We start from the raw sequence: 569,116 nt of genomic DNA on the forward strand, positions 1-569,116 counted from the left end.
GTGTCTTGATGTGGGTCTATTTGGAGCACTGTACCTTGAACTCAGTATCCTATAGATTTGGGGAGTTTCCAGCAATAATTTCCTCAAATATATTTTCCATTCCCTTATCTTTTTCTACTCCTTCTGGAATTCCTATTATGCATAGATTGACCTGCTTTATATTATCCCATAGGTCTCTTGTATTGCTTTCTTGTTTTTTGATTTGGTTTTCTGTCTGCTGACCAGATTGGGTGATTTCCATTATTCTATCTTCCACATCACTGATTTGTTCTTCTGCAGTATTCATTCTGGTTTTTACTGCCCCTAGTTCAGTTTGCATCTCTGCACATGAATGTTCTAGTTTTTCTTGGCTCCTCCTTATATTTTCTAGTTCCTTTCTGAGGGTGTCTGCATTACTGTTCATATCCCCTCTTAATTCCTTCAGTATTTTCACTATTTCTCTTTTGAACTCCAGGTCTGTCAGACTGCAGATATCTGTTTCCCTGTTGGTTTAACTGGGGGTGGTTTCTCAGCTTCTTCATCTTGCTTGTTGTTTTCTCTTTCATGGTAGAGTTGTACTCCCTGTGGCAGGGCAGGGTTTCCCTTGCCACTACCGTGGAATGTTTCCTGAGAGCTGGTGTTGTTGGTCAGTGTTTTTTGAGGTAGTGTGACATCTGAAATTTCTTGGAAATGTCCTATTACATTTTTTGAGGTAGTGTGACATTGGACATTTCTGGAAAGGACACCAAAGGCACAAGTAACAAAAGCGAAAATATACAAATGGGACAACACCAAAATTAAAAGCTTCTCTACAACACAAGAAACAAGAGAGTGAAAACACAACTGTGCTGGAATGGGAAAAATTATGTGTAAACCATGTATCTGATGAGGAGTTAGTATCCAAAATATATAAAGAACCCATACAACTCAATAGCAAAAATAGCCTGATTTCTTAAATGGGCAAAGGGTTGGAATGAACATTTCTCCAAAGAAGACATGCATACGGCCAACAAGATAAGAAAAGATATTCTACATCATTAATCATCAGGGAAATACAAGTCAAAACCACAGTGAGCTATTACCTCATACATTTAGAATTGCTATGATAGAAAAAAAATGGCTAGCAAGTGTTGACAAAGATGGGGAGAAGAGGGGACCCTTGTACACTGCTGGTGGGAATGTAAATTGCTACAGCCTTTATGGAAAATGGTATGGGCATTCCTCAAAACATTAAAAATAGAAGTACCATATGAACCAGTAATCCCATTTCTGGGTATTTATCCAAAATAATGTAGGATCTCAAGGACATATTTGCAGTTCTGTATTCACTTCAGCGTTATTCACAAGAGCCAAGATGTAGAAACCACCCGCATGTCAATCAATAGATGAATGCATTTTCTAATATGCTGTATATACATGGAATATTCTTCAGCCTTTAAAAAGAAGGAAATCATGCCCTATGTGACAACATAGATGAGCCTTGAGATCATTATTCTAAGGGAAATAAGTCAGTTATAGAAAGATAATTACTATGTAATTCCTTTCATGTGAATATACAAAAATCAAACTCGTAGATACAGAGAATAGCAGTGGTGTCTATGGGCTGGGAGAAAGCAGGAATAAGTAATGATTTAGGGGATGTGGAGGTTCAGTCTGAAAAGAGGAACAAATTTTGGAGATAGCTGGTGAGGATGGTTGCACACAATGTGAATGTACTGGATGCCACTGACCTGCACGTGCAAAATGATTTAAATGGTAAATTCCATGTGTGTTTTACCACAATTTTTAAAAAATTCAAGGGAGAGGGACAGACTGTGCATGAGCTGGGTGGCAAACACACGAGCAAAACTGTTCACTGTTGAGGATAGAGCTGACATCATTGCTTCCCTCTCTGCTCTCAACTTCAGGAGTGTGTTGATCTGGCTTCAAGGTAAAAGCTGCTGAAAGAGAAAGGCAATTCTGTGCAGGGTTCCAGCCAGCTCTTTATCACCTCAGAAGCTGAGGGAGAGGAAGCTGTAGGCAGCCTCTTTGCCACAGTGTTTCTATTCGCTCCCTCTGGGTGTCCTTATCCATGGAGTGCCTGCCTGGGTTTGACTTCCCATGGCTACTCTGTGAAAGCATAGTACGTGAAGTTCCCATGATTCTCTCTCTGTGAGGCAGACACAAAAAAGCTATGTAATAATACAGCATGACACTCTGTCACCAAATTCCCCTAAAGGAAGTTGATATGACCACAACTTACTTAGTCACTCTTAGGGAACTGGGAGCCCTGCCACTTGTGTCTCACAGTCACTAATAAAAATGTCACAATGTCCCAGGATAATCCTCTTGCTGAAGCCCAGCCTCTGTGCACTGGTGCCAAACTGGACCTTGGAGACAAGAGGTTTTGGTCATACAAGAAAAGAATAGCTTTACTGCTTTGCCAGGCAAAAGGGGAATCAGCCGGATTGTGTCCCACCCTGGTAGGGTTTGGTGAGGAGTTTTATGGAAATGGCTCAAGGGTGGGTTTTCTGCTAAGGATCAGAGTTTGCTACGCCCAGATGGACATTAATCCCTAAACCCATCTGACTTAGTTTATGGGAAGAAAGGGGCAAAGAAACCTTGAGACCTACAGGACATTTCCACACCTAAAACCCCTATTGGATAAGGACTGATATAGGATATTGAGCAAGGCCAGTGGGAGAAAACCACATCTTTCTGCACCCCATGTTGGTACCCCCCCCACACACACACACTTTAAGGAATTAAAAACCTTTATAGGACAATAGAGAAGGGGGGCACTTCTCCCCCCACACAGCAGCCATGGGAGCTATTTGCTTTCCTGTAATAAAGACTTTGTGTGCTTGTTGCCTGGGTTTTTGCGGACTCCATTCTTCGACTGCACAAAGAACCCAGACTCCGGTAACATCTTTCCGGCATCATCTGGGCTCTGACCTATGCCTGAAACTACCCCCACATATCTTATGCCAGGCCCACCTGTGTCAAAATGAACAAGGAAGCCCCAACACAAAATTTTCCAAGAACCTTACACAAATCCCATCCTAAACTATGGCCAGAGGCATATGTTTCACCAAAGCCCAAGTGCATTTCTAACCGTGGCCTCTAAGGTTGTCTGTGGGAGCCAAGTGGGAGTAAAGGCAAGGCTTTGGCTGATGCTTCAGAAAAGATGCCAACAGGGCCAATTACTAGTCCTCGGAGGACTTGAGAGGTCAACGCATTACCCAAACTTGCACTTGGTGAAAGGCTATTTAAACATTTCTCTAGAGTCAACGAAGAATGAATTACAAAGAAGGACCTTTAAGGAAACAAGAGCCACAGGGCCATGCATCAACAAGCTGAAGATCTCCTGGGGAGACACTGCTGCCAAGCCTAGTACGAGTTTGAATGTGGACTTGTATCAGAAATAAAAGGAATTCTCTCCCCATTGCTCATAGACTTTTTGGGAAACAACACTTTGGCAGAATTGCCTGGAGAAAAGCATGTTCAATCAAATGGATTTCATTTACTCATACATTTTATACTTCTCCATTTGAAGAACTTTTCATAATTATATTTTGAAGATTCGTTTATGGTTTCAGTAGAAGCCAAGAAAGTGAGTCCAAATTACATCTTATAGCTAACCAAGTTTCCTAACTACAACAATTCATTTTCTGAGTAAATCCAGACTGCCAGTGAGAACAAAAATACACTGAAACCAGACTAAGAGACTTGTCTAGTGAGAGAAGAATTCCAGTGTCTCCGTGGCTAATGCATGTAGATTTGCAGCTATAGGGCAAATGCCTGAGGGGAAGAACCAGTGACTGGGCCTAATCTAAACAGTAAGGATACACAATCAACCAATCCAGGTGAGTGGTAAAGAATTCTTTTTCCCAACATTTAAGTAGATTAACATAATTTAGCCAATTCAGTTTCACTGAGATAGTTCTTAGAATGGGAGGTCTGTCCATTGAGGCTTAATCGTTCTCTCTAAAAGTGAAGGTGGACACAATGATACCAAAAGAGCAAGAGAAAACACTGTCTGGCAGTTCCCTGAGGGCTCAGCAGGTAAAGGACCTGACGCTGACAGTTCTGTGGCACTGATTTGATCCCCGGCCCAAGAACATCCACGTGCCATGGGCCCAGGCAAAAACAAATGAAGAAAACACTCTTGTGATTTTCCCAGGCAGGACACTCTTGAGAACGACTACAAATTTTCACAAGATCGTGGTTCACATTTATGTCCCACTAAGTAGATTGAGTCTGCACATCGCTGTTCGTAAGGATTAGAAATTCCTTCCCTTTTTCATGAATTCCATGTCACCACATTGAAGTTAGAGCGGGTCAATGAAATCATTTAAGAATGATGAACCACACAGTCACCAGCCAAAGGAGCCATGGACACAGAAGAAACCACTCAGACACTATGCTTTCTTGAAAATTACAAGATCTTCCCTCATCCTTACTGACACTGAGAGATCATGGCAAGGAAGTCAGTACCCAGGAATTTTAGAGGAAAAACACATGGTTATGCTTCTTAGCAAGGACTGGAGAAGGAAGCAAAATGAGAAAGGGATAAAGGGTAAAATATCTTACAGTCTTTTCTAATAACAACGTGTACTCACTTTTGAATATCCACGTACAGATCGTTCCCCAGAAGAAGAATGTATTCTTACATAGAGCCAATACTTCCACCAGGGAGCAGCTAAAACTTCAAGTTCATCCTAATGGATTAAACATGATGAAGGGAAAGTTGGGTTATCTCAGGTGACTGTAACATTTCTGTCTTGTCAGTAGGAGACTCAGGAAAACTTCACGGCTCATTTAATTCCATTTGTAAAATGTGAGGAGGGTATAATAAGTCTCATCCAGAGCAGGATTCTAGGTGTGATGAGAGAGCAATTGCACAGAAAATTCATTTCAGGAATATCGAGAGCTTTTCAGGGAACTCTGTACCACTCACATGTTCACATTCAAAGACAGGGAAAGAGCGAGCATGGAAGAGTCACGCTGAGCCAGACAAAACACCCTGGACGGTTGAGTGAATGCTGCTCAATGAGCTGTTATAAAGATAGTTCCTTGCCATTTTGAGGGACAAAAACCCCATCTGTATCCCTGTCCCTGTGTGTACATGTGCTTTCATTTGACAGAAGGCAGGAAGAGCTCAGACAACACAGCTGGTATAGACAGAGAAAGGCTTGGATGCTACTCTCATATCTGATACACACTTGCCTTTTTAAAAAGAGTATTGTGTGCCTATACCTAAAAATATTCATGCCCACAGACAAGCTGAACTTTAAATAATAATTATGATTGATGAAACGTGCCCCCCAATGTGAAAGGAAGTTATCTGTGAGAACTTTAGAGCTGCAAAGAAAGTTTAGAAGTCAACCATAAGTCAATGGTCACAATACCATCTTGCTTTTAGTGTTGTGTTTGAAGGTTTTGTCACTATATATTAAATTAATACGAATAAGGACAAATCTACCCTCCTTCCTTTCTTCTTTAGGATTATCTGTAAAATCTCAGAGGCGGGTAGAAGCTGTAGCTCCCCCAATCCATGACTAAAGAGGGGATGAAATCTTTTCGTATTGAATTTTAAACGTCATCACTGTGCTCTTTCCAGAAGGACCACATGCTCTCATCCCAAGATGAGTTGACGGCAAGGGTGAGCAATGTCACAGAATTCATCCTACTGGGGCTGACCCAGAATCCAGAACTGCAGAAACTCTTATTTGGTGTTTTGTTAACCACCTACTTGATCACATTGGCAGGCAACCTGCTCATCTCAGTCACCATCTTCATCAGCCCAGCCCTGGCTTCTCCCATGTACTTCTTTCTGTCCTATTTGTCCCTTATAGATGTGTTCTACTCTTCTTCCATCGCACCCAAAATGATCTTTGACTTGATCTCTGGAACAAACACCATATCCTTCAAAGGCTGCATGACCCAGCTCTTTGCTGAACATTTCTTTGCTTCAGCTGAGATCGTCTTGTTGATTGTCATGGCCTATGACCGCTATGTAGCCATCTGTAAGCCCTTGCACTACATGACCATCATGAGCCCACCTGTGCGTGCATTTCTGGTCGGAATGGCTGGGGCCTTAGGGTTTATTCATGGAGGGATCCAGATTTTGTTCATGGTCCAGTTACCATTCTGTGGCCCCAATGTCATTGATCATTTCATGTGTGATTTAGTCCCTCTCCTGGAGCTAGCCTGCACAGACACGCACACCTTGGGGCCCCTGATTGCTGCCAACAGTGGGTCCCTGTGTTTGGTAATCTTTTGCATGCTGGTTGCTTCCTATGGTGTCATCCTGAGGTCCCTGAGGACTCATAGCTCTGAAGGGCGTCGCAAGGCTCTGTCTACCTGCGCCTCTCATGTCACGGTTGTTATCTTGTTCTTTGTACCTTGTTCATTCCTGTACTTGAGACCCATGACCTCCTTCCCCACTGACAAAGCTGTGACTGTGTTTTGCACCATAGTAACCCCCATGCTGAACCCTTTAATCTATACGCTCAGAAATGCAGAAGTGAAGGATGCCTTGAAAAAACTCTGGGGACAAATAATGAAAACTGGTGGTAAATAAATCTTGTGTGGGGCATGAAGAAAAAAAAAATCTTGCGGTATTTCATGGTGATTTATTCCTGTTCTTAGTTGATCAACTTGGGACTATTATCCTATCTGGATCAGTTTTCTTCAGGACCCCATATATTGTGAGCAGGGAGGATGCCCACTGAAGCATAGTAGGCACAGAGCCTAGAGCCCAAGATAGTTTTAGGAGCTGCTGCAATTTTCAATTTCTCTTAAAACAAGAAGAAAAAATTAATAATTCAATTTGGATTGTAGAGATGTATATACCAATGCTATCATAAAAGAATTTTTAATAATTTTATGGAAGAAACAACCCATGAGGACAAAAAAGCATGAAGGACCCACTAAAGTCATAATATTTTCCTGATTGTGGATACTAAGTATATCAATACCGACATTCTTTTTTTTATTATTGCATTTTAGGGCCACACCTGCGGTATATGGAGGTTCCCAGGCTAGGGGTCAAATTGGAGCTACAGCTGCCAGTCTACACCACAACCACAGCAACGCAGGATCCAAGCCATGTCTGCAGCCAACACCCCACAGCTCACGGCAATGCCAGATCCTGAACCCACTGAATGAGGCCAGGAATCGAATCCACAACCTCACAGTTCCTAGTCGGATTCCATTCCACTGTGCCATGACAGAAACTCCAATAGTGATATTCTTGACAACTCATTATACCCAGCAGAATACAGTTTTATTTTAAAAGAGGAAAAACAATGACACATAGAAAAAATGTAGAACAGGGAAAGAGTTTTCAAAAGTACATTTATCAAAATATACTTTTTCTGACCCTCCTAAGTTTTAGAAGTTTATAAATGTTATCCCCCCACAGCAATAAAAAAAAGACTTTTTCCTTAACACAATCCCAAGAAGAGAGCGTTTGCACATAAATGTACTCTTCAAAAATTACATTTCCATCATTCTCTGTATTACACAACAGTCTACAAAAAGTGTTGGAACCAAGTTGGCCAGAATAGAGGAAACATAATTGATAAATTCCATTAGTCCAGAAAATATCTGTACATTAAAGTCTAGTTTTAGACATGGATAAAGGAATAGAAGATTCTGAAAATGAAACACTTACAAAAATTACCAACGATTTAATAACAAGTGTGTCCTGGACACCAAGCCCAAATCTGGATTGCAGAAAATAATGCACACCTTGACTATAATGAAATTCTAAGAAACTTAGAAATAGATGCTTTGAAGTCAGAGATTAAGAGCTTTGGATCAAAACACCTTCATTTCTCATCTCCAGCATTCATCTGTCTTGTAAATGTTAGCAAGGTGCTTCTATCTGTTTTCTTTTTCTCCTACCTGTTTTTTTTTTTTTAATCTGTAAAAGGAAAATAACATTATGTACTTCCTTAAATTGTGAGAATTAAATGGCTTAAGTTGGAAAAATGAGTCAGCTGAAAATTAATGAAAACTGCTCAGATATTGATCCAGCATCTCAGAAAGGCCACCAGAGAATAAGGTGTGCTGGGGACGGCAGTTCCTGACAGAGGAGCCCAAGAACACTGCTACTGCCATTCCCTCAGCATGATCGCAGGGAGACCAGACATCTGTGCCAGCCTCACTTCAACATGTATCATCCCAGCCAGTGAGAAGATCTCTGGATATTAAGAGCCAGCCCAGCACCAAGTCCCTATTCTGGGATTAAAATGTCCTTAAATATGTCTATAGTTACAAATGGAAAAAAAAAGAAAAAGAAAAAAAAAAAGGAGTTCCCATTATGGCTCAGAGGAAACAAATCTGACTAGGAACCATGAGGTTGCAGGTTCATCCCTGGCCTCTCTCAGTGGGTTAATGATCTGGCATTGCCATGAGCTGTGGTGTAGATCGCACACACGGCTCGGATCTGGTGGTGCTGTGGCTGTGCCATAGGCCGGCAGCTACAGCTCCAATTCGACCCCTAGCCTGGGATCATCCATATGCTGTGGGTGGGGCCCTAAAAAACACAAAGAAAAAAAAAAAAAAAAGCAAATGGGAGAGCTGGTTGGATCAACTGTGAGATGCTTTCAAAGGTTCTCATTAATGATGGATCCTGTCCTTTTCTGGTCCTCTGGAAGGAAGAGGAGAAAGGAGAGCCCAGTGCTAGAGACCAAAAGGCCAGTCCCTGTATAGAGCTTGTGATGTCTGGGGAAGAGCTCAGAAACTTGCTTCAGGAGATTTCTCAACAAGGGAATTTTTTTTTTTTTTTAGTAACAGTTTAAAAAAATTTTTTATTATAGTTGACTTGCAATGTTCTGTCCATTTCTGCTATACAGCAAAGTGACCCAGTTATCATTGTATAACCTTTCGAGGTGTGTCCTCTTATTCTCCTATTTTCCCAAGGAGGAAATTGAGGTACGGAGAAGAAGTTACAAAGCTATTAAGTGGGAGAGCTAGGACTTAAATCCAGATGATTCAGTTCTAGGAAAAGACACCACTTTAACTGCTACTCTCATGCTGCAGTTCATAGCACTGCACGGCCTGTTTTAACACAGCAACACAAAAAGGAACCAATAGATGGTGTATTAAGGCCAAAAGGAAGTTCTGAATTATTTCAGAATTAGATATGATGATTTCAAAACTTATAACCTTACTGCTTATTTAACCTCCCTGAAAGAAGCTCAACAAGGAATTTGACTATCATGTGATGCTGGCACTTCCTATGTTCGCAGGACACTATATCAGGTTAGATCTCACTGTACACATAAGGTCATTAAAAAATAGATGTTTTGCCATAATTTCCTATGAGTGGTCATTTTGTAGGTACTTGCAAGCAACTGAGTGTTTAGAAAATCACATTTATCTTGTAGACATTTAGTTGTAGCTCCCAAGAAAAACAGAATGAACTAGGATAATGTAAAAAGAAAGACTGTGATTATGGAGTTCCCACTGTGGCTCAATGGGTTAAGAACTTGACTAGTGTCTATGAGGATGTGGGTCTGATCCCTGATGTTGATCAGTGGGTTGAGGATCCAGCATTGCCACAAGCTGAGAGCATATGTCACAGATACTTGACTCTTATATTGCTGTGGCTGCGGCGTTGGCCAGCAGCTGTATCTCCGATTTGACCCCTGGCCCAGGAACTTTCATATGCCCCAGGCACAGCTGTAAAAGACAAAAAAAAAAGAGACAGTGATGATGACACTTATGATAATGATGATTATAGTGGTTTCCTGAGCCCTTTCTTTGAATAAATTCTTAAACTAATCACTCATTTTATATGTTTTGGAGGCAGAAAATTTCCACTTAATTTATGTCTTTCATTTATTTTAAGCCTCAAACCCTGGAACTTACCTCTGTCTAAAATAGTTCTTTACTTGAACATAATGGTGAACCTACCCTTAGGAAGGTATGAACATCAATAAATCAATGCTAGTGTGAAAAATTTTGACAGCTCATCTTGTGTGTTTACTATGTGCAAAGTGTTATGTATCCTTTTTTTATTTAATTCTCACTACAGCCCTATAAGTGCAGTAATATTGCTATTCCCACTTCATAAAATAGGAAACAAGGGGTCATTATATATTAATACATATGTAAAGAGAGGTTCATTACATTGCTTGGGATCAAATAGCTAAAATTTGGCTGACACAATTCAAATCTAGGTCCATCTAACTCAAAGCTTGTGTACTTTCCCAAACCCATTCTGCGTTCCCTTAGTAGAAACAAACAACAAACTAAATTTCTCACATTTCTCTGGAATCTTTACAGTTCTCTTCTGAAACCCTCTGGCCTGCATCATTTAAACCAACTCAAAGGTGGTCTTTCTTTCACAGATAGACCTGAAATGCATGTGTCTGCAAAGCCCTGAGTAGTGACTAGTCAGTAGTTTATAACTTCATGAGTGTTTTGATGCCCACCTAACAGGAAAGTCCTTTGAAATTATTCCCTTCTCCATCTGCACTAGTTTATACATAAAGTAGTACTTTCCTCTCATAATTTTTTTTTCATTAGTAAGTGTGTCTGATAGGAATGTGTGTTCATTCTGCTGTGGTCCATTAAAAATAGGTAAATAAATAAAAGAAAACTCTGCTTGAGGTAGGGGAAATTCAAGGGAGGTAGAAAACTATGTTTTAAGTAGCTCACCAATAGCCAGGTAACATCGAGCTGTGGAATAAAAATCTCAAATCCAGGTGTTCTCTTTTTATTCCACAAGAGTATTTTCAACAGTATTTAAAATTCAGAGCCTTACATTATGTTTCTGGTCTTCTTCTATTTCCCACTGGCAGGGAGACTCAACTACTTGTCAGACACGATGCACTTTGTACTCATTCTCCTTTCATAAGGACAGAAGAATGAAGTTGCCCATTTGGGGACAAGAAAACTGAGGATCAGAAAGGATTTGTCTTGTAACTTGAACAAAGAAATTTGGCCCCAGAGAGTAACTTTTAGGAGGGTAGAGGCTTAACCAAGTTTCTAGAAGGAGTTGAAAGAAGTGGAGGAGGAGGAAAAGATGATGATAACTGGAGGAAAGCTAACAAATTGTTAACAGTGATTACCTCTAGGTAACAGGCTTGTAAGTGGATTTACACACACATATGCATGTGTGTGTTGCCAATCGTTCATTCTTGTTTTCTAAATTTTAATATAGACGTGTGTTTGGGAGGGAAGGTATTTCATATAGTCTCCAAAATGGAGATACCCCTTTCTTGGTAAAAGTTGTAATACTTTCTAAACCAACTAGCACACTTCTGGTGAAACTCACTTATGTATTTATTCTAGCAGATTGAAAATTTTCAAGAATAAACAGCCTTCACAAGATAATTGGGCCATTGTGAACCTTGATTTGGACAACACCAAACAAGGGGGCACCCGGATCAGTCCTTTATGCTATTTGATATTTTGTTGTTGTTGTCTTTTTTTTAGGGCCGCACCCGCTGCATATGGAGGTTCCCAGGCTAAGGGTCAAATTGAAGCCATAGCCGCTGGCCTATGCCACAGATAAAGCAATGTGGGATCCAAGCCATGTCTGCTATCTACACCACAGCCCATAGCAACACCGGGTCCTTATGGATGGGATCAAACCCAGGTACTCATGGATGCCTGTTGGTTTCACTAACCGCTGAGCCATGAGGGGAACTCCATATGCTAGTTACTATTTTAACTGAGCTAAAAATAAAAGTGCTTTTCAAATTTCAACTAAAGTATTTTTTGTTTTTTCCTAGAAAGCTCCTTGAGATTAATTTGTGGCAAGCTGCCAAAAAAGATAGGCTCTTTTTTGGTAACCCTCACTCTGATTTCATAGTTCTTAGCTAATTGGAGAATTGGCTCAATTATACTTTTATTATCTCACAGCAGAAACGAATAGACATAGAAATCAAGATCTCAGTTATACTTAGTTATTATTAACTACAGTATCAAAATGTGGCAAAGTCAAAAGAGACAGTATTTATTTTGCTGAAGAACTCTGCAACTTTTTTTTGTTAGGCATAGAAGTTTGGGGGTAACACAATAACTATTTCCTGATGATCTCCTGAATGTATTGGTAGTTGGTGACTGATTCTGACCACTTAGAGGAGGGAAATTGTTTTACATACCAATTTCTAGGTTTGTTTGGTTTTTTTTTTTAGTGTAAAAAGTGAATAATTGCAATATGAGGAATTACTGATTATTTGTTAAACAAAGCATAAGCTTATTATAAATTATAGGAGCCTACAGACTTTTTTTTTTTTTGGCTGCATTTGGACCATGCAGAAGTTCCCAGGCCAGGGATCAAACCCATACCACAGCAGTAACCAGAACCACAGCAGTGACAATGCCAGATCCTTAACCTGAGCCACCAGGAAATTCCAAGAGCCTACAGTCTTAAAGAGTGCAGCATGGAATGGGGTGTGATCAGTTTTTAAAATCAGGAAAGGAATGGAATGGGCATGGGTATGTGTTTTAAATTCCAGAATCCTGGAATCCCTTAGAGTTTGAAAGAGAAGGAGTTAGGAACAATAAAAAGGAAATGCCGCATTGCATCACTGGCCAAAAAATAAGCCATTCTGTTCTAAGTGGAGCATATATTTCAAATTTAATAGATATAGAAAAGCCAAAGAAAATAGCCTCTTTTGGAAGATTATGAAAGGGTTGAAGTGGAAATAATGTCAGCTAAAATTTGGGGCACATATGTGCCACAAACTGGATTAAGAGCTTTCAACAGATTATCTAGTTTAATTCTAATAGTAATAATTTGGATGAGTATTATCTTTTTTTTTGTCTTTTTTTTATTATTATTTTAAAGGCGAGCTTCAGAGGCTCATAAAAGTTTGGTCACTTATGCAGAGTCATGCCACGAGGAAGCTTAAGATGCAAATTTAGGTTAATCTGTCTCCCAACCAAGAACTTGCCCTCTGCTATAATGTGCAGTTATGCTGCTGATGTCATAAAGGGTGATGAGAAGCAATAGAAACCAGGCCTACAGACACACTGACAACTATATATGGCTATGTGTGAAGTTATTTGCTGTGTTTTTTCTCTCATTTCTATATTTCAATTGTCACACAGACTCAATTGATGTCAACGTAGATTTCTATTTAAAGATTGGGATGATGAATCAAAAATAACTGAGTCTGGAGTTCCTGCTGTGGTGTAAGTGTGTTAAAGGATCCGGGTGTGGCCACAACTATGGCTCAGATCTGATGCCTGGTCCAGGAACTCCATATGCCAACGAAAAATAATAACAACTGATTCTGAGTTTTGGTTTAGGCAGTTCAAAACTAGACAACCTTAATCAATTAACCACATTAGAAGACACGGTTTCCTCATTTCTAAAAGAGATAACAATCATTCATGCCATACATGTCTCATATGGTCATTATATAATTAAAATATGAAATTCAAGTGAAAGTCTAAGTAAACCAATAAAGTCTGTGAAGATTAAAGAATAGAGAAAATGGATTAAGATGCTGTATGGCAAAAAAAAAAAAAAACTTTGGAGTTGTTCCTCTTTCAGAAATAAAGCAGTTTTTCTTTCCTGCTTAACCATTCATTATCCACCTGCAATTTCTTACTATGTGCAGGAAGTTGTCATGGCATTTTTTACCTCTTCACTTCTCAGGGTATAAATGAGTGGATTCAACATAGGAGTCAGGATACCATAAAACACTGCCATGTTTTTGTCCATAGATAAAAAATGATGGACACATATAAGTAATTATACGGGGCACAAAGAACAAGGCAACACCAGGGAAGTGGGCCCCACAGGTGGAGAGGGCTTTGCGCCTCCCCTCTGTACTGTGGGACCTCAAGAAATGCAGGATGACAAAGTAGGAGGCAGCCAGCATGAGGAAGGTCAACAGGCAGATGATCCCACTTTTGGCCACCACCAGCAGACCAATGACATATGTGTTGGTGCAGGCAAGTTCCAGCAAGGGATACAAGTCACAGAAAAAATAATTGATCACTTTAGGTCGAAGAAGGGCAACTGAAGTACCAACAAAAGCTGAGCCAGTGAATTCAGGAAGCCTCCCAGCCAAGCCACCTCCACCAGCAGGGCACAGAGATGCCAGGTCATGATGGCCATGTAGTGCAGGGGCTTGCAGATGACATGTAGTGGTCACAGGCCATCACTGTGAGCAGAGTGATATCAACACCTCCAAAAAAAAAAAAAAATAGGATCCAAACAGCTGAGTCATGTAGCTCTCATAAGAAATACAAGGCGTCTCCCCTCATACAAGGCATTAACAATGAGTCTAGGGGCCATAAAGGAAGAATAGCAGGTGTCAATAAAGGACAGGATGGCCAGGAAAAAAATACATGGGAGAAGCCAGGGTGGGATGAAAGTGATGGTGACCACAATGAGAATATTTCCACAAACTGTGACCACATAAATGATCAACAAGACCACAAAGAGAACCCTCTGTATCTCTGGGTTCTGTGAGCATTCCACCATGAAAAATTCTATGATATTGTGTGGTATTGCCATAAAGTCCAAGGACACAGAGGTTGCAGGTACAGCATTGCCTGTTAAGTCAAGAGAGAAACATGATTGGAACAGAAGTCATTGTAGGGAGGGAAAAGATTTCTTTTAGCCATGCCCACTTCCCTTTATTCCTCTTAACCCTTTCTGTTCCAAAATTCATGTGCCAATTCATCCTGTTAATCACAAGACGGGAGCATGTCTGTTAGCTTTAGCATTACTGGGCACTAGATATCTAAGTCATTAAGTGAAAATAATAACTTAATTACCTCTATTTTAATTTATTCAGTTTCTCCTGAAATTGAAAATTCAGCAGACACTGATTTTCTAATTCAACTGGAGTACGTCTGACAGTTTTCAGCAGAGTTCCACATAACATACAAAGGTGCTCGAGAAACCCATGAATATTAAGAATCTCCTGAATCTCTGCATGTATAGTCCATACTCTGTGAATTAAATCTTTCTTCTTGGACTTCACCATGAGGTTTGCTACACTTTCTGTTGTGTTTCCAGCAGTAACACAAACTGATATAAAGCAAGCTTAAGGAGGATTGGGAGAAGCTGACTTGGGTGAAATTGGAAACTTGACCAAATTCTCCATTTCTCTCCTTGCATTTATTCCCACTTCACACCTGTGCTGTGGACAGTATCACGTATAAGAGGTTAAATTACTCTTCTCCCTTGCTTTCTACATTATACATACTTCTGGGCTCTGCTTTCCCTGGGTTTGGTGACATCCTGCTCGTGAAAGCCTACCATTTCCTCTGAAGCCTACAGGGAGGAGTCAAAGTTTAAAAAAAAAGGTTTTGTGACCACCAGTGAAAGACTCTATTAAATGATTATCTGCCTATTCACTGCATAAAGGAAGCTACAGAAGGAGGGAGAACAGATGTCCTATCTTAACTAAATATAAATTAGAATCTCATCTGGCAAATATTCCTACTCACCCTTTATTCTTAATTACATTCAGGAAATGCCTGTGCTTATCTAAGTTTTGGCTAAACAAAAAGCTGTCACTCATCCCACCCACCAACAATCTATTATTTTCCTGGAAACATAAGTCTTCTTAAAGTAGCTGAAACTCCCAACTTGCCGAGGACTTCATGCCCTATCATATGGTAAGAATTCAAGTACAATCATTGAGTTTCAAAGGAAGAAAGAGACAGCCAGATATAAGGCATGCTGGAGAGAAGATTCCTGTACTGATCAGAAAGCTGCATCCTTTTTCTCTTTCCAAGCTTTATTACAAGATGACAACTACTGCTTCTGCATGTGACAGGTCTGATGGATGGGGATCTTTTCAGAGAAGAACACTGTGACTAAGAGTACAGACAGCAGTCCTAAGAGCCAACACCTATGTAACAGGCTTTGCCAAGCACTGTCCTACCTGCTTTACATACAACAGCTCATTTAATCCTCCTGTCATCCCCATAAGGTAGATTACTGTTTTTATCCTCATTTTGTAGAGAAAGAAACTGAGAGACACATTTAGAAACCCATAGAAGTATACTCAGCGTATAAGTGGCAGAGCTAGGACTTGCACCCAAGCAGTCCTGGTATAGAGTCTGTGGGTTTCACCATACCATACTGTCACTTAAGCTCATTTAGGTTGAATACTTCCTCTGCTATTTATTTTCTATGTAATCATAGACAACTTCTCAAAGACTCTATGTTCTGAACTATAAAATGAAAATAAGAGTATTGTTACACTCTGAGTTTGCAAAGAGCAGTAAATGAAAACAGTGCATGTCAAGACTTTGTACAGAGCCCGAACGGAATAAATATTCAATAAGTGGTGTCTGTGAAGTCCCTGTCATCAGTGCTGTGGGCAACAAATTCCTCACGAGGCTTAAGGAGCCAAGGACCTAAGTTATGCATGTGTTAAAATATTACAAATATTAAAAATGCCCTACTTATCCTCATACAGAATATGAGGGTAAAAACAATCAGTGGGTTAAGTGTACAGTTTAGCCAAATAATGAAATTATATGCCCCCAAATCAAAATATGAAGCTCATTCATCTCTGTAATTCAAATTTTTGGGAGTACAAAGAAATTTACTTTTAAAAAAAAGCAAAAAAAAAAATAAGTCTCCTTTTTGTGTTATCCATGAAAAACAAAATTATTTTGTGGAAAGTAATGAGAATTTTAGTAAATTTATTCCCTGGCATTTTTATGTGAGTTGTATTTCTTCTTATTTAACCTTTTTTTTTTTTTTTTTTGGTCTTTTTGCCTTTTCTAGAACCGCTTCCCACGGCATATCATATGGAGGTTTGCAGGCTAGGGGTCTAATTGGGGCTGTAGCTGCCGGCCTGCACCAGAGCCACAGCAACACAGGATCGGAGCCCATCTGCAACCTACGCCACAGCTCATGGCAAAGCCAGATCCTTAACCCACTGAGCAAGGCCAGGGATCAGATCGAACCCACAACCTCATGGTTCCCAGTCGGGTTCCTTAACCACTGAGCCATGACAGGAACTCTTTATTTAACCTTTAACATAGATTACAGAAAACTTAGGTTGGCTGGATCTGAGGAAATAAACAGGTCGCAGGTGGTTTGTCCTTTTTTGTTTTTTCTATGTCCTAACGTCATAGAATAGTGGACCTGGGAGATTTATTAAAGGGACATTTAAACCAGCTCCAAGCATAGCATCCCAAATTTCACTGCTTCCTGTGATTGAACTACTGGATAAGATTCAAACTGTTTTTCTTACTTAGGCAAAGCACAGATTAGGCAGGTATTATTGATCGCAGGAATGCATCTGAGCTGAAGTTTCCCAGAATAATACCAGGTGCTTTTTTTTCAAAGGGCCCCAGTAATGGCATACGGAAGTCTCCAGGCTAAGGGTGGAATGGGAGCTGCAGCTGCTGACCTACACCACAGCTAATGGCAACACCAGATCTTCAAACCACTGAGCAAGGCCAGAGATTGAACCAGCATTTTCATGGATAATAGTCAGGTTTTCAACCCACTGAGCTACAACGAGAACTCCAAGAGGGCTTTGATTCTCTCTAATCCACTTGTTACCAGGAGAAGGATTTGCTTTCCATTTGTATGTCTCATTATAACTTGAAACTTTTGAGTTGATAATATACTTGATAATGACTCTGGGCAATTACTTATCAGAGATTGAAAATAAGGACATTGATAACGGGATGCTTACAAGCAGAAAACACAAACAAAATAAAACATGCAGAGGAAGGTCAGTAAAGCCCCAAGCCTGCTGGCAAACTCAAACTTGAAGGCAGAAAGATCTGGATTTAAATTCTAGCTCAACCTTGGCTAAATAAATCAGCCTCTGTGAATTAAGATTCTTCATTTGTAGAAAGAAAACCATGTCAACTTCTTATAAGGATCTTATGAGATCTTGTTTATAAACTGGTTAACCCCATGCCTAATATCAAGTCAATGCTCAATAAACTATATATCATGTATATATATGTGTGCATGTGTGTGTTCACATGTACACAAAAGTTATTTCAGAATTTAACGCCTCATTACAGTTATAGTCTATAATCATACCTATATTAATTTTACTATAATACTATTCTATACACTTCCATGATTTGGGTTCAGTCATTCTTAATTGATTTTATGTATTCTCAAGGACTCAAGCTATAGATGCTTTCTGATATCACTGTTGACAGGAATCAGTTATAGGTGAACCATCAGTGACTACTGTGATCAGTATTATGATGTGCAGTTAGAGGATCAGGTTAGTAACATTTCAACAAGGGGATCCTTCTTGTGATAGACTCTCAGTGCCCCAGGTTGACCAGAGCACCATCTCGAACACAAGCTGATGAGCGAGAAGTGGTATTTCCATGCTCCACACTCTAGGGTAAACTTAAAAAATGAAGTGACATACACATGTGCCTGGTCAATAACAGGAAATATAGATATATAAGCTGGAATGTCAAACATTCAAATCAGTTTTATTTTGACATTTTTAATGATTTCTGAGCTTTCATCATGACAACAAGAATTCTTTTTTCTTTTTTCATAGTTAAGACATATTTTATTTTGACTATTGGGCAAGTCAATTGATTTCATGACTTATGTTTTATAGAGCATGTCATTAAGAAACAAATTTCTAGTTTTCTGAATTTTTTGCATACTGGCCACTTACAAGGCCCTTTGTCTTGGTGCTCTATTTACTAATTTATTACTTTTCCTTATGCCCCATCAGGAATATATGAGTGTAAGTTATCCCACATCCTCTCCAATATTTAAAATTTTAATCTTTGCAATTTTAGCTATTCTTTAAAGAGGATAATTGTATATCATTATGGTTTTCATTCATATTTCCCTGGTGACTAATGGGGCTGAGCAAGTTTTCATGTGCATATTGGCTATTTGCGTATTTATGTTGTGAGGTATATGTCCAATTTTTTGCCATTCTTTACATTTATTATAATTATTATTATTATTTAAGAATTCTTACTGAGAACAACAGGTTATTTCTTTCCCTACTATACCTGTATCCTCCATCCACAATGGTTCATTTGTTCCAGAGATTTTTCATAGCATTTTCACCTCTGCATTTCTCAGTGTATAAATCAGGGAGTTGAACATGAGTGTCAAAACACAATAGAGGGGGAAAAAAAACACACACAATGAAATACAGTCACTAGGCCCGCCACGACACCGGCGTGGTAGCATCCTGGAGCCCTTAGAACTATCGCTTGTGGCCCTTTGAATCCCCGCTGTCCACACGAGCCGGTTTGTGCTCAGCGTCCTGTGCACATCCTTGCAAATGACGGCACCATGAGTACGACTTCCAGTGTACGAGTTGAGTGGATCTCAGCAGTTACCAGTGCTGCTGGGACAGCTGCATTTGGTTATCTAGCTTACGAAAGATTGTATGTTAAAGATCATTGCAACAAATCTATGGTAAACCTTTATATCCAGAAAGACAACCCCAAGGTAGTACATGCTTTCGACATGGAGGATTTGGGAGATAAACCTGTGTACTGCCACTGCTGGAGGCCCAAAAAGTTCCCATTCTATGATGGATCACACATAAAACACAATGAAGAAACTGGTGATAATGTGGGAGCTCTGATCATTAAGAAAAAAAACACTTAAATGGTTTGGATGCTGCAAACCAACTTGTCATGGTGTTTCCCGATTGTTTAATTAGAATGATTCACTTCCCCTGGGTTCTAAATGTGGTACATTGCAAACTACAGCTTTCATATTCAAGGCATTTGCCTTACTTGTGGAACCGTCATGGTGCACATTTTGTTTAGACAAAAAAAAAAAAGGAAAAAGTAAAAACTAACCTCATGGCCTTTGGGTTATTTTGGTCTTATAGGGATCCATTTCTTTATGTTTAAAAAGAATAACATTAGAATATAGTTGTATGGTGAAGTTAACATATTAAATTTTTCTCAAAATCATGTATGTTCAGGTTATACTTATCACCATTTAATATTATTTGGTTAATCTAGAAAGTAAATTGGATGTTATCAAACTACATTAATCTCATAACAATCTAGGAAAAAAAACATTTAAAAAAAACCAGCCACTGTTTTGTCTGTGGATAAAGTGGATGATGGCCACATGTAAATAAATATACAGGGGACAAAGAATATGGTAACAACAATGAAGTGGGCCCCACAGGTGGAGAGGGCTTTGCGCCTCCCCTTTGCATGGTGGGACCTCAAGGAATGCGGATGACAACGTAGGAGGCAGCCAGCATGAGGAAGGTCAACAGGCAGATCACCCCACTGTTGGCCACCACCAGTGGACCAATGACATATGTGTTGGTGCAGGCAAGTTCTAGCAAGGGGTACAAGTCAAAGAAAAAAAGTGATTGATCACTTTAGGTCCACAGAAGGGCAACAGAAGGACCAGCAATAGCTGAACCAATGAATGCAGAAAGCTTCGCAGCCAAGTCAGCCCCACCAGTAGGGCACAGAGATGCCAGGTCATGATGGTCGTGTAGTACAGGGGCTTGCAGATGGCCACGTAGCAGTCACAGGCCATTACTGTGAGCAGAAAGATCTCAACACCTCCAAAAAATGGGCAACAGAGAACTGAGCCAGGCAGCCCTCATAAGAAATGGGTACAATGATTTGCTTTCCTCATACAAGGAGTCAGCAGTGAGTTTGGGGGTCATACACGAAGAATAGCAAGTATCAATAAAGGACAAATAGAAGAGGAAAAAAATACATAGAAGAGGCCAAGGTGGGCTGAAGATAATGGTGATCATGATAAGTAGGTTGCACCAAATAGAGACAATCAAAAAGAGCACAAATAACACTCTTGGCGCCTCAGGGTTTTGTGAAAGTTCCAGCATGAAAAACTCTGTACCGTTCTTGGACTATCCATGAATCCTGAGCTGCAACAAGAACTTGAGTTAAAAGAGATTTACCAGAGTTCCCACTGTGGCTCAGCAAGTTAACAACCTGACATAATGTCCGTGAGGATGAGGGTTGATCCCTGGCCTCGCTCAGTGGGTTAAGGATTTAATGTAGCTGTGAGTTGTGGTGTAGGTCGCAGACACAACTTGGATCTGGTGTTGCTGTGGCTGTGGTTTGGGCCAGCAGCTGCAGCTCCAATTCAACCTCTAGCCTGGGAACTTCCATATACCGCAGGTGTGGTCTTAAAAAGAAAAAAAAAAAAATCAGTGGGCATCTCTTCAAAAACTGAATTCCTCATCTCACCCATTATCAACTAGCTCCTCCTTCTATATTTCCTCCACCATCCACCATAACATGAGAGTCAACCTTGACTGCTCCCTTTACTAGTACATCTCATAATTCCAACATTAATCACACCCACAAATCTTGTTCCTTTAGCTTCACCCATCCATTCATTTATTTATTCTGAAAACATGATTATGTACCTGCCAGACCCCAACCATAGTTCTCAGCACTAAATTTAGATTAATTAGCAAAATAAGTCAATGGTTGCTCCAACAACATCACAGTTGGTCTCCCCTTACATCTTCCCCAGACACCTGCTCAATCATCCACACTGCAACCACAGTAATACTTATAACATTTAATCATTCAGTCATGTCATTACCCAGTTTAAATCTCCAAAGACTCCTCTTAGCCTTCAAAATAAAATCTAGGTATTTTAGTCTCATTACAAAAGCCTGGGCCCAACTGACCCATCCATATTCTCCTTCAGCTCCCATCTCTGTCCACTATCATGTGCTTTAGCCACATTAAACTTTCCTAAATTCCTGACCAAGTCATGCTCATTCACACCTCACTGCACCATCCCACCCACCACCCCATCCTACACTCCCTTTCCCAATTCAACTGACCTATTCTTAAACATGCTTCAAAACTAGGCTTAGCTATCACCTCCACAAGAAAGATGACCTCTTCTACCCACCCTAGGATAGACGATAAGGACTCTGCTGTATTCATATAGCATCTTCATCCTAGCTCTTTGCACGCTATCTTGCATGGGTCTTCCCCCACCCTCCTACACTACACTCGGAGTTCCTTGAAAGCAGGAATTTTTTGTGCTTGATATCCTTATTGCCAGACCTAAAGCAGTGCTCAATGAGTATGTGCTGAATGAATAAAAAACTAAAACCCCAAACAATATAGGAAACTTACACTGGCATCTAAGGAGGTCAGTAGCTTCTTATCAGAATTTTTATTATATTCTAACATGACAGAGTGAGAGAACAAATAGAAATCCTAACAGGTCATCTGGTCCATCCTTCTGCAACGTCTGATCCTCCTTCCCCTGCTTTGAATGATGCCTAGACAGGATTAAAGAAGCTTCCTACAGAGAGGAAAAATGCAGCGATAAACTGCATGGTTTCATAATCACTTCCTTGACTTGGAAATCTCCCACTAAGTGACACGGCTTCAAAAACTACATAAGGGATTTCATCCATTTATGGGCTACAGGGGGGTGCTTAAATCATCACTTCCCATTTTCTTTACTAAAAACTCATTAAGAACAGTGATTTGGTGAGAATTTGGGGCAAACATCTTTAGTTTTAAAATGCTAACATTTTGAGCTGAAAATACTAAGTAGGCAGCCCAAGTCACAGAAGCGAGGTTGTGAGAGATTGAACGCAGACCCCATGTCTTCTGACTCCTCAGGTTGTACCCCTCCTACATCATAATGTGTCATCTCAGAACCCAGATTACTCAGCCCATGGAGAGGACAAAGGAACAGAAAAAAGACCGAGTGGTTATCTCTGCTTTTTGCCAAGGTTGTGTATCAGCAGATCCTCTAAGGAGGAGAGTAAAAGTAGTTACAAAGATAACTCATGATGATTAGGCAAAGTTCAGAAAATATTTAAAGGGGATGAAAAAAATTACTCTTAACCCTGCCATCCAAAAAGGAAAACTATCAATTTTCTAGTGTATTTTTCTTCCACTTCTCATTTACACATTTGAAATCATATCATATACTTAATATACTATCTTGATTAGTATTATAATTGAAACCTTTCCCATATCATTAGAAACTCTTTAAAAGTATCATTTTTTAATTTTTTTTGTCTTTTTTTTTTTTTTTTTTTTTTTTTTTTTTTACTTTAAGGGCTGCACCTGAGGCATATGGAGGTTCCCAGGCTAGGGGTCGAATTGGAGTTGTAGCTGCTGGCCTGTGCCACAGCTACAGCAATGCCAGATCTGAGCTGCATCTATGGCCTACACCTCAGCTCCCAGCAATGCCGGATCCTTAACCCACTGAGCGGGGTCAGGGATCGAACCCACAACCTCATGGTTCCTAGTCAGAATCGTTTCTGCTGCACCATGATGGGAACTCCAAAAAAGTATTACTTTTAATGACTGCATATTATTCTAAGTGGATGTATCTAATAATGTCATTATTTCTAACACCACAAAAACATCATCATGTATTAAATTATTTCTGGATCCCTAGAATAATTTCTCAGATGTATACAAAATAGAGCAGTACAGATATTATAAAGATTGTAATAGCTCTCACCAAAAGGGACCTCCCAATTTACACAGTTGTCACCAAAATGAGGTCAATTCTTTCTCTCTTTCATCCTAGCCAGTAATGGATATAAGGATATTTTTTTCTAAATTTTATCTTTTTTTAAAAATTTATATTTTTTTGGCCACTGCTGATAGTAGGTAACGTTCTTTGTTTTTCTATCCAGGTCTCTCTTTTGGAAATTATTAAAGCTGTAAAGAGCAATTTCAAATGAACTGAGAAGTAACTTAGTAGATGAATGACGTTTCCCAATTTTCTTGGGGAGCCAATTTGGGAACTGGCAAAGAAAATCATATGTCCCTGAGTTCCCGTCGTGGCGCAGTGGTTAACGAATCCGACTAGGAACCATGAGGTTGCGGGTTCGGTCCCTGCCCTTGCTCAGTGGGTTAACGATCTGGTGTTGCCGTGAGCTGTGGTGTAGGTTGCAGACGCGGCTCGGATCCTGCGTTGCTGTGGCTCTGGCGTAGGCCGGTGGCTACAGCTCCGACTAGACCCCTAGCCTGGGAACCTCCATATGCCGCGGGAGCGGCCCAAGAAATAGCAACAACAACAACAACAACAACAACAACAAAAGACAAAAGACAAAAAAAAAAAAAAAAAGCCAAAAAAAAAAGAAAATCATATGTCCCTATAATTGGTCTGCTTGAATGAGTAACTCAGAACTTTGTTATACACCATCCTGTTCTATCATTACAATGAGACTGAAAAGCAGATTTTATTTTCTCCTTCATCGATGATGAAATTAAACATCAGTGAAATTTCTTCTCCTACCTACTATCCCAAGGCTAGTAAGTAAGAAAACAACTTGACCACAGCTATATCTGATGTCAGATTCACACACTTTTCATTGTATCATCCTCATATTTTAGAAAACTGCTTCAGAGTTTCATAATTCTCTTTCCTAAGCAGCACAACTTGGTGGTAATAGTGCCTGACCTGGAGTCAGGAGGCCTGGTCCTAAGTCAGCCATATGTAACTGAGACCTTTGGAGATTCACTTCATCTTCCTAAGCCACAGTATTCTCACTTGTAAAGTGAGGAAAACTGGAGGTGGAGAAAGTATTATCAGCTATAATTAACCCACCTTATTAGTAAACTGAACTTTTCCCTTGCATTTGTGAACCACTGCTTTTGCAAATTATAATCTGAACATAATCTGTGACCTGGATTTGCATCCCAGGCTTGGCACTTTATTTCTTTTTATGGCCTCGCCTACAGCATATAGAAGTTCCAGGGCTAGGAGTCAAGTCGGAGCTGCAGCTGCAGGCCTCTGCCACAGCCACAGCAATGTGGGATCTGAGCCACATCTGCAACCCACACCACAATTTCCAGCAACTCCAGATCCCTAACCCACTGAGTGAGGCCAGGGATGGAACCCAAATCTTCATGGACACTATTTCGTGTTCGTAACTCACTGAGCCACAATAGGAACTCCCTTGGCACTTACTGATAATGTGAACTTGAGCAGATTTTTAACCTCTTTATGCCTCGATGTCCTCTTCTGTTTATATAAAGGAATAAATTATACTTTTACTTTTTCCCCTGGCATCATCACAAATGACCTTCAGGGATCCCTCTAGGCCAGCTCACTCCTTCAGGACGCTGGCCATCAATCCACTGATTTTGTCCCATGCAACTCCAAAGTTAGTGATTTCAGCAACTGCAAGTCTGAAAGAAGGATTCTAAACATTCTCTCCACATCTTGAAAGATGAGCTATGGAAAATCATGATGGAGATATCACAAATTATTTGTAAGCCAAATAAAATCAGAGTTCACCCACAGCTCCCTGGATCCACAGTAGATCTGAAACTCTCACCCACAATCACTCCACCCAAAAATACCTTCTCTTGGTGGCTTGGAAAAAATGGACCTAGGTACAATCTTAGCAATGAAGGAATTCATCCTCCATTTTCCACATTCCTTGCAGACATATCAACCTAAACTACAGACAAAAAGCTAAAAGATTGAGGAGTTCCCGTCATGGCTCAGAGGTTAACAAACATGACTAGCATCCATGAGGACGCAAGTTCAATCCCTGGCCTTTCTCAGTGGGTTAAGGATCTGGCATTGCTGTGAGCTGTGGTGTAGGTCACAGACGTGGCTCAGATCCTGCATTGCTGTGGCTGTGGTGTAGGCCGGCAGCTACAGCTCCAATTCAACACCTAGCCTGGGAATCTTCATACGCCGCAGGTGCAGCCCTAAAAAGCAAACACCTAATAGATTAAGACTAGAGCTCTAAACATGTATTGCACTCTCCTGGTCGTATTGCAGTTATCTTGGTCATGAGGAGACACGATGTAGTGAACCCATCACCTCGAGAAAACCATATACAAGAATTTCAACAAAGTCAGAAAGGCTCATATACCCAGCCAAAGTTTAGTGTCCAAGATGACTCTGCTACAGAAAAGTCCTCAGACTTACAGACAAGAGGGAAAAGTCTCACTAAAAGGATAATGGAAAGACAGGCAATATCTACAAACAAAAGCTTCCAGGGAGGAGGAAACAGAGCAAGAACAACCAAGGAATAGAAATCGTTTTTTATAGAGAGAGTAAGAACAAGCACATACTGATGTGTAATCATTTGGGGCTCTGCCCCAAGCTCTCTACATGCATTAGCTCACTCCATCTCCACAATGATCCAAAAAAGTTGAGTGCCATCTTTATAATGAAGGACTTGGGCCAAAGAGAAGATAAGTAGCATGCTCAAGATTACCTCCCATGACCAATGAGTGGCCCAGTCAGGATTTTCACTGAAGCCATTTGAATACACATTGGGGGTTGAAAAAGGAATGATCCTGAAGTTTTAAATGGTCCATTGTGGCTGTTCCCATTTGGCACAGTGGGTTAAGGGTCTGGCGTTGCCGCAGCTGAGCCACAGCAATGCGGGGTCCAAGCCAAGTCTGTGACCTACACCACAGCTCATGGCAACGCTAGATCCTTAACCCATTGAGCGAGGCCAGGGATCAAACCTGCAACCTCATGGTTCCCATTCAGATTTGTTTCCGCTGTGCCATGACAGGAATGCCCATCTGGGGATTATTTGAAAGAAATTTTTTGGACCTATGTCCACTTCCAGATGGTTAGTTTAAACAAGATAAATAATATAATCCACTAAACAAGATTCATGTTAACTGCAGTGCACTAAAACATTCCAGAATTAGCACAGAAATGAGTTCATCAAGTTTTCCACCCTGTGGAGCTCCCATTCTCTGTTGTAATAGTACCTTACATGTTATATGGCAATTCTGGCATACAGATCAACTGAGATCTCCAGCATCAATTGATAAAATTAAACATGGCATCATAGGAGCATTACAGGGGACAAGATTATCTGAGAAATATCAATGCAGAACAAGCAGACCCTGAATAGGACACTCATTGAGGCATTAATAATCTCTCAACTGTAAGGGAAGCCCATCAAGTATCCCCCTCCCAACTATTAAAATTGAACTATGAATTTATTTCATGAATTCAAAAGGTTTGATGAAATGAATATAACCTTCTACTAAAACTGATCCAAAAAGAAACAGAAAGCTTAATTGTCTCATACTTATTAAAATAATTGAATCAATAGTCTAAAATAGTCCCAGAAAGGAATATTAGAAGAATTCAATGTCAGCTTTTATCACACACACTTAAATATAAGCTCCATAAGTAAAAGGATTTTTGTCTGTTTCTTTTCGGCTATATCTCTAGCTCCTACCAGGAAAGGCACCAGGGTCAAGGATGCAGGCTTAAAACACTGGCAGAAAATCAAAAACCTATTCTCACAAACACCTTCACTGACCCCACCTGGAGCCTGCTGGTGGTCCAGGGGTGGGCACTGAGGCTGAGCCAATGTCCCAGGTACATCCTAACCTCACCCCAGGCTCCACCCCATCCACACTCACTCCTCGGCAGCCCTCCTGTGTTTTGTTCCCCAGCTTAGTCACTTCTCTGAGGAAGGGCTGGGCAGGGACTTATATTGAATAAACCCAGGTGGGGAAAAAAGAACAAACTTATAAGATGCTAGGTGATTAATATATCTGAAGAGTGGGAGTTCCCGTCGTGGCGCAGTGGTTAACGAATCCGACTAGGAACCATGAGGTTGCGGGTTCGGTCCCTGTCCTCGCTCAGTGGGTTAAGGATCCGGCGTTGCCGTGAGCTGTGGTGTAGGTCGCAGACACGGCTCGGATCCCGCGTTGCTGTGGCTCTGGCGTAGGCCGGTGGCTACAGCTCCAATTCAACCCCTAGCCTGGGAACCTCCATATGCCACGGGAGCGGCCCAAGAAATAACAACAACAACAACAACAACAAAAAGACAAAAAAAATATATATATATATATATATCTGAAGAGTGAATAATTAATCTGATAGCTATGAGAGCTTTGGGGGAAAGGGCAGGGACAATGTGGGGAATAGAAAGAGAAAAAGGAATAGAAGACATTATTAAGTAAAAATCATTTTTAAAAATCATTATTAAGTAAATTATTAAGTAAAAATCATTATTAAGTAAATTAAGTCAAAAAGAGAAAGACAAATACCATATACCACTTACATGTGGAATCTAAAATGGGGCACAATTGAACCTATCTATAGACCAGAAAAAGACTCACAGACATAGAGGACAGACCTGCGCTTGCCAAGGGGGAGGCAGAGGGAGTGGGATGGACTGGGAGATTGAGGTTAGTAGACACAAACTATTACATGTAGAATGAATAAGCAATGAGGTCCTGCTGTATAGCACAGGGAACTATATCCAATCACTTGTGATAGAATATGATGGAAGATAATATAAGAAAAAGAATATGTGTATGTTTTATATATATATATCTGGGACACTTTTCTGTATAGCAGAAATTGACAGAACACTGTAAATCAACTATACTTTATTGAAAAATTTTTTAAAAAGAAAGCTAAAACTGCAACCTCTCAGCACACACCCAGCCCCTTTTGCTATGCTTTGCTTTTTCTTCTTTCCATAGCACAGGCTGCTTTCAAATATAGAATATAATTAATTTATTCTATTTATATTTTATTGTCTGCCTCCCCTTACTAGAATATGAGCTCCATGGGCAAGGTTCACTGTCTCTTTTCTTCTCTAATGCATGCTGAGTGCTTAGAACATTGCCTGACACATTGCAGGCGCTCAATGTATATTTCCAGATTGAAGGAATAAATGATACTTATAGGGCTTAAAAAATTATACATATATAGGACTTCACAATTGCACATAATCTTATGTCAAAGAGCTAATATTTACTTACACCACTATGTGCCAGACAGAGGCTTACCTCCTTGCATATATCACTTTAAATCTCAACACAGTCACCTTTGGAAATACATTTTATTAATTTTCTCATTTTATATGGGCAGGACTTCTCTTCTGGGCCTGACAATAACCTTGGAAACCTGCAGTAAGGCTACAGTGAGCACATCAGTGACGCGAGGACACTGATTGTTATCTCTGGTTCATTGTCAAGGGCAGTATTTTAGACGGTGGGGATAAGGAAAGTGAAATCCCATAGACCTATATTTGAGCACCCTTTGTATCAACAATCATTCTGTCACTGCGGTGGCAAAAAAAGTCAAATTATATTTGTTACTAGCAGAAGAGTCCAGAGAGTCCTCCATCATGTATTATAAGGTCTTAGATAAGCTCCAGTTCCTACATCTCCCAGGGACTTAGGATCCTGATACAGGATTGACAGAAGACTGAGAGGAAGAACCAAAATGCCTTTGGCATATACTCACTGAGGTTGGCACAAAGGGGTTTCACTCAGAGGAGCCAAACTCAGATACACATGAAAATTAGAACAATAAGCAATGACAATGCCAGAGGTGGGAACAAGGAAATAATTGTCCTCTCCTGGGACATTCTGCCCAAGCTTATTAAGCATTTCCAGCTCCCATAAATTCCCAGAAGAAAATATATGTATTTTACTGCAAAATCATTTTCCTACTCCCTTCTAAAAGTCTGAAAATGGTTTGATCAGATGGTTATCTTTAACCACAGGACAAAAAAGGAGAAACAGCCTTGGAAATAGCCAGCCAGGTCCTGCCATTGAAGGAATGCTATAACCAAAAATAATATAATCACCATGTATGACCCCCAAAAAGACGTTGATAGCAGATAAGTTACCTAAGCATATTTCACAAAAAAGAAATTCTACCATATTTTATTTTTATTTGGTCTTATGATAAGTGTAAAACATGCTCGTTGTTTCTAGCTGGTATTTTGTAATACTCTTCACCATCCCCCCCCAAAAAAAAAAAACTCAGCAAGGACATTCTTCTGTAAAACCAAATGACCAAGTACTTGGAACAACACAGTTGGTGTTTAGGCCATCAAGGGCAAACTGCTCTGGGCAGCACCATCACAGTCAGCAAGAATCTAGGTGCAGATTCTGTAAAACTGATTTCCAGTTCTCCCATTCCCTAGCTGAATGACATTGGGCAAGTTGCTTGACACCTCAGAAACTCACTTTCCACATATTTCAGATTGGTGATGATACTACACACCACCTAAGACAGCGACAGTGAGAGAGTGTAGAAGTATTTGATGCAGTTTCTTAGTAGGTGCTTATTTAATATCAAGTATTATTAGATCTCAATTGTTGCATGTCAGAGTCAAGTGGGAGATAGCATGCAAGGGCTTTATTTCCAGGTTCTTCTCTATTTCTATTTATTTCAAAACATTTTTTATTAAATTTTAAGTACAAAGAATCATAAAACTTGGAATATCTAATGGGCAAGGAGGTCAGACTAGAAGGTATTTCTAGTTCTTATGTGACTCACAAATTAAAAAAAAGAAAAAGAAAGATTATGAGGAAGACTCAATGCCGTAAGTCTTATTGCCACAGTCTGCAACCATAATAGAAAGACACAAGAGTTTCATCATCCCAGGAGTGGAGGCAGTTTCAGGCTGGGCTGAGTCAACACCACATGTTCAATGGCATTCACCCCAATGGGACATGCTATGTGTTCTGAGGCACACCTTCACTCTCAACAGGGAGGTTCTTTCCTTGACTCTCTGGATATGACTTTTAGAAGAAGCTTTGGCTTTGCTTCCCCTGCTCAGAATGGAAGTCATTTCCTAAAGTCTGCAACTCCACATCCAAACTTGATTGACTATGACCAATCAAGAAAGAGGTATAGACACAGCATATTGGAGTAGGTTTAAACTTTTTTAAGGGTTTGACTGTTTTTCATCAACATAAATCTTATATAAAACATATTTTTAATGAGACAATCAGCTGCTTTTATTGAAATCCCACAGCTACCTGTTCAGCTGCCTCCCATCCTCCCCTGCTCTGCCCCTGCACCCATCCCGGAGGTATCTGAGGAATTCTGGATTCTAAATCATTATTCGCAAACAACTGCTACCAAAAAAACAAAACAAAAAAAAAAAACAAAATCAAGGGCTTCTGATGAGTCCTTGCCCTGAAGTTTTCTCAGCTGTAAAGTGAGCTTTGTCTTCCCTGAGATCTAATTTTTGGAATATTATTGGTGGATGCTCAATTCATATTAATCTTTTGATTTCTTTTTCCCATTTTCTGAAATGTATGTTATTCTCAATAATGCTGCCTTTTTTTTAGCATTTAAAAAAATCTCTTCTTCACCAATATATTGGGTTTTGATCCCATATATTAGGTAACTCTGGCAGTTCAGTGACCAGATTTTGCTGTCATGAGAACAGGTGGCTGTGCTAACAGAACTATCATATCTTGCTGCTTTCCTACCCTCCACTCCCAGATCTGGCATCTCAGGCCCTGGTTTTATGTGGACCCAGAAATACTTGTGAACATCATAAGGCAGTACATGCTATATTAAAAAAAAATCCCTTACATTAAAATGATTTCATGGAAAAATGCCTGACAATAAGGAGATTATGAGACCTCAGATTTAGAATTCAGAGGCTTAGCTATGTTAGCATTCTGATGATCTTTAAAGAGAAGCAGAGGAATGCACAGGGAGAGCAAGAGCCTAGAAATCAGGCAGTCCTGGGTTTGAACTCAGACACTGGGAGTTACTAACTCTGTGACCAGTATCAAAGCAATGACCTCCCACAGCCTCAGTCTCTTTATAAAACAGGAGACTCATACCTACATCAGCTGAGTGTTCTGGGATGAAATGAGATTAAAATATTCTTGGTTAGTGGCAAAATTGGAAGTCTCTTGGTTAATAGTAAAATATTCACACAATACATGCTCTTTTTTGCACATATATTTATTCTCTGAAACAATTCTCAGTGATTATTGGTTGGTCTTAGTGGTATAATGTTAGTATATTATTCAGATAATTGATATGAAAATAGATGTAACAACCATTAGTCACATATAATCTATAGCCCTATTGACTTTCAGAAATTTAACTGACCAAATGTTTATTGTTTCATTGTATATCATTTAGAGCTAGATATAAGTTAAGATTCATGACATATTCCCAAGAGAGTGACAGCTGGGGGGAAGGAGGGTAAGGAAATAAAACACTGAAATATAGGTAGTAAAAGCTTGAAAAGATTCTAACTGAGTGCCATGGAAATTCAAAGAGGGAAGAAGACAGATCTGCTTGGGATAATCCTGAAAGCTTCCGAAAGGCAGGAGCATTGCAAATGGGCATTGGAGGGTGGATAGGATGTTAAATGGATGTTAAACATCTGGATGTTCTGTCCATTGATGTAAGTGGGGTGTTAAAGTCCCCTCCTATTATTGTATTATTATTCATTCCTCCCTTTATTTATGTAAATATTTATTTATTTGGATGTTCCTGTACTCGACACTTATGTTTATGAATGTTATTTCTTCTTCTTGTAATGATCCCTTTATCATTATATAATGTCCTTCTTTGTCCTTTATTACAGATTTTGTTTTAAGGTCTACTTTGTCTGTTATGTAAATTGCTACCCCAACTTTCTTTTCATTTCCACTGGCATGGAATACCTTATTTCATCCCCTCACTTTCAGTGGGTGGGCTTGTCTTTAGCGCTGAAGTGAGTCTCTTGGGCAGTAAATGGATGGGTCTTCTTTATTTTATCCAAATAACCACCCAATTGCTTTTGATTGGAGCATTTTGTCTATGGATATTTAAAGTGTTTCTTAATAAGTATGGGCTTATGGTGATTTTGTTGTTTTCTGGTTGTTGTTCTTCTCTGTTCTTTCCCTTGTAGTTTGATGATTTTCTTTAGTGTTATGTTTGTGTTCCTTTCTCTCTACTTTTGTGTATCTACCATAGTTTTTTTTATTTGTGGTTATCATTGAGTTCAGGCACAATGACCTATAATTTTATCTACTTGTTTTAAATTGATAGTTATTGAAGTTTAAACATTCTACAAATCTCAATTTTAGAATTATAATTTTTACTCCTCCCCCATATTTTTGATGTCATATTTTACATCTTCATGTCTTTCCTTTAACTATTTATCATAGTTATAGTTGATTTTATAACTTTTCTCTTTTAACTTTCACTCTAGCTTATTTAAGTGGTTGATCCACAGTCTTTATTGTATATTTGCCTTTACCAGTGGGATTTTTCCCTTCCTAACATTTCTTATTTCTTGTTGTAGCCTTTTCTTTTCTCTTAAAGAAGACCCTCTAACACTTCTTAGTTAATAAGAAGTTAATAATAACTAAGGTTAGTTTAGTATTAATGAGTTCTTTTAATTTTTGCTTGTCTGAGAAGCTCTTTATCTCTCTTTCAATTCCAATGATAACTTTGCTCGCAGAATATCATAGGTTGTAGGTTTTTCCCTTTCGGCACTATAAGTATATCACACCACTCCCTTGTGGCTTTCAAAGTTTCTGCTGAAAAAATCAGCTGCTACCCTTATGGGGGTACCCTTATATGTGGCTCTATTTATTTTACTGCCTTTGGAATTCTCTTTTTAACTTTTGCCGTTTTAATTATGTCCTCATGTGGCTCTCTGGGTTTATCTTGTTTGGGATTCTCTGTGATTCCTTACCACCATATCAATTTCCTTCTTCAAGTTCAGTTTTCAGATATAATTTCATCAAATACATTTTCTACCCCTTTCTCTCTTCTCCTTCTGGGAGCCATATAATATGAATGTTGGTACATTTGATGCTGTGACAAAAGTCCTTTAAACTATTTTCATTTTTTTCAATTTGTTTTTCTCTTTGCTGTTCTGGTTTAGTGACTTCCATTATTTTATCTACCAAATCACTTATTCATTCTTATGAATCACCTAATTCTGCTGTTGATTCACTGCATTTTTCATTTCTGTTATTTTATTCTTCAGCTTTAACTACCTTTTTTTTATATTTTCTAAATCTTTGTTAAAATTCTCAGTGTTTGCCTGTTCTTTTACCAATTCAGTTAGCATTCTTATTACAATCTTTTGAATTGCAAATTATTTATCTCTGTTTTGCTTAGGTTCTTTGGGGTTTGTTTTTTTTTTTTTTTGGGTTGTTGTTTTTCTTTCGTTTGAAGTGTATCCTTCAGTTTTCTCCTTTTGTTTAACTCTCTCTCTGCGAAAGCAGTGTTTTAGTCACCTATCCTGATCTTGAAGGCATATTCTTTGGTGGGAGCATTCCTGTGTGGTCTATGTGTGCCCAGTGGCTTTAACGGTCCACTCAATGGCCCTCACTGCGCTACTATGGGAGGGATCCCTTAGGGAATTGGGTTTCTCCCAGGTGTGGTGTCAGTCTCTACCCTGGTTTGGGACATGTCTGGAGTGTGAGGGCTTAGGACTGCACTTTTGTGTTGGTTTCACTTTTTTCCCAGTGTTTCTACCTTCATTACAGGATGGGTTGGGGCCTGGGGGGTTGGTGCCACACAACTGAGCCTGCCCCATCCCCTGTCAAGTGTGCACACGACACACTCTGGGGATGGAGGTTTTCACCCAAGCTAGCCTCCTTCCCTTCAGAGAGTGTGTGCAGGGACAGGTGTTCTGGCAGTGGCTGTCTCCACTCTGGAGCCAGCCTTGCTCTCTCCCAAAACATATGTTGGCAATGGCTGCCTCTATCCTGATTAGAGGCAAGACCAAGGCCCAAACTGGCTTTGTTTCCCCAAAGTGTGCCCATCCTCATTGGCAATGGCAGCCTCTGTCTTAGCGAGGAGAAACACCAGGAGGAATAGGGGTGAAGCAGGAGCCTGCTGTGGGCTGGACAGCACACTGAGATGGTCCTGGCAGGCAAACAAGAACCCCAGGAAGTTTTCTACCTGCTGCCTTGTACTGTGACTGGGAGTAAGCACCCATGAGCATGTGTGTGCCTGTGTGTGTGTGTGTGTGTGTGTGTGTGTGTGTGTGTGTGTGTGTGTGTGTGTGTGACTGGGAGTAAGCACCCATGAGCATGTGTGTGCCTGTGTGTGTGTGTGTGTGTGTGTGTGTGTGTGTGTGTGTGTGTGTGTGTTTAAGAGCATAGTCTCAGTTTCTTATAGCCTCCAGTAATCCCAACTGGTTTTTCAGCTAAAGGGGGGGGGGGCTTGTCTTCCTGGTATGGACACCAAAGGGCTGAGGTGCCTAATATGTACTTTGAAACCCTCACTCCCCAGGGAGGATCCTAAGCCTGAGATATCACCCTCCTCTGCTGGATCCCCCAACCAGAGGCTATGGGTCCTGATCCCTTCTCTTCCATTCCTACCAGAATTCAGTAAATATTTCTTTACATATTTGGTTGTAGAAGAGTTATCCTGCTAGTCCTCTGGTAGATTTCAGTACAAATCACTATATTTGTAGTTAGAGCTTTGATATGTTCATGAAGATAGGTGAGCCCAGCATCCTCCTATTCTATCATCTTGACCACTCTCTTTGCAAAATATTGTTTGGTTTGGGCTTAACTGACAGTTTTCAAAATTAAACTAACATTACTTTTTTTTTCTTTTTAAGGCATCACCCATGGCATGTGGAAGTTCCCAGGTGAAGAGTCAAATCAGAGCTACAGCTGCCAGCCTGAGCCACAGCCACAACAACGTGGGATCTGAGCCGCATCTGCAACCTACACCAGAGCTCACGTCAACACCGGATCCCCGACCCACTGAGCAAGGCCAGTGATCAAACCCGCATCCTCATGGATACTAGTCAGATTCATCTCTGCTGTGCCACAATGGGAACTCCTGAGGTTACATATTTTTGGTAGGAATGTCACAGTAATGACATTCCGTGTCTCTCAATCTAAGTACCATAGACATACAGGTGTTTCAGGGAATGTCTTCCAGATTTCCAGATTATAAAGTCAAATTTAACCTTTTGCAATTAATAAATACTTTGTAGGGAGATATTTTGAGACTAAGTAAAATCTTATTTCTTATCAAAAAAAAAGAGTTTAATGGCAGTGTTGGATTACAACCACTCTGAGAATTGATTTAACACCACGCATCAAAATTTACTGTAAATTTTAACACAGTAAATGTACGATAGCAAAGGAGCTTTAAAAATATTTAAGGATTTCCATTAAAGAAACTTAGCCCATTGTTACTTATAGTAATAAAAAAATCATAAAAAAATCTAAACATCTATCATAAAAATGGTTAGTCAAGTAATAATAAGAGAAAATATTTGGCAAGTGATTACAGTGAAGCTGTTGAAAATGGGAACCCGTTAGAAAAATTCTAGAATAAACAAGTCCTGGCATCTGTCTTTCATCCCACTCTGTCCCTTCAGTTTGGACTCAACATCATTCTAAACCCAAGGATCAACACCAAGACTCAGACTCTATTTCTCCTCTAGTTTCACTGTCCTGATCCACAGCCTCTTCACGGCTTTCTTCATCTCGGCATTTCTCAAGGAGTAGATGACAGGGTTCAGGAGTGGGGTGATCACTGTGTAGAACACAGCTACCACCTTGTCCACAGGCAGGATGGTGGAAGGCCTCAGATAGATGAAGAGGCAGGGCCCAAAGAACAGGGTAACCACGGCGATGTGGGACCCACAGGTGGAGAGGGCCTTGCGCCGCCCCTCAGAGCTTTGAGTCCTCAGATGGAGCAAGATGACTACATAGGAGGCTAAGAGGACCAGGAAGCTGACCACAGTCAGGGTCCCCCCATTGGCAACCATCAGCAGACCAATCAGGAAAGTGTCAGAGCAGGCAAGTTTGAGCAGGGGAAATACATCACAGAAGTAGTGATCAATCACATTGGGGCCACAGAAGGGCAGGCGGAAAATGAGGAGGATTTGGGTCGAGGAATGCACAAAGGCCCCTGTGCCTGCTACTCCCACCAGGAAGGCACACACCTGCCCGTTCATGATGGTGGCATAGTTGAGGGGCTTGAAGATGGCCACGTAGCGGTCATAGGCCATCACAGTGAGCAAGAACATCTCAGTGCCGGCAAAGAAGTGGATGAAGAAAACCTGTGACATGCAGCCCCACAGAGATATAGCTTTTCTGTCAGCCAGCAAATCTGAGATGAGTTTGGGGGTTGTAGTAGAGGAGTAGCAGATCTCCACAAAGGACAGGGAGCTGAGGAAGAAGTACATGGGGGAGCCGAGGCTTCTGCTGGTCATGACGGTGAGCACAATGATGAAATTCCCCAGCACAATGGCTGTGTACAAGAGCAGAAATATCACAAAGCAGACTTTCTGCACCTTCAGATCGGGAGAAAGTCCCAAAAAAATAAATTCTGTCACATTGTGTGTGTTAGCCATGATGTCACCACCAGGAGGCAATATTTTAGGTAGAGAGATCTGAAATGATACAAAAGAAGACTCCTACATTAGGATGGTGAATTATATAATATCTCTTTCATGTCTGAGAAACTTGTAAGCTGGATACAGAAGGATGAGTAGGAGTTAAGTTATACAAAGAAGAAGGGAAGAGAATTCTAAGAAAAGAGAAAGGCTTTGAAAATGTATTGAATGGGTCTGGAATAAACTGGAGAACAGTAACCATAAAGCTAAAAAGAAATTCTAGGTCCAGTTCATAAAGGACTATTGGGATTTTCAGGTTTACTCAGGGGACAATGCGGAATCATTAGGAATGTTAGTCAACTGGAAAGTAAAAATCACTTTCTACGTACAGGTTGGACTTGTGGAAACAGATGAGAGGGAGGAAAAACCTATTACAAAGATTGAGTGCCCCATTGGGTGATGTAGGGCTGCAAGGACAGTGTTGCTGTCTCCATGACAACTGTCTCTCTATTGCATTTGAATCCTTTCATCTTTTGCTGGCAGCTTCCGTTTGCTCCTTTTCCATTTTTGGTTTGCAGAATAGGATTCTCACCTCTCCATATACCCTTCTGAGTCTTCTGAAGACATGTCCCTTGACACTCAGTACCCACTCTTATTTCTTCTTCTCCTCCCAATTATTTCCTTCTACTCTTGGCCATTAGGTGACCTAGTTCCTTCCAAAGGTCCAGTTACAACTCATTCTCAATTCTCCTCTTTACTGCTACCTTCATTTCCCTCCAGTGGCAATAGAAGTACAAAGCACTTCTCACCCAGGCTGCACGCTCATGGCTGTGACACATCCTTCTCTGAAGTCCAGCCTTCCAACACTTCAAAGCATCACCAAAACTGGTCACTGACTTATTAGCAGTCTATCTTCATCCATACTGGACTTTGTCCAAGGTGACTGATATCAGTTGGTATCAAGACATCCCCAATACAGTCAGCATCCAGGGCACCTGAGATCAGGGGTCACATGATACCCACCCATGCCACAAGCTTCCTTCCCTTAACAAAAAGGACATGCCCAGGTGATTAAGCCACCACCACAAGGACATCACTAATAGAGTTCATGACTGCAGAAACCAAGAGAAGTCAGAGAACAGCCATAAACTCTCAGATTCACTTGGGAATTTCACCAAATCATTCATGAAAGAAAGCACTGCTGGCAGTCCAGATTCTTGGGTTTACATCCTGGTTTCTTCCAGTGGTATCTTAGTGATCCCTAGAAATCTCTTTAACCTCTCAGAGACTCAAGAGCCAAACTGTACCATGGAGATAAGACCTACCTCACAGGTAGAAGCCATACATCTTTGTCCCACCCCATCCCAGCAGAAGTTAAATATTCATCCACTGTGCTGCCTGGGAAGCTTCTCAGAGACAGAAAATCCATCTTCCCAATCCACATGTCCTTATAGTCAGTTTTTCTTCTCCTAGGACCCCTTAGAATTACAGCACGTTACTCATTGAATCATAATTGTGTTAAGTGACCATCTGCCCCTCTAAATTGTAAACGTGCTCAAGGAAGGAATGATATCTTGCTCAACACTTCATCTCCAGTGCTAACTGAAGCAGCTTCAGGAAATAGCATTTCCTGAATGAACACAGAATGAAAAAAACTGTGGGTATAGATCTTCCCTAGCCTTCTTAGCACTTATTTGGTACATTGTTGGTGTTCACTAAATATTAAAAGAACAAAGCATATAGTCATGTCTTCTTCATCCCTGAATTCCAGTATCTATCACTCTACTTGCCTCGGGCAAAGACCAGACCACTGTGAGAGCACTTTGCAAAAAGCTATGGGCTTCTGCAACATTCTCTTTGCTTTCAAAGTGGAATTGTAATCATCACATGCAAAATACACACATGCTTACAAAACAAAATACACACATGCTCACCCCAGTGTTTCTGTAACTTTGCTGTTCTCACCACAGTTCCTATTTCTGTTCTGACCACAGAAAGACACTATTGTGCCCTGAGAAAAGACCTCAGCTTGTGCAGGTTTCCCAGTTAGCTAGTCAGAAAGCAGTAAAGCCAAGCTACTAATCAGAGCTCCTACATCTCAGAAGTTTCCAGATGGAGGATCTGCTCGCCCGACAGCCTTAGGCTTGGGAATGCTGAGACTAAGCCACTGGATCTGCTCCACCTGACTTAGACCAAGAACATAGTAGACTTGCCTCCCATGTGTTCCATAGAGAAATAAGAATTCTGGCAGCTCAGCCTTGCGTTCACTCTGCTGGAGAGACATCAGGGGGAAGGCATGATGATCAAGTGAGAGCAGGTGGGTCCCCAGAGAGCCAGGCTCCCCTTCCTCATCAGGCAGACAGCCTCCTGGGAAGCAGGACCTGGATACTAACATCTCAGACGTCTCTGTAGGAAACATGACTTCAGAAATCAATAGGAAATGTTAAATTAATTTCAGCCGATATTCACAGGGCCCTTAGGCTTTGGGGCTCTATGCTGTTCACAGGTCATTTGGACACAGCTCTTGCTTATGGCAAACTCACCCATGGGGCTTTACGTGAAATGACACCATTACAAGGATTCGTCCAAGGAATAAGGGCCTTAAGTATCAGAAAACTGAAATAGTACTTCTCCTTGGCTTTAATGTGGATAAAGGTATAGAACAGTAGTTCTCAACCATGGGTGATTTTGCCCCTGACAGGGTATTTGGCAATATCTGGAGGGACATTTTTTATTGTCCCAACCTGGGTGGGGAGAAGGCACTCCAAGCATCTAGTGAGGAGAGCCCAGAAAAGCTATAAAAAATATTCTACAATCCACAGGAAGACCCTCACAGCAAAGTTTTCTTTTTAATGTATATAGTTACACTCATGGCATATGGAAGTTCCTGGGCCAGGGACTGAATCCGAGCAGCATCTGTAACCTACGCCGCAGCTATGGCAATACCAGATCCTTTAACCCTCTGCACTGAGCTGGGGATCAAACCTCTGCGGTGACACAAGCTGCTGCAGTGAGATTCTTAACCCACTGCACCATGGCGGGAACTCCAGAAAAGATTATCTGAGCCAAAATCACAATACTATTGCTATTGAAATATCCTGCTAAAGATAAAACAAAATATCCAGATTGGTATTTATTTAAATGGATGTTGGTTACATGTGAGTTTATTAATCTCCTTTGACCACATCAGTATATTTACTAAATTTTCTATAATGAAAGTTCTTACAAAGGCCATAATGGCACTTCACAAAATCAACATGCTCTACACCAGTGCTACTCACAAATGTCATTAATTCAGCCTTGATTAAAATTGACGTTGAAACAGGAGTTCCCGTCGTGGCTCAGTGAAAATGAATCTGACTAGCATCCATCAGGACACAGGTTTGATCCCCTGGCCTTGCTCAGTGGGTTAAGGATCTGGCATTGCCATGAGCTGTGGTGTAGGTCACAGATGCTGCTCGGATCCTGCGTTACTGTGGCTGTGGCTTCGATTTGACCCCTAGCCTGGGAACTTCCATATGCCACAGGTGCGGCCCTAAAAAGATGAAAAAAAAAAGTAGAGCTATAACTACACATACTTCTTCTTATGAAAAGTTATTTTGCAAGTTAAAATGATGAGATGAATTGGTCAGTTTATTCTTTTAATGTTTCTGCCACTACTCACTATCTTGGTCTCATTTGCATCTAGGTACAGACATGTGACCTAGTTCTGCTCAATAAGAACAAAACAAGAATGTTCTGGAGAGGTCCTTGGAAATACTCCTCAAATAAAATGAGAGCCCTTCCATCCCCTGCGTGAGCATATAATACCTCAAGCTGCCATAGACATCTTACAGCCATGAGCAGACAGCCAAGAGATTAGAAGGGGCACCGAGAAGATGCATACTTGGGCATCTTAGGAATAACAAAAAACCCTGCAATCAATGACCTCCAAATTTTGTGCGGAGGAGTTAATAATTGTTACTGTGGCTTAAACCAGGGGCTGGCAAGGTTTCAGTAGTGTTGCATAGACAATATTTAGGCTTTGCAGACCATACAGTCTCTATCACAACTACTCAAGCATACTGTTCTAACACAAAAACTGCCATAGATGAAAAGTAAAATAATGGGCATGACTAGAGTCCAGTAAAACCCTATGTATGGGCAATAAAATTTGAATTTCATATAATTTTTACTGTATCACAAAATACTATCCTACTTTAATTTTTTTCAACCATTTAAAAATGTCAAATCCTTTCAGGCATACTGAAATAGGCAACAGGTTAGATTTAGCTTAAGCCATAATTCAATGCCTAGATAACTGTCTAGAAAGGGAAGGGTCGTATAAAATTGCTCCGGTTAAGACATTCGTGGATACTAATAGCTTTATTATATTTCACTTCCCACAGACCATTTCATTGCTAACAGTGCCCTACTCCCACGAAACAAAGCTCCTACTGTGCAACTGTACACATTGGAATCAGGTTAATGAAGTAGGGAAATCAAAATGAAGTAGAAAACCTTCAAGGTACTCCCATAAGATCACACTGATAGCGAGGGAAAGAACAAATCATAAAATTCTTTCTCCCAGCACCACAATCTCCCCACATACTATAGCATGCTACCACTGAGGGCTAAAGTGAATGAACTCAAGGCTGCAAAGGTAGAAGATGATAGAGGTGGGATTCCAGTCCAAGTAATCCCTTGCTAAAGTCAATGCCCTTTACACTAAAGACCATGCAGAAGTGAGGCAGATCAATTTTCAACATTCCCCAAAATATAAATGGCTATGACAGTGTTCTGATTTATATTATGGAATATAAAGGCTCATCTACAAAAAAAAAAAAAAAAGCAAAACCATGAAGAGGGGAACTTTTGTTCTATTCTTCACAGTTGACTAAAATCAGAAGGTATATTTTGTCACCAAACATATACTAATTTTTTTTAAGGTTTTCATTTTTATTCCACCCCCAAGTTCACTTTCCTGCCCCACAACCTCCTCATGGCGATTTTCACCTCTGCATTTCTGAGGGTGTAGATGATGGGGTTCAGCATGGGGGTGACCACTGTGTAGAACACGGCCACCAGTTTGTCCTCGGTGAAGGTGGAGGGGGGCCGCATGTAGAGGAAGATGGCAGGTCCAAAGAACAACACGACCACCGTGACGTGAGAGGCACAGGTGGAGAGGGCTTTGCGCCTTCCCTCTGCAGAATGGTTCCTCAAGTTGACCAGGATGACGATATAGGAGGACACCAAGACGAGAAAGGAGAAGATGGAGAGTAATCCACTGTTGGCCAAGACAATAAGCCCCTCCACAGAGGTGTCAGTGCAGGCGAGCTTGAATAAGGGGTGGAGGTCACAGAAGTAGTGGTCAATCACATTGGGACCACAGAAGGATAACTGGAGAGTGACAATAATCTGAACCATGGAGTGAAAAAAGCCCCCCAGCCAGGAACCAGCCACCAGACGGTGACACACAGCCCGGCTCATGATGACTGTGTAGTGCAGGGGTTTGCAGATGGCCACATAGCGGTCATAGGCCATTACTGTGAGCAGGAATGTCTCGGCAACTCCAAAGAAGTGAAAGAAGAATATCTGAGCCACACAGCCCTCCAGGGAGATGGTTTTAACCTTGGAAAGCAAGTCTGCGATGAACTTGGGGGCAACAGTAGAGGAGTAGCTGATCTCCACCAGGGACAGGTAACTCAGGAAGAAGTACATGGGGGAATGCAGACTCTGACTGACTTTGACCGTCAGAACAATGAGGCCATTGCCCACCACCGTGGCCAGGTACACAGGAAGAAACACTACAAAGCACACCCTCTGCACCTCTGGATCCTGGAAAAGACCAGTGATAATCAACTCGGTCACATTATTTGTAGTTGCCATGGAATCCATTCAGGTGTGCTTGACAGGAGGTAATCAGAGGCCTGCAATAAAACACTGACTGTAACTAATTCACCTCAGATATAGCATGTTACACTATATAAACCACTATGCAATATACACTTGCAACCAACACTTTATCCAGCCTATCTATACTCATTCCGCATTAAATGCTAGAAATCCAAAGCCATCACAAGATATTCTGATTTAGGTTTCATTCAAGTTCATAGCCTACATTTTTTATTATCATCATTGCATTTTTTAGTATTATCTCTTTTTCTTCTTCTCTTTGGATTTTCCTTTATTTTCAGCTTACTTACTTGGTATAATTGTTAAAATTACACAATATTTAAAGTGTACATGCTGGTGGTTTATCATACTCTACACTGTGAAAGGATCACACCCTCCAATTAATTAGCACACTTAGAATCTCAAATATTTATCTTCTTCTTTTAGTGAGAACATTGAAGATCTTTACTCTGTTACCAACATACATTTTTCAGTGAAAAATGCCATTGAAATTATGATAGGGATTACACGGGATCTGTAAATTGCTTTGGGTAATATGAACATTTTAATATTAATTCTTCCAATCCATGAGCAAGGAATATCTCTCTTCAATTACTTTCATCAATGTTTTATAACTTTCAGTGTACCAATCTTTCACCATTTGGTTAAAATTATGCTAAGTATCTTATACTTTTGTGAAATTGTAAATGAGATTTCTGTATTTCTCTTTTGGATTGTTCCTTACACGTGTTTAAAAGTGCAACTGGAGCCAGAAAGACAAAGACAAATACCATATGATATCACTTATAACTGGAATCTAATATCCAGCACAAATGAACATCTCCTCAGAGAAGAAAATCATGGACTTGGAGAAGAGACTTGTGGTTGCCTGATGGGAGGGGGAGGGAGTGGGAGGGATCGGGAGCTTGGGCTTATCAGACACAACCTAGAATAGATTTATAAGGAGATCCTGCTGAATAGCATTGAGAACTATGTCTAGATACTCATGTCACAACAGAAGAAAGGGTGGGGGAAAAAACTGTAACTGCAATGTATACATCTAAGGATGACCTGACCCCCTTGCTGTACAGTGGGAAAATAATAATAAAAAAAAAATCAAAAAAAAAAAAAGTGCAACTGATTTTTGTACATTGGTTTTGTATCCTGCAACTTAACCAAATTTGTTTCTCAGGTGCTATAATGGATTCTATAGAGTTTTCTACATATATGTCATCTGAAAATAGAAACAGTTTTACTTCCTTTCTTCTGATTTGTATGCATTTACTTTTTCCTTGACTAACTGGTCTGGCTAAGATTATATTGAATCAAGGAATGAAGGTGGGCATCCTTGTCTTATTTCTGACTTTAGAGGAAAAGCTTTTAGCTTTTCACCATTGACTATGATCTAAGCGGTAGGCTTGTCATATATACACTCTTTTATTATGTTAGGTACATTTTCTCTATACCTAGTCTTTGAGAGTTTTTAAAATGAATGGATGTTGGATTTTATCAAATGCTTTTTTCATATCTTTTTGCACTTGATTTTTATACTTCATTTGTCAATGTGGTGTATCAATAGATTCACAAATGATGAACCGCCCTTCTATCCCAGGAATAAATGCCATTTTACATAGCATACACTCATTTTAATGAATTGTTAAATTCTGTTTGCCATAACTTTTTGATGATTTTTGCATCTGTACTCACAAGGATATTACCTGTAATTTTCTTTTCTTGTAGTGTTATTGCATGCCCTGTTTTGGTCATAAGGGCATGACTGGACTCATAAAGTGAATTTCAAAGTGTTCCCTTATCTTCTGTTTTGTGGAGGAGTTTGAAAAGGATTGGCATTAATTCTACCTAAATGTTTGGTAGAAATCACCAGTGAAGTGATCTGGTCCTGAGCTTTTGTTTATTGGGAGTTTTTTAATTTTGAATCCACTCTTATTATTAGCAACAGATCTATTATATTTTCCATTCTTCATGACTCAGTTCTGATAGGCTTTATGTTTCCAGGAATTCATCTATTTTCTAGATTCTCTAACATTTTGACTGATGAGTATTATTCATGATTATCTCTTATTATCTTTGGATTTATATTGTTTCAGTTACAATTTCTCTTGTTTCACTTCTCCTTTACTGATTTGAGTCCTCTCTCTTTTTTTTCTTGGTAAGTCTAGAAAAAGATTTGTCTATTTTTTTATCTCTCAAAAAACAGCTCTTAGTTCCATTGATATTTTCCACTGTCTTTAAGCATTTATTTCATTTCTTTCCACTCTGACCTTTGTTATTTCTTTCTTTCTGCTAACTTTAAGCTTTTTTGCTCTTTTTTCCCTAGTTCCTTGAGGTATAAAATAATGTTGTTTATTTGAGTTCTTTCTTTTTTCTTAATGTAGGTATTTATCACCATGAACTTTTCTCTTATAACTGCTCTTGCTTCATCCCCTGTTCTGGTAATATTTATTTCCCTTTTCATTTGTCTAAAGGCATGCTTTGATTTCTCTTTTGTTTCTTCCTTGAATCATCAGTTATTTAGGAGGATGTTTTTTCACTCTCCATGCATTTGTGAATTTTCCAGTTTCTTCTTGTAAATGACTTCTAGTTTTATACCATAGTGGTCAGAAGAGAACATTGGTAGATTTTGAACTTCATAAATTTTTTAAGACTTGGTTTGTGGCCTATGATGTACATTAGAGAATGTTTCATGTACACTTAAGAATCTGTATTGCTGCTATTGGATGAAAAAAAATTTTAAACTGTATTAAATCCCTTTGATGCAATGTGTACTTTAATTCCAGTGTTTTTTATTGATTCCTTTTAGAGATCTAGCCATTGTTAAAATATGAATATTGGTATTCCCAACTACTATTATATTGCTATCCATTTCTCCCTTCAGAACTATTAGTATTTTGATATACATTTAGGTATTCCTATGTCAGATGCATAAATTTTTTTAAGTGTTACCTTCTCTTGTTGGATTGACTCATTTATCCTTATATACTTTTTTTAGTCCCATAATCTTGGATTGGATGAATTAATATTGCTAAAATGGCCATACCACTAAAAGCAATCTACAAATTTAATGCAATCCCTATCAAATTACCCATGACATTTCCCACATAGTTAGAACCAATAATCCTATGAAACCATAGGATTATACAGAACCATAAAAGACCCAGAATTGCCAAAGCAATCCTGGGGGTAGTGGGGGAGGCAGGAGGCATAACCCTCCCAGACTTCAGACAATATTACAAAGCTACCACAGTCAAAATACCATGGTATTTGTACAAAAACAGACATAGGGATCAATGCAACAGAATAGCAAGCATAGAAAAAAAACCACACATCTATGGTCAATTCACCTTTGACAAAGGAGGCAAAAGTCTTTTCAGCAAGTGGTGTTGGGAAAGTTGGACAACCACATGAAAATCAATGTTAGAACACACCCTCACACCATATATAAAAGTCAATTCAAATGACTTAAGGAATTAAACATATGATATGATACCATTAAACTAGAAGAAAATATATACAAAACATTAACATAAATTATAGCAATGTTTTCTTAGATCAGCAAAAATAAACAAATGGGACATAATCAAACTTACAAGCTTTTTCACAGAAAAGGAAAACATAAACAAAAAGAAAAGACAAACTATGGACTGGGATAAAATATTTGAAAATGATGCAATATAAGGCCTTAATTTCCAAAATATACAAACAGCTCATTTATATGTTCAGCAATATATGAATAGATAAAGAAGATGTGGTACATATATACAATGGAATACTACTCAGCCTTAAAAAAGAATGAAACAATGCCATTCAAAGTAACATGGAGGGAACTAAAGATTATAATACTAAGAGAAGTTAAGTTAGGAGTTCCCATCGTGGCACAGTGGTTAACGAATATGACTAGGAACCATGAGGTTGCGGGTTCGGTCGCTGCCCTTGCTCAGTGGGTTAATGATCCGGCATTGCTGAGAGCTGTGGTGTAGGTCGCAGATGCGGCTCAGATCCTGCGTTGCTGTGGCTCTGGCATAGGCTGGCAGCTACAGCTCTGATTTGACCCCTAGCCTGGGAACCTCCATATGCCACGGGAGCAGCCCAAGAAATGGCAAAAAGACAAAAAAAAAAAAAAAAAAAAAACTATTACAAATAAAAAAAAAGAAGTTAAGTCAGAAGGACAAATAACATATGATGTCACTTGAAACATGACACAAAAGCACCTATCTGCGAAACAGAAATAGGTTTACAGACATAGAGAACAAACTTGTGGTTGCCAGGAGGGAGGGGGTTGGGGGAGGGAAGGAGTGGGATTGGGGGTTGGCAGGTGTAAGCTATTATACATGAAGGGGATAATCAACAAGGTGCTACGTTGTAGCACAGAGAACTATATTCAATGTCCTATGATAAACCATAGTAGAAAAGAATATTTTTTAAAAAAAAGAGTGTGTGTGTATATGCATAATTAAATCACTTTGCTCTTCAGAAGGAATTAACACGACACCATAAATCAACTGTACTTTGATTTAAAAATAAAAAGATGGGGTTCAGTATGAGAAGTGCTATCAGGAAAACAGATGAGGATCTGTGGGCAAGGGAGAAACCCCAAACTTGAGCTATATAGCATCACCTTCTGAAAATAAAAGAGAGATTTTAGTAAGCCAGCCTGGTGAGTTGTAACCAAAGACAAACAGCTTCAGTGTTCCACCACAAGAGGGAGCAAGGAGTATAAAGTAAAGTGTGCTAATGCAAAGAAAAACACCAGATGTAACTGCATGAACAGTTACCCCCATCTGAAGGGAACTAGTGTAGATTCGAGGAGATATCTGAAACTTCAAAAGCAAAAGCAACACTACAAGGAACATGAAGTGTCAAGGCAACATCTTTTCACCAGAAGAGAATAATAATTCTCCAATAACTGAGCTCAAAAGCACAGAAACTTGCAGTTGAGCTGATAAAGATTTCAGAATAGCTGTTTGAAGAAATTCAATGAGGCAAACAAGTGCACAATGAAAAAAAATTAACAAAATCAGGGGAAAATACAATGAACAAAATGAGAAATTTAACAGAGATCAAAATCATTTTTTTAAAAAAGGAAGAAACTCTGTAGCTGAAGAATTAAATGAATGCAATGAAAAATGCAATAGAGGCCACTACAGCAGAGTAGATCAAATAGAAGACAGAATAAGTGGTCTATAAGACAAGAACTTTGAGTAACGCAATCAGAGGAGAACAAAGTAAAAAAGAAAGAAGAAGAGTGTTTGAAAGCTCATGGGATTCAATCAAACATACAAATATTAGAATAATAAGCGTTTCAGAAGGAGAAAAGAGGAAGAAAGGGGAGGAAGTCTATTTAAAGAAATAATAGCTGGAGTTCCCTCGTGTCGCAGTGGTTAATGAATCCAACTAGGAACCCGTGAGGTTGCGGATTTGATCCCTGGCCTTGCTCAGTGGGTTAACGATCCAGTGTTGCTGAGAGCTGTGGTGTAGGTCACAGACGCTGCTCGGATCCACATTGCTGTGGCTCTGGTGTAGGCCGGTGGCTACAGCTCTGATTTGACCCCTAGCCTAGAAACCTCCATATGCTGCGGGTGCAGCCCTGGAAAAGGCAGAAAGACAAAAAAAAAAGAAAAGAAAAGAAAAAAAGAAATGATAGCTGAGAATTTCCCAAACCTAGGAGAAGACTCGAACCATCTTAGTTCAAGAAACAAATAGCTTATTCAATGGAAAAAAGCCTTCTCCAAGACATATCATGAACTGTCCAAAATTAAAGAGGGAATTTTAAAGGCAGCTAGAGGAAAAAAAAAAGATTGTAACCCACAAAAGAATGCCAATTAGGCTATCAGCAGGTTTCTCAGAAGAAAGCCTATAGAGTAGGAAAGTGTGTAAAAACAGATTTAAAGTTTGGAGGGGAAAAGTCAATCACGTATATTTACTTCAGTAAGATTGTTCTTCAAAAATAAAGCGAAATACTCTCTCAAACAAGCAAAAGTTTAAGGAGTTCATTTTATAGTGCATTAGACCTGCACTGCAAAAAAAGCTCAAAAGAACCCTCAAGACAAAATGAACAGATGCTACTTGATGACATGTAAACATACAGAAGTATGCAACACATTGAAAAAGGTGAAAAAACAGTCAAATTTAGAAACTCTAATTCTATAATAGGATGGTGGTATTAAACACTTAACAATATTATAAAGATTAAAGGAAAAGAATACTAATAATAACTGCAGATATAGTCATTTTTAACTCAATCTAAAAAGGTAAATTGTGATATCAAGATAATAAAAGGTGTATAAAAAATGTGGATCTCTGATATGAAATCGAAGTTAAGTTGCCATCAGCTTAAAATGGACTACTTTATCTGGAAGATATTTTCTGTAAGTCTCAGGGTAATCATAAAGCAACAAATCTAAAGCAGAGTCTCAAAATACAAAGAAAGAGGAAACAGATGATACCACCACAGAATACTACTGATTTACAAATGTAGGGAAAAGCAGAGGGGGGAAAAATGGAAATACAAAACTAGAAATCAATTAATAAAATGGGCATTACCAAGGTCTTACATTTCAATAATTACTCTGAACATTAATATATTGAGTTCAGCAATCAAAAGGAACATAGTGGCTAGTTAGATAAAAAAAAAAATAAGTAAATAAGGCCCAACTACATGCTGCCTACAGGAGACTCACTTCAGATTTAGAGATACATAGGAACTCAAAGTAAAGTGATAGAAAAGAAAGTATGTGCACATGGAAGCAAAGAGAAAGGAAGGGTAGCTATACTTATATCCAATATATAATAGATTTTAAGTCAAAAACAGTTATAAGAAACAAAAAGGTCATTATGTCATAAAGGAAATAATTCATCAAGAAGATATAACAATTGTAAATACATATGCAACATTTGAACAACAAAATATATTAGGCAAATACTAACATACCTGAAGGAAGAAACAAGCAATACTATAATACAGGGGGTTTCATACTTTTAGCCATAAATAGATTTACAAGACAGAAAATCAACAACAAAACTTTGGATGTGAACCATACATTAGACAAATGAAACTAAGACATTTATAGAACATGCTATCCAACTTAACATAATCATTATACATTTTTTCAAGCACACATGGCACATTCTCAAGGATAGAACATATGACAGGACACAAAACAAGTTTTAACAAATTCAAGACTGAAATAATATCAAGTATCTTTTCCAACCACAATGGTATATAACTAGAAATCAACAAAAAGAAAGATGGAAGATTTGCAAGCATATGCAAATTAAACAACATTCTCCTGAGCAACCAATGGGTCAGAGAAGAAATCAAAAGGGGACTCAAAAAAAATCTCAAAATAAATGAAATGGAAATGAAACATACCAAGACCTATGAGATGCTGCCAAATCTGTTCAGAGAGGGAAGTTTACAGTGATAAATGCATGTATTAAAACAGAAAGATCTCAAACAATCTAACTTTACACCTCAAAGAACTAGGAAAAAAAAAAACCCAAACCTAGAAGGAAGGAAATAACAAAGGTCAGAAGAGAAATAAATGAAACAGAAACCCCCCCAAAAAAAATAGGAAACATCAAGAAAACTAAGCCAGTTTTTCTAAAAAAGAAAGAAAATTAGCAATCCTTTAGTAAAACTAAAATTAAAAAAAGATAAGACACAAATAAAATCAGAAATGACAGAGACATTACAATTAATTCTACAGAAATACATAGGATTATAACAAACCACCATAACAATCATATGCCAACAAACTGAATAACCTAAAAAAATGAATCATTCATAGAAACAAGTATCATACCAATACTGACACATAAAAAATTTTTAAAACTAAACATACTAATGAAGAGCAAGATTTGAATCAGCCAAAAACCTCCCAACCCAGAAAAGCCCAGGACTAGATGGCTTCACTGGTGAACTCCACAAAACACTTTTTAAAAATTAATGCTAATCCTTCTGAAACTCTTCCAAAAAATAATAATAAAAATAAGAGGAGAAGAATTCCAAACTCATTTTTGAGGCCAGAATCACCCTGACACCAAAGCTAGATAAGGACAATAAGCAAAAGAAAACTATCGCCAATTTACTGGATGACTGTAGATACAAATATTCTTAACAAAATATTAGCAAACTGAGTTGACAAACACACTTAAAAAATGTATAACCGAGTGCAATTTATCCCTGGGATGTAAGGAAGAGTCAACATATGGAAATCAATCACTGTGATACAAACGTAAAGATATTTTTGTTTATGGACTGTTAATAGAATGAAAGGTAAAACTCATATGGTCATCTAAATAAATACAAAAAAACAGCATTGGACAAAATACAACATCCTTTCATGATCAACACACTGGATTTAGAAAGTACCTCAATATAATAAAGGCTGTATGCAACACACCCGCAGCTATCGTTATACTCAACAGTGAAAAGCTGAAATATTTTTCTCTAAGATCAGCAACAAAACAAGAGTACCCACTCTCATCATTTTATTCAACATAATCCTGAATGTCCTAGCAAGAACAATTAAGTAGGACAAATAAAGGTATCCAAATTGGAGAGGAAAAAGTAACATTGCTGTTATTTGCAAAAGAGGATCTTACATATGGAAAGTGCTAAAGACTCAACAGAAAACCTATTGGACTAAATCACTGAATTCAATAAAGTTGAAAAACATAAAATCAAGATACAGAAACTAGTTGCATTTCTATAAAATAATAGCAAAATATCTGAAAAAGAAAGAAAGAAGCCAATTCCATCACAATAGCACCAAAACAATAAAATATTGGAGTTTGCATTGTGGCTCAGTAGGTTAAGGACTCAACTGTTATCTCTGTGAGGATACAGATTCCAAACCTAGTCTCACTCAGTGGGATAAGGATCTGGCATTGCCACAAGCTGCAGTATAGGTTGCAGATGTAGCTCAGCTCTGATGTTGCCGTGCAGTGGCCTAGGCCTCAGCTGCAGCTCCGATTCAGCCCCTGGCCTGGGAACTTCCATATGCAGCAGGTGCAGCTGTAAAAAGAGAAAAATATATATATATATTGAGCAATGAACTTAACCAAGGAAGTGAAAGACCTGTAAAATGATAATTATAAGACATGGTAAAAAATTTAAAAGGCAAAAACAAATGTAAAGATATTTTTGTTTATGGATTTGAGAAATTAATTTTGTTAACATGTTTGTATTACCCAAAGCCATCTATAGATTCAACATAATCTCTATCAAAATTCCATTGGGGGAGTTCCCATTATGGCTCAGCAGAAACGAATCTGACTAGCTAGCATCCATGAGGATGAAGGTTCTATCTCTGGCCTCACTCAGTGGGTTAAGGATCCAGCAATGCCATGGGCTGTGGTGTAGTTCACAAATGCAGCTTGAATCTGGCATTGCTGTGGCTGTAGCATAGGCCAGCGACTATAGCTCCAATTTGACCCCTAGCCTGGGAAACCATATGCCATGGGTGCGGCCATAAAAAAAATATATATTATTTTTTAAATTCCATTGGCATTTTTTATACAAACAGAAAAAACAATTCTAAAATTTGGATAATACCACAAAAGACCCTGACTGACCAGAGCAATTCTGAGAAAGACAGACAAAGCCAGATGCATCCTCAGATTTCAAATGATACCACGAAGCTGTTGCAATTAAAACACTAAGGTATTGCTTGGCATAAAAGTAGATACTTAGACCAATGGAATGGAATGAAGAACCTGAAAATAAACACTCATATATATGGTCAACTAATGTTTGACAAGGAAGTCAAGAAGACTCCAGGAAAGAATATTCTCTTCACCAAATGGTCCTGGGAAAACAGGATAATTCCATGCAAAAAAAAAAAAAAAATGCAATTGGACCGCTCTCTTATGCCACTCAGAAATTAAATCAAAGACCTAAACATATGACCATGTTCCATAAAACTCACACAGGAAAACATAGGGGAGAAGCTCATTGACACTGGTCTTGGCAGTGAATTTTGGGATGTGACACTAAAAGCACAATCAACAAAAGCAGATATCAACAAGTGGGATTCCATCAAACTATAAAACCTCCATGCAGGAAAAGAAACAGTAAAGTGAAAAGACAACCTATAGCATGTGGGAAATGTTTGCAAACCATATATCAGATAAAAGGTTAATATCTGAAATATGTAATGAGCTCATGCAACTTAATCACAAAATAAGCAATCCAATTTTAAAATGGGAAGAGGATCTAAAAAGGAAACAGAATATCAAAAAGATATCTGCACTCCCATGTTTATTGCAGAATTATTCACAGTAGCCAAGATATGGAAACAAGTGTCTGTCAGTGGATGAATGCATAAAGGGCATATTATATTGCAATTAATATATAATTAAGTATATACACAACTGAATATTATTCAGGTGTGAGAAAGAAGGAAATCCTGCCATTTGTGACAACAAGAATGCCTTGAGGACATTATGTTGTGATAAATACTATATGATATCATTCTGCATGAAATATAAAAAAGCCAAAAAGAGAAAAGAGAAAGTAGAATGGCAGCTACCAGGAGCTTGGTGGGAGGAAGAGGGGAGAAAACAGAGAGACGGTCATTTAAGGGTACAAACTTGCAACATGTAGATAAATAAGTCTGGAAGTTCTAATGCACAGCATAGTAATTATACTAAAAAATACTGGAATTCCCTGGTGGCTTGGTGGTTAGGGCTTTGGTGTTGTCACAGCTGTGGCTTGGGTTCAGTACCAGGCCCAGGAACTTCCGTATGCTGCAAGAACAGCCAAAAAATTAAAACTAACTAACTACCTAAATAAATAAAACTGTATTATATACTTTCAAGTTGCTTATAGACCAGATTTCAATTGTTCTCATCACAAGACATAAATGATAATTACGTGATGGGATGGGTTAGCTGACACCACAGTACATATATTGCAACACATAAATGTGTGCTAAAGCAGCAGTTGTACACTTTAAACTTACACAATGTTATATGACAATTATACATCAATATAAATAAGTACATAGAAATAATTTTAAAAGAATATTAATTGGGGGGTTTGCCCTTCAGGTATTGATTTGTTAAGTGACAATAAAGAAGTTTGATACTGACTCAGGAGTAATAGATAGTTATATAAATCTCAGAAATTAACATAGATAAATATGGGAATTTGTCATATGAAAGTCGAAGTAAGGGACCTTATTCAAAAGATGATTTTTAAGACAGTTTGCCTTTTAAAAAAATTTAAAAGATGCCCAGTTAGTTACATCAAAATAAATTCTAAATTAAAGATTTAGAACTAAAAATTAAAATCATCAAAAGAACTAAGAGCAGAGGTGGTAAATATGACTATAATGTGGAAACAGGCATTCGCAAGTCTGACATAAATGTTAGAATTTTTTACTACACAAAAAATGAAAACTTTTAAACAACAACAAAAGAGCATAAACAAAGTCGTTAAGCAAATGACACAATGGGGGAAATACTTTAAATATGTATGAAAAGGCTTACCACCCAAAATAAAAATGATCTAAATCTGTAAGAAACACACAAGTATCCCAATCAAAAATGGACAAAGGATATACACTGGTGATTCATAAAAGAATAAGTAAAAAGATCAAGATTCATATGGAAGGACTTAAGTCTCGCTAATGTCAAATAAATCATAAGGAAGATGATTTTTAACTCTAAGTAAAAGCTTGGTACTTGGAGAGCTGATGCCTGTGAGAGAAAATAAACAGTCTATATTCAGCTGTAGAACTGGAGATCAGTACAACCACTCTGGAGAGCAAAGCAATGGTGTGTATCAAATACATACACCTTCCAACCTCCAATAAACACTCCAAGAAGACATGGTTAAGTATTAACAGTCTTAGAGATTGGGCCACATTGGAGCCAGTGCAGACTAGCTCTATCCTTTTACACACGTCTCTCAACTCCATGCGCAGTGATTTCACATTGATAGCTTAAAACCAACTCTAATGATAAGATTTGCACACTGGAAATTAGCCGATGTTACAAATCTGGACTTTTTATTTCCAGAGAGCCAGTTGTTAAGGTTTCATTAGCACATTCCCGGTTAAGAGGCTAAGGGATTGCTTTTCTTCTACACTCTTGACACGTCCTCCACATGTGAGAAGCTACAGCATCTTAACACTCCTGGCACCGCCTTGCCACAGGGGAAGCTGACTGCTTTTGGAAGGAGAGATTGGGAATGCAGAGATGGACCATGCCTCTCCCCTTTTTCTTGGAATGAGATGCTGCAGGACTTTCTATGCTGTCCTGGGGCCACATCTGCCACCCTGGGTAGAGACAGGTTACTCAGTGGAGTAGGTTCTATGTCACCATAGGTGTGAAGCTTTGCCTAACTCTGAACTTCAGTTTTAAAAAGTCTGCTTGAAGCAGACTACACACCACAATCTCCATTACCATCTTTTTCCAGTAACAAAGGTCATATTTTCTACTTTCCAAATGCCTTATTCCTTCAGCTTATTTATGAATTAATTCACCATTCTTATAGGAAGAGAAATATTAAGCTTCTTTAAATGCCTAAATGGCATCTTTCACAATGGGTTTATAAGGGGGAAAAAATTCTCTATACCAACTTTAGACATCCATCAAAGCTATGGTAAGATTATCTGTCTGCCTGAATGGGAATCAGAGCAATATAATTTTGGGGGAACAGAATCAAAAGAAAATGGCCCTGTGCAAGAAGAAAAGAGTTCTGCTAATCTTGAAAGAAACCATCTCCCCAGGACCTAAAATTTTCCAGAATGATAGATGCAATTACCATGGCCAAGTTTTTTTGTTTGTTTGTTTGTTTTGCTTAAAATAAGACAAATTTATTATCTTACAGTTTTTAAGGTCAGAATTTTAAAATGGGTTGTGTTCCCTCTGGATGCTCTAGTGGAGAATGTTTCCATACCTTTTCCAGCTTCTAGAGGCTGCCTGCATCCCTTAGCCCATCACCTCACATCACTCTGATCTCTGATTCTATAATCACACCTTTGACTCTTCTGCCTCTCTCTTTCCCTTATAAGGAAGGACTTTGTAATTACATAGAGCCTACCCAGCCAATAATGCCCCTATCTCAACATCCTTAACTTTAACGACACTTCCTAAATGCTTTTTCATGTCCAAGATTTTTATACATGCTCTATACACACTAATTTATTCAAATCTCACAAAAGATCTGTGATGTGGGCATTTATTACCACCTTTTTTTATACACTTGACAGAGAAGTTCAAATAAGTGAATTACTGGGCCTAGGGTAACACAACAGTGGAGCCAGGATATTCAATCCAAGCATCTTTACCACAGACCCTATGCTCTTTCATCGCCACCCTATACAATTCATAGGAACATAACACATAGGTGAAGGGTAAAGTTAAATACACTCTTTTGTAAAAACTCCAGGGGTTATCTATTTGCCTACACAAACATATATGTCTAATCTGAACATGAACTCAATTTGTTTTTCATATATTCTTGAAATTTAGGAAAGTACTCTAGGCTCAATCTGAGAAATCTCTCAGAGATATATGGGAATCACGTAGAGTTCAGTTTTCCAGGACTTTTTCAAAGAGGAAAAATAACTGATAACCTTACTTTTTTTTTTTTTTTTTTTTTTGGTCCTTTTTAGGGCCATACCTATAGCATATGGAAGTTCCCAGGTTAGGTGTCCAGTTGAAGCCAGAGCTGCCAGCCTACACCACAGCCACAGCAAGCAAAAAGTCTACTACAGAAAAGCAAATAGCTCCCAGCACAGACACTGGAAGGGGAGAGAAGAGTCCCCCTGCCTTCTATTGTTCTATGGTGGCTTTTATCTCTTTAAAACAGGGGCACCAACCTGGGGTCCTGCTATCAGTTCTTCTTTAGAGTTAGGGTATGTTCCATAAGTTTTATGCTCCTTTTATTCTTCTTTCCCCTAGACTTAGAGTCGCCACGCTTTACGTTTTTTGGGTTTTTGTTTTTTGTTTGTTTGTTTGTTTTTTGCTCATAGTCAAATGTATAGGTCAGGGGTTAATGCCCACCTTGATGTAAAACAAATGTACTTTCAATAGTTAATCTTCCAACAGGCAAGGCCTGTTTGTCTTGATTAGTTTTTACAAATATTATGCCATGGACATTAATCAGGGAATATATTGAAACTCATGTTCCTACACTAACTACCTGAATTATTACTCTGCCTCACTATCACCTACCTTCAGGTCAGAAATTCTGGTGTGGTTTGTTCTGCCACAGGGAACAGAGAATTGGATCAGATGGATCTCAGTATCCTCAATGCCCCCAGTTCAGCGTGAAGTTGGCCACTCTGCTGGAGTCGATCATTACTCAAGGCGATGATCTGGTTTGGGGAAAATGGGATGGGATGGAGCAGTGAATTCCTCTCTGGGCATCCTGGTCCCTGACAAGCAAGGAGTTTGCCTAGTACTATCCACTCACCTGATTTTTCACTGAAGTCCTCCAGTGAGCAACATCCAGGACAAAATAAGCTAAGTCACTCTGAGAATGGTGTTGAAAATAATTTAGAGCATTTTACTCTAACCCTCTCCATTATATTTTATGAGAAGAACTGAAAGAGGTTAATTGTCTTCCCAAAGCCACACCTAGTAACTTGCTAGAACTCAGAAATCTTTCCTCTTTTAACAACACTAGACTGTCTTCTGATGATAACTGGTGGTAGCTACTCTACTTGATAATCAGATCTTCTTGCCAACAAAAAAATCACCAATGTGTTGGGTGTTTTTAGATAATAAAAGTCATTATAATTACAAAAAAAGTTTTAAAAGAAGAAAAGAAAGTTCAAGAGATGTGGCTCCATTTTGATCTTTGGATTTGTAATACCTAAAAAATAAACTCTCAGCAAGAAGCAACACCAGAGATTTTTAAGAGCCTACTTTTCATGTAGAAAACCTACCCATCCACTAAAATGCTTAGATCCTTTCAACTACTGAAAATAAATTAAGCCACACATATAATCAAGGGAACAATTTCCCCAAGGGAATTTCCTTTCTCTATGGTGAACTTTGCCAAATAAACTATGACTTGGGGAAAGTTTACAAATCAGTTTCAATTAGTGTAGTGAGGTTTCTAAAAAGGTTTTTGCATCCAACAATGAGACAGTAAGAGGAGAAATGTGAAGGGAAAAAATAAAGGAAACTTTTTCTGGACTGGGCTACTGAGAATATAAAGAAGAAAAAGAACTAGACAGGGAACCAGGACACCTAGGCACTAGCTCTGGTTTAGTAATTAACTAATTTAAACCATGTCATTTTTACCTCTCCCCTTCTCACTCTCCCTGTTCCCACTTCCATAGCAATGACCAAGTTGGGCTAAACTATTTCCATTGTACTTTCCAATTCATGGATTCATGTTATTTCATGGATTTAGGTATAACTCACTTGGTCTCCCTGTGTCTCAGTCTCTCCATTGAAAATTATAGTGGTAATAATAATAATAATAGGATATAATAAGAATTTCCTTAGAAAGAGATGTCATCAAACCGTCAACTGAAAAGAAAACACACAACATGAGAGCTGTGAGTTTCAGTTTTTTTGGAGGATTTACTGAGATCTGTAGCCTGAAAGACAACCTCTCAGATGGCGCTAAGGAACTGCTCCAAAGATGTAGGATGTAGACGTAGATGTAGGATGAAGATGTAGGATGAAGACGTCAGTATATATGTGATTTTGGAGAAGGGCTACATGCAATCAAGCAGACATCTGGGTAGAAGGTACCTGTTAGTCACAAGGCACAGGTTAATAATTTAGTGCTGGGAAGTTGAAAGAAATTAGGTTCATCAATTTTTCTCTCCTGAAAATATCTAACCAGCGGGAATGCTGTTCTGCCAGTTTCCCAGAGCACAGGGTGCTTTATTCCTGATCTCCAACCTGAACTCTTTTCAGGGTGTGTTGAAGGTCCACAACTGCTATGGCTCAGGACTCAATCCTCCTGAAGCAGGATAGTGAGCCACATTCTTTAATTGGCACATCCAGCCATTCATTTATCCATTTATTCACCAAATCAGATTGAATGCTATTATGTGCCAGGCACTGTTCTAGGTGCTGAGGATTTGACAGAGAACAAACAAAATCCTTAGACTCACGGAGGTTACACCTTCATAAACCCACCAGGAAATATGGACATGGTCACATATAATTAACAAATAACACTTGATATGTAATCAGATAGCAGTAAGTCCTACGAAGAAAGATAAAACAGGTTAGCAGTGATAGTCAATGCCACTACGTATTACTTTATCAAAGATAGTAAGGAAAGGCCATCTCTTGCCAACATCTGTGTGCGGTCTTGAGAACAAGGGGAGGAGAGAAGGAAATATAAGGAAAGCAGTTAGATGACCACCACCATAAAATCCAGTCAAGAGATGAGTTCCCAAATAAAAAGACACAAACATTTATATGGAACCACAAAAGACCCAGAATCACCAAAGCAATCCTGAGAAACAAAAACCAAGCAGGAGGCATAACTCTCCCAGACTTCAAGAAATACTACAAAGCCACAGTCATCAAAACAGTGTGGTACTGGTATCAAAAGAGACAGACAGACCAATGGAACAGAATAGAGAATCCGGAAATAAACCCTGACACCTATGGTCAATTCATCTTTGACAAGGGAGGCAAAAACATAAAATGGGAGAAAGAAAGTCTATTCAGCAAGCATTGCTGGGAAACCTGGACAGCAACATGCAAAGCAATGAAACTAGAACACACCCTCACACCATGCACAAAAATAAACTCCAAATGGCTGAAAGACTTCAATATACGACAGGACACCATCAAACTCCTAGAAGAAAACATAGGCAAAACACTCTCTGACATCAACATCATGAATATTTTCTCAGGTCAGTCTCCCAAAGCAATTGAAATTAGAGCAAAAATAAACCCATGGGACCTCATCAAACTGAAAAGCTTTTGCACAGCAAAGGAAACCAAAAAGAAAACAAAAAGACAACTTACAGAATGGGAGAAAATAGTTTCAAATGATGCAACTGACAAGGGCTTAACCTCTAGAATATATAAGCAACTTATACAACTCAACAGCAAAAAAACCAATCAATCAATGGAAAAATGGGCAAAAGACCTGAATAGACATTTCTCCAAAGAAGATATACAGATGGCCAACAAACACATGAAAAAATGCTCAACATCGCTGATTATAAGAGAAATGCAAATCAAAACTACCATGAGATACCACCTCACACCAGTCAGAATGGCCATCATTAATAAATCCACAAATAACAAGTGCTGGAGGGGCTGTGGAGAAAAGGGAACCCTCCTGCACTGCTGGTGGGAATGTAAACTGGTACAGCCACTATGGAGAACAGTTTGGAGATACCTTAGAAATCTATCCATAGAACTTCCATATGACCCTGCAATCCCACTCTTGGGCATCTATCCGGACAAAGCTCTACTTAAAAGAGACACGTGCACCCGCATGTTCATTGCAGCACTATTCACAATAGCCAGGACATGGAAACAACCCAAATGTCCATCGGCAGAGGATTGGATTCGGAAGAGGTGGTATATATACACAATGGAATACTACTGAGCCATAAAAAAGGATGACATCATGCCACTTGCAGCAACATGGATGGAACTAGAGAATCTCATCCTGAGTGAAATGAGCCAGAAAGACAAAGGCAAATACCATATGATATCACTTATAACTGGAATCTAATATCCAGCACAAATGAACATCTCCTCAGAAAAGAAAATCATGGACTTGGAGAAGAGACTTGTGGTTGCCTGATGGGAGGGGGAGGGAGTGGGAGGGATCAGGAGCTTGGGCTTATCAGACACAACCTAGAATAGATCTATAAGGAGATCCTGCTGAATAGCATTAAGAACTATGTCTAGATACTCATGTCACAACAGAAGAAAGGGTGGGGGAAAACACTGTAACTGCAATGTATACATCTAAGGATAACCTGACCCCCTTGCTGTACAGTGGGAAAATAAAAATAAAAAAAAAAGACAGCCCCTCCCTCCCTCATATAAGGATATAACATCTAGAGCTTTTGTAGACATCATAAGGCCATAGGAGAAGAGTCAAAAGAATTGAAGAGGCACCAACCAGGTGTTCTGGCATCACAGAACCAACAAAACAACCCTGGAAACACTGATCTCCATATTTATTGTTGAATAAGCAACCACTGTTATTATGACTTAAAGCAGGGGTTGGCAAACATTTTCTGCCAAGAGTTACATTCTTCTTGGCTGTACCCTTGGCATGTGGAAGTTTCTGGGCCAGGGATCAAACCCATGCCACAGCAGCTACCCAAGCTGCTGCAAAGACAATGCCAGACCCTTAACTCACTGTGCTACAAGAGAACACCTAAAGGTTACATATCAAAGAGTTAAGTTTTGCAGACTATACAGTCTGTAGCAATTACTCTACGTTGCCACTGAAGTACAAAAGCAACCACAGATAACCCATAAAATAATGGACATGGAGATAGTCAAATGCAGCTTTATTTATGGACACCAAATTTGGATTTCATATAACTTTCATGTGTCACAAATTGTTATTCTTCTTTTACTTTTTAAACCATTTAAAAATGTGCAAATCACTCTGAACTCATAGTCATTACATAAAAAGGCACTAGGTTAGGACATGGCTACGTCATACTTCAGTGCCCAGATAACTAATGTCTAGGAATGGAAATGAGGCAGAATATTAACCCAGGTAGTCAATGTAGGGATATGGGCTTCGATGCATCCTTTGATATGGCCATTGATTAACATTTGTGGCTTAAGGGCTCCAGGGAGTAACATCCCCACAGGCCTTCTTTACTATGGGAAGTGCACCTATACCCAGATGGACATTAATCCCTAATCCCCTGTGACTCAGTTTATGGGAAGAAAAGGGCAAAGAAACATGAGACTTACAGGACGTTTCCACCCCTAAGACCTTATTGGACAAGGACTGATATAGGTAATTGAGCAAGGCCAATGGGAGAAAACCACATCTTCCCAGACCCCACATTGGTTCCCCCCCATCTTTAAGGAATAAAAACTCCTATAGGACTATAGAGAAAGGGGGCTCTTCTCCACCCTACCAGAAGCCCTAGGAGATATTTGCTTTCCTTTAATAAAGACTTTGCTTGCTTGCTGCCTGTGTGTTCGTGGAGTTCCCTCTTTGTCTGCCGTGAACAAGAGCCGAGATTCCAGTATCATCTTTCTGGTATCAGAAGCATCTTATAAAACTATTCAGGTGTTCCCCTTGTGGCACAGCAGAAACAAATCCAACTAGTATCCATGAAGATGTGGGTTTGATACTTGGTCTCACTCAGTGGGTCAGTAATCCAACATTACCATGAGCTGTGGTGTAGGGCACAGGTGTGGCTTGGATCCCACATTGTTGTGGCTGTAGCGTAGGCCAGCAGCTGCAGCTCTGATTTCACCCCTAGCCTGGGAACTTGCATATGCCAAGGGTGGAGCCATAAATAAATAAATACATAAATAAACAAAAAAACTATTCAGACTAATACTTAAATAAATACATAAATAAACAAACAAAACTATTCAGACTAATACTTAATGGTTATATTTATTGCATTTCACCTCCCAGTTATTTCCATTATAACCATATCCCTTAATTCCATGAAATAAAGCTGCTACTGCAGAATTTGAGATTTTCAGCCATATTAATGCTATAGGGGAGCAAAGGGAAGTTGAAAAGTCTTTTGGGAACTCCAACAAGATCAAATTGATGAGGGAGAACAAAGCAAAACATAATCTTCTGTCTCCAAGTACCATTATCTTTCCATATACTGCAGCGTGCTAACACCAAGAAATTAAGTGAATGAACCAAAGGTTGCATAGGTACAAGGTGATAGAGTGGAGATTACAGTCAAGTGATTCTTTCCTTAAGTCTATGGATGTCACATGACAGGCTACTGAAACAAAGGAGAAGTGAAGCTCAAATTTTAACATTCTCCAAAATACAGCTAGCTACGTGTGTATGTATGGCTGTGACTGATACCATGGAATATAAGAGGGTCATCTAAAATACAACAGAAAGCAGGAATGTTAACTTTTGCTCAAGTCCTTTCAGTTGACCAAAATCAGAATGCATATTTTATCAACTTGTTCTTTCTAATTTTTTCCATGTTTTCTATTTTTATCCTACCCCTTATTTCACTTTCCTGCCCCACAACCTCCTCATGGCAATTTTCACCTCTGCATTTCTGAGGGTGTAGATGATGGGGTTCATCATGGGGGTGACCACCGAGTAGAACATGGCCACCTGTTTGTCCTCGGTGAAGGTGGAGGGGGGCCGCATGTAGAGGAAGATGGCAGGTCCAAAGAACAACACGACCACCGTGATGTGAGAGGCACAGGTGGAGAGGGCTTTGCGCCTTCCCTCTGCAGAATGGTTCCTCAAGTTGACCAGGATGACGATATAGGAGGACACCAAGATGAGGAAGGAAAGGAAAGAGATTAATCCACTGTTGGCCAACACAACAAGCCCCTCCACAGAGGTGTCAGTGCAGGCGAGCTTGAATAAGGGGTGGAGGTCACAGAAGTAGTGGTCAATCACATTGGGACCGCAGAAGGGCAATCGGACTGTGACAATAATCTGAATCATGGAGTGAATTATGCCCCCCAGCCAGCAACCAGCCACCAGACGGTGACACACAGCCCGGCTCATGATGACTGTGTAGTGAAGGGGTTTGCAGATGGCCACATAGCGGTCATAGGCCATTACTGTGAGCAAGAAGATCTCAGTAACGCCAAAGAAGTGAAAGAAGAATATCTGAGCCACACAGCCCTCCAGGGAGATAGTTTTAACCTTGGAAAGCAAGTCTGCGATGAACTTGGGAGCGACAGTAGAGGAGTAGCTGATCTCCACCAGGGACAGGTAACTCAGGAAGAAGTACATGGGGGAATGCAGACTCTGACTGACTTTGACCGTCAGAACAATGAGGCCATTGCCCACCACTGTGGCCAGGTACACAGGAAGAAACACTGCAAAGCACACCCTCTGCACCTCTGGATCCTGGAAAAGACCAGTGAAAATCAACTTGGTCACATTATTTGTAGTTGCCATGGAATCCATTCAGGTGTGCTTGACAGGAGGTAATAAGAAACCTGCAATAAAACACTGACTGTAACTAATTCACTTCATATATAGCATGTTAGACAGTGTGAACAACTTCATAATATACTAATCATGATATCATTCACTTAGCCAATATGAATTCATTCAGCATTAAATATTAGCAATCTAACAACCATGTCTATATTAGAAAATTAAGGCTCAGAGAATTGTTTACTTACCTAGGATCACATCTGAAAGTGAAAGACAAACACCATATGATACCACTAATATGTGCACTCTAAAATATCGCACAAATGAGCCTATACACAAAACAGAAACAGACACACAGACAGGAAGGACAGACTTGTGTTTGTCAAGGGGCGCCAGAAGTTGGATGGACTGGGAGTTTGGGATTAGTAGATGCAAACTATTGCATTTAGAATGGATAAGCAATGAGGTTCTGCTACGTAGCCGAGGAAACTACATCCAGTCTCTTGGAATAGACCATGATGGGAGATAATGTAAGAAAAAAAAATGCACGTATGTATGACTGGGTCACTTTGTTGTACAGCAAAATTTGGCATAACATTGTAAATCAACTATACTTCAATTTAAAAAAGAAGAAAAAATGCTATACCAACCTAAATACCCATCAAAGGTGGAGTAGGATTATCCATCTGCCTGAATGAGAATCAAGAGTAATATAATTTCTTGGAAATAAAGTAAAAAGAATAGGAATTGCCCTTTTCATGAAAAAAGTGGGTTCTGCCATTCAACAAAACAAAGAAACCATCTACCCAAGAGCTAAAGTTCCAGAAAGGTAGGTACGGCAGAGAAATTCCACTGATATCCATGCCAAACACAAGCAATATTGCTAAATGCATCATAGCGTGGGGTGCTTTTCAGAAGAGGCAGTGATGTTGGCAGCAGTCACCCAAAATCATTGAAAATATCTGGCACCATCTCCCACCTTGGAAAATCAAGTAGCTAAATGGTTAAAAGATAAGATGGTGAGACGCAAGAATCACCTATTACTACATCCTCCCTCAGATACCCAAGGAAAAGATTTGGACAGAGATTAGGGTTGAAGCTATAGAATAACAAAAAACCTGCAGGCAAACATGATTTTTTTTCTTTTCTTTTTTCTTTTTTTTTTTTTTTTTTTTTTTTTTTTGCTTTTTAGGGCCATACCCGTGGCCTATGGAGGTTCCCAGGCTAGGGGTCAAGTCAGAGCTACAACTGCCGGCCTGCACCACAGCCACAGCAATGCAGGATCCAAGCCGCATCTGCAACCTACACCCCAGCTCACTACAAAGCCAGATCCTTAACCCATTGAATGAGGCCAGGGATCGAACCCACAACCTTATGGTTCCTAGTCAGATTCATTTCCACTGTGCCACGACGGGCACTCCCTGAAAGAACTTTAAAGACACCATCAGCCTCCAAGATGCCCAGGTTCCTAGCTGTGATGTTATATTTGATCCCCACCGCCCTTTCATTCCCATACCCAGCCATCACCATTAAGCTTATCTTTAAACACCTCTCCTGAGTGCTATCTTTTCTCCAGTCTTCCTGATACCCCCTTCTTACCTGCAGTCACCTGATGCCTAAATTACCAAAACCTCTCAGCCTCCAGATGAGGTTTCCTAGACCCTCTTTCTTCAGATCCTCCACTGCTTGAGAATAAATGGGGAAAGCCTAAACTCCCCTGATTTGCTTTTAAAGGCTTTCACAGACTGAGCCACCTCAGCTATCACCTTCTTACCCCTTAAATCTCAACTCAGCTTTGTTCACCTCAGGGTTCTCTCTCCCTCCCACAAAACCCCTCCTGGTCATTCCTACCACAGAGCTTCCTTTCACCAGAAATACTTCTCTTTTTCTCTTCCAATTCTACTCTCCTTCCAACCCAACCCTTTTTATTCAATGAAGCTTACATTTAATATTCCTACCATCTGTGTCTTCTCTGAGCATTTAAAATACTTTGGTGATTGTTCTTAAATGTAAATCTCATCATGTTACTTCTCTACCTAAAAATCTAGCAACACCTCCCCATTGCCCACAACATAAAATATAATATTCTCATTATGGATTCCAGGTCCTTCTTGAACTGGCTGCTGCCTATCTTTGCACACTTTTTTTTTCATTACCCTAATGAAAATTACATAGCTATTTCTTAACATAAAGTTCCTTTCTTTCATCTTTGTATTTAGTATTCCTTCTTTAGAAATGACAATGAAGAACCTCGCAACTATAGAAATAATATATTATCTCCTTTGTACTCCTACAGTACTTTATCACACTTCTTTTAGTGTGATGAACAGATCATTTTATCACTGGAGCTTCTGGGTCTATACAGACAATCATATACATCCAAAAATTATCTGCTTAATATTTTTTTAATAATGATTTTTATTTTTCCATTATATTTGGTTTACAGTGTTGTCAATTTTCTACTGTACAGCAAAGTGACCCAGTCACACATCCATATATACATTCTTTTTCTCATGTTATCCTCCATCATGCTCCATCATAAGTGACTAAACACAGTTCCCAGTGCTATACAGCAGGATCTCATTCCTTATCCATTCCAAAGGCAATTGTTTGCATCTATTAACCCCAAGTTCCCAATCCGCGCCCACCCCCCCCCTTGACAACCACAAGTCTATTCTCCAAGTCCATGAGTTTCTTTTCTGTGGAAAAGTTTATTTGTGCTGTATATTAGATTCCAGATATAGGTGATATTATATGGTATATGCCTTTCTCTTTCTGACTTACTTCACTTAGTATGACACTCTCTAGTTCTACCCATGTTGCTGCAAATAGCATTGTTTTGTTCTTTTTTATGGCTGAATAGGATTCATTGTGTATATATACCACATCTTCCTAATCCATTCATCTGTCAATGACATTTAGGTTGTTTCCATGTCTTGGCTATTGTGAATAGTGCTGCAATGAGCATAGTGGTGCATGTGTCTTTTTCAAGGAAAGTTTTGTCCAGATATATGCCCAAGAATGGGATTGCCAGGTCATATGGTAGTTCTATATTTAGTTTTCTGTGGTACTTCCATACTGTTTTCCCTAGTGGTTGTGCCAATTGACATTCCCACCAACAGTGTAGGAGGGTTCCCTTTTCTCCACACCCTCTCCAGCATTTGTAATTTGTGGACTTATTAATGATGGCCATTATGACAGGTGTGAGGTGGTACCTCATGGTAGTGATTTGCATTTCTCTAATAATCACTTATGTCGAGCATTTTTTCATGTGCTTGTTGGCCATCTGTATTATCTTCTTTGGAAAAATGTCTATTCAGATCTTTTGCCTCTTTTTCAATTGGGTTGTTGGTTTTTTCACTGTTGGGATATATAAGATGTATATCTTAGAGATTAAACCTTTGTCAGTTGCACCATTTGAAACCCTTTTCTCCCATTGCATAGGTTGTCTTTTTGGTTTTTTTGGTTTTTGGGTTTTGGGTTTTGTTTTTTTTTTTTTATGGTTTCCTTTGCTGTGCAAAAGTCTGTGATTTTGATTAGGTCCCTTTGGTGTATTTTTGCTTTTATTTCTGCTGCCTTGGGAGACTGACCTAAGAAAACATTTGTAAGGTTGATGTCAGAGAATGTTTTGTATATGATCTATTCTAGGCATTTGATAGTGTCTTGTTTTACATTTAAGTCTTTAAGCCAGTTTGAGTTTATTTTTGTGCATTGAGTGAGAGTGTGTTCCAGTTTCATTGATTTACGTGCGGCTATCCTGTTTTACTAGCACCAGTTGCTGAAAAGACTGCCTTTTCCCATTTAATATTCTTGCCTCCTTTGTTGGAGATTAATTAACCATAGGTGTCTGGGTTTATTTCTGGGTTCTCTATTCTGTTCCATTGGTCTATATGTCTTTTTTGGTACCACTACCACACTGCCTTTATTATTGTGGCTTTGTAATATTGCCTGAAGTCTGAAAAAGTTATGCCTTCTGTATCTGCTTAATATTCTTTTTTTTTATTTGTTTTTTGTTTTTTGGGTTTTTTTTGTCTTTTTGCCTTTTCTAGGGCCGCTCCCGCAGCATATGGAGATTCCCAGGATAGGGGTCTAATCGGAGCTGTAGCCGCCAGCCTACACCAGAGCTACAGCAATGCCAGATCCGAGCCACATCTGTGACCTTCACCACAGCTCACAGCAATGCCAGATTCTTAACCCACTGAACAATGCCAGGGATTGAACCCGCAACCTCATGGTTCCTAGTCGGATTCGTTAACCACTGAGCCACGACAGGAATTCCATGTATCTGCTTAATATTCTTAAGTCTGTGTTACTACTGTGGTTTTGGTTGATAATTATAGCTAGCATTGCAACACTACTTATCATTTGCTCCATTTACATTAATTCACTTAATTCTCACAACAAACCTGTGATATAGGTACTATTATAATCACCACTTTTTTAATACATATGAGGAAACAGAAACAGACAAGTGAATTAACTAGTTGAAGGTTACACAGCAGTGGACTCAACATTTCAATACAAGCAACCTAACCACAGATCCTGTACTCTTTAAACAACACTCTATACGTTTCAAGGTAATGCATAGGGGAAGAATTAAAATTAAATATGCCCTTTCGACATAAGTCCCAGATATATTTATTTATCAACAAAGATATCTACCTATTATCCAGGCATGAACTCAATCTATTTTTATCCATTCCTGAAATTAAGGAAAATATATAATAGGTCCAATCTAAGAGATCACTCAGAGAAGAGAATGACACAGGGTTTTTCTGGGCTTTATCCAAAGGAGGCAGAATAACTGACTATCTTTCTTTTGCAAAAACCACCTTTTCCTTGTCTGTCATCTCTGCCTTTTCTATATTTATTCCTCTCCCTGCCACCTATCCTCAGCCATCCCCACTGTCTCTCCCACTTAAATGGTAATAAACACCTCCTCACTCCCCACAATACTGCCTCACCAAGAAGCATGGGCAGCCGGGGCGGAATATGATCAGCATGTAGAAAGCCTAAATCAGCCTTCGTGCATGTAGTCCCTACATCAAGTAACCTGTGGGACTCTGGACCAGAACATAATACTAGACAGCAGACGATGGCCAGAGAGAGCTTCGTGTGCCAGTGTACTGATCTCAGAGGAAAGTAAGGGCACCTTCACTGCAATCACATGCTCCCACTTGGTAATCCCATAGAGTACTTCACAGAATCACAAAAGTGTAAAGGATTTAAAATCACCAAACATTATGTTACATATAGTTTACAATAAAGGCTAATGAATGAATTCATTGCCCTGTTCCCTCTCCCCACCCCAAAAAAACAATCTTCAAAACTAACTGCCTGTTCAAAGGAACACTTGTGGCTGAAAGAAAAGAACTGACTTGCCCAACTTCCTACTGTAGCTTAGAAACCATGCACCGTACTTCCAGTCCTGTCACCTACCTTAGGTCAGAAAATCTAGTGGGGTTCATCCGCCTTAGAACAAGGAACTGTACCAGATGGATGTCAAATGCATTCAAGTACCTCCAATTCAGCATGAAGTTAGCCGCTCCTCCGGAGTCGATCATTATGCAACGAGACGATCTGGTCTGGAGAAAATGGGATGGGATGGAGCACTGGATTCCTCTCTAGGAATACTAGTCCCTGACAAGAAAAGCATTTTGGCTAATACACATGCAGCTGATTTTTTCACTGAAAGTCCCCCAAATGAGCAAAGTCTAGGTCACACTCAGCTAAGCCACCCTGAGAGTGGAGTTGAAAAGATTTAGAGAAATTAGACGCCATCCTCTTCTGTTATAGATGAGATGACAGAGGCTGAGCAATGTTAATTGGATCCCAAGCCACACACTAGGTACATGTCAGGTTACTCACTTAGCAATCTGCTCTTTCAACAAAACTAGACTACCTTCTGATGGTACTAGCTGGTTGCTGCTACAGTGACTCAATAATCAGATCTTGTCCCCAAGAAAAAAATCACCAATGCTCCTGGGAAGTTCAGAAAATAAAATAGATGATAGCTAAGATGAATCACAAGAAAAAGGAAAATACAACATAGTCCAGACCTGGGTGGACATCTGGGTTTATAACACATAAGAAATACACACAAGCCCAGGAAGCAGCAACCCCAGAGATTTTGAGATGCTGTTTTTTCCTGTAGAAAAACCTACCTACCTACCTACTGAAAGTTCAAGGGTTGTGATTAAAGGCTTGGATCCCTGGGCAGTTTAATATAAATTGAGTGACACACTGTGATCGAAGAAACAACTTCCCCATGGAATTCCTTTTCTCTCAGGTGAAAGTTTGCTACATAAACTATAACTTGGGGAAATATTCAGAATTAGTTTAGTGAGATTTCTATAAAGTTTTTGCACCCAATAATGAGGTGATAAGGGAAGAAACTTGAAAGTAAGATGAAGGAAAATTTGTTCTTAGAGTGTACTCCTGAGAATGAAAAGGAGAATGAAGAGAGAAGGAAAAAGTAAGGCTGGACAGGGAGCCAGGGCGACAGAGTTCAGTAATTGATGCAGTAATTGATTCAGGTTCAGTAATTGATTAACTCAAGCCATGTCATTTCACCTATCTACTTCTTACTTTCTCCTGTTTCCACTTCCACATAAAAGGACAGAGTTGGGCTAGACTATATCCATCGTTCCTGCCAATTCCAACATTTGTGGATTCAGGAATACTTCACTTTGTCTCCTGGTGCCTCTGTCTCCCCATCAATGCCTGGAACATAGTATTTGCTCTTTAGGTCATTGAATGAATTCTTAAAAGAACCTGATAGCCCTGAAATGGGTGGATGATTAGTAAATTATGCCACAATTTGATGTCATGATATAACCAAGCAATAGAAATCATGCTTATAAACCAATTACATGGGTAATAGAGCATAATAGACTGCCTGAGGCTATTTGCCAATCCTTACATCCATCACCCCTTTCCTCTTTAGGAACAGGGCAGCATCCTGATTTTTAGCAGAACATAATTCCATATCAAATAAAATGTTCTGGTTTCGAGTCTTCTCTACAGTTTAAAGGTAATCTTGTGACTAACTTCTATCAAGTAAGATGAAAGTAAAAGTGCTATGTGGCACGTTTGAAAAATCTAAAAAGAAAGTGATCCATTTGCTGCACTGTATAAACTTTTTGTAGCATTTATCTGTTGCCTAAAAAAAATACATTTTCATGGGTTTTTATTTTATGTCGTGACAAAATTAACAGTTGAGAACCAAACTAACCATGTGGTCCCCAGTGCTAAGTGATACAGTTAGATGGTTACAACTTCGGTGGATCAAGATGGCGTTTTTAAATTTCACAAACTCTGCCTCTTAAAACAATGGAGAAAATGCTTTCCTTTGATTCCTGCGTTTCTTCCAGTGAGACCAGGACAAAGTGATTAATTATCCCTCAATAGACCCACCACGTCTCATCCTGCAGTAGATGAGGTAAATCCTGTGAATTTCAACAGTTTAGTAGAAGCAGATCTTAACTGACCATGCAGAATCCAATGACCAAGTTCACTGATGGCATTCTTTCTACAGCTCTCAGAGTGGAAACCAAAGATACACATGAGTAAGAGGCTCCTATCACAGCCTGCATCCTAAAGCCCAACCCTGCTCCAAGCAAACATTGAGAGAAAGGAAGGGGCACTCCACTGTGGTTAGTTCTGGACCAAATGTTTTTAAATATACATAAACAAAATACAGTTGACCCTTGAACAACACAGGAGTTGCAGCACTGATCCCTTGCTCAGTCAAAAACCTGAGTATCATTTTCGACTCCCCCAAATTTAACTGCTAATGGCCTAGTGTTGACTGGAAGTTCTGCCAAGAACATAAACAGTCAGTTAACCTTATATCTTGAATGTTAGATGTATTGTGTACTGTATTCTTGCAACAAAGTACGCTAGAGAAAAGAAAATGTTATGAAGGAAATCGTGGAAGAGAAAATACATTTAAAGTCCTGTGTTGTCTTCATCAATATTGTAAGTTGGTGTCATCTGTTTATAAGATGAATCTGTCAACATCTACATCAGGATGGCCTAATATGATACACAGCACTATAGATGTTATATGTAATACCAACACTAGACATCAAAAGTAAAAAGAGAATATGAAAAAGAAATTGATCATTATAGGTATAGTGATTCATGCATGGATAAAGAAGCAGCAGCAGTATGACTGCTTTATGTTACCCCAGTGTAATCAATTGCTTCCTGGTAGCCTAGTTTATATACGAATGAATAAGTTGTTATAAAATTTTTATGGCGGAGTTCCCTTCGTGGCGCAGCAGAAATGAATCTGGTTAGGAACCATGACGTTTTGGGTTTGATCCCTGGCCTCGCTCAGTGGGTTAAGGATCCGGCATTGCCGTTGAGCTGTGGTATAGGTTGCAGATGACGTTTGGATCTGCCATTGCTATGGCTCTGGCATAGGCCAGCAGCTATAGCTCCAATTAGATCCCTAGCCTGGGAACCTCCACATGCTGCGGGTGCAGCCCTAAAAAGACAAAAACAAAAACATAAAAAACAAAATAAAATTTTTATGGCATACAGTATTACAGTCATAGCCATAATGTAGTGCTGGAAACATTGTTACTTTGTTTAATCTACCGACACAGATAGGCTCCTATGCAGTTTTTCCAATTGCGAGAGAGGCATATTGCAGAGTCATATAATCCTTTGAAAGCAAAGTAATAAAACTGTAAGAAAACTAACACTTTTTTTTTTTTTGGTCTTTTTGCCATTTCTTGGGCCGCTTCCATGGCATATGGATGTTCCCAGGCTAGGGGTCCAATCAGAGCTGTAGCCACCGGCCTACACCAGAGCCACAGCAACTCGGGATCTGAGCTGCGTCTGCAACCTTCACCACAGCTCACAGCAACGCCAGATCCTTAACCCACTAACGAGGCCAGGGATCGAACCTGCAACCTCGTGGTTCCTAGTCAGATTCGTTAACCACTGCGCCACAACGGGAACTCCACACATTATTAATTTTATATTGATGTCCTTTGCCTTGTGCCTGTGTAAGAGGCCACTCACTTCAGTACAAGTCTTGCATGTGATGTTCTACATGATGAACAATCAGGCCATGCTGACAACGACGTAAGAAGTTTCATACGGTCCTTCCACAGCCTTAACGGATTTTCACACACAGACACCATATACACACACCACAGATACGTTTATTAACCGCATGGCATGCTGATTATTTACTCTTCACTAAGTGGAAGTGGATCACATAAAGGTCTTCACGTTGAGTAGGCTGAGGAGGTGGAGGGGTTGGTCTTGCTGTCTCAGAGGTGGCAGAGGAGAAGGTGGAAGTGGAGGCAGGAGAGGCAGGCACACTTGCTCTTACTTTACAGAAATACATCATCATTTCTGTCCAACTTTTTGCTTTTTCATTTCTCTAAAAAATGATTCTAGGAGTTCCCGTCATGGCGCAGTGATTAACGAATCCGACTAGGAACCATGAGGCTGAGGGTTCGGTCCCTGCCCTTGCTCAGTGGGTTAACGATCCAGTGTTGCCGTGAGCTGTGGTGTAGGTCGCAGCCACAGCTCGGATCCCACGTTGCTGTGGCTCTGGCATAGGCTGGTTGCTACAGCTCCGATTGGACCCCTAGCCTGGGAACCTCCATATGCCGCAGGAGCGGCCCAAAGAAATAGCAAAAAGACAAAAAAAAAAAAGATTCTATATGGTACTAATCCTTCTTTTGCTGATTGCTTTAGTTTCTGTGCCCATATCATAGAAGGGTCCATGACAAAAAAGACGTCAAAAGCAGTCCTGAATAACCAGAACCCTCCTGCCAGTCTGTCTAATGTCAATTTGTTTTCTGGCCCTGTTTCTTCTACGTCTTCTTCCTCATCGTCTGGCACTGGTTTGGAAGCACTCATTTCCATCAAGTTATCTTTTGTTAATTCCTCTGGTGAGAATTACTATCTATAAGCTCTTGAATTTCTCCAAGATCCATATCTTGAAGCCCTTATCCCCGCCCACTTTTTTTTTTTTTTCTGTATCCACAATCTCTTCCATGATTTTCTTGATTGGCTCTGATGTAAATCTTGTGACGTCATGAGCAACATCGGGACACATTTTTCTGTTCTTTTTTTTTTCTTTTTTTTTTTTTTTTTTTTTTTTGCTGTTTAGGGCCTCACTCACAGCATATGGAGGCTCCCAGGCTAGGGGTCCAACCAGAGCTGTAGCCACCAGCCTACACCACAGCAACACAGGATCTGAGCGGCATGTGACCTACATCACAGCTCATGGCAACACCAGATCCTTAACCCACTGAGCAAGGCCAGGAATCAAACCCACAACCTCATGGTTCCTAGTCAGATACATTTCTGCTGCACCACAGCAGGAACTCCTGGACACAGTTTTCTTCAGCAGGAATTTATTGTTTCATGGCTGATGGCTTTCACAGTTTCTTCTGTAACAATGACGGCACCTTCATTGGTATAATCCTTCAACTTTCATGGTGTTTCCTCCATTGGGATTCTCTTTCATAGTGCCGACAATCTTTTCCATAGAGTACTGCATGTAATGAGTCTTTTTTTCCCATTTTTTAAAGTTATATTGAAATACAGTTGATCTATAATGTTGTGATATTTCTGCCGTATGACAAAGTGATTAAGTTATACATATATACATAGCCATTCTTTTTCAGATTCTTTTCCTGTTAAGGTTATCACAGAGGTATCACATGGGTAGAGTTTCCCATGGTCCCTATTTTTTTTTTTTTTTTTTTTTTTGTCTTTTGTCTTTTTTGTTGTTGTTGTTGCTATTTCTTGGGCCGCTCCCGTGGCATATGGAGGTTCCCAGGCTAGGGGTTGAATCGGAGCTGGAGCCACCGGCCTACGCCAGAGCCACAGCAACGCGGGATCCGAGCCGCGTCTGCAACCTACACCACAGCTCACGGCAACGCCGGATCGTTAACCCACTGAGCATAGGGCAGGGATCGAACCCGAAACCTCATGGTTCCTAGTTGGATTCGTTAACCACTGCGCCACGACGGGAACTCCCCATGGTCCCTATTTTTATCTATTTTATATACAACAGCGTCTGTATGTTACTCCCAAATTTTTTTTTCCCACGGTACAACAAGGGGATCAAGTTATCCTTACATGTATACATTACAATTACATTTTTTCCCCACCCTTTGTTCTGTTGCAACATGGCTATCTAGACAAAGTTCTCAGTGCTACTCAGCAGGATCTAATTGTAAATCTATTCTAAGTTGTGTCTGATAAGCCCAAGCTCCCGATCCCTCCCACCCCCTCCCCCTCCCATCAGGCAGCCACAAGTCTCTTCTCCAAGTCCATGATTTTCTTTTCTGAGGAGATGTTCATTTGTGCTGGATATTAGATTCCAGTTATAAGTGATATCATATGGTATTTGCCTTTGTCTTTCTGGCTCATTTCACTCAGGATGAGATTCTCTAGTTCCATCCATGTTGCTGCAAAGGGCATTATGTCATTCTTTTTTATGGCTGAGTAGTATTCCATTGTGTATATATACCACCTCTTCCGAATGCAATCATCTGTTTATGGACATTTGGGTTGTTTCCATGTCCTGGCTATTGTGAATAGTGCTGCAATGAACATGTGGCTGATGTGCCTCTTTTACGTAGAGTTTTGTCTGGATATATGCTCAAGAGTGGGATTGTGTACTCCCAAATTTTTAATTTATCCCCCCCTCCCCAACCTTTCCTCTTTGGTAAACATAACTTTGTTTTCTATGTCTGTGTTTCTTCCTCTGTTTTGTAAATAAGTTCATTTGAATCATCTCATTAGACTCCATATAAGTGACATCATGATACTTTTCTTTATCTGACTTACTTCACTTAGTATGATAACTTCTAGGTCCATCCATATTTCTGTAAATGGCATAATTTTATTTATTTTATGGCTGAGTAATATTCCATTATGTATATATATACCACATCTTCTATATCCATTCATCTGTTGCTGGACATTTAGGTTGTTTCCATGTCTTGGCTATTGTAAATAATGCTGCAATGAACACTGGAGTGCATGAGTCTTTTTCAGTTATGATTTTCTCTGGATAGATGCTGAGGCAAGAGATGGCTGGATCATATGATAGCTCTATTTTTAGTTTTTAAAGGAACCTCCACACTGTTTTCCATAGAGGATGTACCAATTTACATTCCCACCAACTGTGCAAGAGGATTCCCTTTTCTCCACACCCTCTCCAACATTTATTATTTGTAGACTTTTTGATAATAGCTATTCTGACAGGTGGAAGTTTTGATTTTCATTTGTCTTAACATGAGTGATGTTGAGTACTTTTTCATGTGCCTTTTGGCCATCTGTATGTCTTTTTGAAGATATATCTACTTAGATCTTCTGACAATTTTTTGGTTGGGTTGGTTTGTTTGTTTTTTGATTTTGAGCTGTACAAGCTGTTTGTACATTTTGAAAATTGATCCCTTGTCAGTTGCATCATATGCAAAGATTTTCTCTCATTCTGTAAGTTCATCTATTCTTTTCCCAAGTGCAATTACCATTCTTACTACAATTTCTTTGAACTCTTTATCAAACAAAGTATTTATCTCTGTTTCATTGGGATTTTTTTCAGGGATTATTTTTTCTTATTCTTTCATTTGAAACATATTCCTCTGTCTTCTCATTTTGTGTATCTTTCTCTGTCTCTGAAATTAAGTGAAACAGTCATATCTCCTAGTCTTGAAGGCCTGTGCTTTGTGGGAGCATTCCTATGCAGTCTATATGTGTCCAGTGGCTTTGGTGGGAAAATTTGCCATATGTTCAAAGGTCTTTGTGGCCTATCGGGGGTGAGGTTGTGCTCATGGAACTGCAGCAGGAGCCCTGAGGGAGTTGAATTTCACCCGGGGTGAAGCCATCCTCCACCTTGGTCTGATATGTGGCTGGGGTGTGAGAGCTTTGGGCTGTAGTTCCAAGGAGGGTTCATTTTTCCCTGTGTGTGTACCTTGGTTAGAGCCTGGGTTGGGGCACAAGGGGTTGGTGCCACAAAACTGAGCTGGCTCTGTTCCATCATGTGTGTGTATGGGGGGGAACCCCCAGGGAGAGGTCTCTACCCTACAGCTAGCCTCACTCTCTTCTGAGAGTGTGCAGAGGGATGGGTGTTCTGGCAGTGGCTGTCTCCACTCTGGAGCTGGTCTTGCTCCCTCTCAGGTGTATGCACCCAAGCATACACTGGCAATGCCTGCCTCAGTCTGAGTCAAAAACAGGGCCTGTGTCCAAGCTGGTTCTGTCCATCTAGTGAGTGCACCCTCATTGGCAGTAGCAACTTCTGCCTTAGAGGGGTATAGCACTGGAGCATGAGGGGCTGGAGCAGGAGCCCAAGGCAGATTGAGAGACAGGCTTGGGTGGTCCCGGTGAGCCATCTAGAACCCCAGGCAATTTTCAACCTGCTGCCTTTGTTCTATAACTGGGAATAAGCAAGCCTGGGCATGTGCTCTGTAAGAGAAGAGTCTTGCTTGTGGTTGCAAAGGAGGAAGGGGGAGGGAGTGGGATGAACGGGGAATTTGGGGTTAGTACATGCAAACTATTCCATCTAGAATGGATAAGCAATGAGGTCCTACTGGACTACAAAGGGAATTATAACCAGACTCTTGGGATAAACCATGAGGGCAGATAATATAAGAAGGGAATGTAGATATACGTATGACTAGGTCACTTTGCTGTACAGCAGAAATTGGCACAACATTGTAAATCAACTATACCTTAATCATAAAAAAAGAGTCTTGGTTTCTCATAACTATCTGGTAAGGCCCACTGGTTTTCAAACAGGCTGAGGAGGCTCATCTTTCCCATGACAGCCCCCCAGACCTAATACGTAGCTTGAACCCCTTGCTCCCCCTGGAGGATCCCCAAGCCTATACTATCCTCTCTCCTTCTGTGTCCTCCACTAGGGGTGTGGGTCCCAACCAGACCACCTGTTCTTCCTTCTTACCAGGGCCATGTACATGTGTCCATACAGCTTTGGTTGTAGAAGAGCTATTTCACTGGCACCCAGGATGATTTCAGCGAGAGTCACTATATATGTAGATGTATCTTTGATATGTTCTTGAAGGGAGGGGAGCCAGCATCCTCCAACTCCACCTGATCTCTCTCTTTGCAAAATGTTCTTCAATTGTTTGACAGATTTTGTTCATACTAATACTCAGGTTATGTATTTTTAGTAGGAATATCACAGAAATGAGATTGTATGCCTCTCACTCGAAATACCAATGATATATTTGAGTCATTATTTAAGGGAGTGTCTTCCAGGTTTCTCAAATACAAAGTTTATATATATATTTTGGTTTGGGGGGCCACACCCATGGCACATGAAAGTTCCCAGGCCAAGAGTTGAATTGGAGCTACAGCTGCAGGCCACAGTCACAGCAACACAGGATCTAAGCCACATCTGTGACCTATACCACAGCTCACAGCAAATCCAGATTCCTGACCCACTGAAAGAGGCCAGGGATCAATCCTGCATCCTTATGGACACTGGTCAGATTCATTTCAGCTGCACCACAATGGGAACTTCCCAAAGTTATACTTATATTTTGGCAATGAAAATTATCCTGTGGGGAGATAACCTGAAACTGAGTAAGATCTTATTTCTCACCAAGAAAAATTTAATGAGACTGAGGCATGACAATCTTTCTGAGAACTGATTTAATGCCATGCATTAAATGTTACTGTATTTTCATTTTAACACAGGAAATACACTATAACAAATGAGTCTAAAATAATAAGTATAGTTAAATATTTCATTTCAAGAATATTTAGGAGTTCCCATTGTGGCTCAGTGGTTAACGAAAAAACTAGGAACCATGAGGTTGCGGGTTCCGTCCCTGGCCTCCATCAGTGGGTTAAGGATCTGGCATTGCTGTGAGTTGTGCTGTAGGTCGAAGACGTGGCTCAGATCCCGTGTTGCTGTGGCTGTGGTGTAGGCTGGCGGCTACAGTTCTGATTAGACCCCTAGCCTGGGAACCTCCACATGCCATGGGAGCAGCCCTAGAAAAGGCAAAAAGACAAGAAAAAAAAGAAAGAAAGAAAGAAAAGAATATTTAGCACACTGTTATTTATAGTAGTAAAAATTTAGAAATAATCTAAACACTGAACAGAGAAATGGCTCTTTAAATAATAGTACAGGGAGTTCTCTGATGGCCTAGAGGGTTGAGGCTCCTGCGTTCTCACTCTCACCGCTGAGGCTCTGGTTGCTGCTGTGCGGCATAGGTTCAATCCCTGGCCCAGGAATTCCCACATACTGCCTGTGTGGCAAAAAAGAAACACACACACACACACACACACACACACACACACACACACAAAAAGCAAGAGAGAATCTGAAATAAATGTCACAACTCTCAAAATAAATAAATAAATAAATAAATAATAGTACATACATAAGATGACACATTTTATAAGTGATTACAATAAAGTTGTTGAAGTTGGGAGCCTGTTAGAAAAATTCTAGAACTAACAAGTCCTGGCATCTGTCTTTCATCCCACTCTGTCCCTTCAGTTTGGACTCAACATCATTCTAAACCCAAGGATCAACACCAAGACTCAGACTCTATTTCTCCTCTAGTTTCACTGTCCTGATCCACAGCCTCTTCACGGCTTTCTTCATCTCAGCATTTCTCAAGGAGTAGATGACAGGGTTCAGGAGTGGGGTGATCACTGTGTAGAACACAGCTACCACCTTGTCCACAGGCAGGATGGTGGAAGGCCTCAGATAGATGAACAGGCAGGGCCCAAAGAACAGGGTAACCACGGCGATGTGGGACCCACAGGTGGAGAGGGCCTTGCGCCGCCCCTCAGAGCTTTGAGTCCTCAGATGGAGCAAGATGACCATGTAGGAGACCAAAAGGACCAGGAAGCTGACCACAGACAGGGTCCCCCCATTGGCAACCATCAGCAGACCAATCAGGAAAGTGTCAGAGCAGGCAAGTTTGAGCAGGGGAAGCACATCACAGAAGTAGTGATCAATCACATTGGGGCCACAGAAGGGCAGGCGGAAAATGAGGAGGATTTGGGCCAAGGAATGCACAAAGCCTCCTGCCCCTGCTACTCCCACCAGGAAGGCACACACCTGCCCGTTCATGATGGTGGCATAGTTGAGGGGCTTACAGATGGCCACGTAGCGGTCATAGGCCATCACAGTGAGCAAGAACATCTCAACTCCACCAAAGAAATGGATAAAGAAAACCTGTGACATGCAGCCCCACAGAGATATGGCTTTTCTGTCAGCCAGCAAATCTGAGATGAGTTTGGGGGTTGTAGTAGAGGAGTAGCAGATCTCCACAAAGGACAGGGAGCTGAGGAAGAAGTACATGGGGGAGCCGAGGCTTCTGCTGGTCATGACGGTGAGCACAATGATGAAGTTCCCCAGCACAACGGCTGCGTACAAGAGCAGAAATATCACAAAGCAGACTTTCTGCACCTTCAGATTGGGAAAAAGTCCCAGAAAAATAAACTCTGTCACATTGTGTGTGTTAGCCATGACATCACCACCAGGAGGGAATATTTTAGGTAGAGTGATCTGAAATGATATAAAGGAAAAGATGCCGTACATTAAGTGAATAAATTACATAACAACCGCTTTCATATCTGAGAAGTTGGTGAGCTGAATATTGAAAGATGAGTAGAGGTTAGCTATGCATTGAAGAAAGGAAGAGAATTCCAAAACAGAAGAGGCAGTGCAAAGCTATGAAAACTCATAAAGTGAAGCTGGAGTAAATTGGAGAATAGCAACCACAAAGCTGAAGATAAAATCTAGTACCTGTCCATAAAGGACTATTGTGGACTTTCAGCGTTTACTCAACAGTAGAGGATCATCAGGAATGTTAGTCAACTGGAAAGTAAAGATCACTTTCTATGTAGAGGTTGGACTAGTGGCAAACAGATGAGAGGAGGGGAAACCTATTACAAGATTGAGGGGCCCCCCGGAAGATGTAGGACAGCAAGGAGAGTATTGCTGTCTCCATGACAACTGTCTCTCTACTGCATTTGAATCCTTTTGACTTTTGCCGGCAGCTTTCCTTCATCCCACTTCCCTTTGCTCCTTTTCCATTTCTGGTTGGCAAAATAGAATTCTCGCCTTTCCATATACACTTCTGAGTCTTCTGAAGACATATCCCTTGACACCCAGCGCCCCCTCTTATTTCTGCTTCTCCTCCCAATTATCTCCTTCTGCTCTTGGACTTTAGGTGACCTAGTTCCTTCTGAAGGTCCAGTACAACTCATTCTCAATCTCTCCTTTACTGCTACCTTCACTTCCCTCCAGCGGCAAGAGAGGTACAAACTACCCCTCACCCAAGCTGCACACTCATGGCTGCGACACATCCTTCTCTGAAGTCCAGCCTTCCAACACTTCAAAGCATCACCAAGACTGGGCACTGGCTGTTTAGCAGTCTACCTTCATCCATGCTGGACTTTGTCCAAGGCCACTGACATCAGTGTGTATCAACACATCCCCCCTTACAGTCAGCCTTCGGGGCACCTACCTCACAGGCAGATGCCATACATCTTTCTCCCACCCCATCCCAGCAGCAGTTAAGTACTCATCCACTGTGTAGTTTTAGAAGCTTCTCAGAGATAAGAAATCCGTCTTCCTAATCCATAGATCCTTACAGTTTCCCCTTTCCTCTCAGGACATTTTGGAATCAGAGCACTTCACACACTGAATCATAACTGTGTTAAGTGACCATCTGCTCCACTAAATTGTGAATTTGCTGAGGGCAGAGATGATATCTTCATCACTTCATCTCCAGGGCTAACTGAAGCACCTTCAGAAAATAGCATTTCCTGAATGAACACAATGAAGAAACAGTGGATGTAGGTCTTCCCTAGCCTTCTTAGCACATATTTGGTACACGTAGGTGTTCACTAAATAATGACAAAGCAAAGTTCTCGGGGACTAAGATCATGTCTTCTTCATCCCTGAATTCCAGTACCTAGCATGCCTTTACTTGCCTCAGGCAAAGACCAGACCACTGTGAGAGCACTTTGTAAAAAGCCCTGGGCTTCTTGCAGTATTCACTTTGCTTTCAAAGTGCAACTGTAATCATCACATGCAAAAGACATGCATGCTCACAAAACAAACTTACCCCAGTGTTTCTGTGGCTTTGCTGTTCTCACCACAGTTCCTTTTTTTGTTCTGACCACAGAAAGGGAAATAAAGCCCTAAGAACAGCCCCAAGATCATCCAAGTTTCCCAGTTATTCAGTCTGAAAGCTATAAACCAGGGATCCTATATCTCAGGAGTTTCCAGATGAAGGATCTACTTCCCCTGCAGCCTCAAGCTTAGGAATGCTGTGATTAAGCTGGTGGGTCTATTCCACTTATTTGAAACAAGAGCACAGTAGACTTGCCTCCCACATGTTCCACAGAGAAATAAGAATTCTGGCAGCTCAGCCTTGCATTTACTCTGCTAGAGAGATACCAGGGGGAAGGCATGATGATCAAGTGAGAGCAGAGAGATCTCCAGAGAACCATGCTCCCATTCCTCATCAGGCAGAAGGCCTCCTGGGAAGCAGGACCTGGATACTAACATCTCAGACTTCTTCAAGGGAAGCATAACCTCAGAAATCAATAGGAAATGTTAATTTCAACCAATGTTCACAGGGCACTTAAGCTATGGGCTCTTTGTTGTTCAGGGATCAATCAGACATGGATGGCTCTTGCTTATCATAAACTCAATCATGAGTATCAAAAATAACTATAGCTATTATAATTTGTAAAAGAATATACAATATAAAAGAGACATATTGTGACATTTAAAACAGAGGGTCATGTAAGAGGGTAGAGTTTTGTATGCAAATCAAACCTTTATCAACAGAAAATATTCCATGTTGTTATGTTTTTTTATGTAAGCCTCATTGTAACCACAAGCAAAAACCTATAATAGACTCACAAAAAATAAAGACAAGGAAATAAAAGCACAACACCATGCAAAATCTCCAATTCACAGAGGTAGGCAGGAAGAGAGTCAAAAAGGACAAACTACAAAACAGAAAATAATTAATCCAATGGCAATAGTAAGTCTTTCATATCAATGATTGTTGTAAGAGTAAATGGATTGAATTCTGAGATCAAAAGGCAGAGTTGTGTTTCCATACACTAACAACAAAATATCTGAAAAAGAAGTAAAGAAAAAATTCCAATCAATGCATCAAAAAAATACACATTTAAGAATTAATTTAATCAAGGAGATGAAAGATCTGTACACTGAAAACTACAAACTCTGATGAAAGGAACTGCAGAAGACACAAAAAAATAGAATGATATCTTGTGTGCAGGGATCCCGAGAATGAATATCGTTAACATGTCCATACTTCCCAAAGCCATCTATTGACTTAATATAATCCCTATCAAAATTCCAATGACAGTTTCATTGAAGTACAAGAAACAATTCTAAAGTTTGTGTGGAACCACAAAAGACCCAGAATTGCTCAAACACTCCTAGGAAAGAACTAAGCCAGAGAGATCAAACGTCCTGATTTCAAACTACACTACAAAGCTATAGTAAGTCAAAACCGTATAGTACAGGCACGAAAATATCTAATACAGATCAATGGAACAGAATCAAGAACTCAGAAATAAACCCCCACATACACAGTCAACTAATACTTGAAAAGGGAGTGAAGAATACTCCATGAGGAAATGTTAGTCTCTTTAGTAAATGGTGTTGGAAAAACTGGATAACCACATGCAAAAATACTAAATTGAACCACTATTTTATACCAATCACAAAAATTTACTCAAAATTGATGAAAGACTTAAATATAAGAACAGAAACAATTAAGCAGCTAGAAGAAAACATAGAGGAAAAGCTCCTTGCCATAGGTCTTCGCAATGAATTTTTGGATATGACATCAAAAGTACAAGCAACTAAAGCTAAAATAAATAAGTAATACCACATCAAACTAAAAAGTTTCCGCAAGGCAGAAGAAACTATCAACAAAATAAAAAGGCACCTATGGAGTTGGAGAATATATTTTCATATTATATAACTGATAATGCATTAATATCCAAAACAGATGAAGAACCCATTCAACTCTATAGCAAGAAAAAAAAAATTAAAAAGCAGGAAGAAGAACTGAACAGATATCTCCAAAGAAGACATACAAATATCAGCCAGGTACATGAAATGACGCCTGGCATCACTAATCATCAGGGAAATGCAAATCAAAATGATGAGATGTCACCTCATACCTGTTAGAATGGCTGTCACCAAAATAAGTAAGAGACAACAAGTGTTGGAATGGATGTGGAGAAAACGGGGACACCATGCACTGTTGATGGAGATACAAATTGGCACAGCCACTCTCAAAAACAGTATGGAAATTGCTTTAAAAAATTAAAAATAGAACTGTCCTATGATCCATCAATCTTACTTCTGGATATATATCCAGGGGAAAGGAAAACAGGATCTCAGAGAGATATCTGCATTCCCATGTTTATTGCAGAATTATTCACAACAGCCAAGATACAGAGATAATCAAGTGATCTATCAATGGACAACTGTGTATAAATAATTCAGCCCTGAGAGAGAACAAAATCCTGCCATTTCAACAGTAAGGATGGTCCTTGAGGACTATACTAAGTGAGATAAATCAGAGAGAAAGACAAATACTTATATCACTTATTTGTCGAATCTAAAAAACTCAGAAAGGACTTCCTGCTGTGGGGCAACAGGATCAGTGGCACCTCTGTAGTGTTTTCATCCCTGGCCTGGCACAGTGGGTTAAGGATCCAGCATTGACACAGCTGCAGCATAGGTTGCAACTTCAGCTTGGTTCTGATCCCTGGCCCCAGGAATGCCATACGCCAAGGGGCAGCCAAAAAAGAAAGAAAAAATTAGAAAAACAGAGAGTGGAGTGCTGGGTACCAGAGGCAGGGATGGGGGGCCGGGGGTGGGGAAGGAAGGGAGAAATGGGGAGATGTTAGTCAAAGGATACAAACTTCCAGTTACAAGGTTAATAAATTCTAGGGATCTAATGTATAGCATGATGATAATAGCTAATATTACTATATTATATACTCGAAAGTTACTAAGAGAATAGATCTTATATGTTCTTACCACCAAAAAAAAGGTAAAAATGAGAAAGGATGGAGGCATTCACTAATGCAAATATGCTAATCATTTTGTAATTTATAAATATATCAAATCTACATGTTGTACACCTTAAACTTTTTTTTTTTTTTTTTTTTAGGGCCACACCTGAGGCATATGGAAATTCCCAGGCTAAAGATCAAATTGGAGCTTTAGCTGCCGGCCTACACCACGGCCACAGCAACGCCAGATCCAAGCCATGTCTGTGACCTACACCACAGCTCATGACAACACCTGATCCTTAACCCACTGAGCAAAGGCAGGAAGCAAACCTGCATCCTCCTGGGTCCGAGTCAAGTTCATTACCGCTGCACCACCAGGAGAACTCTGTACACCTTCAACTTACAGAAAGTTATACATCAATTTATATGTCAATAAAACTGGAAAAAATAAAGACGCTGTTTACAATAGCAAAAATATCAGAAGGTTCCTAAGAACACATCCAACCTCAGAGTTCCCGTCGTGGCACAGTGGTTAACAAATCCAATGAGGAACCATGAGGTTGCGGGTTCGATCCCTGCCCTTGCTCAGTGGGTTAACGATCCAGCGTTGCCATGAGCTGGGATGTAGGTAACAGACGCAGCTCGGATCCCGCATTGCTGTGGCCCTGCCATAGGCTGGCTGCTACAGCTCCAATTAGACTCCTAGCCTGGGAACCTCCACATGCCACGGGAGGGGCCCTAGAAAAGGCAAAAAGACAAAAAAAAAAAAAAAAGAACACACATCTAACCAAAGAAGCTGGATGCAGAAATTTATCAACTAGATATAAAACTTTAAAGAACATCAAAATAAAGGAGAGCATGTCTGAGCACATCAAGCCCTGTCCATATTTCTGTCTGTATCTTTCTATCCTTTTAAGGTCACCAAAATAAGTAAGAGATAGCAAGTGTTGGAATGGATGGGTTACTCAGGATCGTTACGTGTTTTCATTGCCAACAATTAGCATATGCTCCCCTGGGTCTACTGAAGACCGTTTTCCCTATATTAATGGACAAACAAAAGTGTTTTGGAATTTAGTGCCCCAACCCAACCCCAAAGAAGACTTTGGCTAATGTCTAAATACTGTGGGAATGTAAAAGGTTCATTCACTTGCTTTGAATCAAAACTTTAGCCATAAATTACACTCCAGAGTTCTCTAGCAAAATAGGTCTAATTTGACTCACTGCTAGAAGTTACCTAAATTGCATCTCTCTTTACACTTCTCTCCTGCTTCCCCTATTTCCTTATCAGTTTCCTCTGGGAACATTTCTTTAATAAGTCACTTAATGGTCACCGAAATCTATGCCTTTAGATTTTTCAAAGGACTTATTGTCCAGTAACACCTAACCAATCAGAAATAGCCCATAACCATGAATAAAAAATAATCTCATAAAATGTAAATTCTTCCTAAATTGATTTAGAGATATAAAACAATATCAGACAAAATCCCAATAAGTTATTTTGTGGGATTTGACGACTTAGGATTTAAATTGTTATCAAAGGATTCAACACAGACAGAATATCTTTAAAAAAGAACAAGTTAGGGGAACTTACTGAACCACGTATCTAGACATTATAAAACTGTAGTAACTAAGACAGTGTAGGAGCTCCTTTTGTGGCTCAGTGGTTAACAAATCCAACTAGGAACCATGAGGTTGCAGGTTCGATCCCTGGCCTTGCTCAGTGGGTTAACAATCCTGCATTGCCATGAACTGTGGTGTAGGTTGCAGACGCAGCTCAGATCTGGCGTTGCTGTGGCTCTGGCGAAGGCTGGCAGCTACAGCTCCGATTAGACCTCTAGCCTGGGAACCTCCATATGCCATGGGTGCGGCCCTAGAAAATACAAAAAGACAAAAAAAAAAGACAGTGCACCATTCATTCAGAAACAGACTCATGCAACTATAGAATTTGGATATATGACAAAAGTGACACTGTAGGTTGACAGAAAACAGGAGGACTATTTGTAAATGATAATGGAACATTCGGTTTTCCATATGGGAAAAAATAAAATCGAATCCTTTCTTCCATAATGTCCAGTGATCAATTTTAAGTGGAATAAGAAATTAAACAAAAAGGTAAACACATGGAAGCATCCAGATGAATGGACGAAGAGGATGAGGCATATATATACACAATGGAGTGTTTCTTGACCATAAAAGAGAATGAAATAATGCCATTTGCAGCAACATGGATAGACCTAGAGATTATTCTACTAAGTGGAGTAAGCCAGACAGAGAAAAACAAATATCATATAATATCACTTATGGGTGGAGGTTTTTTAAAAAAAAAATGACACAAATGAACTTATTTACAAACAGAAATAGATTCACAGACATAGAAAACAAACTTATGGTTACCAAAGTCAGGAAAGTGGGAGAGGGATAAATTAGGAGGTCGGGATCAAAATACATATACGCACTACTCTATATAAAATAGATAACCAACAAGGACCTACTGTATAGCACAGGGAACTATATTCGATATCTTATAATAACCTATAATGGAAAATAATCTAAAAAGGAAACATATATGTGCAGTATCTATATATATTTTATTGCGATTATTCTCATAGTCAAGACCAACATGTGCATGTGTGTTTGTCAGGATCAGACGGAACAAAAAGTTTTCTCAACACTACTATTGAAATGAGTTTTAACTAAGGAACAACCCCCCACCCCCTTGGCTAAAAAGGCAGCTGCAAGCCTTTTCATCTATGCTTTGCCTCATACCACCCTTCTTGTAATAATGCAGCAACTATGTGCCCTGCTAATCATGTGCCCAACATTGCTTATAAGTTGGGCTTCTGTAACCTTGCTTGCTCAGTTTCTTAGGGAGGAACACTGTCTGCTTGGGGAAGGGGGGAGGTCCGGCATGCTTACATGGGAAAATCGAGACCTTGTAATGTATAAACATTGCTGAGAACAAAGACCTGGTGCTCAGACTCTGGAGGTGACTCCTCTGAGCCCGCATCAGTGCTGAATAAACCTTGCTTTTCCATATCTCCGAGTGCCGTTTGTGTCCTTCCACTGACATGGTTGTTGTGGTTTCTGCAACACTATCCTCACAAAACCCTGATCACACTTCTGATGATTATGCCTCCTTCATGAGGTTGTTGTAAGGATAAAAAGGGTCAACACAATCAAAACACCTAGAACACAGTTTCCAGTTTCGTTCATACACAGGGAGCTTGGAAGTTGCCACTCTAGCCTAACAAGTAAAAAGATGAACAAAAGTCAACAACGCTCCTTGGATCCATTAGAGATGGGAGGACACTGCCCCAGAGACTGGGGAGAAGATGCACAAAAAACAGGGAGATGCAATTTACCAGCGTAGAGACCCACAAGTTGTTAATAACCACAGGAATCAGTGCCCGGATAGGAAAACCTGAACTGTAGCTGACAACTTGATGGAGGCTCGGTGTGGAGTCCTGGAGATAAAACCTCCAGGGGAACCCAGGGAGTGAATCCCCCTACAATATAGTGAGATTTGCCTGCAGAAGCTGGACAAGGTGGTGCTAAAATTCAGCTTCTGTGCACCCACTGATGCTGAACTGAATCTCAGAGTTTTTGGTGAAGGAGAAAAAAATAGCTTTATTGCTTTACCAGATAAAAGTTAGGTCTTCAAAAACTGTGTCCCACCCCAGGAGGATTTGGTAAGGAGTTTTTAGCAGTGCTTCAAGGATGGGGTTGCTGATGAGGATAAGGGTGTGTGCAGAGCCCTATTCCTTTAATGTGGTCTCAGGGGATCTCCTGACAAGTTTTGTGGTTATCAAACTGTGACCTTCTCTCCGGAGTGAAGTTGATTTCCTTCATCAGGTAATTAACATCTTTCTTCTGTTGGGGGTTTTTAGTTCTGCAAAGAGCTCAAAGAGGATGTTCTGTGTACCCCTTGGGGTGGAACAAGGACCCTGCCCCAAGGCTGCACTATTGTTTCTTGACTGCTCCTCCCTTGTCTTTGCATCTCCTCCCTTCCCTCATTAGCAAATGTTTGAGCCTGACCTCTGGAACTCAGGGAGGGTCATAGAGGCTGAAGCCTAACAAGTGACAGGAGACAGGGAAAGGCTTGCAGGTCTAGGAGCCCCACAGGGTTCTTCCCAGTTTCAAAAGTTCCCACAGTAAAGGTCAGAAAAAAATCCCCTCATGCTTCCAGCGGCAGTGGGGGGGCCAGAAAAGGACCCTTTTGAAAATACACCAGAACATTTGTTCTTAACAGGGTGGGCTCCTCAGAGGAGCTAGTTAACCAGAACCTAACCTGCTAGGGTATTAGTGGAGACTAACTTACCTGGGGGAAAGGAAACACCCAACTCCAGCCAGCTATATACATCCTGTCCCACCCAAAGGTGGAGAAAAGGAAACTGAGAAGTTCAAAGTCAAGAGGCATAAACTCACTAAAAACACAATCATGTCTGTCACGTTGGAGGGTTTCTGTGAGCGTCAGCTTTTATCACACAGTTAAATAGAAGCTCCATGAGCACAAGGATGTTTATCTACTTTTCTGCTATATCTCCAGTGCCTGCCCAGGAAAGGGATCAGAGCCATGGCTTCGGACCTGGACACTGGCCCCCTCCATCCTTCCTTCCCACACCTTCCCAGCCAGGTGGAGAGTTTGGAATATGGCCCTGCCTTAAGAAAAGAGAGAGGGAGGAGATCCCGCCACGGCTCAGTGGGTTAAGATTCCAAATGCAGCAGCTCAGGTAACTGGGGAGCATGAGTTTGATGCCCTGGCCCAGTGGCAGCTGAGACTCAGACTCAATGCCTGGCCCAGGAACATCCATATGCTGAGAGTGTACTCATAAATAGGAAGGAAGGAAGGGAGGGAGGGAGGAAGGAAGAAAAGGGGTTGGAAGTGGCAGAAAGTCCAAAACCTCTTCCCAGGGACTCCTGTGCTAGCCCCACCTAGAACCTGTAGGGAGTGAGGGTTCAGGGCTAAGCACTGAGATTGGGGTCAATGTCCCAGGTACGTCTTTACCTCACCCCAGGTTTCTCCCCATCCACAGACACCTCAGCAACCTTTATGTGTTTTGTCCCCCAGCTCAGCCACCTCTCTGAGAAAGGGCTGGGTGCTTGACTGCACTGAATAAACACAAAACTAGATGAAGGAAAAGAAAGAGAGAGAGAAAGGAAGGAAGGAAGAAAGAGGGAGGAAGAAAGGAAGAAGGAGGGAGAGAGGAAGAACAGACTTACCACAGGCTAAGAGATTAATAAATATTTGACGAATGAATAATCAATCTGGTAGCTACAAGGGCTTTAAGAGGAAAGGACAGGGGCAAAGTAGGGATAAGAAAAGAGAAAGGCATAGAAGATGTTTCAAAGAAACAGAGGTAGCAGCCCACCTTTGAACAACTTTTCTTTGATATAGGAATTTACTAAGTCCTATAGATGATCCTCCTGCAAACTTCTGAAACTGGTACTATTACCGTCTCCATTTGTAAGTGTGGAAATTGAGACCCAACTGAATTAAATGACCCATGGTGGTTAATTAAGCAGGACATCTAATTCCATCCTGCACAAATTAGCTCTCTCCAGAGCAGAGAGAGAAAAGCAAAGAAGATACATGCAGACAAGAGCCCCTGTTCTGCTGGTCGGAGGACTGGGCACTACTGGGGGAAGTGCCAACAATGTGTTCTCCCCTGCCCTGCTCCCCATCGTCCCAGACTGCCATCATCCCTTGGTCTTCAAAACTGGTCCATCCTGTTTGGTATCCATACACTCAGTCTTTTTCAAGGAGTCCCGGGTGGTAAGAGCTGTGAAAGCAGACTTAGGGTCTTAGTTCTACCTTACTCAGGACTTTCCATGTGACTGTGGTAAATCCTGTCCTCTTGCTACATTTATTTATTCATTTGCCTCCTGAGAGCATGCAATGAAAGAATGGGAATAAAGCGCCTTGAAGGTCATCACAGAGAAGAAAATGAATTTCATCAAGCACTGTTAACCACTAGGTAAAGGAATTACCTGGTGCTGTTACCCACTGTATAAATGGGAACCTGAACATCGAAGAAGGCCCCTCATCCATAGGCTCTCACATGCTTCCTGAATGAGCTTTTAAATGTCACCCTAAGAGCCTCCTGGACTGTGACCCTCTTGGGGGCAGAGATTATGACCAGTGCCTCACTCCTTGCAGATGCTCAATAAATATTTACTGACTGAAGGATTGCAGAAACAGGTGGACTATTACTACAAAAAGAGCCGGGAGGGCCGTTGTCATTACAATCATCAGACTAGAGAGGCAAAGCCTGTGTTGGATGCTACAAGATAGGATATCTCCCGAGTGCCAGGCTCAAGAGGGTTCTTGGGGTGTCACTTCTCCCCCAAGCTCCCCTTGACCCTGAACAGTTTCCTCATGGCGTTTTTCACCTCGTTGTTCCTCAGCGTGTAGATCAGAGGGTTCAGCAAAGGTGGCATGACAATGTTAAAGAGGATGACCAGCTTGTCAGCGGCCAGGGTGGTGGACGGACGGATGTACATGAACATGGGGGGCACAAGGACCAGAAGGACGGTGATGATATGTGAGCCACATGTGGACAGAGCCTTGTGACGGCTCTCTGAGGAACGGCTTCTCAGGTTCAATAAGATGACCACATAGGAGATGATAAGGACGATGAAGGACACTAAAGAAATCATGCCACTGTTGGCCACCACAATGAGCCCCACCACATAGGTGTCTGCACAGGCCAGCTTCAGGAGGGGATGGACATCACAGAAGAAGTTGTCAATCTCATTAGGTCCACAAAAGGGCAGCTGGACTGTGAGAAGGGTCTGCAGGATGGAATGCAGAAAGCCAGCCACCCACGAGGCCCCCGCCAGCAGGCCACACTTCCACCGATCCATGATGGTTGTGTAGTGCAGGGGCCTGCAGATGGCCACGTAGCGGTCATAGGCCATGGCTGTGAGGAGGAAGATCTCAGTGCCACCAAAGAAGTGTGCAGAGAAGAGTTGGCTCATGCAGCCATTGAAGGAGATGGTTTTGCGCTCCACGAAAGTGTCCGCGATCATCTTGGGGGTGGTAGCGGATGGATAGCACATGTCGGCAAAAGACAAGTGGCTGAGGAAGAAGTACATGGGGGCCTTCAGAGTCTTGCTGGCATTGATGGTGATGATGACCAGAAGGTTCCCCAGGACAGTGAGCACATGGACGAGAGAGAAGACTACAAAACACACATGCTGCATCTCCCTGCTCTGGAAAAGGCCGAACAACACGAACTCAGTCACGTTGCTCTTGGTGCCCATGGGTTCTCTGCCCTGCGCATGGACAAAGTGGTCAGCTCTGCAAGGACACAGATTATGTGACATAAGAAAGCTTCCCAAATCCAGGAGGCAGAAAATTGTATTCAAGGAAGTTCCTTTGCAGCACAATGGGTTAAGAATCCAGTATTGCTGAAACTGTGGCATTGGTCACAACTGCAGCACAGATTCAATCCCCTGCCTGGGAATTTCCACACACCATGGGTGCAACCAAAAAAAAAAGAAAAGAAAAGAAAACTATATTCAAGTCTAATGATTCTAACACTTCACTGCAAGTGGAGGAGAAGGGTTTCCCACACTAAAAGCAATGCTCAGATACCAGCTGGGTATCCTACAATTCAACTCTCTTCTGATGCTATCTTCTTGGAGATAGCACCAGATGCCATGGGGTGAGGGTGCAGTCCTGTAAGACTGCCTGCCACCTTCAGATGCTTGTCCAAGCCTAGGTTTTCACCTGTGCTTCTGACCTAATCGCTACAGATCAGAGGTTTCAATGACCTCCCCTCCCTGGGTTGGATTAATTTCCTTGAATGGCTCACAGAACTCATACCAGATTCCTGGTTTATAATAAAAGGAACTCAGGAACAGCCAGCTGGAAAAGGTGCATAGGGCAAAGTCTGCAGGAAGGGCATGGAGCTTCCGTGCTCTCTGAGCTCATTGCTTTCCCAAAATCTCCACCTGCTCAACGACCCAGAAGCTCCTGAAACCTTTTGGGTTTTTATGGAGGCTTCATCACACAGATATGCTTGATTAAATCATTGCCCATTGGCAATCAATTCAACCTCCTGCCCCTCCCCGCTTCCCCAGGGTCCAGGAGTGGGACCAAAAGTACTAACCCTGCAATTACAGGATTGCTTCTCCTGGCAACCACCCATCATCCTTAGGTGACCTAGGAGCACTTCGGAAATCATATCACTGACATAACAGAGAGACCTCTCAGCATCTCAGGACATCCAAAGGCTTTTGAATCTCTGTGCTACAAATACGGACAAAGACCAAATATATACTGCATTTCTTACTACAAATCACAATAGCACAAGGTCCCAGCTATACTGTATACAAACTGTGAACTTTGGCAAATTAATTTTTCAAGACTTCAGTTTCAAAGTGTAAAAAGTTAAGAGTACCTGTGTTCCACTGACCCTGGCACTTACCATCACCATGATGTTTGTGACATTGTCTAGAATTGTTTATTTACATGTTTACTCTCCTCACCAGGCTATGACTTGATAGCAAGGCTTTTGACCACTTGTGTTGAGACAATGTCCAATATCAAGCACATAGGATGCATGCAGTGAATATTTTTGGAATAAAGGAGTGACTAAATATCTGCCCTGTCTTATTTCAACATATCCAAAAATAAACTCCTGATCTTCCCCCAAACATACTTTTCTGGCAGCCTGTCTCAGCTGATGGCAAGTTCAGCTTCCTGAATGCTCAGCCTAAAAACCTTAGGCATCCTTAATTCTCATCTCCTATCTCACATCTAATCAGTTAAGACGCCTTCTGTCTTAACGTTCACAGTGTAATGAGTACTCATCACTTTCACAGCTTCCACCCTATCCCTAGTCCTCTCTCCCTTGCTTCTGAATTTGTTTCCCTAATTCTCCTCTTACTACACACCCCACCCCTAGACTGCTCTCATCACAACAGCCAGAGCGCTCCCTCAAAGCCCTGCAATGGGTGCCCATTCTAATTAGAGGAAACTGCAGAACCTTTGCTATGACACATGGGGCTCACTGTAATCTGGTCCCCATTTTTTTCTTTTTTTTTTTTTTTGGCTTTTTAGGGCCACACCCATGGCATATGGAAGTTCACAGTCTAGGGGTCGAGTCTGAGCTACAGCTGCCAATCTACACAACAGCCACAGCAATGAGGGATCCAAGCCCATCTGAAGCCTACACTACAGCTCACAGCAACGCTGGATCCTTGACCCACTAAGCAAGGCCAGGGATCGATCCCATGTCCTCATGGATACTAGTCGGGTTCATTACCTCTGAACCACAGTGGGAATTCTCTCTGGTCCCTACTGATACTCCTCTCACTTTCCTAATTCTCTCCTTTCCAGGCACACAGGCTTCCTTAGTGCTCAGCAAGTACATGGGGCATGCTGCCACCTTGGGATCTGGGCCCTGGTTGCTCCTGCTACTGGAACCCAGGCTTCCCCTAAGTGTTTATTGCCCAACTCCTTCATCTCCCTGGACTCCTGCAAATAATACTTTCTCAAAGTGGCTATTTGATCAACCTACTTAAAACTGCAATGTCTCACCACTCCCAGCCCTCCTTACCTCATTCTGCTTTTCCTTCTTTCTGTAGCACAAATTATCTTCAAAATATTGTATAATTATTCATATTTATATTTTGTTATCTGCTGACCCCTACTGAGAGAGGACCCCTCTGAGGCAAGGTTCATGGTCTGCTTGCTTCACAAATGCATCCCCAATGCTTAGGACATTGTCTGACACAGTGTAGATGCTACATTAACATTTCTTAATTAAATGAATCAATTAAAAATTACACATATAAAAATATATATTAAAACATTTTTAATGAAAATGAACACATAGATGATAGTCAGAAAGGTCAAAAATAATGATAACAACCTGCTGTACGTGGATAGGACTTCACAATTGCACATAATCTTCCATCACTGAGGTAATATTGACTGATGCTCATAAATGCCAGACACAGACTTAGCTCCTGGCTTATATCAGCTCAAACCAACACTACTTCCTTTATTTTATTTATTACCTCATTTTACATAGGCAGGATCCAAAACATGGAATTTGCTTCTCAAGATCACACACTGTCATAACACTCATAACTCCTTCTTTATGCCACAGGTAAAATACCATGTGTGGAAAGCATATTGTTACCTAGAAACTGTGAGGTTCCATGCAAATATCCACCCAGAACGTGTGTGAATCAGAACACAGACTAGAGACAGATCTGGGAAAATAACGAACGCATGTTAAACAAATGAGTAAATAAATAAATGAATAAGTGAACCCATCCACAAATGTTTCAGATTTAAATCGTTTATGAATAAATGATTAGGAGATTAAAAATTATATTTCAATTCAATTCAAATTGTTGAGCCCCCGCCCCGGTCAGGTGTCAACAAAGATTGTTGCTCACCCTTAAAGGCCTAGGATCATATCAAACACCTTTACCAACAGAGCTGTTTTAAGGATAAAATAAGATTTTTTTAAGGGGGGAAGGTGAGAGATGTTGACATGATGAAGCTGGGCTTCAGGCCTTCTCTTCTGTGTGCATCAACTAATAATTTAGAAAAGTACCATGAATACATCAGCAACAAATTGAGAATGCTGGATGTTAATTAATGCTTCATAGTCAAGGGCAGGTTGTCGGAGTGTGAGAACAAAGGAAGTGAAATCCCACGGGACCGTTTTGAGGCCTGCTTTTATCACAAGCATTTTGTTATTGCGGCTGTTTTTTAAAAAGTCAAATGACGTTTGTGAAGAGCAGAACAGTAAAGAAGATCGCATTTTACTTACAAGGACTTAGACAGGCTTCAGTCCCGACATTGCCAGGAGACTGAGCATCCTGGAAAAGGTTCCCAGAAGACTGAGAGGAAGAATCGAAATGCCTGGGGCAGAGACTCTCAGGCTGGTACGAAGGATTTACACTCAGAGCCTCCACCACCGCTTTCTACCTCCAAATCAAGGCCCCAAACACCCTGCTTGTCCCCAAGCAGCTGAATCTACTTCAAGGTGCAGCTGAAAATTAGAAGAGTAAGCAATGACGACGCCAGAGGCAGGAACCAGGAAATAACTGTCATATCCCAGAACACTCTGCCCAGGCTCAGTAAGCATCTTCTCCTAGAAATCTCCCAGCAGAAATATATGTATTTTACACCAAAATTCTTCTTCTACCCCTTCCTAAAATTCTGAAAAAGGTTGGATCAGATGGTTCTGCTTACCCACAAAACAGACAGGAGCAATAACTCTGGAAATGGCCAATGCTATAACCAAAGATAATATAATCACTGTGTACACCCCCAAACAAGCTTTGGAAACAGGTAAATAACCTAATTGTTATTTTAAAGAAAAGAATCCCTCCCATATTTGTTTATCTAGTTTTTGTTTGTTTGTTTGTTTGTTTTGCTTTTTGGGGCCACACCTTCAGCATATGGAAGTTCCCAGGCTAGGGGTCAAATTGGAGTTGCAGCTGCCGGCCTATGCCTATGCCTATGGGATCCGAGCTATGTCTGCAACCCGAGCCACAGCTTGCAGCAATGCCAGATCCTTCACCCACTAATCGAGGCCAGGGATGGAACTCACATCCTCATGGATACTAGTCAGGTTCATTACCCCTAAGCCACAGTGGGAACGCCAATCTAGTCTTATGACAAGTATAAAATATACACATTTGATATCACATCAGTTTTCAGATACATTCTCTGTTTTGAAAGAGAAAGGAAATTTGTAATGCAGTTTAGCTTCATCTCTACCTTAGAAGATTAAAATGTAAACAAGTCGGAGTTCCCATCCTGGCTCAGCAGAAACAAATCCGACTAGTGTCCATGAGGATGGGGGCCTCACTCAATGGGTTAAGGATCCAGTGTTGTCATGAGCTGTGGTGTAGGTCACAGACATGGCTCGGATCCCACATTGCTGTGGCTGTGGCATAAGCCAGGGCTGTAGCTCCGATTTGACCCCTAGCCTGGGAACTTCCATATGCCCCTGGGGCAGGCTTCTAAAAAACGAGAGTAAAATGTAAACAAGTCTTCTAAGAGGTTTTCAAGCTTCAGGTGTCTGAGGAGTCATTCACAAGAAAGACCACCTTGCTAGGTGAGCCTGGGCTTTGGGGAGAGGGGGCCAAGAGTGTATCTCAGCGAAATACGCTCTGGCATTTTCTCTAGTTTCCAAAAAAGTTAATGTGGTTCTAGGGACCACACAGCAGGACAGCCCATAGGAAAGGCTAGAGAACTCTGCTCTATAAATGCTGATCCTTTCTGGCTTCTTCAACTTCATCAACCCTCAGCCATGGTCAGGGCACCCCTATGGCAAGCCTCTAAATAATAAGACACGTATAAAAGCACTCTCTGTTGAACATGGCCACATGGAGATGGAAGGACTAGTCAGCACAGCACTGTACCAATTGTTTGCACTTATTAGGCCATGATATAAGCCAAGCCCTGGGTAAAGCGGTAAAAAGCATCATCTCACTTAATCCACTCAACATCACTTGGAGGAATCGACTACACTTATTCTCATTTTTGAGCTGAGGAAAATGAGGATCAGAGTAAATGAATGACTTGGTCAGGTTCTCAGACCAGTAAGGGTTAGTGCCAGAAATGCAACCCGGGGTACCTGACTTCAAAGCTATCTTCTTAATCACTATACAACACTCCTGCCTAGGAAAGTGGGAGCATCCGATCACTCAAAGAGGACGTGTTCTCCTCAGCTAAAAGGTGAGCAAGGTAATGACTGAAGGAGAAAGAGTCTAGTGATGCTGTGGGAAAGTGAAAATGAATCAACTCACAACTGATGCATGTGAAGGCAGGAAACCCTCAGATGCTCTACAGCAGGACTTTCATCTGTGCACTGAGAACAAAACAGAGAGAGCAGCTGAGGACATCACTTTTCTATAAGAGTCTTTGGCCGGTTCAGGTTTATTCTAACCAAAGAGTCCCCAGAATCCAGGACTATAGGAGAGCTCACCTTTTTGAGCTCCACCCTCCCAGCTGAGCAGCGAAAGTCAAGGACTCTGGCCAGAGAAGTGAGAGTGGCAGTAAACATTTAAGCACAAAGGGTTCAGGGAATCTCATGTGTCATCACCCCAGCCAAAGCCATTGCCAGGCTTCAGAAGTCATAGCACAGTTGTGGTTAGCAAATACCTTGAGGTTTCCTAATGAGTCCCCAGGGGCATCCCAATTAGAGGAGGGGCCATAGAGACAGCCATACCCCCTCCTCACGTGAACTTAGTGGTTCAAACTTTAGAGGCCAAGGAAGTCAGGTTTTTAAACTGACCTTGGATTTTTTTTTTTATTTCTTTTTTTTTTTTTTCTTTTTTGGCTGCCCTGCAGCATATGGAGTTCCTGGGCCAGCGATCAGATTCAAGCTGCCGTGGCAACCTATACCTCACCTGGGGCAACACCAGATCCTTAAACCGCTGTGCCAAATTTGCCTCCCAGCGCTCCTGAGAGGCCACCAATCCTGTTGTACCGCAGCAGGAACTCCTGTACTGAATCATTCCAAACTCATTCATCCAACAATATTTATTAAGCAGCTACTATACAGAGGGCACAGTTTTGTGCCATGAATTTGTGAAGGAAAAAAGAAAAAGAAAAAAAGCCGGTGTTAAATATGAATGATCTCTGGTGGGGGGATAAGTTTTTTAAGTAGCAGGGACAGGTTTGAACTATTCTAGCTCCTTGACTACTATCTATATTAACTCGGCATCTGAAAAGTATTTCCACCCCCTATGACTAGGGTAAGACTGATACGGGGCAATATAATATCATGCTTAAGAGCATGGACCAAGGAATCAAGGAATCAAGCAGCCTTGTTTAAAGGCTGACTCTGCCACCTAGTAGTTACATAACTTTGAACAAGTAGCTCAATATCTCTGGGATGCCTTTTGCACATCTGCAGTCTTTACTTTCTCATTTTTCTCATTTTTAAGGAAATCAACATAAAATCAATATAAGTGATAGTTGGAGAATTAACACCACCATCCCCACAAATGGAGCTATAGTTAGAATTTTCAAAAATCAGAAAAAAAACATTGAACCACACATGAATCACCTTAACCTAACTGACATTTATAGAGCACGATACCCTAAAACTGAAGAAAACATTCTTTCAAGCATATGTGGTATATTCACCAAGATAGATCTTACATTGGGCCATGAAACAAGCTCAATAAATGTAAAAAGAATGACATCATTCACAGTAGAATCAAATTAGAAATCAATAACAAGATATCAAGTAATAAAACTCAATTATTCATAAAATTAAAAAATTGTAAATAATCAACTAGTCAAAGAAGAAATCAGTTGAAAAATTACAATACATTTTAACTGAACAGTAATATAAATGGATGTGAAATTTTATGGGATGCAACTAACACAATGCTTAAAGAAATTTTATAGTTTTTATATTAGAAATGAACAAAGTTTTAAAATCTGTAAACTAAGCTTATATCTTAAGAAATGGAAAAAAGAAGAGCAATTTAAACACAATCAAAGTAGAATGAAGGAATAGAAAAGATAACAGAAATTAATTGCAAAGGAAACAAAAAACATGAAAAATCTGGTAAAAGCCAGATGATGGGTCTTTGAAGATATCAATGAAATTAATGAGTCCCTAAATAATCTACTGAAAAAAAGAGAAATCACAATTTTTTTATTTGTGGAAGGAAAAAGATTAGCACTATAGATTCTGCAGAAAATAAAGGATAATAAGAAAATATTATGAACAACCTAAAGTTTTAATACCAATGTCATTCATTGACTTAAAACCATCAAATTCTACAACTTGAGTGAAAAGTATAAATTTCTAGAAATATACAACTTACACAATTGACACAAATCTGAATTTGTTGAAGAAATTGAATTCATAGTTTACAAATATTACACACTGCAAAAAAACTTTAAGCCAAGATGATTCCATTGGTTTCATCAAATACTTAAATAACACCAAACCTACACAAGTTTTCAAAAGGAGAAGACAAAACTTCCCTAGTCATTTATGAGACCAGCATCACCACCCACAAAACCAGACCAAAAAAAATTTTTTTTAAATCACAAACATCACACATGAACAAAGATGCAAAAAATCCTTAATAAAACATATTTCAATCAAATGCAAGCAATGTATACAAAGGATTATATATCATGACCACATGGGGTTTATCCCAGGAATGCAAGATTGTCTTAACATTCCAAAACCAGAGATGTGTTTCAAGAGGGCAACGTAGGAAGATCCTGAACTCACCTCCTTTACTTATTGATGAAAATACTGAATGCCTTTCCATAATACTAAGAACAAGGCAAGGATATATAATCTCACCACTTATACTCAACATTATACTAGAGCTCCTAGCCAATGCAATAAGGCAAGACAAATTTTACCTGATTCTCCTGACATTAACCACATACATAAATGATCCAAGCACAGAACTTCTAGTTCCACACACGTCACACATTGTTCATTATGAAGAAGACTCTGAATGCTATGAGTCTCATGGCACAGTCTGCAATCATAATAGAAAGGCTTGAGAATGCCATCATCCCAAGAGCAAAGGCAGTTTCAGGCTGGGCTGAGTCAACACCACATGTTGAAGAGCATTCACTCTAATTGGAGTTTTCTGAGGCATGCCTTCACTTTCATTGGGGAGGTCCTTGCCCTGACTCTCTGGAGGTGAACTTTAGAAAAAGACTTGAGCTATGCTTTTCCTGCTCAGAATGGAGGGGATTTCCTCAGCAGCAACCCGAGCCACCTTAGAGACAACAGATCCTTAACCCACTGTCCCACAGCAGGAATTCCCATGCTGTACTTTTTTAAAACATTTTTTTTTTCTCTGAAGCGATTCTAGAGGGAAATGCCTGACAGTAAAAAAAAAAAAAAAAAAAAAAAAAAATCAGGCCTCCAATTCAAAATTCAGAGACTTAGATGTATGTTATAGTTTGGTAATCTTTAAAAAGAAGCAAAGGAATATATAGAAAGAACACGGCCTCAGAAATTAGGCAAACCTGGGTTTGGACTCAGGCTTTGTGGTTTTACTACCCCTGTGACCTTGATCAAGTCAATGACCTCCCAAAGATTCAGTCTCTTCATCTCTAAAACAGACATCTCTAACACATACCAATCTCACCAGAGTGCCTTAGGATCAAATGAGATAAAATATATGAAATCTCTTTATTAATTTAAAATATACATACACATAGATGTTCCTTCTTTTTGTATATAAACATTATTCTCAAAAACAATATAAGGAATGATTATTGGTTTGTCTTGAGTTGTACAATATTGAGGTATTATTTAGAGATAAAAATAGTGATATAACAACCACTGTTACTTATAACCTGAAGCACTACTGACTTCAAGAAATTTAACTGACCAAATATTTATTGAGTTTTACAACATGTTGCTTAGAGCAAGATACAAAGATAAATACGATTTAGGCCATATTCTTTTTTTTTTTTTTTTTTTTTTTGGTCTTTTTGCCTTTTCTGGGGCCACTCCTACAGCATATGGAGGTTCCCAGACTAGGGGTCCAATCAGAGCTGTTGCTGCCAGCCTACACCACAACTCACAGCAATGCCGGATCCTTAACCCATTGAGCAAGGCCAGGGATCGAACCTGCAACCTAATGGTTCCTAGTCGGATTCATTAACCGCTGAGCCACGACAGGAACTCCTGGTCATATTCTTAAAAGAGTGACATTCCAATGGAGTGAAATAAACACTGAAATACAGCTAGGAAAGTGCTTAAAGGATTCCCACTGGGTACTGTGGGAGTTCAAAGAAGGAAAAGGACATATCCAGGTAGGATAATCATAGAAGCTTCTTAAAGGTAGCAGCATTTCAGCTGGTCACTGGAGGTTGGTAAGATGTTAACAGGTAGAGATGGGGAATATATTTTAGGTGGCAGGCACTAGGGAATGTTCAGGAAAGAGTGAGCTTTACCCGAGTGTAATGGAAAACAGCGATAGAACATTAAGAGTGGGCCATGCCTTAAGGGTGTTACATGTCACGTAGGAGTTTGTGGTTGATTCAGAAGGCAATGGGGAGTCACCGAAAACTTTTGAGAAGGGGAATGATGAAATCAGAGAAGTGCTTTCAGGTGATTAATCTGGAAACGTGTGAGGAAAAAAAAAAAAAAACCCTGCTGTGAGTGAGGGTCCGTGTTGGGGTTAGAGTTTGTGGGGTACATACTTCTACTAGGACTCAATAAAGGATGATGAAACTATCATAGGGCAAGCAGTGAGGACTCAGGGCAGTTAAATCCATCCACTGTAATCCACAGGCAGCTCCTAAGTGAGACGTAGCAAGGAGTGGGGTGATCATGGATGGGGAGTACCAAGGCACTATGGTTGTATGAGACAGCAGTTATCCAGGTACTTTGTTGGAAAGGCTAAGAATCGTGAGAAGCCAAGAGGATGAAGACAGAGAAAACTTATGGGCCAAACAAATGAAGATATAAGGGGGAAAACACGGGGTGGGGGGAAGCACAGACAGGTGTGAACAGAAGAGAAATTCAGACCTCAAAATGTTAATGACACATGGAAAATAAAACTTGTACTTAAGATATCATTGTCTAGTGCTTTCAAGGCACTTCAAATCTTTTTATGTTTCCATTTGATTCTTTAAAAAACCTGAGTCTAATGACAGCAGGAGCGCCCGTGAATCTCAGTCAAAAGCCCAAACACCCTCTGTTTGGAAGACTACAACCTGCTAGATCAACTTGACCTGCCTAGAACCCATGAGGCAAATCCTCAGAGTATCAGATCAACAGAATTTCTTGGTTTTTTGTTTGTTTGTTTTAGGGCCACACCTGTAGCATATGGAAGATTCCAGGGTCAAATGGAAGCTGCAACTGCTGGCCTACGCCACAGCCACAGCCATGACAACACTGCATCTGAGCCATGGTCTGTGACCTACACCAGAGCTGGTGGCCACACCGGATCCTTAACCCACTGAGTGAGGCCAGGGACTGAACCCGCATTCTCCTGGACACCAGTCAGGTTCTTACCCTGCTGAGCCACAACAGGAACTCCGGGTCAACAGAATTTTTAAGCATTGCCGTGACCACTATTCCCTCTCCACCTTTCACCTCTAAAAATCCAAAGGTCGGGGCTCTTCAAACACAAAGGACCTGTGGACACTGTTTCCTGAGGCAGTTCCTTCTCCTTGTCCACCAACCTTTTCACTATTCCCAGGGAGCCCCTGGTTTTCTGGGAGAGTCCAGAAAAACCAAACCAGCCAATCTGCCTCAAGGTCACTGTCAATTGTGGCAGCACAGCACCAAGACTTCATCCTAGAGACCGCTTCAATCCTGACCAGCCCTGAAAAGATGAGGAAAGAGAAACTTAAAGAAAGAAGGTGTCTCGCCCTAGGCCACCTGGTCACTTAAAGGTAGAGACAGAGTGAGACCCCGGGGCCCCCAATTTTCCATCCCTTCCCCCTCATCCCCCCTGACTGACTCATCTATTTCTCTTCCCGAATCGCTTTCCTCCCCATCAGTCTCCTCATGGCGTTTTTCACTTCCACGTTCCTGAAGGAGTAAATGACAGGGTTTAGGAGAGGCGTGGCCACCGTGTAAAACACGGCCACTATCTTGTCTGCCGGGAGGGTGACACAGGGCCTCATGTAGACAAAGGAACAGGGGATGAAGAACAGGGCCACGACTGCGACGTGAGAGGCGCACGTGGAGAGGGCCTTGCGCCGGCCTTCTGAGGACCGGGTCCTCAGGGAGCGCAGGATGACCCCGTAGGACGCGAGCAGCCCCGCGAAGCTGACCACCGAGATGGAGCCACCATTGGCGATGATGAGCAGGCCGACGAGGAAGGTGTCTGCGCAGGCCAGCTTCAGCACGGGGTGGACGTCACAGAAGTAGTGGTCAAGGACCTTGGGGCCACAGAAGGGCAACTGGAAAATGAGGAAGGTTTGTCCCACAGAGTGCAGCAGGCCCCCACCCCAGGCCGCCCCCACCAGGAGGCCACACACCCGCCGGTGCATGATGACCGTGTAATGCAGCGGCTTGCAGATGGCCACGTAGCGGTCATAGGCCATCACTGTCAGGAGGAAGATCTCGGTGCCACCAAAGAAGTGGAGGAAAAATATCTGTGTGAGGCAGCCCTTGAGGGAGATGACTCTCCTCTCCATGAAAGAGTCAAGGATGAGTTTAGGGGCTGTGACAGAACAGTAACAGAGCTCCACAAAGGACAAGGAGCCAAGGAAGAAATACATGGGGGAGCTGAGCCCTTTGCTGGTCGTGATGGTCACCACGATGAGGCCATTACCCAGCACGATGGCCAGGTACATGATGAGAAACAGCGCAGAAATGAACTTCTGCACATCCTGGTTCTGGGAAAAGCCCAAGAAAATGATCTCAGTCACATTGCTTGTCGTAGCCATGTTTCAAAGCACAGGAGCTCACACCTGAAATCACAGAAATCAAAGACAGCTCCTCAATCATTAGAAACGGCCTTTCCAGGCTGTGAGGACCACTGTCATTCTGCACCCTCTCAAGTCCCCTCTCTGCCTCGGGCTTCTCCAAAACATGCTCTTGTTGAGGCAAATGGACAAAACTGTGGTCAGCAAATGCTTGATGTAATTCCCGAAATAGGGGCTGGGTTTGTAATGATGCTCCCTTGACGTGTTTCCTCTGATTCAGGCAGGTACAATGAATCTTCACAATACAAATAAGAGGAAGTCTGCTGGGGCACAATGGCATCAGTGGCATCTTGGGAGCGCTGGGACCCAGGTTCAAGCCTGGCACAGTGGGTTAAAGATATGGTGTTGCCACAGCTGTGGCTCAGGTCGCAACTATGGCTTGCATCTGACCCCTAGCCTGGGAACTCCATATGCCACAGGGCAGCTAAAAAGAGAAAAAATAGTAATAAGAGGATATACATAAATATTGAAATTCAGAGAGATTTAGTCACCAATTCAAGGTCACACAGCTCAGATTCGAACTGAGGTCTGTATGTTTCCCAATGTAGCTGCTTCTACTACCTAATCTACTCCTGAAGTGTGCCTTGTCTTTGGATGAACAGTAAGAGTTTCTATCAGTCTTGCCACATACCATAATGTAGAATCAATTCTTTGCAGTGACTGCTAGACCGTCTCCATCTCAATAACTCTACAATTATTAAAATTAGCCTGGCTCCCTAACAGGCATAAGAGAGAGGTCAAAAGGAAAAGGGACAGTCACCAAGCCTCAACCACTGTCCTTGGAGGTGGATATGGGAGGAGGAAATGCAAGTCAGTGAGCTCTGAAGACTGACAAAAGGTGATCAGACACAGAAAATCCATAATCGCATTTCTGAAGTTGTCATTCCTCCAGCATGAAATAAGCTTTGCCAGCAAAGCTAAAGGTATTCTGTATTCACACACTTAACAGCCAGCCTGCAGTCCAGGCCAGCCTTTGAGTGTTGACCTGGTGATAGGAACTCAGGATTTGGGGTCACAGGACATGGGTTCAACAGGCGCAGCTGTTTAATAGCTGTGTGATAGGAACAAGTCTATCATTTTCCCCCAGGCCTATAATTTTCCTCTGAAAAACAGAAATAAAAATACCTTTTCTGTGGTGCTCTTTTGAAAACTGAATGAACTCACAAGTTTTTAAACAAATAATAATTGTGTAAGAGTACAATGGACAGGAATATCAGAGTATAATTGATTTATGTTTCTCTCAGCCTTATCAATTCTATTAGTGCACAGTGTGATGGTTGGTCCATTAATGGGCCCCTGAGTCAGAAGGCAGGCCTGACACACAGCTTTGTTTGGTAGATGTGTAGCATCCTGGGGATCTGATTTAAGCATCTTACCACTAGCTTATGGAATAGCAGGCTACGTAAGGACACAGGAATGAGTATGCTAAGTGACGTGCTAAGCCAGGCACAGAAAGAAAAACACTGCATGAGTCCACTTGGATGCTGTCTGTCATTCATAGAGACAGAAAGTAGAATGGTGGTTGCTGGAGGCTGGGGGGAAGGGGATGTGGAGTTAGTGCTTAACAGGTGCAGGCAAGGAGTTTCAGATTGCAACAGTGAAAGGAGTTCTTGGGAGTTCCCATGGCTCAGTGGTTAACAAATCCAACTAGGAAGCATGAGGTTGCGGGTTCTATCCCTGGCTTTGCTCAGTGGCTTAAGGATCCGGTGTTGCCATGACCTGTGGTGTAGGTTGCAGACACAGCTCAGATCCCGCATTGCTGTGGCTCTGGCATAGGCTTGGCAGCTACAGCTCCAATTAGACCTCTAGCCTGGGAACCTCCATATGCCACAGGTGCGGCCCTAGAAAAGACAGAAAGGAGTTCTTGCGGTGGATGGTGGTGATAGTTGCACCATAACAGGTTACATTCTTTGATACATTGAACTGTGCATGTAAAAGTGATTAAAGTGGTACATTTTATATTATTTGTATTCTACCACAATTAGATGATACATACATACATATATGTATACACAGGTGAGAGAGAGAAACTCAAGTGTTTCACATTCCCCCTGCTCCATAACAACCTCTAAGAACAGTGGTTGAAGCTTGGTAGTTTTGTCCTTCCTCTCCCCTATTTAGCTTTTTCCTATGCCTGTTTCTTATCCCTGATTCGTTTCAAAGGTTGCAGAAGAACTGAATTAGTGAAACTCTAGCACTAGCTGTAGAAAGTCCACTCCACGTTCTTGTATGAGGAAAGACAGATGTGACACCCTTGTTATGCAATCCATACAAGGCACTCTTCAGGAGGAAGAGAGAGAGTGGAAACGTCCACACTGCAAATACAGACCTCAGAACAAATATGAGCTGTGTGGCCTAGAGCAAGTGACTTAACCTCTCTGAGCCTCAGTGTCCTTATGCATAAAGTAGGCATAAGACTCTATTCTCATTGTTGTGCCCTTCCCTTACCTCCCTGCAGGCTCCTCAGTGTACCCAGCTGATCCTCCTTCTGCCACATGCCAATTCTTCACACTCAGACTGTTTATGCGGATACACCACATTAACAAACTGAAGAATCAAAACCATATGATCCTCTCAATAGACGCAGAAAAAGCCTTTGACAAAATCCAACACCCATTTCTGAGAAAATCCCTTCAGAAAGTGGGCATAGCAGGAACTTACCTCAAAGGCCATATATGACAAACCCACAGCAAACATCATTCGCAATGGTGAAAAGCTGAAAGAATTCCTGCTGAGATCAGGGACAAGACAAGGATGTCTGCTCTCACCACTACTCTCCAACATAGTTTTGGAAGTCCTAGCCACAGCAATCAGAGAAGTAAAAGAAATAAAAGGAATCCAAATTGGAAAGGAAGAAGTAAAACTATCACTATGTGCAGATGACATGATACTATACCTAGAGAATCCTAAAGACTCTGCCAGAAAACTGTTAGAGCTCATCCACGAATTTGGCAAAGTCACAGGATACAAAATTAACACACAGAAATTGATGGCATTTCTATACACTAACAATGAAAGAACAGAAAGAAAAATTAGGGAAGCAATCCCATTAACCATCGCATCCAAAAGAATAAAATACTAGGAGTAAACCTACCTAAAGAGACAAAAGACCTCTACTCTGAAAACTATAAGACACTGATGAAAGAAATCAAAGATGGCACAAATAGATGGAAAAATATACCAGGCTCATGGATTAGAAGAGTTAATATTATCAAAATGACTATACTACCTAAGGCAATATACAGATTCAATGCAATCCCTATCAAATTACCAAAGACATTTTTCACAGAACTCGAACAAAATAATTTCAAGTTTGTTTGGAAGCACAAAAGACCCAGAATAGCCAAAGACATCCTGAAAAAGAAAAATAGAGCTGGAGGAATCAGGCTCACAAACTTCAGACTATACTACAAAGCAACAATCATCAAAACCATATGGTACTGGCACAAAGACAGACATATAGATCAGTGGAACAGGATAAAAATCCAGAATTCAACCCACGCACCTACAGCCAACTCATCTATGACAAAGAAGGCAAGAATATACAATGGAGAAAGGACAGCTTGATCAATAAGTGGTGCTGGGAAAACTGGACAGACACATGGAAAAGAATGAAATTGGAACACTCCCTAACACCACACACAAAAATAAAGTCCAAATGGATTAAAGACCTAGATATAAGACCAGACACTATCAAACTCCTAGAGGAAAACATAGGCCAAACACTCTCCAACATAAACAACAGCAACATCTCAGATCCACCTCTTAGAGTATTGATAATAAAAACAAAAATAAACAAGTGGGACCTATTTAAACTTAAACCTTTCTGCACAGCAAAGGAAACCCTAAACAACACAAAAAGACAACCCACAGAATGGGAGAAAATCTTTGCAAGTGAATCGACTGACAAGGGATTCATCTCCAAAATGTATAAACACCTTCGGCAGCTCCATACCAAAAAAACAAACAACCCCATCCAAAAATGGGCAGAAGATCGAAACAGACAGTTCTCCAAAGAAGACATATGGATGGCCAAAAAACACATGAAAAGATGTTTCATTATTAGAGAAATGCAAATCCAAAGCACTATGAGGTACCACCTTACACCAGCCAGAATGGCCAGCATCAAGAAGTATACAAACAATAAGTGCTGGAGAGGGTGTGGAGAAAAAGGAACCCTAGTACACCGGTGGTGGGATTGTAAATTGGTGCAACCACTCTGGAAAACAGCATGGAGATTTCTCAGAAAACTAAAAAACAGAACTATCATTTGATCCAGCAATCCCACTCCTGGGCATCCATCCAGAGAAAACCATGACTCGCAAAGACACATGTACTCCGATGTTCGCTGCAGCATTATTTGCAATAGCCAAGACATGGAAACAACCTAAATGTCCATCGACAGAGGAGTGGATCAAGAAGATGTGGTACATATATACACAATGAAATATTACTCAGCCATTAAAAGGAATGAAATATGGGCATTTTTAGCAACATGGATGGACCTAGAAATTATCATGCTAAGTGAAGTGAGCCATACAGTGAGACACGAACATCAAATGCTTTCACTGACACGTGGACCCTGAAAAAAGGACAGACTGAACTTCTTTGCAGAACAGATGCTGACTCACAGACATTGAAAAACTTATGGTCTCTGGAGGAGACAGTTTGGGGGGTTGGGGGATGTGCTTGGGCTGTGGGATGAAAATCCTGTGAAATTGGATTGTTATGATCATTATACAACTACAGATGTGATAAATTCATTTGAGTAATTAAAAAAAAAAGAAAAAGTAGGGAAAAAAAAGAATGTTTATGAGAAGAGCAGGAATCATAGATGGGCATGTTTCAGCCTCATGGCAAAAACGGCTATATTCGAAATAGAGACTTTTTCACGAACAATTAATTTCACAAATCAACTCTGTGAAATTTAGCTTTGAGAGTGCTCCTTGTTTCTGTTATTGCTTCTTAGATTTGGGGTGTCCAGTGAGAGATGTTCTCTCAAAACATTTGCTAGGACCACTTTGGTTTTCACGTTTTAAAAAAATTAGTTGTGTTTTTCTTTCCAGTAGTTAACAGAGCAAGATATACATTTGGTGTCATTCAGTTTTCTCTAAAAAGTTAAAATTTTAAAGTCTCTAGAATGGAAGAAAGAAAAGGAAATTAACATTTATCAAAACTCTGGGTAGAAATGGAAAAAAATACGAGAAAGGATTTCATAAAGAGGTTATCAGGCCCATAAACTATTGACACTTTTCCTGGGGGGTAAGTTTATTTTTTATTTTATTTTAATTTTTGCTTTTTAGGACCGCACCCACAACATATGGAGGTTCCTAGGCAGCTAGCTACAGCAGCCGGCCTACGCCACAGCCACAGCAACACAGGAGCCGAGCCACAACTGCAACCTACACCAGAGTTCACGGCAATGCCAGATCCTTAACCCACTAAGCAGGCCAGGGATCGAACCCACAACTTCATGGTTCCTAGTCAGATTTGTTAACCACTGCACCATGGCAGACACTCCAATTCTGACATTTTAATCAGCAGGGCCAAGGAAGAGACTCTGAAAGGTAAGTGTGTGCTCCTATCAGACAGTAAGTAACTGCACATTTCTCCAGGGTTTGCGGTTAAAAATCCCAAACAAAGATACCATAGAAGCTTAAGATAGACTGGCCCCAATCAACAACTTCTGTTAAACCTTTCTTTCTTCATTTCTTTCTTTCTTCCTTCCTTTCTTTTTTTCTTTCTTTCTTTCTGATCAATCTGATGCGTCCCTACGGTTTCTCATTATACCTTTCCTATCAGAAATCCATATCCTCGGAGTTCTGAAAAATAAGATTGGTCTGAACAGTTTTTCAAGACTATCTGAGAGGCTGTATTCTGGCCTTAAGTCTTCAGTCAGTCCACCAAATAAAACAGAATTATAAAAAAAAATTTAAATTAAAAAATTGGTACTGGCCTTTTCCAGCATCCCTTTTCTCCAACATTTTCCTCCCAAGATATTCTTTCACCAGAGGAGTCAGACGCAGGGCCTCTCCTTACCGAGTAACACACACTGTTATATTTGGAAGGACGCTTGTGGATTCCTCCTCTTACAGAAGAGAGATCTGGACCCAGCATCACACAGCTGGTTGGTGCAGAGCCTGGACTAGAACCAGGCTCCACGGCTTCCTGCCCAATACTTGCTCCCTTGCTCATCTCATCCACTGACTCCTCCCCCTGGTGCTCCCCCAAACCAGGCTTCCAGAAAGAAGGGAGAGCATGAGGGGAGAAAAGAGGCATGTTTCTAACAAAAGGCAAAGCAAAGCTGAAGAGTAAGATCTTTAAAGAGAACAGTAACGACGTGAACAATAATATGAATAATATGGTCTGACCTCATTTTCCCACCTTCCTAAGGTTTAATTTCTGACCAGATAGCCTTGCAGAGCCTGGAGACCCTGCAGAAGAGAGGAGTTTTCAGGTATTGGCCAGATTGAGCTGCCAGGGCAAGAGACTGGAAAAAGAAGATAAGGAAAAAAAGAAAAGAAAAGGAAGATATGCCTTGGTGACCAGAGATCTTAGCTCCAGCACCTATAACCAAAGATTCATTATTCTATAGCCATTTTACATACATCTGTCAGGTCTCCCCCCAAAAAGAGAATACAACCTGTTGAAGGCTGTTACAGTGTCTCTTAAAGCCACTGTTGCACCTCACACAGGCTGGGGAACTCAGCAAAGTTAGTGAGTGTTTGGGATTTGATTCCTGAATCCTCCATCTATTATTACATCTATTTCAAAACCAAGGTATCACTGTTTGTACCTTATAAACACCACCAGAGGATAAAGTATATGTGGGGATATCTAGCATTAAAAAAACAAGCTCTTCTTTATAATTCCAAATTATGTCCCCATAGAGATTAAGTGAATGAGCCTATCTTGAATATTGTTTGTGGCCTTGATTCTTAACTTTATCTTCTGAATCTTTTGCAGGCAAAAAACTGATTCATTTGCATAAAGTCACTCCAGGAAAACAGAAATTTGTTTTATTAACACAGAGACATACAATGAGTATGTTAGTGTGCACTGATAAAAACTTGGAAATCTTGGGCCAAGATTGGTCCTTGGCAAAATTTAGGTTTCTGTGTAGCCTCATCTCCATTCGGGTTTGAAAAATGCCTTCATTTTTTCACCGGAAAAGTCCAGATGTGAAAATGTGTCAGCCAGGCCCCTTGAATTTTTCCAAAAAAAATGTTTTGAAAAGTGTATTAAAAAAAAAAAGCAGGAGTTCCCGTCGTGGCGCAGTGGTTAACGAATCCGACTAGGAACCATGAGGTTGCGGGTTCGGTCCCTGCCCTTGCTCAGTGGGTTAAGGATCCGGCGTTGCCGTGAGCTGTGGTGTAGGTTGCAGACGCGGCTCGGATCCCGCGTTGCTGTGGCTCTGGTGTAGGCCGGTGGCTACAGCTCCGATTCAACCCCTAGCCTGGGAACCTCCATATGCCGCGGGAGCGGCCCAAGAAATAGCAAAAAAGACCAAAAAAAAAAAAAAAAAAAAAAAAAAAAAAAAAAAGCAGTTAGTGAAAACAATCTTTGCAAACATCTCCACACTGATCGTATTACAAGTGGCCCTGGTGAAAGTGACTGTAGCATCTGCTCTGAGCCAAGTCATTGAGTCACTTTCTCATGATGTTACTGATACTGGCAGGAGAGACCCTTAATTAAAGTGATATCTGAAGTCTGCCTCATTAGCCAAAAGAGTCAGCAAATCTGAGACTCTCTGTGTATGGAAGTGCATAGGAGCTAGAGTAAGAAAAATGAAAGGTGCCAACACGTGTGAAAGACTCAGTCTTTGTGTACCATGACTCATGGTTAAGGTTCAGTGACTAAAGTGAGTCAGAATCTGTTCCACACAGAAAGATACCACTTAATACCTACCTTCCTCTATGGACTCACCAGGTACCATCAATGCCACCACCTCCCTGTGCCAACTCCGGCATTAATGACCTTCTCACAAAGTTACAGTGGAAGAGAACAGGATGAGCCAGTCTACCCTAAAACCCACTAAAATGAGGAGTTGGGAAAATATTGGCCAGACTGAAGCTATACGCATTTAAGGTGAATGAGATGGAAAACTGAGATCAGAGAATTGAATTCCCTGAACTTTTCTAGCATCCCCTGTCTGGGGAATTCCTGAGAAGAGCAAAAGTCAACGTACCAATTGCTTCCTTCAGAGGTTAAGGAGCCTCTCTCTAATTAATCCAATTACAATGTCAGCCCTTCTACTTGCCCCCTTATGATTAGCAACCTCTTGTCATGGCCCCTAGAGTTCTCCCTCTGCATTCTCAAGTAAGTGATGGAGGAGAAGCCAACAGCATGTCATCCCTTGGTCCTCACCACACACATCTTCAAGAGGCCCCTGGTGTCCTATTCTAACCTCACCCCTCATTGGACGACTGATGTCGGTGAGCTCCAGGGAGACTTTAACCAAGTGGACCAGGACCACTTCATACACATACGCCACACACATCACCTGAATGACAGATTGTATACGTGGAAGGGCCTTCAAGATCATACTGTCCAATTCATCAACTTTAAACGTGTCAAAGAAGCCAAAGAGGAACAATCACTGTGCAAAGTTATCCTACGCACTGATGGCATGGTTAAACCAAGTCTTTCCTGACTCCTGGTACAGAGGCCTTACAACTACTCATTCTTAAATTCTAAGCATTTTACCATAAGGCATAAACACATGGTTTTTACATGCAAAGGCTTCAGAAAGACTAGAGTGCCTTAATTGTTGGGCATAGTCTCCCAAGTAACAGCATATTATATTTGTGTTGGGCAGTACCGTGTCTTTCAACTTTTCTTTCTGACATCTTACATACAAAGTAACACTCTAGTCTAGAAACTAGTGTTCCCAGGAGTTCCTGTCTGGTACAGGGGAAACAAATCTGACTAGGAACCATGTAGCTGAGGGTTCAATCCCCGGCCTCTCTCAGTGGGTTAAGGATCCAACATTACTGTGAGCTGTGCTGTAAGTCGCAGACATGGCTCAGATCTGGCGCTGCTGTGGCTCTGGTGTAGGCCAGCTGCAAGAGCTCTGATTGGACCCCAGTCTGGGAACACTCGCATGTCATGGGTACAGCCCTAAAAAGACAAAAGAGGAAGGAAGGAAGAAAGGAAGGAAGGAAGGAAGGAAAACTAGTGTTCCCACTTGACAGAGTAGGTAACAGGGGCTCAGAAAGATTATGAGAATATTTCAAACCTATACAAATAATAAATTTCCCTATTGTGCAAAGGTCTAGGTGTCACATCTCCTGTCAGCAGAGAATATGTCACCAGCAGCTGGTGCCCTTGAGGAAGCAAAGAGGCCAGTAAGAAATTGAACTGATTCTCGTTACGCTGATCTGCTCTGCTCTGTGTAGCCATGCTGCTTCTTCAGAGTTTTTATCTTTAGATAAATAAATTACAGAACAATGGTATACATGTAACTTTTTCTCATAAACTTCCTCAAATGCTGCAAGAACTCAAACTCTATTTTTAAAGCCCCAGGAATTCTCACTAAAGAAGCCTACGTTAAATCCTTCTGTATGTACATCAAGACCTACCCCCATAATTTGTTTCAAACTAAATGACATTGGCTACTGTCATAAATTGAGCCTTTCTCAACTTTCTTACTAAAATATCTCTGGAAAAGAAAAAGTGTAACAAAAACAGAGCATCATTAACAGCTGGTCTACATCCAGAACCTGGGAAGGACTTCTAGGAGTAACAAGGCAGGTGGAATGGAATGAAGAGATACAAACGATGGCCATGCATGCAATTCTGTTGGCCTAAAAATGTAGGAAGAGAGCAGTTTCTTTCTGGGTCACCTCACCCCTTTCTGTCTCAGACTCACACACATGTGCATATGCACACATAGACACACACATGCACACACACCATTTTCATAGAAATAATTAATATTGGTGTTATTTAATCTTTCTAGCTTTACTGAAGTATTCTTAACAAGTAAAAATTGTACCTAGTTAAGGTAAACAATGTGATGATCTGATATACATATACACTGTGAAATTTTACTACCATCAAGGTAACTAAACAAACCTGGAGTGGAGGACTACAATGAAAGAAAAGAATAATTCAAGGAGGAGAAAGAGAGGATGACAGATGAAACAATACTAGCAGAATGTTAATCGCTGAAACTAGATGAAGTTTTCATGGGGATTCATTATAATAATCTCTAATTTTGTATAAGTTTAAAAATTTCTCTAGGGATAGGTTAAAACACAAACAGCAAAAAATAATATCCAATCATGGAATAAAGGGGAACGACTAATGTAGCAGTTCAGGCAAATGGGTAGAAGTAGATTGGACTTGGGCAGTAGTTGGGATGGGAAGATTGGATGGATTCTGAATACACGTTGGAGATAAAGTAGACAGGGTTTGCTAGTGGATTAATTTGAGGTGAGGAAAAATGGTACCCAGATGTTTGGTGTGAGTAAACTGGGAGAATGGTAATATTGTTCTGAATTGATAAATGCAGAGAGAGGAATAGGTTGGAGTCAAAGTCAATAATTTTGTTTTGATCATATGAGGTTTAAGATGACTACCTACATCCTAGGGGAAATTTTAAGTAGACTGTTGGCTATTCCAATCTACTTCCAGGATTATACAAGAGCTAGAAATTTCAAAGACAGGGCATAGCCAGTATTTATCATCATGAAAACAGATAAAATTGTATAGGGATAGAGTGGAGACAGAAAAGAAAGGAATTCCAGGACTGAACTTGGGAAGCACCAATATTCAGAGTTCAAGAAGCAGCAAAAGAGTTAGCAAAAGAGTCTGAGAATAAAAGTCCAGGAAAGAGCACACCCCAGAAACCAAGAAAAGAAATTTCAAAATGGAAAAAGTGATCAGTGACATCAACGGCTGCTTAGAAGTCAAATAAGAGAAGGATTCAAAAAAAGACCACTGTTCTTGGTAGCATGAGGTCAATTTGGGATATAAGGAACTGGAAGAAACGGCTTTGAATAGAAGCAGGAGAATGAAAGATTCCTTGTGTAATTGCTGCCACAATTAAACTAATTAACATATCCATCACTTCACATAGTTACCATTTTGGTGTGCATGTGGGGAGGACACTTAAGATCTACTCTCTTAACAAATTTTAAGTATACAGTACATTATTATTAACTACAGTTTTTGCTGTACATTAGATCTCTTGAACTTCATCTTTAACTGAAAGATTTGTCTTGTAACTTCTAACACCTAAAATGCCACATTATACACCTTAAAAATATACATTCTCGGAATTCCCATCATGGCTCAGTGGAAATGAATCTGACTAGAATCTATGAGGACGCAGATTTGCTCCCTGGCCTGTCTCAGCAAGTTAAGGATCTGACATTGCCATGAGCTGTGGTGTAGGTGGCAGACATGGCTCGGATCCTGCGTTGCTGTGGCTGTGGTGTAGGCCAGCAGATACAGCTCCTATTAGACTCCTATATATACATTTTCTAATTTGTCAATCTCACTTCAATAAAACTAGGAAAAAAACCTTATTTGTAAGAAAGGAAATATACTATGCCATAGGATACAGCTATAATAGTTACACAGCCATAGCAATTTAAAAATTAAGTTGTGGAAGTAAAATAGATGAATGTGTGTGTCTTCATCCATAATGGAAAACATGCAGAGCACAAAAGTTAAAATTAAGGGGGAAAAAAAGAAAAAGAAGAATTGAATAGATAACTTTCATCAGAATTGATCAAGCAGAAGAAACTTTGAAATGACTCAGTCAGAAAAGAACATTCAAAAAAAGAAAAAGTGAAGAATATGCCAATTATATCTCAATAAAACTGAAAGGAAAAATAAAATATTATGGTGCTTGTAAAATTTTTTTAAAAAAGTAAAGAAACCCTATTTGAACAATAGGACATCATTAAAGAATATATATAACTAAATCACTGTTCTGTACAACTGAAATTAACACAGCATTATCAATCAACTACACTTCAATTTAAAATAAGTAAAAAATTTTAATGAAGAAATGATTTGTGAATTAATGGAATCACAGGAGAAGCGACAGAGAAGGAGGCAGAAAGGTTATTTAAAGAAATAACAATCAAGTTCCTGCTGTGGCTCAGCAGGTTAAGAACCCAACTAGTATCCATGAGGATGTGTGTTTGATCCCTGCCCTCATTCAGTGGGTTAAGGACCCAGCATTGCTGCAAGCTGTGGCTTAAGCTTGGATCTGGTGTTGCTGCAGCTCTGATTCAACCCCTAGCCTGGGAACTTCAATACGCCATGGGTGCTGCCCTAAAAAGACCAAAATAAGAAAGAAAAAGAAATTAAGACTTAATTTCCCCAATCTGGAGAGATATTTGGATACTTCAGTTAATAAAGCTAATAAGTCACCAAAATTTCAATGCAAAACAATCTTCTCCAAGACCATAGTAAAACAACTTTTTAAAAACAAAGACAGAACATTTTAAAAGCAGCGAGAGAAAAAATATTTCTCTCATTCAAGGGATCTTCACAAAGGCTATCAGCAGATTTCTCAGCAGACTTTCGAGGTCAGGAGAGAGTGGGGTGACCCAGGCACACCTCATTTTATTGTGCTTCACTTTTTTGGACACCACCTACACAAAATGGCATATTAATCAGCCATGAGAAAAAAGGAAATTGTACCTTTGCAACTTCATGAATAGTCTTTGAGGGCATTATGCCGAATGAAATAAGTCAGAAAGAGAGAGACAATAACTGTATGACCTCACTGGACACTTTAAATTTACACAAATGTTATATGTCAATTATATCTCAAATACTTAGAAAATAAACACACAGGTTTTTTTTAATTTTTTAAAACTGTACAACACTGCTAAAGAACACAAAAGAAAATAGCAAATGGAAAAATGAACATGGTTTTGGACAGAAAGACCCACATTAAAGTAATGATTCTTGCCAGTTGCATCATTTGCAAAGATTTTCTCCCATTCTATGGGTTGTCTTTTGGTTTGTTTTTTTTTTTTAATGGTTTTCTCTGTTGTACAAAATCTTTTGAGTTTAATTAGGTACCAATGGTTCATTTTCATCTTTACTGTCATTATTCTAGGAGATGGATAAAACAAGACGTTGCTGTGATTTATGTCAAAGAGGGCTCTGCCTATGTTTCCCTCTAGGAATTTTATCTTATCTGCCTTTACATTTAGGTCTTTATCCATTTTGAGTTTATTTTTGTGCATGGTGTTAGAAAATGTTCTAATTTCATTCTTTTACATGTAGCTATCCAGTTTCCCCAGCACCACTTACTGAAGAGACTCTTTCCTCCACCCGTATATTCTTGCCTCTTTCGTCATAGATTCGTTAACCAAGGGTGCTTGGGGTTATTTCTGGCCTTTCTATCCTAGTCCATTCCAATGACTTTCGTTTAGCACAGGATCCAATCCAGGATCACAGGTTGCATTCGGTTATCATCTAACTGCAATGCGGGAAAATTGCTCAATTCTTTTCTCCTGTACATCAGAAGAAGACAGGCCAGTAATTTTGCAAAATTTTGCTTGATTGAGGTTTGCCTGACATTTTGTGATGATTAAACTCAGATTATGTGTTTTGGTGGGAACACCACAGTCACGATACTGAGCCTCTTCTGTCTCAATACCAATGATTAACTTTGAGTTAATTAAGGGACTACCTTCCAGGTTTCTCCACCAGAGAATTATGTTTTTAAGGTTCGCAGTTAATAACTATGTTGTGGGGAAATACCTGGAGACGACGTAAAATCTTATTTCTCACCAAGAAAATGTTCAGTGATGATCAATTCTCTCAGGACTGCTTTCACAAGGCAGATTAATTATTATAACTTTTCTAAGAATTGGTTTACTACTATGCAGCAAAAGCTGCAATACCTTTTAAAACAGTCCATTAACTATAATAGGTGAGATTTTTTTAAAAAATCAAAATATAGTAAAAGATTTCTATTCAAAATACTTAGCACATTGAAGTTTTTGGTAGTAATGACCTAAAACAAATCTAAACATCTAACAGAAAAAACGGCCAGTTAATAATAGTACATCCATAAGAGGATCTATTTTATAAGTGATCACAATAAAGTTGTTAAAAGTTGGGAAGCTATTAGAATAATTCTAGAACAAACAAGTCCTGGCATCTGTCTTTCGTCCCACTCTGTCTCCTCAGTTTGGACTCAACATCATTCTAAACCCCAGGATCAACACCAAGACTCAGACTCTATTTCTCCTCTAGTTTCACTGTCCTGATCCACAGCCTCTTCACGGCTTTCTTCATCTCGGCATTTCTCAAGGAGTAGATGACAGGGTTCAGGAGTGGGGTGATCACTGTGTAGAACACAGCTACCACCTTGTCCACAGGCAGGATGGTGGAAGGCCTCAGATAGATGAAGAGGCAGGGCCCAAAGAACAGGGTAACCACGGCGATGTGGGACCCACAGGTGGAGAGGGCCTTGCGCCGCCCCTCAGAGCTTTGAGTCCTCAGATGGAGCAAGATGACCGCGTAGGAGACCAAAAGGACCAGGAAGCTGACCACAGACAGGGTCCCCCCATTGGCAACCATCAGCAGACCAATCAGGAAAGTGTCAGAGCAGGCAAGCTTGAGCAGGGGAAGCACATCACAGAAGTAGTGATCAATCACATTGGGGCCACAGAAGGACAGGCGGAAAATGAGGAGGATTTGGGCCGAGGAATGCACAAAGCCCCCTGCCCCTGCTACTCCCACCAGGAAGGCACACACCTGCCCGTTCATGATGGTGGCATAGTTGAGGGGCTTACAGATGGCCACGTAGCGGTCATAGGCCATCACAGTGAGCAGGAAAATCTCAGTGCCACCAAAGAAGTGGATGAAGAAAAGCTGTGACATGCAGCCCCACAGAGATATAGCTTTCCTTTCAGCCAGCAAATCTGAGATGAGTTTGGGGGCTGTGGTAGAGGAGTAGCAGATCTCCACAAAGGACAGGGAGCTGAGGAAGAAGTACATGGGGGAGCCGAGGCTTCTGCTGGTCATGACGGTGAGCACAATGATGAAATTCCCCAGCACAATGGCTGTGTACAAGAGCAGAAATATCACAAAGCAGATTTTCTGCACCTTCGGATCGGGAGAAAGTCCCAGAAAAATAAATTCTGTCACATTGTGTGTGTTAGCCATGATGTCACCACAAGGATGTGTGATCTAAAATGCTACAAAAGACTCCTTTGGTAACCACAGGAATTACATATAATAATCCCCTCCCTATCTGATTCAAACTCTGCAACTTTGGAGTCTTCTCAGAAATAGGAAATCCAGAGTTCCCGTCATGGAACAGCGGAAACGAAACCAAATAGGGGCCATGACGTTTCAGGTTCAATCCCTGGCCTCAATCAGTGGATTAAGGATCCAGCTTTGCCGTGGGCTGTGGTGTAGGTTGCAGACACGACTGGGATCAGCCGCTGCTGTGGCTCTGGTATAGGCTGGCAGCAACACCTCCAATTAGACCCCTAGCCTGGGAACCTCCATGTGTCGCGGGTGCGGCCCTAAAAGGACAAAAGACAAAGAAAAAGAGAGAAAGGAATAGGAAATCCATCTCTGCAATCCATCGACCCTCACTTGCAGTGGCCCTCTTCACTTAGGACACTTTGAAAATACAGCACCTTACACACTGAATCAGAACTGTTCTATGTGACCATCTGCCCCACAAAACTGTGAACTTTCTCGAGCAGAGATTCTATCTTGCTACCACTCTGTCTCCCGTGCTCCAAAAGTACCCATTCAGTGAATGTACACAGAACCGAAGAACAGCAGATATAGATCTTCTTAGCACATTATTTAGACACTGCAGGTACTCACTAAAGATCAAAAGAACAAAGGTCCCCAAGGACAAAGACCACACCATCTCCACCCCTGCATCCCATACCTACCACTGCCCTTGCCTGAGGCAAAGACCAGACCCATGTGAGAGCACTCTGAGAAATACCATGGGCTTCCTGGAAGCATTCCTTTTATTTTCAAAGTGAAAGTGTAATCATCAGATGCAAAACACACGCATACACAAAACAAAACCCACCCCAGCGATTCTTTGGCTTTGCTATTTCACCACAGGTCCCTTTTCTGCTCTGACCACAGAAAGACAAATAATGCCCTGAGAACATCCCTCATCTTGTGCAAGTTTCCCAGGTATTCCACCGGAAATGATTAAAGCCAAGCCATCAACCAGAGCTCCTACATCTCAGGACTTTCCACATGGAGGATCTGCTCCCCCACAGCCTTAGGCTTGGGAATGCTGAGACCAAGCCACTGGATCTGCTCCGCCTGACTTAGAACAGGAACACAGTAGACTTGCCGCCCACGTGTTCCGCAGAGAAATAAGAATTCTGGCAGCTCAGCCTTGCATTCACTCTGCTGGAGAGACACCAGGGGGAAGGCATGACGATCACGTGAGAACGAGTGAGTCCCCAGAGAGCCAGGCTCCCCTTCCTCATCAGGCACATGGCCTCCTGGGAAGCAGGACCTGGACACTCTCAGACTTCTTGGTAGGAAACGTGACTTCAGAAAAGAATAGGAAGTCAGTCAGACAGTGAGACACCAACGTCATATGCTATCATTTATATGTGCAATCAAAAAAGGAAGGGACACAATGAACGTCTTTACAGAACAGATACTGACTCCCAGACTTTGAAAAACTCATGATTTCTAAAGGAGACAGGGTGGAGGGCGGGGGGATGGGCTGGGGGTTGGGGATGGAAATGCTAGAAAACTGGGTTATGATCATCATTGTACAACTAAAATTTAATAAAATTCATTGAGTTTAAAAGCATTCAGAGGACATACTCTTAACCAGGAGTTAGCACATGTTTGCCTTAAAGAACCAGATAGTAAGTATTTTGAATTTTACAGGAAAAAAATATCTATCCAGCTGTCCTCTGTCAACTTGGGATACTCACAGAGCACAAGAGGCATCGAATTTCAAGAAAGAGATTTGTTGGAGTTCCCGTCGTGGAGCAGTGGTTAACGAATCCGACTAGGAACCATGAGGTTGCGGGTTCGGTCCCTGCCCTTGCTCAGTGGGTTAACGATCCGGCGTTGCCGTGAGCTCTGGTGTAGGTTGCAGACACGGCTCGGATCCCATGTTGCTGTGGCTCTGGCGAAGGCCGGTGGCTACAGCTCCGATTCGACCCCTATCCTGGGAACCTCCATATACTGCGGGAGCAGCCCAAGAAATAGCAACAACAACAAAATAAAATAAAAAAATAAAGAGATTTGTTAACTTGTAAATTATGGTGACTAAATTTGCTATTTTACAAGAAAAAAAAAAAGAAAGGAATAGGAAATGTTAAATTAATTTCACCCAGTGTTCACAGGGCCCTTAGGCTATGGGGCTCTGTGCTGTTCAGGGTTCAATTAGACACAGCTCTTGCTTATTGTGAAATCAATCATGTGGCTTACATGAAATGACATCATCTGAAGGATGGATCCAAGCAACATGGGCTGTATGTGTCAGACAACTAGAATGGTACTTTTCCTGGGCTTTGGTACGGATGAGGGTACAGGTACTCCCTGCTTTTCCAAAGATGACTTTACACCATCTCGATTGTACATGAGCACCTGTTCTGCTGACCACAAGTCCAAAGAGCATGTTTGCCTTCATGGGAAAAGGTAAAAAGCAAAACCAGCAGTGTTTGTTTGGCAGTGAGTGTTACAGAGGGATCAGCACCCCACGCAGCTGCCATTGTCAAGCTGGTCGGCATCAAGCTGTCACAGCTTTCAACTCTGTCTCCAAGGACGACACTTTTTCTCAATTTATTTTGGGCATCTCTTAGCAAGATGTGTCCTAAGGTAACTGCCTCTTCACTTTATGTCATTTCAGTTTACAAAAGGTCATACAGGAACACTCTAATTTTGGATGGCATGAGAAACCTGTACAGATCGGTGGTTCTCAACCAGGGAAGTTTGCCCCCTAGAGGACATCTGCCAATATCTCTAGACACATTTTTATTGTAGTTGGCTTGCAATGGTGTGTTAGTGTCTGAGGTAGAGCAAAGTGATTCGGTTATACATATATACATACATTCTTTGTTCTATTCGTTTCCATTATGATTTAGCACAATATTGAACATAGTTCCCTGTGCTATACAGTAGGACTTTGCTGTTTATCCGTTCTGTGTATTTAAGAGTTTGCATCTGCTAACCCTAAACTCCCAATCCATCATCCCTCCTCCACCCCCCTCTCCCTTGGCAATCACAAGTCTGGTCTCCATGGCTGCCAATTAATTTGTTTAATGGCATCTAATGTAATTTTCTACCTAATCAAACAGTAAAAACAAAACCTTAGAGAAAAAAACTTAGAAAATGAAAAATCTAATTAGGAAAAGTGGTTTTTGTGTTAGGTAATGGTTTTCCCATTCTTTATATTTTTCATTTTTTTAAGTTTTCTTGAAGTACAGTTGATTTATAACATTGTGTTAGGTTTTTATTTTTTTATTAAAGTACAGTTGATTTACAATGTTTCTTCAATTTCTGTCGTACAGCAGTGATCCAGTTATACACAGTTCCCTGTGCTGAACAGTAGAACACCACTCTCCATCCAATCCAAATGGAACAGTTGGCATCCACCAACCCCAAACTCCCCATCAGTCCCACTCCCTGCCCCCTTACCCCTGGCAACCACAAGTCTGTGTTGTGTTAACTTCTGCTGTACAACAAAGTGATTCCGTTATGCATATGCAGATATCCATTCTCGTTCAGATTCTTTTCCCATATGGGTTATCACAGAATACTGAGTAGAGTACCCTGTGCTATACAGCAGCTTCCCATTGACCATCCATTCCACATACCTTACTGTGCATGTGCCAATCCCAAACTCCCAATCCATCCCTCCCCCTGCCACCTTTCCCCTTTGGTAACCATAATTTTGTTTTCAAAATCTGTAAGTTTGTTTCCATTTTGCAAATAACTTCATTTGTATCATTGTTTTAGATTCCAGATATAAGTGATCCATGAAGTTTGTCTGACTTACTTCACTTAGTGTGATAATCTGTAGGTCCATCCATGTTGCAGAAAAGGACGCAACCTCATTCTTTTTTAATAGCTGACCAGTATTCCATGGCATATATGTTCTACACCTTTATCTACTCATCTGGCAATGCACATTTAGGTTGTTTCCAGGTCTTGGCTATTGTGAATAGTACTGCTATGAACATAAGGATGCATACATCTTTTTGAATTATAGCTTTGTCTGAGTATATGCCCAGGGGTGGGACTGTAGGGTCACACGGCAACTCCAGCTTTAAGTTTTTGAGGAACCTCTATTCTGTTTTCTGTTTTCCTGCACCAATTTACAGGCCCATCAACAGCATAGGAGGGTTTTCTATACATCCTTTTCTCTTCTCTACATCCTCTCCAGCATTTGTTATTTGTGGACTGTTTCAGGATGGCCATTCTGACGGGTATGAGGTGGTACTCATCATAGTTTTGATTCGCATTCCTCCAATAATCACTGATGTTGAGCATCTTCTCATGTGCCTATCAGCCATCTGTATGTCTTCTTTGGAGAAATGTCTATTTAGATCTTCTGTCCATTTTCCAACTGAATTGTTTGTTCTTTTGTTGTTGAGTTATATGAGCTGTTTGTATATTGTGGGGATAAAGCCCTTGTCAGCTGCATTACTTACAGAGAGTTTCTCCCAGTCTGTAGGTTGTCTTTTTGTTTTGTTTATGGTTTCCTTTGTTGTGCAAAAGTCTGTAAGTTTGATTAGGTCTCATTTGCTTATTTTTGCTTCTATTTCTATTGCCTTAGGAGACTGACCTAAGGGAAAAAACTTTGGTACAATTTATGTCGGAGAATGTTTTCCCCACGTTTTCTTCTAGGAGTTTTATGGTGTCATGTTTAAGTCTCTGTAGACATTTTTCAGTGCCACAATCTTGGTGGAGAGGTGGTACCACTGGCATCAAGGGCATAGAGGTCAGGGGTTCTAGGACACATCCTACAATTTATAGGACAGCCCCCCACAGCAAAGCATTATCTGACCCAAAATGTCAACGGTGGCTGTTGTTGAGATACCCTGGTAGAGACATAAAGATTTCTCCCAAATTGAGAATTATTGAAACTAGGTGTCTAGTTCATGTGAATTTATTACCATGCTGTGATAACATCTGTACCTGTTTTAATTTTTCTGTAATAAAAGATGTTTTAAATACCACAAAAGCACTCACATCCCAGGGCCTCAATCCTTTACCATCTGGCAGGAAATAAAAGCAGGATGTCCAGTTAGGAAAACAGTCATATAAATGAACTGCTGCTTGCACTTAGCCCAAACTTCCATGCCAACTCAGGAACAATTACAGACTTTTAGTCACTTACTCGGGGCTGCACAATCACACTAAGAGGTCGAGCTCGATTTCAGTCAATCACTCTGGCATCAAAGTCACATCCCTTGGCAACCTCGTCATGCCCACAAACACCACCCTCCAAGATACTGCTTACACCCAAACTCCTTGTGGTGACATTCATTCCTTAGTGATATAACTCTGACATTGATGAAGCAACAATGTGCCCAGCCTAGAGAACACATAATATCTGGTCTAATCTTTTCTTATAACCGCAACCCCCTTTTCATGACTCACTAGTCCAGCCTCCTTTGCCTCTAGGCATAGACAGATGACCTAGTTCTGGTCAATACAGTTAAGAATTCCCAAAATCAGAGCCCTTCCCTTTCTTCATGTGAGCATATAATACCTAGAGTAGAGGTAGACATCTTGGAACTATGAGGGGACAGACAAAATCATTGAAGGGGCACCAACCAAATGCTCAGGCATCACAGAAATAACAAAGCAACACGGGAACCAGTGACCTCCAAGCTTCTTGCTGAGTAAGCAATAAACAGTATTATGGCTTAAGCCAGGGGCTGGCAAAACTCTCTAAAGGTTACATAGTAAATATTGTAGGCTTTACAGACCATACTGGTCTCTGTCACATCTAACTCAACCATGCCACTCTGACACAAAAACTGCCACAGGTAAAAAGTGAAATAATAAGCATGACTATAGTCCAATGAAAACTTATTTATGGGCACTGAAGTTTGAATTACAAATAATTTTCATGTATTACAACATACGACTCTACTTCTTTTCAGCCATTTAAAAATGTGAAAATCATTCTTAGCTCATAGGTCATACAAAAGCAGGCAATGGGTTGGACGTGGATGAAGCCACACTTCAGAGCCCAGACAACAACTGTCTAGAAAGGGAAGAGTCTTGTAAAGTTATGCAGTTTAAGATATTAATGGCTAACAGTAGTTTTACTGTATATCACCTCCCAGAGACATCTCCCTTCTACCAATGCCCTACTCCCATGAACTAAGGCTCCTACTACAGAATTTCAGATATTATAATCCTATTAAAGGGACCAGGGCACCAATGAAGTAGAAAAGCCTTCCTGGGATTCCTGCAAGGTTACACTGATAGGGAGGGACAAAGCAAAATGTAATCTTCTGTCTCCAAGTCCCATGATCCTTCCACAAACCACAGCATGCAGACACCGAGAGAGAAAGGGAATGAATCCCACATTGTACAGGTAGAAGATGACAGGGTGAGAATTTGAGCTCAGGTGTTCCTCCTTGAAGTCTGTGCACTTTGCACTATGGACTACCAAAGAAGAGAAGGAATTTTCAGCATTTCCCAAAATAGGGACAGCTAGGAAAGGGCTGTGACTGAGATTATCTAAAATACCATGGCACGATTTCCCAAGGTGGCTCAGCGGTACCCAACCCAACTAGTATCCATGAGCATGCAGGTTCCATCTCTGGCCTTGCTCAGTCGGTTAAGGATCCGGTGCTGCCATGAGCTATGGTGTAGCTCACAAACGTGGTTGTGGCTGTGGCACAGGCTGGCAGCTACAGCTCTGATTCAACCCCTAGCTTGGGAACTTCCATATGCCACACATGCAGCCCTAGAAAAAATCAATCAATAAATAAATACAATACAATATAGCATTACCTGCTCCTATCTCACATGGAACACGGTGGTGTAAGAGACACCAAAAGTACACTGGATGGGAATATAATCTCAGATTCTCCATACAGGATGTTAACAAAGTGGTATTTCTATATTAATCTCATGCAAAGGGTGACTTTAAATGGTATTTCTCCTGTCACCACTGCTCAGGCTTATTAATGAGTCTGATTCTCCAATGGTGGCGTATTTATTAACATTAAGATAATTACTGTGACACAGAAAACAGACTCATGGTTGCCAAAGGGTGGGGGGCAAAGAGAGTGGAATGGACTGGGAGTTTGCACTTAGCGCAAACTATTAACTATTATATTTAGAATGGATAAGCAATGAGGTCCTACTATATAGCACAGGGAACTATATCCAGTCTCTTGGGATAGACAGACCATGATGGAAGATAACATAAGAAAGGGAATGTAGGAGTTCCAATTGTGGCTCAGTGGGAATGAACCTGACTGGTATCCATGAGGACGTGAGTTGGATCCTTGGCCCCACTCAGTGGCTTAAGGATCCGGCTTTGCCTTGAGCTGCAATGTAAGTTCCAGACATGGTTCAGATCTGGCATTGCTGTGGCTGTGGCTCTAAGCTGGCAGTTGCAGCTCCGATTTGACCTGACCCCTAGCCTGGGGTCCATATACAATGGGTGAGGCCCTAAAAGTCAAAAAAGAAAGAAAGGTAATGCATATATACATATGTGACTGGTTCATTTTGCTGTATGGCAGAAATTGGCACAAAATTATACATCACCGATAATTTAATAGAAATAAAATTAAAAAATAAAAAGATATATGCACCTCAATGGGAGGTGTTGATGTGACTGAAAAGTTAATATAAATAAAGAACAGCTCAAAATCAAAAAACAAAAAAACAATAAAAGATGGTTATGCGGATTTTTTGTTAATTGGAGTGATTCTACAAGGCAATGTGAAAGAAATCATCATTTCTATTCAAAGAAAACAATTGGAAAAGTGCAATCTAGGAACTGAAGCCTAGGATTGGATGCTGAGATCACAGGACATTCTTCATGCTTCACATCACTGTGTATGGACTTTGAGACCAGAGGTTCCATATGATGAGTATCTTCTGTATTCCATTAATTTATTTAATTTGGTATCCATGTCTCCAGCTACTATTGGCTGAGAACATAGTGTGTGCATAAAACCATGCTAGACACTGAGGCAGAGCCGAAAGGTAAACAGTCCTCTGCCCTCAAGTAGGCACCAAGGTATACACATCCGGAAACAGCAATAGTACAAAACGGAAAGGCGTACATACCTTACAAAGCAGTCCCTATACGCACAGGACAGACAATTTTCAGAAGCGAGTCTTTCCAACCCAAGGAAACTGGTCAAGGTGTTATGAAGAGAAGCCTACCTGGAAGCATTTTTCATGAGGGTCGGCTTCAACAGACTGAGTGAGTCAAGGCTTAAACAGAACAGGGGCCAGGGTCCTTTGGAATTTCCAGCAAGTTTGGGGCCCTGTAGGCTGATAAAGGGATGCCTTTATTCCATCACTGAGGGTGGCCAGTCAAGCTTGCTTGAATTCCCAGGAACACACCAGTTACCCCTTTACAAAGAAGTTTCTTCATCCATTCAGTAAATTCATTAGTGGAACCTAAATCATCATTTATAAAATAGGCTTTATAGACATTAAAGAGCCACAAGTATCTCGAGTACCTACATAATTATATATTTTATTGCTTTTAGTGACAGTGAGGATATACGAAGAGAAAGTTGAGACACAAGGTAACAATCAGATAGGAAATCATTTACAAGCATGAATTCTGTGGGGAAACCTGGCTTTAATGATGGCAACATGGAAGCACTAGGGAAGGCTGGTATTTCCTAGTGGTGCCTAAAGCAAAAGAAAAATTAAATACTCATCATCCCAGCACAGTGTTAAAAAAAAACAAAAAAAACCACTGCAAAAAAACATGAAAAGGTTAACACTCTTCTCTGGATGTTCACTAAAATCAGAATGTATATTTGGTCCCTCTAGGCATACTAATTTCTTCATATTTTCATTTTTATTCCACCCCCGAGTTCACTTTCCTGCCCCACAACCTCCTCATGGCGATTTTCACCTCTGCATTTCTGAGGGTGTAGATGATGGGGTTCAGCATGGGGGTGACCACTGTGTAAAACACGGCCACCAGTTTGTCCTCGGTGAAGGTGGAGGAGGGTCTCATGTAGAGGAAGATGGCAGGTCCAAAGAACAACACGACCACCGTGATGTGAGAGGCACAGGTGGAGAGGGCTTTGCGCCTTCCCTCTGCAGAATGGTTCCTCAAGTTGACCAGGATGACAATATAGGAGGACACCAAGATGAGAAAGGAGAAGATAGAGATTAATCCACTGTTGGCCAACACAACAAGCCCCTCCACAGAGGTGTCAGTGCAGGCGAGCTTGAATAAGGGGTGGAGGTCACAGAAGTAGTGGTCAATCACATTGGGACCACAGAAGGGCAATCGGACTGTGACAATAATCTGAACCATGGAGTGAAAAAAGCCCCCCAGCCAGGAACCAGCCACCAGACGGTGACACACAGCCTGGCTCATGATGACTGTGTAGTGAAGGGGTTTGCAGATGGCCACATAGCGGTCGTAGGCCATTACTGTGAGCAAGAAGATCTCAGTAACGCCAAAGAAGTGGAAGAAGAATATCTGAGCCACACAGCCCTCCAGGGAGATGGTCTTAACCTTGGAAAGCAAGTCTGCGATGAACTTGGGGGCAACAGTAGAGGAGTAGCTGATCTCCACCAGGGACAGGTAACTCAGGAAGAAGTACATGGGGGAATGCAGACTCTGACTGACTTTGACCGTCAGAACAATGAGGCCATTGCCCACCACCGTGGCCAGGTACACAGGAAGAAACACTGCAAAGCACACCCTCTGCACCTCTGGATCCTCAAAAAGACCAGTGATAATCAACTCAGTCACATTATTTGTAGGCGCCATGGGAGTGATTCACATGTACTGGACAGGAGGTAATCAGAGGCCTGCAAGAACATAAACACTGATTGTATCCAATTCACCCCATTTACAGCAAGTTAGACAGTAAACCAGTTTACAATAGAAATTTATCAAAAATTCATTCATTTAGCCAATCCATAATCATTCAGCTTTAAATATGACCACAGGGAGTTTCTGCCACGGCTCAATTGTAACGAATCTGACTAGTATCCATGAGGATGCGGTTTCAATCCCTGGCCTCGCTCAGTGGGTTAAGGATCTGGCATTGCCACGTGCTGTGGTGTAGTTGCAGACACGCTGGGTTCTGGTGTTGCTGTGGCTGTGGTGTAGGCCAGAAGCTACACCTCCGATTAGACCCCTAGCCTGGGAACCTCCATATGCTGTGTGTGCAGCCTTAAAAAGACCTTTAATTAATTAACACGACCATGCTAACAACAGTTTGTATATTAAAAAATTAAGGTTCAGAGAAATGGTTATTTACCCAGGAACACACAGAAAGTAGAAAATTCTGAGACTCACAACCAGACTTTCTAACTTCAGTCGGGGTTCTTTCTGACCTACCACAAGCTAGTCTAATTTTAGAGAGCCATTCAAGTTCAGAGCCTCTATCTTTATTATCATCATAACATTTTTCATGCTTTCTCTTCTCGGGGACTTCCCAGAACACGCTTCTCCTGAACTCCTCCTTTTCTTCATCTCTGCCTCAGGGAGTCATCTTCCCAGGGATACTGCTCCCCTTTCCAAGAGGTGCTCTGTCCTGTCCTCTTCACTCCATTCTGCCAGCCCTCAGCCTACTCAGGTCAGATCGCTTCACACGTCTTACAGCTTCAATAATGATGTTCAGCAATCCCACTCCTGGGCATCTATCCAGAGAAAACCATGATTCACAAAGACACATGTACTCCGATGTTCATTACAGCACTCTTTTCAATAGCCAAGGCATGGAAACAACCTAAATACCCATCGACAGAGGAGTGGATCAAGAAGATGTGGTACATATACACAATGGAATATTACTCAGCCATTAAAAGGAATGAAATACCGTCATTTTTTAGCAACATGGATGAACCTGGGAATTATCATGCTAAGTGAAGTCAGTCAGTCAATGAGATACCAACATCAGATGCTTTCACTGACATCTGGAATCTGAAAAAAGGACAGAATGAACTTTGCAGAACAGATACTGACTCACAGACTCTGAAAAACTTATGGTCTCCAAAGGAGACACTTTGGGGGGTGGAGAGATGTGCTGGGGTTGTGGGATGGAAATCCTATAAAATTGGATTGTGATGATCATTGTACAACTACAAATGTAATAAATTCATTGAGTAATAAAAAAATTAAAAATAAAAACGATGTTCATACAACAAATGCTTGAACACTCTGGAGAGAATCAACTTACTAGTTTGCCTCCATCATTTCACTGTCACTGTCACAACTCTTGCCCCACTGCTCACACTCTGGGCAGCTCTGAACTCACAGAGGTTGTCCTCTGAGAGCACTGTTAGGGCTGACCAGCCTGCTTCTCCCTATTCCAGGTTGGGAGTCGGAAGCAAAGTGTCTGGTAACGAGAGTGAGGATTTTCTGTGAGTTACTCCCCTGAGCACATCCTCCACATCAACAGATCCCCAGACTAAACAGAAGAAACGCAGATCACAGCACCACCTCAAGCTAACAATGCCACGGGATTCAGAACAATACTCTCTAGATTAAGGTGACCTATTAGGCATTTTGTCACCATGTTTGATCCATGAGAAATAAGGAAGAAATGGTGTGAACACCTTAATTCTCTTTTATAAATTCACCCATTGTTTTTCCCCATATCCCTGATTTCATGCTGAAATTTTCAAGAAATACACTTTTGGAAAAGTCAAAATGCACCTAAGCAACAAGGACCTGAGTCAACAGAGGAAACAAAAGCCAGTATGTAGACAGATGGAAACAAAGCAGCACGTGTCAGAATTCCTTAAGCCAGGGCTTGCGGTGAAGGTTGAAATTTCCTAAGAGAACAAATTACAGGTGTTCTCACAAGAAAAATTTTTTAAAAAGGCAACTGTCTTAGAAGATAAATACGTTAGTTGGCTTAACTGTTAGTAATCATTTCATTATGTACATGACTATCAAAACATCAAGTTGAAAGTATTAAATATATATACAACTTTCATTAGAGAAAAATGTTAAGGTTAAATAAAGACACCAAACCTGAAAAAAAATGAGAAACTAGTATTCTAGAGCAAGAAAAATAGAGGAAAAGACTATAGCATCTCAGAGATGCAGCAAGTATCCTCGATCCCTGACCTTTCCATCCCTGATTCAGTCCCTGTATACTTGAGTGCCAGAGGATGCCCCTTATTCCTCAAATAAGTTCTCCTCTTTGCTAAAGCTGGTGTAATAGGTTTCTGTTTCTTACAAGCTCAAGCTCCTAAGATAGAAACCTAGGAAAAAAAGAGAAGGAAGGAAGCAAAGGAAAGAAAAGAAAGAAAGAAGGAAAGAAGACCACTAGCACAGTAAGAAAGTTCAAAATAACAATTACTAGAAAACAGAACTGAAAATATGCCCTTTACAATAGCCAAGAAAAGTTTTTTAAACATAATATAGTTATGTAGCAAAAACCATGAAACTACTACAAGACCACAAGAAAATACATATGTATAAAAGGGAAAATCAATCTATCCCCACAAAATTCCCACAAATTACATTTAAATAAGAAAATTTAACATCGTAACTTCAACTATCCCTAAATTTGTCTACAAATGTATGCAACTTCAACCAAAATCCAGTGAAATTTTTCTTTGTAGTTTATATAATTACTCTAAACTTCATCTGCACGGGGTATAAAAGGGATCAGCCATTTATGGAAACAAAAATAAATTGCCTACCCAAGAGCTAAAGTCTTCAGGAAAGCACATGCAGTATAGAAGCGACACTGATACACGTGACCAAACACAAGCCATTTTGCTACGTGCACCTTAGTGCAGTGCACTTTCCAAAAAAAGCCATGTCGTGGGCACTAGGAAGAGAATCATTAAGACTATCTGGGACCATCTCAGCAAATCGAGTAGCTGAATGGTGAGAAGGTAAGATTGTGAAATGCCCCCCAGAATCTCCTTTGACCCTATCCTCAATCACAAACCCAAGGAAAAGAGTTGGACAGGTTGAAGCTGATAAGACTAAACTTCAGAGTAACCAGACTCCTAAAGGCAGGCATGACCTAGAAGACACTTGGATGATGCTGCTGTCAGCCTCCAAGATGCCCAGGTTCCCAGCCTTGTTGTTGTATTTGATTTATGCCTCCCTTTCACTCCCATAACCAGTCATCACCACATCCCACTAACTGTCCCTTTAAAACATCTCTCCCTATGTGCACGTTCTCTCCAGTCTTGCTGCTACCACCCTCTCACATGCTGTCAGCTGATGCCTAATTTCCGAGGCCTCTTAGTCCCCACAACTTCCCACCCCATCCATCCCGCACACTGCAGCCAGAAAAGGTTTCCTGGCCCATCTTTCTTTAGATCCTTCTCTGCTTGGGATTACCCAGGGAAACCCTGAACCCCTCTGACCTATTTTTAAAGACTTTCACAGATGGAGCCGCCTCAACTCTCACCCTCTTACCTACTAAACTTCAACTCAGGGTCCTCTCCCCATTCCACAAGCCCACTCTGCTCATTCTCTCCCCAGAGCCTCTCTTCACCAGAAATGCCTCTCCTTATCCCTTCCCACCCTACATACCTACCAATTCCAGTCCTGTTCACGGAAGGAAGCTTGCCTTTAAGACTCCAGACATATGTATATTCTCATCTCTGAGCTCTGAAAATCCTTTGGTGGTTATTCTTACATGTAAATCTGATCATGTTACTTCCCTGCCTAAACGTTAGCAGCCTCTCTCCATTGCCCACAGAATAAATCATAATATTCTTAGGATGGATTCCAGGTCCTTCTTGAACTGGCTATTGCCTATTTTTGCAACCTTATTGTCATCCCCCAAATGAACATTATACAGCTATTTCCTAATCCCAAATGTCCTTTCTCCCTTCTCTGTGCTAAGTGCTCCCTTCTTTCTAGAATACATGAATAATCCCACTACTATAGGAATAATATCTTTCTTCGTGTTCTTGCAGTAGTTTGCCATACTTCTTTTTTAGCAATTAAAGATTCTTTATAATTATGTACTGTTTCTACTACTCTACCAAGGAATACACTATCCTAGTATTCAAAATGCTTTTTAATCGTTTTCTTGAATTTTTATCACTAATTGCATTTTGGTTAATAATAGCAAGTATTTCCATGATACAAGACATCATACAGATTTTTTTTTGAGTTGTAGTTAACATATAATATTACATTAGTTTCTGGTATATAACATAGTGATGCAGTATTTTTATGCATTGTAAAATGATCACTGATCACCACAATAAGACTGGTTACAGTCAGTCACTGTACAAAGATGTTCCAATATTATTGGTTATTTTCCTTATCTATACATTACATGCTTTTTTGCCTTATTTATTTTTTAGTTACCCAAATGAATTTATCACATCTGTAGTTGTATAATGATCATAATCCAATTTCACAGGATTTCCATCCCATGACCCAAGCACATCCCCCCACCCCGCTACATTACATGCTTCTGACTTGGCTTTATTTTTACTTTATTTACTTCTTTACTTTACTTTATAGCTGGAAGTTTGTACCTCACAATCCCCATTCATCTATTGCATCCATCCCCACACACCCTTCCCTGCTGACAACCACCAGGTTTTTCTCTGTGTCTATGGTGTTTCTGTTTGGTTTTGTTTGTTCTATATCCATTAAGTCAATTCCCAGAACAAACCTGTGACCTGGGTATCATTATTATTATCACCCCTTTTCTACAAATGAGGAAAAAACAAACCACAATATAGTGAATTAACTGGCCTAAGGTTACACAGCAGTGGAGCCAGGATTTCAACCCCAGCGGTTTTACCACAGATCCTACGCTCTTTAACCACTACCTGGTACAATTTCTAGGTACCTAACACAGAAGTGAAGAGTTCAAATTAAATATTCCCCTCTGTAAGAAGTCCAAGGTATATGTTTCCACCAACACATACAAATATTTCTTGTACGAGTATGAACTCAGTCTTTTTGGATTCACTAGAGAAATGAAGGAAAATATTCTAGGGCCAATCTCAGAGATCCCTCAGAGATAAGAACCACGAAGGGTTCCATTCTTCCAGGCTTCAGCCCTAAGAGAAGGAATACACTGATAGCCATTCTGCTTGAAAACGTTTCCTTTCCTGTCATCTCACCTTTCAGTGTTTATTCCTCTTTCTGCTACCTCACTTTGCAGCCATTCCACCATCTCACCCACAGAGTTGGTAAGAAACACCCCCTCTGTCCCCACAATGGTGCCTCACCTAGAAGCATGGGGCGGGGGGGTTGGGGAATGCGACCAGCATAGGAAAGCCTAAATCAGCCTTCGAGCTTTGTGACTCTACCTCCTGTAACTTACTGGACTCTGGACCAAAGCATCATGATAGAAGGGAGACGACGGCCAGAGAAAACCTAACAGAAAGCTTCTTGTGCCAACATGACTGATCTCACATGAAGGAATGGAACCTCCATCCCAGCCATATGCTCTCACTTGGTATCTCACAGAATTCCAAAATCTGTTTAGGACTTTAATTCAAAAAATTTTATGTGTTATATAATTTGCCACAATAAAAATGTATTAATTAAACTGAATGTATTACGCCCCACCAAAAAAAAAAAAAAAAAAAAAAAAAAAGCCTCAAACCCAACCAGCTCATTTAACAAATGAACACTTGTGGCTTTATGAGAGGAACTGACTCTTGATGGCTTTCAGAGCCATCCTATGGCTGCTTAGAGACCCTGCATTTTACTTCCAGCGAGATCACCTACCTTCCAACAATCCGGTGTGGTTAGCTCTGCCTTAGAACAAAGAATGGAATCAGATGGATCTCAAATGCCTTCCAATTCAGCGTGAAGTTAGCCACGCTGCTGGAATAGATTATTACTCAAGGAGACCATCTGATCTGGAGAAACTACAATAGGATGGGGAACTGAATTCTTCCCTGTGAATCCTGGTCCCTGACAAGAAAGGTACCTTGACTAATATCACAACCCAGCTCTGATTTTTCACTGGCGTTTCCCCTGAACAAATTCAGGTCACACTCAGCTAAGCCACTCCGACTGGCACTGAAAAGATTTGGAGACATTTTCATCCAACCTCCTTAATTTATAGATGAGATGAATAAAGGGAGAGGTTAACTGGAGTCCCAAGCCACACACTAGCTATTGGCCAGGTTACCAAGGCAGATCAGTGCTCTTTCAACACTGATGACTGGGTAGTGGTGGCTACCCAGGCATCAGATGGATAGTGATGACTGGCTACTGCAACTCAAGGATCAGACCTGTCCCCAGGGACAAATCGCCAATGTTCCTAGGAGCTTTCAGAAAACAAAGTAGATGCTACCTAAGATGAACCACCAAAAAAAGGGGGGAGGGTGCAATTCAGGAGATCTGGATCTGGGTTGATAATTGGATGTATAATCTCTAGAAAATAAAGAAATGCCACAGAAAGTGGCACACTCAAGAGATTTTAAAATTCTGACTTTCATGGAGAAAACCTTTCCACCCACTGAAATTCCAAGGACTGTAACTAAATGCACAGATCCTTGAATAAGTTAAGACGCTTGAATAAATTAAGCTACACAGTAAAATCAAGGGAACAACTTCCCCATGGAATTTCTTTCCTCTTGGGTGAAACTTCATCAGTGACACCTGGACTTAGGAAAGGTTCAAAATCTTTTCAATTAGCTTAGCGAGATTTCCATAAAGTTTGCACACAATAACGAGAGAGTGAGAGAAGAATGTGAAAGGAAAAACAAAAGGGGAACATTTTTCCAGAATGGACTGCTGAGAATTAAAAGGAAAACTAATAAGAAAGAAAGAGAACTGGACAGGGAGCCAGGACATCTGGACGCGAGCTCTGGTTCAGAAGTTAATTAACGATCTAACTTAAGCCATGTCATTTTACCTCTCTGCCTCTCACTCTCCTGTTTTCACTTCTACATAAAAATGATAGAGCTGAGCTAGACTATCTCCATTGTACCTTCCAATTCTAACACTTCTGTATAAGCCACTTAGACTCCCTGTGTGGCCGCCTCTCCATCAATAATGACAGGGTTAGTAATAATGGAATACAGTCAGAATCTCCTCAGAAAGAGATGTCATCCATCCATCCATCCATCCATTCATCCATCCATTCATTCATACATTCATTCAACAAACAGCAGTGTGTCCTTAACGTGCCAAGCCCTCTTCTAGGTGTTAAAGATTTGGCAGTGGAAAAACAAAGTCCCTAACTCAAGGAAGTTACATCCTTCATGTTCCCACCAAGACAATGGAAGTTGAAAAATAAATAAATAAGCAAATAAAACTTGATATGCAAGTTAGACAGTAATAAGCCCTATGAAGAAAAATAAAACAGGTTCAGGAGAATAGAGGCTGCTGGTAGTTATTATTTTATTACAGTAGTAAGGAAAGGCCAGCTCTTGCCCATATTTCTGTCTGCTATCGTGAGAATAAAGGGGAACTGGGAAATATAAGGAAACCAGCTAGGTTAACACCACAATAATCCAGTCAATAGGGGCTTGATGTCTTTGCCAGGATGGTAGCGTTGAAGGTTTTAGGAAGTGGTCAGGTTCTGTGTTGTGAAGGTAGAGTTAACAAGATTTGCTGATGTTTTGACTGAGTGGATAAAGAGGAAGCGAGAATTCCAGGATACCTCCAAGGTAGACTGGAACAATGAAAATGGAGTGACCATTACTGAGTCTGGAATTCCTGGAGGAAAAAGCATGGGAGCAGGAAAATTCAGAGTATAGATTTGGATGTGTTAAGCAAAGTTGCTTTTCATGACACCAACAGAGATATTGACGTGACAGCTGAATATACGAATCAAAGTTCAGGTTAAAAAAAAAAAAAGTCCAGGTTGAGCTCTAAGTTTGAGTCATAAACCATGAACCCGTTACTTAAAGCCATGAGACTCAATGAGATTTCTAGAGACGAAAACAGGATTAGTTTGAGAACCAAGCCCTATGATATCCTCCAAGAAAATGGAGAAACAAGAACCAGCAAGAGAAATGCAGCATGATTAATGTGATCAGAAGAGAACTAGGAGAGATGCTGGCATGGAAATGAAGTGAGGATATTGTCTCATGGAAGGAACGGCCAGCCAGGTCTAACGCTGCTTCATTCCAGGAAGTCATTCATCGTGAGACAGCAGATCCGCCAGGCACAGTTCATTCCTGAACCCCGGGTTGAGACGCCAAGGGGAAGGGCTAGCTGAGCACAGCGCATGACTTGCTGCCAGTGCCCCTTCCTTCCACTCACCCTGGCACCTCTGTGGGGGCATGTGGCGGTGAGCTTATGACCAAGGAGGGTGAGTTAGAAGAGCTAATTACTGAGAGATGAGATGAAGAGCACTCAACCACAGGAGTTCCCATCGTGGCTCAGCGGAAACAAATCTGACTAGTATCCATGAGGATGAAGGTTCAATCCCCAGCCTCGCTCAGTGGGTTAAGGATCTGACATTGTCAGGAGCTGTGGTGCAGGTCGCAGCCATGCCTTGGATCCTGCGTTGCTGTAGCTGTGGCATAGGCCAGCGGCTACAGCTCCAATTCAACCCCTAGCCTGGGAACCTCCCTATGCCGCAGGTGTGGCCCTAAAAAGACACAATAAATAAATTAAATAAATAAGTAAAAGGACTCAACCGCAGAGGAACCAGGGTGTTGGGGCACAGGAGCAATTTTTCCCGATCCAGAGGAATAACTACAAGTTGGTAGCACAAGTAAACGCTGAAGGTCTGTATACCTCTGATATCCAGTTTAGTAGCCAGCAGACACGTGTATTTAATTTTAAGTGAACTAGAATTGAATAAAATTAACCCGCTTTTCGGTCAGACTAGGCACATTTCAAATGTTAGGCAGCCGCATGGCGAGGTTCTGCCGTATGTGAGCACAGATACCGAGCATTTCCATCATCACCAAACATCCCGTTGGCAATGCTGACCTAACTTCAGAAGCTTCCGAAACAGAATGTTTACCTAGAATGTAAGCTCCATGAAGGCAGGTACCGTCTGTCTTATGTACAGCTCTATATCCCAAGCACATGAAAAAAAAAAAAAATGCCCAAGTCTTGTCGAATAAAGTATTAAATGAACCTAAAAACCCTGAAATAGTTGAATGATTAAGAAAATTATTCTACAATTGATTGCTATGATAGTACCAATCCATTACAAATCACCTTTATAGAAAAAAAAATTAAGGGAGTTGTTGTTTTTTATTGAGATACAACTGATATATAACATTATATTAGTTTTAGAGGTCCAACATAATATGATTTTTGTACACACTGTGAAATGATCACCACAGTAAGTCTAGTTAACACCCATCACCACACATAGTTTTAATTTTTTTGTCAGGACCACTTTTATTTTTTTTATTTTTATTTTTTTTTTTTGTCTCTTTGCCATTTCTTGGGCCGCTCCCGAGGCATATGGAGGTTCCCAGGCTAGGGGTCTAATCGAAGCTGCAGCCGCCGGCCTACACCAGAGCCACAGCAACGTGGGATCCAAGCCGCGTCTGCAACCTACACCACAGCTCACGGCAACACCAGATCCCTAACCCACTGAGCAAGGGCAGTGATCGAACCTGCAACCTCATGATTCCTAGTCGCATTCGTTAACCACTGCACCACGGTGGGAACTCCAGGACCACTTTTAAAAGTTACTCTCTTAGCAACTTTCAAATATACAATACAGTCCTGTTAACCACAGTCACCATGCTGCATTACACCCCATGACTTATTTATTTTATAACTGGAAGTTTGTATCTTTTGACCCCCTCCATCCATTTTACCTGCCCTCTTCCCACTGCCTCTGGAAACAGCCAAGCTATTCTCTGTATCTATGAGTTCTTTTTGTTGGTCTTTTTTTAAATCTTTTTAGGGCCATACCCACAGCATATGGAAGTTCCCAGGTCGAAACGGAGCTGCAGCTGCTGGCCCGCGCCACAGTCACAGCAACACAGGATTCAAGCCACATCTGTAACCTACACCACAGTTCACCACAATGCCAGATCCTTAACACACTGAGCCAGGCCAGGGATCGAGTCCACATGGATAGTAGTCGGGTTTGTTACCACTGAGCCACAATGGGAACTCCCTGTTTTAGATTCCACATGTAAGTGAAATCATACATTTGTCCTTCTCTGTCACACTGATACCATTTAGCATATCCACTCATCCTCAACAGACACTTGGGTTGCTTCCACGTCTTATTGTGAATATCGCTGCAATGAGCATTATGACGTATATATCTTCTTGAGTTAATGTCTCTGTTTCCTTCTGATAAATTCCCACAAATGAAACTGCTGGATCATGTGGCAGTTTTAAGTTTTAATTTTTTGAGGAGCCCTTATACTGTTTTCTATAATGGCCATAACAATTTACATTAGCACCAACAGTGTACAAGGGTTCACTTCTCTCCACATCACTGCTACCTTGTTTTTTCTTGTCATTTTGAAAATAGCCGTTCTAAAAGGTCTGAGGTGGTATCTCACTGTGGTTTTGATTTGCTTTTCCCTGATGATTGGTGATGTTGAGGATCCTTTCATGTACCTGCTGGCCACCTGCATGTCTTTGAAAAAATGTCTAATCAGATCATCTGCCCATTTTAATCTGTTTGGGGGTTTGCTGTTGACGTGTAAGAGTTCTTTATGTATTTGGGGATTAACTTTTTTTTTTTTTTAGGGCCATACCTGTGGCATATGGAAGATCCTGGGCTAGGTAGGGGTCAAATCAGAGCTGCAGCTGCCAGCCTACACCACAGCCACAGCAACTCGGGACCCTAGCTGTATCTGTGACCTATGCCATGGCTTGTGGCAACACTGGATCCTAAAGCCACTGAACGAAGCCAGGGATTGAACCCACATCCTCGTAGACACTACGTCAGGTTCTTAACCTGCTGAGCCACAACAGGAACTCTGGAATTAACTCTTTATCAGACATATGACCTGCATACATTTTCTCCCATTCAATGGGATGCCTTTTTCTTTATGGTTTCCTTGCTGTGCAGAGGCTTTTTAGTTGTCTTGGGCTTTTTATAATTTTTTGCATTTTTTGTTTTGTTTTGTTTTTTGTCTTTTTGCCATTTCTTGGGCCACTCCCACGGCATGTGGAGGTTCCCGGGCTAGGGGTCTAATCGGAGCTGCAGCTGCCGGCCTACACCAGAGCCACAACAACATGGGATCCAAGCCACATCTTCAACCTTCACCACAGCTCATGGCAACACCAGATCCCTAACCCACTGAGCAAGGCCAGCGATTGAACCCCCAACCTCATGGTTCCTAGTCGGATTCGTTAACCACTGAGCCACAACGGGAACTCGAGGCTTTTTAGTTTAATGTAGATGTACTTACTTATTTTTGTTTCTGTTGCCTCTCCTTTTAGTGTCAAATCCAGTATTTGTCAAGATTGATGTCAAGGAGTCTTCCCCCACGTTTTCTTCGAGGAGTTTTATAGTTTCAGATCTTACATTCAAGTCTTTAATCCATTTTGAATTAATTTTTGTGTCTGGTATAAGAGTATTCTAGTTTCATTATTTTGCATGTGGCTGTACAGTTTTCCCAAACCATTTATTGAAGAGACTGTCCTTTCTCCATTATATAGTCTTGACACCTTTGTTGTAAATTAATTGACCCTATATGTGTGGGTTTATTTCCAAGCTCTCTATTCTGTTCCATTGATTTGTGTCTATTTTTATGCAAATGCCATACTGTTTTGATTATTACGGCTATGCAATATAGTTTGAAGTCACAGATTATAATGTCTCCAGATTTGTTCTTTCTTAAGTCTTCTTCTGCTATTCAGGATCTCTTGTGTTCCTTACAAATTTTAGGATTGTTTGTTCTATTTCTATTAAGAAGGCTATTGGAATTTTGATAGAGATTGCATTGGTCTGAGATTGCTTGAAGTAGTATGGGTATTTTAACAATATTAATTCTTCCAAATCCTAAGCACAGTATATCTTTCCATTTATTTCTATAGTTTTTAATTTCTTTCAGTAATGTGTTATAGCTTTCAGCACACCTCCTTGCTAAAATTTATACCAAGATCTTTCATTCTTTTTGATGCAACTATACATGGGATTATTTTCTTAATTTCTCTTTTGGATAATTCATTATTACTGTACAGAAACACAACAGAATTTGTATACTGATTTTGTATACCACAACTTCACTGAATTTGTTTATTGGTTGTAACATTTTTGTGATGGAGTCTTTAGGTTTTCCATGTATAATTTCATGTTATCTGCAAATAGTGACGGTTTTACATCTTCCTTTCCAACTTGGCTTCTTTTTATTTCTTTTTCTTGCCCAATTGATGTGGCTAGGACTTCCAATATTATATTGAATAAAAGTAGTAAGAGTGCACTTCCTTGTCTTGTTTCTGATATTCAAGGAAAGGCTTTCAGTTTTTCACCATTGATTACGATGTTACTAGTAGGTTTCTTCATATATGGCCTTTATTATGTTGAGGTACATTCCCCCATGCCTGCTTTGTTGAGAGTTGTTATAAAGTGAAGTTGAAGTTGTCAGTGCTTTTTGTGCATCTCTTAAAATGATCGTATGATTTTTATCCTTCATTTTGTTAACATGGTATATTGCTTTGATTGATTTGTGGATGTTGAACCATGCTTGCATCTCTGGAATAAACCCTACTTGATTATGATGCCTGATTCCTTTAATATGTTATCTAATTCCGTTTGCTAATATTTAGCTGAGGATTTCTGTGTCCAGGTCCATCAGCGATAGTGATCTATAATTTCTTTTCTTGTAATATCCTGTCTAATTTTGATATCAAGATAATGCTGACCTCATAAAATGAGTTTGGAAGTGTTCCCCTCCATTCTATGCTTTGGAAGAATTTGAGTAATATTGGTACTAACATTTTTTCAAATGTTTGGTAGAATTCACCAGTGAACCATCTGGTCCTGGATTTTTGGTTGTCTGAGAAACTTTTTGATGACTAATTTAGCCTTCTTACTAGTAATCCATTTTTTCAGGTTTCCTGATTCTTCATGATTCAGTCTGTTATGTTGTATGCTTCTTAGAATTTATCCATTTCTTCTAGATTGCCCAATTTGTTACCATATAACTGTTTATAGCAATCTATTATGAATCTTTGTATTTGTGTTATATTGTTTTAACATCTCCCTTTCTTTCTTTTTTTTTTTTTTTTTGTCTTTTTTTTTTGCTATTTCTTTGGGCCGCTCCCACGGCATATGGAGGTTCCCAGACTAGGGGTCCAATCGGCGGAGCTGGAGCCCCCAGCCTAAGCCAGAGCCACAGCAACATAGGATCCAAGCCGCGTCTGTGACCTACACCACGGCTCATGGCAACACCAGATTGTTAACCCACTGAGCAAGGGCAGGGACCGAACCCGCAACCTCATGGTTCCTAGTCAGATTCATTAACCACTGCGCCACCACGGGAACTCCTCCCTTTCATTTCTAATTTTATTTATTTGAATCCTTTCTTTCTTTTCTTGGTGAGTCTAGCTAAAGGATTTTCAGTTTTGTTTATCCTTCGGAGGAAAAAAAAAAAAAGCTCTTAATTTCATGATCTTTTCTCTTCTCTTAGTCTCTATTTATTTATTTCTGTTTTTTGTTATTTCATTCCTTCTACTAACTCTGGGCTCCATTTGTTCTTCCTTTTTTTAGTTTCTTGAGGTATAAGATTAGGTTGCTCATCTGAGATCTTTCGTGTTTCTTGATGTAGACATTTATTGCTATGAACTTCCCTCTGAAAACTGCTTTTGTTGTATCCCATGAGTTTTGAAAATTTTTTACTTACAAAAGAAGTTATGTATAATAGAATGCCTCAGTCAATATGCCAATTTTACATCCATTTTCCCTTCCCTCTTTATGAGAACAAAAGAAAATGATTTTTTAATAGAACACAGTTTCACACAGAATAAACAATTATACTTTCCAGCCTCCCTTATACTTAAGGGTGACCACTTGGCATTTATCTCTTGAATAAGATGAAAGAAAAAGGGTTGTGTGGCACTTTTGAAACATTTCCTTAAAAAGAAAGTGATTGGTTTATCCTCTCCATTTCCTCTCTATGGCCACCTAGAATATAGATGAAATACTAGAGTTGTGCTGTCTAATATATATTTTTAAACTGAACTTATTAAAATTCAATAAAATTTAAAATTCAGTTCTTTTATCTCCCTAACCACATTTCTACAGCTCAACAGACACTATCACATTGGACCTCACAGATATGGAAAATTTCCAGGATAACATAAGTTCTACTGGACGGCTTTCATATGTAGTATCAGAAGTCTTTAAGGTCATGAGGTTGAATCTACATGCTGAAGATGGTTGACTGTGAATTTCTGATAATATTGTTGGACCTCCTAAAAGTGCTGGACTTTGACTTCTATACTTCTCTTTCATAAGTTGTCTTTTATTTCTATCACCTGCAGTCAAACCTATACCGAACATGTGAAAAAAAATACAAAATTGTATATGCAGAGTAGGATGTAGCCCTCTACCTATGTGTCATTAATGAAGTTATTTTATATTCATTGTCCAAAAAAAATTCATTTTGGTTTTTTTTCTTTCTTGATGCTGTGGCAGAATCAACAACTAGGAAGTAACAACATGGTTGCCAGTGGTAAGTGGTAATAATTAGACTGTTATTGCTTCTGTGAATTGAGTAGACATTTTCTAAATTTCACAACATCCAACTCTTAAAACAATTGAAAAATTGCTTTCCTTTGTTTCCTATGGTATTTCCAGTGATACAAAAACAAAGTGAGTAATTAGCCCTCAATAGACCTACCCTCAGTAGGTAAGGTAATCCTTTAGAAAATTGACAATCCCATTAGAGTAGATATTATCCGTACTATCCATCCATGATTATCCAAGGACTAAGAGTGCACGGATGATCTTTCTGTAGCTCTCAGGGAGGAAAACAAATATGTACATGAATAAGAGGCTTCTATCATATTCTACATCCTAAAGTCTTAGTCTGCTATGATACACTCAAGGCATCCAGAGAAAGGGAGGGTAGCTCCACTGAGTTTAGTTCAGAAACTAAATGATTTAAAACATACATTAACAAAATATGAAACATTCGGCATAAAAGATAAAGAGGCCATGTAACAGTCAACCTCTACTTAACAACTATTTATTGAACACCTACAATGTGCCAGCTACTGTGATAGACACTCAAAAGTAATCAAGCAACAGAGAATGTTTAGCCCAAAGAAGCCTCAAAACAAAATGACTGGACTGCCTTCAAATGCCTAAAACTTTTTTAGGATGGAATCAAGGACCATACTGAGCAGCTCCCTGAGACAGGAAGAAGTCCAATTAGTGAATAGGCATGTAGTCATCACACACACGAAATTAAGGACCAGCACTAATTATGATGATAATTATGACAGTTAGTATTTATTGAGTCCATGGTACAACTGCATACCAGGTTCTTTTCTAAAAACTTTATGTATATTATCTATTTTACTATTCATTACACTAGGAAGTTCACACTACTGTTAATCTTCTTGTACTTATGCAAAGAGGGTGTGGAGTGAAGTATTTGGATCATGAGATGTGAGAGAAGGACTACTGGAAGAGCCTGATGAATTTCAGAGCCTGAGCTCTTCAAATTTTAGCAGAAAGAGATATGCTCCTCACCATAAGACACGTTGATTTAAAAAAAAAAATCTATAAAATCTGGAGTTCCCGTTGTGGCACAGCAGAAAAAAATCCAGATGGTAACCACGAGGTTGTGGGTTCGATCCCTGGCCTTGCTCAGTGGGTTAAGGATCTGGCATTGCTGTGAGCTGTGGTGCATGTCATAGATGCAGCTCAGATCCTGTGTTGCTGTGGCTGTGGTGTAGACCAGCAGCTACCGCTCCGATTCACCCCCTAGCCTGGGAATCTCCATTTGCTGCAAGTGCAGCCCTAAAAAAAAAAAAAAAAAAAAAAAAAAAAAAAAAACTATAAAATGTGATGTAGAAAGGATTGCCCATGAACCTAAAAGTTTGTTTATTCAACAAGCTCTGACAAAGCATCAGCTAAATGCATAATATTTAGAACAGTAAAGAAAGGACAGTGGGTAGTCCTGTCCTTGAAAACTTACAGTCTAGTGAGAGAGGAGATCATATGAACTTATACAATCAAAGTGATAAGGGCAGTGACAAAACCATGTAGAAATAACCATGAATAATAGGAGACACAAGTTCAACCCAAGGAGGAAGAAGATGAGAGAAGGACTCATAAGGGAAGCGACTGTAACCTGAGTCTTAAAGTTTGTCATGTGGAAAAGTGTGGTAAAGTCATTGCAAGAGTGGTATTTTCTCAGGGATTATTAATGGTCATCCATGGCCATGACTAGTGGGGACAAGGGAAATACGGACAATTTCCTGGTGCCTTTAAAACCGCTATTCACCTATATGCTCAACTAGCACCTGAGGGGAAAGGGGGAAGCCCTTAAGGTCTACAGCATACTGTGATGCCCCATCCTTTTGCAAGGAAGCATCCTGCATTGTTTCCCTGACCCTCAGGGAAAGCTAGAGGGATGGAAGCCAAATGAAAAGACAGTCTGTGTAATCCCAGAGTCAACAGGGGCAAATTCTATGATATTCGCTCTATTTTCCACAATGCTAAGGGTCAGTTGGGCAAAAGGATTTTCTGAGAGATGGAACAATAATGTAAACACACACCAGCTTACAAGACACACTAATAGACATGACAAGAAAAGGACTCGGAGGGAGGGAGGGAGGCAGGAAGGAAGGAAGGAAATCATAGGAATAAGTGATTTAACCTATGAAACACTGTCAAAATGTTTTCCTCTGCATTTGCACTTAGTTTGATTCTTAATATTTCCAAATCCCATGATATTGTTGGCTCTCACGAAGCCGATCTGACCTCTGTCCTTGGAACATTACACCAGATTACCAGGGAGTCTTTGGTTGCTAAGGAGAATCACAGCAGCAGTACCATCAAGCCTTTACATTTGTTTCTGTCATTCATGAACATCTCACTAAAATCAAAACTCATTTCAAGAGCAGGGAATAATGAGATACATTTTATTGCTTCCTGTTTTCACTCCATCCCTGAGTTTTCCTTTTTGTCCCACAACCTCCTCATGGCAATTTTCACCTCTGCGTTTCTGAGTGTGTAGATGATGGGGTTCAGCATGGGGGTGACCACTGTGTAGAACACAGCCACCAGTTTGTCCTCAGTGAAGGTGGAGGAGGGTCTCATGTAGAGGAAGATGGCAGGTCCAAAGAACAACAAGACCACTGTGATGTGAGAGGCACAGGTGGAGAAGGCTTTGCGTCTTCCCTCTGCAGAATGGTTCCTCAAGTTGACCAGGATGACGATATAGGAGGTCACCAGGATGAGAAAAGAGCACAGAGCAATTAATCCACTGTTGGCCAAGACAATAAGCCCCTCCACAGAGGTGTCAGTGCAGGCGAGCTTGAATAATGGCTGGAGATCACAGAAGTAGTGGTCAATCACATTGGGACCACAGAAAGGCAACTGGATGGTGATGAGAATCTGAATGATAGAATGAACAAAGCCCCCAAGAAAGGAACCAGCCACCAGACGGTGACACAGTTGATGGCTCATAATGTTCATATAATGAAGGGGTTTGCAGATGGCCACATAGCGGTCATAGGCCATCACCACAAGCAAGAAGATCTCAGCAACGCCAAAGAAGTGGAAGAAGAATATCTGAGCCACACAGCCCTCCAGGGAGATGGTCTTAACCTTGGAAAGCAAGTCTGCGATGAACTTGGGGGCAACAGTAGAGGAGTAGCTGATCTCCACCAGGGACAGGTAACTCAGGAAGAAGTACATGGGGGAATGCAGATTCTGACTGACTTTGACCGTCAGAACAATGAGGCCATTGCCCACCACTGTGGCCAGGTACACAGGAAGAAACACTACAAAGCACACCCTCTGCACCTCTGGATCCTCAAAAAGACCAGTGAAAATTAACTCAGTCACATTCTTTGTACTGGCCATGGTTTGCACTTGATGAAGATGGATCTAAGGGAAGAGACCTGTGACAAAACACAATCATTACACCAACCCTTCGTGTTTACTTAGCACTTGCCTATGTATGGAATTCTTTCACACATCATACCTCACATACTAATTTTTTGTTTCCTAATATAGTAAATGTTTGCCCATTCAATGCTCACTAGTCCATCCTAGGCAAGACATGATCCCATCAACCTCACAAAAAAAACCTTATGATCCAATAGAATATTACTCAGCCATAAAAAAGAATGAAACAATGGCATTTGTAGCATCAAGGATGGACCTAGAAATTATCAGACTAAGTGAAGTTAGACAGTGAAAGACAAACATCCTCATAGCACTTATACATGGAATCTTTTTAAAAAAAAAAAAAAGGATACAAATGAACTTATTTACAAAACAGAAACAGACTTACAGACTTTAAAAACAAACTGATGGTTACTGAAGGAGACAGATGGGGGAGAGGGAGAGATTGGGGGTTTGGGATTGGCAATACGCACACTATGGTATATGGAATGAATGGCCTAAGGGGACCTGCTGTACAGCACAGGGAATTCTACCCCATATTCTGTGATAGTCTATGTGGGAAAAGAATCTGAAAGAGAATGGATGTGTGTACATGTAAAACGGAATCGCTTTGTTATGCAGCATAAGTTACCACAACCTTGTAAATCAACTCTACTTCAATAAAAGTATAAAAAAATGAAAGAAAAGAAACCTACAATCCCCATAGTACAAGTAAAAAAATGAGGCTCAGAGAGGTTATAAGTTAGCCCAGCCTCCCAGTAAGAAATGGACTCAGAACAAGAACCAGATCATTTTATTCCAATGAGCATGTTGTTTCAAGGAAACCACCCTGAAGAAAATAATTACTATCATCAGCATCAGGAACCACCTATTTTAATGACTAACAGTTATCCCATTCTCATCAGTCCTTTGTGCTAGAAAATGTCAAGCGAACTTCTACTCCTGAATCTGTTTTCTCCTTTTATTCTCCAGAAATGCCAATCTCATTGATACTGCTCCTTTTCTAAAGTGTGTCTTCAACATTTTCTTTCTATGAACTATATAACTTTCTGAATTATTTTTGGCCTTATGATTTCACCCAATCCCACAGCTTCATGAATTTTTACACACGTTTTTTGAAATTTTTGATACCTGATACCAAAGTGAACATCCAGAAGTTGTTGAGAATATAGTTCAACAATAGTTCAAATGTAACATATGGGGACATATAGTTTGCTTGTTTCTATTTCCTGGTTTTCCTACTACTGGCAAATACTTGTGTCAGCTAGAGGTGAGGATTTATTTTAATTCAATTATTTGAACGAATGTTTTATTAAGTAACTTCAAGTGCCTAGGCAATTCAGCAAGTATGAAAGAAGACAGACGGCTCTCACTCTCAGGAAACTTGCAACTTCATGCAATTAAATGGCACCTTTTTCTTTGCTTTTTTTTTTTATGCTTCTTTTTTAGGGCCACACATGTAACATATGGAAGTTCTCAGGCCAGGGGTGGAATTGGAGCTACTATAGCTGCCGGCCTACACCACCGCCACAGCAACACAGGATCCAGGCCTCCTCTGCAACTTACATCACAGCTCATGGCAACATCAGATCCTTAACCCACTGAGTGAGGCCTCATGGATACTAGTCAGATTCATTACCATTGAGCCACAACCAGAACTCCTAAATGGCACATTTATAAAATGAGACAGAGAAAACTCAAGAACTGAAGAAGAAATGGGACAATGAAAGGTATAAAAAAATGGGAGGGGGCAGTCAGGAAGAACAACTGAGCAGGAAAGATGAAACGAGATGAGGCTCCCTTGCTGGTGCTGGGGAATGGAAACAAGGAAGGCATCAAAAGCAACCCAAAGAGGCTGTGAACCAGTCTGGGGGCCTGGAGGAAACTGAGCGTGTGGGTAACTGGCATTCACCATTTTCACTGTCAGCCCATCAACCACAACAGCAGATCCTGCTGCACTCTGTTCAGCTTCTCCTGCATGCTGGACGGCAGTAAGCACGGTACAGTCATCCCTCATTTAAATCTTCCTGCGCCACTGTGGGGTGGTGAACTGATAGATGAGGAACCATGACTCAGAGAGGTTATGTTACTCGCCCGAAGACACACGACAGGTGAATGGCTGAGTCAAGGCTAAAACCCAGGCGTATCCAGAAAGGAAAGGAAAGCTTCCCCCAACATGAGTAGGAGATACGCCTGAGGAGGAAGGGCAAATCAGGACCAGAAAGAGCACACGTGAATGACATTTTTCTAGTGAAGATCAAAATACTACAGTACCCTCCCTCGTGTGGTTCAAAGGGAAACCTAGCCTTGGCTATTGGTTCCATCTCTCATGCCGCAATATTCTTACAAGAGGGCCTGATGATCCTTGGGTGAAGAAATGTATCTATATAACTCACAGCCCAGAATAGGCATCCGAGTCTCGACGCAGTGAGGGCTGAAACAGGACAGAGACGGTCACTCCATTTTCTTCTAGTAGTCAACAAAATTAGGGGATGGGATAGGAAGGCTTATTAACTCCAGGGGGAGTTCCTGGAGCCTCTTATACATGGGCAATGGAATTAATCATAAAATAAGTAAAATCAAATGTTGTAATTGCCCCCAGAGGTAAAGAAAGCCAACTTTTAAGAGAGAAAAGTAACACCCAGGTTTCATAAAAAGTAATGCATTCCCATGTACCTTTCATGTCTATTTAATGTAGTCCAAGCCACCGTTAGCTCATGGCTGGATTACTACTGCTCTCCCTGCTTCCACTCTTCTCTCCTAAGGTTTATTCTCCAGATAGTAGAATCGGCAAGATCCTCTAAAAAGATCAGTCAGGGAGATCCTGTTGTGGCTCAGTACTAAGGAACCCAACTAGTATCCATGAAGACACAGGTTCCGTCCCTGGCCTTGCTCAGTAGGTTAAGGATCCAGTAGTGCCCTGTGCTGTGGTGCAGGTCACAGGTGAGGCTCGGATCCTGCATTACTGTGGCTGTGGCGCAGACCTGCAGTTGTAGCTCCGATTCGACCCCTAGCCTGGGAACAACCACATGCCGTGGATGTGGCCCTCAAAAAACAAAAAACAAAAAAACAGTCAGATTGTGTCTCTTACGCCCATCCTCACAAAAGGAAAAACACAACATCTCAACACAACATCTCTACTGATGTCTTGCTGGTTCCCACAGGGAGAAAAAAAAAAAAACTGCAGAGTCCCTACCATGATGTGTGTGCTGGGGCCCCTGCTCTTTCCCCAGCCACTTATCCCACCCCTCTTCTATTTGCTCAGTGCTTTTCCAACAGCAGAATGTAGGGCACTGTGAGGACTATCAGGAATCATTCTAGGTCCTGACCCACATGCAATAATGTCATGGCATTGAGCAAAACTGCCAATACGATGCAACTGAATTAAATCAACTTCTTGCTAAAATGTTTGACTTCATCTTTTCATATTGAGGGAATAGTTCCAGGTTCATGGGCCTCTGAAGCTACCTTTCACTCTTCTCATGGATCAGTCTAGAGTAGTGATTATAAGAGTGAGTGTTGCAGTTGGCAGCCAATTCTTAGCTCTATCATCCACATCTCATGTGTCCTTGGAAACAGCTCATTTGCTTGGAATGGGTCACAATTCACATTTGAAATGGTTGTTATAAGAATTAGATATGAGATAGAATATAGAAAACACTTAGATTTACCTGGCAAATAGGAAGCTCTCAATAAATCATAGCTATGACTAGTTCAGACTTCCTCATATTTACATTCTCTCTGCTTTCTTTTTCCCCCCTTCCCTGAGAGAAAGCGTTCGTTGGTAGTTAATTACCTCCTTTTCCCTCCAGCATGTCCCCAAATAAAACCCGCACCCTGGCATCAAGGGTTACAAGATAATCCATGATTTATACGTAAAAGCCTAGGCAGGTAAACAATGGTCTAGACCCTAACTAGGTGGAATTTTATCCTCTAACATAAAACTCCAGTGACAGAAATCTGATGAGAAAATAAGAAAGTGATAGAGAGCCTGGAAGACATACTGCTATGGGTGCAACATCACATCACAAAGGGCTCCTTCCCACGGCTCACTCTGGACCCCAAGTGGTACTTCATGGAACTGCAGAACGTGAATGCAAACAAAACAACAAAACTTTATCCTCTCCTTTTTACAGAGGCAGAAACTGAGGCTCAGAGGGGAAAAGGGACTCACCCTAGACACGCAACGATTCAGAGCCTCTTACATTCAGTCAATGACATCCCCTGGCACCATATTACCTACCTTGTACGGTAATTCCGTCTTAGAGCAAGAAGTTGAACATGAAGGGTCTTCTCTGTAGGCTCAGGGACTATGTCTCCCTCCGTTGTAATAACTTTTCATTTAAATGGATGTCCTGGGCTGAGACTGAATGAGTGAGCGCTGGAACACTGAAAGCTCTCTTCACAGCAAGACTCTTCCACTGTTCTTCTTCCTCTGCATCAAAGGCCCCCAGGAGGCTCTACCACTCCATCTCAGCTAAGGCACCAGGTGAAACCAGAGGCACTTTAGAGCTAAAAAGAAATTTGTAGACCATTAATCCAATCTCCTTAGCTGACCCAGGAAGCAACTGAGAGCCAGAGAGTTTGACTGACTTTCTCGGTGTCACACAACTACTTATTGGTCAAACTGCTGAGGTGCTATTTCTGAGATACTGGGATTCTTTCAAGTGATTTTGACTTTGTGATTGCTGTTGCCAATTAACAATGTCAATTTTTTTCTTTGAGATTATTATTAAAAGGGGGTAGGGAGCCCAGGATGCTGGGGAGGGGGCTAGAGACACAGCTATTTTTATTAAACAGATTAGTCCTAAAATAATAATAATACACGCAAGATGGCTGAAGGTGGCCCCAATGAGCGTTTTGGTTTGCTTTTTGTTTGATTTTTATCTGAGGATAAAGCTCTGAGGCTGAGGCAGCGTAATGAATAATTATTTAGGTAGTTAGCACAGAAACATGGGCTTCGATGTATTCTTTGATATAGTTGTTGATTAATACCTAAGATTTGGGAGTTCCAGGAAATGACATTCTCAGGCCTTGTTTTCTATAGAAAGTATATCTGCTTTATGTCTAGGTGGACATTAATCTCTAATTCATCCCTCGACTGATAGGGAAGGAATGAGAGGAATGGCAGCTCCCAGTCTAGGGGAGACAAGAACAAAGTAGCCATATAACTTATGGGGCATATCCATCTCTAAAACCCCTATTGGATAAAGCCTGATATAGGTGACTGGACAAAGCCAATGGGAAAACGGAATGATGTCTGGACTCTTTCTCCCCCTCCCAGTGTCTGTGCTGGGGGCTCTTTGCTTTCCTGTAATAAAGACTTTTGCTTGCTTGCTGAATGCAGGAAGTTCATTTTTCCAGCTCCATGAACAAGAACCTGAACTCTAGTAACATCTTTCCAGTATCAAGGCGACAGCCTCTGCGGAGACCCCACCCAGAGTGCCCTGCCCCCAGTTCAGCAGCAGCAGACAGACAAACAGACCCACCCAGGGAGCAACCAGCGCTGCCCGCCCAGGACATGTGGCCTGGGCAGCAGCAGGGGGGGCGGGGGGAGAACGCTTGCCTTTCTGCTGACTTCTTCCAGCTCTAATCTTTTTTAAATTTTTTGGAAAGAACCTGGGTGGGTGCAGCAGAGGTGGAGCGAAACCAGAATTTCTCATTTTCTCCCCTTGCTCCTAATTTGAGGGATATGGCAACCCTCTGCCTAAAAAAAAGAAAGAAAAATCCCATGGAAAAAAGACGGAGAGCTGGAAAAAACGCTGCAGGAACCTCCATCGAGATCGCTAGGATGGAGCCCAGGATGGCTGGGCGCTCCTGGAGGCAGCCCGGCCCACCCCGCCGACTCAGGCTGGAAGGCAGCCCAGAACCTTCCAAGCCCCAGCAGACGCTGAAAAGGAAAAGGGGGGGGGGAGAATGTGGCGAAGGGGGAGGGGCAGGCGGGGGTGGGGGTGCTGAGCCTCCTGTTCATTAGCAGTTGAGAAACATTCCTTTCTAGCTGATCAATCTTTGTTTTCTTTGGCAGTGCTGGGGGCTCCCGCCCAGCGCTGAGATGGAGAGCTCTATCCCTCCGCAGTCGGGGCGCCCCCCGCATGGCTTGGGGGGCAGCGCGGAAGGAGCGACGAGGGGGTTTGTTGGGGCACCACAGGGGCTTAAGCCTCCTCAATTTTTTTTTTTTTTGTCTTTTTGTCTTTTTGTCTTATTAGGGCTGCACTCACCCCACACATGGATGTTCCCAGGCTAGGGGTCCAGTTGGAGCTGCAGCTGCCAGCCGCAGCCACAGCCACACCAGATCCAAGTGGCTTCTGCAACCTACACCACAGCTCACCGCAACGCTGGATCCTTAACCCACTGAGCAAGGCCAGGGATTGAACCTGCAACCTCATGGTTCCACGTTTCCGCTGGCCATGATGGGAGCTCCAACGGTGTCAATTTTAATACTATCCCACAACACTGTATGGCCTGTGATCTTTTGGAAAGTGCACAGCCTATGGTGATGTGGATAAATCACAAAGGAAAAGATCTGGGAAATCAGCCCCATGACCAATCTTTAGCTCAACTATTTAGGAACAGAAAGAGCAAGAGAAAAATAGCTAACCAGAAAGTTTGAGATCCCGTTGTGGGCTTAGAAAACACTCGCTGGAAGACCAAAGATTGTTTTTCAACATTGAGATGTTTGAACTATTTAAAATAAATTGAGCCACATGCTGTGATCAAGGGACCAAATTCCCATGGAGGTTTTGTCTCTAGTGTGCAACTTTTCCAAGAAACTGTAGGTTAGGAAAATATTCAACGTTTATTTCAATTAATTCAGTTAGAGAACTTGGAGAAGTTTTAAAACGCAGTATTTGTGCTTAAAAACATGACATTAGTAGAATTTTTGCCCCAATTTTCTGAATTACCATGGGAGTATGAACCTGAAAGGAGAAGAGAGGACTGGCCCAGGGGAAGAGGCTGTAAATTGAATGGCTTTAGGCAAGTTCCTTCATCTCTGGTTTGCAGTCTACAGACGTAAAAGGACAGAATTGGACTAGACTATCTTCCATGTCCCATCTCTAACAATCTATGCTTCAAGGTCACTTCAACTTAAATATCACCACACGTGATGAAGATGCTCACAAAAATAATAACTGCCATTTCTTGGGTACCTACCATGTGCCAGGCACTATGCCAGACTTTTCACAGCCATTGTCTCTAATAGCCACAGCAACCCCGCAAGGCAAGTTTTCTTACTGAACATTCTTTTGTTTCTTCCACAGTATCTATTTTCCTCTATTCATGTCAAAACTATCCAGATTTTGCTTTGGAGAAACCACGCTACCCCAATCCCAGCCATGTAATTTGGAAGATCACCTAGAGGTAGGTTTTGACTGGTTTAAGCCAAAGTACGTAAACCCCCCTTTGGCTACAGCACTCGTTTGGGGATGGATGGTAACCTAGACAAGGACAAGGAGGCATTTGAGGGAATCACAGCAAAGAAGCTTCTGCTATCTTGGGCAGAACACATCAGAAGAGACAGGATCATTTGCTTTAAATAGCTTTGAGTGATGAATCTGTGAGGTCTAGAACAGCAGCAGCAGCAACTTTGTGACAAAGAGGAATCATGCCCTTCCCAGAGACCCACCACAGGAGACCTGGAAAAGGCAGTCAGCACAACAAAGGCAAGATGGAGAGGAGAGAAACTTCACTGAATCAAGTCCCACTTAGAGTCTACCTTGCTTCTGGATCTTTTTAGTTACATGAGAAAATGAGGTTTTTTTTAATACAAAGAATAAGATTTTGTCAGTTGCATCAAAGCATTATAACCATTACAATATTATTATTTTCATCCTACTGTTGGAATCCTGAGTCTGAGAGACACCTACATATTTATTCAAGGCTACCCCATAGTTGGGTTTATGTCTATCTTACCTATGATTCCCTCCAAGAAAATGTTGCAACAAAAATGAAACCAGGAAAATGAAAATGCTAAAGTCCAATAGTGAAGATTAGAGATCTCTGGTGGCCTAGCAGTTAAGGATCCAGCATTGTCACTGCTGTGGCATGGGTTCAGTCCCTGGCCTGGGTACTTCCACATGCCATGGGCATAGCCAAAAAAAAAAAGCCAAAAGTAAAGATGTATTTAAACTCAAGTAATGTACTCATAAACAGTATTAGTGCTTATCTCTGTGTGTTGTATTCTAAGTGAGTTTAGAATTATTTATTATTGGTAGCTTCCAAATGTTTCTGAAATATTTAATAGTTATATAAAAAACTATTTTTTTAAATAGATTATTCCTAAGATTCAGGAAACACGCTACAAAATCAAAACTGCCACGGGTCATATGGTAGTTCTATATTTAGTTTTCTGAGGAACCTCCATACTGTCTTTCATAGTGGTTGTACCATTTACATTCCCACCCACAGTGAAGGAGGGTCCCTTTCCTCACATCTTCTCCAGCATTTGTTATCTGTAGACTTGTTAACGATGGCCATTCTCACCAGGGTGAGGGGCTGGGGGGGGGGAGAATGGGATGGACAGGGAGTTTGGGGATGGTAGATGCAAACTTTTTTTCTTTTCAGGGCTGCCCTGTGGCATATGGAAGTTCCCAGGCTAGGAGATGAATTGGAACTGCAGCCGCTGGCCTCCACCACAGCCATAGCAACACCAGATCCAAGCCACATCTGTGACCTATGCCACAGCTCGCAGCAACGCTGAATCCTTAAACCCAAGGAGCGAGGCCAGGGATCGATCCATCCTCATGGATACTAGTCAGATTCTTAACCCACTGAATCAAAAGGAGAGGAACTCCCAATACTAACCTATTTTCTAGATCACTGTTCTTTGCTGTGTCGAGTCCACTGTTGAGCCATCTGAAGTAGTAGTCATCTGTCACCATGTTTGTTGTGACAGCCAAATCTGGACGTGTTTCTTTGATGGGTCTTGCATTGCGGTTTTTACTACCCCTCCCTCAAGCAAAGAAGGTAGATCATATTAACATAGTATTCTAGGTCCTGGCCTCTCTCCGCCTCCTCCTCAGGGGGAGAATGTTCTTTTCTATTACAAGTCACCATGCCCCCGTGACTCTTCATGTGAACCCACAGTCCTAAGGCTTTGTTCTATAGGAGAAAGGGTCTCGTTGAGGCTTTACACACGTCCCACAGGGCCAGCTGTTCTCCTTACCCAGGTTTATGTTACCAGTGCAGATTTCCTCCAGTCTCATGCCCTGTCCCCAGTATTTCTTATGAGCACCTAGGGAGCATCTCCATAGAGAAGACACTACAAGTCAGCATGAATTCCCCTCGTGTTTGTCACTTTCAGGCATTCTGTGTTCTCATGCTAGCCCACATTTAGCCTTTAGGCAACCTTTTTTCTTTAGTTTTGCTTTTCTTATCCATCTGTACGGCTCCTGGCATCTCTTCCTTCAATACCCGCCCCCCACAGAGCCAGAGCTTGTGCTTCATCTCTGCTTTGGACTGGTTTGTGTTTTCCCTATATTTCAAGATATTTGGTTACTCTGCAAGTTATACATTTGTGATTTATCTATTTACTAGATTTTTTTCTGTTGATAGTCTAGATTGGATTGGAGCTGCTGGTGGTCTACACCACAGCTAGGACAACATTGAATCCAGGCTGCATCCAGTGTTTCCTATCCAGTTTCCCATAGTGTATGCAAAAGTAGAAAATCTAGGACTAAATTCAAAATGTATCATAAGACCCCACACTGAAGAGGAATTAAAGAATACCTAAATAGAGTGAGGTATACCATTTAAGAATGAACCATTTAAGGGAGTTCCTGTTGTAGCACAGCAGAAATGAATCCAACTAGTATCCATGAGGATGCAGGTTCAATCCCTGGCCTCACTCAGTGGGTCAAGGATCCGGAGTTGCCTTGAGCTATGGTGTAGGTCACAGACATGGCTCGGATCTGGCATTGCTATGGCTGTAGCTGTGGCCAGCAGCTGTAGCTCTGATTAGACCTCTAGCCTGGGAACTTCCATATGCTGTGGGTGCAGCCTTAAAAAAAAAAAAGGAATTAACCATTTAAGACCCAAGATTATTAAAATGCCAAGTACTCACAACTTGCTCTGATCAATAGATTCATGGCAATCCCAAACAAAATCCCACAGGTACTTTTGTGAAAATTTACAAAAATATTCCATAATATACATGAAAATGCAAAAGGCCAAAAACAGCTAAACCACCTTTGAATAAGATAAAGATTAGTGAACTTACATTACTGATAATAAGTATTTATTATAAGATTATAGTTATTAAAACAGATATTGATGCAAAGATAGACATTAGACAAATAGCAAAGTGTAGAAAGTCCAGACACATACATTTGTGAACATAGGATTTCTTACAAATGTGCACAGAAGAGCCATGGATATAGGACAGGCTTTGAAATAAAGAGTGTTGGGAGTTCTTGTTGTGGCTCAGCAGGTTAAGAATCCAACTAGTATTCAGAAGGATGCAGGTCTGATCCTGGCCTCACTCCCTGAGTTGAGGATCTGGCATTGCCAAGAGCTGTGGTGTAGGTTGAAGATGCAGCTTGGATCCAATGTTGTTGCAGCTGTGACACAGGCCAGCAGCTGCAGCTCCAATTCAACTCCTAGCCAGGGAAGTTCCATATGCTGCAGGTGTGGCCCTAAAAAGCAAAAATAAAATAAGAAGTTCCCGTGGTGGCTCAGTGGAAATGAATCTGACTAGCATCCGTGAGAACACAGGTTCAGATCCTTGGCCTTGCTCAGTGGGTCAAGGATCCAACGTTGCCATGAGTGGTGGTGTAGGTCACAGACAGCTCAGATCCGGTGTTGCTGTGGCTGTGGCATAGGCCAGCAGCTACAGCTCCGATTGGACTCCTAGCCTGGGAACCTCCATTTGATGTGGGTGTGGCCCTGAAAAGACAAAATCAATTCATTAAATTAATAAAAGTGTTGGTTCAGTTGAATATAAATATGGGGAAAAAAGTCTGTCTTGGGTCCAGCTTCAGAGAATACCCAAACTTAATTGCAGGATATTTTAGAACTAAACTTGAAAAGTAAAGCAATAAAGCATCTAGGTATTAATGTAGGGGAATATCTTTATGAACATGAAATAAGGAAGGATTTCTTAAAGAGGACCGAAGTAGGACTACTGTCTTATCCTTTAGGGCCACGATAACAGACTGGGTTAAGTTATAAACAACAGAAACTTATTTCTTAACAGTGCTGGAGGCTGGGAAGTTCAAGACCAAGGCACCAGAAGATTCAGCGTCTGGTGAGGACCTACTTCTTGGTTCATAGAAAGCACTGCTGTGTCTTTACGTAGGGGAAGGCAAAAGCTCGTCCTCCTGGGGTCTTTCATGGGGCTCCACCCTTATGACCTAATCACCTCCTAAAGGCCTCACCCCACCAACTGACCCTGGGAGTTAGGATTTTATATATGAGTTTGGGGGGGACACAGACATCCCATCCCTAACAACTATCATAATGGAAAATATCAATAAATTAGATTATGTTCAATTAAGAAAACTTATTCATCCAAAAGCACCATTCAATGAGAAAAAGCAAGCTGCAAAGTTGAGAGAGGAGATGACAACACAGATACAGAGACAGAGATATAGGTATGGCAAGGGACTTGTACCTGGATTTTTTAAAAAATCTAGATTACAGAAAAAGAGCCTACACAGATCAATAACAAAAGAGAGGTAACCTAAAAAGAACTTCATTCCAAAATGATCTAAATGGCATGTAATTCATGAAAAAGTGTTCAAACTTTAAAAACTAACTTGAAGCACAGTAAGATACACAGTTACCTCCTGGTTTTCCAGAATAAATAATAAGATGGGCCAGGGAAAACCCACACACATAGCTGTTAGTTATGCTTTAGGTCTAACCTTAGGATGACATTTTTACTCACAGGAATTTGGTTTTTTTTTTTTTTTTTATGGCTGCACCTGCAGCATATGGAAATTCCCAGGCCAGGGATGGAATCCAAGCTGCAGCTGTGACCTAGGGCAATGCCGGATACTTTTAACTCACTGCACCAGGCCCAGGATTGAACCTGAGCCTCCAGGCTACTGCAGTCGGATTCTTAACCCACTGTACCAAAGCAGGAACTCCTAAACTTTTTTTTTTTTTTTTCCCCCATTGTGCAGTGGCTCAATGTGCAGTCCCCAGGCCAGTCCAGGGATTGAACCTGAGCCACAGAGAAAGTGCTGAATCCTAACCACCTGACCACCAGGGAACTCTATAAATAATATTGAATAGGTCATCCATGGGATGATGATGGTAGCCTCTAAAAAATCCTGATTACTTCAAAATTCAACTGAGACCCTAAAAACAAAAGAAACCATGCAATGCACATAAAGTGCTTAAAAGAATGCAGGACATGTAGTAAGTATTTAACCAGTGGAATCCATTGTTGTTTTAAAGAAAGGTTATCAGGCAAGAAATCCAGGGTGATCCATCCCCAGTGACTATAAAAAGCAGGGGAAGCCACTCTGAAAATGGATTCTCTCCCAGGTGGGTCCCCACACTTGATCAATGCAGTGGGGAATGCTCTGTGTATCTGGAGTAAGACCTTTCAACAGGGGAAGCAACTTGGCAGGCTCGAGGGAGCTCATTACTCAGGACAGCAACAGAGAACACTGCATCCTCTGAGGATCTCAGGCTTTTCTACCTCCTCAAGCCACAGAACTTGGACTTGAAGGAGCCGTAATCCAGGACTCTTGACAGAATTTACACTGAGCTGAGGAACTACTCTGGATCTCAGGGAGAGCGTAAGTTCACCTTCAGAACGGTCTCAAAGTCACGTTTTTCTGTTGCATGTACCCTCTGTCCTTGCTGTCTACTGAGCACTCGCCAAGAGCCTGACAATGTCAAACAGCTTTGCATCAGACACTCAAGCTAATAACTTTTGCTTTGTGACCAAGGCAGTAATGCTAAGGAAAAAATGGGGGGCGGATTATTTTTCAAAACAACATACACACACGATCTCCTACAGAAACCTAGGACTAGCTGAATAGGAATAGTGTTTGGAAGGATCATAGCGGGAAAGAGGATTCATAGGACCCAAAAGTAGGGAAATGCTGGGAAGATTTTCATGCGCTCCGGGTAAGTCAAGTCACTTTTGTCACCTTTCTCTTTTGCTTTATTTGTACTGCCCAACTTTAGGATTTGCAGGATAAAATGAGTAACATTTCTTGAGTACTTTCTATGGAAGAGATATTGAGCTAAGTTTATATATATTAGCTGCTTTAATTCTCACACCAACTCTGTGAGGCAAGAACTAAGTATCCTTATTTAACAGGAGAAGGCCAAAGTAGACAAAGTTATGTGAAGCCACACAATTGCTAACTCCTGTGGCCTGGGGTTGAAAATCCAGCTCTATCTGATAAGAGTTTGTGCTTTTAGCAGGTATTCTATGCTAGACAATGGGTAGTGCTAAAACCAGGCCATCTAGAAAGATTTATAAACCAGCAATTCTCATTTTCTTTCTCCCTCACACCCACCCTCATACAAAGTTTACTGAGTATCTAATCTACCTGCGTGCTCGCCAAAAGTCAAGTGCTGGAGTTCCTGTCACGGCTAGTTCCCATCATGGCTCAGCAGAAACAAATCTGACTAGGATCCATGAGGACGTAGGTTCAAACCCTGGCCTCGTTTAGTGGGTTAAGGATCTTGCCATGAGCTGTGGTGTAGGTCACAGACGTGGCTCGGATCTGGTGTGTCAGTGGCTGTGGCGTAGGCTGGCGGCTACAGCTCCAATTGGACCCCTAGCCTGGGAACCTCCACATGCCGCAGGTGTGGCCCTGAAAAAAAGTCGAGTGCTGGGATCCAAACAAGGAGGAATGGTCTCTGCATTTACCTAACACAGTCTATGCCTACTGGGGGAGACACACAATTAATCTAAAAGATGGTAATTCTATGTATTATGATCAAAATAAACAGAGGATACCTAAAGGAGTCAAGAAATGTCTCTACTGCAGACTTGTGGAAAGCCACCTCTTTCAGGAAAAGTCTGCTGACAATTTTTTCAAGGATTCAGCATCTAGTAAAGGCAGTGGAATTTAGCATTTGGTGAAGTCAAAGCCTCATGCATTATTAGATTTTGCCTCCTTTCTTATTCATCAACAGGTTGAAAGGTACTGCAGAGAATATATATAATATCACTTACATGTGGCATCTAAAAAGTGATACAAATGAACTTATTTACAACACAGTAACAGACTCACAGGTTTCAAAAACAAACTTATGATTACCAAAGGGGACATGGCGGGAAGGGGGAGGGGTGGACTGGGGCTTTGGGGTTGGCATGTGCACACTGTGGATATTTGGAATGGATGGCCACTGGAGACCAGATGTAGTGCACAAGGAATTCTACCCAATATTCTGTGATAACTCATATGGGAAAAAAAATAACCCATGCCTAGTCCCAGCACCACGTGACAGGTAACAGTGGGGGGAGGGAAAGTGAGACAAAGGATGCTACCGAGGCCCAGAGTCTGGCAGGATGATGAGAGAGTTTGAATGTGCCCATCCCACAGCAGAAACTTCTGTTTGGTTATAAAGCCAGTAGGCCTTCCAAGGGCACAGGTATCAGGACCTCTTTAACTTACCACAGAGTAATGGTGTCTATCTTGGTTAATTAATCACTTTTTTTTTTTTTTTTTTTGGTCTTTTTAGGGCCACACCTGTGGCATATGGAAGTTCTCAGGCTAGGGGTAGAATTGGAGTTCCAGCCACCGGCCTATGCCACAGCCACAGCAATGTGGGATCCGAGCCACATCTGTGACCTACACCACAGCTGACAGCAACACCGGATCCTTATTGGTTAATTACATTTTGTTTGGGTTAATTAAAGTAGCAATTCCTGTCCCAGAGACCCTTGAACAATGAAGAAGATCCCAAAGCTATTATCAATATTTTTAAAAAGCCAATGGAAATTGTGCATTGAAATGACACAACACAGAACAGGCTAAGAGAATATATCACAGTTGAATCTCCATTCCACCAATGACTAGTTACCTGACTGTGGATAAACTTAGCAAACTAAGTTTAACCTTTCCAGGTTTTACTCCTCATGTGAATAATGGGACTAGTTCTACCTACTTCATAGATATAACAAGAATTAAATTAGGTGATATGGGCGAGCACTGACACCAGGGCCTAACCCTTAGTACAGCACCGTGGAATAGAAACAGAACAAAAGCCACATTGTCATCACAAATGTTTTAGGAGCTACACTGGAAAAGCAAAAGAAGGAGTTCTCTTGTGGCACAACAGGTTAAGGATCTGGCACCATCCTTGTTGCAGCTTGGGTCACTGCTGTGATATAGCCCAGGAATTTCTGCATGCCACAGGAGCAGCCAAAAAGGGGGCAGGGAAAAGGCAAAACAAATAGGGGGATTCATTTCGGCAGTATTTAATCATTTGTTTAACCCAACATATCCAAATTTTTATGATGTCAAAATATTTTATGTCACTGTAATTTTGTCTTTTTGCTATTTCTTGGGCCGCTCCCACGGCATATGGAGGTTCCCAGGCTAGGGGTCCAATCGGAGCTTTAGCCACCAGCCTACGCCAGAGCCACAGCAACGCGGGATCCGAGCCACGGCTGCGACTTACACCACAGCTCACGGCAACGCCGGATCGTTAACCCACTGAGCAAGGGCAGGGACCGAACCTGCAACCTCATGGTTCCTAGTCGGATTCCTTAACCACTGTGCCACGACGGGAACTCCAGTCACTGTAATTTTTTAACTTTAAATATAATTGAAACTTCAGTTTCTTAATCACACTACCCACACTTCAAGCACTCAGGAGCTACCATATCATACAGAGCAGACCTAGGAGGCCCTCAGCTAAGGAGAGGTGGGAACAAAACGTAGTTCCAGCAGAACAGCAATTGATGGATACCAAAACTACTATGGGTAGTTTTATCCGAAGTGATCATGTTTTGTGTTTACATAAGAAAACTCCTAAAAGTTTCCAAAAGAAACAAAAAAAAAAAGAAAAGAAAAGAAAAGAAAACTCCTTATTTTTATTTTTTCTTTTTTTTTTTTTCTTTTTAGGGCCACACCCGCGGCACATGGAGGTTCCCAGGCTAGGGGTCAAATCGGAGCTGTAGCTGCCAGCCTTTACCACAGCCATAGCAACGCGGGATCTGAGTCGTGTCTGTGACCTACACCACAGCTCACAGCAACACCAGATCCTTAAAGTAATGAGCAAGGCCAGGGATCAAACCCACATCCTCCTGGATACTAGTCGGGTTCATTAACCACTGAGCCATGATGGGAACTCCAAAAATTCCTTCTTTTTAGAGACATGGATACTGAAGCAATAGAAGTTGAAGTGACATGATGACTTAAAATTTGCATTAAAATACATTGGAACAAAAGGAATGAAAAATGGTGGATGAATATATTGTAAAATATGAATTGCTTTTTATTCTGTGTAATAAATACAGGAGCACTTATCCCCACTGAATGCATTCATAATTTTTCATAATAAAATGTATGTACTGGCCTTGTAGTTGGAAAATCAAAAAGCATAATTCAGCTAGCACTTCCTATATGCTGGGCTAGGATTGGTATTTGAAATAATTCTCCTGAAATGGTCAGTAGCATTTCTTTTAAAGGATAAAGAAGCTGAATTTCAAGGGTTTAAGTGACTCGCCCTACTAATTGAAGCAGTATGTGCACTGAGGCAACACAAAAATAGATGCACTTTGTCCCCACTTTCACACATCTTCTGGTTCAAAGGAACACAAAAATAATGAGTGAAATAAACCCTATTCAATGACAGTGATTCTTTGCACTGAAAAGATCATCTCAAATTTCATGACATAAGATGACAGATGGTAAATAAATTATGCTATAATTTTAAAAAGAAGAAGAAAAAGATATCAGAGGCAAATGAGTAAGAAAAAAACCAACAAACAAAAGATTACAGCTGGAGGAGACCCTAGTATCCTGTAGGGTTAACCCACTGACCAAAGACACTACGTCTCTGCACAGGTAAGTAACCTGCTCCAGATCTCACAATTGGCCATGGACAGAGGCACCGCTAAACCTAGCTGAGAACCATCTCCCCATTCCCTATAACAATGAATATCAACTAGAATCTGAAATCTTGAGCATCTTGTAAATGGTAGCTCCTTTTTGTGAAGCCTCTGTGCATTTCCCCCAGCTTTCAAACATAACAAGGAGTGACAAAAAGCAAATTTCCAGAATAAAATATGATAAAGCCAATCAGGCTGTCAGGAATGTAAAGGACAAAGAGCCACATAAAAGGCCAGTTACATCCCACATCTGACACAGAGCTGTATACTTGAGGACATATACTTTTGATCACAAATGTGTGTATGTGTGTATATTTTTATAGCCCCCATACATCAACTACAACGTAGGTAAAAAGCATCCTGGAGAAAAGAGAGTGAAGGTTGTCACTCAGCATCCTGATTTAACAGGTAGATTTAATTTCAATTCTTTTTTTTTTTTTTTTTTTTTGTCTTTTGTCTTTTTTGTTGTTGTTGTTGTTGTTATTGTTGCTATTTCTTGGGCCGCTCCCGCGGTATATGGAGGTTCCCAGGCTAGGGGTCTAATCGGAGCTGTAGCCACCGGCCTACACCAGAGCCACAGCAATGAGGGATCCGAGCCGTGTCTGCAACCTACACCACAGCTCACGGCAACGCCGGATCGTTAACCCACTGAGCAAGGGCAGGGATCGAACCCGCAACCTCATGGTTCCTAGTTGGATTCGTTAACCACTGCGCCACGACGGGAACTCCTAATTTCAATTCTGAAGCAGTGAGGATTCAGACAACTGACTATTAAGTGGAAAACCCAGGATCCACTCCTAAATATATTTGAACTCCACTAATTTGTCTTTGCTCTCTTCTTTCTCCCTGCACTCCACCCGTCAATATCTGGTAGTTTTAAGAAACACTATACCAAAACAAATACCGTAAGGGAGAAATTTTGTCAATAATTGTTTTAAAATAATAACAATGTTATAGTATCGTGTGCCCACAGCTAATTTTCCTTTGTATTTTTCCTCCCACAGGTAAAAAAATCACAGTGTTCACCTCTTATTTACTGCCAAATTCCATGGAAAATAATGTTACTGAATTTATCCTCATGGGTCTTACCCAAAATCAGGAAGCGCAGCAAATATGCTTCTTTTTGTTCATCCTCTTTTATATGATCCTCATGACTGGAAATTTTTTAATTATAATGACTATTCAAAGGAGCCCAAATCTCAACTCTCCAATGTACTTCTTCCTTAGCTTCCTGTCATTTGTTGACATCTGTTATTCCTCTGTTACAGCCCCCAAGATGATCACTGACTTTCAAGTCAACGTCAAAAGAATCTCTCTGGTTGGTTGTATGGCCCAACTCTTTTTTGTCCATCTGCTTGGTGGCACAGAGATCTTTATCCTCACAGTGATGGCCTATGACAGGTACGTGGCCATCTGCAAGCCCCTACACTACTTGACCATCATGGACTGGAAATTCTGCTCCATACTGGTGGTGTCCTGTTGGCTAGGAGGGTTTGTGCATACCTTTATCCAGACCATGCTCACTGTCCACCTGCCGTTCTGTGGCCCCAGCCTGATCGACCACTACTTCTGTGACGTCCACCCCTTACTGAAGCTGGCTTGCACAGACACATATGTGGTGGGGCTCATTGTGGTGGCCAACAGTGGCATGATTTCACTCATCTCCTTTGTCATCCTTGTGGGTTCTTACACAGTCATCTTGCTTTCCTTCAAGACCCGCTCATCAAAGGGGAGACGCAAGGCCCTGTCCACGTGTGCTTCCCACATCACTGTCGTCATCCTGTATTTTGTCCCCTGCATCTTCATCTACCTGAGGCCTTCTACCACTTTCCCGGAGGACAAGATGGTAGCTTTATTTTACACCATCATCACACCCATGCTGAACCCTCTGATCTACAGCCTGAGAAACGTGGAAGTGAAAAATGCCATGAGGAGACTGTGGATCAAGAGGTTGCTGGGCAGAAATCGGAGAGACCCTGATGGGAAGTTCGATGGAATTGGTACAGTTGTACCAGCTTCCAAAAATGTTGTTGGGAATTTGTCAGTCATCAGTCCTCAATCCTATCACACAAATACCTAAGTATCATAGGAAGAGTCTTGGATTTGATGTCTAAAGATCTGGTTTGGAGGGTCTGCCCTACCAATCACCAGTAGTTGACTTTAGAGACATGCTAAAGGCACTCTAATATCAAGTAGATATTCCCTACGAGGAGCCATGAGTGGACCAAACACTTTTATAGAAAAACCTGACACCAAACACAGTCGGTTTTATGACACAGAACTGTTGCCTCTAGCAATAGCTTCTAGCGGTATGTCACGTATCTATATATATATATGCTAACAAAGGAGTGATACCAACAAAAAAGTCTCAAGTTCATTTCACTAACATTTGCCTTTCCTGTATCCTCACTTGAAAAGAGAGATGAAGCTACTACCTTACCCATGACTCCCCAGGGTTATACAGGAAATGAGATGAAAGTGGAGGTGAAAGCATTTCATCAGTGGTCAAGCTGCATTCCTGGATGTTGTTGCTACCCTTAACTTGGCAACTTCACACATCTAGACAATTCTCATTTCAGGAATTCAACTTAAGGTGGAGGTGTTTCTCTCCCATAATTGTCGTTAGACAGTTCATAGATGGGAATTGTGTATGTTGACATTACAGTAGAAGCTATATTGGACTCAGTATTAAAAGAAGAAAAAGAAAAAAAAAAACCATCTTCATTATGGGGGGCTACCTGGGTTCAAGGAAAGGGTTTTTAGTGGACATTGTGGTGAGCCACCCAGATTTCCCTTCCGGATGGACGTGCTCATTCCCTCAGCTGCCAGGAGGAAGGCTGCTCATTCTTCTCCAGATAATACCTTTCCTCCAGGGGAGCACCAACGTCACATCCTCAGCCCCCAGCAGGCTGCATTCAAGAATGGTCAATGTGATGGTAAAATGAGACGGTGTGAAACAGCTTGAAACAACTCTTCAAGGCCATTCCAGCTCTAAAGTTCCCTGTGGGACCATCCAAGATCTTTTTTGTTATTGTACCACAGCTCATCTTCTCCCTCTGCCCAAATCTGCTTCCTTCACTCTTTGACAGATGTTGATCGTGGGAGCACTTCCCAGTAAGTTTTTACACACGAACTCAATCCCAGAGATGCTGCCTAGGCAATACAACCTTTGACCGAGATCCTCCATTCCAAGGGGAAAAAATACATGCAAATATTAAAATAACTGAAAATCTTTTTGCATGACTTGAAGAGAAGTGAGTTCTACTTTCTGAGCAGACTTGCCTAACTTGTTTAACAGTGGCATGGATAGATTAAAAACGTATATTTTAAATTATGAACTACCAGTGTACTAAACATACATTTTGTTTATATCTAACTGCCTAGCACCTTCATAGCCTCTCATCATTGAAACCCAAGAGATGTGAACAGTTCTGGGTGGATCATTTTTTTCCATTTTTCCCTCCTGAGGATTAAGGAAATAAACTTTGGTTTCCCTCTAGCACTGAATGCAGGTTTTTGGTTTTTTTTTTTGCTTTTTTAATGTCAAGAAGGTGCTCCCCAAAGCACTGAACCTTCTGGGACACTGCCTGGAGTAGGGGACCCTCATGCTTTTGTCTAAGGGGAGTACAGACTACAGGGCAGTTTTGGACTATTCACTGGCTACAGAAGCAGAAGCTGAAGCACTTGTCATATGCTGATTCTTTCTCCCCCCTTTTTTTTTCTACTACCGTATATCAAGAGCATAGTAGTAGTTAAACATTTTAGGACTCAGATGAGATGGCTCGATGAACAATGACCAGGTCCCCTATGGAGAGAACATCAACTGTATACCAAATTAGGACAAGGGAAGGACAATTAGGACAATTAGGCACGACAATTAGGACAATTCTGAAAGGCTCAGGGTGGACTCGTGCATGTCCCCTGTTTGTACTCTAGATGCCCTTTCCACGCTGGCTCATCATGGTTTCTGTCCACTGAGGGGACCTTCAGGAATTGCCTCAGCGGTTCCCTCTGCTCTGCAATAAACAAGAAGAAAACAGAGACGAGACCTCATCCCCTAGACCTTCCTGTCACATTTTATACTTGTCTTCCAAACTGCTGTTTGCCTAACAAGTCTTAAGACCTCAGGAAAGACCTCTGATCATTTGCCACTGGCATTGCTGTTGTTTTCAACGACAAGCATAGGCATGAAACTTTCTCACTCAGCTCCAAAGAAAGAAAGTCAACTCTCTCCAGAAGTGGAGCAGCCTGTTTGTACAACACAACGCTCTGCCGTCTGGAACTTCTACACCATCTAACTGGAGGGTGAGTGGGTGGGAGCAGCCTCAGAATAAAACGGCCATAGGCTCCCAGTCTTCTTTCCAAGGTTGGGCAAATTTTCTTGAATAAATACTTCACAATTTGTGGTATGTATCTGATCAATATCTAGAGTTTTTGAACCATTATTTTTGATAATTTTGTCCAGTTTTATTGTTGTTTCTTGGAGATAAGTTTTATGAGTTCCTTACGCTTCTATTCTGCAAGTCCTGCTTTCACAAACCTTGTTTTTAATGGCAAAATGTTACAAGCAAATATTAAAACATCCTGGAATTTTAAATAATGAAATTAGGAAATCATTGGTGCATGGATAGGCATAAAGTACAGCAAAATAGTAACTAAATTGTATAGAGCTCCCATGTGATAGGAAAATATCCAGGAATTCCGGCTAGTTCCACAGAGGAGAAAAAGGTAGCTGAAGGTCAGGGGTCTTTGGGGGTTACGATGATGAGATAGCCCTGAACAAGTGCTGCAGGACCAACAGCCTAAACCAAGAGCCATAAGGAGGAGGCAGCTGATATTCAGAGCTGTATAGATAAGAGGAACCCAAATCAGCAAAGGAGAATGAGAAATCACTACATACTAATTAATATCTCCTATAAATCAAATAAGAAATATTTTAACAAGAAAGTTTCTGAAAAGACAATCCATAGAGGAAAAATGTCAGTAGCCAACAAAATAGGAAAAATGTTTCAACGTACAAGTAATCAAGAAAATATAAATTGCTTTCCAATGCATGATTTTTCACCATCCATCGGATTGGTAATAATGTAAAAGTGTGATAATATCCACTATTGGTCGAGTGGGAGAGTAGTACCCACGGATATTGTTGGTGGGAACGTAAATTAGTAACTAGGGCAAAGACCACTCGCCATCCACTGAAATGGGGGTGCTCTCCTTCTCTAGGCACACAGCTAGACCATGTTGCTGGCCACTACTGTGGTCGGGAGTGGATGTAAATAAGTCCTCTCCCCTAGAATGTGAGAAGTGACGTGGACCACTTTGAGCCTCCCATGAACCCACTCCATGCTCTTTCCTCTTCTACCGCCTGGATGCAGGTAAAGCTGAGTCTTAGTAGATGTCTATGATGCTTAATTCTATGTGGCAACTTGGCTGAGCCACAGGATGCCCGATATGTGGTTAAGCGTTATTTCTGGGTGTGGCGGAGAAGATGCATCTGGAAAAGATTAGCATTTGACTCAGTAGAAAGAGTAAAGCAGATTTCCCTCTTCAATGAGGACGGGCACCATCCAGTCCCTCGAGGGCCTGAATAGGACAGAGAAGGCAAAGGAAGGCAGAATTCCCTCTCTCCACCTGACACGAGCTGAGACACAGGTCTTCACCTGCTCTTGGACTTGGACTCATACCAGTAGCAGTCGTGATGCTCAGGCCTTTGGATTCAGATTGGAACTACACTATTGGCTCTCTGGGGTCTCTGGCTTGTGGACGGCAGATCTTTGAACTTCTCAGACTTCATAACCTATGAAGTCAATCCCTGATATAGATAGATGATAGCTCAATAGATAGATGTGATTACATTCATATATATTACTATATATAATTACTATATATATACATATTTGCATCTCTCTCAATCTATGGTACTTCACTATGGGACCCAACTAAAACTAATACAGATTGGGAGTAAAGAATAAAGATAAAATAAATTTTAGGAGTTCCAGTTGTGGCGCAGTGGTTAACGAATCCGACTAGGAACCATGATGTTGCGGGTTCGGTCCCTGCCCTTGCTCAGTGGGTTAACGATCCGGCGTTGCCATGAGCTGTGGTGTAGGTTGCAGATGCGGCTCGGATCTTGCGTTGCTGTGGCTCTGGCATAGGCCGGTGGCTACAGCTCCGATTCGACCCCTGGCATGGGAACCTCCATATGCTGGTGGAGCGGCCCAAGAAATAGCAAAAAGACACACACACAAAAAAAAGATAAAATAAATTTTAAAACAAGAGGGACCTTACATGGATCAATGATAAAATAGGGACTATAATTAGCTTAACCTTGAGATTAGTCCACACAAACCCACACATACGTTTTGGAACATATATAAAATCAAATACTATGAAACAGTTAAAAGAATGGTGCTATGGGTTCCAGTTCAAGACAGTGACATAGGAAGTTCCTAAACTCACCTTACCCCATGGACACACCAAATCTACAACTACGCATGGACAATTCCTTCTGAAAGAAATCCAAAAACTAGCTGAGTGATTCCTACACATTGCGTGAACAAGAAAAAACCCACACTGAAATGAGTACAGAAGGCTGAGACACTCTCTCTCCACAAACCATTTCCCTAGCACAGAAACATGCCATCAGGAAGAACTCCCAACTCCTAGCTTCTTTCTCTCTCTTTTGGACCCAATATTGTATCCCAACTTTTAGGACTTCCACCTAAGGAATGTACCCCAAAACACCTAGCTCCAAAAGCCAACTGGGCTTGTGCCCATGAAACCCAGAACACCTTAGCAAACAAAACAGTCGCTCTTCAAGCACGTGAGTATTTGCTGTGGCTACCTCTGCTGAACTCTGCAGAGGGAGCAAGCAAAAAACTCCCATCTCCCAGTCGTTCCCTGAAAGAGGCTTATTTGTACAATTTAAAAGTTGTTGCCTGAGAGCCCAGCTTTTAATCAGTCTGCTTCTAGGTGCTGACACTGACAGCTCTTGGCAAACCCTCAGCTACTGAGAGCCACGAAAAATGAAGAAAGCAGCCTGGACTATCAAAAACATTGGAGACAACCGAAAGTTCAGGCCAGGCTGAAAATAAATTTCATGTCCTACAAAGACTACTCCATCAAGACAGGAAGAGGTGGCTATTTTATCTGATGCATAGAAATTAACACAGAATCAAGGGAAATGAACAGAGGAATATGTTCAACAAGATAAACCTTCAGAAACAGACTTTAATGAAATGGAGATAAACTATTTACTGATAAAAAGTTTAGGAGTTCCCGTTGTGGCGCAGTGGTTAACGAATCTGACTAGGAACCATGAGGTTGCGGGTTCAGTCCCTGGCCTTGCTTAGTTGGTTAACGATCCGGCGTTGCCATGAGCTGTGGTGTAGGTTGCAGACACGGCTCGGATCCCGCGTTGCTGTGGCTCTGGCGCAGGCCGGTAGCTACAGCTCTGATTTGACCCCTAGCCTGGGATCCTCCATATGCTGCCAGAGCAGCCCAAGAAATGGCAAAAAGACAAAAAATAAAATGAAAAATAAAAAAAATAAAAGCGTTCCAAAAGATACCAGTAAATTTTTTTCAAGTTTAAAAACAGTATGTGTAATATAATTATCACCATGGATGTAAAAAAAAAAAAAAAAACAACACCAATTACATGTATTCTCAGCTGTTTCCACTAATGCTCAACTCAGATGTTGACCTCTTTGTCTTTTAGAAAAAGTTCTCGCTGCTACAATGATCATTGAAAGAAGAAAAAGAACCAATTAGTTTTCTATTTTGTGAGTTCGAGGATCAACCAGTCCTCCACTTTCTGGAGGCCACACCAAGGCTTTCTGGCGTGATGACAACCTCTGGCAGCTAATTATGCCCTCAGGAGCTGAGGCAAAGAGTTAGGAAAAGTTTGCAAAGGAGCAAATTAGTGTTATCCCATGAGGGGGTGGTTCTTCAGAGCTAAGAACTTTTACCTGCTTGAGATCCCCAGGAGCTTCAGGTAAGTAATTAAAGGCATGATTGGAGGCTACAAGAACACATCCCTGCTAAATGTGCAAGTCACTTATGAGCTCACAGTTCCCGACTCCTATAACCATCGTGTGGACCAAAACTGGGACACAGCATCTCCCAGTTTCCCTGTCAGGTCTACAAAATCATACATTGAGAAGCAGCTGAGAGTTCCCTGGTGGCCTAGCAGGTTAAGGATCCAGTATTGCTATGGTTGTGGTGCAGCCTGGCAGCTTTGGCTCCGATTCGACCCCCTAGCCTTCGAACTTCTATATGCCGCAGGTGCAGCTGTCAAAAGAGAACAACAACAATGAAACACCCAAAACCTGTGACACAGGGATTAAACCGTTCAGATCTGGGAGTTATTAAAACACCAGTTAGTTTACCCAACTAACTCATGTAATCTTTTTCACCATCTGGAAAATTCAAATTAAACCCCATCTTTTATTTACCCAACTAATGGCTCAAGGCCACCTCTACCTTAAGAGCAGAAGTCCTTGCTCTCTCACAGAAGGCTGGCCCCCACCTCATACCAAACTACCTAAGAGCACTCAGGCCCAAGGACTCCTGCTTCTAAAGGCCAATTAGGGGAGAGAAGAATATAAAATATGTCCAGGCGTTGTCTTTGGTCGTAGCCATGTAATTGGTCCTGTGTAATCAGATGGATGTGTGGTGGGTACTGCAAGGCTTGACTCCTGCCAAGCCACAGTATAATTCCACCCTTGAGTCCAAGGTCACAGTTATCTTTGTTCACTGTCACATATGCAGCTTCTGCTCCCCAAAACACAGTGGCCCAAAGAAGCTTCCAGCCTAGGCACATGCTGCACAAAATAAAGGCTCATACCCAAACTGCAGTGCTGAACCTACCTCACCAACATAGGTTCCCCTTTCCCTCATGGTGGGCTCCTTCTAGGGGGGGGGTCTCTAAATTTTTTTTTTATACTGATGGATCTTGGTCAAACCACCAAACCAGGTTTTCTTAATTGCAAATCTCAGAGACCTAAAGTTTGGGCGGTGGGGGGAAGGTCAGCCTTCTCCTTCCCAGAAAGCCCCTTAAGAAATTTGTATGAAAATTCTGCAAACCAAGGAGAGAAGCAGTTTTTGCTCTGCCTCAGGACAGACATAACAATAGTAAGTTCCTGTCCTCACTACATCTGCATACTTAAGCAGGGCACTCAAAGATAACTTCTCAGGACAAAAACATTTTCTCCAAGGAAACGATCTGCCTCTTCCTATGTAAAGCAGCAGCATCTTGAACTGGGGGCACATTAGTTCATTTGAAGCTTTGAGCACATGCTTCTACTCACACTTTCCAGATGAAGAGGTTCAAAGACATGGAGTGGCTCGTCCACAGTTATCACCAGTAGTAGGTGGTCAGCTAGGTCACAAACCAGCTCCATCTGGCTCCAAAAGCCTAGAAGAGTTTCTGAGATTCAGGAAACGGGGCGTGGCTTCGCTGGGCGTGTCCCGGCTCAAGTTCTCGCGAGAGCTTGCAGACCAGCTGTTGGCTCAGTGCCGCCATCAATCTGAAGGCTTGATGGGGTTGGAGATGCTGCTTCCAAGATCTCTTGGCTGTTGGCAAAGAGGCTCAGCTCCACACCATGAGTGCCTCTCATAGGTTTGCCCATGAGAGATGGAGCGAGAGACAGAAAAGCTGCAGCGTCTTTTTTTTTTTTTTTTGGCGGGAGGGGGGGCTCTTTTTTGCCATTTCTTGGGCCGCTCCCGCGGCATATGGAGGTTCCCAGGCTAGGGGTCCAGTCAGAGCTGTAGCCGCCGGCCTACACCACAGCCACAGCAACACGGGATCCAAGCCGCGTCTGTGACCTACACCACAGCTCACAGCAAAGCCAGATCCTTAACCCACTGAGCAGGGCCGGGGATTGAACCCACAACCTCATGGTTAACCCCTGAGCCACGGCGGGCACTCCGGCAGCGTCTTTTACATCCTAACCCCAGAAGTAACAGATCATCACTTCTGCCATATCCTATTGGTCACACAGACCAGCCCTGGAGGGGAGTGTGGGTAACAAGCAGCCTTAGGAGCCATGTTGTTGGAGACCATATGGCATTTATTTATTTATTTTTTCCTTCTTTTTCACATCTAAATTTCCCAATTTTTTTTATACCGTGAACATATAAAGTATAAGGAAAAAAGCTACTGGCTGCTGGCAAGGGCACTTCCTCAGCCCCTCTGTTGATTTTTAAGCATCTCCTTCCTCTTTCAAGCTATTCTCCACCGTCTCGCAGCCGAATTAAAGATTGCTTTCTCAGCACAGTCCTCTGGCGCCACCTGGTGGCAGCTTCCAAAATCGTTGCCAACAACTGACGGCAGTGAACTCGAGTCCGAAGACCTCCCCTGCCTGCAGGAAAGTGACTTAGGATATAACTATCGTTTAGAAGATAAAGCCTAGGATCGCATGTATTAATTCAGAGGGCCCAGGGATCTTCCACATTCATCCGTGAAGGGAGCTGTGGAATCCCAGAAAGGATGGAAGGGCTGTAATAACTTCTGTTGCCAGAACTCAGCCTCTGCTCACCCATGCCAAGTAGAAACGTGGAGACAGAGTTTTGGGTGAAGGAGAAAAAAATAGCTTTATTGTTTTGCCAGGCAAAGGAGGGTCACAGCAGACGAAAGCCTCAAGGACTGTGTCCCCCTTAAGAGAGATCGGAGGTAGTTTTGTAGTTTGGGGAATGAAAAATAGGGCCACAGATAAGGATGAGGTTAGAGACGAGCTGGCATTGTTTTCAGAGCTGGTGTTCAGTGGTCTGGGGGACTTTCCGGAATAAAGAACGCTTCATAAATATCTAACATTTTTTTAGGGGGTTGTTCTGCAGAAGAACTCAAAGATTGTGATCTATATTCCTTGAGGAGGAACCAGGACCCTGCCCCAAAGTTGTGCTATTGTTTCCTGATGGCTCCTCCCTGTTTCTGCATCTTCCCCCGCCCCCTTCCCTGATTAGCAACTGTTTGAACCTGCCCTTTGGAACTCAGAGAAGGTCATGGAAGCTGAAGTTTATTCCCTAAAAACAAGAAATGGGGGACACAAGAAAGGCTTGTGCGCCCAGGGGCCAGTGGGGCCTTGCTCGGTTTCACTTTGAAGAACAGGGGTAATCCTATTTTCTCACTGCCTGCTCATCTGCTCCCCAGATACCAGCCAGGCCCTCCAACCGGGCAGACTCACACTTAGCCAGGAGCAAGAAGGTGGGTCCCCTCTTTCCTCCAGTCTAACAGCTCAAAATCTAACCTCCAGAAATTTCACTTTCACCTTTAACAAACTGCTAGCAACAGGAGGCTGTCCAAAAAGTATGGGTTCACACTCATTTTGAAGAACTTTGTAAACCTGGACAAATACCTCTTGAAATATGCTGCAGCTTATCTTTTTGAGCCAAGGAAAAAATGCTAAATTTTAGGGTTTTTTTTTTTTTTAAGTATTATTCTTTTTATTTATTTATTTATTGTCTTTTTGCCATTTCTTGGGCCGCTCCCGCGGCATATGGAGGTTCCCAGGCTAGGGGTCGAATCGGAACTGTAGCCACTGGCCCACGCCAGAGCCACAGCAACGCGGGATCCAAGCTGCGTCTGCAACCTACACCACAGGTCACGGCAATGCTGGATGCCGGATCGTTAACCCACTGAGCAAGGGCAGGGCCCGAACCCGCAACCTCATGGTTCCTAGTCGGATTCGTTAACCACTGCGCCACGACAGGAACTCCTAAATTTTAGTCTTAATAAGTCCTCTATACTCACTGGGAAATTTTTAAAAATTTAGGCAGAAGAAAATAAAAATAAAAGCTACCATTACATAATTCTGGAGTTGTTTTTTCTTCCCTTCCTATGTGCTTATCTAATTTTGTAATGGAATTTTTCCCTTATAGTTCTATACATTTTTTTCCTCACTTCAGTTTTACAGGTTATGAGCCCAGATGATCGCTTGATTTTTTTTTTTCTTTTTTTTTTTTTTTTGTCTTGTTGTTGCTATTTCTTAGGCCGCTCCCGCGGCATATGGAGGTTCCCAGGCTAGGGGTTGAATCGGAGCTGTGGCCACCGGCCTACGCCAGAGCCACAGCAACGCGGGATCGAGCCGCGTCTGCAACCTACACCACAGCTCACGGCAACGCCAGATCGTAACCCACTGAGCAAGGGCAGGGACCGAACCCGCAACCTCATGGTTCCTAGTCGGATTCGTTAACCACTGCGCCACGACGGGAACTCCTGATGGCTTGATTTTGACTTCTCATGATGCCTCTGTTTCTTGGCTGCACCTGGGCAGTCTTTATCAAGTTTAAGTGCTAGGAGCAGGAAACACTTGAAAGCTGGGGTGTTTTGCAGGTTAGCCTGGTTTTTCAACAGTACAGTGATAGAACAACAGGTCACTGATAGACTGTGAAGGTTTCTGGCACCCTCCTGCCTCCCCCAAAACAAGAGTTTATGCAGAAGAATTCTGGGACAACTTTGGCCTGAATCAAAGCATAAAGAGTGTGGATTTGCTCCCCCAGCCCAGCAAGAAGCCCAGCTGAGCTAACTCTAACCAAACCTTTAGCAAAGGCCCCCAGGATAAAGGTATAGGCAAATCCTTATTGTTTGCTCTCACCTCCAAGTTCTTCTCCTAATGGCCTGTGTAAAAAAACTGACTGCATTTTAAATGAAATCATCTACTGTTGAAAGAGACAACTCTGTACCAAACTTTGGAGTTGATTCAAATCCCAGTTCTGCCAATCACTTATCTAGGGGGTTGCATCTTTCTTAGCTATTGCCACAAAAATGCTACATAACAAAGGCCCCCAAAGTCATAGATTCTTACGGAATAAATAAGTCTCCTGGATCCACAGGTCAGCTAGGGCACAGCTGTCCTAGGCAGGACTGGGCCAAGTAGCTCTGCTCCAAGGTGGAGTTTGGGGGGTGCTTGGCTGGGCAGCTCTGTTCCACATGCATTCAATCTGGGGCCCAGGTTCACAGGGCAAGTGCCCAGGGATGTTCTTGTCATGGCAATAGTTGACGGACAGGAGGGAGAAAAAAATCAAGTGAAATTTCATATTGGACTAGGTTTGAAATGAGTACTGTCACTTCCACTGACATCTATGGGCCCAAGAGAAGAGAGAAGTTTCCAGCCCATGATCTTCACATATCTCAGACCCACCCTTGTGACACTGACAGTATTAACAGTCTGAACCGAGCCAGAACACAGATTGGGACTTGAACCCAAGGTTTTAAATTAGACTCACCCTGTGTCTGGACTACTGAGGTTCAGCTTCTCCATGTCTCTGCACAGAAGGAATTCAGCGAGAGACAAAGCGATAGGCAAGAAATAGATTTATTAGGATAGGACACTTGTGAGAGATGCAACCGGGCAGGCACGGAAGCTCTACTCTGAGGATCCTGTGGGCTACACAGTTTTTTTCATCCAAGGGGAGTGGGGGTTGGAAAAGCCCACCTTGTCCTTTCTGGGAGTAGTAGCTCCTCCTTAGTATCTGGTAAGGTGTATTCAAATCCGAGGAAGCGTGGTCCTCGAACTCTTGCCCTTGGTCTGAATAGGAATGCAGGCCTCATCCCATCCCCCACTCAATGACCTGAGGTAATTCTCAAGGCTCCACTAATGCAACAAACCTGCCTGGTTCTGATGGCTTTTTTGACCAATTTACTTACTCACAGAGATCTCCCAATGTCGGCCAAGTTTCCCTGTAACGGGACTTCTACAACTACCTGCGTCTACTCCATCTCTATTTCTTGGAGTTTCCTGGTGGCCTAGCAGTTAAGTTTCCAGCACTGTCACTGCTATGGTTCCATCCCTGGCCTGGGAACTTACACTAGCAGCATGGAAGACTCCCCCCCACCCCAAAAGAAAAGAAATGCACCCATCTCTCTAAATTCACCACTCCTTCCTTCAAAAGCTATCATCATCCACCCAGGGAACTATATCTGATTTCTTGGGGTAGAACATGGTAGACGGTCATATGAGAAAAAGAATGTGTATATATGCATGATTGGCTCACTATACTGTACAGCAGGAATTGGCACAACACTGTCATCAACTATACGCTAAAAAAACAAAAGCTATCATCTGTTTCCCAAACCAGAGCCCCTAACAGGCTTCCCAGCTTCCAGTCTGCCCCTCCCACCGCTGCTAGACTAACTTCCCATCTCCTGCACACAGCTCACGAAGGCCCACTTGACCGGCCACTGACCCCTGATGGTGATCCCGGAAAAATGATACCGGAATCCAGATTCTTGTTCACAGCAATTGAAGAATGAATTCCACGAACACACAGGAAGCAAGCAAGCCAAGTCTTTATTAAAGAAAAGCAAGTAGCTCCCAGGCCCGCTGGGAGTGGGCAGAAGAGCCCCCTTCTTTATTGTCCTATAGGGGTTTTTATTTCTTAAAGATAGGGGGTACCAACGTGGGGTGCAGAAAGATGTGGGTTTTTTTCCCATTGGCCTTGCTCAATTCCCTATATCAGTCCTTGTCCAATAGGCTCTTAGGGGTGGAAATGTCCCCTGTAAGTTTTATGGTTTCTTTGTCCTTTTCTTTCCTTAGATTAAGTCACCATGCCTCTCATTCCTTTTTATCAGTTGAGGAGTGGGCTAGAGATTTGCATTTCCTGCAGTAAACAAAGCCTGTGGGGAATGCACATTTCCTATAATAACACAAGGCCTGTGGAGGTGTTTCTCCCTGGAGCCCTTAAGCCACAAATGTTAATCAATATCCATATCGAAAGTGGGTATCAGAACCCGTGTTCCTACACTGACTACCTGAGTTCATATTCTGTCTCAATGGCATCTCCAGCTTCATGTTGGGCCCTCAGCTTCCTCACCAGCCATGCCCCAAAGACCAAGTCTTCTCCCTGCTCTTCAGAAGTGCAGAATTCTTTCCTGCCTCAGGGGCTAGGCACATGCCACCTCCCTGCCCACTCCCTCTAGGGCCAGCCTGTCACTCCAGCTGCAGTGTAACATCAGAGACAGGTCTGGCTCCTTCTTCCAGTCTCTCCCGCAGGCCTTTCGATTCCACAAGGGCAGAGATCATGCCTGTTTTTTTTTCACAAAAGCACATGTCAAGGGCCTTCTGCCAGCCCATAGCACATGATCAACACAAATTTAAGTTGATAAATAGCTACGTTTACTGGATGTTGATTGAATGTGTCCCAGGCAATATGCTAAGTGTCTCAGTAAGCACCAGCATCAAAATGATAACCAATGATAACGATACTCCCATGTGCAGAAAATTTACTTGCCCTCTTCCTTTTTTTTTTTTTTTTTTTTTTAGGACTACATCTGCAGCACATGAAGTTCCTGAGCTAGGGGTCAAATCAGAGCAGCAGCTGCCGGCCACAGCCAGGGCAACTCGGAATCTGAGCTGTGTCTGCGACCTATACCACAGCTCACAGCAACACCGGGTCCTTAACCCACTGAGCAAGGCCAGGGATCGAGCCCACATCCTCATGGAGACTAGCCAGGTTCGTTACCACTGAGCTACAATGGGAACTCCTACCTTCTGCTTCCTGAATTCACCCTCCAGGGACAGCAGGCCCTGGAAACCCTCCAGTTGAAAGTGTAATGGTCAGATGACCATTCAAGACACTTAGATGGATTCAAAACACTTGTGAGAAGATGCCCTCTTAGGGAACTGCCTCTAAACTTCCTCGGCTTTAGCAAGAAGACATCCACCTGTGCCCGGGCTTCACTCAGGCCCGCGGGCCATGCATTCCACAAGCCACAGGTGCTGCAGGCCAGACGCTGGGCAAACTTCAGCTCTGCACCTCCTACTGCTTATAAGTACTAACGTTCTGTGATTTCCAGAGAAAATCACAAGGGGAGGGGAGAACCAGAGCTCAGGCTGTAGGAGAAAACGTCCCAATAAAAAGGTAGAAAGGAGAGCCCCCAGCCTTGATGACTAAGCCAAGTCCAGCCCAGTGTCCCCACCACCCCTCCCCCACACATCTGCTTCTGTAAACTTGTTTCCGCATCTACGATGTTGCCTGACCTCGCTCAAGTCCTACCAGCCAAGCATGGGCCCGGAAGAACTAGAGAGAGCATAAAAGCCTTGTGAAACCCCTCTTTGGGGCTCAGGCTCCGGAGAGGATCTTCTCGGAGCCCGCTGGGGTAATAAACCTGAGTTCTCCAACTCCCCGAGTGCTCGCTTGGTTTCTCGCCCAGTAAAAGAGTGGATCCACTGCAGCCACAGAGCTGCTGGAGCTGGTCCACTACAGCCACAGGGCTGTCGCCAGAGCTGATACGCTGCGGTGCAGGGCTGCTGGGCAGCTGCCGTACCGTAACGAGGCCCCCCAATTCTTGGACCCAAACGGTCCTGCACACCACCCTACATCCAGAAGCACCTTTATTGGAACTTTATATTCCAACTTTATTGGAATATAGTGGATTTACAGTGTTGTGTTAGTTTCAGGTGTAAGCAAAGTGAATCAGTTATATGGATAGATGATACACAGGTAAGTAGAGAGATAAATGTAGATATAGCTATCCTTTTTCTGAATCTTTCTAGGCTGCATCATTTTTAAAATAAAACATTTTCTGGAGTTCCCGTCATGGCTCGGTGGGTTAAGGATCCAGCGTTAATGAAGCCAACTAGGAACCATGAGGTTGCGTGTTCGATCCCTGACCTTGCTCAGTGGGTTAAGGATCCGGCGTTGCTGTGAGCTGGTGTAGGTCGCAGACACAGCTCGGATCCCGCGTTGCTGTGGCTCTGGTGTAGGCTGGTGGCTACAGCTCCAATTAGACCCCTAGCCTGGGAACCTCCACATGCTTCGGGAGTGGCCCCTGAAAAAGGCAAAAAGAAAAAATAAACATTTTCTATCCTCTGTACAACTATAAATACAATAAAATTCATTAAGTTAAATATTTTCTATCTTCAATGAGGGAACGCATCATGTCCAGAGAGTAATTAACACTGTCATGTGCTCCAGATCTGTGCTTTTTTTATTAGGGCCGCACCAGCTGCATAGGAAGTTCCCAGGCTAGGGGTTGACCTGAGATACAGCTGCCTGCCTACACATGGTGTAGTTTGCAGACACGGCTTGGATCCTTTGTTGCTGTGGCTGTGGTGAAGGTACAGCATCTTGAAGGAGAGACCACAACAGTCAACCAGGCTTACTATCCCGGCCAGGGTCCTCGGTGGCCACCTCACGTCCCCTCCCCGCTCCCTGCACGCTCACATCCCAATGCTCTCACCATCCTCTGAGTGGGCAGTTCGCCCCCTGCCTCCCCCCTTATATCCTCTCACTAAACTCGCGATTAAGCTTCAGTACAAGCCACCCACTCTTATGCTCCTGGGATCTTTGTCACTTATTCCTTTAAACTGCCTCCGGGGAACTTTGTTTAGTGGGCTTTTTCATTTTGCAGAGTTCGTTTGGCGTTGGTATCACACATGCCCTGGCCCCTCCCTCTGGACTGCCCACTTTTCTGGGCAGGACTTGTGCTGCGTCCCCCTCTGCCTCCCTGATGGGCCCGAGGAGTGGGCACTGCGAGGTCCAAACAGGAAATAAAGCAGGGGTTGAGTGGAGAGCACCCTGCCCCACTTCCTCCTTGACTCCAGGGAGCTGCGCTGCCTGTCATGTGAAGATGCCTCTGGGTATGAATGCTCTTTTTCTCCATATTTTCACCACCTAACAAACTAAAAACTTTATATACATACGTTGTTTGTCTCCTCTTACCAGCACGTAAGCTCCAGAAGGACAGAGATTTCCGAGGGTTTTTTGCTTTTTGAGTTTGTTTTGGCAGTGCCTGATGCATGCAGAAGTTCCAAGGCCAGGGACTGAACCAGCTCCACAGCTGTGACTCAAGCCACAGCAGTGACAACATGGGATGTTTCATCCAATGAGCCACCAGGGAACTCCATCCCGTTTTGTTCGTGGGCAAACCCTCAACTGCTGAGGCATCGTGGCTGGCACATAGTAGGCACTCAGTACAAATGGGCTGACTGCTTTGTCTCAAATGAGAGGGACAAGAGAGTTCTTAAAAATCATCTCAGTCTGGGAGTTCACGTGTGGCACAAGTGGTTAATGAATCCGACTAGAAACCATGAGGTTGCAGGTTCAATCCCTGGCCTTGTTCAGTGGGTTAAGTTTCCAGCATTGCCGTGAGCTGTGGTGTAGGTTGCAGATGCGGCTCGGATCCCGCGTTGGTGTGGCTGTGGCGTAAGCTGGCAGCTGCAGCTCTAATTGGACCCCTAGCCTGGGAACCTCCATATGCCGTGGGAGCGGCCCTAGAAAAGGCAAAAAGACAAAAAATAAAAAAAATTAAAATCATCTCAGTCTGCTTAGCGTGTGTGTCAATACATTAGGGAGTGAGATGAACGAAAAACTACCCAAACTACCACAGTATCCCAGCGCTTCTGAGATTCTCCAAGTCCATCAACCAAAACCCTCTAAAAATCCTGGAGGCAGAGTTCCCTGTTGTGGCTCAGCCGGTTAAGAAGCCGACTAGTATCCGTGAGGATGTGGCCTCGCTCAGTGGGTTAAGGCTTCTGGCACTGCCACAAGCTGTGGCGTAAGTCACAGATGTGGCTCAGATCCCGAGTTGCTGTGGCTGCGGTGTAGGTCGGCAGCTGCAGCTCTGATTGGACCCCCCTGGGAACCTCCATATGCTGCAGGTGCGGCCTTACAAAAAAAATTTTTTTTGGTCTTTTTGCCTTTTCTAGGGCCGCTTCCTGTGGCATATGGAGGTTCCCAGGCTAGGGGTCGAATCGGAGCTGTAGCCACTGGCCTACACCAGAGCCACAGCAACGCAGGATCCGAGACGTGTCTGCAACCTACACCACAGCTCACCTCAACGCCGGATCCTTAACCCACTGAGCGAGGCCAGGGATCAAACACGCAACCTCATGGTTCCTCATCAGATTTGTTAACCACTGAGCCACGACGGGAACTCCAAAAAAAATTTTTTTTTAATTAAAAATCCTGGAAGCTTGTCTAAGGCACATATGCCAGCCCCCTGAGAACACACTCAACTCTCCAGGTCTCCACTTCATCACCCTCCCTCCATGCATGTTCTTTGTGAATTATGTTCCCCCCAAGTGCATGTGTTAAAGTCCTAACCCCCAGTGTCTCAGAATGCGACTGTCTTTGGAGATAGTCTTTCAAGAGGTAATTAAGGTAAAATGAGGTCACTGGAGTGGGCTGTAATCCATTGTGACTGGCATCCTTCTAAGAAGAGGAGATCAGGACCCAGAAGAAAGACCGTGCAAAGATACAGGGGGAAGATGGTCATTGACAAGCCACAGACCTGGGCCTCAGAGGAAACCAACCTGCAACACCTTGATCTTGGAATTCTAGCCTCCAGAACTATGAGATGATAAATTTCATATTGTCTAACTCCCCCAGTCTATTGTTCTTTGTTAACAGCAGCTCTAGCAAACCTAAATAATGTAGCAAATCCCAGGGGACTCGGGTGTGTGTTAAGGATGCCCCAGCTGGATGCAGGTTAGTAAACTGCTCAGTAAATGAAATGATGTGGATGTCAAGTAAGAAAAGAGAAAGACAAACAGGCATAACGTGTTGACATTTTTTATATTTGGTATTTGTTAAGTCTTTTAAAAAAATTTTTCAGGCCATTTTTTTTCCCTTAAAAAACAAACAAACAAAGAAGCAACCAACAGCAATAACTCTGTACAGGTATAACAAACATTAGAAATATGCATCATTCCAAAATAGTTACAAGAAAATTACAGTTTTAGAGTCCACATCAACACATCCTCTTCATAGGGTGCCCCCAAGGGAAAAGAGCTATAGTATGTTGAATACTGACTGCTGACACATTGTCTGAAAACTCAGAACTTGGGCTTTGGCGGCAAATCAGCATCAGTCACCAAGACTTGTTTAGCTCGGCAAGTGCAATCAAGCATTTCCAAAGAAAACCAGGCATTTTCATCCCGGATGAAAAGCAAACATGAATCAGCTGCAGAGCTGGTCCCAACGCCCCCAGGAGCCTCTGACTTGATGGTACCCAAACCCAGCAGAGTCAATCATGCCAAAATCTGGCTGGAGGTCATCACATGGCCACAGGGAACAGACCCACCAGTCATTGCCTACAGCTGTCAATCATCGCTAGATTTAACTTTGCAGGCAAAACGTCCTTGAACTTGGGAGAAGATATCAATGGTCCCAGTCCCCCAAACCAACCCATCCCACCCTGGCTGGCTGTCCCCTATGCCCATTGTAAGATACTAAGCAGGGGTGATGACACCAAGCCCACCATTCCACTGGACTCTAAATTTCACTTCCTTGTTCCTGGGAAGGTTCCAGGCTGGAGCTCAAAACCAGCTTCTTTTTCTGGGACCAACCCCCCCTCCCCAGCCCGTGTGTCCTTTATATTTACACATTAAGTTTCCCTTTTCAATTGCTGTCCTATAAATACCCTCACACCCCCCCCCCAACCTCGGGCGTCCCCAGGCCTGTCCAGGATGCAAAGAAGCACGATGACCTTCGTGTGACCTGCTCATTTGGAATCCAGACCTCTCGAGAGAAGCCTTCCTCCCAGGATTGGGACTGACGTCTGAGCAGGGCTGGCAGGGCCGCTGCCCCTTACCTAGGCCCACACTAGGCATAAGGGAGGACGAGTTCTGGGGTGATTTTTTTTTTTTTTTTTTTTTTTTTGCATTTTTCTAACATGTTGATGTAACTTTACTCTTTTAAGGGAATTTTTTGAGTCAAGTCCTGCACTTCTCTGGCAGCGGCAGTGCTGTGGGCGGGGCGTACGTCCACGTGGGATTTGACGCCCGGCCCCCATCACCATGGTTTCCTGAGGAACTGGAGTGGGAAGGGGTGTGGCGCACAGAACTGCCGCATGAACAGGGACCTCTGAAGAAGTCACAGAGCTCTGCAAGGCTTGCGTGCCAGGGGCAGGCCACTTGTGCAGGCCCGGAAGCCATCCGCCCACACCCAGCTGCACCCAACACCCCGGGGCCCGCGGGGCATCCGTGATGCAGACCTGCGGAGCCAACCGGCCTGGCCGGCCCACCCCTGGAAGGGCTTGCGACAGAATGAACTGCTTGTGACCAAAGGGAGAAAAGGAGTCAGCCAAAAGTGCAATTTCCATTTGGGAAGTAAGGTTCTCCCAAAACGCAACGCCGTCACCACTTCTTTATTCCTTGAAGTACCTCGAAAGGAAAGGGAGGCAAAAGACGGACAGCACTTGACCTGTGAATCGAAAATCAAGCGCTTTCCGGACGCGGTGATTCACCCTTCCTAACCCTAAAATACCCACTCACTGACTAGTCCGTAATCAAAGTGCTGGTGAGCTGAGGAGCATGGCAGGGTCACCGGCTCCAACTGGTCCACCGTGACCAGGGCACTCGGAGAAGCCCCCGCTCCCGTCTTCCATAGGACGCCCTGTCCTACGTTCGCAGCAGGATTGATCACCGTGGGCAACGGGGCCACAGGACCCCAGGGACGTGGTAATTCCTTCATCAGACCTTGTATATACTTCATTGCCTATTAGAGGAGAAACTCCACACATCTTCAAAATATAACCTGAGCCACAATATAAAATTAAAAAGAAACCAATCCTTTCATGTTAATGCCTTGAGACGTTTACAGATTATGTACCCATAAAATAAATCCACATAGATTCTGCAATTCTTGGTAGATACACACCTGAAGCCACAAAAAAAAACAAAAACAAAAATTAATCTGCATTTTTTTAAAAAAAGTAATTACAGCAGCAGTAGAGTGAAAAGAGGTTTTAAAAATAATAATTACATCTTTGATACAAATTCGAACTTTGTACACCTCAATTCAAAGGAACAACTGTCTTAAGAGTTTAGTGTATATATATATATATACACACAGTAGGTACGGATATGTGTCACTGCAGATACAGACTAAAGCCAGTAGACTTGGAGGAAGGAGGGGGGTTATCTGACTGTTTTCACACGGAAGCGTTCACAGATTGCCACGCTTTTAAACACATACACACAAACACACATACACGGACACACAGACACACAAAATGCCAACCTGAGTAAAACGTTACTAAAAACCTAGAGCATTGTGAATCACTAAGTCACATATTGCACCTTTAAATAATCCTTCTTACCAAATACAGAAATGAGAAAAAAAGAAAAAAAAAAGGATAAAACAGGGACAATAGGAGATAACTGTGTCGCTGGAGGGTTTCTCTGCTTTGCCCCGCCCCCACCCCGAAATTCGCAGGGTGATGTTTAGTTTTCACTCTCGCTTAACCAATGGGCAGAAAGTGTGGCCATCAGACATGTCTCTGGGGGAAAACAGGAGGGGGAAAAGGGAAGAAAGAATAGAGCAGTAAACAGGGAATGGGAGACGTGGGGGTGGGGGAGACTTCCTCTAATCCGATATGAGCAGGAATGTGACCGCGAAGGCTCAACCTCTGATACTAAACTACTGTTTAAATATTCCACATATTCCAATTATGAGATTCAATACAAAAATAGAAATATCTACTGAGTTTTGCCTGTGGAAGCATAATTCAGAAAAGGCACATGTTCAAATAGAAAACCCAGGCGGAAGAGGCACCATGTACCCCCACCCCCATCCCACATGATAAGCATCCACAATTATGTCTTTTCCATCAGCTAGATTCCAAGATACAGTAGGTAAAAATAGACCTCTGATACTTAAAATATATTCAACCCAACACAATCCTGGCTTTAGCATGTGAGTCATATAAAATAGTCTTTTTTAAAAAGAATGTCTTGGAAAAGAAAAAAAAAAAATCATAGCTCACTTTTTCTGGTGTTCCGTAATTTTCACGAAAAAAGAAAAAAAAAAAAAGTGAACTCATCTCATTGGTCATCAGGAATGTAGTCGACTGGCTCACCACCCATCCACAGCCCCTAGAGCCCCAGCTTCTCATCTGTCATGCTTTACATGTGCAGCGTCACACTTTCGAATTAGTTCTAACAAAACAGAACAAAGAATTAGGATATTAGACATATAAAAACATGTCAACATCGGGGCATTTTCCTTTGCTGTGGGTGTGACGGTCCGGTTAGCTCCAGAAAGATTTTCCTTTGGAATCAGGCAATGTAACCGTTTGTCTTTCCAAATGCAGTCACTGGTGCAAGGTTTTCGTAGATTGTCATTGCAGTTGTGTTCTGGTAGATGAGATCTACTTTAGAGTCCTTCTGGGATCTGATAATATCCAAAACACACTGGTTGAGGAACACATACTGGTCCTGCAAGAAAAAGAGAGACAGCAAAATGAACACAGTCCCCAGAGGTTAGCATCCAAGGTCATCTGTTTTTTTTCAAACAGAGCACCCCCTTCCAACCCTGCCCAGCCCACGGTGAACACCTCAAGTTCCTGTGTGTTGAGGCGTAATAACGTAACTGGTGAAATCTGAAACCACAGACAGCAAGGTTCTCATCCTGAATGATTCTCAACCAGAGGCTCACACTCCCCACTCCTCGCCTCCCCAAGAAGCACTAGAATCTTGGGGAAAGGCAAAGAACGAATGTGAAGGAAATAATGCACATGTACCTTCAAACACTAAAAAGGCCAACAGGAGTTCCTTGGCTGGGGAGGATGTGTCGAATAAGGAGTAAACTGTCCTGATCAACAGAAGGGGTGAGTTCAAAGGGGATGATGGGGGTTGAGCTGGGGTTCCCTATGTTTCAGGGAGATGCGGAGACTGGGATAATGATTGGGGTAGATCCGAAAGTCCTCGCCTACCCAGCAAGCTCATCAGAACCTGTAAGCAGCCACTGAAAAGAGGAAGAAGAGGCGTTCCCACTGTGGCGCAGTCGATGAAGAACCCAACTGCCGACTGGGGTTTGATTCCCGGCCAGGCACAGTGGGTTAAAGGATCCAGCAGTGCCACAGCCACAGCTTGGATTCAATCCCTGGCCTAAAAACTTCCATATACCTTGGGTGTGGCCATAAAAAATGATAATCATAATAATAAAATAAAAAGAGAGACAAACAGATAGGAGGTAAAACAAAAATCTAGGGAAAGTAAGGGTTTTATATCCTCCTCCCTCTCAAAGAGTCATAAGCCGCATGGAAGGTTCTTAAGAAGTCTTGCAAGAACGATGTCTGTTTTTGCTTAGCCCAGACTTCTCCTACTTGCTTGCCCACAAACCTCCTCTTTTTTCCCTAAATAATGGGAAACAGACCCTATGTGGCAGCTGTAACTTGGAGTCAAACCCTGGCCTGGGAACATCCACATGCCACGGGCATAACCATAAAAACAAAAATTGTTTTTAAATGGGAGTTCCCGTTGTGGCGCAGTGGTTAACGAATCTAAGAACCATGAGGTTGCAGGTTCAATCCCTGGCCTCACTCAGCGGGTTAAGGATCCAGCGTTGCTGTGAGCTGTGGTGTAGGTTGCAGACACGGCTTGGATCCCTTGTTGCTGTGGCTCTGGTGTAGGCCAGGGGCTGCAGCTCCGATTAGACCCCTAGGCTGGGAACCTCCATATGCTGCGGGAGCGGCCCAAGAAATGGCAAAAAGACCAAAAAAAAAAATTGTTTTCAAATGTTTAAAAAGAGGAAGAAGAGGTTCCCATTGTGGTGCAGCGGAAACAAATCTGACTAGGATCTGTGTTAAGGATCCGGTGTTTCCATGAGCTGTGGTGTAGGCCGAAAACGTGGCTCAGATCTGGTGTGGCTGTGACATAGGCCAGCAGCTATAGCTCTGAATAGACCCCTAGCCTGGGTCTAAAAAAAAAAAAGCGGCCCTAAAAAGCAAAAAAAAAAAAAAAAAAAAAGAGGAAGAAGAGGTGTGTGCTGAACAATATTCATAATGCTCTAAGAGAAAAGCCACAGGGCAGCACTATATATAAAATAAGATCAATTTTTAAAATATGCTCCATTTGCGAGTGTGTGTATGTATACACATGTTCTTCTACAGATGTATTTTAAAAAGTCTGTAAAGTCACACACAAATTGTAAATATTAGCTACCTCCAGGGAATGGAATTGGGGAAGAAAAAGCGAGAGTAAAAAACATCTCCTATATAAACCTGTCCTATTAAGTTTTTTGGTATGAACAAATTTATATTATTTTCTTTTTTTATTTGAGGAGTGTGCACATATTCCATAATTATTTTTAATTACAACAATAATAAAAACTCCTATTTTCCTTTTTTTTTTTTTTGGTCTTTCCAGGGCTGCCCACACACCATATGAAAGTTCCTGGGCTAGGGGTCGAATTGGAACTGTAGCTACCAGCCTATGCCACAGCCACAGCAACACCAGATCCAAGTTGAGACTGAAACTTACACCACGGCTCATGGCAACGCTGGATCCTTACCCCAGTGAGGGAGGACGGGGATTGAGCCCAAGTCCTCATGGATACTAGTCAGGTTTGTTACCGCTGAGCCACAACAGGAACTCCTAAATTTATATTATTTTCAAAATATTTTTTTTAAAGGGACAAGGAGTTCCCTGGTGGCTCAGTGGGTTAAGGATCCAGCATCGTCACTACTGTGGCACAGGTTCAATCCCTGGCCCTGGAACTTCCGCATGCTATAGGTATGGCCAATTAAAAAATGGGGGGGAGGACAAGAAAATTTGTATGCAGGTATAAGATTTCTGTGCTTCTCAAAACCTGATAAAAGACTGAGAACTTCAACTCTATTTATAACAGAAAAAAAGAACTGTCTTCCAACCAACACAGGAGATGATTTCCACTCTTCCCACCCCAGTCACACAGCTCACCCCAAGGCACACGGTATACCCAGGTCTCTAGAATATTCTCTGCTGGACTCAGAAACACAGCACATATTCACAGAGTTCCAAACTGGGACACGGTACCAGCCTGATACAAGATGAATATTCTGCTCTCAGCCTGGTCAAGGCACATTCTCAACCTCCAGCTTTGAGAAAGGCTATTTCCTGATAACACTTACTGAGACCATGCCTTGAACATATTGGTTAAATCAGGAACATTTCAGGGAAAGCCAAACCCAAGAGTTTCATACAGGTAACACTGTAGATATTAAGCGTGCATGTTCCCAACTGGGCACCATCCCCCCATAACTATGATAACTAACCCTCTCTAACACCCACAGGGTGGAGTGAGGATTTACCGAAGTATTAATGCTTAAAGCAGCTTTATGCTATTTCAGATCATTCATATTTGATAAGGCCATTTCATTTTGGTTTTTTTAGGGCCGCACCTGCAGTTCCCAGGCTATGGGTTGAATCTGAGCTGCAGATGAGTCCTATACCACAGCCACAGCAGTGCCAGATTCAAGCTGCACGTGTGACCTACACCACGGCTTGCAACAATGCTGGATCCTTAACTCACTCAGCGAGGCCAGGGATTGAACTTGCATCCTCATGGACACCAGTCAGTATCCACTGAGCCACAATGGGAACTCCTCATTAACTTATTTTAAGGACAGTCAGACCTTCCTAGAAATGAGGAATGAAAAGACCAGTTTTGTGAGTTTAAAACCCAGAAGCCAAAGATCAGGGACTTGCTTCAATTATTCGGAGAGTCAGTGGCAGCAAGGTGAAGGGTCCTGATACTATCTGGGTTTGTGGCTCCACTGTGTTATCAGTGCCACTACGTCCCTGAATCCAGTATCGCGGGGAAGTCCAACCCCACACGGCTTTACGGTCTCACAAGAAATCCAGTGCTACCTCAGAGCCAAGAGCCAGAGAGATCTGAAAGCGTGGGATATTTTAACACAAGTGTGCGACACGATGCAAGCTTTTACACATGGCCGCGAAGGGCGAAGTGTCAAACACCGATGCTGAACTCACCTCTGTTTGCACCATTAAAGGCCTGTGCATTCGGAGGTCGTACACAATCCCGTACACGTCCACAGTGTTCTCGTTCTCTATCTGGTAGATAAGACGATCGATGGCAATGAAAGTGCCTGTCCTTCCCACCCCAGCACTGAAAGAAAGGGGACGCGAGCACGTTAGCATGAGTCACTTCTCCTGCAAAACTCCCATTTCCCCATTTGTCCACATAGCGTGTTCTCCTCCACCATCAGGCATCAAGGGTCCAGTCCAGGACCCCTAACCATTGGCTCGATGGAAACCTCAGTAAGGCAGACTGTACTAGCTTAGAACTGGGGCCCAAGTCCGAAAGTTACCTTCACGTCAAATGCCACAAATACAACACCTCACTATGGCTTCTTGAATCTCAGTCCCATTCAAACTGTCAACCGTATTGAGGACGGCAAGTTTCATAGTTATTCCCTTCTTCTGTCCGAAATTAATTCTTTTCTTTTCAAAGCTAATGTCTTATTGTTCTGGAGGAGGGAGTGGCAAACTTTTTCTGTTAAGGGCCAGGTAGTAAATAGCTTTAGCTTTGCAGACCAAAATGGACTCTTTCTGCCATTGCAGCATGAAAGTAACAATAGACAGTATGTAAACAAATGGGCATGGCTATGTTCCAATAAAACTTTATTTATAAAAGCAGGCACCCAAGTAGACTGTGGTGATGGTTTACAGGGGTATGTGCATCTCCAAGCTCATCAAGTTGCAGGCATTCATGTGTGTATAGTTTTTGTATGTTGAAAGAAAATGGGGCGGGGGGGGGAGGATCCACACCCATGGCATACAGAAGTTCCTGGGCCAGGGACTGAACCTGTGCCACAGCTGCAACCCAAGCCACAGCAGTGACAGTGCCAGATCCTTAACCCACGGAGTCACAATGGCACACTGAAAAAACATTTTTAAATAAACAAATAGAGTTTGCATTTCAATACTGTTAAACAGCAAACAAAAATGCTAAAGAAAACAGGCTGCAGAATGATGTATACATTATAAAATCTGGTGAAAGTTTAAAGCCATTTAAAGCCATAGATACGTACATATGCAGCAAAATACCTATGTAGTAAAAAGACATATAAAGCCATAGATACATTCATCATACATATGTAGTAAAATACAAAAAGCATGCAAAGGAATGATACAGATCAACTTCAACTATGTAGGAAGGAGAATGGGATAGGAGATTTGTAAGTAGAGACTTTATATTTTATTTTATTTGTTTATTTTTTTTCTTTTTTCTTTTTAGGGCCGCTCCCATGGCATATGGGAGGTTCCCAGGCTAGGGGTCTAATCAGAGCTACAGCTGCTGGCCTACACTACAGCCACAGCAACAAAGGATCTGAGCCACGTCTGTGACCCACACTACAGCTCACGGCAACACTGGATCCTTAACCCACTGAGCAAAGCCAGGGATCGAACCCACAACCTCGTGGTTCCTAGTCAGATTTGTTTCCACTGGGTCACACAGGAACTCAGAGACTTTATATTTTAATGTACTATTAACGAAAAGAAAAATATACAGCCTCATGTTTATGCTTTACTAAATTGTTGTTAGTTTCTATATTTTTGTAAAGTTGAAATCTTTTATAAGAAAATACTATAAATAAGAAGTCAATTTCAATAGATTAAGTTTTCTAAAAATACAGGCAGCCAACCAGATCTGGCCCACAGGGTATATATAGTTTGTAAACCCCTGTTCTAAAGCAACAAAACTCAGGGAATAAATCCATGGTCCCTTAGCCAAATCTTCCTTGAATTTGTAAATACCTACAGCATTCCCTCCTAGGCTTTTTTTTTTTCCCAAAAGTGCCCGTATTTATAATTATGTTTGAAATCTGTCAGACATGAAGCACCATTTGCATACCTGCAGTGCACCAGAATCGGTGACTCTGGAGGACTCTGTTTCATGTAGTCACGAACAAGGTACCGGAAATTGATGAGCAGGTCAGTGGTGTCGGGAACCCCGTGGTCAGGCCAGGAGGTGAAATGGAACTGACGCAGAGGGTGACTCTCACTTGTCTGAATCTAAAGGCCAAGAAAAGAGAGATTGAGAGAGAAAGGCAACAGGATCCAGCAGTACCTGAAGGCTGCACTGCACAGGACAGATGAAGGGCAGCCCAGCATAGTGGTGATGACCACCGAATAGAACTGTACATTAGGACAACAGCTCAGAGTGCTTGCCTGGATTTTGATGTGCTCATCAAATCCTCATCATATGCCAAGCAGGAGGATTTGTTATCCCCCTTTAAAGAAGACGGAGAGAGCTCCCTGGTGGCTCAGCAGGTTAAGGATCAGGCATTGTCACTGCTGTGGCTCAGGTCACAGCTGTGGCACAGGTTTGATCCTTGGCCCAGGAACTTCCACATGCCGTGAGGTGCCCACAAAAGGCGGGGGGGCAAAATTTCCAACTTCTCTAACACTCAGCTCAGAGGCAAAAGTCCCTTGTCCTTTGATTTTGAGTTTAGAATCTTCCCTTTCCCCCACAGCCTCCTGCCAATCATGCACCCATATTCTTATACCTATACCTCCTTAGAGCTTCATAAACCCCATCCCTGAGCTTGCCTGGAAATGTCACTGACCAAAAATGAATTTACATAAATGCAACTAAGATAATCAAGGCCTTTGGGGCAAGAACTCCCTCATAATTCACGTCTTTCAAAGAATTTAATAACTAAGCAACTAGTAAGCACCAAATAAACATTTAGAATTGTAAGGGTTTGACAAAGGGCTCCCTTCCCCCCACAAAAAATCTATTTCAACTTCAGATAGACAATAGAAAGGAGAATACAGACCTCACTATAACAGAGCTAGTTATGCACAGACTGGTTTCCTACCATGGACCAAAGTGCATACCTTTAATTAGCAGAACTCCACCCACGGTGGGCCGTGCCGTCCCTGATTCACCTGTACTCATTACCCCCACACCTGGGAAGTGACCTCACGTCACCTGGGCTGCAGGCATTTCCATCTCCTTTATGACAGCTACCCTTTGAAGTTTTTTTTTCTTTTTATTTAAGGGATATACCTGCAGCATATGCAAATTCCCAGGCTAGGGGTTGAATCAGAGCTGCAGCTGCCAGCCTACACTACAGCCACAGCAATGCCACATCCAAACCACATCTGTGACCTATACCACAGCTCATGGCAACGTCAGATCCTTTAACCCACTGAGTGAGACCAGGGATCGAACCTGCATCCTCACAGCTATTAGTTGGGTTCTTAACCTGCTGAGGCACTCTTGAAGTGTACTTATTTTTAAAAAATGTAGAGATATCACAAAAGCAGTGCATTCACATTATTCAAAATGTGGATGGAGTTCCCTTGTGGCTCAGTGAGTTAAGAACCTAGTGTTGTCACCTCTGTGGCTCTAGTTACTGCTGCAGCATGGGTTCAATCCCTGGCCTGGGAACTTCTGAAGGCCAAGGGAATGGCCCCAAAAAAAGTGGAAAACAGTAAGGCAGAAGGGCAGTCAGGGAAGAGGTACTATGAAGTCTCATCGTGTACAAATGTAATAATCACAGATTTAACCAAAAGCACTCATCCAGTTCCCAGTGTGGCTCAGCAGTAACAACTCTGACTAGTATCCATAAGGATGAGTGTTCAATTCTGCCGCCACTCAGTGGATTAAGGATCCAGCATTGCTACGAGCTGCAGTGTAGGTCACAGATGCAGTTTGGATCCGGCATTGCCGTGGCTGTGGTGTAGGCTGGCAGCTGCAGCTCCAATTCGACCCCTAGCCTGGGAACCTCCATATGCTAAGGGTGCGGCCCTAAAAAGTATTCATCCAAAGGTAGCAACCAGCCATGAGAGACAAGAAGAGAGTCAGGGAGAGCTCAGACTTTCAGTATTCTCTCTGAAAAGGAGCAAAGAAGGTCGGGTTGGGGGTGGCAGGCAAAGGAAATATTCAGCTCTATCAGTTATGGCCCCACTTTTTAAAGGGAAAATATATTTGTATATATTTTATGTAATTAAAAATAATATTTTAGGAGTTCCCATCGTGGCTCAGCAGAAATGAATCTGACTAGTATTCATCAGGACATAGGTTCAATCCCTGGCCTCTCTCACTGTGTTAAGGATCCGGCGTTGCCATGAGCTGTGGTGTAGGTCACAGACTCAGCTTGGATCCCGTGTTGCCGTGGCTCTGGTGAAGGCTGGCAGCTACAGCTCCGATTAGACCCCTAGCTTGGACACCTCCATACACCAAGGCCCTAAAAAGACAAAAATAATACTAATACTATTTTACTAAATGCTGTGTGGTATCCTGGATTGGATCCTGAACAGGAAAGGGTTTTAGTGGGAAAAGGAGAAATTAGAATAGAGTCTAGAGTTTAGTTAATCTAAAAACAATTTTTTTTTAAGGAGGTAGGCAATTCCACTCATGATTTCCCTGCACAAGAGCAAACCCCACACAGTGAAAGCAACCAAGGATAAGCCAGTCTGCTGGGTGAAAGCTATAGAAATAAGCATGACATTTTCAGGATTTCTCAGTGACTGTGAGTTGGATCATTTACGTGGCCCATTCAGTGCACAATTAACTGCTCTGACAGCATCTCCAGAGAAGGAATTGAAATAAATATTAGTCAAAGCCAGAGCCTTTAAGACACAGCAATGAGTAAAGGGGTAATAGAGTACATCAGTGTAATATGAAATGACTTAGGAAATCTTCAAGGATAATTCTGATAAACTAGAACCCAACCCACCAACCCCTCCTAAGATTAAATTCCACTGAATCTAATCTCTAGGCTTTTCTTTTATGTACTCTTCATAATGTGCATAAAATTTCCCCTATTATGTTTCACTTAATTACACTGTATCTTCTCCTGGTAATTATGATATCATTTCTAATAGCTGAATAACGGCAGTGACTAGACAACCTACAGTTTAGTTATTCACTCTCCAAAAGCTAGATATTTGCATGGTCTCCAAATTTCCCCTCCATTATAAATAACGTGCAGATTCATAATGGTTTCTGCTCTATTTCAGATTATTTCTTGAGGACAGATTCTCAAACGTGGAACCACCAGATCAAAGAGGAATGGACATTTTTATGCCTTTGCTATAAACTGCCGAGGGTTATACTAATTTGCCTGGCCATTAAAAGATATCGAAAGGACTCAGGACACTGCGTCTATTTTTAAACACCCTTAAAAAAATAAAAAGGACAGGAGTTCCCGTCGTGGCGCAGTGGTTAACGAATCCGACTAGGAACCATGAGGTTGCGGGTTCGGTCCCTGCCCTTGCTCAGTGGGTTAACGATCCGGCGTTGCCGTGAGCTGTGGTGTAGGTTGCAGACGCGGCTCGGATCCCGCGTTGCTGTGGCTCTGGCGTAGGCCGGTGGCTACAGCTCCGATTCAACCCCTAGCCTGGGAACCTCCATATGCCGCAGGAGCGGCCCAAGAAATAGCAACAACAACAACAACAACAACAGACAAAAAGACAAAAGACAAAAAAAAATAAATAAATAAAATAAAATAAAATAAAAAGGACACATAAACTGACTTCTTAGAATGCCTACAGAATTTAATTGGATTTGTTTTCTAACTTTTAGGGAGAAGGCCACATGCATATGCCCTGGAATCCTACTATTGTAACTGTCATTATAAATTGCTCTCAACAGCAAATGGCCACCCCTGATGGCCATTTGTAAATGGCAGAAAAGGAGTCATAGATGCTGAGTCATGCTCTTAAGATTCATTTTATTTAAAAACAACATGAAGGAGTTACTACTATGGCTCAGGGGGTTAAGAAGCCAACTAGTATCCACAAGGATGTGGGTTCGATCCTTGGCCTCAATCAGTGGATTAAGGATCTGACATTGCCCTAAGCTGTGACATAGGTCACGGATGCAGCTCAGATCTAGTGTGGCTGTGGTACAGACCAGCAGCCGCAGCTCTGATTTGCCCCCTAGCCTGGGAACATCCATCTGCCACAGGTATAGCTGTAAAAAGAAAAAAAGAAAAAAAAAAAGAATAACGGGCAGTTTTCCCTAAGAAAGTAAAGCGTAATTAATTACACGTTAATTGGAAGGATGGAAGATGAGGGGAGGGAGGAAGAAACGCTAACAGGTTGCCTTAGAGGATATGCACATATGGATTGTTCAATTCTGTAAAGAAGAAAGCAAAAATATTTTTATCATGCATTAAAAAAATGGGTTAATGTCACCCTAAAAAGTCTCACCCCCAAGTTCATGTATGTTAATTTACTACGAGATCTATCCATCTTGACCTCTAACTTACATTTTTCACTGTGAAGTCTCTGATGGTCCATTCTGGAAGGACAATCTCTGACGTCATTGCCACAGTTATGTCCCCGTAGTCCTGAGCCTGCTTGGAGGGCCAGTACTCCTCACATTTCGTCTAGAATAAAATCGTATGACTGGGTCACTTTGCTGAACAGCAGAAATTGACGGAACATTGTGAATCAACGATAGTGAAAAATTTTTTCATAAAAATTTAAAAAATAAAGACTGAAAAAAATAAAATTGCATTTTTACGCAAAGACTCAGATCACACCATCTGCCATCCATCAGTAAAGCCTCTCAGGGGAGATCAGATGTTGAAAACCAGCACCAGGGTCTGAGTCTATCCCTTAGTTGGGTTCTGACTCTTGGAATTTTGAGTTTTGTTTTGTTTTGTTTTTAATTTATGATTCCTGCCAACTCTTTTAAGTTTGGGAGTTTTCTCACAAAAATCTAGATTTCTGGCTTTTCTTGAAAGATCAGAAGATCTGGCCAACACGAAGCCCCCATTTCTGCAAGAAAACTGATTTACAGCTAAGCAGAGGCTGTTCCTCCACAGGCGATGCTGTGCCCATCCAGTCCCTCCCAAGGCCCTATAGTAGCCATTCCACTAACTGCTCACCGAACAACTTCTCCAACTGACCCATAACCCTAAGCAACTAGAAGAAACAAGAACTTTCCCCAATACTTTTAGATACACACTAATGGCAATACATACACACCAATAAAGAGAACCAGAATAAATCATTTGCAGGTCTTTGATTTTTTATAAAGTCAGTGGGCAGATGTGAACAGAAATAAAAATCAGGAAACAACTGCTCTCTGAAAATATCTGAATCCCCATTTGGTAATTGACTTAAAAAAAAAAAAATGGGAGGTTTATTTTGCTTTAAAAACAGATGCTGGTTTCCCACCTCCAGAGATGCTGACTTTGGCCCAAGAATCCGTATTTTTTTAAAGATCTGGGTTTCTGGGAGCTCCCTAGAGGCCCTAGTGATTAAGGATCCCACACTGTCACTGCTGTTGCATGGGTTCCATCCCTGGCCCAGGAACTTCTGCATATCATGGGCATGGCCAAAAAAAAACCTGGTTTCTGGACCACTGTTCCAAGAAAGAACACAGGACTGGGACATACACTGACATGGAGTTTTTGCCCAGGTTGGTCATCTACCAACTGGATTTATTTTGCTCCCTTGTGGGCAAGTTCTTAAACTCTGAGCCTCAGCTTCCCTCACAGGGTTGTTACAGGGAAAAAACAACATACATGGAGCATCTAGGCAGAAAACACACTGGCTCCCTTCTCCTTTCCCCCAGAGTCAGTAACACTCTCTTCTCTTCTGACTAATGGCGAACAAGGGCCCATCTAAATTAGTCTTCTTGTTCTCTGTTAATTTAATATGTCCTTTTCATTGGGCGAACAGATACATGAGAATGTTCCGTGTTTAAGGCCCCAAGCTCAATGGCACCATAACATTTCTTTGTATTCATAATCAGTGGCCTTTTGTTTGCATAACAACCCTGTTCTAATGCAAGAAGGAGATGCTGAAGCCAACCTTCTATATCACAGCTAAGATGATGGGGCATCACCTCTTACTTTCTTTGCTACCTTCCCCAACCCCTAGCCCAGGACTTTACACATACTTGGGAGTTGGATAAACCTCTGTTAGATTAAAATGGGGAGGCGGGGGAGGACCATTGAAAGAAGCGATGCCTGACAGATTCTCCTTCCACCCCGGGGTGCCATTCCAAGTGTGCACCCTGGAGCCGCAGGCGCAGCAGCCCTGAGCATTGTCAGAAATGCAACTCTGGGCTCCTCCACGGGCCCTCTGAACTAGAAACTCAGAGGCAGAACCACTTTCTTTTTATTTTTATTTATTTATTTATTTATGTCTTTTTGCCATTTCTTGGGCGGCTCCCGTGGCATATGGAGATTCCCAGGCTAGGGGTCTAACCGGAGCTGTAGCTTCTGGCCTACACAGAGCCACAGCAACTGGATCCAAGCCACGTCTGCAACCTACACCACAGCTCACGGCAACGCCAGATTCTTAACCCACTGAGCAAGGGCAGGGACCGAACCCGCAACCTCATGGTTCCTAGTCGGATTTGTTAACCACTGCATCATGACGGGAACTCTTCTTTTTTTTTTTTTTTTTTTGGTCTTTTTGCAGAACCACTTTCAAGGTGATTCTGATGCACTCCTTAGTTTCAGAACCACCGGTTTAGGGATTCCTGTCCTGTTCTTCAAGTATTGAACCTACATGAAAAGATTCAGAGAGCACATTATATCCAATGCCTCAGGCAGAGACTTTCTGAATTTCGCCCAGGTTTTTCAATTCTCCTTTGATCCACTATGGAAATGGGGGATTCTATTACTAAAAGAAATCTCATCCTGGATGAAAAGGGTCAGGGTGGGGGGCGGGAGTACAGGGATTCCAGGCCATCACAGGGGAGAGGAAACTGCTGAGACTTATCTGGGAATATGCCTGAAAGTTTGCATAAAGGGTCCTGATGTTAAAACTAAGTTTGAAAATCAATGAGATGGTCAAATTGGTCATCTCACAGGTGAAGCTGGTTGCTTGCACCCATCACAGAGCTGATGAAGGACAGGGCTGCACACAAGTTCTTCCTCTGCACTTAACTCAACCCCTGCCATTTACTCCAGCAGCAGCGACTTAATGAAGAGAGAGGACCACTCTCTGCCCACAAAGGAACGTAATGATAACATAGACTTCTTTGGGAGTTCCCGTTGCAGCACAGCAGAAATGAATCCAGCTAACATCCATGAGGACGCGGGTTCAATCCCTGGCCTCGCTCAGTGGGTTAAGAATCTGGCATTACCATGAGCTGTGGTGTAGGTCACAGACACGGCTTGGATCCCACGTTGCTGTGGCTGTGGTGTAGGCCAGCAGCTACAGCTCAGATTCGACCCCTAGCCTGGCAACCTCCATATGCCGCGGGTGCAGCCCTAAAAAGCAAAAAAAAAATTAAAATAAAAATTTGCTTCTTAGAGATAAAAAAGAAAACACATTTCTAGGAAGAGAGGTACTAATGTTTGGAGGAGTTTTTTGTTTGTTTGTTTTCCGGAGAAGAATGTTTTTTAAAATACTTATCCTCAAAAAAACAAAAAAACGTATCCTCAAATCACAGTACATATGAATGAATGAATTGAACTGAATAATAATAAAAAGTAAAGATACTTACCCTTCCCTGTTCAACACATTTGGTTAACATGACAATAGCATAGACATTTTTCTCCCAAACCATTCGCCAAAAATCCTTCAAAGTGTTGGGTAAAGGTCCTTGTGTGGCAATGAAATCCCTCTTGGAATGGTAGCCCTACAAAATGGAAAGGCGCACATTTCAGTCTCAAGGAGGCAGCAAGAAGGGCTCTGAGGACGTCCTCCCAGCCAGCCAGCGCCACGAGACCCTCTCCCCACTTACAGGCATGTAGTTGGCGTTGATGTAGTCATCAGCTGAATGGGTCTGGACTGAAAGTTTGACACGGGACGTATCATCTGCGACAGTCCAAGGAAAAAAGTTCCACATTAGAAGAGAGGCAACTGGGTAAGGTGAGTTGCACCCAAGAGAGAAAAAGAAGTACCAAATATCTCGAAGGTGCGTGGCTCGGCATTTTACCTACACGACCTTATTTCATTGTCACTCTCAGCAGATGGGACTGCAGCACAAAGAAGTTACATGATCAACTGGCAGAGCTAGTAAGTGGCAAAGTCTGGGTTCCAACCGGGCAGCCTGGCACTGGGGCCCAAGCTCTTACCCATGCCAGTCTGCCTTCTCAGATGAAACCAGTTATAACCATCCTTGGCTGTGTGGCATGAGCCCGGGAACGCCCTCAGCCATGTTAGTTATAACCACCCCCCCATACAAGCTTCTGTGTCCATTTTGCAGATGAGGAAACTGAGGATCAGAGAGAGCAAGCGATTTTTTTTTTCTTGGCCACATCCGTGGCATGAGAAGGTCCCAGGCCAGGGATTGAATCTGAGCCACAACTGTGACCTATGCCACAGCTGTAGCAACACCCGATCCTTAACCCACTGTACCACAGTGGGAACTCTGAGATGGAGTGATTTCTACAAGCGCATTCATCTGGGGAATGGCAGTCAGAATTTAAATCCAGTTCCCCTGCCACTATGGCAGGGTAGATAGACACTCAGGTTAAGTTTCTCACACCTCTGCTATTCTCATAAAAAAGTTGTTATAGGAAGACAGTCCCAAATGCAAGAATAAACTGAATGTCTACGGCTACTGTAAGTGGAAGGATCTAAAACATAAAATTCTCATTTTTCCTACATACTGTCATCTCAAAAAACGCACTAACTTGTCTAACCCCAGAAATGAAATAATATCCCTAAATTCAAATGTCAGGAGGGGCGACATCTCCCTGTCTCTGACTACCCACTAGCCCACCTTCCCCTGGGCAAAATAATGAAACAATTCTAAACCCGGTTACCAACATGAGTTTCAGCCTAAAACCTTCCTGATAAAAACAATAGCCAAACTCTGGATCTGAAAAGCTCCACAGACATTCACAAGAACAGGCCAATCATCCCGAGTGAGTTAACCCAGGAAGGGCAGCACCGAGGCAGGTCTCACCGGCCTAGTTATAAGAGCATTTCTTTCAGAACATGAGTCACTGTCCAATGTCAACACAGGGGCAGGGGTGGGGGTGGGGATGAGCAGAAAGAAGGTAGGAGCTAGAAAATCCTTTATCTAAACAGAAGTTAACATTTTAGGCCAGAAAAGAAAAACGCAGTTTCAGGTAAAACAGACAATGTCACTGAATGTCCTGACATAGAAATTATCAGTAAAGCAATAAATCAAAATGTAGCTTCAATCTACTGACACTTCTTTCTGTGCCCTAACTGCCACCCAAAAAAGGGACCATGAAGTTCTTCTTTCTTTTTCTTTTTTGTGGTCTCGCCCATGGCGTGCAGGTTAGTAAGCCAGGGATCAAACTCAAGCCACAGCAGTGACAATGCTGGATCCTTAGCCACTAGGCCACTAGGGAACTCCCACAAAAAAAAACTCTCAATGGAGAAAGGTTTATACTTCATCTTAAGGGATGATGAATAAAAAATTCTCATTTTAAACTTACCATGCTGTTATCCCTACCGATGAGGTACAGATATTATTAATTCTCAAAAGCAAGAATGAATCAAAATAGGAGTTCCCTTCATGGCTCAGTGGTTAACGAACCCAACTAGGATCCATGAGGATATGGGTTCCATCCCTGGCCTCCCTTGGTGGGTTGGGGATCCAGCATTGCCATAAGCTGTGGTGTAGGTCACAGATGTGGTTCAGATGCCATGTGGCTATGGCTGTGGCTGTGGCGTAGGCCAGCGGCTGTAGCTCCCATTCAACCCTTAGCCTGGGAACTTCGACATGTCAAGAGTGTGGCCCTAAAAAGCAAAAAAAAAAAAAAAAAAAAAAAAAAAAATCAAACAAACAAAAGAATGAATTGAAATGTAGTTCATATTTAGCCGTGAAATGTACTCAGCCAATGAGAGACGGGTCAGGACAAGCAGAAAATTCACTCCCCTACTGTCTTCCTCCTGGTCCCATTAGATCCAGAACTACAATAACTGAAATCAAGAGGTTGTGAGCATAAAAGAAGTCAAAGCACAGACTCTGGCTTTTTCCCTGAGTGAAACTGAGGGACCTGGTCCAAGTCTGGTCGCACCATGATGACCTGTGTGACTTCGGACAATTCACTTAGCCCTCTGTGCCTCATATTCCTCATGTGCAAGGTGAATGTCCTCCTACCAACTTTATAAGGTTATTGTGAGGATGGAATTCAATGGCTTATGCCCAACGACAGTGCTGAGCAGAGTAGGTAACTAGTGAATGGCCGTGGAAGTGGCCAGTGAGTATTCAGATTCCTCTCCCCTCTACTCCTAGAGATGAGATGCCAGGGATGGGAAAAGGGAAGATGATGTGGGGAAAAACTTACAGGGCAGAACATTATTATAGCGATTCTTTCCTCTATTCTCGGCCAGTTCAGCTGCGTATTTAGGTAAATTAATTCCAACAATCTTCAGATCCTGAAAACAGAATATAGGGGCTGCTTGTTTACTCAGAGTTCAAATAGTATTTATACTGCAGAACAAGGTGGGGGTGCAGAGAGCTTACGGCTAACACTGCATCCTCCAAAAAGCTATGGAGACGTTCTAGCCCCCTATACCTGTGAATGCAATCTTATGGGAAATTACAGCTTCAGCAGATGTAACTGAGCTAAGGTGAGGCCAGACCAGCATCCAGCATCACTGATGTCTTTATGAGAGAAGAGACACGGAGATACGGACATGTAGGCATAGGGGGGAGGCAGGTGGAAATGGAGGCAGGCAATGGGGTTACGCAGCCACAGAATGCCTCGGGCTTCCAGAAGCTGGAGGAAGCACGGAGGGGTCCTTCCTCAAGAACTTTCCGGGGCTCCCAGGTGACATGCAAGAGCTTCTCTCTTTCCTCCAAGAGGGTCACCTCTTACCCAAACCTCTACCATAAAACAGAAACAGGCGGTTTCCCAGCTCTCAGGAAGAACACAAAGCAATGAAAAAGGCATCGTTTCCAACCACGTACTTCGTATTCCTCTGCAAACCCGCAGTTGGAGTCAGCTTGCTGTTTCTTAAAGTAGGCCTCAAAATTTTCTACTTTGATTAACTTGGATCTAGGAAGACAAAAGAGGATTTTTTTTGTTTGTTTTTTTTGGGGGGCATTCAACCGAGTTTGCGCTCAAAAGAGAAAAATACTAGTTATTTTTTAAAAAGCAAAGACATTACTCACTTTTTAGGTCTTCATCATTGAAAAGGAAAGAAAAGGAAAAGGAAAGGGAAAAAAAAGAAATTAGAAAAAAATGACTCAACCATGACCGTGGAGATGATAGTAAACATCTTCCCCAAAGAAGAAAAACTGTAATATAATTGGGGGGCGGGGGGGGGTCACTATAATGTATTCACAAAGCACTGAACCGTCAATCAGGAAATCTGACTTCTTGACCCAATTACATAACTGACTGGCTTCATGATTTGAGCATGTTCGTTCCTCCTAGATCTTGATAACCACCTTTTTAAAATCACAAAATATATTTTTTAAATGGAAGAATCTGGCATGTGCGGTTCTACTTGCCTAGAACAGGGCAAGGAAACGAACTTCAGGAGGCGAGTAAACACAGGTTCCCTGCAGAACATCAGGGCTACTAAGAACTTCTGGATGATCAGTGCCAAACGTGTTAAGAAAAATCCTAACAGTTTCCACCAACTTAAAAAAAAATTTTTTTTCAAAACAGCCACTGAACAGATTGAGGGATTAAATGTCTCAAAGCTCATAACTCTGAAGACTTACTTAATCTGAGAAAAGGACACTTCATTGTTCTTTGCATCTTTCCTGTTTTGAAAGGAAAAAAAGACCCATTAGATCAAGCAGGTTAACGCTGTCCCCTTCGTGCAATTATAAACTCCTTTTTCCCTGGGCATTTGTTCATCAACAGCATTAGATCCTATTCACAAACACTAAGCTTAACGGTCTAAGCAGCAAATGCTGATTATAAGCCTATAATTTACTCTCTTTTACACCATCTAAAAGCATCGAAGAAACTTCTTACTCAAGCAACTTGGAGGAATTTTATGGGTAAATTCCTATCAGCAGCATCGCCCTACTGTAAAGCCAGACTCGTTCTTTTGTCCTCTGATTTTAGGGGTTTTGTTTTGTTTTGAGAAAGCCTTTCTGATAAAGTTAATGGAATAAACTAGAAAATATATCCAGTGTTGGCAAGTAACGGGGCACCAGGTACCCTCCTGTATTACTACCTAAATCTCTTACTGGTGTTGAAAAAAAGAAAAAAAAAACTTTCTGGAGAGCAATTTCACTGTATGCATCAAAGTTGAAACACACATACCCACTGACCCAACAACTACTCAGCTTTGAATTTAGCCTCAGAGAATAGTCAGGAATGTGCCCAAAGATTTAGGCACAAGGACAAGGAACTGTGGCAGAAAAATTAAAAGCCAACAACAACAACAAAAAGGGGGAAAAAATGAAAACATCCGGAAAGTGGTTGAAAACAATATGTCTATTATGATTCTGTTCGAGAGTGTGCATGTGTGGAATTGTGTGAGGTGTGTAATCACGTTAAGAGTGGTTTTGTATGGGTGTGATTATGGATTACGTCTTTGCTCTTTTTTCTTTTTTTCTTGGCATAAGCATGTATAACTCTTTTTTTCTTTTTTGCATGATTTTTTTCTTTTGTGTAGTTTTTTTTTTTTTTTTTGGTATAACTTTTATTTTAGCAAGAAACAGTAAAGCTGCATTTGACTCCTCCCTCACCAAAACTAAAAAACAAAAATAAAAATAAGCAGAATCTAATGCAAAAAGTTGGAACACAGGCACTGCCTGTCAACCCTTGAGAGCAAGGTGGCAGCAGAAGACCGGGCATTAGAAACCCTGTGCCGGGATGAAACACCCTGGCTGGCAGCACCCGATGACAGCAAATAAATCCCAGCTGATACAGAGGCTTCACACACTATACGGTCAGGCAAGAGGGTGTGCAGTGAAGACAAAAGCTAGGTTCAAGTCCATTTCCACACCTCCGACACTCAGCATCTAAGACCTGCTTCACGGAGCCTCATGCACGGGAGAATTCACGGAAAGCCCAAGTCCAGGCACACAGTCAGTGCTCAAAACGTACTCTTTTCCTATTTAACTACCCGAAAGGGTAACTGTACTGAAAAAATAATACTAGCGTACAAAGTACCAACACACTGCCGAAGAAGCACTTTTTTTTTTTTCTTTTGTCTTTTTGCCATTTCTTGGGCTGCTCCTGCAGCATATGGAGGTTCCCAGGCTAGGGGTCTAATCGGAGCTATAGCCACTAGCCTACGCCAGAGCCACAGCAACACGGGATCCGAGCCGCGTCTACAACCTACACCACAGCTCACGGCAACGCTGGACCGTTAACCCACTGAGCAAGGGCAGGGATCGAACCCGCAACCTCATGGTTCCTAGTCGGATTCATTAACCACTGCCCCACGACGGGAACTCCAGAAGCAGTTTATTTAATGCCCCCTGAGCATCAAGAGTTAGGCACTGTTACCTTCCCTGTATCACAGGTTATCAAAGATATGAAGGCCAAGCGTCCTCAAAGCTGGTCAGAGACGGACGCTGTGTTCAAGCTTAGCTAACTCTAAAACGGAAGCTCTCAACACTGACTGGTGAACTAGAACAGCCATCTGAAAGCAGCACCTTCTGCTGCAGTGCTTCCCACGACCTGAGGCTTTAAAATCCTCCAGCTCGAGGGGTGAAATGAACTAAGACGGTGACGACTCTGGATGACGGGGACCTGGGGGCTCATTATCCCACCTCATCCATCCGAGTGAATATCTGATTATCTACAATACAAAGCTCCCTTGAAAAGCAGGGTATTAGGAGTTCCCGTTGTGGCTCAGCAGGTTAAGAACCCAACATGGTGTCTGTGACGATGGGGGTTCAATCCCTGGCCTCGCTCTGTGGGCTAAGGATCCAGTGTCACCTCAAGCTGCAGCACAGGTCAAAGACACGACTCGGATCCAGCGTTGCTGTGGCCGTGGTACAGGCCCGCAGGTGCAGCTCCAATTCGACCCCTACCCTGGGAAATTTCATATGCCACAGGTGCAGCGGAAATAAATGAATGAATAAATACATAAACATAGGGTATTATTAACATAAGCAAGAGTCACCTTTTTTTCCTCCAGAAGATGAAACCTCCCACGGCCACGATCACCAGAGCACCAAAGATACATCCAAAAACTGCTCCACAGATGACACCTGGGGAAAGGCCAAATGGAAGGCGCTTCAGGAGGGGTTCGCAAACAACGGGTCAAGGGGGGGTGGGGGGGAGGACACAGAGGAGACGTAAACAGCTCTGCATATAAAACTAGCCTCGGCCTTTGGGAGTGGGTCCCCATGAACTGGAGGGTCTTGACAGAGTCAACTGTTCCTCTCCACTGCAAACTAGGCTCACAGTGCCTTTCAGGTTGTTCTTCCCCACTGACTTTCCTCAAATGTCACTGTGTGCAGGAGCCCATGTGTAAAATAGAAAACCAGGCAGCAATGCCCTGATTGAGGCTGGCGTGGGCGCGGGGAGTATCTCAGGAAGTGTGGCAGAGTGACCAACGTTCGAAAACCCTTAGACCAGCTGTTCCACCGCTGGCTTTTTGAGACTACCAGCCGCAGAGGTGCAGAGGTCACGGCAGCACATGCTCTGGTGACATAAACCCATGTGTTTGCGGGGGAAGGTGTGGGGACTCCCTGAACTCTGCTTCTGGGGCTTCTTTCCTGAAGCCAACAACTACCACGTGTGGAAACCAGACAGACTCACAAAACAGGTGGGTCTGTCTGTCTCTGGCCGGAAGGCAGGGGAAGGACACTCCCCACCTTGGGTCCTTGAAGTTCCTAAATCACTTCACTCTGTGTGATAAAGGACAGGCGCACTTGACAGGGAGTCCAAGCCCAGAATATCAGGCCTGCCTCTCAAGTAATGTGCAACCCTGGGCAAGTCACTGGCCCTCTCTGGGCCTTAACTCTCATTTCTAAAATGGGGGTTGGACAAGGCGATTTCCACGGCTCCCTCTGATTCCAGCATTCAAGGGTCCCAAGCGCTGAACGTCACATGTGTGTCTGGCACATGGGCACACAAATGACTACCCTGGGAAAAAAGGACCAAAAAGTGTTTGCCGATTGAAAATGCTACCGGCCTTCAGAGAAGGGAGTGTGGTAGGCGGGAGCTTCAGGGACCTTAGAAGAGGAGGCTGAGCTGGGGCCTGATGGCCGAGTGACATCTCAGCTTCTCCAACCCTCCCGGGGCCCCAGGAGAGCATGCAGACACCTATCCTTCTGTGGACACAGGAAGCAAAACCTCAGTGAATTGCTAAGCACACTGTTGCTTCCCTACCTGGGTCCTGGGGCAAGAAAACAGCATCTGAATAGCGGCTGAAGGACACATAACTCTCATTCCCGTCTATGAGTCCATCGCTGTGAGGGTTGAAGGTGATATTGGTGAAGCCGGCCACACAAGCCCTGTGGGGGGTGACAAGACAAAAAAGAGGCGGCTGAGATGTGTCTGATGCCCCAAGCATGCAAAGCTTGGCGCGCATGCAGCCCAGCCTCCAAACAGCAAGAACCACAAGGCGTTACCGATAGGAGCCCAGAGGTTCCAGCTTCCCATTGTAATAGCCATGTGTGGTGGATTCATTTCCAACGTTGATTTCATATTTCAAGACTTCAGACAAGCCCTGAGAACGTTTCTGTTCTTCTGTTGTTATGAGGTATGTCACATAAGTGTCCGAGGTCCCCTTTTTGAAATCTTCGTAGGTGTATCTCAAAACATCTGCCGACGGGTGAACAGCTGAGAAAGGCACACAGAAGGAAAGGCCTAAGGAAGTGACTGCATATCTCAATAAGGACCTTGGCACGGGGTGATGGTGGTGACAGCCGCCACTTCTCACAAACGCTCGCTCTGCCAGGTTTTCCTTATAGTAAGGTCTGACTGCTTTACTTACTGAACTGATTTAATCCCCATGATAATCTCATCACACAGGCTGACTACCCCCTTTTTACAGATGGGAAAAGGAAGGTACAGAGAGCTAAAAAGACCTGGGCCCAAAGCCACACTGCCTACGTGGTGGAGTCGTGTTTCTAACCCAGATCATCAGACAGAGAGCGTGAGGTCTCCCCCATCCCAGGCTGGTAGTGATCAGACTGGTCACTACACAATATCCTCTCCCTCGTTCAGCAAAGGTCTGAGCTTGGGACCTGCTGAAAACCCCCACGGCAAAACGACCAGGTGTTTGAAACAGACCCAACACAAGAGACAGAAAAAGTGAGAGAAATTGCAAGGTCTCTCTTTGAAATCTACTCAATAGTTTATAATAAGCTATATGGGAAAAAAGAATGGGTGTGTGTGTGTGCGTAACTGAGTCACTTTGCTAAATACACCTGAACCTAATACAACATTTTAAGTCAACTATACGCCAATAAAATTTAAAAAGAAATTTTGCCACAGGTTTTCGACACCAGCAAATCCCTTATCTTCCCCGACCCCTGCACCCTTGACAGTGTGGTGGTCTCAACCTTCCTTGAGGAGATGAGGGCAGCATCACAGGCTGAGCAAATGGGCACAGGGGTCACTGAATTATTCACAGTTAAAAAATAACCAAAAAGGGAGTTCCCATTGTGGCACAGCAGAAACGAATCCAACTAGGAACCATGACGTTGCAGGTTCAATCCCTGGCCTCACTCAGTGGGTTAAGGATCCGGCGTGAGCTGTGGCATAGGTCACAGACTGGCTCAGACCCTGCATTGCTGCGGCTGTGGCAGAGGCCGGCAGCTACACCTCCGATTAGACTCCTAGCCTGGGAACCTCCATATGCCACAGATGCAGCCCTAAAAAGACAAAAATGAAAACAAACAAACAAAAAGAATCACCAAAAATAGCCAAATTTGGCCCTTTAAACCCAGGAATTGGGCAAAGCACCCCCACACAGCTAACAAAGTCACCCTTGAACCACTCCCTTCTCGCTTCCAAGGAATGCCACGAAGCCCTTTAAGGAAAAGCAGCATTTAACCCACGTCCTCTCTCAGCTATGGCGATGCTCTTTTTAAGTTCCACTGCAAATGCAGAGCTCTCTTTTCCCTTTTTCTTCCAAGATAAAGTCACCCTTTAAGAATGATTCGTGTGTGTGTGTGTTAGACCAAGGTCACTTCAACTAATATTCTGCCACCCAAAAGACCCTGTGCTGCAAGAGTTCCTAGATCAGAGCTAAGTACTTCACAGCCACAGGCCACATCCAGCCAGCCACCCATTTTGGTAAATAGTGAAAGAGTCATGCTCATCTTTTCACATCTTCCACTGCGGCTTTCACGCCACGACAGCAGAGCTGCATAGCTGAGGAGATTGTAGGGCCTGCAAAGCTTAGCATGCTTGCTATCTGGCCCTTTACAGAAAGTCTGTCAACCTCGAATCCAGCTCACCAGGCAAATGGCCTACCCTGGGGGCCACAGTGTAAAAGCAGATGTGTATCTGTCTCACTAATGTGCTACAGTGGGCACAGACATGGGGCCTGTGGCTTGTTTAATCCACAATGACCCCTCCTTACCTTCCCCAGTGGTAAGAATGACAGCATAGGCTTTGATGGGTCCATGGCTGGCTTCAAACCCGCTGAATTTGACCTTTACCGAATTGTGACTGACAGATGTAATATTAGGGGATCCATCAGGAGAAGGGGGAGCTGAAAGAGAACAAAATAAAACGTGATCACTCAGGGAGTTCCCGTTGTGGCTCAGCAGAAACAAATCCGACTAGGAACCATGAGGTTTTGGGTTCAATCCCTGGCCTTGCTCAGTGGGTTAAGGATCCAGCGTTGCCGTAAACTGTGGTGTAGGTCGCAAACATGGCTCGGATCTGATGGTGCTGTGGCTATGACTCTGGTGTAGGCCGGCAGCTGTGGCTCCGATTAGACCCCTAGCCTGGGAACCTCCATATGCCGTGGGTACGGCCCAAAAAAAGACAAAAAAAACCCACAAAACCCACCATGATCACCCAACATTGAAAACCAAAGCAGGAACAAATTTGTTGAGGGGATCTGCTGCCCCTCAAGGTCTGCCCTCCTCAAGGTCTGCCCTTGCTCTGAACGCCACGGGCTGGGCTCGTGCAAAGCAAATCTGGAAGAGCAGGGAGGGGAACTGGTGGGGAACAGAGATGGTGGGGCGAAGGGGAGGACAGGGCCTGCCTCGCTGACAAGGAGCCCTTCAGTGAGTCCAGCCGCATCCCCAGGTGGCCTCCTGGCAGCCCTGTTTGTACAAGGTAACCTGCCTGTTCTGACTTCCCCAGGGGAGCTCTTGGATGGGGACTTGAGAGCTGCGTGCAGACATCTGCCAGCATGTGGCTGTGGCGCCAGAACTGGTCTGGTCCATCAACTGAGGACAACGATGAAGCAGATGGCACAGGGAAGCAAAGACGGCGTGGAGAGAACACCCTTCCTCCTGAGACCTGGCTACACGCCTGCTCAGTGCCCTTCACACTAAAGTTCTTGCTTTTGCTAGGGAAAAACGAGAGAAACCCAACCCTCTTCCAGCAACCAGAAAAGCCCATATGGGAATATTCTGCCCTGCAGGATGTGCAAGGTCCCAGGCTAAGGGGCGAATCGGAGCTGCAGCTGCCAGCTTACACCACAGCCACAGCAACACCAGAGCCACGACTGCGACCTGTGCCGCAGCTTGCGGTAACACTGGATCCTTAACCCACTGCGTGAGGCCAGGAATTGAACCTGCATCCTCACAGAGACTGTATCCGCTGAGCCACAACACGAACTTCCACCATGACCATCCTGATGGTGTTTCTCGCCTTTCCAAGCCAGGCTTGTGAAGCCACCCTCTGAATTCAGAGAAAAGGAAGAAAAGGCTGAATTAAAGATGATCCCATGGAGTTCCTGTCGTGGCTCAGTGGTTAACAAATCCGACTAGGAACCATGAGGCTGCAGGTTCGATCCCTGGCCTCGCTCAGTGAGTTAAGGATCTGGCGTTGCTGTGAGATTAGTGTAAGTCAAAGAGCCGGCTCAGATGCCACGTTGTTGTGGCTGTGGTGTAGGAGGGCAGCTACAGCTCTCAGTCAACCTCTAACCTGGGAACCTCCATGTGCTGCATGTGCGGCCCTAGAAAAGACAAAAAATAATAAAAAAATAAAAATAAATAAAGATGATCCCATTTGTCTCCCACATACAGTTAAAGTGTTTTCATTATTATGATCAAGATTCAGGGAGACTGAGAAAACTGAACTCCCCCCATCCGAAAAAAAGCCTCAATGCAATTCCCCAAATGTATGTTGTCCAACAGTGCATCCACTAGCCACGAGCACTCGAAATGTGACTCGTCCAAGTTTGTAGATATAAAATATCTAATTAATAACTTACTTTATAGAAATTGCATGTTGAAATGATAACACGTTTAATATATGGAGCTAAATAACTGTGATCCAAACTCATTCAGCTGCTCCTTTGTACAGTTTTTTAATGTGGCTTCTAGAAAATTCTAATTATATAGGAGGCTCGCACTTACTATTAGAGGGCACAGCCCTAAACCATTCTTCAGCAGACAGCAGTGGACACGCAGGCGCTGTCCCCATGTCCAAGTGTCAAATGCCTCAACAGAGACTTCCTAACCCAGGCTCCCACATTTCCCTACAGCTCTAGGCCTTTTAGCCAGTGAGGAGTCCCCAGCCCCCTGGCCCAAGGCAGTCAGCCGGCCAGCTCACCCACCTCCAAGATGAGAGACCTTCTCCTTCTCACCGCTCATCTGCCCCCCACGCCAGGGCCCCTGTCTGCCTTACTCACCACAGTGCTCCTTACCCCGGGTACACAGTAAGCAACCAACACATGTTGGCTAAAAGACCATCACTCCAACTCTGATTTATGCATCCCATCAACAATTCCTACCTCTCTGAGAAAACAGAGCTCCACTTTCATGTTAAATTTTAAAATGGGTTAAATTCATACATTTAAAAAGCATTTTAGGAGTTCCCATCGTGGCTCAGCAGAAACGAATCTGACTTGCATTCATGAGGACGCAGGTTCGAACCCTGGCCTTGCTCAGTGGGATCAGGATCTGGCATTGCCATGAGCTATGGTATAGGTCACAGACATGGCTCGGATCCTGCGTGTGTGGCTGTGGCATAGGCTGGCAGCTACAGCTCCAATTCGATCCCTAGCCTAGGAATTTCCATATGCCAGGGTGCAACCCTAAAAAGCAAAAAAATAAAAATAAATAAATAAAAAGTACGGTATCCTACTGTACAGCACAGGGAATTATATCCACTCTCTTGGGATAGAACATGATGGAAGATGATATGAGAAAAACAATGTATATGTATATATGACTGGGTCACTTTGCTGAACAGCAGAACTTGACACAACATTCTAAATCAACTATACTTAAAAAAAAATTGTTTTTAAAGCATGTTAAATTTGTAAATAAAAACTCAGGAGTTCCCTTATAGTGCAGCAGGTTGTCGCTGGCATTGTTGCTGCAGCTGCTCGGGTGGCAGCTGTAGCTTGGGTTCAATCCCTGGCTCAGGAACTTCCACATGCCACAGGCATGGCAAAAAAAAAAAAAAAAAAAAAAAAAAAAAAAAAAAAATTTCATCTGAGGAAAGAGAGCTACAAATCAAAAAGTGAGAAAATCACTGGACTAAATGGTAAGTGGTCATTATTGAGCCCTACCACACCTGCTCAGCTTCAGAAAACTAACTCTGACAAGCTCCTTCTCTTCATAGAGACTCTGAAGACTCGGTGCTCACCCCCGGAGATAGCAAATCAGACATGGTTTATGTTCCTCAATAGCTTAGACCCAGTGAGATGCCTAAGATAGAGAACTACAAAAAAGAATACAACAAGCTTCGCTATTTCTATTACGCTCTAGAATGCTGCAGAAACACAAAGGACTGTGACCCAGGGCCATCCTATATAGCTATGTCCTACATAACTCCAAAGAGTCCCATGCACATTTAGACTATGTGAATGGTGGCCCACAGAATTGTGCAGTGCACAACCTGAACAGCCATACATGGGGCTCTGAAGTGGTCTTCCGCCTATGCTATCTCATCTAATTTGTTTAACAGCCCTGGATGGCAGGTTTTAGTTCCTCTTTTTTACAACCAAGTGAAAAAAGGCTCAGAGAAGTTAAGCAGCTTTTCTGAGACCACATAGCTGGTAAAAGGCAGACTTTAGAATCAAACCGAGATCTGCCTAAGCCCAAGGCTCTGTCCCTAGAATTCCTCAACCACTTTTTAAGTCAATGACCCTGAAGAAGCTTTTGCTTACTATTTCAACCACTAATTCTTTTTTTCTTTTTTTTTAACAGCACTCACAGCATGCAGAAGTTCGTGGGCCAGGGATCAAACCCATGCCACAGCAGTGACCTCAGTCACAGCAGGAACAATGCCAGATCCTCAGGCTGAGCCACCAGGGAACTCCCTCAACCACGAATTCTTTAGAAATTGTCCAGAAACATTCTGATATCCTAAAGGAAATAATCTAGGAGTCAAAAAGCACAAAGCAAAACCAATTCAACCAGGTCGACCTAAGACATAATTTAAGCAAAGACACAGGGGGCAAAATACAAATAAAAATTAAACAAAAAATGAATATAATGAAACAGAAAGAGACTTAGAACAGATGCTGACTCAGACATTGAAAAACTTATGGTCTCCAGAGGAGACAGTTTGGAGGGTGAGGGGATGTGCTTGGGCTGTGGGATGGAAATCCTGTGAAATTGGATTGTTAGGATCATTATACAACGACAGGTGTGATAAATTCATTTGAGTAATAATAAAAAAAAAAAAAGCAAAGAATCAATTTTTTCCAAATACTGAAAAAAAAAAAAGAGAGTCATGAAAAGATTAAGTAGGGAGATACCCTGTGAATAAGCCCATTTCCCAAAACAGCTGAGGAGCTTGTTAGCACAGATTCTAGGGGAATATGAACCTTGACTAAATATCTGATAATAGCATTTTTAAAGTATCGTTAAATTTATAAGTGTAATGGTAACGTGGTTATGTCTGAAAGAAAGGGAAAAGGTGTCAACACATACTGAAATATTTACAAATAAATGACAGAAAGACCAGGACTGGTCTCAAAGAAACTCGATAAGGGAGGAGGGGATAGAAATGAAATAAGATTGGTCGGGTGCTGATAAACGTCCAACGGTGATGATGGGTACATGGGTTCTGTTACACTGTCCTTCGCTTTTGTAGATATTTGAACATTTCTATAAAAAATGCTTTGTTTTAATGCAGCAGGGGAATTTACTCCTTAAAAGATAATGTGTCAATAAATTATTCTGTAAAGCAAAGAAACCTTTTGGAATGTAAAAAAGGATCCCCTCTTCCTCTCCTCTTTGAGACCAGATTTCTATAGAACTGGGTTGACAGTCTATGCCAACAAAAACCAATATTTTAGGATTAAATTTTTTTTAATTCTAGGCTACACTTGCAGACCCCCTGGGTCAGCTCTCCAGAGATGTCCACAAAGTCATCTGACCACCCTGCCGCCACGGAGCCCACCTGTGATGCCAGTGAGGCAGGTGTTCTGGGTGGGCGCTGCCATCTTGGAGCCATTACAGGACAAGGCAGTGATGCTGATGTTGTACGAGGTAGAAAAATTCAAATACGTGACCTCCGTCCTGTACTCAGAGCCATTCTCTGAGGAGCAGCTCTCCAGGTATGTCATGTTTCTCCAGCCTCCATTGCTGACCTCCAGCATGAAGCCTGTGTTGGTGCCAAAAGGGCAGGGCCACTTGAGGACCAAGGTTGGCTCTCTGGGGACCACCTCACAGTGGAAGGAGGCTACAGGTGCCGGATCTGCAAAGCAAGCACAGCACGTCATGAAATTCAGGGGCTTTCTCCTTTGCACACACGGACACCGGGGGAGCAGCAGAATTGGTGATGAGGACACAGCCATGGGATGTGGCAGAAGAGGCAGAGGCTGACCTTGAATCCGCCCTGACCGGTCTGTGTGACCTTGGGTCAGTCTCCCAACTGCTCTGAGCCTCAGCTGCAGGACCACTTGAGGATTAAATAAAACGGTGGCAGCCAGGCTCAGGCTGGAAGAGAAAGGGGCTCCAAGAGGCAACTATAACACACTGTGGGTGGCAGCAACCTTTTCATCTGTGTCATCTCACGTGGGGACTCTCTTGACAATCTTTCTAGAACAGGCAGGAATACTACTGTCCCCTTCTGCAGATGAACCAACTGAGGCTTAGAGAGATGAAGGAAGTAATTTGCTACAGAGGACACAGCTGGTCAGTGGTGAAGCCAAAACTGGAACCCAGCTTTTCTAAATCCAAGTCTAGAGTGTTCTCTACACACACGACAGGCTGACTACTCAATGGGAAATGGTATCAGTTTCTTCATATTTAAAATGCGGTGTTATTGCTGTTCCGCAGAAACGGGCACAACATTGTGAATCAACTATAATTTAAAAAATAAAAACAAAATAAAATGGAATGTTATTTGTCTCTATCTGAGGGCCGATAGCATTTTATTGAGAGCCAATAATTAAATCAATATAAATGGAAAACTCTGTGTTACCATCCTGGGGAGAACAGTGTCATTCGTGTTGTACTGTTTTAAAGCAGGAAAAGTTCTAGTGAGTCGCTGAGTATAACTCCCACATTCTCCACCTGACCCCTGGAAAGGTAACCTGCCCCATAACACACATCCACTCCGCCAGCTCCTGTTCCATCCACTCCCACCCATAAATGCCCCTAGATGCCTTTCTCTTGCTACAGGCTAAAATGATTGTAGCTACCTATTAGCAATGGAAGCTGCCCAAACACCAAGGATCAGAGGTCAATGAGCCTGAGTTAGCAGAGGGAACTTGAAGCTGCAGGGATCTCATTAACCCCTCCCTGGGAAAGGTCAGAGGTCATGGAGGTTCCAGGTCTACATGGGAGGCTGACCCTTTGAGACCCCTGCCCCCTTCCAAATCAGCCTAAACACACCTGAATGGCTTGGCCTAAAGAAGAGGGGAAGCAGGTGCAGAGACGGTGGGGAAAAAAGTGGTTCACAAGTGCAGGGGTGATAAAGGTACCAGGATCAGAACTGTGAACAGCAGTACTCAGCCATCCACAAAACATTCCCCGGGTAACACTCTGAAAGCACCCCCAGTTAGACGCAGGCCTCATCTTCTCTTGAAAAGGTCACACACTTTTTTTGCATTGAAACATAAGGATCAACAAAGGTGAAAAAGGGAGTTCCCGTCGTGGTGCAGCGGAAACTCATCTGACTAGGAACCATGAGGTTGTGGGTTAAATCCCTGGCCTCGGGAGTTCCCGTCGTGGCGCAGTGGTTAACGAATCCGACTAGGAACCATGAGGTCTCGGGTTCGGTCCCTGCCCTTGCTCAGTGGGTTAACGATCCGGCGTTGCCTTGAGCTGTGGTGTAGGTTGCAGACGCGGCTCGGATCCCGCGTTGCTGTGGCTCTGGCGTAGGCCGGTGGCTACAGCTCCGATTGGACCCCTAGCCTGGGAACCTCCATATGCCGCGGAAGCGGCCCAAGAGATAGCAACAACAAAAAAAAAGACAAAAAGATCAAAAAAAAAAACAAAAAAAACAAAAAAAAAAAAACCCTGGCCTCGCTCAGCAGGTTAAGGATTCAGTGTTGCCGTGAGCTGTGGTGTAGGTCGCAGACGCAGCTCGGATCTGGCGTTGCTGTGGCTGTAGTGTAGGCCAGCGGCTACAGCTCTGATTTGACCCCTAGCCTGGGAACCTCCATATGCCACGGGTGTGGCCCTAAAAAGACAAAAAGACAAAAAAAAAAAAAAAAAAAAAAAAGGAAAGGTGAAAAAGGAGTCCCGTTGTGGCTCAGCAGGTTAAGAACCCAACATAGTGTCCCTGAGGATGCAGGTTTGATGCCTGGCCTCACTCCATCAGTTAAGGATCCAGGGCTGCTGCAGCAGTAGTGTAGGCCGGCAGCTGCAGCTCCAATTCAACCCCTGGCCTGGGAACTTCCATATGCTGTAGGAGCAGCAGTAAAAAGAAAAAAAGAAAGATGAAAAAGCTGAGCATTCTCTTTAAAACTATCCTTTCCATCTTTTCAGTGTAAAAGCCAAACTCTGATCTGCCAGCCCAGAGCTCACCCATGCCCTGGCCCATCACCTCTCGGGCCTCACCTCCCACCCTCCCCCTCCTGCTCTTTCTTCAACACAGCAGGGACACTCCAGCCCTGGGGCCTGAGCATGGGCTACCCCTCTGCCCATGATGCCCTGATATCCACTTGGCTGGCTTTGCTTCCTTCAAGTCTTTGCTCAAAAGTCACCTTTTCACTGAAGTCTTCCCAAGACAAATACCTTATTTCCCCCATCCTTGTTTATTTCTCCCTCCTTAGCAGTAATCACCATCCAAAAACTTTTTTTTTTTTTTTTTTTTTTTTGTCTTTTCTAGAGCCGCTCCTGCAGCATATGGAGATTCCCAGGCTAGGGGTCTAATCGGAGTTGTAGCCACTGGCCTATGTCAGAGCCATAGCAACGAAGGATCCAAGCCACATCTGCAACCTACACCAGAGCTCACAGCAATACCAGATCCTTAACCCACTGAGCGAGGCCAGGGATCAAACCCGCAACCTCATGGTTCCTAGTCAGATTCACTAACCACTGAGCCACGACGGGAACTCCCAAAAACATCTCTTGTTTGTTGTATCTTCCCCATCAGAATATAAGTTCCAGAAAGGCAGGGGCTTATTATCTGTGTCCTTTAATAGTGCCTGGCATATGGTAAGTGCTCAATACATATTTGTTGAGTGAATAAACAATGTGGGCAACAAGACAACACTAATAAGCTATTAGGATGCTCAGAAAGTGCGGTGTCTGTTAGGGCACACCACACAAAAGCTGATCAGCTAAAGCTGACTATAAGGACCTGCGTGCAAGGCCAGCAGCACACAAGAAAGAGCCCAAGAGGCACCTGGGGCTGCTCACCTGTACAGAATGACTGCCGATCAGGTGCCAGTGACTCAGTGCCATCCCCCACCTGTGAGAAGATCTCTACTATGTATGAGGAGCCAGGTATTAACTCGGTGACTGTAGCACTGGTGATGCCAGTGCCGGTGACTATCTGCGTTGTCTTGCTGGCATTTCCTTCCTGCTCAATCAGAAGGCGGTAGGTGTACCTGGAAGAGGCTTCATCAAAGTTCTCCCAAGTTAAGGTTGCTGCCGTGGTGTTGGTACTTATTTTAACGTTGGACACATTGCTGGGCCCTTAGTTTAAACATAAACAAAAAACACGGATTAACTTAAAATTCCAGAACCATTTTACTGTCTGCATCTAAAAATAGCCTAAAAATAAATTCATTTAATTAAAAAAAAAATAGCCTGAAAATGAATTAATTCAATTTAATAAAAAAACAGCCTGGCTCCTTTTGGGAAAGACTAGAGCTAATATGTGATGGCTCAAAAGACAGAAGGCTTCCCCAAAAGACATTCAGAAAATAATTACACCGATGAAACCTCAAAAGAATTAAAGTTTTTCAGGCTTCTTTTAAGTGTATCTGAAATAGAGTTTCAAGATGTAATTTCTCATCTGTTTTTGAAATGTAGAGAAAAGGATACTAGAAAGACATTCTCAGCTACCATCCCTACCATATATGTAGGTCCATGAGCAAAGCGCTTCTCTCACTGTTGCACACAAGGTGCCTCGAACACGACAGCGTGACTCTCCTCTTGTCTGTGTTCCCAAAGGATGAATGGAATAATTTCCCAGGCTTATGGGATCCCATCCTTTCTGCTTCTGAAGACCACTGCGCTCTCAGGGCTCAGCATCATGCCCCATGAGCACAGCAGAATCTTTGCTGAGGTCAACGTTTTCCACTTACACGGCTTCACATTCTACCTGGAGCCCAGACACACAGGGGCCTCCTGCCCCATCGTTTCCCCAACGCTCACCTCCCACCCTCCAAGTGGAGTCAAGGAGGAGACCTCGGGAGGGTGTCCTAACATGCTTACGTGTGTACTGGGCTGTGGCACTGGCGTTCCCCTGGACGTGGTTCACTTCGGGGATGATCGTGATGTTATATAAGGTGCCAGGGATCAGGCCCCCGAGAGTGATGGCTTCGTGGGAACTGTTCATCTCATGAACGCTGTGCTCAGACTGTACGCGTACCAGGTAGAGGTACCCAGGAGCACTGTCGGTATTCTGCCACTTCAACTGCATGTCGGTCGTGGTGACGTTAACCACCCGGATGTCAAACACCGCACTGGAGTCTGGTCGGAGGAGAGGAAGGACAAAGGAAGTCTGATCATGACCATCCTAACGTCCAGCTTGATTCCAAAGTGTCTGTCAAGAGCACTGGCTCTTTTGCCATCAAGCTCTTAAATGCGTTCACGAACGGCCAACGCCCAAACTTAGGTGAGAAACACACACTCAGTTCTGCCAAGAATTTTGGCTCTTCTCTAGCATCCATGAACTTACCAGCTCAACCTAAGGTTTCTGGTCTTTTGCCTTTGTCATAGAAATGCCCCCTCTTCAGGGGTCTTCCAGAGAGGAAACCATGGTCACCTTTTTTTTTTTTTTTCCTTTTTTTCTTTTTAAGGGGGCAACCAGGCCAGGGGTTGAATCAGAGCAGAGCTGCAGCTGCCAGCCTTCGCCACAAGCACAGCAACACCAGATCCAAACTGCATCTGGGACTTACACCACAGCTTGTGGCACGCCAGATGCTTAACCCACTGCGCCAGGCCAGGGATCGAACTGCATCCTCATGGATACTAGTTGGTTCTTAACTCACTGAGCCACAAAGGGGAACTTCATGTTCAGCTTCTTGATCTGAGTGCCAGTGACCATATGGGTTTGGTTTGTGAAAACTGATCAAACCATGCAGTTCGGACTGTTTGAGTGTGTGCTTTTTGAGTATGCATTATTACATCTCCACAAATAGGTCTTTTAAACTCACTCCCTCAAAAGAAAACATCTTCCTGTCCCACAGTCAGGCATACTGAAGAGAAAAACTGAAATGGAGAGTTGACACTTTCTAAGTAGGAGCCTTTGAGGCTGCAGTAGGGAGAGGAAAAAAACACACATGCCCTCCACCCTCTGAGCCAGGAGTCAGAAGAGAAATCACCCCCACGAGTCCTGCGGGTTCTGTGTTCAGATCACCCCACCTCTACACAATGAACCAGCCGCAAGAAATGCACAGATCAAGGCCCTGAAAAAACTAGATAAGGGGGCCTCTTTTCTCCCCTTGCTTTCAGAACTTCCCTTTACCTGGTAACCAGGCATTGGGTGGATAGAGGACAAAAGAGGGAAACGTTTTCACTATAAAACCTTGCATTTTTTAAAAATTTTGTACCACATGCACATACTACCTGCTCCTAAATTTGTTTTTATTTCATTTCATAAACATTCTATTTTTTTGAAGAGACCAATTCCAAAATTAATTTTTTGTTGTTGTCTTTTTGCCATTTCTTGGGCCGTTCCCATGGCATATGGAGGTTCCCAGGCTAGGGGTCGAATCGGAGCTGTAGCTGCCAGCCTACGCCAGAGCCAAAGCAACGCAGGATCTGAGTCGCGTCTGCGGCCTACACCACAGCTCATGGCAACGCTGGATCGTTAACCCACTGAGCAAGGGCAGGGATCGAACCCACAACCTCATGGTTCCTAGTTGGATTCATTAACCACTGCACCACGACACGAACTCCCAAAATTAATTTTTTAAGTGGGTTTTCCTTAAAGGAAGGACACTTTGAGAGTCCTCCTTCCCAACCACCAGATTCCTGATGTCAAAGGGATTCTACAGGCAAAAGACCATGAAAGGCCACAGTTTTCTATAAACATCAAAACAGTAGAAATAACCTAAACATGCTGTAAAAAGAGAAGCACTAGATACACTGTGATCTGCCTACATGATGAAATAGTTTGCAGCCACTAAAAACACGAAGACCATAGCAACTATGGAAAGGAAGTTTGGTATATACTGAGTAAAATACAAAAAAAAAAGATTCATATAGTAATTCCAAAGCTACAAACTAAATGTATGTCCATGGACACAGACAGAAAAGAAGTTCAGTTGGGTTATACGAATAGAGTTATTTTTGTTTCCCTTCTTTTTTATGGTGGTAAAATACACATAACATATCTATCATTTTATCCAGGGCTAAGTGTACAACTCAGGAGCATGAAACACACTGACAATGTTGTGTCACCATCACCACTATCTAAACCCAAAACATTTCGGCATCCTCAACACAAACTCTGTTCCCATCAAACAACTCCTCTCTCCTCCCTCCTCCTAGACCCTCTATTCTACTTTGTCTCTATAAACATGCCTATTGTAGGCACCTCATCTAAGTGGAATCATATGATCTTTGTCCTTCTATATCTGGCTTCTTTCACTTACCATAATGTTTTTAATGTTTATCCATGCTGTAGCATGCCTCCGTACTCCATTCCTTTTTATGGCTAAATAATATTCTACAGTATATCTACTGTATAGATATACCACATTTTGTCTATCCATTCATCTGCTTTGTCTGTTTTTTGTTTTGTTTTAGGGGTTTTTTTGGCCATGCCCCTGGCAAGCAGAAGTTGCTGGGCCAGGGATCAAACCCAAACCACAGCAGTAACCAGAGCCACAAAAGTGATGACATCAGGTCCTTAACCCACTGAGCCACCAGGGAACTCCTCCATTCATCAGCTGATGGACACTTGGCTACCTCCATCTCTTAGCTACTGTGGATCATGTACTGTGAACATCAGTGTACAATTCCAGACCCTTCTGTCAATTCTCCTAGAAATATATATAAGTAGGAGTAGAATTGCTGGGTCATGCAGTATTTATTTCCCTTTTCCAAAATTGCTTTTATTTATTTATTTTGCTTTTTAGGGCCACACCTGCAGCATACGGAAATTCTCAGGCTAGGGGTTGAAGCAGAGCTGTAGCTTCCAGCCTACACCACAGCCACAGCAATGCAGGATCCAAGCCATATCTGCGAGCTACACCACACCTACACCACAGCTCACGGCAACACCGGATCCTTAACCCACTGAGTGAGGCCAGAGATCAAACCCGCGTGCTCATGGATACTAGTCGGGTTTGTTACTTCTGAGCCATGATGGGATCTCCCAAAATTGCTTTTAATGTTGTTATATTGATTCTCCCCAATAATAATGAACATTGATCAATTAGAGGCTAGTGCCTTATCACAACCCTTCTTGATTTCCATTCAGTGGGACAATTATAGGCAACAGTACAAGAGATTTCTTCTCCTTATGAACAGACCTAAATTAGTTTTGCAGCTGCACCCCATCAAAGTGTCATTCCACACTGTAGTTAAAGCAAAGCCAGACAGAGGCCAGGTCACTACCTTGTCACTCTGGGCCAACTACTTAAGTTCACAGAGTCCCCACTTCCTACTCTGTAAAATAGAGACGATAATAGTACTCACCTCTTGAAGTTGTGTTAAAAACGTATAAATACAGGATGAGAGCCCTGAACTTTGTAGACCCTCACAATATTATATTATATTATAATTATAATTATATTATAATTACATTGAATTCTGGGCTTCAGAAAGTCACGCAACACCAAAGGGATCCCACACTGGTGGTCCACTTGCCATTAAGAAAGAAAAAAATATACACTGATACTACGACCCTATCTCAACAGTCTAACCTGAAATTCAGACTTGAAAAAAAAATTTTTTTAAAAACCCTAAAATAAAAATGAAATTCAGACTTGAAAGGAAATTACTGAAATTCCTCTGAGGGATGCATGTTAGCAGTTCCCTTGTTTCAAAAGCAGATCTTTCACAGGGAACTATATCTAGTCACTTGTGATGGAACCTGATGGAGGATAATGTGAGAAAAAGAATATCTCTATGTATATGTGTGTGTGTGTGTGTGTGTGTGTGTGTGTGTGTGTGTGTGTGTGTGTGTGTGTGTGTGTGTGTGTGTATACATGTAAATGTATGACTGGGCCACTCTGCTGTACAGCAGAAATTGAGAAACTGACAGAACATTATAAATCAACTATATTAAAAAAAAAAAAAATTTTTTTTAGGAGGCCCTGTCATGGTGCAAGTGGAAACGAATCTGACTAGGAACGATGAGGTTGAGGGTTCGACCCCTGACCTCGCTCAGTGGGTTAAGGATCCAGCATTACCATGAGCTGTGGTGTAGGTCGCAGACATGGCTCGGATCCCACGCTGCTGTGGCTGTGGTGTAGGCCGGCAGCTGTAGCTCCAATTGGACCCCTAGCCTGGGAACCTCCATATGCCGCGGGTGCAGCCCTAAAAAGACAAAAGACAACAACAACAACAACAACAAAAGAAAACAAATAGTTTGGGTTTTGAAAGCAAAATATTCTCTGTTGCAACTCTCATTTCTAGTACAAAAGAAGCCATAGACATTATATAAAGAAATGAGCTTGGAAAAGAAAGCAAGAAAACAAGGAAGGACCGAAGGAAGAGAGAAAGATGGAGAGAGGGAGGAAGGAAGGGAGGGAAGGAAGAAAAGGAGCATGGTTGTATTCCAATAAAACTTTATTTATAAAACAGGCAGTGGGCCAGATTTGGCCCATGGGCCAGTATTATCTGCTGATCCCTGTCTCAAACAGTGGAATGGCAAGCAGGTGCTGTAATTATCCCGCAAAAATATTCATCCTGATTAGGAAGACTATTCATAATAAACCTGTAAGTAAAAATAATCAGGTTATAAAATACATGTACAAGATGACTTCAACATTTAGAAAAGAGAAAATACACACACATATGCACATCAGTATCTATCTTGAAATTCTAAAATATCACACATCAAACATTATCAGTGATCATCTCTGGTTGATGGTTTACGTGTGATGTGTCTACTTTTGCCTGTCTGTATTTTATATAATGAATCCGCATTGCTGTTGCTTTAAATTTTTTTAAGATTTTTAGTAAATATTAAAAGAAAAGCAATATTTGGAAAACCTGATGCTTACGAATTATACTGACTTCCCTTAGGAAACATGGCTGTTTCGCAGAAAACACAGCCTGCTGGCTTACCAGTTCTAGTGGAAACTGTTTGGGAGTCCCCTTGAGTCCCATTCGGTCCTTGTGGAAGAATGTCAAAACGATATGTGGTGCCAGGGTATAAGCCACCAATGACAATGCTCTGGTTGGTGGTTGTCTCCTCCTGAGCTTTCCCAGTTGCACTCTGTGTGGTATATATCCTAAAGGAATTAGAGTCATTGCTGCTCCACGCTAAGCCAATTTCCCTTGCACTGACACTTGTCACTCGGAAGTCAGAAACTGGACTGGGGGCTGTGGGAAGAAAGTAAATGACTAGATTAAGAATCTGTTTCTCCAGAAGATATAAGTGACTGAAACCTCACCAAACCTTTACACCGAGATTAAATGCATACTTGGGACACCCAACCTCTCTTTTTCTCTTCTTTGTTTTATCATCTGCACCACGAGCCTCTCAGAAACTCGAGTTTCTAACCAACAAGGGAACAGTTGGCTGCAGGAGTGCAGAAACGCATGTTTAAGTTGTACAAAGCCGCTCACAGAGAATGAAAAGAGGAGAGAATTCCTCTGGGTCAAAGGCTCCGGCTCTGGCGTAGGACCTTGGCCACTGCTGGCTGCTTGATCTGCTTTTTACTAAGCATCTCAGAGTCTCTGTTTAAGGATGGGCAGCAGAGGCTGCTGCTGACTCCCAAAAATCCATCCCTCCCATTTTCCTTAATCATATTTTTAGCACTGTCCATAGCGTGGGGATAAAAACTACATTTCCCAAACCCCCTTGCAAGCAGACTAGCCATGTGACTAAGTTCTGGCCAATGGGATGTCAGAAGTACTATATGGCTTGTAGGAAGCATCTGCAAAGGGTGGAGCACCACTTTCTATGCTTCCTCCTTCCTACAGCTGGAATGTGGGTGTGATACCTGGAGCTCAGGCAGCCTAGCTCTAGAACCAACATCATGGTGGTGGCTGCAGCTTTCTGATGCCAGGATGGCAGCTCAGTACATTCCTAGAGCCAACAACTCCAGCCAGGGCTGCTGACTGTGACACAGCTGGGGACTCTCTGGGTAAGGAGTTCTGTACCCTTAGACTAGGAGTCATTCCTGGGTCCCAGCCTAAAGCCTGCATCCCATGTTTTATGAGTTGAACTGTGTCCCCTCAAAATTCATATGTTGAAGTCCTGACCCCCAGTACACCTCAGAATCTGGCCATATTTGCAGATCAGGTTTTTAAAGAGGTGATTATGATAAGATAGGGTCATTAAGTGGGCCCTAGTCTGACTAGTGTCCTTATTAGAATAAGAGACAGGACACAGATCTGCACAGACCAAAGGACAACCACGTACAGACACAAGGAGAGGATGGCCATTGCAGAGCCAAGAACGGAGGCATCAGAATAAACCAACCCTACATCACCTTGATGTCAGACTTTTTTTTTTTTTTTTTTGTCTTTTTGCCTTTTCTAGAGCTGCTTCCCGTGGCATATGGAGGTTCCCAGGCTAGGGGTCCAATCAGAGCTGTAGTCACCAGCCTACACCAGAGCCACAGCAACTCGGGATCTGAGCCACGTCTGCAGCCTACACCACAGCTCACAGCAACGTCAGATCCTTAACCCACTGAGCAAGGCCAGGGATCGAACCCACGACCTCATGGTTCCTAGTCGTTTTTGTTAACCACTGCGCCACGACGGGAACTCCATTGATGTCAGACTTCTTATATCCAGAGCTAAGAGGAGAATTCTGTTTAATCTCCCAACCTGTCATACTTACTATGGCAGTCCTAGCAAACTAACGCACCAGCTTTTCTAGGGATTCTATGAAAACCCTCGATTCCCAAGATTAAACCTCTTTCAGCTCAAAAGAGTTGCTGGTTTCTGTTTCCTGCAACTAAGCCAGAGCTAACACTCTACCACCCCATCCTGCCGAGTGCTGGAGGAAAAAATTTCTCTCTTGGAAACTCTGGGAGTTTTTCATTGCTCACACAAACCTAATCCTAACAGAGAGATTAAACGGTAACAAAGTAAAAGAAGAAAAGGATGTAGATTCTGGTCAGAAGACATTTGTAGGTGTGCTTCCTGGTCAGCAACAGACACTTAAACATTCTGGTGGAATGAACCCTGGGTCCAGAGCCAGGACCCCCTGGGGCCAAGTCCCTGCTCTGCCGCCTGCCAGCTCTGCAGTCCTGGGTGAATTCTCCAGCCGTGCTAGGCTGTGGCTTTCTCATCTGTAAAAGAGGGATTCTAACACCTACCACGAAGACCACTGCGATACAGGTAAATCTTCTGGCACAGTGTGATACCGAAAAGATTATACTATTATATATTATCATACTGCTATATTACTGAACTATGGGTATATCATTATTGTTTTAATGACTGGACTTCCTTTGGAACAGAAACCTTTTTATTTGCTGCCTATCATCTTATTTTTAAGGGACGGTTGGCTGAGAAGAAAAGACAAGGCATAGTAGCTGTGTCCTGCCTCATTATAATATCAGCATCCAAAGGAACAAGGGACATGAATCACGCAGATTCCTTTTGTCTCCATGTACCAATTAGCTCCCCATCTCTAACACACTAGAATGGTCATTATAAGCACAGGCTAGAGTCCAGGGAGCCCAGCTGCCTAATCCCACTTCTGACACTTACAAGGTGTGACACCTGCCCACAGAACCTCTCAGCCTTGGCTTCTTCATCCACATAATAAGGCTAATGCCAGACATGTCACAGAGTTGAGGATATTAAATGAGACAGTGCAAGGAAAGCACGTCACGTGACGCTGGGCATGTGGGAGGGTCAACCAATGATTATCGCTATTAGATCACACATCCTGAAGGCAGCAAGAGTCCCTGTGGACCCACACGCTTAGCGGTGAGGGCAGGAATAGAGTCTGTCTCGTATCAGGGCCTGGCACAGAGCAGGCAAGCATGAAAGGTTAACAAAGCAGGAGTGGACTCACGGGTGTACACCTGGAGAAAGCCCGGCGTGCCCGTGGAACCACCGTCGAGGAGAGGACACACCGTGATGTTGTACAAGGAACTCGATCTGAGTGGAGTGAGGACGGCCTGAGTCTCATTGACAGTGAGATTGAAGGAATCTGTCTCGCCAGCAACCTGTATCTCATAGGTGTAGACGGAGGACGGCTCATGATCATTGATCTTCCAGGTCAGGGTCAAGCTGGTGGCGCTGATGTTCACAACTTTAATATCAAAAACCTGACTGGAATCTGCGAAGACACAAGAGGCGTTAACAACCACCAGAAGGGCCAAGCCAAAGAGAGAGACAGAGAGAAAGAGAGAGGAGCTGTCAGCAGGGCACATCATCCAATCTAAGCAGCACTCAGTGATTCTTCCTTCCAACTCTACACGTTTAAGTACAACTACAACGTACCCAACTGTATGGGGGTCCCAGCAGAATTCAGGCAGCATCTTCAGTGAAGAAACCACCTGACCACTTGCACCTGGGGAGTTAGTCTGTGTTCTTCTTTGTGAGCTGACTCTTAGAGATCGCAATGGACACCTCAAACAACATGCCCCCCACGAGGTTCAGGGTGACCCCAAAAGGTCTCAAGCATATAAACATACTCTACATGATCACTTAAAGATCACAGGCTTTAGCAGGGGGCAGCTCTGGATTCCAAGGTCAGCTCAGCTTTAATAGGCAGGTGGATCTTAGGAAAACCTGAGCTTCCTCATCTATGAAAGCAGGATAACAATCCTGACTCAAAGAGTACAAGTTATTCATCATTTGCACACACCACCCTCCCAAGTTACCCTCCACCTTCTTCTGCCTGTTCTGTGTCCAGGAGGCTGACCCCTGCACATTGCATCCCTGGGGCCCAGGTTGGGGGGTGAGTGGCATTCCTGCCAGGTGGCCTGGGACCAGGTTCCACCAACGGGTGACACAGGCAGGCTCCTGGAGGGCTGGAGGAGGAAAACAACTAGAGTCTTTCTCTGTACTGCCTCCTGCTCTGGGTCACCTGTTCCGGTCCAGCTGCGTCCTCCACGGCCCCAGCCCCTCACTGGGCTCTAGAAACACTGTCTCCTCCCCCTTGCTCTCCAGCCTGGGACATGATTTTCTACCACAACTAGTCTTGGGTGTCTCAACATCCTCCAGTGGTTCTCTTAACTCCACCTGGATAGTTACTTGAAAAAAAGTCTGGGTGTGTGTCTGTACATGAATATAGACACACATACATATACATACACCCACAGTAGAGAGGAGGTTAAGACCATAACATAACTATTACGAGTGTACATAATACAGATATCATTTATTAGGCACTACGACAATCAACACAAATCAGACTCTGTGTGTATCCATTTGTCCAAAAGCTTAACATATAATCAATTATTTAATTCCACTCGAATCACTTTAAAAAGGAGGGCCCCAGCCCACACTAATCTGCAGGGCCTCTTTTAGCAAATCAGGCAGAGAGACCCTCCTCTGGATGGCTCTGCCCTGGGGTGCATGGCTTGGTGAGGGGCCCACAGCCTAGATCCCAGCCCCCCTCACCCCTGCACTAGCATCCTGTGAGTAGGACAGCCCCATCATTGTCAACGGCACCCCTGGAGGAGCCCCTTTCCCCTCACCACCTTAGAATCTGGAGGGAGGGTCACCAGTCCAGCGTAGTCCAGACTTTCCTGGATGCTAGCCTGGTTTCTGTCCTTGACCTCCAGCCTCACACTCACTCCCTCCATTCTATGGGTCTCTGACAGCCTTTTGGAACAGATATATTTGGGGATAACATAACCAGAGTCGGTCTGTGCTGCCTGCCACCGAGCCCCTGAGGACTACAGGGCTGCAGCATTTGTTTCTGAGCCCACAGAGGCTGACCATGGACTTCTCATGTACATTTGCCTCAATTCCCCATCCATACGGGCATCCCTCGAGGGGAGGAGCCATGCGTTTCTTAACCCTCTCATCAGCACCGATCCCAAAAGCCTCTAAATATTGTTCCACATACAGAGTGGGAGTGCTGACAAATTAGAGATAGAAATATACCTGGCACTTGTGGGTGCCAGCAAATGTCACAGGAAGGTCAGCAGGCCTTCCAAGATCAGGTCAAAAGAAGAAACACATTTTCGTCTTTCAAGGGGAAAACTCCTAACCAACATGGACAAAGTGAAGATCAAGTTCAAGAGAAAAACATCACAGTAGTTGGACTCATTGGCTAGTCTGCAGAGTCAAAGGAAAGAGAGACTGAGGCAGCAGCTAGCGTCTGCACATGGCAGCTGCTCAACACGCTGCACTGAGTTCCATGAAAGAAGGGTCTCGGACACAAAGTGAAGAAGAAACAGAGTTTCCCGGCAGCCTAGCGGTGAAGGATCTGGTATTGTCACTGCTGTGGCTCAGGTCACTGCTGTGGAGCAGGTATGATCCCGGGCCCAGGAACTTTGTTTTTTTTTTCTTTTTTGTTTTTCCTCTTTAGGGCTGCACCTGCAGCCTAAGGAAGTTCCCTGTGTAGGGGCTGAATCGGAGCTGCAGCTGCCAACCTACACCACGACCACCACAACACCAGATCCAAGCGGCATTTGCAAACTATGCTCGTGGCAGCACTGGATCCTTACTTAACTCACTGAGCAAAGCCAGGGATCGAACCCACATCCTCATGGATATTAGTCGGGTTCTTAACCCACTGAGCCACAACAGGAACTCCATGGCCCAGGAACTTCTATATGCCATGGGTGCAGCCAAAAAAAAAAGAAAAGGAAAAGAAACTTACTGGATCTGCTCTGTCCAAAAATCTCTTCCAGAAAACTCCCTCTGACAACAAACTACTTAAACTCCCTCCAACAGCAAAACTACTTAAGAAGCAAGAGGTAATTCAGAACCAGAATCCCAGAAGACAAATTTTGTGCTAGAAAGCTCTGGCTGTGGCTATGTTACAAAATTCAACATACTTGTTTTGAACTCTGTGGCCTGGGGGTGTCCTTCGGGGCCATCTGCTGCCCGGGGATAAACAGTGGCCTTGTACCCTGCATCAGACTTTAACCCCCAAACCAGGACTTCCGTGGTGTCCGGGGTCAGAGAAGGGTCGGAGGGCAGGTCTGCAGATTCCAGTCGGTATTTGTACCCAGGGACGCCAGGGCTCCTGAGTGGCTGGGACAAGCTGTCTGTGTTGTTGGCATCTGTTTCAAACCAAAAAAAGCAAAGCAGACGTGACGTGCAACAGAAGAACAAACCTGTCTTCTTTCAGCGCCGCTGCCCTTCCCCCACCCCTTCCCCTCCCCCCATGAGAAGCCAACCCACCCACAGCTGCTACCACACAAATATCTGTTCCTTTCCTCCCCCAGAAGGATACACGCTCCTGAGAGGGCCCTGAGTGAGGCCGGTATGTGACTTTGCACTTTTATCCCAGGTAGCACCATAGACATTGGGGCCTCTCTCACCAACTCAGCTATCTGCATCTCTCCCCTTCTTTCGAGAAGTCACCTTTTCCCACCCAGCTCCAAAGATGGATTTCTCGGGACGGCCACGTGATCTGCACGTGGCTACTCAGAGCCCACTCACTCCAGAAACTCTGTCCTGGACCAGACCCCTGCAGAGAGAGGGCGAACCAGGCAGAACTGCTGAAGCAGGCGAAAGCTGCTAAAGAGAAAGAAGCAACAAGGACAGACAAGAGTCATCTCGCCTCTTCCTTCAAGGCCTTGCCTGGCTGTCCCAGCAGGGAAATATACACGAGACGAGAAGCTGCTCTTTTAGTCCAAGATACCCGAAGCCTGGTTCCTGATGCCTGCCCTCAAGAATCCTAACACCTGCTCTCCAGAGTTCTGTTTCCTTGTGTGTAAAATGAGGACTGAGTTCTTGTTCTCAATGCACAGGGTCACCCCTGAAAATTCTATGAAGTCTGCAAATGACTCCTCCACTGTCGATGCAGAAAACATCCGCTAGATTTGCCTGAGCCGCATCCCTTCTCTCAAGGGAAGTGGTAAACTCCTCCCAGAGGCCTCTGTGGGCTAACACCTCTGTTACGCATTCAGCAGAAAGCTTAGAAAGCTAAAGAGACCCGCTATGTTTCTGGATGCCAGGCTCCAAAGTTTCAACCTCCAACGTGCTGACCTGTAACTTAAGAACACTTCCCTCCTTCGTCCTACACGTGTGGGGACCAACTAAAATGTAAAGGAGGAGTTCCCGTCGTGGCTCAGTGGTTAACGAATCTGACTAGGAACCATGAGGTTGCAGGTTCAATCCCTGGCCTTGCTCAATGGGTTAAAGATCCGGCGTTGCCGTGAGCTGTGGTGTAGGTCGCAGACACGGCTCGGATCCCGAGTTGCTGTGTCTCTGGCCTAGGCCGGCAGCTGCAGCTCCGATTAGACCCCTAGCCTGGGAACCTCCATATGCCGTGGACACGGCACAAGAAATGGCAAAAAGACAAAAAAATAAAATAAAATAAAATGTGGAGGAGACCTCCATCAGTTCTACAACTCCATACAAGTTACAAGAACCATTTTTTTTTTAATCTATTAAGTTACTGAAAGTCAAAACCAGCAAGGCAGATAGGCAACCCACTTTTATAACTCACCTAAGCCATTTTCTGTAACCAGGAGGTCTCTCTGAGTCTCACTCGATTCTGAAAGATACAGGGTGACCTTGTAACGAATTCCTGGCTTCAGGTCTGAAATATTGACCGCCAAATTCTGAGGGGGCGTTTGGCTTTCAAGGAGCATCCGGCAGGTGGCCGTGATGTTATCATTCTTCCAGGCGAGGGCAGCTTGTGTCACACCCACGAAGGTAACACGAAGATCAGAAACTGTACTTGGCTCTATTTTAAAAACACACAGTGAGAAGTGATGGAACAGGATAATTGTAGTCAGCTTTCACTAAAAACGACTGGGAGCATCTCTTGGGATAGACCATGATGGAAGATAATATAAAAAGGGAATGTATATGTGTATGATGAGTCACTTTGCTGTACTGCAGAAACTGGCACAACATTGTAAATTAACTATACTTTAATTTTTTTAAAAAAGTAAATTAAAAAAAAAGAATGACTGGGGACATTGATGTTTCAATGTGACCCACTAAAAATACTTCCTTTATATCAGAGTCCAGTGCCATTCCATCGTTTCACAGCAGGAAAGAAACTTAGGAAGAAAAGAGGAGAAAAGAATAAACATTAAAGTGAAACGTTTGAGGATCCGTACTATTCTTCAGGGCAGTTAACTCCAACAGTGATTTGACACTCCTCTAAACTGCCCTTTCTTTCTTTTTTTTTTTTTTTTTCAGTTGATTTTTAAAAAATTTCATAAGTACCAAGACATGTCACTCCTGTATTCCAATCCCAAGAGGAATTTTCAGGAGACTTCCAATCAACTTGGAGTTCCCGTCGTGGCTCAGTGGTTAACGAATCCAACTAGGAACCATGAGGTTGCAGGTTCGATCCCTGGCATTGCTCAGTGGGTTAATTAAGGATCTGGCATTGCCGCGAGCTATGGTGTAGGTTGCAGACGCGGCTCGGATCCCGAGTTGCTGTGGCTCTGGTGTAGGCTGGCGGCTACAGCTCCAATTCAACCCCTAGCCTGGGAACCTCCATATGCCGAGGGAGCAGCCCTAGAAATGGCAAAAAGACCAAAAAGAAAAAAAAAAGATTTTTATTTTTCCCTTATAGCTGGTTTACAGTGTTCTGTCATTTTTCTACTACACAGCAAAGAGACCCAGTCACACATACATATATTCTTTTTGTCACATTATCATGCTCCATCATAAGTGACTAGATAGCTCCCAGTGCCATACAGCAGGATCTCATTGCCTACCCATTCCAAAGGCAATAGTTTGCATCTGTTAACCTCAGATTCCCAGTCCATCCCACTCCCTCCCCATCCCGCTTGGCAAGCACAAGTCTGTTCTCCAAGTCCATGAGTTTCTTTTCTGTGGAAGGTTCATTTGTGCCATATATGAGATTCCAGATATAAGTGATATCACATGGCATTTGTCTTTCTCTTTCTGACTTACTTCACTTAGTATGAGAGTCTCTAGTTCCATCCATGTTGCTGCAAATGGCATTATTTTGTTTTGTTTTGGTTTTTTTAAGAGCCGCACCAGTGGCATATGGAAGTTCCCAGGACGAATCAGAGCTGCAGATGCCAGGCTGAACCACCGCCACAGCGAAGCAGATCTGAGCCACGTCTCTGACCTACACCGCAGCTGCTAGCCTATAGTACTACTCAAGGCAACGCCAGATCCTTAACCCACTGAGCAGGGTCAGGGATCGAACCCGCCATGTCCTCACAAATACCAGTCGAGTTTGCTACTGCTGAGCTACAATGGGAACTCCCTAAACTGCCCTTTCAAACAGCAACATTTAATATGTTTCAGACAAAGGAACAAAGCATCAAATAAAGTGGTCATTTGCTACATCTAAAGGTCTCAATTCAGGATATTACAAATAGTATTTCATAAGTACCAAGACATGTCACTCCTGTATTCCAATCCCAAGAGGAATTTTCAGGAGACTTCCAATCAACTCTCCCTCACTGCTTTTTCCTATCACTGCCTTAGCACTGGTTGTTTCATGTGCCTAAGGCGCTGGGCCAGGTGGTCGCTTCAAGCCATGGGCTCAAGAGGTCAGGTTTCTACAGCCTTTACTAGCCAATAAGATCATACTCCTAGATCAGAAAACCAACACAGGAACTCTTTTTAAAAAATCTTTTGTTCTTCTCAGCTTAAAGAGCTTCTCATCTCTTTTTTATATTTTTGGTTCTTTTCAGCTTAAAAAAAAAAAAAAAGCTAAATTTGCAGCTATAACAGGTGGCTCAGGATACTGACATCTAAGCTAACAATCTAAGCTTAACCAAATGCCACTGGGCTCTTATTTCATTTGAAACACATACTCCCCTACAAAATATATCAAACTTTCATGCCCAACAGAAGCTCCTGGGAATATAATCACAGCATCAACTTTCCTGGGGAGCTTCAAAGAAGCCTAGTAATTACTGACACCATCAAGACATATTTCTAACAGCGTCTCTGTTCCCAAATCTTAGCAGAAAAGCATTTTTTTTGGCTGCACTCGCAGCATGCAGAAATTCCTGGATCAGGGATTGAACCCATGCCACAGCTATAACCAGAGCCACAGCCATGACAGCACTGGCTTCTTCACCCACTGAGCCATGAGGGAACTCCCAATAATGAAAGATTTTTAGAACCAAACAGTTGGAAGTAGTTAAAATACCCTAACATACATAGGACCTTACTGCTGAATGATCCTACCACCCGCACTTCTGGGCTGGAAACAATTCAGAATACAACTCTTCCACAGTTCGAGAAAATCAACGCCTTTCCAACAGGCAATTGAATGGACAAGGCTCTAGGATACAGGACAAGAAGGATGGTTCTCAGTCATTCCTTGAAGCTATTCATCTTACCTGCTGTGGGATTTCCTGAGGTCCCATTGCTTCCTGGACTTGAATCTGTGCTGTTACCACTTGTTTGATTTGCAAGACCCCTCTGTCCAGCTACCATCTCACTCTCTCCTTTGTCTGTGTAATTGGAAGCTGTTGGGTCATTTTTCCAAGTTAGGGCCACACTGGTTGGCCTGATGGTAACAGCTTTCGTAGGACTGGGTTCTATTTTAATATCGTTTCCCAAAAAAAGAAAAAAAAGGAAAGAAAGAAAATATTATATTTCAAAAAGGACTGCTCCATATGTCTACTTTCCAGAAGTGAATCTTGCCATCACAGAATTTCGTTTCTCTTTATTTGCCTCCTGGACTTCCCTCCCACAAAACACATTTGGATTCCCACATACACGTGTACGCATGTGTGTTGGTGAAAAGAAGGCTATAAAACAATGATAAAAATGATAGAGGTTGCCGTGTTGGCGGTGAGTAGAACATGGAGTTAAATCTGTTCAGAAGCCGACACAAAGGAGACCTGCGATGCCCAATCAGTCTATCTCCTGATTCTCAGAAAACACCGCACGTGCGGAGGCAAAGGCAAATACAGAGCAGAAGCACGGGATAACTTCGTGGCTGATGTCAGGAGGAAGCTCCACATGCATAAAGACAGCACTGGACAGAGGAGCATAGAGAGAAGGGGGCTGGTCTTGGAATCCACATGTAATCCAGGTGTAAGGACCTACTCTGCCCCTTAGCTGTGTGATCTGAAGCTTGTCCCTTAAAAGCCCTCAGTCTTGGATGCCTCTGCCGACAGTTCTAAAACACTCTATTAAACACAAAGGATTATTATGAAGGCACCGTGATCCAAAGTCATTGGATTTGGACTGTCAAACATCAGGGCTCAGAGTCCGATCCTGCTGGTCACTAGCATGGGATTTTGCTCAACGTCATCTCCCAGCTCTGAACCCCACTTCATCAGCCGTCGAACTGGAGAGGTACAGGATCTGAACACAGTGGAAGCCACTGGTGGTTATTAACAGTAACTAAAACTTCAAAAGGGATGCACCCTAAGTACAGTCACGATGGAGGAGGAACCACTAGGAACAGAAGAGTAAGCACAGGCAATGAGGCCCTTCTTCTCAATTCCGGTAGCTGATCCCTAAAGGATTAAGGTGGTGCAGGTAACACCACCTCGGCATGCACATGGCCTTCCAATGACTGCATGGAGAGTGTGCTTCACTGGAACCTGAGAGATGGAAACATTTACCCAATCAAGGAAGAAAGGCAGGAGAGAGGGGGTTCCCGCTGTGGCGCAATAGGATCCTCGGCATCTCTGCAGCACTAGGGTGCAGGCTGGACCCCTGGCCCGGCACAGTGGGATCCGGCATTGATGCAGCTGCAGCATAGGTCACAAGTGTGGCTTAGAGCTGATCCCTGGCCCGGTCACTCCATAAGCTATGGCAGGCCAAAAAAATTTAAAAAGGGGGGGGGATGGTGCAGGCAGGAGAGGAAACAAGAAAAAAGGAAAGGGGACAGGCATGGAAGAATCTGGTGCCTTGTCCAGACTGCTCATTAACCTGCATGCCAGGAAGCCCCTCCAGACTTGAGCTTTCTCTTTATAAAGTGATCAGGGCAGGGGTCGGAGTGGCATTTAGCAGGTTATTGCTTTGGTGCCATTTGCAATGAAAGACAATAATGTGAGGAAGAAAATGATACAATAACACCATGGTCACGGAGGTGGAAGCAGCCAGAACAGCAGCGGCCCTATTTGGGGGGCTGACAGAGTCCCGGGCACTGCACTCAGGTGCTGTGCACACATCGCCTCACGTACACTTCACGACGACTTCACGAACGAGGCTATGGCGCCATTTGAAAGAAGGAGCAATGTGTTAAGAACGGAACTGTGTTGGTTCCTCCGGGGATCCTAAGAAGATTTTGGAAAAGCAGGCCCTTAACTTTCAGTCGTTCAGACAGTAAAGTACATCTTAAAATATCCTTTTAAAAATGTGTGTATATATGTATGGAGTTTTTGTTTTGTTGTTTGGTTGGTTGGTTGATTTGGTGTGGGTGGGTGTGTGGGTGTGTGTGTGTGTGTGTGTTGCAAAAAAGATGAAGAAACCCAGGTCTAAGAGGACCAATGACTTGCCCTGGATCACACAGTGAGAAACTGATAGAATCAGGAAGCCAACCTGGCTCTCCAGTTCTCCATTCATGCTCTTAACTGCTCTGCCATCCATCACGGCACCGCGCAAAGGGCTGACAGAGACCAGCGTCAGAGCATTCGCAGAGGAGACAGGCTACCCTGAGAGCCAAAGATGGGGAGCCAAGAGACACAAGAAGTAATTGCTTTTCACTGTTGAAGCTCAGATAAAGTGATGGTCAATAAATACACTGCAGATATGAAGACACAAACAGTCTCTAAAACCCACAATCCAGCCCAAAAGAAAAGCCTCGCTCACCTATTTGCATTTCTTGGCAGCAAGTACTGGAGCCATTCGTAAAGGTGAAAAGATAGGTGGTCCCAGGAGCCAGCCCTGAAAATGAAGTCTCACCATCTGCTTGGGGAAGCCATTGAACTTGGCCACTCGAATCAGTTACATTTATTACTGAAAAGTTTCCTGGTGCCTTGATAGAACGAATCTCACTGGCTGTAGGTCTGAACCCAATCGTATCACAGCGGGAGCCTAGAAAACAGGAAAGAAAAACACAAGGCATGCTAATAAAATGGCACTGCCCACCATATACATGCCAGACCCCAGACCTTACTATAATCTTTAAAACACATCATAGTTCCTCAGCTCCCCTTCCCCATTTGATGAGATCACCTCTACGCATAGATGTTTTCTTCTGCACCAGTGACTCAAGCCTGCACAAGGAACCAAGCAGCTTATTTACCAAACTGATTAACAAGGGGAAAAAAGCAACTGTAGAACTCTTTCCATTGTTTGCACAGGCTTTGCATAATTACTGCTATTAACTGAGATTTGCTTTATTAGAAGGTTTCAACAAGGTCTGCCCCCTCGGTATGGCACTGCAAGAGCCTTCTAATTATTTTACCTCGAGTGTTCAGACTTGGAAATTTTTACCAAGCAGGAAAAATAAAATAGTTCTTGAATTTTGAGGACAGACCAAAGCTACCTATTTTTTTCCCCAAAAGCTACATGAAAAATGACAAAATGCTATTAATTTTATTTCTTTTAAAAACAAATTATAATAAAAAAAATTAGCAAGGACATGGAGTTCCTGTCCTGGTGCAGTGGAAACGAATCCAACTAGGAACTATGAGGTTGCGGTTCGATTCCTGGCCTGGCACAGTGGGTTAAGGATCCAGCGTTGCCGTGAGCGTGCTGTAGGTCAAGACGTGGCTCAGATCTGATGTTGCTATGGCTGTGGTGTAGGGCAGAAGCTGTAGCTCTGATTAGATCCCTAGCTTGGGAACCTCCATATGCTGCGGGTGCAGCCCCAAAAAGCAAAAAGCAGCAGAAAAAAAAAATTAGTAAGGACAAAATCCCAGAATAAACAGTGCTTTCAACTGAATATATTTAGTTTCATTAAAGTTACTATACCCACTGTAGCACAGTGGGTTAAGAATCCAACTCTGGGAATTTCTGTCGTGGCTCAGCAGAGCTGTGTTGTAGGCCAGCAGCTACAGCTCCTATTCGACCCCTAGCCTGGGAACCTCCATATGCCACAAGTGTGGCCCTAAAAAGCCCCCCCAACCCCCAAAAAGGAGTTCCCATCATGAGCATCATTACTGAGCAGGTAACGATCCCTGGCCCTGCTCAGTGGGTTAAGGGTCCTGTGTTACCATGAGCTGTGGCTGTGGTATAGGCCGCCAGCAGTTGTAAACAGCTCCAATTAGACCCCTAGCCTGGGAATTTCCACATGCCACAGGTAGGGCTATAAAAAAACAAAACAGTAGCAGCTCTGGTTGCTGCAGAGGCTCAGGTTCCACCCCCAGCCCTGCACAGAAGGTGAGACTCCGGTGTTGCCTCAGCTGCAGTGTGGGTCACAGCTGCTGCTCGATTCAATCCCTGGCCTGGAAACATCCATAGGCTGAAAGTGAAGCCAAAAAAAAAAAAAAAAAAAAGTTACAGCACTGTCCTTATTTTTCTCGTTTTACTATAGATCCAGGAGGATGTCAATGGACCAGCACTAGTTAGCAACTGAGACTCAGCCCTTCACAATGAAGCAAAACACGCAAGAGGCTACATCTGGCTTCCCAAAGCTTATACACACGCCTGACGTCACTTTAAAAATCACAGGGCAATGCAGCAACCAAAAAAAAAAAAAAAAGAAAGAAAGAAAAAAAGGAAACAAAGAAAGAAACTTATGGGATAACAGTACACGAAATAAATATAAATCTTGAAAACTCAGCCTTTTTTTTTTTAATCACCCACCTATGTAAAGGAAGAAAATCACAGAAAAAAATTATTTTTAATTTGTCGGGACTGCACAATTGATTGAATTTTTTCTCTCACTTGCTGTTTCCACCCTCATCACACCTCTAAAGAAAAACCAGGGGAGAGGAGGGAGTGGGATGGATGGGGAGTTTGAGGTTGGTAGGTGCAAACTATTACATCTAGAACGGATAAGCAATGAGGTCTTACTACTGTACAGCTCAGGGAACTATATCCAGTCTCTTGGGATTGAACATGATGGAAGATAGTATGAGAAAAAGAACATATATATATGTATGACTGGGTCACTACGCTGTACAGCAGAAATTGGCATAACATTATAAATCAACTATACTTTAATAAAAAAAAAATTTTTTTTAAAGCTAAAAAATAAAAATTTGATATTTCCCTTGCATTAGATATTCCTGTGGGTCATATAATAAAATAAAGATTAAACATATATTTAAAGATAGAAAAACTGGAAACTAAGCAGGTTTTAGCCAATGTTAGTTAGCATTTTCTGTGATTTTTCACATGGCTGTTAGTGTCGCTGCGTCCAGCAGGGGGCAGTAGCGAACAACACAAGCGTGGCGTGGGAAGAGGTACTTACAGTCCTCGGCGGCGGCGCACAGGTTCTGAAACGGAAAAAGAAAACGGAAGTCAGCAGATTCATTCAGACATGGCAAATGCAAACCAGAAATAAAGCAGTTGAGAACGTAAGAACTGGGGCGGCGTGCTAAGACGTACATTAAGCAGAGGCCTGCTGGCCAAGGATAGGGTGTGGGGCCACTGGAGAGGGGAATTCGGTGTAAGCGCAGGTCAATTACAAACAATGGACTGACTCGGTTGTAGAGAAACAAAACAGCTGTTAGCCACCAGGTGTTTTTTCCCACAGAAACATCCGACACCAGCAGCCTCCTAGGTCAACACCCCTACCTGTCTCTACCCTGTGCACTGAGGCAGAAGGACAGTGAAATACAAGTTGAGGTTCTCTGGGTCAGAAAGAACAGCAGGACCATCACCCCAACTCCCTTCCCCAGAGGCACTTCAGGTCCAGAACGGAGGGCGTCAAGCCAGACGAGCGACAGAAGAAACCCACCGAGTTTGAGACTTTCATTGTGAAAAAATTCATCTTCTATCAATAGGTGGCAGTAATAATTTTTTAATCATATGGCAAACAGCTTTGAGAAGAATAAATGTTTGAACCAGAGGGAACTTAAAGAGGGTACAGTGGACCATGTCTCAATCTGCCATCTCTGGATCCCTGGGGGGTCCTCAAAGATAGGTATCGTGATCCATAAATTATTTCCCCATATTTTAAAAGCCGAAAATAATTCAAGACCATTCGTTCTATTGTTTAGTAAACACGCCTTTTTGGTTACTAGGCTGTTTCAAAGTATGGTCCTTTTAAAGAGGAAAAGAATCAAAAAGGATACCAGTGGGGGGAAAAAAATGTCCTCCAACCTCCCATCACACTTAGAATAAAAATGCAAAACTCTTCACCACAGCCTGGGTGGCCCCTCTGTGCTCATCACCTCTCACGCCCCTTCCTTTGCATTGCGCTCAAAGCTGGTTCTCCCTTGGAGCCTTTACTAATCGATTTCCTTCTCCAAAGATACTCTGCCCCCACACCTTGCCAGATCGTGGCCTGAAAGGCCACCTCTTTCCAGAGTCCTTTATCCCAACCCACCAATGGAAATCAGCCCCACTCACTCTCTATCACATCACTAGTGTTTCCTCCCAGCATTCACCTCAATTAGCATCCACCTCCTCCAGCTGAAAAGTACACTCCATGAGAACAGAAACCTGTTGGTGCACACAGTAGGCTCTCCATAAGTGCCCGTGAAGGAAAAAATGAGCTTCTCGTTTTGTAGAAGGGGCAATCCTTAAGGCCCAGAGAAGGGAAAAAGACTTGCCCCAGGTCCCACAGCAAGGCCAAGGCCAAGACCAAGGCTGGTCTGGTCCAGGGGCCCAGCCCAGCATTCCTTCCACTTATCCTGCCACTTTGCATGTATGAAATGGAGATGACAAGGACAACATCCATACTCATACTCATGGGTTAGGTGGACAGGAGGAGGCGCCTGTCCCCTGTCCCCGTCTCCTAGTGACCCAGACACCAGTACTCTTCCTCTCCCCGCTCCCTGAAAGCCGGGGGGAAGAGGACACAAGCCCTGTTGACTCTCCTTTCCTACTCCCCCTCAAACTCACTCAGACGTTCCCTTCCCACCACCACGCTCTACCCTCAAGCACTGTTCATCTCAGGCCAAAACTTTTCCAGCTCACCTTCCTGCCTCCAGCCCCTTCTTCTCAATCTGTGCCATGCATCAAACCACATGGTCCAGGATGGACCCCAGGAGAGAGGGAGGAAAAGGAGGAGTCAGGAGCTCAGTCAGCAGCCCAGGGCAGCAAAAAAAAAAAAAAAAAAAAAAATGGTGGGGGGGCAGAGTTAGAAGACATTAAACTACATAACCTCGTGACTCCAGGATGACACGTCCTAACCCTTTGCAATGGTGTTCTCTCTTGGCCTCTGCATCTCTGTGTTGTGTCCTCACCTGGAACCCATTCAGTCCTCCATCCACCCCACCAAATATCATCTAAAACACTAACAATCTGGGCCCTGCTCTCAAACTGTTTCCAGGAAAGAAAGGGAAATGAAAGATGACCGCAAATGAGGACTTCAGGGTAGAAAGTACGACGGCTCGGCTCATTTAACAAGCAGTTCTCCACGGGGTAGCTGCAAGTGCCAAGTGCTGTGCTGAAGCCCTGGACCTCAAGCAGGCAGCCTCCGAGGCATGACGGCTGCGGGGGAGAGAGGGAAAGAGGAGGCAGGACAGAGAGCAGGTGCCCTGGGGTGGGGACCGCTCGCCGAGGGAAGTCAGAGGAAGGCACCCACGAAGGCGAGGAATGTCTGTGCCTTTCAACCTATGTCCTTCACAGTCTTAGACCCAAGAAACATTGACTGGCTCGTGATCGCCACCCAGGCCAACATATCAAAGAGCTCGGGGCTCCACAGGTGAGCGTTCAGGGGCCACAGTCATGGCAAAAAGGCAAGTTTCCAAGGATTAAAATCACACTTTGACTCTACATTCTCAATGCATTTGGCCCACTTCGCACAGAGCACTGACGCTGCCAGACCCTTTTCCCCGTGCTTTCAGATATTAACTCTCTTAATCCTCCAAACAGCCCTAAAAGGCAGGCACAGGTCCCTGCTGTGCTGGTGAGCTGCAGCAACCTGGATTTGAACCCAAGCAGTCGAACTCTAAACCACTAGTGACACTACTTTCCAATGTAAAGCAACTGGCGAGAAATGTACTAGGACTTAAGAAAGGTTTAACAATAATTGAAATTATTTTTTAAATTGTTATACCATATATTATTTATATATATATCACTTATACGTGGAATCTACAATGTGGCACAGGGAGTTCCCATTGTGGCTCAGTGGTCACAAACCCAACTAGTATCCAAGAGGATGCAGGTTCAATCCCTGGCCTCGCTCAGTGGGTTAAGGATCTGGTGTTGCCAGGAGCTGTGATGTAGGTCACAGACAAGGCTCGGATCCTGCGTTGCTATGACTGTGGCGTAGGCCGGCAGCTATAGCTTCAATTCGAACCTTAGCCTGGGAACATCCATAGGGCACAAGAGCGGCCCTAGAAAAAAAAAAAAAAAAAAAAAAAGCAAATACATAAATAAAGTGTGGCACAAATGAACCTATCTATAGAACAGAAACAGACTCAGAGTCACGGAGAAACTTGTGGTCACCTGGGGGAGGGAGGAGGGAGTGGGATGGATGGGGAATTGGGGGTTAATAGATGCAAACTATTACATTTAGAACGGATAAGCCATGAGGTCCTACCATACAGCACAGGAACCCATATTTAATCTCTTGAGATAGAACATAATGGAAGAGAACTTGAAAAAAAGAATGTATGTGTATGACTGGGTCACTTCACTGTACAGCAGAAACTGACACCACACTGTAAATCCACTATACTTTAACTACAAAATTTATTTATTTTATTTTATTTTGTCTTTTGTCTTTACCGGGCAACACCGGTGGCATATAGAGGTTCCCAGGCTAGGGGTCAAATCGGAGCTGTTGCTGCCAGCCTACATCAGAGCCACAGCAACGCCAGATCCGAACCACATCTGCGGCCTATACCACAGCTCACGGCAACGCCGGATCCTTAACCCACTGAGCGAGGCCAGGGATTGAACCTGCAACCTCATGGTTCCCAGTCAGATTTGTTTCCACTGCGCCATGATGGGAACTCCCAAAATTTAAATAATAATAATTTCAAAAGATATGATCAGTAACCCTCCTTGACAAACCAGGTACAGTTTCTCTGTCAACCTTCCCAAAGAAGGCCCTGTGTGTCACGTATCTCTTGGAGGCTCCTTGTGAAACAGTCGCCAGTGATAACACACTGAGTTACACGGCTGTACTTCTTTTCTGGCCTCACTTCCCCTTCTATTCCCTCCTCTTGACTTCCCCAAGCCTGACTTTCCAAATAAAGCGGCAATACCCTCATCTCTGCCTCAGGACTCAGAGGATCTAAAGAACCCAGACAAAAACATGGGACAAGGCGACCTGAGAGACGTCTACAAGGGGTCTTTTGGGGGAGAGCTTCCTCAGTGAGAAGAAGGAATTACATGGAAAGAAATACCATCCTACTTTGCTGGACGTCATCAGATCTGCCCATGATACTTGGAGCTGCTGCAGCTACTTTGTGACCAAGAGGGGAGAACTCACCCACCTGCTGAGGATGGCTGATGTGAGGAAAGAGGGAAAACACCTGGATCCTTGTAATGCCAGCGCAAACAATCCTAGACTCTTTCTACCTCCAGACTTCCTGTCTATGGAGATGAAATATCCCCTGTGATGTAACTACTTTTGTTTGGACTACCTAATACTTGCAACAGAAAAAACACTGCTTGGCACCATAACAACAACAACGCGAGGTGTCTGATTTTCACAATAACCTTCATTTTTACAGATAAAGGAAGTGAAAGATCAGTGATCTGTCATCCAGGGGGACAGAGATGGTCAGTGAGAGGTAAAATCAGGAGGCAAGTCCAGCTCTGCCAGGTCCCCAAACTCTTCCAGGGACCACAGGGGAAAAAAAGACCCTTGCAAACAACACCCCACAAGATACCTGGGCATAGGGAACACCTCATAAGTACTTTTTTAAAAGAATGCAAGCAACAGGAAGCTCATCTTTGTAAAGTTAGCTCAAAGTGTAATTGTCCTGGGGGTGAAATGGGAGAAAAGCAATTTCCGCAGATGCATACACTGGGCACCAAAGTGAACTAAGTGCAGAAAAGGGAAGTTGGGGACAATTTTTAGCAGTGACAGCTAAACATGGGGACGAGAATAACCTCAGCTCCTTCCCCTTCTAAGAGGTTCCCCCAAAGGCACTGGTGGCTGTGACTTGAGAAGGATTCCACAGAAATTGCCCTGCCTGCAAGCGCCCTTCCTCAAGCGGTCGGTCCCTAACCCGGAGCTCCAAATCCTGGTGGGGAAGAAAGTGCGCCCTCCACTGGCTCGCCCCCCTTTATCCTCACAGCGACTCTGTAAAATGGACCATTATCCTCATGGGACAGATGAGAACACTGAGGCTCAGAGCACACAACCTGAGGTCACAGGGCTAAAGAATTTCCCAGCTATTATGAACTTTGCCCCGGCCCAGGCACAAGAGGGAAACGTGTTTCAGGTTGGGAAAAAAATCAGCACTTTCCATTCTCCACTTCCCCTGGGCAGAAATTAGACCAGATAAAGGATACAGGGCCAAGTCCAGGGCCAGGGGCACTCAGGCTCCCAGGCTTCTCCCTCCTGACCTCAGCAGACCCTGTAATCAGAGGGCTGTGAATGAGCCCACCCAGTAGCTGCAACACCAGAAGTGACAGCCCCTGTACCCAAGCTGAATCAGGGTACAGTGTTTGCATAAACGATGATGGAGGTCATAGCAGCACCAAGCATAATAGCTAAGAGGTGATACAACCTAACTGTCCATCAGCAGATGAATGGAAAAACAAACTGTGATATACACCTACGAGGGAATACTATTCAGCCATGAAAAGGAATGAAATTCTGATACCGTGTGGAGGACCCTTAAAAACACTATGTTAAATGAAAGAAGGCAGATACAGAAGCACACAATATATTGTAATTCCATTTATCTGAAATGTCCAGAATGAGGAAATCCATAGAAACAAAAAGCAGACCAGTGGTTGCCAGGGACAAGGAAGAGGGGGAAGGGAGTGTGATAGCTAATGGGCACTGGATTTTCTTTGGGGGCATAAATATGTTTGGAACTAACTGGGAGTTTGGGGTTAACAGATGTGAACTATTACATTTAGCATGGATAAGCAATGAGGTCCTACTGTACAGCACAGGGAACTATATCCAGTCTCCTGGGATAGACCATGATGGAAGATAATATAAGAAAGGGAACGTATATATACGTAAGACTGGTCACTTTGCTGTACAGCAGAAACTGGCACAGCATTGCAAGTCAGCGATACTTTAAAAAATTAAGCTAAATTTAAGAAAAACGTTTGGAACTAGATAGAGGTGGTGGTTGCACAATATTGTAAAAGCACTAAATACCTCTGAACTGTACACTTTAAAATGCATAATTTTATGTTGTGCAAATTTTGCCTCAATTAAAAAAAAAATAGTAAGTAGGTGACTGTTTATTACGAAGCTCAGTCGCTGGGAGGGAAGAGGGCAAAGAAGCCTCCAGAAGGAAGGGGTTGGGGTGGGGAAGGTGGGGAGTAGAAGAGGAAGGCAATAAATGGGGAGGTTTTGAAAAGTGGATTTTGAAAGGTCAGAGAAAGGGGATGAACCACCCTGAACCCGACATGAGAAAAAACAAGCTGGGCAGAAGAACTCGACCAGCCCTCCCTCCACTTCCAAATGCATTCTGAGAATAAAAAGGAAGGAACTCAAGTTTACTAAGCACCTACTGTGTGCCAGGCACTGAGCTGAGCTTTCTACAGCCCTTGTCTGACCAGAGAGTCATGGAATCTTGCTTAAGAGCCTGGGTGGGCTCTGGATCCAGAGTGCCTGGGGGAAACCATTCAGTGCCACCGTTTACTGGCTGTGTGACTCTGGGTAGGTAGCTTAACCTCTCTGTCCCTTGGTATCTACATCTATAAACCAGAGTCTGCCTTGTTATGGTGAAAATGAAATTAAATGATCTGGCTAGCTGCTATTACTACCATCATCACCTTTAAATCGTCACAGCAACTCTACAAGGTATTTTTATCCCATTTTTACAGATGACAACACCAAAGCTCAGATCATATTGATAAATTCAATGGGAAAACGGAAACTCATATTTTCCAAAGTGTATAAATAACTGGACAATACAGAGGTGGGCACTCAGGCCCAGAGACAGCATGTGGCTTATCTAAGGACACACAGCCAGTGAGGAAGTTCCAACAACAACCCAGACCTTGACCTCTATCTTGCCCTCAACCACTATGGCCACAATTCCCCAAGGCCTCTTCTCCTGGGAGGCAGACCCAGATGAAGTACTCAGAGCTCACCCGCCTTCTCCCTAGTTCCCTGCAAAGTCGCCCGTGCAGGTGACCCAAGGCTTCTGCGGGTGCTCATAACTGGGCAAAAGGAGCAAACACTGAGGAGAGAGATTCGGCTCACTGTCTTAGGAGGAAGACAATACGGAAAAAAAAAAAAAAAAAAGAATATAATAGTGTCTTCAGTTCAGCCAAGGACTCCCAGGTCACATCCACGGCACAGGTACAACAGACAACGGTCCACCCATTTGTCGACCAGATGGCCTGGCATTAACTACACACCCAAGAATACCCAACACTGCACAGCAGCCTTCTCCCTCTTCTTTCCTTTTTCTTTTTTGTCTTTTTATTTTTGGGGCCACATCCATGGCTTATGGAGGTTCCCAGGCTAGGGGATGATCAGAGCTGCAGCAGCTGGCCACCGCCACGGCCACAGCCACGCCAGATCCAAGCCACCTCTTCGATTTACACCACAGTTCGCTGGCAACACCTAGCGAGGCCAGGGATCGAACTTGCGTCCTCGTGGATGCTAGTCAGATTCGCTTCCGCTGAGCCATGGCAGGAACTCCTCCCTCTTTGTTTATAAGGAGCAGACCCTCACTGTTGAGCGGTCCACCCTTGTTCATCACCCGCCTCGCCCAGGAATATGTTCCTGTTTCACAACCACCTCCGATTACGCGAAGGAGCCAAAGCACTCCCTCCCCCTCTTAGGAGAACCACCATCAGGCCTGAAACTGTGGTCCTGATCACAAGGATCCTCCCCCAGGCCCGGAGAAAACAAAACTGAGACTTCAACCCTCAAGGCCACCCCAACCCGGCCAAAGCACGATTCGGTCATTACATCAGTGGATTCTTCCTCCCAGACACCTAAGGCTCAGGGATCTCACTAGCTACAGTTACCTAAAACTCCTCAATCCCCCCCAACTCCTCTCCACATAAACCCTATTAGATACCAAAGCAGACTTGTGTATATTCTCTTCCCTCTCTCCAACTCCGTGACCCCTGTCCCATCAAAAGCTGTCTCCCAGGCCGTCAACTCCAGAATAACCTCTGACTCCCGCCTCCCTTCACCCTTCGTGGGTCCATTCAGTGGTCACGTCCTAAAGATGCTTCCCCGTTCAACGCACCTGCACGCCCTCTTCCAGACTGTGGCCACTCTACACCCAGGCCTCAGGACCCTCAGCCCTTTGGGCTGATAAAGACAGATCATTTCCATTTTTGTGTCTTGAAGCTCTCAGTACACACACCAAAAAAAGGTAAGAAGTGCCAGAAAAGGGTTATATCTGCTACAGTGTATTTTTGTTTCATCCCATCACAGTATCTCTGAGACTCTATCTAAAATCCCTCATTTGAATATAAAAGGCCAGAAGCTAAATTGAGATCCTTTGTGAATAGCAGGCCCTATTCCTTCATCCGCATACCTGGCTGCCTCTCTTCTAGTCTCTCCCTTTAATGCACAGCGGAAAATTAAAATAGAAACCTGCTAGATTACTCTTTCTTCTTCTTCTTTTTTTTTTTTTTTCTTTTTTCTTCTTTTTAGGGCCTCACCTGTGGCATATGGAAGTTCCCAGGCTAGGGGTAGAATTGGAGCTGCAGCTGCTGGCCTACACCACAGCCACAGCAACACCAGATCCAAGCCGTGTCTGCAACCTAAGCTGCATCTTGTGGCCACGCCAGATCCTTAACCCACTAAGCAAGGCCTGGGATCAAACCCACATCCTCATGGATACCAGTTGGGTTCTTAACCCATTGAACCACCACGGGAACTCCATAGATTACTCTTTCTAAAACATGCTGGTATTCATCAGAATCCTTGCAGGAACAGACGAGACTCTACCAGGGTGACTGGGGAGAGTTTAAAGCATCTGTTTACAAGGGGCAGGTGGGGTTACAGGAAACCAGCAGGGGCTGGGCAAGAATCCTAGAGGCAGCGGCAGTGGAACAGGACAGGGGACCAACCAGGCTAAGGGGCTGCCTCTCCCCATCTCCATCTGGGGCTTCCTGCCGGGCTGGAAGTGGGAAGCTGTAGATCAGGGTACCCACTGGCGTAGACCCTAGAGGGCAGCCTCCCCTGGGAGGCAGAGCAGAGGTCCGCTGGGCCACAAGGAAGATCCACAGCACAGAGCTCACGTCCAGCACCACAGAGCCTGTGAATCTGGTAGGCCCAGCCCAGCGCAGGGATCGGCAAATTTACGGTCCACCTCCCCTGACACTTATGAGCTCTGGGACTGGGGTCTCACCAGCCACCCATTTCACCAGTATAATACGGTAGAAGGACAGGTGCAATATAGACCCCATGTCTGAGTTCTCCTGGAGCTCTAACAAAACAAGGGTCCTATATCTCCAGCCTCACAGCCGTCCTCTTGCCTCATGGAATCTCCGAAGCTGCTACTGCTACCGCACTCATCGGATGACCTTCTGCAACCACTCCAGCCCCAGGCGCTCTCCAGGCTCTGAGCCCCTTTGAGCCAAGCCATGAGTGCCTTTCCCTGTGGGCCTGCCCTGGGCGAGGTGCCGAAGCCACCAGGGCATGTAAGGTGGTTCTGACTCACCAAGCGCCAAAGGCAAGGACAGCACCAAAGGCTATGACAGAGCAACACAGAGAGGGAGCCAGGAGCCACCCAGCTGACGAGGCAGGGGGTGCTCAGGCACAGGGTGAGTTTGGGGGACAGGGAGGGAGAGGCACAGGTGGCTTGAGAATGGTCCCATGTGGGAACTTAACGCTGGTTGATTCTACCTGTAGGGGTACTGATTGAGCCCTTAACTACTGGCCAATCACTGCTCTAGAGGTATTACAGTCATCATCCCCTTTGAGCCTTACAAGGACCTGCAAGGCAGGAACTGTGTTTATCCCCACTTTACAGATGAAGAAACTAAGAATTGGAAAAGTTACGTTCCTGACCCAGAATCCTACAGCTAGTAAGTCTAAGATGCTGGACCAGACTGGCCTGACTCTGAAGCTCTCAACCGTAACCTCTCCTGGAAGCAGTAAACTGGCTCACAGCCTGGACAAATTTCAACAGAGACCATGGACCTAAAGGCAATTCCGAGGCTGCCCATCCTAAACCCCTGCCTGTCATGGGCCTTGGGGACAGGTTCCATCAACCCATTTAAATTGAATGAATTAAGAAGGCTTCTGCACCAGTCGCCAAAGGAGCGGAGTCTGAGGGTCTATTTTTAAAGCCTGGATTTTAGCAAGTGACAAAGGTTAAGGTTTTCTATTACACACATTTGGTTTTTAGGAACGGGTAATAAGTGACTGAATAACACAATGGGTAACAATAGATGCTTTATCCTTCTAAAACCAAGCCCACACACCATATGACAATAGTTATTTTTACCCACTGACGTAATTAACCAAAATGTGAACCGCTTCAAGCAATTTTTAAAACCAAATAGCATTTTATGGGATTCGGTGCCTGCGCAGATCTCAGTTCTGAGAGGCCATCATTCTTCCTCTCGTTTATCTCCTTTGTAAAAATGACCCAACCGCTCCCTAAAAAACTGGTCTAAAAAGGTAAATCATTGATCACAAAAATGGCAGACAGGATGGGCGTTCCCTCTGAACCCAGAAGCCAGGCAATAAACACCTTTATGGGAAACATACCAGAAGCCAGGTGTAGCAGTGTGGGGTAATCTGAATACCTAGCATCTATTTCCACAGGTAGGGGACACACAGACCAACAGGCAGCATGGCAAATGGTACTTACGGCCCCAGACATCAGGCAAAGGGAAAACGGGCACCTTGTGTTTTGCAACCTCATGGGCAAATACCTGACTCTCTGAACTTGATGCTGTCATCGAAAGGGATTGCGGAGAAGGATCAGCGTAACCCATCATTCTGTACCTCCCAAAAAGCCAGGTGAGGCTTTGATGGAAGGAATGAGCCACAACTACCCCGCAAGGACCAGCTGGCTCATCTCTTGCCTCTTGGGGCAGCTGAAAGCATGATGAATATTTCCCTTCCAAATGCACAGAGGAAAAAGTAACCAGAGGGGCTATTTTGGTGAGGCTCTGTGAACTCTGAGATGCAGAGCTGAGGATGGCCTTGGAAATCCCAGGCCAGAAGTTTCCACGGGTATTTTTAGCAGCGGAACTCTTTTTTTTTTTTTCCCCAAAAAAGAATTTTATGAAGAACTATATGCACAGAGTTCCACATTTCATGTGTTTCACATATATACATTTTGTATAAATGTCTATGTGTGTATATGCACACTTGGATCAAAGCAACCTTTTTGCTATATTTTAAAGTTTTAGTTACTTTGTTCTTATTTTGAATATAATCGATGCATAACCAAGTTAAGACACTGATGTTCTCCAATGTACCAAAACTTGCTGGAACACATAGTTGAGTAAGAGTTTTCATTACAAGTTCAAAAACAGCCCCATTGGACAGGGCCGGGCAGTGGGATGAGGGGTTAAGAAACTCACGGAAAATATGTATGGAACCTCCCAATGTACCTCAAGGAATGCAGTGTGATCAACCTACGTCCTTTGACTTTATGAAGAAAGAAAGTAAGTCCCAGAGTGGTTCAGCAATTCGACCCCGATCACCCAGCCCTGGGACTAAAGCACAAATCGGTGGCTTCTCCCCATCTCCTGAGAAGATCAGAGTGGCCAGGCCCCAGGCCCCTGTCTGAACCTTTTCTCCTCATCATATGACAAATCTGCGGGGGGGGGGGGGGGGGGGGGGGAAGACTGGAGCTCCACCCCCTCCAAATCTAGGCCTCTGACATGATTTATATAATCCACGCTGTTGCTGTTTTTCTAAATTTACCTCCATTAGAACCCTGTCCTATTCTCCCCACTGTATTTCTTCCAACGTGATTGTGATATAATTGACCTACAAAAATTGTATATACTTGTGGTATAACCATGATGTTTTGCCATGGTGTTTCTTAAAAGCTTAAGCAAATATTTTAAAAATTAGGAGACAGCACTTTTTAAATCCTGATTTTTAGCTTCTGGAAAAAAAAGAAGAAGAAGATCTGGTCACAATGAAGCAATGAGTTGGATCTGAGTATCAGCTCCCCCCTTTGAAGGGGTGACTGGAGTTCACCATCTCTCCTTGGTATAGTCACCTCAACACTGAGGACAAATGGCAGTTGCCAAGCAACCTGGCACACACACTGTTGGTTTTCTCTATCACATGTGAGCATATTAAAAAAAAAACCAAGAGGCACTGTGACTTTTCATTATTTGGCCCGTTCCCTTATTTATGCTCCCAACCACCCTGACAACATTTGAGTTTCTGACCCCTGGCTGAGGCACCCCTTGCAAAATTCATGGGTTGCACTCATTAATGAGTGTTTACTTTCTCCGTTTCTCTCATAGGAGGAGACCTCTGGCCGATGTCAGGTGTGAATAAAAGTACACAGCGAGTACAAAAGGGACAACTGTGCTTGCTCCTACATTCTCTGCTCATCCCCTGACCTGCTTCCCCATACCACCACCATCCCCCAAGAGGAGCCAAACCAGCATAGAGCATTCTAATCTTTCAGTTGAAGACTTTCATTTCCTACTCTTGACTCTGAATGCAGCCACTCCAGAAATCCCACCAATTCCTTCCTACACCTCCACTTGAGAGGATGGAAAAGAAGAGCTAAGAGCCGCCATGTATCCAAGCCCCATTTGCCTGCTACGTTCAAGGCCAGCTTCCCACAGAAGCCCCCCCTTCCCTAGCCCCACCTAGCTGGGAGTGTCCACAGTCCAGCCTTCCTGCCCCCCCCCAACTCCCTGCTCCCAGAGGAGCTGAACATCAGGACCCCAGGTGCCAGCTTTGTGAGCTCTGCCTTCAACTGACCGCAGCAAGCTCAGGGGTCTCTCACCGTCTATAAACTCCGGGCAAAAGGCCAAGGGGTGGATTCCATCTCCAAGGCCACCAGGGCCAGCAGTGATTTCAACAAACCCAGAAGCTCTTCCCACCCTCTCAGAGCCCATCCTGTAGTAATTCTATGCTCTTCCAAGATCTGCAAACAGAGGTTCGCACAAGCCAAACCACCACCCTCACGGACCCCCACTGCACCGAGGAACCCAAGGGGACAGAGAACAGGATGGGCAGAAAATCAGCAGGGCCTGGGGTCGGCCCTGGATGTGGATCCTGGCATCGCCGCTTAACGGCAGGCAGCCTGGAGGCCAGTGACCTCACTTCCCAAGCTCTTTCACCTGGAAGTTACCATCCCCACGGCAGGCTTGAGGCGGGATGGTGGGGCACATAGTGGCTGCTCCATAAACAGCGGCAAACCCCCGTCAGCAGGTGGGAGAGCACAGACATGAAGACATCTGGATCCGGTCCCACCCCCCTGCACCTGAGCCGACCCCTCCTCCTCTTTCAGCAACAACGATGAATGACCCACCTGAGCAAGGGCGGGGCCGGGGTGATCAGTACAGAACCTGAGAGACGGGTACCTGGGATTTACCTGTGTACGTCTGATAATTTTCATAAGTAAAAAATAAATGGGAGAAACAGAATTTACCTCCTGGGATGGCTATGACAAGTCTTAAACGGTATAATCCATGTGAAGCACTTGACATACACTTGACATACACTGGAACACAGGCAATATCGGCTATTATTACAATTATTACCGCCAGCAGGAGCTAGGACAGGAGGGTTCACGGGATGAGGCTCAGGGAGGGGACAGCTAGCATGACAAAGACCAAGGAAAAGCAGAACCAGGAGGTATCTCTGTCAACACACACACGAGAACAGCAGAGAATGGCGAGCCAGCCTCTTGGATTCTGTTACGTCATGAGAGGAATTAGGGCTGAAACTCTCAGACTAGCCATACGTTCTGAGCCATCCTGAAGCTGGCCCAGGAGAAAGGAACGCCCAGCACACCCACCGCCAACCCCAACTTCCCCGGCTGCCAGCGAGATCACAGCTTAGGCCCCAGGCCTGACTTCTCCCCACGTGCCAGGACAGTCTCAAGGTGGCCTCAACAATCACAGTGGGTGGTGACCAGTTCTTATACAGAACTTTCTGCCTATAATATTCTCTTAGATTAAAAAGTGCATCACTGGGGAGTTCCCGTGGTAGCTCAGTGGTAACAAACCCGACTAATATTCATGAGGATGCAGGTTCGATCCCTGGCCTTGTTCAGTGGGTTAAGGATCCGGCATTGGCATGAGCTGTAGTGTAGGTCGCAGACTCGCCTTGAATCTGGCATTGCTGTGGCTGTGGTGTAGGCCGGCAGCTGCAGCTCTGATTTGACCCCTAGCCTGGGAACTTCCAGATGCTGCAGATGTGGCTGTAAAAAGGAAGAAAAAAAAGTGCATCACTGAAAGATCCAGACAACACAGAAAACGTCAACTGTTCTCCAATCAGCTTTTCCTCTTTTAACAATAACTCATATATGACGACCACCAAAAAAAAAAAATCCTTTTTTAAAATTTTTTTCAGGACAAAACCACACCATCCACCTAAGAGAATGATCTTTGATAAGATGGCACCTGGGCAGATCACCAGGGGGCAGGTAGTATCAAGCCAGTGACATCACTAAGTCAACCCTTTCCTATGATAGCCAAGCAACGAAAAGAGAATGTTGAGCCATAAAATACTGATTATCAGCGAAGCCTAGCCACGAATGGTGAGGACAGCAATGGGAGGTGACAGGCGGTTTTCAACATCTCCTAAAGCCTAATGAATGCCCTAAATCAGAGGTCGGCAAACTATTTCTGTAAAAGGCCAGACAGTATATATTTTAGGCTTTACAGGTCTTAACGACACTGCTGTTGTCATGTGAAATCGGCCACAGACAATGCGTAAACTAACGACCGTGGCCGTGTTCCAAGAAAACCTAAAAAGCATTCAATTCGCATTTCATATCATTTTCACAGGTCCGAAAATATTATTCTTCCTGCTGATGTTTTTTTGAACCACTTAAAAATGTAAAAACCACTCCTGGCTCCCAGACTACCCCCAAACAAGCAGCAGCTGGACATGGCCTAGGGGACCACAGTTTGCCGACCACTGTCCAAAATCACATATTTACCCCGGATGGGCCGTGGGCACAGGCCTACAGCAGGTCAGAGCATGAGCCTGTGGGCTGGGTCTCTTCTGCGTCCTGGTTCTGACAGTTACTAGCTTGAGCCCTAAGCTCAAGTTTAATCTTCTCCTCTGAAAATAGGGATCACCACAGTCCCTCCTCAAAGACTTTAGATAATGAAATGAAATCATGTCTGGCACAAGGCCAATGTTCAAGAGAGGATAAGTCTATCATTATTGCCATTGTTACTTTGCTCCTGGCGAGAGTTCCATCAACTCAGTTTAAGAACACAGCATCTCTCAAGCCTGTCTGAAGGTCCAACTGGCTGATAAGACATCGGAAGGAACAAAATTTTTCTTCATGAATACAGGGTATTCGTGAAATAAAATACTTTGAAATGGTGCCGGCTGGTCAAAACACACTGGCTAGAGAACTGCCTTTTCTTTTTTTTTTCCTGCAGCATATGGAAGTCCCAGGCTAGGGGTCAAATTGGAGCTGCAGCTGAGGCCTACACCACAGCCATGGCAAAGCCAGATCCAAGCCACATCTGTGACCTGCGCTGCAGCTTGCGGCAACGCTGGATCCTTAACCCACTGAGCAAGGCCAGGGATTGAACCTACCTCCTCGTGGATACTAGCTGGGTTCTTAATCCACTGAGCCACAACAGGAACTAGAACGGCTATCTTCGAGCGCCCCTCTGGTACCTGGACATCTGCAGTCTGACCCTGTCCTCAGCATAAGCCAATTTATCTTTTTGCGTGTTTACCTGCTCTCCCAAACTAAATGATAAACTCCCTCTTCGGGTGATGGGAGTCACACACTTAAGAGCCACCCGTGTCCAGCCCATCGCCTTCCCTCCATGACATGCTCACTCAGCACTGGCTGACTGATGGACTTTAACTGGATCTCGGGGCCTGGGACGGAGCTGGCCTGGCCGTTTGGGGGTAACACTGGCTCCACGTGTGTGAACCTCAGGGTTTCAAGGGCAAGCAAGTGGGATAGAGGTGGTCAGTCATAATGCAGAATAAAATCATGGGTATTATCTGTACCGAGCTGCCTCTATGTAGAGTCAAGGAAACAGAGGCCCAGAGAGGGAAAAGGGACTTGTCCACAGTTCCCGGTCTGAACTCCTTCCCTCGCCCCTGATCGCGGACTGCATTCTGCGTGCCCAGGCCCCACGAGCATCCAATGGACACAGAGATGAAAGTCCCCTCCTCTAAAGTGGCTTAAAGACTGGCAAGGGAAACAAAGAAATGAGCAACCGATTTCTTTTTTCTTTTTTTTTTCCCCCCTCTCTTTCGATGGAGCTGTTGAATTGGGTGAGGAGGTCCACTTTTTACATTCTACCACTTTATGTCTTCTTCTGACCTTTTCAACATACACACTTTTTTTTTTGAAACAATGTAACTGATACCTTCTGCAAGGGAAAGTATGAGTCATAAAAGCAGAATTCGCACTTCATGAACATTTTCCCACATATCAACAGACTTCAAATCCCCTGAATAATCTGTGCTGTCATCCCATCCCGTGACTCGTGCTGGTCTTACAACCCAGAAAGCAGGAGCCGTCCGTCTCACTCCATCCTCCGCCCAAGGAATTTCCACTCGTTCCTCTACCAGGACGACTTGGCCAAACTCTGTTCCTCAGCACAGCTTTCCTCTGCGGGACACTCAGAACCTTTTCCCTCTTCTTACTGGTCATCCTTGTCACTGTCCATTTGGCTGGAAACTCCTTGAAGCTGGGGACTCTATTTCATGCCAAGCATAGTGCCTGAACCGGCTGACCACTGGACGTTTGGATGGTAAGAAGCTTAGTAGCTGACAGATCAATGACAAGGACCAACTATATAGCACAGGGAACTCTATTCAATATCTAGTAATAACCTATAAGGGCAAAGAATCTAAAAAAAAAAAAAAGTTCTATAGGTATGTATAACTGAATCACTTTGCTGTACACCCGAAGCTAACACAACATTGTACATCAACTATATTTCAGAAAAATAAAAAGAAAGTTTTGGTAGTGGGGAGAGGGTCTAGTCGTGAAAACTAGACTTGATTTGGACAGCAGGAAAGAACAGAAGAGAGCATTCAAGCCAAGAATAGTGTGAGAAAAAAAAAAAAAAATACAACAGCAAGAAAGGGCATGGGAGGGATTCCCACACTTTGCTAAGTATTGGGACCATCCAGGGACTTTAGTAAAAATACAAAGGCCCTGCCCTGTCCCACTTCAACTGGCCTGGACTTCCGTGTTTTTTATCAGCTCTCTAGGTGACTCATCTGAAAAACACTGGCTTAGGGTATTTTAAAGAGACAGTGAGAAAAGATGATGTAGCCCAGAGGGGGTCCCCTCTGGTCTGAAGTAGCCACAGCCTATGAGCTCCCAGGAAAGCTCTGAACACGACATTCCAGGGAGGGAGGGAGGGAGCTGGGAGCCGGTGTGGTTGGAGGAAAATTCAATCCAGCACCAAGTGAAGACATCCTTGAAGGGTCTTTAAACAAGAAAGGGGCCAGGTCTTCCGGAATCCAGGCCGAGTTCACTCCCTAGGTTCCAGTTGGCCAGACTATTCTTGGTGGAGAAGGTGGGTCCAAGGGAGGGTTTTTCTCGGATGCACTGCAAACTTCTGGAGGCTTCTTCCCATTCTCCCTTTAACGAATCCACCAATCCAACAAATCTTTAGAAAGTAACCAAAGTAACCCCAGAGGACTATGTAGGAAGTTGGACCAAGAGTGATTTTCCTCGCTGACCAAGAACTTGCACCATTTTCATACCGAAGTCAGGAAGGCTGAGGCTCTGTCCCCAGCACTTTGCCAGCCTTTTTCGTGCCTATTGACTGGCACCATCTGGTCACACAACACGTCACTGGTCACATTCGGGGATCCCTTGCTTTTCCTTATGTGCTTCCAGGAAACAAGATTCAACACTTAAGAGACGTGATGGATGTAAACACATTCTGTAAACTGCATCATGCTGTGCTGGGTTCCAGCCAGACCTAAAGTGAATGAGTCAGGCTTTTACTGCAGCCCAAGAACGGTTGTGGAAGGCTGAGCCAGGTTGAACTCCATCACCTACGACACTGAGTGAGTCACCAAATTCTCTAGAAGTTTCCACATATTCAGGTGGGAAATGCTGCTGCCTGACCGCCCCCCACCCCCAGGGTTGTGGCTGAACTTCTATAAAGTCTTGTGTAAAGTAAATGCTTAATAAATCTCAGCTGGTTGCATCCTTGAGGTACACGCACGCTCAAAAGCAATAATACTGAGCTTTGAACAAAAGAGACACAATATACACACGCATGCATGCACACTGGCATTTTACTCCGTTGAAGATAATTATGAACCAGTAGCGATAATTACCGCATTGTACAAATAAATTGCATTACATAAAGAGTCACTCTCTTCCAAAGTTTGCCTTAACAAAGCAAAAGCTAAAATTCTCGAAGTCTCCTAAGTCTAGTCCATCTTTCTTTGCCATCTAATAAAACACTTTTTATTTCCTTTCATGGGCTGAAACTTCACTAAAAGGCAAATTGTCTGAGGGCATGCCTCTGAGACAACAGGACTCTGTGTGTGCTGAAATAATCCCCTGTTCCAGTCGACTGTTTTCTATTTTTCTGAATAGACACTGTACAGAATCAGGAATCAGAAACGGTCCTGTGATCTCCCTAATTGCTTCCACAGACAAGCCCAAAAGGGGTACATTTTTTCAAAGGCACAACTGACTCAAACCCCAAAGGCTCCACTAAGAGCCCCAAGCCTTCTCTCCCACAATGGCCCGGACCCCCCCGCCAATCCTCCCCCCGACCCCACCTCCCATCAGCCCTCCCCCTGGGGCTCGGCAAGAACGTAAATGGCAGAAAGAGCTCCCCTTCCAGACAAGACCCATCTCCGCCCAGCAAAGGGCAGCACTGAGAAGAGGAAGGCCACTTGGAAATCAAAGACAAAATGTTCTTGGGCATCGTGGTCTTGCTACCCTGAAGCTGACCCCAAGTCGAATCCAGAATCTAGCATTCGGGGAGCCACTGTGCTCCCAAGAACTTCTACACCCCTGTGTCATCCTTAACAGCTACATACAGGCTTAAGATGCCCACATCTGGAGTTCCCATCATGGCTCGGCGGGTTAAGAACCCAACTAGTATCCATGAAGATGCAGGTTCAATCCCTGGCCCCACTCAGGAGCCCATGTTGCCATGAGCTGTCGTGTGGGTCGCAGACAGCTCGGATCCCACGTTGCCGTAGCTGTGGTGTAAGCTGGCAGCTGCAGCTCTGATTCAATCTGTAGCCTGGTAATTTCCATATGCTGCACGTGTGGCCCTTAAAAAAAAAAAAATGCACACGTCCATCCCAGCAGACACCAAAAACCAGCCCACCCAATCTCAGGTTTGAGGGACCATGGTGCCAATGGGTGTCTCAGTCCTCCTGGCATTTCCCTGGGGTGCCTCAAAGTCTTTGTATAAGATCTATAGGGAAAGAGCCAGGTCCTGTTAACCAAAAAGTTGGGCCAACATGTCCCAGCAGGGGCTAAAGTCTATCAGTAACAAGTTAAAGGATCCAAATTCCCAACAGGTTTGACATCAAACAACACCTACCAACTTCCATCAACGTTATTAAGTAAATTTAATATGTCAGAAATATCTTATTATGATACTTGGTAAGCTTGATAAAATGACTTTATAGCCATTTTTTTTTCTTTTTATGGCCACATCTGCAGCATCTGGAAGTTCCCAGGTTAGGGGTCAAATTAGAGCTGCAGCTGCCCGCCTACACCACAGCCACAGCAACAATGGATCTGAGCCACATCTGGGACCTACACCACATCCTTAACCCATTGAGCAAGGCCAGGGATGGAATCCACATCCTCACGGAGACAACGTCGGGTCCTTAACCCGCGGAGCCACAATGGGAACTCCTATACCCATATATTTTTTAATGAAAATAATAAGAAACTTCAAGAAGGTCACTTTGGCAAAATCTTTCAGTGGCACTTATCGGGGAATCTAAGAGGGAATATTCTCCTTTTACACGTTTTAACAAATTAAATATCAGGAAAACAATTTCACTCGGTCCTTGCTATTCAAAGGAAAACTTTCCTGCTTGCGTTGTGGCTTCTGACATCCTGCCAAGTTTCAGACACTGAAATATGAATGGGATTAAAAAGGATTAAGACAGAGTAAATGCTATTAACAGCTCTTCTATTGCATGCATCTATCTTACTCAGGAGCCAATGACCCACCAGGGAAAAAGAAAGGCTGAGAGGGATCTGAGCTCATTCAACACCTGCTCACTTGGGACAGCAAGGTCAGCAGTTAATGCTGGGCTCTCTCCAGCCACAGTCTGTGTCTGTCAAAGGTTTGCCCCATTCATCTTGACACATACTCAAAGAACACTACATCATGGGTCAGCAGCACCGCAGCAGCCATTAGCAATCAGTGGCTTCCCTTTTTATTATTTGAGAACTGCAAAATCTTCCAGACAAATTAAGTCAAATATCTGGGGGAAAACCCAAATAAAACCAGAGCAGATGGATAACATTATTAGTAAGCCTTAATTTTTAAAGTTCACGCTAGTATCGTTTACTTATTACGGAGCATCAATCTACTTTAAAAAGAAAGGCATCTGGGGCAAACACAAAAACTGAAATCACGTGTTACATCTCATCCATTTCTGGGTATCATGTCGTTGCACAAAAATCAACAAAATTCTGATTCACAGAGCTCTAGAGCTGCATATGGTAAAAGTTTAAGAATTCATCTCAATTAGACAGCAGAGGTTTTATTGCTAAGGGCATCATAAAACCAAAGTTAATCTGGCAGTACAAAGGAGCGCATGAGTAGTCTCCAATGTTGAACACTTTTAATTTTTTCCCCAGCTTTATTGAGATATAATTGACATAGACCAGTGTGTAAGTTTAAGGTATACATCGTGGTGATTTATTACATGTACATATTGCAAAATTATTACATTAAGGTAGGCTAATACATCGATTATCTCACATAGTTACTTTCCAGGAGGGGTGAAAATATTTGAGATGTGCTCTCTTAGCAACTTGCAAGTATAAGATACAGCACTGCATTAAAAGTTCTAAATAATTTTCAAATTTTTGTAATCTTTTTTTTTTTTTTTTAATCTTTTTGCCTTTTCTAGGGCCACTCCCTTGGCATATGGAGCTTCCCAGGCTAGGGGTCGTATCAGAGCTGTAGCCACCGACCTACACCAGAGCCACAGCAACAAGGGATCCGACCCCTGTATGCGACCTACACCACAGCTCACAGCAACGCCGGATCCTCAACCCACTGAGCAAGGGCAGGGATTGAACCCACAACCTCATGGCTCCTAGTCGGATTCGTTCACCACTGCGCCACGACGGGAACTCCTAAAATTTTGTAATCTTGATACTAAGACAGACAAGGACAAAATGAGAAAGGAAGATTACAGATCCACCTTATACATGATCACAGATGCAAAAAATCCCAAACAAAATATCAGTAAAGATGAATCCGGCAACATATCACAGCCAAGTTGATTTATCCAAGAAACGCAACAGCGGTTTAGAAACAGAAAATAGATGTTATTCATTACAGTAACAGATTAAAGAAAAAAAACCACAAGCTTATCTCATTAGATGTTTTTTAAAAACATGTGATAATAGTCAACCCTCATACAAGATAAATTCTTAGCAAATTCAGACTAGAAAGGAACGTTCTCAACTCAATAATGGCAGGCATCATTTTGAACCCTGGTAAAACTGAGGAGGATTCTCATTAACGTCAAGACCAAGGCATTAAGTGTCAACTATACCCCAATAAAGTTGGGGTGGAGGGGCCGAATCAAGACCAAGACAAGGATGCTCACTGTTACCACCCCAGTTTACATGCCAGACGAGACAAGAAATAGATAAGAATTGGAAAGGATGGGATAAAACTCTCATCCCTTCCAGAAAATGAGATAGACTGGTTGTATATTCAAATCTAGACACATTATGAGAAAGAATCAGAGAATTTCACTTAGTGCAGTTACAAAATCAAATGTTTCTATATACCAGCCATAAAGAGAACAGTTGATTTTGTTTTAAAGTTATTTACAATCACAACAAAAACCTGAGCTCAGCACCTCATTAAAGATATGTAAGTTCTGTATGGCGGTAATTATCAAACTTCATGAGAAGACTTCCAAGAGGAGAGAGACACCATGTTCCTGGACTAGAAAACTCAATACGAAAGATGTCGAGTCTCCTATCAAGTTGATTATCGATTCAATAAGTCAATGCAAACCCAATCAAAATGCAAATGAGGTGTTCTTGTGTTTCGTTTTTTTCCACAAAGTTGGTCCTAACACTTAAACGGAAGTACGAAAACCACCGCCAAGACCTCCCAAAGAATTATTAGATGGAGAGGTTTCCTCTACTTATCAAGATGTTTTATGACGTTAACAGCAATTAACGCAGCGTGGGGCTGGCACTGAAACACACACACTGACCAATGAAACAGAGCAGAGAATCCACAGAGGAACCCAGCCACTCACAGAACCTTGCTGCCTGGCTCACTGAAGATCCTTGACAAGAGGGAAGAATTCATCCAGTGGAACTGGGAAATTTGGTGTCTACACAGGAGACCAGGGAGCTGGATCTCTGCCATCAAACCATAAACCAAAATCACCTCTAAGCAGATTAGAGACATACCTGAGAAGGGCAAAACCCTGAAACTTTTGGAATAAAAGAGAAGAATATCTTTACAACTTCAGGGTAAGGAGATATTTCTTAAACAAAATCCAACAGCGTAACCATAAAAAAAGGGACTGTTAAAACCAACAACTTCAGTTCCTCAAAAGGCATCTTAAAGAAAAAGACAGCCATAAACTCTGAGAAGAGTCAATGCACACAGCCAACAGAGAATCAATACTCAGAATATAGAGAATGTCAATAAATCAGCGAGATAAAGCACATACCCCAACAGAAAGAAGAAAATTGAATGACCTGAACAACTTCTCATAGAAGAAATACAAGTGAGCAATCAGGACAAAAAGAGCTTCTTAGGTTGACATCACAAAATACATCGTTTACACCCACCGGATTTGCAAAAATTAAGGACTCTGATAACATGCAGTGATGGAGCTGCCATGGAACAACAGGACCTCTTATTCAGAGCTGACAGGAGGGGACACTGAACACAATCACTCTGAAAAACAATTTAACAGTCTTGGGAAGTCAAACCTCATCAGAGCAATTTCATTCAAAGTAAGGAGCCCCACGGAAATCCCCACTGCGCGTGAACCAGGAGACATAAACCAGAATCTTCACAGCAATATCACGCGCAATAACCCCAAACCAGGAAAAGCCAAAGACCCATCATTCAGGAGAACGGATAGCTAACTGCAGAATAACACACTCATCAACAGTTTATAGCCATGAAACTAAATTAACTGTAGCAACGCACAGTATGGATGAATAGCAGAAAGACAATATTGAATGAAAAAAGCAAGTCAAAGGAAACAGTGGGACCTACCCTTAATAAGCAAAACTTTAAAATACTGCTAGATGCACATATATGTGTAAATTTGTTTTTAATGTGGAAAAGTGATCAACATAATTCAGGAGAGTGGTGATCGGGTCCCAGGATAGGCAAGTGATGGACTCAAAAAGAACACAGGTCAGTGAAACAACTCGGTGGTGGATTCACAGGCGTACACTTTACTGTTCTTATAACTCAGCTGCATTCTTTCAGATTATCAAATACTATGTGATAAAAATGATTAAGCCACAGACACAACCCACCATCGTCAGCATCACCAGGCTGTTACTTGACAGCTTCCTTGACCCACTAAGACCAGATGGGTAGAGAGGAGGGGATTGAGGAGTTCCCTGGTGGCTCAGTGGTTAAGGACCTTGCATTGTCACTTCTGTGGTGCAGGTTCAATCCCTGGCCTGGGATAAATAATTTTTTAAAAAAAGAGAGAGAGAGGAGGGGTTGGAACACCTACTTTGCTTAAAAAGGTATTTTCCCTCATTTCACTTGACTAAGAGTCGATATTTATTGCTGTAAATATTACAACAGTAATATCTGGCTGTAAGGTTGCAGTGCTCCAAGGATCTATGATATCTGGGGTTCACTGTGATTAGCCCCACTTTACAGATGGGGAAATGAATATGCTGGACTTCAATGGCAGGTCCAAGGCCCCAGAGCTAGGACGTGACAAAGCCAGGCCTGAAACCCCTCTGCTCCACATCCGCCATAAAAATTCCTCTCATTTACTGAAGATCACTAGATGCCATCCTCGTGCTAAGAAGCATTTCACATTTGTAATCTCACATTTTTCTATCTCATTAAACCCTCATGTTAGCCCTCTGAATTAAATGCATCATCTCCCTTTAAGAATTTATATGTGTACAGTACGACATCAACTAAATTATCTTACTGCATCAAAAAAAAAAAAAAATTACAGAGGAGTTTCTGCTGTGGCGCAACGGGATCAGCAGCATCTCTGGAGCACTGGGACGCAGGTTCGATCCCCAGCCCAGCAAATCAGGTTAAAGGATCCAGTGCTGCTGCAGTTACAGTGTAGATCGAAACTGCAGCTTGGATCTGATCCCTGGCCCAGAAACTCCATACGCTGTGCCGTGGCCAAAAAAGAAAAAAAAAAATACTGAAAAGACACCAAATCATTAACAGTGGTGGTCACATCGTCTCAGGTAGTCAGTTACAGGCAACTTTTTCTTTCAACATGTTTCTATCCTTGCCATAATTTCCACATGGGGCATGGCTTCCTTTTGCAATTAAAAAAAAAAGTGGGATTTTAATTCCGTGTAACACACAGCTGGGAATAATAACAACCGAAATGAAAATGTTCTAAGTGGTCTCAAACATAGGCAACAGCCCTCCTGGCTGCACAAGGCGCTCCCAGGGATGACAACAGAGCAGCAGGGACTTAAGAGATATCGGGTGTTACCTGAATAAATAATGGATGGTAAACTCTTCTTCGTAAAGTTACTAAAGCAAAGCAGGTCGGCTCACTTGGCTGACACCGACACCACATAAATTTTCTTAATGTGACACACCGGCATAAAAACGGCATTTGCTAAGCTCGCCCCAAGCCAAGCATAACAAGCCCTCATACAGAAGCCACACGGGATTCCTGCGCTTGCGCACAGAGGAGCCTAGCACAGGCATCTAATTCATCCACCGGAAGGACCCAAGAGACAAGACCAGATCCGAGGACGTGTCACGAGAGAAGCCCTCAGGACTGCCTGGGGTCCGGAATCCCAGTGGCGATGACAACCACCCGTGGGGGACCCACTGTGCTCCAAGGGTGAAGGTGGGCATCTTTCAAACATCACTTGGCCCGGGTCTCTAGGAGAAGCGCGTGGCGGCAAGCTAGGGGCACATGTGGCCATTCGCCAAGTTAGCATGCTTCCCTCATCTGCGAACATACGGAGTCACTAAACTGTCACTAGACGAGCATGGTACTGCTTGGCTGAGGCCGGGGCCATTCCATTCCCACAGATAATTTATGTCAGTCATTACAAGGCTTCAGGAAGGAGCATGGGATGTGCTGTGGTCTGTACATCTGACAGCATGTCATGAGAACTTCTGCACGCTTGCTGCACTGTGGTATCTTTGTTAAAAGGCTGCCCCGGAGAGCCCCACATGAAAGAAAATGCTTGTCAATCATCCTAGAAGGGGGAGGCAGGTCCTCTCAAGAAAGGGAAGCAAGCCCAAGCCTCGTGCAAAGGCACTGGATTCTTATTCCATCCTCCTAGGACTCAAGCCTGGGACTGGGGGTAAGGGGTCTCAAATTTAGCCCTTTGAAACCACTCAACAGTGGAAGAGAAAGCTCACTGAGAGCTAAGAAACCAACACAAGTAGCAGCTGAGATGACTCAGGATCACAAGTAGTAAATGAAGGCACCACGCTAAAAATAAAACTGACTCAGGTGGAGTTCCCGTTGTGGCTCAGCAGTAACAAACTCAATGAGGATCCATGAGGATGCAAGTTCAATCCCTGGCCTCACTCAGTGGGTTAATAATCCGGCGCTGCCATGATTGTGTACGTCGCAGCCATGGCTTGGATCTGGCATTGCTGTGGCTGTAGTATAAGCCAGCAGCTGCATCTCCAATTTAAACCCTAGCCTGGGAACTTCCATATGCCATGGGCATTGCCCTAAAAAGATAAAAACAAAACAAAACAAAAAAAAAACTGACTGATGTCACTTACTGATAGATTCTAAGAACCTATTTACTAATGAGAGGAGGTTTCCTTTGCTCTTGACCCACAATCTCTCCTAAATCCAATAATCTTCAGTATGTCTGCATGTTACCTCCTTATGTAGAGACTCCAGTTTCACAGAGATGAGCTGGTAATGGCAGAAGCAGGATGAGAACACAGGTGTGGTTAAACTCAGAACCAGTACTCAGAGACATCTTTCTGGGTTTTAGCCCTGACTCACCTCACATTTGCTATTGACCGTGGGCAAGTCACGTGCTTTCTGAGTCTCAAGTTCCTAACCAGTAAAATTAGAAACTTTAACTGGTTTCTTACGGTCCCTTCCAGCTCTGGCATTTTATGGATTTATCTACCAGGGCGTTGGATTTCGCAGATTCAAACATTAAACACACAAAACATTAAGGGCCAACCCAAGGGTCACAACTTTTTACTTTACCAAAGGGTACGAACCACCTCCTGCCATTCTTGTTTCATAAAAGGAAATACTTTTCCCCTAAAAATATAGGAAGTACATAGTCTGATGAAAGAATGATCCTTTGAACCGAGTTAGGGTCATGAGAATTTCAGTATGTTGTCCTTGTTTTTCTCTTTTTAACATGGGCCACTGGAAACTTTTCACAGGCTATGAGTGAGTCTGCAGACCAGTGTCTGGGAACCACTGTCACATGCATTTCTAACCACATTAATCTTAGGGCATAAAATTAATTGTTTTGCCTGGCACACTGGAAGAACTCACTACATTATCAGTTACAGAATAAACTGATATGAAGTTGCAGATGTCAATTACCAAGACTGCGAAAGAGGAACAGTACTGGAATTCCTGTGTGGCTCAGCAGGTTAAGGATCTAGCATTGTCACTGCTGTGGCGCGGGTTCGACCCAGGGCTCAGGAACATCCCGCAGGCGTGGCCAAAAACAAAAACCAGTTCTGATCATAATAATGTATTACTTTAATTTTATTGCCGTTGTTGAGGCAGGCAGGATGCTCAGTGCTTTGCATGCATTGGTTCATTTAATTCTCCATAGTCAATTTCTGCCCTTTTTCTGTCAAAGGGTGCAGTTCTCTAGGGGCACTATAAATCTTTTGAGACTGAAGAATAAAGAAAAAAAAAAAAAACGGATTTCAATTTAATTTGTGGCTCAACATGGACACACACACAGTGTCTTTTAAAATGTACTGTTGGGACCTGCTTTACAGCACAGGAAACTCTACCCCATATTCTGTGATAATCTATACGGGAAAAGAATCTGAAAACGAATGGATGTGTGTACATGTATAACTGGATCACTTTGTTGTACAGCAGAAATTATTCACAACACGTAAATCAACCATACTTCAACGAAACTTTTAAAAATGAAAAAAAAAAAGAAATAAAGCAAAAAAATTCTAAACAAACAAATTTTGAAAAAAAGCACTGTTGCCCTGAGAAGGGCAGCAGGAAGTTATAGAGGAGCAATTCAAATAAACACACACGTTCGGTGTCTTCCTGCAGGAAGGTCAGTCCGGAAGGCCAGGTGGTCCCAGGCCACTGACCTCAGGAAAGGCCCCACGTGAGGCCAGGGCTGCACCGTGGAGCAGAAAAAGACAGAAAGCGCCAGGCTACAGCTTGGAGACAGGCTGGAACCCAGAATCAAAGCAACTGAGCCTCTGCCCAGGTCCCTTGCCTCAGGCCTCAGACAGACAGCCTCAGTTTGTCCATCTGCAAGACCCGATAGTCCCCACCTGTGCATGGCTCCTGGCCTCCCAGGAAAACCTTGCTCAGCTTTAAGCCTCCTTCCCCCTCCCCCCACCCCCAACACCTTCTCTCCCTGTTTCAGTTCTCACCTATCTCTTTGACACGGGGAGAAAGATGGAGGAGACGGGCCCCCAGTCCCCAGGCCCAGTCTTCGACAACCGAGAAAAGCAAGCCCCAGAGAGACAGCCCCTTCCCCAGAGCCAGGCAGCTACCAGAAGGCAAACATATCATTCACAGAGGCGTCCCTGCCACAGGGGATGCTCAATAGTCTTGATCGCCCACCTGGATGAGAATCCTGTACAACAAGCTACAGGATCAGCACTGTTTCTTCCACAGCCCATGGGCCTCCATCTAGACCAATGCTCCTTAACCTGTTTAAGATCCCTTTATACTTTTAAGAATTTTTTTTTTTTTCTTTTTATGGCTGTACCTACAATAATGGAAGTTCCCAGGCCAGGGGTTGAATCAGAGCTGCACGTGAGGCCTAGGCCACAGCCACGGCAACACCAGATCCCATTCACATCTGTGACCTGTGCCACAGCTTATGGCAATGCCAGATCCTTAACCCACTGAACGAGGCCAGGGATTGAACCCACATCCTCTGAGAACAACGTCAGGTCCTTAACCCGCTGAGCCACAATGGGAATTTTTTTTTCCATGCCTGCTACATGCAGAAGTTCCCAGTCCAGGGATCAAACCCAAGCCACAGCAGTGACAACATGGGAGCCTTAACCCTCTGTGCCACCTGGGAACACCTATGCTTTTAAGAATTATGGGGGACCCCACAGAGCTTTTGTTTACAATAAATCTATTACCTGTTTGTTTGTTTGTTTTTAATCTTTATGGAAACGTTATTTTCTAATACCAAAAAAAAAAAAAATTTCATGACAGCATTGGCATTATTTTAGTTTTTACAAGTTTTTAGTGCCCGGCTGCATAAGAGGAGCTGGATTCCCTGTGTGTTTCTTCATCCACTCTGTTACAGTATGGTTTTAGGGGCTGAAGTATGTCAAGAAATCCTGGCCTCACATAAGCATGCAGTTGAGAAAGGAAGAATTTTCTTGACCTTTTCAGTAGCCATGGATATTTTTCTTTGATGCTATACCCAAACTCAAGAAGCCATAGGTCATTTTTTACAAGCCAGCTGCAATGTGGCATCTGAAACTCTGTCACAGTGACTGTTCATATTTTGTTACATGAAAGTCCATTGCTCTTTGTACTCGGTGTACACAGCTTTTTACCCTGCATGGCCTTGTGACACCTTGCATCGGTTACTCGGCACGTACAGGTTCCCTGAGATTTGTACTCAGGAGAGAATGAGCGTGAAAAGACAATACTTTTCATATCATTATGGAAATAGTTTTGACCGTGCAGATTCACTCAAAGGGTCTCAGGAACACCCAGAGGTGCCATGACTGCTCTTCAGACTCACTGGTAAGTTCACACCCAACGAATATTTGTATTCATTCATTCATCATTCCACATCTATTTACGGGGCACCCACTACATCTGTTCTAGGTGCTGTGAACAAAACAAAGCCCTGCCCTCATGCGGCTCCCATTCTCATGGGAAGGCAGACCCTACACAAAGAAACAAGTAGATGCACACAATAATGGCAGGTAGTGGTAAGTGCTGGTGGAAAAATGAGGCACTGTAACCAGACATTTGCACATGGGTATGTGGTTTCCCTGAGAAGCCTAATTCAGCCGACCCAGGGTTTTGCTAATTTAAGAGTTTCACAATAAAATACAGGTTTGGTTTTTTTTTTTAATACCAAAATACTTGTGGACATGGGCGGGGGTAGGAGGGGGGTTGGCCCTAGAAATGTTGAGAGCTCACCATGGAGGCTGAATTCCTTTCCAGTTGCTCAAGGAGGGGTAAATCTCAGAAGTCACCTCACGCAGAGGCTTCCGCCTCCCCCCCAAAGGGCCAACCACACCGCCGTGCTTACACTTACATACACACACATATACACATGTGCGGTCACTCTGGCAACCGCTTGCATGTGCAGCACATGACTCCTTGACAGATGGCCTGGGGTGGACATCATTCGTCTCTTTTACAGATGAGGAAACTGAGTCTGGAAGAGATTAATACGCAATATGCCAGAGTACCCATTGTGGCTCAGCAGTAACAAATCAGCTAGTATCCATGAGGACGCGAGTTCGACTCCGGGCCTTGTTCAGTGGGTTAAGGATCCAGTGTTGCTGGGAGCTGTGGTGTAGGTCACAGACATAGCTCAGATCCCACGTTGCTGTGGCTGTGGCATAGGCCGGTGGCTATAACTCCACTTTGACCCCTCGCCTGGGAACCTCCATATGCCGCAGGTGTGGCCCTAAAAAGACAAAAATAAATAAATAAGCGATACGCCTACTGCATAATGAACTCCCAACTTCAACCCAAGTCCCCTGACTCCTCTGCACAGTTGACAGCACAGACTGTTATCATATCCAGGAGAGAAAGTGGATGAGACATTTAAAACAAAGATATATGCTTCATATCTTCCTCTAAAAACGTCCTGGCTCATCATCCTCCTCCGCCTGAAATGGCACGCCGAGCCTTTAAAGAGGACAGGGAGATGGAGTCTCACACGAAGTAGGCACTTATGTTTGGAGGTATCAGCTCTATATCTATTCTTAGAGACCTACTGTGTGCCAGGCCCAGTTCTAAGCAGCGGAGGGTACAGAGATGAAGAAAGACCAAGGCACTGCCCTTCTGGAGCTTATGGGCCAATGGACCATCATCAACACAGCAGTGATGGAGAGACGTGGTGCCGTTCACCTCACACTCCCTAAGAGGCTTCACTCCAAAATGCAAGCTTCCTGAGCTTTCATCAGTTGCATCAGACCAAGAACAGAGCCCTGTGTTCCATCTTGGCATGAAACATCCCCTTCAGGAGAAGAAACAAGCTTGGGTACCCCGCCCCGTCCCTCCACCCGTTTTACAGATGGAAAAGCAAGCCCAGACCTTGGAGCCACTCCCCCTGAACCTCACCATGAGTCAGAGGTGGGACAGGGGCCCAGGCCATCTCTCTTGTCTTCCTGAGACACTCTGGCCACAGCCTGGTCCAATTCTCTCTTTTTAACATCCCAGTAACCACCCCCCCCCCCCGAACAACAGCCACGTGTTCGTGGCAGCCAACCGACACACCACGCCGCTGGGGAAGTGACTATTTCAAGAGAGAAAGAGCATATATAGCAAAGGTCCTCGGTGGCCACCCAAAGCACAGCCAGCCCTGCGACGTCGGCCAACCCCAAACCCCACATCGAGCTTCCTCCCGGTCCGCCCTGCCAGCACAGTTCCCACCGAGGTTTAAAAAAGAAGTCGAAGTCCCTTCTGCCTGACTGGCCAGCACATTCCACTGACTCAGACTGCTCTGGGCACCACGGAGACGACACTGTTCATTTTCCCTGGGCTGAGAACGGGCCCACATCCGGAGCTGTCACCGGCAGGAGGGGGCACTTGGCATCTCAGCCGAAGCAACTGAATGGCGAGCTATTTTTAACGTTTGGTTCCTGTCTTTCTTCCAGAAGGCTCAGCACCTGTGCCAGAGCTGCTCCAAGTGTGGCCTGCCGACCACCCGCCTCAGAAACACCTGGCGCTTCGGGGAAATTCAGATTCTGGGGTCCCGCCACCCACCTAGGGGTAATCCCCAGGGGTAGGACTCAGGGGTATGTTGCTTTCACAAGCTCCTCAAGTGATGCTCTTGCAAAATAAAGTTTGAAAACCAGGGACAATCCAGGTCCGTGTTCACTCACTCACCCATCATCTGCCAAGTGCCTGTGACGCAGGAATACAAAGATAAATGCACATGCTCTGAGCCAGAGTCCAAGCAGACAGAACAGCATCTAAAGACAGAGCATGAAGAGGGAGCTCGGTGGTGGGAGAAATCAGCTCTGCCTGGGGGAGAGGGTCACTTCACAGAAGAGGGCATCTGGGAGCTGAGGCCAGGCGGGCAGGGAGGGGGATCTGCCATGGAACAATCATCCCCCACCATGGCTGGCCTTGGGCATTCCTTTGGCTTGGCCAAAACCAGGATGGTGTCCCACCCAACCTCACCTAACCCAGTACCCTCCCAATATCTCAAAGGCACCCAGCCCACGTCGGATGAATGAACAGAAATAGAGGATGGATTGAACACTATGGGAACAGGAGCTAGGAAGCTGCTCAGAGCAGCTGTATGTACACCTGCTTATCAGGAACACAGCCTCCAAGGGAGACTGACCAAGGTCTGATTACCCTTCTTTTTTTTCACCCCCGACCCCCACCCCTGGCATATGGAGTTTCCGGGCCAGGGATCATATCCTAGTCACAGTTGCAACCCATGCCACAGCTATGGCAATGCCAGATCCTTTAACCCATGGTGCCAGCCTGGGGATCGAACCTGCAACCTGACGCTGCAGAGATGCCACCAATCCCGTTGTGCCACAGTGGGAACTCCCTGATTACCATTTCTAACTATTAGGTCAGGCAATGAGCTTTTCTAAGCCTCACTTTCCTCCTCTGTAAAATAGAGCCAACAGGTACCTCCCAAGGTTACAGGAAAGAGTAAGTCTACATATGGAGCATCTGGCATTTGGTACATGTTCAAAAAGGTAAAAAAATGGCTTAGTAATAATAATAATAAAAGGGCTGCAATTAAACCCAAGGACCACTACTAACTAGCTTTGATAAATACATCCAACTTGGGCTCAGGTTTCTCACCTGCAAAACAAGAGGCTTAGACCAAACCCTCTCTAACATCTCTTTTAGCAATAAGACTCTATTTTTCTGGTAAGAGGCTTTAAATCCCCAGGATTTGTCCTGGACTGTGTGTGCATGTTCCCTCTGACTCACAGCTTCTGAGACCCTGTTGGGCACTCCAAAGGCTGGGTGAAAATCTTGCCTTCTCCCTGGTTAAGGACATGCCTCGGGAGGTTTTGCTTTCCTCTTGAGCCTCCCTTTTCACCCAGGCTGCTTCTTTGTATCTTTTTATACTGGAAGAGCTTTGTGGGAGTTCCTTTGTGGTGCAGTGGCTTAAGGATCGAGCGTTGTCACTGCTGTGGCACGGGTTTGATCCCTGGCCCAGGAACTTCCACATGCCAAGGCAACAGCCAAAAAAAAAAAACCACACACCACACAAACAAACATAGCTCTGTGGCTAACACTTCCTGCAAGCAGGCAGGCACAGGACAGTAGGGAAATTGAGCTCCCAGCCCCGTCCTCACTCGGGGCTAAAGGAAGTCATTAGCTTCCTCTCTCATCCACAAAGACAGGGAAAAGAAGCGTCAACACCAACCAGAAACAAAAAGCTCCGACTGCTCAGGTCACTTACTCGTACAGCCTGGGGAAGCCAAAGCTGGGGAGCAGGCAGTCTCCCAACGACTGCCCCCCACCCCCGTCCACGCTCCTGTCCTCTCGGAAGAAATGTCACCCCAAAAGCCCTCGATCAGTCAAGTATGGACCTCTCAGCTTCACTCCTTTCGTGTTCTGCCCCATTAGCGGCCAGCAAGCCGTCCTTGGTCGAGGCTTGAGGAACCCACACTGGACTCGGAACCACCCAGGTGGTTTGGGTATATACTAAGACTAACACACACACACACACACACACACATTGTGAAAGCACAATCCTTTTAGCTTTCTACGCTCCCTGCTCCCCACCCTGGCAATGCCCACATCTAGGGCACCACCACCAGGACAGAAGACGGGAAGAGCAATTACTTCGAAAAACTCTCCTATGTTGCATCTTCCTCTAAAATGCCACATGATCTGCCCGTCCCTTCCTTTCCATTCATACTCTCGCACACCCTGGTTGGTCTACCTCAGGGGTAGGCAAGCCTGGTCTGTGCAGGGACAGCAGGAGTATTTCAGCCACTACGGGCCACACGATCTCTGCTGGAACTACTCAAGGCTGACCTGCTTGTGCGAAAGCAGCCACAGAAAATATGCAAAAGAGTAAGCCTAGCTGTGTTCCAATAAAACTTACTTATGGACACTGACATGTGAATTTCGTGGAGCTTCCCCATGTCACAGCGTGTTTTCTTAGCTCTCTGACCATGCAGAAACAGGTGCCAGACGTGGTCTAGACCCTTCTCACCTCATTCCCGACCTCACCAATGTTCTCCTACCAGGCCTTCCCGGAACATCTTACTACTATCCTGAAGGCCATCCCGTTCACTCCTGCCCAAGAAGATCTTCTGACAAATTCCACTTGAGCCATCTCTTTCCCCATCTGAAACATCCTGGCTGGCCCCTGAGGCCTGGCTCATTCAGGCTCCAAGACATCTTTCACCCTGTCTCCTAAGAGCCTGAACTGCCCAAGTCCATCCTCTTCGATTTTGCCAATAAACTGTATCCATCTTTAGAGATCTGACTCTCACATTGTCCTTAAAACCTTCCCTAATCACCTGACCTCAACTGAGCCTCAACTCCTACAGCACCTGTTTATGCCATTCATCTTGCCCCCAAAGGGCTTATAATCAGCAGGAATAAGAGTGTAAACAGGTAGCTACAGAAGGATAAAATGAACGTTCTAATGGGTGTTCACAAGGTCATATTGGAGAACAAAGCAACCAGCTGAGGGAAAATAGGAGGAAGGCCCTGAAAAAGATGTAACCCTTCAACCAGGTCTTGAAAGGTAAGGAAGCCAATAAGACACAAGGGTTTGGGAGCTGGGGGAAGACACATTCCAGGCTGGGAAGAGGAGTTGCAAAGGCCTGGTGGGGTGGGTGGGGGACAAATGTCAAACCACAAAGAGCTTCCTGGCTCAGGAACACACTCACCAAGGCTGTTTGTTGGTAGAGGCTTGGCATGGTGCTGACACACAGTAGGCCTTCAGTAAATATGTCTGGGGACTACCACTGAAACCAGGAGGACTCCACTTCTCATTCCTGGAAGCGTCAGTCACTCCAAGCCTCAAAAAGTCAACAAACAAGAGCATCAAAGGGTGGGTGGCGGGAAACCCCTGGTCTCTAATCTCCATCTCTTCATTCAGCCCACACCCAACGGCTCCAAGAGAACTGAGTGTGAGGTCTCACCGGACCCAAGCCCTGTTTTCTGCTCTGGAACCTGTAACCTCACTTGGCTATCTTGGACAATGTTGCACATAAGACTGTATTTTTATCCTCAGCCCTTATAAGTAGGACAAAACAGCAAAAGTCATTTTATTTAAGAAAAAGATGTGTTCTTTTCTACCAATTGGAAAATTGCTATCAGTTTTTTAAAGATATCTTAACTTTTTTTGGAATTACACTGGCTTATGTTTGATTTTTTGAAGAAGAAGCAGATGTTTCTGTAATGCCCCCCCCACCTTCCTATTTAAAAGGATTATAAAAATAGAAGTCCCAAAAAACTCTCAAATGCAACTGACACAAGGTCTTCCATTGACGCCAACTCCTATAGGCTTCAGTGGCGAGCAATTCTCAGCCAAGGGGGTCTTTGAAGTCAACTCTTTGAAGTGAGCTTGGCATTTTCTCAGTATTAAAGAAGTAAAAATGGAAGCTACAAGATGGGGAGACGACAGAGAAATACAAGGGAAAAGGAATGAAAAGGGAGATGAAGGCCCTTTTAAACACAAATGCTCTCCAATTTTATCCCTCAACTGGAATAACTCCAGACCAACTTGATTCTACAGAAACCGGCAAGAAAACACCTATTTATGTAAAAGCACTGCACTAGGCACCATTGGGCAAACAAAGAAAAGACAGTCTTCTTTCATAAGATTATACTATATTAAAACAAGATAAGATGGAAACAAAACCCTAACAACAGCACATGTAAAAGCTATTCGAGAAACTGAAGAAGAAAGGCATCCGTGTTTGCAGAGAACCTATGTTAGGCAATCCAGCTATACTGTCTCATGGAAGGCAGGTATTTTAAGGCTATGAGCATATGAACTGACCCGCCCAAGATCATCCCCCAGAGTAAACACACAGGCAGTAATTTGAACACAAGGTCAAGGAAGTTCCCATCGTGGCACAGTGGTTAACGAATCCGACTAGGAACCATGAGGTTGCGGGTTCGGTCCCTGCCCTTGATCAGTGGGTTAAGGATCTGGCCTTGCCGTGAGCTGTGGTGTAGGTTGCAGACGCGGCTCGGATCCCACATTGCTGTGGCTCTGGCGTAGGCCGGTGGCTGCAGCTCAGATTGGACCCCTAGCCTGGGAACCTCCATATGCTGCGGGAGCGGCCCAAGAAATGGCAAAAAGACAAAAATAAATAAATAAATAAATGAACACAAGGTCAAGCCGCCACGTTGTACCAAGAGCACTTCTGAGAAAAGTATGCCTGGTTGGGGTAGGGAACAATCATGAAGACTTCATGAATACAGGGCCTTCTAGATGGAAACCGGATGACCAGGACTTTACTAGCCACAGCTGGGAAAGGACACTCCACACAGAAGACCCAACACCGGGCCCTCAGAGAGAAAACAATAATAAGCAGGCTGGCTGAACTAGAACTTAGCCTCTGTCTAGGGGAACGAGGTCAGAACAGGGGCTTTGGGGCAAGCAAGGGACATGGTCATACATCAAAATAGGTCCCTCAAGTTCTCTGGAAAAGGTGGAAGAGGCCAGAATACAGATGCAGGTTATAAACAAAAACCAGAGAATCCTGGAGATTCACTAAGTCTCAAGTATTCTTCACGTTTTCTTGAAGCCAGTGCCTCATCTGATATAGGCTCTAACGCCTCTGTCTCCCAGTCTGAGAGCAATCACTGTTGCCCTCACTGTACCTCTACTGTGCTTGCCTGATGTGCAAAACCTTCATAAAACATATAAAAGGTGAGATTCTCCCATGTTGAGAGCACAAACTCCTAGGCTTCATCTGGTGAAGGCCTCATATTCTCATGTTATTCCACGAAGTGCCCAGGAGTCTCAAAAAAAAAACCTATGCCACACTGCACTTTAGGGAAACATCACACAAGAGGGCCAAAAAACACGCTGAGGCACTGACTTATATTTTTTTGTTCAAAATATATATATATATTTTTTTTGTTGTTGTTCAAAGTCTCCTCAGCCATCACATTAACTCTGGATTTTGGTTTTGCCCAAATTGCATTATGAGTTTCAGGGACAAAAGGTCTAATTATCACATTTGAAAAGTAAGGAAACTGAGGCTCAGAAAGGTTACATACCTTGCCCAAGTTCAGAGGACAGGTGGGAAGAGACTCTGCCATGACCTAAATTATGCCTGTTTAGGCATTCTTGTTATCTAGGCCTTGCTGCCTAGAATATAAATACTGTATATTAATTTGGTTCCCATGCTGGGCAATTACAATTTCAGGCATGATATACGTGATTCTTATCGCGTAAAAGGCCCTAAATATATTCATGCATGCATTAGTCCAATGTTTCAAAATGCTAATAGTAAAGGCAGCTGAAATAATCACTGCTGCAAAAAAATAGAGAACACAGAGCAGTGAAGATACTGCAAGTTTTCAAGTTCAAAGCGCTTTAAAGACTTTTTCCCCTCATTTTTAACATTTAGAAAGTTTTTCCCTCTATGGTTTAAAAAGAGTTTATTATGTTGGAAACATAATTTTGCTCTGTAAAATACACATAAAATGATTCCAATATAACGCCCTAAAGACTTATAAAGTGAATGGGTCAACTGAAAATGCAAGAAAATTTGGATGCTTTCGGCTACCTCGGTTCATTTTATATCACATGCACATAAAATTTTCTAAAATAACTTTAACCATCACCCAGAAAAAAGGAGAAGAGAGAAACTGAACTCGAAAGTGAAAAGATGTTAAACATCCTTTTTTTTTTTTTTTTTAATTTAAAAGGAAAAAGTGATAAAGGGAATCAGGAAGGAGACCTTTCGCTCTAAGGCCAAAAGTCTTCAACCTGTACATTTTCAGGTTATAAATAACTCGTGCATATGGAAGAAGGCATCATCAGAGAATATGACGCAAGAGCAGCAAAGATGGACTTGAAAGTAGCACCAAGAGTCGGTGCAAACACTATGCTAAGTACATGTTCTCTCCCCATTTTACAGATGAGAAAGCTGAGGTGAGTGGTTCATGAGAAAAATACTGAGAGGTGGGGCGATGGGTGGGAGGCCAGCCCTGAAGCCTTCGCTCAAGAAGGTCTCCATCAGAGAAGCAGCATTTCCAGAAACCCCAGGAGGAAATCTGACCTCATGTGGGATGCCCGTATTTTAGAAGAAATGCCGACCTGGGGCAGGAATGACCGGGGCACCCAGAGAATGGTTCAGATGACTGGGGACACTGAACCTAGAGGAGAAAATACCAAAGGGAAATGAGCAGAGTGTATGTAAGTTCTTTGGGTCGGGATTCCAGGGGAACCAGAAAGAGCTAGTGGGCAAAGGGTGGAGGCAAGGAGACCACCCCATTGTAAGAGCTTCCTGACCAGGAAAACCACATTAACAGCAAACGGTTTCGCAGTTCTCTTGTGGCTCAGTGGGTTAAGGATCTGGCATGGTCATGGCGGTGGCTCTGGTCGCTGCTGCGGTGCAGGTTCACTCCCTGACCCAGGAGCCATCACATGCCATAGGGGCTGCCAAAAAAAAAGAAAGAAAAGAAAAATAAAAAAATAGTTTGCATCCCCTAACAAAAATAAATGAGTTTTGCTGCTACTGGGAAATTGCCAGAGGGTAAACAATGAAGTATATATTAAGAAATTAAGTATACAGAGATTGCTACACAAAACAAAAACTCTTAGCAACGATGTATTCATATTTCTTTCTTTCTTCTTGTTTGTTCATTTGTCTTTTGTCCTTTTAGGGCTGCACCTGTGGCATATGGAGGTTCCCAGGCTAGAGGTCTAATCAGAGCTGTTGCTGCCGGTCTACATCACAGCCACAGCAACGCCAGATCTGAGCCTCGTCTGGGACCTACACTACAGCTCCCCGCAACGCCAGATCCTTAACTCTATGAGCAAGGCTAGGGATCCAACCTGCGTCCTCATGGTTCCTAGTCAGATTCATTTCTGCTATGCCATGAAGGGAACTCCACGATGTATTCATATTTAAAATCAGATGACCAGCAGTAGCAAAAACAAAAAGGCCATGTTGACGTCCCATCATATAAGACTATGACTTGGGTGAGTTGAACTACACTGGCTGAAAGGAGGGGAGAAGCGAAAGAAAAATAATTTTTTTTTTTTTTTGCATTTTTACTGTTGTATTTTTACTACTGCATATGGAGGTTTCCAGGCTAGGGGTCGAATTGGAGCTGTAGCCACCAGCCTATGCCAGAGCCACAGCAACACAAGATCCAAGCCGCGTCTGCAACCCACACCACAGCTCACGGCAAAGCCGGATCCTTAACCCACTGAGCAAGGCCAGGGATCAAACCCGCAACCTCATGGTTCCTAGTAGGATTCCTTAACCTCTGAGCCACGACAGGAAGTCTCAAAAAATAATTTAAATAGCACCAGCTGTTCCACCCTTACTCTGCTGGGAAACCCATATTTGCTGTAGCCCAAGTCCCAATTCCCATGGGCCATTTCACCATCCTCGTGGTGATCTGACACAAATAGAGATTTTCCATTCCACGTGGCCCCATCAGATAATATTTTATCTGATGCTCAACCAGAGATGGGACCTTTTTTTTTTTTTTAACCATGGAGAAATAACTGGCTGACAGAGGCTTGCTAAGAGATGGTGTGCATTCCCCCCCTGTGGCAGATAAATACTACTCTGGGCACTCTATTTGCGGATGACTCAAGGAATGACTTTCATTTGTCATCCTAACTAAACAGCATCTCTGCCACAGCACGGACTCTCCATCAACAAGCCATGCTCCATCTGAGATGCGATTCCAATTGGCATCACTAACATTGATCTTGGTCCAAAACCAAAGTATCTCACAGTCAAGTTGCATTTTCCCTCCATCCTCAGGCAAGGCGGCGTTCCACACAAACCAATTAACAGTCGAGGGCTTTTGCTCACAGCCATTTAGAAGTATTCTCAACTGGTACCACCTCCTCTGCACCTATGACGGGGACCTCAAGACCAGATTCAAAAATCACTTTCTCCTATCCAAAGCCATCCTGGAATTTTCCCTTCGCCACGTGAAGGGGAATAAAAGTAAGAAGAGTAGAAGCTATCAAGATACGTGTGCAAAGGTCGTTTCCATGCCTTTTCTCACGGAACATTCACGGAAAACCCAAGGGTGGAACTTTCTAAGTCTTTATTTCATACATGAGCAAAGGGAGGATGAGGAAGGAGAGGCTCCCAGCCCCTTGATATGGCAAGAGGCCAGGTCAGCGTCAATGCCTGGCTCACCCAGGCTCCACCTGCCACCTCAACACTGATGCCATGGCTTTCCCAAGGCCACCAAAGCACAAACTCCCTGGTAACAAGGTCCCTGTCTTTTTTTTTTTTTTTGGTCTTCTTGCCTTTTCTAGGGCCGCTCCCACAGCATATGGAGGTACTCAGGCTAGGGGTCAAATCGGAGCTATAGCCGCCGGCCTACACCAGAGCCATGGCAACGCCAGATCCTTAACCCACTGAGCAAGGCCAGGGACCGAACCTGAAACCTCATGGTTCCTAGTCGGATTCGTTAACCACTGCACCACGACGGGAACTCCGGTCCATGTCTTTACATCAACCTATTCTCGACCTGTATGGCTGATTGAGAAATGTTTACTCAGCGTCCTTGCTGCCAGAACAGGCCAGTGATCCATCCATCTGGCCATCACTCTCACGTCTACCTCAACGGTGCTGCCTCTCCAACCAAAGAATAAAGAAATAATATTAGCCCGTAAAAATCACGTTGTCTTGCCTTCTTCAACGGAGTACTTGGAGGTTAACAATAACACCCTGGCCATCACTTCATCTTTTGAGGCTGCCCAGTCACCTTAACAGCAGCCTGTCCCTACTGTGCTGGGCTAGCACCTCCTAGACCCAAGCAGATACAGGCCTCCTACACTCTCATTAGAAACCAAGCACCCAACGGTCACCAGGGACTGCAGAGGTATTTAAGCACATGCTTTTCCTTTCCCCAGATTTTCCCATCTCCACCCTAGAGACAGTCTGCAGGCTTCTCCTTCCAAAGTCCCGCTTATCTATCTGCTGGGGGAGAGGAAACCAGATGAACTACTCTTCCTGGATCAGTCTTTAATCCATGAATAAAAAAACTCTCCGCTGAGAAAAACATTAATGCATATTTTCACTGCTTGTTCAGATTTCTTTTTCCTGTGGTTTGTCTCTTGGTGCAGAGCTGTGGTTTGGATAATTGCTGTTGCCTGACCAGTCGGATCCAGAAAAAGAGAGAGGCTGCCTAGGATAAGGTTCCCCTTCCCTTCCAAAGTTTCCAAGTGAATTCACAACCAGAGGGCCCGTCCCTTACAGTCTGAAAGGTTCTTTCCTGGACAATAGGATGTGGAGAGTGAAAGCAAATCCTGGAGGCGCCTCCCACCAGGGGACCTCCCAGGAGGGATTTTCTAAGCCCTAGCCGAGTCTGGCATTGAGGAAGTCATCTGCACCATTGCCAAACGCATTGCTTTCCTTTCCTTCCCCCCATTGTTTGCAGAATGGTATCTCCTCCAGGCTGGTGAGGATACTTCCAGGCTTCCAGGCCAGAGACTCCCTGATTGCCCTGGGGGAGGGGGAGAGGCTGGTTTTATCGCAGGAAGGGACTCCTCCTAATCCCTGGAAAAGAGAGAGAAGGGACAGAGAAAAGGAGAATGGGTCCACTTCCTTATTTCCTATATCCCCACCGCAAGTTTCAGATTTTCTAAACTGAAACTCGAGATTTGCATGTTTCTGTCTTTGCCTGAAGCCTATTCCCTTGTTCATTACGATCTTGGAAGGTACCCACAACTATGCGAAGACCATCTGTCAACAATACAAGCCCCTGTGACTTCTCCAGGAGGCAGGTGACAGTGCAGAGGGGACCTGGGCTCAAACCTAGACTCTTCCTCAGTGTTGCCATTTGCCCTGGAGTAGACCCAACACCCGTGGGATGATGGAGGGGGTGCACTAGTGTTAAGTATATGCACTATACTTAATGTATAAAACACATAAGGATTCCAAACGGAGAGTCTGAAAGGACATCCCCCCATCCCCACCCCCGACCCCTTCAGCAGTTTGGGTTATCTCAAGAGTATGGGGCGGGCGGCAGGTGCTCTCACTTTCTAGTTTTACGCATCATTTAACTTTTTCCTGCAGCATTACTTTTGAATGTTAAGAAAAGGAGTTGGGAGTTCCCTGGTGACTCAGCAGGTTAAGGACCTGGCATTGTCAATGCTGAGGTTGGGATTCAATCCCCAGCCTGGGAACTTCCAAAAAAAAAGGAGTTTTCATTTGGGGGAAATAAGAATGCTAAATCCTAATCCTGCTGGGTAATATGAAACTATGGTGTAGTGGTTAAATACCAGCATTCTGGAGGGAGCTCACCTGCCTGGGTTCAAATCCCAGCTCTCCATTTGGCAAACATGTGGCCGCAGGAGTATCATTTAACCTACATGTTCTCCCTCCTATGCAGCACAGTGGGTGGTGTGAGGGAGTGAGCAGGTACAAAGTTCTTAGAACAGCCTGGCTCACAGTAAGCACTGCAGCAGTGTCTGCCCTTGTTATTGTTTACAAATAAGAGAAGGCGTGAAAGTGCTTTGTGACCTGTAATGTGCTTTACAGCAAACAAAGCGTGCAGCAAACAGAAAGACACTTGCTTTAAAAAGTCGAACAGAAGGTATACAAACAGGGAAAAAGGCTTGCAGATGTTTCCAGAACTTTCCTTTTTCTTGTCTTCTTAGGGCCAGACCTGCAGCATATGGAGGTTCCCAGGCTAGGGGTCGAATCTGAGCTGTAGCGGCCGGCCTATGCCAGAGCCATAGCAATGCCAGATCTAAGCCGCACCTGCCACCTATACCACAGCTCATGGCAACACCGGATCCTTAACCCACTGAGTGAAGTCAGGGATCAAACCTGCATTGCCATGGGTACTAGTCGGGTTTATTGCTGCTGAGCCACAACAGGAACTCCTGTTTCCAGAACTTATCATGCAAATCTGGGTAATGGGTTGAAGCTGACCTGACGGGCAGCACAGGGAGAAAAAAGATAAGGACAAGAGAGCAGGGCAGGGCATGGGCTCCTGGGAGGGACATCTCCTCCCAGGAGGGGCACAGGGGGCAGGGATGTGGACGACTGGGTGCGGCTAAGTGACCCAGCCTGCTGGGAGAAGCAGGTCCATGTCCCACCAGTGCTGGGAGGAACCCCTTTCTTAGACCCTGACTAACGGGGTTGATTGTCCACCAAGTTCAGGAGGAAAACACTCTGAGGATCCTGGAGGAGCAGGAAGGGCCCAGGCAGCCTTGCCCGGCCAGGCAATGCCCAGGGAGCCACCTGGGTCACAGCAGGCTGACTCTGCAGCCACAGCTGCTGCTGGGCTGCTGCCCAGGCTCTGCCCTGCGTCCAGCCCCTGCAGTGTCCTCCCCCAAAAGGCCCAAGGCTTGTCACTTGCAGAATTAACCCAGCCCTGAGGGGAAGAGACCTCCAGCTGGATAGCACCAGGGCTGGAGGGACTTTATGAGCTTCCCCCAACACCACCCCCCCTGCCTTACCCCCCCTCCCAAACTATATGTGGAGGAGAAAGAGAACTTATTGTCTCACAGTCATTAAACACAAAGAAGGGTGGAAAGGGAGAACTGCCTGGTACTACTTTGAGAGACCCTGCCCTACACAGCAACTGAAAACAGAAGAAACACAAGCTGGAAGCAGCACTTAGACGGCCTCGGAAAATGGTTTTTAAGTCCCCTTTGAAACTGAACGTGAACTTCAGGCACCCACTTAAGAGCTGGCCTTTCAAGGAGCAGAAAATCAACTCTTAGGCAGCCAAAAAAGTCACTAAGAATCGAAACGAAAGCCAAAACACGAGCTCTTTTTTAAAAGAAAAAAAAAAAAAACATAAGCTGAGAACGTTCTACAACAAATACCAGATTTTCAGCTTGGGAGAAAAACAGAAGCCTTTGGGTAAAATAAACAGAAGGGGGGAAAAAGTTCCCCTAGCATAAACTAAGGGGAACCTCCTTCCTACAGATCAAGTTCTGACCTTCATGTGAACTCGAAATAACTCGCTCATGATTTCGCAAAGCAAGAGGAATGGCAGGCATCTCGAATGATGCTAAAAATCTTAGTTCTTCTCTGGTTTTTTGTTAGGCAGCCAAGTGTATCAGTCAGAGCAAAAGTAGCTAAAAAATGTGCACTTCCCTCCGTCGGGAAAGACTGATGAGGCGATCCCAAAAAGCCACCCTCTGGCAGCCTGTCCCAGCCACTGCCCTTTCTGTGAAAACTGGATTTTCAAGGAGAATTGTGCAAGGAAGGCCAATTCCTCTCATTACTCATTCAACAAATATGTACTGAGCACCTATACCATGTACTGGTTGCTATTTCAGAGCAGTGGACAAAATAGATAAAAACCTCTCACCCCGGGGGCGGGGGGGGGGGGCCTGGGGGGCTAACTTTTCCAAGGTGGATTTCAAACAAAGGAGTCTGTTCTCCAGTTTTCACAATGGATGCATCTAAGGCACTCCCCCATGCCCTTGTTCCTGCCCATAAATCCACTCCAACCTGGCTCCTGCTTCTGCACAGCTAGTGGCCTGGAATGCACGCCCACCTGTTGCCCCAGCATCCACCCAGGTGTGGACACTGACAAGCTGCCAGGAACACATCTCAACCACAAGCTGGTAAGGGCCAGCTCTACCTAGGGATGTGCCTGTGGACAAAGCTGGCAAAGAGGTGGTAGTTAAAGGGGAAAAGCAATGAAGAAGTGCTTCGGAAACAAAGCTGTCCAGAAGTCGCGGGGTTTTACTGTTCAATCCTCAAGCCCTCTTTCTTGATGTTTCTCCAGCATCTTGACCATCGCTCACAGGCTCCTTCTGTTTCCCTATCACTAAGCCTGCTAGAGCACAGACCTAGAGATGTTGAATTCACTGCCAATGTTATGGATGACGGAAATGTCACGATAACAACGGAGCATGAGCACGTGCCATGCACTATTCGAAAGCACCCAGAAGTTGGCAGCATCGTGATCCCCATTTTACAGATGAGAAGACTGAGACAAAGAAAGGTTCAGGAACACGTCCAGAGTCATACAACATGGAGCATTTCCATCAGTTCTGGAAAGCCCTAGCCCTTGGTCACAAGGAAGGGATTTGTTTTTCTCAAACAACAAGCGCTCCAGAAGCAGGCAGCCCAGGACACTCACAGCTGGTCGAAGCTCTTTCCTGCTCCCACCCTTCAGGACAGGACTTGCACCTTTGTGAGAGGTGACAAATACGACTTCTGGTGCAGGGTCCCAGCTCTGCCATTAGTCTGAGGCCCTGGGGTGGGGTATCTGTCGTCCATCCTCAGCCTCAGTTTCCTCACTGACCCAGTGGAGATTATATGACCCAACCGAAGTCAATGAAAGGCACTCAGGAAAGTGTCTGCACGCAGACATGCCATCTTAGTGTTTGAGCAGCAGCACTGTTCCACCTCCAGGTCTAGCATCCAGCACCGAAGAGTAAACCAGAGCCGATCTCCATTCAGGGCAATCCTGGGAGCCCCATTTGGTGACCCAACATGCCACGGTTCCCAGGACAGGGTCACGTGCCCGCCCCTCTGTTTGAGGGAGACCAGGAGAAGCTGCTTCTATCAGGTCGGATGTGGGATGACTGGGAATTGAGGAGGAAACCAGCAGCGTCCACTAGGAGGATGGAGCCAGGACAGCCACCAGACAGCCCGCATGCAGCACACACCCCACAGAGGAGGGCTCCACAGGGCACACCGAGCAGTGGGCAGCCTCCTGCTTCTGAAGCTCCCTAAGAAGCCGTTAGTCATGTAGGACCCAAAAGCTCCTTTGGCACACATTGTTCTAGAAACATGGGGATGAGGAAGTGAGGCAGAGTGGACGCTTTCCTCTGTGTTTAGGGGCTGAGGGCTCCCTATTAAGGGTCTCGGGGGCTCCTAGCTGCTCAGGGCACACGGAGCCCAGCAAAACCTCCCATTAACACTTTTTCTAACAAATCTGTTGAGGTAATGGTTCTAATCAAAACACAAGCTGAAGAACTTCTTCCGACTTCTTACTAAAATTAACAGGAGCCCTGAAAACAATCTGGCACCACCACCCCAGACTTCCGACTTCTCCTGCAATCCTGCACCTCTCCAAGTTTGTGGGCGGGTGAAGCAAATGTTTGTTCTTGGAACACACTGGTTTATTTTGTTGTTTGTGTGGCAACATGAGCTAGGATCCTTTTAAAAAAAAAAAAATAGCTTCTATAAGTTATGAAAAAGCAGCTCTCAGCAGCTCGATCTCTGTTGACAGGACACCATACACACTGGAATGGAAGAGAGTTTCACGAAGCTGGCTTCCTGGTTATAAACAGGACTTCTCAAAACTGTTTTTCAAAAGATAAAGTTGCATTTGAATGTTTTGTTAATCCATCTCTTGAATTCTCAGTAACCCCAGGGCTCTGTCATTTTTAATTTTACTCATGGCAAAAATCTACTTCCCAGACCTATAGCAAAAAAAAATAAAAAAATAAATGTGTACTTCTACTTTTGAAAGCCTGATGTATGATCATAGTTAACCCCAAAAGGAAGCTAATCTGGGGATAATTATTCCATTTATCTGGGGCGTCGTCCCTTTACAAAGCATCTCTTCCACAAAGGCTTCCCAGAACCCCTAGACCATAGCGTGCCCCATTAACCATGTGCCAAGCTCCTCTACAGCCTGCATCAAAACTAGATTGGATGGTTCTTGCTGTGATTCGGGTCTGTGTTAGTGGAGGCGTTACTTATCCTTTCTTTGACTCTCTTTTCTCGCCCATAAAAGAGGTTTTAACAGTAGCTGCCATGTCGAGTGGCTGCGCGGAGGCGCTAGGTGGCATGCCTGGAGTATAGCGAGAGCCACGAAGAGCATGCTGTCATTACCTGCTCTGTGCCCAGTGCACACTGCACCATCTCCAGTATCTGCTACAGGGCCGTATTCTAGGCACCACCCTGGAATCTGGAGACACTTCCATCAACAAAACAGATCTGAATCCCCTGGAGCAATAGTCTGCTGGAGGCAGCCAGTGCTGTGGGGAAAAGCAGAGTAGGGGATCGGGGGTACTGGGGGTGCAACTGTGAACATGGCTATCAGGACAGGCGTCTTTGGAAGCTGGAGGAAGCAGGTGGACACCTGGGGAGAGGCTGTTCTGAGCAGAAAGAACCTCTAGGGCAAAGCCCCGGGGCAGGTGTGTGCGGCTGAGCAGAGGGGCAGAGCTGCAGGTGGAAGGAAGAGAGGTGACAGGTCAGGGGCAGGAGCACAGCCCTTTGTGAGGACCTCGCCTTTCCTCTGGGCCAAACAGGACCTCACCGCATTGTTAGGGGCAAAGGAAGGTCATGATCTGACTTCTAACTTCGGTTGTTTTTTGGTTTTTGGGTTTTTTTTGCTATTTCTTGGGCCGCTACTGCGGCATATGGAGGTTCCCAGGCTAGGGGTCAAATCAGAGCTGCAGCCACCGGCCTACACCAGAGCCACAGCAACACGGGATCAGAGCCGAGTCTGCAACCTACACCACAGCTCACAGCAACACCAGATCGTTACGCCACTGAGCAAGGGCAGGGACCGAACCCGCAACCTCATGGTTCCTAGTCGGATTCGTTAACCACTGTGCCACGACGGGAACTCCCTGACTTCGGTTCTTAAAAAGGATTCTTATGGCGGCCTCACTGAGGACAGACGGAAAAGAGACAAAGGTTGAAGGGGGTAGACTAGTAAGGAGGCCCCTGCCATCATCCAGGTGAGAGAGACGGCCAGGCTTCTGGATCTGCTTGGAGGATCAAGCCCACAGACTGGCAGGCGGACGGATCAGGGCTTGAGGGAGCAGTCAAGGATGACTTCGGGTGTGAGCAAGAGGGCTCAGAGATGGGACCTGTGCTGACGGAAAGGGGGCAGAACCATGAGCGCTGGTGGTTTCTCAGTTACTGTGGTTTCTTAGGTGGGGGATGGGGGGATGGGCAGGCCAGTATTTCTTTAAATAGTAATCATAGCCAATATGCTCCTTCCTGACTTCTGGTTTCCCAAAAGAAAGATTTTCCTTCAAAACTCCTGGCTTTGGGAGTTCCCGTCGTGGCTCAGTGGTTACTGAATCCGACTAGGAACCATGAGGTTGCAGGTTCGATCCCTGGCCTTGCTCAGTGGGTTAAGGATCCGGCATTGTCGTGAGCTGTGGTGTAGGTCGCAGACTCGGCTCGGATTCCGCGTTGCTGTGGCTCTGGTGTAGGCCGGCGGCTACAGCTCCGATTCGACCCCTAGCCTGGGAACCTCCATATGCCGCGGGAGCGGCCCAAGAAATGGCAAAAAGACAAAAAACAAAAAACAAAACAAAGCAAAACAAACTCCTGGCTTCCATTTGCCTCTCCCCCTAGGCCTTCCCACCCTCACCCCGTGCAGAGGTGATTTATCCCACCCAGGTGGTCCACTCCTGCACCCAGGAGCCACTGCTGCTGCCTCTGGGTGCTCAAGGCGGCCGAGTCTGAATGGGTACATCTGTCTCATACCTCGTTCCTATCAGGAAGCATGTGCTGTCCCACCTCAGCCACATCCTCCAACCAAGCCTCCCTCAGTAAGAAAGATGATGTTTTGATCTTTGCTTTTGTCACTCTGTGCCTCTCTTAAGTGGTTCAGAAAGCTGAAACACAGATGTGCTATTGAAACCCCAACAATAAGCAGCACGGAGCATTTAAAATAATAACTTTGTCCCAAGTCTTCCAGCTCACCGGAAACTCACCATAACCCCCCTCCCATCGTCAGCTAATCAGCAAATAATTCCTCAGCACCTGTTATTCAACACTTGCAATCAGGCAGCACCCGAGGTGCTAACGGGTAGGAGAAGCAAGGGAAATCTGATTCATGAGCACCCTCTTCCAGCTGAGAAGGCCGGCATGGTGCAAAAGGCCACACCATCAGGAGATGACATACAGGCACAGTGCCAAGGCCTTTGGACACTGAAGTCCATGCGCTTTTCATATTTATGAGCTGGGTGACTTTGGGCAGGTTACTTCTCTACGCTTGAGTTTTACCATCTATAACACAGAGACTATAACTCGTCGAGTTACTGCAAGACTAAAGGAGTTAACGGATGCAAAGAACTTGGAAGAATGACACACAGTAAGCACTCAATAACTGTCATCATCATCGTCATTACTAGCAGCACCATCACAATAGCAAGCTGCCTAATAATTAGGATATTAACCCCCATGACTAAATACTTACTCTGTGCCAGGAATTGTACATGTAAGTGCTTTACATGCAATCACGCACTGAAACGTACGACAATCTTTGCGTTTTGACCCCCTTTTACACTCAGGAATCTGAAATTCAGAAAGTCATCTTAAGAATTCTGATTAGACCCTCACACCAGTCAGAATGGCCATCATTAATAAGTCTACAAATAACAAATGCTGGAGAGGGTGTGGAGAAAAGGGAACCCTCCTACACTCTTGGTGGGAATGTAAGTTGGTGCAACCACTGAAACAGTACACTGGTTCCTCAGAAAACTAAATAGAGAACTACCATATGACCCAGCAATCCCACTCCTGGGCATATACCCAGACAAAACCGTAATTCAGAAAGATAAAATGCACCTCTATGTTCACTGAAGTACTACTCACAATAGCCAAGACATGGCAACAACCTAAATGTCCATCAACAGATGAATGGATTAAGAAGATGTGATTCATATATACAATGGAATACCACGCAGCCACAAAAAAAGAATGACATCATGTCATTTGCAGCAGGATTCAGCTAGAGATTCTCAGACTAAGTGAAGCCAGTCAGAAACAGAAAAAAACAACTATCATATGATATCACTTATATGTGGAGTCTAAAATATGGCACAGGAGATCCCGTCATGGCGCAGTGGTTAATGAATCCGACTAGGAACCATGAGGTTGCGGGTTCGACCCCTGGCCTTGCTCAGTGGTTTAACGATCCAGCTTTGCCGTGAGCTGTGGTGTAGGTTGCAGACTCGGCTCGGATCCTGCGTTGCTGTGGCTCTGGCGTAGGCCCGTGGCTACAGCTGCAATTAGACCCCTAGCCTGGGAACCTCCATATGCCACGGGAGCGGCCCAAAAAATAGCAAAAAGACCAAAATAAATAAATAAAATATGGCACAAACGAACCTATCTACAAAACAGAAACAGACTCATGGACATAAAGAGCAGACTTGTGGTTGCCAAGGGGAAGGTGGGAGGGAGTGGGGTGGATGGGGAGATTGGGGTTCATAGATGCAAGCTCTTTCATTTTGAATGGACAGACAACGTGGTCCTACTGTAGAGCAAGGGAACTATGTCCAAGCTCCTGGGATAGACCATGATGGAAGATAATATAAAAAAAAAAAGAATGGGAGTTCCCCTTGTGGCACAGTGGTTAACGAATCCGACTAGGAACCATGAGGTTGCAGGTTCGATCCCTGCCCTTGCTCAGTGGGTTAAGGATCCGGCGCTGCCGTGAACTGCGGTGTAGGTCGCAGACGCGGCTCAGATCCTGGGTTGCTGTGGCTCTGATCTGATTGGACCTCTAGCCTGGGAACCTCCATATGCCGCGGGAGCGGCCCAAGAAATAGCAAAAAAAAGACAAAAAAAAAGAATGTATATGTGACTGACTCACTTGCTGTACAGCAGAAACTGGCACAACACCGTAAATCAACTACAATTTTAAAAAAATACTGGTTGGAGTTCACACAAGCACGAAGTGTCAGTCAGAAACTGAACTCAGGTCTTAGAAGTCACATGTCAGAAATCTATGTACCGCATGAAATGGAGCACCAAGTGTGCTTCTAACTTCCATACAAATGTTTAAAATACATGCAGAATCAGAGTTCCCGTGCAGTGGTTGACAAATCCGACTAGGAACCATGAGGTTGCGGGTTCGGTCCCTGCCCTTGCTCAGTGGGTTAAGGATCTGGCGTGGCCGTGAGCTGTGGTGTAGGTTGCAGATGTGGCTCGGATCCCGCGTTGCTGTGGCTAGTGATGTAGGCCAGAGGCTACAGCTCCGCTTGGACCCCTAGCCTGGGAAACTCCATATGCCATGGGAGCGGCCCAAGAAATGGCAAAAGAAGACTAAATAAATAAATAAATAAAGTAAGTAAGATACATGCAGCATCAACAGCACCTCCCTAATACACAAAGCTCCCTTTGAGAAACCTTAGCCCCAACGTTCAAACGGGCACAAAGTTCCACAATTCTTGTTAACTTCATCCACAGTGTGAGCCTACTCACCCCAGACCACATCCTATACCCACCGTGACCTAAAAACCCACTTCCTCCCCAGAACACATCCCAGGGAGCAAAAGTCAACATCCAGCTCCAGCTTCTCCGAGAACACCTTGTGTATTGACCTATGCATGCCAGCAAGTAACCGAGACGGAAAAACAGTCTCCCAACACCTGGAAAAGGATCAGAGTACCTTGGATTGAAATGCATCATGTCTTCAACGCTGATTATTATTCCCAGAACCAGCCAAGCTGAGCCAAGCAAGCCAGCAGCATCCTGCTGGATCCTGAGATCAGCATCCCAGACTAGGACACGCTGGCCTGGGTAGCCTCTTCTGAACCTGACTTCAGGGACCTACCTTCATGAACTGACCCTGAGGCCTGCGGGTACACGGGGACCCTGCCAGTGCCCCCAGCCTGCTTGCGGAATAACAGAAGAGGCGTCTGTCTGCAGGCTTTGAAGTACAGAGCCGAGGGGCCCAACTGAGGGTTTGGGGTGGGGGTGATGTTGTCCTTCACATGTTGGTCATAAGACCAGCCCTCAAGCCTCCCAAGGCTAAAATTCATCAGGACTATTAGAGAAGATATGACTGTCACACTAGTGGAAGGAAGAGATGGAGGGAACAGGGGCCAGGAAACAAAAGTAGGAGGTTGACTATGTGTTAACCCCAGAGATCTAAGGGAAGATTCAGGGCCCTTTAGACTCCAAGAATCACCATTTTAACAAAAGCTCCAGGCTTGCAGGCAACTGGCCGAGCAAAAACGCAGTCCACGGAGACCACAAGAATCTCGTTTATAAATGCCAGGACCTGACCACTCTGGAGGGGATCTGATGAGTGCCCGCCATGTGCCAGGCCCCGCGCTAGAGGCTTCCCAAAAAAGAATATTTCCTATAAAAATAGAATTTCCTGCTTTTCTTAGGTGGAAATAAAGCAGAAGATCTGGTGACACTGGGCCATATTCTCGAAGGACAACAAGGGCTGGGGCTGAGGCGTGGCTGCTTTGTAGGGGACTCGACCCCTCCAGCTCAACACCAGTGCCCGCGTCCCTCATTGACGTGGCCGCCAGGTACTGCAGGCTGAAGCCCCTGCCTTGCGAAAGTAAGCAAGCGCTGCGTAAATAAGGTTTCTGTGGGATGGCACAGCCGCTCAGCCTTCACTAGTTTCTACCGTTTTGCCGAGTCTTTATCACACTGTAAGATTTGGGGTACCTCTTCTCTATTACCTGAGGGATTTATGAAGGACATTTCATGAACGACAGTTACACGGAGCCACCCTCCCGGGCAAGCATGCTTGATGCTACCCCAGGCTCTTCTCTGTGCCCTGGATCCATTGATCCCACCCTTTTAAAGATCTGTGTTCCACTTGATTAAATCACTCCCATAAGACATATCACGAGATCCCCAGCTTCCCCTGGCCTCAGAGACTCCTTCACCACCTGGAGGGCATAAGCCTTTATCAAGTCTGTGTGTGTCAGGGGTCGGGGGGGGGGGGGGGCACCCCAAGTCTGACACTGACCCAAGCACTGGAACAGTGAGCACCTCTGGTCCAGGGTGAAGCCACCCACAGGTTCCAGAGGATGGCTACTATCTCCTGAAGTCCCGGCAGGGAAAAGAAAAAGGCAACTGCTTGCCCCAAGGAACATATTCCCACATTTCAAGAACCTGAAGAGCATCCATCTCTGCTCCCAGGGCTCACTCACAGTTGAAGCATGACTCCCTTACATAGCAGACCAAGAATAAACACTAAGCCTAGCATGATTTTAGATGTGCCATCTCATGTCGTTCTTTTTCTTTTTTTTTTTTTTTTTTTTTTTTTGTCTTTTGTCTTTTTTGTTGTTGTTGTTATTGTTGCTATTTCTTGGGCCGCTCCCGCGGCATATGGAGGTTCCCAGGCTAGGGGTTGAATCGGAGCTGTAGCCGCCGGCCTATGCCAGAGCCACAGGAACGCGGGATCCGAGCCGCGTCTGCAACCTACACCACAGCTCAAGGCAACGCCAGATCGTTAACCCACTGAGCAAGGGCAGGGACCGAACCCGCAACCTCATGGTTCCTAGTCGGATTCGTTAACCACTGCGCCACGACGGGAACTCCCTCATGTCGTTCTTAATTCAGCCCCACCCTGAAAGGATGCAAGGGCGACTCTACAGGCAATTCTAGACCCTAGAGAGAGAGCACAGAACAAGACAAAACCCTGCCCCCAGGAAGCACAGACAACTTCCCCTTCAGACCTGGCTAAGTACCACCTTCACCCATGTCACTATCAACAAGGCACCAACAACACTGTAAAGCAACTACAATGGAAAAAATAAACATCATTTAAAAAAATTTTTAATAAAATTTTAAAAAATTAAATAACTAGGCACCAACAACCACTGGGTTCACTACATCTTAGCTGGTATATGCATTTTACTCTCATTGTCACATTTTCGTATGAATGGTATCTGCGTATTTAACAAATGAGAAAATTGAGGCTCTTTAGCAAAGTTAAAGTTATCTGCTCAAAGCCACAGAAGGAACTAGAGTTCAAACCCAAGAAGTCTGACTCCTGAACCCATGCTGGAAATGCCAGTCAAATATCATTTCCTGATTTTCAGATGAGGAAGCTGAGCCTCAGAAAGTTTATGTAATTTGCCCCAAACGATAAAACCAGGAAGAGGGCGAACTCCCAAGCCCACTTTCTTCCAGCCCCTCCTGGCTGCCCCTGAAGGAGGCTGTGTTTTCTTCTGTGTTCCCCCTTATAGCAGGGCCTCTCGCCCCCGCTGCTGCTGGCATTTGAGGCTGGATAATTCATCACTGTGGGGAGCCGTCCTGTACATGTGGAGTCCTTACCAGCATACCTGGACTCTACCCACTGGAGGCCAATAGCAACTTTAGAATCTGCTGCCCCCATGTCATGGCATCATAAAGTCTCCTGATATCGCCAAATGACCCCCTGGGAGGCAAAACTGCCCCCCGGTGGTGACCTGCACAGGCTACCAAGGGCACAGCCCAGGACAGAAGAGTCACAAGCTGGTGGAGGGGGCCTGGGTATGAGCATGGCCTTTAATCCCAGCCTGGCCCCTGGGCATGTGCCTCGGTCTCCTCCTTTGTAAAACAGGAGTGACCCCCTCTCAGAGCTGATATGCAGAGTAAATGAAACTGGGTATGCAAAGCAGCCGGATTGGTGGCTGGCTCACAGTACTCGACTGCTCTTAGTCGCTGTCAGCAGAACCAGTCTGACCGTCCAGCTGAGACTTGCCTCGTAGTGACCACGAAAACTTCTCTGAAAACCAGCAGCAGGTTCTTCCACATCTATAGATGAGAACAATCATCATAAACACCATTTCCTTATGCCATGGGGGGGGCGGGGAGATATGACCAAGTAGCTTCCTCTAAAGCAAAGAGAGAGAGAGAGAGGAAAAAAAAAAAAAAAAAAAACACAAGTAGCTTGGGCCTCAAAGTCAAATGTAAGACTCTTCCAGCTCAAGCCTGGACCACCATGGCCATCACACAGCTTTCACGCTGTGAGTCAGTTTGCACAAACGTGCACACAAGCACGAATGCACTCACTCACAGTCTCTCTCTCACACATATACACACACACACACACACACACACACAGAGTGATGTCCTGAGCATCAGAGCAGCACTGCAGTAACAGCCCTTTAGGATGATGAAATATAAAAACTAAATGCTGAATAACAGAATAAATTAAAATGTATTACTAGAGACTCTAGAATATTATGCAGTTACCAAATGACACTTTAAAAGAACAATTATCAATATGAGAAAGTGCTCATAATAAGACACAAAGTGAGGCAGATGAGCTACAAAAAATTATATATGCCATATGCTCCGTTGTATAATGTATCATTCTGGGGGATAAAGTCATAAGGAAACAGTAAAATGTTGACAATGTTGATCTCAAGATAGCAGATCAAGGGATTTCTCTTTCTTCTTTATGCTTTCCTTGTTTCCCCAATTCTGTATTTACAGTGACCTACAGAGGCAGGAAAGCTGTCAGGCTAAGTGCAGGCTGGAATCCCAGCTCTCCTTTACCTGTTGTGTGACCCTGTGTGCTGGGTAGTTAACTTCTCCCAGTTAATAACACTACTAATATTAGCAGGAATTCCAAATGGTAGCTATTATTATGACTTTTCCTAATGGAGGAGGGAATGAAGCCCTGGGAATAAAAATAATGGGTTCTATGGATAAAAAGATGTCATCATTTAATTAGATATCACCCCTGAGGAGGTTATCTCGGCACTGCAAAAAAGACAGAACTGTTCACCAGGCGCTTCTACAAAATGACTGAGTTCCAAGACGGACAAGAGAACCGTTTCCTGAAAGCCAGCCGCTCTCATGAGCTGTCCTAAAACACCAGACCACTAGCACAGCCCCCTGAAGCAGCCTGCTACAACAACGGGGCACTACACTTGCTTCCACTTGTATTTCTGGGAAAGTGGGTTGTAAAGAGGTATTGCAAATGGAACCCTATTTATGACATAACAGGAGGGAGCTCTGTTTCATGGATGCAAGAAATGGATTTGTAATCTGATAGTATCATCTGGAGGGGGGAAAAAAAAAAACAAAAAACCACCTTCCCAAATTTTACCATTCTATTTGAGAGGTTGTTGTTTGCTTGTTTTTCAATGACAGCACCTGCAGTGTGTGGAAGTTTCCAGGCCAGGGATTGAATCTAAGCTGCATCTGCAAACTACACCAGATCCTTTAACCCACTGTGCAGGGCCAGGGATTGAAACTGTACCTCCGCAAAGACGTGAGCCGCTGCAGTTGGATTCTTAACCCATGGCAGCACAGCGGGAACTCCTATTTGAGGGGTTTTGGTTTTTTTTTTTTTTTTTTCCTTTTTAATACACTGGATTTTCTCAGTACAAGGCATCTCGGCAAAGAACATGCTCTAATGTCTCATTAATTTTCCAAGCAAATGCTCTGAGGCTTCAGGTACAGAGCCTGGCACACTGTCAACTTGGAGCCTCTGAGGATGGATGTGTGAACCAACAGGAACCACACACACAGGAGAAGAAATCCCACCTGACAACATGTGACAGGTCTGCCAGACGTGTATGTGACAACAAACTCACATGGGCTTGTGTACACACACCACAAAACACACTTCTCAATCCACCTGACTGGGGCAGCTATTTAAGCTGCAGGGCGGGCCCAGCAGAGGCCTACAGAGATCACGGGAACGTTCTGCCCACTGGACGTGTTCCACGTGTCAGAGGACTCAAGCCATGGCCTTCCCGCTTCCACCTGCTTCTTTTCAGCAAAAAGTGCCTTTCACCACAAAACGTCCATAAGTCTAAGACGATGACTTTTCCCCACAAGGTATCAGTGCAGAAAGACAAAATATTTCATGGGTGCTCCATAACAGGGCCTCTGAGAGGTATGCAGCGTAATTTAAGTTTCATCATGAACGATTATGCTCACAGAAAGCCTGCTGTCAGTCTGTCTTCCCACCTGCAGGGGCTGTAGTTCAAGCAGCAGCTTCAAGGTTTCTAAGACAGTCCTGACTTTTAAATGTTCCTCCAAGAGTTCCCGTATGGCTCAGTGGGTTAAGAACCTGACATAGTGTCCGCAAGGAGGCAGGTTTGCTCCCTCCCGCTCAGTGGGTTAAGGATCTGGCATGGCCATGAGCTGCAGCATGGGTCACAGAAGTGGCTCAGATCCTGCATTGGCCATGGCTGTGGGGTAGGTCTCAGCTGTAGCTCCAATTCAACCCCTAGCCTGGGAACTTCCATATGCAGCAGATGTAGCCCTAAAAAGACAAAAGGAAAGTTCCCCTTTCTCCATCTCCATGTAATGTACACCCTGGTTTAGGATTGAAATGGTTACTATAACTCAAAGGTTCTCACTGATGCAATCCCATCCCCCCAGGGGACATCTGGCAAGGTCTGGGTGAGGTGAGGCAGGGACTGGGGCAGGGGAGGGGTGCTACTGGCACGTGATGGGTAGAGGCCAGAGATACTCTCATGACAAAGAATGTTCTGGTCCCTGATGTCAGGAGTATCAAGGGGCTGAAGCCCTACATAACCAGAAGGCTTAAGAAGGAAATGCTAAGAAAGCCTTAAAATCAAACTCCCAGAGTTCCTGTTGTGGTGCAGTAATAACAAAGCTAACTAGCAACCATGAGGTCATGGGTTCAATCCCTGGCCTTGCTCAGTGGGTTAAGGATCTGGCTCAGTGGGTTAAGGATCTGGAGTTGCCATGAGCTGTGGTATAGGTAGAAGATGCAGGTCAGATCTGGCATTGGGCCCACGCAGCTATAGCTGTGATTCAACCTCTAGCCTGAAAACTTTCCATATGCCACACATGCAGCCCTAAAAAGAAAAGAAGGAAAAAAAAAAAAAAAAAACAGACATCCTGGATGGGGGCAATGGTGAACCAAGCAAAGGCAAGAAGGAGGGGGTGTCCAGGACCAGACCAGTCCCGGGTCAGCATTTGGTAGCAAAGGACAAAAACTATCAAAGAAAAGGATTAGTCGGGGTTCCTCTGTAGACCCCAAAAGAAAGAACAGCAGACTAGACCACAAAACGACCCCCCTTCAATTTGTACTTTAAATAATATGACCCCAAAAACCATATATATGACAAAAACAACTGAGAAGGCAGCATTTGGGGGCCTCAAAAAAAAAAAAATCCCCACTCACTGCAAGACACTAAACACATAAAGTTTGCCAAAACCAACTCGGAAGAGTCAGGGTCCCATGGACCCCTCACGAAAGGTGAGAACTGCAAGCACAGGGGAACTTCTGTTTCTAAAAAGAACCGCCAAGGCCCTGAGGCCACATCAGCCCCCTCCCCCCACCCCCATGTCACACTCATGCTCACGTGTGCAGGTCACTGGTGGTGGCTCGCTCAACTTGGAATTTCCAGACTTCTGTTTTCTAAACGTTTGATCAAGGCTTAAAAATTAATATAGGTTTGAGCTCCTGTTGCAGTGCAGCAGAAACGAATTCGACTAGAAACCATGAGGTTTCGGGTTCGATCCCTGGCCTTGCTTAGTGGATAAAGGATGTAGTGTTGCCCTGAGCTATGGTGTAGGTCACAGACATGGCTTGGATCCCACGCTGCTATGGCTGTGGTGTAGGCCGGCAGCTGTAGCTCCGATTGGACCCCTAGCCTGGAAACCTCCCTATGCTGCGGGTGCAGCCCTAAGAAGAAAAAAAATAAAATAAAATAAATTAATATAGGTTAATGTTGGCAGCAAATGTGAGGCCTTTATTTCAATAGCTTTTTTTTTAGCCTGACCCTAACTGGAACATGATTGTGAGACACAGCCAAGCCCATGTCTTCACACAGACGCCCCCTCTGGCCCTCAGACACCCCGCATCTCTGAGCGCATATTACAAGATGTGACCCAGGGCCTCACCTTTACATAAGAGCAACTCTGCCTTCTGGGAATGTATTTGAGAGTTCACCAAAATGCTAACGGAATGACTGGCCTTTCTTCTGCAAACCGCTTATTTGTTTATGCTTATGAAAACACATCATTCACAGGTCAGCAGCATAAGATGACAGACCTCAACCTACAGTCTGTTCAGATGCCAGCTCATTTGCTGTGCAACCTCGGACAAGCTACTCAGCCTCTCTGAGCCTCTGAGCCTCACCACGTATGTAAACTGCGTTAATGATCCATGTTAGGGGAGAGGGGAGGACACACAAGGAGAAGGATGGTAACAAGATGTAATAGGAAGCATTTGAGTAAAACGGGCTAAAATCCTAACTCTCTTCCCCAGGCGCCAATCCCTGCTCACTGCTCACCACCCACAAACCTCAATTAGGGGTCCTCATCCCCAGATTCTCAGCTCTATGAGAAGAAGGACCTCGTTGGTCTTATGCACCAAGGCCAAGGCCACGTTTAGGGCAGGGCTCAGCACTCACAGACACTCAGTAACTACAGATGGAATGGACAGATAATGAAAGTAACCCTGAGCAAAGGGCTCTCTTTCCTTCTCTGTAAGATGCAAGAGCCATCTCCCCCACCCCCCGTGAGTATGAGGATTAAATGAACTAGTGGATGGGAAGGTGCCAGGGCGGGGCCTCCACACGGGTGCTGTTAAGGAGCCATCCACCCAGCGCTGGGCTCAGAGGAGACCGCAAACAGAAGTGGGCTTTGCAACGGTCACATGTGTGCACACACTCAGGTGGCATTCTCGTTTTCTCCTCCATGCACAAGAGTATGCAGAGCCGCACTTCTAAGCACCAGGTGGCCGGCCCCTTGGTCCCCCAGGGAGACGCAGGGCGGGGTGGGGCCAGCCAGCTCAGACCAGAACCAAGGCTGCTGGACCACAAGCACCACAGTCACCCAAGGGGTCTGAGGATCAGCTCCACACACGAATACGTCCCTGGTTCCCCTGCACCTGTCTCCACCCGGGCCGTCGAGAGGGGGCTCAAAACACAAGGTGGGTCCGCGAAAGGGAGGCAAAGGGAGGGGAAGAAAACCAAACTCTCAAAACTAAAATTTCCGGTAGCTCCTGACCGGAAAGCTGCTAAAGTCTTACACGAACAGTCCCGAGTTTTCACCTAGCCAGAGACGTCCCACCATCCTTCTGCGCTAAGTTCTTCTGCTCAGCTCCAAGTGGCAGAAACCAGAAAGGCTTAACTCTCAAAAGACATCCAAGGTCACCCATTAGAATTGAGGGCAAAAGGGAATAGTGCAGAGAGCATGGCAAAGGGCAGGTTCAAGGCCAGCTCTGCCACTGCTCACCGAGAGGCCCCCAGACACCCTCAGAACCTCCCCGGGACCCAGTCTCCCCAGCTGTCAAATTAAGGAGGTTCCAAGGATACCCTTCTGGATCAAAAGTGGTCTATGTGCATCAGAAGCCAGCTGGAAAATCCAGTTCATGCCCTGAGCCTAAAAGCTCTCTCTCCGAACCCCAAGTCCCATCGCTTGTAGCAGAAAAGGCAAAGCTGGATGCGTATCTGCAAAGTGCTGCTCAGAGCCCACCCACTGCCAGGGTAAGAAGCATTATCCAGGGAGGAAAGAAGCGGGGTCCCAGAAGGAAAAGGAAAATTCTGAAAGGTGCTAAGGGAGGGAGTGAGATCACTGCCAGCATCTAAGGAATCCTCCACAGTCTCAGCAACTACTTAAGGAGAACTCACTGCAGCCAGGCCCTGTCAGAGGCTAAGGACGTGGCCGGCATGGCTTGTCCTAGGCCTCCAGTCACTGCGGAAGTTCATCTGGCCCTTTCCTCCCGTATCGCTTTGGTCGAGAAAGGCCTGCCTCTCGACCTTTTGACAGGCAGTAGAAGGAATAACAGCCTTGGGAGAGTAGTTGAGTTCCAAGGACTTTATGATCTTAAATAAGTCTCCGTTTTCTCATGTCTGAAATCAGGTAGAGAACTACCTGACCCAACCTCTTTACCTTCCAGGTTCCGGTAACAGGAACCAAAATCCCATTGATTCGTGTGAAAGCATTATGCAAATGAGCTATTCCTTTCTCCGCCCACAGCAAGCCAGCCAGTTTGGGAGATGCCTTAGCACAGGCTGAAAGTCATGGGCAGCCATCCTAGCCCCAGCCCCTGGTCCTGGGTCATTCAATTCTTCTTATGCCCCCACCCAGCCATCCTGCCTAACCTCAGAGCAGCTGCGAATGTGCCCAACCCCACAGCAGCCCCCACTGGAGATCACGCCTCCCTCACCCTCCCAGGTGGGACCCAGTGAGGAAGTCAACCCTGCGTCCAGCTGGGCGAGGAACCAGTCCAACCTCACTTGAGCAAGAAGCATATTTGCCTCAAAACAAACACAAGTGAAAAGCACACGTGTGGACCTCCCTCTCCCAGCGAAGGCCAAGGCCAAGGTGGCCCACAGGCCAGGACATCAGATTCCCCCACCTTTCCCACAGGGCCAGTCCCCCAGGTAGAAGGAAGTGAGCCTAGCATTGAGAAGCCCTCTGGGCTAAGGGATCTCTTGGTTCTGGAACTTTCCAGAGCATCGAAGCAACAGAGAGGATTAAGCTTCCCTCCAGAGGGAGGGGGGCAGGGATGCACAACTGCCCTTCTGAATAGGCCCAGGGTTTCTCCCACCTGCCCACCAACGTGGATCTGAAAGCCACTTACAAGCTATAAGATCCTGGGGACTGGCCCTCGCTAAGCCCCCACTTCCTCAACCCACGGGATGGCTATGAGGCTGAAGTTTGGAGCTGGCACAGAGCAAGCCCTCAATGAACAGCAGCTCTGAGTCAACCACCATTGAGCCCCTTCCCAGATCCCACCCCCACGGACCTCAAGGTTCATGTCACTGGACCTCACCAATTGTGACATAGCCCTCTTGACAAGGAGGAAAGAAAAAAAAAAAAAAATCAAGAAAGGAAAAAAGAAAAAAAAAACAAAAACCAGAATCATTCAACCATTTCCTTCCCTATTTATTCTGCTTTGACCTTCCACAATGTCATACAGGTGGCCCTTGTTCTAGTCAACTGAACAGTGAACTTTTTCTGAAGATAAGAAGTGGCTGTTTTTCCTGCCCTTGTCCGTCCTCAGCTCCTACAGCCCTCCAGCCAGAAGGGCTGGTGTCCCCCAGGCTCTGCCTAGGTCTCCCTGGTCTGAGGGGTGTGGTGCTGGTCTTTCAAGAAAACAAAAAGACCTCAGACTACATATGACCCCATTTATGAATATGAGGCTAGCAGAGAAGGTTCCACCCAAAAGGGAGATGGTCAAAGACCAAGGACCATTGTCTGCACTTGTCCCAGGTTCTGGACTTCACAGGTCAATACCCACCCTGTATAGGGATTTAATTCTTTTTCATAAAGCAGTGTGCTGGCCACATTTTTACAGTTTTATGTCTTTTTTTTTTTTTTTTTTTGCTTTTCAGGGCTGCACCTGTGACATATGGATGTTCCCAGGTTAGGGGTCAAATGGGAGCTCCTGGCATCCACCACAGCCACAGCAACTCAGGATCCTTAACCCACTGAGCAAGGTCAGAGATGAAACCCACATCCTCATGAACACTAGCTGAGTTCAGAACCTACTAAGCCACAACGGGAACTCCCTATAAGACTTTTCATATTAACATATTTGCAAATCGTAAGAAAAACTTTTATCAGAACTTGAACCTGATTCAAGAGCTGGGAAACATGGTTACTATGTTGTCTCTTTGGGGCCCAGGTTTCAGAAGCTGCTGTTCCCCTCTGTGAAACAGCCTCCTCCTAATCAATCCATTCATCCATCAGTCTTCCTCTCTCTTCCTCCCTCCCTCTCTCCCTCTCTTTCTCTCTCCCTCACACATACACACACACACACACACACACACACACACACACACCCAGATAAAAGAATCGGAGCCTAGGACCATAGATTTATTCTTGCAAATGTCTCCAATGCTCTGAACTGCTGTTCTCTGGGTCTGAACACCCCCTAGTTCCAGTCCCCGGCACTGTCTTGATTTGGGAGAATGGAGGGGAGGAAAGAATTTCCGATCATTGGCAGAACATCAATTTCTAGTAAATATGCTAAGATTAGTCATGCCACTCAAAATACCCTTTTTCAAACACCCGGACAGAGGGAAAGAGAGAGAAGAAAAGAAATGTTTTCCTTGCCACACAGGAGCACCAGAAAAACCTTTACCTGGACTGCCCCAAAAGGAAAAAGCCAACTGGTTCAAACATCAGGAAAATACACCACGTGCTGGCCCCAGTGGAGCAACAGTTCCGGACACAGAGTGTTCTATTCATGAGAAAAACGTAAGAGAGATGTTTTCTTTGACTATTCAGGGCCTCGGTCATGTCCTACTGGGCATAAAATTCATATGACCAAGACAACCCTGAAGAGACCCCTTATATAAACCCCCAGCTCTGCACTGCCCCATCCAGCAGCCCTGTGCATCTCACAAAAGGGGAACTCAGCCTAAGAGGGATGGCAGATTCTGAACTTTTCAAAGAGATAGCATCTTTATTGATTCAATAAACAAGTCCAATTTGGCCTTCATGTAAATGCAAACTATTTGAGAAAGGAAACACACTCTCTCTCTCTCTCTCTCTCTCTCTCTCTGTACACTCAGGGGTTTGGCAACTGGCAACCTCTCGGGGCCCAAGCCCCTAAAACTCTGTTTAAAATAGTGTCAAATATTGCCACCATTTTTCTGAGCCTCAGTGGTGATGCCTTTCAGGTGTCAATCTGGAAAGTGCCTTTGAAATGCTCAGAAGCCGCGGTCCATGGACTTCTTGATATGAGAAGTACAGGAATGACAAGGGTAACAGTAAACTCTACGAAGCACTCAGAACACACACACTAGGCATTTGGTAACCAGGAGCATGTGTTATTATCACACAAATCTGGGAATCCTCAAGGAGCAAGAAATGCTCAGATTTCCCACCTCGCTGCATTTTCACAGGAAGTAAACTCGGGTGACTAATCCTTCATTCAGCAGCTACCAAGCTCCAACTGTGTGCCAGGTACAGAGATGAGGAAAGCAAAATGTGACCAGTCTAGGTGAGGAAGTAACAGAACCGAAACAGAGCCCCATGAGCCAAGTGACTCAACAGGACCCGGGATGGGTCTGATTGGGCAGAGATTTCCAGAAGTGGCCAACAGACATCAGCCAGGTGGAGGAGAAGAGCGACACTTACAGAGGGTGCAGCCAGCTGGGGAGGGCCTCCAGAAGAGAGAAGAAAAAAAAACCCACACGTAGGAACAACCTGCAATACACCGTGGCTGGAGCCAACTCCCACAAAGAACATACAAGAAGCTGGAGAGGTGGGCGGCCAACAGGCCAATCACCCTGAGGGTGCTGGGGGCTGAAGAAGGATTTTTAGCTGTGGAATGACATGGTCAGATCTGCAATTTGGAAACTATCTCCTGTTGGTGTACCAGCTGCAGAGAGAATCAATCTGTGGAGGCTGCAAAAACGTAAAGATGACAGAACATATGGAATCACCGTGAAAGCTGTGGCTAGAAGGAAACAGTCCAAATTTTGGCTCTGGGGAATGAACATCTTTTATTCCCCGTACGTGTTTACATCTCACTGGGCACATGTGCACGCGTGAGCACGTGCGCGCGTGCGCACACACACACACACACACACAGCATTGTAGGGGCACTGGTGGTAGTTCCTGGTGCTGGGTTGTTTAGCCAGGCCTGTGCTATCCGGGAACTTCAGTAAGAAGCAACACCAACCTGCAGGTTGTATCCAAAGAAAACAGATCAGAGACATAGAACCTGGAAAGGCTTAAGGACAGGATGCATTGCTGATGCCAAAAAAGGGCAAAAGGCAGACCAGGGGAGACACTTAACTATTAATGTCAAACGAGACACTGGGAGCCCTGTCGCCTCCTCCCATCAGCCGGTTTCTCCATAAAGCTCCAAAAATAAAGTGAGGGAAAACACAGAATTAATAAAACTTGTAAAACTGGGTAAATTAGCCACATTTCAATCCACAGATACCATGCCCAGGAAAGAAGAAATGGGGTTATTCAGAAAGAGAGGGAGAGCAGGAAAGGGGAGGGCGGTTCCGGGATTAATTCATCAATAAACGACCCCCCCCACACACACACACACACTCAAGCAGAGTGTGTGCTGCATCTGGCAAAAGCCAATACAGTTATGTGATGTAATAACTCCAGAGTCAGACCCAAGTTTAATTCCCCACACTGCCATTTATTCTATGACCTTGCTCGAGCCTGTTTTCTTCACCTCTCTGGGCTACAGTTTCTGACCCTGCCTCGATAACAAACCGTAACTCAATGGGTAGAGAGAAGGATTGGAAAGATAATGTGCATAAAGCAGTCGGCACCTAGCACACGCGCAAAAAAAGTGAAGGCTATTACCAGGGGTCTCAGAGACAAAACCTTCATGTAACGGAACAGGGGACACACACGAGAAGCAAAGCTGTGCTCCCCAGCAATGCTGAATGGAGGAGAAGGCAGATGCTGCATCAGAATGGTTTTTGAGAGCAGCGCAGAAATTGCTGCGGGGACATCACCACTGTTACCAGACCGTCCCTCTACGGAAGCATCAACTGACACTAGGAACATGTGTTCAGCAAGCATTTACTGAGCAATTACTACGTGCAAGGCAATGTGACAGCCCATGCTGAAGCAATGACAGGAAAGCAGGTCCTGTCTTCAAGGAGATGACTCAATCAAAAAAACAAGTGGATGCAAATAAGGGTAATACCTCATAGGAAATCGTGCCATATGGCAGGTCTGGAGAACAGCTATAAGGATGCAAGAGGCCCAGAGGCCAAGTGTATGGAGAACGTATAAGGATTTAAAAAAAAAAAAAAAAAAGAGGAGTATCTGAACTGAGTCTTGGAAAAGGGGTTGAACTTGGCCATGTGGAGATAGTGTTGAACTTGGCCATGTGGAAACAAGGGGAAGGGCACTGTGGGCAGAGACAATGGTGTATATAGACACACAGAGGCCGGAAAGGACAGGAAATGAAAAGGTGACAGCAGGTTCAGGGGCTGAAAAGCTAGGAGTCTGGACTTTAATCCCTTAGCTCAGCATCATTCCCCATGCTGCTTACGCCTCGGGACATCAACAGGTGTCCTGGGGGATAAAGCGGCTTTCTGACCGCAGCACATGTCTAAGCCTCCAAGAATCTTATGTTGTTGTTGTTTTTGTGGACATGCCCACAGTATGTAGAAATTCCTGGGCCAGGGATCGAACCCGTGCCACAGCAGGAACCAAGAGCCACAGCAGTGACAATGCTGGATCCTTAACTGCTAGGCCACCAGGGACTCCTGAGCCTCCACGAGTCTAAAGGGCTTGGGAAATATCTCTTTTTTTTCTTTCTTTCTTTTTAGCCACTCCATGCTGGCAGCATGTAAAAGGTCCTAGCAATGACTCAAGCCACAGCAGTGACAATGCTGGATCCTTAACCCACTGAGCCATAAGAGAAATCTGGGGGCTCTCTTTAGAACGGAGCTTTTTCCCAGCTCGTTTAACCTAAGGGACCCTTTTCCCCCTCAAATTCTCTCTAGGTTCAGAGAGGATGTACAGTGTGGGAAAGATAGTTGTGCTGGTCAGGGCTATGCTTCAGAAAGTCTATTTTATGTATTATAAATATAGAAAAGACATTACAACAGGGACTGCAAACACTGAGAACTAAAGTTTAAAATAGGAATAATGGGGCCCTCTGCAAGGGATCCACACCAGGAGGATTAAATCACATCCTACATGGCCACCAAACTATCCTTTACCCTTTCAAGCGGCATCTGTGAACAACGTGGTACTCTTTAACGTGTGCTGTCGGCACAGGCCTCGCAGAACAGCCTGTGCTCCTGCCAGGTGAGGATAAGGACCATAAGCTGCCCCAGAGAGCCGTCCACCACCATCAAAATCAAAAGAGAAGAGGAGGGGAGTTCCCATGGTGGCTCAACAGGTTACAAACCTGACTAGTATCCCTGAGGATACAGGTTCCATCTGTAGCCTTACGCAGTGGGTTAAGGATCTGGCTTTGCTGCAAGCTGCAGTGCAGGTCACAGAAGCACGGATCCCACGCTGCTGTAGCTATGGTGCTGGCCAGCAGCTGTAGCTCTCATTCGACCCCTAGCCTGGGAACTTCTATATGCTGCACCCTTAAAAAAAGAAAAAGAAAGGCGTTCCCATCATGGCGCAGTGGTTAACGAATCCAACTAGAACCATGAGGTTGTGGGTTCGATCCCTGCCCTTGCTCAGTGGGTTAAGGATCCGGCGTTGCCGTGAGCTGTGGTGTAGGTCGCAGACACGGCTCGGATCCCAAGTTGCTGTGGCTCTGATGTAGGCCAACAGCTGTAGCTCCGATTAGATCCCTAGCCTAGGAACCTCCATATGCTGCAGGAGTGGCCCTGGAAAAGGGAAAAAGACAAAAAAAAAAAAAAAAAGAAAGAAAAGAAAAAAAAAAAAAAAAGAGAGAGAGAGAGCAAGAGCAAGAGCCAGCACGCAAGCGAGAGAGGAGGAGGAACAAGAACTCTAGAACTGGCTTGCTCTGGAGCATCCGGGTCAAAAGTGGGTCGCTTGGAAGGTCAGTATGTGCCTGGGTCCCCTGAGCGGGCCGTGGGGTTCTGGCAGAGAAAAGGCTGGAGACCTAAGAGCAGCAGAAGGAACACTGGATTTGGAGGCAGACAGACCTGGGTTTACATGCTTTCTCTACTTTTAAGTTCATATTCACAGTAAACTCATTTCTAGGAATCAGTCCTAGGCTAGTTGCCAATATAGTGTGGTTTACAAGAGCAAAAGAAAAAGAAAAAAAAAAGATTCGCCCTAAACATCCCAAAGTGGTGAAGTGGTTAAATAAGTCATGTTATGTACATATGATAAACCAGGAGGCCATCTCCAAAAACCACTTTTCAAAGATTTTTTTGATAGCCATTATATTCACAGCCCACGTAATACATTAAAGGGGGGAGAATGCAACGCCAAGTTCTACGAAATTTATATAACTTCAGATGCAGCTTCAGATGCGATGTAAATTACATGAAATTTACAGACCAAAGGAAGGCGCGAAAGGAATGCAGGAAGTTTACAATTAAGAGTGACTCAAAGAGAGCTCTGCGATTAAAACCAGCAAAGTCGATGGCAGGAAACCCGAGAGGGCCTGCCCCAGCCCTCAGATGGATTCCCCTGCAGGTTTGCCTCCAAGAAGGGGCCCGAACAGAGATAGAGGCTTCTATCTGTTTCAGCAGAGATGTAGGTCAGTGTGTCATTTCTTCAAAGAGGTGAGTCAGGATCAGAGCAGCCGGTAATTCACCGGCAGGAGAGAGGAGAGCTAAATTAAAGGGGCCTCTCTAGGGTCCGGCACTCCCCTAAGACTTCAATCTTTCCTACCCTGCGAGTGAAGCAGATCGCTTCTCCCCCTCTCCGACTTCCCCTCTCCAACTGTCCTATAAATCGGTCCTGTGTTTCCCAACCCCAGAAGGGGTGGTAACTCACGCAGAGCAAAATGCCAGTAAGGACAAATTTAGAACATGGGTTAAACAATACTCTGATCAAACCTCCAGCAAGAGCCCCGAAGAGACAGAGGGGGAGAGAGCAAGAGCCCAGCTCTCCTTGCGACTGAATTCTATGCTCTAATTCAGAGCAGTATAATTAACCCCGAGTTTCACTGCTCACACTGAACTTTTTCAGCCTGATGAGAATATCATTTAGAATCCTGCCATCGCCAATAATAGCAATATGACACAATGGCGCCCATTGAGGCCCTAATCAGGGCGCGTAGTCATTTACATAGAACATTTTCTGTGACTCTGTGTAATACAACGCCACAAAGACACGATTGAGACACCAGTCTCTCTTTCCCATAAACGAAAAAAGAAAAAAGGAAAGAAAGAAACCACAATTTCCTTTACAGGACAGCACAGATGGTCCCCACCCTTCCCGAGGGTTCTCCAGGCCCGGGCACTTGACAAGAAACTGCTCATCCTGATGCTGTGACCAGAAACCAGACGCTGGCGCATGACCGGGGGTGGACGTTGGCCTAATCTCTTCACACAGGAAAAGGAGATCTGGGGTGTTTTAGGAAAACCCTGGGCTTAATAAAACAGAGCAAGGGAGGCTGGAGGGGCCGGGCTGGATTAACAGCTTTCAAATCCAAGCTCCAACTTCGCCGGCTTCCCCAGGGTGCCTCACACGGCCTTGGATTCGGCCCAGGAGAAACGGGCCACTGTCCCATCCTGTGGCCCACACGGTGCCATGGGCCACAAAGTGAGCCTGAGAGGAGGTGTCTGGAGGCCATACATCACCAGGGAAGGGCAGTGCACAGGGACGCACAGTCACTGTGCTGAGAAAACAGCAGGATTCGGAAGCTGGATGGACCAGAACCGGCACCATCCCTTAGACTTTGAGCATTTACTTAACCGCTCAGAGCCTTTGTTTCCTCCTCTGACAAATGTGCTTTGAAGACTGTGCAGGGAGGCAGATTCTAACGCAGCATCTGAAACACGTGACACTCTGTACAGCATAAAAAGGGCAACCATTATGAGTAGAACCATTGCCATTACTCTTTTTTGATTGTTTGTTTTTGGGGGTTGTTTGGGGGCTGTTTCATTGTTGTTGTTTTGCTTTTTAGGGCCACACCTGCAGCATATGGAGGTTCCCAAGCTAGGGGTGGAATCAGAGTTACAGCCACAGCAACTCAGGATCCAATCCATGTCTTCGACCTACACCACAGCTCACGGCAGCACCAGATCCTTTACCCACCGAGCAGGCCAGGGATCAAACCTGCAACCTCATGGTTCCTAGGCAGATTCGTTTCTGCTGTACCACGACAGGAACTTCTGTTTGGGGGTTTTTTGTTTTTGTTTTTGTTTTGTCTTTTTGCCATTTCTTGGGCCCCGCGGCATATGGAGATTCCCAGGCTAGGTGTCCAATCGGAGCTGTAGCCGCCGGCCAATGCCACAGCCACAGCAACTCGGGATCCGAGCTGCGTCTGCAACCTACACCACAGCTCACGGCAACGCCGGATCCTTAACCCACTGAGCAAGGGCAGGGATCGAACCCACAACCTCATGGTTCCTAGTTGGATTCATTAACCACTGCGCCATGACGGGAACTCCCTTGGGGGTTTTTTCATTTCATTCTTTTTAATGGTTGCAACAGAATTTTGGGATGAACAACGATGTATCCATTCATTCATCTTTGGGCATTCTCTTTGCTTCTACGTTTTGGTTACTAAAAAGCAACATTGCAATAAACACCTTTGTATATATACCCTTAGCTACATTTTTTTTCTTACTCAGAGACAGATTCCCAGGAATGGATCAGCTAGGTTAAAGAGTGTATATATAAAGCAATATGTATGTATATATTGTTTAAAATTTCATTAAATGTCACCATATTGCTTTCTGAAATGCATGAAACAAATGCACAATTCCACCAGTAATGTATGGGTATAGTTTTTCCTGCAATCCCACCAACAGTTGATCTTTCTGCTCTTTTTAAATTTTCACAGTCCTATGTAAAAGGTTGTGTCAGTGTTTTTCTAACTTGAATTTATTCTTTAGCAAAGACCTGTGGAAAAACCAATAGGCCTTGGAGTGTTTGTTATATTTAAAAGCCTGGACTCAGAACCAGGTTCCCCTGGTTCAAATCCTAGCCCTACCACTTGCTAGTCAGGTGACCTTATTTAACCTTTGTACCCATTTCCTCATCTGTAAAATAGGCAAGATAATAGCACCTACCTGCCAGGCTGGAATGTGGATGAAATAAGTTAACATATGTGCAGCATTTATACAGTATATACATACGGGCCAGCTGCTATTTTAAGGATTTGCATTCTTCTATAATAAGGATTTATATAAATAAAAATAAGATCAATCAGTAGGGATCTCAGGAAAGGAGTATCCTTTAGCCCAACAGAAGCAGTTACCAGCATCTATGTTACACCTTCACATTCATATCCATGAAGTTATTTAAGCCTTTAACTGAAAAAAAAAAAAAAAAAAAATCCTATGATGTGACACTGGGGCTAAAGTCTAAGGATGGCCTAGGAATCTTCTTTTCTTGAAGGTTTCATTTAAGAAAGAAGGAGGAGGTGGGGGGTAAGCACCCTGGTACTGGGAAGCACTGAATGAATGACCATTTGTTCTTTTTCCAGCTCAAGTCTTTGCCGGTACAGCCAAGTTCCTTCCCAACAGATCACATCTTTCCCACGTGCCATCTTGAGGGCATGGCCAACAGGAAGGCCCCAGCCAGTGTCTAGCACACAGGACAGGAGAGGAAAGAGAGGAAAAGGGAGTCTTGGGCCAGGTTTAAATGTTACCTTCTGGGAGTTCCCGTCGTGGCGCAGTGGTTAACGAATCCGACTAGGAACCATGAGGTTGCGGGTTCGGTCCCTGCCCTTGCTCAGTGGGTTAACGATCCGGCGTTGCCGTGAGCTGTGGTGTAGGTTGCAGACACGGCTCGGATCTTGCGTTGCTGTGGCTCTGGTGTAGGCCGGTGGCTGCATCTCCAATTCGACCCCTAGCCTGGGAACCTCCATATGCCGCGGGAGCGGCCCAAGAAATAGCTAAAAAGACAAAAAAAATGTTACTTTCTGACCAAGCAAGAAAGTCTCCACTTGGCAACTGTGAACAGTGCCCACACCCTGAAGTTCAGACTAAGAAATCCTCCCAAATCCTGACTCCACACATGCCCCCAGTTTGCCTTGGAGAGAAGCCTCTTGGTAAATTAAGCATTTGGGTTTTTTTTGTTTTTTTTTTTGTCTTTTTGCCTTTTTTCTAGAGCCGCTCCTGTGGCATATGGAGGTTCCCAGGGTAGGAGTCTAATAGGAGCTGTAGCCACTGGCCTACGCCAGAGCCACGGCAACGCAGGATCCGAGCTGCATCTGTAACCTACACCACAGCTCACGGCAACACTGGATCCTTAACCCACTGAGCAAGGACAGGGATCAAACCCGCAACCTCATGGTTCCTAGCCCGATTCGTTAACCACTGTGCCACAAGGGGAACTCCAAGCATTTGTTGAATACTTAGCTGGATAGTACAGATCAAATGCTCTGTTTGGGCTTTCCAACCCCAACAGGGCCATCATCCGTGGTACCACCTATCAAAGAGCCATCAAGGCCAGACTCACCAGTGGCTTATCTTCTTCTCCACTGTGCTTGTCTCATCATTCCGAGAGGTTTCCACACCAGACTGGGAGCAACACGGTGACCCAAATGCAAATCCAAGGCCAAGCGAGGTAGACAGGCACTTGTACCTCCTGAACACCCAGCCAGACTGGACGTGTGCAGCCCCCGGCCAGGAGGACCAACCTAACACAATGGTGATCTCATCCAGCCCAACAGCATAGCACAGCTGTGCCCCTCAAATGCATCATTCCAGCCTCAGTGTCTTCCCTGAACTACAGGCACCTTTACCAACACTCTGCACAACATCTCCACATAAAGCTCTACAAGCATCTCAAGGGAGTTCCCTGGTGGTCTAGTGGTTAGGATTCAGCACTTTCACTGCTGCAGCCCAGGTTCAATCCCTGGTCTGGGAACTGAGATCTTTTGTTAAACTGCTGCATGCCACAGAAAAACAAACAAAAAAAAATCAAGCTCAAAGATCTAAAACCCACACCCCCTGGCCAGTTCATTCTACTCCCCACCGAGCTGCCTCCTTGCTATTCCACAAAACAATCGGTCTTACCTCAGGGCCTTCTTGCTATTCCACAAAACAATCCATCTTACCTCAGGGTATTTGCACTTGCTGTTCTCTATGTCCCCTTGGGGAGTTTTCCCTGAGTTCCACATATAAAACAGCACCTGCTCCTCATCACCCTATTCTACTTCTCTTTGCAGCCTCAAGTCTACCTGTCTCGTCATTCCCACCCATGTAAGTAAGCTCCCCGAGGGAGGGGGCGTGGTCTGTTTCCTGAGGGAGGGGGCGTGGTCTGTTTGGGTTGCGTCAACATCCCCAGCACAGAAACAGGGTTAGGCACAGAGCAGGTAGGTATTCGATAAACTGTGTGTGCTGAGTGAATCTATTAATTGGTTAATGAAGTAGAGACCAAGGTAGACAAAGAAAGGGTCAAAAAACAAAATCGTCTCTGGGCCTTAACTTAAAAGAAAGATTTTAAGAAGCACTTGACGCCCAGCCAAGGAGCCTCAGGGTGGCACTCGGCAGCCAGTTAGGTGGGGCTGCTCAGCTTCTCTTTTCCCCCTCCCCCACCCCCATGTGTTATTTCCTAATGTTTTGAAACTGATGGCACATGAAAGTCCACAGCTGAGAGATGAGAATGTCACCCCCCAAAAAACGGAACCAAGTCGGGAAAACATCCTGGCAGGGGACGGGAAGAAGTGCTGGGGAACTGAGTCACTCTGCTGCCTGGCATGATCTGGCCAGTTGGACACAGCAGGGGCAACTCACCAAGACTTGACCAAGCACCGGGCACCCAGCTGGATGCTCACCCTCAGGACAACCCTACAATACAGTCATAGGGACGCCACCCCTAACATGGAGCTAGGTTCTTATGGCACTGGGGAGTGTGGGCAGGACCAGGCACAAGCCTAATAACCCTTGAAATGTGCCAACTGAGGCATTTGTTGGAGAAGGACACCCCCGACCCCTTGAGCCCAGCACTGGACAGATAAAGCAACGGACACCACAGTCACAGTAACACCAGATTCGAGCCGCATCTGCAACCTATATGACAGCTCACGGCAGCACTGGATCCTCAGCCCACTGAGCAAGGCCAGGGATCAAACCCGCATCCTCATAGATATTGGTTGGGTTCTTAATCCACTGAGCCACAATGGGAACTCTAAAGAGTATGCATTTTAATCCCTGGAACCACACTCACAAGGCAGGAGAACCACACCGTGAGAGGCTCCAGGACACCAACAAGGAAGATCAGATGTGTGTTGCCAATCCCAGAGGCCCCGCAGGCCAAGTCTGGACACACAGCTGGCAAAGGGTAGAGTCCGCCCCCACCCCACCAGCAGGTTGAGCCAGACCCTTGCTGGACCTCTTCAACGTCGTCCTGGACCCCATGACCTCTTCCACACCATAAGTGCTTCCCACATGCCTGCTGGAAGAACTTCAGCCCAGCAGAGTATCAACCATTCATATCAGGCTCTGCAGGCCACCTGGGGCTTCAGCAGCCTTCAGCAGCCCCAGAAGGGGGCAGCACCCCTCGTCTCACTGCTGGGAAGAGCTCAGAGAGGAAAGAGGAGGCCTGGAGGTGACCCAGGTCTTCTGACACCAGGACCTGGACCCTTTGCACAACCCAACACGTTAGCTTCTGCCTCTGTGTTGGTTTAACTTTGGCCCTGCTGCTTCTTCAGGCTCCCTGCACCCCCATCCCACCATTTATAAAAAGAAGAGTTGACTAGGAGTCTGAACCCCTAAATTCTAATGGGCGATGGTTCCAACTGTGATGGTTCTTTGCCTAGAAGCAAACAGAAGAGGAGGAAGGAGATCAGTTCACAAATTTCCACAATCTAGGAAAGGCCTTGAAAACACTGCTTGCTGGAATTTCCTTGTGGCGCAGCAGGTTAAGGATCCAGTGTTGTCCCTGCAGTGGATTGGGTCACTGCCACGGCGCAGGTTCAATCCCGGGCCTGAAACCTCCATATGCCGTGGGCGCAGCCAAAAAACATTTTTAAATAAAAATAATAAAACACTGCTTGCTGCCCACATCCATAACATCCAGTCCCCTCCTCCTCCTTGGTAAAAGAAGCTTGTTTTTCATTTTACCTATGGCACAGAGGCTAAAAGGCTACACTTGCTGGCCTCCCTTACAGCTAGGTGTGTGTATGTGACCACATCACAACCAGTGAGACATAAGCAGAAGTGATCATGGGACCTCCAGAAAAGAGCTCAGAGAGAGCTGATTCAGCAGAGCACGTGCCTCCTTTTAGGACCATGCCTTTCTTCTTCCTGTCCACATGTGGCTCAGACATGAGCTCCGGAGCTCCAGTAACACCCTGGACAGTGAGGCGACCCAAAGGATGGAATCTACGGGCAGGAAGATGGGAGCCTGGGCCCCCAGTGACGTCCTGGGACTCCAAAGGCCCTGACCTGCTACCTCCAGCTTAGTTGAACGCAAGAAACAAAACTCTCCATCACTCAAGCATCTTTTAAATTACTGTAAATCTGAGGTTTGGGGGTGGGGGGTTGTTGTTGTTACACGCAGCCAAAGCTGATCCAAACTAACATGAGCTCAAAGCAAAAATAAAACAGCCACAAAACCCTGCTCCCATCTTTATTCCCAACCAGCTCCATACAAAGTGAGACATCCATCCAGATAAAAATCCAGCATTCCTACAGGTTAATGTGTTTCACATTTGAATGCCCAGAACTTCTTAGACAATCATCTCTGTCACTGGCTCCAAAGAACATACCATCAAGATTCTGTGTCCTTTTCTAAATAAGAGAACAATTTCCTCTGGTCTTACTGAAGGCCACTCATCAGAGATTTTCAAGAGTCTGGGGGAATGAAAGAGTATGGAAAGCAATGTTAAGCTTCCACCTGGGAAGAAGGGCAGAAGAGGACTTCAAGCTGCTCACCCATATTTTTTTCTTTCTCTAACGGAGCCAAACATGTATGTTTATCAAATGCAACAGTGCAGTAAATACAAAGGGATTGCCAGAGAAATCCTCAACACATAAAAAGGGGGAAAAAAAAATCCTGTGTGTTGAGGACTTGGGAGATTTCACATCACCTCATTTCATCCATGCTAAAGGAAAAATAATGAGCGAGTTCCCGCCATGACGCAGTGGGTTAAGACCCTGACTGCAGAGGCTCACGTCGCTGTGGAGGTGCGGGTTCAATCTCTGGCCAGTACCGTGGGTCAAAGGATCTGGCGTTGCCACAGCTGTGGCATAGGTCACAGCTGCAGCTCAGATTCAATCCCTGGCCCAGGAACTTCCATTAATGCCACAGATGCAGCCACTAAGAAAAAAGAAAGAGGTACTCCTGATGTGGCTCAGCAAGTTAAGAACTCAACTAGTATCCATGAGGATGTGGGTCTGATCCCTGGCCTTGCTCAGTAGAATAAAGGATCCAGCACTGCTGCGAGCTGCAGTGTAGACTGCAGCTGCTCGGTTCAGATTTGGCATTGCTATGGCTGTGTCATAGGCCGGGGGCTAGAGCTCCAACTTGACCCCTAGGCCTGGGAATCTCCATATGCCACAGGTGCAGCCCTAAAAAGACAAAAAAAAGAAATAGAAAGAAAAAATAATGATACTATGAGCTAGGTGTTACGCTTACTCCATAAAATATAAGGAAATGGTGTTTGAGAGGTTGGAGGAGTCATCTGAGGTCACATAGCTGGTCAGTCTTCTTTTTCAAATAAGGGGGAGGGGAAGAGAGGGAAAGGCAAAGAGGAATTTGCCCTCTATATCTTTCTGCATGTTCTGAATTTTATACAATTATGTACATGCCTTCTTTGACTATTTGCCCTTAAAATAAAAAATGGAGTTATTTTTCATGATTCTGGAAAAGGAAAGCAATTGGACCAAACCACATGAGGCCACAGGGACGAAGCAATGCACACACATGCACAGCTCACCTGACCTGAGAAGACCAGCCACACCCTCCAGGCCTGGGACAGATGTTGGATGAGGCAGGACGGAGGCAACTGTGCTCCCTGCAGCATCTGCAGCTCTCAGCAGAAGCCTGGCCCACACAGAGCAGGTCCATCGCCAAGTCAGTGCTCAAAGCCACCATGTGACATGGGGCAAATCTGTGTCATATAGCACCGGGACATGGTACAAAAGCATACATTCATCAGTGAAAATCTTGTTTTGCTTTGGATTCACTTCCAAACTACTCCTCATTTGCAGGAGTCCTAACTCGCAGCTTTAACTTCCCACTCTGCAATGGATCCAAACAAAGAGCAAGAACAGGAGGACTGTTGGCTGAATCTGGTTCATCTACACAATGTTTTGAAATGAATCTAAACTAACTTTAACAATTCAGAGATCTCACATTCGAAGCCCAGATTTTGAGTTTTTCATGAAGAACTGCAGGATATGGCAACACCAGGTCCATATCCTTGGGCTGGCCATGAGGGGAGATTGACAGATGGCGAAAGGGGGCACAGAAAGGACCCCAGGCTGCTCCCAGCACCATCGCAGCCAAGGCCAGCACCCATCTTCAAGCCTTTTTCTCCACCATAAGAGAAACATATTTTGGTGCCCAGGCTTCTATCAAAAGCACAAAATGGAAAGATAAACCAAGAAGATCCTGTGTTTCAAGAAAGGTGAGACAGCATATGACTAGCAGCAGGGAGGACCTTTGCTTTCGTCTAATATGCAAGCCAAGTACAACTGTGAAGCAAGACTATTAACTTAGGGAGTTCCTGCTGCGGCGCAGCGGAAATGATTCCGACTAGGAACCATGAGGTTGTGGGTTCGATCCCTGGCCTCGCTCAGTGGGTCAAGGATCCGGCGTTGCCATGAGCTGTGGTGTAGGTCACAAACGTGGCCCAGATCTGGCATTGCTGTGGCTCTGGTGTAGGCCGGCAGCTGTAGCTCCTATTAGACCCCTAGCTTATTAGACCCCACATGCTGTGCAGCTCTAAAGAACAAAAAAAAAAAAAAAAAAAAAAGACTATTAACTTAGGATGCTTTTTCTTTCACCTGGGGAGCCCCTCTTATTTCTGCTCACTGCCTGGACCCTGGATGCATGTGAGCGTGGGACATAAGACCTCTCTAAAGAAGAGGTTCTGGGGAGAAAAGGTAACAAACCACACAATACTGCAGGCAGCTCTTGCACTGAAGTCCAAAAAGACCATTAGGCAACAAAGGCTGTTGTCAAATATGCGATATAGACTGCATCCTTACAAAGCGATGTGTTAGAGAGAGATCTAATCTCCAGCTCCTGTTATTCTAGGAGCCACAGGAGGCCCCCAGGACCCAGCTTTGGGGCCAGACAGTGATCCAAGCAGCTTCGAAGCAGCCCCAGCCCAGGGAAGGCAGTCAGGCCAACCCACAGAGCACAGAACCTTGTCCTAGGCAGTGAATGAACCAGCTTCCGGTTGTCCCCTGCCCTTTGGATATATCTGAATAGTCACCGAAACGCTCAGGACAAGGATGGGAATGACACAGCGTCCGAGAGTTGGGAAGAACACGCAGAGGGCAGGAACCTCTATTTCTTTTTTTTTTTTTTTTTTTTTTTTTTTTTTTGTCTTTGTTGTTGTTGTTATTTCTTGGGCCGCTCCCGCGGCATATGGAGGTTCCCAGGCTAGGGGTCGAATCGGAGCTGTAGCCACCGGCCTACGCCAGAGCCACAGCCACGCGGGATCCGAGCCGAGTCTGCAACCTACACCACAGCTCACGGCAACGCCGGATCGTTAACCCACTGAGCAAGGGCAGGGACCGAACCCGCAACCTCATGGTTCCTAGTCGGATTCGTTAACCACTGCGCCACGATGGGAACTCCCAGGTGTTTTTTTTTTTTTTTTTTGGGGAACCTCTATTTCTTAAGCCTTATTCAGGTCATATGCCAGGTGCTTTGCATGAAGAAACAAATTTCATTTCACAATCTCATGACACAGGTCTCATCCACTCCATTTTCACAAATGAAGAAATCAAGGCTGAGCAGTTAATAACTTGCCCAAGGTCACTGTCAGTAAGCTGTTGAGACAGGTAACAGGCTGCTGGCTTTGGGATGACAGTTGAGGGTGGTCTGTGGTACAGGTAGAAATCAAGGGCAAGAGTAGAAAGGGCGGCGTTCCCGTCGTGATACAGTGGAAACGAATCCGACTAGGAACCATGAGGTTGTGGGTTCGATCCCTGGCCTTGCTCCGTGGGTTAAGGATCCATCATTGCCGCAAGCTGCAGTGTAGATCACAGATACAGCTCAGATCCAGTATGGCTGTGGCTGTGGCATAGGCCAGCAGCTGTAGCTCTGATTCGACTCCTAGCCTGGGAACTTCCATTTGCCACAGGTGCACTCCCCCCACCCCGCCCCCCGCCCAGGGTTGGAGGGAGTAAAAAGGGAAACCTGGCAGCCACTCACACGCGAATGGCATGTGTCCCTTTGCCGCCTGGAAGAGCCTAGCTTCACAACAGATGGATTCTGAGCTGCCCTGACATGAGGCTCAGCGGATCACTGCCCTGTGCAACAAGGCATGTGGCCTCCTATGGAAGGCTTCATTAGTCTGGGGACATCCTAGATTTTTCTTCCTTTCCAGGTACGACCACAGGAGGTGTGTCCCTCCCAGGTCACAGCCCTTCTCCGTGGTCTTTGCCTCTAACTCCCAACCCCAGCCATACTCTGACCATCCCTGAGACCTGCCGGCCAACTAAGAAATGACATCTTGGCTACAGTCTTTCACCCCCGTAGGGACCTGGTCTGCTAAGAGACCACCTGAAGCCCAGGAAGCAGTCCTCATCGGTAGGTAGACACTGGGCTCCAACAAGCAGACTTCAAAACCTAATCCCAGAACCTCCAACACGTCTCAATGAAATCAAATGAGGTCCTCAATCAACCAGCTGAAGACCTTCAGGGCAAAGCCCATGAGAAACCTTTATCAAGGGAAGGTCTCCAATTCCTTTCAACAGAAAGGCAAAGCCAAAGGCAACAAGGCCCCGAATTTCTCAGCCACTTGCCCTGTTTGGGGGGAAAAGGGTTTCAGTTACACTTTCTTAGCCACTACACGGGAACTCTATCCCAACCCCTATCATGCTCAAGTTGTACATCTCGCTGGGCTGGTCCCCCCTTCCTTTTATGGGAAGGTTCTGTGTCCTGGGATCTCACCCTTCCTGGCTATGCCTTCAAGGGGATTCCAATCAGGCCCTTTGTCGTCAAAACCTGTTTCAGGAGTTTCTATTGTGGCGCAGTGGTTGATGAATCCAACTAGGAACCATGAGGTTGTGGGTTGAGGATCTGACGTTGCCGTGAGCTGTGGTGTAGGTTGCAGACGCAGCTCGGATCCCACGTTGCTGTGGCTCTGGCATAGGCTGGTGGCTACAGCTCCGATTCGACCCCTAGCCTGGGAACCTCCATGTGCGTGGGAGCAGCCCTAGAAAGGGCAAAAAGACAGAAGAAAACAAAAAAGCAAACAAAACAAAAAAAAAAACACCAAAAAACAAAAGCAGAACAAAAAAAACCTGTTTCAAATCTTTTTTTTTTTTTTTTTCTCCTTTTTAGGGCCGCACCCATGGCACATGGAGGTTACCAGACTAGGGGTCTAATTGGAGCTACAGCTGCCGGCCTACACCACAGCCACAGCAACACCAGATCGGGGCCGAGTCTGCGACCTACACCACAGCTCACGGTAACGCCAGATCCTTAACCCACTTAGCGAGGCCAGGGATTGAACCTGCGTCCTCATGGATACTAATCATATTCGTTTCTGCTGTGCCACAACGGGAACTCCGCTGTTTCAAATCTTGAAAAAGGACCCTTTTCAAAAGGCTTTCCTCCACCACTCTCGAGCCTCTGAAGACAGACCGCGTTCCCTCTGGGGAACGTGTTACTCCTAGACTGCTATCGCCTTCTGAGGTGGCCCACATTCTGTCTATGGAAGATGTGCCTCTCTTAATAAATCTACTTCTTACCTGAAAAAAAAGTCTTTCCTCCAAATTATCCCCTTTCACAATAATTCAGATCACTGCGTACCAGGGGTGGGATGGGGGAGTGTAAGAGAATAACAAACGGTTCGTGAACCTACAACAACAACCATCTGACCCAAAAAAACTCAAGTCCTAGGATGTCAGGACCCAAAGAGCCTAGCAATTGCTTCGAACAGGTGAGGAAAAACTCGGTGGTTAGGGGTTCTGCTCAGGAGTCCTCTTGCGGTACAACGGGTTCAGGATCTGGCATTGTCACTGCAGCGGCTCAGGTTGCTGCTGTGGCACAGGTTCAATCCCTGGCCCAGGAACTTCCACATGCCATGGGCACGGCCAAAAAAAAAAAAGTCCTGCTCATCAGTCAGTCGGAAGAGGCAGATCTGGCACTAGAACCTACTTCACACTCCAGACCCAGGGTCTCGCTTCAGCACACTTCCTCTTCTCATCCTCCTGGAAGGCGGCCTCCACCTTCTCACATCCCCTAGGCCCTTCCCACCTCAAGGCACTCCCAGAATGACTGTCCTGGTGAGCAGCAGAAAGTACACCCACATGGGGGCGCCATCCTGGCTGGGGACAGAATGGACTTGGGTCTGTTTTGTTCTGCCACTGACTTCAGCTTCCTACAGGTGTCGAGGACAGACCTGAAGCCCAAGTATTCAAGTCAGGCCCACAGGAGGCTGGCGACCACATCCCAAGGTATGGCTCTGGGTATTGCTTCCACTGAGGAGGAGCTAGATCCAGCCGTACCTGCTCCCATCACGCCCTTGTTTCTGCCAGGTGCTCCCTTTTCCATGTTCACCTTAGACCTGAAACTTTTTTGTCTTGATTACCTGTTCTCCATACTCCAACGTGAAGTGTCAAATCCAACAAACCCCCTTTTCACTGCGGTCCTGAGCCAAAGGCCAGAGGGGCAGAGCGATGAGTAAGGCTGGAGCCCTCCCACAACGACGTTACCATCTACCCTGGGAGTCAGACCTCTGAACAGCTGCGAGCCACAGACGGGGGTGGAGGTGGAGGGAAAGTTCCGTGGAAGCTAAAAGAACCATGTAATCCATTCCAAATTTACAGAGCAGGGAGGGCAGCCGACTTCAGGGACCGGAGCTTTTTGAAGGAGGGGCAGGAAGCAGGATTACCATGAACTGTAGGGATGAGCACTCCAGGGAGAGGGAAGAGCATAAGTGAAACCAGGAGGGAAGGAATGTGGGCACGTCCTGGGAGACCCCGGCCGACTGAGACCCTGCAGCCCAGGAAGGGGTTCGGGGGAGAGAACACCGGTGGGTAAGTCGAGGCCACACACTGAAGCAGAGGCACCATTTATGGTCACACGGCACCAGGAAGGCCCTGGATGCCGAACCGGAAAATTCAGACGCGGGCTGAGGCTGGCAGGGAGGAGCCTTAACAGCGCAGGCGAGGGAAGGAGACAAGGAACAGAAGGCTTTCTGGTGGGCAAAGAAGTCGGCCTTTGTCATCAGCATTCCCTTGACGCCAGCTTTTGGCATCTGCACCGCCCGCCCTGCCTGTCGTGTCCATTTCCGCAGCAATCCCAGTATCCCACCATCTGGATGGTGACAGACACCTACCTCCACGGACCCTATGGCGAGTGTGTGTGTGTGTGTGTGTGTCCCCTGGGGGCCTCTGGTAGGCGCCAGCCTTCGCCTCCCACTCGGGCCAGCAGGCATGATTTTGTAGTTGAGTTGGTTGCCCGTATTTAAAAATTAGGAGACATCCCGTTAAAAAGTCTGGATTTTTTTTTCCAGGACGATGCTTCTACAGGGTGACAAGCTGACGGGCAGCTGCCCCCTTTAGGCAGAGCAACCACCAGTTTTCCAGATTGAATCTATGAAATGCCACCTCTACTGAATCTCCAAGACTGAGGGGAAACATCCACAGTCCACTTAGCTTCCACCAGGCCACCTACCTCGCCCCCAAAGGCCTCTGAGTTTGCAGCATCCACCACATTTATGCTAGATTCCTGGTCCCTCCATCCTCAGTGCTAATCCCTGCTCCAGATCCCACAGCTCACCCACAAGACCTGGCTCCTGACTCCTTCCATACACTCTCAGGCCCTGGCAGATGGCACTGTCAAAAGAAATCAGAAGGCCCCTGGAGAGAGGTAGGCAACAAACTTAGAAGAAATTCCGTATCCCCTCATTCTCCCTCCTATCACCAACGCAACTCTTCCTCATTATCCACCACGAGTTAGCTTTGCAAGCAAGGCTCATGAATTACAGCTGAATAAGATGGGCTCCCTGCCTGGGCCGCGGCTGGTGAACCTGGAAAAACTCCAGGTAGACCTGGCTTAGAAGCCACTCGGAATGAATGAAACAACAACACAGCTCAGGCGTGACGCTTAGCGATCCAAGTACATTCTGCAGCCCAGTGTTCAGCACTCACTAGCCAGTAAGTAAGGCAGCAGGCACAGGCTTTCAGAACAGAGTGGACGTCTGGTCCCCGACACTTACTCTCAACAGAGTCAGCTGTTTGTGATACATGCAAGAAAATTTACGCTGCCGCTTTGATCTTAGAGTAAGAGAGAGAGACGAGGTTGGTCATGGAAGAAAAACAGCAAAGAAATGTAAATATGATTCCTGTCTTCACTGAGCAAACAGCTTAGTTCAGGATCAAAACACTGAACCCTAGAGATTAATGAAGTCACTTATATGGGAGGAATGTGAACACAGGCTGTAGTCTGATGGATGAGGTGTGCTAGAGCCGGGTTTTGAAAGATTTTGAAGGGAGTTCCCTGGTGGCACAGTGGGTGAAGGATCTGGCATTGTCACTGCTGTGGCACAGTTTCGATCCCTGGCCCAGGAACTTCACATGCCATGAGTGCAGCCAAAACAAGATTCTTTTGTTTGTTTGTTTGTTTCCATTTTTTGGCCTCCCTGTGGCCTATGGAGTTCCCAGGCCAGGTATCAGATCTGAGCCAAAGTTATGACCTAAGCCACAGCTGCAGCAACACTGGATCTTTAACCCCGTGCCGGGCCAGGGATGGAACCCGTGTCCCAGCGGTCCCAAGACACTGCCGGTCCCACTGCGCCACACCAGGAGCTCCAGAACAAGACGTTTTGTTTTGTTTTGTTTTTTGTCCTTTTGTCTTTTTGCCATTTCTTGGGCCACTCCTGCGGCATATGGAGATTCCCAGGCGAGGGGTCCAATCGGAGCTGCAGCCGCCAGCCTACGCCAGAGCCACAGCAACTGTGGGATCCGAGCCTCATCTGCAACCTACACCACAGCTCACGGCAACGCCGGATCCCCAACCCACTGAGCAAGGCCAGGGACCGATTCCGCAACCCCATGGTTCCTATTCGGATTCATTAACCACAGAGCCACGACGGGAACTCCCCAGATTTTTTTTTAAACCAAGGAGGTAACCTGGCAGGGGCACTCATACCCTAAATTCTGTTTCTGATTAATCATCAAGGACCTCGTTCTGGGAAAAAAAAAAAAAATGCAGACCTAATGAAACTACAATTGAAGAAATAATAGGAAACATTAAATCTTACGTTAGTAAGACCCCATGGAAAACTCTGGTTCAGAAAGCCACAGATTTAGCCTGTGAACGGGTTTTCCACTTGGCAAAACAGCCTCTCATCTCTCAGTGATAATACAAAGGAATGAATGGGCCTTCGTATCAGGGAAATTCCTAGTGATTATTAGAATGGAAAGGAAAGAAAGGAGGGAGGAGGAAGCAAGAGTATTAACCACCGGCGGGCACCCTCTGGTTGCAGTTCTGGCAGAGGCAACAACTGTTTTGTTCAAGTTGGGGTGACCTCCAGCAAGAACGCCTTCGCTGTGATAAAACCGAATTTCTACACTTCTAATAGTCATCTTTCTCGGTTTTCTCAATTTCACCTCCAGACCTCGGTCGCCTTCTAACATGTAGACATTTGCACCTTCCCAATAAGTAAATCGGCCCAGACCACTTGGACAAAATTGATGACAGCATTTCCTCACTGCTTTATATTTAGTCCTGTCTTGTCCCCCACGTGACCTCAGGCCTGCAAACCCCTCTCCCCAGGCCCCCTCATACCTACCAGACCCACCTCCAGCAACTTCCCCTTGGCTCCCCCACAGCCCCTGCATCTTCCCCCAGGAAGGGTCCTCAGGTTTAGCCACTTCCATACTTCTTTCTTTCTATCTCTCTCTCTCTCTCTCAGACACACACACACACACACACACACACACACACACACACACAAGAATCTTTTCTTCCCCCTGAAGTAAAATCCCTAAATGAAATGAACCCAAGCTGCGCTGGCTGAAGCAAAGCTGCAGAGCCACAAGCCTCGGCCACTTTGTCTTGGGGCTGCCCCCTACTTCCCCCTCTGACCACAGAGTCCCAGAAAAGCACTACTCAAGTCAAAGGGCTTCATCTCACAGGTGTGAAGTCAGAACCCCAGAGAGAGAAAGTGCCTGCCCAAGGACACGCAGTCTTTGAGAATCAAGCCGGGTTTATCAACTCCACGCACCCAGTGCTCCTTCTGCTGCCGGCACCGCATCTTCATCATCTCACATAAGCAACAGTCACATGAAACCCACCCCATGCCCTGCATGTCTCTAAGCTACCTCTGCACAGAGTAACATGTTTCCTCCCCCCAGCTGTCTTGGGGTGCAGGCTCTCTTGTTCTCCCATTTCAGCGTAGGGACATGGAGAGGCATGGACAGATTAAGGAATGTGGCCAAGGTCACAGAGCTGGTTCAGTGGCAGAGCAGGGGCTGAAACCCAGGAAGCCTGGAGCCAGAGCCATGGTTTGTAAGAAGGAATCACTTTAGGCAGAAACGGGAGTACGGTATATTAACCATTTGACAAATTAAATGATACTCAGAGTTCCCCTTAAAAAGCAAAGCAAAGACCCACAAAAGTGAAAAATTAAAACATCAGCAGCATCAGGAATTCCCATTGCAGAGCAGGTTAAGGATCCGGCATTGCCGTGAGCTGTGGTGTAGGTCACAGATGCAGCTCGGATCTGGCATTGCTGTGGCTGTGGCGTAGGCTGGCAGCTGCCACTCCGATTCGACCCCTAGCCTGGGAACTTCCATATGCCACGGGTGCAGCCCTAAAAAAAAGAAAAAAACAATTAGCAGTAACAACACTGGAGACTGCAATGGAAACCTCTACGTGCTAAACCCACCTCACAGGTTTCTGCCAGCTTTCTCTCTCGGAGTGTTGGATGCTTGGGGTGTGGAGGGGTGGAGGGGTGCAATCAAATGTTAATCTCCACAGTACCCCAAGTTTTTCAACCTGTTTGCATTGCATTTCTCCTTTGCACACACGCATTTTGGCTTCATTCCCACCAGATGCCCCCAACCCTGGGGCTTACATACAAATCCACCCTCCTGTTAAGCGTTTCTGAGCAATCTACCCTCCTACCACAGAAAAGTAAAATGCCTGCCCTTTCTTTCAAAAAAAAAAAAAAGTTTTTAAAAAATCAGCGGCAAAGAGAGAGAGACAGGAAGGAAGGAGGAAGTGAGAGAGTGAGGGAGGGAGGAAGGAGAGGAGGAAGGAAGGAAGTGAGGGAAGGGAGAAAGGAAGGAAGGAAGGAAGAGTCCCTTGTGATGCAGCAAGTTAAGGATCCAGTGTTGCCACTGCAGCAGCTCAGTGGCACAAGTTTGATCCCTGGCTGGGGAATTTCCACATGCCGCAGGCACAGCTCCCCCCCAAAAAAAAAAATTAAGTGGCCAGCCTGACCTTTGGGGACCTTTCTCTGTATCCAGGGTTCTTTCTGCACCCAACTCTGGCACGTGACCCTCAGAATAAAGTCAGATAGCACAGAGGTGACCCGTCCAATCCCCTGCTTTTTTAGTGTTTCATGCACCTGCCCACAGCCCGTCCGTAACTCATGGGCACATCCACACCCATGCGACTTGCAGAGGCTCCCTGCTAATGTCTGGCAACAGCAGAACCAACACAGAGCTTGATTTTCAGACTGTGAAACCTCTGCCTCCTCAGCTGCTGACCCATCTTGGGCACCTGGGCTGTGTCGGCTTCGGCATGCCTTTGCTCTGCACCCAAACTGCATCAAACCCAGTTATGAGACCTCCAACCGTGAGTTAGCGGGGGACACACATGACCAAGGTTCTCACATCCCAGGGAAGTAGATGTCCTAAGAAGGAAAGGGGGCCACATGAAGTGAGGGGTCAAGAGAGACAAGACACTTTCCCACGACAGCAAGGAGCAAAGGGCATCCTTACTTTCCGTGCCAAGGCTCTCCACCACCAGCACCAAAAACTAGGGTATTTCACACCACAAGCTAAAGTGACTCAAATCCTCCTGTTTCCATATTTGCATAATGAGTCCTGACATTTGGCTACCATTTAACAGTCACCAAATAAGACACAAGAGTGGAGACCTCCCCACAAAGCAGTATTTATTTACTGTCTTTGGATCACCATGGGCTAAAACCCCCTGAAATTTCACCAAACTCAGCTCCAGAAAACAAACAGAAAAGAACACTACTATAAATCACAGTCGAACCAGGATCTCAAGACCTGCACATACGTGGTATTTTTTCATTTTCAGATAAATATTGGAACAGTACAGAAACGGGGCGATCTCAGAAATCGTGTGCCATTTCGATGTTCACATGACAAAATCCAATTATTTCTCTCACTGTATTCTACTTATCTCATATACACAGTTCCCTTTCCTTTCACAAAAATATCCCTCTTTTAAACAATATGTGATATAAAGCAAAAAGAGCAGGGCACCAGAACAAATTCTTTCCCGCAAAATTTATGGTTCCTTTTCTGTCAGCGGTTGCACGCACAACCACGACCCGGGCCTACTGTACGAACACAACACAAGCTCAGAATCTAAAGAACTGCATTAATCTCTCAACGGTGTGCAGTGTGACAGGGCATGTTTAGGTGCTGCTTTTTAGAAGCCAATCGACCTCTCTCACATATTTCATTAAGATGAAGAATTAGGAAGGAAAAGCTGACAGCCTTCAACACTATGGGGTGGGGGTGCAGGACCCTAAATGTTCCCAAGTCTAGGGTGATGCCTCAGGAGATGGAACATACTCTTGGTAGCACAGCAAAATGTCCAGCACAATTGGTTTTTTTTTTTTTTTTTCACCCCTTCAGCTGGGTCAGCAGATTTTACTTTTAGGCTGGGGCAAAAGAGCTGGCTGGATGGTCGGTGGAGGGAGTCAGGCCCTTCCTGAAGCCTCCTAGGCTGGCTCAACTTGATGTGCTCCTCTCAGATTCACAGAAAAGAAGTGGTTGTTGGTTTGGACAAGGGGACGGGGGCCCTCAAAATAAAAAAGTTTACCGATTGATATATTTAACATTTTTGCCAATCTTTAATTTTTAAAAATTGTCTTTTTTTGGAGGGGAGGGGGTCTTTTTAGGGCCGCACCCACGGCATATGGAAGTTCCCAGGCTAGGGGTCGAATCAGAGCTGCAGCTGCTGGCCTACACCGCAGTCACAGCAACATGGGATCCAAGCCGCATCTGTGATCTACACAACAGCGCAAGGCAATGCTGGGACCCTTAGCCCACTGAGTGAGGCCAGGGATCAACCCTGCGTCCTCATGGATGCTAGTCAGATTCTGTCTGCTGAGCCACGACAGAGACTCCTAGTTTTTAGAAAATTTTCAAGGCGCTCGTGTCATAATGGACGGCTACCCCATCCCTCCAGTGTGTACCATCTGCTCTGAGTCCAAGGATGTTTCTCACAACCAACACTCCTCAGGGTCACTGCCTTCCGTCAGAATCAGGCTGAGGGCACAAAGTTCTCCTGGTCAGCACCCATCTTTGCTCTGCTCTCCGACGTTTGCTTTCAGGGCTCAGCGGGGCGGGAGGGCAGGGGGGCGGGCTTCTAGACTGGTGAAGCAAGAGGTCTCAAGACCAAACAGGCTTGTCCCCAGGTATCTGTCTGGCAAGGGGTCAGGCAGAAGAGGGTGAACCAGGAAGGGTGCTTCCTTTCCACCGAGAGCCCTTCTCCGTTGCTCTCATAAAGGCCAAGCGCTCGCCTAACCCCTGCCGCCTCCACGTTCCACAAAGAGGCTGCCCCCAAAGCAGGAAAAGAACAGGGAGATGGGGTGGTGGGCAACCAACAGCCAGATCCCAGAGGCCCTTGGTGGGGGGTAGGGGGGATCCCCACCCCCCCAACACACACACACACCCCTAGGAAGCCTCGCCACCCCCAACACACACACACACACACACACACACACACACACACACACACCCCCCCTAGGAAGCCTCCCCACCTCCAACACACACACACACACACCCTAGGAAGCCTCGCCACCCCACAACACACACACACCCCTAGGAAGCCTCCCCATCCCCAACACACACACACACACACACACACACACACACACACACACACACCCCTAGGAAGCCTCCCCACCTCCAACACACACACACACCCTAGGAAGCCTCCTAGGAAGCCTCCCCACCTCCAACACACACACACACACACACACCCCTAGGAAGCCTGGAGAGAGGGAAACTCAGGAGAGGGGGCAAAGGAAGGCCTCGGCCTTCTCCTCCTAAGTATCTAACCCTCCCCCTCCGGCAGCTGCCAGCTGCCATTTGCATGAATGAAGGCGGTGGTCAGTTTGTACCTGGGAGAGAACAAAGCAGGAAATAAAAGAGCTGTCTGTCACCTACTCAAAGCCAGAGCGCATCGAGCTTAATTAAAGGGAGCCCCACCCCCCGCCTCCCGCAGAAGGAGGGATTTGCTCGCCAGCCCCCCCCTCCCCCCAACGGGCCCTTACAAAAGGATCCTGTTCCCACTTAACCTGTTTCTCCTGGGCCTGCTTCTAGTCTCAATGAGCTGCTTTTTACTTTTTTTTTTTTGTCTTTTTGCCATTTCTTGGGCACTCCCGCGGCACATAGAGGTTCCCATGCTAGGGGTCTGTAGCTGCCAGCCTATGACAGAGCCACAGCAACGCTGGATCCGAGCCACATCTGCAACCTACACCACAGCTCACGGCAATGCCGGATCCTTAACCCACTGAGCAAGGGTAGGGACCGAACCCGCAACCTCATGGTTCCTAGTCGGATTCGTTAACCACTGCGCCACGATGGGAACTCCCTTTACATATTTTTTAAAGTTTTATTATTACATGTACGTGGGAAGGAAAAAAAAGACCTAGAAAAGGAAAAGAGAGGATTCTCCCTCCCACCTCAGAGCCCCAGGACCCTCAGAGCCCCTCATCCCAGGGGCTTCACTTCTACGATGCCTCCCAGCTCTCCCAAGGCAGGCCCAGGGCTTCCTGCCACTCACACTCCAGCCCCCAGCCTCAGCAACATCCCTGGGTGTGTAACTTGTGCCTGGCACTTTGCAAAATGGATTCTCACCAAATTGGCCGAACGAAGATTTGGCATACCAGGGGTGATCAAAACAGCGAGGAAGCGGCTTTTTAAAAACGGAGGTGGCCGTTCCTACTAACCACCCTCCATTCCTCATGTGTGCAGGACGTCATCCATGTATCACCAACATTTTTATAGCAAGGGACTCGTACCTATGCATCCCCTATTTCCTTTAACCCCATGAGGCATAAGATGCTCAGAGATGAGCTCTGGTGCCCAGGGCTGTTCCCAAGGCCCCACTGCCCTCCAGGGACCACCCACATGGACTCACTGCCCCCCAGGTGGTCCTTCCTGCCCCTGCCCCACTGATGTGCGTTAATGCCATTGCCCAAAAAGATCCCAGGCTCCTGCCCTTTCCCATGATCGTGGTGATAATAAGTTCCGCTGCAGGGTCAGCTGCCTGGGTTCCAATCTCAGCTCTACCACGTAACAGCTCTGTGACCTTATATAAAGTACTTAATCCTTTTCAAGCAGACTACTTAATCTTTTCCACCTGCAAAAAGGGGATATGAGAGTCCCTACTCATCTGCTGACTCTGTGCATTAAGATAACGTATGTCAAGTTTACCACGCTGACGGGGACAGGGCTCAATATTCCTATAACGTTCCCCCACCACCATCTTCATCACCAGCACAGCGTAGACAGAGCACAACACATGGGCACCATGCTTCACACCAGACAAGTGCTTCCACGCTCATCTTCTTCATTTTCTCACAACGATCCCATGAGGTTGGCGGGGCAGGGATTAGGGTGCCCGTTTTGGAGATGAGGCTACCGAGGCTCAGAAACGTAACTGACCCATAAGCACACAGTGGCGGCCAATACCCAAGCCCCATGAGATCCAAACCCCCAATTCTAAGCTCTTCCCCACTCCCATGCTGTCTCCTCCACAGGGGGTTCAGGGAGCTCTCGTGGGAGCTGTCTGGTTTTGCGTTGGGGTGCGGGCTCAGGCACCACCTGGAAGGACATCCATTCAGCCACTCCAGGCCTCTTGCCTCATCAACACCACGTGCTCCTCCTCTCTCTCGAGCTGCCGTGAGGATAACGAACGAGAAGTAGCTGCAAGGAGCATACAGTGCTGAGTTCCCTGGTGGCCTAGCAGTTAAGGATTTGATGGTGTCACTGCTGTGGCTTGGGTTCGATCTACAGCCCGGGAACTTTTGCATGCCTCGGGCATGGCCAAAAAGAAAGAAAAAGGAAAAAGAAAAAAAAAAAAAAAAAAAAGAGTACACAGTGCTCACCGGTCTGTCCAAGGGAGGTCTGTGCCCCCTGGAAACCGCAAGCAGGAAGGGGAGGCTGAGTAGCCCTTACCGAGAACAAATCTATAGCCCAGAGTTTCGCTCAAACCACGTGAGAGACATCCTAGTCAATTCAAGCCCCCTCAAGGGCTCCAATTCAGCCAGCCCAGCTTCCTCCAAAACCCCCAAAACGGTGGCTACAAAAGCTAACAGACCTGTCTCTTGGTGGATCCTCACCCCAAAAGGCTGGCTGTGTGGTGGACAGAGGAAGAGCCTGCCTCCCCAAAACCTAGCTGGAGGATCTTACACAAGTCATCTTACCATTATTTTTTAAATTTAGTTATACTCAGCCCCAGCCACCGAATATTTACAGCGGCTTCGAACAATACAAACAACACAAAAGAATAAAATAAACAGTCAAGGGAGTCGGGCCAAGAGAAAATAAGTGTAAGAAAAAGAACAAAGGCTGGGGTAAGGTCAGCACATAGAAAAATACCATATGATGCCTTCCTGCAGAAGTGTCAAGATAGGCCACAAACCTCGCTCTCAGGTGCTTAGTAACCAAAGCGAAAGGGAAACATGATCGGCCACGAGATTCTCGGTGCCCAGAACAGGAAAACAAACCAGTTGTTCCAGAGAAGCACATCTTTCCCTGCCTGATTCAGAGCCTCAGAAAAGTTTCTCCACTGGACCTTTAGAAAAGGTCACAACAACATGCTAACAGATCCCCACCACAGACCCTGATGCCTCTGCCAGGAGTTCCTTACTTCACCAGCATCTCCTGCAATGCAAAGGCATATTGCAAAAAGGATAATTCAGCCAACGCCGGCAAGTCACTTTACGCCCTAGAGCCTCAGTTACCTCATCTGTGAAATGGTCCATCTGTCTGACCAGGCTGTGCGAGGGTTAAACAGGATAACAGGTGATCAGGCATGCACCTGATACACAGTACATCCTCCATAAAGATCAGTTCGTCGCTTTTACAAGAAGGTAAGTTCCTCCAGGGTAGAGCTCTTGGTCTGAATTGGTCATCGATTTATCCCAAGCACCTAGAATAGCCACTGACATATAGTAATTACTCTATAAATATTTGTGGAGTTCATGAATTTTCTGCAGCAGGTTCCTAGAAACACTGGTCTCGTGAGATACTCTAAAGAGAAAGATAGGAGTTCCCACTGTGGCGAAACAGGATCTGCCTCTCTGCAGCACCAGGACACAGGTTTGATCCCAGGCCCGGTGCGGTGGGTTAAGGATCCAGCATTGCCACAGCTGCAGCATAGGTCACAGCTGCGGCTTGAATCTGATTCCTGGTCTGGGAGCTCCATATGCCACAGGGCAGCCAAAAAATAAAAATAAAATAATAAATAAATAAATAAATAAATAGAGAGATGCAGCAGAAATGAATCTGACTAGTAATCATGAGGTTGTGGGTTCAATCTCTGGCCTTGCTCGGTGGGTTAAGGAGCTGACGCTGCCGTGAGACGCAGCTCGGCTCCTGCATTGCTATGGCTGTGGTGTAGGCCGGCAGCTGTAGCTCTGACTCCCCTAGCCTGGGAACCTCCATATGCCACGGGTTGCAGCCCTTAAAAAAAAAAAAGAAAAAAGAAATAAATACAGAAATAAACAGACATGAGGTAAAACAAAAATCTTGGGAAAAAAGTTGAATATCCGTCTCCCTCTGAAAGAGTCCTAAGCACGTGGAAGGTTCCTTGAAGTCTTACAAGAAAGATACGTTTGATTTTGCTTGGCCCAGAATTCTCCAAACTTGCTTGCCCCCACAGAATGGAAACTAGACCACAAGTGTTCTTGAGAACTTAAGGACTCCGACTGATCCTAAGAAGGAACGGGGCCACCCAGAAGATAAAGATATGGTCCCATAACAGCCAAGGAACAGAGAGCATGCTCAGTTTCCAAGCCGACCCCCTCCACCACCACCACCTCCTAGCTTGGGAACACAAGGCATTTTTTAAAAAATCAAACAGATCCTTTGGACCTAACCAGCTCCCTTGGTCTGGACATACAGACACTCTGGCTGCCCCAGAACATTCTAGAACCCACTCTTTCAGCAAGACCAATTCCCAGACTCCTGGCTCAGGGTGACCTGCATGCAGAGAAATATCCAAGTCAAAGCAAAGATCCCCAAAGTCGGGCGTGAGACAAGGGTCCTCAGAACCCCCAGGGAGGGCAGCACTTTTTGGGAAGAGGCTCCGGGAAGAGGACCTGGGTGTGTGTCTGTCCAGGAGCCCCTGGCTGGCAGCCCACACGGGGCATCACGAGTTTCTGTTGTGCTCACTAAGCCGAGAGGCCGCCTGGCAACAGGTTCCCCTGGCTGACACTCTGGCTGCTGCCTTGGAAGGTGCCACCCCCCAGCTCCCAGAGGGCCAGGCGGGCAGGAGGCCAGGCATCTCAGTGACGAGCACCCCCTCCCCCATGCGAACCAGGGCTCTCCTGGGCACCCACAGGGCTCGCTGGGCAGGAAATGATTAACGAGTGTTTACCAAGCACTTCCGGGCAGCAGAGGGCTGCTCCCAGCCTCGGCTCCACCCCGCAGGTTCTGGTGCACATTCACTCATTCCTGAAACGACTGTTAATTATTTACCGAGTACTGAGGACCGAGTACCCGCCCAGGCTTCTAGCTGAACCCTGGCCTTGACCTCAGGCCCCTCTGTGCCCCTAGGCTGCTGTGGCCTGTGTCCACACCTCATGTGGACCTACCCAGCTGCCAGAGTCCCGGTCCTCCTAGTTCTAGGCACCTCGTACGTGTGTTTGAAAGAAATTCAAGCGGCCTATAGGTGAACATGAGCCCAAGTGTCATTTTAACATTACTGGTCATCTGACTTCTGCCCCGCAGAGCTGGACATCTTGAATGCAACCCTGAGCTGCATTCTCAGCAGCCCTGTGTGCAGGCCCTGGGCTAAGTGCCAGGGACAGGAAGGGGGCTGAGACCCGTGAGCCATCCTCTCTCAGGGCCCAGCCCCCTTTCTCTCCATTCCCTCCTCCCCCGTCCAACCGTGTCCAGAGCAGGCGCGCCTTCTTTCCCGCACTAGAACGTGAGGCCCTTGACTACTGAGACGTGACCCTCCATTCCTACTCCCCTGAGACTCAGTACAGGGCGTGGCACAGAGCAGGCTCAGGGGACCATGCTGAATGGAGAGGCATGGCACTCAACACTGTGGGTGGTAGGCCTTCCAACAAAGCCTCCTGGTTGCCAACCTTGAAACCACCACCTTGGGGCTGCGGTCCATTCAATTAGCACCACTCAGAGGGTGTGGATCGAAACCAGCTGATGTGCAAGGTTGGTACCAGCAAAGCATTCCCTGTGACGTGGCACCCTGGGGTGACCCCATCTATTTAAGGGAGGCAAAATACAAGAGTAATTTCAGCAGGTGGACAGGACTGGTGGCAAGAAAAAGGGCACAGCACACTGGAGGACACGGCAAGAAACACGGCAACATGAGCCCACACGCTGCACAGGTCCAGCATCCAGAAGGCACCAGCGGCTCTGACGGGCTTGAAGCAGCAGTAATACGGTCTGGCCTGACAACAACCACAGTGCAACAACCCGAGGAGGAGGTCCAAGGTCAGAGGCAAGCCCTGCCTGCCTCTGAAGGCCCAGATATCTCCCTGAATTCTTACAGCCCAGAGGCAAGATACTTCTCCCAAACTCCAGATGACCTGCCCAAGCTTGGAAGGTCCAGGCACTTGCCCAAGGGCACTCAGCAATTAAGGGGCAGAGCCGGGCCTTGGCCTAGAGCTGCCGCATCAGGCTTTTTTTAAAGACCGCACTATAGTACTCCCGTATCCTTGCAAAACATGTTTTTGAGTTTGAAGTCTGACTGATTGTGTTACCCAACTGGGTTTCCACTTTACTCTGTAGCCCACAACTGTAAAGGTCTTATGTTATGAACCTCTTCCCCTTCCCGTATCATGAAGTGTTCTTTCAAAGCACTTGTGATGACTGCGTCATAATCCATGGTTTCCACAATCCCCCGCCGCTTAACATTTTGGTTGTTTCCAACCTATGGCTTCTTGTTTTTAACAGGGCAGCCCACACAAAGTTCATCTCACTGTGTTCTCACAGGGGAAACTCTGCACCCCAGATACCACCCATTGTGAGACTTATCTCCAAGGAGGATGAGTAAGACAATGACTTTCAACGTCATTATCAACAAGTTTTATTCTAAACAGAACACGACTCTTTTCCTTCCCCCACTCACCTCCCAAACTCAGCCTCCCAGTTTGGGTTACTGGGTTGGTTCCTCTATTAGACAGAAATGCAATAAATGGGGGTAGCAGGTGGGGACCATCTGGCAGCCAACACCTCCAAGATCCAAGCGTGCTCTCCCTCCCCTTGGGTGGCTGAAAACTGCAGAGACGCTAGACACTGGCACACACCTTCAACTCTTCCCTAAAGGAACGGGTTTCCCCCCAGCAGATGCCCAAGCACACATCAGAGTTCAACCCCAGAAATCCAATTCTCCACCCCGTGGAGAAACAGGTCAAAGACAGATACATTCCCTGAGCGCCCTACGGGCTCACTATTGAAACTTTAGTGTCCAGGAGAACAGGGTGGTGGAGTCAGAAAGTTAGGCTCACTCTGTTACTAGCTGTGTGGTCCTAGGCAAGTGGCTTCCCTTTTCTGGGCCTTAGTTTCAAGGTCTACAAAGTGAAAGGTTTATTTTTGTTTTGTTTTGTTTTGTTTATAGCTGTACCCATGGCATAAGGACATTCCCGAGCCAGGGACTGAATCAGAGCCACAGCTGAGACCTATACCGCAGCTGTGGCAATGCCGGATCCTTTAACCCACTGGGCTGGACCAGGGATCGAACCCGCACTTCCACGGCAACCTAAGCCACTGCAGTCAGATTCTTAATCCACTGCGCCATAGCGGGAACTCCTGGAAGGTTTGGATTAGGTGATCCCGAAGGTCCCTCCCTGCTCTGAAGGAGGCCCTTGGGCCTCACCAATTACATAAATGAAGAGTGCCCCTCCACGAGGCAAGCTGATAAATGCAGCCCCTGACCAACAGCTGCTGCCTGGAGGCAAGGGAGCAGAAACACACAGAGGAAAGATGGCACATCCAAGTCCCCTAGGTCCCCAGAGGTCAGGATCAAACAGAATGTGTCAGATCACTCTCTTATAGGGACTAGGGGCAGGAGGCCGACTTAGTCTAAGAAAAAATCATCTAACTTGCATCCCATAAGCCTAGCTTCTCATATTAAGACTAACGTGCTTGTCAAACTTTAAAAACAACAAAAAAGTGTGACTGATTCATAACAACCCAGCAAAATACTGGAGTCAGAACAAGAGCAAGTCATTGTGATGCCAACTCCAAAGGGGAAGTTTCTGTCTTTATGTTCTAACTGGCAACGACAAGCTTTTCACAAAACCCAGGCAAGCTGCAAGGCACTGATAAAGGTGACAGCCAGCTCTGCCACTTGAACAGAGACAGGCCCAGATGGGAGAGGCCATCCGAGTGATCTCTTGGACCCAGGAAAGCCTCACTGCTTAGAAGGGGATGCCTAGGCCGAATGAGGGAGGTACTCGGGGCCGCTGCTGAGATGGAGGTGGGTCAGCGCCAGACTCTTCCCAGAAACAAAGGCTCAAATTCAAATACAAGGAAAAATCGACAGTCACAGCATCATGACCAGCTCATTAACCTCTGGGCAGGAGCTTTCCCACAGTTCAGAACCAGCCCCCTCCAGGGGCAAGGATGTATGTCTTCCCAGACCAGCTGGGGACCTCCTCCCAAACCTGCCTGCACCTGCCCCCCATACCTGTTCCAGCAGGTTCTGGTCCCCCACTTCATTTCTCCTCTTTTCCTCCCTTCGGCCCCTCTCTCCCTACCCCCCAGCCCCTCCTTGTTCAGCCTTAAGGGAGGCAGGGGGCTTTAAGAGCCCCAGGTTCCAGGTAAGGAGGGTCATGTTCAAAGGAGTCAAGATCAGCCCAAGGTCACAAAGTCAAGCCAAGAATCCCACTCCCACTCACAACCTCCACTCTGTTTCTTCTACCGTCGCCAACACACACTACGTCCTGCCGAGGCTGCCTGCGTCATCACCCCTCACCCCACACCCGCACACACCAGTGTGTCAACACACGCATGCTATCCAGCCCCCTGCCACTCTACAGCACCACTCAGCCTTTGGGCCCTCTCAGCAAGAAGGCTGCAAGTGTCTCCCAGGAGCAGGTGGCATGCTGGCCCGCTAGGAGCAGGACAGCTTCAATCTACCATTTTCTAGCTGTGCAGCTTACTTCATGTCATTGAACCCGAACATCCTCATCTGTAAATAGGGAGTAATAACAGACCCTGCCCCTCAGGGTCATTTAAAAGAAATGAAGCACATTATGCTTGCCCTGGACTGGAAAGTCCTCCTCAAGGCCCACCCAGCTCAAAGGCTGCGCACGCCACTCCCCAGTCCAAAATCCTCCCACGATGAAAACCTACGTCCACATAAACACCTGCTCACAAGTGTTCACAGAAGTGTTACTCATAATAGCCAGAAAAAGGAATTAACCTCAATGCTCATCAACTCATGAAAGGAGAAATAACACATGGGCCTTACCGTGGAATATTACTCAGCCAGGAAAAGGAACTAACACACTCCAATAAGGATGGCCCTTGAAAACGCAGTACTAGGTAAAATAAGCCAGATAACAAGAGGGCAATTATCACAGGATCCCTCTTACATGAAACACAGAGAATAGGCTAACTCTTAGAAACAGAAAGCAAACTGGGCAGTTCCCGTCATGGCTCAGCAGTAATGAACCCAGCTAGTATCCAAGAGGACTCGGGTTCAATCCCTGGCCTCACTCAGTGGGCTAAGAAGCTGGCACTGCCGTGAGCTGTGCTGTAGGTCACAGACGCGGCTCAGATCCTGGGTTGCTGTGGCGTAGGCCAGCAGCTGCAGCTCTGATTCTAGCCTGGGAACTTCCATATGCCGCAGATGCAATCCTAAAACACACGCATACAAAAAGAAAGAACAAACGAAAGAAAGAAGAGAAAGCCAACTGGTGGTCACTGGAAACTTGGGGGAGGCAAGGAATCCAGAATGGCTGCTAATGGGTATAGGATTTCTTTGAGAAAATGAAAATATCCTGGAACTAGATAATGGTGATGATTGCCTCTCAATATACTAAAAAACAACTGAGTTGGACACTTTGAAAGAATGAATCTCGGGATTTCCCACAGTGGCGCAGCAGAAACAAATCCGACTAGTAACCATGAGGTTGCTGGTTCAATCCCTGGCCTCGCTCAGTGGATTAAGGATCCAGTGTTGCCATGGTGTAGGTCACAGATGTGGCTCAGATCTGGCATTGCTGTGGCTGTGGTGTAGGCCAGCGGCTATAGCTCTGATTCAACCCCTAGCCTGGGAAATTCCATATGCCATGAGTGCAGCCTTAAAAAGCAAAAAAAAAAAAAAAAAAAAAAGAAAAGAAACAAAACAATGAATCTTGTGTGACAATTATAGCTCAATAAAACTGTTTTTTGGTTTTTTTTCTTCTGCTTTTTAGGGCTGCACCCATGGCATATGGAAGTTCCCAGGCTAGGGGTCGAATCAGAGCCTACACAACATCCACAGCAATGCCAGATCCAAGCCCGAGTCTGCAACCTACACCACAGCTCACGGCAACGTCGGATCCTTAACCCACCGAGAGAGGCCAGGGATCAAACCCGAATCCTCATGGATACTAGCTGGATCCGTTTCCACTGCACTACAATGTGAACTCTCAAAGCCGTTATTTTTTTAATTACCATAAAAAAATAACAACACATATGACTGATACTTAAAATCTGAAAAGAAAATCCTCCTCACGCTCTACACGCTAAAGCACGCAGACAGCCGGACCTACAAGCCTGGCCCCACCCTACCTTGCCACAAACACTCTGAACTTGCCAAGGGTAACCCCGCACTGTCCCCAGCTTGAGCCTTCCCCTTGGCAGGGCTGGGCTCCCAACACTCACCCCCAAACAGCAACCAGGGTTACTCATTTGGCCTCACTTCTGTCTCAACTCCTGTCTATCAGCCTAAGGCCTGCCCCATCTGTGACTTGAAACGAACCCAGCAGCCCACCTAATGAATGGCTCCAGCTGAACCAGAACTTCCCAGAAGGAAAGAGATCTAGCCCAGCCTGCTGCCCTTCTCTCTGTTCCCACCACTCTGGCCACTGATGTGTCAATACCAAAAGCAGATCCCCCATGGCTCCCTGTGTGCGCTAAATCCTGGCTAACAGGGTTCTTAATCCTGACCTCAGCCCTCAGCACTATCAGACTGATTTACAGGTGGGGAAACTGAGGCAGGTGGTGGAGGTGGGAGGGGGAGGGAGAGGGAGGGGAAGAATCTGCTCAAGGCCGAGAAGCAAGGGAGCAAAGCAGGGACTTGAACTCAACTTCCTCTGCCCACTGTGCCAGCACATGCTACCACTTTGGGTATAACCACAAGACCTACATATCTTTTTTTTTTTTTGGCTGTCCCACAGCATATAAAGATCCCAGGCCAGGGATCAGATCTGAGCCGTAGTTGCAACCTAAGCTGCAACTGCAGCAATGCTGGATCCTTAACCCACTGTACCGGGCCAGGGACTGACCTGTACCCCAGCACTCCCAAGACACCACTGATTCCGTTATGTCACAGAGGAAACTCCAGGCCTAGATATCTTGCAGGCACTCAATAATGTTTCACTCTGCAAATGTCCATCTGACCATCACATAAATAGAGTTCAAGGTTAGGTACTGCAGAGCAGGGACTCCTGAAATTAGCTTGAAAAAAAAAAAAGAATCCACCTGATTATCTTTGCAAGCAGCTAATATATAACTGGGCCCAGATGGTTTCTGGCTACACTTAAAATTTTTCTAGATACCACCAGACAAGTACAGACTACAATACAAAGCACAGTGACTTGACATTTTCCCAGAGCATTTAAAGAAAAAAAATTAATTTTTTCAAAAGATGACATGGAATAGGTTCTACGTGAGTCACACATGGTCAAAAAGTGGCATACGGCAGCCGCCACACAGCCCAGTTGGTAGGTCTGCAAATGCAAATATTAAATTTAAAATCTGCCTTTAAAAAATGCTAACACCCAGTGCCAGTGTGGGCGTAATGAAACAGGCAGCCTCATACATTCTAATGGCAATGTAAACAATGTACCCCTTTTGGAAAGTCATTTGGCGAGTGGTGTCAAAGATTATTAAGACGGCTGGAAATTATTCCGGAAGAAATCATTTCTGCTTCTCAGGGGGAAAAAAAAAGCATATGGGTGAAGATATTTATCCCTGCATTACTTACAACAGTGAAAAATTGGCTGCTGCCTAAACCTCTAAATAGGAAAAAGGTTAAGTGAATTACAGCACATCCACTCCATGCAGCATCCTGCAGCTATTACAAATTATGGTTATCTCATCCATGTACCACCACGGAAAAAAATGTGCCCTTCATCTAGCCTCCTGGCATTAAAGGATCTGAAACTGTCCCTGTCTGTGATCAAAAATTATTCTAAATAAGAAGCCACCTGGAGTTCCCAGGTGGCCTAGTGGGTTCAGGATCTGGCATTGTCACTGCTATGGCACAGGTGCTATCGCTGGCCTGGGAACTTCCACATACCGGGTGCTGCCAGAGGGGAAAAAAAAGCCACCTGGAATAGACTGTCGTTGTAACTACTTTAAAATTATACTATTTTGGCGACAAGGGGAGATACATGGGTTTTTGTTTTCCTTTCTCTAGTTTCTAAATTTCCTTTAATGTTGCTATACCACTCATATAATTAGGAAAAAATAATTGGAAAAAAACAAAAAAACCTGGAGTCGGGGGATGAATTGGGGGTTTAGGATTGGCATGTGCACACTTTTGTATACGGAAGGGAGAGTCAACGGGGACCTGTGATTAACACAGGGAACTCGGCCCATTGTTCTGTGATAATCTATATGGAAAAGAATCTGAAAAAGAATGGATGTGTTTGCGTATAACTGAATCGCTTTGCTGTACAGCAGAAATAAACACAATGCTGTAAATCAACTATACTTCAATCAAATTAAAAAAAAAAAAAAAAAAAGACCAAACTCCCTTTGAGGCCTCTTAGTCTCTTATCAACCCTGAGGCCTGCCCTCCCCAAAACAGAGCAGCCTCTTAAAATGCGGCCTTGGCAGTTCACTCTTCTGTTCTTCAAAACAGGGCAAATTCTCCCAGAAAAATGCCTCCATAAGGTGACTCTCAACCCACGCCCAGCACCCGCATAAACCTGCACCTCCAACTAAAGCAATTGCAACCAAGAAAAGTGCCCAGGTAACTGAGCATGGAAATAAAGGACTGCTAGGACCGAGAATGACTGTTTTAATTTTTTAATTGGTCACGGTCACAAGGCCTGGCACAAAGAAGGCACTCAATAAATCTCTGAGGCAAAAGTTGTGTTTTCTTTTTTTACCAGGAAATGGACACATTCACCCACACTTCCTGAGAGTCAGGCCCCATGCAACATCCCTCAGGGCCTCGGCACCACCATCTGCACGGGGCCATCTGGACGTGGTTTCATAAATTCCTCACACCTTGCCTCTAGGACCAAGCTGCCGAAGCGAAAACCCTGGTTCCTCAGATGGATTCACTGAATGGCCTCAGGCTGGTTGCTTAACCTCTCTGTAGCTTGTCTACCTTTCCTGTAAAATGAAGGCAAGAAGAGGGAGTACCCTGGTGGCTCAGTAGGTTAGGGATCCAGCATTGTCACTGCTCTGGCTCTGGTCACTGCTGTGGCACAGGTTTGATCCCTCGCTGGGAACTTCCGTATGCTGCAGGTGCAGCCAAAAAAATAAAGAAAATAAAAAAACAAAAAAATGAAGGCAAGAAGAGAACCACCTCCTTAGGCGGTCATGAGGATTCACTCAGTCGAAACACGTAAAGCACTCAGCACAGTGCCTGGCACACAGAAAGCTCTCAGTGTCAGTTCATCATTAGCACTGTGATTCTATTTTATAGGCAAGCAAAACACAGCCTCAGAGAAGTTCAGTAATTTCCCCAAGATCACACAGCTAGTAAGAGGCAATGCTGCGATTCAAACTCAAATGCAAAGGACTTCATACCATCACCCAAACACACACACACACACACACACACACACACACACACTTAGGGCTGCCACAGCAAACAGTGAAAATATTATGAGATAATTGGAAATAATATTAGACTGAGAAGCAGTAAATCTAGCTGATTATAACTTGGGGATAATACCAGCTCTGTGTCAAGATTGTTCTTTGTTTGTTTTGCTTTGTTTTTTGGCTGCACCTGCAGTATGCAGACGTTCCTGGGCCAGGGACTGAATTCATGCCACAGCAGTGACCCAAGCCACAGCAGTGACAATGCCAAATCCTTAACCACTAGACCACCAGGGAGCTCCAAGGTTGTTCTTTCATTCATTTAACAAACATCTTCCTGAGGCAGCCTCTATCCAAGGCATGAAGGATGGAGCAGAGAACCAAACAGGGTGACTCCCTTCTCAAGTTCATATTCCAGACAGTAGGGAAGCAGAAACACTAAACCAGTAAGACAGTTCCAAGTGGTGATAAGGACAAAAGAAATGAAGCAGGATAATGGGATTGAGGGGTCTGGAGAAGACACTCAAGTTAAAGCCTGAGAAGGAGCCAAGAGGGTCTGGGGGGAGGACACTGCAGCAAGTGTCCCTCCTCCCCCGAGGGGGCCAGTGTCTGCTGTAACAGAACCAGCATGAACGGAATAGGTAAAAGGGGACAGGGCAGCAGGGTGAGGCTGCAGGGGAAGGATGGGGCTGGGCATCGAGATCCCAGGTTTGAGGTCTTGCAGGCCACCATCTGGGTTTACACTAAGTGCAATATGAAACCACATGGGGATTAAGCAGTGGGATAACACACCTTTGTGTGACAAGAAGGGTCCCAGGATGAAAGTAAAAGAGCCTAGCATACGGCTAGCCCTTAAAAGAGTTCCCCCTTAGATTTCTCCGTGTGTCACTAGCCCTACATAGCCCAGGACAATCATTCCCACTCTGGGCCTCTGTCCCCTCCCCAACAAAAGTTTGGTCTCTGTGGTTCTCAAGCCTGGCTACACATTAATACCATAGGAGGGATTTGGAAAAATAAAAATAAACCAACAATCCTGGATGCAAGCCCCACTGGTCAGGAGTGGGGGCCTCCAAACACCATTTTCTAAAAGTTCTCCAGGTGCAGTCACTGTTGAAAAGAGCCCCTTAACGTGGCTTTTAAGGCTTCTCCCCGTCTATGGTGTAAGTTCTGCTTGGGAGAGGTGCCCTAAGACAGAACGAGGCACCTTTGAGGCAGCGATAGTCAAGCAAAAATCATCAGAGATGAAGCCAAAGAACTGGATACCCTAAAAAGCTCTCTCCCTTCCAAAAGAGTTCTCTGGGGTTTCATGACTTGTGGGGGTGACCCTCCCGTGAGGAAACCTTAGGCCTCAGTGTCACAGCTGAAACCAACAAGAGCAAAGAAACAGCTGGTCCACCACCCCTTGCCTTTCTTGTGACCACGACAGACATCACTAATGGATCCCAGCACTGTCTCCTGCCAAGCTAGGCTATCCCAAATAGTCCAAGAAGCCCTTCAATGCGAGGCTGGAGGAGCCACTGTCAATCACTCAAAGATGGACACAAACTTGCACTCATTTGCCTTCCCAAGCCTAATGTTCGTAAGGTCCTTTCTCACTCTGACATTCTTTGAGGCAACGATCCTTTTTATCTTCTTAAAAGCAATGACCAACTACCAAGCTGCAGAGCTGTGAGCTCCACTGGTTTGACCAGGAGATCACATGTTCTCTCCCTGAGGGCGGCTTTGGCTTCGTTCTCTCAATCTCAGTTTCTTTGTCCTCCCCGGGTGATCTCTCTCCCGCCAGGCATCTGCACCCCAAAACATTTACTGAACAGGGCCTGAGATAGACAGTCGGATTATATCAGGGCAAACCAGTCCCATTCCTGGAAAAGCTCATCAAAGCCAGTGCCCTCTGCTATTACTGAGAGTTGAAACAATAATAACGACAGCAACTGGCATTTACGGAGCACTTTCTGTATGCCGGGCACCATGCTGGGGGCTCCCCATGCATTTTCTCACGGAGTCTCCATCACAATCCTCTGAGGTGTTTATTATCCCCATTTGGCACAAGAGAAAATTCAGGCTTTGAAAGCTACTAAATTGCTCTTGATCACAAAGCAGAAGAAAGGGGACTGTGGAACAGCCCCATCCGTGGCTCTGGGCGAGTCCCGTCCCTTCTCTGCGCCTCGGCTCCAAAATGGCCATAATTAGAAGGATGAAATGGGAGCCCAGCACAGTGTATGACAGTACAGTGGACGACTCAGAGGAACTTGCTCAAGTCTGAGTAAAAGAATAGAGCCCTTAGGAAGAGCATGTCTCGGAGTTCCCGTTGTGGCTCAGTGCTGAAAACCCACCCAGGATCCATGAGAGTTCGGGTTCAATCCCAAGCCTTGCTCAGTGGGTCAAGGATCTGACATTGCCGTAAGCTGTGGGGTAGGTTTCAGATGCAGCTCAGAACTGGCATAGGCCAGCAGCTGTAGCTCCGATTAGACCCCTAGCCTGGGAACCTCCATATGCTGCGGGTGCGGCCCTAAAAAGCAAAAAAAAAAAAAAAAAAAAAGAAGAAGAAGCTATTATCTCTGATTTTCTGATTTGACTCCTAGCCTGGGAACTTCCATATGACGTGGGTGTGGCCCTAAAAAAAAAGACTACATCCTGACAAGGTGTGACCAACACTGAGTGAGGAGCCCTTTTTTGGCCTCACAGAGTGATGGGTTCCTGAAAAGCCATGTGACTATATCAAGCTTTCAGAAGACCAACCCTCCTGGCCCCGGGCTGGCATCACCATTCTCAGTGGGTTTCCTGGGTTCTTTCTCCAGCCTCCTTCCCACTGGGCTCCCAGGCACTGGCTCTGAAGGCATTATCTCCAGGCTTATGCCCTGGGACCTCGAAACACTCTAAAAGCTGAAAATTGCTCCAGGGAGGCGGCGGGAGGGGGAACTTGGCAGTGAATCTCTTTGTAATGGGATCTCCCTTTGACCGGATCTATCTCTTGTGTGGAACTTGGCACATCTGGCCTAGCTCCTAATAAATACAAAGTCTTTCCTTCAACTCCACATCCCCTGCTAGAGCTTAGCACCCCACACATCACATTAACACCGGCTTCCTATCCCACCAGGCAGGGTGGGAAAAGTGTCAGTCATTCCCATTTTGTGGAGGAGGAGAGCGAGGCTGAGAACACAGGGAGAAGCTGGCACCTGGGGTGGAGACACCGGGTACAGTGCTTGCCCCATCAGAGGATCCCTAAAGAGTACTCACTGAACAAGCACAGGTCGAAACGTGAATCCTCTTCTGAGACCTGGCAATGTGGATATCTGTCACACCTGTAAATGCGCTTGTTAGCTGGGACCTACTGTCTTGAGAGGAAGTCAATCACCTGTGGATGGAGGACAGCTGCCACCGCGCCACCCAAGTCAGGCCCAGGCGGTCATTCACTACCTTTAGGTACCATTACCTTTCAGGTACCATTACCTGAAAGCAGCACCACCTAAGCGATGGCTCTCAGCCAGGCTGCATTCCCCCTGAGGGGACACTCAGAGATACCTGGGGACATATTGATTGTCACACGTCAGGGGAGGCAGGTACTGGCTGTCTCGGGCAGAGGCCCGGGATGCTGTTAAACTTCCCTCAGTGCACAAAACAGTCCCCCAAACAAGGAATTATCAAGCCCCAGATGAGGCTGAGAAACCCTGGGCTAAAGGAAACGATGCTGTCCCCCTTCATGCCAACCACACTGGGCAAGAGCCTCAAAGCCTAAACGCCAGATCCCAGGGGATCGAAAAGGCCAGGGGCTACGTCTGCACCTTCCAAAAGAAAATCGAAAGGCTGGTCACAAACTCTGTGGCCAGACAGGGGCTGAGTCCTACCCTACCCAACACACGGTTCTCTCTCTCCCTTTTTTTTTTTTTTTTAATGCTTACTTGATGTTTCACACGTACTGAATAATTCTCAGTGATTGTACCATAGTTTCTGGATTTCCTAGAACAGTTTTAGAGCTGAGTCACATGATCATCACTATTTTACAGATAAGAAAAATGAGGCACAGAGAGGGTAAGGAACACAAAGAAGCAAGAAATTCCTGGAGTTCCCTTCATGGCTCAGCGGTTAATGAACCCGACTAGGATCCATGAGGATGCGGGTTTGATCCCTGGCCTCACACAGTGGGTGAAGGATCCGGCATTGCCATGAGCTGTGGTGTAGGTCACAGACTTGGCTCCGATCTGGTGTGGCTGTGGTTGTGGCACAGGCCAGCAGCTACAGCTCCGAATGGACCCCTAGCCTGGGAACGTCCATATGCCACAGGTACGGCCCTAAAAAGCAAAAAAAAAAAAAAAAAGAAGAAGAAGAAGAAGAAGAAAAGAAAAGAAATTCCTGTGCAGGCTTCTTCCTCTGGAGCCCTAGCCTTAACCATGACACAAGACTGCTTCTCAGCCCCATGAACAAGCCCAGAGTGAGACTAGCAACCAAGGTGGCCTCCGTCTGTCTGATGTCCACCCTCATAAAGACAGCCTCCCAGTAGCCAGACCCCATGAAGGTAAACTGGAGATTATGACTGATGTGAGATAACACACAGGACTGAGCTATGAAAACAAGTTCGGCGTCAGGTCTAAACCATAGTGAGGAGGCAGGATCAGAGAATAAGAGGAAAGGTGGCCTTGGGTACAGTGGTCTGCAGGAGGAGACAACCCCAAGGTGTGGACTGAGGCATGAAGTCAGAAGATGGGGTATCTGATGGGGAGGCCAAGTGCTTGTAGATATTTCCTGCCTTGAGCAGTGATTCCAGGTATTGGAATGGCCTCACCAGCAGGGAGAAGAAGCAACAGGACCGTAATGCCCCTCGAGGAAAAGCTGGCTTTGGCTGGTTCTAGGTGATCTCTCTTTTATGACCTCCTGCTCTAGCTTAATTAACGTTATTCTCTTTTGGAGATAGTGACAATTCAAAGTGAATGTAGTCCCACAGCTTTGTACACGCCAACATGTCATCTTAAATAAGAGCTCCCATCCTGCACCCCCTATAGTGTCCCCTGACATGGTAGGATGGGGTGACCACCAAGACAGAAGTTGTCCGAACACCTGCACGGCAGGTCTCCTTAGCCTCGGGCGCATGGCAACTGCAGCCAGCGCCAGTCAGGAAGCCTTGAGTTAATAGGCGAAGATTTAAGCCACGATCTAGACTGGCTGCCTTCCACACAGTCCCTGATGTAACCTTAGTAACATGTTATTACCCATTTTCCAGATGATGGAACACATTTCAAGACATGGCTATAGAAGAAGAACATGGCTTTGGCTCCACGCTTCTGCTGACACCGAAGCCCAGGCCCTTTTCCATGCTGCTCATTCTTAGTAAAGGCCGGTCATCCATGGCCAATTTCAAGCTCTAAGAAATCCAAATTCATTCGCAACAAGAAGGCCAAGACCCCAACAAGCTACCATTATGTCATTCACTTGATCTGGGCCAAGGCCCCAAAGTTTCGGGTAGCCTCTACCCCTCTAAAATCCACAGCAAAGACACTCTTCTGTGGTCTGGGAAAGCACTACATTCTGGCCAGGTCATGGCTCTGAGCAGCAAGGGTCAGCATGCCTCCTGCCCCACCTGTGGGCATGGCCCTCAAGCCCACCTGTCCTTCCAGGACACACACACACACACACGCCCTGGCCCACATAAGCAAGCCTGTTAGATCTCCCTTGTGCCATTGAGGAAACCCACCACTAGCTGGTTGATGTTTTGGCACAGCGTGTGGTCATGCACCAGGCGCTAACTCTCTGGCCTCGGGTTGCTTCCCTGTACGTGTATCATAGGATTCCATGAATTAATTCCTACAAAGTGCTGATGACAACTCATAATACCTATTCAACCTAAGGTAGCTACTATTTTTATTACCTCCATTTATCCTAAAGCAATCATCAGAGATTTAATCACAAAGTCACCTAAACAGTCTTTATCCTAGCAAAGAATTTTGGAAATAAACTAGATGACTCATCACGGGATGAATGAGATAAATTAAGTTACCTCCATATAATGCAATGGGACACAACAGCTAAACATCAGAGACGGGAGGAATATTTATTCTCCAAGGGAAAATGTTTGCAACGTATTATCAGTATTTCACAAAATGCCCCTAAGAAGACCAAAGGAGGGTGAACACACCCCCCCAGAGGGTTTTGGGGGTACAGTTCTTTTCCGTCTCCTGTATTTACTAAAAGAAAAAAAAAAAATCCAGTTGCAAATTTAGTACCTAATCTACAATGTGTCCATGTGTTTGTTTTCACAACTTTTTTTTCAAAAGACTTTCTACTGAGTAAGAGTGCCCTCTAGGACAAAGTCTCAAGTTTATTCTATGGCCTCCTGGGGCACCCCTAGGAATGCATCTACCCCAGTAGTAAAATAAATAAATACACTGAAATCTATAAATTACCAAGCATGTGTAGGAAACCCTATTTTAGTAGAAACAGCCACAACAAGCATAAAGACAAAGACCATCCATCAAAATGGTACCAGGAATTAATTTCAGGGGAGTGGAGATAGAGATAACTTTGCTTTCTTCTTTATCTATATGTTCAATTTTTTTATATTTTAAGAGAAACCTGAACTGACTTATATGGGAATCCTATCAACCTTGGAATCAGGATCTTCCAGCCAGCTGGCCTAACAGCCCCCAGCCTGGGATCAGCATGAGTCCAGAGCAGGCCAGCCTGAGTGGAGAGAGTGGGGGCAGCATGGCCTGGAGGTAAAAAGTCTGGGTCTTGGGTCTGAGTCCTCTACTCCTCACCAGATGGGTGACGACCCCACAGAGCCGCAGCTCCCCTGAGAAGGCCCTAAGTTCTCAAAGTACACAACACACCGGACAGCAAGGATTAGCTCCCTATCAACCCTATTTACCAAAGAACACAGAGCACAGCCAATAACCTGTCCCTCTGGGGCGGTCCCCCGAGGTTTCCAGAAGGGTAACCACTTAATGTAAGGCCTTCTCAGCTGCCAATCAACTCACTCTTCCACTGTTCATCTAAGGGATCTCTCCAGAAGCTGGGCCTCCCTGTACCAGCTACTGCATGGGGGTTTTCAGCTATATATGGGGGCACTGATTATGCTTATTTGGGGACTTTACCCTATCTCCCCTTGTCCTGAAAATGGAACCCACCTCCGCCCTCTACCCTACACCTTCCACCACTCCATTCTCTATAACAGTAGCTTCCAGTTTTTTGGCAATGACTGAGGCCATGATTAATTCATTTCATATGCAATTCTGTACACACACACACACACACATATAACTGTGCGTGTGTGTGTGTGTATAAAACTGAAACAAGTTTTATAAAGCTATACTTACCCTTTCTACATGCAGTAGACTCCAACATTTTCTATTCTATCATTTTTTTTTTTTTGTCTTTTTTTGCTATTTCTTTGGGCCACTCCCGCAGCATATGGAGGTTCCCAGGCTAGGGGTTGAATCAGAGCTGTAGCCACTGGCCCACGCCAGAGCCACAGCAACGCGGGATCCGAGCCGCGTCTGCAACCTACACCACAGCTCACGGCAACGCTGGATCGTTAACCCGCTGAGCAAGGGCAGGGACCGAACCGAAACCTCATGGTTCCTAGTCGGATTCGTTAACCACTGTGCCACAACGGGAACTCCTATTCTATCATTTTTTAATGCTGGTCATAACTCACTAAATTGATTTCAGGACCCCTGGTTTTTGTTTTGGGGTTTATTTTAAGCTTATTTACTTTTTAGGCCATGCGCACAGCATGCAGAAGTTCCTAGGCCAGGGATCGAACCAGCACCACAGCAGCGACCCGAGCCACAGCAATGACAATGCTGGATCCTTAACCCGCTGGACCACTGGGGAACTCCAGAACCCATGATGGTTTTAAATATACCGCTTTACAACATGCAAGTCTATGATTTGGTTTGCTCAACTTTTTTTTATTTTTTTTATTTTCTTTATTTTTATTTTTTTGTCTTTTTGCTATTTCTTTGGGCCACTCCCGCGGCATATGGAGGTTCCCAGGCTAGGGGTTGAATCGGAGCTGTAGCCACCGGCCTACGCCACAGCCACAGCAACGTGGGATCCGAGCCGCGTCTGCAACCTACACCACAGCTCACAGCAACGCCGGATCGTTAACCCACTGAGCAAGGGCAGGGACCGAACCCGCAACCTCATGGTTCCTAGCCGGATTCGTTAACCACTGCGCCACGACGGGAACTCCCTCAATTTTTTTTTAAAAGAACATTTTCTAGAACATATCAGGTGGAACCCTATACAACTGCCGGTATTCAAAGGGCCAAAAATAGTAATTTCATATGATTCAACCTAATAATTACATATGAACCAAACTAGGGGACTCAACTGCCCAGTTTGCCTTTTGAAAGCTAATCCTGAATTTGACAAATTTTATCAACTGGGCTACACGATGAAAGTACATTATTATGCACAAAAAGAAAGATAGCACCTGAAATAGACTGGACTGGTCACTGAGAGATGGTCTGAGCCACACCTTAAAAGGAAACAACAACAGAGAGATGCTGTGAGAACTGAATGAGCTCATATATGTTAAAGGCCTTGCAAATGATATGGTATAAATAATATTTTCATTTTCATAAGTAGTAAATCATAAGAGTCCCAGCCAAATAAGATGATAAAACAACAGCCAACATCTTTTGAAGGTTTATTTCATGCTAAGAACTTTTTAAGCAGATCAATCTAGGCCTCTGCAACCACCCTTTGAGGTAGGTATTCTTGTCCCCATTTTCCAGATGAAAGCAAGTGTGGCTCTGATCATTAGAAGTGTTGGCCCAAGGAGTTCTCGTCGTGGCGCAGTGGTTAACGAATCCGACTAGGAACCATGAGGTTGCGGGTTCGGTCCCTGCCCTTGCTCAGCGGGTTAACGATCCAGCGTTGCCGTGAGCTGTGGTGTAGGTTGCAGACGCGGCTCGGATCCCGCGTTGCTGTGGCTCTGGCGTAGGCCAGTGGCTACAGCTCCAATTCAACCCCTAGCCTGGGAACCTCCATATGCCGCGGGAGTGGCCCAAAAAATAGCAACAACAACAACAAAGACAAAAGACAAAAAAAAAAAAAAAAAAAGAAGTGTTGGCCCAAGATTACACAGCCAGGAAGTAGAGGAGCTGGGTCTCTCTCACCCCAAAGCCAGTGCACTAATCAGCGCTGGGCTGCAATCTCCTCCATACCTACAACTTCCTCAAAAGTGGCCACCCCCAGGCCACACGAGGTGGGAAGAAATAACCCCCATGACACAGGGATATTGAAAGCACAGCGGTCCCTCGGCCAGCAGCAGGAAATGCAGCATCACCTTGCTGCCGTGGAAATGGGGGGACCGTCAGCACAGACTTCCCATCTCCTACAGTTAGAGCCCAGGATTATGTCTTTAGGTTTCCAGTGTTGGCATACAATAACTCCTCTTGGTCCTACAGAAAATGCGCCCAGAGATGGGAGGTGGCCACAGCCCAGTTGGCCAGGTCACAAGACAGGGATGCTCAAGGAGGACTCTGTTTAAGGAACATGGTCAATATTCCCAGGCTCTTTTGGGGTGAGGACCACACTGGCCACTCTTCAGTCACAACTTACGGTCATTTAACCTATATTAATTCAATTACATTAACATGTCAAAAAAGAAATATTATTTAAATAATGCTATCAGAGAAGCCTACAATGGAATTCTTTTACGGTGCAGCAGGTTAAGGATCTGGCATGGTCACTGCAGAGGCTCAGGTCACTTCTGCGGCACAGGTTTGATCCCCGGCCCGGGAACTTCCACATGCCAAAAAAAAAAAAGAAAGAGAGAAAAGCCTACATTGCTCCCCAATTTATACACACACACACACACACACACACACACACACACACACACATAATCCACTGTGGATTTAATCTCTTATAATCCAAATGAGAATTTTTTCTGACACAATTGGTGCAATGGGTTAAGAACCTGACTGCAGCAGCTCTGGTCAATGCAGAGGTGCGGGTTCAAATCCCAGTCAGGCGCAAAGGATTAAAGGATATAGTGTTGTAGTTCAGATTCAGTTCCCAGCCCAGGAAATTCCTTATGCCGAGAATACGGCCATTAAAAAAAAAAAAAAAAAAAAAATTCATAATTATGGCATTTTGCCCTAACTTTAAAATCTAACTCTTAAGTAAATGAAGTAATGTTCTTATATTTCCATACCCATTTACAAGGAACTTTAATATAATGTGACCTCATTTAACTAACCCATTTACCCTACGTGAGAGGTACTACTACGATTATTTTTTTAATGATTTTTATTTTTCCCATTAAAGCGGGTTTACAGGACTCTGTCAAATTTCTACTGTACAGTAAGGTGACCCAGTCGATGATTTTTAATTTTAGAAATGTCAACGCCAAGGATCATAAAGGTTAAGACACCTGCCCAGGATCACAAGCTAGCGAGACGGGGGAGCTGGGACTCCAGCCAGGCAGCCTGGCTCCAAGTGCTATATTCTCTTCACCACCCAGGGGTCTTATTTAGCTGAGTTTCTAAGGAACAAGGGCTGCATCTAAAATGGTTGGAAATATATATATATTTGCAACACAAATGAGAGACAAAGGATTAACTTCCTTAATTTCCAAAGAGCTTGTACAAATCAATAACAAAAAATCTCTTTTTTTTAATGAAAGGGAGTTAACCCCCAACCCAAAAAAAAGGAAGAAAGAAATGCAAATGGCCCAAAACAAAGAGAAAAAAAAAATGCTCAACTCAAAACTGAAGATATAAACCAAAGACAGGACACATTTTTTCATCTCTGGTATGCATTTAAAAATTTAACAATCCAGAGTTCCCATTGTGGCTCAGTGGTTAAAGAATCCGACCAGGAATCATGAGGTTTCAGGTTCAATCCCTGGCCTCGCTCAGTGGGTCAAGGATCTAGCATTGCTGTGAGCTGTGGTGTAGATCCCGAGTTGCTGTGGCTCTGGCATAGGCCAGTGGCTACAGCTCTGATTGGACCCATAGCCTAGGAACCTCCATACGCCACGGGTATGGCCCTAGAAAAGACAAAAAAAAAAAAAAAAAAAAATTAACAATCCTGTGGAGCTTTCTTGTGGTGCACCAAAGTTAAGGATCTGGCAGTGGGTTAGGATCTGGCATTGTCACTGTAGCGGCTCGGGTTGCTACTGTGGCGCAGGTTCAATCCCTTGCCCAGGAACTTCTACAAGCCACAGGTGTGACCAGGAAAAAAAAAACAAAACTGCTTTTAATTTAACAATCTTCAATTCAGCTGACAGGACAGAGAAACATTCTCCAAGCCTATGGGTGCAGGTACAAACTGGGGGAAATTTAACAGCTATCAAATTTTTAAATGCATGTTCCCTTAATCCAGCCATGTCAAAATTAGAAATTTAACTTATGGATATCTTCGTGAAGCTTACAAGAAATATGTACCAAAGGCACTCTCTGAAGCATGATTTATAAGGGAGGGTGGCGGGTGGGAAGGATTCTAAAAACAACTAAAGTGTCCATTGGTAGGGAAATGAACAAATATACTATGGTAAAGTCACACATCAGAACATAAGGCAGTCGTTTTAAAGAATGACTTAAAACCATTGGTACAGATATGAAATAATCTCCAAAATAACTAAGTCAATTAAAAGCCTAAGGAGAAAACAATACTTTACTGTAACTTTTTAAAAAGGTGAACATAGATAGACATTATATAGAAACATCCCCCCCCACCCCTCAGTGGGAGGAAACCAAAGATACTCACAATGGTTATCTCACTGAAAAGGACTGACTGATACTTTTCTAAATGTTACACAGTTTTAGATTGGAGGGTTTCTAACCTGCACTTCACAGACTTTTTTTTTTTTTTTTTTTTTTGCTTTTTAGGGCCGCACCCGGGGCATATGGAGGTTCCCAGGCTAGGGGTCTAATCAGAGCTACAGCTGCCAGCCTACACCACAGCCACAGCCACGCCAGATCCTCAACCCACTGAGTGAGGCCAGGATTCAAACCCGCAACCTCATGGTTCCTAGTCGGATTCGTTTCCGCTACGCCACGATGGGAACTCCCTTCACAGACTATTTTAAAGAGTCCCATGAAACCCCCGAACATGGATACAAAATTATAAAGGTGTGAATTTCTTTTAGGGAGAAGATTTTTCACTTTTACCTATTCCGTAAGGATATTAAACCTCCCCCTCCCCTGAAAGATTAGGAACCACCGCGTTAGACTCCGTACTAGTGCAGAGTTTTAATATTCACTCATTTCATCGACTCAGAAGCCATGAAATAACACTGGCGGGGGACTGGCACAGGCTCTCCGAAAAACACCACCCCATTCCTGCCCTGAAGAAGGAGATAGTTTGAGGCATAATAACGACATTGCCTGTTCAAGCCTCAGAAATGGCACCAGAGGACTGCTTCCCTCTAACAGGAAGAAGGAAAAGTGGAACTGAAAACTATTTGCATGTTTAAAATTAGACCTTCTGTGGGAGCTGACACTACTTTGCTTTCAAAGTGCCCCCCATCTGCTGTCTCGTTACCACCACCCCTCACCCAAGCATTTACATGCCATGGAAATTCTGAGACAATAGGATGACTAATAAGGAATGCTATCACTACTAAGGAAGTAATAACAAATTTCCTACAGCTCCCATCTTCCAGGGGGTTACCAGAAAAGCCACTGGAAAGCCATACGAGGAGGTGACAAAATTGCTGTTGGACTCTTCTGCTCTGAGACACCCCAACTTCCAGGGGTCTCCACTTAATTGGATTCAAAATTATATCCACCATCACCACTCCTTGGCCTTTTCTCCGGAGGGGCAGCAAGGACATCACGTGCACAGCCTGTATCACAACTGTGATTGGTTAGCTGGGGGTGATCAGAGTAATGCCACCCCCACATTACTTGCCTATAAGGGTCAAGAAGGCAGGCTGCCTCGCTCACTCATCACCTGGCCTCCACTCAGTGGCTGTTGCAACATCCAGTATGTCCCCAGTTTAAGCCATTTATCACATTTACAAGTTTTGCCATAATCGCACCATCTTTATGTAATTATTTATTCAATATTTTTTCTTTTTTTTTCAGACACACCCACAGCATGCGGAAGTTCCCAGGCCAGGGATGGAACTCACGCCCCGAAGTAACAATGAATCCTTAACCCACTGAGCGAGGCCAGGGATCGAACCCGAAACCTCATGGTTCCTAGTCGGATTCCTTAACCACTGAGCCACGATGGGAACTCCTCATCAACTTTTTCTTAAATTTAAAACAAATGTATTTACCATGACACAATATGTAACCTCACCCAACCTATAAAACACCGCTTGAAATGCAACTTACAATTTCTTTATGACTGCCCCCCTAAAGTAAATAATTATTAACATTTTAGAAAAATGTTCTGTGAGTCAAGTTCATTCTGCACACCCCCAGGGTTATTTTGCACTACTCTGTGGGAAACACTTAATAAATATTTGTTCTATGAATTAATGATTTGAAGGCCCACGTCCTCTCCCCAGATAACAGCAGCAGCCACAACTAGCAACCGAGGCTTCGATTTTATACAGCGGTTCCTCTTCTATCTTACTTGATCCTCTCAACCACCCAGAGAAGCAGGAAGTATTAGTCCCATTTTCCAGATAAGGAAATGAGGAGTCACAGAGGTTAAGTGGCCTGCCCAAGTTTTATGCAGCAACTAAGTGGCAGAGCGAGGACCCAACTCCATGTCCTTCCATCCCAGACTCCATTCTGTCTCCACTAAAGCACGCCCACCTTGCAAAGTCAGGGTCCCAAAGAAACAGGAGGGGGAGAAAAGGTATCTGGGTTGTCCATGTTACAAATGGAGCGGGTTCTACAGTGCTTGGGATGCAGAGAACCCAAAGTGACTTCCTGCCCCATTGGGGTTCAGACTCTACAAGCCTGTCCTTCACCACAAAAGTCTGTCACCTCCTCTCTAGCTGCACACTAAAGATATTTTCTAAAACACATGAATCCCTCCAGCAGAGGACAGTAAACTGGGGTGTCAGAGACAGCAGACCCGGCTCTGCCACATCCAAGTTATAAATGAATCTTTAGCAAGTTCTGAACTCAAGTTTTCTCCCCGATAAAATGGGACTGTGAGCAGCACCTACCTCTTACTTATTTCTGAAATGGTCAAATGAAATAATGCATTAAAACCCTTAGCACAGTGTCTGCCACATATAATGACACCTATTAATTATAATATTATCAGCAGCATTCTGTTAGAAGGGAAATGCACAGAAAATTGCCTCTTACCCTGCACTCAAACTAATTCCCTTGGCCAAGCAGTGAATGAACTAAGTAAGTAATTGCTGATAATGTGCTGGCTAAACCCAGGCCTACGGTCATTTAGCAAGTCTGTCTGGGCCTCAAGCCCCAAGCAAAAATTACTTTTAGGAGCTAAATAACCTCTTTGCTGACCGAAATTGCTCGCTCGGGAGTCAGGATTCTCTCTGCTAAGGAAACCTTGGGTATTCTGTGGTTATCTTTGTTGTGGGGCTAAACCTGAAGTCAGCTCAAAGTCACAGTCTAACTTCAAACCAATTTGCTCTGTTTTCTTAAACTGTCTGCAAATGAAACATAATCATTTGGTTTTTCCGTTGTTGTTCTGAAAGAAAACAAAAATATTTGAAGTCACCCCTATGAGAATTTAACCAGCAACTTCAAGGGGAGTCAAAATATTTTTCGTACCCTGCATCAAACAGGTAGGTAAGCAGGCTTAAGGATTAGCTATAGCAGATAATAAACACAAACAGTTATTATTCACCAGGAAACAAGGAAACAAAGGACAAGCAAATCCAAAACACTATAATACCAACAAAACAGCTATCAGTCACCAGCTTTTTTTTCATTTTAAAGCAGCCCACTATCAGGCTGATTTTATAAAGAATCTGTCAGGACTACTTTTCTTGAGAGAAGAAGGCAAGGGGAGAAAAATCGCTTTGTCACATTGCCTAAAACATACACACAAACCAAAATTAGTGTGCAAAAATGCTAGAAGAATGGGTGAAGTCACTGCAACCAGCAAAGTCCTCATATTGCAATCACCTCTGGCCATCCTTCCTGTCTTCAAGAAGAGGAATGAGATGCCAGGTTCAAAAATGGCTTTTCCGTCCCTACTAAGCACTGAGCCTTCTAGCGTGTCAGCTCCCCAGCTTATGTCCCCATCCTCATTAATGCCTAAACAGAGCTGCACATTGTCCACAATGTGCCAATTTTTTAAGCTGCTACAGTCGATTCTACTTTCAAATACACACACACACACACACACACACTTGAAGCCTTACAAAATCGATCAAGTGTTTGGGAGGCAATCAGATACCTTCACCCACATATCCTAAATGTACCAGCTTCAGAAATCTCAAATAAGACTTTCAATCTCAAATATGATTTGACTTTGAAAAACTCAATTTACACCCACCGTTTCAGGAGTACACAATGAGGCAGGGCTGTGCCTATAGTAAAATTAAAAGCAAAGTGAAAACATGGGGAGAAAAACAAAAAAGCATCACGAATCTGAGGCACGAGCCAGTGACAGGTTCCAGCCCCAGCTGTCTTGCCAGGTGACCTCAGCCCAATCGTTTTCTTCCGTGGGCCTCAATATCCCTATCTTAAAAAAAATAGAAAAAGAAAAAAAATGAGAGGTTTGAGCTCTGTTGAAGTCTAGTCCAGCTCAAAAATGCACTGATTCCCTGAAAGAGCCAAAATGAACCGTGGAATATGGATTTTGAAGATGCTTTGTCAGAAAGCCTTGTAGATTTCCTCGTTTATAATATATCCAAAAACAAGAAATAAAAAGAGTCCTCTTGAGTTTCTATAGAACAATTTAGAGAGGAAGGAAATATCTGAATAGGGGACAAGTGTAGCGTGGCAAGATGCTACTGAAATACAAGGAAGGATTGGGCAAGAAATAAATTTACCCAAGAAAGTTTTCGCTGATTCAAAGCACAGCTAGGAACTACCACAGCCCAAGCAAAAACAGTAAATAAAACAATAAAATATGTATTACTAAAGTAAACTAAAAATAAATGACGATCAAGTATGTCTTTAGTATTAACTTTGGTACAAGAGATCTTCAATATGAAGCAATTTTTTTTTCATCTTATATACTGTTCTTCATCAATTTCTTTACAGGGACAGGGAGAAGACAGTTCACACACTCTGTACCTTAATGATAATCCCATTTGGATACGCTTTAATGTTTACAAAGCTCTTTCAGACACTAGCCAGTGAAAACCCCTCCATGGGGCAAGTGGTGTTACACCCATACGACCAAAGCTATTAACTGAGGACGGAGGAGACTAAAGGGCAGGACCAACCTGAACCTGGCCCTGGAGCTGGTCTTCTGACACCTAATCCAATATTCTCTGCAGGAGGTCACAGTGCCTTCCAAGGCCTTCAGGAGAGCCAGTTCAAAGCCTGCCCAGGAAAACTGTAGGGGACATTAACATCCAGAACGCCCCTTGGGTGCTGAGAGTTAAGCAGCCCCCAGGCCCCAACTGCCTTCTGGTCCTGCCTGCTGGGTTGCATTGCTTCCCCAAGGCTGATGTTTCCGCTCTCAAACAATCCTTGTTATTTGAGCTTGGAAAAGAATCAGAAAAAAATATATAGATATATACATACATATGGATAACTGAATAAACTCTATGTCTGAAACTAACACGAGACTGTAAATCAACTGCACTTCAATAAGAAAGAAGGAAGGAAAAAAGGAAGGAAGGAAGGAAGGCAGGCGGGCAGGCAGGCTGGGGGGGTGGGGGGAGCCTGAAAAAAAAAAAAAGTTTTTCCCGAAACCTGGTTCCACCCTAGCCAATAACTCACTTCCCAGGTTTCAAACACCATGTCTTTAGAGCTGCTGTCTGTATAAAATAAGAGTTTCCTTTATGAAATGCACGACGACAGGGTATCACCAGGGCCCTGTCCACTGCAGGTTCAAGACCCCAGCAGGCTCCTAGAAGGCTGTGAGGACGAACTCGCTGGCTCGGCTCCTGAAGCAGGGCCGGGTGATGCTACTCCTTCACTTCTCTCCCTGCAGTTCCCTATCTGTGAAATGGGGACGTCTCCCAGCTGCCCAGCCTTAGCCCCAGAGGGAACATCTTTGAAGGGGAAACAGCCCTTTCAGAAAGGTCGATCACCAAACGCCAGGCACAGCATTATCTGAAAAGCGAAGCTCGAAAACAGGGCGAGGAGGGGGTAGCCGGCGCCCACAAAGCACAAATTAAGCACCCAGGGAAGACAGCAGCTGCTCCGGGGAGAGGACCGTCGCCCGGAGGCACGCCTGCGAGTGGCCACCTTCTCCCGGGGCTGGGAACTTTCCCCAAAAGCAGCGCCCTCCGTCCAGAGGCCCCGGCCTCGCCCGCCGCCCGGCCCCGGCTCCCCCCCGGCCGCCGCCACTGCCCTTCGGCCCGGCCCCTGGGGCCCCCAAAGGCCGGGTCGGAGGTCGGCCGCGGCTTGGCCAGGCCCACTGGGCTCCGCGTAGGGAGCCCTCAGCAAACACGCCCCCTCCGGCCGCCCCGGGCGGGTGAGCCGGGCCCTCGCCGGCCAGATGTGACCAGCTTCGGGCAGGGCCGGGCCAGAGACGGCCTGCAGCCCTCGCGAGGGCGGCCACCGGGAGGCTCCGGGAACCCTGGGACCCCAGAGCCCGCCGCCCTTCCTCGGGTACGGGGCAGCCGGGGAAGGGGCTCAGTCGCCGGCGTGAGAGGCTGGCCTCCAAGAGGGGGGCCCCGAGGGCGCTGCCCCCCCCCCCGCCGCCTCCCCGATCCTCTCAGGCAGGGCGCACCGGGCAGGTGCAGGGGCTGCCAGTCCCGCCCCCATCCTCCTGCCCCCCCCACCCCCGCCCGGGCCCAGCCGGCGGCTCACCTGGCCCAGGCGCAACAGCAGCAGCAGCGGCGGCAGCGCCCAGAGCAGCCCGGGCGAACGCGGAGGCGGCCGCGCCTCCCGCGCCGCCGGCTTCATGCCCCGCGCGCCCTGGAACGTGCCCCGGACGCGCGAGTCGGGCCCCGCCGTGCGCCCGAGCCCCGGCGCCCTCGTCGCCGCCTCCAGCCACCGCCTCCGCCTCCTCCTCCTCCAGCCGGTCCGCCTTGTCCCCGCTCCGCCCGCCCCGGGCTTCCCCGGGGACATGGCAGCGGCGGCGGCGGCGGCCACACCGCCGAGCCTGGCGCGGCTGCCGCGGGGGGGATGCGTCCCTGGGCGCGCAGGGGCTTCGCTGGGCGGAGCGAGCGGCGCCCACCCCCCGCGCACGGCGCCCTGATCCCGGCTTCTGCGGCTCCGGCGGCTCCCGCTGCCTCCTCCGCGCGTCATGCGGCTCCGGCTGCAGGGAGCCGCGACGAGCGCTCAGCCCCCTCCCTTCCCCCTCCCCCTCTGAATATTCATCGCTTCCTCCCGCCCGGGCCGGCCCGGCGGCTGCCGAGCACCGCGGCCCCTCGCCGCCCTCCTGCAGCAGCCCCCGCCCCCGCCGAGGCGGCCCGGCGGCGGGGAGGGGGCGGCGGCGCGCCCCGCGCGCGCCCGGGCGGCTCCCCTCAGGCGGGCAGAGGAAGCGCCCCCGCCTTGCCCGCCCTCTCCGCCCAGCCCTCCCACATTCCTGGGACTCAGCACCCGGGACGCGACTCGGCCTCTCTCGAGCCACGAGCCGGCACCCCTCGGCCCCGCTCTTGGCCCCGGGTTTGGGTCACCAGATGCTGAGCGAGAGCCCTGCCGTGGGCACAGCCAGGCCTGCGCTGAGCAACCCGGCGAAGGCCTGGCTGACCTGGCCAAAGGGTGGGCTTGGAGGTGCGTGAACCCCGAAATTGCAGGGGACCGGCAGTGCGTTGTGTTCTCCCCGCCCCCACCCCGGGCCGGGGAGGCAGAGAGCTGGCCTTGGAGCGGGTCCAGTGGTCAGGACCCCAGCTCTGGCAGATGGCAAACCTGGCTCTGCCAGTAGTACTAGCTGTGTGACCCGGGGAGAGGCATTTCACAGCTCTGGGTCTCCTTTCCTCCTCTGTGAAGTGAGGGCAAATACTAGTGGTACTTGGCTAGAGAGACGTGACTATTACGTGAGATAATGAACGGAAAAGTCCTAAACACCCAGCCTGACACGGACACAGCGTGGGCCTCAGTAAACTAAAATTAGGTCCTCTAGCAGCTTGCATCACATCGTCAAAGAAGTCCACAGCTGAAACGGGTTAAAGATTATTGCAAATTTTACTGTTATCCCCATGCACAGAGGCGGGCACTGAGGGACTGGGAGGCTAACTAAGCCTCTTGCCCAAGGAAAAGAAATGAAAGGGCCCAAACCAAGAGGTGCTGGGGAGGGAGAGGTGAATTCCAACCAGAAAGAGAGGTGACACTTGAGCTGGGCTTTGAAGGATGGGTTGAATTTCACTAGGCTGATAGAGGGGGGCAGTGTCTCAGGAAGTGGGAGCAACTTGGCAAAAAAACAGGAGTCCGATGCTTCCCGGGCCTTCTGAAAAGCAGGGACTGGAAGGTTGGAGGGTTCACATGTCCAGGAAACTTTGAAAGGCAGAATAATAAGTCTGGGCTGGATCTGATGTGCTGTAGAGCGCAAACCAGGTGTCCAACGCTGCCTCCAGGCACCCCTTGTGCCTCAGGTTCCCCTCTGTGAGATGGGAACACACCTTCACTTAAAGGGTCTAGGCAGCTCCTACCAGGACCACACACACTGAAAACAGAAGATAAGGGGAGGTCACCTGTTTACCTAACACTCCTTGCCACCTTTTGTTTGCACATGATGTCTTTATCATAATCACCAGGAATTCTGTTCCTTCCTGACTCCTCCCCTTCTTGGAGCAAAGACAGGTGGTTTGAAAGGTGTTCCTGAGCGGAGATGGCCAGAGAGAAGGAAAGCAAGACTTAACTGCCCACACTACCAGGTCTTCCGATTGCCCCAGATTCTCACAGATCCTGCAGACTCTAAGGATCCATCCGGCCCTCCACAGCTTCATGGCTGGGGTCTGCAAGCAACTCTGGGAACACCAGTGTGTCCTTTAATTTTTCTCCCAGATGAAATGTATGTTCATGGCTGCGTCGGTTGGAGCAGGATTTCCTCATTACGTAGTGATAAAAGAGAATAAACAGTCTTCTCAGTAAAGGGAGTTACAACCTGAATAGTAAACTACCTGTTCAGTCATAAACAGCTCTCCCTGGATGAATGAGCTATAAGAGACATGAAATTAATCCTGAGTAGGTGCCATCTAAACTGTCCGAGGGCAGGGGTCGGGCCTTTTTCTCCCGTGGTTGCCTTTCAACCCCTTACTCGTTGCCTTACCCAAAGCAGCTTCTCAGTATCTGTGACCCTGCATGATGTATAAATTTTACAATCATCATTTTTTAAATATATATATATAAATTTATAATTGTATTAATTTTTTTAAAAATTTTAATGTATCTAAATTTTATCCAAGGTAGTGTGGTGTGAAAGTTCATTTTTGCCACAGGGATAAATTCAGGAAGGATCATTCGCTCTGCAAAAGGATTTGAGACTAGGCTCCAGTTTATAAGTCTCTTCCTCAGATGTCACTTCCCCCCCTAGAACTTTCCAGATGTCCTAACCGTGAAGTGGGTACCCTTCCCCCTCCATGCTCTTATAGTTCCATGTGCTAACCTTATTTAACCAGTAATCACCTGTTTATTTGACCATCTGGCTCACTGGACGCCAAGGAAGACCCTTAAGATGGGGACCGCATTTTGTTTATCCATGTATCTCCAGCACATAAAGTCATTCAAATAATATTTATTTAGCTGAATTGAGTACATTCCTGAATAGCAAACTAAAGTGTTAAGTATATGTCTGTACTCGCACACACACACCAAATTCCATTTGCAAACAGCTTTTCAGGAATAAATCTACTGTGCAAAGTTCAAGGCACACTGTCTTTGAGACTATATAATGATATTTGAACTTTTAATCATGTCCACCTTCAAGCAAAAGCTAAAACTTTACTGAAGATGGGGTCAGGTGCACAGAGAAAGAAAGGCTCAAACCAGAAAGTTAGACAGCAGGGTTCCTGGATGTGTTCCAAAACTGTCCAATAAGAATCATCCAGTGGCAGAGTTCCCATTGTGGCTCAGCGGTAAGGAACCCAACTAGTATCCCTGAGGATGTGGGTTCAATCCCTGGCCCAGCACAGTGGGTTAAGGATGAGGCATTGCCGTGATGAGCTGTGGTGTAGGTCGCAGATGCAGCTCGGATCCTGTGTTCTTGTGGCTGTGGTGTAGGGGGAGGAAAAAAAAGATCACCTAGTGGCTTGTTAGAGTACACATTCCCCAACTTTCCTTAGACTGCAGGGGATGTGGCCTGGGAATCTGTCTTTTTAACCAGCTCCTTGGGTGATTCTTACTGTGATGCAGGACTAGAAGATCTGTCCTATGGCTGCCTGGCACTGTGTCCCTAATGATAATGAAGACCATTCATCGGGTACTTACTAGGTGCCAGGCACTACTCTAGGTACTTGACATCCATCTTTTTCTTTTTCTTTTTCTTTTTTTTTTTTTTTTTTTTTTTTGGTCTTTTTAGGGCCACACCCACAGCATATGGAGGTTCCCAGGCTAGGGATCCAACTGGAGCTACAGCTTCCGGCCTACACCACAACCACAGCAACGCCAGATCCTTAACCCACTGAGCAAGGCCAGGGATCGAACCCACAACCTCATGGTTCCTAGTCAGATTCCTTTCTGCTGCGCCACGACGGGAACTCCTGACATCCATCATTTCTACTCCTTGTAGCAACCCTGTTGTATAGGTATCACTATCACTATTTTATGAACAAAGAAACTAGAGGTTTAGAGCACCTCTGAGAGGCTTAGTTACTTACACAGGCTCACACAGCTTCAGAGAAGCAAAACCAGGCTCTGACACCTTATCTTTCTTACCACTGTCATGGTGTGCCTCCCCTTGACAGTTGCAGATGAGTTAATATAAACCGTTCTGTGTTGGCTGCTATTATTTTTATCATGACTCTCTTGGGCCTCAGTTTCCCCAATTTTAAAATAGGAAGGAAGGGACAGAAGATACAAGACTTTCTACTTCATCCCCCAAGAATGGGGGGAACATGCAAGGCAACCACGTTTAATGAGAGGTCCACCACCCCAGCAGGAGGCAAGCCTGCTGGGCACCAGCCTGGAACCAGGTCACCAACCCTGCAGGGAGTCCATTCAGCCTGGCAACCCTCAGTTTATTTTAAAAGCCACCATGAGCAAACCATTCTCCAGAGCCCTCCTAAGCGGAATGGAATGTTTCTTGGGAGTCTGATTAGCTAATGTTGCAGGCATGGCTGCCCTGAGACCTTCCTGCCTCATAGACTTGAACTGAATCAGAATGGGAAGGAAGACTTTTAGAAAGTTCTTTCAAAAAAAAAAAAAAAAAAAGTAGCACTTCATCTTTATAATAGTAACAGGATGTTTCCTGTGGACTAATAACTGGGCTGTGGTTAGAACTCCATGTTTGGCCACCAGACCTCAGTTCCTCCCTAAACAGTGCCCTAAATCACCTGCCCCTGCACCAAGCCAGGGAGTGCCTTGGCCAGGGCTTTTTTTTTTTTTTTTCCTGTTCCGGACTTCAAGCACATGCAACATGAAGCATTTTCATATTTCTTGTCATGTGTGTGGTGTGTGTCGTGCGTGTTGTATGTTGAGAGAAGAAACAAAGTTTGCTTACAAAGAAACAGTGGCATGTGACAGATTTTCAGAGTGTGGAGAAAGGAACGAGAGCCACTGCTCTCAAGAGTCCCCACCCTTTCCCAAATTTAGGCACCCACAGTGGGCAGCCTCCTGGCTTCTGCAGCTCCCAGCTGTTAGGTCCTGAGTCAAGGTCCCAGAGACCCCAGGACCTCCATGTTCTAGCAGAACAGACCCAAGACCCAAGGTGTGGGGGGAGCCAGGAACACAGGGAGTGTGTGGCAAGGAGACTTGGGGCCTAGGGGACAGGAGGCTTTTGTCCAGGGCTTGAGAATGACTTCTGCACAAAGAAACAGAAGTGCCAGGCAGGGGCCAAGAGGCAGTCAAGCCTGCCTCAGGAACATCACCTCAAACAAAGAAAGGGCTGAGAAGTGTAAAGACAAGAAAAGGGAGGTAAGCAGGGCTTCTTGGCAGCTGGGTCCTTCCAAACTTGTTAAAAATAAATGAATTTTTTTCAGATTTGAAAGGAAACCTTTTTTTTTTTTTTTTCAAGTTGAAAAGAAAATCTTATTCACATTGGGCTGGATGCATTCAACACCTGGGTCCCTGCAGTCAGGATAAGAAAGCACCTCATCGGGGAACAATTGCATAGTGGAATCTTGCTAGTAGAGAGGAAAATACCCTGAAATCTAAATAAGCAAATAAAAATCACATATGGCAATATAGTTACATTATACATATAAATGATATATAAACATATGTAGTGCACATCATATTGGATAGATACATGCGGAAGTTTTGCTCATGGCAATAAAGTATAGTGAGCTTGAGTATGGACTCTGGAGTCATCTACATGGGTTCAAATCCTGGTTCTGCCATGTATTAGCTCTGTGACTCAGAACAAGTTACTTAAGTTCTCTGTACCTCAATATCCTTATCTATAAATGAGAAGGTTCTTGATGATAATATCTGCCCCATAGGGAGTTCCATTGTGGCTCAGTGGGTTAATAACCCGACGTAACATCGGTGAGTACAGACAAGTCAATCCTCTTGGGCTTAGTTTCTTATTTTATAAAACGGGGGTCATATTAGTGTATCAGTCAGGATGAGCTAAGTTATGCCGCAGTAACAAAGACCTCCCAAATCTCAGTGACTGAAAACCATAAATATCTGTATCTTGTTCTCACTACATGTCCTTACAGGTCAGCTCAGGGCCAGGCTCCACATCATCCTCACCCCAGGAGCTGTCTGCTAGAACAGATGCTATCTGCAACATTGCCAATTGCTATGGCAAACCGAAAAAGAGCTTTGGAGACTCTTGAATGGCAATTAAATACTCCATCCTGGAAGAGACACTAATTCTTTTCACTTGCAGATCATTAGCCAGGACTTGTGACTCCACTCAGCTACAAGGCAGCCAGGAAGTACAATCCTACCAAGTGCCCAGAAAGCAGAGCTAGAAATGCCTAGTGAACGGTACACATGACCATCACAGTGACAGAGCCTCCAAAACCTGACAATTGAAAACCTGGCCCAATGAGCAGCAGCATGACGTCCTCTGGGAACTTGTTAGAAATGCGAAATTTCTGCACCCCCACCCCCGGCCCTACTGAGAAGGTTAATTTTGTGAGTGGGCCACGGGATGCTCAGATATCCGGTTAAACATTATTTCTGGATGTGTCTGTAGGGTGCTTCCGGAAGAGAGTCACATTTGGATTGGTGAGCTGAGTAAAGCAGATGGCCCTCCCCAACGTGGGTGGGCACCATCCAATCTGTTGAGGCCTGAATAGAACGAAAAGGGGGAGGATGGTTGAATTCTCTCTCTCTGGCTGTTTGAGCTGGACAACGATCTTCTCCTGCCCTGGAGTCCCTGGTTCTCAGGCCTTGACTCACACTGGAATCTACTCCTCTAGCTCTCTGCCTCTGTGGCTCTCAGGCCTTTGTTTTTTGTTTTGTTTTTTTTGTCTTTTTGCTATTTCTTTGGGCCGCTCCCGCGGCATATGGAGGTTCCCAGGCTAGGGGTCAAATCGGAGCTGTAGCCACCAGCCTACGCCAGAGCCACAGCAACGCGGGATCCGAGCCGCGTCTGCAACCTACACCACAGCTCATGGCAACGCCGAATCGTTAACCCACTGAGCAAGGGTAGGGACCGAACCCGCAACCTCATGGTTCCTAGTCGGATTCGTTAACCACTGCGCCACGACGGGAACTCCTGTATACATGTTTTTTAAACATATATTTAACCAATATTTCCTATTGGTTCTTTTTCCCATAAGAACCCTAATACACCTACGAAATCAGAATGTGCTTTTTTTAATTTTTCTTTTTAGGGCCACACCTGCAGGTTATGGAAGTTCCCAGGCTAGGTGTCACATCGGAGCTGCAGCTACTGGCCTATGCCACAGCCACAGAACAACAGATCCAAGGCATATCTGTGACCTATGCCACAGCTTGCGGCAACAGTGGATACTTAACCCACTGAGCGAGGCCAGGGATCCAACCCACATCCTCATGGACACAGCATCAGATTCTTAACCTGCTGAGCCACATCGGGAACTCCAGAATGTGCATTTGTAACAAGCTCTCTAGTAGATTCCTATATACCTTAAAGTTTGAGAAGCACTGGCCTCGTCCATTGGGTGGCAGGGCAACACGCTCCTTAAAAGCTGGCTCTCAGCCTTTACCAGTGATTTGGTAAAGATGCTTATGTCTGGGCCCCCTCAGAGACTCAGAATTATCGTTCTATTTCTAATAAGAACCAGAGCGCAGGACTCTGCACACAGGTGATACCGATGCAGTTACCTTTCTTCCAACCACACACTGGGAAAATACTTTCGTGTTTGTTCTGAGTCTGTGGGATTTTTTTCCTATGAAGGAAAAATAATTTTTTTTTTTTTTGGTCTTTTTAGGGCTGTACCCGCGGCATGTGGAAGTTCCCAGGCTAGGGGTCGAAACGGAGCTGCATATGCCAGCCTATGCCACAGCCACAGCAACACAGGATCCAAGCCACGTCTGAGATCTGCACTGCAGCTCATGGTAATGCTGGAACCTTAAACCACTGAGCAAGGCCAGGGATCAAACGCACATCCTTATGGATACTAGTCAGGTTCATTACCACTGAGCCATGATAAGAACTCCCAGGAAAAAGAATTTTAAAAGGTCTACACTACCACATACAAGCAGAATATGTTTAAAGGGTTTCCTTTTGGAGTTCCCTCATGGCCCATCAGGTTAAGGATCTGGCATTGTCACTGCTATGGCTCCAGTTGCTGCTGGAGCACAGGTTTGATCCCTGGTCTGGGAACGTCCCCAGGCAGTGGGCACAGCCAAAAAACTAATAATGATAATAATAATTAATAAAGTAAAATAAAATTTTAAAATAGTTTCCTTTTACTTAGAAACTGTAATCCGAGATCAGCTAACTATGGACCAGGCTATGTGCAAGCTACTTTATACACTTTATCTTGTTTAATCCTTGTTTATCCATTTTCATTTTTTTTTTTTGGTCTTTTTGTCTTTTTTTTTTTTTGTTGCTGTTGTTGTTGTTGTTGTTATTGTTGCTATTTCTTGGGCCGCTCCCGCGGCATATGGAGGTTCCCAGGTTAGGGGTCTAATCGGAGCTGTAGCTACTGGCCTACGCCAGAGCCACAGCAACGCGGGATCCGAGCCGCGTCTGCAACCTACACCACAGCTCACGGCAACGCCGGATCGTTAACCCACTGAGCAAGGGCAGGGACCGAACCCGCGACCTCATGGTTCCTAGTCGGATTCGTTAACCACTGCGCCACGACGGGAACTCCTTGTTTATCCATATATTTATAACCACATCCCTACACCATAGGCACGATCATGATCCCCATTTTATGGTGAAGAAACAACAGCACGTACAGTTTAAGTAACTTGCTCAAGGTCACACAGGAGGCAGACACCAATCTGGCTGAAGCCAAAGCTTGTATTAACTGAGATTGCTTCCCAGGACAGACATCCTGGCCTGAGGAGGTCCTTCTGCAGAATTCCTTCCCTACTTTCTGGGTCTCCCACATGGCCCTTTAACCTTCAGCCTCTTAAGGACAACATGATACAGATACCCCTGAATTCCCGGCACACACACAGTAAGTGAATGGTTTCAAGTCAGGGACATATAGACAAATTCCTCATCTCCCTTGATTCTTATTCATGTGCTGCTGTTGTTTTCCTCTATTGCTATTTTCATCAGGCCTTTTTTTCTTCTGAGCCTTGCCTCCACCCTGTTGAAAGATGCTGTTGCTGCTCTCAGGGTTGAGCATTCTGAGACTCAAGGAATTGTAAAATGTAACCCACAACAAAGAACCTTGGAGGCCATCCAGTCCAACCTGGTTGCTCTACTGATGAAGAAACTGAGGTTCAGAGAGGTTAAGAATGGTAACACAGCCAGTCTGGAGATCAAGCAGTGCTTCAGCAATCTTTCTTTCTTTTTTTTCTTTTCATGGCTACACCTTCGGCATACAGAAGTTTCCTGGGCTAGGGGTTGAATCAGAGCTGTAGCTGTGGCCTTTGACACAGCCACGGCCACACTGGATCCAAGCAGCATCTGTAATCTAGACCGCAGCTTGCAGCAACAATGGATCCTTAACCCACCCAATGACGCCGCATCCTCACAGACTCCATGTTGGATCTTTAACCTGTTGAGCCACAACAGGAGCTCCCTGCAGTCTTTCCTGACGTGCTCCCTCTCCTCTGTGTGACTGGTGGGGAAGAAAATAAAATCTCTCTCATTCTGGGCCTCCACCCTTCTCAAATAACCTCCATTAATTTCTGGGCTGTTAAGAAATGTCTGTATAACTGGCCAATGGGGACCTGCATTATAGCACAGGGAACTCTACTCAATATTCTGTGATAATCTATGTGGGAAAAAAATCTGAAAAAGAATGGTTTTGTGTATATGTATAACTGAATCACTTTGCTGTATAGTAGAAATTATCACAACATTGTAAATTAACTATCCTTCAATAAAACTTTACGTTTTTTTAATTTTTAGGGAATTCCTGTTGTGGCTCAGCAGTAATGAACCTGACAAGTATCCATGAGGATGTGAGTTTGATCCCTGGCCCTGCTCAGTGAGTTAAAGATCCAGCATTGCCATGAGCTGCAGTGTAGGTCACAGACAAGGCTCGGATCTGGTGTTGCTGTGGCTGTGGTACAGGTGGGCAGCTGCAGCTCCGATTTGACCCCTAGCCTGGGAACTTCCACATGCTGCAGGTGCAGCCCTAAAAAAATTTTTTTTTTAATTTTTAAAAAGTACAATTAGGAAGTTCCTATTGTGGCTCAGCAGGTTACAAACCCAGCTAGTATCCATGAGGATTCGGTCCCTGGCCTTTCTCAATGGGTTAAGGATCCGGTATTGCCATGAGCTGTGGTTGTAGCTGTGATCCTGGTGTAGATAAGGCTACAGTCAATGTCCTCAAGGTCTTGGCGTTTCTGGCAGAGCTGGGTTTTCTTCACTCTGGTCCCTGCTGACACAGTGACAACCTGGAGACTCACCGTGCCTGGAGTGAGACGTCCATATCAGAGAAGCATAAACCTAAACAGGACAGAGCAGTGAAGGAAGCCTGCCTGACTCTCTAACTCAACCTGGCATTTGTTACCTGGGAGGATCCCTGGCTCCTGGCCTCTTGGCCTTCAGCATCAACCTGAGGCAGGTGTGTTCTCTGCATGCCTGAATCTTACCCAAGTGTTAGCCAGCCAGCTCAACCTTCCAGTGCCAGAGCTAAAAGGGAGCTGAGAGGTCATGCATTCAATTCCTGATTTTACCAATACACACATGAAGGTCCCAAAGGAAGTCAAAGACTGTAGGGAAAAGTCAGAATGGGGATTGATAGGTAGGTGGAATATAAAGACAGGTACACACACATCCCATGCACACACATACACACAGTGTATGTCATTTTAAAATGTACAAAGTTCTTTCATGTACAGTCAAGGATGATCCCCGAGGCGTTCACTGGTAGCCTGGCAGTTAAGAATCCAGCATTGTCACTGCTGTAGCATGGGTTCAATCCCTGGCCTAGGAACTTCTGCATGCCACTGGTACAGGAAAAAAAAAAAAAAAAAAAGGATGATACTCAAGATAGTTTATCCTGTCAGGCACAGATTCTGATGATAGAAACCAGCCCACAGCCCGACAAACATTAACTATGACTACATTTGGACACTCCTGAGAAATGGGCTCCGCTACCATTTCCATCTTACAGATGAGGAGATGAAGGCTGACACAGATTGGCATTTAGCCCTGTTCACCATCATGAGTAAGATTTATGTTTGCTTGTTTGCAAGTCAAAGAGATAACTTAAGCAAAAAGGGGGGTTTATTATGAGAATACTGAGGTATCTCACAGACCCCCAAGGCGGGAATACCCAGGGCCTTCCCCAGCCCAGCACCAAGAACTGGAAAATGACCAAGAAGCCAGGCCAGTTGTCTCTGCACATCTGCACAGCTGCCTCTTGCTTCTCTCCTGCAGGCTGCTTTCACTGCATCTCTGTGCACTTCTTTCCAGTTCTCACCTCTGTTTCTTTCTTTTGTTTTTTCTTTTTTTCTTTTTCTTTCTTTCTTTCTTTCTTTCTTTAGGGCCTCAGATGCAGCAAATGGGAGTTCCCAAGCTAGGGGTCAAATCCAAGCTACAGCTGCTGGCCTATGCCACAGCCATAGCAACACCAGATCTGAGCTGCATCTGTGACCTATGCTGCAGCTTGCAGCAACGCTGTATCCTTAACCCACTGAGCAAGGCCAGGGATCAACCCTGAATCCTCATGGATACTACTCAGTTTCTTAACGCTCTGAGCCACAACAGAAACTCCATGTTTTTTTGTTGGTTGTTTTCTTTTCTTTTTTGGCTACCCTGGGGCATGCATAGGGAGTTCAAAGCCAGAGTTGCAGCCTACATCACACTAATGTCAGATCCTTAATCCACTGTCCCAGGCCGGGATTGAACCTGCATCCCAGCGCTCCAGAGACACTGCTGTGCCACATCCTGTTGTGCCACAGTGGGAACTCCTATTTCATGCGTTTACAGTGACTCCTAGACCTTATCAAATCCCATTTCTCAGAAGGATTCTGATTAGCCCAGCTTGGATCATGTGCCCACCCTGTTCTATTTGATGTGGCTGTGGGGACAGGGTCATATTTTATAATGATCGATACCCAAGGCCATCCCACTGGAAGGCAGATGCACAGACAGGAGCAGCAATGAGCTGAGCAGACAGCCCAAAGTCTATCAGCTATGGTCGCACAGGTCACACAGAGCCAGGGCTCAGACCCGCATCTCTAGCCATTCCCAATGGAATGCCTTTCCCTAAGAGCCCTGATCCGTCCATCCCCAAGGCCATGTCCACGTGCATGGCTGCTCACTCTGCACTAATCTCTGGATGCCAAGGGATGTCCCTGATGCCCTGGAAGGGTTTAGGCCAGGGGCCAAGATTCAGTTCCAGCTATTCCTGCACACAGACCAATGGAGATTCCCTGACTGGTTCCTCAGGGTATTGATGAAATTAGAGAAGCAAAGGAAGGCTCAAACCTGCCTTCAGCACTGGAGCCCCAGCATCTGGCCTGCTTCTTGTCCTCTGGTTGTCTGAGCACACACACACACACACCCCTGCCCCGGGAGGGCCCAAGAGTCGTGGCTGGCCCTGTGGGGAGCACTGCATGGAGTCATGGCAGGTGGAGGAAATATCTGAGGGGAACCTGGAAATCTGAGGCCTGCTGGGAAGCAGGCAGAAAGCTAGGGCCCTTGAGACAGAGAAAGGCATCACAAAAGGCCAGAGCTGTACTGAAAGGGCAGGGGATATGGCCAAGAAAAGAACCCAAAGCAGGGGGAGAGCAGGGAATGGATGCTGGACGCACTGCTGGACAGCCTCCTGCAGAGGCTGTGTCTGCAGCTGGCTCTTAAGGACCACGGTGGGGTGGGGCACGGCACATGCACCTTGCAGGCGGGAACGGAAGCAAATCCAGTCTCACTGGAGGCTCATTGGCAGTATGTATTAAAACGTCTTTAATAATAATAAAAGCATTTTTTTAAATTTTATTTTTATTAGAATATAGTTGATTTACAGTGTTGTGTCAATTTCAACATAGTGACCCATGAGAGCTCCCTTTGTGGCTCAGCGGTAAAGAATCTGACTAGTGTCCATGGGGATGCAGGTTTGATCCCTGGCCTTGCTCACTGGGTTAAGGACCTGGCATTGCTGTGAGCTGCGATGTAGGTTACAGACGCTCCTCAGATCTGGCATTGCTGTGGCTGTGGTGTAGGCCAGCAGCTATAGCTCCAATTCAACCCCTAGCCAAGGAACTCCCATATGATGCAGATGTGGCTCTAAAAAAAAATGAAAAAACAAACAAACAAAAAAATCAATGTAGTGACCCAGTCATACATATATATACATTCATTTTCTCATATTATCCTCCATCATGGCCTGTCCTAATAGAATGGATATAGTTCCCTGCGTTGTACAGTAGGACCTCATTGCCGATCCATTCTAAATGTAATAGTTTTCACCTACTAACCCCAAACTCCCCATTCATCCCACGCCCTCCCCCCACCCCCTCAGCAACCACAAGTCTACTCTCTATGTCCATGAGTCTGTTTCTCTTAATAAAGGCATTTTATCCCAGAAAACCCACTGTGGTTGTTTCTCCACTGCCTAGAAAAGATCCTGACACACAGAAGGGACTCTATAAAAAGCTATTGAACGAACAGCTAGATGGTTGACATGTGCATAAAGAGAGATGTAAGCAAGGAATTTCAATACAGTAGCACATTAGAAACAACCTAAATGCCCACCAATAGGGGACTAGATAAATAAATATGGCATAGCCTTATAAGAGAATACTTTAGATATTTAAAATGATAGCGTAGATGTAAACCTATGGATTTGGAAGAATATTCTCAACGTTTTGTTGGGGAAGAAAGCAGGATAAAAAGAATGCCATTCTATATAGAGTAAAACATTTTAATATATGCGCAGAGAAAATTAATAATGCATGAAGATGATAACAATGGGAGATAAGATTTCAGATCATTTTAACACTTTCTCTTTTAGTTTATTTCTATCTTCTAAATTTGTCTAACATGACCATGTGTTACTCATAAAAAATAATAGGAGAAGGAGTTCCCGTTGTGACTCAGTGGAAACGAATCTGACTAGTATCCATGAGGATGCAGGTTTGATCCCTGGCCTTGCTCAGTGGGTTAAGGACCCGGCATTGCTGTGAGCTGAGATGTAGGTCACAGATGCAGCTTGGATCCCACGATTGCTGTGACCATGATGTAGCCTGCCAGCTGTCGCTTTGATTTGACCCCTAGCCTGGTAACTTCCATAGGCTGCCAGTACGTCCCTAAAAAGAAAAAGAAAAAAAAAAGTGAAGTGAGGAATACTCTTGTTGTGGAGCAGATTAAGGATCCAGCGTTGTCACTGCTTGGGTGGCACAGGTTCTATCCCTGACTCTGGAACTTCCACATGCCATGGGCACAGCCCCAAAAACAGTGTCAAGCAAAGTCTCTGACCTCCAGGAGTTGATAGTGGCCACCAGCTGTCTTTTGCTCCCTCTGACCAGGGAGAGACCAAGACAAAGCAGGGGAGGGCTATGGATGGGGGGAACCTGGAGAGACAGGGATGCAGCCAGAACCAGGGAGAAGCAGAACAAAGGCCAGCAATGATGGATAAGAGCCAACAACATCAGTGAGAATTGAGCTTAGCAGAAAAAAAAATTTTAACTCTAAGTGTGTACTAAGTCCTCTGCTAGATTCTGTGCTGGGGATACAGGTGTAAGGATAATCAAAATAGCAAGGCCCCTATTTTCATGGATTTACAGTTCAGCGGCGGAGGGGGGATTGACTGATCCAGTAAAGTAAATAAACATAACAAGAAAAATACCTGACAGTAATAAGCACTGTTCTTATTTTTGGCCATGCCTGTGGCCTGTGGTAGTTCCCCAGGCAGGGACTGAACCCACACCACAGCAGTGACCTGAGCCACTACAGTGACATCAGCTCCTTAACCCACTGCACCACAAGGGGACTCCAGCACTATTCATTTTTGAGCTTCATCCAAATATCCCCATTGTCTTACTTCAAACGGTGAATGTCATGAGGAAACCACCATAATATAATGAACAGGAGTTCCCATCGTGGCACAGCGGTTAATGAACCCAACTAGGAACTAGGAAGTTGCAAGTTCGATCCCTGGCCTTGCTCAGTGGGTTAAGGATCTGGCTTTGCCATGAGCTGTGGTGTAGGTCGCAGACGTGGCTCAGATCTGGCATTGCTGTGGCTCTGGCGTAGGCCGGAGGCTATAGGTCCAATTTGACCCCTAGCCTGGGAACCTCCATATGCCGCGTGTGCGGCCCTGAAAAAAAGATCTGACAGTGGAATGTAAGGAAAAAATGTGCTGTGCAAGCCACCCCCAGGTTCAGCCCATAAAACTTCCTATGTTATGGGCCCAGGGCAGCCCTCAAAATGATCTTGTTGAAACTGGCAAAAATTTATGTACCTAGTTCCCTGAACGACTATGTGGAGTGAAGGCCTTGCTGCCAATAAGGAGCATGAGCAAGAAATCAACCTTTAGAGTGTTAACTGATGTGGTTTTAGGGTTTATCTTTCACAGCAGGTAGCGTTGCTTTAACCCACTCAAAGCTCAATGTTGAAGATTTAGCCATTCCTTAGAAGGAAAACCTGAATAGGTTCCATTTTTTTTTTTGTCTTTTCACTATTTCTTGGGCTGCTCCTGCGGCATATGGAGGTTCCCAGGCTAGGGGTCGAATCAGAGCTGGAGCCACTGGCCTACGCCAGAGCCACAGCATCGCGGGATCCAAGCCGCGTCTACAACCTACACCACAGCTCACGGCAACGCCAGATCCTCAACCCACTGAGCAAGGGCAGGGACCAAACCCGCAACCTCATGGTTCCTAGTTGGATTCGTTAACTACCGCGCCACAACGGGAACTCCCCCATTTTTTTTTTTTTTTTTTTTTTTTTTTTTAGGTTCCATTTAAATCATGACGGCTTTTGGAAAACAAAATCGGGAACCGCACAACTGTTGGGGGAGACATGTACATTGCAATATTGTATTCCATCCACTTGTGACTTTTTTCATATTTTTACATCTGGGGTAAGGTCGTGTGTTGTAATCGATGGCGTCTCAAATTGCTGGAGGTCAGGAGACAGTCGTGCTGTCGTTGCTCCTGATCACATGTGCATGATCTTGGTCACAGCTCTCCCTCTTGTCCTTCTTTCCCATGAGTTTTGTACACGCTTAGCACCCCAGGTGTCGGTGTGATCACCACTGACAATGTCGGCAAAAAAAAAAAAAAAAAAAAAAGATTCCATGCTGATTTGGCCCTGAAATGAGAAGTTATTGTGGATTAAAAAGGCAAGGAAACAGAGCAGCTTGATACATGATAAAAATCTCTGTCTACCTGAGACTTAAAAGAGCTCCTTCAATAGGCGTAACATGGAAATTCTAAGTGATAGAAAAGCTGTGCGTCATGGTTCTCTGTTTCTTAGAAATACATCAGTAACAGTGTGGGCTGTAATTGATGGGAGCCTTAGATTTGGTGAAATTGCCAATACATCACAACTTCAGTAATTTCAACCAAAGAAGGAATCCAGGGTAAATAATGGTGATAATAGGAGTTCCCGCGGTGGCTCGGCAGTAACAAGCCCAAACTAGTATCCTTGAGGACTCAGGTTCGATTCCTGGCCTCACTCAGTTGGTTAAGGATCCGGCATTGCTGTGAGCTGCGGTGTAGGTCGCAGACACAGCTAGGATCCTGAGTGGCTGTGGCGGTGGTGTGAGCTGGCCGATTGGACCCCTAGCCTGGGCACTTCCATAAGCCATGGGTACAGCCCTAAAAAATTAATAGTAACAGTAATAAAAATATAACAACTTGCACTCGCCAAGAGCCAACCATGTACCAGGCAGCCCGATGCTTTACTCACATTATCTCATTTAATCATCCTGACAACACTGAGGTGGGTACTCTTATACATGATTGCAAATAGTCCTAAGTGCCAGATAGGAAGGGAACAGGGAGCTCTGAGGAGGAACATAAGTCAGATGAGGGCGGGAGGTGAGGGGGCGGGGGCAGACCTCCCTGAGGAGGCAAAGAGACCTGAAAGCTAATAGTAGGCAGCAATTATTGAGCATTTACCATGTACCAGGTACAATTCAACGTTTATTGTGCGAGTTCCCATCATGGCCCAGCGGAAACAAATCTGACTAGTATCCATGAAGACACAGGTTCAATCCCTGGCCTTGCTCAGTGGGTTATGAATCCGTCTGGCATTGCTGTGAGCTGTGGCGTAGGTCGAAGATGTGGCTCGGATCTGGCATTGCTGTGGCTGTGGTGGAAGCCAGGGGCTACAGCTCTAATTCAACCCCTAGCCTGGGAACTTCCATATGCCACAGGTTCGGCCCTAAAAAGACAAGAGACCAAAAAAAAGTTTGTTAACACACTCAATTCTCACATAAAGCCTAAGAACATTATTATCAGGTCCACTTTACAGATGAGGAAATCAAGACAGGGATAGAAAAGTTAGGTGACTTGCTCATAATAACTCAGCTAATGAGCGATACACCCAGGGAGTGAACCAAGACAGCATGGCTGCAAAGCCCGCAAATCTCACCACTTCCCCATCCCCTCCGCTGCTTGCAAGAAGTGAGTCATCTCCATTTGCCAATAAGTGCAGCCGTAAGGGAGCTTGTTACAAGCACAAGTGCTGGAGCCAGACTTCCTGAGTTCAAAGCCAGGCTCTGCAACTGACCGGCAAGGGATGTGACCTTCCTAAGCCTCAGTTGCTTCATTCGTTGTGAAGGTTAAGTGAGTTAAGACATGCACAGCGCTTAGATCAGAACCAGAATATAGTCAACCCTCAAAACACATTACGTAATATTACCCTCATGCAAGGCTCACAGTAACTCAAAGGAGACTGAGATTCAGAGAGGTTTAGCTATTTGTCAAAACTCACCCATTCCGAAAAAGGAATCAGGGAGTTCCCACTGTGGCACAGTGGGGTTAAGAATCCAACAGCAGTGGCTCGGGTTGATCCTCAGCCTGGCACAGTGGGTTAAAGAATTCAGCATTGCTGCAGCTGTGGTTCAGATTCAATACTTGGCCTGGGAACTTCCATACACCAGGGGTGCAGCCATTAAAAAAAGAAGAAGAAGAAGGTGTTCCCGTGGTGGTGCAGTGGTTAACCAATGTAACTAGGAACCATGAGGGTGCAGGTTCGATCCCTGGCCTTGCTCAGTGGGTTAAGGATCCAGCGTTGCCATGAGCTGTGGTGTAGGTCGCAGACGCGGCTCGGATCCCAAGTTGCTCTGGCTCTGGCGTAGGCCGGCGGCTACAGTTCCAATTCAACCCCTAGCCTGGGAATCTTCATATGCTGCAGGAGTGGCCCTAGAAAAAGCAAAAAGACAAAAAAACAAAAAACAAAAAACAAAAAAAAAGAAGAAAGAAAAAAAAAGGAATCAGAATTCAACCCTAAGTATCTTCACTTGAAGCCCTTGCTTTACACCTAAAGGAGATTCCTATTAAAGATTTGTCGGTGGTTTAGATCTTCATTTCAGGAAAGGAGATTCTAACTCTCAATATGACACCTCATTTTAACATCCCAAATCCCACTCAATAGTAAGGCTCTCTCATTGCCAAACTGGATTTCATCTGTTTCATGTTAAGATCATTTCTTCTTTGAGAAGGAGAGAAATTGGAGGGTCTGACCAGTCAGTTTCCTTCTGTCATCTTTCATACACTGTGCTTCACATTCCCTCACCAAGGCAGAGAAGGCAGGGAGCATTTTAGACTCTGGCACAACGTGGGTGCCCAACAGAAAAATGTGTTGCATGGAGAGCAGATTGGTGGTGTCCGAAGTGGGAGGTGGTGTCAGAAACTTCCACCTTTCAAATAAGTAAGTCACAGAATGTAATGAGCAGCACGTTAATAATAATGCTATTGTAGGAGTTCCCATTGTGGCTTAGCAGGTTAAGAACCTGACCTAGTAGCCATAAGGATGCAGGTTCAATCCCTAATCTTACTCAGTGGGTTTAAGGATTCGGCATTGCCACAAGCTGCAGCGTAGGTCACAAATGTGGCTCGGATCTTGTGTTGCTATGGCTGTGATGTAGGCCAGCAGCTGCAGCTGCAATTTAACCCCTAGCCCAGGAACTTCCATATGACCCAGGTGTGGCGATAAATAGAAAAATAGGGCGCTCTAGAGGTTAAGAATGCAGCATTGTCACTGCTGTGGCTCCAGTCACTGCTGTGACATGGGTTCAATTCCTGGCCCAGGGAGCTTCCACATGCTGCTGGCGAGGCCAAAGACATAACTTTTTTTAAAAAGAAAAAAAGTGGGAGTTCCCATCGTGGCGCAGTGGTTAGTGAATCCAACTAGGAACCATGAGGTTGAGGGTTCGATCCCTGCCCTTGCTCAGTGGGTTAACGATCCAGCGTTGCCGTGAGCTGTGGTGTAGGTTGCAGACGCGGCTCGGATCCCGAGTTGCTGTGGTTCTGGTGTAGGCCAGTAGCTACAGCTCCAATTCGACCCCTAGCCTGGGAACCTCCATATGCCGCGGGAGCGGCCCAAGAAATAGTGAAAAGACAAAAAAAAAGAAAAAGAAAAAAATACTACTACTATTGTATGTTTGAAAGTTGCTCAGAGAAGAGTCTTGAAAGGTCTCATCACAGGAGAAAAGAAAGATTTGTAACTAGCGTGATGATGGGTGTTTACTAGACTTAGTGTGGTGATCATTTCACAGTATGTACAAATATCAAATCATTATGTTGTACATCTGGAACTAATGTTATGTGTCAATTATATCCCAATTAATAATCCTAATACCAATGGAAGGCAAAAGGAGTGTGTTTTGTGAAAGAACAAAGAGAGAGAACAGATACATGGTCTCGTACGTCCCCCTGGATCAGACAGACCCCATTCACCCCCACCCCCGCCCACCCTGCCAGCTTTTCTTTGACTGCCTTTTCTTAACCCCAGTGTTTCTCAACAAGGATGTTGTGAGGGCATTCTGAGGACACTGCGGAATTGAAGGGCCCTTGGTATGTGGTGACACCCTGGGTTTCCTTGTTCCTCATTCCCTTGGGCCATTTTTTGACCAAGAGAGTAGAGATGGAGATTGTGTGTGTGTGTGTTGGGGAGGGGGTGCTGACATGGGGGGGGGGCAGGTGAAGGACATGTGGCCCGAACCCTCACACACACATCCTAACAGCCTGTCAAGGTCACAGGTGTCACAGACGGAGGAAGGTTGGGATCTCTGCTAAACATTCACCATCAAGCTGGGAGCCCTGGGCCTTTGGTTCCGAATGATAGAAATCTATCTCAACACATGAGGAAAAAAGAAAGGTGCGTCTGGATCATATAACTTGGAATTCCAGGGGTGGTACTAGTTTCAGGTATGAATCTAGACATTCAAACAAGACTTTTAACTTTTCTCTCTCTGTTTCCCTCTCTGCTCTGTTACTTTTCTCTCTGTATTTGATGGTTCTCTCTTCTCAGAAACCAGGCCCTCTTCAAATGATGGCTGCTGAAAACCCTCCATCAACCTTCTTCCAGCTTGCAGAGAGCTCAGGCCATCGTGACTGTGTTTATGTTGGGGGCAGTGGGAAGGGCCAAGAGCCTTCCCTTTTGTCAAGGAAATCAAAAGTTTTCTCAGAAGCCCCAGTGCAGATGGCCCCTCACGCCTTATGGGCAACATCTAGGTCACATGGATACCCCTAGTGGCAAGGGAGTCTGGAAAAGTGTGGGAAAGGTTGTGATGGGCTTAGATGTAACTGTGATCCATTGCCTAGAGCTGGCCATGCGATCACCCAGAACAAAATCAGGGTTTCTTAAGCCAGGAGGAAAGGAGACCCATTGGTAGGGTGTCTACTCCAAGAAAGTATCGTGAGGCAACCTGGCTAGATCACACAAGAAGCCCAGGGAGGGAGTTCCTGCTGTGGCACAGTGGGTTAAGGATCCAGCATTGCCACAGCTATAGCGTAGGAAGTAGCTGAGGCTTGAATTTGATCCTTGGCCTGGGAACTCCTATGTGCCACTGGTGCAGCCATTAAAGAAGAAGGCGGGGGGCAGGGGGAGGAGGAGCACAGGGAGGAAAAGTTTTGCAAAAGCAGAGGAAATGCTAGCTAGACAGAAGCAACTTATGTGCACATCAGAACTGGGAAACAGGGGGGTGAAGGCCAGGAAAAGAGGTGAATCAGGACAGGTGGAAAAGGCATGGACCGCATGGAGAGGACCAGCCAGCTGTAGGTTCCTGGAACATACAGCTCTCTTCTAAGGATGTTCTGCAGCAGAGGTTCAGCAAATACAGAGGAAGCTTGGTGAGCAAGGAGCAGGATCTCACCACACAGACGGTCTGAGTTCTTCCCACGGGGTTTGTTCAATCTCTGTTCTTCAAGCTCCAGCGTGACCCTAAGCCAAAGCAACACAGGTGCAGTGCCTCTGGCGCACCAAGGAGAAGCATGCCAGAAAACCTTTGGTGGTTCCTGCCACAATTCATGGTCTGGTCCCACTGTCCCCTCCACAATTCATGGTCTGGTCCCACTGTCCCCTCCAGCTTCATCTGTGGCTGTTTCTCCTCCTCCATCCTTTGGCTCCAGCTCCTCAGAGCTCCCTAAATCCAGCCTGCACTTGCGTGACTCCAGCATGTGATTCCCAATGTCCTTCCTGCCCTAGGTGTGACCTCTCTGAACCTCTGCCGTCTTTTCTATAAGTTAGGAAGCCCCTCCCCTACTAGATGTTGTGAGAATGATGAAGACGAGATAAACCATGTTAAGTGCTCTGGTGTATAGTAAGCCCTCAATACTCACTAATTGCTTTGTTGTTGTTGTTTGGGTTTTTTTTTTTTTTTCTCCTTTTCTTGGAAATTCCCAGGCCAGTGTTCAGATCCAAGCCTCAGTTGCAACCTATGCTGCAGCTGCAGCTGCAGAGACAAACCAGATGCCTAAACTATTGTGCAGAGCCGGGAATCGAACATGCATCCCAGTACTCCAGGGACACCACAGATCCCATTGTGCCACATCGAGAACTCTGTGCTTGCTGTTATTATTCACCAATCTCTGTTCTGAAATCTTAGCAAATGTGATTGACATGGTCTCGTGCTTATGCATTCCCTCCTTGCCGTATTCCTGAGTGAGCATGTCAGGAGGGTGAGCCTCTTGATGTGTGCGGCTGCCTTTTGCATCTTTTTCTCTGCTTCGGCCTGGCCAGCACACAGCTTGTTCTTGAAGAGTTCACCTGAGATGAAAGACAGACAGCCGTACAGGGGACAGACGTGTCCATCCAGGACACGGTGGAAAATGCAGAGCTACAGCGGGCAGAATGTCCACCTCCAGGGTTGTCCCCTCCTGCTGGCGGTGGGGCCACACCAGGAAATGGAGCCCACTCACAGTTCCACAACAGGGCTCTTAGGAAAGTCAGGCGAATTCGTCCACCAAAGATGTGTGGTTAAGGCTCGCCGCCAGGCATCTCCCCCAAAAGGCAGGAACCTGCCAATGAGAGGAGGTGAGGCCTGAGTGCCACTGCCTCCCTTCACGGCCCATCAGCAGTGACTCAGCAGGAAGCCAGCCAAGGCCTGAGTCACTCCCTCCCCTACCACCACACCCAGGGTTTTCCTCCAGGGCTTGGAAGGCTGCTTATAGCTGGAGGTGTAAATCCTCCATACCTGGGTCTCCCCAGGCCTATGAAATCAATGCTTTAACCTAGCTTAGTATTTACAAGCACATGTTCTGGAGTTAGGCTGCTTAGGTTAGAAGCCTGGTTCTGCCTCTTATTTAACCCGCAGCAGGTTTCTTACATTCTCTAGCCACAGTTTGACCATCTGTACATGGGCAATACAGTACCTCTCTCAGAGAAGTGAAATGACTTAGAACGGTACCCGGTGAGTTGACAGGGCTCCTCTAACACCCAGGGCCTTTGCTCATGCTACCTTTTTTTTTTTTTTTTTTTTTTGCTTTGCTTTGCTTTGCTTTTTAGGACCGCAAGAGCAGCATACGGAAGTTTCCAAGCTAGAGGTCAAATCAGAGCTACAGCTGCTAGCCTACACCACAGCCACAGCAATGCAGGATCTGAGCCAGTCCATGACCTACACTACAGCTCACGGCAACACCAGATCTTCAACCTACTGAGCGAGGATATTAGTCAGATTCATTTCCAATACGTCACAGCGGGAACTCCTGTACACGCTAATTTCTTTGCCTAGAATGTCTTTGCCCCAGATGGACGTGCAGCTCCCCCTACTTAATTCGGGTCTTTACTAAATGTTCATTTTCTCAGTGAAGCCTTTGATGGTCACCCTTTCTAACACCTCCTGTTCTGATACTTCTTTTTTTTCTGTCTTTTTCCCTTTTCTGGGGCCGCTCCCACGGCATATGGAGGTTCCCAGGCTAGGGGTCGAATTGGAGCTGTAGCTGCTGGCCTACACCAGAGCCACAGCAACGCGGGATCCAAGCCGAGTCTGCAACCTACACCACAGCTCATAGCAATGCCAGATCCTTAACCCACTGTGCAAGGCCAGGGATTGAACCTGCAACCTCATGGTTCCTAGTCGGATTCATTAACCACTGAGCCCACAATGGGAACTCCCTGTTCTGATACTTCTTACCTTCTTTCCCACTTTTTCTCCTTAGTCCTCATCACCATCTATTGCACCATGCATTTCCATCATGTATCTTCTCTATTGTCTCCCCCTCTCCAGCCAAACCAGAATTCAAGTTCCATGTTTGTCTGTTTACTTTCTTTAATTAAAAAAAAAGTTTTTTTCTTTTTTTGCATCTCCCCCCCCCCATGGCACATGGAGTTCCCGGACCAGGGAACAGAATCAGAGCCACAGTTGCAACCTACACCACAGGTGTGGAAATGCTGTATCCTTAACCCCCTGTGCCAGCCCGGGATTGAAGCTGTATCCCAGCACTGCAGAGACAGGGCCAATCCCATTTCACCACAGCAAGAACTCCTGTCTGTTTTCTTCGCTATTGTATTCCCAAGACCCAGGAAAGTGCTGACACATAGCAGCTCTCAATAAACATGTAGAATGAATGGAAATGAATGTCAGCTTATTCACCATTATTTATCACCAATTATTATGGTCATCAATAAGATCACCTGTAAAGATCACCCCTATTATTCCCATTACAGTGAGAATCAGAGAAAAGTTCAGTTAAAAACCATAACAGATTCTGCAAATCTGCCTTTGGTTCATTTATCCTTGAATAAATAGACTCTCAAATCATGGAGACAGGCACTGTTAGGGTGGAAAACTCTGTTAGCCACAGGGCTGGGCAGATGGCCGGTAATGTAAATACATAAACCCTGTGGGGCCAATAAGGAGGGGTGAGAACCCAGGAAATTGGGAGGCAATCCCCAACTAAAGGCATTTAAATTCAAATTGAAAAATAATCTCTGCTAACCGAACACATCTCTAAGCTGCCTTTCCTGGTTCCGGACTCTAATTGTAAATTATCTTATCACCCACTTGATCTTCCGGATTTTAAAATATCCAAATATTGACAGGACCCACTGCCCTGACAGGAAGACTCCAGGTGGGCTTCACAGGTCTAATGACGTGTTCCAATCTCAGCTACCCGATTGTGGGCTGCTTTGTTGCCCTTGCAACTCTGCCAGTGTTCAGCCAGGGACAGCTCACCGGTAAATTCCCAAAGCCCAGCAGAGCTGGAGTGAATTAATGCATGACCGGACAGCTCAGACCAGTTGGCTCAAGGGCCCCCATTACCTTCCTAGTCTGCATTATTCCATCTTCAAAAACCTCCCAAGAAGGCACGTCGGTCCAGTTGGAATCTCTCTCCAACAAGACTATTTCTCCCCCACTCATCAAGGGTAAAGGGCGTTGAAAAGACAGATTCACATCATTAAAAAGAACTCAATGCTCGCCACTCCATCTGTGTAGAGATTGGGGTGACCCCACCTCCTCCCCAAGGACACTGGGCGGGGACTTGCCTCATGTTTGTATAAAGGCCCATCCTGGTGAGTTTCCCAAACAAAGAAAGAAGGCTCCAAAAGTACGAGCCTTTACTCCAGAAACGGAAATTGCCAGAGCCCTCCCTCCCTCCCTCCCCACCTCCCCTCATCCTGCGCCCTTGGCATTTTCTCATGAAAATAAAAGAAGGATTTAAGCACACACACCCCCCCCATACGCAAACACACAATATAAGATGGGGAAATGAGAGTTCCCTTGTGGTGTAGTGGTTTAAGGATGCAGCCTTGTCTCTGCAGCAGCTTGGGTGGCTGCTATGGCGCAAGTTCCATCCCTAGCCCAGGAACTTCTGCATGCCGCTGGCACGGTCAAAAAAAAGGGAGAAATGGAGCTTAGACAGACTGGCTATGTGACCTAGCGGTCTGAGCCTATGACGTCTCATCTATGAACTGGCAAGAAAAGTCAAGTGATCTGATTGGGTGCTGGGAACATGACGCATGAGCCCGCCTCGTCCTGACTTAATCCCTCCCCCAAGCTTTAGCCCACACTCTGACCAGACATTGGTGTCTCTCTCTCTCCCTCTCTCACTCTCACTCTCAAACACGCACACACACCGGCTCCCCAGCCCCACCCCAGAGATGTAGACTCATTAAATGTCAGCTATTGCCACTATTATTTTTATTCAGATTCACCCCATGAATGGGCACGCAGAATCAAGACAACAAGCCCATAGGCAGCTGGCAGTGCCCACCACCACCCTGCCCCTCAAAGCAAAGCACTGTGAAGGTCAAATCCAGTATAACAAGTGCCAGTCTATGCAGCAGCGGAAGAGGGAGCCACCACTACCTCAGCTGTCCTCAGCCTCAGCCTGCCAGCTCCGCAGTGTGGGCCCCAGACCTGCGCCCAACCTGGTCATTTCCCTGTAGTTAACATTTTGACAGAAACCTTAAAAGATCACTGCTTTCTAGGCCGGACATTTCTGCCTCTTCCTCTTTGTCATGGACACTACAGCCTTTGACCTCTAAGCCTGAAGGGACTCAGGGGGTCATGAAACAGAGGCTGCCCCTGTAACCAGCATCCACTCATGGCTACTAGGTGTTTAGGCGCAGGTTCCTATTGTTCATTCATTCGATCTGTAAAATGAATGTCGACTATGTAATTTCTGAATCCCTGCTGGGAAAACTCAGTTGTTGCTTTCACACCCACTCCAGCTCTCAGCCCAGGGAAGGGGCTGTGACCCCACAGAGAGGGCAGAGAAGACAGACCCAAGCTGAGCTGGCTTTAAATCTCTCATCTGTCCCTTCTCCACTATGCTGATGTTGGACAAGTCACATGGGCATTCTGACCCTCAGTTTTCTCATCTGCAAAATGGGAACAGTACTAGCTCCCTCCTAGGGCTGCGTGGAGGATAAAATGAGATGGGTGTGCTGCCATTAGGACACAGTAGGGCTGCCATGTGGGTTCCCGCCTCCTTCCCTCATTACTCAAAGATGTGAGATGAGTCCTGCTGCAGATTGTTTCTGCTAACTCCTGAAGGCTTTTGCTCAGGGTTTTCGTTTGTGAGAAGGAAGCAGAAAGTTGTGTCTGATGGTCTGAAAGAATGCTGATGACAAAGGTTTCATTTCTGCTGCTCAGAGCCGGTGCTGAATGGTCATCACTGCAGACCCCAGCAAAATCAGCCTTTCCCTCGAGACTCTGTTAGCCCGAAATATGCTTCTTTCAAAAAAGAATTTAATTTTGAAATTTCCCCTTCACTGTGCTAGGCGCAGTCCAGAATCTGGGTCACTTTCTCTAAGAGGCCCTTTTTGAGCCCCCGTATGTAATTCCAGCCCCTCTCCCACCACCAGCCACTCCCGTTCCCCTTCCTGCTTTGTTTTCCCCATAGCACTTATCACCACACAACAAACACACCCACACACGCAGTTCCCCAGAATGTAAAAGCACTGGAAGGATTAGAGTTTTCAGGAGCTGTGTGCACTGCTGTGTCTCCAGTGCTGAGAACAGGACCTGCATTATTAGTAGGCACTAAATAAAATGTGTTGGAAGAAATTTCCATCGTGGCTCCATGGTTTCAGAACCCGACTGGCATCTGTGAAGACACAGGTTCAATCTCTGGCCTTGATCAGCGGGCTAAGGATCCGACATTGCCATGAGCTGTGGTGTAGGTCACAGACACGGCCGGATCCTGCGTTGCTGTGGCTGTGGTATAGGCCAGCAGCTGCAGCTCTGATTCGACCCCTAGCCTGGGAATCTCCATATGCCATGGGTGTGGCCCAAAAAAGACAAAAAAAAAAAAAAAAAAAAAAAAAATGTATGGGAAGAATGAATCCGGGCCTGAGGAAGAGGACTGTTATGGCCAAATAGTCCCAAAATATCACTTGAGCCCCTCATTTCACAGCCTGCAAAGCCCTCTCACAGTAGCTGTTTGATCCTGCAGAAGACTGTGCCTGCATTTCCTAGGTGAGGAAACCTATCTTACGAGACATGAAGCGTTTCTGGGAGACCAAGAAGCTCTCCTGGCCTCCTGGCCGTGGGCAAGTCACTTCCTTTCTCTAGTCTCATTGTCCTTTATCTGTTAAAATGACAAGATATGGACTGGGTCCCCTGGGGGTGTGGGGGGGCTCAGACTTTTATTAAATTCTAAAATCCTGTGATCTGGAGTTCCCATCATGGCTCAGCAGAAATAAAGCGGACTAGTATCCATGAGGACACAGGTTTGATTCCTGGCCTCACTCAGGGGGTTAAGGATCCAGTGTTCACGTGAGCTGTGGAGTAGGTTGCAGACGTGGCTTGGATCTGGCATTGCTGTGGCTGAGGCCTAGGCCAGCTTCTGCAGCTCTGATTCGACCCTAGCCTGGGAACCTCCATATGCTGCATGTATGGCCCTAAAAAGACAAAAAAAAACAAAAACAAAAACAAAAAACCAAAAAACCTCTGATCTGATTATTAAAGCCTGGCTCAAATAATATTACCCACAAACCAGAACTGCAGAATCAGGACAAACTCAAACTTCTGCCCATCAGATTCCATTTCCAGTTTTCTTTCAGACCTCACTCCACTGAGGGGACATTCTTGGTGGGTCTGCTGAGACATTCAACCAAAGCACACAGTAAGTTCTATCTAATAATGAGTTGTAGTCCTTTTTATGATATGGTCAAAATAGGCAATTTATTTAGTTTAAAAAAAAAAATCCTAGGGTTCCTGTTGTGGCTCAGCAGGTTAAGAACTCAATGCTGTGTCCATGAGGATCCAGGTTTGAACACCAGCCTCACTCAGTGGGTTAAAGATCCGGCATTGCCAAGAACTGTGGCACAGGTCACCGATGTGGCTGGGATCTGGCATTGCTATGGCTGTGGTGTAAACTGGTAGCTGCAGCTCCAATTCGATCCCAAGCCTGGGAACTTCCACATGCTGCAGGTGCAGCCCTAAAAAGCAAAATAAAAAATCACTCTGCCACTTGGCTAGTTTTCCACAAGTCTCCTCACTCCACTGTCGATCTCCAAGTTCTCTTGAACCTAAAATGAGCAAACCTTGGAGTTTGCTCTGTGGCTCAGCAGATTAAGAATCCAACTAGTATCCATGAAGATGCAGGTTCTATCCCGGGCCTTGCTCAGTGGATTAAGGATCCAGTGTTGCCATGAGCTTCGCCATAGGTTGTGGCTCAGATCTGGCGTGGCTGTGGCTGTGGTATAAGCCGGCAGCTGCAGCTTTGATTCGACACCTAGCCTGGTAACTTCCATCTGCTGCAGGTGCAGCCATAAAAAGCAAAGACAAATGAAGATAAAATAAAATGAACAAACTTTGCTTTCGAAAACCTCCACTAGCTCCCTCCCGCCTGCTGAATACATGCCGAGGGCTTAGCCTCTCCTTTGTAGCCCTCTTCAATCTTATCCTGACCCTTTTAAAGGTACCTCCCACACCCCCACCCTTCTTTGTTGCATCAGAATCCTCTGCTCCAATCAATTCAACTCATTCTTTCATTCATTCTCTCACTCTTCGTTCTCTGTGCCTGGAGCTCACAGCACTAGGCTCTGCCAAGAAGAAAAAGATGAGTTCTTTTCCTCAAGAAGAATGCATTCTGGTGGGAAAAGGTAGACAGTAAGCAAGCAAACAAGTTGACAAGATTATTTCAGATAAGGATAAGGATAACCACAGTCTTGTGCTATGATAACAATAATACATACAATAGAGCAACAGGAGCAGGACACGGTGATAGAGAAGGAGCAGGACCACCTTAGACCGTGTGCTCAGGGAGGCCTCTCTGGGGGGCACGTTTAGGGAAGGCTCGAGTGAGAAGAAGGGAACAGCCACGTGGAGATCTGGGAGGAGTGTTCCAGGCAAAAGCAAGAGCAAGTGCAAAGGCCCTAAGGTGGCGACAAGCATCACATGTGCTCATGGTAGCTCGAAGGCCAGTATGGCCAAAGCAAGGTGGACAAGGAAGAGGCTGGAGGGAGATGAGGTCAGGGAGGTAGGCAGGGGGCAGCTCACCCAGAGCCTGGTGAGGGGTTTGGATTTTCTTCTAAAGTGCATGGGAAGCCATTAGAAGATGTTCATAGGAGAGGGACATTATATACACACACAGACACACACAGACACACACACACACATCATGCTTCTAAGGGTTGGGGTTGAATCGGAGCCACAGCTGCTGACCTATACCACAACCACAGGTACTTGGGATCTGAGTAGTGTCTGTGACCTACACCACAGCTTGCAACACTGGATCCTTAACCCACTGAGAGAGGCCAGGGATCGAACCCAAATCCTCATGGATACTAGTCACGTTCTTAACCCACTGAGCCCCAACAGGAACTCTAATACATGTTTTAAAAGATGATTCAGGAGTTCCGGTCATGGCACCGCAGAAACGAATCTGACTAGGAATCATGAGGTTGTGGGTTCGATCCCTGGCCTCACTCAGTGGGTTAAGGATCTGGCGTTGCCGAGAGCTGTGGTGTAGATCGCAGACACGGCTCAGATCTGGCATTGCTATGGCTCTGGCGTAGGCCAGCAGCTATAGCTCCGATTAGACCCCTAGCCTGGGAACCTCCATATGCCGTGGGTACAGCCCTAAAAGGATAAAAAAAAAAAAAAAAAAACAAAGATAAAAGATGATTCAGGGAGTTCTCTTGTGGCACAGCAAGTTAAGGACCTGGTGTGGCCACTGCATCAGCCTGGGTGGCTGCTGTGACATGGGTTCAATCCCTGGCCCAGGAACTTCCATATACCGTGGGTGTGACCAAAAAGAAAAACAAGATAACTCGGGTTGTAGTGTGGAGAGTAAGTTATGGACAACACAAGAGAAGAACCAAGGAGACCACTTCAGAAGTTTTTGAAGAGTCAGGGTGAGCAGGGATGTGACCTGAGCCAGGTGGAAGCAGCGCAGGTAGAGAGAAGAGGAGGGACCACAGAAGTTTCTAGAAGTGGAGCTAAAGTGATCCATCTAATCCATCTAATGATAGATTCATGAGAGGGGACATAGGGTAGCAGAGAAGGAGGAGTCAAGATTTCAGCCTCATTGCCCTCCCAGCAAGACCTGTCCCCCCATTTTCTCTCCACCTCTATTCGCTGCTGTCTCTTCACCATCTCTAAACCTACCCATTTTCACACCACTCACACTCCACCATTTCAATGGCACCTTCCTTTTCTGCTTGCTTCACCTAACCTCTGGTTCCTTGTATGTGTGTGTATCCATCAGTAGACACTGAGATAAATCTCTCTCTCTCTTTCCTACTTATGGAAGTTCCAGGCTAGGAGTCAAATCAGAGCTACAGATGAGGCCTATGCTATAGCTTCCAGCCATGCCAGATCCTTAACCCACTGAGCAAGGCCGGGGATCAAACCCACATCCTCCCAGAATGCCCGTCAGGTTCTTGCTCTTTTGATGGCTGTGTTCTGCCTTCTTATATTAAGTGAAGATAGGTATACCAGCAAAACTGTAGGACAGAATGGAATGCTAGCTATGAGCACAAGCAGAATCTCATCTGTTAGTGACATCAGATAAGTTACTGACTTCTCTGAACCTTAGCTACATAACTGAAAAAAAAAAAAAAAGACATGCGGGTGGAGGTGAGATTAAATAGATAATGCATATAAAGGGCTTGGTGCCCTTTGCAGTGCCTGGTGTGTAGTAAGCCTTCAATAAATCATAGCTGTGGTTATTACTTACAAGGTAGCCATGCTGCTAGTGGCTATGACTTTGGGCAAGTTGTTTTCCCTCTCTGAGCCTCAGTTTGCACATCTGTAAAATGGGAGGCAGACAGAATTCAGCTCTAAGTTTCTTAATGCCTCTGTTCTGTTTTTAAACACTTGAGGATCCACTTTAAGTAATGTTACCCAAAGCCCATGTGATGTGATTTACTCTCCAGAAATGTTGCACCGCCCTCTGTTGGAGGTACTCTGCCAGCATACTTGCTGGATCCTGAAATCAGCAGATGCTTAAACAGAAGCCCAGACCTCCCCCGCCTGTATTCTGAGAATCATCTCTTAAGTAAGATCTCTCTCCATATAGCTGTGGATTATTCAAAAACAAAACCAAAAAAAGAGCTTTTCTTGCAATTTAATTCTACTTTATTCTATTTTTAAGACTTTGTGAAAGTTTAGGGTTTTTAAAAATTACATAGTTAAAACAATTTCAGACTTACAAAAAAGTTGCAACATGCAAATTACACTATATCCTCACCCAGATTTCCCAGATATTTACAACTGTGTTTATCCTTTGTTCTCTGCACACACATACATGCACGCATCCACACACACATACATATGTAATGCATACATGTTTTTTCTGAATCATTTGAGAGTAAACTACAGACATGAAACCCTTTTATCCCTAAATACTTGATGATAATGTGATATTATAAAATCTTCAGACTTTATTCAGATGTCTCAGATTATCTCAACAGTCTATTTTTTTTTTTTTTTTTTGTCTTTTTAGTGTTGCACCTGCAGCATATGGAGGTTCCAGGCTAGGGGTTGAATCAGAGCCTACACCAGAGCCACAGAAACACCAGATCCAAGCCGCATCTGTGACTCACACTACAGTTCATGGCAACGCTGGATCCTTAACCTGCTGATCCAGGCCAGGGATCAAACCTGCACCCTCATGGATACTAGTCAGATTTGTTTTGCTGAGCCACACGACGGGAACTCCCTCAACAGTCTCTTTTGAGCAGAACAAAATCCCACATCCCATTTTACATTTGGTTGTCCCTTCGCTTTAGTTTCCTTTGCTCGGGAATAATTTCAACAATTTTCTTTGTCTTTCAAGACATTGACATTTTTGAGGACCACAGGCCAGATATTTTGTAGAATATGTCTCTATTTCATTCTGTCAGATGTTTTCTAATAATTAGATTCAGTTTATGAATTTTTGGCAATAATACCACAAAAGTTCAGCGGTGCTTTGATTAAAAACAAACAAACAAATAGGAGTTCCTCCTGTGGCGCAATGATATCCAATGGCATCACTGCCACCCCAGGATGACGGTTCAATCCCCAGCCCGGCACAGCGGGTTAAAGGATCCAGTGTTGGCGCAACTGCTGCTCAGATCTGACCCTTGGGCTGGGAATTCCATATGCCACAGGGTGGCCAAAAAGAAAAAAGAAAGAGAGAAAAAGAAATGAGTATGGGTTTAGGAAGAATATGCAATAATGATATTCTGTAGAAATTTTTATAATTATGTATTTATTTGTTTATTTACATAAACACACACCTGGGCTCTTTTGAAAAATACCGATGCCCCATCCTACTCAAAGAGATGTTTATAAAATTGGTATATTGTTTGCACAATAGTAGTTTTTAAGCTCTCCAGGTGCTTCTAATGGGCAATCAAGATTGAGAGTCATTGCTTTCTACTCTTACTAACTGCAAAAAGAGTATTAGACAAATTAAAGAGATCCATAAAAATACAGTAAGATAAGATAAACTGCAAGAAGGGAAGGACATTCAATAGAAGGACACACAGCAGGTCTCATAGGCTTGCTTTGAATGGGCTATAAATTTGCTCTAACATACAACATGAAGATAATGAACTACTGTTAAAGACAGAGACCTAATTTTAAATGATATATACAAGGTAAAACTACAGTGTCTAGAAAAAAGATGAGTCTAGAAACAAACTAAAATTGTGTCTAGAAATAAACTAAAAAAGGTGTCACTGGAGTTCCCATGTGGCTTCAGTGGAAGTGAACCATGAGTCTAGAATCCAAGGAGGATGCGGGTTCAATCCCTGGCCTTGTTCAGTGAGTTAAGGATCCAGCATTGCTGTGAACTGTGGTGTAGGTCACAGATGCAGCTCGGATCCAGTGTTGCTATGGCTGTGGTGCAGGTCAGTAGCTGTAGCTCTGATTTGACCGCTAGCCCGGGAACTTCCACATACCACAGGTGCGGCCCTAAAAAGAAAAAAAAAAGTGTCAGTGGTTACGCTTGAATGAGGACACTATGAGTGATCTTAATTTTTTCCACATTTTTCTTTATTTTTAAAATGTCCTTTCAAGATTCGGAGGTATTTGTAATAATTAAGATGTATTCAAAGTACAATTAATAAAATAATTTTTATTTGCATAGCACTTAATTTGCAAAGCTCACATTATTTCATAATAGTAATATGTAATAAGTAAATGATAATAACGATTTATTGACTGCTTACTGTATATGAAGTACTATACTAAAAACTTTACACAGATTGTCTTTTAATCCTTACAGCTACTCTTTGAGGTAGATACTATTACTGACCTCAGTTTATAAGATGATGAAATAAACTCAGAAAGGTTAAATCACTTGCCCAAGGTCAAACATCTTCTAAGTGTCAGAGCCAGGATTTTACTCTAAAGCTCTAACATCTAACCACACTAAGTACACCATCATCTAATTGCTAGGAAAAACAGGTACTCTTATGCAAACGCCACTAAATTTAGCTATTTTGCATACAGTTTGTTAAAAGCTATTTTCCATATCAGCTGAATAATTAATATGAAAAGTGCCTTGGTATGCTTTGGTTAGTAGCTTTGAAAATGAAATGAAAACTTTTGTATCACTTTGGTTAGCAGCTTTCCACCAACATTCAGTCATGGGCTATTTTTCTAAAAATCGAAAATCACAAAATACATTACAATTGCCAGGCAATAGTCACTCATTTCATGTGTAATAAGGACTTTAAGCATCATGCAATATTTTAAAACATTTATAGAGCAGAATCATTCTTTGTTCAAAAGGAATTCAAAGGATGTCTTTAATTCCTTTCCTAGGCATCAAGATCAAAATTTTTCACTGACATGTCTCTAAAAGGCTTAGGAGTAGAAAAATAAAATCTAGTATCTGGTTTGGTTTAACACAGTTGAATTTTAATTGCTTTTGTTTTTAAGGGGAAAAAAATGGGAAAAGATGTCCACTCTGAGTTCTAGAACAAGAGGAGGGTCAGGAGTCTCAGGTTTTGGTTGTCACTTCCCTTCTCTGGTTTTTTTTTTTTTTTTTTTGTCTTTTTTCTATTTCTTTGAGCCGCTTCTGCGGTATATGGAGGTTCCCAGGCTAGGGGTCTAATCGGAGTTGTAGCTGCCAGCCTACTCCAGAGCCACAGCAACGCAGGATCTGAGCTGCGTCTGCAACCTACACCACAGCTCATGGCAACGCCGGATCCTTAACCCACTGAGCAAGGGCAGGGACCGAACCGGCAACCTCATGGTTCCTAGTCGGATTCGTTAAGCACTGCGCCATGACGGGAACTCCCCCATTTTTTTTTTTTTTTTTTTCCCCTTCTCTGGGTTTTTATTTCCTTATTTGTAAAGTGAAGGGGTTAGACCAGATGATCTCTAAGGAATCTCCCAGGTCCAAAATTCATGAATTTACAACCGAATTGTCCGGCCTTGTTCGGTATCACTTGACTTGCCAAAGGGGCAGCCCTCTCGTAGTCCTGACACAGTGCCAAGGTGTTGTTGGACCACAGAAAAGGGATGAATTGAGGAGATCCTGCTGTGGTGCAACAGGATCGGTGGCATCTCTGCAGCTCCAGGGTGAAGTTTCGATCCCTGGCCCGGCACAGACAGGCACAGTGGGTTAAAGGATCTGGCATTGCCACAGCTGCAATGGAAGCTGTAAATGTGGCTTGGATCTGATCCCTGGCCCAGGAACTCCAGATACCTTGGGGAGGAAGGAAGGAAGGAAGGAAGGAAGGAAGGGAGGGACGGAGGGAAGGAGGGAGGGAGAAAAGAAAGGGAGAAAGAAATGAATTGAGGCAGTTTGCTCCCTATCAACCCTTCACTCACTGAGACTGCTCTCAGCTGTAGCCAGAGAATGGAGCCCCAGAAAGAAAAGAGAAAAATAGGAAGGGAAGCACGACAGCTGAATATGAAGGAAGGAGAAAGAAGAGGAGCAGAAAGAAAGTGAAAAGAAAAGGTGTCCCATTCTGTTAAGGATCGTTATTTATTTATTTATTTATTTTGCTTTTTAGGACTGAACCCGTGGCATATGGAAGTTCCCAGACTAGGGGTCGAATTGGAGCTGCAGCTGCTGGCCTACACCACAGCTTGTGGCAACGCTGGATCCTTGACCCACTCAGTGAGGCCAGGGATTGAACCCTCGTCCTCATGGGTGCTAGTTGAGCCACAATGGGGACTCCGGATTTTCATATATTAAGCATCCCAACATTTTGTAAGCAAACCAAAGTGTACACATTCTTGTATTCCAAATTAGATATAGTAAGTTTAGATCTATAAAGAACTCTTTAAACGTACTGCATTTGGAGTTCCTACCATGTCCAATGGGATTGGTAGTGTCTTGGGAGTGCTTTGACACGGGTTCGATCCCAGCCTGGCACAGTGGGTTAAGGACTGGAGTTGTCACAGCTGCAGCTAAGATCAAAACTAGGGCCATATCAGATCCCTGGCCTGGGAACTCCATATGCCTCACAACAGCCAAAGAAAGAAAAACAAACAAAAAGTACTACATTCATGGTGTTCTCTTCTGGCGCATTGGGTTAAAGAGCCAGCCTTGTCTCTGCAGTGGCTTGGGTCACTGCTGTAGTGCAGGTTGGATCCCTGGCCCAGGAATGCCTGCATGCTGCGGACACAGCCAATAAACTAAAATAATAAAATAGGGTAATGCAGACATGGATTGGGAGGGCCTCAGAGATAACACGTGAGCTGAGACCTAAATGATGAGAAGGCACCAGCCTGAAGGAGAGCAGAGGCATTGACAGTGCAAACACCCTGCTGCAGGACAGAGCTTGGTGACCTAGAAGACCAGCAAGGACATGTGAGGAGGGAGAGGAAAGTGCTGGGTGTGTGCAAATGGAGACCTGTGGTCCCTGCCTTGGGGACAGAACAGAGCCTCTGCTATGGAGGCAGAAGTAAACCCAGAGGACCACCCGGGCAGCTCTTGTCACTCATCTCCACTCTGATCCCAGCCCAGGGCGGGGGTGGGGGGGCCAGGGAGCAACCCTTCATCTTACCTTAATGATGCTTCACCCAGTTTCTACCAATGCCCCCTAGAGTCTGTTCTCTACTCAGCAGCCACAGTGGTCCTGTTCAGTGCACCTTGTCTCAGAGTATAACCCTCCAAAGTGCCCCATTTCTCTAAGACTAATACCCAAAAGCTCTGTGATGGCCAACAAGGTTCTAAGCAGTCTGCTCCTGATCTCATCCTCTACTCCAGCCCTGTGCATCCTCACCAGCTGCGCTGGCCTCCTCGCTGTCCCCAAAGGCCCCGTCAGACCCATTCCAGCCTCCAGGCTGCTCTGCTGGAAAGCTCCCCTCCAAGCCCTGCCAGTACACTCTCTCGCCTCCTTAAGTTTTGGCTCCAGTGTCACCGTCTCCATGAAGCCTTCCCTGACTACCGTATTCTAATTCAAACCCCTCTTACTTCTATTACCTTTCTCCCCATCACTTACCACCTTTGAATCTACGTGTCTTTTCTCGCCTTTCTTGTAGCATTTAGACTGTGTTGTCTCCCATCTAGAGTTTACTCTTTCCCCAAGAGCAGGAATCTTAGCTTTGTTCCCTGCTGGATCTTTCACCCCTAGAATACCCACATAGTAAAGCACTCAGTCTTTCTATTTTTGAATAATTGTAGAATGAACATTGAGCTCCACTCTCTCGGGAGTCCTTTTCTGGATTGGGGGTCTATTTCCTGGCACAGTAAATGTGACAGAACCCCTTTCTCTCTGGGAACCCCTGATTTTTGTTAGTGGTCGCAAGTGACTGATCCAGTAAAATGATGTATCTTTGAAAATCTTTAAATCAGTAATGGCTCCCTGTTTAAAGTCTGTCCAGGAGTTCCCGTTGTGGCTCAGTGGTTTACGAATCTGACTAGGAAGCATGAGGTTGCCAGTTCCATCTCTGGCCTTGCTAGGTGGGTTAAGGATCTGGTGTTGCCGTGAGCTGTGGTGTAGGTTGCAGACAGGGCTCGGATCCTGTATTGCTATGGCTGTGGTGTAGGCTGGCAGCTACAGCTCCAATTCAACCCCTAGCCTGGGAACCTCCATATGCCGCGGGAGCAGCCCAAGAAGATGGCAAAAAATCAAAAAAATTAAAAAAATAAAAAATAATAAAGTTTGTCCAGCCCCCTGCTGGCCTCTCCCCAACCTCAGACACAGACATTCAATGAGCCACACGGGCCAACAGAAATAGAATGCAAGAATTCCTGTTGTGGCTCAGGGGTAACAAACACGACTAGTATTCCATGAGGATGCAGGTTCGATCTCTGGCCTGGCTCAGTGGGTTAAAGAATCCAGTGTTGCCGTGAGCTGTGGTGTAGGTCAAAGACTCGGCTTGGATCTGGCATTCCTGAGGCTGTGGTGTAGGTCGGCAGCTGCAACTCCAATGCAACCCTTAATTTGAGAATTTCCATATGCCCTGGGTTGGGCCCTAAAAAGCAAAAAAAATTAAAAAATAAAAAAATAACAATAAATGAAAAATTTAAAAAGGGAGTTCCCGTCGTGGCTCAGTGGTTAACGAATCTGACTAGGAACCATGAGGTTGGGGGTTTGATCCCTGGCCTCGCTCAGTGGGTTAAGGATCTGGCATTGCTGTGAGCTGTGGTGTACGTCACAGATGCGGCTCGGATCTGGCATTGTTGTGGCTGTGGTGTAGGCTGGCAGTCATAGCTCCAATGGGACCCCTAGCCTGGGAGCCTCCATATGCCACAGGTGCGGCCCTAGAAAAGCCAAAAAAAAGCCAAAAAAAGCCAAAAAAAAAAAAAAAAGTAGTCAGATTCTTAACCCACCGCGCCACAGCAAGAATTCCTAATGACATACTTTATGTTCCCTTTCCAAACAAGGACTTCAAACCCCTGCATCCAGACTTTTACAACGACAGCACATCTCCACTCGGACCAGCCACATCTCATACTCTCAGATGGTGAGTGGTGGCAAGCGGCTACAGCCAGCTCTGCAGTCTCTGACGAAGAGGGCATGAGGTCCATGCTATCAAAGCAAGAGCTTTAGGCCTCTGACCCAAGTCTTGGGGAAAAAAATTCCTATCAGCAGAAGCTTTTTTTTTGTTTTGGCCACACTCTATGGCACGTGGAATTTCCCAGAGCAGGGAACGAACCTGCACCACAGCAGCAACCCAAGCCACTGCAGTTTCAAGATATCCTTAACCCCCTGAGCCACATAGGAACTCCAAAGCCTCCTTCTTCCTCTTTCCCTCAGCCCCTGTCCTAGGCCACTTTAGGCTCTGGGATCTTCCCTAGGGGCTGTGGGTTTCTGCTCATTTCGGGGCTCTTCCACCTGTGGGCATCCCCCTTGGTGACACTCCCGTGATCCACTAGGGACCCAGGCTTCTGCAGTGGGGAGTGTCAGAGGTCAGCCTTCTCCACCAAGGGGAGGAATAGACCCTCCCTCCCAGCAGCCCTGGGAACAGAAGCACACAGGGGTTTCTCTTCTCCAGGGAGAGGAGCTGCAGGCCCAGCCCTAGGAATGGGGGAGGGGCAGAGGAACAGGCCCTTGGGCTGGAATTTCTGTTCATACTTCTTTCCAGGAAAGGAAAAAAAAAAAAAAATTCCTGGAGCAATTTTGGCTTCCCTCTCTCACAAGTCAGGACAGTTAACTTGATCCCAGGGTGAAGTTCATGGGGACTTCAGCCCCCCCTTTCTTATCAAGCTCTTTCCCCAAAGACCTTGCCATATGGTCCCGTTTTGCATCCTCCGCCTGCTCCAGTATGAGTTCCAGCTGTCCCCATCCCTAGGACTCTCACTCGATGACTGTATTTTTATCACCTCAACCCCATGTGCTTATTTCTGCCTTTTGCTCCGCCCCCTCAGGCTCCACTGTGGTTTTTGATGATTTCCCCTTTGTTTAATCACTCTGGTGAAACTGGACTCAAAAATAGACAACAAGAGGCTGTTGACACAGATGGGAAATAGACCTGCTAGAACAACGTCAAGTCACAACGTGCTAATCGCCAATCCCCTAAATATTGCCAGCTCACCCTCTTAAGGGCATAGGGTCACCTCACAAGCCTTGGGCAGCCCTTTCGCTCCTTGGACAACATGCGTGTGTTAGGGTTCTGCTAGGGACAAGGTTCCATCGTGCCAGGCTTGGGGGAGACAGAAGTGTGGCTGTCAAGGCTTCTGCCTCAAAGGGCCTTGTAGGGAATAAAGACAATGTCTGCCCCAATCTTAACGCTTTCAACTAGGCTGTCAAGTGGCGGGGTCTCAGTGAACTGGGACTTGAAGGATGGAAAGGATTTTATTTTTTATTTTTTTATTTTTTTGCTTTTTAGGGCCGAACCTGCAGCATATGGAGGCTCCCAGACTAGGGGTCCAATCGGAACTGTAGCTGCTGGCCTACACCACAGCCATAGCAACATGGGATCCAAGCCACCTCTACGACCTACACCACAGCTCACGGCCACAGTGGATCCTTAACCCACTGAACGAGGGCCAGGGATCGAACCTGCATCCTCATGGATGGTAGTCAGATTCGTTTCCGCTGAGCCACAACAGGAACTGCAGGATGGGAAGGATTGTAAAAGACAGAGACAATAAGAAACCACCTCCTTTGACACTGGAGGAAAGGAAACATCCATAGAGGCTGGGAGTGGGTGGGAGAGACACACCCGTCTATTTGGCAAAGCAACTCTCCCTACCTCTCCCTTCCACTAAAACAAGGCCAAATTCCTGAAAGGTGGGCCCCTGCAGGAGCTGGAGGTGTGTGAAGGACAGGTAAACATAGCATGTGGTGGCAACAGAAATTCCCGCCACGCCAGTGTGTTCGTGTCAACAGAACAAAAGAATGTCATCATGTTTACCTTCCAGGGAGTTTTACACCAACAACTTTCCGGCTTCCTTAAACTCCTAGATGAAAGAATATAAACTTTATTCTGAGTCAACTGGTTTAGTTGAAACCATGGAGTCTGGGGGAGATTTTGGGTAAAGACATAGGCTGCTGTGGAGTGCCCGTTGTGGCTCAGTGGTAACAAACCCGACTAGGATTCACAAGGATGCAGGTGCAATCCCTGGCCTCTCTCAGTGGGTTAAGGATCCAGTGTTGCCATGAGCTGTGGTGTAGGTTGCAGAGGTAGCTCGAATCTTGCATTGCTGTGGCTGGGGTGTAGGCCAGCAGCTGCAGTTCTAATTTGACCCCTAGCCTGGGAACTTCCATATGCCTCAAGTGCAGCCCTAAAAAGCAAAAAAAAAAAAAAAAAAAAAGAAGTAGGCCACTATGAGATCCTGATGTACAGCACAAGGAAAACTTGTGATGGAACATGATGGAGGTTAAGGTGAGAAAAAGAATGTGTGTGTCTGCATAGAACTGGGTCACTGGGCTGAACAGCAGAAATTGACAGAACATTGTAAATCAACTATAATAAAAAATTAAAAAAAAAAAAGAAGTAGCCTAGCCTCTTGTGTGCCTGGTATTTCCTGGCTTCTGAGAGAGAGACAGAGTTCTGCCTGGAATCAGTATCTTTCTTTCTTTCTTTCTTTTTTTTTTTTTTCCAGCTGCACCCACAATGTATGGAAGTTCCCGGGCCAGGGATCGAATCCAAGCTGCAACTGCCATCTCTGCCACAACTGCAGCAACACTGGATCCTTAACCCACTACACCAGAGCAGGAAATCCTGGAATCAGTATCATTCTTGAGCTGATGGGAAAAAGGGTCTCTTAGAAGCCACAGCAACCAGAAAAAGCAGGGCCATCTCAGAACATCCTAAACTGGCTTGTTTCTAAAGGCAGCAAGCAGGGCCAGCTTCCTGGGCATGCAACCTACACTTAGAATGAGCCCTGTACTTGGCTTAATACTCTGCTGTCACCATCTTGAAATTCTTAATTTTTTTTTTTTTTTTGGTCTTTTTGCCTTTTCTAGGGCCGCACCCAAGGCATATGGAGTTTCCCAGGCTAGGGGTCCAATCAGAGCTGTAGCCGCCGGCCTATGCCAGAGCCACACAGCAACACCAGATCCAAGCCTCGTCTGTGACCTACACCACAGCTCAAGACAACGCCAGATCCTTAACCCACTGAGCAAGGCCAGGGATCAAACCCGCAACCTCATGGTTCCTAGTCAGATTCGTTAACCACTGAGCCACGACGGGAACTCCATTGAAATTCTTAAGAATTTTTAAACAAACAACCTACATTTTCTTTTTGTACCTAGATGCTGTAAATTATGTAATCAGTCCTTCAGGAAGTGTCACAAAAATCACTATCATCAAGTGTCCTGGTTTGTTGCTTGTTGTGAAATATATAGTGTCTGTTCTCATTTGCCAGTATATCAGGGGTCATCAGATCCCTTCCTAAAAGCTATTTTAGGAGAGCTTGAGGGTCCAAGTACCCGTAGCGATGGACTTACAGGAGGGCAAGGCCATGGTCAAGGTCAAGGAACAGGGTAGGCCACTCCACCAACTTGAGTATAGCCAGCCACTGCCAGCAATTCTTTTGATTCCTCACTCCCACAGAGTGCTTAGAATTACTGGTCCACAGTGTAGTATATTTGAGGAACATAAGACACAGGGCCCAGGCTTCTAATTTTTGCATTTGTCCTTTTGTTCAAGAAATATTTTATTGAGCAACTAGGTATTAGGCATACAATAGGAAAGCATTTTTCCCTACCTGAATGAGCTTACGGCAGAGTAGAATGAGGCAATAAGCAACTAAATGAACACAATGATAAATATGAATTGCAGTAAGTGCTACAGAAGAAACACTCCCAAGAGAGAATAACTGGTGGGAAGTGAGGAGGGGTAAAGAGACTACGTGGATAGGATCATTAGAGGAGTCCTCTCTGAAAAATGTGACCCTTCAGCCAAGACCTGAAGGATGAACAGAAGCAGCTATGTGTGAAGAAAGTAGAAAGAGCAGATCAGGAAGCAGGGAATAGCTTGGGCAAGCACATTGGGGTGTTGGGATGTACAGGGACCCATCTTGTTCATGAACTATAAAAAGGCCAGCAAACAAGGGGGAGAAGGCAGCAAGAGAGGGCTGGGGCTGGAGAGGGGGGCAGTGGCCAGTTCTGGCGGAACTTGATAGACCCCACAGGGGACCTTGGCATTCGTTCCAAATGCAAGAGGTAGTATTTAAAGATTTGTAAAAGGGATAGTAATGCCATCAGATTTGCATTTTGGCAAGTTTACTCCAGCTGATATCTGTTCTTCTTCACTGGAATGAAAGGCGGCACAATTCCAGGTGAGAAAACTAGTAAGGAGGCAGGTGCAGGTAAGAGATGTCAGTGTCTCAGATAGCGGTGTTGGAGGTGGGATGGGGGAAAAATCAGTGGAAATGATATATACTTTAGGAGTTTCCTTCGTGTCTCAGCAGTTAACCAACACGACTAGGATCTATGAGGATACGGGTTTGATCCCTGACCTCACTCAGCAGGTTAAGGATCCAAGGCTTGAATCTGGTGTTGCTGTTCCTGGAAAATGAGACTCAGTGCAAGAAAATTCAGCTGGCACAAAATCTTTTAATGATTCCTTTAAATCCATGACACTGCATTGGGTCCCCAGATCAGCAGCATCAGCATCACCTGGGAACTTGCTAGAAATGGGGAGCTACAGGCTGCACCCCAGATTTACTGGATTAGGACTCTAGAGGCTAGTGGTCTGAGTTTTCAGAAGCTCTCTCTGATGCCCGCTAGAGCTTGAGAACTAATGCTCTAAATCATTAAACCCAATCCCATAGGGATTTACTAAAATGTTCAAACATTAAGAAAAAGATGCTTTCAAGTTGTGTTTCAATTCATACCAAACTTTACAGCATCATTTCATATTAATCTAGGGAGTTGGAGACATCAAACAGACTTAAGTTCTGTCTTTTTTCTTTTTTTCTTCTTTTTTTTTTTGGCCTTTTCTAGGGCCGCTTCCCACGGCATATGGAGGTTCCCAGGCTAGGGGTCGAATCGGAGCTGCAGCAGCCGGCCTACGCCAGAGCCACAGCAACGCAGGATCCAAGCCGCATCTGCGACCTACACCACACTCACGGCAATGCCAGATCCTTAATGCACTGAGCGAGGCCAGGGATCAAACCCGAAACCTCATGGTTCCTAGTCAGATTCGTTAACCACTGCACCACAACGAGAACTCCCAGACTTAGGTTCTAATCCTCTCTCAGTTATTTGTCAGCTTGTGAATTTGGACAAGAGATGTCACCCCTTCAGCCTCAGTTTTCTCATCTGAAAAACTTGGAGTAAAAAAATAAATAAATATATATATAAATAAAAAAGGAGTTCCCGTCATGGCTCAGTGGTTAACGAATCCAACTAGGAACCATGAGGTTGCAGGTTCGATCCCTGGCCTTGCTCAGTGGGTTAAGGATCCGGCGTTGTCGTGAGCTGTGGGGTAGGTGGCAGAGGCGGCTCGGATCCTGCATTGCTATGGCTCTGGTGTAGGCCGGGGGCTACAGCTCTGATTCGACACCCCATATGCCGCTGGAGCAGCCCAAGAAATGGCAAAAAGATTGACAATAAAAACAAAAATAAACAAATAGGACCTAATCAAACTTAAAAGTTTCTGCACAATAAAGGAAACCCTAGACAAAACAAAAAGACAACCCACAGAATGGGAGAAAATCTTTACAAGTGAATCGACTGACAAGGGATTAATCTCCAAAATTTATAAGCACCTTCTGCAGCTCCATACCAAAAAAACAAACAACCCCATCAAAAAATGGGCAGAAGATCTAAACAGACTTCTCCAAAGAAGACATACAATTGTCTGAGAAACACATGAAAAGATGTTCAACATCACTCATTATTAGAGAAATGCAAATCAAAACCACTCTGAGGTACCACCTTACACCAACCAGAATGGCCATCATCAAAAAATCTACAAACAGGAGTTCCCGTCGTGGCTCAGTGGTTAATGAATCCGACTAGGATCCATGAGGTTGCAGGTTTGATCCCTGGCCTTGCTCAGTGGGTTAAGGACCTGGCGTTGCCGTGAGCTGTGGTGTAGGTTGCAGACGCGGCTCAGATCCTGCATTGCTGTGGCTCTGGTGTAGGCCGGCGGCTACAGGTCCGATTAGACCCCTAGCCTGGGAACCTCCATATGCTGCAGAAGTGGCCCTAGAAATGGCAAAAAAATAAATTAATTAATTAATAAATAAGACAAAAAAAAAAAAAAGTCTACAAACAAGAAGTGCTGGGAGAGGGTGTGGAGAAAAACAAACCCTAGTACACTGTTGGTGGGATTGTAAATTGGTGCAACCACTGTGGAAAGCAGTATGGAGATTCCTCAGAAAACTAAACATAGAACTACCATTTGATCCAGCAATCCCACTCCTGGGCAACTATCCAGAGAAAATCATGACTTGCAAAACACCATGTACTCCAATGTTCACTGCACCACTCTTTTCAATAGCCAAGACATGGAAACAACCTAAATGTCCATCAACAGAGGAGTGGATCAAGAAGATGAGGTACATATACACAATGGAATATTACTCAGCCATTAAAAAGAATGAAATACCAGCATTTTTAGCAACATGGATGGACCTAGAAATTATCATGCCAAGTGAAGTCAGCCATACAATGAGACACCAACATCAAATGCTTTCACTGACATGTGGAATCTGAAAAAAGGACAGACTGAACTTCTTCGCAGAACAGACGCAGACTCACAGACATTGAAAAACTTATGGTCTCCGGAGGAGACAGTTTGGGGGGTGGGGGATGTGCTTGGGCTGTGGAATGGAAATCCTGTGAAATCAGATTGTTATGATCATTATACAACTACAGATGTGATAAATTCATTTGAGTAATAAAAATTTTAAAAAAATAATAAAATAATAAAAATAAAATAATAATAAATAATAATAAAAAGAAATGGCAAAAAGACAAAAAAAAATGAAAACCTTGGAGTAGTAACCTTTATAGTTTGCTGTGGACATTAAATGAGATAATGACTATAAAATTGCCAGCATATAACAAGTTCTGAATACATTTCAGCTCATTGTTATCATGTTTATGGAATTAAGGCTAATAATTACTTATTTATAAGCCCTGATTCCTTTTCACTGTCCCATGCTGGCCAAGAACACGTTTCCTCTGTGGCTGAAATTGATGTCTAGACTAAGTGCACGCAGAATGGAACCAAAAGTCCTATGTCTTAGGCCTGGCACTGGCAATAATTTACCATATGGCACACAGTGAGCTGGTTTCTATCTCTGAACCTGTTTCCCCATGTGTTAAATAAGTTGGTTGGGACTAGATGGGCCATAACGTCCTTCTGGGCTCAGACACGCTGAAATTCCAAGTCTTAAGACTTGAACAGAGTTTTTTTTAATTGGCTGCAGGAAATACATATAATCTTCAGAATCAAAATGCATCTGGAAGCAGCTAGTTCTTGGGCTGCATGAAAGGAAGACCACCCTCTAAAAGTGGGCATTAACGGGAGACAAATCTTCCCACAGTGCAGACGTCTCTATGTTTCACTCACTTGTCTTGGGGACCACCCCATCCTCAGGGCTGTCCCAAGGAGCCACCTCCTCACTCAGCCAGGAGAAACACTTTCCCTTCCTCTGTCTTGCTTCATCGCTTGGCTCAAGTGGAGTACTCAGATATGCTGGCCAAGGGCCCTTCCCAAACAGAAAGCAGAGTGACCACTAGCCCTTGAACCCGCCAACAAGAACAAGAAGTTCAGTCTCTGCTGGGTTTTAAGCCAGGCTCCAGGACGTCTCACCAACCCCCTGCTCTGCTTCAGCCCCAACGGCAGGGCCTCAAATCACCCGGTTTCATTTTATTCTTTTTGCTTATCTCTATCTTCTATGCTTTCCCCCCTACACTGGATGTTTATCATTTCTGTTTAATCCTCAAAGATGTAACTTCAAATGGAGCCTCTCATCCAGCACAGTAATGGTTTTCCTTGGCAATAACAATACAGCGCACAGGGAGGCCCTGTTCTAAAACCAGTGCCTTGGGTGTCCTGGGAAAGTCACTTTAGTATCACAGGCTCTGTTTTTCACTGTTGTAAAGGGGAAGCTGGACCAACTCTTTGTCTATACTCTTTCCCAAGACTGTGACAAATACCAATTGAGGTTTGATGGCTGGTGAAAATGCTGTGCAGATCAAATCTTGAGTCCCTCTTACCCTGCCTCTTCCATAATCACAGGCCCCTGCCTGGTTTCAGCCAGCTGTTTATGGATATGAGTAAATAGAGTAAATGTGAACTGACTAATGCAAATCCATTAACACGTCCTGCCAAGGGACGGGGCGTGAACGGGGAGGACTTAGAAAGCTCACGTTTCCGCAGATTCCCAAACGCATACAGGACAGATTGGGGATGCAGTGGCAGAGCACTGGACTCACCCATCTCCTCCATATTTCAGCAAAGGAAACTGAGGTCCGCACTTCGGAAGTGAGCCCTAAGGGCACACAAAGAGTGGGTGACCCCAGGTCAATGCTCAGCCAACAACAGCCTCTGAGTCTGCTTTTGTCTCACGAATGCCAGTGGGTCCAGGGAAATTTTTTTGACCATTAAGTCGGTAGATGAGATGGTCCCTTCGGCCCTGCTGATTGGGTTGCTTGTTGAAGTTTAAGAACACCCTCTGCCCCCCCCTTCCCCAGCCCCCCCCAGGGGTAACAACCTAGGTGGCCCTGACCCCAGTTGCATTTTTCCCAGGCGGTCCCAGACAAAGGGTTGGCCTGGCCTCGCCTTGTTATCTCTTGGTCTTAATCAGCTACACTCTATTTTCTATCACGGTTTATCCACAAAAGCCTCTTTGGTTGCCCAACAGGAAAGCCAGGCCAAGGTCCCAGAGTTAGTACGAAGGCCAGGCTGGGACTGGTTTGAGGAGAGAAAATACAATGGGTGTGCTAGGCCTGCAGGCTGCAATACCTTCAGAAACCCACATCTCTGCACAAAGAGGCATGCGGTATAACGGGAAGAATAGGCAGACTGGCCTGGGTTCAGTTTCCAGCCATGTCCCAGCTGCATGACTTTGACTAGGATATTTAACCCTCTCAGCCTCACCTGCCCCATCTGTAAAATAAGAATGATGCCACTGGCCTCGCAAGGTGTTGGATTGGGTTTGGGTTTTGTTTTGTTTCATTGTTGTTGTTTTTCTTTTGGGGGCCACACCTTTGGCATATGGAAGTTTCCAGGCTAGGGATTGAATCGGAGTTGCAGCTGGACCCCACAGCTACAGCAATGCTGGATCGGAGCTGCATCTGCAACCTACACTGCAGCTTGCAGCCACGCCAGAGCCTTAACCCAGTGACAAGGCCGGGGATCAAACCTGCATCCTCACAAACACTATGTTGGGTTCTTTTTTTTTTTTTTTTAATGATTATTATTTTTTCCACCATAGCTGGTTTTCAGTATTCTGTCAATTTTCTATTGTACAGCAAGGCGACCCAGTCACAGATACATATATACACTCTTTTTCTCACATTATCATGCTCCATTGTAAGTGACTAGATGTAATTCCCAGTGCTATGCAGCAGGATCGCACTGCTTATCCATTCCAATATGTTGGGTTCTTAGCCTGTTAAGCCACAACAGGAACACCTGCATTGTGTTTGTAACATCGTTAACTCTGGGCCTGGAAGACGGGACCCTGGGTGTATTTTTTTTCTGATGCTTTGAAGCTGTGCTAGTGAAGAATTGGAGGGTCAGCCCTGACCTGGTGGCAGGCCATGGTGTGCCATGCCTTGGGTTTGAGGATGGCTGTGGTGTGCACCAGCTGTGGCGAATTCCTCCTGTTCTCTAAGATTCCATTTCTTAGTCTCTAAGTGGCAAGCTTAATGCCTTTCCTGCCCCCGAGGTTATGGTTCTGAACCAGCTTTGTAAACTGTAAAATAGGCCAGCGTTTTCTCTTCTCATTAGTACATACTGGTGTGTAATCAAATCCTCCTGAGACCTTGGGCGAGTCATTAAACCTCTCTGGGCATATCAGTCGGGGTCCCAGCAGGCAACAGATGGCACATCCAAACTGAGTGATTTGATTAGAGTGTAATGACAGGGCTATTTACAAAGTCATGTGCACAGAATAGGTAGTGGTTAGCTCAGGGCTGGTGACCCCGAGGAGAGCTTATGACTGCTAGACCTTGGAGGGGCAAAGGAAAAGCAGACACTGGGACAAGAGAGGATGGCTGTACTTGGGGGGTTTTTTGGCCCACCCATGGCATGTTCCCAGGGCCAGGGATGGAACTCACATCACAGCAGTGACAACGCCAGATCCTCTGCCCACCGAGCCACCAGAGAGCTCCAAGGGCAGCTGTATTGAGAGGCCACCTGATAGGAGGCTGTGGCCCTCAAAAAAGGATGAAGCCTATCGAGGTCCCCTAGCAGGGGAGGGCATTGGGGAAATAACACTTTTCCCTTGATCTCCTCCTGCCCTCCCATCTCCTGTGGGGGCCTCCCTTTGGCCTAATCCAACTGGAGGCCAGAGAATAAGGGAACGCAGTGATAAGTGCATCCAGAGCAGCCTCCCAGGAAACAGGGCAGAGTGCAACAGGGTGGAGAGAAGGTCTGTGGGCAATTGGTAGGTATCTAGCACACTAGGCATCAATGTCCTCCACAGTTAATGGAAGGTATTAAAGGAGACGACTCCTCCTTCCCTCTCGCCCTCTGATAGATTCTCAGCACTTTCTCCAAACTTCAGAGCCAGATCTAGGAGGTTGACCCTAGGAAAGAATCCAAGCCTTCTTCCAAGAAGACCTTTAGTTTTCGCAATTAATCAAGAGCAAAGACATCCTTTTCTGGCAGCCCCCATTTAAATTATCGCCTTGGGGTGTTCCCACGTGGCTCAGCAGTAACGAACCCCACTAGTATCCAAGAGGACGTGGGTTCAATCCCCAGCCTTGGTTTTTTTTTTTTTTTTTTTTTTTTTTTTTTTAATCCCTGGCCTTGTTTAGTGGGTTAAGGATCTGGTGTTGCCGTGAGCTGTGGTGTAGGTTGCAGACTCAGCTCGGATCCCAAGTTGCTGTGGCCATGGTGTAGGCCAGCACCTGTAGCTCTGATTCGACCCCTAGCCTGGGAACTTCCATATGCCATGGGTGCAGCTCTAAAAAGACAAAAATAAAATAAAATAAAATAAAATAGAATAAAATAAAATAAAATAAAAATGAATAATTTATCACCTTGGAGGCCCCTACTCAAAGCAGAGGGCAAGCTGGCCACAGGGGGAGTAATTCTTCAGATTACTATGTTTTAATATTTATTTTTCTCTTTTAACCAGCCCGAGCCAGGTGCGTGTCTCAAATACTAAACAGATGCCCTCCTGCTTTCATTCATTGGAAGAAATATAATGCAGTGAGGTCTCTTAGGCCTTATCTTTAGAAGTAATAAATTGCACACAAGTGAACACACTGGAACAATCTAATTCTTTCCAGCACCTTCCAGCTGACAGTCAGTGTGGCTCCCAGGGGAGAAATCAAAGAGCTGAGTAATCTTGAAGAGACAAGGGTTCCCGAATCCGCTTTTTCACTCCATCCCATTCCAGATGGATGATATAAATCATGTGGCTCTGAAAGAACAGATAAGAGACCTTCCCAGGGAATCTCAGCACAGCAATCTGGGGCACTAGCTAAGCCCTCGGGCTCTAGAATCAGTAGTGGTAAGATTCAGGCCCTCGCTCTGTCACTTACTTTGTTTGTCTTCCTGACCTTGGGCAAGGGACCTGAGCTTCAATCTCCTCATTTATCCATTTGATAGGTTATGCTCCTGGAGCACAATAATAATGCTTTATCTACCTCATGAGGTTCTTTCAAGAATTGAGTGAAATAGTACAAACGCTTAGCAGGTAGTAGGGATTCAGTAAATGGAGGGGACATGGGGAGCTGCTGACAGGTCTATGACTGTAGTGGCTCTCCCCTAGCCATGGGGCTTCATCTGTGCTTCTTCTATGGCCCTCATCCCTTTCCCTTGCATTTTAGCCCTCCATAGCATCACTTGCTCTAGCTGTGTCAATCACAGCCCTTGCCGCACCCCCAGCGAGTCTTTAGCTCCTTTAGCAAATCATCGTAATCAAATACTGTGTTTTAGTTAGTCCACTGTTAAAGGATATAGGGCAAGGAAAGGCCATCCCAATTCTGTGATGTAGATGATACTACAGTCTATTGACTTAACCATAAAAGCCTCAGGAAACCTATCAAACGAGCTGGGACAACACAGATTGTACCTGTGGAAAAGGCAGCCTGCAAACACAAAGCATAGCTAGAAAAGAAGAAAAGAAGGGAGAGAAGAAAGGAGGGAAGCTTGAAACATACTTACCTTTTATTTGTTTTTATTATTTTATTATTTTATTTTTGGCTTCGCCGGTGGCATGTGAAAATTCCCAGGCCAGGGATCGAACATGAGCCACTTAACCACCAAGCCACCAGGGAACTCCTGCTTATAGTGGGGGCTTTTTGTTTGTTTGTTTTTTCTTTTTCTTTTTGCTTTTTAGGGCTGTGCCTGTGGCATATGGAAATTCCCAGGCCAGAGGTCCAATCGGAGCTACAGTTGTCGGTCTACACCACAGCCACAGCATCACAAGATCTGAGCTGTGTCTGTGACCTATACCACAGCTCATGGCAGCGTGAGATCCTTAACCCACTCGGCGAGGCCAGGGATTAAACCTGAGTCCTCATGGATACCAATCGGGTTCTTAACCCACTGAGCCATGATGGGAACTCTTACTTGTAGTTTTTATTCTTTTTATTTCTTCTACCATTTGTTTATTAGGAACTGGCAAGAGGTTTTCCTACGAGATTATGAGGTGAAGTCTACCACCCCAGGAAGAATCTTTATCCTCTTTCTTTTTTTTTACATTTGAAGGAACTGCAGCTCAGAGCGGGTAAGTGAATTACTCAGAGTCACACGGCTAGTTAGGGGAAAAAGTTCAAATCTCAATAAGCTGATTTGTACGTTTTATGCCATTCAAAAATATTTTGCTAGCACTCTCTATAAATAGCTCCTGAAGTGTGCTGATGAGTCAATACTACCAGCAATTTTCAGTGTTGTAAAGTTTTATCATGATCCATTTGCATGGTGACAAAAATCTTAACCTAAGAAAATCTTTCATCTCATCTGTTTTCTAATCTTTTGTGTCCATCTTTTGTGGTGTAAACTGCTAGCCTGAAGGAGCCATTATGCAGTCTCTAGTAAGCAATAAATTCTTACTCAATAAACTTGAACCTGTAGTCTTATTTTCCCATGCCTTTCTCCTCTTTCCAGCCCCACTGCACTTGCTCTAGTTTAGCTCTTCCACTTATTGCAATAAGCTCCCAATGCTGTCTGCGGCTTCTCTCCATTTCAGTCTATTTTGTACACACTGCAGCGGAATTTATCCACAACCCCACTCATATTAGAGTAGCTTCCTACTGTCTATACAAAAAAAAAAAAAAAAAGGCTCTTATCCCCCATTCAGGACCCTCAATGATCCCTTTCCAAATGGGCCTTTCCAATATTGACATCCCTGCACCAGTGCTCAGGGCACATTGTTTTTTCACTATTGCACCCTACTCCCCATATGTTCTTCAAATGATACAGCCAAGGCCCAGCCTCTCTCTATCTCTCCCCACTCTACTTCCTCAGCGAAGCTTCTATTATCAGAAGTCTCTCCCCTTGAGCCTGTAAGATAGCAGCCAGTGGCTTCTAAGACCACGTGCTTCCATGTCAAATCAGCAGAGGACTGTCTGTTTCCTGGTAGACCTCAGTGTCCACAACTGGCCTGACTTATGCCATACTCCTATGCTTTTTTTTTTGTTTTGTTTTTTGTTTTTTGTCTTTTGTTGTTGTTGTTGCTATTTCTTGGGCCGCTCCCTCGGCATGTGGAGGTTCCCAGGCTAGGGGTCAAATCGGAGCTGTAGCCATCAGCCTACGCCAGAGCCACAGCAACGTGGGATCCGAGCTGTGTCTGCAACCTACACCACAGCTCACGGCAACGCCGGATCGTTAACCCACTGAGCAAGGGCAGGGACCGAACCCGCAACCTCATGGTTCCTAGTCGGATTCGTTAACCACTGCGCCACGACGGGAACTCCCATACTCCTATGCTTTAATCAGTGCTTGTGGCCAGGGGGTGGGAGGTTTGGGTAGGACTGACCCGCCACCCTTTGTGTCCAGAGAGGAGCAGACTTGGGATAGAGGCCCTTTCTTCCATGGAGCCTTTCCCCTCCTCCCAGAGCTGGAAAGCAGGTTCCTTCTCATCGGAACTTGTAAAGCTCTTTATTAGCATTTTTTTCCTCTTTTTCTTAGGGCCACACGTGTGGCATATGGAAGTTCCTGGGATAGGAGCTGCAGCTGCCAGCCTATACCACAGCCACAGCCATGTGGGATCCTTAACCCATTGAGCGAGGCCAGGGACTGAACCCGAATCCTCAAGGATGCCAGTCGGGTTCATTACCACTGAGCCACAATAGGAATTCCCAGCATTTCTTTTATTCCCGTTACTGCTGTCTACCTTGCATTAAGGTTCTCTGTCTCATCTCTGTGTCCTGAGTATCAATAGTGCCCTGTCCCCTGTAAACATTGGCACTGATATTGCTGGCTAAGCAGCCATCCCTGAGTTACTTTATGTGACCATGTCCACACTGTCTTCCTGATGGCCATGATGCCTAAACCTGGAGTGGGCAATCAACTGATAGGCAGGCAACCTTAGGCTGGCCAGAAGCTTCTGAGGAGTCTGAAATGCACTGTTCTACCCTGAGAGCTCAGTGACTAGCCTTTTGGCCCAGGGTGAACTGCAATGAAGAGCAGGCAGAAGTTCCATGTGAGCAGAAGCCACAAGGCAAGGAAAAAACTCTTATCCATGGGAATAAGGAAGTGGAATAAGGAAGTAGAGACTCGGGGAAGCCTACTAACCTGCCCAGCAGGTAGTCTATTTGGAAAACCTACTCTCCCAACCAGCACACCAGGCACTCTCAGATTGCTGCCTAAGCAACACTACATTCCATGCAAACCCCTATTATACAAGCGAACAGAGGGAAATGTTAAAAGGAAATGAACAAAATGGGTCATTAGTGGTGGCTCCTGTCCCTGAAATGGTCACCCAGGGCCTCCCTTCCTGCCCATTAGTCTTTTTTTTTTTTTTTTTTTTTTTTGTCTTTTTGCTATTTCTTGGGCCGCTCCCGCGGCACATGGAGGTTCCCAGGCTAGGGGTCGAATCGGAGCTGTAGCCACCGGCCTACGCCAGAGCCACAGCAACGCAGGATCCGAGCCTCGTCTGCAACCTACACCACAGCTCACAGCAACGCCGGATTGTTAACCCACTGAGCAAGGGCAGGGACCGAACCCGCAACTTCATGGTTCCTAGTTGGATTTGTTAACCACTGCGCCACGACGGGAACTCCCCCATTAGTCTTTAAGTCATGTCTTTTGGGGAATGGGGGTGCTCAGCATACGGAGGTTCCCAGTTAGGGGTTGAATAGGAGCTGCAGCGGCCGGCCTGCCCCACAGCCACAGCAACACAGGATCCAAGCTGCATCTGCGAACTACATCCCAGCTCATGGCAATGCCAGATCCCTAACCCACTGAGCGAGGCCAGGGATTGAACCCATATTTTCATGGATACAAGTCTGGTTCATTACAGCTGAGCCACAATACGAACTCCTAAGTCACTTCTTTTAAGATTGTCTAAGAGCCTTCCCCCCGCATCATACCCTCATCAGGAGTGTTTTTCATCTGCTCTCAGGAATGTTTTTCCTTTTCACTGACTCTACTTAAGTTGAGTAGAAGGCAAAGCCCAGGAAGAAGGGCACTGCAGTAGCCCCCTTGGGGAGAGGCCACCCAGCCCACAACACTGCCACCTCTCAGAACGTTTCCACTCTCACCCAAGAATGGTTCCCAAGCAGCACGGCGCCAGTACTTTTCTTTACATTGATTCATCTTATTCTCCCAATAACCTTAAGATGTAAAACTGAGATTAAGTGCACACTCCAGCAGCACACATACTAAAATTGGCACAATACAGAGATTACCATGGCCCCTGCACAAGGATGACATGAAAACTGGAGAAGCGTTCCATGTTTTTTAATCAACTATATTTAAAAAAAAAAAAAATTTTAGCAGTTTCCATTGTGGCTCAGAGGGCTGAGAACCTGACAGTATCCATGAGGATGTGGGTTCGATCCCTGGCCTCACTCAGTGGGTTAAGGATCCGGTGTTGCTGTGAGCTATGGCATACATAGGTTGCAGATGCAACTCAAATCTGACATTGCTGTCGCTGTGGCGTAGGCCAGCAGCTGCAGCTCCATTTCAACCCCTAGCCTGGGAACTTCCATATACCACAGGTGCAGCCCTAAAAAAAAAAGTTGTTAAATTAAACTGAGAATAAGCAAATCATACAAGGCCACAGATCTCTAACAGGCTATCGTCATGATCTTAACACAAGTCTGTCTGCCTCCAAAACTCATGTTCTTTCCTCTGTTCACTGCTGCCTCCAAAACGGAAAGGTAAATGGGGATAAGATGCAAGCATAACAAGGGTTTTTGCTTCGTTTTCTCTCTCTCTCTTTCATTTTTTTTTAGAGGCCACAGCTGCAGCACATGGAAGTTCCTGGACTAGAGGTCGAATCCACATCTGCAGCCTACTCCACAGCTTGTGGCAACGCCGGATCCTTAACCCGCTGAATGAGGCCCAGGATTGAACCCACATCTTCACAGACATTATGTCAGGTTCTTAACCCGCTGAGCCACAATGGGAACTCAGTTGCTTCATCTTCTTTTCATGGGCATCACTAGTTTTCATAACAGATTTTTATCTTTCACCTTTATTTTGGCAATGACCCATTTGTGAAATACCAAACAGCCCCCTGACCTGCTTACCAAGCTGGTCATAATGGTCTGGGGAGTTTGTGCCCATGGCCATGTCCAACCATGAGATGCAGTGTTGAAACTGGTGGCTGTCCCAGGGGTTCTCAGTTGGAATTCTCTTCTGATGAGATTATCACTGATGAGAAATTTTTAAAGGCCTGGGAGAAAACCTCCAAGGCTACATCTGAGTGCAGTTGAAAACATGTGTGTAATATCCTGATGGGAGCTCTTCTCTATGTGCCCAACACTGCCTAGGCAAGCGGATCCAGGCACACGCCCCACATACAAATAAACGCCAGAATTTAAATCGTTCATGTCCTAGTTTCAAATAATTTCACTGTGGGCTTCTATTTGTCCAGTCTCTTCAAATAATACCACACTGATTTGAGAGAAGAAAATATCTATTTCATGTATAAAATCAGTCAATTGATTCTGGAGTTCCCGCTGTAGCACAACGGGATTGGTGGCATCTCTGGAGCGCCAGGAGGCAGGTTCAATCCCCAGCCTGGTTCAGTGGTTAAAATCCCAAGTGGCCACAAGGGCAGCTCAGACCTGATTCCTGGCCTGTGGACTCCCTATGCCACGGGTTGGCCTAGGTAAATAAATAAACAAATAAATACTTTTTAAAAATTTTTATTCTGAATGCCAATATATGGCAGGTACTAAAGATCTGATAGTGAGGAAGTAAGCACCCTCTCCTCCAAGAAGGAACTTTAGGCTTTAACTCAAAAGGTGTTTCTGCAATTGTATAACAGTACTAATAGGAGCTTCTTTCTGTTGATGCATTACAGGTCGTTTGAGCATCACAATAATCCTGGGGTCGGTGGGGTAGGTTTTACAATCTCCATATTATAACTGAGAAGCCTGAAGATGAGAGAAATTTTGTGTTCCCCTCCCCCAGATCCCATAAGTTGTAAATAACAGATCTGAGATTCAAACCCACTTAATCTAGGGGTCCCTTTATAGTCAAAAGTGCGCTTTCATCACACGTTAGATGATTTTTTTTTTTTTTTGGTCTTTTTGCCATTTTCTAGGGCCGCTTTCGCAGCATATGGAGGTTCCCAGGCTAGGGGTCTAATTGGAGCTGTAGCCACCAGCCTACGCCAGAGCCACAGCAACACGGGATCCGAGCTGCGTCTGCAACCTACACCACAGCTCATGGCAACACCGGATCATTAACCCACTGAGCAGGGGCAGGGATCGAACCCGCAACCTCATGGCTCCTAGTCAGATTCGTTAACCACTGCGCCATGACGGGAACTCCTAGATGATATTTCTTGATGATGCTCAATTTCCTGCCTGTGGTACTCCAGAGTAAAGGTTAGAAAACTCCAGCCTGTGAGCTAAATCAGCTGTCCCCTGATTTTTAAGAAATAAAGTTTCACTGAAACACGGCCCCATGCATTCACTTGCTTTCATGCTACGACAGCAGAGTCGAACAGTTTCGACACAGACTGTACAGCCCCCAAAGCCTAACATACCATTCTGGCCTTTTAGAGAAGCTGGCTGACCACTGGTCCACCATATAAACTCAACTTGTCTTCCTTCTGATTTTGATCTATGGCCAGGGTCGTGGGTCAATCAGATGCCAGGATCAGGGTTCAGTCTGGGACTATCCAAGATGACAATTCTACAAATTCTACCATTCCTAGGGGTTTTCTCCATCAACTTGACCTGAAATTTTACTGTGTGTCCCTACCTCTTCTGATAGACGTAGGGCCCCAGAAGAGCATATGACTTCATATCCGAAGGAGGAAATATTGTGCATAAACAAGGAGTTGATTTGCTAGACAGGCACCCTCATTAACTCTACCTATAGCACGGCACATTCCATTCTCCGTATGTAACATCTAACTCAAGAGGGGGCTACCCAAGAATGCACTTGGGTGCACTGGACTTGGTCCAAAAGTCAAGCGGACTCTCTAAGACCAATCTTGCGCTTTCCCAGCTGTGCCTGAATTTGAAACAGGTTCTCCCTACTTTGCAATTCTCATGGCAGACCAAGCAAATGTGCGTACTGAATGGTCAAGGTTTCACACAGCCCATGTGTCCCTATCCAAAGTGCCCTATTTGACCCCTTCACAGCAATTTGGTCCTTTTTTTTTTTTTAGGGCCCCACATCTGCAGCATTTGGAGGTTCCCAGGCTAGGGGTCAAATCAGAGCTAGAGCTGCCAGCCTACACCACAGCCACAGCAACTTGGGGTCTGAGCCTCACTGTCAACCTACATCACAGCTCATGGCAACACCAGAGCCTTAACCCACAGAGTGAAACCAGGGATCGAACCCACATCCTCATGGATACTAGTCGGGTTCATTAACCACTGAGCCATGATAGAAACTCCCCCTCAGAGTAATTCGAATCCATCCATGAGAGCCTCTCGGCCTGGCACTTTCAGCACTCATTAATTCAGTAAACAGGCCCTGTAGTAGGCCTTCGTTCTCTCTTTGATGCTAGGCAAGTTGGGGAAAGAGAGGAGAGCCATTTAATGCAGACCCTACATTGACGAAGACCTCAGATTCACTGTTGGCCTCATCTGCGGAAGAACTTAGAGTCACCGTAGAATTATATTTGATTCTGGACCATGGTCATTAAAATCTATGTTGAATTAATATGGCCTGAGAACATCTGCAATAATTTATGGATAACATTATAAAACAACATTTTTATCTTTTGTGATTAAAAGCACTAATTTGTTAAATGTAAGCATTTCAAATATCCTGCCATATCTGCTTTAGTCATTCTTCATATTTTCATTTATCAGGTGCTATAAAGATCAGAAGAATCCTGAGCTGCTTTTGGCTCCCAGAGAGAGGGCGCATGTGCCTCCATCAGATTAATCAATAAAGATGGGCCGTAAGTGGACGCTGACCTTTCTGATTATTCCTAACAACATTCCATAATTGGGTAGGTTTCACTTCCTACCAAAATGCAGGCTTCCAGATACCCTGCCCTAACCTAATACATACACTCAAGTATCATTAAAGAATGAGTGGAGTTCCCATCGTGGCACAGCAGAAACAAATCTGACTAGGAACCATGAGGTTGCAAGTTCAATCCCTGGCCTTGCTCGTGGGTTAAGGATCTGGTGTTGCTGTGAGGTGTGGTGCAGGCCACAGACGTGGCTTTGATCCTATGTTGCTGTGGCTGTGGCATAGGTTGGCAGCTCCAGCTCTGATTAGACCCCTACCCGGGGAACTTCCATATGCCACAGCTGCAGCCCTAAAAGACAAAAAATAAAAATGAAAAAGCAAAAATTGTGGTGCAACCCCACTCCTTCAGGTAATTTGAATCAAGAACAACATATACTAAACCTAAGGGAAAATATTATTTTTTCTTATGATAGCATCAGAGCTTTATAAAAGATACATCAGGGAATTCCTATTGAGGCGCAGCGGAAATGAATCTGACTAGGAACCATTAGGTTGTGGGTTCGATCCCTGGCCTCACTCAGTGGGTTAAAGATCTGGCCTTGCCGTGAACGGCAGTGTAGGTGGCAAATGCAGTTCGGATCCTGCGTTGCTGTGACTGTGGTGTAGGCTGGCAGTCATAGGTCCGATTGGACCCTTAGTCTGGGAACCTCCACACGCCACGGGTGCAGCCCTAAAAAGAAAAAAAAAAAAAAATCAAAATTCTTTTCCCCCCTGTGTGGGTGTGTCTGTGTGTGTTTGCCTTGCTGGTATCCTAGAAACGTGCTTTATTTTCCAGCTTGGTAACCCAAGCACTGAATTCCCCAAGTACACAACCCAAGGTCATAATCTAGGATTTCAGGAAGGCAGACTCTTCCGGGAGGGGTGGACATCATGGCCAGGTTCAGAGACCCCGGAACAGTTTACTCTGAGGGGGCATCAGGAGTACTCCTGCGCATGCGTAGTTCTCCTGTGTCGGACCCTCTCCCTCTCCCCACCTCCGCACAGCAGCTGTATCAGCGGGTGGAAAGCGCTCGAATATCCTGTGTCGCCCACCCTTCCATACAACAGCTACTTTAGTTCCCAGGTGGTCTTTCCCTTTCTAAAACAGAACTGAAATTACACCTGGGCAGTCAGCTTGAGCAACCACAGAACTTTCGCTTCCTTTTTATTGCAGGGAGAAAGTTCTGAACACTATTGCTTCACCAAGAGAAATTGAGTGCTGGGTGAGTAGAGGCTGAGCGGGGGGGCTTGGTTCCCACCTGTCATTCTAGTCCTAAATATCATTGGAATCATCAGGGGGAACTTGTGACGATAATGATTCTTCGGCTCCATCCCAGCCTCACTCTGGGCAGTAGTCCGTAATTTCTTAAATGCTTTACAAGTGATTCTGATGATCTTCTAGGCTTGGGAATCAGAGGTGTAGAGACCTACCTACCTACCCTTTTCTTTTTCGTCTCTTTAAGGCCGCACCGGTGGCATATGCGTGTTCCCAGGCTAGGGGTCAAATCGGAGCTGTAGTTGCCCGCCTACACCACAGCCACAGCAATTCCGCATTCAAGCCTCCTCTGCAACCTACACCACAGCTCACGGCAATGCCAGATCCTTAACCCACTGAGCAAGGCCAGGGATCCTCATGGATACTAGTCTGGTTCATTACTGCTGAGCCATGATGGGAACTCCTACCTGCCTTTTGTCCCCAAGAGAATTCAGCCTTCCCTAAACAGGTCCCATGTTTCATGTTTTACTTCTTTGATCACACCTCCCTTTTGTTGCTCCTTCTTATAATATTTGCACCTACCTTTGTTATGTCACATGTGATTTTTTTTTCCTTGACTAGATGAGCTCCTCAAGGCAGAGATCATGCCTTATTTATCTTAGTGTTTCCTGGACCCAGTGTTGCCATGTACAGTTGAGCAGGTTGTTCACTGTGCAGAGAAGTTCAGCATGAGGGGTGAGTGGGGCTGTAAGTGAACTGAGATCTAGCCTCACCAGGTCACGAGCCCTGATCTTGATCTCTGAATGTCTAGAGGAAGGATGCCTTTTCTAATAAAACAAAGGTGCTCTTTGGGCTATTGCTGGCCCTGTCTACACCTAGCATCACAATATTACAAAAGCTAATGTTTGCAGAACATCTATTCCAAGAAAGTCACAGAGGTTAGTATTTTTGGTAGAGTAGGTGATTAAATCGTGCTTGTTAAATTGAATTAAAAGTCTTCTTCCTCATCTCTTATCTTTCATAAGCAAGGCTCTGTCAAATGCTATTTTTTTTTTTTTTTTTTTTTTAGGGCAACACCCACAACATATGGAAGTTCCCAGGCTAGGGATCAAATGAGAGCTGCAGCTGCAGACCTACACCACAGCCACAGCAACACCAGATCCAAGCCATGTCTGCAAACTACACCACGGCTCATAGCAATGCCAGATCCTTAACCCACTGAGCAAGGCCCAGGGATCAAAGCTGAGTCCTCATGGATGCTAGTTGGATTCGTTACCACTTCACCACTATGGGAATTCCCACCAAATACTTCTAGGTGAAGTCTTTCTCCAGCCCCCATTCACTCCTCCTGGTTTCTGTTTCTAGAACAGCACTTTTCTTATCTTATATCGGAGTTGGTATCTTCCACTGCCCTGTGAGCCCCTGATAGGCAAGGGTTACCTTATTCAGCACCTAGTTGCTGGGTGTCTAGACTTCATATTGAAGGTTTATTAAATGAATGAACACCCACCCCCAAAGTGGCCTTTTTAAATATTTTATTTTTTAAATTAAAAAATTTTAAAGCTACACCTTAATAATTTTTATTATAATTTTAATAATAATTTTAATTTTAATTAATAATTTTAATTATGTCCTTCTTTCTGCTGACTTTGGATTTAATTTGCTCTTATTTTTCTAGTCTCCTCAAGTGGAATCTTAGATTATTGATTTTAGATCTTTCTTCTTTTCTAATATATGCATTCGAGGCTATCAATGTCCCTCTAAACATTTTCACTGCATCCCCAAAATTTCGATAAGTTGTTTTAATTTTCATTTAGTTTAAAAAAAAAAAACGTTTTTTTTTTGAGTTCCCATTGTGACTCTGTGGTAACAAACCCTAAAACGCAAAAAAAAAAAAAAAGTATGGTCATATCCATGGCACACGGAAGTTCCCAGGCTAGGGACTGACTCCCAGCCACAGCTGCAACCTACGCCATAGCTGTGGCAACACTGGATCCTTTAACCCACTGCACCAGCTCCGGGATAGAACTCACATCTCTGGGGTGACCTGAGCAGCTGCTGCAGTCAGGTTCCTAAGCTGCTGTGCCACAGCAGAAACACCTAGTCCAAAATATTTTTTAACTTCTCTTGAGAGTTCTTCTCTGACCATGTGTTATTTAGAAGTGTGTTGTAGTCTGAGAGTAGTCATTGTATGATTTATATTCTTTTAAATTTGTTAGGGTCTGTTTTATGGCCCAGAATGTGGTTTGTCTTGGTGAATGTCCCATGTGAGCTTGAGAAGAATGTCTAATCTTCTACTATTGGATGAAATACTCTGTAGATCAATTATATCCTGCTGTTTGATGGGGCTACTGACGTCAGCTCTGCCTGCAGAATCTGTACATTTCTGAGAGAGAGGTGTTAAAATCTCCAATTCTAGCACTGGTGTCATCTCCTCCTTGCAGTTCTATCAGTTTTTGCCACATGTATTGTCTATTTTTTCTTTCCCTTTTCTTTTTTTTTTTTTTTTTTTTTGGCTGCCCTGAGGCATATAGAGTTTCTGGGCCAGAGATCAGATCTGAGCCAAAGTTGCAACCTAAGCCTCAGCTGCAGCAATGCTGGATCCTTAACCCACTGTGCCAGGCCAGGGATCGAAGTTGCATTGCAGCACTGCCGACAATCCCATTGCATCACAGCAGGAACTCCTTGCTTTGTGTATTTCAGTGCTCTGTTGTCAGGTACATAAATGTATGTCTTCTTGGATTATTGATCCCTTTATTATTATACAGTGCCCCTCCTTATACCAAATAATTCTCTTTACTTCAGTCTTCTGGATCTGGAACTCATATAGATATATATTCCCACTGTCTTTTGATTGGTGTTAACATTACATATATCTTTCTCCATCCTTTCACTTTTAATTTACATGTGTCTTTATATTAAATCAAATTTCTTATAGACACATATACTTGGGTCTTGTTTTTTGATCCACTCTGAAAATCTCTGTGTTTTAACTGATATATTTAGACCATTGATGTTTAAGGTGATTATTCATATAGTTTAATTAATATGTACCGTATTTGTTACTGTTTTCTATTTGTTGCCCTTATTCTTTGTTCCAGTTTTTTCTTCTATATTTTTTCTGCCTTCTGTGTTTTTTGTTTTTTGTCTTGGGGTTTGTTTGCTTTTTAGAGCCACACCTGCAGCATACAGAAGTTCCCAGGCTAGAGGTCGAATTAGAGCTGCAGCTGCCAGCCTGCAGCACAGCCTTAGCAACGTGATCCAAGCCACATCTTCGACCTGTGCCACAACTTGAAGCAATGCCAGATCCTTCACCCACTGAGCAAGGCCAGGGATTGAACCCACATCCTCATGGATACTAGTTGAGTTCTTAACCCACTGAGCCACAATGGAAACTTCTCCATCAACACTTTAAATATTCTACTCACTCTTCTTGTATGATTTCAAGAATATGAGGTAATGGATAACTTTCTCCTCCATAGGTAAGGTTATTTTTCCCATACTGCTTCTTTCAAGGTTTTTTTCTGTATCTTTGATTTTCTGAAGTTTGAATGATATGCCTCCTTTGTGTAGGGTTGGGGGGGGGTTGGTTGTTTTTGTTTGTTTTTTTGCATTTATCCTGTTTGGTGTTCTCTGAGCTCTCTGGTTCTGTGTTTTTATGTCTGACATGAATGGGGGAGGGATTCTCAGTCATTATTACTTTCAATATTGCATCTGTTTCTTGCTCTGTTTTCCTTCTGGTATTCCCATTGTAAGGGTGTTAACACCTTTTGTAATTATCCCACAATTCCTGGATATTCTATTGTAGGGTGGGGTTTTTTTGTTTGTTTTTGTTTTTTTGGTCTTTTTGCTATTTCTTGGGCTGCTCCAGCAGCATATGGAGGTTCCCAGGCTAGGGGTCAAATCAGAGCTGTAGCCACCGGCCTACCCAGAGCCACAGCAACGCGGGTGTGCAACCTACACCACGGCTCACGGCAACGCTGGATCATTAACCCACTGAGCAAGGGCAGGGACCGAACCCGCAACCTCATGGTTACTAGTCGGATTCATTAACCACGGCGCCACGACAGGAACACCACGATGGGTTTTTGTTTTTTTGTTTTCATTTTTTTCTCTTTTGGCTTTCCAGTTCTGGAAGTTTGTATCATTGTATCCTCAAGCTCAGAGATTCTTTCCTCAGCCATGTCCAGTCTACTAATGAGCCCGTCAAATGAGCATGCTTCATTTCTGTTTTTGCTCTCTAGCATTTTGAAAACTTCCTTCTTAGAATTTCCATCTCTCTGTTTATATGATCCATCTGTTCTTGCATGCTGTCTACTTTTTCCATTAAAGCCCTTGGCATATTAATCATAAGGTTGTGTTTTTTGTTTTGTTTTTTTAATTCCTGGCCTTATAGTTCCAGCATTCCTACTGTATCTGCCTCTGGTTCTGATACTTGTTCAGTTTCTTTAAAGTGTGTTTTTTGCCTTTTAGTCTGCTTGTAGTCCTTTGTTGAAAGGTGAACATGATATTACTGGCTACAGAAACTGTAGGAAATAGGCCATTAGTAATACAGTGGTAAGGGTGGGAAGTGGGGAGAAGTGGCCCATAGCCCTGTGATTAGTTTTCAGTCTTTTGATGAGCCTGGGCTCCTGGACTGTGAACTTTGCCAGTGTTTTTAACACCCACCCACCTGCTACCCTCGTTGGGACAGGAAGGCTGGAGAGGCTGGAGTTATGTATTTCCCTTTTCCCTCATGGAAGGCTAAAAGGGGCTAGAGTAGGGTAGTTCCCTCCCCCAAGGTAAGTTAAGGGTGGGTTTGATCCCCAGCCTGGAACTTCCATATGCCACAGTTGCATCCATAAAGTTAAAGCAATAACAACAAACAAACAGGAGTTCCTGTGGTGGCTCAGCCGTAACGAACCCAACTAGCATCCATGAAGACTCTGTTCCCGTCGCCGGCCTTGCTCAGGGGGTTAAGGATCCCACATTGCTGTGGCTGTGGTGTAGGCCAGCAGCTGCAGCTCTGATTAGACCCCTAGCTTGGGAACTTCCATATGCCCCAGGTGTGGCCTGAAAAAAAGATGAAGAAACAAAGAACCCAGTAGCTTAAGTGCTAGTGAAATAGTTTCTCCTGCAGGCAGGGCTTGTTAAGAACAGAATGCTCTAGCTTATTTCAAAATTTCTGGAGATGGGATTAAGGTGGTGGAATAGAAGGACTGGAGCTCAATTTTTCTCCTAAAAAACAACAAAATTCACAAGTAAAGGCTGAACAGTCTTCAACCAAATGGACCAGAAACCTTAAAAACGATATCCTACTCCAGAAGACAAAGAGGAGGCCACATCAAGAGGTAGAAGGGGCGATTTCGTGGTATAAACAACCCCATACCTCCCGGGTGGGAAGCCTCACAGACTGGAAACTAACTGGTTCACAGAGACTCACCTACAGGAGTGAGAGTTCTGAGCCCCACATCAAATTCCCATGTGTGGGGATCTGGCACTGGGAGAAAGAGCCCCTGGAGCATCTGGCATTGAAGGCCAATGGGGCTTGTGTGCAGGAGCTCTATGGGACTGGGGGAAACGTGTTATGGCAGCTGCCCAGCAGCCCTGCGCTGCAGCGTATCAGCTCTGGCGACAGCCCTGTGGCTGTAGTGGACCAGCTCCAGCAGCTCTGTGGCTGCAGTGGATCCGCTCTTTTACTGGGCGAGAAACCAAGCGAGCACTCGGGGAGTTGGAGAACTCAGGTTTATTACCCCAGCGGGCTCCGAGAAGATCCTCTCCGGAGTCTGAGCCCCAAAGAGGCATTTGACAAGGCTTTTTTGGGCTACTTCTTCCGGGTCCATGCGTGGTGGACCAGAGTGAGAACTGGCAAGTTTACAGAAGCAGATGTGTCGGGGAGGGGTGGTTAGGGGTAGTTGGCCGGGTTTTGCTTCGTCATCATGGTGGGGGTCTCTCCTTTCTACATTTTTATCAGGACATTTTCTCCTACATTCCCCCTTCTTGATGCTTTTCCACTTTCTTGGAGCAAGCATCAATTTTTAGAGGTCAAGTTGTGTCTCATGTGTCCAGGGGAGCATACTTTGTCCTAACAGTTGCAACCTTATAGACTCTATTTGTGTGATTATGAAATGAGTAATTGCATCAAGAATTCAGGGCCCAAACAAGAGGCCAATGATGAGTATAGTCAGAGGCCCAGTTAAGTGTAGGAGTTATGAAGCCCAGTTCCAGTTCTTACTCCAGTAGTTTGAAGATTCTGCCAATTCTCGCCTTCTCTTGGTTATTCGCTCTTTTAATTGTTGTGTTATGCCACTGGTTACTCCTGACTTGTTGGCATAAAGACAGCATTCTTCCTTAAGGAATAAACAGAGTTCCCCTTTTCTGCTGTCAGTAATTCTAGTCCCCTCCTGTTTTGTAATTCCACCTCTGCCAGGAGTCCAGTTGTTGTTGGGCTTTTATGGCCTCTATGGTGGCCTTCCAAGACTCTTGAACCATTATAGTCAGGTTAAGTACTGATCTCTCTAACAGAGGTACTCCAGCAAACCAAAATAATCCTCTAAAGATAGAATGTCCTACCCCTTGGTTTTGAAAAGAGAGGCTGTTTTTCCACTAACATGCTAATTATCCCCATGGGCCAGCCTTGTTCCAGGTTTCCCCATGGCTCTGCATGCTCCAGTTTTAGGTCTTCCAGCAGACTACTGGACTGATGGTGGTGCTGGTGCTGGAGAGCAGGGTGTGGATGATGGTAGTGTATTGACCTCTGTGTGTAATGTGTAGGCGAATGCACCTAGTGTTCCCTCCAGCTTGATGAGGTCCTCTATGGGCTGTGGGGGTGAGCCTCAACCTCAACGTCTCATACCCCTGTAGGGTTGTTCTCATGCAGTCATGCCCAACAATCCATCTTGTACACCAATTTTGACACTTGAGACACTATTGAACTCCATGGGTGGGGGAACCTGGATCTGTTTGTTGGTCATAAAGGCTATTATTAGGGTGAAGAGCCCCCCCCCCACCATGTTTGTTAGCCGGTGATGAAGAGGACTCCCAATGTACTGGAAGTCAGAAGATAACGCCATACAAATAAACAACCTAGGGCCCTCTTCCCATTCCCGACTTCAAATACAAGGGTTAGGGTGATTTCAATGGCTAACGTCCCCCACCAGAACACGAGTTCAAGTTAAGCCTCAAATGGAACTTCTCAGGCTTCTACTGTGTGTAGACTGACCAGCTTCCAGGGGTAGCCAGAGCAGGGCTTTGTGCTCTCTAATGATGGCAAAGGAGTCTCTGGAACTTGACCTTGAGGGGATTCTCAAGGTGCTGTATAGCCTCCCAGGTGTCCATGTCAGCAGCAGATGCAGCCTTCTTGACTCGGGTGTGATGGATCCACGGGGTAATACCTGTAACCTTTATAGCAGTTGGGGTTGCTATGCGACACTTAATTTACAAATGTTAATCAATAGCCACAAAGAATGTATCGAAGCCCATGTTCCTACACTGACTACCTGAGTTAATATTCTGCCTCAATTTCCTCTCCGAGGTGGAGACTCTAACTGTGGGGAAAAGGGGCGATGACTGCTCTGACTCCCTCCTGCTGAAAAGGGGCATCATTAAGGAAAGCAATTAGGTCTCCACTCATGGGACGGTCAAGTAGGCTTTGATACATTGCTTTGGGTACCCACTCCATCAACATTTAAACATTGATAGCTCTTAATCAGGATGTAATGAAGCGAGAAATACAATTAATTATACAGGGTCCGAATAAAAGGATCAAGATCCCAATGAATATGGTGGAGAAATATTTTCACCAGGAGGAGGAGGTCAGCTGGTTCCACAGGGCAGCTCCAAAAGCTGGAGCTGAATAGGACATCTCATGAATCTACTGTTGAAGATCTAGCAGGGAATTAGACACATTCTGTGAACAATCAGGAATACAACATTTAGATTTTATAATAGCACAGGTAACTTGTATGATTTTTCTGATTTCTCTGGCTGGTTATGAAATATTTGTATGCCTTTGTCAGCATGTAATTGAAAGCTACCTTATGTCCTTGTGAGCAGTATGATTTATGGCACCACCTTACTTTTAAAGTTAGCTTACTCAAATACATTCTAAAATTCTCTTCTCAGTGTCCACTTCCACATACCTTGTATCACTTGCTGTATCCATATCAGTCTGTCCCTTATTTTCCGACCAGAGCAATCAGCTGAAGACAGACTATCTTTCCTTTGCCTTAATAAAGTGCAATTTCATTCCTCATTCCTTCTATATTGAAAACCCACACATCATACTTTTCTCAAGCAACCAAGGACTGGCCTTTATATATATATATTATATATATATATATATATATATATTTGTGTGTGTGTGTGTGTGTGTGTGTGTGTGTGTGTGTGTCTTTTTGCTATTTCTTTGGGCCGCTCTTGAGGCATATGGAGGTTCCCAGGCTAGGGGTCGAATCGGAGCTGTAGCCACCGGCCTACGCCAGAGCCACAGCAACGCAGGATCCAAGCCGCGTCTGCAACCTACACCACAGCTCACGGCAACGCCGGATCGTTAACCCACTGAGCAAGGGCAGCGACTGAATCCGCAACCTCATGGTTCCTAGTCGGATTCGTTAACCACTGCGCCACGACGGGAACTCCTTTTTTTTTTTTTTTTTATAATTTCTAAAAACACATGTTCTTATAGAGACCATCTCAGGGTGGCATTGATCATATTGATTAATCATTCTAAATACCTTTAGTTTCTGTTTAGTAACTGATGTCTCAGTGTCTCATTTGACTTCTGTTAAACCTAGTATGATAAGATATTATACCTAATGTTGACAGCTGTAATGACATGTATGTATTAATTAGATCAGCAAACTTCAATTCTAATTTAAGATATTAATTTAATACTGAATATTTCCAAGTTTACTTGAACCTAAAATTAATTCTGGCCAGTTAGTTACCTTCCATATTTTGAGAATTTATATATGCAAAGCCTTATTCAAGGAAATGCAGAAAAAAGGGCATCTTTTAACTGTAATACAGTTATCCATGCTGGTGTTTCTGGAATTTGTGAAAGAAGAGTGTAGGGATTGGGCACCACTGGATGTAAAGGGACCCATGTCTCATTTATTAGATGAAGGTCTTGTACTACGACCCAATCCCTGTTAAGTTTTTGCACTCTCAATATAGGAGTGTTACAAGGGCTGTTACATTCAATTAATAATCTCTGTTCTCTTATGTTTCCTATAATTGAAATAAGTCCCTGTCGTGCCTCAGGTCTCAGGCAAAGAAATAAATTCTGATCTTTAAGACTTATTTCCACCAGTTGAGTGTTCTTTGCTCTTCCTATCTTTCCTCCTATGGCCCAGACTTCTGGGTCAATATATACTTCCATCAAAGGCAGGCATAAACCTTGATTAGGCTCCATTGCCATGTGCCTTTTTTTTTTCTTTTTTTCTTTTTTTTTTTTTAGGGCCACACCCGTGGCATATGGAGGTTCCTAGGCTAGGGGTTCAATCATAGCTGAAACTGCCAGCCTAAGCCACAGCCACAGCCACGTGATATCTGAGCTACATCTGCAATCTACACCACAGCTCACCTCAGCACCGGATCCCCAACCCACTGAGCAAAGCCAGGGATTGAACCCGAAACCTCATGGTTCCTAGTCGGATTTGTTTCTGCTGCGCCATGATGGGAAATTTTCCACTGCCATGTGAATTGAAGCTTTAGCCTCTTACAAAATATCTCTTTCTAAAAGAGGAGTTGGATTCTCTGCAACAATCAGAAAGGCATGAGAGAAAATGGATTCCCAGGCACAACTCAAAGGTTGCGTAAAAACTTTTGTAACTGCCTTGCCAGAAATGCACATGTGGCAGACTCATGAGGGAGGGGCCCAGGATTGGCAAGGAGGACTGAAAAGGTGGCCTGTATCCAGGAGGAAGTCCATTCGCTGTCTTCTTACATTTAGAGTCACCCTGAGTGGTGATAAGGACAGGAGCCATTATGGAAATGTCCCATCAGTCTTGATCCTGGGCCTGAGGGGTCAACCCTATAGACCTCCATCTCCCCAACATATGGGGCACGGCCTGGGTGCTTCGGTCTGAGGCTTGGGGCATTCCCATTTAAAGTGTCCCTCTTTTGCAGAGAAGGAAACAGGCTCCAGGCATAGGTCTCTTCCCTGGTCCTCTTGCCTTGGAAGCTCCCAGGTTGACTGACTCCCTGTAGCACTGTAACTAGAGCCTCAGTCTTTTCTCTCTCTCTCCTCTTGTTCTCCTTTCATTCTTCCTGGCCCGGATTATAACATACTTGAGTTGCCACTCTGAGGAGGTGCTCCAGGTCCTGATCAGGGCCAAAAGCCAATTTTTGGAGCTTTCTGCATGTATCTGGCACCAATTGAGCTATGAATTTATCCTTAAGAATTATTCGGCCCTCCATTGTTTCTAGGTTCCTTGGTATATGTTTTCTTAATGCCTTTCTGAGTCTTTCTAACAAAGCTGATGGACTCACTTGTTCCCCTAGTAAACCTCTGATAATTGTTAACGGGCTTTACTCATGAGGCTTTTAATCCCTCAACTGTAGAAATAATAGAATGATTTCTATGCCAATTGTGGTTATCTCCCTCATCAGCAGACCAACTGGGGTCACTCATAGGAACTGTCTGACACCCTGTGGGGAATCTTGTTCTATCTCTTCTAATCTTCCTCTGGCATTTATAGCATCATTCCATTCATCTTCCCCAGCTTTCAGCAGTTTCAAAGACTTTATGTATTTTTTTTTCACTTATAGTCAATGTCTGTTTTAGTAATAATATGACGTCCTTCCAGGCTAACACAAAGGACTGCATGAGACCCTGAAAGACCTCAATAAATCTGGGTCATCAGCAAATTTTCCCAAATCTGTTTTTATTTGCCTTAAGTCCTGAAGTGAAATAGGCGTATGGACCTGTATTGGTCCCCATTCTCCGTTTGCCACTTCTTGTAAAGGGAGTAGAGAGGGATACAACTTTGGCACTGGAGGGGGAAGAGGAGGAGACTTGGGCGGTATTGGAGAAGGCTGATTAACTTCTGGAGGGTCTGACCCAGTTGGGCCAGGATATGATGGGCACCTAGGTCCTGAGGGAGTTTGCATAATGTACTGAGAAGGTCCGCAAGCCTTCCTCAGTGTAGTGTCTTCCCTCATTGTAAACATCTGACATAAGGCACCTCTGACCATTTCCCCTTCTCATCTACCAAACAGGTCTCATTGGAGAATAGTATATAAGCTAAAGAGCCTTCAGATGGCCATCGCTCTCCATCTGACAGAGTATATAGTAGCCAGGCTTTTGTGCAAAAGAACATTAAATGTTTCTTTTTCAGAGTCTCAGGGCCGAAATTTTTCCAGTTCTTCAAGGCACACGTCAGAGAAGTTGCTATTGAGCCATGCACCAGGCTTGAGGATGTGGCTCCCATCCAAAAAAGAGAAAAGATCAGCATCCAGTGCCTATTGTCCCTTCTTGGTTATGTGAGGGTGTCCCCTCTCTTAGATGGAGCAGCTAGACACTAGTGGTCAAATATCCCATCCTACATTAGGCTGACTGGAATTTACCACCATAGCCTCTTTTCTGTCATCCCTGCCCATTGCCTGTCTCTGGACAGAGGTAAAGAAAACCCAGGCATAGAGGCCCTGCCCTGAGTGTTTGAATCCTAAGATGCTCGCTCCAACATGCCCTCTATTAATATTAGGCAAGTCTCTAAGCCACAGTTAACAGGTACATTGGATGAACCAGCTGTCGATTTCTCCAACCAGGGTGAAAGAAAATAGCAAAAAGCAAAACTGACATGCCAGGCTCTGAGGCTAAACAGTTGGCCTAAATTGGATGAATACTAGTTATGAACTCCTTTTCCCCCACAGGCATGGTAACAACTCAGGGTGGTCTTAACATCTAGAGGTCTGTTTCCTTTGCCCCCACAGCTCTATTTGAGGTAGTAGCAAAGGAAATGATGAAAGATCAGGTTAGTTTTACACCATAATCTTCTGAAAAATCCCTTTTTGAAATCTTTGATCACACAGTCTAGCACCATGGGTTTAGACTTGGGCGAACCCATGGTGTCTTTTTAATGGATCTTGTCTGTGGCCTGATAGTATGAGACCTTCTCTGACCTCGTGGGCGGTATCCCCAGTAGCATTGCCTCCACTGTTCCTGTAAGCAAGACAGCTCCCACTCAGCTCGCTCTATGGCTGGGGAGAGCACCTGCTTTGTTTCAAGTGTCTCTGATCCATCTAGGCCCCAGATCTCGGGAAGGCACTCTCAGACAAGTTCTAATGTTTGGGCAAAACAGGGGGCCTTGTACCCAATCCTCCCTATACCCTGAACTGAGATAGGGATGACAGTCTTGCCTCCCTGACTCAGATCCTGGGCCTATGTGAACTGACAGATTGGGCAGTCGCGTGGTTTAGAATCTAGGATGGGAGTTCCTGGAGCCTCAGGGGCAAAGTCAAGTTAGATTATCTCCTTGGAGGAATTTATGGCCCAAATGGTGGGAGCACAGGGGTCTCTGGCTCATGGGCTTCAGGGTTAGGTCCCACCCCATGTGGCCGCCCTGTGCTGGTGTCGCAGACAAAACAAGGGTGGGTGCCCCCTTCTCAGAAGGTGGCCCTCTCGGGAGTTTAGGTGCCTCTTAGCAATTGGCTGGTTCATATAAGCCCCAAACTCGAATTGGACTTGCAGGGAGGGAAGAGAACCCTCAGAGTCTGCTACAGCCATAAGCCATATGAGGTCACCACGGAACTGCAGGTTAGGACCCACTCGGACTCCGTAGCCACTAAGACTATGGAGCCACAAACTCGAACCTGAAGCGCAAGCAAATCAGGCCGCTCATTCACCCTCACACACACTCAGTAGCTCGATCAAGCACAACTTTCAATCAGCTACACCTGACAGTTGCTCCACCCAAGCAAGAGGTTCCTCTGCTTCCGATCTGGAGCACAAGAACTACTGCTCCAGTCAGGCACAGCTTCCGACTGGGAGAGTCTCCCTAAGGGGGTGATCAGTCCCCTCTTCTGCCCACTGGGGCATGACTGGGGTTGGCCCCAGGGCCTTACCTTGTCCGGATGCCTTCCTGGTGAGTTGGTCTGTCTCTCCACTGAGTCTGGTCGGGGTTCAGTCACCGGGGAGTCAGGAATGCCGCTCATGAAGGGACCCGGAATACCGTCGGGTGGCGCGCCGCCTGGTTTGGTTCGAGGCTCTCCAGCTCCCGGGTGGCCTTACCTCTGTTCCGGTGGCTCAAGGGGCCAGAATGGTTGGAATCTCGCTGGGGCCTCCAGAAATGTTATGGCAGCTGCCCAGCAGCTCTGCACCGCAGTATATCAGCTCTGGCAACAGCCCTGTGGCTGTAGTGGACCAGCTCCAGCAGCTCTGTGGCTGCAGTGGATCCGCTCTTTTACTGGGCGAGAAACCAAGCGAGCACTCGTGGAGTTGGAGAACTCAGGCTTATTACACCAGCCGGTTCAGAGGAGATCCTCTCCAGAGTCTGAGCCCCAAAGAGGCATTTGACAAGGCTTTTATGGGCTACTTCTTCTGGGTCCATGCTTGGTGGACCAGTGAGAACTGGCAAGTTTACAGAAGCAGATGTGTGGGGGAGGGGTGGTTAGAGGTAGTTGACCAGGTTTTGCTTCGTCATCATGGCGGGGTCTCTCCTTTTTACATTTTTATCAGGACATTTTCTCCTACAAATGGAGACCCCATTCTTAAAAGGCACACACAGACTTTCACGTGCACTGGGTCCCAGGGCAAAGCAAAGTCTCCATAGGAATCTGGGTCAAACCTGTCTTCAGTTCTTGGAGGCCATCCTGGGAAAACAGGGGTGAATGCGGCTTGTTGTGAGGGAAGGATATTGAAAGCAAAGCTCTCAGGAATATTCAGCAGCAAGCCTTTCTCTGGAGGTGGCCATTTTGGGAAAATCTGGCCCCACCCATCAGCACTGAGAAGCCCCAGGGCAAACAACAACCCAGGTGGGATCACAGCCCCGCCCCTCAGTAAACAGGCTGCCTAAAGACCCCTCAGCACACAGCCGCCTCTAATCCCATCCAGAGACAAAGCCCCACCCACCAGAGGGATTAGAATCAGCTCCACCTACCAGTGGGCAGGCATCAGCCCCTCCCATCAGGAAGCCTGCAGCAAGCGCCCCCCCCCCCACCAACTTCAGCCACAAGGGGGGCAGCAGCCACCAGAAGTAAGAGAGGCTACAACTCTATTATCTGCAAAATTTCCCCTTCACCTGCTGAAAGCATGATACTTTTCTCCAATATGCACTGTGAGGGCTATTGGTACCAAAGTGTGGGAGCTTCCTTATGACTGGTCCCCCCTAGAGTTTTTAACTCTCAGACTCCTGTAAAGGGTAACCGGGGCCTCCAGCAATTTGTCAATTACACTTCAGGTTCTCCTACCCCCCCTTGGTTCCCATGGTGATTTCTGCTCCCACAGGTTGTGAGTCTCTGTATCTGCTTAGTGGTTTCGCCCTATGACCTCATTTCTTTGACAGATCTAAAAAAAAAAAAAAAAGCTGTTCTTTTTCCCTTTCTTCAGCTTTTTAGTTTTTGTTAGAACACAACAGCAATTTTAAGCTATTTCTAAGTTCCTTGCTGGACAAGAAACTCTAAGTCCCCCACCATAATTCATTCAATACCAAGGGGTCTCTAAAAGGTCTTACTCTGCCTTACAACTGAATTTCCGTTAACATGTATCAAGCAACATCTATGTGCCAGATGTTCTGGTAAACACTTTTACACTTAAGTCCTCAGACCGGCCCTGAGAGGTAAGTACTAAAATTATCCCCATTTTACAGATGAGGAATTTGACTCTCGAAAAATGTAAATGACTTGGCAAGATTATATAAATAGAAAGTGGTAGCGCTAAGATTAAAACCAGGTCTTCTTTAGACTCTAAGGCGGGGGAGACAAGGAAATTAAAAATCTCAAGTGAGAACTTTAGAAAATTAAGCCTCACGTCATTTCCTGTCTCCCCCTCCTTCTCTGGGATCTTCGCTTGTGTTTGGGTTGGCATTGGAGGTGGGGACGTGGGGGAAGCTGAGGTCCAGCCACTGAATCAGTGTTGTAGCAGAGGCTTGAGCCACGATATGGCCCATGCAATTCAGGTTTATTCTAACTTCCCAAAATGCACGGCCAGAATTAGCAGACAGCTGCACAGTCCAATTTCAAAAATCGGTTCTTCCATTTTGTTTATGACTGTATAGACCAGAGGTTTGTAACAGGGTCTGGGATTCCTCCAGGGTCCTCAAGGGTGTCAAGAAGTTTATGAACCGCTGGAAACTGTGTTGCATTGTGTAGGTGTGAGAAAATGAATTTTTCTGAGAAGAGGGTTTATCTTTTTCACTAAATCTTCAAAGAGCTCTCCAATGCAAACAAGGTTAAAAATAATTAATATAGACTTTGTCCCAGAAGAGTTTGTTTTTAAATTTCCGAGCTCCGGCCTAGGGAGAGAACCAGATACTAGTAAGGAATGCAGCCATTCATATCAGGAAATAATAATCACACTAATACTTCGGTAATTACTTTTTTCCTCTGTGCTGATCGAGACATAGATCTGGCTTTGGTGAAACCAAAAAAAAAAAAAAAAAAAAGAAAAAAAAAGAAACCCCAACGATTAGTGTGGAGACCAAGAGGATGCATCTGTTTCCTGAATCAACCAGATCAAATGAGCACTGCATCAAAGGCTGTGCTGAGACTTTATTTTCTTCCAAAGACAGATGAAGCAGTTGCACTCAAAAGGGGGAAAGGGAAAAAAAAAAAAAAAAAAGTAAGCCTAGGCAAAATCATAATTATAATCTCTACTTTGGAGGAATGCCAATGGATTTCTTGATATAGTACCTTCTTTAAAATTCACTCCTAGCAGGTATTATTTCTAACATGCCTGTAAAGTAACTCTAGTCTCTGTAGTCTTTATACAAGGAGGCTTCGGCTCTGTCTGACTTATTTCAGGAAGTGCTGCCTTGTCTCCTGCCTCTGATTCTTACATCTTTCCCCATCTTGCACAGACCCGCCACAATCTAGTCATGCTTCATTCTTTGACAGGCTCTCAGTCGCCTCCGCATTTCGCATTTACGTTTCCCTCTGCAATTGCTGTTCCTGCTGCTTGAAACACCCTTCATCCCTTGTCTCCCTGGCTATCTCCTTCTCAGCCCAAGGGACCACTCTTCTAGGGAGCTTTCTTCAGCCCCTTAGGAGGAATTTTCTGTCCTTAATATCTCCGCAGTATCCTGCATGTGCCATAACCCCATCACCCAGTGCCATTCCACTCTAACCTCCTTGAGGGCAGGGACCATGTCTTTCACCTGGCATCTCTAAGTATGTCTGACATATAATAAGCTTTTGCCAAATACATGGAAAGTGAATGAGTGGTTGGAGTTCCCATTGTGGCTCAGTGGTTAACGAACCCGACCAGTATCCATGAGGATGTGGGTTCGATCCCTGGCCTCCCTTAGTGAGTTAAGGATCTGGCATTGCCATGAGCTGTGGTGTAGGTCCAAGACACGGCTCGGATCCTGCGTTGCTGTGGCTGTGGTGTAGGCCAGCAGCTACAGCTCCAATTCGACCCCTGGTCTGGAAACCTCCATATGATGAGAGTGCAGCTCTAAAAAGACCGAAAAAAAAAGAGTGATTAATTTCCCATTGGTGCCTAATGAGAAGCATTACTTTTTTTTTTTATTTATTTATTTTTTTTGTCTTTTTGCTATTTCTTTGGGCCGCTCCCGCGGCATATGGAGGTTCCCAGGCTAGGGGTCGAATCGGAGCTGTAGCCACAGGCCTATGCCAGAGCCACAGCAACGCAGGATCCAAGCCGCATCTGCGACCTACACCACAGCTCACGGCAACGCCGGATCGTTAACCCACTGAGCAAGGGCAGGGACCGAACCCGCGACCTCGTGGTTCCTAGTCGGATTCGTTAACCACTGCGCCACGACGGGAACTCCTTTTTTCTTTTTCTTTTTTCTTTTTAGGGCCACACCTGTGGCATATGGAAGTTCCTGGGCTAGGGGTCATATCGGAGCTGCAACTGCCAGCCTCCAACACAGCCACAGCATTGCTGGATCTGAGCCACATCTGTGACCTGCAACCTCAACTCACGCTGAAAACTTGACCCACTGAGCGAGGCCAGGTATCAAACCCACATCCTCATGGATACTAGTCAGGTTCTTTTTTTTTTTTTTTTTTTTTTTTTTTTTTTTTTTTTTTTTTTTTGTCTTTTTGCCTCTTCTAGGGCTGCTTCTGCGGCATATGGAGGTTCCCAGGCTAGGGGTCGAATCGGAGCCGTAGCCACCAGCCTATGCCAGAGCCACAGCAACGCAGGATCCAAGCTGCGTCTGCAACCTTCACCACAGCTCTCAGCAACGCCTGGTCCTTAACCCACTGAGCAAGGCCAGGGATTGAACTCGCAACCTCATGGTTCCTAGTCGGATTCGTTAACCATTGCGCCACGATGGGAACTCCTCTAGTCAGGTTCTTAACCCACTGAGCCATGAGGGGAACTCCACAGTGGCATTAAGTATTAGACCCTAGTGCAAATATTCTGCCATTGAAAGTAATCAAATATTCTCAGTTCTTTTTTTTCCCTCCCTCATAGAATCTGGGGATTTTAGAAATACTCCTCAATATCAAAAAGCTCAATTTAGGAGTTCTCTGGTGGCTCAGTGGGTTAAGGATTCTGCATTGTCGCTGCTTTGGCACAGGTTCTATCCCTGGCCTGGGAACTTCAGCATGCTGTGGAAGCAGCCACAGAACAAAACAAAACAAAAAAGACATTCAATTTAACACCTCCACCCATATCCAAGGAGCTCTAAGATAAAAAGATAATCTGATTTATTATGAGAAAACAGATTATGTACTATATTAAAAGAAATATAGGGTTGGGGGGGCCAGTATGCAGCAGCTTGATGTGGGATATCAGTTCCTAGACCAGTTCCTAGACCAGGGATTGAGCCCTGGCCACAGCAGTGAAAACACCGAATCCTGGGAGTTCCCGTCATGGCGCAGTGGAAACGAATCCGACTAGGAACCATGAGGGCTCAGGTTCAATCCCTGGACTCGCTCAGTGGGTTAAGGATCCGGCATTGCTGTGAGCTGTGGTGTAGGTCGCAGATGTGGCTCAGATCCTGCGTTGCTGGGGCTCTGGCATAGGCCAGCAGCTGTAGCTCAAATTTGACCCCCTAACCTGGGAACCTACATATGTTATGGGTATGGCCCTAAAAAGACAAAAGACAAAAAGAAAATACCAAATTCTAACCACTAGACCAGTAGGGAACTCCTTCAGAAATTTTTAGATTTCAGTCTCAAAAAAAATTTCCTTTTTCTACAGATATTACTGTGATGTTCAGGATAAATTGCCATTGTTGCCCATTTTTTGAAACCTGCTCCATGTGTCATATAAGTTCAACTATCTGTTTTCCCAAGAGGCTGAACCAAAACTGCTCATTTAGTCATAATGATGTTCAATTCTCTGTTTAAAAAGCATGGTTACAAAATAGAGAGGCTCAGAGTTCCTGTTGTGGCGCAGCAGAAACAAATCTGACTAGGAACCATGAGGTTGTGGGTTCAATCCCTGGTCTCGCTCGGTGGGTTAAGGATCCGGTGTTGCCATGAGCTGTGGTGCAGGTCGGAGACGAAACTTGGATCTGGCATTGCTGTGGCAGTGGCGTAGGCCGGTGGCTACAGCTCCGATTAGACTCCTAGCCTGGGAACCTCCATATGCCGCGGATGTGGCCCCCCCCAAAAAAAGACAAAACAGAGAGGCTCTATAAAGCTTTTAACTTTCTTCCTCTAAGAAAGGTAATAGGTGGAGAGGAAAAAAAAAAGGAAAACAGATGGGAGATCAATGACTTCAGTAATTACATCTAATTGGGAAGACCTGAGCCTGGTTTCTGAATGCTTAATGTGCTCAAGGCAAATGAAATTAATTGAATCACATACAAGAAGAAATACTTTCATCCCAGAAAGGGGGCTTGAAATAAATCCAAATGCTTCCCCCCCCCCCCAAATCCTTATAGAATAGCTGCTCTCTTTTCTGGAAACACGTAGCTGCATAAAATGACCAGCTGATGCTAGAATTCTCATTCTTTTTTACTATAGAGATGGTAGGAGAGCATGCATTTTTAGATTTCAAAGGGACTTTGAAGATCAGTCACTCCAAGCTCTCACTCTCACCCATCCTGATTTGACTCATATCTCCCTGCTATTATATTCCTGGGGTGCCCAGGTGGAATCCAACCAAAAATAGGATTTCTCAGAAGGATTTGGTCCTCAAGGATCACCTGGTCTATACACCTTCATTTCTCTCACAAGGAAGATGAGGTCTAAATATAGGCTCCCAACAGATGTGCCCAGTGCCTGATGGTGTACAAAGCATGTTCTCGTCACAGTATCTAATTCCGTCAAGAATGACTCAGAGGCATTGAGAACTTTGTCTAGATACTCATGTTGCAACAGAACAAAGGGTGGGGGAAAAAATGTAATTGTAATGTATACATGTAAAGATAACTTGATCCCCTTGCTGTACAGTGGGAAAATAAATATATATATATATAAAATAAAATTATTAATCCCTGAAAAAAAAAATGACTAAGAGGCTCCCCAGGGTCACCCAGCTTCTTAGTGGTGGAAACTGGACCAGAACTGGCGTAATGCCCTTTCTCCTTCTACCTGGTACATACTGAAAATTATTCCAAAGTGCTATTTTATGATTCTGAGACGGAGGGTTTGGCCATACTCAGGAATAATCCAGAGGCAAGTTAAAGCTCCTGATGGTTTACAGTGAAATTAACAAATCCCTTGGTGGGGTGGGTGCACTGCACACAGCCCTTAAGGAAATGTAAAGAGACATCTCAAAGCCAAGGAGGAACTGATGACCCCAAACCCCAATGGGGTTTTGCCTTATTTTAAAGCGCATCACAGGATTATAGCGGACAATGTGTTGTAAGCAGTGCTCTCAAACTTTCGTGTAGATAGAGGCATCTCAGGATCATGGCAAAGGCAGTTTTTGATTCACAAAGTCTTGGGTGAGGCATTTCTAACCTTCTTCCTGGATTTACCAATACTGCTGGCCCAGGGGACACACTGTGAGTGGCTGGTTGTGAGGAAGAACATCGGTCTAGGAAAGAGAAGACTCAGATCTAAGTCTCAGGTGTACTTTTTTTTTTTTTTTTTTTTTTTTTTTTTTCTATTTCTTGGGCCGCTTCCACGGCATATGGAGGTTCCCAGGCTAGGGGTCGAATCAGAGCTGCAGCCACCGGCCTACGCCAGAGCCACAGCAACTCGGGATCCAAGCCACGTCTGCAACCTACACCACAGCTCACGGCAACGCCGGATCGTTAACCCACTGAGCAAGGGCAGGGACCAAACCCGCAACCTCATGGTTCCTAGTCGGATTCGTTAACCACTGCGCCACGACGGGAACTCCTCAGGTGTACATTTTTGAGACATGTGAACTTGAGAAAGTCTCACTCTACACTCTTAAGTCTGTGTCCTCACCTGGAAACTGGGCGTTATAGTCACATCTCCGTGAGCACCAAGAGCCATGAGACTGTCATCTGCCACCTCTTTTCTGAGATTCTATTGCATATGTGCCTATATGTCAGGGGGTAACCTTTCTGACTATCAGAGATGTTTATCGCAATACTTTTTATAATAGTGAAAAACAAGAAGAAACCTAAATATCAAAATTAGTGGAGTTGGTGTTGTGACTCAGGGGTAACGAACCTGACTAGAATCCATGAAGGCTCGGGTTCAATCCCTGGCCTCTCAGTGGGTTGAGGATTCGGCACTGCTGTGAGCTGTGGTGTAGGTCGCTGATGTGGCTCAGATCCCTAGATGCTATGGCTGTGCTGTTGGCTGGTGGCTACAGTTCTGACTGGACCCCTAGCGTGGGAACCTCCATATGCCATGTGTGTGGCCCTAAAAAGACTGAAAAAAAAGAAAACTGGGGAAACATTTGAGAGTAAGCTAGGATGGAGTCTTTTTTTTTTTTGGCTGCACCTGCACCATGTGGAAGTTCCTGAGCTAGGAACTGAACCTGCACCACAGCAGTGACAATGCCAGATCCTTAACCCACTGGACTGCCAGGGAACTCCTAGGATAGATCCATTGAACTGAATATTAAGCAGCCATCTAAAATCATGTTTAGGATGGCATTCTCATTGTGTCACAGCAGAAACAAATCCACCTAGTATCCATGAGGATGAAGGTTTGATCCCTGGCCTCGCTCAGTGGGTTAAGGATCTGGCATTGCCATAAGCTGTGGTGTAGTTCACAGACGCAGCTCAGATCCCACGTTGCTGTGGCTGTGCTGTAGGCCTGTAGCTGTAGCTCCAATTCAACCACCAGCCTGGGAACTTCCATGAGCCTCGGGTGAGGCCCTAAGAAAAAAAAGGCAAAAAAATAAAACAGTAAAATACAATTATGTTTAGGATGGCATATCCCGTTGTGGTGCAGCAGAAACAAATCTGACTAGTATCCATGAGGACAAGGGTTTGATCCCTGGCCTCGCTCTGTGGATTACAGATCCCTCATTGCTGTGAGCTGAGGTGTAGTTCGCAGATACGGCTCAGAGCTGGTGTTGCTGTGGCTGTGGCGTAGCCTGGCAGCTGTAGCTCCAATTCACCCCCTAGCCTGGGAGCCTCCATATGCCAAGGGTGCGTCCCTAAAAAGACAAAAAAAAAAAAAAAAAAAAGAAAGAAAGAAAGAAAGAAAAAATGCACACTTGATAACTCAGTATATAACTATGAGGTATTATTATAACTCTTTTCTAATGGCATTGAGAAAATCCAGGTCAGGACTCATTCCCTGCTTTGGCAGCCTGCCCTAATTCCGAAACATAACATTTCCTAGAAGGGGCCAGCTTCTATCTGAACATTCCCTCTTAGCAGGAAGAATCCATTCTGACTACGATTGAAACTAAGAATCCAAGAAGCAAAGAACGTATATTTCCTATTTCTGTTGTTACTTTTGTGAAAGAGGAAGCAGAGGACAATTTTTAAAAGGTTTCTGTTTAAAAGATGATGTTTGAAGTGTAGAAGGTTATTTTAGGATCAGATCTGAGCATGAATCCCAAATTTGTCATGTGTCGCTTGGGGGAATTTGAACAAGTCAAATCTAGTTCCTCTTAGCTTCAATTTCCAAATCTGTAAGGTCGCAGCTGCAGCTCAAATTCAGTCCCTGACCCAGAAACTTCCATATGCCGCTGGTGCAGCCACTAAAAAAATTGTTTTTTTTTTTAAAAAGAGAGAAAAGTAAAAGGAAACAAATGAAATTAATGTTCATGTTATATTGTATTTTTTCCATTTTGTTTTGTTTTGCTTTTTAGGGCTGAACCCGAGGCATATGGAAGTTCCTAGGCTAGAGGTCGAGTCACAGCCACAGCAACGCAGGATCTGAGCTTCATCTGCAACTTACATCACAGCTCACAGCAAAACCAGATCCTTAATCCATTGAATGAAGCCGGAGATCAAACCCCAACCTCGTGGTTACCAGTCGGATTTGTTTCCATTGTGCCCACAACGGGAACCCCAGTGCTATATTATATTTAATCCAATGTCTCCAGAATATTATTTCAACATGTAATCAACATAAAATCATTAAGGAGATACTTTTCTCTTTTTAATACTACATCTTTGAAAGCCAGCATGTATTTCACATCACATTTCAATTTGGACAACCCACATTTTAAGGGTTCAACATCCACATGTGGCTAGTGGCTGCTTTGCAGACAACGCAGTTCTAGATCCATGCCTGCTAAAGCCAGTTCTTGTTCTGTGTTTTCTTCGATTCTGTATTTATCTATTTGGCCTCCATTAGTCACAGGGCCAAACTAACAGCTGAAGTTATTTACATTTCCTCTGAGATCTAGAGCTCATACTCTGAAATCACCTCCTTTATCTAACTTTCACATACCAAGCCGTTATTTCTCCTGCCCCAAATCAACCCAGGGCAAGATATCAGACAACCAGGAACAGCTGCCATGCCCCCAAGCCCAGGAGAATTATTCCAACCAGCCAGTCCTAAGCTGTTGACCCTACACTGCCTTGCCTTTCCTGCAGAAACCCCAATAAAGGCTGTGGTCTACACCTTCCTCAGGTTCCTGACTGCCTCCTGGTCAAAACTGGTGCTTCCCCAGATGGCATGACACACCCCCTGCTCTTGGGAAATTCAAGTAATAAATTCTTCTTTCAATGACATTGACCTCTTCATGTCATCACTTAATCATGTCCATAAATTAAAATTCCCTAGATAGGAATATCCCATTGTGGTGTAGTGGAAACAAATCCGACTAGTAACCATGAGGATGCAGGTTCAATCCCTGGCCTCTCTCAGTGGGTCAGGGATCTGGCGTTGCCGTGAACTGTGGTATAGGTTGCAGATGCGGCTCGGATCCCGTGTTGCTGTGACTGTGGTGTAGGCCAGCAACTGTAGCTCTGATTCAACCCCTAGCCTGGGAACCTCCATATGCCGAGAGCCCTAAAAAGCAAAAAAAAAAAAAAAAAAAAAAAATTAATTTTAAAAATCCCCTCAGTAGTTTTATTCCCTGAACTTCCTAGTCAGAGGAAACAACAGATTCCTTTGGTGGTGGGGGGGGCATACCTGCAGCATGTAGGAGTTCTCAAGTTCCCGTGCCACAACAACAATCCCAGGCCACTTCAGTGACAAACCTGGATCCTTAACTGACTGTGCCACAAGAGAACTCCATGGATTCCTTTTTTGACCTAAGCTAGTTTGAGATGAGTTTCTGTCACTTACGACCTAAAGAATTCAAACCAACATATACAGATACTCAGGTTCTATCCCAAATTCTAGAAGCTATGTCTTAATATGATATTCTTTTATGGCCAACTATGCATGGAACCACGCATAGGCTGAAGTCTGGGAACCCTTGTGTGGGCCGAAAGGCCTTGGCAAGATCTAAGTAGATGGAATTATCATGGAGTTCCCATTGTGGCACAGTGGAAACGAACCCCACTAGGATCCACGAGGATGTGGGTTTGATCCCTGGCCTCGCTCAATGCGTTGGGGATCCGGCATTGCTGCGGGCTGTGGTGTAGGTTGCAGATGCGGCTCGGATCCTGCATTACTGTGGCTGTGCTGTAGGCCCGCAGCTGTAGTTGCAACTGAACCCCCGGCCTAGGAACTTCTGTGTGCCCCAGGTATGGCCCTCAAAAAGCAATAAATAAATAATAAGTAGATGGAATGATCAGATTTGGGTATTAGGACAATAACAATACAATTGGTTTGGAGAATAGATCAGGAGGGCAAGAAATGAGAGTAGGGCCAATTCCAGACCTAAAGGAGCTACGCAGAGATTTGTGGTGTGGATTCCCCAAACTCTTGTGCCATTCCCAGGCCGCTGGGTGTAAAAGGAAAAGGAAGGGATGTGGGCATTGCTGACGCTGAAAGCTGGGTCTGCTCCCTTTGTGCTGCTTGCCCAGGAGGGCGTATTTTTGGGAAGGGGTGTGTTCTGAAAGTGGGGAGGAAGTGGCCACTCCATTGGAAAGAATCTGCCACCCTGCCTTCCAGCTGAAAAATCAGATAGAGTCTGTTCTTCTCCATGGGCAGCAGGGAATGGAATGGCCAAAAGCCTTTTTTTTTTTTTTTTTTTTTTGTGGAGGGATTGTATGAAAGAACATGATGTCTTAGTCTCACAAAGGGAAAAAAGATAAGGGAAAAGTAGCGAGTTAGAAAGTCCATTGTGTATGTTATCTCTGTTATTTTAGATTAAGAAAAAGTAAATATGGCAGACCAGGATCACATCGTATGCCAGCCTGGTCCAAATTCATTGCTTTTATTTTTTTTTTCCCCTTGGTTTTGCATTTGGGCAGAGGGCTCTCCCTGGGAGTTTTTTTTCTGGCGCTCAGCACCTCCTCGCCTTGCTAAAGAGAATAGGAGGCCCACCAAGTCAAGAAAGGGAGTCACAGAGGAAAAAAAACTCTTCCCAGACTCTTAAGACATTTAGAAACCTTTGGCCTGTACATATCACTGTGCTTAAAAATATATCCTTTTGCAGACTTTCCGTCGTGGCACAGTGGAAATGAATCCGGCTAGGAACCATGAGGTTGGGGGTTTGATCCCTGGCCTTGCTCAGTTGGGTTAAGGATCCTGCATTGCTGCGGCTGTAGTGTAGGCTGGCAGCTGTAGCTCTGATTAGACCCCTAGCCTGGGAACCTCCATATGCTGCAGGTACAACCCTGAAAAGCAAAAAAAAAATATATATATATATATATATATATCTCCTTTTGGGGTGGGGATATAAAAAGCTGGGTGTCATTACAACACAGGATTTTCAAATGGAAAAATAACGGAGAGGTTGGGCACACCCACTCCACACCCTTTATGATGGCTCTCATTTTTTTTTAAGTCTTGCAGTTTCCTGGTGCCTCAACAGGTTAAGGATCTAGCATTGTCACTGCTGTGGCCTTGTTTACAGCTGTGGCTTGGGTTCAAGCCCCTGTGCTGGAACATCCGCATGCCACAGGTGAAGCCAAAAAAAAAAAAGTTATTTTTTAGGGCTGCAAGTGTGGCACATGGACGTTCCCAGGCTAAGGGTTGAATCGGAGCCACAGCCACAGCAACATCTGTGACCTACACCGCAGTTCATGGCAATGCCGGATCCTTAACCCACTGAGGGAGGCCGGGATTGAACCCACATCCTCACAGATCCTAGGGAATTCCAGAACCTGAATTTTCATTTTGTCCTGGGTCCTGAAAAATATGTAAACTTTACTTTGGATTTCTCTTTTTAGTATGCTTATTTTTCACGTAGCAGCCTAAGGGTTCTTTTAAAATAAACCACAGGATGAGTTCCCATTATGACTCATCTGTTTAAGAACCCAACTAGTATCCGTGAGGATGCAGGTTCAATCCCTGGCCTCCCTCAGTGGGTTAAATATCCAGTTTTGCCATGAGCTGAGATATAGGTCTAGGATGCAGCTCGTATCCGGCCTTACTGTGGACTCCACTTCAACCCCTAGCCCAGGAATTTCTATATGCCACAGGTGTGGCCTAAAAAAGAAAAAAAACAAAAAACAAAAAAAACCCGAGTTCTCTTGTGGCTCAGCGGGTTAAGGATCTAGCATCACTGCTGTGGCGTGAGTTTGATCCCTAGGCCCAGAACTTCCACATGCTTTGGGCATGGCCAAAAAACAAAATAAAAAATGAAGTGAAATAAAACAAACCATAATGTGATTATGCCACACCCTTGACTCAACCTTCCAATGGCTGTCATTCCATTAGAACAAAACCCAAATCCTACAAGGCTCTGCATGTACTGACCCCTCATCGACCTTTTGGGTTTTGGTTTTTTTTTGTTTTTGTTTTTTTTTTGGTCTTTTTAGGGCCTCATCTGCCACATATAGCATATGGATGTTCCCAGGCTAGAGGCTGAATCTGAGCTGCAGCTGCCAGCCTACGTCACAGCCACAGCAACTCAGGATCGGAGCCATGTCTGCAGCCTACACCATAGGGCAGTGCTAGACCCTTAACCCACTGAGCAGGGCCAGGGATCAAACCTGTATCCTCACAGTTACTAGTCGGGATCATTACCGCTGAGCCACAGTGGGAACTCCATCACCTCTTCATCTCTCCTTTACCCTCTTCAGCCTTCTTTCTCCCCAGAAAATGGCACAGTGGCCTTTCAGCTCCCTAGTGCTCTGACCTCTACCCTGCCTTAGGATGCGTGTTTTGCCTTCCTAGAAACCAGTGGCCTCCACCTCCCTCCAGGTTTTTTGTGGGGGAGAGGGTTGTTGTTTGTTTGCCTAAACTTTTTTTTTTTTTTTTTTTTTTTTTTTTTTTTTTGCTGACAGTCAGCACTTTATTATCAAGGAACCATGGTCTGGGAAAGGGGAGGCCGGGATGGACAAGACCAGCAGCCATTCTGGTGTGTTTTCCTGGAGTTCCTCCACGCAGGTTTCAAGGAAACAACTTTGTGCATGAAATCCCCAGAGGGCAGCACTGTGACCGCCAAGCAGCAGGGCTAAGAGGAGCGCCTTGGGCACAGGGACAGCGGGGCTTCCATGTCAGGCTCCACATCAATGGGCGGAATGCCTTGGGCTCAAACCCTCCAAGGGCCAGGACGTCCTTGAGGCAATTCAGAATGTCCCTGTTTTGGGTGTCTTCCTGATGCCCGAACCGGTTGCACAGGAAGCAGAGCATGACCAGGCCCCCGGGCAGAGGCTGCAGCTCTTTCAACATTGCATCCTCAGCGAGCGGCACCTTGCCAGGCAGGGAGCCCAGGCCCACATAGGGTCCACCTGGCGTGGGTGCCAGAGAAGAGGGGAAGAGCTGCAGACCAGAAGAACCTGTTTTTGCCTCTTATTCACCTCACAGGTCTCAGCTCAAATATCACATTTTACGAGTCTTTGTTTGTTTGTTTTTTAGGGCCACACCTGCGGCATATGGAAGTTCCCAGGCTAGGGGTCAAATCAGAACTGTAGCTGCTAGTCTACACCACAGCCACAGCAACGCCAGATTCGAGCAGTGTCTTTGATCTACACCACAACTCACAGCAACATTGGATCCTTAACCCACTGAGCGAGGCTAGGGAATCGAACCTGCAACCTCATGGTCCCTAGTTGGATTCATTTCCCCTGGGCCATGACAGGAACTCCTACAAGTTTTTTCTTTTTTTTTTTTTTTGCCGCCACACCTTCAGCTAGTGAAAGTTCCCCGGGCCAAGAGTGGAACCTGCATCCAGATGCAGCCTGCACCACAGCTCTGGCAACACTGGATCCTTAATCTGCTGCACCTCAAGGGAAGTTCCTCACATATCACATTTTAAAAGAAGCTTCCATAGTTCCCTTGTGGTGCAGCTAGGTTAAGGATCCAGCGTTGTCATGGCAGCCGCTCAGCTTGCTGCTGTGGCGTGGGTTTGATCCCTGACCCCAGAACCTCCACATGTCCTGGGTAGGCAGAAAGAAAAGAAAGAAAGAAAGGAGCTTCCCTGTTAAGCTAGGTTTCAGAAAGTGAAGCTGGGGAGTGGGGGGGGGGGACACGCAGGACTGTTATGTTAATAGGGAAAACAATTCTAGGGAGCAAGAGGGAGGAATTGGAAGAGAAGCAGGAAAGGAGGAAGTGCCAATGCGAGGATGGGCTGGCCATCTCCAAATGCAGCAGATGGCTTCATCTGCAGCACCACATCCCCAGAAGTCGAAGAGACTGTCTCGGGACAAGCATCAGAGGCAAGGGAAGCGGGGATATTATCCTCTGGCTCCTATCTGCCAGCGCTTAAAGGTTCAGCCATGCGATGTTATCTCCCCTGCATTTCCAGGCTGAGTGTGGGCAGGGATGCCGAGAAGGCCTCCAGGTAGCACAAACAGAGCGACATCAGAGCAAGAAGCCAGAGAGCTGAGGTACACACCTGGAGCAGTATGTACCTGTGTGAAATCCTTAACACTGCACAGAGTTAGACCAAGGACAAGTAAAACTGAGAAGACACAAAGTGAAGCAATAAAACTGAGACCCTAGGAGTTCCCACTGTGGCTCAGCAGGTTAAGAACCTGATGTCACCTCTGTCAGGATTCGGGTTCAATCCCTGGCCTTGTTCACTGGGTTAAAACTCTGGTGTTGCCGCAAGCTATGGCGAAGGTCTGAGATGCGGCTTGGATCCTGCATTGCTGTGGCTGTGGCACAGGCTTCAGCTGCAGCTTCGATTCAACCCCTAGCCTGGGAACTTCCATTTGCCACAGATTCGGCCATAGAAAGAAAGAAAAAAAAAAAAAAAAACTGAGACCCTTACCCCGAACCACTCCAACCCTACCCAGGTCATCCTGTGTATTCATTCACTGGACAAATGATTTTCGAATACCTCCGAGCCAGAGTACGCTAGTGACAGTGATACAAGTAGTAACAGGGACACACCATTGCTGCCTTCGAGGAGCTGACAGTCTAATTAGGTTGATGGTTAAAAAACAATTGTATGAGAGAAAAAAGATAAAATTCACAGTCATGATAAACTGTGACAGTGTACAAACAAGGAGCCGAGAGAGAGAGAGAGAGAGAGAGAGAGGGAGAGGGAGAGAGAGAGAGAGAGAGAGAGAGGGAGAGGGAGAGGGAGAGGGAGAGGGAGAGGGAGAGAGAGGGAGAGGGAGAGGACCAGTGGGCTGGAACTCAGGGGAGGAGGGGACGGTGGCGTGAGATGAGGCAGGAGGCGTGGACAGGAGCCAAATCACGTAGGTCTTGCTACTTTCCTCAAAGAAGCCTGTTTTCTATTTTCCTTCAGCCTATTTATTTGTGTCTTTAATTGCTTGCTATCTGCCTACGTGACTACACTAGAAGCCCCATGAAGTCAAGGACCAGACTCGCATTTTTGTTCTCCAAGGCATAGCCAGTGCATGAAGCACAGTGCCTAGAGCCCAGCAGGCTTCAGTGAAGGATAATCTGCTGAATACAGGAATGAATGGATATGAAGGCGCTTGGTGAGGGGAATAAGAACGGAAAGCTCAATGGCAGCAGGCTCTCGTAATCAGATGCGTCCATCTCCACATCAGGGGACCAGCAATCCTCCAAGTGTGTGGACCGAGTCTTCCTGGGCTCTGCTTGAGGGAGCAGGAAATGCTCCATTGTCTTATCTGATCATATCTGAATTAATTAAAACATCTTTATTTCTGTTTAAAACTTTCAATCAGTTTGCACTGAAGCCCTAGGAGCCAGATTACTTTTGGAAGAGGAGCTCTGGGGAGTTTTGTTTTATCGGAAAGGAATCCAACTAGCATCCATGAGGATTTGGATTTGACCCCTGGCCTCACTCAGGGGGTTAAGGATCTGGTGTTGTCATGAGCTGTGGTGTAGGTTGCAGATGAGGCTCGGATCCCTCATTGCTGTGGCTATGGTGTAGGCCAGCAGCTATAGCTCTGATTTAACCCCTAGCCTGGGAACTTCCGTATGCTGCGAGTGTGGCCCCAAAAAGCAAAAAAAAAAAAAAGAGGATCTCCATAACCTGACTCTGATCCATTACATGTTTCAGTAGTGTGATGTAAGGTCTAAAATTATAGTAGTATTCTGTCCTTCCTTCACGGCTGGTAAAATGGGGAGGGCCTCAAATGGCCTAACCACATGGTCCCCTCCCTGCTCTGCTCCCCAAGCCAAATAACCCTCCATATCAAATAGACCAGGTGCAGGTCTTGCTTATCCATGAGTATCAGGTTTCAATTCCCTGCCAGCCTATGGAATTGTTCAAACAAACCAATCCCATCCTCCCTAAGGAACCAAGGGGCACCTCCCTCACTTGATACTACAAACCTTGCCTCCCACAGACCCTGGTAATTCACTCCTTTCCTGAATGCAACCCCCCACATGGCACTGCATGTGCAGTGTCCTCCTCCTGCAGACTGTGAGTACATGGACTAATAAACTGCTGTCTGTCTCATTTGTCCAGTGTCACGTGGCCATCCCCATGTGACATGGGGCATCCCTCCCTCCACCGCAGGGAGGGACCGAAATGTAAAATATGATGGGACATTGACATTGAATAGGAGGTGATCAAAGCAAAAATTAGCAAGCAGCAGGAAGTTCCCTTTGTGGCTCAGTGGGTTACGAACCCAAGTGTTATCCATGAGGATGCGGGTTTGATCCCTGGCCTCGCTCAGTGAGTGGGTTAAGGATCTGGCATTGCCATGAGCTGTGGCGTAGGTCACAGGTGCAGCTAGGATCCTGCATTGCTGTGGCTGTGCAGTAGTCTGGCTGCTGCAGCTCAGATTCAACCCCTAGCCTGGGAACTTCCATAAGCTGCGGGTTTGACCCTAAAAAAGCAAAAAAAAAAAAAAAAAAAAAAAAAAAGTAAGCAGGACTACATCAAGCTAAAACGCTTCTGCATGGAATTCCCTGCTGGCTCAGCAGGTTAAGGACCCGGCGTTGTCACTGCTACGGTTCTGGTTACTGCTGTGGTGGGAGTTCCATCCCTTGCCTGGGAACTTTCACAGGCTTTAGAGCCACATGCTATATGCTGAGACTTATGTAAAACTTTACAATGTGACATTGTTTTCCTTCTCCGAGAGACTTTCTGTATCTGAGGTAACTGGCAGTCTCACTCCCCCCATTTGTGCAGTTTTAGGGAAGTTGGCGATTGCTAACATAGTAAAGAGGGACGTGTGTCCCCAGGCAGTGGTACAGGAAAGAGAATCACATTTTTCGAGGGTTCCTGACAGTGCAAGACTTTTTTCAAGAGTTCTCTGTAGAATTTGCAGTACAAAAATAGGTGTGAACTGTGTGCCCTTTGGAAAGGAATGAGTTGGCCACTGTAGGGCTAAGATTGGTATTGTTCAGAGAATGAAATTCCTGTTCACTGATGTTGTTTTGGGTTGGGCTGACCTTATGAACTGGATTTCTTTTCAGATGGGTGTATTTTTCCTTATTGCAAATTTCCTTCAATTCATCAGCAGAAATTCTAGCCACTTAACTGGGAGCTTGTGACCCTGGTTTGGACGGCTTATGTACTTGCCTTTCAACAAACGTGGATTGATTTCTTGTTCCGTAGCTTCTGCTTGGCACTTCCCGCTTTCCCTGTGGAACGCCATCTTTAGCCTTCGGTCACCACGCTGATCCCCCTATGAATCACTTCCTTTGGGTCACTTGAGTTTTTTTTCTTATAAGAGAATCGAATCTTTTTCAACAACCAAGTTAAAAAATAAAGACATTCCTAGGTTCCTGCTTTACCATTCATTCGCTGGTCCCAGGGCTTCATGACTTACTTGCAATTCATACATTCATCACCATGTTTATCCATACCATAGGGATCTCCCGGGTGCTCAAAGGGGCACTGCATTTTCTTTTTTTTTTTTTTTTTTTTTTTCCAAGGAGAGGCCTTCACATGTTTATTACTGAGGCAAAGCGCTATACAGAAACAACAACATAAAGAGAACCCATTTCCAGATATATCCAACGGTGGCTGTGCCGTTTTCAGTGATATGGTAAGATGCAAGGAAATAACTGCCACACAGCATCAATATGTGCACCACCTCACACGTGGAGGCTCCTTAGAGACCCAGCTTGGTTCTTCTCCAATGTCTTCTCTTTGAGTTGTACCTGATTTTATTACCAGTTTTCATCCGAATCCATTGGGGGATGGGACGATTCTGCTTTTGCTTCTTGGCCAAGAATCGCTTGATCCTGAAAGTCTTATGAGAAGACATGGCGAGGAACTAATTCAACCACACACAGGACGGCGGAGAAGAGCAGAGAGCTGCATTTTCTAGCACAATCCATACCGTGCTGGGGCAGCCCTAAGTCCTATCAAGGTAGCTGACCGCTGCCTGAGGGAACGCATTTTCTATGGATTTTCCTGCCCACATGTGTTTATTTTACTGATTTATCTGCAACCTATCTTCCTGCAAGAAGAAATCAGGGCTGCTTATAAAAATGCAAACATTACAGGAAGATCAAATAAATTTGAAATAAGAAACAGGAGGGAAAGCAAAGGTAAGGAAGTAAGATGCAGGTGGTAAAGTCTTTGCTGTAGATGGGACAGAAGTTGGCTCAGAGCCCCCCTGTAATCAGTGCAAGAGAGAAAAATGGTGAATTACAAAATGCATGGTGTCCCTGAAGTATAAACACACCAGCTGCACAGGCGCAGCACAATTGTTCTAACACTACAATGTCAGAGTTTCGTGATGCCAATGCAAGTTCAAGGATCCAGCATTGTCACTGCTGGGGCTTGGGCCCTGGCTTTGATGCAAATTAGATCCCTGGCCCAGGAACCTCTGCATGCCATGGGTTCGGTCAAAAAAAAAAAAAAATACAATAGGGAGTTCCCATTGTAGCTCAGCAGGTTAAGAACCCAGCTAGTATCCATGAGGATGCTGGTTCGATCCTTGGCCTTGATCAGGGGGTTAAGGATCCAGCGTTGCCGAGAGCTGCAATGTAGGTCACAGATGAGACTTGGATCCCTAGTTGCTGTGGCGGTGGCGTAAGCAGGCAGCTACAGTTCTGATTCATCCCCTAGCCTGGGAACTTCCGTATGCCACAGGTGCAGCCCTAAAAACAAAAACCAAAAAAGCAATCAAATAACTACAGTGGATCCTTCCAAAGGAGTTAGTGAACAGTATCCTAGTAACATGTTTCTCAAAGCATGGGAAGGATTGCCTGGGCCCTCCTCATATACCAAAGCACAAGATAGGGGAAGCATTTTGGCCTGAGGTTACAAACTGTGCTACCCTCCTCTGACACTACCGGGGAATGAAGGATGGATGGACTGACCTCCATGAGGGCTTCAGAGAAGAGAAATAAGGAAAGTGCATGGTGACAGCTTTTAGGATTTCGGGACACAGTAAAATGCCAAAGGCCACTCAGAAGCTAAGGCTTGGATCAAATCTATTCTTATCCTTATTATTTTTTGTCTTTTTGCCTTTTCTAGGGCCGCTTCCATGGCATATGGAGATTCCCAGGCTAGGGGTCGAATCGGAGCTGTAGCCACTGGCCTATGCCAGAGCCACAGCAACGTGGGATCCAAGCCACGTCTGCAACCTACACCACAGCTCACGGCAACGCCTGGTCCTTAACCCACTGAGCAAGGCCAGGGATCAAACCCGAAACCTCATGGTTCCTAGTCGGATTCATTAACCACTGAGCCACAATGGGAACTCCATGGATCAAATCTATTCTTTGGGGCTATGACGAGCAAAAAACTGTTTTATCAGACTCAGGGATTTGAATTCCACAGCCAACCTCACCCCAATCCTTGTTTTTATTGGGCCCTTTTAGACCTTCAGAAAAAGAATGGGAAAGCAGGAGGGCAAACTCTTGAGAAAGGCTGGGGCCTCACATGCTTGGGGCCAAATGGACTTGCACAGTTTCTTTGACCCCTCACTTTCTTTGCTTTTCTTTTCTATTCTTTTGGCCACACCCAAAGCCTATGTTCCCAGGCTATGGATCAAATTGGAGATGCAGCTGCAGGCCTACATCACAGCCACAGCAGCAGGGGATCTGAGCCAGAGCTGCAACCTACCCCGAAACTTGCAGCAATGCAGGATCCTTAATCTACTGAGCGAGGCCAGGGATCAGACCCACATCCTCATGGATACTAGTCAAGTTCTTAACCTGCTGAGCCACAACAGGAACTCCCCATGCTGACTTTTTTATTGACTTTTTGTTTTTATGACCTTCAGTTGAACCTGTTGTGCAGGCTGACACTGCCTAGCAAAGATGGCAGTTATAGACGTGAAATTTGCTTTATTCACTATCGATCTCATAGTATCTTTTCCACTAAAGCCTGATAGAGCTCTTTCCTTTTAGGGTCCATCAGTTTATATTTTTATTTTTAATTTTTTTTTTGGCTCTTTCCCTGACACACAGAAGTGCCCAGGCCAGGGATTGAACCTGTGCCACAGCAGTGACCTGAGCTGTATCGGTGTGAATTGCTGGATCCTTAACCCACTGAGCCACATCGGAACTCCAGGGCCTGTCAGTTTAAATCTCATGATATAACCTAGGAGATGGGCAAATTATTTCCCATTGGAGAAAAAAAAATTGCATTGATATCAATAAAACTCAGCTCTTGCGGCCATTCCTTTGTTGTTGTTAATGTGAAGTGATAAAGGGTTTTAACTCTGAACCTCAAAGAAATCAGCATGTGATTGGATGCAAACTAATCCGAGAAAATAAGGCCCGTGGAGTTCCCGCTATGGCACAGTGGGTTAATGACCCAACTTGTCTCTGTGGAGGCACCACTTTGATCCCCAGCCTGGTGCAGTGGGTTAAGAATCTGGCTGTTGCTGCAGCTGTGCTGGAGGTCGCAGCTCCTGTTCAGATTCAGTCTCTGACCTGGGAACTGTGGGGGCGGCTGAAAAAAAAAGAAAAGAACAAAAAACAAAAACCCAAGGCCCATATGTTTCTCTGCATTAGCAGAGGACGGAAAAGTCAAAAGGGCAGGGGCAAGAATGACACCTCAGAAATAGTGACAGGTAATAATAAAAACTTGAAAACCCTTGGGAGTTCCTCTTGTGGCTCAGTGGAAACAAATCTGACTAGTAACCATAAGGACGCAGGTTCAATCCCTGGCCTCGCTCAGTGGGTTAAGGATCTGGCATTGCCGGGGGCTGCAGTGTAGGTCTCAGATGTGACTCCGATCTGGCGTTGCTGTGGCTGTGATGTAGGCTGGCAGCTACAGCACTGATTCGACCTCTAGCCTGGGAATTTTCATACACCGTGGGTGCGGCCCTAAAAAAAAATTAAAAAAAACTTGAAAATCCTTCAAAAGGAAGGATAATGATAGCTTTCTCTGAATCGCTGTTCAATCTGCACAGAGTATTGTCACCAACAGGAATCCTGAACTTAAAAAAAAAAAAAAAAGGAAAGAGAAAGCATTTTTTTCTAACTTCTTTTTTTGTAGATTAATGGCTAACTTTACCTCCAGTACAGTAATTCAACATCATCTAAAGTTGAGACAAATGCTTCTGTATGTGCTAAGTTTCACTAGTCAATTTAATTCTTTGCGATGAAAAAAATTTATGTCAGCAAATTTAGAAATTGAAAACAAATTTTTAAGACGTTCAAAACTCCAGGTTACTAAAAATAACATTGACCCTTGGTATTTGTCTGAGGACTCTCTGGGGAGAAGATTTCATCCATTGGCGATAAATGGGGCCAACTCATCTGCCGTCTTGGGTTTAATTAGCTAAACTCTTCCAGATGGAGACCATTCAAAGAACAGGAATATTTCTGAGGCCCCTGGAATTGTTAATAAGCATAACAGTATGTTACATGTACAAGAAAATATGTCTTTTATCTTTGCCTTTAAAAGGCAACCTAGGAAGCCCTTGGTAGCATTCTGACTTTCAATTCAATTATTAAAAACGCAATGCTCTAATTGTATTCCACATCGAACAAATGAACCTTGAGTGTTTGCTTTTCTCCTGTGCTAAGCCCTGGGGAGGGGGAAATAAGAGAGGAGCCCTGTGCTTATGGCAATTATAATTTAACTAGAGGTTGTGTTCCCAGCGCCCGGCATGTGATAGGGGCTGCATAATTCTTTGGTGAATAAATGAGTGAATGATACAGACCCTTGGGTAGGGAATTGCATTAATGAAAGTCTGAACAAATTATTGTGGTTGGAGAAGAGAGGAGTGGCCTCAAGCGGTCAGAGAGGTTTCACAAAGAAATCTGCCAGATAGGCGCACAGAAGACTTCCGGACCCAGAAAACATGTGTTACGGCACAGAGAAGAAAAAGAGTAACATGTATTTAGGCAACAGCCAGTGATTTGGTGTGGCCGGAATGGAATGTGGGTATGGAATGTGCCTGGAAGATAGTGAGACCAGTGAACTGGGTTGGGCTTCGTTTGAAGAGAACCCTGAGAGCCGAAGGTTGGACTGGATCCTTTAGCATGTGTTGGCATTTCAGAAAGATGACCGGAGACACAGCTAGAGGATGCCTGGAAGGGGGAAGGGAAGTAATAGATTCCAAAGCTGAAGTGTTCATTTGTGACTAGCACTAGGATAGACCCCCTTACCTACTTACATTAAATCTCATTTAACCATTGCCACAGTCCCAGTGGGTACATGATAGTGCCCTCAGTTTCTGAGGGGGGAAACTCAAGTTAAGTGACTTTCCCCAAATCACAGAGCTAAGAAAAGATGAAACTAGAATTTGAAGCCAGGGTTCCAAAACGCTCATTGGAGAATAAAAAATACCATTGGGGAGTTGCCTGGTGGCCTGGCAGTTAAGGATTCGGCGTTGTCACTGCTGTGGCTTGGGTTCAACCCTAAGCCCAGGAATTTCTGCATGCCCCAGGCATAGCCAAAAAACCCCAAAAAACCCCATTGGACTTACACAAATTAGTATTAGGAAAAATGTGTACAGTGGAAGTTTGGAGAAAGATAGTGCAGATGAGGAAAGATACACGGGCAAGGAAAGAAAAGCATGACTGTACGAAAGGATATTTACAGTAAGGGAGATACAACACAGGAAGTGGGAAGATAATCACAGAAAAACCACAACATGTGTTTTTAAAATGCAAAGCCCCAGGGAGGAGAACGCAAACGATACAATAATGCCATTCGCTCTGGCATCCTGTGCATTTGGTTTTGCTCTTTCCTCCTCTTTCTTTTTTTTTTTTTTTTTTTTTTTTTTTAACTTTAAACAACTTGTTATGAGAGTAACAAAGATACAGCTCATGATCTTGCAACTCTAATACCCTAAATCAGAAACAGATGGTGCCTAGTGTACCCTGTTTCCTAGAAACTGCAGAATTTTCAGGACAACACCCTGTCGCACTGCACCACTGATTTCAGTTCCTTTGCAGATACGAATACACAGCTAAATAATGCAGTTGCTGGGCATTATATCAGAACATCTGTTTTTCTTTCTCTAGAATCTTTCTGAAGGTTAGAACTTCTCTCCATTTTTTTTGTTTTTTTTTTCTGATGTCCAAAGTAATTCATTTTTATTGCTAAAAATTTTGAAAATACTGAAGAAGGAAGAAAATTAAAATCCCTCATAATCCTTCCAATGACCTGTTCACATTTTGACAATATTCTTCTAGTTCTTTCATTACACACACACACACACACACACACACACACACACACACACACTTTATTGAAAACAGGATGTACAGAAACTGTTTTTTAACTTGTTTTTTACACTGAATTTTTTTGGGGGGATGGCAAGGCATGTGGAAGTCCTTGGGCCAGGGATTGAACCCGAGGCATAGCAGCAACCCAAGCTGCTGGAGGGACAATGCCAGATCCTTAACCTGCTGCGTCACGAGGGAATTCCACATTGACTTTATCATTAGCCTTTTTCCGTATCACCGAATATTTATGATGACTGCTAGTATTCTGTATAAGTTAATTTGTTTAAATCGATCTCCTTTGCATTCAACAAATTCTATTTATTGAACACCTCCCAGGTGTCACAACTGTTCTAGGCACTGGGTGCACTGTGGTGAGTGAAACAGGCCAAGACCCTGCCCTCATAGAATTTACAGTACTGTTATTGACATTTAGCTTGAGACGTTTTCCTTTTTTTTTTTTGTCTTTTTGCCATTTCTTGGGCCGCTCCCGCGGCATATGGAAGTTCCCAGGCTAGGGGTCTAATCGGAGCTGTAGCCACCGGCCTACGCCAAAGCTGCATCCGAGCCGCGTCTGCAACCGACACCGCAGCTCACGGCAACGCCGGATCCTTAACCCACTGAGCAAGGGCAGGGATCGAACTCGCAACCTCATGGTTCCTAGTCAGATTGGTTAACCACTGCGCCACGACGGGAACTCCGAGACGTTTTCTTTTTTTTTTTTTTTTTTTTTGTCTTTTTGCTATTTCTTGGGCCGCTCCCTCGGCATATGGAGGTTCCCAGGCTAGGGGTCGAACCGGAGCTGTAGCCACCGGCCTACGCCAGAGCCACAGCAACACGGGATCCGAGCCGCGTCTGCAACCTACACCACAGCTCACGGCAACGCCGGATCGTTAACCCACTGAGCAAGGGCAGGGACCGAACCCGCAACCTCATGGTTCCTAGTCGGATTCGTCAACCACTGCGCCACGACAGGAACTCCGAGACGTTTTCTTATTAAAAAATAGCACAGTGGGAGCTCCTGCTGTGGCTTAACAGGATCAGTGGTGGCTTGGGAGCACTGGCACTCGGGTTTGATCCCTGAACTGGCACAGTGGGTTGGGGATCTGGCATTGCCACAGCTTCAGGTTGGGTCTCAACTGTAGCTCAAATCTGATCCTTGGCCCAGGAGCTCCAGATGCTGCAGGGCAGCCAAAAATGGAAAAGAAAAAAGAAAAAAAAAAAAAAAGCCCAGTGAAATCTGGCAAACGCTACTCTGTGATTTGCATCACTGGTGAAAAGTCATGTAGACAGACTGTACCCCTGATATGATGTCACAAGAATGGCCCCTTACCTCCGTGGTCTTTTTTTTTTTTTTTCCTTCCTTTTCTTTTTTGGCCACCCCTGCAGCATATGGAAGTTCCGAGGCCAGGGAGTGAATCCAAGCTGGAGCTGCCACAGCTGTGGCAATGCCAGATCCTTTAACCCACTGTGCAGTGCTGGGGATTGAACCCACACCTCCACAGCAACCCAAGCTGCTGCTGTTGGAGTCTTAACCCACTGCGCCACAGTGGGAACGCCATGATTTTTTTCTTTTTTAATCAAACCAACCCAAATCGAGAGACATTTTACAAAACACTTGGCCAGTACTCCTCAGAAGTATCGAGGTCATCAAAAATAAGGAAAATCTGAGAATCTCTCACTATCTTAAAGAAGCTAGGGAGACATGAAAATTAAATGTAATGTGGTATTCTGGATAGACACCTGGAACAGAAAAAGAAGAGAAAAAGAAAAAGGGAGTTCCCTGGTGGCTCAGCAGATTAAGGATCTGGTGTTGTCAGTTCTATGGCTCAGGTTTGAGCCCTGGCCCTGGAACTTCCACATGACATGGGCACTGCCAAAAAAATAATTTTAAAAAAGTAATATAAAGTGTATTTATTTATTTATTTATTTTTATTTATTTAGCTCTTTTTGTCTTCTTAGGGCCCCACCCAAGGCATATGGAGGTCCCCAGGCTAGGGGTCTAATCGGAGCTATAGCTGCTGGCCTACACCACAGCCACAGCAATGCCAGATCCTTAACCCACTGAGTGCAGCCAGGGATCAAACCTGAAACCTCATGGTTCCTAGCTGGATTCATTTCCGCTGTACCATGACAGGAACTCCAGTGTATTTTTTTAAAACAGAAGAAGACTATGACAGTCGTTCTTGCCTCTTGAAGCATATCTCCATTTGCTTCCTTAGGATAAAACCCAAAGTGAAATTCCTGAGTAAAAATGTATACATACTTTTATTTACCAGGGATTTTTTTTTTCCCCTGGACGTTTCCAGGCTAGGGGTCAAATCAAAGCTGCAGCTGCCAGCCCATGCCACACCACAGCCACAGCAACTCGGGATCCAAGCCACGTCCACGATCTACACCAAAACTCATGGCAATGAAGGATCCTTAATTCACCAAGCAAGGACAGGGATCGAACCCACATCCTCATGGAAACTAATCAGGTTTGTAACCTGCTGAGCCACAACAGGAACTCCAAGGATTTTTAAGTGAGTTTAAGAATGAAGGAGTCCCGGGTCATGGCTCAGTGGTTAACGAATCCGACTAGGAACCATGAGGTTGCGGGTTCAATCCCAGTCCTCGCTCAGTGGGTTAAGCATCCAGTGTTGCCATGAGCTGTGGTGTTAGGTCCCAGACATGGCTGGGATCAGGAGTTGCTGTGACTGTGGTGTAGGCCGGCAGCTATAGCTCTGATTGGACCCCTAAACCTCCATATGCCGCGAGTGGGGCCCTAAAAAGACAAAAAAAAAAAAAAAAAAAAAAAAAAAGAATGGATTCAGACACAACTAATCTTAGGGCATAGCAGTTTTCCTTTCTGATCTATTGCTTCCCAATCAGAAAAATCAGAATTCCAATACCTACTTCTTGTAATGTTCTACAGGGATCTTGGAAAAATTAAGTAGCTAAGTGCAGATATATATGCAGAAGCCTTAGAGGGAAATGTCATTTAAGGAAAAGGCATTTGAAGAGAACAAAGGGCACTTTTTTCTGGTAAGTGGCCTGTCGTATCCCTAGAAAAGTTCATTTCCTTGCCTGTGTAGTCTCTAGACAAGGAAAAATCCCAGACTTGGCATTGGTAAGGAAGAAGAGGGCAATGGAAAGGAAGGGAGAGAATTGTTAGACTTCTTGGCTGGAGTTCAGAAACAAATAGTTCCCGAGCCTGGCATTGTCAGGGGCCAGCGTCAAGACAGCCCAAGAAAGCAGACAAGGAATATTACCGTTCCTGACTTGGCTCCGCACACCGTTACTCAACAGAATCTGATGCGTAAGCAGGATTCTAGAGGATGCAAGAGAAGCATAAACAATTGTTGGGTGCGGACCTATGGTTGCCTATAGAAGTTTTGCCAGGCCTGAGATTACAGTCATACATTTTGACTTATTTAATTTCCAGACATTCTTGCAGGATTTGGGCAATGACAAAGGCGAGCTAAAATAAAACTAAAGTCTGGGATGTAGAAAAACGTTGGCCTCTGACCTCAAACCGGAGCCTCTAATCAAAGTCTTAACCCTCTCCTACTAAGTGAAGTAGGTCAGAAAGAGAAAGACAGGAGTTCCCGTCGTGGCGCAGTGGTTAACGTATCCGACTAGGAACCATGGGGTTGTGGCTTCCGTCCCTGGCCTTGCTCAGTGGGTTAAGGACCCGGCGTTGCTGTAAACTGTGGTGTAGGTTGCAGATGCAGGCTCGGATCCTGCGTTGCTGTGGCTCTGTCATAGGCTGGCAGCTACAGCTCCAATTGACCCCTAGCCTGGGAACCTCCATATGCCGCAGGAGTGGCTCAAGAAAAGGCAAAAAGACAAAAAAAAAAAAAAGAAAAAAGAAAAAGACAAATACCATATGATATCACTTATATCTGGAATATAATATATGGCACAAATGAACCTATCTGCAGAAAAGTAACAAACTCATGGACCTGGAGAACATGCCAAGGGGGAGAGGGAGGGTGTGGGATGGACTGGGGGTTGGAATTAGTAGATGCAAGCTATTGTATTTGGAGTGGATAAGCGATGAGATCCTGCTGTACAGGACAGGGAACTATATCTAGTCATTTGTGATGGAACATGATGGAGGATAAAGTGAGAAAAAGAATGTAGATATATATGTATAACTGGGTCTTTTTGCTGTACAGCAGAAAGTGATAGAACACTGTAAATCAACTTTAATAAGAAAAATTTTTAAAACAAGTCTGAACCCTTACTCAGGTCAGTGAGCATCTATGCTACATTGTAGAAATGACTTATTTTATTTGCCTATAAACATCTGCTAGCACCTGAACCGAATTGAAACTTGGCAGACAAAAAGAGGAAGGGGAAATACTTCTAAAAACCCTTCATATATTTATGGTTTGAAACTTTTTACTCTTTGAAGGAACAGGAGAAAGAGGTAGAGCACTCCCAAGAAGAGATGAAAGGAGAAAAGAACTAAACAGATGGCAAAATCTCCCAGCTGTTTAACTGCTATCGTTATTTTGCAGAGAGGACACAAAGACAGGGGTAAGTTCGTTGGCTCAACCCATTAACTTGTAGTAACAAATGTGACAGCCCTGAGGTTTTAAGGACAAAATGAGAAGGCAGCATCTGTGGTACAACTTGGAAAGAATCTAGATTTAAATGAGAACCTATACCTAAAAACCTGAATGTCAGAGTTCCTGTCGTGGCTCAGCAGAAACGAATCTGACTACCATCCATGAGGATGCAGGTTTCATCCCTGAAACCTCCCTCGGTGGGTTAAGGATCCGGCATTGCCATGAGCTGTGGTGTAGGTTGCAGATGCGGCTTGGACCCTGCATTGCTGTGGCTGTGGGGTAGGCCAGCGGCTACAGCTCTGATTCGACCCCTAGCCTGGGAACATATGCTACAGGTGCAGCCCTAAAAAGACAAAAACCAACCAACCAACCAAACAAAAAACGCCTGACTCTCTAGCTTCCTAATTGTATTGTGTGCTATGACGTGAAAAAGCAGCTCTGGGCTCTATACCTACAAATAAAACTCTTTACTGGATCAGCTTTGATCTAGGTCTCTTTAAGCTCAATATTAATCATATTTTATTGAGGTGTCTTAACTGTCCCGGTTAAGTTTGCGTACATATCTGGTTCCTCACTGATGCCTCCAATTCTGCCATTAGCATTTCATTCCTTTGAATTAGATGGTAAATGGATTTTATATCACATGTCAATTCCAGTCAACTGATAGCAGCTATCTGAATCACTGGGTTGAAAGGATACTGAGGCAGGAATGCTTTCCTACAATTGATTAGCAAGATGAGCAAGAGAGAAAGTAATGACAGTTCTCTGTGGGTTAAGGCAATGTGTGTTGTCATACCCGTATCTTTGGGAAGGGCAATTTATTAAGCCTTTTATTTTTTTTAACTAAAAAAAAAGTGCTCTTGGGCTATGCCCATAGCATGCAGAGTTCCCAGACCAGGGATCAAACCTACACCACAGCAGTGACAACCCCAGGTCCTTAATCCAATGTGTCACCAAGGAACTCCTATTAAGCTCTTATATCCTAGGCATCTCCATGTGAATCCATGTCAGATCATTTCCAGGGATACCAGAGCTAGTTTTGATAGCTATAGCACATATATTTTTTGAAGAAAAACTCAGGATATATGGTTTAAGCAAGGATTTTTTTTTTCTGATTTCGTAAATTAAATGCATGTAAGCTCTTACAAGGGTATACAAATAACACTTAAGTAAGCATGTTATGAATCACAACGTATTGGAATTTATGGGAACTGTTATAGGAAAGGTGAAAAAAAATCCAAGGCCTATGATCCCCAAGGAAAAGTCCAAAAAAAAAAAAAAAACCAAGGCTTATGATCCCCAAGGAAAAGTCCAAAGCACAGGATGATCAGGTCTGGGTGGGAGCCCTGGGTCTCAGGCCCATCAGAGGGCCCTGCTGACTGAAGTTACAGTGGTTTCCTAAAGGAGTAGAAAGAATCATGAAGGAGTTCCCTGGTGGCTCAGTGGGTTAAGGACCCAGGGTTGTCACTGCTATGGCACAGGTTCAATCCCTGACCCAGGAACTTCCACAGGCTGCAGACACAGTGAAAGAAAAGAAAGAAAGAATGAATCAGGAAAAGGGAAGTGAGAAGTCACCGACACACTTCACTTATTCCACAATTTTGCTTTTTAAAAAAACTTCTGCAGAGCTCTGCTCTGGGGGTTTCCTGGGGAGAATTTCAAAATTCTAGACAGTACATTGTGGCAAGTATAAGAACCTACAATGTACAACACTGGAAATCAACAATACTTCAATAAAACTCTAAAAAAGGGGGAAAAAATTAAAAGAACCTGCAATACCATTCTGGCTTCCCCATGAGTTTCCAGCCCTACGGTGATGTTTCGATAAGACTCGCACATACTAAGTGTCTTCATACTGAGGTTGGATCAACCTTTCAAAAAAATTGTTAAACTATTTTAATTTAGTCTGGTTTGAGATCAAATAAAATTCTCATGCCAAATCTACAACAAGGATTTCTATAATAGAGTGCTTTAAGCGCTGATTTGTAAGGAAAAGTGTTTCAGTAAATCTAAACTCTTTTGCAAGAAAGGAAAAGGACCCCAGCCCTCTCAACCACTCCCTACCCCACATCTCTCCTTGCTTTCGAAAATTTTTGTCTGGAATGTTCTTTCTCCTTTTTGCACATATCTCTTTTATGATAATTACACATTTCACTATTATCTATATTTCTCCTTTGTCTCTCTATTAAACTAGGAGAGTCTCAAAAGCAGGGAGTGTGAAAGTTTTATTCTGCCCACTAATACTTCATGAACACAGAGTAAGGGTGATCCCATGGTCAGCATCAGTGATACAACAGAAAACAAGGCAGACAAGACTTCTGACTGCAAAGAGTTAATATCCTGAGGGATCTTTCTAACCCCAGTGCCCTAGCACATGGTAGGCATGTAATCAAGACTCAAAAACTAGGCGGTCTCTTGTGGCGCAATGGGTAAAGGATCTGGCATTGTCACTGCAGCAGCTCAGGTCACTACTGTGCCTCGGGTTCGATCCCTGGCCTGGGAAATTTCATATGCCATGGGCATGGCCAGAGGGAATGAAAAAGAGAAGAAAGAAAAAAAACTGAAAGAATAAGTGAAGGAGCCAAAGCAATCCTGAGGAATAAAAACCAAGCAGGAGGCATAACTCTCCCAGACTTCAGGCAATATTACAAAGGTACGTCAATCAAGACAGTGTGGGACTGGTACCAAAACAGACAGACAGACCAATGGAACAGAATAGAGAACCCAGAAATAAACCCAGACACCTATGGCCAATTAATCTTTGACAAAGGAGGCAAGAATTTAAAATAGGGAAAAGAGAGTCTTTTCAGCAAGGGGTGGTGGCATGTACAGCCACATGTAAATCAATGAAACTGGAACACACCCTCACACCATGCACAAAAATAAATTCAAAATGGGTTAAAACTTTAACATAAGACAAGACACCATCAATCTCTTAGAAGAGAACATAGGCAGAACATTCTTTGACAGCAATTGTACAAATGTTTTCTTAGGTCAATCTCCCAGGGCAACAGAAATAAAAGTAAAAATAAACCAATGGGACCTAATCAAATTGACAGGCTTTTGCACAGCAAAGGAGACCATTAAAAAAAAAAAGGTCAACTTACAGAATGGGAAAAAATAGTTTCAAATGATGCGATAACAAGGGCTTAATCTCTAAAATATACAAACAATTTATACAACTCAACAGCAAAAAAGCCAACAACCCAGTTGAAAAATGGGCAAAAGACCTGTAGAGACATTTCTCCAAAGAAGATATACAGATGGCCAACAGGCACGTGGAAAAATGCTCAACATTACTAATTATTAGAGAAATGCAAATCAAAACTACTATGAGGTTCCACCTCACACCTGTCAGAATGGCCACCGTTAATAAGTCCACAAATTACAAATGATGGAGGGGGTGGAGAAAAGGGAGCCCTCCTACACTGTTGGTGGGAATTGAAAGTGGTACAACCACTATGGAAAACAGTAGGGAGGTACCTCAGAAAACTAAATATAGAACTACCATGGAGTTCCCGTCGTGGCGCAGTGGTTAACGAATCCGACTAGGAACCATGAGGTTGCGGGTTCGGTCCCTGCCCTTGCTCAGTGGGTTAACGATCCGGCGTTGCCGTGAGCTGTGGTGTAGGTTGCAGACGCGGCTCGGATCCTGCGTTGCTGTGGCTCTGGCGTAGGCCGGTGGCTACAGCTCCGATTCAACCCCTAGCCTGGGAATCTCCATATGCCGCGGGAGCGGCCCAAGAAATAGCAACAACAACAACAACAACAACAACAACAAAAAGACAAAAGACAAAAAAAATAAAAATTAAAAAAAAAAAAAGAACTACCATATGACCCAGCAATCCCACTCTTGGGCATATTTCCAGACAAAACTTTCCTTGGAAAAAGACACATGCACCCGCGTGTTCATTGCAGCGCTATTCACAATAGCCAAGACATGGAAACAAGCTAAATGTCCATCAAGATATAAATGGATTAAGCATATGTGGTATATATATACAATGGAATACCACTCAGCCAAAAAAAAGAACAAACTAATGCCATTTGCAGCAACATGGATGGAACTAGAGACTCTCATACTAAGTGAAGTCAGAAAGAGAAAGACAAAACATATCACTTGTATCTGGAATCTAATATGCGGCACAAATGACTCTTTCCACAGAAAATAAATTTATGGACTTGGAGAATAGACTTGTGGTTGCCCAGGGGGAGGGAGTGGGATGGACTGGGAGTCTGAGGTTAATAGATGCAAACTATTGCTTTAGGAGTGGGTAAGCAATGACATCCTGCCGTATAGCACTGGGAACTCTATCTAGTCACTTGTGATGGAGGATAATGTGAGAAAAAGAATGTGTATGAACATATGTGTGTCTGGGTCCCTTTGCTGTACAGTACAAATTGACAGAACACTGTAAACCAACTACAATGGAAAAAATAAAAATAATTTTAAAAAAAGAAGTGAAGGATAAATGAAGCTCCTTCCAGGAATTTGAAATTGAGCCACTGTGATTAACACAACAACACAACGGTGAAAGGCGTTACAGAAAACCTGAACAGAAATAGAAAATCTTAAGTCATTTGCATTGTGGTTTTATCCCAAGTCATTTCTACTATCTCTAACAGCTATTATTGAAAGTAACTGTCCAAACAGCAGGAAACTACCTTCCTTGAACACACGTAACCCAAGTAGATTACATAAAAAGTATTCAGTGTAAAAAAATCGTAATTTCAATTAAAGAAGTTATTACCGAAACATTAACTGAGATCCTTGTACATGTAAGGCATGACTACAGATTTCTTTTTTTTTTTTAAACGATGTTTATTTTTTCCATCATAGCTGGTTTACAGTGTTCTGACAATTCCGATTTCTTACTATGCTCCTTGAATTCCCTGTTTCTAGAACAAGGACATGCAGGTCAAAGTTTTCGTAGTCAGGAAAACACTGTGCACTAATAGATATTTTTAACCATATGGGGAAAATGACAATAAAGCAGTATTTCTCTTTTTTTTTTCCCTCACATAACAAGAGTCCAGTAAGTTGTTCCCTGAAAAGAGCACAGTCTGGGGAACATATCATGCATAAGCCCTTCCTGGAGCTTCACAAAGCACATTATCATAATAATATCTCCAAAAAGTTCTGCAGGGAAGAAATATGTTGAATTTAATCATCATTTCCCATGCTTATTTCAACCGCCAAATTCTTCTTTCAAGGAATAGCTATTACGTTAGTTTAGGAAATTCTGCTTTAAAGCTCAATTTACAGTATCCTTCACTTGTACTTATGCATTAGTGGTGACTTGGCCAACCAAGACATTCTCAAGACAAACCAAGATGATAGTTTCAGGCAATAAACATACTTTTCCTGTGAAAGTATCTGTAAATAAAACTTGCTCCACAAACAATAATCTTGGTAATATTTCTCATTTTGTTTCTAAATGAAGTCACCACCAAACCACTAGATGGCAATATAATTCCATTTATGTTACAACTATAGCATGCCACTATGCTGAGTTCAAGTAGTGGTTGAGTTTTCTTTTCTTTTTTTTTTTTTTTTGTCTTTTGCCTCTTTTTTAGGGCCACATCCGAGGCATATGGAGGTTCCCAGGCTAGGGGTCCAAATGGAGCTGAAGCCACCGTTCTACACCACAGCCACAGCAATGCCAGATCCTTAACCCACTGAGCAAGGCCAGGGATCAAACCTGCAACCTTATGGTTCCTAGTCGGATTTGTTTCCGCTGCACCACGACGGAAATTCCCGGTATTTTGAGTTTTCTAAGAAAGCATGTGTGATTTATTCGTTCTTTTAGTCATTCCTTCAAACACTTATTAGGAACTTTTAACTTCTGAGAACTCTGATGAATGCTGAAAATAAGAAGAGGAATGAGATAGCCCACTGTCAAAACCTATAATTCCTGGATCCTGGGAAACAAAGATGACCCATCAATTTAACAACCACTTTTTTTGAAAAGAAAAAGAGGAGTTCCCATTATGGCTCAGTGGTTAACGAATCCAACTAGGAACCATGAGTTTTCAGGTTTGATCCCTGGCCTCGCTCAGTGGGTTAGGGATCTGGCATTGCCATGAACTGTGGTGTAGGTCGCAGACACGGCTTGGATCCCATGTGGCTGTGTCATAGGCCAGCAGCTACAGCTCTGATTGGACCTCTAGCCTGGGAACCTCCATGTACTGCGAGTTCGGCCCCAGAAAAAGACAAAAAGACAAAAAAAAAAAAGGAAAAATAAACATTAGCACATAAAATATGCATAATTTATTGCAATGACACATTGGTGGGGTTTTTTTGTGTTTTTTTTTTGTTTGTTTTTTTTGTTTTTTTTTTTAGGGCCACATCTGTGGCACATGGAAGTTCTCATGGTTTCTAGTCGGGTTCGTTACCACTGAACCACAGCAGAACTCCCACATTCTTCTTCTTTTTTCTTTTCTTTTTTTTGGTTACCCCACAAGGCATATGGAGTTCCCAGGCCAGGAATCAGATCTGAGCTGCAGTTATGACTACGCGGCAGGTGCCACACCTCTGGATCCTTTAACCCACTGTGAAGGGCCAGGGATTGAACCTGCATCCAGGAGCTGCAGAGACGCCCCCTGATACCATTGTGCCACAACCAGACACAACAGGAACCCCTCTTCTTTTAAAATTTTAAATATTTTGACTAATTTTTTCTCAGCTAAGCCATTTATTATGTAACAAATATTTAAATCCCCCCCCCTTTTTTTTGTAAGAAAAATAGCTTTTACGGGGGTTCCAGTTGCAATGTAACAGGATGGTAGCTATGGCATAGGTTGCACCTGTAGCTGGGATCTAATCCCTGGCCCAGGAATTCCGTATACCACAGGATAAGCAAAAAGAAAAAGAAAAAAAAATTCCACATCATAGAAATGAGAAAATAACTGTGTATGGAAAGCATTGTGATTAATTAAAAAAAAAAAAGTACCTAAGAAATTATCACGGTCTGAACTAAATGGCACAAAGGTTGTTGACTCAGAAGTCAACCTTGGTTGGGAGTTCCTGCTGTGGCTCAGCAAAAAACGAACCTGTCTATTATCCATGAGGACACAGGTTCGATCCCTGACCTCAATCAGTGGCTTAAAGATCTGGCGTTGCCGTGAGCTGTGGTGTAGTTCGTAGATATGGCTATGGCTGTGTTGCTATGGCTGTGGTGTAGGCTGGCAGCTGAAGCTCCTATTTGACCCCTAGCCTGGGAACTTCCATGTGCTGTGGGTGCAGCTCCAAGAAGCAAAAATATGTAAGTCAATTTTGACTCAAGGAGGACAGGCCAATCCTCAGGCCAGTCCTCAGTCGTAGGGAGTGTGTGGGTGGCTTGGTTCTGAGTCTGGAAACTAAGGAGAGACGAAGGTAAAGATCCAGCCTGTCTCTGACTTTCAGGCCACAAGCTCTAGAGCTTTGGGTCCAGAAAAGAGCTTGAAAGTCAATATATACAACACCTTCTCCTAAGAAACTGAGGCACAGAGAAGTTGGGGGACCTCCTAGGTGACAAGAGGTTAGTTAAGACGTGAATTCAAGTCTTCTAATGCCTGGCTGATCATCGGTTTTGGAATTAAGAAGACATCGTCCCCTAAATGCTTTCCCCGTCCAACTCCTTTTTCCCGGCTGGCTCCCAGGGAGCTGTCCATCCCTAGACAGGATGTGATGTGTGTATCCCCCACAGGCTCCCCCTCCGTCTCCCCCAAAACACTGTGAGAGAGAGAGATTTGCAGGCAGGAGATTTTTTGCAGAGTGCTCTCAGGAAGGGCACCTGGAAGGGACTAAGAGAGACAAGAGAGGGCAGAAAGGGACGTTGAGGCCTCAGACCATCCCACACGGTGCCCTGGAGCCAAGATGTTCTAGAGCCTTCAGAGATGTTCTAGACCCAGGCAAGGGGGCAAGACCTTCAGATTTTCCACAGCAATCACTCCCTGGATGCAGGGGGCATAACCACACACAAGCAACTTCCTTCAGCTGAAAGCAAAAATCAGTGAGCTAACATCAAGGAGTTGGCAGGATTCCATTCCTTTCCAGAGGCTCTAGGGAAGAAGCTGTGTCTGTGCTTTTTTCAGCTTCTAGAGGCTGACCACATCCCTTGATCTACAGCCCACTTTTTCCTTCCTTTTTTTTTTTCTTTTTTTGGCTTTTTTAGGGCCGCACCCGAGGCATATGGAAGATCCCACGCTAGGGGTTAAATCAGAGCTACAGCTGCTGACCTACACCATAGCCACAGCAATGCGGGATCCGAGCCTCATCTGTGACTTACGCCACAGCTCACAAAACACCAGATTTTTTTTTTTTTCCACTTTTCCTTCTTAAATGCCGCACCTTTGGCATATGGAAGATCCCAGGCTAGGGACTGAATTGGAGCTACAGCTCCCGGCCTACACCACAGCCACAGCCACACAGGATCTGAGCTGCAACTGCAGCCTACACCACCGCTTACAACAATGCCAGATCCTTAACCCACGGATCAAGGCCAGGGATCAAGCCTACATCCTCATGGATCCTAGTTGGGATTGTTATCACTGAGCCACAAAGGGAACTCCCCCACTTCTCTTTCTGACCTCAGCAGGGAAGGGTTCTCTCCTTTTAGGGACTCTATGAATATACAAGGCCCACCTGCATGATCCAGGCTCATCCCTTCATCTCCAGACCTGACCTTACTCACAGGTGGTGCCAAGTCCCTTTTGCCGTGTAAGGTAACATATTCAAGTTTCCAGGAATTGGGGAGTAGACATCTTTGGAGGGGGTGCATTATCCTGCCTACCACAATCTGGATTAAACACTTATGGCAAGAATACCTTGTATGGGGAGTTCCTGTTGTGGCTCAGCGGGATAAGCACCCTACTGGTATCCATGAGGCTGAGGGTTTGATCCCTGGACTCGCTCAGTGGGTTAAGGATCTGGCATTGCTGTGGCTGTGCTGTAGGCTGGCAGCTGTGGTATAGGTAGCAGACAGGGTTTGGATCCGGTGTTGCTGTGGCTGTGACTGTGGCAGGCAACTACAGCTCCAATTTGACCCCTAGCCTGGGAACTTCCATATGCCACAGGGGCAGCCCTAAAAAGAAGAAGAAGGAAAAAAAAGAATACTTTATATGTTCATAGCATTTTCATAATAGCCGTAAAGTGGAAGAAACACCCTAAATGTTCAGCAACCAATGAATAAATATGTATATAAAATGTAGCCTATCCATAAATGGTATATCGTTCAGGCATAAAAAGGCATGAAGCACTGGTTCATGCTATAACATAAATGAGCTTTGAAAGCATTACGCTAAGTTAAAATAGTCAGACATGAGTGACTGTATATATATGATTCCATTCACAGGAAATGTCCAGAAGAGGCAAATCTACAGAGACGTAAGTAGATAAGTAGTTTCCAAGGGCCGAGGAAGGGGGGATAGTTAGTGATTATTAATGGGTATGGGATTTCTTTTAGGGGTGATAAAAATGTTCCAAAATTGGATTGCAGTGATGGTTACACAGGTATGTGAATATTCAAAAATCACTCAATTGGAGTTCCCGTCGTGGCGCAGTGGTTAACGAATCCGACTAGGAACCATGAGGTTGAGGGTTCGGTCCCCGCCCTTGCTCAGTGGGTTAACGATCCGGCGTTGCCGTGAGCTGTGGTGTAGGTCACAGATGCGGCTCGGATCCCACGTTGCTGTGGCTCTGGCGTAGGCCAGTGGCTACAGCTCCAATTCGACCCCTAGACTGGGAACCTCCATATGCCGCAAGAGCGGCCCAAAGAAATAGCAAAAAAAAGACAAAAAAAAAAAATCACTCAATTGCATGCTTTAGAGGGGGAAATTTTATGGGATGTGAATAATATCTTAATAAAGTTGTTTAAAACCGCCTTACAGATGATGCTGTATCCTTTTATTTATTTTATATATATATTATATATATATATATATTTTTTTTTTTTTTTTTGTCCTTTTAGGGCCGCATCTGCGGCACATGGAAGTTCCCAGGCTAGGGGTCGAATCTGAGCTGCAGCTGCAGACCTACACCACAGCTCACAGCAACGCCGGATCCTTAACCCATTGAGCAAGGCCAGGGATTGAACCCTCATCCTCATGGATACTAGTCAGGTTGTTTCCACTGAGCCACAACGGGAACTCCCGTGTATCCTTTACTTTGTATCACACAAGGAGGCACTTTATATCTTGTTGTCCTTATTAGTGAGTAAAGCTAAGATTGAACTCTGGGTTAAGATGAGGACAACAGATGGAAACTAATTTTTGTTTGTTTGATTTTGCCCACCCCTGGGCAAATGGAGTTCCCAGGCCAGGGCAGCAATGCCAGATCCTTGACCCACTGTGAAGGGCTGTAGATGGAACCTGTGTCCTGGCATTGCAGAGACACCACTGATCCTGTTTCACCACAGTGGGAACTCTAGAAACTATATTTTTAACAAGTGCTTCAGAAAAGTGTCTGCATTACAAGGATAATCCTACTTTACAAGGATGTTATGAGAATGAAACTGAAATGTAACATATTCAGTAAAACACACATATGATGGGTTAAAAGAAAAAATGCCCCCCTCAAGAAAGATGTCCACATCCTAAGCCCTGGACTCTGGGATTATGTTACCTTACATGGCAAAAGGGACCCTGCAGTGTGATTAAGTATCTAGAGATGAGGACATTACTCTGATTACCTGGGTGAGCTCAACCTAATTGCCTGAGTCCTTCAACACAGAGATCCTTTCCCTGAGATCAGAGATGTGACACTGCTGGCTTTTTTTTTTTTTTTTTGTCTTTTTGCCTTTTCTAGGGCCGCTCCCACGGCATATGGAGGTTCCCAGGCTAGGGGTCTAATCGGAGCTGTAGCCGCTGGCCTACACCAGAGCCACAGCAAGGCAGGATCTGAGCCGCGTCTGTGACCTGCACCACAGCTCATGGCAATGCGGGATCCTCAATCCAGTGGACAAGGCCAGGGATCAAACCCGCAACCCCATGGTTCCTAGTCGGATTCATTAACCACTGAGCCACAACGGGAACTCCACTGCTGGCTTTGAAGATGAAAGAAAAGGGCCGTTAGCCAAGGAATGTGTTGGCCTCTAGAAGCTGGAAGAGACAAGGAAAGAAGTTCTCCTTTACCGTCTCCAGAGGAATACAGGCTTACAGACACCATGACATTAGCCTCAGGAGACCCGTGTGAGATAACACAGTATTGTTTAAGCCACTAAATGGGTGGTAATTTGTTATAGCTGCAATAGAAAACTCGTTCATGAAGTTCCTGTTGGGGCTCAGCAGGTTAAGAACCCAACTAGTACCCATGAGGATGCAGGTCTGGACCCTCACCTCGCTTAGTGGGTTAAAGGATCCAGCGTTGCCACAAGGTGCAGTGTAGGTCGAAGATGCAGCTCAGAAGATGCAGCCCATTGCTGTGGCTGTGGCATAGGCCAGCAGCTGAGGCTCTGATTCGACCCCAAGCCTGGGAACCTCCATATGCTGCAGGTGCGGCCCTAAAAAGCCAAAAAAAAAAAAAAAAAAAGAAAGAAAGAAAAAGAATCAATAAAGCACATAGACCTCCAAAAGGGGGATGATCTCACACACGTGAAATAGCTCAATATGTAAAACCCAAATTTCCCCAACCCATGAGTAAAAGCACAGTTATATTAAAAACGTGAACAAATTCGGCTTACTTCTGTCCCCACCTACTCAGACAGGTTCTCAGTCCCTGCTAAAGAGTCCCTCAAACATTTCTGGGATTATCCAGGGGTGTCTGTGTTCATGAAATAATCTGCTTATGAAACAATCCATTTCTAAGTAGTGTAAGGAACTCCACCAACTGTGCCCGCCAGGCTCCAGGCTCCTTGAAAGGCCACCCCTGCTCTACTGAACACCAATTCCTGACATCCCTCTGATATTCAGGCTTCATGCGAGAGCCTTTATTTATTTATTGGTCTTTTTGCTATTTCTTTGGGGCCGCTCCCGTGGCATATGGAGGTTCCCAGGCTAGGGGTCGAATCGGAGCTGTAGCCACCGGCCTACGCCAGAGCCACAGCAACGCTGCGGGATCTGAGCTGCGTCTGCAACCTACACCACAGCTCATGGCAACGCCGGATCGTTAATCCACTGAGCAAGGGCAGGGACCGAACCCGCAACCTCATGGTTCCTAGACGGATTCGTTAACCACTGCGCTACGACGGGAACTCCATGTGAGAGGCTTTAAACAGGCTGACCTGCTCTGGGGTCATGTGCACAGGGGGTAGGAGGGAGTGCTGGCTCTCGCCTTCTCCTGCATGCTCGGTGAGAGCAATCTCAGGGCAGCACTTCTGGGCCCTTGCTGTCTCATAGAACTTGCCTCTTTTCCAATATAGTTCCTTTTCTGCATCCATAGGCTCCAGAGTCAACTCCAGTGTGAGAGGACAGGGAGATAAATCTCGCTATACTTAGAATGATCCCTCCACCTACAGCTCAGTCTCAGGGCATCAGATTGTAATAGGTGCTTTCTCCCCTCAGGCAAAATGTTTCCCCATACTCTGTTCAGTCTCCTGGCATGTCCATCAGCACCAGTTTTACAGATGTGCTCAGACAGGACTAACTCTCACTTGGATTCAGGTTAGGACTCCCGCTGTATGAAGACAGCAGTATATAGTGGGGACCAAAAAAGGGCTTCTCCTTCAAGAAGCTGCAGAAATTAAAAGAAGAAAAGTTAATTAGGGACAAAGACTTTGAAAATCAGGGCACCAGGAGTCCCTGAAAGTTTTTAAGAAGTGCTATAGACCGAATGTTTACCCACTCTCCCCAGATGAAACTGTTGAACTTAATATGATGGTATTTGAAGGTGGGGCTTTGAGGAGGTCCCGTGTGTGGGTTTGTTCTGCACTAACAAGTAGCTAACTCAATTCCCCATGGATAGTGACCCGGCGTTCCGCAAGTTTAATTCAATTCTGACTTCAGATTGTGTGGGTTAAGGGCTGACCCACAGGACTGCCCCCACTTCAGATGCCAATCACAAGTCCAGGTGTTCACCTTTGCTTCTGATTGGCTATAAATCAGAGGTTCCCACAATGCTCTCCTCGGGTTTGGTAAATTTGCTAGAGCAGCTCGCAGAACTCAAGAAACCAGGTTATTTTTTTGGATTACCAATTTATCAGAAAAGGAATTAAAGAATACAATGAATAGCTAGATGAAAAGATATGTAAGGCAAGTTTCCAAATGCAGGAGCTTCTATTCCATGGAGTTTAGGGCCTGGCACATAGATGTATTCTGGTTCATCAACTTGGAAGCTTTCCAAACCCCATCCTTCTGGCTTTTTGGAGGCTTCATTACAGAGGCAAGACTGATTAAATTATTGGCCACTGTTAACTGAACTTAATCTCCAAAGGTTGGGGTGGTAGGGCTAAAAGTTCCAAACCTCTAATCAAGTGGTTGTTTCCCCTGGCAATCACTGCCCCCGCCCCCAACCTCAGGTTACCTAGAAACTTTCCAAAAATGACTTCATTAACATAACATAGGATAGTCATCCTCTTATCACTAAGGGAATTACAAGAGTTTCAGGTTCTCTGTGACAGGAAGAGGGACAAAGACCAAATATAATGTTCTTATTATAAATTACCATCCCAAGGGATTCAATTGTGAGGGTGGAGCCCTCACGAAAAAGGGATTGGTGCCCTATTAAAAAAAGACCCTACAGGGAGTTTCCATCATGGCTCAGTGGGTTAAGAGTCTGACTAGTACCCATGAGGGTGCAGGTTCAATCCCTGACCTTGCTCAGTGGGTTTAAGGACCCACTTTATCCCATGAGCTGTGGTGCAGGTCGCAGATGCGGCTTGGATGTGGCACTGTTGTGGTTGTGGTGTAGGCCAGCAGCTGCAGCTCCAATTGGACCGCTAACTTGGGAACTTCCATATGCCACAGGTACAACCATAAAAAAGAAAAAACAAACCAACAACAACAACAAAAAATCCCCACAATTTAAGGACACGGCACAAAAGACGGCTGTCTATAAATCAGGATGCTGACTCTCACCTGACACTGAATCTGCTGGTCTCTTGATTTTGGACTTCCCAGGCTCCAAAACTGTGTGCAGTACGTGTTAGCTGTTTAAGCCACCCAGCATATAGTATTTTGTGACGGCAGTCCAAACAAGAAGAAACAAAATATAAGTGGTGTTTAGGAACAGTTAGAGTGTATTTGTAAAATGGAGAGGCAGGGAGAACAACCGCAAAATAAGATCAACTGGAGTTGTTTCCATTATCTAAGAATGAAATGTGGAAGACTGTTGAGGAAAAGTATGAATGTAAAGGAAAGACAAGAGAATGTTCCTGATATCTATTGCTGGCTAACAAATTACCCCAAACTTAGTGACTTTTGACTCTCTCACCAGACATCTCTCACTTTAAGTAACTTGAGAGCCCTTCCATGTGGTCTCTCCCCATGATTCCTCCAGGATGGCAACCCCAGGATAGCTGAATTTATTAGATGGCTTCCCTCCTAGTTAGCACTCCAAGGGAGAAACAGACTCTCTTAAGGCTAGTCTGGGAGTTTCTGTCCTGGTGCAGCGGAAGCAAATATGAGCAGGAACCATGTGGTTTCCGGTTAGGTCCCTGGCCTCGCTCAGTGGGTTGAGGATCTGGCGTTCCCATGAGCTGTGCTGTCGCAGAGGCGGCTTGGATCTGGTGTTGCTGTGGCGGTGGCATAGGCTGGCGGCTACAGCTCCGATTGGACCCCTAGCCTGGGAACCTCCATGTGCCGTGGGTACGGCCCTAAAAAGGACAAAAGACCAAAAAAAAAAAAAAAAAAAAAAATTAAAAGGCTAATCTGGCACAGAGTCACTTCTGCTGTGTTCAATGAGTTACAGCAGTTACAGAGCCCTCCCAGATTCCAGAGGAAGGGACAAAGACCCACCTCCTGAAGGGAAAAAGTCAAAGAATTTGTGGTCGTCTTTAATCTGTCATGTTGATACATGAGATTTAGACTAACTTTCCCCTTGAAGACTGGCATTTTCCTCCAAATCCAGCATCTACTCTGCCCTAAATGCAGGTAAAGCACAAGACCTTCCAAACAGATCACAAATGGAAGATAAAGGAAATTTCTTTCACGTATGCAAGTGAGTAGCATTTAGGGGCTTCAAGCAGGTAACTGCATCAATGTTTAATTAAACACATTATGCTTCATTATACAAGAACACACGAATACAGTCTCTCGAAAAAACCCAACACAAAAGGCCACTCTGCCCTTCACTCCGCCCCCAACCCACGTCGCTGAAAGGTGAAGAAAAGGAGACCAGGCGGAGATTCACTGAGTAACACGGGGAAGCAAGGAGAGGCGATCAAAAGCTCGAAATCCAGTAGATGGCGCCCATCTGCGTGGCCTCCTAGGACCTCGCCCCTCCCTGGAGGCTCTGCCCAGCCGCTGCCCGCGCCGGAGTTTTTAAAATGGAAACAAACCCGGCTCCGCCCCCTTCCCTGAGGCCGCCGGGAAAATGGCACCGCCCCTTGGGGCTTCCTCGCCGGACACGCAAAGGTTCCTGCAGGTAGATCCTGCAAGCTCCCCCTGCCTCCTCTCATCTGGCTTCCTCCTTGCCCACCCTGTCTCCGGCCAGCTCGGTGGAAGCCTCACAACGGTGGGTCGGACAGGCCCTAGACCTTTCCGGGTTTCTTCACCTGTCCGCATCTGTGCTTGCTCCGCCCCCGGAAGTGACGACAGCCGCCCGGCTGGGCTGGTGTCCCGTCAGGCCTCGCGGCGGCGGCGGCGGGAAGATGGCGGCGGCGGGAGCCATGGAACGGAGCTTCGTAGAGCTCAGCGGAGCTGAGCGCGAAAGGCCAAGGCACTTTCGGGAATTCGCAGTTTGCGACATTGGTACGGAAGCATCCAGTAGGGCTCGATGCAGCTCCTGCCCTCGGGATCTTCCCGTGGATCCCTAAATCTCTGTCCTCCAGTTCATCCTCCTGAGCCCACATGCCTCCAGCCCCGGATTCAGAGCTTCATTAGTGTTCTACTTCTTTCTCTTTTTTTCCCCTTTTTGCATGGATTTTCAGTCTGTCACCCTCTGCTTTCTCAGCGCCCTCAGTCCGTGTCATCCCCTGAGAACCGCGTGTGCAAGGGTGACCACTCTTCTTTTGCAGGAACTGCAAATGCAGTGGCCGGAGCTGTGAAATACAGTGAGAGCGCGGGAGGCTTCTACTACGTGGAAAGTGGCAAGTTGTTCTCCGTCACCAGAAACAGGTTCATTCATTGGTAAGTGCTGTGTTTGTCAAATCTCCCGAAAGGGCGTTTTGTTCGGCGGCTGAATTTTCGTGACTGTTCCCAAGGTGTCGTTTATTCTCCGAAGTGGTTATAGACAGGAAAAGAGAAAGACTGTTTCCTATTGATATCTGAGTCAGTGGAAAATTAAGCAGGCACAGAGTTCTGGAAGAGGTGCCCTCCCTGGCAGCACTAAAAAGAAGAAATGTAGCTTCGAGGGTAAAGCCCCAAAGATCAGTTCTAAGCATGAAGCCGTTATATTTTTATAGTGCTTTAAGCTTCCTTCATTCTACAAATTAGTCTTGAGTTTTTACATGTCAAGCACTGCTAGGTGTTCTAGGAGTGCAGGGATGAACAAAAACAGTCTCCATTTTCATCCTGCAAGATATAGTAGTGTAAGAATAGATGTGGACACATCTTTCATGGGGCAGTTTTGAGAAGGAAAAAGACATTAAGCTGGAGTTCCCTTGTGGTGCGACAGGTTAAGGATCTGGCATTGTCACTGCAACAGCCCAAGTTGCTGCTGTGACACAGATTCTTTCCCTGGCCGGGGATCTTCTACATGCCTCAGGTGTGACCCCCAAAACGCCATTAAGCTAATGACCCCACATAAGTATGTAAATGAAGTTTTTCATACTTCCCTCAGAGGAAAAGTATGAGAAGCTAATGGGAAAATCAGATGTAATTGGCGTGTCTGGGAAGGCCTGAAGTAAGTCACATTTCATCTGAAGGAGGAAAGGTTAGCTAGGCATGGAGTTGGGAGAGAGAGCAGTTTAGCAAGTGGGATCACCAAATGGAGAGTCCACAAGGTGGAAAGAACTTGACAAATTTGAAGAACTGACTGAAGCTCTGTGCGGCATAAGTGCATTGGGCAAAATGGAAAGTGATATGAGTGATGCTGAGACTAGGGAGGTAAGCAGGACTCCGATCAAGAAGAACCCTCAGGTCCTTTTCAGGGATTTGGGATTTTTATCCTAAGTACATTGAGCAGTCATTGGAGAGTCTTAAAGTGTTACTAACATGGTCAAAGTCACACTTTAAAATAATCAGTCTACTTTGTGGAAAGTAGACTTGGATTGGATGGGTACAGTATGAAAGAAGAATTTGCTTTCATGGTGAACCAAGTAAGATATGCTGGTTGTGGGATTGGCTAGGGAAAGAGAATTAGATGGACTCAAGATACACGTGGAGTTCCTGACAGGCCCCCGGGTTCCCATGTGGCTTAGCAGGTTAAGTATCCAGCAGTTGTCACTGCTGTGGTGTGGGTTCATTCCCTGGCTCGGGAACATCCACATGCCTTGGGCGCAGCCAAAAGAAAAAAAAAAAAGATACACTTAGAAAGTAGCTTCAGGAGTTCCCGTCGTGGTGCAGTGGTTAACGAATCCGACTAGGAACCATGAGGTTGAGGGTTCGGTCCCTGCCCTTGCTCAGTGGGTTAACGATCCAGCGTTGCCGTGAGCTGTGGTGTAGGTTGCAGACGCGGCTCGGATCCTGCGTTGCTGTGGCTCTGGTGTATGCCGGGGACTACAGCTCCGATTCGACCCCTAGCCTGGGAACCTCCATATGCCGCGGGAGCGGCCCAAAGAAATAGCAAAAAGACAAAAAAAAAAAAAAAAAAAAAGAAAGTAGCTTCATTAGGACCTGGTAGTGGACTGAATATGGGGTACAGAATGGTGAGGGAAAAAGGGAGCAAGGACAACTCCCTGGTTTCCCATGTGACTAACCAGATACTGAGATATGGAATATGGGTTTGGGAGAGATGTAAATAATTCTTTTAGGAGTTCCCGTCGTGGCACAGTGGTTAACGAATCCGACTAGGAACCATGAGGTTGCGGGTTCGGTCCCTGCCCTTGCTCAGTGGGTTAACGATCCGGCGTTGCCGTGAGCTGTGGTGTAGGTTACAGACGCAGCTCGGATCCCACGTTGCTGTGGCTCTGGCGTAGGCCGGTGGCTACAGCTCCAATTGCACCCCTAGCCTGGGAACCTCCATATGCAGTGGGAGCGGCCCAAGAAATAACAAAAAGACCAAAAAAAAAATAATAATAATAATTCTTTTAGACATACTATTGAAGTATCTGTGTAGTAGCTGTTTGACAATGTCCAGTAATCATTGAAATTTTCAGGCTTAGAAGAAAGACCTGTGTTAGAGATACAAAGCTCATTTACTTAAGAAATATTTTCGAGTGCCTGGTATGTTCCAGTCAATGTTTAGGACTGGGGACATAGCAGGAAACAAAGCAGACAGTTCCTCCTCTGGTGGAGGGGCAGGCAATCAACAACAAAAACCAAAAAACCCAATATAAGAGTTACCATCATGGCACAGCAGAAACAAATCCGACTAGGAACCATGAGGTTGTGGGTTTGATCCCTGGCCTCATTCAGTGGCTTAAGGATCCGGACGTTGCCATGAGCTGTGGTGTAAGTCTCAGATGCAGCTCGGATCCCATGTGGCTGTGGTGTAGGCCAGTGACTACAGCTCTGGTTAGACCCCAAACTGCCCTAAAAAAGACGAAAAGAAAAAAAAACCCAATATAGTTTGTCAGGGGATAAGTCGAATAGAGAACAGGGAAGCAAGGGAAGAAAAAGGGAATTATTATGTTTAGTGTTTCATGTAGGGTATTCAGGCAAGAGCCAGTGATAAGTTGACATTTGAGCAGAGAAAGTAAGAATATCTGCAGGATGAGAATTTTAGGTAGAACTTTCCAAGAAAAAGGTACAAAAAGTGCAAAAATTCTGAGACAGGAGCTTATGTGTTGTTTTCAGAGAATGGTAAGGAGCTATAAGACTGCAGCTGAGTGAATAAATGTTAGAGGAATAAGGCTGCCAAGGGCCGGATTAGGGCTTTGTCAGCTATTTTAAGGTTTTTGACTTTTACTCTGAGTGAGGTCGGAGGGTTTTAAATACAGAAATGGCATGGTATAAGCTGTAATTTTTTTCTTTTTCTTTTTATAGCCACACCAACATCATAGGGAAGTTCTTAGGCTAGGGGTCAGATCAGAGCTGAAACCACCAGCATATGCCACAGCCACATCCATCCACAGCCACTGGATCTGAACCACAGCTTGTGACAATGCCGGATCTTTATCCCACTGAACAAGGTCAGGGATCGAATCTGCATCCTCACAGAGCCTGTGTTAGATTCTTAACCCATGAGCCACAATGGGAACTCCTAAATTGTGTTTTTAAAAGGTTGCTTGGCTGCTGTGTTGAGAACAGTGTAGCAGGTAAAGACGGGAGCAGGAGACCAATTGGAGGTTGGTGTCACAATCCAGACAAAAAATGATGGTGGCTTAGACTGGGGTTGGTATTGGTAGAAGCAGTGAGAAATGTTCTGATTGTGGATATGTTTTTAAAGGAGAATTTGTTAGAATTTACTGTTGGATCAGATGTAGGGTATATAGAAAGAGAAGATGCAAGGGTGAGCCCCAGGTTTTTGGCTTAAACAAATGGAAGGTATAGGAGTTCCTGTTGTGGCTCAGTGGGTTAAGAACCCAACTGATATCCAGGAGGATGTGGGTTTGATCCCTGACCACTCAGAGGGTTAAGGTTCCGGGGTAGGTTGCAGATGCAGCTCAGATCTGGAATTACTGTGATTGTGGTGTAGGTCGGCAGCTGTAGCTCCAATTTGACCCCTAGCTCAGGAACTTCCATATGCCACAGGTACAGCCCTAAAAAAGGGGTGGGGGGAGAGAATATAAAAAACAAATGGAAGGTATAGAGATGCTATTAGAAAGTTGGAAAAGAATGCAGATGAAGCAGGTACTTCATACTCCCCTCCCCCCGGGTTTGCTGTGTCTAGGAATTCTGTTTTGGCAGGTTTAGTTTGAGGAATCATTGGCATTAGATGGCATTTAAAGCTGGTGTTCTGGAATTCCCGCTGTGGCTCAGTGGGTTAAGAATCTGACTGCAGCGGCTCCAGTAGCTGTGGGTACATGGGTTCAATCCCTGGCCTGGCAGAGTGGGTTAAAGAATCCACGGTTGCCACAGCTGTGAATCCAGCTGCAGCTCGAATTCAGTCCCTGGCCCAGGAATTTCCACATACCAAGGGTTTGGCCATAGAAATTGGAGAAGAAAAAAAAAAAAGCTGTCATATTGAAGGAGATCACCGAGAAAATGAATTCAGGTCGTATGGTAGATGAGGTGATGGGAAGTTAGGGTCTGCCCAGCATGGTGCTTTCTATGATTCCAAAGCCACCACATGGCAGAGTTGTGCCCGAAGAAGAGTCTGCCCTGCATCCTATCGGGAAGAAGCTATAGAAGGGGAAATGCCCACTTATATTAAGGTCACTGTTGTTTGACAATACATGGAGGCCACATTATACTGTAAGTAATGAGAGTGTGTGGGTGAATTTTCATTACAGTTTAATTAGTTCTTAAAAAGTAGTTTATCATGGGGTTCCCATTGTGGCTCAGTGGAAATGAATCTGACTAGTATCCATAAGGACACAGGTTCAATCCCTGGCCTCGCTCAGTGGGTTGGGGATCCACCATTGCCATGAGCTGCAGTGTAGGTTGTAGACACACCTTGGATCTGGTGTTGCTGTGTGGTGTAGGCCAGCAGCTGTAGCTCCAATGAGAACCTTAGCCTGGGAACCTCCATTTACTATGGGTGCTACCCTAAAAAAGACAAAAAAGAAAGGTCTATCAAGTTTGGAAATGGCTCTGTTTAACAGGGAATCATATAATTTGAATTTTGTATAATGCTGTGTTTTGTGTACTATATAGTTTGATGGTTTGGAATGTCAAAATTGGTCTGAGTTTGTTCAGTAGTTTTTTTTTTTTTTTAATTTTTATTTTATTTTTGTCTTTTTGACATTTTCTTGGGCCGCTCTCGCAGCATGTGGAGTTCCCAGGCTAGGGGTGCAATCGGAGCTGTAGCCACTGGCCTACACCAGAGCCACAGCAACGCAGGATCTGAGCCGCATCTGCAACCTACACCACAGCTCACGGCAACGCCGGATCATTAACCCACTGAGCAAGGGCAGGGATCGAACCCTCAACCTCATGGTTCCTAGTCGGATTCGTTAACCACTGTGCCACTACGGGAACTCCAGTAGTTTCTAAGTTGGGAGAGTTCCCCTGGAAACTATTGCAAAACATATCAATGCAATAATCAGAAAGAAAAGCATAAATTTTTTAAACAAATGTTTAAAATTTCTTTTTTTTTTTTTTTTTTTTTTTAATAGGAAGACCTCTGGAGATACACTGGAGCTGGTAGAAGAGTCACTGGACGTAAATCTGTTAAATAATGCAGTTCGCCTCAAATTCCAAAATTGCAGCCTCTTACCCGGAGGGGTTCATGTCGCTGAGACTCAGAATCACGTGATACTCTTGATATTAACCAATCAAACAGTGCACAGGTTACTTTTGCCACACCCTTCCCGGATGTATAGGAGTGTAAGTTGGTTAAGTAGAATGTCTTCTATTTCCGAGTTAACTCTGATGGTCACAAATTTAGTGCTAGAGCAGTGTCCTTTGTTTTATTTTATTTTATTTATTTATTTTTGGTCTTGTCTTTTTAGGGCCACACCCACAGCATATGGAGATTCCCAGGCTAGGAGTTGAATCAGAGCTACAGCTGCTGGACAACGCAACAGCCACAGCAATGCCAGATCTGAGCTGCATCTGTCACCTACACCACAGCTCATGGCAACGCCAGAACCTTAAACCACTGAGCAAGGCCAGGGATCAAACCCATAACCTCAGCTCCTAGTTGGATTTGTTTCCACTGCACCACGATGGGAACTCCTACTTATTTATTTTATTTTATTTTTTATTTTTATTTGCTTTTTAGGGCTGCATCTACGGCATGTGGAAGTTCCCAGGCTAGGGGTCGAGTCAGAGCTGTAGCTGCTGGCCTAGGCAGCGGGATCTGAACAGCCACATCTGTGACCTACACTGTAGCTCACAGCAAAGCCAGATCCTTAACCCACTGAGCCAGGCCAGGGATCAAACCCTTATCCTCGTGGATACTAGTCGAGCTCATAACCTGAGCCACTACGGGAACTCCTAGAGCAGTATCCTTTGGAATTGAAAGAAACTTGGATTCCTTGCTAGCACTAACCAAGTATCCTTTCATAGTTACTATTTAAAATAATCAGACAGGAGTTTCCACTGTGGTGCATCAGGATTGGCAGCATCTTGGGAGCACTGGGACGTGGGTTTGATCCCCAACCCATTACAGTGAGCTGGGAATCTGCCATTGGTTGAGACTGGCTTGGATATGATCCCTGGCCTGGGAAATCCGTATGCCTCGGGGTAGGCACAAATGAAAAAATAATTAATTAAAAAATAAAATAATCGGGTCCCTTTTAAGTTGAAAAAACAGTTTTCATTAAAAAGAATAGCTTTCTTGGAGTTCCCATTGTGGCTCAACAGAAAATGAATCTGACTAGTAGCCACGCAGAACGAGGGTTCCATCCTTGGCCTCGCTCAGTGCGTTAAGGATCTGGTGTTGTGGTGAGCTTTGGTGTAGGTCGCAGACACCGCTTGGATCCCTTGGATCCCACGTGGCTGTGGCTTAGGTCAACAGCTACAGCTCCAATTCTATCCCTAGCCTGGGAACTTGGGTATGCCAGGGGTGCGGCCCTACAAAGACAAAAAAAAAAAAAAAAAGCTTTCTTTTTAAGCTCAACAATTTTTTTTGCTTTAAAAACTTTTGTAGCAGTTGAGAGGAACTGAGCAAAATACAGCTCATTATTTTGGTTTAACAGATTTTTCTTTATAATCACTCCACAGGAGTTGGTAATTGAAAGTCAGATGCAGTCAGTATTCACCGACATCGGAAAATTTGATTTCAGGGATCCATACAACTATCAGTTAATTCCAGCAGCACCTGGACTCTCTCCTAATTCCACCACATCTGCAGCCTGGCTTAGCAATGATGGGGAGGCTCTGTTTGCTCTCCCGTCTGCTTCGGGGGGAATCTTTGTGCTTAAACTACCTCCTTATGACGTACCTGGTAAGAATGGGAACTGAGCTTGGCTTTAATTTTAAACAAAGGAATATTGACATTAAAACAGATGTTAGAAGTCCAAGGCAGAAACTGCTTCTGTACTACCCTAAAGTGGTCATTCATTAGTGCTTGCCTAGTGAGTCCCTGATAGTTTACCAAGTCCCTGTTTTTTTTTTTTCCAAGAGGGTAGGATTTTACACAGTGGATGAGGAACTGTATAGCTTATTGGAATATGGGAAAACAGGTAACTGTAAGACAGCCTGTGCTAAGGCCTTAGTAGAGATGAGTTGACTTGTTATCTGCCTTTAGCCTGAGGTACTGTTAACTTAAAAAAGTTAACTGAACCAAGGAAGTTCAGTGCTGATACCCTGCTCCAGGTCACCACTCCTCTTATCTGGGTTATTACATCTGCTTCCTAAACATCTCCCCAGATCTGTCCTTATCCTTCTGCAGAAACTTCTTGAGTAGACCAATACATTTAAAACCTAACTTGTTATGTCCTTCCACTGCTCAAAGCCCTCAAATCAGAGCTGTTCTTCATCTCACTCCAAATAAATCTCAAGTCCTTATGGTGACACCCTACTGCTTCTCTAACCTCATCTTCTTATTCTTTCCCCTCTGCTTCTCTGAACCAACCACATGCCTCCTGCAATTCTTTGAACATAGTGGGCACATCTACCCCAGGACTTTTGTAGGGAATAGTCTTTCCCCGACTAGCAGTGTGGCTCATTCTCTCAACTCCTTTATGTCCTTACTCAGTGTCGCTTCACTGGGGCCTTCCCTGACCTCTTTCTAAAAATCGCAACAACCCCCCTGCCCTGGCCCAACATTCACTGTACACTTGTCTTTTATTTTTCTCTACTTATTGACATTCCACTTAATTTGTTAACTATCTCTGCTTCGCCCTTCCTCCCAATGCAATGCAAGTTCCATGAGGACAGGAGTGTTTTAATTTGTTGCATTTACTGCTGTGTCTACAGCACCTAGAACTGTGCCTAGCACATGAAAGGTACCCAGTGTTTCTTTCAGAAGGAATGAAGTGATTCTTCCAAGCAGCAATATGAATTATAGTTTGTAAATAGCAAAAATTTCCCCGACAAATATAAAAATACTGTTTTTACTGATCCATAATGATTCAAAATGTTTTCAGTGTGTTAATATGTGGAGAGATACAGCCTAAGACTTCTTTACTTTAGAAATGTAGAAACCTGTCACCTGTCATAAATTCCGTGTTCATGGTTGCATCCTTCTTGCCTTTGGGTTTCACTAAGTGTGATCAAGAGTTGTCTTGGAGAACATTGGTCTGTTTTCAATCTTATAGGAATGGTGTCAGTTGTGGAGCTGAAACAGAGTTCAGTAATGCAGCGGCTGCTTATAGGCTGGATGCCAACAGCTATCAGGTGAGTGGTCTCTGGTCACTAAATCAGAGGGCCTGGTAATTTAATCTTTTTGCACTGATCAGCACCTAAAAGTGCTTCCAGTCTTATGCCAGGGCAGATAAACCGTGTTGGAAAGGAGAAGGGTCTTCCCAACATCACATTCCATCTGAGAAGAGCCCACTTTGTTTGGGACTAGACATCTTGACCACAGAAACTGGCTTACTGTCCTTCTCTCACAATGTCCAGTTGAGTGCTCTGCTCTCACTTACCACACCCAATTTCATGTAATACTATAAGCAGAAATACTAGAACAGTATTCCATTGATGTTTATGTAGTCTTTTAAAGTTTATCGTAGTAATTGGTTATAAATCAGAGTTAAAATGTAGTAGTTATACAGCCTATAAACTCCTGCTCCTGGGAATTTCCTATTGTGGCTCAGCAGGTCAAGAGCCCAACTAGTATCTATGAGGATGTGGGTTTGATCCCTGGCCTTGATCGGTGGGTTAAGGATCGGGTGTTGCTATGAGCTGTGGTGTAGCTTGCAGAGGCAGCTCAGATCCTGCATTGCTGTGGCTGCGGTGTAGGTTAGCAACTGCAGCTCTGATTCGATCCCTAGCCTGGGAACTTCCAAATGCTACAAGTGCGGCCCTAAAAAAGCAAAAAAAAAAGTAAATTCCTGTTCCTGTTCTTTCTGTTAAGAGTGTGCATTTGTAATTTTGTTTTATTGCTTAAATTGTAACTTCAAATGATCAGATAACTTGCAACAGTAAGACTGAAAGTTGGCCTTATGTTTTTAGAGGTGATCAGGGGCCTTCAGATCGTCCCCTGAGTCTTGCTGTTCACTGTGTCGAGCACGACGCCTTCATCTTTGCTCTGTGTCAAGATCATAAACTACGAATGTGGTCTTATAAGGTAAATGGTACCTTTATAATTACTGTAAGTTAAAATAGGATTGTGAATTATAAGAGATTTAAAGTAAATCTTGCTTCCTCTTGATTATCAGATCCCTTAGTTTGGAAACCAGATCAAACTGGTTCAGACAGATTGGTTTAACATATTTTTCATATATTTCTCCCCTTTCTGTATTTTTTATTTTGAAAATTATGAGTCCTGGAGTTCCCATCGTGGCTTAGGGGGTTAAGAACCTGACATAGGAGTTCCTGTCATGGCGCAGTGGAAACGAATCTGACTAGGAACCATGAGGTTTCAGGTTCCATCCCTGGCCTCGCTCAGTGGGTTAAGGATCCGGCATTGCTGTGCACTGTAGTGTAGGTTGCAGACACGGCTCAGATCTGCTGTGGCTGTGGCGCAGGCCAGCAACAACAGCTCCGATTAAACCCCTAGCCTGGGAACCTCCATATGCTTCGGGTGTAGCCCTGTAAAGACAAAAGACAAAAAAAAAAAAAAGAACCGGACATAGTGTCCATGGGAATGAGGGTTCAATCCCTGGCCTTGCTTGTGGGTTAAGGATCTGGTGTTGCTGCAAGCTGCAATGTAGGTCACAGATTCGGCTTGGATCCTGCATTGCTATGGCTGCTCCAATTTGACCCCTAGCCTGGGAACTTCCATATGCTGCAGATGTGGCCCTAAAAAGAAAAAAAGAAAGAAAATTATATGATTTTTTTTTAGGAAAGTTGAAGTGGTACAAAGTATACTCTTCACTGAGGAACAAATTGTTTTTAAAATGCGAGTTGATAAAATAGTTCTCAAGATTCACCAACAAAATAGCAGTTTTACCTATCAGATTCAAGAGATTCATTGGATTCATCTCAGCCCTTAAAAAAAACCCATATAGAATAGCCCTTCAGCAGATAAATTAGTTACAGTGCTAGGTATAATGGCTGTACCACTGGCTCAGTGGGTTAAGGATCCGACATTGTCACTGCTGTGGCACAGGTTCAGTCCCTGGTCTAGGAACTTCTGTATGTTGTAGACATGCACACACCCCAAAAAATAAATAAAAAGGGAAGGAGTTTGTTTTTCTATCCTGAATGTTCTTTAATACTACTTATTAATTCTTTTCTTGGGCAGGACCAGATGTGCCTGATGGTAGCTGACATGCTGGAGTATGTCCCTGTGAATAAAGATCTTCGGCTCACTGCTGGGACTGGACACAAATTGCGACTGGCTTATTCCCCTTCCATGGGCCTCTACCTAGGGATATACATGCATGCACCAAAGCGAGGACAGGTATGAAACAAATAAGACACGTGTCAAGTTGTTCTGTGTGCAGTGATGTGGGGAAGTAGCCATAGACTCCCTGAGTCTCCTTAAGCTCTTCCTGTGTTGTTTCCCAGGAGGTGGTAGGTTTTGTGCTAATATGTGATTTTAAAGAACTTGAACCAAAAGTCAGGATGGAGTTCCCATCGTGGCACATTGAAAACGAATCTGACTAGGAACCCTGAGGTTGTGGGTTCAATTCCTGGCCTTGCTCAGTGGGTTAAGGATCTGGCGTTGCCGTCGCAGATGCGGCTTGGATCTGGCATTGCTGTGGCTCTGGTGTAGGCCGGTGGCAGCAGCTCCATATGCTGCGGGTGCAGCCCTAAAAAGACAAAAGACAAAAAAGAAAAAGAAAAGAAAAGTCAGGATGAAAGAGAGTAGAGAGTTAAAGGAATATGAAGGGAAAGTTTAATCAGAACTAAACAAGAACAAGCCAATTTGAAAGTCTGGGTGAAAGAATGGAGTTGTGAAAGGGATGTAGGTGTTAATGTAGTGGTGGAGGGGACATTTAGAAAAGATTTTGCTCATCATCCAAACACTAGCTGTTGTTTGTCAATGAGGTATTTAGAATACAGTATAATGGCACATTGTCTAAGACACAGCCACTTATTGCATCTCTGGCACAGTGGCAGGCCTTTTTTTGTACCTTAATAGCAAAGACTTGAACTATGCTTACTCTGGGTTCACACACTACACATATCATCCATTTACTCCTAATAACATTCTAGAGTTCCTGCCGTGACGCAGTGGATTAAGGATCTGCCATTGTTTCTGTGGTGGCATGGGTTGGATCCCTGGTGTGTTGCAGTGGGTTAAGGTCCAGTGTTGCTACAGCTGTATTGTAGGTCAGCTGTATTATATTTGTCCTTGGCCTGGGACCTTCCATACATTGTAAGTGTAGCTATTACCAAAAAAAAAATCCTAATAACATTCCACTGAGGTAGGGTTTGTCCTCACCTATGGGAGCTCTGATTCCCCGTGCTGGGTACTGCTTCTTTGGGTGCCTTCCTCACTCCTGTTGGGCTTTCCACTTCAGGTTGCCCTTCCACATGGGATGCTCTCCTTGCGCTGTTTGGGCTCAGTCTGCTCGAGTCCACCACCATGCAGTGGACACCCCCCCCCCACCCCCACCTACTTGGACCCTAGTCCCAGTGCAGGCTGCCACTCTGTTGGACACTCCTCATCTTGCTTGAGTTTTCATCCTGCACCAGACCTTCTGTGTGTGTGGATACCCACCCGCCCTGCTCATGCACGTTACCCTAAGCCAGGCTATTCCCGAACATGGAGACACTTCTCACCTTGGGTTCTTGGTCCATTCCACGACCCCTTCCTTGGGCTTAGTAATTCGTTAGAATGGCCCATGGAACTCAGAGAAACTGTCACTTCCATTTACTGGTTTACTGTGTGATAAATGATGAAGAGGTACGTAGGGCAAGGTCCAGAGGTGTCCCGTGGTGTCAAGGCACACCACCCTCCCAGCATGGGGCTGTGTTCACCAACCCAGAAGCTCTCCAAGCCCCATACCATGGGGCTTTTTTTTTTTTTTTTTGTCTTTTTGTCTTTTTGTCTTTTTTGTTGTTGTTGTTGTTGTTGCTATTTCTTGGGCTGCTCCTGCGGCATATGGAGGTTCCCAGGCTAGGGGTTGAATCGGAGCTGTAGCCACCAGCCTACGCCAGAGCCACAGCAATGCGGGATCCGACCCGCGTCTGCAACCTACACCACAGCTCACGGCAACGCCGGATCGTTAACCCACTGAGCAAGGGCAGGGACTGAACCTGCAACCTCATGGTTCCTAGTCGGATTCGTTAACCACTGCGCCACGACGGGAACTCCCCATGGGGCTTTTTGCAGAGGCGTCATCACATAGGCATGAAGGGTTTTAACTCAGTTTCTGACCTTTCTTCACTTTCCAAAGGACGAGGCGAGGGCTGAAATGTTCGAACGTCTAATCAGGCTTAGTGTTTCTGGTAACCAGCCCCCATCCTGAAGCTCTTCTGGAGTCACCTCATTGGAATAAAAAGCATTCCTGTCACCCAGGGAAATCAGAGGGACTTAGGAGCTCTATGTCAGGAACCAGGGTCAAAGACCGAGTATTAGAACAAAAGATGCTCATGGCACCCCTATCACTCAGGAGACTGCAAGAGTTTTAGGAGCTCAATGTCAGGAGCCAGAGGCCAATATATACATACATTATTACTTCACAGATTCTGATAGATATTTGTTGGCTCTGTAAATCATATTGGAATATTGCCATCTTAAAGACAAATGTGTGTGTGTGTGTGTATCTGTCTTTTTAGGGCTGCACCCGAGGCATATGGAGGTTCATAAAATATTGCCATCTTAAAGACGTGTGTGTGTGTGTGTGTGTGTGTGTGTGTGTGTGTGTGTGTGTGTGTGTGTCTTTTTAGGGCTGCACCCGAGGCATATGGAGGTTCATAAAATATTGCCATCTTAAAGACGTGTGTGTGTGTGTGTGTGTGTGTGTGTATCTGTCTTTTTAGGGCTGCACCCGAGGCATATGGAGGTTCCCAGGCTAGGGGTCGAATCAGAGCTGTAGCCACTGGCCAACACCACATCTCAGTGGGTTAACCCACTGAGTGAGGCCAGGTATCAAACCTCTGTTCTCATGGATGCTAGTCAGATTCGTTTCTGCTGAGCCCGACAGGAACTCCCGCATCTTGTCAATATTAAGTTTTCTGGTCCATGAACATGGGATGCTTTTCCATTTATTTAGATTGCCTTTATTTTTTTATTTTTATTTTTTATTATTTATTTATTTGCTTTTTATGGCAACTCCAGATCCTTAACCCACTGAGCGAGGCCAGGGATTGAACCCACAATCTCATGGGTGGTATTCAGATTCGTTAACCACTGAGCTACAACAGGAACTCCAGAGTATAAGTTTTGCAGGTTTTTTATTCCTATGTATTTTATTCCTTTTGATACTATTGTAAATGAAGTTATGTTCTTAATTTCACTTCAGATTGCTCATTGGGGGTCTATAGAAATAGAATTAATTTTTTTTACACTGACTCGATTCCTGCAACCCTACTGAACTCTTCTATTAGTTCTAACAGTGTTATAGTGGGATCCTTGGGACTTTCTATTTACAGGCCACTGTCACATACAAATAAAGATAGTTTTTTTTTTTTGGGTTTTTTTTTTGTTGTTGTTGTTGTTGTTGTTGCTATTTCTTGGGCCGCTCCCGCAGCATATGGAGGTTCCCGGGCTAGGGGTCGAATCGGAGCTGTAGCCACCAGCCTACGCCAGAGCCACAGCAACGCGGGATCCGACCCGCGTCTGCAACCTACACCACAGCTCACGGCAACGCCGGATCGTTAACCCACTGAGCAAGGGCAGGGACTGAACCCACAACCTCATGGTTCCTAGTCGGATTCGTTAACCACTGCGCCACGACGGGAACTCCAAAGATAGTTTTTACTACATACTTTCCAATCTGGATGCCTTTTTTTTTTTTTTTTTTTTTTTTTTTAATTGGCTTGGATAGATCCTCCAGTACAGTGTTGAATAGAAGGGAAAAGATTTGACATCCTATCTTGTTCCTGATCTAAGAGAGAAAGCTCTTCGTGTTTCACCATGGAGTGTGCTGTTAGCTGTGCATTTTTCATTAATGCCCTTTGTTGTTTTGAGGGAGTTCTCTATCCTTGGTTTGTTGAGTGTTTTTATCACGAAAGAGTATGCAGTTTGGTGCCACTGCTTCAATTCACATTAAGACACCGATAATTTTACCACCATTGGTTTTGCATTATCAGTGCAAATATTAACACAGTGAAAAGAGCAAATAGTGTAGTATTATTACGAAAAGAGTTTTCACCTCAGTGACCCCCTGCTTTTATAGTGACTTGACATTGCCACATACATCCATATGCAAGGTTTCTGTATTTTATAAAAGTGTCAGTCTGGGAGTTCCCGTCATGGCTCAGTGGTTAACGAACCTGACTAGTACCCATGAAGATGCGGGTTCAATCCCTTACCTAACCCAGTGTGTTAAGGATCCAGCGTTGCCTTGAGCCGTGTGGTATAGGTCGCAGACACGGCTCGGATCCTGCATAAGTATCAGTCTGGAACAGATTAGAAATTAAAAGAGGAGTTCCCATTGTGGTAAACTGATTGATGTTCCACTTACTGGTTGAGATGTGCAGCTTGTAACATAGAGCTCTAGCCTAGGCTAGGATGAATATGAGAACTACATGTATATCTCATATTTCATACACTCCTATTTTTCTCTCAAAAGGATTCTCACTGTATATTTTTCTTTTAGTACTTCCTTGTGAATAGTTGCTTACATTATAAGGACAGACTCATCATTATTTTTATCAATTTATTGTGCATTTATTTAATATATATATATATTGTTTTGCCATTTCTTGGGCCGCTCCTGCAGCATATGGAGGTTCCCAGGCCAGGGGTCGAATCGGACCTGTAACTGCCAGCCTACGCCAGAGCCACAGCAGCGCGGGATCCGAGCCGTGTCTGCAACCTACACCACAGCTCACAGCAACGCCGGGTCCTTAACCCACTGAGCAAGGCCAGGGATGGAACCCGCAACCTCATGGTTCCTAGTCGGATTCGTTAACCACTGCGCCACGACGGGAACTGCTGCATTTACTTTTTCAAAAAATTATTTGAGGAATTCTCTCATGGTGCAGCAGATTAAGGGCTCACCATTGTCACTGCAGCAGCTCGGGTCACTATTGTGGCTTGGGTTCAATACCTGGCCTGGAAATTTCCACATGCTGTGGGCACCCCCCCCCCATTTTTTTTTAATATTATCTATCAAATGTTATTCTTTTCTTCCCATTTATTTGCTGCTATGGTCTTTCAGTGACATGAGCAGTTATACGCATGGGATAAAATAACATTGGATCATTGTAACTTGGGATGGAGTAACTGTTTCATCTATTTTGCATGGTCTAGACATTGCTTCTGTCTAAATATCCTACATAAGAAGGATTTAATCAAGGCAATGAGTGAATTTCTATGTGAATTTCTAAAGTATTGATTTAAAAAGTACTGTTTTTGAGTTTGATATGTTTTTGTTTATTTTTACTTTTAGGGGCTACACGTAGAGCATATGGAGGTTCCCAGACTGGGGCTCAAATTGGAGCTGTAATCCAAGCTGTGCCTGTGGCCTGCAGCACAGCTCACTGCAATGCCAAATCCCTAGAACCTTGAATGAGGCCAGTTCCCATCATGGCTCAGCAGAAACAAATCTGACTAGCATCCATGAGGATGCAGGTTCAATCCCTGGCCTCGCTTAGTGGGTTAAGCATCCATCATTGGTATGAGCTGTGTTGTAGGTCACAGGTGCAGCTTGGATCTGACATTGCTGTGGCTGTGGCATGTGTAGGCCAGTGGCTATGATTTGACCCCCAGCCTGGGAATCTCCATATGCTGTGGGTATGGCCCTAAAAAGACAAAAAATAATAATAAACTCCATAAAATAATTCATGTTTAGTATTTAATTCCAATGTCAAAACAGAAAATGTCTGTTTTGAAAAATGAAAACAGTTTTGGAGATCGGTCGCACAGCAGTATGGCTGTACCTAGTCCTACTAAGCGGTACACTTAAAAATGATGAAGATGGTAAATGCAACAAATGTTTTACCAAAATTGATTTCTGAATACTGATGAGTCTTGCTTAGGAAAATAGCGTGTTGGTTATTTCAAGTACTAAATTATCTCTTGTTTTAACAGTTCTGCGTTTTCCAGTTGGTGAGCACTGAGAACAGCCGCTATAGTCTAGATCACATTTCCTCACTTTTCACTTCTCAGGTAGGTTGAATCATCCTTTGCATATCACACAAGTACAAGAAAGAAGCATTGGCTGACTGATGTATGTTGTAGTGGGATTGAAATCTGAAGATGGAACATGTAATGAAATTTCATGCAAACAAAATTTCATTTGGATTGTACCAAGTTCATGTACTATCTTTTGTTTTCATGCTTCTTACCTTTCCTACTGACACAAATTTAGGTCACCATAAATTAGTACCTTCTCTTATTTTTACCTGTTTATTTGTTCATCCCCGCCCCCACCCTCCACATTTCCTTCTAGGAGACACTGATTGACTTTGCCTTAACCTCTACGGATATCTGGGCCCTGTGGCATGATGCTGAGAACCAAACAATTGTGAAATACATCAACTTTGAACAGTAAGGGTCCCTTACCTCTGTCATCCTACCTTGCCCCAGGCAGTGTCATACTTAGAAAACAGTAGAGCTCTTTATGTAGAACCAAGGTCAAATGTTCTCACTTGAAAGATTCAGCCCCTGGCTTGCCTTTTTTCTGACAAACCTTCCTTTGCATTGTGTTGTTACCTTACGGTGTTAAGACAAAGTAAGGATTCTTAGAGTTGGAATGAGGTCAAAAAAATACCGTATTTCTTGGGAGAGATAGCACATATGCAAAATACTACTAATCTGCGTGTTTGCTTCTGAGCAAAGACTGATTCTGGCACCCACAACTTCCATAGAATACTGTAGCCCCTTTTGGGTCTCAATTTCCTCATCATAAGAAATAGATGGACGAGTAACATGCTTTTCAAACTTTTTTTAAAAGCAGAACACTGGAGTTCCTGTCATGGCTCAGCAGTTAGCAAACCCAGCTAGCATCCATGAGGATGTGGGTTCAAGCCCTGGCCTCCATCAGTGGGTTAAGGATCTGGCTTTGCCATGAGCTGTGGTGTAGGTCTCAGACATGGCTCAGATCCCCTGTTGCTGTGGCTGTGGTGTAGGCCAATGGCTACAGCTCCAATTGGACCCCTAACTGGGAACCTCCATATGCCTCAAGTTTGGCCCTAAAAAGACCATAAAAGGTGGGGGGCAGGAAACCCTTTTTTCTAAAAGATAATCAACTCTAATATGTAACAAACTCAACATTTTATTAGTTTAGAACAATATCACGGAGTTCCTATCATGGCTCAGTGGTTAATGAATTCAACTAGGAACCATGAGGTTTTGGTTTCGATACCTGGCCTCACTCATTGGGTTAAGGATCTGGCATTGCTGTGAGCTGTGGTGTAGGTCGCAGATTCAGCTTGGATCTGGCGTTGCTATGGCTCTGGTGTAGGCTGGTGGCTACATACCCCTAGCCTGGGAACCTTCATATGTGGCGGGCGCAGCCCTAGAAAAGACAATAAATAAATAAATAAATAAATAATAAAACGATAACAGTTTAACATGTTGGTAATCTCTAATATCAGCTATACTTGGTATCTGATATAACATGCATGGTATTTTAAAATTTTTTTCTTTTTTGGCCATACCCATAGCATGTGAAAGTTCTTGGGCCAGGGATCAAACCCATGCCACACCTGTGACCTGCATCGCAGCTGCAGCAATGTGGGATCCTTAACCCACACGAGAACTTCCCATTTAAAAACTTTAATAGTTACAAAATATATTTTAAAAATCAATTTTGGGAGTTCCCATCGTGGCGCAGTGGTTAACGAATCCGACTAGGAACCATGAGGTTGCGGGTTTGGTCCCTGCCCTTGCTCAGTGGGTTAAGGATCCGGCGTTGCTGTGAGCTGTGGTGTAGGTTGCAGACGCGGCTCAGATCCCACGTTGCTGCGGCTCTGGTGTAGGCCGGCGGCTACAGCTGTGATTCAACCCCTAGCCTGGGTACCTCCATATGCCACGGGAGCGGCCCAAGAAATAGCAAAAAGTCAAAAAAAAAAAAAAAAATCAATTTTGAATCAAACACTTGCATAATCCCTGAAACACCTGTGGAATATTACCTGGAACAAAGCTTGACATCTCTGCAACTGCAGTTGACCATCAAATGAACAACATGGGTTTGAACTGCATGAGTTCTCTTAATACACAGGGTTTTTTCTTTTTCTTTCCTTTTTTTTTTTTTTTTTTTTTTGTCTTTTTGCCTTTTCTAGGGCCACATCCTCGGCATGTGGATGTTCCCAGGCCAGGGGTCTAGTCGGAGTTGTAGCTGCCAACCTACGCCAGGGCCACAGCAACTTGGGATCCGAGCTGCGTCTATGACCTATACCACAGCTCGCGGCAACACTGGTAACCCACTGAGCAAGGCCAGGGATCGAACCTGCAACCTCATGGTTCCTAGTTGGATTCATTAACCATTGTGCCACGACGGGAACTTCCAGGTTTTTTTCAATAGGAAGTATCAACGTTACTATTTGGTTATGTGGTTGCTTAAATCTTCAGGTAGAAGAAGGCCAAGTAAAAGTTGTATATGGATTTTCAACTGCACAGAGGCTCGGCATCCCTGACCCCGAATTTTTCAAGAGTCAGCAGTAAACTAATTGAACCCAAGGGTCCCTCATGACCCTATATTCTAGAATAAAATTGTAGGAATATGGAGTTCCTGTCATGACTCAGCGGTTAATGAATCTGACTAGCATCCTTGAGGACACAGGTTCAATCCTTGACCTTGTTAAGTGGGTTAAGGATCCGGTGTTGCCATGAGCTGTGGTGTAGGTCGCAGATGTGGCTCGGATCCTGCGTTGCTATGGCGAAGGCCAGTAGTTACAGCTCTGATTCTACCCCTGCCCTAGGAACCTCCATATGCCGTGGGTGTGGCCCTAAAAAAAAAAAAAAAAAAAAATGGTTGTTCCCACATTGGCCCTGAGCCACACCTTAGAAAACAGAGTACTCCTTGTAGACGGCATTCAAGCAAAGTGGGTTTTTTTTTTTTTTTAAGAAAAAAAAAAGAATCTGAGATCAAGTGAGAGTTTGAATCCTGATTGTACAACTTACTAGTTGTGAGACTCTAAACCTCACTTTCCATATCTTTGAAATGTGGTCATGCATCCTTTAAAGAGTTATCCTAAGGCACCCGTGGGTAATATCCAGAACTGCACCTAGTGTAATGTCCAGTATATAGTAAATGCAGAATGAAGATTTTTTATTTGTAGATTTTTATTTAGAGTTTTAATTTCAGGGTACCTATTAGAAGAGGTGAGAGTGCTTCTGTAATCCAAGATCTTGTTTGTTTTTAGGAGGGTGGGGCTTGCTCGCGGCATGCCGAAATTCTCAAGCCGGGCATCAAACCCAAGCCGAGGCAGTAACAATGCTGGTTCCTTAACCCACTGAACCACCAGGGAATTCGGAAACATTTGTAATAGAATTGACCAAGCAATAGTTGCAGAGATTCAGTGGTGGGACCCTCCTTGCCCAGATACTGTCAACAATAGAAGCTTCGTTTTTATTCATCATCTTTCAGTAGACTGATGGCTTTTTTTCTCTCTGTAGTAATGTTGCAGGTCAGTGGAATCCAGTTTTTATACAGCCTCTGCCAGAGGAAGAAATCATTATCAGAGATGATCAAGACCCCAGAGTAAGCAATGCTCAAGACTTTCATGTTTTGGAGGGTTTGTTATTTGTTTGTTTGTTTTAGGGCTGAACCTGTAGCAAATGGAGGTTCCCAGGCTAAGGTGGCATCAGAGCTATAACTGCCCGGCCACTCCACAGCCACAGCAGCGCCAGATCCAAGTCGCATCTGCAACCTGTGCTGCAGCTTGCGGCAACACCAGATTCTCAACCTACTGAGCCAGGCCAGGGATCAAACCCACATCCTTGTGGATACTAGTCATGTTCTTCACCCCCCACCCCCCCCAAGCCACAACAGGAACTCCAGCAATGCTCAAGTCTTGTGTAAGGATCTTACGTTAAGGAGGGTGAGCTACCCTGATCATTACTTTGAAAAGAACCAGTTAAATTAGCAGAACTCTTTCAGCTTCGGATAAAAGAAACCCATCTCAAACTGACTTAAGTTTGTTTTTTTTTTTTAGGGCCACACTTGGCATATGGAAATTCCCAGGCTAGGGGTCGAATTGGAGCTATAGCTGCGAGCCACAGCCACAGCAACCTGGGATCCGAGCCACAGCTGCGACCTATACCACAGCTCATGGCAACACTGGAACCCTGACCCACTAAGCCAGGCCAGGGAACAAACCTGAATCCTCAAGGATACTAGCCGGATTCGTTTCCCCTCCACCACAGTGGGAATGCCAAACTGACTTAAGCTTAAAAGGAGAACATGTATCGGCCTGTGCAGCTGAGAAATTTAGTTACCTGTTTTCAGCCAAGGCTGGAACAGTGCCTTTGGGGCCTGATCTCTCCTTTTCTCCTGCTTTCCTCCTTGTTGGGTTTATTGTCCAAGGGAACTTGCCTTCTGTGAACTTAGCGGCCCCGGGGGAAAGAGAACACTTCTGTCCCAAGTCCTGGAGTTGACATTGGCCTGGCTTGATCAAGTGCTAATTCCTGACATAGTCCCTCTGGTCAGAAGGAATAGAACATTCTGGTTTGACATGAGAAACATGTCCAGCCTGGGCTTTACTATTGTGGAGGGTGAAGTCAGTTGAGTATGGGTAGGGGAGGAATGATTTTCCGGAGAGAGTTGAGGGATTTGCTAATAATAACAAAGGGGAAGTGGATTCTGGCCAGGCACGACAGTATACCACCCGTGGGAGTACACGCATGTAAACTAGAGATCAGATAAATTCTGATAGAGGTATGTGCTGTGAAGAACATAACTTTGTAAGATAATACAGTAAATAGCAAAACAGGCCAATCTCCCAGTTTTTTAGGGACATCCTTAAGATAAATGAAAGAAATACATTTATGTATAATATCATAAATTTCAGGTATACAGTATAATGATCTGTAATTTCTAAAGGTTATACTCCATTTGAATATTACTAAACTTAATCCCAAGAGTTTATTGATACTTCTGTTTAAAAGCCAAAACCGAATGCTAATTAATAAATTCTTGTTTTTCTGCCTACATCGCGTCTTCTACCTACACCACAGCTCAAAGTAACGCAAGATCCTTTAACCCTCTGAGCCAGGGATCAAACCCATATTAGTTGGGTTCATTTCCACTGAGCCACAATGGGTACTCCTTATATGTGAACCATAAAATGAGTTCTTTTGTGGATGGTGTAGACCCAGCTTAGTTTAATTATTCTCTTGTTTATCAGCTATAAACTAGATTCACCAGTAGATTGGCATTTGACAAATTGTTTTTTCCAGTGGAACCCATTGAAGTGCTCCATGAGAAACACACAATTTTCAGTGTAGTACATCTGGTTGATTCAGACACTGGAGGCTTCACTCTCAGCATGAAAATATGACTGCTCTACCACTTGCTGCTCAAATGCAACAGGTCAAAATTCCCATGTTCATGTAATAGAAATGCAGGCTTCGGTGCTAAGGTGTTGAATTCTTTCTTGGGTTTTTCCAAATTTTATTTTTTTTAGAATGATACTAATTCTTACTTCAATGTTCTAACAGGAAATGTATTTGCGTAGTCTTTTTACACCAGGACGATTCACAAATGCAGCTTTATGTAAAGCTTTACAGGTAAGTAAGAAAATATTTAGTATTTATTTAAGACTATCTCTTATTTTATTACTATAATTACATAACCCATGATTACTGTTAATTTTTATTGTTTTGCATATACTAAACACCACACATTTTTGCAGTCACATGTACATGTGTTTACAGATATGATTGTAAGGTTTTTTTTATGTTCTGTCCGTTAAAATCAGACTCCCCGCAAGGAGATAAGATTGGGGGCACTTTTCCAATGACTAGTGAAGCATGCCAGTAGAAAAAAGAAAAACCTGTGCCTACACCATTGTAAAAAGATACCATGCTACACCCCATATAATCTCTATACATGAAAGAAATTTTAAATGTTTTCTTGGATAGTTTTGATGGTACTGTGTTTTAACTCTTTTGTTAGTATAGTGAAGATCTGACTTGGATCAGGTTCAGGCGAAGATTCAAAGCCAGTGGTTTTAGAGGTGCTTAATGCTTTCCAAAGGGATTCTTTAAAGTCACTTAGGTTTCCTTAAATTACCACTTCGCTTCTTTTTTTTTTTTTTTTTTTTTGGCTTTTTGCCTTTTCTAGGGCCTGTCTCACAGCATATGGAGGTTCCCAGGCTAGAGGTCTAATTGGAGCTGTAGCTGCAGGCCTACACCACAGCCACAGCAATGCCAGATCCTTAACCTGCTGAGCGAGGCCAGGGATCAAACCCGCAACCTCATGGTTCCTAGTCAGATTCGTTAACTACTGCACCACAACAGGAACTCCCTAGCTTCTTTTTTTTTTTTTTTTTTTTTTTGTCTTTTTGCCTTTTCTAGGGCTGCTCCCGCAGCATATGGAGGTTTCTAGGCTAGGGGTCTAATTGGAGCTGTAGCTGCCAACCTACACCACAGCCACAGCAACGCGGGATCCGAGCCGCGTCTGCAACCTACACCACAGCTCACAGCAACGCCAGATCCTTTAACCCACTGAGCAAGGCCAGGGATGGAACCCGCAACCTCATGGTTCCTAGTCAGATTCATTAACCACTGAGCCATGATGGGAACTCCCCAGCTTCATTTTTAAAATGGAACAATCACCATGGAATTGACAGTTTCCTTAGATTCTGATCTGACCTCCCACACAAAGCAAAAGTACCTTCTGAGGCTTCTCTGACAGATAGCTATCTAGTTGTTTCTGCCTCCATGACAGATTTCTCATCAGCTCTTCTAAGACTTGTTGTTCCAAACTTCATTTAAAAGTTCTTCTCAGTATTGGATCAGGTTTAACCTCCATCTTTTAGGTGGCATCTTTCTTTTGAAACTTCATAGAACATGTCTCTTTTCTATAAAACAACCCTTCAAATATTTTAAGAACTTTTTCCATGTTACCTTTCTCCGGCTAAACACATGCAGTTCCTTAACTTTCTCTCAGGTGTTACAGTTTCCAGATTCTTTTTTTTTTTTTTTTTTTTTTTTTTTTGTCTTTTTGTTGTTGTTGCTATTTCTTGGGCCGCTCCCGCGGCATATGGAGGTTCCCAGGCTAGGGGTCCAATCGGAGCTGTAGCCCCTGGCCTACGCCAGAGCCATAGCAACGCGGGATCCGACCCGCGTCTGCAACCTACACCACAGCTCACGGCAACGCCGGATCGTTAACCCACTGAGCAAGGGCAGGGACCGAACCCGCAACCTCATGGTTCCTAGTCGGATTCGTTAACCACTGTGCCACGACAGGAACTCCCAGATTCTTGACTTTTCTTCTAGGTACTTTCTTTTTTTTTTTTTTTTTTTTTTTTATTTTATTGGAATATAGTTGACTTACAGTGTTGTTTTAGTTTCAGGTGTATAGCAAACTGAATCAGCCATACATATAAATATATCCATTCTAGGTACATTCTTGAATATCTGACTCTTCCATGTTTTCTGCTTTCTCTCTAATAAAACTCAAGGATGACACGGTCACTTTCTCCTCATACATTATTTCTTTCATCAGCCCGTCTTTTAACAGTGATCAAAAGTATGATTTCTTGCACAACATTATATTATAAATCAACTATATATATATTTTTTTAAGTATGGCTTCTCATAGAATTTCTTGCACACTGAGATACTGAATAGTCAGCAAGGCATTTATCACATGCTCTCCATTAGTGGGGTGATGTGTCCCCACCACCTCTCTAACTCACCTTTGTGCCAGTCTCAGGATGTGTATTTTTGGCATCATCCTCTGTCTTCCTTCCAGCTGAGCAGTAGCACTGAGGCCTCCTTTTGCTTTGTGTAATCATCCAAATGTACCCTATTACGATTCTTTCAGATTCGTGAATTTCCATAGTTTATTATAGTCTATAGAAACTGCCTCAGCTTGCTGTGGTTTCATGTTCAGAAATTATGTGCAGGGTGTTAAAGTTAAATGTATATATATTTCTGGCATGTCTAGTCTCTACTGTATAGTTGTATATTGCCTCAGTGTCTTTGAACTGGAGTGTTTTTTCATTCAGTTTTTGGTATTATATGATACTTTAAAATGTTTCTTTTATTTTTAGATTTTCTGTCGAGGAACTGAGAGGAATTTAGATCTTTCCTGGAGTGAGCTAAAGAGAGAAGTTACTTTAGCTGTTGAAAGTGAGGTATGGTTTGGGTAAAGAAAGAATGATAATTTCTTCCATCTCAATATAGAGCGGATTGGTATTGAGAAATTGTTCAAATTGTTCACTGGCCTTGTAAGCAGGAGGTCTTCATGTTTAAATCTTTTAACTAGAAACTTAGATATATATAAGGAAAATTCATTATATTCCTATAGTTATAGTAAAATGATGGTAGGCAGTTACATTTTGGGGGGAGAAATATCCCAAATGGTATTATCAAGAGTTTCTTTTTTTTTCTTTGCCAGCTCCAAGGAAGTGTAACAGAGTATGAATTCTCCCAGGAGGAGTTTCGAAATTTACAACAGGAATTCTGGTGCAAGTTCTATGCCTGTTGTCTTCAGTACCAAGAAGCTCTTTCTCATCCTCTTGCCCTCCATTTAAATCCACACACAAACATGGTGTGCCTGCTGAAAAAAGTAAGAGGCTGCAGCATGCAGAATTTCTTTAGATGGTTCAGTGGGCCTTTTAGGATGTATCTATTGCATATTGTGGTTAGTTTTTAGGACATTGGTGGAGTTTTTGTGTGGCGAGAGAGGAGGGTTCCTATAGTTATAATTCATTTGTATTTAGATATTTAAATAGTCTACTGCATTATGTATACTTTTTTGCATCTTTTTTTTTTTTTTTCAGGGCCGCACCTACAGCATATGGACTTTCCTAGGCTAGGAGTTGAATCAGAGCCACAACTGCTGGCCTACACCACAGCCATAGCCACAGCAATTTGGAATCCTAACCGTGTCTTCGACCTACACCACAGCTCATGGCGATGCTGGATCCTTAACCCACTGATCGAGGCCAGCATTCAAACCCATGTCCTCATGGATAGTAGTTGGGCTTGTCTCCACTGAGCCACAGTGGGAAGTCCGGCACTGACATTTTTTTGAAGACTACCTGTTGTCTGGTAGAATGTCCCTCAATTTGTCTAGTGTTTTCTCATGATGAGATTCAGCTCTCAGCTATTCTAAACCTTTAAATATTCACTGGAAGATTTGTGTTTCCAGGGGTACCTGTCTTTCCTTGTGCCTTCCTCCTTAGTGGATCATTTGTATCTCCTGCCTGATGAGAACCTTTTGACAGAGGATGAGACAACCATATCTGATGGTAACAGCAATTGTTATGTCCATATTTAAGCCTCTTCGTGCATGAACTCTAGGCTTTCTGTCAAATGGATGCAAAAAACATTGATTGCCACTGTGACCTCTCTTGGTCAGTTTTCCTCATTGTGGATATTTTTTTAGGAAAACTGAAGAGGCCTAAGTGTCTCTAAGACCTCAGATAGATACCTGGCATTTAGTTATTAATATGTTATTTTAATATAATGTTCATCACTAACTCTTCATTCGCTTGAGACTTAAATGTCAGCTTTCTTTTACTTATAGATGTGGATGTTGCTCGGGATGTCATTTGTCTTATAAAATGCCTTCGACTGATTGGAGAGTCAGTAACTATGGATATGTCAGTCATGATGGAAATGAGTTGTTACAACCTACAGTCTCCAGAAAAGGCTGCAGAACAGATTCTGGAAGATTTGATCACTATTGATGTGTAAGGAGAATTTAGGGTAAAGTCCATTTCCTAATGGAAATTTAGCAGTTTTTAGTGCTAAAATCAGGTTTTTAATGTACGTTCAAGTGTGTACAAAGTAGTGGCTTAAAGTTAAAATGAGTTGCTGTGATTCTAAGTAGGTGCTTCAGCTTTTTTTTTTTTTTTAGGGCCACACCCACTGCACATTGAAATTCCCAGGCTAGGGGTTGAATTGGAGTTGTGGCCACTGGCCTACGCCATAGCCACAGCAGTGCCAGGTCTGAGACGCATCTGTGGCCTACACCTCTGCTTTGGCAACACCAGATCCTTAACCCATTGAGGCCAGGGATGGAACCCATATCCTCACAGATTCTAGTCGGGTTTTTAATCTGCTGGGTCACAACAGGAACTCCAGTGTTGCAGCTTTTAACCAGAAAGTCTCACACATTAACTTGGGTCTGGAAACAGACTCATAAGTTATGGCCTGGCTATTAACTAAGCTGTAAATTTTAAAACATTTTCCTCACATTGATTTTGTTTGTCATTTCTGAAAAATAGAGGGAAAATTAGCTACATGGAATAAAATATGTTGCGTGCTAGCATGATTATCTCCACTCTTTTATTATGTGGTTGGTTTTCCTGTTTCGTAGAGCATTTAGCTTACAGGATGTGTAGAATCTGTCTTATGTGGTCTCAGTAGTAATAGGAGTTTTCTCATTTCCTCATAGAGACAATGTGATGGAGGATATTTGCAGTAAACTGCAAGAGATTCGGAACCCAATCCATGCCATTGGACTTGTTATACGGGAAATGGATTATGAAACAGAAGTGGAAATGGAAAAGGGATTCAATCCAGGTAAATGACAAAACAACAAACATGCCTTTTTCATTTGATTTAGAGAAAACAGTAATCCATTTAACTTTTTCTTTTTGAATTACAGCTCAGCCTTTGAATATTCGAATGAATCTTTCCCAGCTCTATGGTAGTAGCACAGCTGGGTATATTGTGTGCAGAAATGTGTGTAAGATTGCCAGTACTCGCTTCCTCATCTGCCGAGATCTGTTGATCTTACAGCAGCTACTAATGAGGCTGGGAGATGCAGTAAGTACTACTCAGGGGAGAGCTTGTGAAATCTAAATCCTCATCGAGACCTATGGGCGCAATAGCAGAATGCCAGCTTTTTGTGCACAGACTTCTGTCTCTGTTCACTGCTCTCTCCCCCAGGCTTGGCCCATAGTGAGTACTCTATAAAATGCATGTCGAATTAAGAATGAGTACGCATAATAACCTACAATTACAGAGTAAGAACATCTATGAAGCAGGTTGTTTTACTCTTAACCTTTGTATGTATAATAGTGAGAAATTTTCCTAGGTCGGCTCTGTGCAGATTTAGGAGGTTTTTTTTTTGTTTGTTTGTTTTGCCACACCTGTGGCATCCGGATGTTCCTGGGCCAGGGATCGAACCTGCAGTGCCGGGTCCTTAACCCACTGAGCCACTAGGGAGCTCCCAAGTTTAGTGTTATTAGTTCAACGTTGGATGTTGGTATAGAAAAGAAAGGAAGAAGAAAAAAACTCTATTTCTGCAGTATAGGATTTACCCTAAGAAGTTTTGAGATGACAGAGTCTGTTTTAGGGGTCCTCCCAGCTCCTTTCTGTGCTTCCTTTCCATCCTCTTCTAAGGCCACCAGATTCTTGTTGCCTTCCTCCTGTCCTTTCCCACCCTGCTGAATTCCCCTCCCCCCCCACCCAGAGGGGGTGCACCGTTCCTGGAAGTACTACAATACCAGATTGATGCGCAGAGTGGACGCAGCAAGCTCCTGTTCCAATTCCTAGCCCCAAAAATCCATTTAATATATTGTCCTCAGATAGAGGACGTATCATATATTAAACTGATAAGAACAGATACTACACTTGATCTTAGCCAACAAGCCAAGTAGCGATGAATGTCTTATGTTCAAAAAAATGTCCCTTTCTGCCCACCGGCAGAAGGCCCATTTGTCTCTCACTCAGTAATTTTATCTGAGCCTCATAAGGAAACAATCTGATTAAACTAATTCATGTTAATATATAAATAACTGATAGGCTTTTGGAGCCCAAGAGGTATATATACTTTTCAAATCAGAATATATTTACTCAAATACCTTGCTGGTGGCAGGATTTCAAGTAAAAGTAAGGACAAAATAGGAAGATGATCTGTTTAGGACGACCAGGGAGAAACAGGAACCTTCCTGAGAGTCTCTCACTCAGGGCAGCCCTTGCTTAGTTCTTTTCAGTCTTTGTAGACTCTTCCATTTCTTCAGGTTTGGGTTTTGTTCTGTTTTGTTTTTAATTATAATCTTTGTCAGTGTTTTCTAAACACGAAATAGATATTCATTGTAGAATCTTTATAGGTAATCCTGTATTTATAAACAAAAAGAAAATAAAAATTCATCTGTAACTGTTTAGCCACTATTTACATTTTCGTATATACCCTCATTTTCTCTGCAGATAGTTTCTAAATTTTAATTACAAAATTTGCATATGCCATATATGCATATGCCATATTACGTTTTTGTAATCTGGTTATTTTTATTCCTTTGCTTTACAAATCTCACCAGCACGTTCACGTGTTATCAAGTATTTTTGTACAACATTATTTTTAATAATTGCCTAGTACAATTTTAATTTATTCAGCCAATCCTGTGGCCATCCAGGTTGTGGCCAGTTTTCCTCTTATTGATAGAACTTTCTTTACTCCTTTGACTATGTCCCCAGGATGAATTCCAAGAAGTAGAATTGATTGGTCCCAAGTTACCCACATGTTTGAGGCTTTGGTGGTCTTATCACATTTTCCTCTGATGGTAATATCTATTTTTACCCAAGACCAGAGGCTTCAGAAAGGACTTAGATTTCCTTATTACCCTTCTTGAGTTCTGGACTTACAGATTTAATGAAAGTTAAGCTTGATGTTGTTGTTGCTCTGTTTCACCATCAGCTCACATGACCTTGTGAGCTTTTTCTGATTGTTTTGTACTGCTATTAGGGTAGATGTTTTTGCCATATGCCGCCCCAAAATGTAATAGGTGTGTTGCTTTTGTGTATGCTTGTAGGTATGTTGCTTTTATGAATGCCCTTTTTAACTGTGTTGTTTTATTTTATCTATACCTAAACCTAAGAATTACCATTGCTAATTGCTGTTTACTGTTTCACCCACCCACCCACCCATCATGTACAGGTGATTTTGGGAGCTGGTCAGCTCTTTCAAGCTCAGCAAGACCTACTACACCGAACAGCTCCCCTACTCTTATCCTATTACCTCATTAAGTGGGGAAGTCAGTGTTTAGCAACTGATGTTCCAGTTGACACACTGTGAGTTTCATTATTCTAATTATTTTTAAAACAAATTGTGAGCGTAATTTATTTTTTCCACTGTCTTAAAGAAAAAAAATCTAAATATTATGCCATAGAGTGATTAGCCTTTAAAACTCAGAGCTTTGAGATATTCCATCTTCCAAAGGCTAAAGGCAACTTATAAGAATGAAAATAGTGTGTTTTTATTATTATATATGTATATAAAATATAAAGACAAATCCTGTCAAAGGCAAAATAATAAGAGGAGGTCACAGGGAAAATTAGACCACATACAAAAACATGTAGTTATTTAAGGTAGGCTGAGATTCTTAACCAAAAAAAAAAGAAAAAAATCAATATATAACTGTAAATCTTATATTTCCCTTAGATAAGCCACTTTAGTTTTTTCTGGCAAGGGAAGGCTTTTCATGGCCTTGGGGTCAAGAGAAATTTCTGCTCTGGCTTCTCATTGAAGGATCACTGAATGATACAGGGAACAATCTACACCATGTCTTGTTTTTCAGATTTTTTTTTGTGCTTTCAGTGGAGCTTTCCTGTGTAATGTATTAATAAAATTAAAAGTGTTCTTGATTGGATAACTTGTTGGGGTAATGTTTGGCCTAAGAGAACTTAGCTGGGTTTTTTCCCCTTTCCTCACAGAGAGTCTAATCTTCAGCATTTATCAGTACTGGAACTAACTGACTCTGGGACTTTAACAGCAAATAAGTTCGGTAAGGACTGGACTGTGTATGCATTTGATTTTTAAGTTTGGCATTTATTGCATATTCATTAAAGTGGTCTTTTGCCACCTTCACTTTGGAAAGGTTGGCTGGGCTATGCTCTAACTTTGAAAGAGTATAAGCAAGCTGCGTCCTGACCTCTGGTTCTGAAAAGGATTCTTCTGTGAAACTGTAGCACTAAGATCAGGCATAAGTGAAGAGTGTTGTATGTATGTGTGTGTGCATATATATATATTTACCTGTGCACACACACATTGCCACTTTTCCATTGTATATTGATAATTCAGTGATTAATTCAACAAAATCTTTTTTTTTTTTTTTTTTTGTCTTTTTAGGGCCGAACCCACAGTATATGGAGGTTCCCAGGATAGGGTTTGAATCGGAGCTGTAGCTGCTGGCCTGCGCCACAGGCCATAGCAACATCAGATCTAAGGCACATCTGTGACCTAAACCACAGTTCATGGCAGCACCGGATCCTTAATCCACTGAGCGAGGCCAGGGATCGAACCTGCGGCCTCATGGATGCTAGTCAGATTCATTACCGCTGAACCACAACAGGAACTCCTTTTTTTTTTTGGTCTTTAGGGCCGTAACCGAGGCATATGGAGGTTCCCAGGCTAGAGGGCCAGTCAGATCTGCAGCTGCCGGCCTACACCAGAGCCACAGCATCTCAGGATCTGAGCCTCGTCTGTGACCTACACCACAGCTCATGGCAATGTCAGATCCTTAGCCCACTGAGCGAGGCCAGGGATCGAACCCAGTTCCTCATGGATCCTAGTCGGGTTCATTAACCGCTGAGCCACGAAGGAACCTCCATGGGAACTCCTTATTTTTTTAATTTACTAAGTTTATGTAGCTTTTGTAATCTTGTCTTAACAAATATTCCAAAGGAGCCCTATCTCATGCTTAAGAACCATTCTGAAGAATTTCTTTTGTATTGTTTTAGTATAAAACTTAGAATCTTTGGACTATATTTATTGTAAACACTTAAAGAAATGGAATGACTACAGTGTTGACTAAAGTGGCTTTTTTATTCTATTTGTGTAGTGCCTTCATAGTTTATAGTTTGCTTTTATTTATATTGCCACTGAGTATACCAGCAATGCATTTTATATTTTGAAATAGTAAATGTTCTCTGTTACAGGCATAGAATGAATTGATAAACTGTCTTAATTGAAAGTTGATACTACTCTCACAAGTTGGTGATTGTCATAACTTTATTTTTAAGTATCTAGCCCTCAGACAATTGTGGAATTATTCTTCCAAGAAGTTGCAAGAAAACACATTATATCTCATCTCTTCTCTCAACCAAAGGCACCTCTAAGCCAAACTGGATTGAATTGGCCTGAGATGATTACTGCAATTACCAGTTATTTATTGCAGCTTTTGTATCCTTTTATTTAATAGCCAGTTGAAAGTTTTCTTCTATCCAAATAGTCTAAGGCTCTTATTCTGCCAGTGTGATAAAGATTTTTAATGAAGTTGGGTGCTTATCCTCTCAAAAAGAGATGATAGTATTTATTTTCAGATATGATCCCAATTTTTATATTATTATGTTTTATTTATCTTTGCCCTGGAGTTAAGCCAGATTTTATTGGTGCTGACACATTTAATACCTAGATCTCTTTTTAAAACTGCATTCATCAAATTCTTATTGAATGGCTCTATATGCCAGGCACTATGTTAGGTGCTGGATGTCCATTAGTACAGTACGCTTGTGCAAAATACTAGCTAGAATTCAAAATAACCACCCAGGGATGGAATACTTGCTTAAGCCCATTGTCAACTGAGTTCTAACCTAGATGACTAGACTCCTAGTATATAATAACCTTTTCGCTGTGTCTAATATTGAAGTTATATAGATATGTAGAAAGAACGTGTGCCCTGCCACCTTCTCTTTATCATCTTTTAAATTTTTTCTTAAAAATTAAGCCATGTCATGGAGTCTGATGCCCAATGTGTATATTGAAATTTTGCCAGAACAGTGAATAATCTCTTTAACCAATGACTAGATGGCCTAGCAATCCTGGTTGTCTCTTTCTAGAATGTTTGATGGGAAATTGTCAGTATGTACAATTGCAGGTGAGTACTGTTGACTGTTTCAGGGTAATCATTCTTAATAAAGAATGGGGTTTCTGGGAGTTCCCATCGTGGCTCATCAGTTGACAAACCCAGCTAGCATCTGTGAGGACTCGGGTTTGATCCCTGGCCTCGCTCAGTGGGTTAAGGATCTAGCGTTGCCATGAGCTGTGATGTAGGTCAAAGACACCTATACCACATGGGCATAGGCCGGAGGCTGCAGCTTCAATTCAACCCCTAGCCTGGGAACCATATGCCACAGGTGCAGCCCTAAAAAGACAAAAAGACTTTTTAAAAAAATGGGATTTCTGGAACATTTTCTTTGTAAACGTTTCCTTCATTTTAATTGGGCTGATAATAAGAACCACAATAATTTTTACTTGATTACACTGAAACACATTCCAGAGATTTTCTTTTCTTTTCTTTTTTTTTTTTTTTCGTCTTTTTAGTGAGGCCAGTGATGGAACCCAAAACCTCATGGTTCCTAGTCGGATTCATTTCCACTGTGCCACGACGGGAACTCCTCCCGGAGGTTTTCTTTACTAGGACTTTTTTTTTTTTTGGTCTTTTTTCTATTTCTTTGGGCCGCTCCCATGGCATATGGAGGTTCCCAGGCCAGGGGTCAAATCGGAGCTGTAGCCCCTGGCCGATGCCAGAGCCACAGCAACGCGGGATCCAAGCCGCGTCTGCAACCTACACCACAGCTCACGGCAACGCCAGATCGTTAACCCACTGAGCAAGGGCAGGGACCGAACCCGCAACCTCACGGTTCCTAGTTGGATTCGTTAACCACTGCGCCACGACGGGAACTCCTCTTTACTAGGACTTTTAACATATCATTCCTAACTTTTTTTTTTTTTTTTTAAACGGGTCACACCTGCGGCATATGGCAGTTCCCAGGCTAGGGGCTGAGTCGGAGCTGTAGCTGCCAGCCTACAGCACAGCCACAGCAATGCCAGATCCTTAATCCTCTGAGCAAGGCCAGGGATCAAACTTCATCCTCCCGTCGATGCTAGTTGGGTTCTTAACCCACTGAGCCACAATGGGAACTCCTTCTTTGCCTTCTTAAAGTGTAATAACCTAACGTAAGAATAGACTAACAGGATTAGTCTTTAATCTCCGGATTACTTTTGGAAATAAAACTTGTGTTAATTGACCACTATCTTCTCTCCCTCAGTGAAGAACTTGGAAATGAGTATCTTCTGAAGTAATATTTATCCTCTAATCAGAAAGCACCTTTTATGCCTTCCAGGATTATATTCAGCTGCTACATCCTTGGTGCCAAGTCAATGTTGGTTCCTGTCGATTTATGCTGGGACGGTGTTACCTGGTGACCGGAGAGGGACAGAAGGTAAACTGTATTTGAAAGATGAACAAACTCCAGTGCAAAGAGGACACTTAGTTTCAATCTAAGGGAGGGGATGAGAGGCATAGAAACCACCGCCCCCCACCCCCAGATAAGGAAGGGAGACACCTCATAGTGCTAACAAGGGGTATGATATACCTGTGGGAGCTGTTCAGCTACGTGTACTTTGCAGATGACTAAGAACATGGGAAATAAGAGGAAAATGTTAAGACCCTCCTGCCCCTCTGCAGGTGTTTTTAGGGATGGATTTTTATGAATAGAACTGATTTCCCAATTGCATTGTATTTATTATGTCCTTCTTTGTTTTTTTAATGCTGGTTTCCTTCTCGTTTTTGGTAGTTTACATTTCTGATTTTTCCTGACATCCTGTTACATAAATTTTCATACATACAGGAAAGTTTAAAGACTTTTATGCTAAACAGTCATATACCCCCCACTTAAGTTCTGTAAATGTTAACAGTTGCCACTGTTGCTGTATTACGTATTTATCCATCAATTATCTTATTAAAGTTTACTTTTGAATTAACAGCACTTAAGTTACAAAGATAAATTTAAAAGAAATATTAAATATCAGAAAGAATTTAGATACGACGAAAACTGAGAATATAGGTATGGCAGAAATGGTAAATGCAGTCAATATCTTAAATGATTTTCTTTCTTTTTTGGCTTTCCATGGTACAGGAATCCTTGACTTACATCACCTAGAAGAGGAACAGTCTATCATAAGTCATTTGGTATTCTTCCATTTCTCCAGGCTCTGGAATGTTTCTGCCAGGCAGCATCTGAAGTGGGCAAAGAGGAATTCTTAGATCGCTTGATCCGGTCAGAGGATGGGGAGATTGTGTCCACCCCCAGGCTGCAGTATTATGATAAGGTATATTGTGTCATGGTTCGCTCCTTCTTTTACCACCCTGTGTTAAAAAAAAAAAAAAAAAAAAAAAAAAAAACTCTGAAATACATTGCTGTGGTATTTGGAGAGAGAAATAACAAAAATTTAATCATTCCCTGAACTTCCAGGTAAAGAGGGAAATGAATTTGCCTGGAGAAACTGAAGAAGCGTATGTTTTTGATTAAATTTGATAAATGTTCTTAAATGCAGTTCCATCATATCATTTTATTAGCTCTATCATCATAGAATTTTATTGCTTGCCAGCATATCAAAGAATTACCTTGGAATGCTGTATTTAGCCTTAGTTTATGATTTGTCCCTGGGGACCCCTCCTGACCTTTTTTCCCTTCTCCTCTTTCCTCTAATCACTCACTCAGTAGTAATGATAGTGGCCTTCTTACTGTCTCATGCAAGCCAAACACATACTCACTTCTCTTCGGGACCTTGCTCCTCCTTTCTAGGTGCCCAAGCCTAGAAAGCTCTTCCTCCAGATAGTTGGATTTCTCAGGCCCTCATTCAGTGTCACCTCCTGAGAGTTCCACCGCCTTTCCCTGTGCAGAGAGCTGTCGGGCACATAGGCGTGTGCACACCTGCTCCCTCTCCCCTTTGCGTACAGAGTGAGGCACTGTGGGCAGTCTCCCCTTACCCCACTTTATTCTTCTGTATGACATGTAATTGAGCTTGGTGTTATAGTTTAGATATCCATGTTATTTGGTATCTAGATTTCCTACCAAAAAGTCAGTGCAACAAACGAGCCTTTGCTGGTTTGTTCATTACTTGATTTTTTGTTTGTTTGTTTTTGTTTTGTTTGTTTCCATTTTTGGCTGCCCCTTGGCACTTGGAACTCCCAGGCCAGGGATCAGATCTGAGCCGCAGTTGCAACCTATGCCACAGCTGTGGCAATACTGGATCCTTAACCCACTGAGCCAGGTCAGAGATTGAACTTGAGTTTCAGCACTTCCAAGACACTTCTGATCCCATTGCACCACAGCAGGCACTCCTGTTCATTACCTGTTAAAGAGATAAATGAGAAGTTCCCTTGGGGCTCAATGGGTTAAGAATCCAGCATTGTCACTGCTGTGTCTCTGGTTGCAACTGTAGGGTGGGTTTGATCCCTGGCCCAGGAATTTCCACATGCCATAATTTGTGATTTCATGGAATAGACCAAAAAAAAAAGAGAGAGATAAATGAAATTTTATGGAAATAACTTTGTATCTCTTAATAACCCCCTACCATCCTACTAATGAGAAGGGTTAAGGATCTTGGAGTTGTCAGAAGTTTTCCCATGGGTTACAGATGTGGCTTGGATCCAGTGTTGCTGTGGCAGAGACCTCAGCTATAGCCCTGAATTGACACTGAGCCTGGAACTTCCATGTGCCACAGGTGCAGCCCTAAAAAAAGGAAAATATAATAAGACCAATAGAGAATTTTACATCAAGTGTCTTACTTAACAATAGACTCTAAAGGAAAATGTTAAATATTAACAAAATAATCTTGTCCGTCTTGTAGTCAGCATCTTTGATTTAATCTTTGTCTTACCTGGTTATCTTTCTAATTGATTTGGGGGGGTGTCTTTTTTTTAGGGTTGTACCCACAGCATGTGGAAGTTCCCAGGCTAGGGATCAAATCCGAGCTATAGCTGCTGGTCTATATACCACAGCCACAGCAACACGGGATCTGAGCCGAGTCTTCGACCTACACCACAGCTCAAGGCAACACGAGATCCTTAACCCAGAGAGCAAGGCCCAGGATGGAACCTGCATCCTCATGGATACTAGTAGGGTTCGTTACCATTGAGCCACGACAGGAACTCCCGCTAAGTGATTTCAAGTCATACTTGAATCTGAGTGTTCTACACCATGTTAATGGACATTTCTTCTCTTTGCCTTAGGTTTTGCGTCTGCTAGATGTGGTTGGTTTGCCTGAACTGGTTATTCAGTTGGCTACGTCAGCAATAACTGAAGCAGGTGATGACTGGAAAAGTCAGGTAAGAACTGTCATCTAGTTATTTCCATTGAGGTTTGTCATGGATGCGGCATTTTAATTTCTGCTGTTCTTTTTTCTCCTTTGTTTGCTATTTAGGCTACTTTAAGGACATGCATTTTCAAACATCATTTGGATTTGGGTCACAATAGCCAAGCATATGAAGCCTTAACCCAAATTCCTGATTCTAGCAGGTAGTCAATCTTACAGTCTTATTTAGAGAAGGCAGTTTACCAGATCTGTGTAATCCGAGGTGACCACTTACTCTCGTATCCCTTTCTTTTCCTTCTAGGCAGTTAGATTGTTTACGGCAGCTGGTGGTAGTTCTTTGTGAACGCTCACAGCTTCAGGATCTTGTCGAGTTTCCCTATGTGAATCTGCACAATGAGGTAATTTTATTTAGCCACTGATGCCCAGACACAACTGTGGTGCTTGTCATGATGGCTACTAACTTTGGTATCTGATTGCTTTCCCTCGTTAGGTTGTGGGAATAATTGAATCACGTGCAAGAGCTGTGGACCTTATGACTCACAATTACTATGAGCTTCTGTACGCCTTTCACATCTATCGTCACAATTACCGAAAGGGTGAGCAGTTGAAGCAGACAGTCTCTGTGGAGGCAGCCTTACCAGTTTTATCCTGTTTTACAAAAATATGTGTTTGATTTAACATAATTTTGCCTTATTTTTACCATTAGACAGGTGTTCTCTACAAGCATTTTTTTAGCAGTATGTTCCCCCATACTGTTTTTAGCCCATGATCTAGGATCACATCTTGCATGTAATTGTCCTTTCTGTTTAGTTTCCTTTAACCTGGAGCATTCTTTTAGCCTTACTTTGCCTTTGATGACATTGATATTTTTGAAGAGAACAGGACAGTCTTTTTTTTTTTTTTTTTTTTTGTCTTTCTAGGGCCACACCCACATCATATGGAAATTCACAGGCTAGGATTTGAATCAGAGCTGCAGCTGCCAGCCTACCACAGCCACAGCAACACAGGATACCAGCTCTGTCTGTAACCCTACCACAGCTCACGGCAACACCGGATCCTTAATGCACTGAGCAAGGCTAGGGATCGAAGCGGAGTCCTTGTGGATATTTGTCAGTTCATTACCAATGAGCCACAAGGGGAACTCCTATAGAATGTTTATTAATTTGGATTTTTATGACTAATGAAGTCTTTTTCAAGTCAACTAAGATGAAGGGATTACTTGTCTGTTTAAGATCATATTTTACAAGATAACCATTGTGGTTTCCCTTTGGAACTTCTAATGCTTTTTTACCATTTTCCCTCAGATTTTTTCATTAGGTTTCTTACTGATTTTCTCAGGGGAAAATGGGTGGAAGTAATTTGTTAGGCATGTTCTTAACATTCCTATGGTAAAATATGTTTGCATATTCTTTATTTTCTTGAGTCATTTATGTGACTCAAGATCTCTCAGTGCTTTCATAGTGACGTCACCCATTACATCCTGATTAAGACCAGCTTAGCCAGAAGTTCATGCTGTGGTGCAGCAGGTTAAGGATCTGGCACTGTCTCACCTGTGGCATAAGTCACAGCTGTGGCTTGGATTCAATCCCAGTCCCGGGAACTTCCATATGCTGTGGTTATAGCCATTAAAAATAACAATAATAATAATAATAATACAAGACAGCTTAGCTAGGTCAGTGTTCAGGCCTTTTCTGGAGCAAGGCTGTTTTTCTGACATTTTGTCTTACATATTGCAGGCACTCACAAATATTTCTTGGGAATGAAAAGTAGTTGGATTTGACCATTGAGAGAATTGTTAAATGCTGTTCAGTTTCTGGAGTCCCATGCTGGCTCAGAACAATGTTTTTTCAATATTTCATTCAATCTGTATCACTAAAGTATTATAAAAATAAGAGTCTGTGTTCTTGAACAGAGCACTCAAACATTTCTTAGTCTCAAAAACCTGGGTGGGGATAGGGAACAAATATGGCTGAGACAGTTTCTCTAAGATAGTGTTCTATACCGGCCGTGAATGTAGTATCTAAACATCAACTTAGAGTTCCCTGGTGGTGCAGCAGGTTAAGGATTCAGACTTGTCACTGCTGTGGCTGTGATTATAGCTGTGGCCTGGTTTTGATCCCTGGCCTGGGAACTTCTCTATGCCCATGGTTGCGGCCAAAGGAATAAAACATAAAAATAACCTTTGAGATGTTTGGGGTATTACTACATTTTTTTGGATTTTGGCCTTTATAGAGATGGTAAAGTTACACATAATGTAAACTTTATTACCTTAACCACTTTTAAGTATTTAGCAGTACCTGTGGTTACTGTGTAACCTTCCCATTACTATGTAACCAATCTTCAGAACTCTTCATCTTGCAAAATGGAAACTATATACTCTGCTTAAACAACTTCCCATTCCCTCCTCCCCCCAGCCCCAGCAACCACCATTCTGCTCTCTCTCTATAAATTTGGCTACTAGAATCACAGTATTTGTCTTTCTGTGACTGGCTTCTTTCACTTCATATGTCTTCAAGGTTCATCCATGTGGTAGCATGTGTCAGAATTTATAATATTCCACTGTATGACTGTATCCCATTTTGTTTGTCCATTCATCAGTGGACACTTGGATTGCTTCCATGTTTTGCCTGTTGTGAATAATACTGCCATGAACAAGGATACACAAGTAATTCTTTGGTTTAGGGGTTATATACTCAAAAGTGGAATTGGTGAATCATAAGGTAATTTTATTTTATTTTATTTTTTGAAGAACAGCCATATTGTTTTCCATAGTGACTATACCAGTTTACATTCCCTCCAGCACTAAACAAGGGTTCTAATTTTTCCACATTCTTTCCAGCACATGGTTTTTTTGTAGTTTTAAGTTAAACTCAATTTTAAGTTTTGATATCTGAGAAGTGTAACAATTTCTCTCCGTGCAATCCCAAAAGAGACACATTTTTGAAATTCTAATATTTATTATTGCCTCGTAGCTGGCACAGTCATGTTTGAGTACGGAATGCGTCTTGGCAGAGAAGTTCGAACTCTTCGGGGACTTGAGAAGCAAGGCAACTGTTATCTGGCTGCTATTAATTGTTTACGACTTATTCGCCCAGAATACGCATGGATTGTTCAGCCAGCATCTGGTGCAGTGGTATGAGAACCTTCCATCCTGGAATTGGGGAATCATTTAATTTATTTGGTTTGGTCCTTTTAAAACTATTACCTCATTTTGCTTCATTTCATTTAAAATTTCCACTGGGGAATTTCTGCATTGCTCAGTGGAAACAAATCTGACTGGCATCCATGAGAACACAGGTTTGGTCCCTGGCCAGGTTTGATCAGTGGGTTAAGGATCCAGCATTGCCGTGAGCAATTGCCGTGTAGGTTACAGACGCAGCTCGAATCGGATGTTGCTGTGGCTGTGGTGTAGGCCAGCAGCTGTAGCTCCAATCTGACCCCTAGCTTGGGAACTTCCATATGCCTCAGGTGTGGCCCTAAAAAGACCAAAAAAAAAAAATTTTCCACTGGGATGGAGTTCCCGCTGTGGCTCATTGGTAACTAATCTGACTAGGATCCATTGTGATAAGGTTTTGATCCCAAACCTCGATTAGTGGGTTGAGGATCCAGCGTTGCTGTGAGCTGGGGTGTAGGTCACAGGCGCAGCTTGGATCCCCTGTGGCTGTGGCTGTGGGGTAGGCTGGCAACTGTAGCTCTGATTTGACCCCTAGCCTAGGAACTTCCATGTGCTGCAGTATAGCCCTAGAAAGCAAAAAAATAAAAAATAAAATTTCCACTGGGATATTTGTGAACTTAATCTATTTTTGCAGCATTTCATTGTTATATGTTAGTCCCTTTAGTTTCCAAGTTCAGAATTACTGAAGGAACAAGTATTGCAGAGTGTTTTATCATTAAACAACCTAACTTCAGACAGATCACTTCATCTTTTACTGTCCAGTTAACCTCTTGCATAGAATAGGATAATAATAATAATGTCGACCTTATGAGATTGTTTGTGCTATTTGAAATAAACATAATTTATGTTGAGAAAATTTAAGCATGAAAGCTCCTGGATCATAGTTGATGATATTAAAATAAAATACTAATTTTTCGTAATCACTTGTTTTGCCTTCTCAGTATGATCGCCCTGGAGCTTCCCCTAAGAGGAATCATGATGGAGAATGCACAGCTGCCCCAAGTGAGTCAAGGATCTCAGGCTTATTCTTTGCTGAATTGTAATTATATTGTCCATTATAGTACTATTATTTATATTTTTATACAGTAGTTATAATAATTGTATTTCAGTGTATTATACATGTATGGGAGTTATCAAAATTTTGTAAAGTTCCTTCTTGTTATTTTCATTGTTTTGCGAAAGGTTGTCTGGTAGTCCTTTGAAAACTTTGTATGCCTGTATGAGAAATGAAGTGCTTAAAAAAGAGCGTGTGTAGGAGTTCCCGTCATGGCGCAGTGGAAACGAATCTGACTAGGAACCATGAGGTTTTGGGTTCTATCCCTGGCCTCGCTCAGTGGGTTGCCATGATCTGTGGTGTAGGTCACAGGCATGGCTTGCATCTGGCGTTGCTGTCTGATGTAGGCCAGCAGCTGTAGCTCCAATTCAACCCCTCGCCTAGGAACCTCCATATGCCACGGGTGCAGCTCTAAAAGAAAAAGAAAAAAAGTGCAGTGTGTTTTTGTTGCTTGTGTTTAAATCAGCTTAGTAACCAAGTGTCTTGTTTTATCAGGCTCCTTTGATATGACCACCACAGAGGCATGGTCCCTTTCCTAACAGAGCCTGGGCTCTTGCGTTGGACACACTTAGTTTTAATCCGGCCTCTCTCGCTTTGGGCACATTCCTTTCTTACTGATACAGATGGTAGTAGTTCACAGTTGTAATGGTTAATTGAAGTTACACATGAAATGCCTTGCAGGCACCTCCCCATCTGCAGCTGTTGTTATTGGAATACATTGATTTGACTCAGCTGTAGCATGAAGCAGGGCTGTTGCTTTATTTTTCATTTAGCTTTTATTGAGCCCCTTGTTTTCTCCCCATCTTCATGCCTGTGGCATGAAATGAAACCAAAGGTTACTTAATGTTTAGTGGAAATTGACAGGTTGAATTAGTCTAATAGGTGCTTCCTTTGTACTTTGGGAATTGAAAATGTTTTTCTCCGGCATATAGCAAATAGACAAATTGAAATCCTGGAACTAGAAGATCTGGAGAAAGAGTGTTCCTTGGCTCGCATTCGCCTCACCCTGGCTCAGCATGATCCCTCAGCAGTCGCAGTGGCAGGTAGGCATTAGCGGTCTGTCAGTACCAATAGTGCGTTTTAGGCACTGGACGTAGTATACTAGGTGGGCATAAAGCGTGTCTGTTATTCTGAGATACTCTCAACGAAGCAGTCTTTGGGTTCGGTTCATGTGTGTATACCATTGGTTGCCCTAAGTAGCTCTTTTCCATTCCCACAGGGAGTTCGTCAGCAGAGGAGATGGTCACTCTCTTGGTTCAGGCCGGCCTTTTTGACACTGCCATATCACTCTGTCAAACCTTTAAGCTCCCCTTAACGCCAGTCTTTGAGGGACTTGCTTTCAAGTATGTATGAAATTCTTTTTATAGTCTTAATTTTCTAATGCAGAGATATCATACTTGCTTATTCGTTGCTTGGTGTGAAGCAGTGTCACATGAGCCAGTATCCTATAAGCCAACTTTTCTGAGGGAGGGACACCCTCAGCACGTGGACATTCCTGGAGCAGGAAAGGAACCTGTGCCACAGTGGTGGCGCTTCAGGATCCTTAACCTGCTGCATCATAAGGGAACTTGCTTATAAGTCAACTTTAAAAAAGTGTTTTTGTGTGGTCTACACAGTGTTTTCGGGTTGTTTTTTGTTTGTTTGTAGTCAATTTTGATTTTTAATGTGTCTCATCTTGATTTATAGCTTTTTTTGAGAAATCAGAACTGGCATTCCCAAGCCCACATGCCCACATGACAGTCTATAACCTGGGATAAAGAGTGGTGTCCATGCAGGCCCCTGTACTTCTTGGAATTCCCGTCGTGGGGCAGCGGAAACAAATCCAACTATGAACCATGAGGTTGCAGGTTCGATCCCTGGCCTCTATCAGTGGGTTAAGGATCTGGCATTGCTGTGAGCTGTGGTGTGGCTGTGGCTGTGGCTTAGGCCAGTGGCTACAGCTCCAATTCAACCCCTAGCCTGGGAACCTCCATATGCCACAGGTGTGGCCCTAAAAAGACGACCCCCTCCAAAAAAAAGTACTTCTTATTGAAGCTATATGATACCTAAATAATAGTCAAGTGGTTTGTAAGTTGGAATTTTTTTTTCTCTTTTAGCCACATTCATGGCATGTACCTGGGCCAAGGATCAAAACCATGCCACAGCAGGGACCTGAGCCTCCACAGTGACAACACTAAATCCTTAACCCGCTGAACCACAAAGGAACACTTAACTGTTTTTTTTTTTTTCCCCGTCTTTTAACTCTTATTAATGGCCTTGTGGGTCATCCACTTAGTTGTGTTGCTGTGAGAAGGAAGAGCCTAGTAATGAAGTCACCCAAAGACTAGAGCCAACTTTGTCATCTCCATTTTTAGTAACAAAATAAGGTAGTGCTTTTCCACAGATTAGTTTACTGTGTATGGAACCATTTTCGTTGCAGATGCATCAAATTGCAGTTTGGAGGAGAACCAGCACAAGCAGAAGCCTGGGCCTGGCTAGCAGCCAACCAGCTGTCATCAGTCATCACCACTAAGGAGTCTAGGTACAGCCCCAGTCTTCATCCCACCCTGTTGGGGCTCACCCTCCATGTCCTTGCCCAGTGCACCCAGTAGCGGCTGCCTGAATGTACTTCAGTGTCTCCAGAATCCTTCTCTGACAACCCTAACCCTCAGTAAACTTGCTTTCTCTGAATTGCATTTACAATTTATATTATTCAGGTTAACACTTTAGAATTTTGAGGTCCTCTGACATTATTTTTCAACCCCTAAATTAGCACATCAGAATTATTATTAGAAGTTCCCATTGTGGCTCAAGCAGTAATGAGCCCTACCAGTATCCATGAGGATGTGGCTTTGATCCCTGGCCCCACTCAGTGGGTTAAGGATCTGGCATTGCCATGAGCTGCACTGTGGGTCTCAGACACAACTTGGATCTGGTGTGGCTATGGCTGTGACATAGGCCAGCAGCTGCAGCTCCAATTCAACCCCTAGCCTGGGAACTTCCATGTGCCTCAGATGCGGCCCTAGAAATCTTTAAAAAATTATTATTAAAATACAGTTTATAAGATAACACTCTAGTCTTCTAAATGAGAATTTCCGTATGATTGCTTGTTCAGGTTTAGAAACTGATCTGAGCCGATTTCCTTATTATTTTAGAAATCTGGAACAAAGACATTAAATGAATTGTATGCTTCAGTTAAAAAACACAAGAATCCAAGTCATTTAGTTTCGAGTACCACTCCTCAGTCACATTGGCCCTAATACTATCTGTCAGTTAGCTAGATTATCAGTTCAGTTGTGAGCTTCTAAAAATGCTCTCCTTTTAAATACATTCTTTGAACGGTATTATCATTGTTCATTAAGAATCTGGAACTCATTAGTCCTTTCTGCTTTTATCAAGTGCTACAGATGAAGCATGGCGACTCTTATCAACTTACCTGGAAAGATACAAAGTCCAGAATAATTTATATCACCACTGTGTCATTAACAAGCTCTTGTCTCATGGAGTGCCTCTGCCTAATTGGCTTATAAACAGTTACAAGGTAAGTGTTCTCTTAACTTGTAGAGAGTGAGAACCTGGTCTTTATCATCCTGAATAACTTTATGAGATGATTAAAAAGGAAAAGACAGAATGATAATTTATGGACACATACTGACTTACGTTCTTAATACCTCAATCTTAGCTAAAAACACTAAGAGCACTTTGCCTCAGTCCCGGTGAAGTACTGGGTGTTTAAAGTTCTCTGGGTTGATGATGTTAATGCAGGCTTGTGTACTTACTGAACCACAAGCATGCATTTAGAACAATTCGATCTGTGTGACACAGCATTTCCTTTTTTTTTTCTCTTCTGGGGCCGAACCCTCGGCATATGGAGTTTCCCAGCCTAGGGGTCTAATCGGAGCTATAGCCGCTGGTCTGCGCCAGAGCCACAGCAACTCGGGATCCAAACCACATCTTCGACCTACACCACAGCTCACAGCAAAACCAGATCCTTAACCCACTGAGCAAGGCCAGGGATCGAACCCACAACCTCATAGTTCCTAGTCGGATTCGTTAACCACTGAGCCACAACGGGAACTCTAGCATTTGCTTTTCATTACTCAAAAAATTCACAGGATTGGGTGGAGTAGTTACTACAATAGTGTGTTTCAATTTTTTTTTCAAAATTAGTTTCTTGGGCCACCCATATCAAAATTATTTGGGTGGGAGTTCCCATTGTGGCTCAGCGTTAACGAACCCAACTAGTATCCATGAGGATTCGGGTTCAATCCCTTGCTCGGTGGGTTAAAGATCTGGCATTGCCGTGAGCTGTGGTGTAGGTGGCAGACAGGGCTTGGATCTGTCGTTGCTGTGGCTGTGGCATAGGCCAGCAGCTGTAGGTCCGATTCAACCCCTAGCCTGGGAACTTCCAGTATGCTTTGGTTGTGGCCCTAAAAAGCAAAAAAGAAAGAAAGAAAAATTATTTGGGTGGTGGGCTTCTTCAAAATATAGATGCCTAGGCTTCATCTCAGACTTATAGAATCAAATTATCTGGAATTAGGATCCACAATCTATATCTTAACAAGATCCTAATTTGATTTGATCTGTGACTAAGTGTGAGAACTACTATATCTGAAATATACTGGGCACAATAGGAAAATAATATAAAGCTTACAATCAAAAAATTCTGTTGTTTTTTGAGTTTGAAAGTAGAGAAAGCAACTAAGATGGTAGAGGTTAAGATTGTGATCGAATCAGACTATGGAAAGCATAACTGACATTAATTAGGAGAGCTGTTCCAAACTAAGGCCGTGGTCACTTTCCTTTCCTCTCACCCTGAGTTAAGTACAAGTATAATTCAAGCATTTCAAGTTGGTGATTCCTTTAACTTCTTTTGCATTTGTCATTCATATATTGCTGAGAATTAATGTGAATATGTTATCTCCTGTACTCAGCATTTGGGGAAGGGTCGTTGACTTTTTACTACTATGGAAGCTGAAATAGGAAAGAATTAAAATGTGTCTTAGATCCAGACAGGTAGTAAGGCCACTTAACAGAAAGGGGCTTACGAGGTGCCTAGAGGTAACTGGCTCTTGGGAATCCAACCTTCATCCCAAGATAAGTAAACCAAGGCACTTGTTTACTTATCGTGAAAAGTATAAATGCCAGGGAATCAGACAGCATCCTTTGGTCGGTGCCCAGGTAGGATGGAAAAAAGTAAATGTTCTTAATCACTGACTTTTTGCAGAAGGTTGATGCAGCTGAGTTGCTCCGTCTATACTTAAACTACGACCTTTTAGAAGAAGCTGTGGACTTGGTGTCTGAATATGTGGATGCTGTCTTGGGAAAAGGACATCAGTACTTTGGAATTGAGGTAGGCTCGAATACCTGTATGTATTCTGTATTATCACACTGAGTCAAGTCAGGATATGAAAGTAAATTGAACTGTAGAATAATAGGTTTAACCTTTACTGAGGGTAGTTACACAACTAGTTTTCTCCAAGAGCAGGGACTGGCACTCTAAGTATTTCCAGTTTCCTGCTTATCAAAGGGAAATACATCTCATTTTTCTCCTTTAAAGGAATGTGGTTTTAGGTAGTATTTGGAAGAGTGAGGGAAGTAAGAACAAAATGGTATTTTGTGTGTGCTGAAGACTGGGCTGAGTCTGTATTTTCTCACTTAATCCTTATAACAGCCTATAAGGGACTGTTCTTTTTGTTGTTGTTGCCCATGAGGAAAAAGGGACTCAGAGGTCAAGTTGCCAAGGCTCACACAAAAGATAAATTAAAACTCCAGGTGTTGAAGTTCCCTGGAGGCTTAGCGGGTTAAAGATCCATTGTTGTTGTCACTGCTGTGGCACAGGTTTGATCCCTGGAGGGATCCTCCCATGGCCAAAAAAAATCCAGATCTAGTTAACTACAGACCCAAGCTCTTAAACTCTCAGGAAAATATTCAGAACTTCAAATGTTAAACTTAACTTTTTTTTTTTTTTTTTTTTTTGTCTTTTTGCTATTTCTTAGGCCGCTCCTGCGGCATATGGAGGTTCCCAGGCCTGGGGTTGAATCAGAGCTGTAGCTGCCGGCCTATGCCAGAGCCACAGCAACTCGGGATCCAAGCTGAGTCTGCAACCTACACCACAGCTCACGGCAACGCCAGATCCCTAACCCACTGAGCAAGGCTAGGGATCGAACCCACAACCTCATGGTTCCTCGTCGGATTTATTAACCACTGAGCCACGACGGGAACTCCTAAACTTAACTTTAACAAAGGTTTTTTCCAGATAATTTGAATCTAAATTTCAGACTGGAAATAATATTATTCATTGAGAATTTATAGAAGAGTTTTGTTGAGTGTGTTTATCATTAATCAGCCTTAGGGCTGCTTTAACATCAAAGATGATATGAATTAGAGTTCCCATCGTGGTGCAGCGGAAACGAATCTGACTAGGAACCATGAGGTTGCAGGTTCAATCCCTGGCCTCACTCAGCAGGTCAAGGATCTGGTGTTGCTGTGAGCTGTGGTGTAGGTCGCAGACACGGCTTGGATCTGGCATTGCTGTGGCTGTGGCATAGGCTGGCAGCTACAACTGATTCCACCCCTAGCCTGGGAACCTCCATATGCCAAAGGAGTGGCCCTAAACACACATACACACACACACACACACACACACACAAAAGATATGAATTTAAAATGTATTTTAAAATACATTTGATTTGGAGTTCCCAGTGTGGCACAGTGGGTTAAGATTCTGACTGTAGTTGCTGCAGAGGCCCAGGTTTGATCCCCAGCTCCAGGGCAGTGAGTAAAAGGAAATCGCAGCTACAGCTCAAATCCAGTCCATGGCCTGGGAACTTCCATATGGGGTGCAGCCTTAAAAAAAATACATTTGATTTAACTAAGAAAAGGACCAGTTCCTTGGTAAAAAAAGACTGGGGGGTGGGGAGAGGTGTTTCCGCTTGTGTACCTGTGTGTATGCATGCATACACAATTTCTGGTTGTGAAAAAAAGGTAAGGCATTTCATGTTATTGAGTCCTACGATAACTAGCTACCCAGAAGAATTGGTGCACTTTTCAGATTTCCTTCAAATGATATGTTTGCTTTCAGTTTCCACTGTCTGCAACAGCTCCAATGGTGTGGCTCCCATATTCTTCTATTGATCAACTTCTCCAGGCTCTGGGAGAGAACAGCGCCAACAGTCACAACATTGCAGTGAGTAAATCCTTTCCTGAGCCATCTTCGCAAGCCCTTGCACTAGCAATTACACCCTCAAGCTTGCTCTTCTGGTTCTCAAGGATTAAGGGGAGGGCAGAAGCCATTTATTGCCCTTCACATGCTGCCCCAATCTCTTTATGAAATGATTAATTAAATCAGATATAACAGCTCTGATTTGGGGAAGGTAGCTAATAAAGTTTTTATTAAAAATACTGGGGTGGGGAGTTCCCGTCATGGCTCAGTGGAAACAGATTCGACTAGGAAACATGAGGTTGTGGGTTTGATCCCTGGCCTCGCTTAGCCGGTCAGGGATCCGGCACTGCCATGAGCTGTGGTGTAGGTCACAGATGCAGCTCAGATCTGGTCTTGCTATGGTTGTGGCGTAGGCTGGCAGCTACAGCTCCAATTAGACTCCTAGCCTAGGAACCTCCACATGCCTTGGATGCGGCCCTAAAAAGACAAAAGACAAAAACAAAATACTGGTGTGGGTACCTCCCCTTGTGGCTCAGCAGGTTAAGAATCCAGCTGGTATCCAAGAGGATGTGGGTTCAACCCCTGGCCTTGCTCAGTGGGTTAAGAATCCGGTGTTGTCGCAAGCTGTGCCATAGGTTGCAGCAGCAACTTGGATCTGGCATTGCTATGGTGTGGGCCGGTGCTGTTGCTCTGATTCAACCCCTAGCCCAGGAACTTCCATATGCTGAAGGTGTGGCCCTAGAAATAAAAAAATAATTAAAAGTACTGGTGTGAGAGTTCCCTGATTGCCTAACAGTTAAAGATTCAGCTTTGTCACTGCTGTGGGTCCAGTTCAATCCCTGGCCCTGGAACCTCTGCATGTTATAGGCTCAGTCATAATTAATTAATTAATTTACAAATACTGGTGTCTTTTGCATATTTAGAAAATTCATTAGGAAAACAGTGTCAGAGTATTGCGTATAACAGAAAAGTCTGGCTTTATCAGTGGAGTCACAAAGCAGACTTCTGTACTGAATTGAATGGTGATTAAATGAAGCACAGCCTAACAACTTCATCAAGGGAAATCTGGTTGACAAAGTCAGAGTGATTGATAACTTTAGTCTTTTTCAGTCCTTGACCTATTCTTTAATGATTCCCGTCTTTTCTCCTATAGCTGTCCCAGAAAATACTTGACAAATTGGAGGACTACCAGCAAAAAGTTGATAAGGCAACAAGGGATTTATTACATCGTCGGCTCTTGTGATCTGGTTGGTTGCCCAGCCTTTGTAACCGCTTGGTGCCTCTTAGGGCTTAAGACTTTATTTACCCTACAGGAAACCTGTACTCCAGGCCAATTTTTATACCAGTAAATGATGTGTGCGACAGTCAAGTCTGCATTCTGCACAAGAGAGAAGGGGAGATGAGTCACAGGACCTGTGCTTGCTGGTGGTGCTAACACACAATTTCTGGTTTTCAAACTTGGTCTCAAACAGCTGCTTTTGTATATGATTCACAAGCTTTTTTAGAGTTTATATTTTTTTAAACTACCGAAGACATTCTTTATCTGCAAATTAAAACCCACTTTCACTGTCCAAAATAGCTGATGGTTGTTGGTTTGTTGTAGCTGACCACCAAAAGCAGTCACTGCAAATCCTTTCATTCTTCCTATCACTTTTTGTATTTCAATGGAATTATTTTGGTCCAGAACTGACATGTATTTTCTGTATTGCAAACAGAGGCTAATGATTTTGCATACTCTTCATTATTTATTGTGGAATTTTTTTATGATCTTCAATAAAGTATTAAATAATTTGCCTAGATTAAGCCTAACACGATGACCAGCTGTTAAGGAAGATATCTTTATCTTGGAAGGTCCCATCCTAGCTCAGTGGTTAACAAACCCGACTAGTATATCCATGAGGACACGGGTTTGATCCCTGGCCTTGCTCAGTACATTAAAGGATGCAGCATTGCCGTGAGCTCTGGTGTAGGTTGCAGACAAGGCTTGGATCCGACATTGCTGTGGCTGTGGTGTAGGCCAGCAGCTACAACTCTGATTCAGCCCCTTGCCTGGGAACCTCCATATGCCAAGGGTGCAGACCTAAAGAAGCCAAAAAAAAAAAAAAAAAAAAGATATCTTGAATCTGGTTCTGAGGCTAAAGTGAAGTAAACTCTTAGCTAAGAAAAACTTGAAAATTTATCATCTATAAAAGTAAGAGATTTTCAAAGTAAATTCCATTAACTTCTATGATTTATAATTATCAAGCTGGACTTGATCATACAGGTAATCTAATAATGTATTGGACCAAAATATTAACTTTCCTGGTCAGATTCAGAGGCATTCGTGATCACAAATTTGGGGGAAAGTGACAAAATAAACTCTTGAATTTTATTCTGTATATTAAAACTTATCTTTTAAGGAAGCAATCTGTACAGTACTTGCTTGTATGCCCTTTGACCTGTCTTGAGGTTTTCATAATTATTTAATTTTTATACTGTCAATGCCACATTTACATTATATATTTTAAATAACAATGTGAGTTTCCCTGTGGTACTATTATAGATAGATATTAAGGTATATGATTCTGTTTTCATTTTAGCTCTGCCATGATTATTGTGAAGTGTTTGGTACAATTAGTACTGCAAGACCCCTTGCCCTCCCAGCTCCATAAACCTGTGGCCTCCAATATAGCAAGAAATAGACTTTGACTTGTATACACATGTATAACCAAGAGAAAGCTTTCACAAAATGTGTATCCTCACTTACTGTGTTTTCATGAGTGACTAATGGATCATAACCTGAAAAATGTCAAACCCTATTGCAGCTATTTCTGGAGGACAAGAAATAGCTCAAAACTGGCCCTGTTCCAAAAACCTATTCATTTGCATTGTTGATCAAAGAAGTGGTTTTCAGAGTTCCCATTGTGGGTTAAGAATCTAACTAGTATTCATAAGGGCATGGGTCCGTCCGATCTCTGGCCTCCTCACTCAGTGTGTTAAGGATCCAATGTTGCTGCAAGCTGCCCAAGTTGCAGCACAGCTCAGATCTGACATTGCTATGGCTCTGGCTTAAGTGCTCAGCTGCAGCTCTGATTCAACCCCTAACCTGGGAACTTCCCTATGCCATAGATTCAGCCCTAAAGAAAGAAAAAAAAAAGATTTTCATGGTGGCAGTTCTTAAGACACGGAACAGCTTTTCCTGTCCTCACTGTTTTGGTTCAAGACTTCAAACCTAACCCAGGTTTTCGATCCATTTTTTCCACCTTCCTCACTTTTGATTTCCAACCAGAGCAGAAGGTGCCCATATTCTTTCACTTTTCTCACCACTTTGGGTCTGTATTTTTGTTTTCTGGACCATGTGATATTTTAATAGTCCATAATAGCAACATCTTTTTTTTTTCCCCCCAACTCTGGCAGTTTATTATAAATTGTTATTAAAATGGCTCCCTTCTTTTTTAGTACTTAACAACCATTAAAATAAGGTGTGACTTTTATTAGAGGAAAACTTCCCAGCTCTTAAATAATTTAACAAAATGTAACTGATAAGGTTCCTACCTTACTAGCCTGTGACAATAAAAGTCGGTATCATTTCTATTAATAATAGAATTTATGGCATAAAGAGTCTCATATTGACAATTCTTACTAAGGTTATGATTTTTGTGATCTAAGAAAGCTTATTTGTTCTTCAAAGCTATTAGTGAACACATCGTAGGTGTCAGAATTAACCTAATTTACTCAACCTGATACTTTTTTTCTACTAGTACATAGTATATATAACAGAAATTTCTAAAGTTTATTTTGATTTTCACAGCTCTTTCCAATTTTGTTACCTAAAAACAAAGATAGTCCTGGATTATTTTTTAAATATAATCAGTAGCTTATCATTAACCACAAGCCATTTCTTTCTTTTTTTTTTTTTTTTTTTTTGGTTGGTCTTTTCATCTTTTCTAGGGCCACTCCCGCAGCACATGGAGGTTCCCAGGCTAGGGGTCTAATTGAAGTTGTAGCCGCCAGCCTACGCCAAAGCCACAGCAACGTGGGATCCAAGCCACATCTGTAACCTACACCACAGCTTACAGCAGCACCGGATCCTTAACCCACTGAACAAGGCCAGGGATCGAACCTGCAACCTCATGGTTTCTAGTCAGATTCATTAACCACTGAGCCATGATGGGAACTCCCCAAGCCATTTATGTGTCTACATAGAACTCCATCGTCCAAAAACCAATTTATTGTTCCAATTTATTCTTCAAATGACCTATGCCAGTCTCTATGGAATAAGAGTGGGTATTTCTGGAGTTCCTTGATACCGTAGCAGGTTAAGGATCCAGCATTGTCACTACTGTGGCTCTGGTTACTGCTGTGACACAGGTTTAATTCCTGACCCAGGAATTTCTTCATGCTGCAGACACAGCAAAAAAAAAAAAAGTCGGTATTTCTTCTAGTAAATGGGGGCTCATTATTTAAATGAACTTCTATAAAACACACAAAGTCAAATTATATGGTATAATAAAGAATACATATGGTCTTTTCCCTGATTTACTGACAGAGCTCATAAAACCCGGGTGATTTCCTGAGTGAAGTAAGTCTTTGTATGCTAAAGAGGTGGCTCTTGGCCAGGGCCTTCGACAGCTTCTGAATGGGGCAGTCTCTCTAGGAAGACTCACCTTGGGGTGGTGAATGTTAGAGTTAGACCTTTGCGCCAGTCCAACCTCTGGGAGGATCTGGCAAGGGCCTTGAGACTGAGCCCAATCATAGTCACAGTGGCCAGTGAGTCCATCAACCACACCTATGTAATGAAGTCCAGTAAAAAAAGACCAGGGCTGAAGAGAGCTTTTGGCTGGAGAACACACATGGATGTGTTGGGAGGACCCATGCCAACTCCACAGGCAGTGTGAGCTCAGTGCTCCCTCCTAGACCTCACCTTGTATCCTTTATGATAAAGCTGGAATCCTAAGAATAGTGCTTTCCTGGGTTCTGTGAATGGTTCTAGAGAATTATAAAATTTGAGGAGGTGGGAACCCCCTTTTTTTTTTGGCTTCACCCATGATATGTGGAAGTTCCTGGGCTAGAGGTCAAGTCCAAGCTACAGCAGTGGCCCAAGCCACTAACTACAGTGTCGACATCAGAGCCTTAACCCACAATAACAAAAGGGAACTCCAGGGACCCCTGATTTCATAGCCAGAAGTGTGAATGGGGTGGGGTCCTCACTTGGGAGCTGGCTAATGAAGTAAAGACAGTTCTGTGGGGGACTGAGCCCTTGAACTTAAAGTGTCTGATGTCAGCTCCTGGGGGTTATGGTCAGAATTGAATTGATCAAAGTATACTCAGTTGGGCATGAGACGATAAATGATTGTGACCTAAAACAAATGAACTGCCAGTTATTTCTCCAGCAGAGGTGGGTTTATTCGGAATCATCAAAGAATTGCAATTCAAGGTTGGCTACCAAGGCAAACCAGGTACAAGTACCCACATGGCAAAGAAAGGAACTGCTTTTACAGAAAGGAAGAGGAAGTTGGAAGAGCTGTAGTAAACAGCACGTGGCTTTTCATTGGCTGAGTCCTTCCCAGGAAAGAAGAGGAATCTCTTCCTATTGGGCTCTGCTATCTTCACAGGGCGGGAGAGCTGCCTGGCCGCTCTGGTTTCCCAACTTTTTTGGGGGTGGGGGGTCACGCCCACACATGCATAAGTTCTAAGGCCAAGGATTGAACCTGTACCATAGCAGTGACAACACTGGATCTTTCACCTGCTGAGCCACCAGAGAACTTTCCAATTCTATTAAAGTAAGATTTCTTGCATTCCCATCCTGGCTCAGTGGGTAACCAACCAACTATATCTATGAGGACATGGGTTCAATCCCTGGCCTCGACTAGTGGGTTAAGGATCTGGCATTGTTGTGAGCTGTGATGTAGGTCACCAACACAGCTCGGATCCCACATTGCTGTGTCTGTGGTGTAGGCTGGCACCTTGGCTTAAGCATTAAAAATAATGTAAAGAGTGGGGGGAAAAAATGTAATTGTAATGTATACATGTAAGGATCACCTGACCCCCTTGCTGTACAGTGGGAAAATAAAAAAATTAAAAATAAAATAAATTAAAAAAAAATAATGTAAAGAGCTTCCCACCCCTTGGCATATAGAAGTTCCTAGGCCACCAGGGATCCTTAACCTACTGGGCCACAGGAAACTCCCATCACTGGATTTCTTTTTTTTTTTTTTTTTTGTCTTTTTGTTGTTGTTGTTGTTGCTATTTCTTGGGCCGCTCCCGCGGCATATGCAGGTTCCCAGGCTAGGGGTTGAATCGGAGCTGTAGCCACCGGCCTACGCCAGAGCCACAGCAACGCAGGATCCGAGCCGCGTCTGCAACCTACACCACAGCTCGAGGCAACCCCTGATCATTAACCCACCGAGCAAGGGCAGGGACCGAACCCGCAACCTCATGGTTCCTAGTCGGATTCGTTAACCACTGGGCCACGACGTGAACTCCTGGATTTCTTAAGCTCTATTTAGAATGGAGGAGACAGCTATCAATGGAAAATCAAGTGCTGGGGAGGGGCTCAGCATTGACATAAAAGGTTGAGATGTAAAGCTTGCATGGGTCTTGAAAAAAACATTTTTCCCACGTGGTGCAATGGTTATTCCAGCTTGTGTGAAGGATGGAAGTGAGACAACTGCTCCCAGCAGCTGGCTGCAGAAGGGGGCAGGGGAGAGGACAGTGCTAAAAGAAGATAAATAAAGCAGGTTGGGAAGGCCAGATTAGGATGGCTCCCTTATCCCATCCCAACAATTTAGGTTCTTTCCTCCAATGCTAGTAAGTCTAGTAATTTCTTTCCAGCCAATAAACAAGGAGGTCATCTTTATGCTCTAGGAAAAAATTTACTAAACCATTAAAAGACTCACTATTCTACTTAACATTCAGTGTTATACCGAAAGTAAGCCACGATAAGTTGGGTGAAACTTGGCTAAAGACCTGGAAAACAGCAAGTTCCCTACATAACAAACGACAAACTGATACACAAGAACGGACACAAAATGGAGGACAAGGCGGTAGAGAAAAGACTGCAAAAAACGCATGGGTGGAGCCTGACGTAATTGGAAGCGATTCTAAACTGAGACCCTTCCTCACTATTGGCTTGACGCTCATTCTTTTTCCTTTTCCATTGGCTACCAGCTCCTTCTGTGCGTTAAAACAGCCAATAGCCTAGCCCTGTGGGTAAAGCCCGCCCTCCATCCATGGGGGGAGGAGCCTGAAAAGCGTAGGAGGCCCCAGGCGCTTGCGCGGGCAGGCCCTCCACCGGTTAAAAGCGGATCCTTGCAGGAGGCGGTGTCGCAGTGTATGAATATTGATTACGCAGCGCCGCGCCGAACGCCCGCCCCTCTCGGCTTCCCGACGCTCGCGGCTCGCGCTAGGGCTCGCGATGGGGAAGAAGTCCCGGGCGGTACCCGGCCGTAGGCCCATCCTGCAGCTCTCTCCGCCGGGTCCCCGGAGCAGCACGCCTGGCCGGGACCCGGAGCCGGAACCCGACACCGAGCCGGACACGACGGCTGCGGCGACCAGCCAGCCAGCCCCGGCGGCGGTGGCGGCGGCAGCGCCGCAGACGACGACCGTGGTGACTACCGCCGCGGCCCCGGACGACTCGCCTTCGGAAGGTAAGCGTGCACGAGGGCCCTTAGGTGGAACGTCGGAAACTCGAGCTCGGAGCTTGGGGCCTAGGCCTCTCGAGCAGGTCCCTGAGGAGGAAGAGAAACCCGGGCTGGTGGCGTTTGTATCTGAGGCCTGCCGCACGGGGCCTGTGGGGAGGACGGCTGTGGGCCCCTAGGCGGCGGAAGGGTCGGCAGAGCAGTGTGCGCCCGGCCGGAGCCGACCCAGAGGCGCCATTTCTGGTGCAGGGCTTGGCCCGGCCACCCAGTCTGCTCAACGTCTGCTCTCGGTTTTGCATAACTTACCGGGTAAATATGAGAGTATGCGTTTCCGCGTCCCAGGCTTGGTGACGGTGGAACCTGCCCTTTCCCTACATGTCATGTTACTTTTCCTTTCCTTTTTGTTGGAAGTGGGAGAGACCTTTTAGAAGTGAGCGAACCATCCTTATGCCAGCCAAAGCATAAGTAATCGCCAGCTGTCGGGTTTCCTCCATATTTTTGGAGAAGTGGAGCTTGTGAGTTCCCAACTACTTGTGTTTATCTGCGTTAAGAGTAACCGGACAATACTACTATCGGGGCCGGAAAAGCCCCTTCCACTTCGGCTGTTAAAAAAAAAATAAAATCATATTGGGGAACTCATGCGAAAAAAAAAGCTCTAGTTATGCCTATTGTGAAAGCCCTATGGTAGCCGCGAGAAGAGTGTGTGTCTGTGTGTTTGGACGTTGGATTATTTCAGATGTAATTTTTATGTACAGTGTTCAGATTCTTAATGTTTAAGTCACTCGGCAAATGGAAGATTCTAGCTATCCTTGTTTCTCGTCTCCAGTCTCCCATTTATTTGTGTCAGTGATAGATTATAGCCATCCTGTTTTTAAACTGGTGAAATCTAGATTTGAAAGATCAAATCAAAGATTGTTTTGTCACCTGCAGTGTTTTCTTTGACCCATCGTTTGACTATAGTTTTTTTTGTTCGTTTTTTAAAATCTAGATGAACAGGAAGTGGTGGTGGAGGTGGCCAGAGTTGTTCAAAATCCTCCCAAACCAGTCATGACCACCAGGCCCACTGCGGTTAAAGCAACAGGTACGGGGGGGGGGGGGGGGGATTGTTGTTGGTTTTTCCATCTTTTCTACAATATCTTTCAATAAGATCAAATTGGGTTTGTATACAGAGTGTTTTGATAAATGCTTCAGTGTTGCTAATTTATATTTCTCGAATAAAATGGAAATTTTAAAGTCTTTGTGAGGTCTTGTTGGTATATACACTTTAACTAAAATTTGTCGTTCCTTTTTCTCTGTACCCAAGTTATTTTGTACTGCTTTTTCTTCTAATGCTATTTTGTAGCTAGTTTTCTAGCTTCCCCCACTATCTTGGTCTTCCTGGGGGCACCAAACGAATACTTTTTCATTATGTTTCTTTCCTAACACACTCTTTTGTTTAGCAAATGTTTGCACAGCTGAAATTTGCTCTTAATCATTATTTTTCAAGCATGAAGGAATATTTGCAACAACGATTTTGTAAACAAACCTAGGTTCAAATCATCACTCCAGCACTCATACTAAGACCTCAGGACAGCATTTATCTGTGAAATGAATCTTATGCCTGAGTTATTTTGATAAAATTGAACAATATGTATAAATTTCTGACACACAGCATGTGCCAAGATACTAGTTTTCTCTATTCTTTATTAGTATCTTGAAAGATTAAATTAGGTCAATAGACCACTGTAATAGTAAACAGTATTTAATCATATTCTCGAAAAAGTAATTTAATGTGGTTCCATAGATGAGTATTAGAGGACTGTGAATCCCCTGAAATTGCACACTCAACTGTGTTTTCCTGGGAGAGGGTCCATGGCTTTTGTCATTTTGATAAGTTACTGTGACCAGAAGAATTTAAAAATCAATGTTCAGACAATGTCGTGAGGAAATGATAGAGATTCTAGAGGTATGACGGTTACCATTTGAAGCATATCAGGAAAGTATGGTGTTTATCTATATTTTATTGCCAGATATCATTAGCTGATTTGCAAATGGTGTGGCACCGTCCATTAGAGGTAAGCCTGTCGAGGTTTGAGGAGTCCGTGGCTCTGAAGAATGGCCTTGCTTCCTTTGGTTTCAAGTAGTAACAGCTCCTCAATAGTAGTGTAGAAGCCTGGTCACATGAGGCTTTTTGTTTTTCTAAGATTATGCAATACTGTGAAATTTTTTTAGTGTTATTCAAAATGCATACCTGTTTTTATTAATGTGCATGGACTAAATTTTCAGAGGTGTAATTAGAACTTATATCCTTTTATGGCTTGATTTTTTTATCTTTTTTTCCTTTAGCATTTCTTTTTGCCTCTTTAACATCATTTTATATAATCCCAAAATGATGTAGTTCATCGTAAAGTGATCCTGCATCTGAAACTGTGATGAAATTTGCCTGTTTGAGAATATTTGATTGTTTACAATTGTCATTTATTTAAACAATACTCCTAGAAGCTTTATATGAAAAAATTATTAAATCATTTCTTACGGTTATATTCGCAAAGATGAGATTATCTAGCTAAAAGAAAATTGGAGTTTTATAGTTGCTGGTATATGTTACAGATTGTTCTTAGTAAATATTGAATTCATTTATGGTGTCTCTAACAATATTAAGTATATGTCTTTCCTCCAAATTCTGGGTTTAGTTGTTTTCATTTACTTTTGCTGTATAATAGTCGTCAGGTTTTTAGGAGCTTGGAGGAAGTTGTAGGTGTGTACTCTGAAAAGCTCTGAGCTGAAGAGGAAAGGACTAGGTGGTGCCTTGTCTGAACCTTTTGCTTGTGAGACCCACTCTGAGCCTGGGGGATTACCCTTGCTTGGGAATTTTGTCATCAGAATTCCATGTGGCTTACCTAATTGGAACATTTTACCAAAGGGTGTAGACTTAAGGCCAATGATTATGATGGTCTCTAAAGTAAGAAATGTTTTTATGTAGAAATAAAACTAATTTCCCATCCTCTTCTCCCCCTAAAAAAAAACCCATCAGTGCTGAATACTAAAGTGTAGATTTTTTTTCTGTACTGAAATGTCATATCATTCTACCCTTATATCTTTTTCAGAAAATGTGGGAAATTGACTGGTATGCTCCCCCACTTCAAATATGATTTATTTGGTAACTAGAAAATGAAAACACTGTCAAATAAATATCCACTTAAAATCTAATCAGGAAGTTCCTGTTGTGCCTCAGCAGTAAGGAACCAACTAGTATGACTAGTATCCATGAGGATGCGTCTGGTATCCATAAGGATGTGGGTTCGATCATTGCTCAGTTGGTTGAGGATCTGGCTTCGCTGTGAGCTATGGTGTAGATCACAGACACAGCTTGGGTCTGGCATTGCTATGGCTGTGGCATAGGCCTGCAGCTACAGTTCTGATTCAACCCCTAGCCTGACAACTCCCATATGCTGTATGTGTGGCCCTTAAAACAACAACAGAAAATCTAATCAGCTTAATATTTTGGACATTGATAGTTTAACAGTTTAGCCATATACTAAAAAAATAATGAAGATTTATCTAAGGGTTTAATGTGAACTCTTGTATAATAAAGCAACTTAGGTTTACTTTTAGGTGAATCCATGAAATCATATATGCAATTATGAAGAAAACTAGATTTTACCTCCTGATAAATCCGTTCAGTTACCAAATAATTTATTTTGCTAGGCACTGGGAAATTCATATTAATAGCTGAAAAGTCTAGCTAGATTTAAATTGTGTACCTGTTATAATAAAATGATGCATAAAGAGGGTATATCTGCTAATTTAATTGTGATACACCTGTGCAGACACAAGTGCTACAAAAGGAAATGGCATAAATGTTAATCAGGTAATAAAACGTGATTTCCAGTTTTTTAAAAACAGGAAATGGCATTGTAGCATTATAGATGACATACCTAACACCACTTGAGTGTGAGTTTTGGTTTTAGCTGGGGTTGTTGTTGTTACTGTTTTTGACAAGCCCACGGTATGTGGAAGTTCCTGAGCCAAAGATCAAACCCCAGCCACAGCATGTGACCTCTGCCATAGCAGTGACATTGCTGGATCCTTAATCTCTAGGCCACTGGGGAACTCCTTTTTTTTTAAGGGCTGAACCCTCGGCTAGGGGTCATAGCAGAGCTGTAGCTACTGGCCTGTGCCACAGTCATAGCAATGCTAGATCCGAGCCACATCTGCAACCTACACCCAGCTCATGGCAACGCCAAATCATTAACCCACTGAGCGAGGCCAGGGGTGGAGGCTGTATCCTCATGGATGCAAGTCAGATTCATTTCCAGTGAGCCACAACCAGAGCTCCCACACCAGGGAATTCCTAATTCATTACTTCCTTTTTGAGGGGGAAAGGAACTTTGTTTATCACTTTGAAAATCTCCTTGTTTCATTTACTAAACCCTGACTGTTTTGCTTGTTTGAGACGGACACCTAAATCAACAAATTCTAAAATTGAGATATACCATGTGTTACTTTGACAGGGGGAGTATAAGGTGAAATAATTGTGCATATAGTTTGAAAAGGACATCAAATTACTACACAGATTGATTAGCTCTAAGTGCATAATTTATACCTCTTTTACTTCTCATTAAAGATTTTTTAAGGTTATGTTCTGTAAGGAAACTAAATGGCTGAAAAGTCTCATTTTTTCATGGATACTTCCTAGGACTTGTTGGCATTTTGTTATATTGTTTACCTTTTTGTTTCTAGGAGGTCTGTGCTTACTTGGAGCATATGCTGACAGTGATGATGAAGAAAGTGATGCTTCAGAAAAACCAGCACAATCTAAGGAAGCAAATGGAAACCAGTCAACTGATATTGATAGTACATTAGCCAACTTCCTAGCAGTGAGTGTGGTGCTTTTGTTTGGGTTTTCAGTTAGTGAAGGCACTTTGTGACCTGAATTTCGGGTGGTTAGTCAACTTGTCAATCTGTGTCTCCCTCCCTACCTCTCTTCCTTTCTCCCTCCCCATCTCTCTGCCTTTTCACTTTTTTGTAACAGTTATATGAGGAGAAAAATGGGGAAGAGGAAAGTTTTGACTTGAGAAGTTGAGAACTGAGCTTGTAGGATTTTTTAGGTGATTACCATTTTCTCAGTTTTCTGGTTTAATGAGATTAATTCTTTTGTTACTGTTTTCCTTCTAAAGGAGATTGATGCTATAACAGCTCCTCAGCCTACAGCTCCCGTGGGAGCTTCTGCTCCACCTCCAACTCCACCAAGGCCAGAGCCAAAGGAATCAACATCTGCCCTTTCTTCCACTACTCCAAATGGAACAGACTCAGCCCAGACTGCAGGGTGGCAGTATGATACTCAGTGTTCACTGGCAGGAGGTGAGCTGGGTCCTTTGAATTTTAAAAAATTACAAAGTATAGGACCTGTCATGGCACTGCGGAAGTGAATCCAACTAAGAACTATGAGGTTTCGGGTTTGATCCCTGGCCTCAGTGGATTAAGGATGCGGGTTGCCATAAGCTGTGGGTAGGTTGCAGACATGACTCAGATCCTTCGTTGCTGTGGCTGTGGTGTAGGCCGGAGGCTACAGCTCTGATTAGACCCCTAGCCTGGGAACCTCCATATGTCCTGGGTGCGGCCCTCAAAAGATAAATAAATAAAGTGCAGTTCTTAAAGGTGACCTAGGCATTGAGGGTCCCAAAGATGAAAGCTCATCTGCTCTAGTTCCAGACTCTAGGATTCTGGCCTTTTTTTTTTTTTTTTTTTTTTCTTTTTAAGGGCCGCACCTGTGGGGTGTGCAAGTTCCCAGGCTAGGGGTTGAGTTGGAGCTACCGCTGGCCTGCGCCACAGCCACGGCAATACAGGATCCCAGCTGCATCTACAACCTACACCATAGCTCCCGGCAATGCCTGATCCTTAACCCACTGATTGGAGCCAGGGCTCAAACATGCATCCTCATGGATAGTAGTTGGTTTGTTATTGCTGAGCCACAATGGGAACTCCAGGGTTCTGACTTTTTTTTTTTTTTGTCTTTTTGCTATTTCTTGGGCCGCTCCCGCGGCATATGGAGGTTCCCAGGCTAGGGGTCGAATCGGAGCTGTAGCCACAGCAACTCGGGATCCGAGCTGCGTCTGAAACCTACACCACAGCTCACGGCAACGCCGAATCCTTAACCCACTTAGCAAGGCCAGGGACCGAACCTGCAACCTCATGGTTCCTAGTCGGATTCATTAACCACTGCGCCACAACGGGAACTCCCCAGGGTTCTGACTTTTTAATGCTATATTTGGAAAATGAGAACTACTGGAGTATATTTTTACCTATGGAAGGATAATTGTTTGCTTTTTAACCAGTAGTAGATTTTGCATAGTAAACAGTAAAAGCCATTAATTTTAAATTGGGGGGAGGTTCAAAATACATTTTTCAGCTTTTAAACCATGTTTACAAACATGATTCAGGAGGGTGGAGTTGGCTCCCCAGGGGATGTTTGACAGTGTCTGGAGAGATTTGTGGTTGTTGCAACAGAGGGTGATTGTTATGCATTGGTGGGTAGAGGCCAGGACCCCTCTGAACACTGCATAGAACTGCTGCCTCCCCTCAACAAAAAACTGTCTGCCCAGTGTTAACTGCTAACGTTGAGAAACTCTGTGTTAGATTGTTATGGCTTTGGAGTTGACTTGGGATATAAGATCAGCATACTGGTACAGCAATATGTGCTTCTTAAAGTTTGTTTTATTTTCTTCTAGTTGGAATTGAGATGGGAGATTGGCAGGAGGTCTGGGATGAGAACACAGGCTGTTATTATTATTGGAATACACAAACAAATGAAGTGACTTGGGAGTTACCCCAGTATCTTGCCACCCAGGTACAGGGATTGCAACATTACCAGCCCAGGTAAGAATAGACTAGGAAGAGAAATCACCTAAAAGGAAATTAGAATCATGCCTTTTGCTAATAATGTTTGCCTTCTGTTTCTCCTAAGTACTTTTTTTTTTTTTTTTTTTTTTTTAGTTCTGTTACAGGTACTGAAGCTAGTTTTGTGGTAAATACAGACATGTATACTAAGGAGAAAAATATTTCTGTTTCCAGTAGTAAAAGTGGACCAGTCATAGCCAAGCGAGAAGTTAAAAAGGTCAGTGTTAAAACCTACCTCATATGCTTATTTTCATATCTAAACAACTTTGAATGTTATTCTGGCAGGGGTGTAAAGGGCTTCTGTTAGTATTTTTGTTCTTTTGGGGTTTCTTGTTTTTTTCTGTTAATATTTTACAGTGTAGATGTGAAAGAGAATAAATTTTGTTTCTTAAATTTTACTTACTGTTTCTGTTTATTATGTGGCATTTATAGCAGTTACCCAGTTCATTGATTCTCTGAAGCATCAGGGTACCATAGAGACATCGTGACTCATTGTGAAGTACATGGGAACAGTCAAGCAGGCAAGGCGTCACATCCCTGTCTCTCCCTCAGAATTGTATTTTGAGGTTCCACTTGAGTTTTGAGTTTTGTTTTGTTTTGGTTGCGCCCATGGCACATGGAAGTTCCCCCAGGCCAGGGATGGCCCCACAGCTGCAGCCCTAGCTGCTGTGGTGACAATGCCAGATCCTTGACCTACTGTACCACAAGGGAACTCTAGGTTTGGGGATTTATTTTTTTTTTTTTAATAAAAAAATTAGCCACCTTAAAAATTGTAAAGTAACAGTGAAACTTGAGCGTTTTTATAGCCTGGTCAGTAAGAAAAGTAAGTTGTCCTCTACAGAGTGTGTGTGTTGAATTTTAATTTATCTTGATTTTTTTTTTTTTTTTTTTTTTTTTTTGTCTCTTTGCTATTTCTTGGGCCGTTCCCGCAGCATATGGAGGTTCCCAGGCTAGGGGTCGAATCGGAGCTGGAGCCACCAGCCTATGCCAGAGCCACAGCAACTCGGGATCCGAGCCGCGTCTGCGACCTACACCACAGCTCACAGCAACGCCGGATCGTTAACCCACTGAGCAGGGGCAGGGACCGAACCCGCAACCTCATGGTTCCTAGTCGGATTCGTTAACCACTGCACCACGAAGGGAACTCTTATCTTGAATTTTTAAACCATGGTGAGATATATGAAAAGTGCTTTTATAGAGTAAGTTAATCTTTACAATGCTAAAGGAGGTAGAATAAATATCCAGATGGAGGAAATAAACACTTATATAATCACACATTTCAGTTTAGAAATATATTACTTTTCTCTAAATCACCATCATAACATATATATAAAGTTATCTCATCAGACAGAAGACCAAGGCGATTTATCCAGTCTTAACGTTGAACTGACAAAATTCTGATCTTATTTAAATCTGCCTCTGCATGTTACTGGTCTGCCTTTTGATGTACAGAGAATAGGAGGAAGATATTTTGAGTCCTACCCAGAATTACATTTTAATTCAAATGACTTCCTTCTTAAACTAGAAATGTTTCCATTATAGATATATAAGGAGATGATGCAAACATATTAATCCGATGGGAGTCTGGTTTTTTAAGAATATCCAGTAACTAAAAATTATGCTCATCTTTAACCTGAACAATTAAATATGTTGTATATTCAGATGAAATTTCTTTGAAAGTTGAGGTTATTTTATTCTTTACAGGAAGTAAATGAAGGAATTCAGGCTCTTTCAAATAATGAGGAAGAGAAAAAGGGAGTGGCAGCATCACTGCTTGCTCCTTTGTTGCCTGAGGGAATAAAAGAGGAAGAAGAGAGATGGAGAAGAAAAGTAATTTGTAAAGAAGTAGAGCCAGTTTCAGAAGAGAAAGAAACAAATACAACAGAAGAATCAACAATAGTAAAGCCACAGGAAATTCTGTTGGACAATATGGAAGACCCTACTCAGGAGGATCTTTGCAGTGTTGTTCAATCTGGAGAAAGTGAAGAGGAAGAAGAACAAGATACCCTTGAGCTGGAGTTGGTTTTGGAAAGGAAAAAGGTAAGTATTTGAAGTTTTTGTTAAATGTATTTTCTTCTTTCAATGTTATCATACGCTGGGAACATTGTGCTCAATTGACAGCTGTTATTGGACTTTTGTTTTTCTTATCCTTTCATCTAGACATGTTTAAACCTATGTAATCAAAACTTGAACTATGGAGTTATAGTTCTTTGGGTCCCTGATGATGCTGTGATGATGCTGCTTTTGGTAGTTGACACCCAAAAAAGACTAATGTTACGGACTTCTCTGGCAGCATAGTAGTTTAAGAATCTGGTTTTGTCATTGCTGTAGCTCAGGCCGAAGCTGTGGCAAGGCTTCTATCCCTGCCCTGGGAACTTTCATATGCTATGGGTGCAGGCCTCCCCCGCCCCCATAGGCTAACATTGTTCTGATTTAAGGATAGTTACAGTAGTGTATTTAGCTTCTTAACAAATAAGCATTGCAAATTCCTATGATAATTTGGTTTTTAATCCAACAATTAAAGTACAAGTTGACTTCTAGTGACCAGCTATGGCATTATTTGAAGAGTTAGTGGGCCTTGTAAGATAACAAAAGAATTAAGAGGAACCCATTATTTTATGTACTCTTTTTTTTTTTTTAGGGCCGAACCCATGGCATATGGAGATTCCCAGGCTAGGGTCGAATCAGAGCTGTAGCTGTCAGCCTACGCCACAGCCTCAGCCATGCTGGTTCCTGACCATGTCTGCAATCTACCCCACAGCTCACAGTAACACTGGATCCTTAACCCATTGAGTGAGGCCAGGGATTGAATCCGCATCCTAATGGATACTAGTTGGGTTCATTACTGCTGAGCCACGTTGGGAACTCCTTGTGTACTTTTCCATATAAGAAAAATGGTTGAGAAATTGATTTTCACCTATCTTAGGCCCTGATGTTTTTTTGGGTTTTTTTTGGTTTTTTTGTTTTGTTTTGTTTTTGTCTTTTTTGTCTTTTGTCCCTTTTAGGGCCGCACCTACAGCATATGGAGGTTCCCAGGTTAGGGGTCTAATCAGAGTTATAGTCACTGGCCTCCACCACAGCCACAGCAACACCAGATCTGAGCTGCGTCTGTGACCTACACCATAGCTCTCGGCAATGCCAGATCCTTAACACACTGAGCAAGGCCAGGGATTGAACTCAAAATCTTATGGTTCCTAGTCGGATTCATTTCCACTGCACCATGACGGGAACTCCTGCCCTGATTTTTCTTGAAACAGTTTTATCTGCTGCTGGGTAGAAGTAAAATCTTTTTGTTTGTTTGTTTGTTTTAATGGCCTCACCCACCGCCTATGGAAGTTCCTGGATAAGGGATTGAATCTGAGCCACTGCTACAACCTATGTCTCATTTGTGGCAACACCAGATCCTTCAACCACTGCACTGGCTGGGGATCAGACCCATGCCTTTGCCTCAACCTAAACCACTGCAGTAAGGTTCATAACTCACTGTGCCGCAGTGGGAACTCCTGAATCAAAGTCTTAACAGGTGTCATAACAGTAATTAGTATCACCTTGAAGCTTCTGCCGTTTAAAAAATGTGAAGCTATGGCAAGGGACCAGCTGAGTTAAGCTTCCTCTTTTGTGTACATGTATGGGAAATTTGACGGGTGCCGGGGAGGGGAGGGGTATGATTTCCACATCATGCAGAAGTTCCCAGACCAGGGATCACACCACAGCAGTACAATGCCAGATCCTTAACCTGCTATGGCACGGGGAACTCCTATAATGGCAAATGTGTTAGTGGATCTTTAGAACCTATTCCTCAAGTAAATATTTACTAACTATAGTCGTGCGTAAGCATTTGTTGAATAACAATAGGATGTGGAGAATAATGCTCAGTTGGTCTTGATGAAAAATGTGTTAAGAGGAGCGGGTTAAGAAGTTCCTATTGTTTGCTCAACAGAAACGAACATAACTAGTATCCATGAGGATGCGGCTTTGATGCCTGGCCTCCCTCACTGGGTTCAGGATCTAGCATTGCCTCGGATCTTGTATGGCTGTGGCATAGGCCAGCAGCTGTAGCTCTGATTCAGCCCCTAGCCTGGAAACTTGCATATGCTGCAAGTGTGGCCATTAAAAAAATAAAGAGGAGCAGCTTACAGATCCAGCATTGTCACTGCAGTGGCTTGGGTTGCTTGCTGTGGCACAGGTTCGATTTCCTGCACAAAAATTTTTGCATGCCGAGGGCACGGCCGAAACTATATTAAGAGGAGTTCCCATCGTGGCTCAGTGGAAGCGAATCTGACTAGCATCGGTGAGGATACAGGTTTGGTCCCTGGCCTCACTCAGTGGGTTAAGGATCTTGCATTGCCATGAGCTGTGGTATAGGTCACAGACAAGGCTCAGATCTCATGTTGCTGTGGCTGAGGTTACAGCTCTGATTTGACTCCTAACTGAGAATCTCTATATGCTGCAGGTGCAGCCCTTAAAAAGTGTATTAAGAAATACTTGTTCTTAAAGGATTTAAATTCCAAAAATACATTGTTATAATTCTTGCTACTCACAAAATAATGTTGATAACTTTATTTTCATGTTTGATGTAGGCAGAATTGCGAGCCTTGGAGGAAGGAGATGGTAGTATGTCAGGGTCTAGTCCACGTTCTGATATTAGCCAGCCAACATCTCAAGATGGAATGCGTAGACTTATGTCTAAAAGAGGAAAGTGGAAGATGTTTGTTCGCGCTACCAGTCCAGAATCTACCAGCCGGAGTTCTAGCAAAACTGGACGAGAGACTCCAGAAAATGGAGAAACTGGTAATTTGTGCTTTAATCATACTTGAAAGATAGATAGAAGAGAAATCTTTCTTAACTTTTTTTTTGTTTCTTCTTCAGCAAATAGAGGGAGACAGCACTCTTTTTTTTTCACTCTTTTGGGAAATTCTGGGAAAGAAGCTTCTATTCCTGCTCCACTCTGGTGGAGGAAAAAGAATCTGAGAGGCTGCTGGAATCTGTTGGATTGTGTATTCACTACTGATTGGGGATTTCTTCTCCCTCAAAAAGATAAAAATGAGATTGGGTCCTTTCTCTCCCATTTTTGGTCACTTGCCACCATAATTTTTTTTTGTTTTGTTTTTAGTTTTTGCCTTTTAGGGCTGCACTCACAGCATATGGAAGTTCCCAGGCTAGGGATCAAATAGGAGCTACAGATGCCAGCCTACACCACGGCTAACAGCAATGCCAGATCCTTAACCCATTGAGTGAGGCCATAATTGTCTTGATATCTGTGTAAAGACCGTGGGTTCTCCTTAGCTGCACCACGGCATATGGAGGTTCCTAGGCTAGGGGTCGAATCGGAGCTCTACCTGCCAGCCATGGCCACAGCAACATGGGATCCGAGCCACAGCTGTGACCTAAACCACAGCTCATGGCAATGCCGGATTCCCGACCCACTGAGTGAAGCCAGGGATCAAACCTGCATCATCATGGATACTAGTCAGATTCATTTCTGCTGCACCACAATGGGAACTCTCAGTTTTTAGTTTTTGAGGAGACTCCATACTGTTTTCTTTCCATTATGGCTCCAGCAGTTTCTCTTCCCACAAACAGTGTAAGATCTCTTTTCTCCACCCCCCTACAGGGATTGATCTTACTCCACAGCAGTGACCCAAGCCATAGCAGTGACAATTACAGATCCTTAACCCACTGAGCCACCAGGGAACACCCCATTTTAATTTGATAGATCCTGCCTAATTGTCCTCCAAAATAATCAAGTCTTAGAGCTCTAGCAGTGCCTAAAATTATTAATTCTTTTTTTTTTTTTTTTTTTTTTGGTCTTTTTAGCTATTTCTTGGGCTGCTCCCACGGCATATGGAGGTTCCCAGGCTAGGGGTCGAATCGGAGCTGGAGCCACCAGCCTACGCCAGAGCCACAGCAACGCGGGATCCAAGCCGCGTCTGTGACCTACACCACAGCTCACGGCCACGCCGGATTGTTAACCCACTTAGCAAGGGCAGGGACCGAACCCGCAACCTCATGGTTCCTAGTCGGATTCATTAACCACTGCGCCACGACGGGAACTCCTAAAATTATTAATTCTTAAACCTTGCACCAAATGTGAGATGTCTAGGAATTTGCTGGTGGCCTAGCAGTTAAGGATCTGGCATTGCCACTACTGTGGCGTGGGTTCAATCCCTGGCCCAGAAACCTCTGAGTGGAGCTGCAAAAAAAAAAAAGTCTGCTAACAACCAAATGAATTATAAACAAGTAAGAAAATAAAGATTTGGTTTTAGACAATTTGAAAATGCAAAAGGAATATTAATCACCAAATAAAAAGATCAAAGTTATTATAAGGCTGAATACTTAATACAGAATTTTAGGGAGTTCCCGTCATGGCGCAGCAGAAACAAATCCCACTAGGAACCATGAGGTTTCAGGTTCGATCCCTGGTCTCGTTCAGTGAGTTAAGGATCCGGCATTGCTGTGGTGTAGGCCATTGGCTACACCTCTGATTAGACCCCTAACCTGGGAACCTCCATATGCCCCGGGTGAGGCCCTAAAAAGCACCCCAAAAAAAACCCAAAACAAGATTTTAGACTAATAAAAGCTAAGGAGGAGTTTCTATTGTGTGTCAGTGGGTTAAGGATTTCGTCACAACTTTGGCTCAGATTCAGTCCCTGGTGTAGGAACTTCTTTATGCCATGGGCATAGTGGAAAAAGAAAAAAAAAGAAAAACCATTTAAAGTGATGTTAAAGTTACATTTCTTCTTTACATCAGAGATTAACCAGAGTTAAGGAAAGGTACTCAAACTTTTTTTTTTTTTAACCTGTGATCCTCCTGAGAGATTGATTAACATTATATAAATGTTTTAGTTGAGTAAGCAAGTATTAAGCAAACATAACACAAAGTTCATATCTTTTTTTGCCATTTCTTGGGCCACACCCACAGCATATGGAGGTTCCCAGGCTAGGGGTCTAATTGGAGCTGTTGCCACTGGCCTACACCACAGCTCACAGCAATGCTGGATCCTTAACCCACTGAGCAAAGCCTGGGATCAAACCTGCAACCTCATGGTTCCTAGTCCAATTTGTTAACCACTGAGCCATGTCGGGAACTCCCAGAGTTCATATCTTTTAGTCCATTTAAGTTTGAGGTAAACCTATTCTTTTGGAGATTTCCACTACCAACAGATAGCACCAACCAGAAGAGTTGGCAGATCCAGTAATGTTTGTCTACAGGTCTTAACCAGCTCAGGAAGGAACTTATTTGGTAGTTTGATGAGCTGCTTTGATTTTGAAAGCCTTTTTTTTTTGGAGTTCCCATTGTGACTCAGTGGTTAACGAATCCAACTAGGAACCATGAGGTTGCTCGGGGTTCGATCCCTGCCCTTGCTCAGTGGGTTAAGGATCTGGCATGGCTGTGGCTGTGACGTAGGTCAGCGGCTACAGCTCCGATTAGACCCTTATCCTGGGAACCTCCATATGCCAAGGGAGCAGCCCTGCAAAAGGCAAAAATACACACACACACAAAAAAGAAAGCCTTTTTTTTTTTTTTTTTTTTCCCCAAAACCCACATGATAAAGAACCCTTACATGTTCCAGGTTTGATACCTAGCTTTTGTAGGTAATTGAAGCCATGGTTTTCTGGAAGGGATTAGAAAATAGAGGAAGGAGAAAGGGAAAGCAGAAACTTTTGGGTAAAGCATATATGTAGATTCATTTTTGAGAAGCATAATTATAAAGGATTAGGTTTTTTGGCCTTATAAAGACAAGTTGACAAGTTGTTAGGTCTTCCTTAACAAGTAGGGAAACACAGGCAAAGGAGAGCACTAATAACCTTCAGATATCCCCACTACAGGGCTAAGAAAATGTATTTGGTGTTCTGTTAATATTGGTCCTTTTGATTTATTTGTCTTTTTGTCTTTGTTGTTGTTGTTGTTGTTATTGTTGCTATTTCTTGGGCCGCTCCCGCGGCATATGGAGGTTCCCAGGCTAGGGGTCGAATCGGAGCTGTAGCCACCAGCCTACGCCAGAGCCACAGCAACGCGGGATCCGAGCCGCGTCTGCAACCTACACCACAGCTCACGGCAACGCCGGATCATTAACCCACTGAGCAAGGGCAGGGACCGAACCCGCAACCTCATGGTTCCTAGTCGGATTCGTTAACCACTGCGCCACGACGGGAACTCCGGTCCTTTTGATTTAAATTTATGTGTTTTCTTTTGCAGCAGTTGGTGCTGAAAATTCAGAAAAAGTAGATGAAAATTCAGACAAAGAAATGGAAGTTGAAGAATCTCCAGAAAAGATAAAAGTACAAACAGCACCTAAAGCTGAAGAAGAACAGGATTTGAAAGTATGTATATTACCTAATGAAACTTGACAAATAACTATTTTTTAAAATTGGCCAACATTAACCTACCTTCTCTTTCTTTTAGCAAGTAGTAAGAAGTAATCCTTACTATCTAAATGTAAATCATTTATTTGGTTAGGTGGAAGTTACATCTAAGGCTGAAATAAGGAGTTATAAGATTGACTTCCCTGGCTGGGAACTTTTGCATGCCTTGTGTGTGGCCAAAAGAAAAAACCAACACGCAAGACTGCCTTGATGTAGAGAAATTATCTAAAAATAAATTCTAAATGCTTAATTACTTTTTTATAAATAAATCTCCATTGTAAAACAGTAGTTCATCAAATAGAGGCTTCTCTTGTTTGGAAGTACTAATGAGAGTAAAATTTAATTCCACCATGAACTATGTGTCCTTAGGCAAAGGCATAGTTAGTTCCAATTTCATTTAAGTGTGGTCTGTTGGAAAAACCACTTAGCATATTCTCTTGATTTGAAGGAGTTTATCCGGTCACCAGCTAGTCTACAGCTATGTAGGGGTGGGACTGGAAGAATTAATTTTGTTCAATGTGTGGCTAGTATAAGCAATTAGTAATTGATAAATGATGGTTTGGACAGTATTGGAAGTTTGTGATTTAGGATCTGTTTTCACCTTCCATGTTGTGTTAGAGTAGATAATGCATCTACTAGACTTGACATAGTTATATATCACTTTATTACGTGAATTATTTTACTATAAATTAGAATTTTATTTTCTCCATAACTGGATGCAGTATTTGGGAAAGGCTGTTTATAGGCAGACTCATTTTGTATCTGTAACGATAAATACATTATAAAGAAAATATTGTTGACTCTATTTTTATTTTTCCTTTTTTCTGTCCTGAATTACAGTTTCAGATTGGAGAACTGGCAAATACCCTGACAAGTAAATTTGAATTCTTAGGCATTAATAGACAGTCCATCTCCAACTTTCATGTGCTGCTTTTACAGACTGAGGTAATTTAGCCATTTTTAGTGTAAACGGTCAATGTTTGACTGAAATGCTGTGTCTGTGAGGAATGTTTTAATCTAAAATTTAAATTTTGGGGAGTTCCCATTGTGGCACAGCGGAAATGAATTCAACTAGGAACCATGAGGTTGCGGGTTCGATCCCTGGCCTTGCTTAAGGATCTGACATTGCCATGAGCTGTGGTGTAGGTCACAGTTGCGGCTCGGATCCAGTGCTGCTGTGGCTCTGGTATAGGCACAGCGGAAATGAATTCAACTAGGAACCATGAGGTTGCGGGTTCGATCCCTGGCCTTGCTTAGTTGGTTAAGGATCTGATGTTGCCATGAGCTGTGGTGTAGGTCACAGTTGCAGCTCGGGTCCAGTGCTGCTGTGGCTCTGGTATAGGCCAGAGGCAACAGCTCCAACTATACCCCTACCCGGGGAACCTCCATATGCTATGGGAGCGGCCCTAAAAAGACAAAAAAATTTTAATTTTTAATCTTGATACATACTTGAACCACCAACTCAGGAAATAAAACTATGAAAGTTCTATTCATGATAATGATACCACATAGTGTTGAAAATAATTTGTAAGTATTAAAGCATTATAAACCTGTTTGAAAAGTTCTGAATCAAGAATTCTCACTGTGGCTCAGCGGAAATGAACCTGACTAGTATTCATGAGGTTACGGGTTCGATCCCTGGCTCCACTCAGTGGGTTAAGGATCTGGCATTGCCATGAGCTGTGGTTTAGGTCACAGACGCAGCTCAGATCTGGCGTTGCTGTGGCGTAGGCTGGCAGCCGTAGCTCTGATTTGACCTGTAGCCTAGGAACTTCCATATGTCGCACCTGCGGCCCTAAAAAAAAAATCCTTTTTGTGATCCTGAATCCTTTTTAACCTGTTTATTTTACGACAAATAACAGGGTAGGATTAGGTAAGGAATCCCTGTAGGAAATTGACTGATTTTCCTAAAAACTACAACTTTAATATTGATTAACAGCAGTACTAGATCGAATGAACCTAAAAAGTAAAATAAATGAGGAAATGTCTTAATGTAGTCTAAAGGGAAAACCAAAACTACTGCTGCTCATTTTCACGGATACTGGAGATTTGGCAGTAATGGCAGTTTCATTTTTCAGAACTCTGAAGAGCAAGCAAGAGTTTTTATGAACTTAAGATAGAATTTCTTTTCCACTTTGGTCTTACTTTCCTGCCAGAGTATACTGTCTTGGACCAGAAGACTTATGTCCTTTTCACAGAATAAAAGGCACATAATAAATAAGTCGTTGATATAATAATAAGTCTTTAACTTACTGCTTTGTTGATTTTAGACACGGATTGCAGATTGGCGGGAAGGGGCTCTTAATGGAAACTACCTTAAACGAAAACTTCAGGATGCAGCAGAACAACTAAAACAGTATGAAATAAACGCCACTCCCAAAGGCTGGTCCTGCCACTGGGACAGGTACGCACTCTTCTCCCCTTTTCACCTTTCACCTTTGACATCTCAGACATGATTTGTGATCACCACCACCTGACGACCTGACAGCCTGTCTGGAGACTGAGAGCAGCTGCATTAGCGGTGCTGGGCAGGCAGAGCACCGCACGCACAGAGTTTGAGCCAGCCACTCGTTGGAGAAACAAAAAGCAATGTTTAAAGTGTTCCATGTAACGGATTTTTTCCCAAGATTGGACAAAGCTGGTTTTTACTCCAGAGTGTTGTTGCACGGAGTAGGGCGGGCTTGGGGGTTAAGCGCATGCGAGAGCTCTGTGCGCTTTACAGGACCTCTGGAAGCAACTACTCCTGATTAACCTCGGTGAAGTTAAGGAAAGCTTCGTGGCTGAAGATGTGAATGAAGAACAAGATTACTATCTTCTGCCAGCAGGTCAGATGAAAATATTTCTTTTTATATTTGGCTTTTCTTGATTTTTTTTTTTTCGTTATTTGAAATCTTTGCTCTTTTATTTTTCAGCTCCCAGATCCTCTCCCTCTCTTTAGCTTTCACTGTGTTTGATATCAAGAGTATGAAATGTGAATTCCACGGTTGAAGAGGGGAAGAGTCACCTTTCGCAAACTTCGTTGTTCTCTTCTTTGGAAGGGAAATTAGTGTTCTAGGAGATCGAGTCCCTTTGCTAATGAAACTTGAAACCCTGTTAAGCATTGGCACACAAAAAAAAAGATGTGAGAGGTGTTTTCTAAGTCATCTGTTGTACTAAGAGGGCTCAGGGCTGTATTCACAGAGCTGCTGGCAGTGCAAATAGCTTTGAATTATCCTTGGTTCTCTATCCTGAATTGTCAAAGCTCTTTGTTGCCTTTGTGAATAGCAGTCCATTAAGAAGAGGTTCGTCCCTGTGAGAGCAGACTGCTGTCCTGGGACAGGACCAAATGCAAGTGTCTTTATAGGAGAATGGGTCTTGAAACTTGTGTTTTCTTTCTTGTAATCTAGGGATCATAGACGGTATTTCTATGTAAACGAACAGTCGGGAGAGTCTCAGTGGGAGTTCCCAGATGGTGAGGAGGAAGAGGAAGAAAGCCAAGCACAGGAGAGTAGAGACGAGACGTCGAAACAGACCTTAAAAGACAAAACTGGCACTGACTCAAATTCTACAGAATCTTCTGAAAATTCCACAGGTGGGACGATTTACTCTGGGTTACTTGGAGAGAAGTTATTTTAGAGGAAGGAAAAAAAACTTGTATTGATATATAAAAGAATTTAAATCTTAATCACATAAATTTCTAACTGAAAAATAGGGGCTTGCCCTAATAAAAAAGAAAGAATGAATGCAGGGGTTATGTTGAAGAAAACTAAAACAATGGCTAGTTGAAAATAAATATGCTGTTGATACCAGACTCTGCTAAAAAATAAAACGAAAAGCTGTTATATTTGATTGTAAAAGATTGTCCTATAATCACTATGTCATGCCATAGACAAAGCTGTGGCTTTTTAACAACAGGAATTAATGTTAAGGAACCAGAGACTTAAATTGTCAACATCTATGTGGAGTAATAGGAGATTTGTTCTGCGTTTGTATAGAACACTTAGTAGTCTTGATTTTGCAACCTCATTTTTCCATTCCAGTAGTGTGATAAGAAGAATGATTATTATGAACCAAAATGACCTGAATAAATGCTGTGAAACTAAGACCATACTTGTTTCAGAGAAGCAAATAATTGATAGTTGCAAATCACCAACAATATTCTAGTATAAAACAATTAAGATGGCTCAATCTAGTTAAAGTATTCTTAGAGAACTTCAGTTTTGTTTTATAAATTTAAAAAAGAAACAAAAAGCATTCATAGCTCCTCAGTTACTCTGAGAATCTGAAGAGCCATGCTTGATTTCCACATTATGGAAAAAGATATCTCCCACCCCCCAAGCCCATCTCTTTCTCAAAGTGACAAACATAAGTGGATAGTGAAGCAAAGTCAAGACTATGATGAACAGACAACATTTTGATCTAAAAAAACCTGGTAGATATTTGTTTAAATGATAGCATATGAAGGTAAGAGTCTGCAACATCATAAACTTTTGTGAAATATATTCAGTATCTTGTAATATACTATAAGGAAAAGAATCTGAAAAAGAATAGGTATGTAGGTATAACTGAATCACTTTGCTGTATACCAGAAACAAACACAACATTGTAAATCAACAATATTTCAAATTTTAAAAAATGAAGTCATAAATCTTTGAGGATAAAAAGATGAAATTTTTTTTTGTAATATATGAAATAGTTGAATTTTTTTCGTCCTCTAGTTACCAAAAATGATGTTTCATATTCTACTGGCTCCCCAGTCTCAATAGTAAAGTTTTGATAATGTACCAAATAAAATGGGTTATGTGGCAGTTATTTTGTTAACCTCTTAAATAGCCTAGGAATCATTATCACGTCACTCAAAATAAAAAAGCAACAGTGACTACAGTGATAATTTTAGGAAATAGCAAAAAGGTGGCTTTCTACTTAATATTTCAGGAAAATGTTTTCTTAAGTTACAGGTTGTATGTACCATTTTCATGAAGAGATTTTCTTTAGATTACTTGCTCATTCTTTGGGTAGCATTGGAAGATATGTATAGTAAGTTGGTTTTGTAAGTGTTGTGTGAACACCTTAGAGTAAATACTGTTTTCTCTCTTTGTTCATGATACGTAAGTTAGTACCATCTGGTCAAGGAAAAAGCCACTGGTAAACCAGCTTATATCCTCTTTATTGCCATATTCTTTTTATAAGCCTCTTTATTGAGAGCTACTAAAACCATGTGATAAACTTGATCCAAGTAAAATCCGAATCTTGCAGTAGGGTCTTTGGAATGAAGACCGATACCAATCACTATTTTAAGCCTATAAAGAAAGTTTGTGGTGTTCCCATGGTGGCCTAGCAGTTAAGGATTCAGTGTTGGTACTGCTGTGGCTTAAGTTCACTCCCTGGCCTGGGAACTTCTGCATCCCATGGGTACGGCCAAAAAAAAAAGTTTGTGAAATTGACAGAATGTTGTAAATCAACTATAATTAAAAAAAAAAAAAAAGACAGTTTGTGATGTATACCAGTCCCACAGTGGTAAAAAACATCATTTAAAGAAGAAAAACTACACTGAAGAACAAGGAAGTTTCAAAGTTCCATTCATTTTTGATCATTGTTCAGTGTTTGAATTTAACATTGTATCTCTAAAGATAAGTGATATTTCAAGATTTCCAACATATCTGTCTTGTTGGACATCTGTCAGGTTAAATTTAGCTGCTTTTCCAGGTTTCTGTGGAACTATCATTTGTATAATAACTTCTTAATTTAAACTGATAAACTGGCCTCTTGGCTCAAAATACTAAGCAATAATACTTTTGGGGAGAATACAGGAAAACAATAAAGCCTGCCCTTGTGGGAAAGCAAGCCTGCTTTTCTGTGTATATAGAAATAAAGATCCAGGGAGTTCCCATTGTGGCTCAGAGGGGTGGGAGCCCAACTAGTATCTGTGAGGATGAGGGTTTGATCCCCAGCCTCACTCAGTGGGTTAAAAGATCCAGCATTGTTGTGAGTTGTGGTGTAGGTCTCAGACACGGCTCAGATCCCAAGTTGCTGTGCTGTGGTATATACCTGCAGCTACAGCTCTGAATCGATCTCTAGCCTGGGAACTTCCATATTGCTGTAAATGCGGCACTAAATTTAAAATAAAATAAAGATGCATGTAAAAAGTATGTTCTCGGAAAGTTCAAAATTTATATCATCACAATATTCTGTCTTTAAGCTTGTGCTTTTTAAAATTTATTAGTGTAGGAGTTCTTTTGTTGCTCAGCTAGTTAAGGATCCAGTGTTGTAACTATAGCAGCTCGAGTTGCTGCTGTCGCATGGGTTCAGTCCCTGCCCAGGAACTTCTGCATGCTGTGTGTGTGGCCAAAATAAACAGAAAATATTAACATGTAATAAAAGCTATATATATACCATTTTAACCTTTCCTTAGACTTCAGACTTAAATGGCAAAATATACCAAATGGATTAAATTTAGAAATGAACAAAAGTGGCATGAAATTTAGAAATTAAGAAAAATGCTGTTTAATAGACATCTATGGATCTTCAAGCTAAGATTTCTTAAAATTCTTAGTATTTAAGCTAAAGGAGGAGTTCCCGTTGTGGCTTATTGGAAACCAATCTGACTAGTATACATGAGGACGCGGGTTTGATCCCTGGCCTCGTTCAGTAGGTTAAGGATCTGGTGTTGCTGTGAGCTGTGGCATAGTTTGCAAATGTGGCTCGCATCTGGCGCTGCTGTGGCATAGGTCAGAGGCTACAGCTCCAATTCATTTTGACCCCTAGCCTGGAAACCTCCATGTGCGGTGGGTGCAGCCCTTAAAAAAAAAAGAAACGAGAAAAATAAGCTAAAGAAGATAATTATCAATGTTAAGGCACAGCTTTTATATTTTGAGTAAATTTAGTTTGGGATTCAGATACTAACTCAAAGTATTCTGTGTGTGATCTAAATTTATCAAGTCTAATTTATCTAAAGTATTAATTTTGGTTAACTTTGTGGAAGGTTGTAAACCACATTATTAACCTAAACCTACTCTGTTTCCTTGATTTTATTTTGCATAGCAATTTCTCACCATCATAACTATACCAGTATTGCTTTATGCTTCTAGATAAAGAAACTTACCAGTATATAAAATCTGACAAATTTATTTACCTACTGTATATTGTGGTTGGTTCAGTAAAAGGAAGTTTAATAAGTTATTAATCTTTGATGTTTGTTACCTTCATTCTGATATAATTTTGACATACTAGTATATAATATATATAGTAGACTGCCTACCATACCCAGACTGTCTAAAAGTTAATATATAGATTCATATTAGATATGACCAAATACAAAAGTTTAATGAGATATTTGAATTCTTTTAGCTAGAAAATTGCAATCTTGTTTTCTGATGAATTTTTTTTTTCAGTGCTCTTTTACTTGATAGTAAGCATTTCTCAAAATAATTAGAGTTGGGATTCCTGTTGTGGCTCAGTGGTAACGAACCCAACTAGTATCCATGAGAACACGGGTTCGATCCCTGGCCTTGCTTTAGTTAAGGATCTGGCGTTGCCATGAGCTGTGTGTGGTGTAGGTTGCAGATGCAGCTCGGATCCCATGCTGCTGAGGTGGTGGCGTAGGCCGGTAGCTGTAGCTCCGATTCAACCTCTAGCCCAGGAACTTCATGTGCTGCAGGTATGGCCTTAAAAAACAAAAAATTAGAGTAACCATGTGAATCATGTTCTTAAAGTCTTTTGCATAATGTGTCGTTCATTTGTTTCTAAAAAGTAAAGCTGTTGTAAAAGCCAAATGGTTCATGGTTGCTTTGGTTTTTCATTGTTGAGTTCCAGCATGATATATTTTGAGCACAGTAAGATGAAAAGCCTTATCCTTGTCCTAGAGCCTTTTATAATAGAGACCTTAATTAATTTCCTGCTTTGACCAAGAAATTTGATTGGTGACTGCATCTGGATCTCTTCTCCATGAGAAGTTAAATTTATTTGAAATTTCTAAAGCTCTTGGACTCCTTGATGTTTCATGAGGACATCTTGTTAAAATAGCACTAGTCTAGGAGTCAGACTGGCCATTAAGAGCTGTGTGATCTTGGGCAAATCATTTCCCTCCTGGGTTTCATTACCTTAAAAATGAGAGGGTTAAATTAGATGATTTCTCATGTTTCTTCTACTCCTAAATTCTATGATTTTAGGGAGAAAATCCCCTTCAACATTCCTGGGATATATATCTAATAGTCCCAGATATTGTGAAACTTCCCTATTGACGATAAAGAGGGATGGGGAAGGCTACAAGTAAGTATATCTTCCTATTTTCTCTAATTTTTAGAGCTTTTCCCAGCAAAGAAAGGACAGTAATTAACTATTAATTTTTTAAGTTCAACAGCGATTTCAAGTCCTCTGTATCTTCAAATACCTCTTTGGTGTGTTGCCATTTATCATTATCGTTTACCTTGAAGATTCATTCTCTTCAATGAGTTTCCCTTTTCTCATCACAGAAATAAAAAATTACCCTCCTTAATTTGTTACTGTGATTTAGCAAGTGAATAATTCACACAAAGGTGTGAAGAAATGATAGAGTTGACAATATCACCTTGCAAATGGATTTTTTAAACTTAGTAACCCAAATTAATTTAAATGGGTAGAATTTGCTGGAGTATTTTGAAGGGGTACTTCTCTGGATCATCCCTAATCACTTATCTAGCTCACTGAAAAATAAACTCATGGAATCAGTATTGAAAATGCACATCGTTCACTCCTTCACTTTTGACAGAAAAGATCCCAAGTGTTGCCTTCTGGTTGTATATCTTTGAAATAAAAAACTTCAGGTTCAAATGACTGAATTTTTTACTGAGTTAATGTGATGTGCTTCATTTACTCATCCATAAAACCTGGACCCCCCCCAAAACAAACTGATACAACACAGCTAAGGCCAGTGCTAACTGTAAATTCTATAAATTTATCTTTCGTGGAAGTCATTTTTGAACTGAGTTTAATATTTCAGTGACGTCAGTGTAGAATACATGTGTGTGGGACAGATTGTGTCTCACCAATTGAACATTTAAGTTTTAGGCTTTTTTTTTTTCCCCTGACTCCTGTTTGTTTTCGTAGGTTCCCTTTGTAAAGAATCCTTTTCTGGTCAAGTTTCTTCTTCGTCACTCATGCCACTTACTCCATTCTGGACCCTCCTTCAGTCAAATGTGCCTGTGCTTCAACCTCCATTACCTTTGGAAATGCCACCACCTCCACCTCCACCTCCAGAATCCCCTCCTCCCCCTCCCCCCCCTCCTCCTCCAGTAGAAGATGGTGAGATTCAGGAAGTAGAGATGGAGGATGAGGGAAGTGAGGAGCCTCCTGCCCCAGGAACAGAGGAGGATACGCCATTGAAACCTTCAGCACAAACCCCAGTTGTCACTAGCCAGGTGAGAAAGGCCATGTGGCATTCTGAAGAGTCTTGGGGACCTGGGGATGACTGACACCATGTTTTATTTTAGAAGGTATTTAACCAGATCTTGAGCCACTAACTAGAATCTCTCCTTTTCAGAGTTCAGCTGATTCTACCATCTCTAGTTCTCCTTCCACTAAAGCAATAAAGAGAAAAGCTACAGAAATGAGTACTGCAGTAGTTCAGAGATCAGCTACCATAGGTAGTTCTCCAGTCCTCTACAGCCAGTCAAGTATGGCTACAGGTAAGCATTGTGTTTACAAGGTAATTTCATCAGTGCATTATCTTTGTTTCCAGAATAAGATAGACATTGAAGAAACACTGAATGTGTTTCACTACAAAGACTGTGTGTGTGTTTCTTTCAGTTACTAAAAACCACTCTTAAGAGCTTGGCATATATCCTTCTATGTTGTTTTCTGTACATTTACCTAACATCAGTGATCTTGATGTTTAAGTATTTTAATGTTAAAATGTTCAGAAATTAATAGTTTGCCACCAGAATATGTGGCTATGTTTTTTGAGGAAAAGGTGTATTAGAGTCATTTTGTGGGTGTTCTAACCCTCAATTTCCTTTTCTTTCTTTTCCTTGTTTTTGGCTTTTTCACAATGTCCTTTTTATAGTTCCTTTTCACGTATTTTCTGTTAGGTCACCAGGCAACAGGGATTGGACACCAGACCACAGGAATTGGACACCAAACAATAGCAGTTAGCCATCCAGCAACAGGAATGGGTCATCAGGCCAGGGGAATGAATCTACAATCAAATTATCTAGGACTGGCATCAGCTCCTGCAATTATGAGCTATGCTGAATGTTCTGTCCCATTGGCAGTAACTGCCCCCACATTGCAGCCAGTTCAGGCCCGGAGTGCTGTGCCTACCACTGCCATTATAGAACCACCACCTCCTCCTCCTCCTCCTCCTCCACCACCACCACCACCAGCCCCCAAAGTGCCACCACCTGAGAAGACCAAAAAAGGAAAGAAAGATAAGGTATGGTAAATCTCTCTTTAAATTTTTATTTAAAATTTGTGTTATTAGGTTAAGAATCCGGCGTTGCTCTGAGCTCAGACGCGGCTCAGATCTGGTGTGGCAGTGGTGTAGGCCTCCGGCTGCAGTTCCAATTCTATCCCTAGCCTGGGAACCTCCATATGACACAAGTGAGACCTTAAAAAGACCAAAAAAAAAAAAGACAAGGTTTGCGTTGTCAAAGTAATATTTAAAGTAGACAATTCAGTAGCATTTAATATATCATAGTGTGGTGCAACCACCACCTCTTTCTGGCTACATACATTTTCCTAACTCCAAAAGATCAGTCACTCCTCATTAACTCCTTCCCCTAGTCCCTGGGAACTACTGGTCAGCTTTCTGTTTTCACCAGTATACCTGCTCTGGAATCGTGTATATGTGAATTTTTGTATCTGCGTTCTTTCACTTAGCACTTAAATCTCCAGGTTCATCCATATTGTAATGTGTACCAGGACCTCCTTCTTTTTTATGGCTGAATAATTTTCCATGTGTGTATATACAATTTGTTTATCCATTCATCCGCTGATGGGCATTTGTATTGTTTTATTTCTTTTGGCTATTATGAACAGTCTATGTGAACATGCATATTGAGTGCTTGTTTTCATTTCTTTGGGGTATGTATATATTTTAAGAGTGGAATTATTGGCTCATATGGTAATTCTGTGTAACTTTTTTAGAAACTGTCAAAGTTTTTCCCCAGTGGCTGAACTATTTTATATTACCACCAGACGTGTACAAGGGTTCTGATATTTCCAAATGCTCACCAACCATTGTTGTTGTACATTTTCTTTTAGAAATTATTATTGGGGTGCCTGGTTGTCAATGCTGTGGCTTGGGCTTGATCCTTGTCCTAGGAGCTTCTGCATGCTACAGATGCAGCCTCCCCCCCAAAATTATTAGTATATCAGGCTTGGCAGGAATGGAGTGGTATCTCATTTAGCCTTCTCTAGTGAGTCAAAATGTTGTACCTTTTCATTTGCTTTTTGTCTCATATGTTTATCTTCTTTGAAGAAATGTCTCCTCAAGTCTTTGTGGTCTGTTTTAGGGAATTGTTTTTGTTTTGTTTTTTGGCTGCACCAGCAGCATATAGAAGTTCCCAGGCCGGCGTCGTAGCGCAGTGGTTAACGAATCCAACTAGGAACCATAAGGTTGCGGGTTCGGTCCCTGGCCTTGCTCAGTGGGTTAACGATCTGGCGTTGCCGTGAGCTGTGGTGTAGGTTACAGATGCGGCTCGGATCCTGCGTTGCTGTGGCTCTGGTGTAGGCCGGTGGCTACAGCTCCGATTCAACCCCTAGCCTGGGAACCTCCATATGCCGCGGGAGCGGCCCAAGAAATAGCAACAACAACAACAACAACAAAAGACAAAAAAAAAAAAAAAAGTTCCCAGGCCGGGATCTAATCTGAGCTGCACTTGTGGCAGCACTGAATCCTTAACCCACTTCACCAGGCCAGGTATCAAATCTGTGCCTCTGCAGTCAGATCCTTAACCTACTGGGCCTCAACAGGAACTCCATTTGTCTTGTTTTTCTTTTTTTTTCTTCTTCTTCTTTACTTTTATTTTTTATTATACTTTTTTTTCATTTTATTATTATTTTTTAATAGTTACTTCCCCAATACAGTTTTTTCCCTACTGTACAGCATGGTGACCCAGTTACACATACATGTACACATTCTATTTTCACACATTATCATGCTCCATCATAAGTGACTAGACATAGTTCCCAATTTGTCTTGTTTTTCAACTGGGTTTTTTTGTTGCTGAATTGTTAAGAGTTCCATCTATATATTCTAGATACAAGTCCATTATAAGATCCATGATCTGTAAATGATTTTCTCCCATCCTGTGAGTTGTTTTTTCTTATAAGAGTTTTATAGTCTTGTTCGCATTTAAGATGTTGGTCCGTTTTCAGGTAATTTTTATATGGTGTCAGGTAGAGATCAAGCTTCATTCTCTTGAGTGTGGATATCATATCCCAGTACCATTTGTTGAAAAGACCATTTCTTTCCCACTGAATGGGAGACCTTATCTAAAATCAATTCACTATAGACATGTGGGTTGATTGCATTGTTCTTTATGTCATCACCACACCATTTTGATTACTATAACTTTGTGTTATGTTTTGAATTTGAGAAGTATGAGTTTCTGACTTAGTGCTTCTTTTTCAGTATTGGCTATTCAGGCTGTCTTGTGATTTCATATAAATTTATAGTTCAGTTTTTTCATTTCTAAATTAAAAGGCCAGTGGAATTTTAATCACATTTAATCTGTAGATTGTTTGAGCCATATTACCTATTTAACAATATTGAATCTTTCAGTCTATTAGCACAAGATTCCTTTCCGTTTATTTAGGTCTTTAATTTCTTTCAGCAATGTTTTGTACTTTTCATTGTGCAGCTCTCACCCCTTTGGATAAATTTATTCTTAGGTATTTTATTCTTCATGCTGTTATAAGTGGTATCATTATGTAATGTTCTTTATCTCTTTTAACTGGTTTATTTGTTTGTTTGTTTTTTTAACTTAAAATATATTTTGGGGGTGTTCCCATCGTGGCTCAGCAGAAACAAATCTGACTAGCATCCATGAGGAAGCAGGTTCTCGACCCCTAGCCTCGCTCAGTGGGTTAAGTAGCCAGCATTTCTGTGAGCTGCAGTATAGGTTGCAGACAGGGCTCAGATCTGGCGTTGCCATGGCTGTGGTGTAGGCCAGCAGCTACAGCTCCGATTTGACCCCTAGCCTGGGAACCTCCATGTGCCACCAGTGCGGCCTAAAAAAAAAACCCAAGAAATAAAATATATTTTTGTCTTCATTTAATCTGTTTATCCCTTCTTTCTCCTGGTTACTATTTTCATGGAATGTGGGGGTTTTTTGTCCCTTCACTTTTTTTGGGTTTTTTTTTGTTTGTTTGTTTGTTTTTTTTACTTTTTAGGGCCATACCTGCAGCATATGGAGGTTCCCAGGCTAGGGGTCCAATCGAAGCTGTACCTGCCAGCCTATGCCAGAGCCACAGCAACGCTGGATCATTAACCTATTGAGCAAGACCAGGGATCAAACCTGCGTCCTCATGGATGCTAGTTGGGTTCATTAACCACTCAACCACAATGGAAACTCCTGTCCCTTCACTTTAAACTTGGATATGTCCTTAGATATAAGATTAATTTCTTATAGACATGATCAGTTGGATTCTGCTTTTTTAATTAATTCTTCTGTTATGGGTCTTTTAATTGTAGAATTTAATCCATTTACATTAATAAATTAATAAGTTACTGTAGTACTTACTGATACGGGAAGGTTTACTATTCCTTTTTTGAAATATGTCTTGGGGGGGGTTTTTTGTATTTTTGGGGGGTTGTCTTTTTTTTTTGTCTTTTTTCGTCTTTTTTTTGCCTTTACTAGGGCTGCTCCTGTGGCATATGGAGGTTCCCAGGCTAGGAGTCTAATCGGAGCTGTAGCCTTCGGCCTATGCCACACCCACAGCAATGCTAGATCCTTGACCCACTGAGTAAGGCCAGGGATCAAACCCATGTACTCATGGATAATAGTTGGGTTCATTACCACTGAGTCATGATTGTTCAAACAAGTAATTTTTTAGCCAGTCATGCATTTATAGTCTCATAAATAATCATTTTGAAATCCAGGATTCTATGTTAATATATCAGTTTTACATATCTAGTATCTGAAAACAGCGACTCAGTTTTTTTGTTGTTACAGGCCTCTTTTTTCTTCTCACACACCTGCAGCTGATGGAAATTCCTGGTCCAAGGATCGAACACTGGCCACAGCAGCAACCCAGACTACTGCAGTGACAGCAATGGATCCTTAACCTGCTGTGCCACAAGGGAATTCCCAGAGGTTTTTTTTTTTTTTTTTTTTTTTTAGGGCCGCACCTGAGGCATGTAGAAGTTCCCAGGCTAGGGGTTCAATTGGAACTATAGCTGCTGGCCTACACCACAGCCATAGCGATGCGAAATCTGAGCTTCATCTGAAATCTGTACCACAGCTCACGGCAACACCGGATCCTTAACCTGCTGAGCGAGGCCAGGGATCAAACCGCATCCTCAGGGATACTAGTCAGGTTTGTTACTGCTGAGCCACAACAGGAACTCCAGGGCCATTTTTAAAGACTGTAAAATTTATACTTAATACCTCTGATGTTCAGGAATATTTGAGGGAGTTCTCGTTGTGGATCAGTGGATTAAGGACCCTATGTTGTTGCTATGAAGATGTGGGTTCCATACCTGGCCTCACTCAGTGTGTAAGGATCCGGCATTGCCATAAACTGCGGTGTAGGTTGTAGATGCAGCTTGAATCGACTGTTCCTGTGGCTTGGACCCCAGCTGCAGCTCCAGTTCAACCCCTGCTGTGGCCATAAAAAGGAAAAGAATATTTGAGACCAGTATTTACATTTAACATATATATTTCCTAATGATTTTATGTGCAGTTTTTTGGAAAACAAAACCAGAAAAAAGAAATCTAGCCATTTAATCTTTATTCCTCCAACTGAAGTATTCCCCTATTAAAAAATGGATTATGTATTCAGGAGTATCGTAACTCTACTTAGATCTGTGTTTTTTATTCCTAATTGCAAAAGTTTGGTTAAACCTCAGTAAGCCCTCTGTGCACAGGTGACCATTATTAATTCATGCTACTTTTTACTCAGTTGGTTCCTGCTAACTCAGAGCAAGTTGTGTTGGGAGCCTTTTGGAAGGGTGTGTATGCAGTGGGTCAGGTATACCACAGGTGAAATGACAGAATGGAATGTGGGAAGGTGTATGGAGCAGAAGATCTAAGCATGGTAGATGGATATTCATTTCCCCAGAAAGTTAAAAACTGTCAACAATGACAGTCAAAATAGGGTTTTGAGCAGGGAGCCAAATACACTTTGGTTTCTGTTTTGGCTGCACCTGCAGCATGTGAAAGTTCAGGGCCAGGGATCAAAGCTGCGCCACAGCAGTAACAACACCATATCCTTAACCCGCTGAACCACCAGGGAACTTCCTCCAAGTAATTTAAAAGACTGAAAATATTAAACTTGAGACTCAAGAAATGTGTTTGTCTCAAGTGCAAGTGGGAAAAACAGCTTGGGCCCCTAGACTCAGTCCTCATAGGAGCACAGCACTCAGTCACATCTGACTCCTGAGTGCCTGCTTGTCATGATTATAGTGTGACTTGACCAGGTCTTCAAAACACAGCGATAGGAGTTACTGTTGTGGCGCAGTGGGAACAAATCTGACTAGTATCCATGAGAATGCAGGTTCGATCCCTAGCTTTAGTAAGTGGGTCAGGGATCTGGCATTGCCATGAGTGAGCTGTGGTGTAGGTTGCAGACACAGCTTGGACCCCACATTGCTGTGGCTGTGGCCTAGGCCAGCAGTTATAGCTCCGATTCCCTAGCCTGGGAACTTCCATATAGTACAGGTGCAGCCCTGAAAAAGCAAAAACAAAACAAAACAAAAACAGAATACAGGGATTACAAATGGGTGGTTGGTTTTTTTTCTTTTGGCTACATCCGTGGCATGTGGAAGTCCTGGGTCAGAGATGGAAGCTGAGCTGCTGTGACATTGCTTGCTCCTTAATCCACTGTGCCACAAGGGAACTCCAAAAAAATGGTTTTTATCAATGTCTAATACAGTGGCTCTCTAATTTCAAAGAACTAATCAGATATATCAGCAACTATATTTTGAATATATATTATTTGTCAGGCATTCTCTCTAGGTGATTCATATTTAATGGTGAATGAAACACAACCTCTGCTTTTGTAGAGCTTTGCTGGTGGGCCTGGAGAGAGTGGAGGGGGAGCTCAGTTACAGATACAGATAAACAAATATGTGTATGTTCATTGTTTAAAAATGCAGTTTTAAAAAAAAGCAGTGAGGGAGTTCCCGTGGTGACGCAGTGGTTAACAAATCCAGCTAGGAGCCATGAGGTTGCAGGTTCAATCCCTGCCCTTGCTCAGTTCGTTAAGGATCCGGCGTTGCCATGAGCTGTGGTGTGAGTCACAGACGTGGCTCAGGTTCCACATTGCTGTGGCTCTGGCGTAGACCAGTGGCTACAGCTCCGATTAGACCCTAGTCTGGGAACCTCCATATGCTGCAGGAGTAGCTCAAGAAATGGCAAAAGACAAAAGGGGAGGCAGTGAGGAGTTCTCGTCAGCGGAAACAGATCTGACTAGGAACCATGAGGTAATGTGTTCGATCTCTGGCCTTGCTCAGTGTGGTAAGGATCCATTGTTGCCATGAGCTGTGGTGTAGGTTGCAGACAAGGCTCAGATCTGGTGTTGCTGTGGCTATGGTGTAGGCTGGCGGCTCTAGCTCCAATTCAACCCCTAACCTGGGAACCTCCGTATGCCACAGGAGCAGCCCTAAAAAGCCAAAAAAAAAAAAAAAAAAAGGCAGTGAAAGAGGACAGAAAGTGGCCTTTGGAAGATAGTACTGTTTCATATAAGGTGGTCAGGGAAGGTGTCTTTGCTAGAGGGCCGTTGATCAGAAGTCTGAAGATAGCGATAGAGCAAGCCATGTTGGATATATAGTAAATATTACAAAATTATGTGTTTATTATAGGCAATTTAGAAAATGAAGGTAAACCAACAAAAGAAAAACAAAATTTAGTCTATCTCCATAGAACTAATTTCATCATTAATGTTTTGATATGCCTCTTTGCTTTTTTCGTATTTAATAGTTGTCTTTGACTTTGTTGCTCTTTTCAGAAGAGCTGGTCATTTCTTTTCGGTGCTGTTTTTCATTTTATATGAACACTGTCCATTCAGAATTGTACACTCTTAATTCTGAGGAGATAAGGGCAACAGTTTTGAATTCCATAGAATGAGGCCAAAGGAAATTTTTCTAACCTGATTTTATAAAATACTACATTTACACTTTTTAATTTTTAATCAGTTTTTAAGTGTATAGTCCTTAGGAATTTTTGGCAAGAACTTGGAATGGTATTTATTTCTGGTGTTTATGTTCCTTTGATTTTTTTTTTAAATTTTTTTTATTAAAGCATAGTTAATTTACAGTGTTTTATCAGTTTCTGCTGTAGAGCATAGTGACCCAGTAATTCATGTATTCACACAGACAGAAAACACACACACACCTTCTTTTCCATCATGTTCTATCTCAGTGATTGGATATAGTTCCCTGTGCTATTTACTATTTCTTTTTATTTTATTTTATTTGCTTTTTAGGGCCACACCAACGGCACATGGAGGTTCTCGGCTAGGGGTCTAATTGGAGCTGTAGCCACCGGCCTACACCACAGCCACAGCAACGCTGGATCCTGAATGCACTGAACAAGGCCAGGGATCGAACCCGCAACCTCATGGTTCCTAGTCGGATTTGTTAACCACTGAGCCACAATGGGAACTCCACTCTTCCTTTGATTTTAAAGTTCGGTTATTCCTTAGAACTAAGGAAATCTCCTGATCTCATTTGCAGGATTCATTGCATTGTTTTATTTATTATATTCCATCTGACCTTTAACCTTTGTTACAGTCAAAGAAGAGTAAAACCAAAATGCCATCTCTGGTAAAGAAGTGGCAGAGTATCCAGCGTGAGTTAGATGAAGAGGAGAACTCCAGCTCCAGTGAGGAAGACCGGGAATCAACCGCACAGAAGCGAATTGAAGAATGGAAACAGCAGCAGTTGGTCAGGTAAAAGAAAAGAGACCACAGATGGAGCAGGTTGTGGTGGTCGTAGCTAGATAAATTTTACAAATTTACAGACATTTAAAATAAATAGAGGTCCCCTTGTGTTGCAGTGGGTTGAGGATCTGGCATTGCTGCAGGTGTGGCACAGGCTACAGTGATGAAATAGAAAACTATTTCAAGATGATGGGAAGTTACAAAGATCCTGTCATTACCTTAGGTTATTTTAGATTTATAAAAGGGTCCAAAGTATCCATTCTGGTAACTGCAAGGTAGAATCTGAGTTCAATTTTTTCTTTTTTTTTTTTTTTTTTTTTTTCTCTTTATGGTCACATGTTCTGCCTATGGAAGTTACCAGGCCAGGAGCCAAATTGGAGCTGTAGCTGCACACCTGTGCCATAGCCATGGCAACACCAGATCTGGGCCACATCTGCAACTTAGGCTGCAGCTTGCAGCAACACAGGATCCTTAACCCACTGAGTAAGGCCAAAGATCAAACCCACATCTTTGAGGACACAATGGGACCTCTTAGAATCTGAGTTTTACTCAGTTTTTAAATGATTGAATAAGCCATAAATGATCAGTCCTATTTATAACTGATCGAAAGAGAATCTGAAAAACATTAGGTCTGGAGTTTCCACCTTGGCACAGTGGGTTATTTATGATAGGTATGTTGAAGGTTAGATATATCTTCCTGTGAGTTAAAATGTATCAGTGACAGAGAATCATAACTCCTAGGGGCCAAGAAAGACTTTTACAAGAATGTTATGTGGAGTTCTCATGTGGCTCAGCAGGTGAAGAACCCTACTAGTATCCATGAGGATGCAGATTTGATCCCTGGCCTCACTCAGTGGGTTAAGGATCCAGAGTTGCCACAGTTACAGATGGGGCTTGGATCAGAGCTGTGGCTCTAACCAATAGCTACAGCTTCACTTTGACCCCTAGCCTAGAAACTTCTATATGCCACAGGCGAGGCCCTAAAAAGAAAGAAAAAAAGAATGTGTTGTATTCCTTCAGTATGGCTTTGTTACTGGGGAGATATAAAAGTAAATAAGCACTAACATGAGTGAAACTAAACAGAAAGAGTGTTTTGTGTTTGGTTGACCCGTTTGAATTAAGATATTTGATGAAGAGTATGTTGCTACCTAGCTGAGAATCTTGAGATATTTTCGTAAGCTTAGATGTGATAGGTCAGCTTTTAGGTTTCAGTTAGTTTTTATTTGCTAGGAAATGAATAGTTCCATTCTTTTTTTTCCTAGTGAAGTAATTTGTATATTGTTTTCACAGTGGCATGGCAGAGAGAAATGCAAATTTTGAAGCCCTTCCTGAAGATTGGCGAGCAAGACTGAAGAGGAGGAAAATGGCTCCAAACACATAGTTTCTTAATTTCTTTTTAAATTTTTATTATTGATTTTTTTTTATATATCTATATTCAGTTCAGAGTCTTAACCAGTTTTACTGTTGTCAGTGAACTAGAAATGTTATGAGGGAGAGCATATGCATTTCCTGGGTAAGAGCATACACATACAAAATTCCCACATTCGTGAAGTGTAATTTCTCTATTTTGCTGAAAGGTGAGGTGACTGAATGCTTTGACCTGGCTGCCTTTATTCTTACACTGGCAAATTCAGCACGTTAGAGCCATTAACCTCATCAGTCTGAACATATGGCTCATGAATATGACACCTCTGTAGAGGACCCACTAAGGAAGAATGATTTTCCTGCCCAGTAGAGGCAATGTATTTCCTAGTGTGGCGCTCTCTCTCATTAACTTCTTCAGAACAAGTGCAATTAAGAAGGCAGCTCTGTATTCTACCTTGCTTAACTGGGATTATAGGAATCTCTTTCTGACCTCTTCCTCTAGTCTGCCATGCCTGAAGTGCTGAGTATAGCAGGTTGTTCACCTGGTACTAACAGATGGCCACACTCTTCAGAGTATTCTTTCCCACAGATTCTAGAACTTATAGCTCAGTCATTTCACATACTAGGTGACATTTAAATTTCAATATAGGCAGCAGCGGCAGCAGGTGTTCATGTCCTTGATTATGAGAATTTCCCCCTTACATATGTGGCAGTAAACGTAATAAGAGCCACTCCATGTATTAATGTGTTTCCATTTTCTTGACTTGGTCCAAAGTTCACCTCCCTTTTATGTGTGAATGTATTCTCCATAAAATTCCAGTATTTAAAAAGCAGTTTACTCTTCTGTACTTTCTATTGTATCACAATCAGGTAAAAGTCACTTTAAACTGAAGAAAAAGCAAATTGTGTTTTAAAGCTGTTTGTATTTCTCCAGTTTCTGACCTTGTAAATTTGTACATATGCACTAATAAAGCTTTTTTTATACTTCTGATTGGTTATCCTTTTGCTCCTGTTTTGATTATTACTCCATGATTATGTTAACCAAGACTTAAGTCAATTTTTTTATAATCAACTACAGTATAAGACATGGGCAGACATGTCCTGTCATGAAAAAAGAATGTCAAGATCTTGTCAAGAATGTCTAGATCTTGTTCAGGAGTTAGGGACAGGATTAGAAAAACAGTCCTCTAGTACCAAAAGGTACTGTATGACTTCAATTTTGGATCTTGTACTCTGTAATATTAACTGATATTTGGCCTACTTAAATCCTGGAAATGATGTAATGTGGCTAATAGTTTGAAAAAAAAATAAAGGTGCTTTATATTTTTTCCTCTGATTTCAAAAGTAATGCTTATGGTTATAGTCATACCAAGTTAACCAAAGACAATAGTTAGAATTTTATTCCAATATATTTATATGCATGCAGTTGTCGGATCAGTGTTGTGTATGCTAGTGTGTTGTTTTTTATTTACCATTATGCAAATATTAGGGTGACCATTTTGTATATAGATTGTTTTTCTTGCAATTTGCAGAGAGCAAATTTCTGAAAATAAAGGCTATCAACTAGCCATTAAAGCTTTTGCTTTGCCTAACAGTTTTCCAAACTTCCAAGAATTGCTGCAGAGTACATACTTGTCTCTATCCTACCAGAATGGAGCACTTTTGGGAGCTCCTCTCTGGTTCAGCAGAGTGGTTTGAGGATCTGCCCTTGTGGCTGCTGCGGCTCATGTTGCTGCTGTGGCCTGGGGTTCCAACTCTGGCCTGGGAACTTGCACTTGCCGAGAGTGCTGCCAAAAAACAAAAACTTTTATAGTCAAATTGGGTTTTAATTTATTAACTTGTTTTTCAAGTCTAGCCAGGGGATGGAGAGCCTAGGAAGGTGGAAGGAGAGAGGAAGCCGCTCTCTTTGAGCAATACTTAACAGTTTCCCTAAAGCTAGCTAAGTA

At 44.1% G+C, this 569,116-nt stretch overlaps 15 protein-coding genes, 2 long non-coding RNA genes, 4 other non-coding genes and 2 pseudogenes across 31 annotated transcripts; 9 read left to right on the forward strand and 14 right to left on the reverse strand.

Annotated features, from left to right (window-relative positions):
• The first annotated feature begins 4,951 nt into the window (after nt 1-4,951).
• Nucleotides 4,952-6,544, forward strand: LOC110259722 (olfactory receptor 4C45-like). The gene is made up of 2 exons (XM_085011126.1): nt 4,952-4,959; nt 5,623-6,544. The coding sequence occupies exons 1-2, from the start codon at nt 4,952-4,954 to the stop codon at nt 6,542-6,544; spliced, it is 930 nt and encodes a 309-aa protein (XP_084867252.1).
• A 10,145-nt stretch (nt 6,545-16,689) lies between these two features.
• LOC110259723 (CDGSH iron-sulfur domain-containing protein 1 pseudogene) lies at nt 16,690-19,540 on the forward strand (annotated as a pseudogene). Its single transcript, XR_014836966.1, has one exon. The product of XR_014836966.1 is annotated as a CDGSH iron-sulfur domain-containing protein 1 pseudogene (transcript).
• A 425-nt stretch (nt 19,541-19,965) lies between these two features.
• Nucleotides 19,966-22,092, reverse strand: LOC110259562 (olfactory receptor 4C3D-like; annotated as a pseudogene).
• Nucleotides 22,093-33,849: 11,757 nt separating this feature from the next.
• LOC100522784 (olfactory receptor 4X2-like) lies at nt 33,850-38,271 on the reverse strand. The gene has a single exon (XM_085011125.1). The coding sequence runs from the start codon at nt 36,981-36,983 to the stop codon at nt 36,054-36,056; it is 930 nt and encodes a 309-aa protein (XP_084867251.1). The 5' UTR covers nt 36,984-38,271; the 3' UTR covers nt 33,850-36,053.
• A 3,611-nt stretch (nt 38,272-41,882) lies between these two features.
• Nucleotides 41,883-42,852, reverse strand: LOC100523887 (olfactory receptor 4B1-like). The gene has a single exon (XM_003122792.4). The coding sequence runs from the start codon at nt 42,840-42,842 to the stop codon at nt 41,904-41,906; it is 939 nt and encodes a 312-aa protein (XP_003122840.3). The 5' UTR covers nt 42,843-42,852; the 3' UTR covers nt 41,883-41,903.
• Nucleotides 42,853-62,912: 20,060 nt separating this feature from the next.
• On the reverse strand, nt 62,913-63,927 carry LOC110259272 (olfactory receptor 4B1-like). Its single transcript, XM_021083059.2, has one exon. It carries the CDS (start codon nt 63,925-63,927, stop codon nt 63,001-63,003), a length of 927 nt encoding a protein of 308 aa, XP_020938718.2. The 3' UTR covers nt 62,913-63,000.
• Nucleotides 63,928-75,652: 11,725 nt separating this feature from the next.
• On the reverse strand, nt 75,653-80,395 carry LOC146405252 (olfactory receptor 4X2-like). The gene has a single exon (XM_085015230.1). It carries the CDS (start codon nt 80,393-80,395, stop codon nt 79,466-79,468), a length of 930 nt encoding a protein of 309 aa, XP_084871356.1. The 3' UTR covers nt 75,653-79,465.
• Nucleotides 80,396-87,520: 7,125 nt separating this feature from the next.
• Nucleotides 87,521-173,953, reverse strand: LOC100523717 (olfactory receptor 4S1). Of its 2 annotated transcripts, XM_085011121.1 has the most exons (4): nt 173,833-173,953; nt 151,739-152,007; nt 95,748-95,969; nt 87,521-92,251 (listed from the first exon to the last, which is right to left on the reverse strand). In XM_085011121.1, the coding sequence occupies exon 4, from the start codon at nt 92,212-92,214 to the stop codon at nt 91,285-91,287; it is 930 nt and encodes a 309-aa protein (XP_084867247.1). In that variant the 5' UTR covers nt 92,215-92,251; nt 95,748-95,969; nt 151,739-152,007; nt 173,833-173,953; the 3' UTR covers nt 87,521-91,284. The 2 variants fall into 2 exon arrangements, with proteins under 2 accessions (XP_084867247.1, XP_020938713.2); XM_021083054.2 differs by lacking the exon at nt 95,748-95,969.
• On the reverse strand, nt 101,392-173,953 carry LOC100523167 (olfactory receptor 4X1-like). Its single transcript, XM_085011122.1, has 3 exons — nt 173,833-173,953; nt 151,739-152,007; nt 101,392-104,362 (listed from the first exon to the last, which is right to left on the reverse strand). Exon 3 carries the CDS (start codon nt 104,336-104,338, stop codon nt 103,409-103,411), a length of 930 nt encoding a protein of 309 aa, XP_084867248.1. The 5' UTR covers nt 104,339-104,362; nt 151,739-152,007; nt 173,833-173,953; the 3' UTR covers nt 101,392-103,408.
• LOC146405253 (olfactory receptor 4X2-like) lies at nt 118,595-119,527 on the reverse strand. Its single transcript, XM_085015231.1, has one exon. It carries the CDS (start codon nt 119,525-119,527, stop codon nt 118,598-118,600), a length of 930 nt encoding a protein of 309 aa, XP_084871357.1. The 3' UTR covers nt 118,595-118,597.
• On the reverse strand, nt 124,062-130,242 carry LOC146405254 (olfactory receptor 4B1-like). Its single transcript, XM_085015232.1, has one exon. It carries the CDS (start codon nt 129,318-129,320, stop codon nt 128,391-128,393), a length of 930 nt encoding a protein of 309 aa, XP_084871358.1. The 5' UTR covers nt 129,321-130,242; the 3' UTR covers nt 124,062-128,390.
• Nucleotides 145,441-173,953, reverse strand: LOC146405255 (olfactory receptor 4B1). Of its 2 annotated transcripts, none has more exons than XM_005660904.3 (3): nt 173,833-173,953; nt 151,739-152,007; nt 145,441-147,488 (listed from the first exon to the last, which is right to left on the reverse strand). In XM_005660904.3, the coding sequence occupies exon 3, from the start codon at nt 147,448-147,450 to the stop codon at nt 146,521-146,523; it is 930 nt and encodes a 309-aa protein (XP_005660961.1). In that variant the 5' UTR covers nt 147,451-147,488; nt 151,739-152,007; nt 173,833-173,953; the 3' UTR covers nt 145,441-146,520. The 2 variants fall into 2 exon arrangements, with proteins under 2 accessions (XP_005660961.1, XP_084867249.1); XM_085011123.1 differs by having other exon boundaries at nt 145,441-150,295.
• LOC100524237 (olfactory receptor 4S2-like) lies at nt 165,573-185,452 on the forward strand. Its single transcript, XM_013994323.1, has 4 exons — nt 165,573-166,524; nt 174,752-174,895; nt 175,674-175,727; nt 185,166-185,452. Exons 1-4 carry the CDS (start codon nt 165,573-165,575, stop codon nt 185,450-185,452), a joined length of 1,437 nt encoding a protein of 478 aa, XP_013849777.1.
• Nucleotides 184,021-368,611, reverse strand: PTPRJ (protein tyrosine phosphatase receptor type J). The gene is made up of 26 exons (XM_085011671.1): nt 368,594-368,611; nt 359,817-360,390; nt 294,645-294,697; nt 240,351-240,375; nt 237,800-238,024; nt 235,369-235,569; nt 232,527-232,766; nt 230,905-231,132; nt 227,961-228,227; nt 225,047-225,304; nt 220,016-220,273; nt 218,993-219,271; nt 215,580-215,876; nt 210,622-210,753; nt 208,661-208,871; nt 208,419-208,543; nt 207,205-207,292; nt 204,836-204,877; nt 204,074-204,161; nt 203,448-203,538; nt 200,921-200,994; nt 200,681-200,815; nt 197,478-197,597; nt 193,106-193,266; nt 191,221-191,356; nt 184,021-187,683 (listed from the first exon to the last, which is right to left on the reverse strand). The coding sequence occupies exons 1-26, from the start codon at nt 368,609-368,611 to the stop codon at nt 187,525-187,527; spliced, it is 4,485 nt and encodes a 1,494-aa protein (XP_084867797.1). The 3' UTR covers nt 184,021-187,524.
• LOC146405256 (uncharacterized) lies at nt 256,604-261,590 on the reverse strand. The gene is made up of 2 exons (XR_014836968.1): nt 260,228-261,590; nt 256,604-259,517 (listed from the first exon to the last, which is right to left on the reverse strand). It is a non-coding gene; the product is annotated as an uncharacterized LOC146405256 (long non-coding RNA).
• Nucleotides 312,239-312,310, forward strand: TRNAE-UUC (transfer RNA glutamic acid (anticodon UUC)). Its single transcript has one exon. It is a non-coding gene; the product is annotated as a tRNA-Glu (tRNA).
• On the forward strand, nt 339,358-346,332 carry LOC146405257 (uncharacterized). The gene is made up of 2 exons (XR_014836967.1): nt 339,358-341,688; nt 342,189-346,332. It is a non-coding gene; the product is annotated as an uncharacterized LOC146405257 (long non-coding RNA).
• A 45,206-nt stretch (nt 368,612-413,817) lies between the features above and the next one.
• Nucleotides 413,818-413,921, forward strand: LOC146405258 (U6 spliceosomal RNA). Its single transcript, XR_014839285.1, has one exon. It is a non-coding gene; the product is annotated as a U6 spliceosomal RNA (small nuclear RNA).
• Nucleotides 413,922-450,584: 36,663 nt separating this feature from the next.
• Nucleotides 450,585-451,003, reverse strand: LOC100525679 (large ribosomal subunit protein eL39). Its single transcript, XM_003122798.6, has one exon. It carries the CDS (start codon nt 450,950-450,952, stop codon nt 450,797-450,799), a length of 156 nt encoding a protein of 51 aa, XP_003122846.1. The 5' UTR covers nt 450,953-451,003; the 3' UTR covers nt 450,585-450,796.
• Nucleotides 451,004-476,598: 25,595 nt separating this feature from the next.
• NUP160 (nucleoporin 160) lies at nt 476,599-526,679 on the forward strand. Of its 3 annotated transcripts, none has more exons than XM_085011128.1 (36): nt 476,599-476,710; nt 476,977-477,088; nt 482,281-482,491; nt 483,833-484,055; nt 485,371-485,449; nt 486,227-486,341; nt 487,461-487,619; nt 493,368-493,445; nt 493,729-493,826; nt 496,899-496,983; nt 498,942-499,010; nt 501,503-501,586; nt 501,850-502,020; nt 502,606-502,705; nt 502,984-503,165; nt 503,857-503,984; nt 504,070-504,230; nt 506,344-506,477; nt 507,120-507,190; nt 508,428-508,587; nt 509,212-509,281; nt 510,531-510,629; nt 511,399-511,518; nt 513,425-513,520; nt 513,616-513,710; nt 513,809-513,905; nt 513,998-514,103; nt 516,480-516,640; nt 517,624-517,684; nt 518,669-518,779; nt 518,956-519,079; nt 520,156-520,257; nt 521,115-521,256; nt 522,943-523,068; nt 524,800-524,904; nt 526,034-526,679. In XM_085011128.1, exons 15-36 carry the CDS (start codon nt 503,146-503,148, stop codon nt 526,121-526,123), a joined length of 2,379 nt encoding a protein of 792 aa, XP_084867254.1. In that variant the 5' UTR covers nt 476,599-476,710; nt 476,977-477,088; nt 482,281-482,491; nt 483,833-484,055; nt 485,371-485,449; nt 486,227-486,341; nt 487,461-487,619; nt 493,368-493,445; nt 493,729-493,826; nt 496,899-496,983; nt 498,942-499,010; nt 501,503-501,586; nt 501,850-502,020; nt 502,606-502,705; nt 502,984-503,145; the 3' UTR covers nt 526,124-526,679. The 3 variants fall into 3 exon arrangements, with proteins under 3 accessions (XP_084867254.1, XP_020940711.2, XP_084867253.1); XM_021085052.2 differs by having other exon boundaries at nt 502,984-503,149; XM_085011127.1 differs by lacking the exons at nt 476,599-476,710; nt 476,977-477,088; nt 482,281-482,491; ... (4 more) ...; nt 493,368-493,445; nt 493,729-493,826 and adding an exon at nt 495,522-495,605 and having other exon boundaries at nt 496,132-496,983; nt 502,984-503,149.
• LOC146405259 (small nucleolar RNA SNORA20) lies at nt 492,464-492,593 on the forward strand. Its single transcript, XR_014839252.1, has one exon. It is a non-coding gene; the product is annotated as a small nucleolar RNA SNORA20 (small nucleolar RNA).
• On the reverse strand, nt 504,880-505,070 carry LOC146405260 (U2 spliceosomal RNA). Its single transcript, XR_014839219.1, has one exon. It is a non-coding gene; the product is annotated as a U2 spliceosomal RNA (small nuclear RNA).
• Nucleotides 526,680-532,250: 5,571 nt separating the features above from the next.
• Nucleotides 532,251-568,161, forward strand: FNBP4 (formin binding protein 4). 6 transcript variants are annotated; one of them, XR_014836972.1, is made up of 19 exons: nt 532,251-532,508; nt 533,488-533,580; nt 537,222-537,358; nt 537,659-537,842; nt 539,210-539,357; nt 539,475-539,595; nt 541,083-541,418; nt 543,959-544,169; nt 547,579-547,703; nt 548,586-548,690; nt 550,016-550,149; nt 550,468-550,570; nt 551,132-551,316; nt 555,893-555,992; nt 556,809-557,119; nt 557,242-557,386; nt 557,789-558,132; nt 565,657-565,814; nt 567,096-568,161. XR_014836972.1 is itself a non-coding variant. In XM_021083063.2 (17 exons), exons 1-17 carry the CDS (start codon nt 532,277-532,279, stop codon nt 567,184-567,186), a joined length of 3,060 nt encoding a protein of 1,019 aa, XP_020938722.2. In that variant the 5' UTR covers nt 532,251-532,276; the 3' UTR covers nt 567,187-568,161. The 6 variants fall into 6 exon arrangements, 2 of the variants coding, with proteins under 2 accessions (XP_020938722.2, XP_084867255.1); XR_014836971.1 differs by lacking the exon at nt 555,893-555,992; XR_014836969.1 differs by lacking the exon at nt 550,468-550,570.
• Nucleotides 568,162-569,116: the final 955 nt, after the last annotated feature.

Source organism: Sus scrofa, chromosome 2 (assembly GCF_054392235.1).
Source record: "Sus scrofa isolate SSC_HxYL_T2T_F1_AM1 chromosome 2, Sscrofa_HxYL_maternal_Yorkshire_Landrace_v2.0, whole genome shotgun sequence".
Lineage (NCBI taxonomy): Eukaryota > Metazoa > Chordata > Mammalia > Artiodactyla > Suidae > Sus > Sus scrofa.

Coding starts and splice junctions, on each gene's coding strand:
- NUP160 (XM_021085052.2), top strand. CDS start 476,611: ATGGCGGCGGCGGGAGCCATGGAACGGAGCTTCGTAGAGCTCAGCGGA. Junction 484,056..485,370: donor ACCTCCTTATGACGTACCTG/GTAAGAATGGGA, acceptor TCAATCTTATAG/GAATGGTGTCAGTTGTGGAG. Junction 510,630..511,398: donor TGACCGGAGAGGGACAGAAG/GTAAACTGTATT, acceptor CCATTTCTCCAG/GCTCTGGAATGTTTCTGCCA.
- LOC100523717 (XM_021083054.2), bottom strand. CDS start 92,214: ATGGGCACCAAGAGCAACGTGACTGAGTTCGTGTTGTTCGGCCTTTTC.
- LOC100525679 (XM_003122798.6), bottom strand. CDS start 450,952: ATGTCTTCTCATAAGACTTTCAGGATCAAGCGATTCTTGGCCAAGAAG.
- LOC146405252 (XM_085015230.1), bottom strand. CDS start 80,395: ATGGCTAACACACACAATGTGACAGAGTTTATTTTTCTGGGACTTTTT.
- LOC100523167 (XM_085011122.1), bottom strand. CDS start 104,338: ATGGCTACGACAAGCAATGTGACTGAGATCATTTTCTTGGGCTTTTCC.
- FNBP4 (XM_021083063.2), top strand. CDS start 532,277: ATGGGGAAGAAGTCCCGGGCGGTACCCGGCCGTAGGCCCATCCTGCAG. Junction 548,691..550,015: donor TGCTGCTTTTACAGACTGAG/GTAATTTAGCCA, acceptor TGTTGATTTTAG/ACACGGATTGCAGATTGGCG. Junction 557,120..557,241: donor CCCCAGTTGTCACTAGCCAG/GTGAGAAAGGCC, acceptor TCTCCTTTTCAG/AGTTCAGCTGATTCTACCAT.
- LOC146405254 (XM_085015232.1), bottom strand. CDS start 129,320: ATGGCGCCTACAAATAATGTGACTGAGTTGATTATCACTGGTCTTTTT.
- LOC146405255 (XM_005660904.3), bottom strand. CDS start 147,450: ATGGCCAGTACAAAGAATGTGACTGAGTTAATTTTCACTGGTCTTTTT.
- LOC100524237 (XM_013994323.1), top strand. CDS start 165,573: ATGGAAAATAATGTTACTGAATTTATCCTCATGGGTCTTACCCAAAAT. Junction 166,525..174,751: donor TGGGAAGTTCGATGGAATTG/GTACAGTTGTAC, acceptor TCCTCTTTCAAG/CTATTCTCCACCGTCTCGCA. Junction 175,728..185,165: donor ACTTAGCCAGGAGCAAGAAG/GTGGGTCCCCTC, acceptor TACTCTTTTAAG/GGAATTTTTTGAGTCAAGTC.
- LOC100522784 (XM_085011125.1), bottom strand. CDS start 36,983: ATGGCTAACACACACAATGTGACAGAATTTATTTTTTTGGGACTTTCT.
- LOC146405253 (XM_085015231.1), bottom strand. CDS start 119,527: ATGGCTAACACACACAATGTGACAGAATTTATTTTTCTGGGACTTTCT.
- PTPRJ (XM_085011671.1), bottom strand. Junction 228,228..230,904: donor GGCCACAGAGTTCAAAACAA/GTATGTTGAATT, acceptor GTGTCTTCGCAG/ATTCCAGTCAGGTTTTTGAT. Junction 219,272..220,015: donor TGCCACAGCCCAGTACACAC/GTAAGCATGTTA, acceptor GTTTAAACTAAG/GGCCCAGCAATGTGTCCAAC.
- LOC110259272 (XM_021083059.2), bottom strand. CDS start 63,927: ATGGATTCCATGGCAACTACAAATAATGTGACCAAGTTGATTTTCACT.
- LOC100523887 (XM_003122792.4), bottom strand. CDS start 42,842: ATGGATTCCATGGCAACTACAAATAATGTGACCGAGTTGATTATCACT.